At 40.9% G+C, this 553,985-nt stretch overlaps 74 protein-coding genes, 2 long non-coding RNA genes and 2 other non-coding genes across 136 annotated transcripts in view; 32 read left to right on the top strand and 46 right to left on the bottom strand.

Annotated features, from left to right (window-relative positions):
- Positions 1-2,044: 2,044 nt before the first annotated feature.
- LOC138911174 (uncharacterized) lies at positions 2,045-3,813 on the bottom strand. The gene is made up of 2 exons (XR_011416551.1): positions 2,617-3,813; positions 2,045-2,541 (listed from the first exon to the last, which is right to left on the bottom strand). It is a non-coding gene; the product is annotated as an uncharacterized lncRNA (long non-coding RNA).
- Positions 3,814-7,089: 3,276 nt separating this feature from the next.
- On the top strand, positions 7,090-9,521 carry LOC26531643 (mitogen-activated protein kinase kinase kinase 7). Of its 3 annotated transcripts, XM_070208799.1 has the most exons (6): positions 7,090-7,234; positions 7,494-7,802; positions 7,874-8,050; positions 8,325-8,466; positions 8,978-9,215; positions 9,280-9,521. In XM_070208799.1, exons 1-5 carry the CDS (start codon positions 7,184-7,186, stop codon positions 9,025-9,027), a joined length of 729 nt encoding a protein of 242 aa, XP_070064900.1. In that variant the 5' UTR covers positions 7,090-7,183; the 3' UTR covers positions 9,028-9,215; positions 9,280-9,521. The 3 variants fall into 3 exon arrangements, with proteins under 3 accessions (XP_070064900.1, XP_015028972.1, XP_015028971.1); XM_015173486.3 differs by lacking the exons at positions 8,978-9,215; positions 9,280-9,521 and adding an exon at positions 8,519-8,793 and having other exon boundaries at positions 7,093-7,234; XM_015173485.3 differs by lacking the exons at positions 8,978-9,215; positions 9,280-9,521 and adding an exon at positions 8,519-8,793 and having other exon boundaries at positions 7,096-7,190.
- Positions 9,522-11,303: 1,782 nt separating this feature from the next.
- Positions 11,304-18,180, bottom strand: LOC6627565 (uncharacterized). Of its 3 annotated transcripts, none has more exons than XM_015173018.3 (3): positions 18,162-18,180; positions 15,203-15,379; positions 11,304-11,812 (listed from the first exon to the last, which is right to left on the bottom strand). In XM_015173018.3, exons 2-3 carry the CDS (start codon positions 15,258-15,260, stop codon positions 11,433-11,435), a joined length of 438 nt encoding a protein of 145 aa, XP_015028504.1. In that variant the 5' UTR covers positions 15,261-15,379; positions 18,162-18,180; the 3' UTR covers positions 11,304-11,432. The 3 variants fall into 3 exon arrangements, with proteins under 3 accessions (XP_015028504.1, XP_002052649.1, XP_015028505.1); XM_002052613.4 differs by lacking the exon at positions 18,162-18,180 and adding an exon at positions 16,347-16,475; XM_015173019.3 differs by lacking the exon at positions 18,162-18,180 and adding an exon at positions 16,336-16,434.
- Positions 18,181-20,316: 2,136 nt separating this feature from the next.
- LOC6627564 (UPAR/Ly6 domain-containing protein CG9338) lies at positions 20,317-25,221 on the top strand. Its single transcript, XM_002052612.4, has 4 exons — positions 20,317-20,692; positions 23,883-24,056; positions 24,128-24,499; positions 24,559-25,221. The coding sequence occupies exons 1-3, from the start codon at positions 20,638-20,640 to the stop codon at positions 24,343-24,345; spliced, it is 447 nt and encodes a 148-aa protein (XP_002052648.1). The 5' UTR covers positions 20,317-20,637; the 3' UTR covers positions 24,346-24,499; positions 24,559-25,221.
- A 644-nt stretch (positions 25,222-25,865) lies between these two features.
- On the bottom strand, positions 25,866-27,073 carry strat (RAB interacting factor STRAT). The gene is made up of 2 exons (XM_002052611.4): positions 26,837-27,073; positions 25,866-26,763 (listed from the first exon to the last, which is right to left on the bottom strand). The coding sequence occupies exons 1-2, from the start codon at positions 26,957-26,959 to the stop codon at positions 26,518-26,520; spliced, it is 369 nt and encodes a 122-aa protein (XP_002052647.1). The 5' UTR covers positions 26,960-27,073; the 3' UTR covers positions 25,866-26,517.
- Positions 27,074-27,622: 549 nt separating this feature from the next.
- mtsh (mitoshell) lies at positions 27,623-32,387 on the top strand. 2 transcript variants are annotated; one of them, XM_002052610.4, is made up of 6 exons: positions 27,623-27,853; positions 28,073-28,514; positions 28,572-28,818; positions 29,199-30,525; positions 30,598-30,744; positions 31,423-32,387. In XM_002052610.4, the coding sequence occupies exons 2-6, from the start codon at positions 28,148-28,150 to the stop codon at positions 31,558-31,560; spliced, it is 2,226 nt and encodes a 741-aa protein (XP_002052646.1). In that variant the 5' UTR covers positions 27,623-27,853; positions 28,073-28,147; the 3' UTR covers positions 31,561-32,387. The 2 variants fall into 2 exon arrangements, with proteins under 2 accessions (XP_002052646.1, XP_015028612.1); XM_015173126.3 differs by having other exon boundaries at positions 29,202-30,525.
- A 481-nt stretch (positions 32,388-32,868) lies between these two features.
- LOC138911194 (uncharacterized) lies at positions 32,869-33,291 on the bottom strand. Its single transcript, XM_070208912.1, has 2 exons — positions 33,204-33,291; positions 32,869-33,128 (listed from the first exon to the last, which is right to left on the bottom strand). The coding sequence occupies exons 1-2, from the start codon at positions 33,289-33,291 to the stop codon at positions 32,869-32,871; spliced, it is 348 nt and encodes a 115-aa protein (XP_070065013.1).
- An 863-nt stretch (positions 33,292-34,154) lies between these two features.
- On the bottom strand, positions 34,155-39,304 carry LOC6627561 (ATP-binding cassette sub-family C member 10). Its single transcript, XM_002052609.4, has 5 exons — positions 38,703-39,304; positions 36,698-38,644; positions 35,920-36,635; positions 34,836-35,805; positions 34,155-34,775 (listed from the first exon to the last, which is right to left on the bottom strand). The coding sequence occupies exons 1-5, from the start codon at positions 39,058-39,060 to the stop codon at positions 34,297-34,299; spliced, it is 4,470 nt and encodes a 1,489-aa protein (XP_002052645.1). The 5' UTR covers positions 39,061-39,304; the 3' UTR covers positions 34,155-34,296.
- A 508-nt stretch (positions 39,305-39,812) lies between these two features.
- On the top strand, positions 39,813-40,989 carry LOC6627560 (coiled-coil domain-containing protein 97). The gene has a single exon (XM_002052608.4). The coding sequence runs from the start codon at positions 39,852-39,854 to the stop codon at positions 40,914-40,916; it is 1,065 nt and encodes a 354-aa protein (XP_002052644.1). The 5' UTR covers positions 39,813-39,851; the 3' UTR covers positions 40,917-40,989.
- Positions 40,904-42,570, bottom strand: Mettl14 (methyltransferase like 14). The gene is made up of 3 exons (XM_002052607.4): positions 42,366-42,570; positions 41,750-42,293; positions 40,904-41,692 (listed from the first exon to the last, which is right to left on the bottom strand). The coding sequence occupies exons 1-3, from the start codon at positions 42,429-42,431 to the stop codon at positions 41,082-41,084; spliced, it is 1,221 nt and encodes a 406-aa protein (XP_002052643.1). The 5' UTR covers positions 42,432-42,570; the 3' UTR covers positions 40,904-41,081.
- A 101-nt stretch (positions 42,571-42,671) lies between these two features.
- Positions 42,672-44,178, top strand: Ostgamma (oligosaccharide transferase gamma subunit). Its single transcript, XM_002052606.4, has 4 exons — positions 42,672-42,872; positions 42,994-43,720; positions 43,789-43,951; positions 44,006-44,178. The coding sequence occupies exons 1-4, from the start codon at positions 42,786-42,788 to the stop codon at positions 44,019-44,021; spliced, it is 993 nt and encodes a 330-aa protein (XP_002052642.1). The 5' UTR covers positions 42,672-42,785; the 3' UTR covers positions 44,022-44,178.
- On the bottom strand, positions 43,798-45,260 carry LOC6627557 (polyprenal reductase). The gene has a single exon (XM_002052605.4). The coding sequence runs from the start codon at positions 45,162-45,164 to the stop codon at positions 44,193-44,195; it is 972 nt and encodes a 323-aa protein (XP_002052641.1). The 5' UTR covers positions 45,165-45,260; the 3' UTR covers positions 43,798-44,192.
- A 312-nt stretch (positions 45,261-45,572) lies between these two features.
- On the bottom strand, positions 45,573-47,677 carry Scgalpha (sarcoglycan alpha). 2 transcript variants are annotated; one of them, XM_002052604.4, is made up of 5 exons: positions 46,874-47,677; positions 46,397-46,819; positions 46,195-46,293; positions 45,971-46,114; positions 45,573-45,913 (listed from the first exon to the last, which is right to left on the bottom strand). In XM_002052604.4, the coding sequence occupies exons 1-5, from the start codon at positions 47,431-47,433 to the stop codon at positions 45,802-45,804; spliced, it is 1,338 nt and encodes a 445-aa protein (XP_002052640.3). In that variant the 5' UTR covers positions 47,434-47,677; the 3' UTR covers positions 45,573-45,801. The 2 variants fall into 2 exon arrangements, with proteins under 2 accessions (XP_002052640.3, XP_032294026.1); XM_032438135.2 differs by lacking the exon at positions 46,195-46,293 and having other exon boundaries at positions 46,874-47,673.
- Positions 47,678-47,785: 108 nt separating this feature from the next.
- wol (Dolichyl-phosphate beta-glucosyltransferase wollknaeuel) lies at positions 47,786-49,397 on the top strand. The gene is made up of 4 exons (XM_002052603.4): positions 47,786-47,994; positions 48,064-48,238; positions 48,314-48,710; positions 48,933-49,397. Exons 1-4 carry the CDS (start codon positions 47,929-47,931, stop codon positions 49,273-49,275), a joined length of 981 nt encoding a protein of 326 aa, XP_002052639.1. The 5' UTR covers positions 47,786-47,928; the 3' UTR covers positions 49,276-49,397.
- A 292-nt stretch (positions 49,398-49,689) lies between these two features.
- Positions 49,690-103,637, top strand: Btk (tyrosine-protein kinase Btk29A). Of its 3 annotated transcripts, XM_002052602.4 has the most exons (13): positions 49,690-50,176; positions 52,445-52,721; positions 71,621-71,716; positions 71,788-71,968; positions 73,029-73,175; positions 98,835-99,103; positions 99,174-99,290; positions 99,954-100,034; positions 100,090-100,220; positions 100,278-100,406; positions 100,745-101,517; positions 101,952-102,085; positions 102,429-103,637. In XM_002052602.4, exons 2-13 carry the CDS (start codon positions 52,473-52,475, stop codon positions 102,525-102,527), a joined length of 2,406 nt encoding a protein of 801 aa, XP_002052638.2. In that variant the 5' UTR covers positions 49,690-50,176; positions 52,445-52,472; the 3' UTR covers positions 102,528-103,637. The 3 variants fall into 3 exon arrangements, with proteins under 3 accessions (XP_002052638.2, XP_015028613.1, XP_015028614.1); XM_015173127.3 differs by lacking the exons at positions 49,690-50,176; positions 52,445-52,721; positions 71,621-71,716; positions 71,788-71,968; positions 73,029-73,175 and adding exons at positions 79,026-79,509; positions 87,304-87,543; XM_015173128.3 differs by lacking the exons at positions 49,690-50,176; positions 52,445-52,721; positions 71,621-71,716; positions 71,788-71,968; positions 73,029-73,175 and adding an exon at positions 94,959-95,550.
- Positions 62,012-62,084, bottom strand: TRNAK-UUU (transfer RNA lysine (anticodon UUU)). Its single transcript has one exon. It is a non-coding gene; the product is annotated as a tRNA-Lys (tRNA).
- Positions 64,034-64,106, top strand: TRNAK-UUU (transfer RNA lysine (anticodon UUU)). Its single transcript has one exon. It is a non-coding gene; the product is annotated as a tRNA-Lys (tRNA).
- Positions 103,638-109,372: 5,735 nt separating the features above from the next.
- LOC6627372 (TRIO and F-actin-binding protein) lies at positions 109,373-125,453 on the top strand. 11 transcript variants are annotated; one of them, XM_015173134.3, is made up of 14 exons: positions 109,373-109,850; positions 116,306-116,501; positions 116,571-116,876; positions 117,798-117,899; positions 118,200-118,304; positions 118,452-118,550; positions 118,906-119,004; positions 119,075-119,173; positions 119,253-121,529; positions 121,635-121,733; positions 121,837-121,929; positions 122,386-122,451; positions 123,880-124,345; positions 124,546-124,685. In XM_015173134.3, the coding sequence occupies exons 2-14, from the start codon at positions 116,390-116,392 to the stop codon at positions 124,550-124,552; spliced, it is 3,930 nt and encodes a 1,309-aa protein (XP_015028620.1). In that variant the 5' UTR covers positions 109,373-109,850; positions 116,306-116,389; the 3' UTR covers positions 124,553-124,685. The 11 variants fall into 11 exon arrangements, with proteins under 11 accessions (XP_015028620.1, XP_015028625.1, XP_015028622.1 ...); XM_015173139.3 differs by lacking the exon at positions 109,373-109,850 and adding an exon at positions 116,084-116,243; XM_015173136.3 differs by lacking the exons at positions 109,373-109,850; positions 122,386-122,451 and adding an exon at positions 116,084-116,243.
- Positions 122,569-123,188, top strand: LOC26531783 (uncharacterized). Its single transcript, XM_015173499.3, has 2 exons — positions 122,569-122,687; positions 122,744-123,188. The coding sequence occupies exons 1-2, from the start codon at positions 122,615-122,617 to the stop codon at positions 123,091-123,093; spliced, it is 423 nt and encodes a 140-aa protein (XP_015028985.1). The 5' UTR covers positions 122,569-122,614; the 3' UTR covers positions 123,094-123,188.
- A 444-nt stretch (positions 125,454-125,897) lies between the features above and the next one.
- Positions 125,898-126,773, bottom strand: LOC6628384 (uncharacterized). Its single transcript, XM_002052600.4, has 3 exons — positions 126,590-126,773; positions 126,120-126,521; positions 125,898-126,052 (listed from the first exon to the last, which is right to left on the bottom strand). Exons 1-3 carry the CDS (start codon positions 126,650-126,652, stop codon positions 126,008-126,010), a joined length of 510 nt encoding a protein of 169 aa, XP_002052636.1. The 5' UTR covers positions 126,653-126,773; the 3' UTR covers positions 125,898-126,007.
- Positions 126,774-127,117: 344 nt separating this feature from the next.
- Pvr (PDGF- and VEGF-receptor related) lies at positions 127,118-150,296 on the top strand. Of its 8 annotated transcripts, none has more exons than XM_015173144.3 (19): positions 127,118-127,498; positions 139,109-139,324; positions 141,474-141,982; positions 142,938-143,112; positions 143,551-143,928; positions 144,313-144,464; positions 144,587-144,767; positions 144,830-145,299; positions 145,657-145,683; positions 146,024-146,333; positions 146,393-146,842; positions 146,910-147,389; positions 147,456-147,615; positions 147,947-148,167; positions 148,234-148,503; positions 148,571-148,820; positions 148,899-148,971; positions 149,203-149,353; positions 149,609-150,296. In XM_015173144.3, the coding sequence occupies exons 2-19, from the start codon at positions 139,258-139,260 to the stop codon at positions 150,034-150,036; spliced, it is 4,752 nt and encodes a 1,583-aa protein (XP_015028630.1). In that variant the 5' UTR covers positions 127,118-127,498; positions 139,109-139,257; the 3' UTR covers positions 150,037-150,296. The 8 variants fall into 8 exon arrangements, with proteins under 8 accessions (XP_015028630.1, XP_015028628.1, XP_015028627.1 ...); XM_015173142.3 differs by having other exon boundaries at positions 127,119-127,498; positions 149,453-150,296; XM_015173141.3 differs by having other exon boundaries at positions 127,119-127,498; positions 142,938-143,094; positions 149,453-150,296.
- LOC116651550 (uncharacterized) lies at positions 148,965-150,811 on the bottom strand. The gene is made up of 3 exons (XR_004304556.2): positions 150,751-150,811; positions 150,302-150,695; positions 148,965-149,111 (listed from the first exon to the last, which is right to left on the bottom strand). It is a non-coding gene; the product is annotated as an uncharacterized lncRNA (long non-coding RNA).
- A 264-nt stretch (positions 150,812-151,075) lies between these two features.
- msl-2 (male-specific lethal 2) lies at positions 151,076-155,012 on the top strand. Its single transcript, XM_015173148.3, has 4 exons — positions 151,076-151,151; positions 151,279-153,516; positions 153,587-153,938; positions 154,196-155,012. The coding sequence occupies exons 2-4, from the start codon at positions 151,590-151,592 to the stop codon at positions 154,353-154,355; spliced, it is 2,439 nt and encodes an 812-aa protein (XP_015028634.1). The 5' UTR covers positions 151,076-151,151; positions 151,279-151,589; the 3' UTR covers positions 154,356-155,012.
- Positions 155,013-155,486: 474 nt separating this feature from the next.
- Positions 155,487-157,106, top strand: LOC6628381 (uncharacterized). The gene is made up of 3 exons (XM_070208798.1): positions 155,487-155,629; positions 155,699-155,959; positions 156,021-157,106. Exons 1-3 carry the CDS (start codon positions 155,551-155,553, stop codon positions 157,022-157,024), a joined length of 1,344 nt encoding a protein of 447 aa, XP_070064899.1. The 5' UTR covers positions 155,487-155,550; the 3' UTR covers positions 157,025-157,106.
- Sec5 (secretory 5) lies at positions 156,460-160,340 on the bottom strand. The gene is made up of 4 exons (XM_002052596.4): positions 160,157-160,340; positions 159,472-160,086; positions 157,583-159,407; positions 156,460-157,519 (listed from the first exon to the last, which is right to left on the bottom strand). Exons 1-4 carry the CDS (start codon positions 160,263-160,265, stop codon positions 157,381-157,383), a joined length of 2,688 nt encoding a protein of 895 aa, XP_002052632.1. The 5' UTR covers positions 160,266-160,340; the 3' UTR covers positions 156,460-157,380.
- Positions 160,341-160,437: 97 nt separating this feature from the next.
- Cog3 (conserved oligomeric Golgi complex subunit 3) lies at positions 160,438-163,899 on the top strand. 2 transcript variants are annotated; one of them, XM_070208796.1, is made up of 8 exons: positions 160,438-160,641; positions 160,710-161,207; positions 161,262-161,752; positions 161,808-161,947; positions 162,026-162,186; positions 162,249-162,363; positions 162,418-163,175; positions 163,238-163,899. In XM_070208796.1, the coding sequence occupies exons 1-8, from the start codon at positions 160,480-160,482 to the stop codon at positions 163,658-163,660; spliced, it is 2,748 nt and encodes a 915-aa protein (XP_070064897.1). In that variant the 5' UTR covers positions 160,438-160,479; the 3' UTR covers positions 163,661-163,899. The 2 variants fall into 2 exon arrangements, with proteins under 2 accessions (XP_070064897.1, XP_002052631.1); XM_002052595.4 differs by having other exon boundaries at positions 160,440-160,644.
- Positions 163,884-165,170, bottom strand: LOC6628378 (AN1-type zinc finger protein 2A). Its single transcript, XM_002052594.4, has 3 exons — positions 164,957-165,170; positions 164,317-164,870; positions 163,884-164,163 (listed from the first exon to the last, which is right to left on the bottom strand). Exons 1-3 carry the CDS (start codon positions 165,009-165,011, stop codon positions 163,990-163,992), a joined length of 783 nt encoding a protein of 260 aa, XP_002052630.1. The 5' UTR covers positions 165,012-165,170; the 3' UTR covers positions 163,884-163,989.
- Positions 165,171-165,572: 402 nt separating this feature from the next.
- Snx1 (sorting nexin 1) lies at positions 165,573-168,116 on the bottom strand. The gene is made up of 5 exons (XM_002052593.4): positions 167,820-168,116; positions 167,430-167,551; positions 166,471-167,356; positions 166,251-166,403; positions 165,573-166,178 (listed from the first exon to the last, which is right to left on the bottom strand). Exons 1-5 carry the CDS (start codon positions 167,991-167,993, stop codon positions 166,128-166,130), a joined length of 1,386 nt encoding a protein of 461 aa, XP_002052629.2. The 5' UTR covers positions 167,994-168,116; the 3' UTR covers positions 165,573-166,127.
- Positions 168,117-168,222: 106 nt separating this feature from the next.
- Phae1 (Phaedra 1) lies at positions 168,223-169,226 on the bottom strand. Its single transcript, XM_002052592.4, has one exon. The coding sequence runs from the start codon at positions 169,098-169,100 to the stop codon at positions 168,267-168,269; it is 834 nt and encodes a 277-aa protein (XP_002052628.1). The 5' UTR covers positions 169,101-169,226; the 3' UTR covers positions 168,223-168,266.
- A 337-nt stretch (positions 169,227-169,563) lies between these two features.
- Rab6 (RAS oncogene family member Rab6) lies at positions 169,564-171,869 on the top strand. The gene has a single exon (XM_002052591.4). It carries the CDS (start codon positions 169,913-169,915, stop codon positions 170,537-170,539), a length of 627 nt encoding a protein of 208 aa, XP_002052627.1. The 5' UTR covers positions 169,564-169,912; the 3' UTR covers positions 170,540-171,869.
- Positions 171,870-172,212: 343 nt separating this feature from the next.
- Positions 172,213-175,812, bottom strand: ThrRS (threonine--tRNA ligase). Of its 3 annotated transcripts, none has more exons than XM_070208797.1 (4): positions 175,526-175,812; positions 174,759-174,818; positions 174,009-174,442; positions 172,213-173,952 (listed from the first exon to the last, which is right to left on the bottom strand). In XM_070208797.1, the coding sequence occupies exons 1-4, from the start codon at positions 175,581-175,583 to the stop codon at positions 172,366-172,368; spliced, it is 2,139 nt and encodes a 712-aa protein (XP_070064898.1). In that variant the 5' UTR covers positions 175,584-175,812; the 3' UTR covers positions 172,213-172,365. The 3 variants fall into 3 exon arrangements, with proteins under 3 accessions (XP_070064898.1, XP_002052626.1, XP_015028502.1); XM_002052590.4 differs by lacking the exon at positions 175,526-175,812 and adding an exon at positions 175,318-175,477 and having other exon boundaries at positions 174,759-174,822; XM_015173016.3 differs by lacking the exon at positions 175,526-175,812 and adding an exon at positions 174,931-175,053 and having other exon boundaries at positions 174,759-174,822.
- A 139-nt stretch (positions 175,813-175,951) lies between these two features.
- Patsas (palmitoyltransferase Patsas) lies at positions 175,952-178,683 on the top strand. The gene is made up of 2 exons (XM_002052589.4): positions 175,952-177,720; positions 177,783-178,683. The coding sequence occupies exons 1-2, from the start codon at positions 176,254-176,256 to the stop codon at positions 177,972-177,974; spliced, it is 1,659 nt and encodes a 552-aa protein (XP_002052625.3). The 5' UTR covers positions 175,952-176,253; the 3' UTR covers positions 177,975-178,683.
- On the bottom strand, positions 178,400-181,494 carry Ced-12 (engulfment and cell motility Ced-12). The gene is made up of 4 exons (XM_002052588.4): positions 181,281-181,494; positions 179,863-180,882; positions 179,253-179,804; positions 178,400-179,195 (listed from the first exon to the last, which is right to left on the bottom strand). The coding sequence occupies exons 1-4, from the start codon at positions 181,390-181,392 to the stop codon at positions 178,696-178,698; spliced, it is 2,184 nt and encodes a 727-aa protein (XP_002052624.1). The 5' UTR covers positions 181,393-181,494; the 3' UTR covers positions 178,400-178,695.
- Positions 181,495-181,605: 111 nt separating this feature from the next.
- Positions 181,606-182,828, bottom strand: Mt2 (methyltransferase 2). The gene is made up of 2 exons (XM_015173495.3): positions 182,697-182,828; positions 181,606-182,641 (listed from the first exon to the last, which is right to left on the bottom strand). Exons 1-2 carry the CDS (start codon positions 182,755-182,757, stop codon positions 181,662-181,664), a joined length of 1,041 nt encoding a protein of 346 aa, XP_015028981.1. The 5' UTR covers positions 182,758-182,828; the 3' UTR covers positions 181,606-181,661.
- A 4-nt stretch (positions 182,829-182,832) lies between these two features.
- LOC6629203 (probable ribosome production factor 1) lies at positions 182,833-184,209 on the top strand. Its single transcript, XM_002052586.4, has one exon. It carries the CDS (start codon positions 182,917-182,919, stop codon positions 184,102-184,104), a length of 1,188 nt encoding a protein of 395 aa, XP_002052622.1. The 5' UTR covers positions 182,833-182,916; the 3' UTR covers positions 184,105-184,209.
- On the bottom strand, positions 184,183-185,893 carry Pex19 (peroxin 19). Its single transcript, XM_002052585.4, has 6 exons — positions 185,733-185,893; positions 185,542-185,659; positions 185,269-185,485; positions 185,130-185,213; positions 184,905-185,068; positions 184,183-184,589 (listed from the first exon to the last, which is right to left on the bottom strand). Exons 1-6 carry the CDS (start codon positions 185,785-185,787, stop codon positions 184,352-184,354), a joined length of 876 nt encoding a protein of 291 aa, XP_002052621.1. The 5' UTR covers positions 185,788-185,893; the 3' UTR covers positions 184,183-184,351.
- Positions 185,894-186,198: 305 nt separating this feature from the next.
- On the top strand, positions 186,199-187,355 carry LOC6629201 (replication termination factor 2). The gene is made up of 2 exons (XM_002052584.4): positions 186,199-186,390; positions 186,449-187,355. Exons 1-2 carry the CDS (start codon positions 186,322-186,324, stop codon positions 187,280-187,282), a joined length of 903 nt encoding a protein of 300 aa, XP_002052620.1. The 5' UTR covers positions 186,199-186,321; the 3' UTR covers positions 187,283-187,355.
- A 42-nt stretch (positions 187,356-187,397) lies between these two features.
- LOC6629200 (uncharacterized) lies at positions 187,398-188,534 on the top strand. Its single transcript, XM_002052583.4, has 3 exons — positions 187,398-187,533; positions 187,595-187,786; positions 187,847-188,534. The coding sequence occupies exons 1-3, from the start codon at positions 187,450-187,452 to the stop codon at positions 188,390-188,392; spliced, it is 822 nt and encodes a 273-aa protein (XP_002052619.1). The 5' UTR covers positions 187,398-187,449; the 3' UTR covers positions 188,393-188,534.
- Positions 188,535-188,735: 201 nt separating this feature from the next.
- On the bottom strand, positions 188,736-189,706 carry EMC3 (ER membrane protein complex subunit 3). The gene is made up of 2 exons (XM_002052582.4): positions 189,558-189,706; positions 188,736-189,484 (listed from the first exon to the last, which is right to left on the bottom strand). Exons 1-2 carry the CDS (start codon positions 189,704-189,706, stop codon positions 188,893-188,895), a joined length of 741 nt encoding a protein of 246 aa, XP_002052618.1. The 3' UTR covers positions 188,736-188,892.
- A 302-nt stretch (positions 189,707-190,008) lies between these two features.
- Positions 190,009-190,570, bottom strand: LOC6629241 (ARL14 effector protein). The gene has a single exon (XM_002052581.4). The coding sequence runs from the start codon at positions 190,470-190,472 to the stop codon at positions 190,128-190,130; it is 345 nt and encodes a 114-aa protein (XP_002052617.1). The 5' UTR covers positions 190,473-190,570; the 3' UTR covers positions 190,009-190,127.
- Positions 190,571-190,652: 82 nt separating this feature from the next.
- On the top strand, positions 190,653-191,369 carry Dpy-30L1 (Dpy-30-like 1). Its single transcript, XM_002052580.4, has one exon. The coding sequence runs from the start codon at positions 190,759-190,761 to the stop codon at positions 191,236-191,238; it is 480 nt and encodes a 159-aa protein (XP_002052616.1). The 5' UTR covers positions 190,653-190,758; the 3' UTR covers positions 191,239-191,369.
- Positions 191,302-194,264, bottom strand: Nup107 (nuclear pore complex protein Nup107). The gene is made up of 3 exons (XM_002052579.4): positions 193,576-194,264; positions 191,819-193,517; positions 191,302-191,749 (listed from the first exon to the last, which is right to left on the bottom strand). Exons 1-3 carry the CDS (start codon positions 194,149-194,151, stop codon positions 191,385-191,387), a joined length of 2,640 nt encoding a protein of 879 aa, XP_002052615.1. The 5' UTR covers positions 194,152-194,264; the 3' UTR covers positions 191,302-191,384.
- Positions 194,265-194,669: 405 nt separating this feature from the next.
- Positions 194,670-198,991, top strand: LOC6629238 (uncharacterized). Of its 2 annotated transcripts, none has more exons than XM_015173149.3 (2): positions 194,670-194,727; positions 196,131-198,991. In XM_015173149.3, exon 2 carries the CDS (start codon positions 196,160-196,162, stop codon positions 198,365-198,367), a length of 2,208 nt encoding a protein of 735 aa, XP_015028635.1. In that variant the 5' UTR covers positions 194,670-194,727; positions 196,131-196,159; the 3' UTR covers positions 198,368-198,991. The 2 variants fall into 2 exon arrangements, with proteins under 2 accessions (XP_015028635.1, XP_002052614.1); XM_002052578.4 differs by lacking the exon at positions 194,670-194,727 and adding an exon at positions 194,734-195,066.
- A 302-nt stretch (positions 198,992-199,293) lies between these two features.
- LOC6629237 (nonsense-mediated mRNA decay factor SMG8) lies at positions 199,294-202,481 on the bottom strand. Its single transcript, XM_032438131.2, has 4 exons — positions 202,360-202,481; positions 201,238-202,303; positions 201,138-201,184; positions 199,294-201,082 (listed from the first exon to the last, which is right to left on the bottom strand). The coding sequence occupies exons 1-4, from the start codon at positions 202,413-202,415 to the stop codon at positions 199,363-199,365; spliced, it is 2,889 nt and encodes a 962-aa protein (XP_032294022.1). The 5' UTR covers positions 202,416-202,481; the 3' UTR covers positions 199,294-199,362.
- Positions 202,482-203,983: 1,502 nt separating this feature from the next.
- On the bottom strand, positions 203,984-221,531 carry LOC6629236 (protein phosphatase 1 regulatory subunit 14B). The gene is made up of 4 exons (XM_015173015.3): positions 221,137-221,531; positions 204,975-205,299; positions 204,833-204,907; positions 203,984-204,765 (listed from the first exon to the last, which is right to left on the bottom strand). The coding sequence occupies exons 2-4, from the start codon at positions 205,188-205,190 to the stop codon at positions 204,682-204,684; spliced, it is 375 nt and encodes a 124-aa protein (XP_015028501.1). The 5' UTR covers positions 205,191-205,299; positions 221,137-221,531; the 3' UTR covers positions 203,984-204,681.
- Positions 221,532-230,025: 8,494 nt separating this feature from the next.
- Positions 230,026-234,063, top strand: LOC6629235 (uncharacterized). 2 transcript variants are annotated; one of them, XM_015173150.3, is made up of 5 exons: positions 230,026-230,946; positions 231,024-231,142; positions 231,215-231,560; positions 232,925-233,433; positions 233,491-234,063. In XM_015173150.3, the coding sequence occupies exons 1-5, from the start codon at positions 230,361-230,363 to the stop codon at positions 233,863-233,865; spliced, it is 1,935 nt and encodes a 644-aa protein (XP_015028636.1). In that variant the 5' UTR covers positions 230,026-230,360; the 3' UTR covers positions 233,866-234,063. The 2 variants fall into 2 exon arrangements, with proteins under 2 accessions (XP_015028636.1, XP_002052611.1); XM_002052575.4 differs by having other exon boundaries at positions 231,215-231,566; positions 233,491-234,062.
- A 1,417-nt stretch (positions 234,064-235,480) lies between these two features.
- Positions 235,481-237,972, bottom strand: Ubc2 (ubiquitin conjugating enzyme 2). 2 transcript variants are annotated; one of them, XM_032438117.2, is made up of 4 exons: positions 237,664-237,972; positions 236,070-236,742; positions 235,920-236,004; positions 235,481-235,861 (listed from the first exon to the last, which is right to left on the bottom strand). In XM_032438117.2, the coding sequence occupies exons 2-4, from the start codon at positions 236,692-236,694 to the stop codon at positions 235,849-235,851; spliced, it is 723 nt and encodes a 240-aa protein (XP_032294008.1). In that variant the 5' UTR covers positions 236,695-236,742; positions 237,664-237,972; the 3' UTR covers positions 235,481-235,848. The 2 variants fall into 2 exon arrangements, with proteins under 2 accessions (XP_032294008.1, XP_002052610.1); XM_002052574.4 differs by having other exon boundaries at positions 236,070-236,745.
- A 98-nt stretch (positions 237,973-238,070) lies between these two features.
- On the bottom strand, positions 238,071-239,831 carry LOC6629233 (ribosome biogenesis protein WDR12 homolog). The gene is made up of 4 exons (XM_002052573.4): positions 239,549-239,831; positions 238,828-239,491; positions 238,518-238,764; positions 238,071-238,454 (listed from the first exon to the last, which is right to left on the bottom strand). Exons 1-4 carry the CDS (start codon positions 239,605-239,607, stop codon positions 238,165-238,167), a joined length of 1,260 nt encoding a protein of 419 aa, XP_002052609.1. The 5' UTR covers positions 239,608-239,831; the 3' UTR covers positions 238,071-238,164.
- A 1,135-nt stretch (positions 239,832-240,966) lies between these two features.
- Positions 240,967-241,263, top strand: LOC6629114 (uncharacterized). Its single transcript, XM_002052572.4, has one exon. It carries the CDS (start codon positions 240,967-240,969, stop codon positions 241,261-241,263), a length of 297 nt encoding a protein of 98 aa, XP_002052608.1.
- Positions 241,142-283,804, bottom strand: LOC6629113 (streptococcal hemagglutinin). Of its 3 annotated transcripts, XM_070208892.1 has the most exons (8): positions 282,953-283,126; positions 277,808-277,904; positions 264,571-264,833; positions 246,037-246,165; positions 245,855-245,968; positions 245,665-245,748; positions 245,208-245,309; positions 241,142-245,144 (listed from the first exon to the last, which is right to left on the bottom strand). In XM_070208892.1, the coding sequence occupies exons 3-8, from the start codon at positions 264,824-264,826 to the stop codon at positions 243,475-243,477; spliced, it is 2,355 nt and encodes a 784-aa protein (XP_070064993.1). In that variant the 5' UTR covers positions 264,827-264,833; positions 277,808-277,904; positions 282,953-283,126; the 3' UTR covers positions 241,142-243,474. The 3 variants fall into 3 exon arrangements, with proteins under 3 accessions (XP_070064993.1, XP_015028499.1, XP_002052607.1); XM_015173013.3 differs by lacking the exons at positions 277,808-277,904; positions 282,953-283,126 and adding an exon at positions 283,779-283,804; XM_002052571.4 differs by lacking the exon at positions 277,808-277,904 and having other exon boundaries at positions 282,953-283,300.
- LOC6629112 (protein CIMAP1D) lies at positions 267,486-268,290 on the top strand. The gene is made up of 2 exons (XM_002052570.4): positions 267,486-267,771; positions 267,845-268,290. The coding sequence occupies exons 1-2, from the start codon at positions 267,756-267,758 to the stop codon at positions 268,090-268,092; spliced, it is 264 nt and encodes an 87-aa protein (XP_002052606.1). The 5' UTR covers positions 267,486-267,755; the 3' UTR covers positions 268,093-268,290.
- A 4,188-nt stretch (positions 283,805-287,992) lies between the features above and the next one.
- Nos (Nitric oxide synthase) lies at positions 287,993-342,203 on the bottom strand. 2 transcript variants are annotated; one of them, XM_032438003.2, is made up of 19 exons: positions 341,434-342,203; positions 333,544-334,454; positions 319,367-319,481; positions 312,801-312,937; positions 312,575-312,737; positions 308,838-308,929; positions 307,724-307,865; positions 306,472-306,611; positions 306,117-306,291; positions 304,166-304,347; positions 302,506-302,715; positions 300,042-300,186; positions 298,951-299,055; positions 298,775-298,842; positions 292,665-293,004; positions 291,268-292,410; positions 290,236-290,360; positions 289,442-289,508; positions 287,993-288,639 (listed from the first exon to the last, which is right to left on the bottom strand). In XM_032438003.2, exons 2-19 carry the CDS (start codon positions 334,194-334,196, stop codon positions 288,532-288,534), a joined length of 4,110 nt encoding a protein of 1,369 aa, XP_032293894.1. In that variant the 5' UTR covers positions 334,197-334,454; positions 341,434-342,203; the 3' UTR covers positions 287,993-288,531. The 2 variants fall into 2 exon arrangements, with proteins under 2 accessions (XP_032293894.1, XP_032293893.1); XM_032438002.2 differs by having other exon boundaries at positions 292,665-293,007.
- A 153-nt stretch (positions 342,204-342,356) lies between these two features.
- Positions 342,357-348,922, bottom strand: LOC6629110 (leukocyte receptor cluster member 8 homolog). 2 transcript variants are annotated; one of them, XM_002052568.4, is made up of 6 exons: positions 348,694-348,921; positions 346,982-348,551; positions 345,920-346,667; positions 345,647-345,848; positions 344,362-344,569; positions 342,357-344,295 (listed from the first exon to the last, which is right to left on the bottom strand). In XM_002052568.4, exons 2-6 carry the CDS (start codon positions 348,457-348,459, stop codon positions 344,142-344,144), a joined length of 2,790 nt encoding a protein of 929 aa, XP_002052604.1. In that variant the 5' UTR covers positions 348,460-348,551; positions 348,694-348,921; the 3' UTR covers positions 342,357-344,141. The 2 variants fall into 2 exon arrangements, with proteins under 2 accessions (XP_002052604.1, XP_032293897.1); XM_032438006.2 differs by lacking the exon at positions 344,362-344,569 and having other exon boundaries at positions 342,357-342,604; positions 348,694-348,922.
- A 385-nt stretch (positions 348,923-349,307) lies between these two features.
- aurB (aurora B) lies at positions 349,308-350,741 on the top strand. The gene is made up of 3 exons (XM_002052567.4): positions 349,308-349,444; positions 349,505-350,222; positions 350,520-350,741. The coding sequence occupies exons 1-3, from the start codon at positions 349,311-349,313 to the stop codon at positions 350,661-350,663; spliced, it is 996 nt and encodes a 331-aa protein (XP_002052603.1). The 5' UTR covers positions 349,308-349,310; the 3' UTR covers positions 350,664-350,741.
- LOC6629108 (voltage-dependent anion-selective channel) lies at positions 350,420-352,112 on the bottom strand. Its single transcript, XM_002052566.4, has 3 exons — positions 351,578-352,112; positions 351,094-351,324; positions 350,420-351,035 (listed from the first exon to the last, which is right to left on the bottom strand). Exons 1-3 carry the CDS (start codon positions 352,024-352,026, stop codon positions 350,738-350,740), a joined length of 978 nt encoding a protein of 325 aa, XP_002052602.1. The 5' UTR covers positions 352,027-352,112; the 3' UTR covers positions 350,420-350,737.
- Positions 352,113-352,784: 672 nt separating this feature from the next.
- LOC6628772 (voltage-dependent anion-selective channel) lies at positions 352,785-354,682 on the bottom strand. The gene is made up of 3 exons (XM_002052565.4): positions 354,125-354,682; positions 353,268-353,498; positions 352,785-353,204 (listed from the first exon to the last, which is right to left on the bottom strand). Exons 1-3 carry the CDS (start codon positions 354,589-354,591, stop codon positions 352,907-352,909), a joined length of 996 nt encoding a protein of 331 aa, XP_002052601.1. The 5' UTR covers positions 354,592-354,682; the 3' UTR covers positions 352,785-352,906.
- A 713-nt stretch (positions 354,683-355,395) lies between these two features.
- Positions 355,396-356,604, bottom strand: LOC6628771 (voltage-dependent anion-selective channel). Its single transcript, XM_002052564.4, has 3 exons — positions 356,112-356,604; positions 355,811-356,041; positions 355,396-355,751 (listed from the first exon to the last, which is right to left on the bottom strand). Exons 1-3 carry the CDS (start codon positions 356,510-356,512, stop codon positions 355,454-355,456), a joined length of 930 nt encoding a protein of 309 aa, XP_002052600.1. The 5' UTR covers positions 356,513-356,604; the 3' UTR covers positions 355,396-355,453.
- Positions 356,605-357,362: 758 nt separating this feature from the next.
- Positions 357,363-358,623, bottom strand: LOC6628770 (voltage-dependent anion-selective channel). Its single transcript, XM_002052563.4, has 3 exons — positions 358,090-358,623; positions 357,788-358,018; positions 357,363-357,728 (listed from the first exon to the last, which is right to left on the bottom strand). Exons 1-3 carry the CDS (start codon positions 358,521-358,523, stop codon positions 357,431-357,433), a joined length of 963 nt encoding a protein of 320 aa, XP_002052599.1. The 5' UTR covers positions 358,524-358,623; the 3' UTR covers positions 357,363-357,430.
- Positions 358,624-360,456: 1,833 nt separating this feature from the next.
- Porin2 lies at positions 360,457-361,688 on the bottom strand. The gene is made up of 3 exons (XM_032438372.2): positions 361,246-361,688; positions 360,962-361,183; positions 360,457-360,909 (listed from the first exon to the last, which is right to left on the bottom strand). The coding sequence occupies exons 1-3, from the start codon at positions 361,566-361,568 to the stop codon at positions 360,576-360,578; spliced, it is 879 nt and encodes a 292-aa protein (XP_032294263.1). The 5' UTR covers positions 361,569-361,688; the 3' UTR covers positions 360,457-360,575.
- A 386-nt stretch (positions 361,689-362,074) lies between these two features.
- Positions 362,075-365,677, bottom strand: porin. Its single transcript, XM_015173012.3, has 3 exons — positions 365,571-365,677; positions 362,843-363,390; positions 362,075-362,763 (listed from the first exon to the last, which is right to left on the bottom strand). The coding sequence occupies exons 2-3, from the start codon at positions 363,388-363,390 to the stop codon at positions 362,463-362,465; spliced, it is 849 nt and encodes a 282-aa protein (XP_015028498.1). The 5' UTR covers positions 365,571-365,677; the 3' UTR covers positions 362,075-362,462.
- Positions 364,990-368,981, top strand: SmydA-3 (SET and MYND domain containing, arthropod-specific, member 3). Of its 4 annotated transcripts, XM_032438371.2 has the most exons (5): positions 364,990-365,141; positions 366,186-366,646; positions 367,585-367,914; positions 367,977-368,215; positions 368,321-368,981. In XM_032438371.2, the coding sequence occupies exons 2-5, from the start codon at positions 366,297-366,299 to the stop codon at positions 368,917-368,919; spliced, it is 1,518 nt and encodes a 505-aa protein (XP_032294262.1). In that variant the 5' UTR covers positions 364,990-365,141; positions 366,186-366,296; the 3' UTR covers positions 368,920-368,981. The 4 variants fall into 4 exon arrangements, with proteins under 4 accessions (XP_032294262.1, XP_015028637.1, XP_032294260.1 ...); XM_015173151.3 differs by lacking the exon at positions 364,990-365,141 and having other exon boundaries at positions 366,167-366,646; positions 367,977-368,203; XM_032438369.2 differs by lacking the exons at positions 364,990-365,141; positions 366,186-366,646 and adding an exon at positions 366,704-367,235.
- Dnz1 (DNZDHHC/NEW1 zinc finger protein 11) lies at positions 368,936-371,357 on the bottom strand. 2 transcript variants are annotated; one of them, XM_032438373.2, is made up of 4 exons: positions 370,792-371,272; positions 370,286-370,732; positions 369,937-370,210; positions 368,936-369,045 (listed from the first exon to the last, which is right to left on the bottom strand). In XM_032438373.2, exons 1-3 carry the CDS (start codon positions 370,905-370,907, stop codon positions 369,940-369,942), a joined length of 834 nt encoding a protein of 277 aa, XP_032294264.1. In that variant the 5' UTR covers positions 370,908-371,272; the 3' UTR covers positions 368,936-369,045; positions 369,937-369,939. The 2 variants fall into 2 exon arrangements, with proteins under 2 accessions (XP_032294264.1, XP_070065378.1); XM_070209277.1 differs by lacking the exon at positions 368,936-369,045 and having other exon boundaries at positions 370,016-370,227; positions 370,792-371,357.
- Positions 371,358-371,510: 153 nt separating this feature from the next.
- Positions 371,511-375,349, top strand: Stam (signal transducing adaptor molecule). The gene is made up of 4 exons (XM_002052557.4): positions 371,511-371,930; positions 372,717-372,994; positions 373,051-374,245; positions 374,307-375,349. The coding sequence occupies exons 1-4, from the start codon at positions 371,888-371,890 to the stop codon at positions 374,954-374,956; spliced, it is 2,166 nt and encodes a 721-aa protein (XP_002052593.1). The 5' UTR covers positions 371,511-371,887; the 3' UTR covers positions 374,957-375,349.
- A 1,095-nt stretch (positions 375,350-376,444) lies between these two features.
- jet (F-box and leucine rich repeat protein jetlag) lies at positions 376,445-379,626 on the top strand. 2 transcript variants are annotated; one of them, XM_002052555.4, is made up of 2 exons: positions 376,445-377,590; positions 377,935-378,304. In XM_002052555.4, the coding sequence occupies exons 1-2, from the start codon at positions 376,818-376,820 to the stop codon at positions 378,116-378,118; spliced, it is 957 nt and encodes a 318-aa protein (XP_002052591.2). In that variant the 5' UTR covers positions 376,445-376,817; the 3' UTR covers positions 378,119-378,304. The 2 variants fall into 2 exon arrangements, with proteins under 2 accessions (XP_002052591.2, XP_015028638.1); XM_015173152.3 differs by having other exon boundaries at positions 376,455-377,590; positions 378,163-379,626.
- On the bottom strand, positions 378,380-380,868 carry betaggt-I (geranylgeranyl transferase type-1 subunit beta). 2 transcript variants are annotated; one of them, XM_015173011.3, is made up of 4 exons: positions 380,742-380,868; positions 380,431-380,542; positions 380,204-380,354; positions 378,380-379,626 (listed from the first exon to the last, which is right to left on the bottom strand). In XM_015173011.3, the coding sequence occupies exons 2-4, from the start codon at positions 380,538-380,540 to the stop codon at positions 378,718-378,720; spliced, it is 1,170 nt and encodes a 389-aa protein (XP_015028497.1). In that variant the 5' UTR covers positions 380,541-380,542; positions 380,742-380,868; the 3' UTR covers positions 378,380-378,717. The 2 variants fall into 2 exon arrangements, with proteins under 2 accessions (XP_015028497.1, XP_002052590.1); XM_002052554.4 differs by lacking the exon at positions 380,742-380,868 and having other exon boundaries at positions 380,431-380,691.
- Positions 380,869-380,929: 61 nt separating this feature from the next.
- Positions 380,930-381,977, top strand: mRpL24 (mitochondrial ribosomal protein L24). The gene is made up of 3 exons (XM_002052553.4): positions 380,930-381,099; positions 381,210-381,363; positions 381,431-381,977. The coding sequence occupies exons 1-3, from the start codon at positions 381,016-381,018 to the stop codon at positions 381,934-381,936; spliced, it is 744 nt and encodes a 247-aa protein (XP_002052589.1). The 5' UTR covers positions 380,930-381,015; the 3' UTR covers positions 381,937-381,977.
- A 173-nt stretch (positions 381,978-382,150) lies between these two features.
- Positions 382,151-384,016, bottom strand: synr (sayonara). The gene is made up of 5 exons (XM_002052552.4): positions 383,807-384,016; positions 383,455-383,751; positions 382,938-383,338; positions 382,510-382,695; positions 382,151-382,452 (listed from the first exon to the last, which is right to left on the bottom strand). The coding sequence occupies exons 1-5, from the start codon at positions 383,888-383,890 to the stop codon at positions 382,266-382,268; spliced, it is 1,155 nt and encodes a 384-aa protein (XP_002052588.2). The 5' UTR covers positions 383,891-384,016; the 3' UTR covers positions 382,151-382,265.
- Positions 384,017-384,530: 514 nt separating this feature from the next.
- Positions 384,531-386,476, top strand: LOC6628822 (beta-1,3-galactosyltransferase 5). Its single transcript, XM_002052551.4, has one exon. It carries the CDS (start codon positions 385,110-385,112, stop codon positions 386,127-386,129), a length of 1,020 nt encoding a protein of 339 aa, XP_002052587.3. The 5' UTR covers positions 384,531-385,109; the 3' UTR covers positions 386,130-386,476.
- A 919-nt stretch (positions 386,477-387,395) lies between these two features.
- Positions 387,396-390,780, top strand: MICU1 (Mitochondrial calcium uptake 1). Of its 2 annotated transcripts, none has more exons than XM_002052549.4 (8): positions 387,396-387,781; positions 387,848-388,019; positions 388,565-388,727; positions 388,834-388,871; positions 388,932-389,046; positions 389,112-389,272; positions 389,716-390,175; positions 390,240-390,780. In XM_002052549.4, the coding sequence occupies exons 1-8, from the start codon at positions 387,492-387,494 to the stop codon at positions 390,392-390,394; spliced, it is 1,554 nt and encodes a 517-aa protein (XP_002052585.2). In that variant the 5' UTR covers positions 387,396-387,491; the 3' UTR covers positions 390,395-390,780. The 2 variants fall into 2 exon arrangements, with proteins under 2 accessions (XP_002052585.2, XP_015028639.1); XM_015173153.3 differs by lacking the exon at positions 388,565-388,727 and adding an exon at positions 388,195-388,354 and having other exon boundaries at positions 387,399-387,781.
- Positions 390,781-391,774: 994 nt separating this feature from the next.
- LOC6628819 (zinc finger protein 724) lies at positions 391,775-394,606 on the bottom strand. The gene is made up of 3 exons (XM_002052548.4): positions 394,029-394,606; positions 393,128-393,860; positions 391,775-392,989 (listed from the first exon to the last, which is right to left on the bottom strand). The coding sequence occupies exons 1-3, from the start codon at positions 394,041-394,043 to the stop codon at positions 391,995-391,997; spliced, it is 1,743 nt and encodes a 580-aa protein (XP_002052584.1). The 5' UTR covers positions 394,044-394,606; the 3' UTR covers positions 391,775-391,994.
- Positions 394,607-396,401: 1,795 nt separating this feature from the next.
- On the bottom strand, positions 396,402-400,017 carry LOC6628627 (serine-rich adhesin for platelets). 2 transcript variants are annotated; one of them, XM_015173009.3, is made up of 3 exons: positions 399,774-400,017; positions 398,177-399,160; positions 396,402-397,804 (listed from the first exon to the last, which is right to left on the bottom strand). In XM_015173009.3, the coding sequence occupies exons 2-3, from the start codon at positions 399,148-399,150 to the stop codon at positions 397,141-397,143; spliced, it is 1,638 nt and encodes a 545-aa protein (XP_015028495.1). In that variant the 5' UTR covers positions 399,151-399,160; positions 399,774-400,017; the 3' UTR covers positions 396,402-397,140. The 2 variants fall into 2 exon arrangements, with proteins under 2 accessions (XP_015028495.1, XP_002052583.1); XM_002052547.4 differs by lacking the exon at positions 399,774-400,017 and adding an exon at positions 399,226-399,484.
- Positions 400,018-400,198: 181 nt separating this feature from the next.
- On the bottom strand, positions 400,199-410,216 carry LOC6628626 (ubiquitin-conjugating enzyme E2Q-like protein CG4502). The gene is made up of 5 exons (XM_015173008.3): positions 409,894-410,216; positions 401,575-402,114; positions 401,394-401,517; positions 400,975-401,324; positions 400,199-400,890 (listed from the first exon to the last, which is right to left on the bottom strand). The coding sequence occupies exons 2-5, from the start codon at positions 401,991-401,993 to the stop codon at positions 400,806-400,808; spliced, it is 978 nt and encodes a 325-aa protein (XP_015028494.1). The 5' UTR covers positions 401,994-402,114; positions 409,894-410,216; the 3' UTR covers positions 400,199-400,805.
- A 2,137-nt stretch (positions 410,217-412,353) lies between these two features.
- On the bottom strand, positions 412,354-434,798 carry LOC6628625 (uncharacterized). The gene is given in 6 exon segments (XM_002052545.4): positions 412,354-414,286; positions 415,191-415,345; positions 415,411-415,575; positions 416,645-416,752; positions 416,826-416,956; positions 433,451-434,798. Coding segments are annotated over 6 exon segments (2,694 nt in total). The 5' UTR covers positions 433,654-434,798; the 3' UTR covers position 412,354.
- Positions 434,799-435,160: 362 nt separating this feature from the next.
- mEFG1 (mitochondrial translation elongation factor G 1) lies at positions 435,161-437,814 on the bottom strand. Its single transcript, XM_002052544.4, has 3 exons — positions 437,653-437,814; positions 435,542-437,568; positions 435,161-435,481 (listed from the first exon to the last, which is right to left on the bottom strand). Exons 1-3 carry the CDS (start codon positions 437,722-437,724, stop codon positions 435,337-435,339), a joined length of 2,244 nt encoding a protein of 747 aa, XP_002052580.1. The 5' UTR covers positions 437,725-437,814; the 3' UTR covers positions 435,161-435,336.
- A 307-nt stretch (positions 437,815-438,121) lies between these two features.
- Ndae1 (Na[+]-driven anion exchanger 1) lies at positions 438,122-462,806 on the bottom strand. Of its 14 annotated transcripts, none has more exons than XM_032438321.2 (13): positions 462,296-462,806; positions 450,709-450,812; positions 448,494-448,682; positions 446,757-447,227; positions 445,950-446,066; positions 445,315-445,476; positions 444,323-444,560; positions 442,941-443,886; positions 442,377-442,879; positions 442,005-442,317; positions 441,689-441,931; positions 440,047-440,303; positions 438,795-439,849 (listed from the first exon to the last, which is right to left on the bottom strand). In XM_032438321.2, exons 1-13 carry the CDS (start codon positions 462,469-462,471, stop codon positions 439,648-439,650), a joined length of 3,921 nt encoding a protein of 1,306 aa, XP_032294212.1. In that variant the 5' UTR covers positions 462,472-462,806; the 3' UTR covers positions 438,795-439,647. The 14 variants fall into 14 exon arrangements, with proteins under 14 accessions (XP_015028482.1, XP_070065449.1, XP_032294212.1 ...); XM_070209347.1 differs by lacking the exon at positions 462,296-462,806 and adding an exon at positions 453,589-453,879 and having other exon boundaries at positions 444,323-444,617; XM_070209346.1 differs by lacking the exon at positions 445,950-446,066 and having other exon boundaries at positions 444,323-444,617.
- Positions 462,807-470,736: 7,930 nt separating this feature from the next.
- On the bottom strand, positions 470,737-474,121 carry LOC6628621 (eukaryotic translation initiation factor 4 gamma). Its single transcript, XM_032438548.2, has 4 exons — positions 473,705-474,121; positions 472,560-473,647; positions 472,222-472,296; positions 470,737-472,148 (listed from the first exon to the last, which is right to left on the bottom strand). Exons 1-4 carry the CDS (start codon positions 473,773-473,775, stop codon positions 471,454-471,456), a joined length of 1,929 nt encoding a protein of 642 aa, XP_032294439.1. The 5' UTR covers positions 473,776-474,121; the 3' UTR covers positions 470,737-471,453.
- A 5,052-nt stretch (positions 474,122-479,173) lies between these two features.
- On the bottom strand, positions 479,174-517,310 carry Wnt4 (Wnt oncogene analog 4). 3 transcript variants are annotated; one of them, XM_002052540.4, is made up of 5 exons: positions 517,192-517,267; positions 514,329-515,026; positions 480,339-480,837; positions 480,043-480,270; positions 479,174-479,456 (listed from the first exon to the last, which is right to left on the bottom strand). In XM_002052540.4, the coding sequence occupies exons 1-5, from the start codon at positions 517,192-517,194 to the stop codon at positions 479,220-479,222; spliced, it is 1,665 nt and encodes a 554-aa protein (XP_002052576.3). In that variant the 5' UTR covers positions 517,195-517,267; the 3' UTR covers positions 479,174-479,219. The 3 variants fall into 3 exon arrangements, with proteins under 3 accessions (XP_002052576.3, XP_032294273.1, XP_032294274.1); XM_032438382.2 differs by having other exon boundaries at positions 514,329-515,029; positions 517,192-517,259; XM_032438383.2 differs by lacking the exon at positions 514,329-515,026 and having other exon boundaries at positions 517,192-517,310.
- A 35,214-nt stretch (positions 517,311-552,524) lies between these two features.
- wg (Wnt family member 1 wingless) overlaps positions 552,525-553,985 on the top strand; it is a 16,625-nt gene continuing 15,164 nt past the window's right edge. The window contains exon 1 of the mRNA XM_002052538.4: positions 552,525-553,309. Within this exon, the coding sequence (XP_002052574.1) occupies positions 553,209-553,309 (101 nt within the window). The 5' untranslated portion in view covers positions 552,525-553,208. The remainder of the gene's footprint in view (positions 553,310-553,985) is intronic.

The following is a 553,985-nucleotide window of genomic DNA, read 5'->3' on the forward strand; positions in this document are numbered from 1 at the left end:
GCTTGTTATAGTGTTGTTCTTGTTGTAAGATTGTTGTTTCATCAAAATTTGGTGTGTGGTTGCTTCTTATACAATGGGTCATAAGTGCTGTTTTCTGTATATTATTTTGATGTCTTAGTTTGAAGTCCGATTTATGTTGACTAATCCTTGTTTTTAGCTTCGATTTTGTTGTACCTATGTAGACACTATTGCACTTGTTGTTGTTATCCCCGCCACATGGTATTTGGTAAACGACGTTGCTTTTTTCGATCATCGGGATTTTCGACTTTATCTTGTTGAAGAATTTTTGTAATGTATTCGTCGGTTTGTGTGCTACTTTTATATCTTGTTTGTTATAACAGTCTGAGTTTGTGAGGCGTTCTGATAGTCGTGGTACATATATTAGTGATTTGTATATTTTAGCAGGTTCTGTTGGCTTTTTTCTTTCGATTTGTCGTCTTTTTAATAATGTTTTGATTATATTTGGGGGGAAGTCATTTTTGGTCAAAAGTTCTTTGATTTCATGTTCAATTTCTTTGTGGTATATTGTGTCCGATATTTTCATCATTCTATTCATACAGCCTAGTGCTGTATTGATTATCATACTCTTTGGGTGGTTTGAATTGAAGTTGAGTATTCGTCCGGAGGCTATGGGTTTCCTATACCACTTTATTTTGAGTGTGTTGTCCATTCTGCTTACAATAGAGTCTAAAAATGGTAATTTCCCGTCCTTTTCTAATTCCATTGTAAATTTTATCTGTTTGTGGAAGGAATTCAATTCTTTTAGAATATTTTCCACGTCTATTTTGTTCGTTATGGCAAAAAGGTCATCTACATATTTGGTCAAGAGTCTTGGTTTTATTTTTAATTTATCTGTAATCTTGTCCAACAGTTCCTCCATTAATATATCTGCGATTACTGGGGAAGCCGGTGATCCCATTGGCATTCCCTTAAGTTGTGTGTATATTTTGTCTTCGTATTTGAAATATCTGTTTTCCTGTATGCAAAATCTAACTATGTCCATAAATAGTTGTTTCGGTATATTCGTGTGCTCTTCTAATTTGGTCCATTTTTGTCTTATTGTGTCAAGTGCTAATTCTATTGGTATGCTGGGAAATAAGGATACTACGTCAAAAGATACTAATGTTTCCTCTTCTCTAATCTGGGAGTTGTTGACTCTGTCTTTAAAATCTACCGCGTTCTTGATGTTGTACCTAGAGTCCATTGTCAGATTTTTTAATATTTGTATTATATATTTGCACAGCCCGTAAGATGGAGATCCTATGGAAGAACATATTGGTCTCAGTGGAGTTCCTTCCTTGTGTATTTTTGGTAGTCCATATATCCTCGGAGGTACCGCTGTTGTTGTAGTCATCTTATTTCTTTCGTCCTTTGAAATAAGACCCATCTTGAATAATTGTGCTACGAAGGTGTTATTCTTTGTCTGTAGTCTTGATGTCGGATCCAGTCTCAATGTTCTATACGCGCATAAGTCGTCTAAAATATTTGTCATTTTATTTTTATATTCATCCTCATCCATTGCTACGGTTTTGTTGCCCTTATCCGACGATAGAATTTTAATATTTATATTTTCTTTCAGTAATTTTCGTGTCTGTTCCACTGTGTCCAGTATTGCTCGATCCCTACTGTTTTGGTTGTTCTTGGTTTTATGCTCTTTGACTAACAAAGAGAATTTTGTGCGCGCCGACTCTTGTGTTTCCTTTTCTTTTATTGTTTGCACTAGCTCCTCACCGTCTGCGATGTATTTCAAGAGAGGAAAATCTCTCTTGCTGATTGGGAGAGCGAACTTCGGCCCTTTTGCGAGTAACGCTACGACGTTTGGCGGGAATTCTATTTTTGTTTTGTTTACAAACCACTCTCTTTGCGTGTTGTTATCCGCTAAGGCTAGGTTCCGTTGATCTCGTAACTTATCGTGTTTCGTTTCTTGTCTTTTCTTGAGTGTTGTTGTTATTTTGTTTTCTATATTTCTCTCGCTCTCAAAAAACGCTTTTGCGTCATCTGTGGTCATCAGTTGTTCTATGTTTGTTTTTGCTTTTTCCATATGTTTTGTTTGTTCTTGTAATAGGTTGTGTTTGTGTTTTATAAGTAAGTTTAATATTTTGGTATGGTAAAAATGTGTGTGTCTAGTCAATGTTCTTGTTATGTCAGGGTGGGTTTTATTGTCAGTGGTCAGTATGGTCAAATGCTGTGTCAAGTTTTTGATGAAGTTAGGTATTGAATTTGATTTTCTACATTTTAACAAAAATTTTAAACTAGATTTAAGTTTAGTTAATTTTACCAGTGTTAGTTGGAATTTATTAATTGTTCTTTTCGAATCCTTGTATTTAGTTTTTATTTTTGCGTAGCTCATGTTGGTTGCTGTGCATACGGCGTGCCTTCCGTTGATATTTATTGATGGCTCTGGCGACCTTTCCATATTTCAATATTTATTTGTTGGCTGGCTCGAGGTCCGTGTTTGTTAAAACAAACAATGAAAAACAATTTTATTCAATTCTCTTCCGATATATTTCGGTTGCACATCGGCAAACCGTCTTCAGGGCACTAACACCAAGATACAAAAAACAATTAACAATTATAATACAATAAATTAAACATTATTTCGAACATTTTACATACATTATTTTACACGTCTGCGCTTTTTGACGTGGAGATTGTTACTGAGGTTGTTTGACTGTTTAAGAGGTGTCTGTACAAGTGAGCGCAATTTTCTGTGTCTGTCTTGTAGTTTAGTCGTTTGTAGGTTGGTGTGTTAATTATGTGTAGCATTTCCAATGTGTGTCGCTTGTTATAGTGTTGTTCTTGTTGTAAGATTGTTGTTTCATCAAAATTTGGTGTGTGGTTGCTTCTTATACAATGGGTCATAAGTGCTGTTTTCTGTATATTATTTTGATGTCTTAGTTTGAAGTCCGATTTATGTTGACTAATCCTTGTTTTTAGCTTCGATTTTGTTGTACCTATGTAGACACTATTGCACTTGTTGTTGTTATCCCCGCCACATGGTATTTGGTAAACGACGTTGCTTTTTTCGATCATCGGGATTTTCGACTTTATCTTGTTGAAGAATTTTTGTAATGTATTCGTCGGTTTGTGTGCTACTTTTATATCTTGTTTGTTATAACAGTCTGAGTTTGTGAGGCGTTCTGATAGTCGTGGTACATATATTAGTGATTTGTATATTTTAGCAGGTTCTGTTGGCTTTTTTCTTTCGATTTGTCGTCTTTTTAATAATGTTTTGATTATATTTGGGGGGAAGTCATTTTTGGTCAAAAGTTCTTTGATTTCATGTTCAATTTCTTTGTGGTATATTGTGTCCGATATTTTCATCATTCTATTCATACAGCCTAGTGCTGTATTGATTATCATACTCTTTGGGTGGTTTGAATTGAAGTTGAGTATTCGTCCGGAGGCTATGGGTTTCCTATACCACTTTATTTTGAGTGTGTTGTCCATTCTGCTTACAATAGAGTCTAAAAATGGTAATTTCCCGTCCTTTTCTAATTCCATTGTAAATTTTATCTGTTTGTGGAAGGAATTCAATTCTTTTAGAATATTTTCCACGTCTATTTTGTTCGTTATGGCAAAAAGGTCATCTACATATTTGGTCAAGAGTCTTGGTTTTATTTTTAATTTATCTGTAATCTTGTCCAACAGTTCCTCCATTAATATATCTGCGATTACTGGGGAAGCCGGTGATCCCATTGGCATTCCCTTAAGTTGTGTGTATATTTTGTCTTCGTATTTGAAATATCTGTTTTCCTGTATGCAAAATCTAACTATGTCCATAAATAGTTGTTTCGGTATATTCGTGTGCTCTTCTAATTTGGTCCATTTGGTCCCAGATTAGAGAAGAGGAAACATTAGTATCTTTTGACGTAGTATCCTTATTTCCCAGCATACCAATAGAATTAGCACTTGACACAATAAGACAAAAATGGACCAAATTAGAAGAGCACACGAATATACCGAAACAACTATTTATGGACATAGTTAGATTTTGCATACAGGAAAACAGATATTTCAAATACGAAGACAAAATATACACACAACTTAAGGGAATGCCAATGGGATCACCGGCTTCCCCAGTAATCGCAGATATATTAATGGAGGAACTGTTGGACAAGATTACAGATAAATTAAAAATAAAACCAAGACTCTTGACCAAATATGTAGATGACCTTTTTGCCATAACGAACAAAATAGACGTGGAAAATATTCTAAAAGAATTGAATTCCTTCCACAAACAGATAAAATTTACAATGGAATTAGAAAAGGACGGGAAATTACCATTTTTAGACTCTATTGTAAGCAGAATGGACAACACACTCAAAATAAAGTGGTATAGGAAACCCATAGCCTCCGGACGAATACTCAACTTCAATTCAAACCACCCAAAGAGTATGATAATCAATACAGCACTAGGCTGTATGAATAGAATGATGAAAATATCGGACACAATATACCACAAAGAAATTGAACATGAAATCAAAGAACTTTTGACCAAAAATGACTTCCCCCCAAATATAATCAAAACATTATTAAAAAGACGACAAATCGAAAGAAAAAAGCCAACAGAACCTGCTAAAATATACAAATCACTAATATATGTACCACGACTATCAGAACGCCTCACAAACTCAGACTGTTATAACAAACAAGATATAAAAGTAGCACACAAACCGACGAATACATTACAAAAATTCTTCAACAAGATAAAGTCGAAAATCCCGATGATCGAAAAAAGCAACGTCGTTTACCAAATACCATGTGGCGGGGATAACAACAACAAGTGCAATAGTGTCTACATAGGTACAACAAAATCGAAGCTAAAAACAAGGATTAGTCAACATAAATCGGACTTCAAACTAAGACATCAAAATAATATACAGAAAACAGCACTTATGACCCATTGTATAAGAAGCAACCACACACCAAATTTTGATGAAACAACAATCTTACAACAAGAACAACACTATAACAAGCGACACACATTGGAAATGCTACACATAATTAACACACCAACCTACAAACGACTAAACTACAAGACAGACACAGAAAATTGCGCTCACTTGTACAGACACCTCTTAAACAGTCAAACAACCTCAGTAACAATCTCCACGTCAAAAAGCGCAGACGTGTAAAATAATGTATGTAAAATGTTCGAAATAATGTTTAATTTATTGTATTATAATTGTTAATTGTTTTTTGTATCTTGGTGTTAGTGCCCTGAAGACGGTTTGCCGATGTGCAACCGAAATATATCGGAAGAGAATTGAATAAAATTGTTTTTCATTGTTTGTTTTAACAAACACGGACCTCGAGCCAGCCAACAAATAAATATTGAAATATGGAAAGGTCGCCAGAGCCATCAAGAAATAATTTATATTTTATTATTAAGAGAATTATACAAAATTATTCATGGCATATATTTTGCCCAAAAATATAAATAGGTATCACCAATTTATTTGAAGCTCTACTAAAAGTATGCTATAGAAATTATTGTTGTGATGCGTTTCAAAGCGAAAATCGAATTAACTTAAATTAGAACAATAAAATTCTATCTAAGCGATCCGTTCATTTATTTGTTATTGTCTCCTATTAGATGACTTATATTCCGCATTAAAAATTATATTCCAACTATAAAAATATTTATTATATTATTTTTATAATTTTCTGTACATACTCTTTTTCTCTTTTTTTGGACCAGGTCAAATGAATGCTTCAAACTCAAATTGGTTGTTAAGGAGGGAGAGAGAGAGAGAGAGAGAGAGAATTAGGGGTATGCCACAAGCGACATGCAAATGAAGACCAACATTAAATCAAAGCTGACCAATTTCTGGCGTCCATTGTGTGCCAAGGTCACATTTGAGCCGCGTCCAGTTGCCAATTGTCGATGGCGTCGACGTCATCGTTGGTTGGGTTGATGTCATCATTTTTGGAGGTTGGCCTTTCATTTATTGCATGCTCTTTGGGCAACATTCGCACCTGTGACGCGACATAATTAAAAATGTTAACGCACGTTGCCATTTCCCTTTCCCTTTCCGTTTCCGGTTGTGCAAAGGTCAAAGCTACCCATAAATTATGCTTACGATTTACACAACTTCACAATTTAGCATTATACGCCGAGCATTGCCTTAGTTAGAACAGTTTGGCCGACTGATTGACTGATTGACTGACTGATTGACAGACTGATTGACAGAATGACTGATGATCAATACACAACACAACTCAAAGGTTTCCTTTTCTGATACATTCGAACAGAGTTTAATAATTTTTGCTAGCTTTAGTAGTTTTCCAGTTGCACGTTAAAGTCCATAAGAAAGGCCAAAATTTGATATAAAACATTCTTGTTTTTATTTTTTTAGAATATCAGAAACAACTGGGGAAATAACAAGCTTTGCCGTTCCACAAATACTGCTCAAAAATCTTATCATATCAACGATTAGTAAATTTAGTTCTTGTATGGAAACTATGTGACAGACGATCCGACTGTGCGACTGTATGAATGCGTCGATCTCGTAAACTTTTCTATACCTCGTCCCATTTCCAGTTCCAATAGCGATACAAATCGAAGCTCATTTCTAAAGTCAAAGCCCTATATGCATTCTGGCATGCAGATTTTATGATTATTACCAACATAATATATTAAGTGAAGGGTACAGGGCATTTATGTAGTCGGGTAAGCTTTTGTTTAAGAATGTTCTCGCTTAATATTGGTTTCTGCTGTGTGAGAACATTTAATGAAGTTTTGCAAAAATTTGTAACTAGCAGCAAGAAGCATTTCTGGCCCCATAAAATGTATCATCTTTAATAGTCGAGTGTTTAGTCAGGTCTGTCTGTCTATTCAAGTCCCATACAGTTATATTGCCAACTACCGATAATAATCGATTTTCAGCTTCAGTTTTTTGTGCATGTCTCAGTGATCGAAGGAAATAGAGACATCAGTATTGGCAACGATATATCGATAAATTTTAGGGTTGCGTTTCCCAATCCCTTGCAATGACCATGATCGATAATTTGCAAAACATCGATTGATGTTGATCGTTTAACTTTCATCAGTCAGTCTACTTTCGTGCTGGCCTCTTACGCGACGTTGCTGTTCTACGCTCTTGTTATCTTTGGCTAAATTGCTCAGTTATCAACCATTTTTCGAAAGCGATTAATATTAGTTTTTATTGTGAGAATTATGGCAGGTGTGAAGGAAATATATGCTAACGATATTACCATAACAACAAATGTGAGCCTACTACAGAGCTATTCAGCTTTTTCTATAGCTCTTAATTATGCAATTTCCATTATTATTAGTCATTAATTATTTGTTAGTTCAATTTTTATATTTTTTATCATATTAATCAATGTTTTCTTTATCGCCATTTATAACAAATAACAAGAGAGATTAGCCGGTCATCAACTTCGTTTTTGCTCGGATAATCAGGAAGCAAGAGATAACATTTACAATGAAATAAATAAAATATTCTCAACTCTATCTCATATAGAAATTGGGTGCTGGAGGCTTTGGTTTGGTATTTGAAGCAAAATGGAGAAACAGGAAAGTGGCCGCCAAGAAATTAATTATAACGTCAGAGGAGAACGCGGAACTTAATAAGGAGTTGGACAATTTATCGCGCCTTAGACATGCGAATATTGTCGAGTTTTTTGGCAAAACAATGATTGACTCTGAATTTCACATTATCATGGAGTATGCGGACTGTGGATCCCTCGATTACTATCTACACGATGAGAAAAGCAGATTGAAAAATATGACATATCTGGCTCTTCACAATTTGATGTTTCAGTGCGCCCAGGTGCGTTCCCACTTGTTGGGGATATAGTAAAGTTGTTATAATAAATCTATCTTACACTTTAACAATTCTAGGCAGTTAAGTATCTGCATAATCAGAACCCAATAGTTCTCCACCGCGATTTGAAGCCAAACAATTTGCTACTTTTTGACGATTATCGTACATTGAAAATATGTGATTTTGGTACAGTACGAGAAATTGCTTCAAAAATGACGAGTAGTGTTGGAACTCCCGCTTACATAGCACCAGAGGTTTATATTTTTTTAATTTGAATATAGTTGTTGATATACCCTGTACCTATTAATATAATCTTAATCAGCATCAGCAGCCAAGCGTCTCTAGCCATCCGTCCGTCTGTCTATCCATAGCCTTTCATTTCAATATTGAAAATCTCAAATTTCCAGAAGGAGGGTGTAAATATGACAAATATCCAATGTATGTTGCTGAACTGGGTACAGGGTATTTTCTAGTCGGGCACTCTCGTCTAGAGCATGCTCTAACGCAACATTACTCTGGCAAGTGCAGGTTCTCGAAGGAAAAATATACACGGAGAAATGCGATGTCTACAGCTTTGGCATTATACTCTGGGAAGTAATGTCACGAAAGAAACCTTTTCATCACCTGGAAAATCGAAATGCGCTCGCCATTAATAATTTATCTACGCGAGGTGAGTTAGTTAACAAAATAACGAACAATTTATTTCAATTAAACCGATACAGGAGAGCGACCGAAATTGGATGCTATTAAGGATTATAAAAATAAAAAGACCATTCAATGCTTGGTTGAACAATGTTGGAACCAAAACCCAAACAGGCGGCCGACAATGCAAATGTTGTCTCTTTTTTTTAGCTTTGATTATTTTGCCATGAAACCCCTGCCGCGTACGTCTAAGGAAGATTATCAATATAGAACTAACAACTAAGAGGTTCTAGACGGGAGCTCCCGACTAGGGAATTATTGTACAATAAAATATTCGTGTTTATCAAAATGACAACTGCATTAAAATTATAGCTTAAATTGGTGGGCAATGCAAGTTGGGTTATTCACATGATTTAACGGGGAGGTGGCGATTGTTATAAAACGAAAGATACTTGATATTTATACTCGATACTTGATATACAAACTCGATTTGCGCAGGCACTAGGAGGACCTACAGCTAAAGTCTCTATCTCTTATAGGTTCTGAGATCCTTGCGCTTACACATACGGACGGCAGACGGACAGACTGACGGACAAGGCTAGATCGAATCGGCTGTGGTTGCTGATCAAGAATATATATACTCTATGGAGTCGGAATGACAGTTCTGTCTTGATTTGTCGTGGAGTATGCAGACTGTGGATCTCTGCATGACCCCTCCCACACTTACTGCTAAAACATAATGGAAAAAAAGCACCAATTGTATCTCGAAATTCAGAGGTAAGTTCCTAAGGAATCATTTTAATATATATATGGCTCACTTTTGGCGACAAATGCATTGCAGATGGAGACACCCATGGTGGGGCAACGAGTGTATTTAGTCACGTCCGTTTTCAATGGGTTCAATGTCCTTCAAAACTTCAGCAAGTAACGCCCAATTACCAAGAATATCCAAGAAATCAGCCACATGCAATAAAAGGCCAACAACATGGGGCGATGTCTCACATAGAATTGAAAATCAATTTTTCTTCATGTTGGCGCCAAAGAGTCCACGAAAATAAAATAAAGACCCACTGGCCGGGCAAATCTATTTGTGGGCGGGGATCTATTCATGGAGGGGTAGGTGGAAGTGTGGGCGACACACAAGCGAATGCTGCGGATGCTCTAGCCGGATGAAGGCGACAAGCTGGCGGCAACAAACGCACACGCAGCCACATACACAGCCACATCCACAGCCACATTAACATCCACAATCATATTCTCAGTCACATTCACAGTCACAGACAGGACAAAAGACTCTGGGAATAGCTAGTTGGACTGGCGACAAAAGCAACTCTGTGATATGTAACGCATGTAGGTCGCTTCAGAATATTGTATGTACAGTGAAACCTCGCCTAAGTCGAAGCATCATTTGTAGAACAATAATAAATTGTTTGTGAATTCATTAATAACGACTTAGCGATTTTTTGGAATCCACCCATCATTGAAATCCGCCCATATTCCACGCATGATATTAGAGAAATTCATGGAAACCCCTCCTTAGTCGAAACGACCATTTGTAAGACAATTATAAAAAGATTGTAATTTGTAAATGCATTACAAACGAGCTACATTCATTGAAATCCACCCATATTCCACGCGTGAATTAAAAAAAAAAAAATTCTCCTTGCATATTTGTAGCTGTACTTTTCAAAATCTATGAGACATGTATCTAATCCATTTTTTATATAGAGCTTTGAAAATAAGTTCTATAATGAGTTCCCTTGCAGAAGTTTGGCAGAAATATCTTGAACAAATAATAAACTCTACAAAACTAGGTATTTACATATGTTGTCCGGCCAATGAGGCTGTCCGCTCAACGAGCTTTCACTGTATCTAACTATGTATCTGTGTATCTGTGTAGTTGGCAATAAAAATGAAAGACTAACAAACGGCAGCAAATGTAACGAGATGTTAAAGCCCGTCAAGTGCGTGGAGAAACAACAATTTGTGTGCCTTTGGCCTAATGGCAATGGGTCAGCATCTCGTCCTTGCCCTGCCTGATACAAAAACAACAATTTCTTGTGCCCCTGGCTCCACAATAAAGCGTAAGAAAAAATATTAAAAAAAAGAAAAAAACGTTATGCTATTAGTTTGGGGCATAACTTTGCTGTCGACCAAGCCACAAAACAATTGTGCAGACATTTTGGCATCAGCTGGATTCCTTAAGGAAAGCTTAAACCCCAACATAAACCAAAATATCGATTTTAGGCTACACTATTTTAAAGTACACTCAGTTCCTTCGCTTGAAGCCAAACAGATTTCAAACAACCTTTGGTTGAGTTGTAATAAGGTTTTATAATAAATATATATACCATATTAAATCCTTAAAGATTTCAAGTCCTAAGTCGTGCTATATTACCAGCTTGATATCCTTTATTATCGACCTATTGCGTCTATAAGAGACAGATGACATAGCAAACCGATTCAATACGGATATATTAGGAGAAAAGTAAGGCTTGCAATTCCAGAAGTTGGTCAATAGAAGAAATGTTTTCCATTTTGCATATAGGCAGAGAGCTTTCTCAAGCTAACAAATGCCCAGTTCCTGTTGTAACTTAATTTTCCACCAATAATTCGCATCTTAGCTATATGATATGGTGGAGGCAATGCGAGTCTATGAGACAATAGTTTAACAAAATAATAATACCCTCTAAAAATCTATACAACAAAAAATTGACTTCCGCATTCGAAAGGCATTTCGAAGCAGGATCCTAAAATTGGGCCTTAGATCTAACTATTTTCTGGGCAACAAATAAGAAAAGGTCAACAATTTAGTAAATTAGTCGTATCTTAGTTTTTGCATAGTTATGAAATACAAATTACAAATACAAATAACATATTTTAATTCTGCAAAGCAGCGGCGCGAAAAGACAGTAACGTAAGACTTATAGATAGTGCAAGATATTTGATTAGATTGGAACTCAAATGTTTGCGCTGGATGGATGCACTTCATCATCAGCGTTGCAGGACGCAGCCCAGGGCAGCGAGCAGGCTGAGAGCCAGTACCAGGGCTGAACCAGGGCCGGTTAATGCACGTGCGCCGTTGCAGCCCTCCTCGCTGCAGGTGCAAACGATTTGCTTGTAGCCCTCGTTGTCCGCCGTAAAGCAGGTATTATGCGCCTTCTCCTGTATCCAGCCGCAGCTGCGCTCGATGCGATGCTCATCGTTCACCTCCAGTTTGATGACCGTCTTCCGGCAGAAGGCCTGCTCCTCCCCCTTGGGCTCACAATCGAGCAGATATTGCTCATCCCGCTGGGCACGCGGCGTATTCACCACCAAACTGGCGCAATCCTCGTTGTCGTGCGAGTTGCACTGATGACACCGCAAGCCCGAGACTGCATATATAAATGAGAAAGGGTATGCGTTAATACTTGAATTCAGCAATAGTTTATTCCAGTGGGAATCGTCTGACTGTGAGATACCCTGAGCTCGGACTGCACTTAAAATCATTTCAACTGCCTTCTTTGTACATATAGAGAGAGGGAGAGAGAGATAATCAAGAGTACTATACTCTAGTCGGGTGTGCCTGACTGGGAGATACGCTGTCCGTATAATCACTCGAGCTGCCTTCCTTATATATATGGATATGCACAAGCACTAAATAGGAATGGGAATGGGTATGAGAATTTGAAATATTCGAATCAATATTCTACTCTAGTCGGGAGTTTCTGGCTGAGAGATACCCCAACATCTTCAATAAGCGGTTTATTCTAAATTTTTGTTGTTGTTAAAAAAGCAGGCATAAATTATCTAGCTTCTGCAGGTACAGAGGTCGACGAGAGACAAGTAAAACAGGTCGACCATGGCTAGATCTATTTTGATAAGACAGACTGACTGCCCGGTCAAAGCCGGGTAATGCTAGTATTTTAAGTCACAAGTTATTTCTGGCTTGTAAATGTATCTCAAAGTATTTTATGTTCAGGCAAACCATTGATACAAGACAATAGCTGCGCGGTTGGGCTTATAGCTCCCATTTGGCACGGGGTTCATTTCAATATCGGTTTGCAGCCTTGATTAGAATAGAAAAGCAATTTGTCATCGGCATTTCAACGCGCAGATATAGTAGACCTTTCCGCATGGCATTCCGAATGCACCAACCTTTTCACATAGCCAGACATTTTGACAGCAAATTATTTTATTAGCCCCCGCCAGGTAGCTGAGCTACCTGTCTGACTAACTGACTGAGACTCGGCAGTTGGCTAAATAATTGCATGTCAACTGCGAGCACTTCTTGTTCGAGCTCCTATTCTGTTACCCGGTTCTGTTCTGACACGCAAAACAGCACAAAAACTTAAGGAACAAGCACTTGAGCATAGTTTCCAACCTTTGGATACCCTTTCGAAAAAGGAACAACTCTTTCAATTAATTTTCTTTTGGCATTAAATTTAAATTTAATACATTCATAAATTAGTAATGTATAATAAATATTTGTTTGGCTAGCTCGAAGTTCGGCAATTTTTATCCAAGACAAAAAAGGATACACAATTTTGATGGAATATTCACCTTCAAATAATATGGAAAGGTCGACAAATCCAGCATTCAAAATATATTTTAATAGTTTTTTCTGATCTATGATTTAAGAATTCAAACAAAAATCCAGCATTTAAAATATATTTGTTTCTATTATTTTCTGATTTTATGATTATGATATATGATTTTCTAATTCAAAACGTTTGCACTCATGACCTTTAACCCTTTTATACCTTTTCAAGCTCTTTGTGTCCATTAATATGCCCCCGAATGTCTGGTTAGTTGTAGAGACTTGATTGTCAGACGTTTAACTGGGCGTATGCGCGATTTTTTGTTGCTTCTTAGTTTGCTGACTTTTGGCCTATTCACAGGCCCCGTCAAGTTATTTTTTTCCCCTATTTTCTTGCCATTTGCAATTAATCCAAGCGCAACGCCAATAAAAACAAGTTGCCATAAGAATATTGTAGTGTTTGAAATATGAGATTCAAGATATCAAATCGGACATTTGCATTTTACATGCACCGCGGCTTGCGGTCAGCCTAAACTTGAACTTGTAGCACAGTGTTCGCCAGCCAACACTTGACAATTGTATGCTAATGAAGCGCGTAACTCAACCCTATGAATGCCTAGGGTTGTCGTATATACATATATATATATATATATATATATATACACAAACCAGTTATGTATTTGCGCATCTGATTATCACTGCAGCTTCAATAATTTAACATCTTTTACTGCCCTGATATGTCGCGTGGGGGGAAGTTAACTTTAAGTGGTTCTCAGCTTGTGCAAAGAATGCAGAAAGTGACTTCAATTGAGTCTCATTAGGTCTCTACCCAGCTCTGAATACGCTGATGCAAGCAGGTATATTGGTAATTCCACCTATCTTCCGCTCACACGTTTTACAACAGCTTGTTGGAAATTTAGTTCAAATTTCTTGAGAACCCAGACGGGTGGACAAATGTTGGGCCCTAGTGTTTAACCAGTTAATAAATTCTCCATAGGATTTTTCAAAATTAACATCAAGACGATTGTGTTTCGTACATACATTTTTCACCAATTTTCCACAACAGCGGGTGGAACTTTCCCCTATCATGTCTATGTGTATACCTGCTCTCATAAAATATCCTGCATTTTACAACACAGCCATAAAACGAAAGGTTTTTCAATTTCTGGTAAAGTTTACCTATATTCAGAAACTTTTTTAAAAACAAGAAAAATTTCCAACATTTTGTAAGCAAAATGTGCAAAATGCAGTTGCCCCTTTTTAAGCTATGCCTGAAGCCCCAATCAGTCAATCAATCTGTCTGTCAGTCAGATTGTGTCAACCTCCTTTCTAGGCAAGGGGTCTCAATTGCCCATGCTGTAGCTGCTTACAGGGTATCTTGCCGTCGTCATCAGCATAACAATCTACCGATAACACCTGCCTTTCCGCCTATTTACCCATCAATCGTGTCGCATTAGGCACGGTGTTAAAAGCCCAAACAGAAAATTCAATTGATATCAATTTGCATTTGGCATTCGTTTTGGAAGCGTTATTTAATTAATGTGCAAAGCCCAAAATCAATTGCTTTGTACTCTCGACTACTTCCCCTCTGGTCGAGGGTGTTGCCATTAACATTAGGTTCCACATCGGCGCGTCCAAATAAACTGCCCAATTGCCCAGCCGAAAACAAGATGCGGACAGATGTCGTGTTTTGGTCAATCAATTGGCTGATTCTGTGCTTTTCAATTTGATTAATTAATTAAAGAGTCGGCCGCCTAAAATGACACACTTCTATAGCTATACATTACAAATTGAGTAAGAGCAAGAATTTCACTAGCAAGTGTGGAAAATTGGTGGAAAATGATTGCATGAAATTTATCTGTTATCCAATCAGTTTGAAACGCGTGTTTTTTGTGCGAATTCTTTGGCAAAATACATTGATGATTTTTTTCACTGATTTCGGGAGATCCACCTGCCTGGGTGGGAATGGGAAATTTCCTTCAAATTACTTTAAACTAATTTTGTAAATTATTAACGAACTTATAGCAATTTCGGAAAATCTTATCCCTAGGCTGCCCAACTTACATACTTAGTATTAATAAAATTGTAGACTTTCCGTAAAACGTCTCTATTTAGGTGAAAATATCGTTTCAATACGAATCACATTTAAAGTAAAGGTAAAGAAAAAGGGGAATCGAAAATTCTCGGGTAATGTTTACTGGCATATGTTTTGTACATTATATATTAAAACCGTATATACCGTTACCTGATAAGAGATGCGCAATAAAAGCGATTAACGTGATGTAGGCGAGCGTCTGTGACATTTTATGTATGTGGGTGAAGTCCGGCGGTTTCTTCTCTGATCCACACGGGAATACGTTAAAGCTGACGCCTGTGGTTTGATCTTGACTCAGTTAAGTCAGTTAGTTTATGGTTTGATTACCTAATGTAAAACGACAAAGCACAAAAACAAACGGGCAGAGCAGGTGACAAAATTAGTAAGAGTGCCTTCAACGAATATGATCGACTAGAAGATACCCTTCACTTAAGTTCAGCAAATACAGGAAGAGCTCTACCATGAATAAAATCTAATAAATATTTAAAGAAACAAAAGCTTAACGCTAATTAATGTTAAAGATAATATTAATACTATTATATGTTATATATTAAAAAAAAGCTAACGAAACTTACATGTACAAAAAATTTAAATTATAACCAAACTTAACATTAACATAAAACTGTTAATTAATCGTAACTTGTACATAAAACTGTTAAACTTTACATAAAACTGCTAATTTTATCTTTATGTGTCCGTCTCAAAATAGATTTTACTGCCTTTCACATACAATCGCACAACTTTATCATACCCTCTAAGCCACTTTTAATGAGTGAAACGTATAATTTAATATGCATATATTTACTAGTAGTATTTGCTATCTGGTTTTTAGTTCAGCGTCTAACAGTTTATTGGCACAAATAATTTTGCATTTAAATTAGTATGGCTTTGTTTACTTAAGAGCACCTTAAAGATAAGTTTAAAAGAATATTTCAGATATTTTTTTAAGTATTCTCAGAAGCCTTGGTAGTATTTGAGTTAGATTAAGTTTTATAGGCTTTCAACTTTTTATAATAATTATCTTTTATCTGTATTTTTCACTTTTTGAATTTTATTTGAAAATTTCTTGTATGCCTTGCACGATTAATCGATTATGTTAATAAATATGATACGTTTCCTTGTAACAATTGTAATTTTGAATAATAATAAGTTTTTGAATGTGTTTTCTTTCAAATAAATCGTTGTTTTTTTTTGCACAACTTGAATTATATTTAGCTGTTTTCAAACATTTCTTAAATCCCGATATAGAATAATTATAAAAGCTGTTATATAGTAGCACAAACCGTAGACTCACAAAACTATGGGAATGTTATAGAGTACCGATCTTAAGACAAAGCCGAGACACACAACTTGACACGCGCAACGTCGAGATGAATCTGAAAACTTGTGTTGAGTTTTTCAAAACAATTTGATTTGGAAAACGCGAGCGTATACGCAGCGAAGAGAGAAAGAGAGAGAGAGAGAGAAGACAGCTGAGATTAAAGCGCGCGTGTGTGTGTGTGTGTGTGTGTGTGCGAGAGAGCGTGCGTAAGAGAGCGACATTGAGTGGTCGCCAACAACAACAGCATCAGCAGAGGGCTGAGGGGCGAGCTGCAGGGCAGGTTTTCGAAAGAAGCTATGGAAAAACTTCCGACACTTGATCGCTGCTGCGGGATCGCCTCGGCCAGGGGGCAAGGGGGGCAGGAGGGGTTGCCCGACCGCTTGCATTGATAACGCGTTCATTTCGATGCACGCTTGAATTTAGCTCCTACCGAAAATCAAAGCTCTTTTTCGAACTGAGAGCCGCTTTCAACCGGTAAATGAGCAGCTGTGACGTCACAATTAAAGCTAAGATAATATGGTTGGCCATATACGAAGAGTTCTTCCGACACGTGCGAAATCTGTAAAGCCTTTGGGAAATCAGCTGCAAGTCTGTAATATATAGACATATATTTGTACATATATATACTCATGATCAGTTTGTACAGTCTGGTCCCTCTCTCTCTCTCTCTTTCCAGCCGGAGTAGTCGTACAGTTGGGAAACAAGTGTACTGTACAGCAATTACATATGTTGCAGTTGGACTGATCCGATCACTATATCATAAAGCTGAGAGTCAGACAACATCGGATATCCGCAGATACATATTTCTACAAGGGAGTTACAGCTTTGCTATCATGAAGATAACATTATGTCTGGCTTTTCAAGGAACTTAAGAAAAGAACTATTTATTATGATGTTATTGACTGTATCTCCTGCTGTTATTATTGTTGTTCAGATTGTCGTCTGGCTGGGTTGTTGTCCGTGTGTTTTAAACGATTTAGGTTCCGGTGATACGAAGAACGCACAACTAAACAATACTCTTATCAGTGGCTGTTTAGTTAAAACTGGTATACGGCTACCAAAACTCAACCACTTTGGTTTCATCCAGCCGAAGATGGAGGCCAGACAGCCAAGTATCTGGGACTTACAGAGCCAAATACAATGTTTATACAACGAGTAAAACCGGGCAGCTTATCAAGCGGGTTTTATATTTTGTTTTTGATTTTCAGCATTTTGAACACACTCACACACACACACACACATATATACATATAGGTAGATACATGTATGTGTGTCATATATCTGACTAGAGTTCTGCAAATAACGAAATTCGACAAACGGCAGCTTGAGCTGGTTTTAAGCGGTTCTCAACTTGTAAAACTCAATGTGGAAACAAGCCTCAGGTGAGTTATTTTCAGCTAAATTACTAATTATCAAAAAAGTACATACAATTAACGAGCTAAGAATTTGTTTACAATTCCAAAGTTTTACATTTTTCATTGTATTTGATTAACTTTTGCCTTTCAGTTCGAACACATTTTATTATTATAATTAGGAGCCGAAATTAAGCAACAAAAAAACAATGTGAAGCAATTTGTAAATCCTTAAAGTACCTTAATTTGAATTAGCCTAAGCTTTAAAGATGATTTTTATTTAGAGATTTTTCAATTTTACTTTTGGTAATAGAAAAATAAAAATCCAAATTATTTGGAGATTTTTTACCTATAAAAATCGAATTATATTATCACATAAATAACAAAAACCATTTTCAATTGTTTATTTAATATGCGCCGTGTTTGAACCACTCACGAATTTATTGTTGTTTTGGATTTCCTTGAACAATATTTTCTCAAGATCTCCTATTGCAGTTCTATGGTAGAATGCTTGGCGTGTTCATAAAGAACTGAATCCGAATTGGCTCAATGAAATGCGCTAAACAACAATTCTGAATTTGTCAGCATTTAGTAACTCGAACTGCCTCGCGCTCAAACAGCTGATTATACAGATTCCCTTGGTGATTCCACACTCACACACACACACACACACACTCACTCACTCACTTGCAATTCCATACGCAAAGGCTTTTTATAGGGTGCAATGTGAGAGTGAGTGTGCGTGTGTGTGTGTGTGATCAGCTCCAGTTAACGTGTGCGCACAAGTGTATTAGTGCCCATGTATGTGTATGTTTTTATTGTTTGTTCAAACCGGTTTGGTTTGATTTGATTTAGTGTCTGCGCGAGCCCGTCTCACAGTCGCCGCCCGCCACCCGCCGCCACACACTGACCCCGTACCCTATAAATTCTGCGTGACGTAATGCTTTGACGATTAATTGCAAAACATTGCGGCGCTTAGCATTAATAACAAACAACAACAACAACAACAAGAACAACAGCAAGTCAACTTAAAGCTTGTGCTATGAGTTCATTGTGCTGCGCAAAATAATGGGAATTTATTAAGAACCAGTATTTTTAGCTTTTAGCTGAGAACACAACACAAACTTGCGCGGTCAAACGCGGCGTATGCTTGATGCGTAAAATTGAAAGTACAGTTAACGCTCTGCACACGGACAAGTTTCTTTGGCGAACATTTTCCAAAGAACATTTTACTTACAACCCCTGTATTTTGGATAAACATAAATAATATTAATGTTATTTAAAAATTGGATAGAAATATATGTTTGTATCTTCTGAAATTCTAGCTGACCTTTCAAGGGAGCTTTCACTGTATGTTTGTTTTGTCGGCATTTTGACTACGCGTACTTTAACCCTAGAGTTGCCAGATCTATTTATAGGCATCATCGCTAAATGAAAGTGGTAATGACATCAATTTAAGCGCAGCAGCTTGTTGCGACAGAGATAGACAAAGCTAAGCTGACGAGTGGAAGCGAGATGCCAGCCGAAAGGGCAAGGCACTGTGTGTGAATGTGTGTCTGTGTGTGTGCGTGTGTGTTTGGGCTTGAGATTGAGTTGGGGATTGAGATTGGAATCGGGATTGGAAGAGATCTGCAATTTTTGCTCTGATTGAGGCACAAAAGCGACGCATGATCGCAAAAAAAAAAAATAAGATAGCTCAACTCAATTGGACAGCGACTCGGACGACTTGGTGTGTGGATAAGTAAAGGAAACTTACGATTAAGCTTAATTAATATGTTGGGCAAATTTGTGCCAACAGTGAACTATACTGGAACTACAACTAACGTCTCACTCAGGGTTAGGACTAGCATAGAACTAGGCAGACTTAATTGCCCACTAAGTGCTTCATTTGCATATAACTCTAAGCCATCGAGCTGATTAAGCTACACACACATGCACAGTGTTCAATGGGAAATTAAATTCTTCCAAATTTATAATAGCCTTGGAGGTGAACAAACTAGTCTATTTCTATAAAAGTGTGGCAATACTTAACTTTCTTGGCTGCGCAGCTCAGTCAAGCTGTCTGGCAACGCCCGGCGCGAGGACTCAGCAGGCAGCACAGTCGCTCACTCACTCTCTCAAAAGCTCAGGCGAAAGCTTGCCGGGCATTAGCCGCTGAATGGGCTGCGACTGCGACTGTGCACAATGGGCCAAATTCACAATTTTGTGACAAAAAGAAATTACTCCAAACTAAGATTAATATGTTAAACTCCATCTAAAGCAGAGATTTTCTAAGAAAAAATTCCCGACAATCAGATGCTTTAGCTGTAAACCTAAATCAAACAACATAAAAATCCAATTAAGTTCAAAATATAAAGCATTATGGCAAGCAATAAAAATGCAGTAATTTGCTTAACAGCTGCTATCTTAACAGCTGTTATGCAACATTGCATATTATGTAAATCGAAATCCCAATATTTAAGGTACTTATCTTTTTGCTCGCCAACCGTTGCAAATGTCCCATAGTACCCCGGCTGCGGCTCTGGCTGTAGCTGTGCCTGTGGCTTTCTGTTCCGAGTGCTGCTCATCTGCTCAATCGTGCCACATTTCTCGTGCAAGCTGCGTCTTCAGTTCCAGTCGCTTGTTGTCGTTCTGACGGTCTCGTTCTGTGACCGTGCGCCGCTCCGTGCTTGCAAAGAGTGTTGGAAAATTATTAAAAAAGAAAAAATAAGAAGAGCCACATTAAAAAATCAGTACACAACAGATAACAGCCGAAACGGTGTTCTTTCAATTGTGCTGCATACTAAAAATTCCCCAAACAAAAAAAAAAAAAAAACATATAACATACAATAAAAATCAAGCTAGCGCGTGTTTTAGCTCGTTCGAATCGCCAATTCATATAATTGAATTTAAATAAAATATATTTGATAAAAATGCAGTACATCTATGTGATTAGCGCGCTAATTTTGGCAATTGCCGTGCAGCAAGGTAAAGCCCCTACAAGCCCCTCCCACACACACAAACACACTCACACACACCCACACACAATTCGAATTTAATGCCAAAAAAAGACAGAAATGAAAACGGAAATTTGTCCATACGATTTGACGATTACATAATGCGTGTACTACGGCACAGCTTGAGGCTCGAGGGAAGTATGGAAGTCGGGGGGTTGTCACAGAGTCACAGTGCAAGAGCGTAAGTGGGAGATAGAGAGAGAATGAGAGCGAGAGAGAGAGAGAGAGAAGAGTGTGAGCGACGCCTTGACGCCGCCTTGGAAGCCGGTCGCAATGGCGCCTTTTTGGCCAGAAATCCTTACAGACAGAGCCAGAATCCAGCTGGCAGAGTGACAATTGCAGTTTCCCCTAGACCCGACCCTTAGAGAGTGTACGCCCATTCCTAGTGTTCCCATTATGACTGGGCTCCTATCCAACTACAGTGAGAGCTCGCTTGAACGGACATACATAAACCTTTTTCAGCTGCTTAGACAGATGTTCGCTTACGATATCAACTTGATGTAATAGTATTATTAATATTATTATTAATTATTATTATTAATAGTATAAGTTAAGGCAACCGTTCGTTAGTAGAGTCCTTACTGTAGTTATTAACTTGCTTAAACAAAGCTCATTATTGCATTTTACGCTTAGCATATATCATAAAAGAGATATCTAACCAGGCGCATCGCAATATATCTTTTCCTTCCTGAACCTAACTGGGTGAAATGCGCACGAGTGTGTGCGTGAGTGTGTGCGTGAGTGTGTGCTTATTTACGCATGTATGTGTGTGCTCGAGTGAGTGAGTGCTTGCGTGCGTGAGTGCTTGTGTGTGTGCGTATGCGTATGCTAGTGTGTGTGTGTGTGTGTGTGTGTGTGTGTATGGGAACGCAGGACATGCGCACTCATGCTCTCTAAATGCCCTGGTCGTAACTCGGTTAGCAGGCCTGGATACAATTGCAGCCAGACCCCACAGCCCAACACCCCACCACCCCCCCCCCCCCCCCCCCCCACCAACCCCCACTAAACCCACCCAAACCATTCTCAAGTCAAACGACGCACTTATATAAAATATTAAATGCAAAATAACGATTATGTTATTTCCAATTGTAAGCTAGACGTAAGGAACTCAGATATATCTACTATAGATATAGCATATATATATATATATGCATGTACTATAGACGTATTTATAGCTCTGTCAATTTACAGCGAAAACAATCAATATCTCAATATTAATTGGCTTTAATAAACAATGATAAACTATATTATATCGCAAGCAGAGCGTTTTCAATAGACAACATGGAAATGGGACTGTCTTAATATAGAAAAGTGAAGCAATCAGGATATTCTTTATATCTATAATATTCAGAATCTATTAAATATATATTTTATTTTATGCTCTATCTTTACTTTCCGAACAACTATCACTTTCGCTCAAGCCTTTTTATACCCTGTAAAGTAGTTACCCAAAATATTGAATTTCAAGTTAAGGCTTTCTTAATGCAAGAAAAGTCTTTCTTAATAGAAAAATCTTCATCTCGAGAAGTTTTTTTAAGTAATTTTTAAATTATTGTTTTTTTTTTATGCATACAGGGTATCTAGCAGTCGTTCATTGTGAGTTACAGCTACATTGCTTTCAAATGAATTCGTAAGCAAATTATTTGTAAGAAATTCTATAAAATCTAACTCAGAGCAATGCACACAAAAGATACCACGTAATTGCATTCCCCTAAATTATATTGAGATGGCAAAGCATTTCCTGATATTTCCTCGTATATATAGTATACCCTACTAAACTATATTTTGCATGCCGTTAGACAAGATGAATATACTGAATATACTTAGAAGTAGGAGACGTAAAAGGCACTTCTCCGGCCGACTTAGGCAGCGGCTGGGGCTGGGGTTGGGTTGGGGTACGTTGTCATATATGCGGTGCATTGTTCGCCAGACCAAAAATGGCTTAAGGAAAAACCGGAGCAGGGGCGGCGAAAACAATGCTGTCCGGCACTTATGCAACCCATCCGGGGATTGCGGAGAGTATTGAGGGACAGAAACAAAACATGTACGAGTTATTGAAGTCCATTAACACAAGCTGATGAAGCTGGCGGAGACGGAGATTGGTTCTAATTAGCGACTGGCTCTCAAGAGCCTAACGAGCAGGCACTAATGGAGGAGGCGCATCTCTCGACTTGGGGTCATCGGGGGGGGAGGGCCATGCAATGTGCCATTTTTGGCACAGTGTGAGGCAAAAGCGCACCACAATTGCATAATAAAACGTATCTAGATATTGTATTTCATATTTGCGTATGGCATAAGATGAAATAATGCGAAACTCGACCTTAAATTCAATTTAGCTAAGTCAACGTCTCAATCTAAATTCCAGCTCAATGCAGCCTCTAATATTTGTTTACCCATTTTTTTTTTTGCTCTCCCTCTCTCTCTTTCTCTCTCTTTTTTGTTAAACAATTAAGGTTAGGCGTATGCGAGCTTGAATATATATTTGTGTATGGAAAACTTTTCTGATTAACTAAATGCGGCTGCTTTGCGCTCAATTAAGAGAAAGCTTGTGGCGACAGGATTATCTCTAGGTTCAAGGCTAGTTGCGCTCGCGATTTGAACCAGCGATTCGAACCAGCAACTCGCCTCTATGCAAATTCGTATGCCCCATGTTTCCAGCTCACTTTTGTCAGTTATTTCGATCAAATAATTTCATTTTAAACAAATATAATAATAATATGAAATTAGAACTGGCAACCTCTCGCAAGTTAGCTCGACGCTCAAGCACCTATTTCGCTACAAATCACAACCTCTTTTATATATATAAGAAAAAGCAAATGCTTCAGTTTTATTTTAAGTAAAGTAAGTAAGACGGACGGACGAAGGAACGGACCGACGGAAAGAGGGATAGAGGGACGAACAGAGAGACGCACGTATGCACGGAGGGACGAACGGATAGTGGGAGGGCGACAGGTAGAGACAGACGGGCGGACGAGCAGGCACTCGGACATGAGTAGATCGACACGGCTATTGATGCTGATCAAGAATATATATATATACTTTATAGGGTCGGAAATACTTCCCTCTGCCTGTCGCATACATTTGCACAAAAAATACCCTGTTCCATTTTATCCATTTTGAAACGCAGCTAATTAAATTGTGTTTGCTGATTGATTTTGCAGGCGCTGCCATCAAGTGTTTTGTGTGCAACAGCCATAAGGACGCCAACTGTGCGCTGGACATACCGCCAGATAATCTGCTGAAGGACTGCCAGGAGGATTACTCGACGCGCGGCAAGGGCATACCCACCTATTGTCGCAAGATCACACAGATCATTGAGTTCTCCGTGAACAGCCGTAAGTTTGCCACAAAATATTTAATATTGAAAATATTCATATATTTGTTTATATATATTTATTGATTGCAGTGCCGCCAGATAGCCGTGTGATACGCACCTGCGGCTTCCAGAATCAAACATCGACCAATTATTGCTATAGCCGTGCCGGCTTCGGTGGCCGCCAGGTGGTCTGCTCCTGTGATACGGACAACTGCAATGGCGCCGCAGCGCTGAGCGGCGTCTCGGGCCTCGGACTGCTGGCCACCGTGGGCCTGCTTGTGGGCGCCTGCAAGTGGTTGCAGCGTTAGGTGTCCATCGTTTCGGATTGGGCGACGCTTCATTTTCTGTTTCTCTTTGTTTTTCCAACATGTCGTCGTTTGTTTTTCCCTAGAAAATCCTAAGTTCTGTGCCATTTCCCAGCCGTCTCAGCAATTTTCATCCCCGCAGCTGCTACAATCTCGGGTAAGCATCCAGGCCGGAAAACCTCATCCAAATCCCAGCTAAACGAAATTCTCTTGCAGCTCGATTCCAGCCAATATTTTTTTCTCCTATATCTCAATGTCCTACGGCAAAAGCTTTATTATGAAAACTCTTTGATTGTATATAAAAACAAAAGGAAAATAATAAGGAAAATAACAATAAAAATTGGCCAATAAAAGCATATTTCAAATAACAAGAATTCTGAAACAAAAGTATTAAAAATAAATTTTTAAAAAACCTACCGCAGTTAATGAAAAATAAGTATTCAAAGCCCCACTAATAAAAGCGATTAATTAAATAAATATAAAATTGTTGTAACTAAGGCTATAAATACAAATATATAAAGAAAAGAAATTTTAAACAAATTAACGAAACCGTAGTACATACATATAAAATAAATGTTAACACTTTTGTCTGAGTTGGCTTTTTTTTATTTTCATAAGAACTTTTTCTAAAAATGAAAAACTAACAACAAAAACACAGACAACTAAAGAAAATGCGTAAATTAAACGAACTCTTAGTTCAATTGAAATCAAATGAAAATGAAAATTGCCGCGCCCCAAATTAAATCCTTTAGGCTAAGCTAAGCCCGCTTCAAGGACAACACGCCTCATGCACTCAAAAAAAAAAAAATAAATAACTAAAGAAAATTCTAAACAACTGCCAAACGAAACGGAAAAACAACCACAAATACATTGCAGTCGGGTGTAACCGACTAACAGATACTCGTTCACAGTTCAATGCCGCCAAATATAGCCATTTTTCCTCATTTGCCACGCCCCTAGCGGGCGTATGTAAAACCATTTTCGTACCTTAAACTTCTTAACTGTGGAATTTATAAACGATTTCGATCAAAGGCGTTATCAGTGGGCGTGTCAAACATTTTAGAAGACGATCCTTGATACATGCTAAAATGTAATAGCTGGCCCGCCTCCAGGCGTGGGCGTGGCTACCACTGCTGTCCGACGCAAATATGCACGAGTATATCTAACAAGTCCACCCCAATATACCCTTTTTTATTACTCTGTGAACGAGTATACAAAAATCTTTGGAGCATGAAAAACATCTGAGAAGAAGAGTCCTTGAATAGAACTCAGGCAGAGGCAGAGGCAGAGGAATCGGAGCGAAGGCAAATCAATGTGTCCCCCCACAGGCTGTAGAATTAAACACAAGAATCGTTATAGAAACCAGAGCCATAAAAAAAAATTACACAAATTTTAGTTTAAATTGTAAGCCACATTTTGCAAAGGACAACAAGTTTAAATAGTGTGACAAGTGTTTTAGTTAAGAAACTCCTCTTAAATGCAATAAAACTTTTAAAAAATGTTTAAACGAAAAACAATAAATATTAATACAAAAAATATACATGCATATATTTCATTTTGTTTTATCTACGCTTGGAGAAATAAGCTTAAATCATAAAAATTGTTTTGTTTTGTCTTGATGTGAACAACTTTTCGCTTTACACTTACAATTACGAGAGTCGGGTGCAGCCGACTAGCCAATACTCTGTTCGCAGACAGACAAGTCGATAGCAACGGTGGCTCCTAAACTGTGAAATATTGACTTGACATGGCAAGCAAGTTTTTTAACTAAGAAGAGGGTTAAGAGCTGTGGATAATATAGATTTTCACGATTTAGATAATCTTAAAACTTATGTTTAAGGATCTAATAGGATATAGCTACCAATTTTATGAACTGTGGCTGCAAAACTGTAAAGTTGATAGATTTCTACAATAGATGCGTCTCTCAGTAGGCGCACCCTGAATAATCGGAACAGTTTAGCTAAAGCGGATTTACTCAAGCATATATTTCCATTTCCGAGTCTTTACGGACGGACAGACAGACGTGAGGACGCCAAAGCCAATATGCTCGTTGTGCGCCATGCGAACAGAGTATAATAAAAGCAATTTAATATTGGGCTAACGCAATGGCTTGGCAGCACTGGCAGTGCATGTCTTTGCTAGAATAGGACCCCTCCGATTGTTACCAGTGCCCACTTAGGCGTCCGCATGCACCACACGCTTCAGGGCCAGATAACAGCGCTTGCTGGCGAGCTCATGGTAACCGACCGGACCACGTTCACAGTCGGCGCAGACGAGAAACTTGCGGCCGTCGACGGTGTGCGAGAAGCCGATGTTCTCGAATGACATCATGTCCTCGACCAGCCAGAAATGATGCAGTGCCTCCGTGTTGAGCGCATCGGCTTTGCTGTCTTTCTTTTGCACCATCAGCGGCACGTCTATCTGGAAGGGCATTCATTTTTTTTTTGTTGGTTTTATGCGGGCATTTTAGTCAAACATTTAGCGTTTGTCATACTTCCTGCTCAGCGTAGGTGCCCTCTTTGGCTTTTAGCATTAGACTGTTGCAAAACTGACACCGCACATTTGTTTTGTTTTTATCATTTAATATTTGTTCCGCAAAATTAGATTCGTCTGTCATTTTAATTAATTTTGTTTGGATTATTTTTGTTTTTTTTTCGGCTTTATCAAATTCGTCTTCTTCTTCTGCCAGTGGCCATAACAGCAGCGATGGAATTTTAACATTAACTACGCTGCTATTAACAGCGCCCTGTTATTCATAACTGAAAGCTATGACGAGCGATACTATTTTATTTCAGCACCAAAGACAATTTGTTGAAATACAAATTTGTTGTCGAACTAGCCAAACATCAGTTTGATAGAGAAAAAATATATATTAATGCATAGCAAGTCAGCTGCGCAAATCATATGCTATATCGATATACATTGCATTCACAATAGACTACTTAAAGAATTATCGAACTATCATTGTGTTACCGCCAATTTCAAATTGAAACTAATTTATTTATGTAAACTAGATTATTTGAAAACAGACTAAATCCATGCATACTAACGAAAATGTTGTTCATTTAGACGGTATTTTTGAAGGAAAATTGAAAAGCTCGTGCAATGCAATTATTCGTAAACACCGTATCATAAGCATGAATTTGAATGTGCAAAAAGACGTTAGAGCAAGTTCGTGCCTGTAGATTGCAGATGTGTGTTATCTGACATTCACATTGACAAGTCAGGCAGTGTATTCTAAAAATAACTAATCTTGCACTTTGGAAAACAAATCGTATTTTATTTTGGCATAGAATCTAGATATTTATTTTATAGAGTTCAGAGAGTTAGTGGAGAAGGCAATTACGAAAGAAATCAGTTAGCCTATCGATAAGCAGATGTACATTCATCGCTAGGCCGATATTTGCACACTTTCTACCTATCGGAAATATGTACGGCGCGCCGTCGCTTTCGGGTCGTTGCCGCTGTTGTTGTTGCCCGTTGCTTAAATTCTGTTCAGCTTGACTTGCAGGTGAGCAATTGCTTTAACAAAAATCTCCATATTCTGTGATTAGTCAATAGCTTTTTTTGCTGCACGAGGGCTCGATATTCAATTCAACAATTGACAGTTGCCATGCAGCCAGCCCCATTGCCAAAATTGACAATGTACAGTTTGATAGAAAATTAATTGCAAACTTCTGACAGAAAAGCTAACCTACAAATTTTCGAATTTTCATTTTTTTGCAATTAGTGCTAGTGTCCACATTCTGTTTTGTTTTTTTTTTTTTTTTTTTAAATTAAATTGAAAGTGTGTTGACACGGCACCATGAATAGCGGCTACAATGCACCCGTATTCCATATGCCCGCCATGGCCGTGGAATCGTTGTGCCAGCAATCGATGTATCAGCAGCACACCTATGTGGATCGCACCCGGATGGCCGTAACCGATGTATTTGTGCAGGAGCATGTGTCGCAGAGCTCCTGGTCGATGAGCACTCCGCCGGTGCCTGTGCGTGCACCCGTATTCATACAAACCGGACGCGCACCATTTATGGGCGGAAACTCAGCACCACAGACGCATCACCATCATCATCATCCGGCGGCACCGCCACCGCCGCAGCCGCATCCCTCGATGCACGGACGTTTCACATACATGTCCATGCCGGGCGTACAGTATTATGCAGCCAGCTCGGGTAAGTCCATGCTAATGCTGGTTTTTGGGCTAGTTCCGAGTTCCTCGAACGTTGCAGCTTCCATGAATGCCTACGGCCAAATGTACATGCAGCACTCCACGGCATCGGCCAATGTGGGCGGCATGTATGTGCCCCATTATCATGCGACGCATGCGCGTCCGCATCATCAGCAGCACACCAAGGACAACGCCTGCCAGACGCGCACGTGCGTCCGGCGCAGCTGTGATGCGACCACCCAGACGGATCTTATTGGCGATGCGCCGCCCATGTCCAAATATAAATATCTGGCCAATTTAAGTGACAGGTAAGTGCGGCATTAATTCTGTCAGGGCTGGTACTGTGGGTGTATTAGGAGAGGGGGGCTAGGAATAGGTTTGAATGTCTGTAAAGCATTCCCTGCCCTAGATTCGCCAGCGGCGACTTTCAAAGAGTTCTTCAGAGTAGGACAAAACTGAAGAATGACTAAGGCTCCAATCAGCCTGGGTCTTTGGGATAACTTTCTCACCCATGGATAGGCAGCTTATCCCAAGTTTCTGATCAACTCAGACGCTAACTAATCTTAATCCTAGATAATCTGCTTCCCTTAAAGGGACGCTAGCTCCTTGAGTCAGACTTTCTATATTCCGCCTACCTCCTTCAGCTGTGAAGCTAGCTAATGCCATATTCATCTCGATTCTTTTACAGCAGCAAGGAGTCGTCGAACAGTCGCAGCTCGTTTGAGAGCTACGGATACCCGAGCATTCAGCAGGGCGAGCGTCGCAATTCGGAGGTAATATTGCCCATACAGCGCTTGCAGGACATCACGCGGATCTCGCTGAAGGGCAGCGACATTGCCGAACGGCTGGCCAATGCGCATCGTCAGCGTCCGTGCTTCAAGAAGATGGACACACTGTGCGCCCGGCTCAAGCAGGATCTGCTGCGACCGGACGGTGTGCTGCCCAATATCAATTCGCAGGGCATTGCCTGGGCTGTGAAGGATTTCATATTTGTATTCACGCGCATTGTCAACTCGTGGGTGATACTCAAGGGTTATGTGTACAATACGCCCGATGGATTAAATAAGATCAAGGATGAGCTGCCCGGCGGCTTTATGGCCGCCTTCGATAGCTGGCAGATAAGCACATTGACGCTCGTCGAGATGATAATCAAGTCGTTTGTCAATCTTGACGGGATGCTGCAGAAGCAGAAGAACAGCTTTTGCAAGCTGGACATTAGCAGCAGCAGCAACAACAACAACAACAACAACCACTACATCATCAACAACAACAACACCATCAACAACAACAACAACAACAATAACAACAACAATTGGAGCAGCAACGGCAACAGCAGCGACTCAAACTCCAGCAATAAGACACTAAATGGCTCTGATATAGTTCTGCCCATGGCGCCGGCTACCGTGCATCTGGCTCTGGACAATGGGCGTGGTCCCGGCGCCTTTAGCACACCGTACAACAGCATGAAGAGCGACCAGGTTGGCGAACAGCATTTGGCCAATAGCTTCGGTGAGCCGCAGCTGCAGGCGGAGCCAACTGCCATGGATGGCAGATCGAAATCGGATTTGAATTATTTGTACACAATGATCCAGGACTCGGAGGAGGCGCAGCGCTGTGTAAATGCCAATGGCACCTATTTAAAGACAGGCACATATACGCCCCTCAAAAAGGATGCCAATGCATTGGATCATTCATCGCCGCCGCCGCTGCCGCCGCCGCCGACGTCATCAACAGGCCAAAACTTCTCCAATATCTGGAAATGCAGCGCGCAATCGACCAACGGCCGGGCGGCAGGTCAGCCACAGCCGCCGCTCGAGCAGCTCAGGTCGGTGCTGAAGTGTCCCACGCCCAAGCTGAAGACCACCCAGTGTCGCCACAACGATGGCAAGCCCTACACAACACCCCTGACCCTTGTGGGTCGCGAGATGTCGCGCCGACTCTACGATCTGAGCAACCGCATCATGCAGCTGCAGAACATCGATCGATTCTTCCAAAAGCAGTTCACACGCAACTATGTGAGTCTATGCGTTCCAAATTTTGCATATTATAGCAACAATAACAATATTCGAATTTTTTGTACTTTCCAGTATCCGTATTTCTTTGAGCGTTGCCAGCACGAGTTCATAGACGTGCGCGCCATTATACTGAAGTGTGAGAGCGCAACGTATCAGCATGTCTATCAGGCTATACACGATATGAGGCGCATTATATATTTGGCACGCAACGATCTGAAGGTATTATTGATACACCTAGACATAGACACACACACACACACACACACACACACAGAGAGAATGGTACACATACTTCTTCTGTAATCCTTTGCTGCGTTTTAGCTGCCGGACCGCGTATCCATGCCAAGGTATTAGTATGAGTTTTGCCATTATATGGACTAATGTACTAATCACTGGTCTCATCGGGCACTAATCTCATATATCAATAAGTCCTAACCAGCATCCACTAACTATAATACCCACACACATCTTGTAGATTATTCTCAACTAATTTAAAAGCCCTTGCAGCCGAAAAATATCTGGGATTCCCCCCATGAAGATTAAACTGAACTATTCATTATAATTATAATTCATTATCAATGTGAACTCAGCTTTTAGTAATACTTGATACAGCTGCGTTGATCTATCAGATCTCTTTACCATATATAGGAACATTCCATCTAAAACTCCATTTTTATATCGAAAATTCTTTTGTTCTTAAACAGAACTTTTTGTGATAAATTGAGCTTTTTTTTGTAGTTAAGATCTGTTTATGATATTGTTATTATATCAAGAATTCTTTTTCGGCTGCAAGGGTATTAATTCTCGATCAATGCAAAGATAACTAATCCTTTTCTATTCAAATGTAAATGTACTTTACTTATAAAAACCAATTGCGACTTAAAACCATTCCGGCAGGATCATACCAACATGGACTTGCGCCTTTATACGGCTCTCTATGAGCGCTCCATCAACGAGATGCTGAGCAAGAATCCGTATCATCCGGAACAGTTTGAGCATATCACTGGAGAGCCCGGCGAGAAGCTTTTCAACTAGACACCAAATTTAATAACGATTTATTTTTTTTTTATTTTTAACCAATTTTGAGCCAATTTCAAGGAAGGCAAATTAACACGCGGAAGCTTACATTATTCGCCCAAAAAACATTGTTAAGCCTAGACCAAATTGCAAATTGGTTTTAGTTTATTAATTAATTTGATTTTTTTTTTTTTTGTATTTGAGCAAGCTAAAAGTTAAGTTAGCTTGCTAGTTGGCAATACTAATTTTAGAATAATTAATCAAAGTTTTAACTTTACAACAGAAAACTTGAGTTCGGAAAGTTTAGAATGCATTAAATAAGTTGTGTGGATTATTATCGTTATCCGCTTGAATATTGTAAACTCTCCCCAATATTCATGTATATATATATATATATTTATTTATAAATATATATGTATATATACATTTATATATCATTATACATATATATTTCTTCAATTTCTTAAGCAAGCTTAAAGTTTCATGAAAAAGAAAATATTAAAAATGAAAAAAAAAATGCTAGTTAAGCCGAATCACAAAATTTGTATTAAAGAAACAAAAAAAAAGAAAATCCTTACACATCCGAAACTTAAGAGCTTGAAATTTTAGAAATTTGCTTAGATAGGTTTTTTAAGAATATTTGAAATTAGTTTTTCGCCAATTCGTTTTTATAAAATAATTCAGAAATTAAATTGTGAATCGTTTTTTGGAACACGTTTAACTTTAACCATATTGCAATTATGAGATCTAGTATATGACATGTCGCAGAAAATCATGTATTATATTTAGTATGAAAACATAATAAACTAAATATGCTATTAAAAAATAAAATATAAGAAAAGAAATGCACATTAAACAAACCCCTACTTGGAAAATTCTATTCAAATTGGACAACGTTTTTAACATTCTTCAATCTGAGAGAATCGTTGGCCATTCAGGCCAAACAGTTCTATACATAGAGATTACGTACTTACCTGTAAATTCCCACGCACGAGTATTTCATCATCTTTGAATAGGCCAGAGTCGATACTTTTATGTAAACACATCACTGGAAGAAGAAATAAGCAGAGATAATAATAATTACCTTTAAAATTAAGTTTCTTTGCTAAGCCTTACTTTATTTTTATGAGAATCGCGTAGAAGAGCAATATATGTTCATATGCATGCAACATGCATAAATACGATTGTATGTAATAGTTGTTGCTAATATTTTAAATATAACAAGAATTGGTTATGTTTATAATACTTACCATGGTTGAGTCCATCCCATCCTTTACTCAATCTGCCGCCTGTTTCATTGCTTAAGCTGCCAACTCCTACCTTCCTTCAGATGCCGTGTCCTCCAAGAGTAAGGATGCCGCCGCATCCTGCATAGTTGAAGTTTCCGACGTTTCCTCCGTTGCTCAAGTTGACGCCTCCTTCCATAATTAAGGTTCTTCTTCCTCTTTTACTTAAGCTGCCGTCTCGTCCAATAGTAAAGCCGCATCCTCCTGCAGTGCTGAAACTGCCGCCTCCTGCATAGTTGAAGCCGTCTCTTCCGTTGTTGAAGCTGCCGCCGCTTCCTCCGTTGCTGAAGTTGCCGCCTCCTTTTATAATAAAGTCGCCATCTCCTCATTTAGTTAAGCCGCCACCTCTTCGAATGCTGAAGCTGCCGTCTCCACCAATAGTAAAGCCGCCGTCTCCTGCATAGTTGAAGCCGTCTCTTCCGTTGTTGAAGCTGCCGCTGCCGCCGCCGCCGCATACATACATACCTACATACATACCTACATACATACCTACATACATACCTACATACATACACACATACATGCATACATACATACATACATACATACATACATACATACATACATACATACATACAAACCTACATACATACATACAAACCTACATACATACCGACATACATACCTACATACATACCTACATACATACCTACATACATACCTACATACATACCTACATACATACATACATACATACCTACATACATACCTACATACATACCTACATACATACCTACATACATACCTACATACATACCTACATACATACATACATACATACATACATACATACATACATACATACATACATACATACATACATACCTACATACATACCTGCCTACCGCCCCCTTAGTGCTCCTCCTCCTGGTCCTCCGGCTCCTCAGCTCCCAGCGTTGAAGCCGCCTGGCACTAATTTATAAATGAAACTTGCATGCCTTACTTAAATTTTTGAGAATCGAGGAGGAGGGCAGCTTTAAATTTACCGCGCAACAAGACATATTGGTCTGCTATTTGTATTTTATAAGACAATTTACATACATACATACATACATATATACGCACATACATACACACACACACGTACACACGCACACACACACGGACACGCCCACATACACATTCACACCCACATACATACATAGACATAAGTCAAAATTTCCCAAACTCATAACTTGGTCAAATCTCATATGCATTCATGCATACACACAAACATATATGGACACATACATGCAAACATACATACATAAACATAGACATCTACATCTTTCTGCTGAGCATTTCTTACAAATTCACATAACAAATTTATAAATTTTCCAACTGACCTGATCTGTTGCCTAAAATCATGTATATTTGGTATTAACATAAAAGCTAAATATACAATTATCAAGTAATAATTATAAAAAACAATAAATACACAGATCGAATCGTACATGGAAGCAACTCAATCGTTTCCAATTATTTACAGCTAATCGATTTTAGCAAAGTCCGCCAAGCTAATGTCCTGCGCCTGCAGCATGCTATGGAACAGGGAATTGGCATCGGCTGCCAGCTGCTGCGGTTTGCCCTGCTCACAAATACGGCCATCGTCCAGCACAAGGATGCGATCCATGGCCTGCAGGCCGCGCAAACGATGTGCTATGAATATCAATGTGCAACTCTTGAAGGCATTCCGCAGCGCCTGCTGCATGCACAGGTCGGACTCGTCGTCCAGCGAGGAGGTGCCCTCATCAATGCAAACGACCTTGGCATTCTTGAGCAGCGCACGGGCCAAGCAAAGCAGCTGACGTTGTCCGGCCGACAGATTGTTGCCGCAACGCTCGACACGCCCATCCAGGCCACCCAGCTGCTGGACGAGCAGTGTGGCGGCTGCCGAGTTCTTGATGGCATGCCAAATCTCCGAGTCGTAATACTTGTGACTAGGGTCCAGATTTTCACGCACCGTGCCTGCCAAAAGAAAAACAGTTGAGTGAAGATTGAAGTCAAGAAAGCCATTAGGTAACCTACCCTCAAAGAGGAAGGGCTCCTGCGTGATGACGCCGATGCGTTCGCGAAGCAAACTCAACGCCAGCGTCTTTAGATTCATCTGGTCGAGATAGATGTCGCCCTGACTAAGTGGGGCAACGCGCAGCAATGCGGCCAGCACGGAGCTTTTGCCGGCTCCCGTGCGGCCCACAATGCCGATGCGCTCAAAGGCTTCCGTTTCGAAGCTAATGCCCCGCAACGCCGGCGATAAATGCTCCCTGTAGCTTAGCTGCACATTCTTAAAGCTGAGCACACCCTGTGTGGGCCAGCCAAATGGTGGATCCGCGCAGCCCTCGGCATTCTGTTCCGGCTCCAGCTGCAAATACTCATCCACTCGCTCGACCGCAACCAGCTCCTGCTCGGTCTCGGCAACAGCATGCAGCAGATCACCCAGCTGGCCGGTTATGGACAGTGCATACGATATGCACAGACCGACCAGGCCAGGATTGGTGGTATGCGAGGCGGTTATGGCGGCCAACAGGCCAGCGCCGCCCACCAGCAGCGAGCCGAGCAGCTGGAGACGCAGCGCCAACCATTGCTGTGCCGCTGCCGCGGACAGCTGTGCCTTGGTGCTCTCCTCCAGCTTGCCCTGGAAATCGCGCTGGAAACGGCCACTAGCGCGCATGCTGCGTATCGTGGACAAACCTTCCAGGGTCTCCGTGAAGTGTGTGTACAAAGGAGACATGGCGTTGCTGGACAATCGCTTAATATCCCGCGACGCATGTCGATAGCGCTGCTGCAGATTCAAATAGATCGGCACCATGGGTATTATGATCAGCACCAGCCAGGGCATGGCATACAGGCTGACGCACAAAGCGCCCACCAAGCCCGCCAGCTGGGCCAGCAAAATGTTCAGTATAAATGGCAGCGAGTCGTCCACCGTGTTTGTGTCCGAGGAGAAGCGATTGAGTATGCGACCCACCGAGGTGACATCAAAGAAATTGAACTTGGCCTGCAAGGAATTACAATTGATTATATGTAGACTGATCTAGTCGAGTGTGCCCGACTAGCTAATACCCTGTTGTTGTCCTAGTTGGACTTAGATCGTCTATTATCTAATACTCACAAACATGACATGCTTGAGGAGCTGCTCGTGCATAAAAATGGCCGCCTTGATGCCAGCATAGGCAAAGAGAAAGGCACGCGCGAGCGTCACCAGGGAATTGGTCACAGCAATCGCCGCAAAGATGCCCAAATAGTAGCCAGTTGTATGCGCGGCGATGCTTTCATTGTCGGAGCTGCCAGCTCGCATAAGTTGATGCTGCAGCGACGTGTCATTCGTGTGGCCATCGAGCGTTGTGTCAGTGACCCAGTGCGCCAGCCAAGCATCGCTCAGATTTCGTGTCAGCTGCATGAGCAGCACGGACAGCAGCACGGTGAGGGCCAGCGGTGCGGTCACTGCGCGCCAATAGCAGGCAAACACATTGGTAGACAGATGCCCGAACTCACGCGACTCCTCCAGCAGCAGACTGTCCACGCTGCGTTTGTCCACGTCCGCCACATTGGGCAGCTCCACGGACAACCGACGCAGCGCAAGCGAATGCTCGTCCTCTTCCTGCTCCTCCTCCTCGGAGCTCATGTCAATGCTCTCGGTCATGTAGTCACTGGGCCGCAGCTGGCCATCCTGGACGTGCAGTATTTGATTGGCATGGAAGAAAAGCTGGGTGCTGCGCGTGACCACAATGCGCGTCTTCTGCTTGAGCAGGCCCAGCAGACAGTGGCGTATAATGTGCTTGGCCACATGGGCGTCCAGCGAGGACAGCACATCGTCCAGCAGATAAACTGGAAGAGTACAAGAAAGATGTTAATAGAATTAAATGAGATGGGACTTGCAACATGCCCACCCTTCTTGTTCTGGTAAACGGCACGCGCCAGCGCTACCCGTGCACGTTGCCCGCCGGACAGCGTGCGTCCGTTCTCGCCAACGCCCATGAGATCACCGCCAAGTATGCGTATATCCTCGTTAAGAGCGCACGCATGCAGCACGGTCCTGTACCATTGTTCGTCAAAGTTGCTGCCCCACACGATATTGTCACGTATCGTGGCCCGCTGCAGCCATGGCGATTGCGGCACATAGCCAAAGCCGGTGGTCAGCTCCTGGACGCACACCTCGCCATCGAGACACTGCAGACCGGCTATGATGGCCGTCAGCAGGCTGCTCTTGCCGCCGCCAACGGGACCCTCAATGCAGATCAATTGTCCGGCCTTGATGTCCAAATTGATGTCGTTCAGACGGAACTGGGAAATGGTTGTCTCGCTGTCGCTATCACTGTGCTCCGTATCGTGCACAAAGTGGGCCGACTTCATTTGCAGCACACTGGGCGTGGCAGCCGGACTTGCACTGCCGCGCATAATGGGATTATAGTAGCTGGAATAGTCCAAATTGGGCACATCCATCAGCTGCTGTACGCGTCGCAACGATACCCACGCCTCGATCAGACCATTGAGCACCCACGGAAAGGCGTTCAGCGGGCCGATCAGCATGTAGAGCAGAGCGACGCTTGTGTACGTCGTGGAGGCAATTAACGGATTGCCCAGCAGCACGGATACGCCAAATGTGAGCAGGCACATAAGCACCGGGGTCGTTGCCCAGAAATAAACACACATGGCATCCAGATATTTGCGCTTGGACAGAAATTTGAGTTCCGTGGTTCGCAGTGCGCGGATTTTGGTTATGAATATGGGCTCCCAGGCATTGGTCTTGATTTGCTTGGCGCCCTGCATGGTCTCTGTGGTGGCCGAGAGACGCGCATCCTTGGCTGTCATCAGGCCCGTCGAATAGATGCCGATGCGCTTGGCCAGCCAGCGATTGATGGGTATCAGCAGTGCGGCAAATATGACGCCCGCCAGAAAGGCGGCGCCCAGCTGCAGATAGAGCAGATACAATGTGGTAAACAGCTTGAAGGGAATGCTCCAGAAGAAGTGAAAGCTAATGCACGAGTTGACAATGCGATCCGCATCGGTGGACATGAGGTTAAGCATATCCGGACGCGATTCGCGCACACCGCGCGCCTCCAATGCCTTGCGATAGATGCTATTGACGACGCCCACGCGCATCTTCATGCTGACCATGGCCATGCGCCAATCGAAATGACAGCCGCACAGCGCCGACAGCAAGGTGCTGCCGAACAGGCCCAGGGCATAGTAATAGGCCCTGCCGTCCGTTTGTCCGTCCTGATAGCTGTCCTGCCGCAACAGTCCGCCGAGCAGCAGCGGACCCGCAAAGCTGGATATGTCCGCTACGAGGCGCAACAGTCCGATCAAATAGAACTCCAGGCCAAAGCACTTGTGCAGCGCACGGAATATGCTCTGCGATTGCGACAACGCCAGATGCAGTCGCTCGCTGAGGCGTGTGATGTTCAGCGCATCGGGCAGATCAAACAAGTCCTCGATGCGACGCAGTTTGCCGGCCACGCCCTTGCTTATCAGCGGCTGCACCCAGTGGAACACGAAACGCGACGGCCAACTGGCCTCGTCCTGGGCATGACCCAGCAGCGCCTCGTTCAGCTCAAAGTGAAAGTAGGTATAACGATTGGTCAGCAACGCCTCCTGCTCGCGATCTCTGGCGCCTGTGGTGCTGGAGCACAAGATGGCATTCCCCTTGGGCAGTAGCGTGGCGGCGTAGCACAGGTCGCACAGCAATGTGGCCAGGCTCCATGGCCACCACTCAAAGTGGCGACTGGTGCGCAGCCAAACGCCGTCCAGCACCACGACCATCAGCCAAACGACATTCATCAAGAGCGGACCACGATGGCTCAGCGTGCCAAAATGTCGCGCCGTCAGCAGATAGCCTGGAAGAGGGAAGTCAATGATACGGCAGACGCCTTGATTTTCCAATAATAAACCTACCGGAGTGCACAATCCACATGATGCACTCGGCGCTGACGACAAGCACATCGACCGCATACAAATCGATGCCAGCGCGATGGAATACAAATATTTTGGATACGGGCAACAGTGCCAAAATAATACTAAATACAATGCGCAATGCCAGCAATTGCAATTGGAGGCTATTGCGCACTATCTGCTGCGTCTGATTGCCAAAATTGTAGGCGGATATCGATGCAAAGATCGTGTAGACGGGCAGCTGGAGCAGGGTCTTCTGGAAGCAGGGCAACAGATCGTTGGTGTCGTTGGCGAATGGCTTCAGGCCTGTGGGACAGAAGTGTGTCCAGTTCCATGCGAAATTCCAATCAATGTTCGACATCGTATTTAGTTAGGACGAAACGAAACGAACGCGAATTTGGGACTTTTTCCTTTTTTTTTCACGCAGCTTTGTTTCTTAGTCATCATTTGCGATTGCCGCGCTGTGAAAGGGGGGCGCGCGGGTCGGGCCGCAAGCAGTGATAAATACTATTGCAAGAAGCCCTTTATTTTACCGATTGCGCGTTCGAGATTAGCTGCCGCCGCTCTTGTTTATAACTAAAGAACAGCTGGAGCTGCCAAAAAAAAAACCCCAACACACAATCACACACGAACAGCTGCAACGTACACACGTGAATGGCAATTACACTTATGAGCGCAGAGCAGTTATCGATAATTTTGTCGCTTATCGTTATCGGTAATATTTAAAAAAAAAGCGCTTTCAGTTGGTAATTCCAGTTTAACTTTGAATTCAAAAACATCACTTGTTATATAGTTGCTCCTGCACTTTGCTCGTTATGCTATTCGTTTATTTTTAAATGATTCAAGGCTATTTAAGTAGTTATTTGACATCGTATTGTGATGATATAGTAGTATAGTATAGTAGTCTGACTATAAGAAACAATACATGCAACTATATAAGGAAATGAACAACAATTGTAAGCAACTGAAGAAATTAATACTTTATAAAAAAATAAAATACGTATTTTTATTTTGCTTACAAATCCCCAAACAAGTTCAGTTATTCATTTCAATGAACCATTTAATTGAACTTGTTCCAAAAAAACTGCAATTCGCGCCGAATGACATGCAGCGAAGAAGAAGCATTTGTTTACAAATTTCTAATTCGTTAAAATGACACAAACTGAGGCCGCGAACAGCGAAAACAGCTCAGAAATAGTCGAACTACCCAATCAACTTGTGGATATATTCAGAGCTCTGGCTGAAAATGCTAACATTATCTTTAAGTCGCAACAAATCGATGATCCCGAGCTAAACTTGTCGGAGAAGCAACAAATTGCGCAGGATGCATTTCACAAAAATCGCGAAACTTTCTTAATACGCTTCGGCAGCTATTTAGACGAGCGCCAATTAAGCGACTTTCAGTCTCTGGGCGTACAGGAGCCCATCAAGCCCGATGAGAACCTGGAGGAGATTTGCCTGCTGCTGGACGACTTCAAGCGGAAGCTGCACACCCGTTCGGTCTGCGTCAAGAATAGACGCTACCATGCAATGGAGCAGCTGCTGCAGAAGGGCGAATACTTCAGCGAGCACGAAATGATGCAGCGGGCACCAGAGCTGTACCAGGAACTGGTCGGACAATACTTGACGGAGCAGGAGCGCAAGCAGCGGGACAGCTACGATGTGCGCAACACCAGTTTCTCGGGCATACTGATGCACACGCTGGAGCAGAAGCAGCGGGACGAGCTGTTGCAACAGGTAGATAGCGGCTCAGAGATGCAGTCGCTGCCGGCGCCAGCCGCAAATGTGGATTGCGAAGTGCCTGCTGCGTGCCGCAAGCAATGGGGCGGCTTCGAGGATGATGAGCCGGTGGCTTGCTCCACGAGTCGAACTACACAGCATGCCGCAGCGCCAGTCAGCCGAATAACCACAGCCGAGTATTACAATCCCGGCGAAAGAGAGCTGCTGCGCAACGAGTTTATGGGCTTGATGAAGGAGCGCTTTCTCAGCGGCCAGGACAAGGATTTCGACTACACAGCTGTGGACGACAATGCCCAGCTTGACGATCTAAAGCAAATCGAACGTGATGAGGAGGATGCCTACTTTGAGTCCAGTGACGATGATGATGATGTTGATGTTGATGCTAAGGCGGCGCCTGAACGAAGCAATTCCAGCGACGAGGATGAGCTGGACGTCTATATGCGGCATCTAAACCAACATCCCAGTCTGCAGCATTAGTTTTTTATTTAGCTTTAATCCTAGCATTATAACGTGTACAATGACATAAGTATAAATTGTACCTTAAACCTGAGACTAATCCTGCATTCGTGTCCAAGATCAATCGCATGTTTAGTGAACAACTTTCGCGCCTATTAACTAGAAATACATGCAGTGGAGTGACCATTATCTGGGCCGGCCACGGCCACGTGGAAATCCGCGTCCACGGCCGCGCAACACCTTGCTATTGGGTGGCGGACTCTTTGGCCGCAGCATTTCGATGCGACTGGTGCAGCCGGTGGCAGTGGCCTCCGCAAAATAGGTCTGATAGAGCTCGGCATTGAAATTGGAATTCGTCAGCTCGGGTCCGACGGTTAGCCAGCCCGGCCTGATGCTCGAATCGCGTCCAAACAAATGCAAACGCCGACGGCCCAGGCAAAAGTGCTCAATGATATGAAAGATTTCGATGGGCTTCTCGAAGCTACCGAACTCCTCCTCCTCGGATATGATCAGATCAATGTCCACATTGGCGTGTATGAAATCGCCATCGCTGGAACGTCGTACCGTGCCCTTGATGCCCATCAGGCAGTGCTCCTTTGTGCGCTGGAAAACGGATTTGGGTATGGCCTGCTTTGAGTGGCCTGGCTTGTTGATGTTTGTGCGTATCCAGCAGATGTCCTCGCAACGGCGAAAGCCCCACTTCTTCAGACAATTGCGGCCCTGATCCAAGCCCTCCGACGAGCCGCACCACAGGAATACAAACGAACGATGCTCAGCTATTTCGCCGACATCCAAATCTGCGCGCAAAGATATGTTTAATATGGCCTATAATTGGCTCTTGCTGATCAGCTTACTGAGTATGTCGTCCCAGTTCCAGAAGACGCGCGGCGCCCCGCCCACCGTGGCCACAGCGGGCGCTGCTCGAGCATATTCCTCCAGCGGCGGCTCAATGAGTATGACATCAAATTTGGTGCCCAGGGTTTTGACATCTAACGTTTTGAGATCGGCCTTCAGATACATGGGCGCCGATGCGGTGTCCTGGATAAGCTTGTCTTTCAGCTTGATCAGCTCCCGCAGCTTGGGATACTCCTCGAAGCGATCGGCCAGACCGACATCGCGTATAAAGTTTTGTGGCCTTTGGCCGGTGTCCACAAAATGCTGGCAGTAATCATTGTGCGGATTGGAAGACTGTGTGCCCTTCAGGAACGTCGACGAGTCCCTGTAAATAATCTCGTTCGGTGTCTTCTTGGACGATGAGGCGCCGCCGCTGCCGCCATCCTCCTCGTCCCGTTGGCCCGAGGCATTTAGCTGCCGGCTGCCACCGATGCCAGAATAATTGTTGCTATCCTCAGCATTGCCCAGCACCTTTTTCAGCTCGTCAACGCTGGACAAACCGAGCTGAAATTATTTAAATATTCACATTTAGAAAAAAAAAAAACAAGGCGACGGTGAAAATTGACGCCCACCCACCGTTTGGGCAAGCAACAGTCGGCGTTTACGCGAACGCTCTTGCGAGCTCTTTAATACATCGCTCATGCCAGTTGGCGTCTCTGCTGCACAGTTAAATAAATTAATACTTAATTTAAACTAAAATAAAGACAAATAAAAAATAGTCGACCAACGCGTCTCGCAAACGCGTATAGTTGACGATAGAGATGGGTGCGGCACAAAATTTGCACTAAGACACATTGTCACGCTGGGCACGTAACATCGCCAATCGGCATGTGTGACTAGCAAGAAGCAGAGTAACGACAGTCTGGCAACGCCATACACAGTTGCCATTCACAATCAGCTGCATGCAGCGCTGACACAAAATTCATTTTTTCTATGTTAAACGCTGTAATTTTGGCTTCTAATTAGTGAAAATTTGAACGTAATTCACATTACAAAATGAAGCTGCTGCGCAAGACGCTCTTGTGCGCGCTCATTGTGCTACTCGGCTGCCTAATATTTGTCGCAGCACAGGGTAAACAAAAGGTATGCACACATTCGCCCATGGATATATGGCCACGTCAGAGCAACGGGCGCTAGCCGGTTCCGTTAGCCGGCAACAACGGGACTTGCGGTAGATGTAAACATTAATGTTGATTTCTTGCAGACGGGTCTCTCGCTTTCGGAGAAGGTGCAGAATCTGGTGGAGATGAATATGAAGAAGCCGCTGTTGCGCTTCAACGGGCCCAAATTTCGTGAATATGTGAAAAACACGCCGCGCAACTACTCAATGATTGTGATGCTAACGGCGCTGGCGCCGTCCCGCCAATGCCAGATCTGTCGTCATGCCCACGACGAGTTCAGCATTGTGGCCAACTCGTATCGCTTCTCGCCCATCTACTCGAACAAGCTGTTCTTTGCCATGGTCGATTTTGATGAGGGCTCCGATGTGTTTCAGCTGCTGCGCCTGAATACGGCGCCCGTTTTCATGCATTTCCCGGCCAAGGGCAAGCCCAAAGGTGCCGATACCATGGACATACATCGTGTTGGCTTTGCCGCCGATTCCATAGCCAAGTTTGTGGCCGAACGCACGGATATCACAATACGCATATTCCGTCCGCCAAACTATTCGGGCACGGTGGCCATGATTACCCTGGTCGCGTTGGTGGGCAGCTTTTTGTATATTCGCCGCAACAATCTGGAGTTCCTGTACAACAAAAATCTGTGGGGTGCAATTGCAGTATTCTTTTGCTTCGCCATGATCTCGGGCCAGATGTGGAATCACATACGCGGACCGCCGCTGGTGCATAAAACACAAAACGGCGGCGTTGCCTACATCCACGGCTCGTCCCAGGGCCAGCTAGTCGTGGAGACGTACATTGTCATGTTTTTGAGTAAGTCCGGCATTTGCTTGAGCCCCATTTGCCAACTGCTAACGAGATTAACGTTGGGTCCTTTGCAGATGCCATGATTGTCCTGGGCATGATATTGCTCATCGAGTCGGGCACACCGAAGGCGCACAATCGCAACCGCATGATGGCCATGGCTGGTTTGGTATTGTTAACCGTATTCTTCTCCTTTTTGCTATCCGTATTCCGTTCCAAGGCGCAAGGTTATCCTTATAGGTAAGTCCAGTTAGCTATAAATCCGGCCTGCCTTTAATTATTTCTCGCTTGCAGTTTCTTGTTTAAGTAAAATCAATTGACGCCCAAAGATAGGTTCAAGTGGAACGTTCACGTTTTATATAGTTCGAATTGACAAAAACAACAACAACAACAACAACAGCAAGCACATTGTATGTGTGTGTAAAACGAGTTTAATAATAAATGCCACAAATAATTTAGTAAAACAATTTCCAATTGAAGCCTACAGCAGCCAGGGTATGATGGCATGTCGCTGCTTGGGATAGTCCTTAAAGTTCTCCCTGTACCATTGATGGGTGAGCAGCGCGTTGATCGTCTGATTGCTGGCCACCCACAGAAAGATCAGCTTCCACGTGCTGATGGGCGTAAACAGATCGGCGAGGCAATAGTACATGACCACCTCGAAGAACATGTGCGGCGAGGAGATCAAATTGAACCAGCCGCCGCTGGGCAGCAGATGCGCCTCCGTCTGCACGGCGCCCGTCTTGGCATCCCTGCGCAGCCGCACCAGCAGCATATTGCTGGCATACTGCTGCAGCCAGGCGAAGAGGAAGACGAGCGTATATGTTGCCTGCAGCAGGCTGATATTGGACAGGGTGAACGGCGCCGGTTTTGAGCCGCGCACAAAGCCTGCCGTATTGCCCAGCAGCGAGATAATGGCGCCAAAATAGTGCAGATGTCCCACGGCATAATGCGAGAGATTCATCCGGCTGCGCTTGGAGAAGATTTGCACGAAATTCGTCTCGTAGAAGCGACGGACACACTGCACGGTGAGCAGCACAGTTCCTATGAACGCTGTGTTCGAATCCACCAGCACCTGGCGCTGGGTGCGTCCGCCGCACATGAAGTCCAGAAAGCGTAGCACGTACTCCGGCGCCGCAGTCTGGGTGAGGATGGAACTGCTGATGAAATAGAGCGCCAGCAGAGACCAGCCAAAGGCGAATATATAGAAATGACTGAACCAGGCCTTGGGCACCTCCAGATGACTGATCAGTGCGTCCGTTTCGCCCTTATGACTGTGCTTCCCATAGCGAAAGGACTGACGAATGCAGTTGGGCAGATGCGATTCCACCAGGGTCATTAAACTGCCCAGCAAGACGATGGTCACAATGAAAACGATGAAAATCACTTGAATCAGATTTATCTTGTACTGATCAATGAGCTCCTCCAAGGAGCTAATCAGTGACAGCAGCATTTTGAAACACGTAAGTCTTAATTGACAATTTTAAACGAAATAGAAAGCGATTAGGCCACGACTTTCACCGCTTATCAGAAGCGAACGACCCCAAAAATGCACGCGCTTGCATGTGAATGGCAAATGTGTAGGGCTGCTCAGTTTGGGTTGGCGCGCGTTTAAAATACATAAGCTTTTGCTTGTGATAAACCGTTTTAAAAAGTAGATTATTTTACAAAATGTCTGCTTATAATATTAATAATTAGAATGATTGTTGAGCTACTGCAGGCAGCTTATGATGATCATGTTGAATAAGTCATTGACTCGCCCGTCAGCAGCTATGTGCGCGCACATATGTGAATGGCAGGGCTGTGCAGGGCTGCATTATTAAATTAGGCGCGTACTTTGAATAGGTAAGCTTTTGTGCACTAAGTTGTCTACCACACTAAATTGCTATTTATTTGCAACAAAGCTAAACATTAAACTAAATTTGCTACGCATAACGCTAGATAATTGATAGATATGCATAATTCGATGCGGTTACGATATGCCCGGCCCCTTGATACTGGCTGCCGGCTAATTGCAGTTGAATTTGATGAGTATTGCTTTTGATTTAAATGAAGCGCCTTTAACAGTAGAGCACTCGCGGCGATGTTTGTCAAATGTCCACGCCATTGCGTCCCAAAGTGCCGCCCTTATAGGGTGGCGGCTTGGGCCGTGCATAGATGCCGGAGGCGCCAGTGTCCAGCTGATACAAGCTATTGCTTGGACTGCAATTGAAAAGATTTATAGTAAAAGGAATAACGATGGAATGCTGCACCAGATACCTTTGGGAACGCATGCTTGTGTTGTCCAGCAGAAAATTGGGATCCTTGAGACTCTTCAGCGTGGTCACCGGCTGCATGGGCTTTGTATCAGAGCACTGAACCATTTGCACGGTGGATGACATGGGATAGTCTATATGCAGGGAGCTGTAAAGGTAAGAAACGTTGTCTTATAAGTCCAATAAGTATTTGCGTGCATAATATGAAACATTCAAATCATAATTAACCTGTCGTTATCATCCTCCGAATCGCTTGGCGTTCGCGCGCAAGACTCTTCGCATATGTGAAAAATATTGTCAAAGAATAACTCGGAATACGGATCGTAACTAATAAGGAAATAAACAATAAAATGTAATCAAATTAAAAGAAAATAAACAGGTAGGTTGACATGGTGATGTCTCCATAATATCCCAATCCCATGGGACTTACAACTTCTGGTGCTGAAAGCAGAGCACAGCCGAGAGCATGCCAACGAGCACGGCGAGAATCATGCCTGGTATGGCAAAGGCAAAGGCGAACTCATCGATATAGTTGCGCATGGGCACATCCTCGCGTGAAATGCCCAGCCAGCGTTCCTCCTCGATGCGCTGCTGCTGCTGATGGTGCTCCTTTAGCTGCTCCTTTGGCCGGACGCTGGCGTGATTGTTGTGATAGAGCACCTCGGTGGGCGACTCCATGCCCACCATTTTGAAGGCGCACCAGTCCAGCTTGAAGCCGACATTTTCGAATATCTTTTGGACGGAGGTGCGTTTGTAGGTGCACGATGGCAGCTTGTACAGCGGACGCACCTCCTCCTGCAGCTCCTTGAGACGTGGCGAGAACTGGGCAAAGCTGCCAACATGCACAATGACGCTGCCAAAGATTGGACATGATTATTTTGTGTATCAATTTAACTGTTGGACTCACCCCTCACGCTGCTGCGGACGCAGCGGCAAACGTCCGCCCATGTTGATCGCCGACTCCATGAAAACCACACTCAAATCCTCTTTGCTGCTCGGCCAGAGATCCTTGCGGAAAATGTTGCGTAAGTTCTCCACGCGACCCGGATCCATGAGATGCACCCAATTGAGATTATCGATTTTCATTTGCACCACATTGGGCGTAATGAACTTATGCGCCACAAACAACGAGATGACCATCTGGCGTGTCTCATAGTTCTGGCGATTCAGGGCCACCAGATCCAGGTGGAGGGATTTGCCAGCGGCGCTGCCCGGCGGCGTGCCATAGAGGAAGCCCGCATGGTATTCGTGGCTATACATGTAGCGCATCCAGCTGGGCAGATCCGGGTAATGCTGCAGCGAGGGTCGATAGCGAAACTGTTCGCTAATCACCTGGTGCGTCCAGTTGAAGAGCTGCGGCTCGATTTTATACGTAAACAGTTCGCCAACATTTGCCTCCAAGTGCAGTTTGTACGTGCTGCAGCCGGCTACGGCCAGTACGACCATCAACAGTGCTAGTAATTGCATTTTGAATTATTCTTGCACAATTTACAAACACATTTTATTAAACCAAAAAACAGACGCTGCTGAAAATTGTTCAAGTGTGTATCTGGCTGGCAGCGCGGTTGAGAGCGCAGGCGCAGTATATGCGCGCATTCGCTGGACACCGAAATACCTGTTGAGCTAGGTCGTTAGCGTTTACCCGAATAAATAATTAATCAATAAAGGCTATGTGTGCATATGGATATACGTAGTTAAAGCGTGCGATAATAAATTCAAATTCGAATTGAACGTAAGAAATGGCTGATATTCTGCAGCAGTCTGGCAGCGCTGTTGCCATAAATATATCGATATCTATCGGTATCGATAGACGCTTGTTGTGTGCGTCGTATTGTTATCAGCTGCCAACTAACGCAAAGTTGGCACAAAATACGTGGCTTTATTTTCGTATTTTCGCGCTAATTCAAATAGTTATGTCAAGCCAAAGATAGCCGTTAGTTAAATTAACATTCAGCTGTCAAAATGCTGGCCCTACTGCTACAGCTGTGCGGCTACCTATTGGGATTGACCGTTCTAGCCGCGTTCCTGGTGTGTAAATAAAAGCGATAGCCGCAGCGAACGACATTGATTGATGATTACTTTTTGCACATTTTCCAGACGATTATTGTTTTGCTGTACAAAACGCAACCGTATCCGAACATAAAGCGCTACAAGGATGAGAAGTTCTATTTGGATCCCGATACGATCAAAACAATTGCATTTCCCAGTTTGGACGACCCGCCCACCTTGGAGCTGAGCGTCATTGTGCCGGCTTACAATGAGCAGCAGCGCCGTACGTTCTCTATTTTTTTATATTTTGATTGATCTTTATGAGTAATCCATCACATGACTTATTTTCCATACACAGTGCCCGCCATGCTGGACGAGTGCATGGCCTTTCTGGCACAAAAGTCGCAACAGCAGCCCGACTTTAGCTACGAGGTAATTGTGGTCAGCGACGGCAGCAGCGATGCAACGGTTTCCGTTGCGCTGAAATACTCCAAGATCCATGGCGCTGATAAGTTTCGTGTGCTGGAGCTGGTGGAGAATCGCGGCAAGGGCGGCGCCGTACGGCTGGGCATGCTGAGCGCGCGCGGTCGCCAGCTGCTGTTCGCGGACGCGGACGGTGCCACCAAGTTTGCCGACTATGATAAGCTGGCCGAGGCGTTGTCCAGCCTGGCGCCCGAATGGCGGCACGATGGCATTGCCATTGGGTCACGTGCTCATCTGGAGGATGAGTCGATTGCTACGCGCAGTTTTCTACGGTAAGTCAGTGTTGCCAACTGTCGCCGAATCCAGTGTTAAACATAGCCAAAAAATAGCCAAAACACAAATTGGCGGTAATTGCCAAAAATAGCTAAATCAGCTACAATTTCAGCTAGTTTCGACTGACAGCCACCGAAAATAGCAAATTTTAGCCAGAAATAGCTGTGTATGGCATATTTTACTGAAATTATCAAATCCTAATTGAAATTATCTTTATTTAGCACCATACTGATGCACGGCTTTCACACGCTTGTCTGGATTTTTGCCGTGCGCTCTGTCCGGGACACCCAGTGCGGCTTTAAGCTCTTTACGCGTGCCACAGCCCGCAAACTATTCAATAGTCTGCATGTGCAGCGCTGGGCCTTTGACGTGGAGCTGCTTTATCTGGCCGAGCGTCTGCAGTTGCCCATGTCGGAGGTGGCTGTGCGATGGACGGAAATTGAGGGCTCGAAATTGTCGCCGTTTTGGTCATGGTTACAAATGGGCATTGATTTGTTCATGATCTGGCTGAGATATATGGTAGGTGCCTGGCGGGTTGCTGCTAGCCAGAAGAAGGAGAATTGATAGATGATACGCCGAACCTAGTGCTAAGGGCACGCATTTAATTGTGTAATTGCTTTTGTTCACTAAAAACTAAAACTAAATAACTTATTAAATTAAGTGCACAGTATTTTAAAAATCTTGAATTTTGTGTTTCAATTATTACAAAGACTCAACGTATTCAGTCTGAAAAGATTTTTAGACTACATGGTAGATAAACAATTGACATTTTTAAATTAAAAGTTTTGCTGACATACAATATATTTTAGCTATTTTTTGGGGTAACATTTTCAAACGCTGCGATCGATAACTGTGGCCAACACTGCAACTTATATGTGGTGGTCGGCCGATAGTACTCGTTTTGCACAGCATCGATATCAGTTGTCGGGTTGCATCGTGTAGCCAATTAATCGATAGGCGTTTTAAAGTTCCGTCGCGTCGGCGCGTTCGCAACACAGAACAACTGCGCGTTAATTATTAATAATAATAATACGTTATTAGCATTAAGCAGTTGCACAGTAATAAACGCGCCAACACAAGTTGCCATACACATCTAGTCAAAGTACGTGCGACGTTAGCTTGAACTCGCTTGAACGGCACTTGCTGTTCCGGGAATTGGCAAATGGTATCGCCGCCTGTTGCGTGTCTGTGTGTGAAATCCTCATATGTTTGTGTGCGTATGTGTGCGTGTGTGTGTGTGCACAGCTGAGCCTCCTCCGAATTGTTTATAATTTTTTCGCCTGCTACTCAGGGAGAGCAGTATGCAAATGCTGTCAAAGCCGGTCGCGTCGCATTCATTGTTATCGCCGTCGTCTTTGTTGAGCGTGCGCGCCGCTTAAGCGAAAGTGATTTGTTGTTATTATTCCGTTTGTTCAACGCGCTTCGATCGGTCATTGCTTCAATTGCCCAATCAACGGCACTTGTGGTAAGTTTGGCACAGTTATTTCCCGCTCTCTTCCTCTCGCTCTCTTACTCTCTTGCTGCTGCTCGAATTTCATTGCAGCTTGAAAGTATTTTTATTGCCTTTGTTCTTGTTTGGTTTTTATGTTTTATCAGCACAATGAAATGTGAGCCGAGCTGATGCAAAAAAAAAAATAAAAATACAACGGAAAACCAATACTAGAATTTACAGTTGCGCTTGCAGCTGATAAGAATACGCCATCGATCCAATAAGAACTTGCGCCAATCAGACTATGTTTTTACACTTGCCTTCGAGTTGTTTTCTTTTATTTTATTTTTTGTTTCTCATTTGATTTTTTCTGCTTTCAAGCTGCAAACTCGTTTTGGTTGCGTTTCGTTAAAATTCTTTCAAAGGTCGCGTAGCGCGTCAAACGCCAACGCAGTCGCAGCCGCCCTCGTTAAATGCTTAAAACAAAATAAAATAAAAAAAACAAAATAGCGGCAATCAACAGAAAAACCAAAACATTTGCAAAAAAAAAAAAAAAATAATTAATAAGCAAACACCATGAAAACTAAAATGCAGCCATTTGCGTGGCGAAATTCAAAGTTGTCGTCGGCGACTAAATCTTTCCTGCTAGCGTGTGTGTCTGTGTGTATGTGTGTGTGTGTGTGGGTATGTGCCAGGGCCATGGCCACGCCCGCTTTGCCAAAACGCGCTGGCTCTTGTCTGTTTTTGTCTGCTGTTGCTGCGACGGCTGCTGCTGCTGCTGCTGCTATCCCAAGTCCAGCCCCAGTCGCCAACTGACGTCTGCGTCTCCATTCCCTGTCCAGGCCTCAGGCCAAGATTTATGTATGCGCCGTCGCAGTCGCCGTTGCGATCCTTTTGCGGTGTTTATTTTATAATACCCTGCTATTTTGTTACAACAGCAGTTGTATATGCCTATTCCCATTTTCATATTGTTAATATGCGTGTGTCTGTCGAAAGTATGGCAACCCTTTCGATACTTTTAACATAGAGAAACCTTCACTAGCATCGTTTGTTGCAAGTACTTAGGACAATGAGTATATTATTTATGAATCTAATTGAAGGATAAAGTAAATAAATAAGTTCAGTAACAAGATAATTATAGGAGCTGAAAATATATTCCAAGTAACATTTCCTAGCTTCAATATCAGCAAACAATCTAATATAGAGTTATGCCTTAATCCAAAGTTAAGGTTAAACAAGCCCAAATTACATTTTATAGGGTATATCTCCAGTCTATATAAACAATCTCTATAACTTTTGCTGGTTACTTATGGGCAAATGTGCGCTGAGCCTCTCAACGCTCTGCTTGATTAAAGTGCCACGCATGAACCATGGAAGGGAGTGGGAGCGGCCAGGCGGGTGGAGAGGGACGCAGGCGTTGTAGTTATTGTTGCTGCCGTTGTTGTTGTTGTTGTTGTTGTGCATTTGTCGCTTTTGTTTGTTGATTTCCATGCGCAGCCGCATGCAGCTTTTGTTGTTGTTGAAGTGCGATAATTCCATAGCTCTACATATGTATGTATGCATGCATATATTCATATGCATACCCTGTACTTTTTGAAGATGGCTGAAAAGCGGCATGCCGAAGATGTGGCTGTGCATGTCAATTTCTGATCAGCTGAAGAGTTGATTAGTTTGTCTTACTGTCTATATGATAGACTTGTCTTTTTTGTTATCGCCTGATAGGGTATAGACCCGTCGATCATATGTGTATATGTGAATGGGTATTTATTCTTGCCTGCATATTGGAACTGGTGCCAACGAGCCATTTGTTTGTGCACACGCTTCGCTGGCAACTGTTGAACTGGTCAAGCGATGATCAGCTTACACTGGGCTAATCCTTTAATCAGTTCTCCGCACAGTTCTCTGGAGGCTGCAACTGGTTTGTTGGAGTCGGAGTCGGAGTCAAGGTCAGCTGACTGCGAGCAGAGTTTTGTGCGAATGTGCTTCTCTTTTTTTTTTATTGCCTGTCTTTCGCCTAGTCTGTTGGCTAATTAATTGGCCATTTAATCGCTCGATTTGCTCTGGCCCAGTCAAAGACCGAGTCCCCTCTCTGATTGATGCCTGATGCGTTTGCAACGCCCACAGCAATTAGCCGGCTACTCGATTTGGCCACGGTCAATGGCATGAGATTCGCACGCCCACAGGTTGTGTTCGCTTGACTCTGATTTATGTGACGAGGCGTTGTCTCTTGTAAGCCAACAATTTTTGGCCATAACATTAACATGACTTTATGGCTCGATAACAACTCTTATTTCATCTTTTCAGATACCCTTTCCTGTTGCGCCACAGCGCGATGCTGAGCAGCAAAATGCAGCGCAGCTCACATGGCAGCATCAAGTCGTCCTTGTCGCTGCGCTCCAGCAGCAAATCCTTTCAGGCCAAAATGGACAAAATGTCGGAGCATCTGTACGATATTGTCAAGAGCGGCTCCATGGTGAAGCGTGCCCAGAACAAGAAGCGTTTCACGCCCGTCAACTACAAACATCGCTGGTTCGAACTGACCAAGCGTACATTGTGCTACTACGATGTGGAGAATGTGGAGGTGAGTGAATATTCTTGACAGGCTTTGCTAAAAATAAAAATGTGCTAAGCGTTCTACTGGAAATTATAAGAATACCTATTCAATCTTCACTTTCCACTCTTGTTCCGCCTAGTAAAGTGAATTTGTCCAAACTAGTTTAAAGGGGTTGAAAAGGGTTTGAGAGTAAGGGAGAAACTTAAAATGCTGCATATACAATCTATATAAGACTTTTTGAAGAGAACAAATCGATGCAATATAATATACGAAAATTATATTTGTTCATCATTGCAGGCAATTATTATCCTGTTTTACAATCCAGTTCTTGCATACAATCAAGTTTTCAAGGTGTTTGCAGGGTATTTCGTAGTCGAACAGCTTTAAAACAAATTTGTGATTGCGATCAACATATTTTGGGAGCAGTTTCTAGTTGAGAAGTTGCGAGACAAAGTTGTATATGTAATCAAATTCGATGCAGAGTATTTAATAGTCGAGCAGCTAAATAGGTTGCGATTGTGATCAAAGGGTAGTATATAGTCGATCAGCTTCCTCAGTATAGTTAGCTTCTATATCAAGAAAGCTACTTGATAATATTTGCAGATCTTTAAAAAAATTTTAAAGTAATCCAGTAGGATATATTTTCGTCTCACTCTCTGTCTCTCTCTCTCACTTACTCTCTTTCTCTCATCTCTCCTTGTCTCTCGCTTCCCTCTCTCTCTCTTGCTTTCTTTAGCTTAAGAAAAGCTCTTCATTTGTCGGCAGAGCTGCTGTGTGACAAAGGCAGCTGTAGCTAGTCGTAGGGATGTTAGGCATACGGCGGGGGTAGAGGGTGGTGCAAGGGGTTGGGGTGCTATGACTGGCTATTATTCATGTTTAAGTGGGTGTCTCGGCTTGTTGTCATGGTTTCGTCATTTATTGCGTCGTTATTGCAGCACCTAACGGTATCTGTGTTACAGCTGGAGTAAGGGGTAGGTGTGTGCACGTCCGTGTGTGTGTGTATGGGTGTGTGGGTGTGTGCAGGGATGTTGCGTGCGTGCGTGCGTGCGTGCGTGCGTGTAGTGTGAATGGGAGCACAGCTGCCCAAGCGAACGCTTCGTTTCAAAACAAATGCGACGACAATCGGGCGGGTTTGCCGAGCGCGCCGCCCGCCTCGTTTATCCTTCCAGTCTCCAAGGACCTTTGTGGTTGGCAGCAGCAAACACACCCTGCAGCTAGGCACACAGCTCGGCAAGCTCAGCAGCTGTTTGGATTCCAGTGCCGGCAAATACGCTAGACGACAAACCCTTTGTAGAGTTATCCCGTTTGCCGAATTCCAATTGGAAAACACGCCAGCCTGCCAGCATATTTTATCCTGACGAAGTTCAGTGGCCGTGCGCTCTGGACTCGTACTCTGGACTCGGGACTCTGGAGTTTCTAGCGTTGCCTCGTCGCGTGCGGACGTGTCTCAATCTTTCGTACGAATTAAGCCGCCGAACGCCTTGCCCAGCAACGCATTTCCCCAATATTAGCAAAGCAACCAAACTTCCTTAAAGCAGGCATTTGTTTTGATAGATTTTATATATATATATATATATAAGTATATATATTAGTATAGTTAATCGGATAGTACGCGCTTTTTATCGCACGCGCGCCGGCTTGTGCCACCCTTGAAAATTTTGGCGTCGGCTTTTTTCCGGCAAGTTCAAAACCACCCTTAGCCGAAAATTGATATATTTGTAACTAGTGTGCCGCATTTCCAATAACTGTAATCAAATATATATGTTCTACATATTTGAATACTTGTGAATAACTAAAATAATATTCAAACGCGGCATCGCCTCACTTGGAGTAATTCGGTAAAAAAAAGGCGGAAATCAAATTGACTTCGAAAACGTGGACCCCACCCAAAGACCAAAAGTTTTTCAAGTGTAGCGAGGTGTTTTTTTCGATTCGTGTCCAGCTCTCGCTCTCTCTCTCTCTCTCGCTCTCTCTTTCTATGCCTCGCTCTTGCTCTCTCCAACTCGCTTGTTGTTGTTGTTGCTGTTGCCGCACCCCGTGAGCCCGAAAAACTTAAAAGGATTATCCCCACGTCGAGCCCTAGGTAAGCCGCCTACAATGCTTAAGTTTTAGTTAATTTAATTGGTTTAGTTGTTGTTTTAAGTCGGGCAACAAGGACTTTCAACAGATTAAGCCCCGCCTTGTCCTTGTAATATCCTGGCAAGCAGCTATGCTAATTTTGTTATAATATGTGGCATGTTGTGAAGTATCTTTAAACCTATAAAGTATCTACATAAATTCTGCATGTGAACTTAACTCCCCGTGGTGCTAGCTTAAGGAAACTTGGCAAAGCTGTTTCTTCTTGTTTCTCATATAACTGCCAGAACACCAGAATAGCTGACAGGTCTAATTTTTAGTTTTTGTGAGGAAAACAACTCCTTAATTAGCTCCAACTATTATTAAAATATAAAATAAGAACTCTTTTGTCAGACAGCTTATGCCTTATTATACTTCAATCACCAATCAATCAGTCAATCCTGCAGTCAGTCGTTCAGTCAGTCAGGTCAAATATATAGTGATAATCAAAAGCTTTATTATGCGTCGATCATCAATCAGTCAGTTAGTCAGTCAGTCAGTCAGTCAGTCAGTCACTCAGTCAGTCAGTCATTCAATCAGTCAGTTAGTCAGTCAGTCAGTCAGTCAGTTAGTCAGTCAGTCAGTCAGTCAGTCAGTGAGTCAGTCAGTTAGTCAGTCAGTCAGTCAGTCAGTTAGTCAGTCAGTCAGTCAGTCAGTCAGTCATTCAATCAGTCAGTTAGTCAGTCAGTCAGTCAGTCAGATAGTCAGTCAGTCAGTCAATCAGTCAGACAGTCAGTCAATCAGTCAATCAATCAATCAGTCAGTCAATCAGTCAGTAGGAACCAACAGTTTTAATCGGAAGCCTTATTATACTTCAATCACTAATCAATCAGTCAGTCGATCAGTCAGTCAGTGAGTCAATCAGTCAGTCAGCTCAAACAGTTGTATATAAAGAGCTAATCGGACGCTTTATTATACATCGATCATCATTAACTCAGTCAATCAGACAGTGAGTCAATCAGTCAGTCAGGATATGCAGTTTTATATATACTCCGAAAGCCTGGAAATGTATATATATTTATATTTCATCATCCCTGAGATAGCTGTTCTAGCTGCTGCTGTCATTCATTCATTCAGTCATTCAGGCATGCATACATTGTCCAGCTGTCAACCCTTCGCTCCTGCTCCTGCTGCTGCTGCTGCTGTTGCTTTTGTTGTTGTTGGCGTTTTTCCGCTTCAGCTGCTGCTGCTGCTGCTGGGTTTGAGGTTCGATGAACTTGTGTGGCAAATGCTCAATTAATTGATTGATACGCCTTTTGTCTGGGTAAAGGATGTGCTGTTCCTGCTGGTGCTCCTGCTGCTGCCATGTTGTGCTCTCTATTGGGGTCAGTCGCTCCCAGTGCTGATTAATACCTAGCCACAACTCAACTCAACCCAACTCAGCTCAACTGAGCTCATCTCGGCTCAGTTTAGTTGCAACAACTGCAGCGTCTACTTAGTCATTTGGCGGGGTGTCATTAACCTGTCATAAAAAAAAAAATCGCAACCTCGGCCAGTTGGCAATCCCACGACTTGGCCACATGGCTGGCTCATCTAGCTGGTATGCTAATTGTGGCTGCGCTTTTGTTTGTAAACACTTTGCGTCTTCCCAATGCTCGGAGCCGTGTCCAAACCGTAACGCTCCGTTCTGCCCTGCTCTCTAATACATTTCTTGCGCAGATTAAGGCTGTAAATAATAATTTTCCTAAAGGGCCGGACACCAAGTAACGCATGTTAAGCCAGCCAATCGAAAACAAAGTCAGCACGCAACGCACTTTGAATACACTCACAAAAACAGGATGAAACATTACGGAATGAAGAAAAGACGTTGATTGTGTCTATATCTAAAATTCAAGTCTCCCACTTCTAAATGCAATTTATTGTTATATAAATCTAATTTGTAATTAAAATCAATTATATACTTTTTCTTATATTTTCTTTTTTTCTATTTTTCTATTAATTTAATTTTTAATCAATAATTTTTTGCTTAAAGCAAGTAAAAGCCCTGTTAAAGTGGAATGTGTTTAAAGTGAGAAGAAAATTCTTATTTTAAGATTGGAAATAAGAAGTTTTATTTACTTTTAGAAAATTTTATGCTTATTTCAAGCATGTTAATGCTCCCTTTAAATATATTGTGCTTAATTCAAGCATGTAAATGCTTCAAGCATGTTAATGCTCCCTTTAAGTATATTGTGCTTAATTCAAGCATGTAAATGCTTGTTTTTTATATTTCTTGGTTTATTCGAGCACGTTTTCCTTGACCATTACGTAGTATGACTATTTTTAAGTCAAGCAGGAATTCTGTGGAATTTTTAAATATTTTTGTATTATCAAACACAGTTGTTATAAACCAACTTAAAGCTATATTAGTTAATATAAACTCCAATTTTTACAAATGCTTTTCGATAATATCCGAATCTGCCTTTTTAACAGTTCCTTTCGACAAAGGTCCTTAGATAGTTGTCATACCTTGTCAAGATTGTTAAAAAAAAAAGGTAGCACATATATTTTTTACTCATGCCAATGTGCTGCATGCAAAGCTAATGGAGGTGCCATCTATACTTAGGTTAAAGCACCCCAACCCAGCTCCTCCCCCTTGCATGGCCCCTCGTTCGCCCCTGCAGCTCCATTTACGTGGCGTAGAATGTCGTAAAAGGCCCACGACCAAACGGTTGGGCCGTGTGTGGGCTGCCATTCTGTTCGGTAGCCATTTGGTATTGGCAAAGATGTTTTTATGGCACTTTCGGGTTTTATGACTGAAGAAGATGAAGCTGAAAGCTCAACTTGAAGAATTAGTTGAAGAAGCAGAAGAAGAAGAAGAAAAAGTGAATTGAGTGTCGGAATTGGTGGGAACTCGCGCGTCCGCGCTGATCAATCTCCATAATTGTGCGGCATTTTCAATTAGCCATTCAAATTTATCACCTCACATTTCACTTTATTTCATGGGACCTGAAACTGAAAATGAATCTCTGCCTCTGTTGCACGGCTTATTACTCATCAAATGCATTCGAATTCTTCGCGCATTGACACCTCTTTGGTCCCAAATGGCCCAAAGCCGATTTCGTAGAATTACAGGCCAGCAGTTCCCCACCCTCTCCGGTCAGCCAATGCTGACAAATTAGCGGACCAGCTAAAGCTTTTTATACCCTGACCGAGGGTATTATAAATTGGTCACAAAGCATGACAGAAGACAAGCATAAAAACCATTTTGAACCCAGCTCCCAAAGAGTCTACCTCAATACAAATTTGTGGCGGCTTCTTCTCTGCGCTACGACTTCGTATATATATTGATATCGGCCAGATCGAAGGACTATATCATTTAGCTGCCATGGAAAGTATCGTTTCGTAAGTATTTGTAGATCTAGGAAAATCTTGCTGCAAGGGTATTTAATTGTCCGTTTTTCTTATTTCTTCTTTTCTTATTCCTTTCTTTTTTTCTTGTCTTTAACCGGGTGGTCCCAATCGCAGCTCCCCAATGTACATCTACCCAACTTAACTGCAGTCGCGTGTTTCTTGTGAAATTGGCGCCAAAGCGAAAATGTTTTTTGATAAGCTTTAGCAACGGCTCGAGACAATGACAGATGTCGCCTTTATAAAGAGGGCCCAAACGAGCGTATAGCATGTCTACCTGGCCCACATGTTGCGGCTCTGCGGCTTGCCATATTCCACAGGCAGCTTGACATCGTCTGCGGTTGGATGGGGCAAGGGAAGGGGAATGCATCTGCTTACGGTAGATTGGCACCTCATATTTAAACCATAATTACAGTTAACCTTCGACTGAGGGCAGGCCTTGTAAAGGTGGAGAAGCAGGTTAAAGGAACTTCCATTTATTTCAACTTATCGATAAATTGTCCCTTTGCCATGAAATCGATAAAAATAGATAGCGAAACTTTGTTTTTCTTCCATATCCCTCAATTTAAAAGAGTTTAAGACACCAAATTAGGAATGTGAACTTTCGTATATGATACATTGATCCACAATATATTCACTGTGTGAATGCCTCGCTCAGTTCCTCTCAGAAAGTTTCATAAAGATTTGAGCGTAAAGTCCGAAGTTATTCAAGAAAGTATTTTTCAGAGTTTAAAGATCTGGTAAGAGTACAGTCTGTGTAGAAGGAATCAAGAACGGTTGGGCACAGGGTATATCCTAGCCAGGCACACCCCACTTGAGCAAATGTACTTATATTTTTGCTACACTGGCAGCTGCTGCTTTGCTGACTAATTGTCAGTACTTTTGACCATTTACATATGCCCATTACATATCAATTGTGCAGCGCTCCCCAGTACCCCACGCTTCTGAAGCCGTACTGAACTGGTCTCGGAGTGGGGCCAAGCCCTTCAATAAACACTTGTAACAATTATGAATCATAATCAAAAAGGTAACACAACACTTGGGCGAAAAAAAGCGAATGTCATGCGAGAGGAAACCTGTTGGTCAATGGCGGCCTTTAGCCGGATTGTCTCTGGTAAGCCGCGTGTCTACATGATTTGCCTATTAACGGTATAGCTATTGTCTGGCCCAGTGTGATTCATCATCACGGGCACCATCCGATGCACTCGCTTTGCGGTGGGTCTTCCTGCCTGGCATGCTCAATGAGCCACCTTTTTATATCTAATGAGCTGCCAAAGCCGCGGCCGTAGCCTTAAGCTCCGGCGAGCAACTGTCTGCTTTTGTCTGTGCGACATAGCACCTTAACCGCGCCCCTCGGCCCACACCCTTGCCACCTCAGACGACGCTTTGTCTGTGCCGGATAAAGGGGTCGGAATAGGGGTTTGGGTTGCATAGATTTTCACACTGTAAGAAAATGTTGACTTTTATCTAAATGTTCACGGCTTTAGATTGAAATAATTTGTAAACATAAATTAATTATAAATATGGAAAATAGTTAAAAACTATTAATCTAACTGGTTTAAGTAGCACTGCCTTCTTGGGAATCGAACCCGGATCCGCGGGGATCCAAAAAAAAAAAAAAACAACAATAAAATAAGCTAGCGCCAAAAAAGGACGGAATGGCATGCGAGCGTCCCCAGGTTCGAGCCCGGAGCAACTATTCAAAGCTTGCTGATGTTTGAAACCCTTTTTCTTTAAATAAACAAACTTTAAATTTGATTTCAAAATGTAGTAAAACAGTACCATTTAGTTTGAAAGTATTTTTTGAACTTTTATGCCGAATGGTGTTGAATTTTATGCCCGAATTGGATACGAAAAATCACTAGATATATTTCACAGCACAGCAAAATGTTTTTACACTTTTAGCACCATTTTTTGTGCTGTGTACAAGTTCATTATTGTGCCTGTGAAATAATCTGTGCCCAGCTACCTGTCCGCCTCCTCAGTGCGTCCCCCTCTCGCTGCTGCTGTCGGAGCCTTTTGTTTGTCCTAGGCTGAGCAGCAGTAGCAGGACGTGGACGAGCTGGGACAGCTGAGTTATTGCATATTGCAGCAAAAAACTCAAGAGCTGCTTGCACAAAAACTCGTCCCAGACAAAAGAGTCCAATCAGAGCATAGGCTGCCGCCTACGCAGCGGCAAGTGTTCATTTGGGCACAGTTTAAGTCCGTTCATAAAGAAACGTTTAATTGGAATTATGTTTAAATATATAAAACGCCGCCTTTCTATTGAAATCGAGATTTTCGCCTTTATTTTGTTGTTTATTGAGTTTATCGCCTCGGCTATTTCCGCTGCTGTTTTGGCAGTTAATGTGAAGCTCACGCGCCTCAACAAAACCGAACCAAACCCAATAATTAGAAATCAAAGCCGGTTCCCAAGCACACACACAACACGCACACACACACACAAAGAGACAACGCGACGCGGTTCCTAAACTTGTCTACTTTCGTATTCCAAAATGTTATCACGGATGGTCAAAACCGCAGCGCTACAAGATTTGTATTTTTTTTCTTTTCATTTTTTTTCTGGCCCGTTTGCTTTGGCCTGATGATTGATCTTATCGCGACTCGCGGCGCGTGAGTCATCTTAAAAAAAAAATAAGACAGAAGACAGAAAATACAAAAAATGAAAATTAAATACAAAACGAGAACAACATCTTCTTCAGCAGCCGCCGTCACAAGTTGTTAGCTGCTTTTTTCTTCTTGTTATGTACTTTATGGCCCGGACAGGGATTTAAGTTCATAACTCAAACTCAGACTTTCCAGCGTACTGTGGGTCGCACTGGCCCACCGCAAAGGCCGTTCGTTGCACAATGGCACAAATTGTTGAATTTGTTGAAAGAAATACGAAGATGAATTGCTTGACCCGCTGTAATTCACAACTAGTTTAAGCTACGAACTAGTTGAAGCTTTGCAGCGCAGGAGTTGACCGGAAAAGTCCTGAATAGGATTATTACGAATGTGATAGATAGATAGAACATACAGAAGTTTGAATTCTAACTAACTCTTACTAATGGAGCTTAGATCTTTTAGGAGAATATTCTAAATATATAGCAAAACTCTTCCAGCCCAGACTAAAATGCACAGACAATTATCTTGAATATTAATAGAAAAAAAAAATCTGACTAATTATATTCAATATTTTCACTGTGCATTGACATCACTTTCGTTACAAAAATTTCCTGCTAAATGTGTAACTGTAAAAACGGACCAACAATTGTCCAGACAGGCGTGATGATAAATTGACTGCGTCTCGGCTTGACTAATTTCCGACTTGTATAAAAATTTCACCAAATCACAAATTCCGTTGAATCTGTCATGCATATATCGTATAAATTGCAACTCCTGCGGTGCATAGGCCACACCGGGACCGCAACATGTTGCCGCCGATAAGTGAATGATTCAATCGCTTTGGCATCCGCCCCATATCCGGTTAGCTTAACAGTTGCTCCAAGAGTCTTGCCACAGGTTGGGGCACATCAGTTTCTGTTTTTGGGGGCGTTGCGCATTCATCGCTCAGGAATTGCTCAGGCTGCGCTTCTGCTGCTGCTGCGGCGGCTGCTTGGGCCGTGACCATATTGTAGGACATGGACATGCACATAGGCTGCGCGGCACAGGCAAGTTCAGTCGCCGCCGCGGGCGTTGCTCGTGTGTGTGCTCTACTGGCTGGCGGGGGCCGCCCTCTTCCTGTGCTAATTGCGAGCATGTTGCGTGCATTTATTTTATGAATGAAATTCCAATGCCCGCAGGCATTTTCCCACACACAAAACCAAGACAAAAATATATAATAAATAAAAAAAATATTAAAATAAAAACTAAAACATAAAAAAATGGCTCGCCCGAGCAGGGACTTGAACCCTGGACCCTTGGATTAAAAGTCCAATGCTCTACCGACTGAGCTACCCGGGCACTTGCAGAACGAGGCGCTGTGACTGCTTAAGAGTAAACCAAAAGAGCGCACTTCGCTCTCAGCGCCACGAGGTTGTTCTGAGTATTCACGTGTGTGTGTGTGTGTGTGTAGCGTTTGTTGTTGTTGCTGTCCTGCTCTTGCGCACACATGAATGCCATGTGCAAGCGGCACATAAATAGAAAACAAAGCGAATTGGTTGTTTGTTGCTGTGTTCGTTTTCCACACATTCTAAGCTAAATGCTACTCGCATGCGATATTTCTGCTAAGCAAACTAAATATGCATTGTTTTTGTATTTTAGTATGATTGCGCTACTTCTTTCTGATTAGAATATGACAAAAATGTGTGAAATAAATGAAAATATAAATATATTTAGCTGTACAGGTAACTCGCAGGTGGTATTTGATACGGATACTGGATACTTTCGGAATGTCGGACATTCCCGGGCGTTTAAAGTAGAGCCCCTATATAATATATTCGCGGACAATTATTGTAGACCTTAGAAATTTATTTAACTATAAGTTTAATTTAATTATCTAATGAAAATTACGCAAATTATTTCTGAACAATTATCATTTTTGAAAGTCATAACTGCAGGTGATTATATATATTTGCGTAGTATTCCTAATTATTTTCTATATTTTAACTATTTTTAAACTTAAAAAAATACATTAACTCTAATGTGAATAAGTACATATATATATATATTTGTTAGATAATTCCCGCAGTATTATCTAAATATGCAAAATCATTTGTGGGGTTTTATCAAGATCTTATATAGTTGCCCAAAAATAAGAATTAGCTTCAAGACTTCCATTGAAAATGCGAATTTTAATTACTGGACAATGGATTACTTAAATTCCTGTAATTCCTCTACTTAATTTTATGGTCCCAGCTCTACCGAGTAATACCTATAGATATATATATATATAGATTATCCAGTGAACGACCTCCTCGGCGCAGCGCATGAAATGCATTTATCAAAACATAAAAATAAACACAAATTGCTTCAGAAATAGACAAAGGCATTGCGCGAGGTTTCCACAGCTGCTGCTGGTGCTGTCGCTTCTTCTTCTTCTTCTTCTTACAGTAGGGGTCTTCAATATGCAAGTATTTAAACAGCCAACCGAAGCGGTAAAAACTGAAATGCCCGTGCGTAGGGGTTTTTTCCACAGCTGTCAAGAGGAGACCCACTCTCCCTCTCTCTTTTTCTTTCTCTCTCTCTCTCTATCTACCTCACGCTTGTTACAATGTGCGGGCTAGAAATTGGTATTTGGGCATTTCTGTTGCAGCCTTTGCCTTTGACCTTATGACTGACAATTTCCTCTGCGCATTTATAATCTCCAGCCCCTGCCCAACCCCTCTTACCCGACCATTTACCTTTCAATTATGTCTACTTCTACAGCTCCTCCAACTCCAACTCCAACCTCGCCTCCTTCTCCTCACTTTTGGGCTCTTTGTCATTTTCCGGCCTTTACACAAGTTTTCCATATGTTTGTTTAATACGTTTTAAGCGCTTTTTAAGCGTTCAAGTCACGATTTTCATATTTATACGACAGCTTGTGTTGCAGGCGATTGGGCAGGGGACAGGTTGCAGGGGGGAGGGACTACATAGCACACCTTTATGTGCTGATTGATCAGCTGTGGCTGTGTGTGTGTGTGTGTGTTTGATGTTATCTGCGGCGCATCTTTGACTTCGATTTACAATTTTTCTCATTATTATTATTATTGTTATCCCCTTGCAAAGGGTATTCATAATTTATTACATAGTTTGTAACGTCTACTTTTAACATAGAATAAACTAATTTTTATGAATTTCATGGGCTTTATAGAACAATTATATGAGGTTTTTTGAAAAGTTTCCATTCAAAACTTTTTAACAAGTATTAAAAAAACAAAGCTTACATTTTCCGAGAAAGAACTATGTATGATAGCATCGGAAATTCATGTGCCCGGGTAGCTCAGTCGGTAGAGCATTGGACTTTTAATCCAAGGGTCCAGGGTTCAAGTCCCTGCTCGGGCGAGCCAAATTTTTTCCAGATTTCTTTTTATATTTTAATATTATTTTTCACAAACAGATGTTTTTTTTTCAAATAAATATTTATATGGAATATGCATTGGAATTTTTCCATTAGATAAATACTGATTTTAATATTTGAGGAGTTTCTTTTTCTGGCGTGTTCCATTTACCGAGCGACTACTGTACTAGTTTTTACTTAGATATATCTCATAGGAATTTGTCGAACTATATCAAATAGTTTTTCTAGGAACTTGTGGATTCCAAACTGATATGATACCAAACAATTGCTGTGAACATTTATAGGGTATCTAATCCACCGTAAAGCTCACATAATTTTTATAGCTTGACTATTTTTTTTCGTCTGTTGTCTTCAGTTTCTATAAATTTAATTATTGAGTTTGTGAACACGGTTTTATTTTGATTTTTGTTGTTGTATATATATATTTTTAAGAGGCGTTTCTTATCGTTAATTTGATCGCCAACGCGCGCGCTTTTGTTTTCCCAGAGTGGAAAATCATGATGATGATCATGATAATGATGATGTTGATAGATCACTTGATGATCGTTAGGCGGGGGCAAGCATATCCGAAAATTCCAGTGAAATCGCAGTTCATGCTTGGACGGCCTTTCCCAGGAGCAGCAAAATTATAGCGTAGGCTTTCAACAAAACACAAAACACACACATATCAAATATAATGCAAATTCGCTCAAAAGACTGGCAAAAGGAAGTCATCAAGCGGCCTTCATACTAGATACAGTAGATATACGCAGACACAGACACAGACACAGATAGAGACAGGAAGAAGCATAGACAAGGGACATGACTCAGCAGCTCGGCAGCGCAGCCAGCGACGCATTCATAAGATACTTTTCGAAACGTTTTCAACGCCAAATTAATTACATTGAGAACTGGCGAGTTCTCTCAAGGCAGCCAAGCATGTCCTTTGATGTGAGAAATACCATATCCAACACACAAATCAACCCAACCTAGCCCAACCCAGCCCGAACGAAACCCGAACTCAACACAACACAAATTATGCATATGAACAAATGTGTTTTTCCAGTTGCATTTTCATTGGAAAAATGCATTAAAAATTTTGTGGCCAGTCTTTTGTTGTTGGTATGTGCATTTTTACACATGTGAGAAACTTGAATACTTGCTCGACTGCGAGATACCCAGTGAGTTAACAGTCCAACAAAGGCTGAAAGGTGACTGAAAAACTTAAATAAAAATCCAAATAAGCATGCAGCAAAAATGTAAAATATATTAGATATCGATATTTAATTATTATCGATAACTGAATATAAGAGTAAACCCTGTTTTGTTAAACTTTGTGAAGTGTTTTCATATCAAATTTTCCGGTTTTACATCTTTACATAACAAAGCATTCATTTATATTTAATTTTGATAGATTTATCTTTATCTCTCTGATAACACTATTATCGAAAAGTTTCTATCGATATTTATCGATTCTGCTTCTTTATTCCTGCCAACCAAATAATAGATACTTTTTATTGCCTCTCAAACTTACGTTCGCTCTAAATGTAATTAATTTATATCGTTATCGATAACTGTGAAAATTGTACTCACTCGTCTTTTTGTCTAGGGCCTACCCCTGCCCATTGCCCACACCCTTACCTAATTTACTAATTTCAGTTCCATTTCAGTTGCCATCGAGCCGTGAAATTGAAATGCTATTAGATACATTTCGAGTATCTTGTGCTCCTCCAAATGTATCTGTAGCTTGTTTCTGAAGTACATGCTTCATTTTGGCCTGGCAGCTAGACGTATTTTTTGTATTTTTATTACAGTTATAATTTATATGAGACAATTTTTCAATCAGACTGCCCGCTGCATGTGGTCAGAGTCGGCGTGCCAGAAAGAGAGGGAAGGAAGGAGGGAGGGAGAGAGACACCCGGGGGCGCATTATCAATCATTGGAGACGTCGTTGCCTATTTCAAGTTCTCGCTGCCCATTGTCATTCGCGGGGATCAATCGGGCTGGCATTGTGGGTTCGGCGGGGCACGGGACGGCTTTTTTTGTGGCAGTCATCAAATTCGTTACGCAGCTCAAAGTCGATGGCATTTGAACATGCAACATGCTGCCTGGAAACACATGCAACACATGCAACAGTGCCGTTTGTGTTTCCATTAATCAACATTGAAAGGTTGCACTCGGAGCGTTCCACACTTGAACAAGGCATAAGAAGAGTGAAGAGTAGATGGGTGGGGAAGGGGGCAGAGGGAGGTAGTGTATCGAGCTAAAAGTTAAAGTTGTTTGATTTGTCTGCACAGTGCTGAATTGCCTCATTAGCTGCACATTAGTGAACATGTCCCAGGCGTGGGAGGTTCTTTGAGATATTATTTACTTTTCTCAAGCATTAAATGTGTCATTCAGAAAATATTAGTTAAACAAAAAAGTCGAAGCACATTTAAGTGTGTAGATGAAACTCTGAAATTGACAAATATAAAAATATGCCGGGCTCTACAGATACAGATACAGATACAGATACAGATACAGATACAGATACAGATACAGATACAGATACAGATACAGATACAGATACAGATACAGATACAGATACAGATACAGATACAGATACAGATACAGATACAGATACAGATACAGATACAGATACAGATACAGATACAGATACAGATACAGATACAGATACAGATACAGATACAGATACAGATACAGATACAGATACAGATACAGATACAGATACAGATACAGATACAGATACAGATACAATACAGATACAGATACAGATACAGATACAGATTACAGATACAGATACAGATACAGATACAGATACAGATACAGATACAGATACAGATACAGATACAGATACAGATACAGATACAGATACAGATACAGATACAGATACAGATACAGATACAGATACAGATACAGATACAGATACAGATACAGATACAGATACAGATACAGATACAGATACAGATACAGATACATTTGCTCTCTTTGGTTCCTCAGAATTTCCATGTTTATTATTCTACATTGATCATTTCTCTTAGATTTTCTTCATTTTCCGCCACATTTTCCAACTTTCTGAATCCTTTGACCTCAGCAATTCCCTCTTCAGTCCCTTTCCCTGCCACCTTCCACATATCCCTTGAGAACCTTTTGTTATATTTATGCACTCAGCCCGTCGTTTACCTCATTTAATTTCAATTTTCGCTTCATCTTTGCGCTATTTTCATGCGTCTCTTTCATCTCAATTCTCGTTTGTTGCCTGCTTTGCCTATTTACCTGTCGCACTTGTCGTCGCTTTGCTTTGACAGTTTCAATTCAATTATGCGCAGGTGTTTCCAGTCTCAGCTGCAGTTTGCCAGTTTCCCTTGCCCATCGTCTGTCCCCCGCTCCTCCTCACCTGGGCACCGTCAAAGGTTCCGCCTGCCCCTTTTGGACAACGTTTCGTGTTTCAAACTGTTTTGTTGTCCTTTCGCATATTGTGTTACTCTTTTTATTTTTTGCATTTCTTTTATTTTCTTCTCTTTTCTTCTGTGTTCACGGAAATTGCTGCACAACTTTACACCATTCAACAAGGAGAAGTTTGTGCTGAGCTCTGACTTCTTACGAATTATTCAGTAGTGACCTCTTTTAAACTTGCGACAAGATTTAAATGTATTAAAAATGTATCTTATGCTGTGCCAAAGTATCTGTAGACCACGATTTTGATATGTAGTCGTAGTAGATACATCGAGATGTAAAGTCTTTTATTTTGAGTATATGCATCTATTTCAAGTTCTTTGAGAACGTTTTCTTCTTAAACAATTGGAACACAGGAAGGAAGATGCAGAAGATTATGTAGCTGATTACAGGGTATCTTCAGGTCTCGCACGCTTGCCTAGAACACTGCTGATTCTTCTAATTATCTTTTTATATTTCCAGTTGAACATTTTGTCACCTTTCTCAGCATGGCAACGCCTGTTCAACAGCGGCAGCCTCTTCAACACTGGCCACAGCCTGCGGCTAGTTCTAATGGTTATTGTTCAACACTTATTTTAGTGGCTGAACATTTGGCACGCCCCTTTCTGGGCCGCCTTTTAAGGTTCCAAACTGGCTGCATTTAAAGGCACTTTTTGATTAATGTTGCATTAATTGACTTTCACTTTTTTGAAGCTGCCTTTCGATTTCGATTTCCAGAGAGTCTGCCCCCAAAATTAGTTGCAAAGGTCTTGAGTTTAGTAAACCGCCTTCCAACACCCTCGCCCCACCTCTCTCTGCCCACTCTCTCCCCTCTAGCGCTGTTTGATTGCTGTCTCCTCTTCACATGTAAATCACAAACAGCTGTTGATTTTATGGAACTGCGTGCCTGCGGTTGCAACCCACTCGTTTGCCGTTTATTAGTGCCACATGTCGCGTTTGCCAATTTGCTGCAACAACACGCACACACACACACACACACACACACTTGGTAGTTCATTGAACCCGCAAAGTTTTGCCATGATTCTCAACTAGTATGCCACACACACAACGGCAGACAACGCACACAACTTGGCCATAAATTTTCATTCATTCGCATCTTTCATTTCCATTTCAATTGCTAGTTGCCAGCTTTTTTGTTTTTTGTAATTTTCAAAGTTTTTACTTTATGCGCTATTCACTGGAAAGTGGCACAACATGGCAGCCCTGACGTGCAGGAAGCGTCAAAGGCTTTGACGATGTTGCCAGACTGACGGCTCGACCGGGTCGGGCGACCGGCTGTTCGCCTCGACAGCCGCCGGTTGTTTGCCGCTCCAGTTGTGACTCTTCTTTGGTTTCATTCTCTTCAGTCTCTCTCTCTCTCTTTCTCTCTGCCACGCCCAGTCATTGCGAATTCCATTCATTCACAAGGAACATAGATCTGAACTCTGTGGCAACCCTTTGAAGCTTGGCGAGCTTTAAATGTTATCTAGGATTAAGGCAACATACATACATATTACATTTACACTTGCAAGCTGACCTACAAAAGCTTGTAATTCCCAACTAGTTTTAACTCCAAGTAAATCAATTTCTATACGAATTAACTCATTCTTTGCAGATTCACTTTTCTTTCTACTATTTTTCTTTTTTTTTTCATATTATTTTAACTCATGCTCATTATATACTATTTTTCTATTGTCAGCACAACTTTTTGATTCTCAACTCATCATCATCTAATTATCTTGATCATGCCAGATGATGATTATTATAGAGAACATTCTCTTCCGTTCACTTAATCTGTTCTCAAATTAGCGGCAATTGAATGCACGCATGCCTCAAGTGCGTTTCAATTTCATTTTCCATTTCAATTTCCATTTCCAATTTCAGTTTCAATTGGCTGTCAAGTTGATTTTGTACGCTACTTGAGAAATTTTCATTTCAATTCTTTCGCTTCTCGCTGGAACCTCCGCCTGCCGCCACTTTGCTTTTGACTTAACCCAAATACTTTTTTGTTGTTGTATTTTTGTAGAATTTTGTTGTGTTTATTTGTTTTTGTTTTATCAACCCGAGTCTGGAAAAAGTGCTGGAAAAAAAAGCTGAAAAGGAAGTTCAATTTTTTGTTTCTTCTTCATTATTTTGCTGTGTTTCTGCCCTCCCACTGACCCCAAGTGCTGCCTCGCTGCCTCTGGCCTGTTTTTCTCTTAAGTGTTTCTTGGTTTATTTTCTTACTTTTTTCTTTCATTTTTTTTTTTTTTTTTGTTGAAATCGCTGCTTGTTTATTTGAGGTCTTTGTGTCAACTTTGTCGCTGCTGCTGCCTTTTGCTTAAGTTTTTTTTTATTACTTTATATTGTTGCTTCACTTTTGTTAATACCCTTGCGGCGGGTATTATAATTTTGCTATAAAGCATGTTCTTACTCGAGTTATTTTAATAAATATAAGCCCTTACCTATGTGAACTTTGCTCCCAGCAAAGCTATCACAGCGCAACTTCGTACATATATAGGAATCGAAGGGATCGACCCACTATATCATATGGCTATCATTGGGATAATCGGTCGAAAATAAAGTCTTTGCATGCAAAACTCTTGCTGTTCACGATTATTTAGACAACTTTGACATGAACAAGCTTTACTTTAGTCTCTACATAGCTGCAAAATCTTCTTAAGATCGGATTACTATATCTTATACAACTATTTCAATGCTTCTATATCATAGGAACAATCAGTCCGTGATAGAGTTTTGGTCAAGATTTGATTTGGTCTGGACATAGTCGTTTACTACTATTTCATATACTACTAATTCATATACTACTATATCATATACTACCAAATCATAGAAACAATCCCTCCGAAATAAAGTTTTGGTATAAGAGACACGTGCCGTATGCCCGCAAAGGGTATTTCAACTTTGACCACACGAAGTTTTCTTTGTTTTTTTGTAGGTTCTTTTTTTCTTCTTCTTATTTCTCTTAGTTGCGATAAGCCAGAAGCGGGTTAAGCGACACTGAGACGACGTGCTTATCTCTCGGTTTTCACTCGATGACGCCACGCTGCGTGTGTTCGCTTACGATTTATCACAACTAATCAGCCAAAAAAAAAAAAAAAAAAGAAAATGAAAATGAGAAAATGAGCAGAGTAGCAAGAAAAAGCAAAGCCATTTCTTGGGGCTTCCTCTCGCGCGCTTTTAGGCCCTGTCAAGTCAATTAGGCCAATTATGTTGGCTTAATTGCGCATGCAGCACAATTGAGGTAGTCAGTTACCCGTTACCCGCCCCGCCCGTTGCCATGCCTGCTCACGGCACACGTGCAAAAATTACCCTCAGCTGCAGTCGCAAGGACCAGCCAGGACGTCACTTAAGTGCCGCCAAGTGGAATGCCAGGCCAACAATAACAAGAGCAAGAGCAGCAAAAAAGAGCTGACGAATTTTTTAGTGGCACTTTATTAAACGTTGCCTCGAAAACCAGTTGCATGTTTTCTGGCAGGGCGTGCACTTCATAAGGGTCTTTGGCTGCCTAAATCGATAAAATCTTAACATCATTTCGGGGTTGTTACGCCCATTTAAATGGCTTTGTTGGGGCTTAAAGGGTTTGGTATTTCAGAAATGTCACACAATTGATTCGCGAATATTTCGCTTTAAGCTATTTTAGGCTTAACCGATTCCCTTTTTTCCCAATAGTAATACGTGCTTCTCTATAGCTTACGTGGTTTTCCTGCTTAGTTTAATTCTGAGCCAGATTTGCCATCGGCTTGTCCCATTTTTATAAACTTAGAACCGGTTTATTTAATATCGGTTTTTGATAGTAAAAAACTTTTAACCGGTTCGCCTCTAAGCTGTTCGTTTTGCAGACTTGTTCTTCCATAACCGGTTCACCCCATAACCGGCTCCTTCCACAATCACAACATAATCCCTTAACCGATTCGCCCCATATCCTATTTCCATCAAAGCACTATTAACATTGCAACATAACCGTTTCAAATGAGTACCTTAACCGATACGCCTCTTAAAAGTCTGCAGCCCATAAATTGCATTCTCTATAATATCCAAATATATACTTAATCGCATCTCTCGCTCTCTTTATTCCGTGCAGCGACGCCGCGAACGGGGCCGAATTAATCTGAAAGGCGTTCGCCTCGTGGAGGAGGCGACTGTTAACGGCGAGGGCGGCGATCCCTTTGCGCCGGATGTGAGTAGACCGTAAAATGATTTTGATTAAGATTAACATTAACATTAACGCATTGCCCGACCAATTACCAGGGTTACCCGTTTCAAGTGGGCTACTGCGAGACGACAGCCGCACAGCAGCCGCAACAGACGGCGGACCAACAGCAACTGGGCGAGGGGCAACTGGTGGGCAGAGCGGTGCCGCAGTACACGCTCTACGTGATAGCCAACAGCGAGAAGGAGCGCAGCGATTGGATACGCGCCATACGACAAGGTAAGCATCGACATCGACAGCACCAACGGACGCGCGAATTGAATGATGACCCAAAAAAAAAAACACAGTATAACAAAGCTCAAGTGTACGACTAGGAGATACCCTCTACCCAGCTCTTTCCCAGAATTTTAAATAAGCTCTGTGCTCATAGCCCGATCTATACGAAACTTCCGATGCTATTTAAATTTGTATATGTACCAAATATGTTGGCATGTACAAATATATATAGATATAAACATATAGATATTCTTTGTATAGATACAAAATTGTGTGCTCTAGCTCCTTTATACTCGGAGCTTTGCTCAAAAAGAGCCAGACTGCAGAATCGATATATGTATATCGATTATTTATCGTATTCTTAACGATATGCCCAAAATACAAGATCAAGCGATATATATCGATTTTAAGGCAAGTATTGAAAAACTGGCGTAGTCTGCATCTGTGAACGTCATAATATATATTAAAAACGACAACTGTAAACCGATATACACATATCGATTTGTGTCAAATTGGAGATTTATCGATAACACAACGGTGCGAGAACATCATGTCAAGTCGCCAGCTTATATATATATCATAATCAACTCCGCTAGTTCTCACTTTTAACTGTGAGATATGTCCAAAAACGATAACTGCTTATCGATATGCATGTGTTATCGATAATAAGATATTTGTACATAATGTAGTACCTAGCTTTCGCATTCCATGATTTCAGCCAGTTGTCCCTTCTTACCGCCCGTTACATGCTAGGGCATTGTGCTAATAGACCCCTTTGTAGATATTTTCGTAAAGGGTATAGGCTGCTAAGAAAAAAGCGCTGCAGATGCAGCAGCTGCCAATCGCTGCAGCACGATAAGCCATCATCAACGTGGCCTTCGGAGCCTTGGAGTCATCCAGGCCAGAGCCACAACAATGCTTAACCCAAATCTGCAGAGTCAGCTGTGTGGGTCGAATCTTTTTCTTTGCCGATATATACGATATATACATATATATATATATATATTTATATAAATATATTTTTTTATTGTTGTCGTACTCTTTCTGCTTCTTCATGTTTCAGTTTGCGAGGACAGCAACACGCCCAAGTCGTATCGGTATCATCCTGGTCTCTGGTCCGGCAAGAAGTGGAGCTGCTGCAAGAATCTAGCAAGGAGCACCTTCGGTTGCCGCGCCGCGGCTCACTGGCGCGAGGCCAACAATAATCCAAGTAAGAGCACAATCATTAATATTAGTGGAAACACAACGCCAACAGTCTGTGGCGCTCCAAGTGCCCGCCAATCTGCCACTCCTCTGCCACCATCTCCGCCTCCTCCTCCTCCACCGCGCCTTGCTCAAGCTCGTCGGGGTGGCGACGCCGTCGCATAGCCAACACTCCCGACCTATGCACGGCCAGATCCAGATGCTGCATTCTTTGTTCTCTCTCTACATTCGGTATAGACTCTATGCCTATTTATAGTCTGGCATATGGGGTAGGCATTGACAGACCCGGCAGAGGGCAACCATGTGGAATAGTCTAAAATAAAACTGGGGTTGTACATTTCTTATACCCTTCAAGCGGGCACTTTTAAATTTCTCACCAAATATGTAACGCTTGGCATTATAGAATAGCTTTGACAAATGATGGGCCTGATCAAAGCAGAATAAGATTAACTGCTAGTCATGCATGCAGTGTGTATTCCTCTTTTATAGGGTATTCAGTGAATGGAAATGCTTTATAGATAAACTGCTTAGGGTATCGAAAAGTTGGCTAAGCCGAACTAACTGTTCTTTCTGCTATTTGTTTTGTTTGTTGTTGTTTTGCTTTGCTTTGGCATTGCAACATGTGGCGATAAACTGTGGCAAGCATTCGTCATGCCTGCCAGGGGTGAGATGCGGAGGGAGGATGAGGAGGGGAACGGGTCGGCTCTGAGGGGGGGGAGGGCGCATGGTTTTACAATTTCATGCCCTGAGCTTTCACCTTTAAAGAGAGCGAGTCATTCATTAGGCACGGCCGCGCCTAATGGAGACATCAGCCGCTGACTCTTAGCTGCCTCCGACTGTTGCAGCCTGCCCCTCTCCCCCACTCCCCCTCTTCAAACCCCCTCAGCAACTGCTCAGCCTCCGTTTGTCTGTCTTGAGTTTTCACACATGTTTGCCATTCGCAGCGCTTTTCCATTCTTCTTCCTGTCGCCTTGCGCAATTTGACACATTGTCCGCACGCCTCGGCCCGCTGTGGCACATGCCGCATGCCACTTGGTGTGGCTACCACAGAGTTGATGCTGCCGCTTCCATAAGCTGTTAATGAGCGTTGAGTGTAGCTGAAAGCTGGCGCAGACTCGGCCTGGCTGCGGCTCTTTGTATTGCGTGTGGCCGGAACAAACAAACAGTCGTCTAATGCAATCCGACACCTGGCATCGAGAACGGCTCCTCCGCGCCCAACTTGGCTTAACGACCACTTGCCAATTCCCAGTAATATGGCCAAAAGCAAATAGATCCCAGCCTGCGGTAGCCTTAGTATTGGCCAAGATGCCACTACCTGTGGCAAGCAACAACACCTTTGCAAGATTTCCTAACTCGGTTGGGTAACAAAATGCACTTTACTTTATTTTTTATTTGAACTCTAGATTTTCTGAGTTGCTTCTAAAGCTGTTCATCGAGGGTGGCAAACTCAAAAGAAAAGTCGCTGGTTCGGTGCGGCGGTTCGAAACAACTTGATTTTTGACTTTGATCTTAGTTGATAGTTTATAGTCTTGAAACCTTCTAAAACTTTGTGAGCAACATTTAAATGAGTTTATTAAGACGTTAGGAAAGACTCGTTATTATTTACCCATTTAAATACCTCTATAGAGAAACCAACATAGGGAACGTTTTGATCCGTCAATAAGACTGAGATCCTTAACAAAGCAGGGACTTCCCCTTCTTTGTTGCCTCGTTTATCTTTGTAATCCGTAGGGCCTTCACTAACTACATCAATTGTCAATTATCAAGCCCTTCTGCACGCACATTTAACGCATTTGAATTGCTGAAATGTCACATTTGTCTCACATTTCTCTGCCCGGCTGCGCTTGTTCTTAACCAGTCCAAATATTGCGATTAGCGATAAGAACTTTTCCCATCAACTGCAGCAATTACATTAGACTCCCTGTCAACTGTGACAAGCTGATTTTGATCGCAACATATTTATGTCATCTGATTAGGGGCACACGACCGCACGAAACCTGCCCGCATTGTGGCATTGTCTCAAATTGAGGGGCTACCCCTAACGAGCTGAGCAACTGCATCAGCAGCTGTCGCGCACCATGGACAGGATTTAACTCAATTGAAGGCGTCACTTTAAGTTGCCGTTAAGTCTGCGATTTCGGCAAGTCATCGAATGCGATCTGCCCTTTTTCTTCTCTTCTTTTTTTTTTTTGAGGCGAAATCAGGTCGCACTCAGCCTCCATTTATCAGCAGCAGCAAGGAAAGTGGGTTCGGGGTTCGAACTGTCAGTTGCCGTTACAATAAATTAGCCTGCCAATGCCTGGCAGCTACGCCCGCGCAGCTCAGCTCCCAAATAATTGCCATATTCTTGCCAGAAATTAATTATGGCTTCATCCTTTGGTTTCTGCTTCTTTTAACGCTCCTTCTGGCTGACTTTCGCCGCGTGCCTTGCGTGTTGTAATTAAAAAAAAAAAAAAAATAAAAAACCGCCAGTTCAGAAATCAACAGCTAGTCGCTGTTTTACGATGCTGTTGCCCCTAACCCCCATCTCGTGACCCCCCCCCCCCTCTCTAACCCTCTCGTGCTCCTTGTGTCCCCCACACTTGTCAAGATTTATGCGCGCCTTGTTTTAAGTGCCTTTGAAAATAGTTTCATGTCTGTGATTATCATCGGGCTGTTGATTTTGTTTCTGGATCTGAGCGGGAATGGTCGTAAAACAAGCTCGTCTAATAACTCCGCACAGAACAAAGACGCACTCCAGTCCAAGTGTACCCTTCCAAAAAAAAAAAAAAAAAGAAATAACACAAAACTTAAATACAAGAATAGAAAGAAACAAGTTAGAAAGGGGGTTGTTAAGAACATACCCTGTATCAGTATACCATATCCGAGAAACGAGGTTCGAATCCCAGGCTCTTCAATATCTTCTCTATATCCAAAACTTCTTTGAATTTCAGGGTATTCATTTCTAACTCTCTACATATATATAATCTATTATCTTTTTGTCTAACTTTTAAATAGCATTAGGTTCAGACTCGTATTAGTTAATCCAATTAACTTTCTCTAATGATAATTGTCCAGAAGTAAATGCAAGAATTTATTTTTGGAATATGTTAATTTAAAAAATCTGCAAAATTCACTTAATTAGGAGAATTTTAGATGATTTAATCATTAAAATTATAGTTGGTTTATTCATTTATCGTATGTTCCGACAAAGTTCATCTTCAGAAACTGCAGTTTTTTTTTTCAAACAAGAAACATCTTCAAATCAACGAGATTTACGTGCTTTAGCTCTAAGCGGGGCGTTCCAAATATCGATTTCTTCTTTGAAAATTACGTCTAAATATTGTTTCTTCTACAAGAAGCTTAAAGACAGATATTGTTTGTACTAAGAATCAAGAATATACATATATTTTATATATATATATAATATTTGGTCTCCTTCCCTTTGCTTGCCTTTGTTTCTTTACCCTTTTCCACTCATTTTCCACAAGTACAGGGTATATGCATGTACCCAAAAACAAACACGCAGTGCTCTATTGGGTTTGGGTTTCGGTTTCGGCTGCGTCTTCGGCTTCGGGTTGTTTAGCCTGGCTGACAACTTGCTTGCAGTTTTTTCCTACCATTTTTTTTTTTCGGACACCCCCGCGGAGCTGGAGATGCCTGCTGAAGTTCCTTGAAGTCGGTAAACTGGTTTTTGGTGGTTTCAGTTTTTGGTTTTCGTTGGGCATATTCGAAAAGCCAGTTCGATATTTAAGAGCGACGCCGAAAGAGCGAAAAATTGTTAACACAAGAAACCAGTTTTTGCCAGTCCCCAATTGTTGCTGTTGCTGTTGTTGTTGTTGTTGTTGTTGCCCGGCGGCTGCGTCGCTGGAAAAAGTAAACAAAATATAAGAAAAAAATTGTGTCTAGTGTGTGTACGTGTGTGCGTGTGTGTGTGTGTGTGTCGCGGGGCATGTGCAATGAACTTGCCCAGGCGGAGGATCAGGCGCATTTGCAGCTGGATAGGTCGTCTAAAAGGTTGTGGGTGGCGACGGGGGGAACGGGGGCTGCTCTGATTAATATGCCACATGTGCTCTATCGCTCGCTCCAATTAGTGCTGCGCCTATTAAGCGATAGGCGTCTCTCTCGCCCATTTGAAAGTCACAAATGATTGTAATTAGTCGCTTTTGTTGTAGTATTTCTTTCTTTTTGTGTGTGTGCGTGTGTATGTGTGTGTGTGTGTTTGTTGCGTCTCCTTTAAAAGCGTCGGGTGATTGACCATGAAAAGAACAGCAGCAAAGCAGCGCAGCAGCAGCGCAGCGGCAGCGTGTCCAAAGCCCCAAACCAAAGCAAGACACAGTCCAAAACGCGCTTTTTATACGCTCTTCACAATGTGCAAAAGGGTATACGGGCTTTTGTGCAATATCCGCTTTGCAGCCTTAAAGCTGAAGTCACAATTGTAGATGGACCATGCCCACGATCACAAATTGCAAAAATCCTTCAAAGTGCACAGTTTGAAAGTCACTGTTTGCGTTCCGAGTCCCCTATCCAATAAGCAATACAGAGTATTGCGCAGTTGCTAGCATCCGCTTGGAAAGTTATTGTGTTTTTTTTGTTTTTGTGCCTTTTCATGCATCTTTGACTTTGGCTGCTGCTTCTGCTTGGGCTGCCATGCCTTGCCCTGCTCTGCGCTGCGCTGCCCACTCGCCAGCCTAAAGTTTTTCGGCTTCCTTCTTCGCCTGACATACGCTCTCCTCGCTGGCTATCTCGCTCTGCCTTTAGCTGCCTAGCATGATTAATGATGCGTTTCTGTTGTGATTCGTTCTAAACGTGGGAAATCAGATACAGCAGCAGCCGAAGCCGAAACCGCAGCCGCTTAAAAGCTCTCATGTGCTTTTGAAAGCATCGTCGCCGTTGTTGTTGCCCTTTTTCCTGCGTTTGCTACGCAATGCTTATTTTTATTTAGTCTTTTACCAATTAATCTTGCGGCTATTTGACAACTGTTTAAGTTTTGATAATCAACGTTGATGATGATAGTTTGTTGCTTGCTTGTTTTGTTTGTGCTGCGGGCCACACACACAAACACACCCCAATCTTTCTTATGTAAATTCACAGCTTGATTAGCACAAAAAGCCAACTAATTGCACAAGAATTAATAGAATTTTTTTTTGTGTTATTTTTTGTTCTTATGGCCTTTACACTGCCTTTCGCTGAGAGTTTTTGTATTTCTAATTGCGCCATATTATTGATATTAGCCATCATCGACTCCATCTCCATTTCCATTTTGGCTGCCAGCCAAAACATGTCCATGCCTGTCTGTGCCCCAGCTGCCGCTGCCACTGCAAGTAGCCAAAAAAAAAAAAAAAAAAAAACAACAAAAACTTGCTTGTGGCTCTTCCTGTGCAACTGGCAGCAAATTTAACAACTTTAGAACTTTATTTGTCAGCGATTATTAACCTGCTCTCTCTCTCTCTCTCCCACTCTTTCTTTACAGGTACGTAACTAAACTCTAACTGTAACTGCTTATGGGTATGGGTAAGTGTAAGTGTAAGTGTAAGTGTGCTCATTGATTTGCCTAGACTCCAAGCAACAACACCAAGCTGTTTGTATATACGTGTGCATGTGTGTGTCTGTGTGTGTGTGTGTTGAACAACAACTGCATTGCGTTCTTGTTGCTTTGCCTGATTTTGTTTATGTACTTTTTCCCTCCCATATGGCCGACATCAACTCCCAAAATGTGCGCTCTGCTCCACTCTCAAAGAGAGTCGCACTGTCGTCTTGCAGTTCGCTCTCTCTCTCTCTCTGTCTCTCTGTCTCTATGTCTGTCAGTCGCTCACCGCAGCGCACGCCCTCAACTTGTTTCGCTCTGCTCGCACTTACATTGTGCGACTTCGTTCAGTTGCTTACGAGCCGTCTTTGAGTGCGCAACAGGCTTAAGAAAGACGCTGCGCGCGTTTGCTAATTCACGTCTTTGCTTTGCCGTTAAACGCGTGTGCCATTCAAAATAAAATTAAAAATAATAAAATATATTAAATTAAAGGGCAAACGACTCGCCGACCGTTTGTTAATAATCTCGTTGCTATTTTTACATTTCTTGGCGTCGCAAATTGTGCTCTTTTAATGCCATTTAGGCGAAAAGTAACGAACAAACAACAAATAAAATAAAATAAATAAATAAGTACAACACCAAAGTCATGCAATGATAATTGTCAAATATAACAACCAGTCAAAGTTAATTGCATTTTGTTAATGGGCAAAACGTGGCGGCAACAAAATGTAAATCAAAGCCAACAACTACAACAACAACAACAACAACAACAAATGCAATCCTAGTGAAGTTTTCCAAGTGTAGCACACAACAAAATAAATATTAGCTGAAATATGTAAATACATATAATTTAAATAAAACAAAAATTCCAATTAAAAATCATTTGACGCGCAATTTTTTAAACGTAGTTAAACTAAATTGTGCGCATCTCTGCCCAATGCATTTCTAACAGTAAAAGTGGCTTATGTCACGCACACACACACAGACACACGCACACACACTTGCATTTAGCTGCATCCACACATCTCTTATGGGGCTTGGCGACAGTCTGGCAACGCCGCCTCGCCAAGCACAAAGCTGTTTAACTTGTTTCTTTTTTGGCGTGCGCAGTTTTTTTTTCGTTTATTTGTTATTTTTTGACTTTCCGCTTTGGGGCCGCTGCTGTCGTTGTTGTTGCTTATCTAACGCGCAGCTTCTACAAAACGAAAATCTTTGGCTCTCCAGTTTTTTTTTTTTTTTTTTTGTTAATTAACTTGTACAAAAAAAAAAAGAGTTAAGAAAAAATATAAAAAATACCATTCGAAACTTGCGTGAGAACAAAAACCCTTCAACAATAAAAAAAAAGGGAAAAGCGGGCGAGTTTATGATTTCTGCGTGCGACAGAGACAAAACATTCAAACATAAAGCTTGGCTAGCGTTTCTTACATTTATGTCTTGTCTTTGTTGTTTCTTTCGCGCCGCTTGCTTTTGTTGTTGTTCTGCAACGCAAATGTTAATGTTAATGTTAATGTACCTGTTAATGCTATGCAGAAATGTTAATGCACGGCAAGACGAAATGTTGGCCTAGGCACGTGTCGTTGAATTTAAGTGCTCAAAAGGTAAATTTTTTTGGAAAGAATGAACTACAGTGAAAACTCTACTAACGAGCTGCTTAAAAGAAATTTTGCTATATATGTTAATGTTAATTCTTTAACTAGCTGTTTGGCGAGCTTTCACTGTAATGTGTTCTATTCTTCTGTGCCGTCTCTCTTCCTCTCTCTCTCTGTCTCTTTCTACCAATTAGCGCGCAGGCGCCGCTGCAGAAGTACCTGGTCACTCCATAAGCAGGTAGCTGCAAGCACTTAACCATCCTAAGCCGATCCCCAGACGAATCGTAAACCGAAATTTGACCTTCTCGTTGTGTAATTCAATATTTGTATATGCCGTAAACAGGATCTTGAAATATCTTCTTTATATCCAAGTTGCTTGCAATTGGTTTTGAGTTGTTTTTTTTTTTTTGGTTTTCTGTTTTGTTTGGCTTTATCAGGAATTTATTTGTTTTGTGTTTTTGTTTTTTTTTTGTTTGTTTTTGGTTTTTGGATCTTGAGGCCAGTCACGTCGCAGACAAATGCTTAAGTCTGCTTATCACGTAGCGCTCGGCTTCCAGGTGTATTGAAGCCTATGCATAAAGCTGCGACTTGCCGAAGTTTTCAAGTTCTTGACTTTGTGTGTATACATATATTATATTATCTATCTGACACTTTTATCAACTTTGCATTTCATCGGATTTTGTTAAGATTAAGCTGTTTTTTTCTAATTTTATCATGTACTTCTTAAAATAATGCTAACCATAGTCTAGGCCAACTATTTTATGCTTTTCTTCACGACTTTCAACTGAATCATAAAACAAAAAAAAAAACATTTTTCTGTTGCATTTCTTGTTTTTTAAGGGAATTTAAAGTTCCGTTTCAAATTTCAATAGAAATCAATTAAACCACGAGTCGAGTTCAACACGAAAGCTTTTGTCTCAGCGATTCTTTTGTTGGCTTTCGTACGAAAGAGGCCCATAAAAATGCGGAGTTAGATTCCCCTACCCCAATTTCCCCCCCTGCAACAACATTAAAGGTTGGCTTCAAATTGTCGTTAAAAAACCAGAAAAAAACACACACACACTCGCTCGTAAAATGCATTTCAATTTGTTACTGTCTTCGCATAATGTAACCTGACCATAAATGACAGGGACTTACAAATATTTTGATAGCGCTACCGAAACGAAGAAACCATCGAACTCGAACTCGAACTCGCACCCAGCCCAAACGGTCACTAATTCCCGGTAAATGCGATTGGCATCAAGAGATCATAAAAGCAAAAAAAAACTCAAACCCAACAAATGAGCAAACATCTCTAACACGGCATTTGGTAATTGGGATAGTTACGAATAGTTAGGGTCTGTTTGCGTGTGGCATTTACAGGTAGTGCATGCCACCAAAAGGTGCACGCAGCAAAACTACCTAGCTCTTAAAATACTGAGTACTTCACAAATGAAGCATAGATGTAAGTTGATTTCAAACAAGAATTTGCGCACTTGAAATAAGCTTAAAATTAGCTCAATTAAAGCTCTATTTAAGTCTTGATTTAGGAATATTATTGATTGAAACAAAAAGTTTATAAACTACAAATTGTATTCTTAGAATAGTTCAAAATTTAAACATGAATCTATGTTGATTTCAAACAAGAGTTTGCCAGCTTGAATTAAGTGTAGAATGAACTTAATGAAAGCTCAAAATTTGCCAAATTGATTTCATTCTTAGACTTAACTTAACTTTCTTTTTCTCTTAACTTTCTGCCTTGACTAGAGTTAAACAAAGGTTTCCACTTGAATTAAGCATACAAATTCTTGTTTAATTTTCTGAGTGTAACTCAATAACAGAAAGCGACGAAAAGTTCGACGTTTGGGTGTGTGTTAATTATGCAGCTTTCGGGAAAAATGAATTTTCCACTTGCAGCGAAAAATCGACTGGCAGGCCAAAACAGGCCAAACAACTGCAACTTTTGCTGGGCATGGCAAATTTATAATGCGTTAGTAACTGTTGCCAATTTAGCCTTTTTTTCCACAGACAAGCCTAGCTTTTTGCTCTCAACTTTAGCTTGTTTATAGTGTTAATAATTTTGAATAAATTTGTAAATTAATTAAATGCAAATAGAAAACTTTGGCCAGCTCTGAGGCTACTATTTTGGCACTTATTTTAAAATAAATTGGAAGAAATAAAATACACTGAAATAATTAAAAAATATATAATTAACAAATTAAAAGCGTCAAAATAATTATATTGGGCCAGTTAAATTTTAGTCTTAATTGCTTTTTTCTATATTGAAAAACGATTTACAATTAAAATTAGCTATTGTTTTGCTTTAATTACAGCTGAAACTGGCTTTTTTTTTGTGTTGCTTTGCAACACTGTTTGCCCGTCTTGCCTTGCACTGCGACCCTCTGCCCTCTCTTTCTTTCTCTCACACACATACACACACTTGCTCTGGCTGTGCAGATCCTTCAGCTAACGGTTGTTTTTGCTGGTACGGCAATAAAAAGGTTGTTTGCTCGTTTGTTGTGGTTTCTGCACTCGCCCTGTGCACCCTCCCCCCCTCATCACCCGGTTAACTCTATCTCTCGCGCACTCTCTTATTATTGCACATCTCGAAGGTTGCTGCCGAAACAGAACAACAACAACAACAACAACCGCAAATCGGCCAAACAAGTTTCTTTAGTTCACCATTCCCCACTCTCTTTCTCACTCTCGCCCTGTTCCGCCCCTCCCCCTGCCCATCATGTGCGCTGCATCTCGGTTTGCATTTGTACCGTTAACAATTTACCAAAGTAAATTAACTCGCGACGTGCTGCGGGCAAAGTGCCGATCGAAGAGAAGGGCAAGTGAGTGATGGAGGGGGGGGGGGGGGGGGTTTGATTTGTAATAAAATTGCATATTTATTGGCCCGAGCGATCGGGTCAAGGTCAGCGACGTGCCCCCTTTTCATTTGGATGACAAGCGAAAGCAGCCTCTGTCCCTTACCTCCTACCCCTCTGCCCGCCCCCTCTTGGTGGACCCTCTGCCCTTGTTGTTAACTTTGAAAGTCGCAACGCTTGACCGCCTTAAAATTTATTATACGATTATTATTATTTTTTGTTTTGTGTTTTTTTTTATCTTCTGTTTTTGACGCGCTTTGCTTTGTGCACGCTTCGCATATTGCTTTTATTTATTTTGTTGTTTTTGTTGTTGTTTTCGTCCACTCGAATCAGGTCAAAACGGTTGCTTTCTTTCACTGGCACGCCTCCCCCTCTCCTGCTCATCCTCCACATCCAACCAAAAAAAAAAAATAATATTTACATGCATACGCAACGCTTTCTTCGCAAGTTCAAAACAAGTTCAAACTACAGGGTATTCATCTGTGCCATATATCTATCTATAAAGCAACAATAACCTTTATAGATACGATCTTAAGTCGAGGAAGCGCAGCGGTTTTTTAATTGCAAATTTCTCTTGACTATATCTTATATATTTTTTTTTAAGATTTTAGAGCTTTTTTTCTGGTCGTAAATTTTGAGCGTACAGTTATGGCCAGATGCTCGCCAACTTTTTTTTTATTTATAGCCCACTTGTAATTGTATAAGCTGTAAATTTAACTTGAACTTAAGGTAAATGCATTTAAACTTGTTTATTCGCAAAAGTTTGCCAGATTATTCGAGAGTTTTTAGTTAAAGCGTTTTTTAACTAGCTCAAAGGTCTTTGAATTATTATATAATATATATTATTATTATTATTATTATATATTTTATATGTAGGATGTAGTCTGAATAAACTATATCTTTTTCTGTTATACGAACCATCAGATATGTTCTATCCAATTTCAGCTTAAAGCTTAAACTTATAAAACTTGTATAATCATAGGAAGCTTTAAGCTCTTCCTTCAAATTCAAATTTTTTCTATATTGTTTGAAAAGTAAATCTCTCTATAAGTCTTGTATATGCCCAAACACAAGCCCGAATCTTTTCTCAAGCTTCGGAACTTTAAGCTCTTTCTTAAGATGCATTTTCTTCTATATTTTTTGTCAGTTCTTGTTAGCTGCTTTTATATCTTCTGCCCACCCAAAAACCTGATACTTCTTCTAGGCCTGCAACGCGTAACATTCATATTTCGGTTGAATAATCGAAAAATTCCATTAGGAATAATTGCCTAAATGTAAATCTCCAGATTTGTACTTGTTATGAAGTCATGCCACGCCCTATTTGCGCCTGTTGTAAAAACAGTTGTTGGGCAATTGCTGTTTTTATTTTATTTTTTCTATTCTCGGTCGTTCGTTTGTTTATAGCTGTTTTTATTCGTCTTCTTATCGGCAATCGTTTTTCGTAGAGTTCATTAGATTTTGTTTTTTGCTTGATTGAGTTTTGATTTATAGTGTGTACAAAGCGAACAACAAGTCAAAATTGATGTTAATTATGCAGCAACAGCAGCTAAGCTCAAGTCTAACTGTCAGCTCATTGAACTGCGCCTACGGCTCAGGCTCAGATACACATACAGTTGGAGATATAGATACAGATACAGCTGGAGATATAGATACAGATACAGATACAGATACAGATATGGATACAGATACAGATACAGATACAGATACAGATACAGATACAGATACAGATACAGATACAGATACAGATACAGATACAGATACAGATACAGATACAGATACAGATACAGATACAGATACAGCTAGAGATACAGATACTAATAGATTCAGATATGCGTACATGGATATTTAGACGCCAATGTGTTGGCTCAAGGTTTTTAACTCTCATCATCAACAACATCATAATGACAATGATTATCATTATGATTAACGTATTATGATCAACTCGGGCAACAAAACAACATTATTTCAATTTACAGATTGTCAAGGCGGGCTTTACCCACATTCTTGCCTTGTGCCAATGTTTATCTTAAGAATTTCAACTATCTGATCGGATGGATTTTCCACAATCCGATCAAATAAAACAGAAATAGACGCTTAAAGCGCAGGTGTTAAACTGTATAAATTAAATCTGAAGTAAATTTTGAGCTCAAATAAGTAATTTAAATATTTAACAAATATATAATTATTAATTTAGCGTAGTTTTATATCAGAGCATATTGTTTAATTAAACGAGGAAAATAGTAGAAAACAACTTTCATAGTTTCTTTATTAATAATAAAGAGAATACAATCGAGAGCTTTTACCTTGAAATTGTATAAACAAAGAACTATTTAAAAGCAAATTTTTATATCTCTTAGATTTTATTAAGTACTTCAGGAGTTGTCTAATTCATTAGAAACTCCATTAGTTACTTCATTAGTCAATTCAATAGCTACTTCAATAATTATCTACTTCATTCGATACTTCATTAGTTTCCTCAATAGTTACTTACTTCATTAGCTACTTTATTAGTTACTTCATTGCTTGCTTCATTACTTCATTGGCGCCCGAAAATCAATAAAGATTAAGATCTTGGCTTTAAACAATTACCGAAGCGAACTGCTGGAAAGATGATTTTATTGATAGATTGTTTGTGGAGTGTTTGGGGTTGGGGGGAGGGGGGTAGGCGGAACTTAACCTCAACCGACTTTCGGCTCCCAAGATTATTCATTGATCTTTAATCATTATCGCAATCATTAGCTGTGGCTGCAAACTGCAACTTCAGCAGCTGAAACTAACCTCATTTATTGTCATTACGTGTTTTTATTGTTGTTCTTTTCGTTGTTACTTTCCGGTTTCGTTTGTTGTTATTTAGTCTGTTTCTCTTGTTTTTGTGTTTTGTTTTATTTTTTATTATTGACGAATCTTCATGACGCAATTTCGCATCAAGTTTTCGTGGTTTTGTTCTTCACAGAATCTCGGCGAATACGCCAAGTTTTTGTTTATGAATTTTCTGATTAGCTATGCAAACAAAGCACGTTTCGCGTTTAATAACATAAATCAAGAGCTATCGTTAAAAATTGCAGCAGCTGATTTTGATGTTGATTGATTTATTGACAAATTGACAAATGCAAATTTTGTTGCTGTGATTGGCAGTAGATACCCTGGCTAACCATAGATTGGGTATTATAATTAAGTCACGAAATGTGTCACCAAGAGAATGGAAATATCTCATACTAAAAGTAGAGGAGTTGGTATATGTGCGGGATATGTGTCTATATCTGTCTCTAAACTATGTGAACTGAGCTTCCAATGAAGCTAATGCAATGAAACTTGGTTTTCGTGCTTCTCCCGGCTACAGGAAGCACATTAAACGGGGTCGTTCAGACTGCAGCTCTATTTCATATAGCTGTCATAGGAAAATTTGGATGAAAATGGAGTTTTTATGTTTATCGGGATATCTCGACTCAGCAATTTTAAGCTTCTCTCTTCGCCTAATTCATCAGCAGCAAATCGATTCGATCGTGAATGGAACTTTCGTATAAAAGAAATGTTTTTCTAAGGGTATTAAGTCTTCGGCTTGGCCCTTCTATGTACTTCTCTAATGTGTTCGGGCTCCCGCTGAGCCTTTGCTTAAATATAATCTATGTTCCCTTAGAAACAAACGTGTGCTAGATACAGAGTTTTGACTTAGTATAAAATAATAAGATTATATTGTAGCTTTATTCTACTGAAGGGTATTTTTAATCAAGGCATAAAAACTGAGCTTATCTATCATTTTTTTTGTTTTGATAGTTTTTGCTAGTTTTGATTGATTGTTGAAACATTGCGCATAGCTTGCGATTTATTATTTATATACATTTTTTGGCAATTAAAGCGTGCAATAGACAAAACTCAAGTTGGCCAAGAAAATATTGCCAAAAAAAACGCTTCCGCGAGCGTTGGACGAGCACTTGGAGAAAAAAAGCGTTAAAACGACGAAACGCGTAACAAATCGCATGTGTGTGTGTGTGTGTGTGTGTGTGCGTCGCTGTCAATCACAATTACAAACAAGTGAAGCAATTGGAAGCCTTGGCCCCTTCGCAGCTCGCGCCCTTCCAGCAACGCGTCAAATGATTTTAAATTGCCATAAATTCAATTCCCACAACAATTCCTTAATTTCAATTTCAATTTTTATGTTTCTGTGATTTTTGCGCATCGTCTTGTCAGATTTTGCATAGATATTTTGCGTAGCGCGACAAAAAACGCACAGAAAACGCGCGCGTTTGTTGTTCTTTGGCAACTACCAATTTGTTGTAGTTGCAGTAATGATACCCTGCGTGAGTCTGGCCGAAACAAGCGTCATTGGCAACATGAAGGAGCGCGTCAAGGAAATGAAAGTGTTTGGCTGTCGCCTCAACTTTTGGAATCACATCGGCCACAGCCTCACCAGCTCCAAGGCCAAAGAAGGTAAACAAAATGTTCATATTAAAAATTAAAGAATAATATGCTCGAAACGCAACACACGAAATTATATTAGATTAAGTGGAATAAGAGTGAAAGTGGAAATATGGAATATGATTTCGAAAATAAATATCATTTTAAGTGAGAGCAAATGTAGAGTTAAAGTTGGCCAAAGGTGTGCGCGCAGCGTTCAGCAACTGTGAACAGAATACGAATATCGTATAGCTTATGGTGTTATTTTATTTTTTGTCTATATTACACACATCTGGAGGCGTCGCTGTCGATAATCACAAGGTCTGGCAAGCTGTGTTTAGCGACAGGCGGCGTTGCCAGCTGCACTTTGTGGCATTACAAGGCAAAAAGTGTTCTCTGGCTTCTGCCCGATTGCGCAGCCCCGAGCAATTATGTTAAATATAAGGCTGAAGATGATGGCAGGCGGTTATTAGATGATCGACAAGATCATGATGATCATGCTGCTGCTGCTAATGATGATCATGCTGATGATGATGAAGTGGCATGACAGGCACACGATATGCAAGCTAAAGAAACGCAGATGCAGACAGCAGATGCGGCAATTGCATAATTGAAATGAATTAGCAGCCGGCCAAGCCCCAAAGAGAAGCTTAGCGAAACTGAAAGTGCCAAGCGTGCCAATAAGGAAATCAACAAATGGGCGTGGCAAGAATATGCATACCTATTTATAGAGATGCATCAATGTCAATTCAGCTGCCAACTTGGGCTGTGCCTTGCATGTTGACTGTACATTCAATAAAAATAATCTGATTTGTTCCCCAACTCGAACTTAAACTGAATATATCGAACAGTTGCATACAATCGAAGTGTCTCGTTTATCGTTAAAGTTATCGAATAGTTTCAGAATAGTTTCTCTATTTGGAATATCGCATATTAGCGTAAATTAAGTTCAATTAAATCGTTGTATTACACCCTTGAAGTCTCTCAATTGACCATAAAAATATCGATTCCTTAATATATATCGCTTCGATAACGATACAAATATCGAAGTTTTTTTTTGTTGAGTGCACATCCCTAATTCGTACATCTTCTTTGTTCATGCGAAATAATTACAGGCTAGATTGAAAGCTGCCCCCAAGGGGCAAGCGCTTGTACCTGTATCTGTAGCTGTATTTGTATCTGACTAACTTGTCTGTGATTCGTTGTAGCTGGCAGTAACAAAATGTAAAGTTGACAATAAAATTATTGCATTGTTGTTAACTGAAGTTGTTGTTGTTGTTGTTGTTGCTGTTGCTGTTGCTTTGGCTATGCGCCTATTTATGGCCTTTACTTAACAATGACCACAAAAATTCGCAATTTGCATTTGCAATTTGAGCCAAACGGTCAAACAGCCACTTGACTATGGGGCCAAATGCAGTGCTTGCCTCTCGTCGTTGTTGCTGTTGCTGTTGTTGTTGCCAGTGCCGGCTGCTTTAAAGTTGGTCAAGCAATTGACCAGCGGGGCCAATCAATTTTGCCTTTTCATGCCACTAAGGGAAATCAGGCTAAATGGGGGGCATATCAGTTTGCTATAAATGCCTTAAATCGATATTACACTGTTATCGATAGCTGAGAAATGATAATTATAAAATATGAACTGTTATCGATAGCTGAGAAATGATAAATATAAAATATGAGCTGTTATCGATAGCTAAGAAACGAGTTTAATGATATATATATATATACAGAAGTGGTTTAAAGTAAGCACATTAAATCGATAGTTATCGGTTTTATTTCTGATAAAAGTTTTGATAGCCTCTCGCAGAAAACTTTAAATTGCACACAGAGTGTTTCGATTCGATTATCTTCAAAAAATCTTAAAAAAATTATAAAAAACTCTCTGAATACTCTTTGAGTCATGCTACGATATTTATCGATCTATCCGTGACGATAGAAAAACTGCAACAACCGATGAACAACTATTCATGACTTTTCCGGCATAACGTATTAATGAGCTGGCAATAACTGGCTTCTCAGCCTAATTTAAATACTTCTCTCGGTTTCGCTCGTGCTCATCGATAACGATACATATCGAACAGGCTGTCACATGGCATGGCGAACATGACGTCACAGCCGAGCAGAATCGTGCCGCAATGCAAATTGATATCTTGTGACACATTTGCGCATTTTTAGCCGTGTGCTGTTGCCAATGCAAAGCCCGATAAAAACGTCAGCCGCAGTTGACAGTTGGTGCTTGACTTTAACTGGCACCTGGGGGAGTTACCCAGTTCTCAGTGCCCAGTTTCTAGTTGCCAGTGCTCAGCCTTTGCTAAAATAACTGTGGATCAGGCACGTATGCAACAGCTGAGCTGTAAAATTAAAGCAAAAAGAAAACAAAAACCAAACAGAAATTAACTTAAATGTAAAAACGACTTTCTTAACGTGAACTTAATTCACGTTGTTGTAATTCCAATCTGTGCGTCGCTGGACACGTTGCTGCTCTACGTGTCGCTCGGCCATGGTTAAACAGATCTCTTTTAGCTGGAATATCCGGTTGGCATTTTCAGCCAGCAACAAGTAAGAGTGCTCTAGTCAAGCGTGCACTACTAGCAGTTACCCTGTTATACGCATGAGTACTTCATGAGGATAATTAAGTGCTAAATAAACTCTGTGCTTACTTTCTCATTTTTATCGAAATTTCAGGGCTAACATTTCAATGTGAGCATATAGCAAAATATAAAGTTAGACCTCTTAAAAAATGTGTGTAAGGATGTGTTCGGATGCCAAAAAGTCAAATGTACTGTTTAAAACAAGACTTCAAATCGATATTTATCGATTTCTATCGATTTCGGGTATTAAAAGCAGAGTTATCGATACTTTTCGTGAAATTTGATCTGCTTTATATCTTTCGAGCTGCCAGCTAACCTTTTCTGCCTGTTACAAACCCATGCCAAGCCTAATATATCCCACTCAGAGATCATTTTTGAGGGGTATTTCAAAAATGTACGACAACAAATTTGCATAAAAAGCGCCATGAAACGAGTTCAACAAATTTGATTATTGACAGCCTGAAAAATGGGGAAAAATTGTATTGCACAAAATAACAAAACGCCAAAAGCGACAACAGCAGCAACAACAACAGCAACAACAACAAAAACAAGAAGAAGAAGAACGGCAACATTTAGTCAAGGTCAAAAGAGCAGCAACAAAAGTTGCTTATCGACTCGTCTGGGCCAAAAGTCGCGCTCTTACAACAATAAATTTATTAACAACTCGCCAAAGTTGCAGGCTTGTGGCTTGTTGTTGTTGTTGTTGTTGTTGTTGTTGTTGTTGTTGTTGTTGTTGTTGTTGTTGTTGTTTGTTGCTTGTTGTTGTCTCTTAAATGGTTTCATTATAAATGCATAAAACAAAATCCACGCCATCGTCATCGTCGACCATCCACATCGACATTCACTAGACAACATTTATAAACAATATCTTTTGAGCGCAGCAACTTTTTTTCCAAATTGAATTGGAGCCACCCGCCTTTTGTTTGTTGTTATTGTTGTTGTTGTTGTCATTTTTCATATGTAAATTAAGTTTTTGTTGTTGTTGTTATTTCTTTGAATTTGACTTGTTTTATGTTGCGTTAATTGAGCACATAGCCAGCGGGTGGGCCTGCAGATTGCAGCAACAGACAATTTAACACAAAAAAAAAAAAAAAAAAAAAAACATTTAATATCATTTCAAAGCGGGGAAATTCGATGAGAAAATTAGCGTGAAAATTGTTCAAAATGGGGCAGAAATTAAAAATTGCAGATCTATTTAAAAAGCGAAATAAATGTAAAACTGTAAGAAAATAAAATATGTATGCAAACTAAATAAAATAAATTAAAATATATAAATTAAAGTATAAGAATATTATTTAAAATATCAGTTAAAAGAAGAGTGAAAATTTTGAGAAATAGAGAGAAACTCAATTTCCACAAATGAGGCTAAAAATATCAAGAAAATGTTTGAGGAAGATGCAAGAATATGTTTAAATATCTGAATCTCTGTCGTTCCATTAAGAATTTGTTCAACCTGCTTCCTCTTCACCTCCTTAGCAGTATATGCCCATATATATATATATATATTTATTTATTAATTACATATATTTATTAATTAGTTACATGTCTTAAGACTCTGTCAAAGAATATGTGCTATTCAGATTGTCCGATTGTATTCTCAATTGAATTTTGCCTCAAATATTATTTTTTTGCCAACTTTTTTACAAGCTTGCGAAATTGAGGCGACATCTCCGATTCGTACAGCGCAAATAACAGTACACTTAACTATATCTTATACATTGACTTATTTTAATTATTTTAAATGCTCTCTTTTGTTTTTGTAGATGATGTCATATTTTTGTTTTCCCCCATTAAAATAATTAGTCTTATATTGCCTGCAGTTTTTCAGTGCATATCGAATATTTTTCAATAATATACGTGACTTACGCTAAACGACAATTAACAACAACTGCTTATGCATAGACGGACAGACCTATTGACAGGAATTTACACCCGACAACTGGGTTACCACTGGCCGCCCCCCGCGCCCTCTTTACCCAAGTCGGTTGCAGCGCTTCCTCGCACCCAGCTGAAATTGCACTTCCGCAAAAACGAATGAAGTTGTTTGTTTGTTTGTTTCACTCTGCGCATACTTGATATGCATTCCACGATTCTGGCTATGAGCAATCGGCCAATAAATTGCTCTTTGGCCAATTAATCAAACTCAGAATCAGCGGCAAGGCGAAACGCCCACAGCTCTAGCGCCCGAGCGTTAATGCAGCTTGTAATAGTGCTTGCACACATAGTTGCCTGCATTTTTATACCCTGTAAATATTCGAAGTAACGGGCATGTAACTGCTGGATATCGGTTGATATCGCAATTAGTTTAATTTAGAGACTGTAAGAACTGTGGGCACACACTCTAAAGCTAATATATTTATGTTGCCATTTATCGATTACTTGTCTTCATGTAGTCGATAAATATCGATTTGTTAACCCCTACCCAAAAGAAGTTTATTTGAAAAATATCGATGGCCGATAATTATCGATAAAAATCGAAGAAGCGTAAAAACGTGTGGCTGGTTACAGGGTATCTTGTAGTCAGGCACCTTTGATCAGGGTCCTACATTATTTTCGAGATTAACATCTGATTTTTCGAGATTTTTAAAGCTATCTGTCTCCGTTTCCCCTCCCCTCTCTCTCTCTCTCTCTTTCTATCGCTCTCTTAAAATCTCTCTCCCTTTTGCCATGCCTTCCCATCTCTTGATCTCGTATCTACAGGGTAACTGGCTAGTCTAGCACTCATGCCTATCACAGTTTCTACCCGTTTTTTGCACAATTTTATTTGTGCGCTTGAATCTAATTAAAGCTCAAAATGTTTATTACGCATGAATCAATGCTGTTGTTTGTTATTGTTGTTGTTATTTTGTATGCGCGTCGCGCATGCGCTCAAATGTTATTAACCTACATTTGCATAAAAATGCTACAACAACAATTAGTACAACAACAAAAGCAATAATAATGATTAAAAATTGTTTTTGTTTAGTTTCGCAGTTTCCTGTCTGAATGTTGTTTGTTTTGCTGTTTTCTACAATTTTATTGTAATTATTTCGCATTCGCAAGTTTTCTTTTTTCATGCAAATCGTAAATTGGTTGACAACATTTTTCACACGCTTTTTATGAGCTTCGGATGTAAACATTTAACCTTAATTTGTTATTGTAAATTGTTTTTATATACAACATTTTATTTTAATTTCTTATATATATATATATATAATTGCGTAATTTTGGCTTATTGCGAGCTTTATCCTATTTGCATTCTTATGCAGCTCGCGCGCCTCAGCGTGTGTTAAAAAGAGGCGCTAAATTGTTTTTTGTTCTCTGTCTCTTTCACTCTGTTTATGTAAAATTTTAGATGGCAGCTGCTGCTGCGTCTGCTTGTCCACATTTGCTTCTCTTTAGGTGTTAACAAAGCGCAGTCGCTGCACGCGCCAGCAGCAACAACAACAATGACCATAGAAAAACAACAGAGCAGCCAACTAATGGATCTTCCATGTTATTTGTCTCAAGAGCTTTGACTTTATGTTGAGCAGTGCCCGACGAATGCAATGCTCTCTTTTGCACTGCCTACTTTTAGGCAGCGCTTCAAATGCGCCATGACCAGAGTTTAATTACGACTTAAGGAGAGAGCGTATACTCTCTCTCTCTCTCGCTCTCTCTTTCTCTCTGTTAAAGTACAAGCACATCAATGTAAATTCGTTAAGGTAGTCTTGTGCTGGCTGTCTCGTGCCATGCACACACCCCCCCTTCTCGGCGCCAGCTTCCGCAAGCTTTCTCGCTCTTTCGTTTTGCGCTCTTTAACAACGTTTTTTTTTTTTGTGCATTTTCTGTTGCTTCATCGACATTACAGCAGTAAATGAAAAAAAAAAAAACTTTACAGAAAAACTCAACGCACTTTGTTTTTTGTGTTGTCTGCGGCTTTTTGCTTGAATTTGCGTATTATACAAATGCTTTTGTGTGTGTGTGTGCAACTTGTTACTTGATTATTTTTTTTTTTTTCGTTTGCTCAGCGCTGTTGTTGTTGATGTAATTGTTGCTTGGAACTTTGGCGCTGCTGCCTTTTGCTCTCTGTTAACATTTAAAATATACAGTTACAATTGCCTCACACACACACACACACACACACACACACATGCCCAGTGGGCAGAAGTCTTGATCTGTGCCTCTGTCTTGCCCAAGCAGCCATCGTTGTCTTCAATCGTTGCGCTTGGCGGCTTCTGCTGCTGTCGCTGCCGCTGCTGCTGCTGTTTGTTGTTGTTGTTGTTGCTTGTTACCAACTTCAGTTCTCCGCTTGCGCTCTCTGCTTTAAGCTTTGCTCTTTGCGTCGCTGCCACCTGCACTGATTGTTATGAATGTTGTTGCTGCTGCTGCTGCTCTGCCTGCTGCTACAATTAAGTTTTACTTTATGTTTATTGCCGCTGCTGACGTTAAAGTCGCTTTATTTTTGCTTTTGTTTCATTTTCTCAACGTTTGCCATTCATGCGTTCGTCGTGCGCTCTGCTCTACACTTGCCAACGTCGTCGCTCACCTTCGGCTGCTGCTGCTGCTGTTGTTGTTGTTGTTGTTGTTGTTGTTGTTGTTGTTGTTGCTGCTGCTGTCGCTAGCTAGCAAAATTTCATTTGCCGTTTTGTCAGTTGGCTTTTAAACATTTACAGAAACAGTTCGCGACGCGCTAAATAAATTTTAAAATATAACAGAATAATAAACCTATAATTAAATGCATAATTCAATTATATTTTCAATAATATTATTAACAAGCTGCTGATGCTTATTATTGTTGTTGTTGCTGTTACTAAAAAAAAAAAAAAAAACTTGCGTCTTGTCATAAATATTTGTTTTTTTTTTTCAAAATGGCTGCCGCTGCCATTGCGTGAAAGCCAAAGAGGAAGAAGCAGCAGCTGAAGAAGTAACAGTAAAGCAAAAAACTGAAAGTCAAAGCAACCAAATCGTACAAATATATATACAAAGCATACAGATATATATCAATATATAGGGTATATAGTGTATATATACAGTCTGGAGCAGTTGCCAGGAAGCGCTTGGGGGCCAGGCTAAACGTGTAACGGTAAAAGCCAGTCGCAGCAGAGATCGCACAGAGCGTCGTACGCCTAAAGGTCAGACCAAGTAGCATGGAAATGCCAGCAGAGGCAACAACAACAACAACAAGAGAATTGCAAAAAGGAAGCAGCCATGAAACCAGTTTGACAACCACTTTAAACTGTAGTCAAAGCGAATGCAACAACAACAACAGCAACAACAACAACAACAACGTCAACAAATAACTGAACAATCGAACAAGTGATTTATGTGAAAGTGAATTGACACAAATATTGAAAAGTGCCTGCAATTAATTTCGAAAAAAAAAAACTAAATAAAAGTGAGACCCACTCGAGTTATCTTTAAGAAACCAAAGATCTTGAGCGTGTCGCACGTTTTCAAGCTGAGATGATGCTTTTATCGGCTCTCAAGCTGGGTAAGAAGCAGAAGCAGATGACGCAAAACTAATCCAAAAATGTACAAAAAATGCGTTTCCTGATTAAGCAGTCTATTAAGTACAGTGAAAGCTCGCTAAGGCGAGCGGCTAGAATTGTAATCCCTGGCATTCTAACAGAGCTCTTCTCGTCATATGTCGAATAAATGCAGAAATGGGGAAAACTTGTTGGGCAAATATCTGTTAAGATTCTTAAGCAACTTTCTTTTTGAGTATATTGAAACCTTATCGATATATATTGGTATGTTAAAGAACTCGTGTATCAACGAAGATTTCGAGCTATCAGTTTACATTTAAGTTATTTTCGGGTGTTAGTTTTTGTACAAAATTGAGAAACTTTTATCTTTTGAATAACTAAGTACATTTCAAAAAAGTATTGGGACTTGCTATTTGAGTTGTTCTCACCATGTTCGTTAGTACGAGTCTTCACTGTGCACAATTCTTGTATTTGCCTTTTGGCATCAAAAGGCCGCACAACTTGTTTCAATAGTTCAATATATTTGTACAATATTAGCTTGAGTGGGCGTCACAAACTGAGTCACGCTTGAGCACGACTCGAAGCACAGTTTCACCTGATCGGGTGTACCAGTAACAGGTACAACAACAACAACGACAACAATAGCTACAATAGAACACGTGTTCGAAAGTCTGGCAACGACTCTTGTAGCTGCTGTCAGTTGCAAGGTCTGGCAGCTGCACTTAAAATTTGCATAACAATTTGCTAAGCAAAAAAAAAGTGCAAGAAAATGCAAAGAAAATTACACAATTGGCCATAAACACGATTGCGGCGGCAGATAATGACAATTTGTCAGGCTGCTTGTACACGTGCCACGCCCACATTGCGCCCCAAATCATAAGCATATAAAAAATGTATATGCTTCCGTCTGAGTGGGGCCTATTGATGTCTGTGTGTGTGTGTGTGTGTGGAAAATTGTGGATAGAAAGCTTGAAATAATTGAGCTAAAGCTTTTTCCCAGTCGCAACGAAGTTTTAATACGCTTGAGAAAATGCTCGAAGTACTGGAAAACCAAAACAAATATTATTTCATTATTATATTCCATGCTACATTTAATTTTAAATAAAATCGAATCGGAATCGCTTAATAACTTCCAAGCGCAGCCAACTTCACGTGCTAGTACAGTTTTGTACTTGATATCGATAACAATTCGATTATATATCGATAACGATTAGATTACATTCAGGGCATTCGCTCTCTTATTGTCGCTGCGCACAGTCTGCGTCGCGGCTTTGCCAGACAATGAAAATAATGCCGCTGGCGCTTTTCATTTGCATGGAAAATGGCATAAGAAAAGCCACACGACGGCGCCGGCAAGTGCGATGGGAAAAGAAAAACTTTCTATTTTGCTTTTTTCTCATATCTTTTCCAATTTTTATTTGTCCGCTTTTGTTGTCTCTGAGGCTGGAGTTGGAGCTGGAGCTGCCTGCAGGCTCCAGTGTCACGTTTTGCTTGTTGTTAAGACAACGTGAGAGAGCGGGAGAGAGCGGGAGAGAGAGGGAGAGACAGTGGGAGAGAGCGAGAGAGGGAGGGGCAAGCAAAGTGTGCAAGGCGGCGAGTTAACATCGTGAGTTTTCACATGAAAAATGTGGCCCGCATTTGCGATATTGAAAAATTGTTTGATCAATTGAAAAGTTTTGGCTTTTGCCACGTTTTTTTTTCTTTTTGTTTTTCCCAGTGTCTGGGTCCGCAGGGCATTTAAAAATATTAATGTATATTATTATAAATAAATAGCTGTGAACGCAAGCTTGGGAAATCGCTTCACTTTCGCTTCGATTAACCTTCACTTTTTTGTTTGTTTGTTTGTTTTTTTTTTTTTTTTGTTTTCGGTTCGATTCGATTCTCGAGCAAACGCCTGCGCAAGCGGCTTCAAGAGGCGCCTACTCGAGTACGCGCAGCATTGAAGTACTTACAAAAGCGAGTACTCGAATTTGAACGCTGCTTACTCATCGCAACACAACACGTGCATCTGTGTGTGTGTGCGTGTGTGTGTGCGTGTGTAATTGTTGCATAAGTCGCCCACAGCTCACAAAACAGCCAAAAAATAAAGAAACAGCTGAAATATTTTCCTTAATTGGGGTTAGATTTGGAGATCAGTTTTGTGAACTTTTTTGGCATGCCCTGTGTCCAATTCAATAGGGTATACTGAAGGCAGATATGAATATATATATAGCATTTCTATATCTGTATCTATCTATATATATTCCTATATTCTTGATCGGCTTAAACAGTCGAATTGACATCGCATCGATCTAAGCGAGATTTCTTGGAGCTAGAAATTTATCTTAATTCTGCCCACACATTTTGTTTAAATTTTTGTAATCGATAAATATCGGTTTTTATGCTCAACTTTTAGGCCTAACTTGGAGAATTTAAAAGCTAGAGATGCTCAAATTGACAGCGTTTCTGCTTTTTTTTCATACGCAGATCTTTTTGATCTTCTTTTCGATTGAATCTTCCATATGCCCAAAACCGATACATATATCGATATATATCGATTTGAGCCAAAATTTTGCACATTCAATCAAAGATGTTCAAACTTTGTTGCAAAACTGCGCACAGGGTATCTGCCAATCGGATACTCTTGCTGTTCAATTTTGGCACCTTTTTTTGTATGTAGTTCGTTTGATTTGCATATAGTCAAATATATTATTGACAGACACTGGAGCCTGATCCATAGATAAAGTCAACAGACGTGTCAGCCAGCTCCTAAGCCTGCCCCTTCGCCCTTTCCCCACCGCACAGCTGCCTGCCTGTTCATCAGCTGTGGGCGTTGGATCGCCTTGGCATCTCCAGCGGTCGTCCATTAACTCTTTTTTGTCAGTGTCGAATCGGCGTAATTAACCTTGGCGAGAATCGCGCACACGACTCAAGTTGAGTCTTTAAGCCGATTTTCGATACTTTGCCTGGGCTAATTACCGCAAACGAGCATTGAGCCAGCATTTTGTATGCCAGTGTGATTATTATTTTTGATAACTATTTCAGTTTTTTATTTTTTTTGTTTTCTTATTGATTTTGGTTTTGAATTTTGCCAATTTGCCGGCAATTTGTGCGCCTTGAAAACGAAAGACTTAGGCAACGAACTTGAACCCAAACCAAACCAAACATTTGCTTGCAATCAAAATCAAATGACATTTTGTGTGCTTGATATTAAACATTAATTATATGTGCAGGTTGTTTTTTCTATTGTTTTGCATACTTTGAGCTTTCTGTAACCGTTTTCCATTTCCGCTTGCTGTGCATTTTTCAGGCAACGGCAGTTCTCCAGCCCAGAATTCGACGCGCAGCATCAGTCCAAACAACTCGACGACCAACAGTCAATTCAGTTTGCAGCACAACAGCTCCGGCAGCCTAGGTGGCTCCGGCATTGTCGGCGTCGGAGTCGGAGTCGGTGGCGGACTCGGAGTCGGAGTCGGAGTCGGTGGTGTTGGCGGCATTGTTGGCGGTGCAGGCTTGGGTAGCCCGAACGGCGTAGGAGGCGGCGGTGGCAGTTGCACGCCCACATCGCTGCAGCCACAGGTAAGCCCTTTGCAATTGTTAACTGCAGCTCAACTGATTTGTTGTACTTTATGCTTGATCCTTTGTGCAGTCCTCGCTGACAACGTTCAAGCAGTCACCCACTTTACTTAACGGCAACGGCGCTTTGTTAGATGCCAACATGCCCGGCGGAATACCAACGCCCGGCACGCCCAACTCCAAAGCCAAGGTGAGTTTCAGCTCCATTATTTAATCATTATTTAAGCTTCTGCACGAATTTTATAGCGCAAAAGGGAAGAGTCTTCTCCCTTGAAGTATATTTATGTATAGTCTTCCTAGGCATTAACAGTCAAGTCTGTATGTGAACTGAGCTTTCTGTGGATCTATCTACTATAAGACTTAAGTTTCCTTTAGTTGCAGTCATTAACTGCATCAAAGTTGTTCGCTTCGGATCCTTATGTCATTAAGCTGCTAAGAAACAATCGGTTCTTGTTTGGACAACTTCCACTTTTTCCACTTTGGTATCTGCACTTAGAAATTATGAACTTTACTATGCCTTCAATATCTGAGCAAAATCTTATCAAAAGCAAACTACTTTCTCATATAGATCCCATTGGGTATGTCGATCTTATCTCGAGTTGACTTATAAACAACCGAACAACAACTTTTCAAGAGATCTTCACATAACTTGAAAATTGTAAACTTAACTTAATATCTGTCCAGAATCCTATCTATATCGAACTAATTTATCATATAGTATTTATCCATCTATATTTAAGTTTTTGTAAAAAAAAACATTTTTGTACTTCAAGATATTTCCGCAAGGGTATTTAACCTTTGGCCGCCCAAACTTTCTTCTCACTTAACAACAACTTTTGACTCATTTTCGCAGGACAATTCACACTTTGTCAAGCTTGTGGTGGCGCTTTATCCATTCAAAGCCATTGAAGGCGGCGACTTATCATTGGAGAAGGTAAGCTACAAATTAAAATCACCAAGTGAATAGTCAAAAATGAATCCGATTCCAGAATGCCGAATACGAGGTCATTGACGATTCACAGGAGCATTGGTGGAAGGTCAAGGATGCACTCGGCAATGTCGGCTATATACCCAGCAATTATGTGAAGCCCAAGGCGCTGTTGGGTCTGGAGCGTTACGAGTAAGGCTTAGCAATAATATTCAGCAACTCTCACTTAACTTTTCTTACTCCATGCAGATGGTATGTGGGCGACATGTCGCGACAACGCGCCGAGTCGCTGCTCAAGCAGGGCGACAAGGAGGGCTGCTTTGTGGTGCGCAAGTCATCGACCAAGGGTCTCTATACGCTATCTCTGCACACCAAAGTGTAAGTAGGAAATGGAAAATATTAAAGTTCTTAAGAGAGGACGATTGATGAAGAAACTCCAACGGTCCAGAAAGCCAAACTTTTCACAGTACTTAACTTATGAGATGTGCAGGCGCAGGCAAGAGAAAATTCAAGAAGTTTTTCACACTTTTCATTGAATCCACCTGCCTGGGTGGATTGGGCTCAAGGTAGAACAGATGGAAAATGGTTAGAAAAGTGAAAAGCAAAAAAGGGTCGGTTAACGGACTGACGACTGGTCACAGTTCAAGCTCAGGCATATAAATTAGCACGAGCATCAATTATAATACTAATCAATGTCATATTCTCTGCATTCACAGTCCCCAGTCGCATGTGAAGCACTATCACATCAAGCAGAACGCCCGCGGCGAGTATTATCTGAGCGAGAAGCACTGCTGCGAAACAATTCCGGATCTGATTAACTATCATCGGCACAATTCGGGCGGATTGGCGTGCCGGCTTAAGTCATCGCCCTGCGATCGTCCGGTGCCACCGACGGCGGGCTTATCGCACGACAAATGGGAAATCCATCCCATGGAGCTGATGTTGATGGAGGAGCTGGGCTCGGGCCAGTTCGGTGTGGTGCGTCGCGGCAAATGGCGCGGCTCAATCGATACGGCCGTCAAAATGATGAAGGAGGGCACCATGTCCGAGGATGATTTCATTGAGGAGGCCAAGGTCATGACCAAGCTGCAGCATCCGAATCTTGTACAGCTGTATGGCGTCTGCTCCAAGCATCGTCCCATCTATATTGTTACCGAGTACATGAAGCATGGCTCGCTGCTCAACTATTTGCGCCGGCACGAGAATACGCTCATCGGAAACATGGGCCTCCTGCTGGACATGTGCATACAAGTGAGCAAGGGCATGGCCTATCTGGAGCGACACAACTATATACATCGCGATCTGGCGGCACGCAATTGCCTTGTCGGCTCCGAGAATGTTGTCAAAGTGGCCGACTTTGGACTCGCGCGCTATGTGCTGGACGATCAGTATACCAGCTCTGGCGGCACCAAGTTTCCCATCAAATGGGCACCGCCCGAGGTGCTCAACTACACGCGCTTCTCTTCCAAAAGCGATGTGTGGGCTTACGGTGAGTAGATCTTAAAATAAAGAAAGGCTTATGCGAATTGATTGAAGACTTTCTTGAATAATAGAGCGGGGTTTTCAAACGGTCGTGGACGTGTTTCAACTTCCTTTCCACCTTCCTGGGTGGAAAATTTGGGTAAATCCACGTATCTAAGTGGAAAATAGGGCTTTAGGCATCGGTCGAATAATGAAAGAAAAGTTGATATGAAATTTAAATTTTTTAATTAAATACTTTGCACAAACAAACTGCTTGCCCACATTTTCCACCTATGTTGGTGGATTTGCCGAAAAGGATGAAAGACCACAATAATGCATTTTTACAAATTTTATTCAAAAAGATCGTTTGGATGGCACTTGCTTTAAATACATACACATAAGATCTGATTATTTCATAGCTTTTCTATACTTATATTATGTTTGTACTCTATATTTTTTCAGGCGTTCTCATGTGGGAGATCTTTACCTGTGGCAAAATGCCCTATGGCCGTCTAAAGAACACCGAAGTTGTGGAGCGTGTCCAGCGCGGCATTATACTAGAGAAACCAAAGTCGTGTGCCAAGGAGATATACGATGTAAGTTATAGAATCTATAAGATTTGTATGCTAAAGTAAGACAATCGGGTGTGTCTGACTAGCGTGTACCCTGGACTAGACTTAATGAAGCGGCTTGTCTTATTCTTGCCTTGGTCTCACACTCTGGCAAAGGCAGCATTAAATAGTTTTCTTGTTCTTAGCTTCGATTCATGCGTTAGATATGGCCTTAAAATTGGACTTTCTGTATAATCAACGAGATATAAAATAGCGAATCATGATCGAAAGGTCACAATAGATACCATTCGCTTTCTTAGACAATTAGTTTACCTTAAGCAACAACTTTAAATAATCAAAATAATTTGCATTTGCTCTTGTTTTGCAGGTCATGAAAAAGTGCTGGTCGCATGGGCCCGAGGAGCGTCCCTCGTTCCGTGTGCTCAAAGAGCAGCTGGCGCTTGTGGCCCAAACGCTGACCGACTAAGCGGATGCGGATGCGAATGGGATGGCAATGGATCGACTCTGGTCTGGGATCACGCACTGATTAGCAAACCAACATAAATATATACAACTAAATATTAACTATATTTGAGATATGCTATTCAGATATGAAGGCATTAACTTAAGTAACAAAGCAAAGCAAATTATGTTTGGATCGTGCATAGTTTTTCAAATATGTATGAACAGAAAAGTTGTAGTTGCAGCTAAAGATTATTCACAATTATATTTATAACACACTTTATATATATATATACATATATATATGAGCTACAAATGATATCATTATGTTTATATATAAATCGAATTAGATGTGTGTATATGTATGTGCAAGGTTATAGAGCGCGTTTAACTGGCATACAGAAGCGAAAGCAAAAGAAAAACATTAACTATATATATATATATATATGGATTATAGTTAACTGTAGCAAATAGTCAAATTTTTGATACATTTCATAACAAATATACGATATGCATACAAAATATATATGTATGCAGACACACAATATACGATACTACGCAAATACATACACATATATATATTTATATATATAACTGTGCTTTTTATTAAGTAAGTTTATATAGAAAAAAAGAAAAATAACAACAATACATTTTATAATGAAAACTGAATCTAAGAAAACTGATTAAACGTAAAATTAATATTTAAGCAAAAGTCTCGAAAAAAAAAGGAAATACACAAAAAAAAAAATCGGCAAATTTGTTAGTTTAGAATTTTACGTGCTTAGTTTAAGTTTTGTGATTTATTGTTTAAACATTATGCAGCGATTTGTATGCAGCGCAGTTTCATTTAATTTTTCTTAATTTTAACCAAACTCAACAATTTATAATTATAATTATTATTATTCTGCCCGTGCATGCAAATTTTAAATGGATTCTTAATTTCTTATGCACATGCTACCAATATATATATATATATAAACATGCATACATACACACATACATACGTATATATATATATATATATTTTATCTATTTTTATGAAAAGTTTTACTTAATTAATTTTTAAAGAACGCTCGCCTAAGCCACAAACAAACGAAAACAGAAAATACAAATAAAATGTATTATGAAAATAATATTTGAATTTTTGTGTTCAATTTTCATTTTAACCATTTTTTAATTATTTTAACTGCATTGTACTCAACCTCTAACCTTTAATGGGCCAGACTGTACGCACTTAAATTCGGTTTCAGCGCCAAAATGCATTTGCGAGCCAAACAACCCGATTCCGTAAGAGCAAACCAGAGAACCAATGAACCGAATGCAACAATGAAAACAAGACTTGAAAATAAATATATATATATTTAAATCGAAACACAGCAATTGAACACCAAAGAAATCAAACGCAAACACAACCACAAATCAAATTAAAAACAAAAAAAGTTAAATATATATAAAGAAAAGCAAATTGAGTACATTTTATAGAAATTTTGATACAGTTTTGATAGAAGCGCCGCCTAGTCTGCGACTTGCGTTTATATGTCTAGCCTGTAAGTTTCTTAACTATCAACTTTATATATATAGGAATATATATATATATATATATATATATATATATATACAGATATATAGCGTTAACATGCATGCTAGCTATATACACCTACACATACAGTTATATATATATATAAAGATATGTTTGACGTCCACAAGACTTCTTGTTAATTTGCTGGATTTTTATAAAAATCATATAGATCTTAACTATGTCCTCTGGTCTATACGAACACATACGCGACAAAATACAATATCCCCATAGAACAAGCCCATATTAATACGCCGCTTAGTCGATTTATTGCGCCTAGAACTATAAATATATATATATGTATAACGACTTACGTAAAACCACATTTATTGCTATGAAAACCGAAAGCCCAATACAACAACAACAACAAAAGATCATCAACGTGATATTGATACTTAATAAAAGATATAAATAAATGGTCCTAAAGAAGCGCATAAATATTTTATTGGAGGTGCCTGCAATTTTCCTGAATTATAAGCAAGGTTTTATTGTTTTACGTATTTACCATTTATACGAACATTATTTAAAATTATTTACTATTCACCTTTTTATACCCTTGCAGAGGGTATTATAATTTTGTCGTGAAATGTGTACGGCATAAAAGGATACATCTCCGACCCCATAAAATATATATATTCTTGATCACCATCAACAGCCGATCGTTATAGCCATGTCTGTCTGTCTGTTTCTATACGAACTGGTCCTTCAGTCTTAAAGCTATCTTTATGAAACTTTGCAGAAGTATCTCTTACTGTTGTAAGCAGCACAAAACCAGCTGGATCGGACCACTATATCGTATAGCTGCCATAGGAACGATCGGTCGAAAATTAAGTTGTTTAGGTTAAAAAGGTGAAAACCTAAATTTTGATCCAAATCGTCAAAATGGCAAGGGGTTACATCACGTTTTTTTTTTCAAAATCGGGGTCGGTTCGAAAATCGAATCTTTTTTGATGATTTTTTTTTTAATATCTCGGGTAAATATTGTCTGATTTTTATACCTGTTTTAATTCGTACGGATCCCCACTATCAAATGGCATTCAAACAGTTTACAAATCGGTCGGTTCAAAAAAGTTGATGACCAAAAACCGATTCGTTTGTAAAGCACACATTTTTGATGATTTTTATTTGAGTATCTCCGCCAAATAATGCCCGATTTCAACACGTTTTGCCTACGTTTTGAACGACGACTTTTTTTAATATATTAAATATTATTTATTTCAGGTAAATACCGTCAAAACTTGACAAACGGGAGGACAGAAGAAATATTCAAATGCTGCAAAACATATATTTTTTAAATAACTATGTAAATAATAATTAAGCAATGAACATACGATGTTACGAAACAAAATAAATATATTGAAAAATAAATCAATTCTGATGTTTTTTTTGTGAGGTATTTTTTGGGCAGTGTCGGCATAGCTTCGCCGTTGATCTGCGCGAGATTATGTCGTTAGAAAACAGCTCTCGTCTGATTTTCATTTTTAAAGCGGCGGAGTTATTTAGCTTCAAAACGGCATAATCTCGCCATGATCATATATCCGCGGAATTATGTCCGTTCTGAAACGACATATCTCCGCCGTTAAAAGAGAAACGAAATACCTCCGCCGTTGAAAGAGATTACGTCGATTTGAAACGAACATAATTCCGCGGAGATATGTCGTTTTGAAACGACATATCTCCGCCGTCAAAGATATTATATCGCTTTGAAACGACATATCTCCGCGGAAACGACATATCTCCGCCGTTAAAAGAGAATATGTCGCTTTGAAACGACATATCTCCAAGGAATTATGTCCGTTCTGAAACGACATATCTCCGCCGTTAAAAGAGAAACGAAATATCTCTGCCGTCATAAGAGAATATGTCGTTTTGAAACGACATATCTCCAAGGAATTATGTTCGTTCTGAAACGACATATCTCCGCCGTCAAAGGATATTATGTCGTTTTGAAACGACATATCTCCGCGGAAACGAAATATCTCTGCCGTCAAAAGAGAATATGTCGTTTTGAAACGACATATCTCCGCGGAAACGACATATCTCCGCCGTCAAAGATATTATGTCGCTTTGAAACGAACATAATTCCGCGGAGATATGTCGTTCTGAAACGACATATCTCCGCCGTCAAAGATATTATGTCGCTTTGAAACGACATATCTCCAAGGAATTATGTCCGTTCTGAAACGACATATCTCCGCCGTTAAAAGAGAAACGAAATACCTCCGCCGTTGAAAGAGATTACGTCGATTTGAAACGAACATAATTCCGCGGAGATATGTCGTTTTGAAACGACATATCTCCGCCGTCAAAGATATTATATCGCTTTGAAACGACATATCTCCGCGGAAACGAAAAATCTCCGCCGTCAAAAGAGAATATGTCGTTTTGAAACGACATATCTCTGCGGAAACGACATATCTCCGCCGTCAAAGATATTATGTCGCTTTGAAACGAACATAATTCCGCGGAGATATGTCGTTCTGAAACGACATATCTCCGCCGTCAAAGATATTATGTCGCTTTGAAACGACATATCTCCAAGGAATTATGTCCGTTCTGAAACGACATATCTCCGCCGTTAAAAGAGAAACGAAATACCTCCGCCGTTGAAAGAGATTACGTCGATTTGAAACGAACATAATTCCGCGGAGATATGTCGTTCTGAAACGACATATCTCCGCCGTCAAAGATATTATGTCGCTTTGAAACGACATATCTCCAAGGAATTATGTCCGTTCTGAAACGACATATCTCCGCCGTTAAAAGAGAAACGAAATACCTCCGCCGTTGAAAGAGATTACGTCGATTTGAAACGAACATAATTCCGCGGAGATATGTCGTTTTGAAACGACATATCTCCGCCGTCAAAGATATTATGTCGCTTTGAAACGACATATCTCCAAGGAATTATGTCCGTTCTGAAACGACATATCTCCGCCGTTAAAAGAGAAACGAAATAACTCCGCCGTTGAAAGAGATTACGTCGATTTGAAACGAACATAATTCCGCGGAGATATGTCGTTTTGAAACGACATATCTCCGCCGTCAAAGATATTATGTCGCTTTGAAACGACATATCTCCAAGGAATTATGTCCGTTCTGAAACGACATATCTCCGCCGTTAAAAGAGAAACGAAATACCTCCGCCGTTGAAAGAGATTACGTCGATTTGAAACGAACATAATTCCGCGGAGATATGTCGTTTTGAAACGACATATCTCCGCCGTCAAAGATATTATGTCGCTTTGAAACGACATATCTCCGCGGAAACGAAAAATCTCCGCCGTCAAAAGAGAATATGTCGTTTTGAAACGACATATCTCCGCGGAAACAACATATTTCCGCCGTCAAAAGATATTATGTCGTTTTGAAACGACATATCTCCAAGGAATTATGTTCGTTCTGAAACGACATATCTCCGCCGTCAAAGATATTATGTCGCTTTGAAACGAACATAATTCCGCGGAGTTATGTCGTTTTGAAACGACATATCTCCGCCGTCAAAGATATTATGTCGCTTTGAAACGACATATCTCCAAGGAATTATGTTCGTTCTGAAACGACATATCTCCGCCGTTTTATAAATGAAAATCGGACTTTTTTTCCAGAGATATGTTTTCTAACGACATAATTTGGCGATCAAGGGCGAGCTATGTCGACTCTTTCGAATTACTCACCTTACCTGCCCAAAAAATTCCTCACAAGAAAAAAAACAGAATTGATTTATTTTTTAATATATTTATTTTGTTTCGTAACATCGTATTTTTATTGCTTATTATTATTATTATTATTTATATTATTATTATTATTATTATTATATTATATTATTATTATTATTATTTATATAGTTTTGCAGCATTTGAACATTTAGTTTTTGTTTCATGTATCTACACTTAGCAGGTATTATCCGGCGTTGCCAAAGTAAGCTTTGTCTGGTCTTTTTCAGCTTATATCCTTCTGTCCTCCCTTTTGTCAAGTTGTGACTGTATTTACCTGAAATAAATAATATTTAATATATTAAAAAAGTCGTCGTTCAAAAAGTAGACAAAACGTGACTTAACATAACTATGTTAAACTCGAACTCGAATAGTTATGTTAAATCAGGAAACGGTAAAAGAATTTTAAAATCTTTTTTGAAGAATTAGTAATGTTTGTATACTTCTTATGTTATGCAACATGTTAAATTTTCTGTAGCATATTTAACAGAACTATGTTGTGTGAGATCAAAGCTAGCAAATGGAATAAGAACTGATAAGTTTTAGTTTGATGAAGAGTTTGACATATAAAAATATATTGTTTTATTTTGGCGTATTTAGTCAATACTCATTGCATTAAAAACTTCTATATCTTAGACTGTGAAAACTGATCTTATATGGCTTTGGGTTGGCAAAACGTTTTTCACGCTCCATTTGGCGCATGTGTGGGTGAAGGTCTGTCTGTCTGAGTGCGACCGCAGCACTGAGAATCATTATTTTGATTATATAACAACAAGAGGCAGCATTGTCAAATCGCCATAAACGGCCAGTTCGATGAGTAAAACCTAAACGAATTATAGATATTCAATGAGCCATTAAGTAATCCACAATTGCGCTGGAAATGTGGGCGAATACTGACTCAGAACACAGCGCGTTCAATCTCGATTGAAAGCCAGAGCAGCTGGAAATTCGCCGCGAAGGTCAAAACCATTGCAAAACCGTTAAGAAGTATACAAAGTTCATTAACAGTCGTTGGCTCCGCTTGACGCTGTTAACGCCAACGCAGAGCTGGCAAGGCGACTGTTAAGTGTTTATCATGTAGCTGCTGTTAAAGACAGCTGCAACAGCTGCTGTTTCTTGTTCTTATCTGTTAGCAACTAGAGCCAACAGACGAACATTTTTTCGTTAAATATGCAATATGCATACGAAAAGACAACACATCGCCAATTGGCTTAAATGTTGCTGTTATTGATGTGGCTGTTGTTGTTGTTGCTGCTGTTATCACTATTTTTGTTTTGATATCATTCGCAATTATTCAAAACAAACGGCAACAGTTGGGAATTGTTCCGTTACGCCTAACTGCTACTGCAGCTGCTGTAAGTAAATATGCAAACGTAAAGGCAACAGACTGCAACATTAACATTAAATGTTAGTGTTATTGCCTGCTAATATAGCTGCTGTTATTGCTGCTGCTACTGTTATTGCTGCGGTTGCCCCTATTCTTGTTGTGACTGTTAAATGTGTCTGCTATGTTATGCTATTACAGCTGCTGTTGACGAAACATTCGAAAAGGCAACAGACGGCAACTTTGGCGCTCAGTTTGTGTTCAGCAACGCTCGAGTACGTTACGAAGTCGAAATAAATAAAACCGAAAACCGAAACAGATATTTGAACTAAAGCGAAAATAACCACAAAAACAGTAGCAACAAATTCTTGAATCGTATATTATTTTGGCAATTTTCTAGCAATTTAACGAGCGCAACGGCTGTCACTTTAACTCAATTAACGATCAGCGAACAACGAAAACAAACACCCCCTCTACCCCGAGTCCCCCAACCCCCCACGCCCGCACAATCGTAACGCTCGCGTTGAGTTGTTGTGCTTTTTGCCAACGTCTACGCAGATGTTTTGAAAGTCCTGCCGCACAGGCTGTAAATCGAGCAAGGACTGTTTGCCTTTGAAACGGCTAGCCCGGTGCTAACTGAAAGTTTTTTATTGTGCAAATCAAAGTTGAAAAAGTCGAAAGCTAAAAAGGGCGACAACAGCGGCAACAGAGGCACAGACACAACCGTTTGTGGTAAGTAAACAAGGGGCAACCAAAATAAAAGGGCAACAGCTATTCAGCTAACCCAACTGTGACTGTGACTGTGACAGTGACTGTGACTGTGACTGCTGGCATTGCGTGTCGCTTGGCGCTTGTCCTGACCTAAAAGTTCATTGACTGACTGGCAGGAGTTGCACGGGTCGATTGTCTGTCTGTATTGGCATTTTGTGGCAGCTCCACGAATCGGAACACCAACGCCTCCGCCTCCGTCCCGCCCCCGCCCACGCCACAGGAACAGCTGTTCGCGCCGCACAAAACAACATTGTTTTGTCAATTGTTTTCCATTGATGTCGCACTCGCGCCGGTGCCACAAGTGGCAACGCGGAAACCTTTCCACAAGTGCCCAGTTTTTTTCAGGCCCATATGACATCAGCTCCATCAAGCGCAAACCGGTCGACTTTGCGTCTATTTCGAACTCTTTTTTTTCTGAGAGCCACTGATTGTGAGCTCAACAACAACAACAACAGCAACAGAAACAGCTACCAAAATTAAATTACCAAAGTAAAAGAGAAGTAGAAAAAGCTAGAGGCAAAAACAACACCTACAAAAAAAAAACACAAAAGTCGAATGGGTACGCCCAGCAGATACCCTGTAGTCAGCTGTGCAAAGTTCTGCCTTTGCTCAACTGTAAGAAATATTATTTAATATTTTTAAATAACTTTTCTGCCTTAAGTCGAATGTTTGCATATCCCAATTATCTGGAGTTTGGCTCTTCTATTTTTGTAATTTGGGCTGAGGTATACAAAAAATGAATCTACCTTTCAAATTTGCTGCTCTTAGCTCTTACAATCTGCGAGATATGCTCAATAAAGTTAAAAGGTCAATCAATTTTTATCGATTGTAAAGAGCATCGAGAAAGTTATCGATCAAATTAAATGGTTTTGCTATACATAAGTCTATATAGAAAAGTTCGTGTATTTTGTTTTCACAATTATCGATATATGCCTAAAACCAGATCGATAATTATCGATTATGTGTTTTATTCGGAACATGAATGGAATATAGATCAATGCTGTTTAAGATAATAAAAACTTGGCTTCAACTGCACAACTGCAATATACCCCATTTCGCTCAACTTAAATAGTTACAGGGTATACAAAACAGAGAGAGAGAGAGAGAGAGAAAAAAAACACAGATTATGTTTTTTGAGCTTTGTAAATGCATAAAATAAATATTTATAAGCTGATATAACAGGCAAAAGCCATGCAAATATTAGTCAGAGCTGCGACTGCGTGCCGTTCCCAGGCCCATTCAGCGCGTACTTTTACCATAAATTGCACAGAACGGAAATGGTCTATAACATTTACAATTTAGCATATAGCTAAGCGATTGGTTCTGTGGATCTTGGCAGGAATTCAAGTAGTCGAGTGACTCAGGAGCCGCTTTCCAGCTTTCACTTGGCAAACGTTTTGCTTAAACTCGAAGAAACGAAAAACACGTTTAGAAAATCTAATTAGATTTTGAGAACAAAACTAGTTCACACACACACACAAACACACAGACATTGCTGACGTCAGTTTGTTTTTGTGTTTTATCACTTTGTGCTTTTTGCCCGCTTTTGGCCCAAAACACTTTTGGCAGTCAACTTAATTTGGGTTGCTGTTGTAACTCACAGCCGAGGGTATTTCAATTCGGCCAAGCCCGGAGAATAGGGCATACATAATCCAATTCCGTCTAACCCGTCCTATGTGAACGGAGCTGCGCGCGCAGTCAAGATCGATCAGATCGAAGCACTATATCTAAGGCCAGGCACAGCAGGAATAGGCAGAAACTCAAGATCTCGTGAACTTCGCGCTTTCCAGATTTACTTTTATCGCTTTACTATATCATAAATCTTCACTAGACAGAATCTGGTTTTCAAGGAATTGTCATAGGAATAAGTGGACATATGCAAGTAGCCAAGTATTCAGAGCAGAAGGGTATTTGATGTTCGTCGTGCTGCAGCTAGACAAAATACCTGTTATTTATTGTTGATACATCTATTTGCCGGTGTTGTCTTTTGGGTTTGTCTCGCGGCTTCTTTTGCTGTTAATTAAACATGTTGATTGTTGCGATTGCCCCTCTTGTTGTTGTTTTTGTTGTACTAACTGGGCAGACAGAGAGAGAGAGGGAGGGAGAGATAATAATTTCGATAGAGCTACAAAACGCTTCAGATTTGGCAGTTACGTGTGTGGGCGCCGTCTGGAGACCCATTTAGAGCGTGTCTATAGAGCCCGGCCAGCTTTTTGGACAACTCAATGTGGGCTAAAGGAAATGGCCAAGACACAGTCGTCGGCCGTATTTCGTTCGTCTAGCCGTATTTGGGCGTAAAAGTTGCCCGCTAAGTGCTGGAAAATGAGCTCATTTTATTTTATTTCATTTTTGGCCATTCACTCACAAAAATTTGTGAGCGCAAAATGTGAATATGTATATATATATTTTTTTAAGTAACCAAATACAACAAAAGTTATTATTTATTATAACAATCAGCTGCCAGAGGCTAACTGAAAATCTGAGTAAAATTTGCAACAAATTAATTGCCTGTCAGCTTTTAGCTTCAATTAATTGCCAGAAGTTTCGCTTACTTAATTAGCCACAAAAAAAAAAAAAACAACATTTAGAGTTTCTTGTGTTGAGAACAGTTTTGTTTTTCCTCGGGGAATAGATATTTTTATTTATTGCACTTTCCGCTAGACAAATCCAAATCGTGTTTTTCTCCATAAACGGGATCGGTTCGAAAATCAAAACATTTTTGATGGTTTTTTTTTGTAACATCAGATTTCTACTACGAATTGGCATTCAAACAATTTAAAAATCGATGGGCTTAAAAAGAGTTGTTGGCCAAAAAACGATTCGTTTGCAAAGTCAACATTTTTTGATTATTTCTCGGTGTCGGTTTGAAAATCAAAAATTTTTTGGATGATTGTTTTCAAAACATCGCAAGAATCTTAAATCCATACAGTTTGAGAATCACTGCCTGTACAGTTGTAGAGCCACCAAACAAAGCTCTGCAGTAGCTCTCGCCAGCTATTGTAAGCGACTTAATATCTCACAGAATCTGTTTGCACTCCGTTCTATCAGGTCTCTCTTAACAATGGCCTGAACGCATATCAGGTTTCAGCTAGAATTCAGACTGAAGCTGCTTCAGTGTTAGACAAAGAGCGCACTGTTGTTCACAATGTACCTAAATTAGCTAAGCTGAATCTAGATTAAAAGATTGTCGCGCTAGCCTAAGCTAATCCAACCTTAACTGAAATACCTAATTTCAAGGCTTCTAGCAGCTACAGCAAAAATCTAGCTGGCTTAGATGCAAATTGAACTAACGTAATTTAACTAAATATTATTTATATTAAATATGCGTGTAAGTGTATTCAATCTTCGTCTTCGCCAAGGCAAATTCTTCTCTCTTTTCATGCATTAGTTGACATCATAAATTGTTGCTGACGTGTGCCTGGCTTGTATTTGTATTGTATTACCTACTTGTTGTTATTGAGTGTGTCTCTGTGTGTGTGTGTGTGTGTGTGTGAGTGTGCAAAAAAGTGCGAGTTCAAAGTTGGCATCATCTATCAAGATCTTCGTAACATTAGCATAGAGTCATGCAACGAAAATAGCCGCCTGACAGGTTTCTGCGTCGAGGGGAGCTCACGCAGGTTGTCCGGAAAGGGGAGGTGATGGGGGAGGAGGGCAGTAAATGTGGGCGTGCACTCGATCGAAATCAATTTGAATGAGCTCAATTGACAATCGAACCGGTTGTCGGTGACCTGAGCACCTTCTGGCACTGATAAACTATCAGCAGCAGCATCTGTAATTAAAGTGTAGCCCGACACCTGTTTCCAAGTGCGCCGACTGCAATTGCTACACTGTAAACAATTTTTGTTACAATCGAATGCGAACCAATTTTTAAACATTTCGAGCTCGAATGCATTAAATAAACGAGTAAAGTGTATGTATAAGTATATGTAAGTATATCCATAATTTTCGAAAGTCGCACTGGAATTCGAACCAGCGCCTTTACTTAGCATTGAGCTATTCAAACCTCTCCCTACACTTGAAAAATAATTAAGACGCTCCATTCAATTCAATTAATTTCTAATTTAATTTTTTTTTCAACTAATTGTTAAATGGAATTTAATTTGCAAAATGCAATTCTATTTAGAGGAACCTTTCTTGCCGTGTATGCATGCTTGTGGCTCTGGCATTGCATGTGCACCTGATTAATTCGATAAATGCGACTAAGTTGGCGCGCTTTAACACGATTTTAGGCCACAAATTAAGATTAATAAGTTGGCGGCAGGCAACATTTTGAGACATGACCACGCAAATCTGTCTGCCGGCAGCCAGACCTGAGCTGATTCATCTCGAACTCGAGCATGGGCCATGTGTGCTTTAGACAGCTTTGATTGATCTATGTATAGTAACCCCCCCCCCCCCCCCCCTTCCTCCTTTGGGGAAGTGCAATTGCGCGTGTGGGTGCCGGACTCGTCGATGATGTAAGATTCGGTTCTAGAAGCGCATTTGGCTACCAGAAAACAGAGAACAACAAACACAAAGGCAAGCCGAAAATGAACATGTTTCAATTGCGTGCGAGGTCGCGGGCCGCAAACACGCCCACTTTTTAGCCTCAATTTGAACAGCTTTGCTTTATGGCATCAAAATGCCCCGCCAACCGTCTGTCACTTAGAGTGCGAGTCGTTGCTGTGCCACGCCCACACAGAAATTGGCTCAACTGTATTTACATAACATGAGGCCGAGAGCTGTTGATTTCACGGTCAAAGAAGTTGCACGCTTTGGCTGCCACAGCCACAGCCAGACTGGTTCTTTGGCTGGGGGCTAGAGATGTGCGCGTGAGGGCACGACACGAACACGAATCGTAAAGTAAACACACGGGTTTTCAGCTGGGACTCACAACACGTCGATCTTAGAGAAGACAAGAACTAGATACTCTAGATTGTTGATCGATAACTTCCAGCATATCGATAATTATCGATTTCTAGTCAGATCGCATTGTACGACACGAACACGAATCGTAAAATACACACACGAATTTTTACCTAACACACATGCCACATCGATCTTAGAGAAGAGAGGACCTAGATACCTTAAATTGTTGATCGATAACATCCAGCAGATCGATAGGTATATATATTTTAAGTGTTTTTTGAAATCGTGATTGATTCGTGCTCAACTCGTGTATATTCAGCTGCATTGCCCAACACTGGCGCGAACGAATTGAAATTAATTTTCGCACGGCACGCGCGTAACTTGAATTTCGACAAGCCATTTTCTTGGCATGCAATTGTCGCTCCATAAGTCATTAAATGTAATCGTTTTGTTGGCCCAACATGCGCCAAATGGCCAACATTAGCACTTAGCATACTTTTTGGAGGCGCAACCTTGCTGCCAGACTGTCCAGGCCAGGCCAGGCCAGGCCAGGCTAGGGCAGGGGTGAGGTTAGGCTCTGAGCTGACGTTCAATCGCTTCAGCTAATCGCCAGGCTAAAAGCCAATTGGGGTCGTCATCGCCAAGTATCGATTACACTGCCACGATGTCGCTACCTGTTACCAGACCAGACCAGACCAGACCAGACCAAGCCAGACCAGGCCTTCGCGCCTGTGGGTAGGCAACACTTTTGGGCGCTGTCTGAAAATAAGAAGGTCACGTGCCCTAGGACTACCACAAACTTATACATTTTGTCCATTGTGTGTCTTTTTTATATTTTCTTGACGTGACCAAACAAATCGGCAGGCGAACCAACCCAATTCTCGGCGAGCGTTGTCCCAGAAAATTCGAAACAAACAAATCGCACACACGGCAAGTCACAAATTGGCTGCCCCTTTTTATGTATACCCTATACTTATTGAATATGGGTAAATGGTTTGGGTTGACCTGAAACGCCCCTTCTGGCCCATAATCAATCCTTTGGCTGAGCCAATTTTGGCTGTGTTTCTCTGCTACTTAGTGTGAAGCAGCCTTCAAATTTCCCATGCTTAAACTTATGCAAAGCAAGTGTTTCCTTTGGCATCTAGATTCATTTTTGCTTCAATCCTTGGCGAACCTTCTCTGACAGTTATTAGGGAATATATCAGTAACAGTAGTCACATAAATATGTTTTAGTACAGGGTATACGCACGTCGAGCACGCTCAGCTGAAGCACTTTAGTTCGACTTTATGGATTTTACGTCATGAATTTGATGTTAATTTAGGCATTTGGCTTATTGGGTTACCAGACATTTTAGCCCAAAGCACCCCCAACTTTCAATTGAATTCCAAACAAATACAAAAGTCAAATTTGTGTTTTTTATTTCTGTGTCGTAAATTCCGCAATCCGTGATCCATAATTAACGTCCGTAGAGCCATCCGACGAACTGCAGCAAAATGATTAAAAATGTGCGGCAACTGTTTGGAAGTTCGAGTTGCATATTAAACCGGAACTGTCGCTTTTTTTGCAGGTTGCCTTTCAGGGAAAATTCAGGTACAAGAAGAAGAAGATAACGGGACCCTGCGCACCGGTACGCATAATACGCACACTTAACATGGCCGGCAGCATCGAGCAGCGCCCCTGGACGCCCACAGTGCGCACGGGCCGCATTGCGGCGGAGACGACCAATCCGGGTCCGGCAATTGTCCAGCTGCCCACGTTAATCGGTGGGTTACGGGGAACGGGAAATGTAAGAGTTGAGCAGGGATGATTGATGGGTTTCTCTACCTTTGCAGGCAGCAAGGTGCCGGACTCGAAGAAGAAGGGCGCACCCTCGTATTCGTTTGGCCACAAACTGATCAACAGGGATGAGACGACGGGTCCTGGCCCGGCACAGTACAATGTGGCCGGGATGCGACCGAAGGGCAAGGATCATGCACGCGCCGCCACACTGCAAAGTCGTCCCAAGGAGTTGACCACCTTTGTGAATCCCGGACCCGGGGAATACGACGTGTTGCCAGCCTCCAAGGCTGTCATCGATGCCACGCCCAAATACACATTCGGCAGGAAGCCGGCCAGCGCCAAGTACCAGCTGATACCGGGTAAGTCGAGGCGGTCCTCGTTCGAGCCGTGCTCACAGTGTTTTGTGCTTGGTTGTTTTGGTGTTCCTGTTGGTTGTTTGAATGGTTGTTGGTCGTTGGTCGCGGTTTGCATGCGCATCATTAACGCTAATGGATTACGGAGAGGCATCATCATCAAGCATCCAGCATCAGCAAGACATCAGCCATGTCTGGCGCAGACGAGACGCATCCATCATGCATTGTGTATATATATAAGAAATCATTTTGAATAATTATGTTCCATGTGAAAGTATCATCCAAAGCAGCGCGTAAGTAAACGCTGCGTTTTAAATTGAGAGCACCTCTCTCTCTCTTTCTCTCTCGCTCGCCCTCTATGTATTGCCTCTCTCTCTCTCTCTTTATCTCTTTGTAGTTAGCTGTATCTGCTTGCTTTTAGTTAGTATAGTTATCGCTCTCTCTCTGTCTCATTTTGTACAGTACTGTTTCTCTCTCTCTCTCTCTTCTCTCTCTTTTGTAGCTTAGTTGTACACAGGGTTGCCACATGTGCTACAAATGTACCAAAATTGGTTCCTTATATTTAAATGGAATTGATTTCAAATATTTGAAAATATATTGGGTCTTATTTTAATTTAAATCCTCATGAAAAAAAAGGTACATTTCATCTATGCATCTGGTACAAAGTAATTTGACAGGGTGGCAACCGTGTTTTTGTTGAGAGCGCTCTCTTTTCTAGTTTGTGTTACGCTCTCGCGCTCTCTTTTGTATCATAGCTCTTAGACACGTAGCTCTCTTGTATGTTTCGTTGTATTTTTATTTCGTTTTATATGTTCTTTGTGTTATCTTTTGTATTTTTTTTCTCGATTACTTTGATCTTGATTTTAATGGAACGTTTTTCTTCTTTAATAAAACCGACCCACAACACTGACTGACTGACAATTTTAGGTCCCAACCATTATCAAGTGGTGCCGCTTGATGTCATTAAGCCGCGTGCGCCTCGTTATTCCTTTCGCATTAAGGTTAACGTTTATCTAGTTAACAATCCAGGTAACACAACTAACTGGCCAACAGCTTGCAGTTAATCCAGTTAATCCGTCGTACACACACATTTCTCTATTGCATGTGCTCGCTCTCACCTCCGATTCTCTGGTTTGGGGTTTTCCCTCTAGTCTGTTAGGCACTTAACAACACTTTTTCGTAACTCGTAACTCGTAACTTCTAACCTCATTTAGTTTTTTTGCAGTATAACCCAACACTAGTTGCATTTCCGCATTCTCGTATCGTGTAGTCTAAACAAAAATAAAAACGTTACCCGTACCAAATATTTTGTTTTATTAACACTAACAGCGCCAAATAGCTATTGTCCTGAAAAGTACACGCAATCAAGAAAGAATTCGCCACGTTTCACATTTGGTAGACGAACTAAAATCCAACACGATCAGCATACACCAGGTAATATGTTGTTTACCTCCTCCCCTCCCCAAGCAGCAGCAATCAGGCACTCGTAGTATTTTAGTTAGAAATCAGATTAGAATTTAAAAATAATAAAAAACGCACACTCCGAGGTCTGGTAGTAATCTGTTCGTATTTGTTCCACAGCTCCTGGCGCCTATTCTCCCGAGAAGGTCAACCCCAGCAAGACGCCGGAGTTTAGTTTCGGCATCAAACATCATGAGCTGCGGCCTGACTATACGCCAGGTTTGTTGTTACACTTAAACCGAACAAAACTTAAGCCAGCTTTCTTCAATGTACGATCGCGACGCTAGTCGGCTCAGCCTCATGCTAGTTTATCCTGCAGATAAACTGCCTAGTAAATAGCATTGTACGCCATTTTCCAGCACTGTAGCAAATATGTGTCCAAGAAGAACAAAACCACGAAAGTGGCACTCTTGAGTCAGCTTTCTTCAATGTACGCTCATCCTTTGGCAGTTTATCATGCAGATAAGCTGCCTGGTAAATAGCATTGTACGCTTAACGTGCCTAAGACTTCGAGTCGTACATTGAGTATGGAAATACAATATGTTATAAGTTAAAACTTGGCACTCTTTTGCAGCACCTGGCTCCTACAAGCCCGAGCAAGTAGTTCTAGAGCACACACCCGCCTATAGTTTTGGCCTAAAGACGCAGCACACACAGCACAATGACTCGCCAGGTGGGCTCCAGATTTAGCTAGCGCGATGCTTAGCCTAATCACGATGTGTTTTATTGTCACCCACTTTTAGCACCTGGCACATACAGTCCTGAAAAGTCTAAACTGCACACGACACCCGCTTTTAGCATTGCCGGCAAGTCCAATCACGATGTTGTTGATGCCACGCCAGGTGAGTCGCCTCCACCACATCCCTTGCGATCTTAGTCCACGCTCTAGGATTAATGCAATGTTCCCCATTTCTGTTGCAGCGCCCGGCGCATACGAGCCAGAGAAATGCATTTTGAACAAAACACCTGCCTTCAGCTTTGGGCATCGTGTGCAGACGACCAAATCGCAAGATACACCTGCACCCGGCACCTATCAGCCGGAGAAGATGCGCTTGGATAGTGGGCCCGCCTACACGCTATCCGGCCGACATGAACTGAAATCCGTAAGCCTAACGCCGGCGCCCGGCTCGTATGCCCCGGAGAAATATCGCAGTGATCACACGCCAGCGTTCAGCTTCGCTGGTAAGCATGAGCATCGCATTGATAGCTCCACCCCGGCACCAGGCGACTACAGTCCCGAAAAAGTACGGCACGATCACAATCCAGCTTACTCATTTGCCGGACGCCATGACGTACATAAGACGAGCGACACTCCCGCACCAGGCGCCTATGAGACCGAAAAGGTGCGACTAGACCACAATCCCGCCTTCTCCTTTGCCGGCCGCCATGATCTTCAGAAGCCAAGCGATACCCCAGCTCCCGGAGCATACTCTCCTGAAAAAGTCCGTCAGGATCACAATCCCGCATTCACTATGGCTGGCAAGCATGAGGTTAAAATGACAAATGGTACGCCGGCTCCTGGGGATTACTCTCCTGAGAAGTCCCGACTCGATCATGCTCCTGCTTATACCTTTGGTGGCAAGAATGATCCCAAGGTGGAAAACCATACCCCTGCTCCCGGTGACTATCACCCTGAGAAGGTCAGACAAGACCACAATCCCGCCTTTTCCTTTGCTGGTCGTCACGATCTTCAGAAGCCCAGCGACACTCCGGCTCCAGGCGCATATGCCCCTGAAAAGGTTCGACAAGATCACAATCCCGCATTCTCAATGGGTGGAAAACACAACCCTAAGATTTCGAACGATACTCCAGCGCCCGGAGATTATTGTCCCGAGAAGGTCCGTTTGGATCACACACCCGCTTACACTTTTGGTGGAAGAAATGATCCCAAAGTAGAGAATCATACGCCTGCCCCAGGAGATTACCATCCAGAGAAGGTCAGACAGGATCACAATCCCGCTTTCTCCTTTGCTGGTCGCCATGATCTTCAGAAGCCATCCGATACCCCAGCACCTGGAGCTTACTCCCCTGAAAAAGTGCGACAGGATCATAATCCCGCATTCTCTATGGCTGGAAAGCACGATCCAAAGATTTCAAATGGCACGCCAGCTCCTGGTGATTATTCTCCCGAGAAGACCCGATTGGATCACACACCCTCCTTTTCCTTTGCTGGTCGTCATGACCTCCAGAAGCCAAGCGATACCCCAGCTCCCGGAGCATACTCTCCTGAGAAAGTTCGCCACGATCACAATCCCGCATTCACTATGGCTGGCAAGCATGAGGTTAAAATGACAAATGGCACACCAGCTCCTGGGGATTACTCTCCTGAGAAGTCCCGACTCGATCATGCTCCTGCTTATACCTTTGGTGGCAAGAATGATCCCAAGGTGGAAAACCATACCCCTGCTCCCGGTGATTATCACCCTGAGAAGGTCAGACAAGACCATAATCCCGCCTTTTCATTTGCTGGTCGTCATGACCTTCAAAAGCCAAGCGATACCCCAGCTCCTGGAGCTTACTCCCCTGAAAAAGTCCGTCAGGATCACAATCCCGCATTCACTATGGCTGGCAAGCACGAGGTGAAGATCACAAATGGCACGCCGGCACCTGGGGATTACTCGCCTGAGAAGACCCGATTGGACCATATACCCGCCTACACCTTTGGGGGAAGGAATGATCCTAAGGTAGAGAATCATTCGCCCGCTCCTGGTGATTATCACCCTGAGAAGGTCAGACTAGATCACATTCCCGCCTTTTCCTTTGCCGGACGTCACGATCTTCATAAGCCAAGCGAAACTCCAGCTCCTGGAGCTTACTCCCCTGAAAAAGTCCGTCAGGATCACAATCCCGCATTCACTATGGCTGGCAAGCACGAGGTGAAGATCACAAATGGCACGCCGGCACCCGGAGACTACTCGCCGGAGAAGACACGACTGGATCATGCACCTGCTTACACATTTGGTGGCAAATACGACCCCAAGGTGGAGAACCATCATCCAGCGCCGTGCGACTATGCGCCCGAGAAATTCCGGCTTGACCATACACCCGCCTACACAATTACAGGTCGCTCGACCATCGAGCATGTCAGCCATACTCCGGCGCCCTGCGACTACAGGCCGGAGAACTGTCAGCTGGATGCCTCGCCAGGCTTCACCTTTGGCATGAAGCTGAAACGGGAGCATGTCAGTGATACACCAGGTAAGTTAAGAGCTCTATCTAGGGGTACTTCTAAGTGGTAGTCGCACATTTTTAAAACGATACATTGCTTTACGTTGCCTTACGTCACGTTACGTAACATTACAGCACCCACTGCATACGAACCGGAAAAGCACACCCAACACCCAACTCCAGCCTACACGTTCGGCACTCGAACTGAGATCAAGGTCTCCAGCGATGCACCCGGTAAAGAACTATCAATAGCATTACCCTAGCAGCTAGGCTTAAGTTCACTCGCATGTTGCTTACTCTTTGTTTTGTGTCTGCATCTTGTTGCGCCTGCCCACAGCTCCCGGACGCTATCATCCGGAGCAATGCAATCTGGATAGCTCGCCGGCATATAGTTTCGGCCTCAAGACCTTACCAATGCCGCCCATACCAGGTAGGTGCTGCTCCCTGCTTTTCGCTTAAGCTTTAAGCTGGTGCCGGTTATGTGCCACATTGGCGTAGCATGCATTCGAGGCATACGCTCAGACCCTTGCAGAAGGTATTCCACATGGTCCATCAATCTGAGGTACTTTACTGTACTATACTACTTCGATAACCGTCAATATACATACTTATATCTGCAAGGGTCGCATGTCTTCGGCAAGCCGAGGCTAGCTTTTGATCTACTCTCTAATTGTTTTATGTGTATTTTCTGTATTTCATATTTTCTTTGTATTTCATATATCTGTATTTATGTCCACGCACAACTCTTGCTCACATACTCCCCGGTGTACTGGCCTCCACAAACCACATACATACATATGTGCCCCATATGTATTCATGTATATATGCATATATACTGTATTCATCAAATATATATATATATACATAAAAAAACTGCACACATTAGAGCCAAGAGGCGCTTACATTGAAGATCGCATAGTGCAAAGACGTGAAAGACGTTTGGCTAGTCCCGGTAAGCGCGTCATCCAAAACTCGAGACGTTTCAAGTACTCGTACTCGCTTGTAGGATAATTGCAATTTAGACAGTCGAAATTGATTCGTAACCCTTACGTAAATCCCTACATGGGGGCATAGCCATACAGTTGGCAGCAGCTTAGACATAATATGAGAGTAGAATGAGGTGGCTGTTATACGGATTTGTTGTCTTTTGGATCGTATCTCTGATCGACATCATAGATACTTCACGCTGTAAGTTAGAATTCATTTGTGCTATTTGGGCCTCAATTTACCCGGACACATTTCAGACAGGCCAAATGGCGCTTGTTTGGTCAAGAACAAGTACAAACACGAGCGCAGCTGCTCGGGACCACGTCGCAAGTTCTATGTGTTCCATCGGATCATACTGAACTGCGTCTCGGTGTTTACCAAGTGCAAGCGCATCCACAAGCACAACGAGTGGCCCTCGCTCAAGAACTGCCAATACGAATGCGGCTGGCACATGAAACTCCATTTGGCCAAAAATGCCACCAATAGCACCAATTCGACAAGCGTATCCACAACCACAGCCATAACTCTCAATGCGGAGAGCACAACCATAGGCGACGCCGCTGGCGGCGAGGGTGCGGGCGGCGACACTGAAGCGCCAGCAGAATAAGCCAGTTGGACCTGACAATTATAAATTCATATATATCTATGTAAGCTTAGATATACATATACAATAAAAAAAAAGACCGTTTGTAGCACAGACAATATTAACACTAATGCATAATTTGGCTCAAAGTAAATATAGAAATATTTACAGCGACAAGATAACGCAGAAAACTTACATATTTCTTTGCAGCGAATTGCACAACACATTCAAATATACTGTTATGTATGTATGTATACACACATACAAACATAATTGCTTGAGAGTATATTCTATTTTTAGTTTTCTCGCTCTTTCGCCTGCGAGAGCGCAATGATACGAATTTCGTGTTCGTACTCAATACATACAAATATGCTGTTATGTATATATGTATGTATATACACACACACACAGTTTGCTTAAGCTCAAGTCTTAGGCTGGAGCAACAGGCTCTGATTGGTCAGCTCTTGTAGTCGAAGCTAATTGTTATTGGTTTGGCTGAGCAGAAAGTAAAACCAAGGCTAATAGTTTCCAGCTTATCGTAACTAATGTTTTACACATCGCTTAGCCAAGATTTTTGGCATATGCCCTCAATAAAAGCCCCTTGTTAAGCACTGAAAATTCGATTGAAATCGAACTGGTAATAGCAAAGTTATCAAGGAGTGCAAGCGAGTACTTGAAGCGTTTAATTAGCTTTTAGAGGGCAAGGGCAAATACATATGCGCATCAGCATATGCATATTTATGTGTGTATATAGAACTGAAGCAGCACAAATTAGAAATTCGAAACAACTAATTGCAATTTGCACCACAGTACGCAACGCTGTCGACGGCAACAGCTCCTCGACGACAACGACAACAACAACAACAATAACAACTGAGAAGCGTCTTGTGAATGGCGCTCCGCTGCCCGAGCTGGGCAGTCAGGAGCAGGCGACAACAAGCACGACCAGGCGCAGCACCAATCGCACCGAGCTTTCACCCACAACAACCACAACAAAAACAACAAAAGTAGTGAGCACCACTTTAGGCAACGATCAGTCCAAGTTGAGCCACAGCACAGAGCACCACTCGGCACAGGTACAGTCACAGGCCAGGTGCGACAATCTGCAGGTAATTGCCGCCGGTCGAGCGGAGGCAAGCACCACCAAGGCGGCGCAGACGAGTACGCGCCAGGTGGTGCAGCCGGATGGGGCGATTGTGAGCAGTGGCCAGGCGATCAGGTCGAGTACCGTCAAGTACGCTGTGGAGGCAAGCAGCGTGCAGGAGAAGATCATCAGGTAATCCTCCAGCTTTACTCAAGAATTTCGCCGCCTTTTGTGTGTGTGTGTGTGTGTTTTTTGCAGCCCCATCATGAACGAAGCTCTCTCTCATCTATTAACCCAGCCATTCAGACACCAGCAAAGAACAGCCAGTCCAGCCGATATAATCTACCTAATATACCCTGTAATTTATTGAGAATTTTATTTGCTTGCGACAGCTCCTAATGTCTACAAGATACCCACTGTCTTGGGCAGCAGCAAGGAGGGTCCCATACGTTCAGCGCCCGCTTTTACCATGACCGGACGCATGCATCCGTCGTTGATACCCAAACTGGTGCTGCCCGGTCCAGGGTATTACGATGGCGAATACACGGCCACCAAGTCCAAGCCGCCCGTCTACACCATGCGCGGCAAATACAAGATGATCACGGACGACAACAAGCCCGGTCCCGGCGCACACTGTCCCGAAAAGGTAGGCCCCCGATCTCTATAGAGATCTGCCATAGACTATAGCTAATCGACCTGCCTTAGTATTGGGAGAAACGTTCCACGCCGTCCATATCCTTTGGCATTATGCACTCGCCGTTCTGCGGCCGCCAGGGTCAATATATCTTGCCGGATCGTTATACGCGCTGCCTGCTGGCAAATCGGCCCGATAGGATTTATCCCTAGCTTTCCATTCGAATTTGAGCGTTTTAGCAAAAGCACAAACAACAAATCAAATGAAAATCAACTGAATATGACATTTTCCTCGGCTTTTCTTCCTTTCTTTTTCGCACCTCTTCCATTTGCAGGTCAACCTCTCCCACATGCCCTCCTACAGCTTCGGCATTAAGCACTCGCCCTATCTGGGTCGCTTGAAGGAGCAGGACAATGACTGCGACTATGGCTTCTCGGGCATCTGCTGAACTCCTGGACTCCCAACTCGCCCTGCTCAAGATGGTCTCACCCCCCCAAAAAAAAAACACGTAACATAACAAAACAGCTTCCACACTTTCAGTTGCAGCTCAGACTCAACTTTTTGTGCCTAGAGCCTAGACTAACGTTAAGATTTGATATTTTTTGAATTCTATATTTTAAGCTAAAGTGTTGTAAAATGTTTAAATATATACGGTATTACTAACTAGCTGTGTGTGTTTTTTTTTAAACATTCTGACTTTGGCATTGACTTACACGCATTTTTCACTTAAACAGGTGAATTGAACACGTCTCGAATCATTTTAGTGCAGATCTTTGGTAGCTGATTTGGATTCGATCGTTTGAAGAGCCACAAAGTGTGACAGTTACATGCCTTACACCCATATTCCACGCTTGGGGGTGAAACTTTTAATGAATTCTTTATTGTAAGCTAAAGTGTTGTAAAATGTTTAAATAAATGCGGTATTACTAGTTAGCTGAAGTCACCCAGCTTTGCGCGGGTCCAGTTTTTTTTTTTTTAAATTTTACGTCTTAAATCATATTTAGCGCAGATCCTTAAAAAATTAATTTGGATTCGATCAGCCACAGAGTGTGACATAACATGTTTTCCACGCTTGCGGGTGAAAAACCTTGTAGATGCTTTAACTCTTGATTCTCGTGTGCACTCCATTACCAATATGTTTATTAAAAGAAAATATACAGCTAATTTGCAAGACTCATAATATAATATCAGATCAATGAAGATCTCGGCTGAGGCAGCGCTTACTTCTTGACAATTTCGACCTCGGCATGGAAGCAGGACTTGCCCTGGATAGAAAAGGGGGGTGGATCGTAGGCAAGGAGTTATTGAATCGTAGATATGAAAGCGACTCACAGTATCGTGCTTGATTTCGCTGTCGATAATCAAATGACCGCGTGCCATGCCCAGCATGGCCTTGTACTTGGACAGATCGACGGTGTGATCGTTGGCGCAGATCTTCTCCTCGGCCACGGGGCAGCTCGACGGGGCACCGAATACCTTGAGCATGTCCTTCGCCTCGGCGGACACCTGATCGACGGCGGCACACAGATCGATTTTGCCCTCCTTCATGACGATGCCATCCTTTTGGACCTTGTACTTGGCCACGGCCGTGGCGAAGGCCTTGTTGCTGAAGCAGCCGGTCGGCACCAGCTCGCACTTCTTGTTCAGCTTGACGCCGAAGCCCTCGTCCACCTGGATGATTCCCTCCTCGCCGGCACAGTTCTCCATTTTGACAATCTTCGCCTTGTAGCCGTTCTGCGGATGTTCACGAATGTTGATTATGTGCCGCAAAGTAACAGATCTCCGTTTAATTCCCGACTTACACAGGCCAAAGCCACTTCAAAGGCGGCACAGCTGAGCAGCAGAAGTACAAAATTCGGCAACATTTTCGCTATGGATTTGATCGGTTTGGGTTCTATGCCAGCCCTACTTATATGGCCTCCAAGTTGGAATTTCTCCAATTATAGGCACATTAAACGGTGGCTGCCTCCGGCGATCGCTGATCGTTCAGCTCAATTGCAGGCGGACGGGCCATTAAGTCGGTCTATATATATGATTAGCTACCATATTTAATTGGTTACTCTTTTTGTTTGACATTAGTCGAGCGGTATTTGACATGCATGTAGATCTAACAGATAAGCCCTTCCCAAACCCAATCCCGATGCCAAAACAATTCATAAACATGCACTTTTATAGCGCAGCATCATGCAAGAGGAAGCTTTAAACAGCTGATGCGCTAATTAGTCTGATTTGTTGATAGCATCTAGTGCTCTAAGCTAATACTTTTTATTTCATTTCAGTCACCTTAAATATATAAATAAATAAATTCTATCATAAATATTGCTGAAATGTCCCCAATTGAAATTTTTGAAAAGTAAGGCGCCAAATGGCAGCACGCTGTAAAGCTGATTGCTACTGCACTTAGCGAGCATACCGCATCATTTAGTACATGTTGCAGCGATCTGGCAACGCTGCGCGCAAGCTTGCCGCTGTGTGTCGCGCGTTTAACATTAACATTTAGTTCAGTTTAACGACTCGCGCCGTGCAGACGTTACGAACGCTCGAGTGCGCGCCCAAAACGGCCAAACGCGGCTTTTGCGATTCCATTCAAAGCTCAAAAAATATTGCGATTCAAAAACAAACAGAAAAGAAATATAAAACAAAACGATTTGCTGATACAAACAGTAAATAAATCAATTTGTTGTGCGTCTTCTCAAAAATCAAAATCAAACGTAAGCGTTAAAAAAGTGCAAAATTATTAAAAATTATATTTTAAAAAAAGAAAAAGTTATGCCAAAATCGAGTGGGTTAAAAGTGCTCATTTATCAAAAGGTGCTAATGCGTGGCCTTAAATGAAAATACGATAAAATAAAAAAATTATTAAAAACTGTGTGGCTAGAACTTTGTGCAAAAATATCAAAAACGAAAGAAAAAACAGATAAAGCTAGACAGCGGAAGAGAGAGAGAGAGTGTGTGTGTGTGCGAGAGAGAGAGGGGCAGAGCTGGAGAGCTACAGGTGGTGACAAAGCATCAAAACACGAAAGCAAATTTTCTGTTATATCAATTCAAATGTTAACTCAATACAAATGAATTTTAAGTGTGTGTGTGTGTGTGTGTGTGTGTGTGTGTGTGTGACGCCTATTGACAGCGCTCAATGTCGCATTTTTTTGAACTAGCTGCATTTTTTTGGTGCGCCCAGGGATACATACATACACACACACACACACTTTTATTGTGAGCCGCTATCAGTGACCTCTGTGGCTGTGTGCGTGTCGTATTGTTATCAAATTAATTTTCATTGATAAGTGTCTTTAAAACGTAGCTGTATCGGTGTGTATGTGTGTGTGTGTGTGTGTGTGTACGTGCTCATATGTGGGGGCATTGAGGCATTCCAGCGAAACGAGAGAACAAACACGGCCCGGCCAGGTAACCAGGCCGTGATTCATCGCTGTCGTGACTGTAAATGTGAAGAGCTCTTGTTGTTGTTGTTGTTGTTGTTGTTATTGTGGTTAACTGTAGACTGCGTAAGCAGCTGACTATGACAGTCGCTGGCCTGGCTTAATCATCGCTAGCATCTCCCATTTGTATCTCACAGATACTCGCCGTTTTGTATCTAATTACCAAAAATGACGTCTGCGCCTTTGACTTGCAGTTGCAGCTGCCAAAATGAAAGAAAACCCGACAAATCAAATAAAACATTAATATATCAGCTACAAATGCCGACAAGTAAATACCCTATCAAATACCCTTGAAAATTGTACAGCTAGAATAAGTTTTCGAGGAAAAACCAACTTTCTGCCACTTGATGATAAAGGAGAAGCATAGCAACTCCTTTTCACATTGTATACAGAGTATAAGAACAGTTCACATTAAAAGCAAAGAACTCAAAGAAATAAATAATGTTCAAGCTGTTGAGTTAAATTATGAAATTGAATCGAAAAATGATTCATATTAAAAAAAAAACCAAGAAGCAAAAGGTAAAGTTCTAAGAAAAGACACAATAGAATTGGCTGTTAAATGTTTTAAATATTTATGCTATTTAATATAAACAATTCAATTGATCAATAACAAATAGACTTTGTGACAAATTTAAAGTATCCGCTGTTAGGGTATGAACAAAAGACTGTTCTTACGCTCACGTTTTTCATTGTTTTCGGTGTGTGTTTTTTTTTTTTGGCAGACAAGTTTTGGAAACAACTTTCTTAAACCGGTTGCAAACAAGAGCGAGGGCTCCAAAATATAAATTTCGAATGCGCTGTGTTATCAACTGGCCCGAGTTCATTTCCGAAAGACAAACAAATGTTTATTGATCCCCAAATGAGTCAGGCTGTGCAACCAGCAGATACAAAGATACAGATACTAGGCACAAGCTGGAATCAACAAGATAAAAAGGTACAACTGGACACAGGATGGAATCAAAGATAAAAGATATAGCTAGACACATGATCGCATCCAAGATAGAAAGATAAAAAGATACAAAGATACAGCTAGGCACAGGCTGGAATCAAAGATACAAAGATACAAAGCTAGGCGCATGATCGCAGCATAGATAAAAAGATACAAAGATATAGCCGGGCACAGGCTGGAATCAAAGATACAGAATACACACAAATTGTATCTGTTTGGCAATTGGGTCAACTGCTCAATTGCCTGCTGTGTCCGATTTGTTTATTAAAGGCAGACTTCGTGCGGCAACACTTGAGCGAACACTTGCCCCATTTGTCCATCATCCATTCAGCTGCCACAGAATGCTAATTGCTGCAGTTGCATCAATCACTTCTGCTCTCACACACAAGCTGTCTGGTGCGGCAGCAGGAAATGCAACTATTTGCAGCACTTGCCGCAGTGGCCGCACTTGCCACACACGCCCCGCGTACAACAAATGCTAACTGTTTTGATAAGCCGGAAAATCAATAAAGCCCAAGTACTTACACGGAAAATGGCCAACAGCTCGAATATTTTCACACCTTTTCACACCTTTTCTGGCTTTCAGCATGCCATAGCATATTATAGCTTTTCCTGGTATCCCTGAACCATATATATATCAAATTTATGCCAATTGCATTACTTTGAACTCGAATACCCTACACACAGGGCATATGCGACAATTGCAGCAGTTGGCAACGCAACAATTTGCGATTTGTGGCTGCGGTTGGGAAAACATTTGGTAAATGGACTAAGGCAGCATAAATAAATAAGTAAGGCTCCAAATGCGACTGCTCAGTTGGGCTAACATCTCTGTTGATGCGAATGCCCAACTGCGAGATACCCTAGAATCAGTTCAAAATAGGCTAACGAACTTATCTAAATCATCTTCGTCTTTTAGATTTCATTTCTAATTTGAAGAGACACAAGAATGGTTTTTTTATTTATTTCACAGCTTGTTGTTGGGCACTTTCCTTAGTTGTGCCCTTCTGTGTGTTTAGCATGGAATTACCTCAAGTTTATTTTGATGAGGTGTACAAGTTCTTCAACTTAAACTTATTAAGTCGCTGACTGAAATAGTTAGAATGAATGGACTTGAGGTTTATGCTCTTAAAGGCACCTGAACTGCATAGTCGAGCCTACCCTCCCATATGTTGTATACAGGGTATTTACAACAGGCCAGCGCTGCCATTGAGCTGTCTGTTTGCTCAGCCTGGTGGGTGGCCATGGCAAAAGAGGGGCAGAGACGGAGCGTGGGGAGGGGGGGGGGGTTGTTTGTGGTTGGGTGAAAGAGTGGAGCTTAAGCTTGGCTAACGTTTTTGGCCATAACTCTTGGCTTGGCTTTAAAGCGTTGCCTTTCACCTGGCGGAAAGAATTTGCCAGCTATTCATAATGTTTATTTAGAAGTTTTCAAGTTTTCAAGTTTTCATGTTTTCCGGCATTTGCAGCACGTAAATTGTGAAAACTTGCCTGCAAAACAGCAATAAAAACTTAATCTCATTTCGAGCACAGAGTCCCACAGAGCCCACCCCACAGCCCTTTTGCAGCTTGTTTTCATTAAGATTTTGATTGTTTTTTTTGTGAAAATGCATTTCCGTGACCCAAATGCGCCAGCACAAAAGAAAACTGCAGCCGGCGAATATAAAAATGTTTCTTAAATATTTATTTATTTATTTATGAAGCGAAAAGTCAACAATCGAATGCAAGTTTTTGGTGCCATTGCCAGGCAGTCGAACCAAAAATTGATATATAAAAATAAACCCGCAAACCACTTGGGGATTATTTTAGCAATAATATTCGCGGCATTTGTTGCTGTTGTTGTTGTTGTTGTTGTTGTTGTTAATTCTGTTTACATGCCAACAATATGGCTAATATAGAAATCGGGCAGCGCGCCAACAAATTGCCACGAAAGATGTTTCTATTCGAAAAGATATTAAACAAAAGTATCTCAAAAGAAATAAAACAAAAGTATCTCATCGAGACTAACATAAAAAGCACTTAATAGGACGCGACAATGAAATCGAAAGCGAAAAAGTAATTCAAAGATTTCGCTTGAAGTCTCAAGATGTGTTTTACCTACTGACCACATTATGTAAGACACATTTGTTAAAGCCCCAGTCGTGCTCTATGAAAATTTCCACCTTGCCTCTGACTCATGCCTCAGCTACATTTACCGTTTCAGCTATTTTGTTACACTGCGCAAAAATAAATGTGGCTGATGTGCTCAACTTTTGTTAAATGTTGGCCAAAAATTGTAGCTGTGTATTTTCACTTTTGATTCGTTTGAAATACGCCACTTTCTTTGCAATTATGTAAAAAGATATCAATTAAATCCCAACAAGTCACTTGAGCCGTGTGCTTACTCCCCCCACCCCTCCCCCCCTCTAGCACACCACAGCCCCCCTCGCGTCTGCCTTTTTGCATGCGAGTCTCTTTTGCAGCTTCCCTACGTTTAACTTGGGCAAAACTGTATACGACTGCTTAGATAAGCGAAAACCCGCACACACACACACACACATTCGCACGCACACTCGATCATTGCAAAACACATGTTAAACAATGTGATAAGCCCGCCGTCTGTTGCTGCCAGATACAGATACAGTATCTTAAGCGAGCCCGCACTTATTGCGAGCCCGAAAAAAAAAAGGCAAGAAAATATATATGTGAGACGGCCTTTATCTGGCAGCGTCTCGCGAGGAGCTGGGCAGCAGCTGCGGGGGAGTACGTAAGGAAGGGGTTCGGGGAAGGGGCGTGGCAACAGGCCGCTAGCTGTCGCTCTGTTATTCTTGCCAATTTATCAAAATGCAAAACTTTGTTTGTTTTGCAGTTGTTGTTTATGCAACTGTCTGCTAGATTAGCTGCTGCTGCTGCTGCTGCTGTTGTTGTTGTCCGAGATGTTGTTGTTCGTGTTGTTGTTGTTGCTGCAAAGAAACTGCATTCGACATAACAGCTCGCCCGCAATTGCGCTCGTGCCTCCCTGCGTGGGCGTAACCAGCGAGAGACAATTGCGCAATCCAACTCCAAGCAACCCCCCCGCTGTGTATGTGTATGTGTGTGTGTGTGGTGGGTGGGGGGAGTTGCACTTGTTGCCCCGCCCCCGAGCAGAAATATGTCAACAACAGCCCACGCCACGAGCTGCAACAAGCTTATATTTCGGCTCATATATCACAATTAAGCGAACAGCTCGGCAAATGTTGGACAAAGATTGGAACAAACCTTAAATTGTGCCAAAAACAACAACAATTGTCGTTAGTTAATTAATTAACAATAATTAGAAAATACTTTCGCTTCAACATGTAGTTGACATATTTCGCAAGCAATGTTAAGATAGAGAGAGAGAGAGAGAGAGAGAGAGAGAGAGAGAGTATGACCATAAGTTTAGTTGATATATTAAGTAGACGGGCTTAAGGCCTAGATAATAATAATAAGTAAAATATAACAGTTATTTTCAGTGCAGTTGCGCAATAGATATAGATAAATATATAAAGAAGATATATATAAAAGGAAGATACATATATAAATACCAGAAGATTCTTTCAAAAGTATCCATCAGATACATTTGCTATGACATGCTATTTGAGTTGCTAATAAATGTTCAGAATTCCATACAACTTTTTTCTCAGTGTACGCATATCTCTAATAAGATACGAAAATGTGGCCAACGTAATTCTAATTGCTCTTTAGCTGAATTCACGCCCACACAACGCGACTCTTAAGTACGACAAAAAAAAAAAAAAGGAAAAACTAATGAATTAGACAAAAGCTTGAGTGTGGCATGTGTTTCCAGCTAATTTCGTCATCATTTCGGGGAGCACGCGAATCGCGTCATGGCCGGAACATTTTTTGGGAACCATCTAATGATAATGCTTAGAGCAGGACTCGAGTCCATTTCAAGTGTAATTAAACGCCTCGCAAACTGAATGTGCCAGCTAATAACCAAATGGGTTAACGAACGAAGTGTATATAAAATTTTGACCAACAGGTTGAAGGGACTTAACACAATTATACAAATATATAAATATATATAATATTGCTTATCATATATTATATTAAAAATATAAACCCTTCGGGGTTAGTAATATAATATTATCTTAAAACTCTTTTTCTATAAATATGATTTACAAACAAAAAAAGTTACCTCTTTAAGCTCTTCTTCTTGAACTACAATTTGCGTATGATTAAAGTAAGATATTTGTTTTTTTTTTTCAGCAATAATTTGTCAGATATTACAAGAAAAGAGTAATATCTTTAAGCTCTTTTTTTATAATATAATTTCTCTCTTCTTCTTGAACAATAAAAAACAATTTTTCTGCAACTTCTATATACTACAATATGGCAATAGATGTGTTTTTCAGCAACATTTCCAGTCGCATTTCTCTAACCAAGTTCTGTGCGCCTAAGCCATGTGCATGTGCCCGCTGAACTGAGGACCCATAAGACTTAGGAATCGCCGAATTTGGTATATATATAATATGGATATAGATTTATAGATAATTACCCACACACGTATTGCTGCTTATCTATTTAGTGCAGCTTTCTCTCAGTCTGGGTATTTTTACTGGGTTTTCCTTTTCTCGCAAGTCCAAACACCACAAACTGTCCGCCCACTCGTTTTCTTTTGTTATTGTAGATCTTCGCTGATATGCAGCTAACTTGGCTAACAATTGACAATTGTTAACTATGATTTATGAGTCGGAGGCGGGACCCGCCTGCCGGCTGGCTGGCTGTCAATCGGCTTGGGCCAAAAATTTGCTGAAACCACAATAAATCGCTTGTTGGCCCAAATTTGCAAAATTTTCAATTTGCGTGCATAGTTTGCATAGTCTGAATTTTAATGAGCAGCCAGCCCCCGTGCAACCGCCCACACTCCAGTTCCAGAAATTGCAAATGCTTGAAAATATTTCCTCATATTTTTTTTTTTTTTTGGCTGCATGCATTTCTTTTTCTTTCTCTTTATTTCAGTTGGCTTAAAGCCAGCGAATTGTTGTCGCTGTTTGCATTTGTATATTTTTGTTGCTTAAGCAGTTTTTCCCATTAAGTTGTTGCGCCTGCAATGGCAAAACAATTGAGCTGGAAAACCACTTGACTTTACCGCAAAGGTCACAAGCTCTGCAGAAACATAAATCTAAATGCGGACACTTTGTTGGAGAACAATTTATGGAATTTTGTGCTCAGAATAAGTTGAAACTTGTTTCATATATCAGAAACTTTTTCTTTAAATACTTAAACTTAAATACGCAATTCCAGAAAATTTCTGATATTATTGAGTATTCAAATTCAAGGAAGTGTGTACTTAATTAAAGAATTTTAAATTTAAAAGCAGTTAAAAACTTATTGCCCATCCTAGAAAAACATCTTCTTAATAAAAAAGTTGCAGTTGAAGAAAATTGCAATAAATTTTTAACTTAAATCAAGAATTGTTTTACTTTATTGACAAAATGAGAAGTTGCCAAAATCTAGTTTAAATAATTCTCTTAAATCTCAAGCTGAAGAAGACCTAACTATTTTCAAGACTTGTTTTCTTAAATTCAACTTAAATGCATAGTCTACAATCTACTTAAACTAAGAATATTTAAAAAACGAAATTTACTTAAAATTTTTAAGGCAGAGCAATGTGAATTCTGTTCAAGTTGTACGCGAATTTTCTGGGGAAGTGCACAGCTCGAGGATAAAAACGAAATAAAAACGAAATGTGCGACACGTTTGGCCAACAATTTTGTATTTGCAATCGTTAAGAGCGAACATAAAAATTCAATTTAAGACTGAAACGAGAAGCGAACCGAAATTAGAGTCCAAAATGAAATGGCCAATGGCGCTGAGGATGAGGGTCAGTCGGCAGACATGCCGCATTATGTGGCAGCCAGGCACGTAGGGGAAAGCAATGTGGCAGCAGGTAGCTAGCTGCTGGCGGTTGCCACAGCTCCAATTGCTGCACAGAACGTGACAGCCACAAATCTGTTGCACATGCAATGTGCAACGCGACGCAAAGTTTTCCATTTATTGGCCATAAGAAGCCAACTTCACGCCGGGCCAGCCTCAAAGTGTCAAAACTTGCCCCATAAACAACAATGTACCCAAAAAAAAAAATCCAAAAAAAATAAGAAAAAATAGCTAAGTGCCAGGCGCTGAAAGATCTGAAACAAGCAACGATTCAAGTATACAAACATTTTGTACATCAATTCGAAGACTTGAAAAGAAAATATATTTATTTCAACAATCGCAAAGTGATTAATATGATTGAGTACACTGGGAGAAAACTCAAGTACAATTCAGCTCAAAATAAATGCTGATTAATAAGTTTAACACTAAGTGAAGAATGGGAAAATGTTTGGATATATGATGATATGAAATGATATGAAGAAAAATAAAAATAAAAAATATACGTAAATAAATAAATTTAATATAAGGTACGAGCAGAGTCTACCCACAAGCAGACATATCGAATTTCATACCCCTCAGAAACTATTCTATATTTATTCACTTGCCTTAAGATTTGCTCGGCTTTGTTCAATTGTGAAAAGTCATGTGAGAAATGAAGATCATAACATTTGCGCAGATCAATTGAAAACAAATAAACTTTAAGCGACAAATGTTAATTCTTTTCAATAGAGTGTTGGATATATGGATAGTTCAACTATTCTAGGGGGAACTGGGCGGGGAATTCGGGCCCCACCAAGTCATAAAACCGGTTGTCCGGACAATCAGTTGTCGCTTCACTGGACCGCATTTCAATTAATACGCAAATATTGTCTTTTATCTAAACAGATTTTCATGCAGCAGACTTTTACAGTGTGAGCTAACATAAGTGTGTGTGTGTGTGTGTGTGCATTGGGGGAGGGGCCTCTATGGCGTCTCCATTGAAGTGAGCCGAGGGTGACCGCTCGAGCGTTTAGCTGATGACGTCATAGCACAAACAGAACGGTCATAAACATGCATGTTAAATATTGCCATTTCCTTGTGCCTAAGCAAATTTGATTTGCGGTTACGTGTAAAACGAAATTCGCCCAAAAAATTGAAGTTGAATCATAGTTGATTCAAGCAAAAATTAAATCACATTTCAAATTACACTGGACAGCAGTTGATGAGCTCCTTGTGCCCTAGAGAGGGAACAAATGAAATCCGTTGCAATTGTCGCTAATTGCGCAGAAGGCAATTGCTGGCCAGAGCTGGCTGTGGGACCAGGACGGGCAACTGGTAATTAGGCGGCGCTGTAGGGGGGGAGGTGGGAGGGGGTTAGGCAGTCAGAGGAGGCTAAATATAGCCAACAGCAACAGTTGCAACAAAAAAGTGGCCAGTGGTATGCGTGAGCGCCCTTGAAAATTGCAAAAGTGGGCGTGTCGCCATGGTAACTCCACGACAGCGATGCAACAACAACGTCAACGTCAACGTGAACGACAACGACAACAACAACAAAAAGGCAGCCCCAGTCGAGCGACAACATGAGGAACAGCCCCAGAAGTCAAAGTCCAGGCAACAACAGCATGTTGCTGGCATTGCAGCCACATGGCAACATGTTGCCAGACACATTTCATAGGAATAGACGCCGTGCGCAATTGAAATGAAAATGATCCAAGCAAGTTTTCATACGCTATATACAAACACAGCACTGGGCATAGCCGGCAACTGATTCGTTTTGTCGCAGAAACATTTTTCGCTTTTTACTACTGCTTGCAGCTAGATTGTTGTGTAAGAGGTAAAATGTTTCTACGCTAAGTACTTGAATGTTAAGCGCAGCTGCTAATAACATTAGTCTGTTAACTAAACAGTACACATGCATGTTGTGCTGCTATTATAATGCTATATAATCATAATTGCCGAGAAACACTTCTGCTAAAACACATACATATGAATGTTAAGCAACTGTTATGATAAATGTGATAAAAGCGAATTGTGTATGCGATGATGTTGTTCAACAGAAAATATCACTAGCGCTGTAGCGCTGCTAACAACATTCATGTGTATGTTATGTTAAAGGGTCAGAGTCGCAAATGTTACTTAATAGTTATTTTTAGCTGTTTCAAACGAGATATAAAGTAATGCTTAACTCAAGCTACCCAATTCCCTTAAGGGCATAATCTATTATTAGTTTAGTCGCAGAGCATCTGCTGGCCACTTACAATCGCTCTGCTGTTCTGCTGCACTGCCATTAAGTGCCAGCCACATCATGGGCAGGCGATTAACATAAGCTGCCCTTTCAATTTGGCTGTCAATATTTGCACTTGACCAAAGTCTATGTAAGTGCCTGCAATGTCACTCAGGTGAGCTGGTTGAGTACATTAATTAGCTGATAGCAAACCGCTCTTTATCAGCAGGAGATGACTCATGTGTCCTTATGTCCTGCCGCTGCCGCTGACAAAGATGAATGCCTTTTTATTTGCCAGCCGAAAAGGCAATTAACCGACACCATATATATGCAGCTCCTTTCTAGTTGATTTCTACGTTCTTGTTTGGGTGCGCCCCCAAGTAATACAATATATGAAATTCCTGTTTATACGTTGTACACATGGGCCACTTGTTGTCAACAGAACAACAGCTGTGACAGGGGGCGGCGGGGGCAGATTGGATGGACGGATTACGAGCACATTTATGTCCGTGCCCTGCCATAAAAAAACGACAATTGCCTGTTCCAATTTGTGTGTTAGTCAACTTGTTTAATTGTGCATGTCTCGTTGTCATTTAGTGCACAGCTGGGCACGAAGACGGCCACCCACACAGAGTTATGACTGTAGTCAACGGTAGCGAGTGCGACCTGTTGCTGCCCTGTTTTATTGGTATTACACTTCTGACATTTGACATTTGACATTTGACCTCAGCACGCGACAGATTGCTTCATTTTCAGCTGCGGATATCATTTACAGCGGATGTGAGAGATTATGCACAACAACATACTTTGCGACATCTGGCAACACTGTGCGTATGCGTAACGCACAAATTTTTGTTTTTTTTTTTTGTTACCCTGCGTGTGCACACACTCTCACTCTCCCACATTGAAAACGTTTTAAATGGGGTAGATTGGTTAGTTGCGGGTCTATGTAACAGTCGGATCGATGTCAGTCGATCTCAGAGTTACTTGAAACATTTCCCATTATCGATACCTCGTCTCTTTGCCGTTAAAACGTTAAGAATCCCTTAAGAGCTTTTAAGAGCCAGTTAGAAGTGTACGCTTTTGTATAGTTTATTTCAAGTTTACCCTTTAGGCTTTAGTATTTGCACATACTTGCATGCAAGAGTTATGCAGCTCGATTTTCATAAAGATCGGACAATAAGCACCGAAGTTATTCAAGCAGTTGAATCTATTTGACGCATGTGTATAGATAATGCTACGAATACTTGTAACAGCCGCTTGAACCTGCGTTGAGGGTATCTTCTGGTCGAGCACAGCCGACTCTCACTTGTTTTTAAGCATAGTTTGTTTTTGTTTATGCGCATACATACGATAAACTGGAGCTGTGATAATGCTACATCGGACAGATTAACAGTTCAGCAGTCCATATACATGCAACAACAGCAACAACATAAGCAATATGAATTCCACAGTGATATCCTGAAACAGTCCAATGAATGCCCGACTCGTTCTCAGATTGGGAATTCAGTTGCTTTTCAATGATTGCGCGTAACGCTCGAGCGGAAAACTCAAAGAATATTGTAAATGGATTAAAAAACAGTGTTGTGAATTGTTGTGAAACGAACGGCTACACATACAGTTATTTTTATAAATAGTTTAAAAATAGATTTTATATAGCACTTGCCGCTCAGGCCAAGACTGGCTAAGACTCGAACTGAGATTCGAATCCGTATCGATTTAAAATAAATTATATATAAATAAATAAAATTATATAATAAATAAATACAAAAGTTACCAAAATAGGAAATAGGGAAAACTTTAAACAAATATCTATCCCAACTATTTCTTGCAGTGCATTCAACCCAACTTCGCGCACTAAGTGATACTGGAGCCATGGCGCTGCTTTGCCAAATTTTGTAAAACATATTAAAAACACCATAAAATCCATACACATATTCAAATATTACAAATCAACAAATATCATAAAACATAATTATCAAAATGCGGAAACTCTTGTATGTGCTGTTCGGCCTTATCGGGATCTCAATATTCGACCGCTTGGAAGCATGTAAGTATCGATTTTTTTATACATAAATAAATACACTTCCATGTAATTCCATAGAATAGAAATCATAAGACTAGGGCATATAATAGTTGTAGTTGTTTCTATTTTTAAATATGATAATTATTTGCAAAATTTAACGAACCGCAAGAAATTTCTGAGAATCGATAAGTGCAAAGAGCAAAAAATATCCGGAAAAGGCGACAAGCGACTCGTTGACAAAAACATAAGTATTTTTAGAATATTTGAATGCTTGGCATGCCCTGTTTAGCATTCGGTTGCAGGGTATGCTTGGCAAAAAAAAACGATTTAAATGATGACCATGAAATGCTTAACGCTGACAATTTGCACAATTAAAATGTGCGCATACATATATATATATATTATGAGACTTGATCTCATATATCATGTGTCTAAATGTCGTCTCGTTATATTCTATGAGTATTTATGCGATCCACTTGGACTTCAATGAACGCGGGCCTTGCTTCCTGTCAAATACACACACGCAGCGAGAGAGACTTTCTTATAATTTATGATCCACGCTCGATTGCCTCATCTTTTCCCGATCTTTCAATCTCTATAGAGAGCCTTAAGTGAATCGCTAGACACAATTGTGAACTTCGAACGATCGTTGATAAGCGAAATCGTTTTTCTCTTCACTTCTTTTTTTCGGCACTGGCGCCGACTATTAAAACGATCAGCATAACCCATTAAAGTGTCAGGCATTAAAATGTGTCCCCATATATATATATAATTTAGTGTATGCCAGCCATATTTATTGTGCGACATATCTATTGCATATTGCTTACTTAAAATGTACTAAAGACAAGATGGCACGATGGCGCAATACCCTGTACACAATGTTGTTGCAGCTTAGATAGTAAAAGATAGACCTAGCTTCTCGGTTGGTAGCTCTAAAACTTCTATCAGTGGCTTTCAAACTGTAACATTTGAAAATATCGATATATGTTAGATTTGAGCAGAAATAGCTCTAAAACTGTTGATGATAATCATATAGAATATACACATATATGTATATGCAAAATTTGGGAACCCAATATACTCTCATCTCTAATGTAAACAGTGAAAAATCCAACCAGATCCAAGAACTATATGCTATCAGCAGCGCTCGCTTTCTCTTATCAACAGTAAACAAACAATTTTTATAAAAAAAACAAAAAACAAAATATAAAAAGAAAAGAATATAAAATGCATACGTGCCTTTAGAGCTACAGCCGTGATCTGAGTATGAGCCTGAGTCTCCGATCGGGAGCTGATGCGGGCGCAGCCAAGCGTAACGGCTGCTGTGCCCATATCAATGGAGATGAAGCCAATGCGTGTGTGTGTGTGTGTGTGTGTGTGTGCCCAATGGGGCAATTTGAACCAAATAACAGTCGATAGCACTACGAAGCCACGTTCCACAACACTACGAACTTCTGAATGGGTTAGCGATATTTGCTGCTGACCTTGAAATAAATATATCGCAAATAATGCCAAGAGCGGGAGAGACGAAGAGAGCGAGAGAGTGAGCTAACCTATACTCTGTAAACAAGTCTACATGTGACTAAAATGCTCCGTAATTTTTGTAGAGAATTTATGCACACATAGATTTCTCGTTTGGCTCGAATGGAGAGTATCAAATTCGCCAATTATTATATAGGCAAGTACTAATACCAACACATATAGTCAGCTAGCCAAGCTTTCGATACTACCCCTCTCCCCCACGGCCATACTCTCTCACTCTTTCCCTCTCCACATCTACAAACCCCTTGTATACATACAAGTATAGAAGCTGTAGAGTCTATGGAAAGTATTCAAGTATCGCAAATAATTTAAAAGCATAATAAAAACATATACCAAATGATGGACTAGCAAATACCCTGTGCTCGCCCTGAAACAAGCTTGGCATTTGTTTTATTTAATTAGACCCCATACTCCATGAGAAATTGAATTCCAATGCCTGACTGGCAGATACCCCGTAAGATGGAAGAGAAGCCTAAAGCTCACATGAAATATTTGCAAATTGTTGGGAATTGAATTGAATGAGAAACCAAACATAATTTCCTTTAAGTTCTAGCCATCCTCTAATGAGAAAAAGATTATAATAAAATAATAATAAATAATTGGTATTTGATTTGATTGATTTTGTATCTAGTGCCACGTCCTCAAAATGACTTTGAGGATAACGATATACTCTACAATTGTGGCGGCGAAATGGGCGTGCCGCTTATAACGCCCTGCAAGGACTCTCTCAAGCTGGATGCGGGCACCTCGTACACGCTCCAGTGCGAGGCCAGTGAGCCCATCGATTGGTGGCATGGCCACTATGGACACAAGCTGAGCGAGACATTTGACAACATTGGGGATCCACAGCGTCCGTATGGCATTAGGCTGACGCTGGACGAGGTGAGCGTTGAAAATGTGGGTGCCTATTACTGCATCAAAAGCTCGCTGGGACTGGATCCGAACAACTGGACCGAGGAGACGCTGATCGAGCTGGTCAACAACAATGAAGCCAGCACCATCTATGTGTTTGTGAATGACAAAAGCAATTTGCTGGCGCCGCTGGAGCCCATCATCCAAGCACGACAATACTCCGAAGTGATAATACCCTGTAAACCGGCCATGCCCGAGACGGAGGTGCTGCTGACATTTAACAGTGATGTAAGTAGTTACCCAGATCTCATTTAGCTTATCAGATTCACACGCTTTTCACGATGACTTTCGATTTATATACTTCCCGCCGAGCAGCAAGATAAAATATACTCAAGTATGCTTCATCTAAGCCGACATAGTTTCTACAATAATGCAAGCTACGATCCCAAGGTGGGATTCAAATTGTTTGTCACTGACACAGTGCCCGTCTACTTGAAGTGCAAACCGAATAGCACGACTAAAACAAAGGATCCCAACATAGAAATAATCTATTACAGTAGGTTGAATTTTAACTGTAACTAGTAAATAGCTGTATTATCGCTGAACGATAGACATAATCTGTAGTATTGTAGCATTATGCATAGAATATATAGACTGGACAACCAGAGTAGAAGAATGGGACCATGCTGATTTTTCTGACGACAGCTCCAATGTCGTCTCTGTTTTTGTTCGGGTCCAAGAGGGTACGAAATACAAATGATTTGTTTGGTAGAACGGCTCGCTGTCTTTTATCTCGCTCCCACTACGGGAAACTTTTTTGGCTTACGCTCAGTGCTCCCTCTCTCGAACGAGGACGAGGTTGGACCTATCCACAAAAATGTGCATGGTCCCATTCTTTTAGTCTAGCTGTCCAATCTATACGATCTATGGTAACTGCTTGTAGTCAGCCCCCCCATACTATATTTGAGATCGTCTGTATATATTACATATCCACAAATAAATTTATATATATATATATATAAATATATATAGGTTAATATTTAAAACATAAATTCGTGAAGAAAAGTTTAGGAGCGATTTTTCAGATTTGTTGTTCACTTGATCGATCGATAGGAAGGAAAGTCTTGTCATTTAACGCTTTCTCTATCTGCTGCACACCCACCCACATAACATTTGATATCTGTGATAAATCTGACGATAATTATATATATATATATGTATATATATTGTGCATTGTCCGTAGACATTTTCCAGTGAGACAGCCGCTCGATATGATCCGAAACGCGGCTTTGTTATCGAAATACGCAGCGTTACCGATGGCGGTGAATATTACTGCGAGCCCAAAATACCCTCGCCGGATAATGAAGAGGAAAGCACGATCATAGTTGTGCGCTTTATTGGTAACGGTCACATTGATAGTGAGTTTTTGCACCCCAAAGTTTGTGATTTGTGATTTTTTCCGTCCATATGTGTCGTAAATATTGCTTTATTATTTTCAAAACCAAAAAAAAAAAAAAACAAAAAATACTCGTATTACTCTCAAATTTCTCAAAGCGGTTATTGGATTTGCACCTTCTATGGCTATGGATCTAAGTTGTTCGAAAATTGAATCAAAATTCTTAAATGCATTAATCACACGCCACAAGAACACAATCACATACACACACACACACACACACACAAGTACAGTAGTTCTTGGTGAATTTAAACCCGTAAATGCTTTTTAAATGTGAGGTTATGTGTGCTAAATAGATTCCGATATCTAGCGTTAGCTACTCTATTATTGCTAATTATTATCTACTGTTTCTATACCTGTATTATTACCTGTCTTATTAATATGGCTAACACATTCTCAGCATTCGGATTGGATGATAAGACTTTGGTGCCATCTATGATGTTAACTAACATAACGCACGATGAAATTAAGGTTATGGTTATCGCTGGTGAATCTATCAATGTTACTAACAGTGTAAATGATACCGTTGCACTAATAATATCTGGTGCTGGGCATGTTGCAAACGCTATCGATAACGTGATCGATAACGATATCGATAGCGATAACTATACCGATAACGTAACCACCGAGACCCTAGACCCAGAAACTGACTACTCATCCTCGTTATCATCATCCTCGTCCTCCTCGCCATCGTCGTCTTCTTCGCCGCGTCGTCCAAAGCGCAGCCCCACGAAGTTGGCCCCGATGCAACCCTTGCCCTCAAGGCAACCAAAAGGGCGTAAGTTGTTGCGCTTGTCCCTCACTTCCCGTTGTTTATTGTCTTGTTCTGAATGTCATGCATTTTCGTCTTTTTATTTTTATTTTTACTTTTGCTTGGGTTTCTGTGTTTGTTTTAAGGGATTTTTCCGCTTGTGTTTTGCCTTTTTTTTCGCATGTCAAAAATAATCTATTAATATCGCTTTATATATAAACAGTTAAGCCTTACTTCAGATTCTTCTTATGCGTCTAACCAAAACCTGTGTGTCCACGTCTTTAACTAACTCCCTCCTAAAACCCGACTAATCCCCAATGCATGTAGCTGTAGATACGCTTGTCAAACCCCAATTGGTTCTAGTCTAAGTATTTGTCTCTAATAATGTAATGCTCTCTGCGCGCACAACAGAAGCGACCGATCGCCTCAACAAGCCCATCATCAACTCGACATCGCGTGGCCATGTCTACGAGGGACAAACATTCCAGCTAGTCTGCGAACTGTCCGCACCGTACGGCGTTTCCTACGACATGCACTGGGTTGTTCCGGACAAGGTGGACAAGGTAGGTTTGTCGATATCTACACATCTATCGATATCTTAGAGCTTATAAATAAAATACACGCACGAAACGGAATCCTTTTTCTCAAAAGCAACCTAATCGAAAGCCCATTTCAATATTCTCAGTTTCGCTACAACTATACCGAGGCGCTGTTCGACGAGCGGGCCAAGAATACCACCCACCGGGTGGGTCGCAGCAAGCTGACCGTGACAGATGCCAGGTTGACCGACAAAGGAGCCTACAAGTGTGTCGTGAGTGACTCGTTTAGGAATATGGAGTACGCTTCCTACAGGATGCATGTTATGCGTAAGTATTTCTCATGTTTCTCACCCTTCTAGAAAGCAAAGAAAATAATTCCAACTTAACAGAGCCCAACTCGAGCTATCTGAAGGTGTCAGAGCCCTCGAATCACTATACGGTGCACGAGCATGTCAACCGTACTATCCAGATGACGGCCAACTTTGAGGGCTTTCCGCAGCCGACATTCAAATGGTACAAGCCCAACGGCATTGAGGTGTGGGACACCGAACAGAACTTTCAGATACTTGCCACCGAGACCAGCACAACGTTGAAAATCCTGAATGCCCAGCTGGAGGACAGCGGCAGCTATGTGCTCAAGGGCACCAATGGCATTGATGTCAAGCAGCTGAGCTTCAATGTGAGCGTCATTTCGGGACCTGTTCTCAGCATGGGTGATGTCTATGTGGTGGCCGGCCAGGAAGCCCATCTCAATTGCAGTGTCAAGTCGTTTCCTCAGGCTGTCGTCACATTTCTCTTCAAGCCCTGTAGCCTCAAGCCGCGCTGGCCATCGTGTGAGCTTGCTTCGCAAAACTTTAGCGTAAGTATTGAATAGTCTATGCAAGCCACGAAACCTTTTAATCCAACTAAACCGATCAAGCTATCCGCCCTAGCTAACAGAGAGTTTAACATCATGTTCCGCCTTGACTAATAGAGAATTTCACATAATGTTATCAAGCTATCTGCCCTAACTAACAGATAGTTTAACATAATGTTATCCTAACTTTGTTTTTATAATATCCTCCTGACATTCTATGCAGTTTCTAACAAACTCCACTCACTAGTCATTTTAAATACTAAAAAATATATCAAATTTATCAATCTTCAATTATTTCAATAAATTTTCTTTTGATTTTGCTCCTGATTTTCGCTTCGCGATAAACAATTGCCCTTCCAGTCGGAAACAGTTCAGGAAGAATATCAGGTACTAGGTTTGCTTAGGCTAATCATCCATATATGCTTTTAACCCAAACGAAATATTCCGAACCGATATTGGGAACATATAACAGCACTGCTGTTAAGCAACAGTGGCAGCTGTTAAGGAGCAGTTGCTCTTACAGACTCGTTAGACAACTCTTAAGCTTAACAGCTGTAAAGCTTGCTAATGAAAAAAGAGAACAGAAAAATGTTCGTTATGTATCGTGAACATTTCGTTTGAGTTAAAATGATTATATTGTATTCTCAGCTTCTTTTTGACTAGTTGCAAGATGCTTTTAAGTTTTAGAATACATAGAATAAACTGACCTGTAAATAATTTTGAACAGTATAAGACCAACACGCGTCCCGGATTGTTAAGCGTAGAGTCAATACACGAGGCCATTTTTACGCCCGATAAGCCTGGAATTATTATTTGTGTGGCGCAAAATCAGATCGACAATAAACTGGTTACATCACAGACCAGGGCACACGTACTTTTGGGCACAATTGCCGAGAACATTAGCATATCCGGCATGGATCCAAATCGCAAGATAGCCAAAGGTGATCAAGAGAGCTTCACTTGCGCCGCCTTGGCATATCATTTCGATGGAAATCTGGAATGGTATCTCGACGGCGAACTAATCAGCGAGGGTCCAGGTAGGTGCACTGACTGATTGATTGATTGACTGGTCTTGATTGATCGTTCTTGCCCCTAGATGTTGAGCTAGAAACGAACAGCACGGAATACTCCTACACAAAGACCCTCAAGTTCCATGCCATTGCTGACAAGGATCGCGGCACCTACGAATGCCGTGCCCGGTACATCAATGACCCGGATAAGTACGATAGTCGCGAGATTACCGTCTATGTCCACGATCCAAAGGCACCACAATGGTCCTACACGAATCTCAATGCCAAATCGAAAATCGAACGCAACTTGGGTGACTCGCTGATACTGGAGTGCAAATCGAAGGCTGTGCCGCAGGCGAAGGTGAGCTGGTACAAGGACGATGTGGAGCTGTTCGAGACGAATCGCACACACCTTGTGGAGGACGGCACCAAGCTGTTGATACCCCATCTCTATCCCAAACACGATGGCATCTATCGCTGTGTGGTCGCCAATCGCCTAGGCAGCATCGAGAACTCCGTGACCGTGGTGATTGCCAGTATGTTTAGAACTTTCGCAGAGATAGAGCCTCAGCTTGAATTTCAACTGTTTTCCATCTTTTACAGATATTCCGGGCGTGAGCAAGTTATGGATTTGGGTGGGCGCCATCTTTTTCGGCGTACTGATTGCACTCTGCGCCTTCCTGGCCGTACGCTATCGGGAGGAGCGCAAAAATCATTTGGCCTTAAAGTCCGCGGGACTGGCCAACTTTGAAGAGGGCGATGTGGCGCAAATAAATCCGGCGCTGTCATTGGACGAGCAAGCGGAACTGCTGCCCTACAATCGTGAATTCGAGTTTCCGCGCGACAAACTGAAGCTGGGCAAGCAGCTGGGCGCCGGCGCCTTTGGTGTGGTCCTCAAGGGCGAGGCCGAGGGCATACGCAGCGATGAGCCCGTCAGCACCGTGGCCGTTAAAATGGTTAAACGCACCGCCGACGCGGAAGTGGTGCGCGCCCTGGTCTCCGAGCTGAAAATAATGGTGCATCTGGGACAACATTTGAATGTTGTTAATCTATTGGGCGCTGTTACTAAGAATATAGCAAAGCGTAAGTTCCCCTCGACCTTCACTATAGTTACTCTGCGTTATTAACCTAATCCTTAAAATTTACCAGGCGAATTGATGGTCATTGTGGAATATTGTCGCTTTGGCAATATACAGAACTTTTTGTTGCGCAATCGCAAATGTTTTATCAATCAGATAAATCCCATAAATGATCGCATTGATCCCAGCATCATGACGCAACGTATTTCGGACAACTTTGATTTGCATCGGTAAGTTAATGGTAACCGCATGGTAACTTTAACAGTAGGTTTACAGCTAATGTTAACTAACATTGTTCTTGTTTCTTCTGCTATAACTAATACGAATTGTACTAACAACCACTCTACCTAAACTATGTCCAATCCTTAACTAATAACAACAACAAACAACTTACCCCAAAATACATCCAAACACACAAAACCTAACTGTGCCTGTGCCTATGCCCGTGCTTGTGGTTGTGGCTCCGGTTATGTTTATGGTCTACTCCTCCTCTATGCACTGCTCTGAACCTGCTAAATGTGTCTGTGTTGTGCCCAATATATATTAACCGTGTGCATCCAGTGATGTTGGTGGTGGCTTGAAATATGTTAACGTCGGTTTCCCGAACCATCCATATATCAATCACGTAAACAACAACTATACGCACACTCATCGCAGAAACTCCGACAATGATCCACGGTCGGGCACCCGTGCCGGCCGCACCGTAACCGGCGGCAGCACCTACGATCGTCAGCTGGACACCTGCGCGACGGAGGCAACCGTGATGACCACAGTGCCAGAGGGTAAGTGTCGGGCATCAGCTACCTATAACCCATTCGGTTCCTTGACGAGCGCCCCTTTCCGTGCAGATGAACATATCATGTCCAACAACTCGATACAACCCGCCTGGCGTTCCAACTACAAGACAGACTCCACCGAGGCGATGACTGTGACCACCATCGACCTGGTCAGTTGGGCCTTTCAAGTGGCGCGCGGCATGTATTACCTATCCTCGAAGAAGGTACTACACGGCGATCTCGCAGCCCGTAACATACTGCTCTGCGAGGACAATGTTGTGAAGATCTGCGATTTTGGTCTGGCACGTTCCATGTACCGTGGTGATAACTACAAGAAGTCCGGTAAGTGAAGTTGCATTTATATCTTGGCATACATACATTTAATAGGCATCTCTTGTGTTGCTTGCAGAGAGCGGCAAGCTGCCCATCAAATGGCTGGCGCTGGAATCCCTGAGCGATCATGTGTTCAGTACCTACAGCGATGTCTGGTCCTTTGGCATTGTGCTTTGGGAGTTCTTCTCGCTGTCCAAGGTGCCCTATCCGGGCATTGATCCCAATCAGGAGCTGTTCAACAAGCTAAACGACGGCTATCGCATGGAAAAGCCGCCATATGCCAATCAGGAACTCTACGAAATAATGCTCGAGTGCTGGAGGAAGAGGTAAATAATATTATATAATATCTTCTGATTAATTATCATTATTATTATTATTAATTATTACCTTTTTCTCATGATTAGTCCCGAGAGCAGACCTTTGTTCCATGTGCTGGAGCGACGCCTTGCCAACATGTTGGGCGAGGATGTGGCCAATGTAAGTAGATCTCCATATACCCAGACTGTAAGCCGAACAGGTTCGAAACTATGAAACTATGTCCCAGCCGATGTTCAAACTGGGTGTTTATCAGGTTCACGAACCATACTCAAAACCAGGAAGCGAGTTTCAATTGTGAACTGAAACAAGGGATATTTTTATTTGGGTTTGGAGCCCAGCTATATACACTTCTACAATTTATTAAAACGCACTCGTTTTTGGTTACCGCAGCACTATCTGGATTTGAACGATCCGTATATGCGCTCGAATACGGAGTACATGAAGAATCGGCCCACGGACTATTTATCGCTAATGGGCTCGCCGGATGAGTTTGCACCAGCGGCGCCGCGCTATGTCAATGGGCACATAGTGCCCGATATACGTAAGTACATATGGAATGCTTGCTTGGATGTGGTCACTAACCGCCTGCACACACACACACACACCCACACACACATCCTTCACACTAACCCGTTCACAGGAATCGAAGCTTCACCCGATGATTACCTACAAATGAATGCCGAGAACAACACCGCCATATTTTCACCCACGCGTCCCAAGGGCGACGCGAATCAAAGCACAGAATTTGCCGATTTGCCAGCCATAGAAACAAACGAAACCTCTTTCACGTTCCCAGATACGCGAACCGTTGTGGGCCAACATTCGCCAACGCTGGCCAACAATATGGACAGCAGCGCACACAAGCCGTTGCGCCGAAAGAACGGCATGCCCACCGTGGATGCAGCGGATCAGGCACCCGAGGAGATACCCATGCTACATCGCACCTCCACATCGGATGGTGAACGCAGTCCCGAGCAGGCACGCCGCTTCCCTCAGGCGCTGAAGCAGCAATATGTTACGCCCACGCCCTCGCCACGTCATCACATCGAGACGACGCTAAACGGGAGCGGCGAGAACTATGTGAATGTGAAGCCGCCGCGTAAGAATCTTGTCAACAAATCTGCGCCCGGTGGCAACAGCAGCAGCAGCAGCACAGACGCCTTCTCCAATCCCAGCTACCAGCCGCTGACCGTTGTTAACGAGAAGCAAGAGCGTAGATATTAAATCTATATTACTTAAGAATAGCACCAGGTGACATTACTAATTTAGTTGGTCATTTAGAGCCTAACTAATTAGGCATAGTCGCCCACACAATCATCTCCTTACAGTGACAGCATTTCGTATAAATCATTAAGTTATAATACTACTTAAAGCTCTATCTTTATATGATCTACCCTAGCGCTTAGTTAATTGTAAGTGAAAATGTATGTAAATATGTTTTACTCATTTAGAATGTGTATAATAATAAAAACAAATCCAATTAACTTACATGATCTTTTCTTTTTTAGGTATTTAGATCTCCACATACCAAGACTGCAACCCGAACAGGTTCGAAACCTTGGAACTATGTCCCAGCCAATACTCAAACTAGGTGTTCATCAGGTTCATGAACCTGGCGTTCCTCAGGTTTCGCGATTTCCAAACTTTGGCGATTATTAGTCTTAAATATCGAGCGCATGCTTTTGTATTTGTCCCTTAATGCTTTCCAGCTACGTTGTGTTCCAGTTTGCTTGAAGAATTGTTGGGCCACATCCTCTCAGGATTTCCTTTTGCGCGTTTTAGTTGTGGAATTTTTGAAGACATGATTATTATTCGCCTTTATTAGCTGCAGAGGATTCAGTTCCTCCCATTTTATTAAATTCTTTACACGTTTTCTCTTGTGCCTGTACATCGACATTATATTTAAAGAATTGCAGCTAACTAATAACTATAACTTACGGTAAATTAATTTGCACGCAATTGTTTACATATTGCATTGCAGGGCTGCATCAACTATTAAGGATGATACGCAGTTCAGACTTTCACGCCATATGAAAGGCTTAGTACGCGGGTCAAATCAATCTTAACCGATAACTTAGTTATTTTAAGTTAAATTATCAAATCAGAAAATTAACTGCGATATATTTGTTATGCGTTTAAACAAAAATATTTTGTGTAATATATGCCAGTGATTTGAATGCAGGCAAAATGTTTGCATTTGACTGCGTACTGTAATGAACAGTTCTAAACAGATTGGCAGCTTTGTAGCAATTCACGATGCTAGGCGACAAATTCTCATGAAACGGTCACACTGCATAAAAGAATATAAAACGCAAGCACGGCGTTTCTATTCACCTTTGGTAATTTTGTTCTTCAATTGTTAAAAACAAAGTGATAATTAAAAATGACTTGAATAACATTGAGACTACATATCCATCTTTTTTTTTTTGTTTTTTTTTTTTGTATTTTTTTTTGGCACGTGAAAAGTATTTCTAAGTATTTAGCCGCTAAGTGAAACAGTGCAACCACAACAACAACAACTGCTAGAGGAACGCCAGGCAATATTCGATGCTGACCGGTGGAAAAAGTATAGCAATAATTCTTAAATAACATGTGTTAAACAATTGCTGGTCAATTTCGGCAAGGCAGGCGGCAGCGCAGCGGTTTCGCCACCGGAGTTGCTAACAACGGAAACTGTAAACAATCGCGAATGCTTGGTGGTTTGTCCACATTGTACAGTCTCTCTCACACACACACACACACACACACACACACACACACACAGATACGTCCATACGATGGAGGCGCAAAAACTTTATATAAAAATAACGCGACTCTCACTGAAATCCGCCTCGAATTTGTCCAAGCGCCGCATCCAAGAGCTAAACTCCGGCATCGGTGAACTGCGCCAACTGCTGTCGTGTGCCGTCTGCTGCCAGCTGCTGAACGATCCGTACAAGCCGAAGGACAAACGCTGTGGGCATCATGTGTGCCGGCTGTGCCTGCGAGGCCGCAAGCGTTTGTTGCCCAGTTGCGCGCAGTGCAACGATTGCTGCGACTTCAAGACCTACGAGGAGAACAAATCGATGGCCATGCAACTGCTGTGCTATAAGACGCTGTGTGTGCATCTGTTGCAGTCGTCGCTATACGCCCAGCTCTACCAGCTGCAGCCGGACATTGAGACCAGCTACCACATCGAGCGGCGGCCACGCATCAGGTTGCCGAACAGGCCAACACAATGGTTCATACAGGAGGGCGCCAATTATGAGGATATGTGCGATACATTTTTATCACAGCCCGAGTTGCCGTTTCTGGGGCACATGCCCCCATCGCTGCCAGCCGAGACGCCACCGACGACTGCGGCCACAACGCCGGAGCTGCCGTACGAACAGCATATGCCCGATCAGCTGTCACTCACAGATATTGAGCTAGAAGCAGCGGTAACCGGCGAACAGGCCCAGTACGCGCATCCTTTGCCGATGATGACACCGGGTGCGCGCATTTTAACCCACAGTCACATTGCACCGCAGCCACAAATGCTGATACCAGCCGAACAGACATTGCTGCCAGCCGGTTACATTGAGTCCCGCTGGTCTGATCAAGTGGATTTATCCGGTGCCCTCTCGCTGCCCACATATTCCAACAGTCCGACTTACACTACATACGTAATGCCCAGCAACGAGCTGCATATGCCCTCCATTGGTCAGGTGGTGCAACTGCCGCAACAGATGGCAGCAACGACGACGACAACGACGGCGTTTGAACCAGTTGCCGTCGGTGGTGCGAACAGTAAACGTCGGCATGCCCAGCTATTGCTTGAAGATGTGCCGGAGGAGCAGTTGCAGCAGCAGATGGAGAGCAGCGAGCCCGTTGTCACAAGCCAGACGGACACACGCATGAATTTGCGCAACCATAAGGCCACCATAATCTCATCGGTTCAGGTCAAGCCACCCACTGCGAACTCATCTCCAATAATTACAGCAGCTCCGGTGGCTGCAGCGCACATAGCAAACGTTCCGGCAGCTGTAGTAAATGTCGCAGCTGCTGTTCCTCCTCCTCCAGCTGTAGCCGCTCCCGTGGTTGTAGCTGCAGCCCCGGTAGCTATTGCTCCCGTAGCCGCAGCTCCCACACCTGCCGCAGCTGTAGTTCCTGTAGCCAAATCAACAAGAGCTGCAACTCTTGTAGCCAAGGCTACCACAGCTGCAGCTCCCGTAACCGCGCCTCTTGTGGCTGCAGCTCCGGTAGCAGCTAAAGCTACCGTTTCCGCTTTTCCAGTCACATCCACACCAGTCAAGGCACGCGGGCCACCAGCATCAGGCAAATTCCAAAAGGCCAAACCGAAAGATACGCGCATGTCACACATCTGTCGCTGTGGCACCACATCGGCACCTGGCAGAGCGACCTGTCGCAACTCACGTTGCACTTGCTACGTGGCGGGTAAATCATGTGTCGATTGCAAATGCATTGGCTGCAAAAATCCGCACCAGGATGCGGCTGATACCAGCGACGAAGAGGACTCCAATTTAGAGGCGCCCATGGAAACGGTTGCAGAGGAGCCCGCGCCGGTCTCAGCAGCTGCAGAGGAGCCCACGCCATCTGCACCAGAAGCAGCAGCAGCAAGCACAGCTGGCATGCAATCTGGCTTCACTCTGGTGCCGCTGGACAATTTGCAGCAGACACAACATCCGCTGGTGCTAATGCAAAACGAAAATGGTCAATATCAGGGTTAGTCCAGCTGCGCTTAAACTTGCTTTACGTTTGTGGCATCGATTTTTTTTTTGCATTTACGCTGCAGGCTTCAACATCTTTAACGGCACCGAACCCGTCGATCCCGCTCAACTGGGCTTCCAGCGCGTGCCGCTGCGTAGCAATGATGGCAATACGTCCATACCTGAATTTGCGTACGTTATGCCGCCGCCAGCTGTGGTGGAGCCAACGCTGGAATCACAGTCGACGCCGTCGCCAACAGAGCAGCCGGCAAAGAAGTTCAAGGGCGTAGAATCGACCGAATTAGATGCCGATTGCGGTTCGTCCATCAAGTCTGCGGCTGAGCTTGTCAGCGCCGTCAATGCTGCCGCTGGCGACAGCCTCGGCGCTGACAAGGAGCATGCCATGTTTGAGTATTTCCTCAACGAAGATGACGACCTGTAAGCAATCCATGTGACCGGGCAATTGCGTCCAGTGTGTGTGTATATCGTCCTCGTTCCGTAGTTGCCATCTATGCTTGAAAGTGTGTTGTTGTTACAATTTGTGCGTAGGTAGCAGAGCTGTTTGTCATGTCCATGCCCTGTGCCTGCGTTCCATATATGGATATATATATGATACCTACACTCAGGTACAGGGCATTTGTCTAGTCGGTTGCAATCGACTTAAGCGCTCATCCATCATCCTTTTTGTTTTTCAGCTATAATTATTGCACAACCATCTACTCATTTTATGTTTTTATTGCCCAAGTGTTTTACCCTGGTACAACCAGGTTCGCCATAAAACCACAATCAACACATCCATATACTCTAATCCCAATGTCTCCGGGAAAGAGCTCTCAAAACTCATATAGACCCTAAGTGAGGACACTTGGGCGACTAACCGAAATTATTTATGACGCACCCCTACTTTCCCTCTTTTAATTTTGTGACCTCTTACTTTAAGTGATATGTTTGTATGTTAATGTACATGAAAAACTTGATAACCTTAACGCTTAAGTCAGGCGCCGCGTTGCAGGATCTGCACCAACTAAATCCACTTAGGTAAATCCAAAGCAATTTGTATTCTTGTCGTACAACGAATTGTAACAATAGGGCAAAAAGTTGATAACTAGTTAATAATTGTAACTATGCTTTGTGTTAAATGCGGTCGCTGTAAACCAAAAAAACAAAAACTAATTTTTTGCATAGATTTAAGGATACTTTTTTTTTCATAATTATAAGCCAATTTTTTTCATATGTTTAAGCCAATTTTTTTTTTCATATTTTTAAGTACATGTCATACTATTAGGTCACTTTTTTTTCATAGTTTTAAGCAACATTTTTTTTATAGGCTAAGAACCTTTTTTTGAGCATGAAACCTTATTTTTTTGAGCATGAACCTTTTTTTTGAGCACGTGAAAGTCAAACATTTTTTTTTTCTTAATTTAAGATTGTGTATACTCGGAATTATGAAAGCCAGTTGCAATAAAAATATTTGTTTGCAAATTTAAATAAAGAGATTTATCTAACGACGAATTCAGATTGTAAATTTAAAAATATTCTTGCAAGAGTATTGCAAACCAAGCTCGAAAGCTAAATTGTATTTTTCAAGGGGCTTGCAGCAAGCAGCTGAAGATCAGATCATAATTTGCATGTTCAGCTTCCTATTTTATAAATGTTTTGAGAGAAACAGATAAGTTTTCCAGGAGACACAACCCGCTCTATCTATTGAGCGGCTAAATGGAATTTTCTCAAAACATTTGTAAAGTGGTGACCGCTTCCGGCGAGTCGAACTCAACGCCAGCCACGCGCTCACTCAATTCCGAGTTTAATAAAAAAAAAATTAGCTCATCTCAGCTCAGCATTAGCCGTGCCCTTTGATAAGCGCTGCGACGGCTGCTGTTGCTGCCGCTGCTGTGAAGTGCTCATCATTATCTGTTGATTAACTCGGGCCAGTCGTCAGTTCGAATCCGAGTCGAGTGGAGGCAGCGAAACGCGCATCCGTAATCATTCTCTTCTTGTTGTTGTTGTTCCTCAACTGATAAGCAGAGATTTATAAGAAAATCGCACAAAGATGAAATCGCTGATAGTATTACTCGTGGCGCTCCTAATCCTAGCTTACAACGTGCCAGCACAGGCGCAGGATGAGAATGGTGAGTAGATAGACTGCATGTCAACTCCATGTAGGTCCAATGTATAGTTGAACCTTGTCCCATTCGCAGAAGCGGAAGGGGGCGATGAGGCGCAAGAGATAGAGGCAAGCAAAAATAAACTGGCCGCACAGATTGAGGCGCTGCTCGAGCACTACAAGCAAGAGGATCCAGTTGGATTACCTGGTGCGCCCGTGCCGGATCCCATAGAAGTGCCCGATATGGCCAAAAACATGGGCATAAGCAATCTCAACATGATGAAAGTGAAGGCCTACGGCCTGTCCAAATTTCGCATAGCCAGCATCAATGCAGACTTCAAGGAGATGATGGCAAGTGGATGATGACCAAAATGGATTATGACCACAAATTAAAAGCGTATCTTTGTTGCAGATAGAGGCAGGCATACAGCTGGACGAGATGCTGGTCAAGGGCAATTACATACTCAGTTCCTTCTTCTCCAAGACCAACGGACCGTTTACTGTGCTGCTGAAGAATGTCTATGTGCGTGGTTCGGCCACGCTAGGCGTGGAACGTGATGGTCATCTGACCACGGAACAGATTAAGATGGACATTACCTTTGGCGAGATGGCCATGGATTTTCAGAATCTCGGCTTCCTGGGCAGCGTATTCCAGAGCGTCATCAATTCGGCGCCCAATGTTGTGTTCGATGCCATGAAGCCGTTCATGCTGCAGGAGGCGGACAAGCAATTGCGTACGGAGATCAATGCGTTCATTGAGAAGAACATGGGCGATCGTCGGATGCCCAATTCGATAACGCCGCTGGACAGCGCTATTGCCGAGGGACGCAAGCTGGTGCGCCAAAAGGGTCTCGATCCGTATCATGTGGCCGACATGAATCGCACAATGGGCGTTTTTAGTGTACAGCTCTCGAACACCTGGATCAATGGCATCTCAAGTTTCTATCGCGTGGGCAACATCACAGCTGCCATGCAAAATAATACTGTCTCGCTGCGGTTGCAGGTGGGCACACAGCAGATCACCGGCGCCGGGCAATGGGAGCTGGGCTTTGGACTCGTGACGCGCGTCGGTCATGTGCAGTTCACAGTGCAGTATATACGTGCCACCGTTGAGATTAGCCAGCCTCTGGACACACGACAACGGCCTCAGATTAACGATTTGCAACTCGATATGGGCAATATTCAGGTCCGCTGCGATGGCGCCGGCACCTTGGACTATGTCATGGAGTTTGCGGTGAATGTGCTGCCCAATCTGTTGCGCTATCAGATAATGGATGCCATCGAGAATCCCATTAAGCAGCGTGTCCAGGAGAAATTCAATACCATCGATGTGGAGCAGGTCATCAAGCAGCAGATCGAGAAGAACGATCACGAGGGCGGCAACTTTGCCATCGATATGAATCTATTCAAAATGTTTTAGTTATTGTTTTAAAGTTTTATAGAGTTTTACTCTGCAATGTAACCATTACTTTTGCTAATTAAATACTTTCAATTACCATTAATTACAATTTCTTTAGCAAATCATAATTACTCTCAATTACAATGCTTACAATATTGATTAATATTTCACAAGCCTCCAAAATGTATGTTATGTAATATTTTATGAAGCGTAAAACATATTGAAAGCGTAAATGTTACATAGAAAGGTTTCCCACACATTTTTCATGCCCTTAGGCGGAATTGGTAATTGAAAGCGATGAACATAAATACAAAAGTAATTGTTGCGGTAATTGCAAATGATAAATATTTGTATATCTAGTTATAGAGGGAATGTGTCTATGGCTCTTTGACGGCAAAGCAGAGCAACTGCAGCCGCATATTGCGCTTCACACGTTCAAGAATCTCATCCGCTTTGCGCTTCTGCTCGCTGTTGAGTGGCGGAGTAATGGCTTCCAGAGCCTCCATAAAGTAGTTTCTGCGAGAGCAAGCAAAGTTTTAAAATTATATATAAAATGAGGGGAAACATTATACAACTCACTTGGCCGTCTCGTTGGCATAGTTCTCAAGAGCATCGCGTAAAAGTCGAATGTCCACATGCGCCTGAATGGCGCCCGTGTAGCTAAATCGCTGCACACAGCTCATCAGACGCGCCAGCTCTTCGGAAATGGTCTGCACAATCGATTCCAATATGGGACGCAGCAGTGAGGGTGAAATGCTGTATATCTCGGAGTAAACACCCACCAGATTATCGCAGCACTCGTGCGCATAGGGTCGCAGCTGACCCAGACCGATTTCCATCTCGTGATCCCACTGAAAGCGGCCCAGGTACATAGAAGGCTCAATGGTGCCCACCAGTGGATCACCTTTATGCTCCACATATTCCTCCAACAGATTGGTAAACAGCTGATTGGCATTGTAGCGCGCCGTCTCAATGGCCAGTGTGGGCAACGGATAGCCATAGCGGACGAAAACTCCGCCAATGTGCGGAAAGAAGCTCTTGTTGCAATACGCATAGTTGGCCAGGCAGCAGAGCATGCGCTGTTCCCAGTTAACAGCTGCGCCTCCAACACCGGACACCGACTCCGGTTGCTGGGCATTTGGAAATCCGAGCAGCTGGGACACATTATGCGTAGGCGTCTCATCGTCGTGGGTTGAATAGGCCAACTCGGCTATGACGGCGCTAAACGCGGACAGCAGCTCTTGCAGCCGCTGTGTTACCTCTCGCTGCCCATCTGAATGTGGCTCTAGCAGGTTGCCTTCACGCACCTCCGGCTGCATGCACACAGACTGCACCTCATCTAGGGTCTCCACCAGCAGTGTTTCCAGTGCAGCGGGCAGCTGCGTTGCGCCGGGATAATCCTCTACTGTCATTTCCCATGTCTCCTGCGCGCCCAGTTTCTTGCAGCGATCCGTGGCCCGCTTGAAGATGATAGAGAAACAAAAGAGGCGCACCTCATCAATTAACTTCTGTATTATGTCCAGTGCATCCGAGGGCAAATCCAGACCAATGAGTGTGGCGTATGCAATTCGAGTGTAACGCAAACATTGCGGTATCCATGGCAAAAAATGATGTGTAGCCGAGGAGGAGCCAATGGGCCAAGACAAGCCGCTCGACTGGCGCAGGGCCCGTTGATCGGCTGCAATGAGTATGGCCAGGCGCAAGTAGACACAAAACTTCTCGATGGCCGTTAGCACCATGCGCTTAAAGTCACCCGGCTTTGGGTCGTGCGGTCCGCGTAATTCGCCCGTGAAATAAAGCTGTCCCAGGCGCCACAGATCGGGTAACTGGGAGGCAGCAATATCGCAGAGTTCCTCGCAAAAGTTAACACGACTGGGCGCCTGGCTGGGATCGCGACTCTTGGACTTTTCCTGCGGGGCGGCATCTTTATTGGCGTGCTGCTCGAATGTCTGGCGGAAGGTGGCCTCCAAGTATTTAGCACGTGCTTCGATGGCATCCCAAGCGGGATCCGTATTGCGCAGCCGATCCCCAATGGTTGTGCCGCTCTGCTGTAGCTCCAGGCTGGTCAGCGCCTTGATCAACTTCTTCTGCTGTTCCACGCTCTGGGGCATCTTGACCACCTTCTCGTGCAGCTGTCGGCGTATAAGCAAGATGCGCTGATCCACCTCCTCCAGAACCTGACGAAATATAGCCAGCTCCGTTTTGCCAAACAGATTCTTGGCGCGCGAATAATCATTGACCACAATGTCATATTCGCCCGCCTTGGCACGACGATCCACAGTGTTGGGCAGGCAGAAGAGAAACTTGTGACGCGAAAGCGCAAAGAGCACCGAGCGCGTGGAGTCTGCTTTCTCCTTGCGCACGAGCACATCTGTGAAGATCTTCTGCGATTCACTAATGGAGTCTGCAAGGGTCAAGATTAGCTACATATATTGACAGGGCTTGATGAAGGGTATGTGGGCACTCACTCTCAATGGACTGCTCGAGAATGTTTAGCGGTTCGCTTCCATGCAGCTTGACATCTTCCTGCAGTTTATCCCGGATGTTCATTAGCGTGTCCAGCTGATCAATTACTGAGCCAGCATTTGATTTCAGAAACGAGAGTTGTCCCTCCTTTTGGCTCTCCACCTTACGCTTTAGATAGGCCAGACCAGCCTTTAGATCTTCAAACGAAGTGGCCAAATGATTCTCGAGCAAAAACCAGGCGGGTGAGAAATTCTCCTGCGACAAATCACCGCAAGCATCGGGAAACAAATCGCGCAAATCTTCCGGTATTTTCTGCTCATTTCCCTCAATGGAAAGACCCAAAGGATCCTCCTGAGTAAGGCCAGACTGCGTAAGCGTGCGGCGACCCCAGGCAAAGTTTTGCGATGGCGACTCCTCAATCCATACAGCCGACTCCTTGAGCGGTCCAATTGTTTCATGATAAGCACGAAACTGCACCGTGGATGTGCCCATGCCACCGCTTATAGTTGTAACTATAATATCACCCTTACCTTTGGCTGGGCCAGTTCTGGCTATGATTTTATTGGGTGACTTCCATTCCGCCGACAATAGACAGTCGGAGCCACATATTTTAAGACCTGAATATATATATACGTGAAAATATACTGTAAAGGTGCTGGGCCGATGACGACGAAACGCTTTCATTACCAATGAGATCCTGCACACGGGTACCCAGGAATTCGCCACGTATAATAACACGCGTTCCCGGCGGACCCTCCTTGGGCGACAGACCCGTTACCACCGGTTGCGGGGCCATTACGACCGATATAAATAAAAATAATAAAAGAGCAACGCCTACAAAACAGCAGCCGCAACAACAAACTCGGAGTTTCGATAAAAGACCCAGTGTGTGCACACCTAGCTAAAAAAATACTGTCATTATTGTTATCGGCAGTGTGTACACTCGCACAGCTGATCAAATAACCAAGCCGAACAGCTGTTTTTGGCTCGGCGTTGCCCGCAGTAGGAAAATGGATGACGTCGCCAGCGCGCAAAGTGAAAATGAAAATTTGCGTAAAATTCGTAACCGTCTAATGCAATGGGAATCCAAAAACGATCCACTGGCAGCGCTAAGCGCACAGCAAGAGGAACACTTGGATGTGCTCACAAATTTGTGGCACGACGACGAAACTGTGGCAAGTCAACATCGAATGGACACGCAGGCCAAAACAAATTATTGACATGAGCTTTTTGATTGTAGGCAACGTTGTCGTCCACACCTGCAAAAGCGTCCCAGCCAACGGAGTGCGGCACTGAGGTGGATATACAGCTGCCAGAGGGAGGCCTGCAGAACACAAACGATTTTCTGCTCTGGTTTGTGAACGTTAACACGGAGATCGAGCGACGTGGCGACGCCAATTACCACAAGTATCTGCAGCAGTTGGAGCAACGCAAGTCGGAATGTGCTCATATGCTTGATCAAATCTCTGTGGCCATGGAGCGGCTGGGTGCGCTTAGCGCTGAGTACGAGTTTGTCTCGCAGAAGACCAGCGCTCTCAACACGGCCAGCGAGCAGTTGATTGATGAGCAGCAGAAGCTCCAGGAGCTAAGCAACGAAATCCAACGACGACTTCATTTCTTCAGTCAGGTGGAGCTGCTTAATCAGCGCCTGCAAAGTCCCACGTTGTCTGTGGCCAGTGAAGCTTTTCGCGAGTGTCTGAACAAAATCGACGAATGTTTGAATTATCTAGCGGATCATGTGAGTGGTACGCCCGAATCCTTGCTAATAGCTTATAATTGTGAATGGTTTTAGCCCAACTTCAAGGACGCAGCTGCCTACAATGTCAAGTACAAGCAGTGCTTGTCCAAGGCAACGGGCCTAGTGCGCAACTATGTGCTTAATGTCATTAACCAGGCTACGGAGGCAACACTGCATCCGCGCAACAGCAGTGGTGATGCCGGTTCGCTGCAAGCACCCGATGCCGCATTTGCACTCTACTATGGCAAATACCAGACAGCGGCGGCTAAAGTGAAGCGCGTTGCACAGCTCATCGAATCGCGTCTTGAACACAGCAGCAGCAGCGAATATATCCAGCTAATGACAGATCTGCAGCAGCATTATCTGGCACAGCGCGCCAGTGTCATGTCACCTGCCGTCAATCAGTCCATACAGAATGTGAAGAATGCTCACAAGGGCGATCACTGTTCGCTAACGCGCAGTGCATGCGCCTTTCTTGTCCACGTTTGTCAGGACGAGCAGCGTCTGTATTATCAGTTCTTCGGCACAGGCGCAGCGCACCTGACGTAAGTTTCCCTCGATTCCGTGTGTTATGCATTGACATATATTTTCCACTTGCAGTGTTTATCTGGAGGGTTTGTGCACAATTTTGTATGATACCTTGCGGCCGTTTATTATACACATAAATCACTTGGAAACGCTTGCAGAGATCTGTTCCATATTGCGCATCGAAATGCTCGAAGAGCATGTCCAACAAAATCGTATGTGTCTAGCTTTATATTTGTATTACACTAGCTTTCCTCCACTAACTAACCTGGCATTCTGTATCTTCGACACAGCCAGTGGACTGGAGGCGTTTGCGACCATAGCTCATCAGCTGCTGCAGGATGTGCAGGAGCGGTTGGTATTCCGTGCGCATTTGTATCTGCAATCCGATATACAAAACTACAACCCTTCCATCGGCGATTTGGCATATCCGGAGAAGCTGGAAATGATGGAGGTTACATTTTGTGCGCCCTATTTTGACTATTTCTTCAAATAACCTTTTGACTACTATTACAGAGCATTGCGCTGTCATTGCAAGAGCCTACCCAGCTGCGACGCTCGGATTCCCGCGCGTCCATGATGTCCAGCGAAGCGGAGAGCGTGGACACCGCATACAGAGTCAAACAGATGAGTAGGTGTAATGCATCATCAGTCAAGTTGACAATTAATTCTATTCCTTTTCTAGATTCGCCCGCTGATCTACATGGCATGTGGTATCCCACAGTGCGACGCACTTTGGTCTGTCTATCTCGTCTGTACCGCTGCGTGGATCGGCCCATATTCCAAGGTCTCTCCCAGGAGGCACTCAAATTGTGCATACAGAGCGTTTCCCATGCAGCGACTAAGATAGCCGCCGCGAAGACGCCCATCGATGGTGAACTTTTTGAAGTCAAGCATTTGCTGATATTGCGCGAGCAAATCGCACCGTTTCGTGTTGATTTTACCATAAAGGAAACCTCGTTGGACTTCAGCAAGGTGAAGACGGCAGCCTTTGGGCTGCTGCAGAAGCGCAAGCAACTGTTCTCCATGGGCAGCAACAATGCATTGCTCGAATTTCTGCTCGAGGGTACGCCACAAATCAAGGAGCATTTGCTGGACTCGCGCAAAGAAGTTGACCGTCAGCTAAAGACGGTGTGCGAGCAGTATATTAAAGATGCAGTACACATGCTGATAGGTCCGCTCATCACATTCCTGGACAAGGCACAAGCACTGTTGGCCCACGACACCGCCAAAGCAGCGAACACAACAACATCAGACGCGTCCTCCACGGGCAAAGTTAGTTATGTGCTGCGGCAAAGCAGCTGGGCGAGTCCACAGCAGATCAGCAGCATTATCCAAGAGACACAGCGCCTGATCAAGGCCAAGCTGGCGGTGCTGCAGCGTGCGATGCAACTCTACCTGAGCAATCGTGATACCGAGTTTATAATCTTTCGGCCCATAAGGGTAAGTTCTAAGCTTGCAATTTGAGGAATCGTTGCACTTAATTTATACACATTCCATTGCAGAACAACATCATACAGGCCTTTGTTAAACTGGAGCAACTGCTAACAACAAATGGCTATTCGGCGGATGATATGATAATTACAAGCTGTCCCTCAGCAGAGCAGGTATCCATTTTGTTGTCCAGTGCCAGCATATTAGCCGCCGAGGGCGTGGCAAGCTTCGCAGCGGCAGCACGTAAGATAAGCACATCATCATCCGTAGAGGGTGCAACAGCTGGTAGAAAGCTAAGCAGCATATCCAACAAGGCAGAGCAAGCCCATGTGGTTGTAGAAGAGCCCGAAGGCGAGCAGACGCCGGCAGCTATAAGCACTCCAATGCCAGTGGCAGCAGACGCCAAGCAGAGCACAGTTTCCGGACAACCACAAAATGTGACTGTAGAGAAGCCAGATAACGAGCAGCAGCCCACACAGCTAAGCTCAGCATAGTATACAGAATATGTTATCCCTATGTATTCCCAATTCCTATGTATGTATTTATAAACCTAAGCAATTCAACATGTATATTACAGTTTGTTCTAACCAAGTAGAGCTAATAAATGAGCCAGTTTCTACAAATTGGGAAACTGGCTCATTTTGAATTATTTTTGCTAAGCAGCCTTAAGCGTGCTGAGAATGTGACGAAGTCAACATAAATTATCAACATTAAATATAAATTACAAACAAAATGACAATTAGTTTAATTAAAGATCTAATAAAAGGGCAGCACACAGTTGGCCGCTGGTCAAGTGTTGGATATGTTTCGTACGGTGTCTGAACTAGGAAAGTGAGCATTTATCCTTTCCATTTGCTTGCTGCGAATCGCGTCCACCCACAGTCGCTGCGCGTTGAGTATTGGCTGCGGACGTGGCGCCGCGCCGATTTGTATTAGCTGCATCATCCTGCTCCATGATGGACAAAGCTAGCGCATGCGCCAAAGCCTCGTCCTCAGTCTGAAAAATGAAAGAATACTTTAATAACTGACGTGGTTTTTATGTTCCGAGTAGGATGACATTTAAAATGATTCGGCTATTTTCTGGCATCTTACTAACAATGTAGAGGCTCCTTCTTAGAAACTAATATAATTTCATTCCAGTAAATCTTACCATATTTCCTTGTATAGTTTGAACTTGAATGGGCGTAGCAGCTGCTGCAGCTGCTAGTGGAACATTCCTTGCTGGGGGATTTGCTTGGGGTTTGCTTTGACGTCGCTTCTCGGCTGCCTGCGCTGCCATTGACCGTGTATCGGTGAATATTTTAAAAATTCCCTGAGATGTGCCCGCCGACGCCACCGGGGCAGACGATCCGGCTGCGCTCGCGGGCTTGCAGTCGTGGTCGCTGGTGTGTCGATGACGTAGACAGAAATTTAATTTGCACTGGGAGCAAAGGACGGGTATCAGCTCTTTGCGTTTACAGCCCTTCGCGTGGCAGCGATTTGTGTAGATTTTTTTGCTATCCGATTTGCATTGCTTGTCGATGTGCTGGCCAACCGTTAAATCTGGCTCAACGCCAGGAGCCGTCGGCACAGGCTCGCCGCACAACGGACATATGGGCACTTGAAAGTTCTTCTTATGGGCACCTGGACAATTGTGACGTTCGTAGTTGTAATGCGTGGCGCAGAATACCTTATCACATGAGTCACATTTAACAGGCAGAAAATCTACGAAACAGTTGTATTTGCATATAGTTTATTAAAGGTCACTTATTCCGTGTGGCAGATATTGTCGCGTCGAGGTCAAAACTCACCTAATCTGTTGCATGTGGCTTCGTTGCAGTGTTGGCCTAAATGTGGAAACTCCATTGTTGCGTACTAACGCCTTCGTTGTTTGTACTCAAGTAAATGCGTTAAATGGCTTGTGACTGTTTTTTATAGAACTAAAATTGACTAAAAATTCGAGAAAGCGCTAGACAAAATGACTAAACAAATTCGCACTATTATTTCACCATTCACACACATTAGTTATCATATGCCATTCACCACGATACGTTGACGCGGAATCTATCGATACAAAATTGAATCTTCCGATGCAACACTGAATATATCGATATAAAACTAAATCTATCGACATACAACCGAATCCATCGATATAAAACTGCAGCTATCGATATAAAACTAAATCTATCGACATTAAGACGGAATCTATCGATAAGAATCTCTGCCTATCAAATTAATCGTTAGAATTTTAAAAGCACTTCTAATGCTTTCTTTAACTATATTACACTTTTATCTTACATACATATTTACAAATTTATTTGTTAAAGTATTATATGTTGCTTTGTCATGTTACAAAAGGTGTTTCGAATATACATAAATATATATATATATAAACCAACAACAATCGTGGGAAAAAGGTTTTCCCAATTCAATCACTTAATTACATTTCAATTTCTTTCATGCATATTCATTTAATAACTGGCTTCACTGAAGTTTTTTTTTTAAATAATACCGTAGATAGATTGAGAATAATTTCGCACTTTGCGATATGTAGATTACACCAAAAGTCTAATAAACATTGATTTTTTGTATACATTTACAAAAATAAAAGCAAAATTTGCAATAATAATAATTACTGTGTACGAATAAAGTAATATATATAAATATATATATATATATGTGTGTATGTATGTATGTGTGTTTGAATGCATCGGTAATTAAAGTTGAACTTTATCTGCAAGCAAAATCGCAGCACTTGGTAACAATTATTGAGAGGAATTTAAAGCGATAGGAAATGCCCAACGGCAGCAGCAGCAACAGCGGCAACAAGTTTTTTCACTTCAAGATCAGCGCCTCCAGTTGACGACAAATTGGTCCCACAAAATTAACGCACGCACATTAGATAGGTATAGATACGAAGCGCAATGCCGCTATGCTGTGAGTTAAGCATGTTGGAAATGCATCTGGTGATTTGAATGAAAGTTAAACGATTTCTCTGGCAAATGGTGCAAACGCCTCCCAGTAGCTGATGATCTGTGTGGAGTGAAGATGGGGACTCATTTGATTAGAAATACAATTTTCGAACTGGTTATCGTATATTATTACCTGTTGTTGATGCGCCATTTGAACTTCAATGTATTTAATAATGTTAGCCTTGAAGTCTTTCACTCTGCTTAGCTCGAAACGTTCCATTTCTCTCTTGATTTCCGACGAAATGTCATCAAATTGTTGCTGACAGCGCTGCACCTTGCCCTGCCACTGTAAAATAAAGAAGAGAACATTATATTACCGCATATATTATATATCATATTATTGTAGTCCAAACCTCTTCAACCTCTTGTTGCGCCTGATCCAGCTTGTCGACACGATTGGCCAGCTCGAAGCGACCGCGATTCTCACGCCGTTTTGAAAGCTGCATCTGGGCGTATTGCCAATTCTGAAAGGCCTTTACACGTTCGTGAAAAATACACTTGATAGCGCCGAACAGCCCCAAATAGTCTTTGATAAACTCGGCGAGTATATAGAAATCAGAATTCGCCTGCTCGGAGCGCAGCAGCTCAATCTTTTCCTCCACATCGGCCAGATTCGAGAGCGCACGTGAAAGTCCAGTATGTTCCTCACAAGTGCTCAGCATAGCCGCCGATTTGGCCACCAGTCCAGTCAGCACAGACAACTCACGGCGTGAGGACACCAACGATTTAAGTGCCGATGAAAGTTTTTGCAGATTTGCATCCAAATTCTCCACTTCGGTTATCTTGTCATCGAACCACGGATCGTTCTCATCCATTTTGTACGTTATTTTGTTAACCGTCTCGCCTACTCTATTGAATAATCGAATGACGCCAGCGCCACTGAGAGCTGACGTATTAACGGCACGTGGAAGCTCCTGGTCGCTTTCCAAGAAATTTATAAAATCCAAATCCACGCGCAACACCGGATGCTGCGCAGTACGATGCACAAAACGCTCCAGTGCCGCACGCCGTACCTCAACCCATTCCTGATTGATTGGTGTGCCCGGCTCGGTTTGCTGTGGACTCATCTTTACCTTGGTGCTGCCAATAATATTTTTGGAAGGCGCCGGCGGTATAATACGACCCATGCGCAAATACTTGTTCACCAAGAGATCATGTATCCCCAAGAAATCGCTAAAGCGTCGCAAAGTGCTAAATTCGGTGCGCTTAAATTTTGGAATGTTGGTTTTCGTTGTCACTCTATATAATATCAGAAATGGCAATTAATAGGGTGAATAAGTTAGGGCACCAGCGATAAGGACAAGTGACTCACTTGTATGCCAAATACGAGCTCATGCCATCGCCAACCTTTTGGGGATCTGATATGACAATTTGAATGAAATAGTCCCCGTCGTCTGTCAGCACCTCCTCTAGATTGCTGGCAGAAATGCGACGCTGCAACATAATACGAGATTGATAAAGATAATAAATGAATGTGCACTGTGATAAGTCCGTCGCCTAATCGCATGGATTCAAACTGGCGCAGCGAGGGCGTGTGCGGTAGGGCGTCAGCTAGGCTTGTGACGTTGTCACAAAAGTCAAACAAAGCAAACGGTCGAGGAAGTTAGAGATAAACGGGCAAAACGGACGCCGCCCATTTGCGACGCAAAATTATGCTTAATTAAATCAAAATAGTATGATTGCTTGGTGAAGCGGAACTTACATGCACTTCGCTCGGGGTCATTGCCGAAACGAACAAATCATTTTCATGCTCCAATGTTACACTGCCCGGCGCTGGCACCTCCTCCTCATCGGATGCACCGGACGCTGAGCCATTATTAATGTCAACATCCGCAAATTCTCTGTTGTGTTCAGGTGTCGTTGTTTCGACTTCCATTGCGACACGAGTCAATATTACTATTAATTAAATGCGTTGCGGTACTCGTGCTCTAATTGTAATTATTGGAATTCTTTTCTTTTTTTTTTTTGTCGACCTACTCGATAGCTGCAAGACAATGGCTGTAGCAATAATATCGATATCTTAAGTGCAGTTTAAGCGTGACCAGCATTCGAAAAAGCTCACTCACTCGAATTGAAATATATACTAACAGCTTAAAATACTAAGCTAATATTTGAACGTATTTATTTATTGAATTATAAACATTATACGTTACTGGACCTTTTGATTGGCCGATATCCAGGATATAAACGAAGACACCTGGACGTAGACAGATGGTGAGTTGGCCTGTCCGCATGGCAACTTGCCCCAGGATACGATTCCAATCAGAACATTACCCTGAACCAAAGGACCACCAGAATCCGAAGTGCAGATACTAACTCCTCCAGTTAGAGGGCCAGTGCACAAGTTAGTGCTGTGTACATCTTTGCCCTTTGAGCCTAATGCAGATTCGCAGGACGCCAGGCTGATGATGGGAACATTTGCAGCTACTTGAAGAACGCTGGGATACGATGCCGTATTTGTAGTCGAGGTACTTCCCCATCCATATAGGTTTGCCTTGCCAGTGGGCACCACACCCGACTTGGGCAAGCTCACAGCCGCCACAGCAGCGGTCCAAGTGAAGGCAGTGGGAGTATAAACCAATCCAATGTCATAGGGAACAGTTCCGCCCGTGTAAAGGTCGTTGACAACAAAATAGGTAATACTACGCTTTTGGGTGGTGGATGCAGTTCCTGCAACTGCATTGCTGCCGGCGACTAGCGTGCTCCCAAGGACCTGCGCACTGTTGGTTAAGCAATGAGCGGCAGTTACCAGCCAGTTGGCGCTTATAATGCTGGCAGCGCAGTAGTGGGTATTTTGGTACTGCATGGACACCGCGTATGGAGCACTGTTAGTTGATGCTGCAACTCCGCCCACAACTCGTCCATTGGGCCCAGCTTGGTCCGTGGATGCTTTAACGACAGCCGCAGATACATGGCAGAAGCCAAAGAAGAGGCAACATGCAATCAGATATAAGCTTGAAGTCTTTTGACCGCTCAGCGACATGGTTTCCGAGAAACTGTTTACAAATGGCTTTATCGAGTGCCGTTTAAATTAAAAACGAGATACGAAATGTCACGCTTTTAGCAGTGATAAGAATTTTCAATTTGCGCCTTTGTACTTTATAGATAAGCGCCTATTTTAATTGGAAGGGTGGGTAGATTAATTATAAGAACTATCTAGGAAGAGACAAATTATTAGAATACGGTCTATGTAAACAATTTATAGTATGTACATACATATTTCATTTGAACTGGAACCAATTGACAGATAAGTCAAAAGTCAAGTGATTTCTAAACAATAATATTCATCAGACGATAGGCATTAATAACTTATCAAAAGCTTTGTACAATAAAAAAAAAACAAATTTTTGAAATTGTGTCAGTTGACTGATGCTTGGAGCAGTATTCATTTTGGTATTTCTAATCGGCAAAAAGTTGGTATTATTGGCTACGAAATCAATTATCGATATAGTATATCGATAGCCATCCCTACAACTGACTCAGATCGACTTGGTGGCTGACTTTTTCTACGAAAATTTTGTTAATACTACTACGTAAATCATTGGACTTAGCGTTACGCAAAACCAGACTAAAAAAGTGCGGGCGACTATATATACATACATATACACATAAACAAAGTGCAACGTGTGCAGCAGAAGCCGCATAAGTAACACGCCCCAATAGCAAAACAAAAGGTGGAGAGAGTGTACAAGAGAGAGGCGAGGAGAGGTCAGCAAACCCGCAATTAAGAAAAAGTCGACACGTACAAGAGTTGAAACAGCAGCAGCAGCGGCCGCACCAACAAAAATAGTAAACATGTCATCCGGCGATTTTGGCAATCCGTTGCGAAAATTCAAATTGGTGTTCCTCGGCGAGCAAAGTGTGGGGAAAACGTCGCTGATTACACGGTTCATGTATGACAGTTTTGACAACACCTACCAGGCGACAATTGGTATTGATTTTCTATCTAAAACGATGTACCTGGAGGATCGGACTGTGCGATTGCAATTATGGGATACGGCGGGTCAGGAGCGTTTCCGTTCGCTAATTCCCTCCTATATACGCGACTCGACAGTCGCTGTGGTTGTCTACGATATCACGAACACAAACTCATTCCATCAGACCTCCAAATGGATCGATGATGTGCGCACGGAGCGTGGCAGTGATGTCATCATCATGTTGGTGGGCAACAAAACGGATCTGTCTGACAAACGTCAAGTGTCCACCGAGGAGGGTGAGCGCAAGGCGAAAGAGCTAAATGTGATGTTCATCGAGACCAGCGCCAAGGCCGGTTACAATGTGAAACAATTGTTTAGGCGCGTCGCGGCGGCGCTGCCCGGCATGGACTCCACGGAGAACAAGCCATCTGAGGATATGCAAGAGGTTGTGCTTAAAGATTCGCCCAATGAGACTAAGGATCCCGAAGGTGGTTGTGCCTGCTAGAACTGGGCACTTACCCAATTACCCCTCAGCTCCCTCCCAACCACTACCACTACCACCACTAGCCTACTATCCGCACAACCTTCGCTGCAACCTCGAAAAGATTCACACATTGACACACACGCTGGCGCGACGGGGTTTATAACAGGTGTATGTGGGCAACAGGCTAAAGATGAACATGCAACAGAAAACAGAAACCAGGCTAAACATGAGATGCAGACATACACACAATTTTATGTTTAAGTTTATTTATAAAAAATAACTAAAAACAAGAGTATAAAACAAAATCATAGCAAAACATAAATAGACTAAAAACTAATTTAACGCAATCGGCTAACTATGTACGTTAAATGCATTGCATTGCAATATATAAGTATGCGCCAAATCCTAATCTCCAAGCTAAGAGTTAAGCTCTGTTCAGACGTACCCAACAACTGGGAAAAACTAAGTTATTTCCTGTTCCCATGTAGAGCGCAATGACAGTGGTCACTCGCAAAGCGAAATGCTTCGCTTTCAGAACAGAACAAAAAAATAAATATAACATCTGGAATAATGAGGAGAAACGGAGAAAATGTCAAAGTATATATATCTTAAATCTAAAAGTTCTCATTTTCGAGTGACCACTGTATTATCACCATATAATATCTGGCATGAGCTATAGAAATAAAACAAATCATGTACTATTGGAATAATTTGTCTCTGGCAAATCTATGCCAGACTATGCCAAGCTCTAAGCATTCCCTAGCCAATCTGGCACGTGTGAGCTCAGCTTAACGAACTCTCCCAAATCTTGTACTTACAACAAAAGAAAAGAGACCAAACCTTGAGCACACGCAAGAACATTCCACATTGTGTACTGGTTGCCCCATTTTCCCCCCCCCGACAACAGATACCACTGAGCCAGCATGTGTTCAAGCCCCCAGAGCATAACCCAGAAAATGAGATCATATTAGGCACTGGCAGACCGATGTGGTTCCATTTATATGACTAAGCCCCGTTTTGTTTGCGGCTTTTGTTTGTTATTTTATTTTTGGTTGTATTCTGTGGAAGGCACGGCAGCTGCAGTTGGTTGGCGCAGAACTTGGCATCTTATGAGTAAATATATATATATGAATTTATAAATATATATATGTATTTTTATGGCAGTGTAAACAATTAACAATTTAAACAACATTAACAATTTTTTGCTTCGACTAGCGAGAGAACTTTGTGCATTTTTTACGCAACAAGCAAAAGCTTACAAAATTGAAATACGAAACGCAATTTTTAATAAATCAAATTATTAAACTAAACATAATAAGTATTAGCAATAAATTAAAAACAGAAAAAAAAAAAACTAAAAAGCAAGCTCTCATTCATTTATTATCCATGGAAAATGACAATTTCCAAAAGCTTTATGAATATCCACGATAAGCATGACGTCCCACTTACAAATTGATGGATAACTCGCATCTATATATAAAACAGTTCTGACAAGCTTAGAAGCCAGAAAAGCTGAATTTTTGATAGACGTGATTTGGAAGATCCGCCAGAGGTTCTGAAAAATGTGTTGCATACAAATTTTATTGCTGCTTTCGTAAGTGCAGTCAACTAGATTTGAAGAATTCTACAAGATGTATTACAACTTTAGCTAAATATCAATTATCTAGCCCAGGTTCATATCATAAGGTTCACAATTTGTCGGTCCTTGTTGGGACTATAATTTATTTGAGGATTTCATGAATGTAAGCGTAAAATACAACTGAAAAATGCCGGTCGTTTGCTTTGCAAAGCTAGGTATACATATGTTGGATATATAAATAGAGTATATTTTGATGGAGGAGCGTGACCTAGAAGTTATCCTCATTTGTGATATACTCGTCGCGTATCTTTTGCAGCTTGGTAATGAGTTCCGCTACAGACACTTCACCATGCACTTTGTTGTCACGGGTACGCACATTCACTGTGTTCGAGGACCGCTCCTTATCGCCCACCACCAAAATAAAATTGAATTGCGCCAGCTGAGCATTGCGTATCTTCTTGTTCATCGTATCGCCAGCATCGCAGTCGGCCTCGCTCATGAAGCCAGCGGCATAGAGCTGATCGCGCACAGACTTTGCATACTCATCGTAGGCGGGGCCCACCGGCACAACCATGACCTGTCGCGGCGAAAGCCAGAATGGCCATTTGCCGGCATAGTTCTCCGTGAGAATGGCAATCATGCGCTCCACAGAGCCAAGAATGGCGCGATGTATGATAACTGGGCGCTTCTTTTCGCCATCATCGGCAATGTAGTTGAGATTGAAGCGTATGGGCAACTGGAAGTCCAGCTGGATGGTAGCACACTGGAATGGACGCTTCAGTGCATCCATAATGGTAATATCAATTTTGGGGCCATAGAAAGCGCCATCGCCGGGATTCTCTTTCCACGGCATGCCGAACTCATTGAGTGATTCAGCCAATGCCTTTTCAGCGGCATCCCATTGCTCCAGCTCGCCCAAATACTTGTCTGGCCGTGTCGACAGCACCAGCTGGAAGGAGAAGCCAAAGATGGTGTACACATGACGCAAGAAGTCCAAACAGCCCTTCATCTCGCTCTTGATCTGTTCCGGCGCACAGAAGATGTGTGCATCATCCTGCTGGAAACGGCGAACACGTGTCAGGCCAGTCAATGCGCCGGACAGTTCGTTGCGATGAAGCACACCAAAGTCAGCCATGCGCAGTGGCAGCTCGCGCCACGACCGATTGCGATTGTCGAAGATCAGGCAATGACCGGGACAATTCATTGGCTTCAGCGCAAACTTCTCCTTTTCCGCCTCAAATGAGAACATGTTGTCCGCATAGTGCTGCCAGTGGCCGGATGTCATCCACAGTTTGGCATTGTAGATATTTGGCGAGATGACCTCCTGGAATCCGCGCTTTCTGTACTCGCCCCGAATCAAATTCATCAGCGTGTTGTAGATGTGTGCGCCTCGAGGCTGAAAGAAGCACGAGCCCGGGGAGAGTTCATGGAAAAAGAAGAGCTCCTGCTCCCGACCAATCTTGCGATGATCACGTTTTGCTGCCTCCTCCTGCAGTTTCTCCCATTCCTTTAGCTGCTTGGGATCCGGGAATGATATGCCATAGACGCGTTGTAGTGTCTCCGCATCAGCTTTGCCTTCCCAATAGGTTGAGGAGTTTTTGGTGATCTTCAAGGCCTTAACCTTGCCGGTGTGACGCACATGCGGACCGCGACACAGGTCGATCAAGGAGCCGCACTTATAGACCGTGGTTCGATCTGTGGTTACCTTTTCATTGAGAATTCGCACCTTAAACTCATTGTACTTGAACATTTCCAGCAGATCGGATTTCTTCATCTCCAGTCGCTCGAAGTTTTGCTTCTCCTTGACAATCTGCTTGACCAGCGTCTCCATGGTGCCGTAATCATTCGTAGAGATCTAAGCACAAATATTGGTTAATGGCTAGATAAATGATTTGAAGATGAGCTGCTTACGCCTTCGCCTTCCAAATGCATGTCGTAGTAGAATCCACTCTCAATGGGCGGGCCGTAGCACAGATGTCCACCATAGATGCGCTCCATGGCCTCGCCCATAATGTGGGCAGAGCTGTGCCAGAAGACGGCTTGTGCATCCGGATCATCAAATTTGAGCAGCTGCAGACTGCAATCGCCCTCTAGAACGCGATCCAAATCCCAAACCTCGCCATTTACCTTCGATATAATGGTATTATCGGCCAGACCCTGGCTAATGCCGCGTGCTACATCGTAGGGCGTGGTCTCCCAAGAGGTAGCATCCACCTGTTTACCATCGGGCAGTGTTACTTTGATGGCCACACGCGGCTTGGCAGCCAGCTCGGCAAGATACTCGGCCTTGCATTTCTCCCAGAATACGTTGCGCTCCTCAATGTACTTTGGCCACGGATTAAGTTCTGCGTGAGAGGTTATGATACGATTGCGTTTTCAGATTCTGTAAAAGCTAACAGACAGCTTCTTTGGGCAAAAAATATGAAGCCTACCCTTGCAGAGGTCGTATTTCTATATAATATACGTGTCATAGGAAATTTTGTATAACCTATTTTATTCGAATCGGAAAAGGGTTTGTATTACAATATTATATATAGTATATGTCTGCAAGGGTATTTATGCCTCGGTACACCCGAGTAAATAGTTTATGTTTTTAATACTTTTGGCATATCTTATAAGCGGACATCACTCAAGTAAGCTTTCACTGTATTATTTAATTACCTTTACGACTGTCGCCGCCGCCTGCAGCTGGCTTCTCCTTTTTCTCCTTCTTCATTTTAGCTGCCTGCAATTGTGTATGAAAAAAAATCAATAAATCGCCAAGGCGTAATAAATATACATCATATAAATCAGAAAGTGTATCAAACTTCTTTTAGCTACGTGGGCAACGTACACAGTTAAGAAAGCAATTATTTGTAATGAATTTTCGGTGTCACTGTTTTTGTTTTGTCGTTTACACAGTTGTCACCAAAAAGCAAATGACAATAAGAATAACTGTTTTTGGTTCTTTGCTTTATCTACTTTCGAAAGAAACTGATGCAATGAAGCACACGAGTTTAGTCAGCATTTGGGGGCAGGAGGGGTGGCGTAACAATTGCAGTTGAATTTAGTGACGTCACAACAGCAGCCGCCGGCTGTGATTCATTTTGGCATTTGGTAGACACACATGACAATAAAACGATCACACACACACACAAGCACACGCAACATGCCCAGGTGAATATGATGTGGCATTTAACAGTTAAATAGATAGAAACACAATTGCGAGCGGAAAACCAACCAAAGTTGCGTAGCACCGACTGCTGCGTATGCCCTGCTGTTGAGGTTGTATAAACTGCTGTTGATTTTTGGCCAACGATGGCACTCGTATATTGTGCACAGTTTTACAGTTGCTGCCTCTAAATGCAACAACGAACGGCAACACTTTTAACATAACTTAATTACGTTTATGTTCTTATACACACGAATGCAATTGCAAGGATTTTAACATGCCTTTTGCTTATTCAAATCCAAATTATTTAATTCCGACACCACGTTGTCACCCATTCCGATTCCACGTTGTTGTTGCTATTGCAGCACGCTGTGTCTGTTAAGCCAAAAGGTATCCAAATGTTATTAACAGCGGCGGCAAATAGTTAATGGAAATGCTGTAGCTACTCGTTTTTATCCTAAGATAATATTTGAAGGCTTGTATTATAAACAAATTTTTTAATGTAACTACTTTTAACAAAAGCAACTATATAGACTGAGTATTAAAATTAACAGAAGCCGGCAACATATTGTTTTGAAAGAGGAAGGCGACTGACTGGGGAGCGCAGCATTGCCAACAGTAAAGTAGGTAACTATCGAAAAGCTGAAGGGTAATCGATAGTCCCAGCTGTTTTTTAATTGGCGCCAATTCGAACTCGAATGTCCTACATTCGTAGTTAATATTGATTTTTAACCTGCTGACATAATTAATGTCCTGGTGTTTATTTTCGATACAATTACGTAGAGTAAACGTATTTTTTAGACTGCGGTTGCCCAAAAAGCCAACAAAATTGCACATTTACTTGAAAACCCGTTGCACCACCAACCACCGCTTTCGGGTGGCACAGCGGAACGTCTTGGCGTAGAATTCGATTTCTACAACGTGGCCTCCAGCAAGGTACACCCCAGTCCGGGGGCAGCGCGCAGCGTTTGGGCGCTGCCCCTGACGGCCTCCTCGTCATGCAACATGGAGGAGGATGGTCACGCCCATGCGGACATTGACATTGACATCGATCATCGTCCGCACTCGCCGCCGGGCACCAACGGGCCAGCCAACAATGGAGAGGGCAGCGAGCACGACAGCAACATGCTGTTATTTGAGGGCTTGGACGGCGCCACCGTTAATCTGGATGATATTTTCGATATTATCAAGAGCGGCGAAGTTAGCGAAGTGGAGAATCTGGTTGAGAAGTTTGGCATGGAATGCCTTTCGGCCAGAGATAGACACGGCTATACGCCCGCTCACTGGATAGCGCTCAATGGCAATGTGCAGCTTATGCGTTATTTAATTGAACGCACTGCGCCCATTGATTTACCCTGCTTGGGCACACAGGGACCTCGACCCATACACTGGGCCTGTCGCAAGGGACATGCCTCTGTGGTGCAGGTGCTGCTGCAGGCGGGCGTGGCTGTCAACGCGGCAGATTTCAAAGGGCTAACGCCTCTGCACCTGGCCTGTATGTACGGACGCACTGCGACGGCGGCCTATCTCCTGGGCATGGGTGCGTTGAATAATCTAACGGACATCAATGGCGATACGGCGCTGCACTGGGCGGCATATAAGGGTCATGGCGATCTGATGCGTCTGCTTATGTATTCCGGCGTGGAGCTCCAAAAGACGGATAACTTTGGCTCGACACCGCTGCATCTGGCCTGTCTCTCCGGGAACATCAATTGCGTGCGGCTACTGTGCGAAAAGTCACAGCTGGAGCTGGAGCCGCGGGATAAGAACGGCAAGACGCCTATTATGTTGGCACAGGCGCATCAGCATCAGGATGTGGTACGTTTACTTTATGGCGAGGTGAAGAAGAAGTCACGTTGGATACCATCCGTATCGGAGAGCTGGGGCTGGCTCTTTGGCGGCGCCGGCGACTCCAAGGGACCGCTATTTCTCTTCCTCTTCTCGGTGCTGCTTTGGGGCTATCCCATGTACATGATACGCGCCATACCCATCACCTGGAACATATTGAGGCGCTCGCATTATTGTTTCATCTATTGGAACGTGGTCATGTGGGTCAGCTGGGCCATTGCGAATCGCCGTGATCCCGGCTATATACCGCTCAGCTCGGATGCCTACTATCGCGCCATCAAGCAGATACCCTACTTTGACAAGTTGAAGAAACGGAATGTGATGCTCACCCGGCTGTGCCACAGCTGCCGCTGCCTGCGTCCGCTGCGCGCCAAGCACTGCCGTGTGTGCAATCGCTGCGTCTCCTACTTCGATCACCATTGCCCCTTCATCTACAATTGCGTTGGCCTGCGCAATCGCATGTGGTTCTTCCTGTTCGTGCTGTCGGTGGCCGTCAATTGCTCATTTACCATTTACTTTGCCTGCTACTGTGTCATGATCGAGGGCTTCACGCTGCTCTATGTGCTCGGGCTGATCGAGGCGGTCGTATTCTGCGGTCTGGGCTGGATACTCACCTGCACTTCGGTAGGGACACGCGGCTGCCTGTGGCTGACAATCGCTAAACAGTTGTTTTATTTTCCTTGCAGATCCTGCATGCCTGCATGAATCTCACCACGAACGAGATGTTCAACTACAAGCGTTATCCATATTTGCGGGATAAGCGCGGACGCTATCAGAATCCATTCTCGCGCGGTCCGATTTTGAATCTGCTGGAGTTCTTTGTTTGCCTGCCGGACCGAAGCGATGACAACGATCTGCTCTTAGAGGATAACATTTGATTAAGAAGCTAGGAGCGCGCTCATGCTCGCCGGCGCAAGGTGCCCGTGCGTGGATAATAGCGACAGTCACCGCTTCAAGGAGGCGGCTGTGCTTTGATTTTGCTCCAGGCTTTGTGCTTTAACTCGGCTTAGGCTCCATGGCGAAGGGTTTTTATCAATCGGTAAGCGGAATAGAAGTTGTCCTTGCAAAAGAATTTGTTTTGGAATGGTTAATGATAGGCTTAAGCTTCAAGAAATTATTGTAATTAAAAAACTTTACCGTGCAGGAATTAGAACTTGATAAAGTTCCAGTAAATTATAGATCTCTCGATAAATTATGCTCTGCAAGGCTATTAAAGCTTCGGTGCGCTTATTTTTATCCTATTATAAGACAGCATAAATAATAATACGCTACTCTTGTTAATTTTACTTTTTGTACAAAATGGTTATGTATAAAACGTTGTATTTAATGAATCTCTAATAATATTATATACTTAATATAATTAACTTTTAAAAGTGTATGTAAATGTTTACTAAATGGCTAAGCGGCGCTTTTGACCGCTCCATTTGTTCATTTGTTTAGACATTGCACAGTTTAATACTAAATCAGATCGGAGAGAAATGTTCTTCTCTATGTAATGGGTACACTTTGGCATGTATTTTGGGGTATGCTTCAAGAATTTGGAACGAACGATTATTGCAATAAAATAAAAGAATAGATAAAAACGAATACTGAGTATCTTTAACTTTCGAAACAAAAGTCATAGTTTTCGGGATCTTCGGGTATGGGCGGCGGATCCTTGCTAATGTCCACGCCCTCGGTATCGAGTAAACGCAATTTGATCTCCATGGAGAGCAGCGTGTCAAAGTCTTCTTTCTTTTGCTTGCTGCACATCTCCTGGCCGAGCAGCGCATTGATGCCGTCTGTCCAATAGTTGAAGATGCTCTCATCTGGCGCCACAAAGTCCAGCGTGGAGTGATCCATGCACTCGAATGTTATGGAAAATGCAAAATTAACCGGCGATTTGCGTGTGCGCGCCTCCTTCATGTGCGGGCACTCTTTGCCCTCCAGCAGCTGTTTGATATCAATGATGGGCAACTTTTTGGGCAGCTCCTCCAGCGTGGGTATGTTCTTCTCATCACAGTCGCCATAGTGTATGACCTTGTGATTGGGCGACAGACGTGCATACCAGAACTTGTCCTTGGTGCGTGTGCCGCGCAAATACTTGGCAAAACGAGTGCCTGCCGAGAGAGAAACGAATCAGTCAGAGTCCAGGAGATTAGGAGCAGGCTGCTTACCCTCCACCAGAAATGAGAGACGCTGCTGCTTGATTAGCTCCACAATTTGTGGTGATATTTTCTCTTTAAGCTTCACAATGGCCGAGGCCGTCGAATCGCATTCCTCCTTTGAGGTGCGCTCCTGTTGGCGCAACGTCGTGATCTGCTGATATGTAAGCAATGCAATCTTGCTGCGAAAGTCCTCCAGGTTTTCCGGACGCAGTTTCAGAGTGCGCTGTATTTGCTCGCGCACCACACTGCACACCTTCTGAAAGTCTTCGGCAGTTGCGCGCATATCCTTCCAGGTGCGATTCAGCGTGATGACACAAATGCAAAAGAACTCCTCGAAGGGCTGATCGTGCGTGAAGAACATGGGCTGAAAGTCGCCCGATTGCTCGGCGGGTGGCTCGCCTATGCGCAAAATAAGGCACAACACCTTCACCAGCTCAATTGAGGTGCGGCCAAAAGGGCACTCGTGCTCATCCGCACGGCAGGAGTTCTCGTGCACAATCTTCGTGTACTGCTGAGTGTAGTTGCGCGCAAAGTAGACCATGCAGTCCAGCGCCAGAATGCCTGAAAGGATATAGGTAAAATTAGAGGCTAGTTAATATGAAGCTGAGCTTCTAGTTACCCGGTGGCGTCTCAATAAAGTCCTGTGCCGGATTGATGTCGCATTTAAAGCCCAGTTTCTTATAGTACTGCGAAAAGTTGACATTGCCAGCGCCGGAGCCACCGCCGCTGCCCCCGCGACGTATGTGCTCATCGTTGAGACTGAGCGTGCCAGCATAATCATCGAAGGCAATGCGACGCAGCTCCTTGATCTTCTCGTGCGCATCCTGATCCTGGGCATTCATTTTCATGCGCATGCGTTTCTCGAGCAAGCCCAGCGTCAGGGTCTGCAGCACGTACAGCTGGTGGGTCATCTCGGTGCTCAGCCCGTTGCCAATTAGGGCCAGGCGGTATTGCTTGGCGCTTATCGTATGGGCAATAGCGCGCTTGCGCGGCTCCTCGGCCTTCATGAAGAGTGCATTGAGCAGCGCAATGGCATTCTGTCGCATCACCGGCGAGTTGACCTCCTGCAGCAGACGCAGAATATCCTGCAGTTTAATTTCCTCTGCCACCAGAACATATTTGCTGCTGCTCTGCACAATATTCTCGAGATTCGAGAGCGCACTCTCGCCGCACTTGGCGGGATACTTTTGGAAATTGCGCACAATTTCAATGTTGCGTGCCACAAAGCTGCTCTCTGGTACCTCCCAGGACACGGTTCCGTGCTCCATTAACTCGACAAAGCTAGCCAGGCTATACTTAAGTATTTCTTCGTCCTTTTGATTGACATCCTCGATCATTTTGATGAGTATGTCCAGGCCCTTCTCCTTGATAAACTCCAGCGCAAAAGTGTGATCCATGCTAAGCGATGTCAGCTCCTTAAGACGTTGTGCCTTCTCCTGCGCGGTGCCATTTATCAGTGTTTCAAGCGCATCGCTGGCCGTCTTTGAGGGTGAATACTGTAGACGCAGCACCGAGCCGTTTTTAATCTCATTGCGATTCTTTTCGGTCACATATTTCATATTGTTTGTTTCGCAGAACTGCAAGGCATAGTTCTGATGATCACTAATGGACCAGATGTTGCAGATTTCCTGGATTTTACCTGCGAGTCGAAAGATTATTATTATTGGCACATATTTATATATTTATCTTCGTATTTAAAAAGTTCACGTTTCCCAGTATGGGGAACAGTCAGGGTGAAGAAAATTAAAAAATAAAAGAAAAGTTGGATCCGAGGCCATCCTCGACAATTCATGATAAATTTCCACCAACATTTCCTGTCGCTTTCGTGCATTTTAATGAGGGCAGCTTATGCTGACATCACAAAGTCGGAAGCAAAGGGCGTTGGCGCTGGATTTAGCTGCAGCCTAACAAACTCTTCCAAATTAACACAAAAACACATTTAAATTGTCTGCTGCCCTAACATTCAATATTTGCATGACTCGCGAATAACATAAATTATTGTTTTTAACGCTGGCCAACTATTATTTATACACATACTTGCAAGCGGATGTCTTTGATCAAGGTTTATTAACTGCGCCATATGATTCTCGCGCTCAACGGCTATTTTAACTATATGCGCATCTTTTACCGGCATCTTTTTCGGTATCATTTTGATCAGAGCAGCTTATAATAGCTGTTTTAACAAAACTTATTGTTGGTTTTGCAGCAGTCCGAGGTTTTGTGATTAATTGGTTATTATGGATATCTTTCTTATCGATAATTCGATAGCGCACAGAGGTAGACGCGATAGTTTTGAGCCAGGGCTGCATAGCACCTTGCATTATCGTTTCAATTTCTGCTACCTACGCGCAATTTGTTTCAATTCAAATTTATAAACAGCTACTTTATTCTTGAAATTAAATAATGCACAAGATGTACTTATAATGACGTCAGCAACTTGAGCAGTTCACCCACAACGCAGACATTAATACTATTGCCCAGTAGTCGATACCTTTGACGATTAGTTGTTTCGGCGGGAAATTCAAAATCTTCGGGAAAACTCATAAGCCGCGCCACTTCTCTGGGCGTAAAATAGCGTAATTTTACTTCTCTTAAAAGTTCAAGACGCCTGTGTTGCGCTGCTTCACAGTTTGTGCTGTTAGGATCCATGTCAATTTCTTTAACTGCCTCGAATATGCTATGGGACTCCGCTTCAGAAAGCGGAGTAAACGCCGAACCGGTGCCTTCTGTGTAGTGGGTATATCCTTTTGTAAAGCACATAGACCTGCTCTGTGATGGGTGAATGATGTCCATGACAAGAACCCGCTTGGTTAGCACGTCATCCGGCACGAGTGTTTCAGCAGGCACATTAGGCTCTACAATAGTGGATATTTTGCACGTAGACTGCTGAGTCGGATCAGCTTTTGCGCCTGGCATATGCTCCCAGATTTTTCCCGCTTCAAATCCGAAATCTTTGCTCTTGCGCGCAATGCAATAGTACCGATGCCGAGTATTGGGCACATTAAACTGTGTGGGAGTTAGAATAAACTCACGCCAGTGGTAGCCAGCTTTTTCTAGAGCTTCAATAAATTGTTTGCGCGCCTGAGACCCCTCAAATCCCTTGACATTCTCCATCAGCACATATTCAAGTGTTTCGCATTGTGGTATCAGAGAGCAGAGGTGGGACAGGGCACAGGAGCGCTTGTCATCGACGTCTCGCTGCAGACCTTGGCGCGTATGCGGTTGACATGGTGGCGACATAAGCAGCATATTGGCACCCAGTTTGGTCACCTCCTTCTCACTTAAGCTCTGGATATTCCTGGTCTTCACTTTTGTACTACCGTAATTATGTGCATAAACTGCATTGGCCACAGTATTTACATCCAAGGCGGCAACCACTTCGCCGGGCAGCTGCGCATCTGCAAGCTTATTGATAGCAGTCGCTTAAAGGTTTTAAATCAATTACTAACTTACATTTAAAAGCATAGTGCATGCCGCCAATGCCGCTAAATAATTCCAATACACGAAATTCCATTATTTCACGTTTGTTTATGCTTTAACAGCACGCTGTAAAAAACAGTCTGCCATTCACGCACCGCACCTGTGTGAATGGCAAATCTGTTAAGAAGCAGAACGTCAACACGTGCCGCTCGGCTATAGTTTCGTATATTTCTAATTTATTAACTAGAAGAATATGGGTAAAATAAGAAGAAAGCCACAGCCACCACCCGTGGAGCAGGATTCAGATAGCGACTCCAGCTTTGCAGACGAGGAACTGAATGAAGCCGAGAAGCCTGCTCAGGAACCAGTCACTGACAGCAGCGACGATAGCGACAAGGAAATGGACGAAAAGCCAGAAAAGAAGGGGCTGAAGAAGCCAGAAGCTGAAGCCGGCTCTGCCGAAGAATGTGATGATAATGATGATGAGGAAGACGATGACGATGATGACGAAGATGAAGATGATAAAAAGGCGCGCCTGCCAGTGCTGAATCCTCTGAGCTTAATGAAAAACAAAGAACAGCGCATGGCGCTCTATCGTAAAATGAAAAAGGAAAAGCACAAGAAAAAGATGAAGGAGCGACGCGCACGTCGCAAGGCGGGCGTGCCAGCCAATCCGGGACACACCATAGAAAGCCTGCGCGAGAAGGATCAAACCGAGGTGAGCAATCTCAATGATTCCGATAATGAGGAGCTACGCAAGGAGCTGGAGATCGATGATTTCAGTACGTATTTCGAACGTATATACGAGCCAAAGGTGCTCATCACTTTCGCCGATAACCCGGTGACGAAAACTCGCAAATTTGGCTTGGAGCTGTCGCGCATATTTCCCAATGCGCTTGTCAAGATACGCAACAAGGCATCGGTGAAGAAAATCTGCAAAAGCGCCGAGCGGGAACAGTTCACAGACGTGGTCATTGTTAATGAAGATCGCCGTAAGCCCAACGGCTTGCTGGTCATACACTTGCCCAACGGACCGACGGCGCATTTTAAGCTGTCCAATGTAAAGCTGACTTCGGACATAAAGCGCAACCACAAGGAGATAACCAAGCACCGGCCGGAGGTTATACTAACCAATTTTACAACTCGTCTGGGTCTAACAGTGGGTCGCATGCTGGGCGCTCTGTTCCATCATGACCCGGAATTCCGTGGCCGACGCGCCGTCACCTTTCACAATCAGCGCGATTATATATTCTTTCGGCACCATCGTTACGAGTTCTCCAAGGAGGGCAAACGCGTCAAGCTGCGCGAGTTGGGGCCACGCTTTACGCTCAAGTTGCGCTCCCTGCAGGAGGGCACCTTCGACAGCAAAACGGGCGACTACGCATGGATCATAAGCAACAAGCGGCATGCCATGGAGTCCAGGCGTCGCTTCTTCCTATAGTTTAAGACTTTTGCTTTCGATTTGAAATATGTTAATATTTTGTGTTACGTAGAGAACATAAATAAACGATAAGGGAAATATAAAACAAATTCTCCTCATGTATAACCACCAAAGACTAATCATCACATGATGTTTAAAATTACAATTAATTGATGTCCCTATGCCTAAATGTGCAACATTCAACAGATAGTGGCGCACTCGACCATTGGCACTCCACCAGGAACGACACAGCCCCAAAAGCCGCAAATTACATGGTTGGGCATTGAGGATTTGGAATACCACCAGCTGCTGTGGGATCCCCAAACGGCAGATCTCCGCCCGTCTCGGCCAGTATTTCTGCTGGCGGTTGTCCATAATCCTGCAGCTTACGCATATCATCCAGCACCACGCGGAACTTCTCACGTTTTACGGTGGCCGTATCATCGGGCTTTTCGCTCTGCAAATGACCCTCAATAATCTTGTAGAGCTCAAACTGTTTTTGGTACCTGCAAAAAACAGAAGTCGAGAGTAAATAAGCTGTAAATGTGATAAAAGATAAACACAATAAAAATAGATGGTAAATGTACAGTGAATGCTCTACTAACGGACAGTTCCTTTGAAGGGAAACCTTTTTAGTTCTATTCCTTTTTCTTACATATGCAAACAAATTTTAACTCTATTGGATGGACGCCAATCATCCAATCGTCATTCGCAGTTCCCTTTATAGAACTTTCACCGTATATGTAATTTTATGTAAACATTTGTGAGTCACTGTCGTTCAGCAACAGGGCGTGGTCGGCATTAACTTTATTGTAATATACCTCTCCTTATCTTCAGCTGAAAGCTTTGAGTCATTCTCCTCGAGATATTTTGGATACTTCTCGAGCAGCTCCTTGATGCTAGGCAGTAGAATCTCGGCGGAGAGCAGGCTCTGCATCATGCCCTCCATAAAAGGCAGGAAATTATTGCCATCACCATCGGCACCCTAGAATTCGTGAGACAATTTTTATTATTAATCCGTAGATAGATATTTGCACAGCGCTTACCTCCAAATTCATGGAACCAAACATGCTGGCTATGTCGTTCTCCGATGCAGGTGCTGCCAGATTTTCGGTGCCCTCTTGCAGGCCCTATACAAAGAAATACAAATTAATAAATGTCCATACATTTTGGGGAGCTACGCACTTTCAAGGCTTGGGAAATGCTATCTGAATACTTGGACACCTCGTCGTCGTTGGCAGTGTTCTCACCACTCAGTGTCAGGGCGGCCGCTTCGGCCATTTTCTTGAAACCGGCCATTATCTGATCCGGATCCTGCGGCATTGGTGGTATGTCGCCACTCGGCGTGTCTGGCCCACCGAACAGTGTGTTCATGCGATCCGCTAAGATTTTCGCTTGCTCACTGCAATTCCAAAGTTCAAGTGATTCGAATGACAAGCAACAATATTTTCTGCTTACATGAAAAATGCATCGGGATCGTCGCCGCCCTCGCCGGCTGCAACTGCTGTGCCATCGGTAGCCACGGGCTTTTCCGGCTTGGCCCCACTCTTGCTTTTGTCAAAGTCCTGCAGTGCATCTGCGAAGTGTAATGGATGTTTGTTATATAAGTTGTAAGGCCGTCTGCTTCTGCGTTTCTTTTTGACACCCACTGTCGAGCAGCTCGTTCAGGTCATCACCATCTCCGTTTTGCTTTTGATCGGACATTATGTTTAATTTATGTGAAGTAAATGATTTAATAACTGGAAAAAACTATGTAACACTTCTTGTGTTGACTTGACACAAGGTGGGCGCATGTGTGTGTGCGAGTGTGTAAAGTAACGTGTGGGGGCCCACATTATTAGCTTATTGCAACCGATGCCTGTCAATGTTATCGATGGTATGACAGACTCTTACCGAAAAGCATGAAGCTGTTTGCTGCTGGTAATTCATAATTCTTGCCATAATGACCCCAAACCAGAATTATCTAGAAGAATTTGTTATCATATTAATAAAAATATATATGGGGAGAAATGTAGAAAATAAATAATTTAAATTCATATCTATGGGTCAAATTAGCGGTGGTCATTTTACTGGCGTGAGTGCAGCAGAAATATCGATAATTAAGCAGAAAGCGTATGAATCGATTGCTAATCTCTAATTTGCCATACAGTCATAACATAAATAACTAAAGAAGAGGAAGAGCACATGTAAAAAACAATAATACTTTAAAAATCTTCAAAGTAATATAATCAATATAAAATGGGTTGCGATGGTGGCACCATACCCAGACGGGATGAGCTTGTGCGCGTCAAACAAAAGCCAGAGCAGGTTAGTCAATTAGATGAATCAAGGTGTTCGTTTTTCTCATGATCTAAAATTCCCGCAGAAAGACAAAGACGCAGAGCGAGAATTTCGATGGCTGCACTGTGCGCTGACCCAGCAGCGTTTGCAGGAACCAATTGCGATGTGTACAATGGGACGCCTGTATTCCAAGCAGAGCGTCATCGAGCGTTTGCTAGAGAAGCTGGAAATGCCCGAGACCTCGGCGCATGTGCGCAGCCTTAAGGACATCAAGACGCTGCAACTAACTCCAAATCCAGCATTCACGGATGAGGACAAGAGCGAGGGTCTGCTGGACACACGCCATGCGCCTTACATCTGCAAACTAATTGGCCTGGAAATGTCGGGAAAGTTCCGCTTTGTTGCGCTGTGGACCTGCGGCTGTGTCATGTCGGAGCGCGCCCTGAAACAGATCAAAGGCAGCATGGCCAGTGTGTGCCCACTTTGCCAGGTACCATACAGCGTGGAGGACGTCATTGTGCTTAATGGTAATGATGAGGATTTGGAGCTAATGAAAGTTAAGTGTGAAATGCGTGCTGCTAAGCGCAAGTCCGCTAAGAAGGACAAAAAGGATGCAAAGAAAACGGAAGCCTGTGTAAAATCAGAAACCACAGATGCAGCTGCTTCTACTTCCAGTAAGACAGACAAGCCCTCTACCAGCAATGGCAATGCCAACAAACTGAAAATTGTAGCCAATCCCAAGCGCCTGGGCGCGGTTAATGCAATGCAAGATCCAGAATTAAAGCGCCTTAAAACAGATTTTAGCGTAGCCAAAGACCCGAAGGCTAGCGATGTATACAAATCTCTGTTTACCAGTCACAAAACCGACAAGGAACAGGAGCGCGCTCACTGGATCACCTACAATCCGTTCTACAATTAGTCCCCCGTCTCCCCCAAATAGTTGTAAACTCTAAACTTTACAAAAAACAATTTAGTTTGCTTTACGTTTTCAATCATTGTATCCATTTGGTTGTACTGAGACAATTCAGTAGCTGCCGTTTCATTTTACAAATAGTAACTGATATAAATTACACAAAATATTTCAATATGTATCGCGCGTCATATCAAAAGGGATTCCTGACGATACTATACAGTGTGGGCAGCTCTCCACTGGACAAATGGTCCACATATGTAAGTCAATTAAAAACCTTTTCAATGGCGAGCAGCTATAAATTCCAATGCACTCTTACAGACTAAAAATGGTTATATTAAACGTATTTATGATGAAGACATTAAATCTTTGGTGCTGGAAATAATGGGGTCTAATGTGTCAACCACATTTATACATTGTCCAAGTGATTGCAAGGCCGAGCTGGGCATTAAGTTGCCATTTTTGGTGCTGCTCATTAAAAATATGCACAAATATTTTTGCTTTGAAGTTAAGGTGAGCTTTTTTCACATATATATATTGGGGCTTACACTAGGTTTGGTCGACTGTTTACAGATTCAGGACGATCAGCGTTTTATGCGACGCTTCCGCGTGTCCAATTTCCAGAGTAAGACATCGGTGAAGCCATTCTGTACGGCCATGCCCATGGGCATGTCCCCAGGCTGGAATCAAATACAATTCAATTTGGCCGATTTTACACGTCGCGCCTATGGCTCGAACTATTTGGAGACCGTTTCCCTGCAGGTGCATGCCAACGTGCGCATCAGACGCGTTTATTTCACTGACAAACTTTACACGGAAGCTGAACTACCCAATGATTATAAGCTGCTGGGCAAACCCAAGGATTTGAAGAAGGAGAAACAATTTAAAGCTCCGCCAACAGCGCGTCCACCGTCGCCACTAAACACGGGACGGGTCGAGTCCAAGACCAAAATCGAAGAAGCGGCTGTGCCCCAAGAGACGGAGACCGAGATGGATATGGGTGCACCGGAGGTAAAAATAGCGACAGCTCCTGATGTTTCTGAAACTGAAGCAGCTCCTGTCGTGTCTGAGGAGCCGCCTGCACAAACCGAGCCCACTGAGGACGCGTATTATTATTAAGATTATTTTAATGTTTATGTTAAATGTTCAACTTAGTTTTATTTGTGCACGCAATTGGACAGAGGCATGGCCGAGTAACAGCTAAATTAGTTAGTCGTAGATATATATAATAGTTCATTTAATGCAAGACTCGACTCAACAATATCCTTGTTTTTGTTTATTCACGTTCCAAAAGGTTGACTTTCCCTTCTGGTGGCTGCATAAAGCCTATTGATTACGAAATCTTTTGATTTACTTTACTTTATTTTGTGTTATTTTTTGATGTATACTTAAAATTTACTATTAAGGGTGTGGCACATTCCATAAAAGTTGTGGGCGTGGCAGAGTAACAACTAAAGTACAATACGTAGACATAATAGTTTATTTATTGCAAGACTCGACTCAAAACAAATTTGGTTTTTTTTTTGTTAAAATACGTCGTCTAAATTTTGCTAATAGATAACCTTACAAAACTCACGCCTATTGGCAATCTGTTTCCGTTTGCGTCTCTTTGGGCGCAGCTAGGACGCGCTTGCTTCGTTGGCGATGCTCATCATGTCCGCATCGATGTTCTTGAGAGCATTGTGATATTCTGTTATCTCCAGTGCCTCCCATTCGGCCTTGAATGCCGCCTTGGGGTCCTGGGGCATTGTCATGGCTGCGCCGGTCATTGCATCGGCCTGGGCTTGTGTCTGATCCGCATGGTTATTCTCACCCAGCACCAGGGTGTAAATGGAGCGCAGGCCAAAGACGTTCAGGAAATACCATGAAGCCGACGACACCCAGGCGGCATCCAGTGATGCCAGCTCCACGCCGCGCTGCAGCATGGGCTTGAAACGCAGTGTAAGGGGAAAGGGAACTTTGGTGGTCACAAATCCAGAGAACATCCAGTTGATCCAGCCACCAATAACGACCATGGGCAGCACATTAATAAAGTTGCCTTTGACCATGTCTGTCAGCATGGCTGAGGAATTTTGCGCAACCGGCGCTCGTTTTTGTGTCTTAAAGTAGCCCGTTTCCTCGTTGTTGAAGAAGTTCTTCCTCATGGAGAACGACTGGGCACTTAGATATTTACCATTCTCGCGCAGCAGCCGAGCGCGGATCATAGCTTGACTGTGACAACGACGAACACAAACACACATATTTATATATTGAATAAACAATATCAGTAGTGAACCTTGCTCACCTGTCCATGATTTGGGTCATCTCGGCCTTTTTCTGTGTGGATATCAGAATGGACACGTAATGTCGCACAATACCAACTAAAAATGTGATGAGCACGATGGGCAAAAACACCCAAACGCGTATATCCGGATCTATTAACAGCTCCGTCATATTTAATTAATAAATCAATTTAATATTTAACAATTTTTTCAGCACCCGTAGAAGACAACTCGGTGCTAGAGATGGATGTTTATCGATATTTTAATTAAGTAACAATGACCGACAGTTATCGATGCACGGAGTCTCCCCAATGTATATTTTTTACTCGGAGCGGCAACCCAAAATGTAATTGGAAAGCATCCTTTGAATCAAAAAATTAATTTTTTGTAGGTTGACAATGAAACTTTGACCTAATTTTCAAAGCAGCTCGTTACCAGTTCGATTAGTGGGCTATCGCGAATAGTCTTAAGCAATTGGTTATCTATGGTAGCTACATATGTATTTTCTAGTTAACATTACAAATTATGTATCAATAAAATTATACTAGAAATAAAGGACTTATAGTTATATGCGTTTAAACTCAATTAAACGATTACATTTTGCCAGGAAGATGCTTGTTGGTTATTGTTAAGTCTTTGCCATCATACACAATGTTTTCATAAAAGAACTTTCTATTGACGCGACATTGCGGACCACATCTGGTTGAGCCACAACTGCGGCACTCGTACCAACATCCATCACATTCTTCGTTCATGCAATCACAAACGTCTAATCCATTGGACCTAATGTTTCCGTACTCATCGTAGGCGCTGCTTTTTCCATAATAGCAGCCTTTCTTCTTTCCTCTGCGCTTTGTCTTCTCGGCTTCTGTACTACTATTATCGTCAATGGTTTCTTTTGGACGTTGTGGACGCTGACGCAAACTTCGAGCACTCATTGCAAATCCTTTTAATTAAACAGTAAAAGTTGCAAAGTAGATCTATTCTTGTGGAACTGGGTAAACAAATTCTATATTATAATTTTTATCGGTAATTGGAAATGTATCGCTAGTCCCCTATCGGTTTGTTATCGGCAGACCATATTGCTTGAATTCTGATTGACAGCGTGCAGTGTGACCATCTGAATATAGATTATTGGTTCCACATATAACCAAATCAAATATTCACCTCCTGTGACGCCAGTAAAATTGTTTGATTTATTAAAGTATAAAAGCAATTGTAGCAATGGAGGCCAAAGACGATTCGCCAGCGACATCAACGAATCCGCCTTCAACTACAGAAGCAGCCAAGGATACGGCCAGTGCCGTTGTCGCTGCCACTGCCAGCAACAACACACAAGCTCCAGCAAATTCGGCGGCAACTGCAACAACAGCAGCCCCGGCACCAGCAACAAGCAATAATTCCAGCTCCAGCGCAGGAGCAGCTGCAGTAACAGCAGCAGCAACAGCATCAACCACGTCAGCAAGCACCGCTCAGCAGCCGCCACCGGCCAAAAAGCCAAGTGCTCCGCCAACGCCGCGTGCCGATCCCAGCGCGCTGCCAACGCGCCAATATCTTGATCAGACCGTGGCCCCCGTTTTGCTGCACGGCTTGCAGGCATTGGCACGTGAACGGCCGACAGATCCCATACAATTTCTGGCCTCGTACTTACTAAAGCACAGCAATGGCTGCGAGGAGCCAGTCGCCAACGAGGCCAGTACTTAGGTGTAGTTTCTCGTTTCTGTTCCCTATATCCCTAGCCCTAGCTATGTAAGTGAAAGTCCCCAATAAATGTTTAAAATTACATAAAACTATAATAATAAATCGCTGTTGCGCACCGTTCACTTAAATAATAAGATAGCAATTTGCATTTAGGCAGTGATGGGATAACCCCAAGGATCCAGTTTACAATTGAGCAGCTGCAACGAGGTGTCGGCAATCTTGGCCAGCAGCTCGGCCAGCTTGTGCTTGGTGTACACCTTATACAGCTGACGACGCTCATCGGCAATCTCGTCCGCCAACCGAATACAGCCCGGATGATCGCGCGATTTTGCCATAACCTCATGCAGAAGCAGCACAATCTCTGGCAGGCAAATCGAACGCAACTTTTCCATTTGCAGCAGACGATTCTCCCAGTGCAACAATGCCGCATTCTCCGGCTCCTTGGCAATGAAGGGATCATTGAGCCAGCCCTTCTCTGGAAACAGCAGCACGTTAAACAGTGCATCCGTGGTCACTGGCAAGGGGAAGCGGAGGTAAACAGACGATTAGACAAAATGAAAGTAGGTTTTGATTTCGGTCTTACTTTTAGACTGTTCCTTGACCTTCTGCTCCCAGCGGGCAAGTTCACTGAGATAGGTCTGCTCCTTGTGCTGCGCATTCATGCGTTCAGTGAAATTGTCCTGCGCCTGGCCGGAATTCTGCGTGCCCTTTTGAGGTGGTTGAGGGCGCGCTTGCTGCAGACGGGTCCAGTCATTGAAGCTGTCCACGCCAGCCAAATAGACCTTGTAGCACAGATACTCCTTAAGGCTGCACTCTTCGCGTGGCCCCAGGTTATCGAGAGCACCATAAATATTGATCAGCTGACTAGTCACATCGCCGGGCACCATGGCAAACACCTGACGCACACACTCAATTTTATTGCTGGCCAAATAGTGACGCATCATGGCATTGGCCTGCCAGAGCAGCTCGCCGCGCTGCTCAACCAAATGAATCAGATACTCGAGTGACTGAATCTTGCGCTTGTCGGCTGCAGATATCGAACCGGTGGGGGGCTCGCCTTGTATGCCGGGTGGCGTGCTGCCCAGACGAATGCTCTCTACAGTATGCCGTGTTATTTGCTCCACATCGAGGCCTGCCTGCAGGGCCGCATCCAGTGCTTGTTGACGCAGTCGTTTCTCATCAATTTGTGTCAGAAACTTGGCATAGAGCTGCACCTGCAGCTTGTTGGGCAAGCCCGCCGCATAGTAGGCAATGGGCTGTGGGTCTCCACGCTGGATCAGTGACTCCACATAGGCAGCGATAATGCGTTCCGCCTGCTGCTGCTGCGGCTGCTGTTCGACTCGTCCAATCTGGCGCATGAATAGCACAATGTGTGCCATGAAGCGCAGCTGATGCGGCGGCAGTTGTGCCTCCTTGGGCACGGCGTCCAGCCAGCGGCACATATGTTGCAACAGCTCGCCGCACGTATCGAGTATGATGTGCTGCTGGATGACGCCTAGTTGGCACTGGGCATAGTCGCGCACAGACACGTCCTTGGCCACGCTCAGCTCATCAAAGATCTGCTCCAGTGTCATTTTGCCATTCCAATACTCATCCGGCATGGGCTGATAGCGTTTCATGCAGCATCCCCTAATCTCGCTCTCGACGCGTATGTCTATTTGCACCTTGATATACGCCCACAATAGATCGTGCCAGCTGCTGTGCAGCAGCGATTTCAGTGCTCCCAAGTGGCCACAGAACACGGCCGCTGTGGCGCGTGTGTACTCATCATATTTCTTGGAATCGGCTAGTAGCCAGGCACAACGCTTCCAAATGTCGCGACGGGGATTGCCTTCGATGGGCAGCTTCTCGTGCGATTGTCCGGCCACGTGCTGCTCAAAATTGGGATCCTCGTGCAGACGCCAGCCCTCCAGGATGGCCGCCCGCCAGGTTTGGCCAAAGTGCTTGCACAGCTTCAGCGCCTCATCGATGTGTCCGTTGCGTATGGCAGCGAAAATGGCGCGACCCAAACGCAGATTGTCCTCCATGTCAAGGGCGTGAAGCGGTTTACCCTCACGCACCGGCGCGTCCGGATCTAGTTGCTTGCATATCTCATGGCCGCGTCCAAAGGCGGCACCCTGCAGATTCTCTAGCTGAAAGAGCGTATTTTCCCAGGCCATCATGCGATCGTGACTCTGCAATGCATTCGCCTGATCCTTCTGCTCGTAGCACTTCTCCAGCCAGTCAACCACCAGCTGATATTCACGCAGCTGCGCATTTATGGAATACAGCTGCTGGATAACCTGTTAAAAGCACATTTCAATTAAATACAAGAACTCGAATGGCGGTTTTTATACGCACCTCTTTTTCACTGCCTCCCAGCATGGGTCCGTCCTGCATTTCATCATCAGCCTGCGTATCGGTCTGCAGCAGCAGTCGATCGTAGTAAAGTGCGTGGAGCAGGCGCCAGGTGTTGATTTCCTGCTTTAACCACTTGACGCTAGACTCGCGCTGCTTGGTGCCATGGTTGCCGCCCACGCCACGCTCGATATCCAGCTCCAGCTGCTCAACAACCTGTTGACAAGCTTGCGCCAGCAGCTGCACCACATCCAGCGTGTCGTTGGTATTGTTGTGCGCGTGAAGCACTTCGTAGAAGTGGGCAAAGAGTATGTCCGTTTTGCCGCGTCCCTGATCCGCTTCATCGATGTCGTCCGCTAAAAGTGTGCTGTCGCCGCTCAGGCTGGTCAAATCGTTGGCGTTGATCGTGCGACTTTGCAAAGACCTCAAGAGTCCCAGAGCTCCCGAGCTGCTGTTTCTAAACATGTCCTGCTCATCCGGCAGCAGCGTTATAGATAGATTGTTTGCCTGACTATTTGCTGTGCTATTTAAGGGCAGGCGCAGCAGGCTGCTGCGTCTGTGCTGGAACGAACTTTCCATTGGAAATTAAATTTTGTTTTTAATAATTTATGTAAAAATTCTAATAACTATCCGCACGCGACAAAAATGCCGGGACTCTGCTTTGCAATCTAGCTCAACACTGTATTCTGTGCGCCTTGCAACACTGGTTCTGTTTGGTATGCACCTCATATAATTTGCTTACACTGCTTGAAAGCAAATTAATGGATGAAATTATTTAAATAAATTATTTTATGGGGTTTCCAATGATATATTAAGACTTCGATTGGAATGTTTCTATAATTATCAACTCATATTATCGTACAAAGATTGTATGAAAAACCAACCGACAATATAATTTAACAAAATGTTCTTAAATTTATATTGGTTTTTTACCATACTATCAAAATTTTGAACAATTTATATTTTCCTAAGACATTTAATCTCAAAAGTCTAGTCGGAATAGCCACAAACACGTATTGTTATAAAAATGTTTGCCTTGTCATACGTTTATTGCGAACAGCATACGGGCCAGTGAAATAAAAATGAGTGTCATACATTGACATGCAACATTTAGTTGTCAACTAAATTGGAACGTGTCTGCGCCACAAAATAAAAGTAAGCCTCGTTTTTATTATTTTGTTGTTACAATAAAAGGACTTTTTTGTGTAATGTAATGCTTAAATTACACGCACTGGCAGTGCACCGCCGCTTGTTTGGCAAAAATACAGTGATAAATTGTATAAAATTATGGTGAGGCACAGGCCAAATTGTTAGACGCTAATTGTGTAAATAAATGTATTACAACTGTAAACCTGAATTTTACTGTAGTGCAGTTAAATAACCACATGTATAGTTTATATGACAAACAAAGAGTCTGTTAAATGGCATCTAGCTACAATTGTTAATACCCAAATTAAATCTATGAAAAACTAACTAAAAACAACACAACAGAAGGTAAGAACCGGAAATTGATTTTTACCCGCATACTTAAGCACATATTTATGTATGCATGTATACATACACATGCACATAAGTATATGCATACATAAATGTATATACATATGCATATACATATATCAGCATGTACTTGCATATGTATCTAAGATAAATACACTTTTCTAACAATTCAACTACTCGCTTAGTCAGTGCAGAGGCAGGGAAAAAAACGAACAAGTCGAGCATATAAATAGTATTTATGCAATTTGTGCACAAAATAGTTGAGTATCTTAACAAAAACATAAATATATAGAGTTCGTATGTTATATGTGTGCTAAAAGATTCGATATATATGATTATTTTCATTGACATTATAGAGTATAATAACCCTTAGCTAACTACCTAGCCCAGCCCGGGGCTTGAACCCGGCTGACTGGGTCGCTTAGACAAGTCAACAATTAAGGTAATATTTTAGTGGAAGCCAATAAACCACGATAGTATATGTTAGCTTTAGAGTTAGCGGAAAATACTGCGGAATTTCGCATTATTATAAAAACAGAGTATGGGTATTTCCAGCTGAAAGTCCAGCAGATCCATGATTAAGATTTAAATAAACTTTTTTCCCACTTATAATTTATAAAAAAAAAGTATACCAATTATCTTGTTTTTCTTATCGAAAAAGGCGTCGACATTTTAGATAATTTCCCGTTATTTTAAAATATAACCTCCAAATAATTAGGGATAAATCCCATTATATATAATAGGGTTTACTATAATCCCATATTTCCCACTAAAATGAATCCAGGGCAAAAATGGATTTATTTTTTGTTTTTCTTCGTAAATGCGCATTCTAATTTAATTAACATAAATAAGAAGGTCAGAGGCAGCACATGAATATGACGAATCTGAATTCTATTGAATTTACTTATTTTGAGCAGATATTCTCCCATTTATATATATATGTCGATTCGTTCAATGCAATCTTAGCGCATCAGAAGGGGATCAGATATCTTGGTAGCTTATTTTGTGCCCAAACATTCTTGCTCAATGCAATAATTGCTTTTCTTTGTTTCGTATTCAAGCCTTAACAACCGCAACGCTACACAATACGATGGCCGTGCAGTTGAAGAATGCGTATCATCATTTGCCGCTGACCATAACGCCGATACTCTGCCAGCCGCTGCTGACGCCGGCGCCGACGCCGCCGAAGCCGGAGCCGCCAGATTTGACGTTTCATTGCATGTGCTGTGCCGAGTATTTTGTGCATCCGCTCGCGCTCTACCAGCACATGAACAGCAAGCATCCAAATGAGGCAACGCCACAGCAACAGCAGCAACAGGAGCAGGCCGCGCAGCAGGCGGCTGAGGATGATAGCACCGACTACAGCTGGATATTCGAGCCGGTTTGCGAGCTGGAAGTGGCGGCCGATGCGGCACCGTTGCGCAGCGACGATGACAGCGACTCAAACAGCGATGACGAGGCGGAGGAGGGCAGCGACGCGGAAAGCGACAATGATAGCGACAGCAGCAGCAGCAGCAACAGCAGCAGCACCAGTTCCAGCAGCAGCAACAGCAGCAGTGGCGCCGGCGGCGGCGGCGTCAACAGCAACTCCAATACCCAGCAGAGCTTGGAGAACGGTGCCTACGTGGAGGTGACATCGACACATCCGATGCGTGGCCTTCTGCCCGGCAGTCAACCCAACGAATATCAGCTGCAGACCGCAGATCCACGTGAATCCACATCCATAATACTTTTGCAGCCGACGCTGAGCATAACGCCAGTGCCGGCGCTCGCCGTGGTACAGGCGCCGCTGCTGCAACCGACGCTCAGTCTGGAGCCGGCGACCATTAAGCGACGTCGTGGTCGGCGCAGCAAGGCGAACGTTAACAGCGAGGGCCAGGGAGCTGCGGCCGCGGCGGTGGCCCAGCTGGGCGCCAATGGACAAAAGTGCTTTCAGTGCACGCACTGCGAGGCCTCGTTTCCCAATGCCGGTGATCTTTCCAAGCATGTGCGCTCGCACATTTCGAATAAGCCGTTCCAGTGCTCCATTTGCCAGAAGACCTTTACGCACATCGGCAGCCTCAATACGCACATACGCATCCACAGCGGCGAGAAGCCGTACAAGTGCGAACTCTGCCCGAAGGCTTTCACCCAGTCGAGCAGCCTGATGGTGCACATGCGCTCGCATGCGGTGCGCAAGCCGCATCAGTGCCTGCAGTGCGACAAGGGCTTCATCAACTACAGCTCCCTGTTGCTGCACCAGAAGTCCCACTCGGCGCCCGTCGAGAGCTTTGTGTGTCCGGAGTGCGAGCGCGAGTTTAAGGCCGAGGCGCTGCTCGACGAGCATATGCGTATGCACACCCAGGAGCTGGTCTATCAGTGCGCCATTTGCCGGCAGGCATTCCGTGCCAGCTCAGAGCTGGTACAGCACATGAAATGCCATATGGGCGAGAAACCGTTCACCTGCTCCCTGTGCGATCGCTCGTTCACGCAATCGGGCAGCCTCAACATACACATGCGCATACACACGGGCGAGAAGCCCTTCCAGTGCAAGCTGTGCGACAAGTGCTTCACGCAGGCCTCCAGCCTGAGCGTGCACATGAAGATCCATGCCGGCGAGAAGCCCTTTCCCTGCCACATCTGCGGCAAGGCCTACAGCCAGCAGGCCTATCTCAACAAGCACATACAGGCGCATGCTATGGACGCGACACCAGCTCGCCAAGCGATGCCCGTGATGCCAGCGCCGAAGGAGACGCTGGTGTGCATTGTGTGCGGCGCTTTGCATGCGGATGCCACTGCTTTGGCGCTGCATGTGACGCGGGAGCATACGGCGCTGCTGGACAATATGAAGCAGGCCACGTTGCCGCCGGCGCCGCTTGCGGCGGGTAAATGCAGCGCCGTCGAACGCCAGGCACAGCAGCAGGCCTACATGCAGCGTGTGCAGTCGATGTTGCAGCAAATGAATCAGCAGCAACAGCAGCTGCCAGCCATGGACTCGGCCGGCGAGGACGAAGAAGAACTCGACGACGACGATGAGCTGGACGAAGATGATGAGCAGCTGGTCGAGGCAGCCGACCAAAACGAGGCGCAGCAAGTGGCTAACAACGATCACGATGACATCGATGATGATGATGATGAGGATGTCGATGATGATGATGATGATGATGACCAACAACTAATTACGGACGCGGATATGTATTATGATATGCCCGTTGATTTCGCAGACATGGAAGTGGGCTGCGAGGAGGAGGTGTGTGCTGATTTTATAGAGAACGACGATTACGCTGCCGAAGAAGAGGTCTACACCGAGGACATCTAAAAGCCGTTACATATATATTAAGAGTTATGCAGTTTCGCACAGGCATTTCACATCAGTTCCACACATTCGCACAGCATGGATCTAGATTTGTCTTGAAGTTTTCCGTATGGAATCGGTGGGAATGTCAAACGCGAAACACAAACTCAGTTTAAGATTTTAAGCATTGTTTTCTGGCCATAGTTCTTATTATTGCTTATGGTATTTAATCATTATTATTGTAAAACCCAAAACAACACACACAATTGTCAAGTGGCGCGCAGGGCTCTTATGTTTAAATGTTCTATAGACTTGTATGTTTAAGTTTAACCCTACTAAAAATAGTGCTTGCATTCTTGCAACAGCTTCAACTTCCACCGGCTGCTGAACCATATCGCATATCATCTCACAATATCTGTAAGCTAATCTCAGTTAGAGCTCTGCGTCGTTCTTGCCAATTCGAATGCACCACTTTAAATGGTATTAAACTTTAGTATTAAGCTACCTACTGTATGCTGCTCATTTACCGAATGCCCCACAACGAATTGTGGGTCATACTTTCCCGAAATGAATTCCCCTATATTACGAGAGCGCACTTTATTGTGCGGATCCTGAAGAGATTACATTAATCGTTAACAACAATCAAAACTGTGTTCATTATTTGGTTATAAGCGAGTAAGCAATAGAGGGATGGGAAACGCAAGAGCTGATAAATAATGTATAATACATATGAACACTAATCCAAAGTCGAGTCGATATTTGGCTGTCAAAGAAGCTACCTGCCTAAACCTCGGCTAAGGCTAAGATCGCACATCGGGCAATTATGTTAAGTTCTGTTGGAAAAGATATCTTGATCAAACTAAGCACATCTGTTTTCTATATTATCGTAACATACCAGCAAAACCGTATCAAATCCAACTACTAAATTATATGAGTCCGAGGAACATAACTTCCGATTTTGCTAAAAATCAATTTTATTGATTTTTATGCAAATTATGTTTTCTTTTTCATAAATTCCTTTATAGTCGTGTAAAGGTCAGCGGGGTTATCGCTTGCTGATTCGTTTCGTTGGTGTCCGTTTCGGCGATGCCAAACATGCCGGCCAGCAGGCAGCCGGAGGCCATGTTGTCGTCCGGCTCAAGTCTTTCTGGTGGTGTTATCAGCACATTGTCGCCCTGATAGACGTAGGGCAAGCGCAGTATCCAGTAGGCGCTCTGCGAAAGTCGCGGCAACGTGGGGCAGCCCAAGGTGAAGGTGTATTTGCCCACGCACATCTTGGGATCGAGAATTATGTTGACTGGCGCCTTGGGTGTGACCACATGAATGCGCATAAGCTGCGCCAGATATGTGGGCTGTGCGCGACACGGGCAGGGGAAATACAGGGGCATATTGTTGTTCACCACTTTGCTGCTGGTGTCGCGTTCAATGTCCGCACCGCCGCGCAGCACACGATCCGGACTGCACATCATGAAGCGATGGCCACGCGAGCACTCGTACTCGAAGCCAACGAAGATCTTGAGCGCTAGGCGATCGCCGTGCTTGCGATAGCGTTGACTCTTCTTGCCCATCGACTGCTGTTGCTGCTGCGGATGCTTGTGCGGTTGAACGAGGCGGACGTGCACGTCCCAGGGCAGCAGAAAGTTGGCGCCGGACAGAAACCCGCTTTGGAAATGCTCTTGCAGTCCGGTATTGTGACTATAAATGGAACTGGGCCCGACACAGGCGAGCGACCAGCTCGGAAACAGCGGCAGTAACTCGCAGCCGCTGCTCATGTGCACCAAGCCGGGCAGATATTCCGTGGTAGAGACCTGCTCTGTCGACGCTACAATCGGCAGCGCCTCCGGACAGATCTCGCTGACTGCGGCATTGGCCGCATTCTGATCGGTGCGCTCCTTGAGCTGCAGCACTAGCTCGTTGGCTGTGTTGGCACTGGAGGTGCCGCTGCTGGTGCTGTTGCTGCGGCTGCTCAAGCCACTGCTGGCAATTTGCGAGCTGATCTCCGGTGATCGCACCTCCTCGCCCTCATTCAGCGAGGCGCCAAAACCCGCTATCGACATGTTTAAATCGGAGCCATAGGTAGCCGACAATGCCGGCTGCGAGCAGCCATTGCTTAGGGTTATCTGCGGCTTCTGTGGTGCCTGTTCCGTTGCGTTAATCGGCTGGGAGTAGAGCTCACCGGCGGCCTCCAGATCGCTGTCGCCTCCTGTCGCGATCTCCGTGCGGTTCTTAGCCGCCTGCAACAGCAGGGGAAAAGCAGCCTCAAAAGCGGCCGCTCGATAATCACTTATTGAAGGCGTAAATACGGGCAACTGAAACTTTTTAACCTTGACGCACAAATTACACATGGCAGCCATATGCTCGTAGTAATCGTAATTGGCCTGCCGCAGTGTGAACGGGTCCTCTCTCCTGCCCTGCGTGCGCCCACAATTACAGCTGGAGATGTGCACAATGCCGCTGCTATGCTTATCGTGCGGCGCATCCTTTGGCTGTGTACAGGGATTGCCACGCAGGCTGAGCTGTTCGCACTGCTGCCTGCCGTCGTGCCAGTGCCTCAAGCAAATTTCACTGAGCTTGGCCAACGCCAGTTCCGCATATGGACCGCGTCCTTCCTCCTCAAAGGCCAGTATAGCATCCGCCAGCAGCTGCCTGTGCGTGACGCTGCCGTAAATGGCGGGCGCGGAACTTTTATAGGCGGATATGCCCTTCTTTAAGCCCAGGTCGCACAGATGGCCCCAGAATCTGTTAAAATAAACGATTACTTGGGATAAATACACAAATGGATTGTTTCACTTACTTTTTCTCATAGTTGAGGCTTTCGTTAAAGTCCCGCAGATAGGCTTTCTATGGAGGATTTCAGTTAATAGACAAAGATAAGATTTGTGATAGCTATTTACATAATTTTGATTATTTGTTACGTAGCTGACTTCCTGGATATTCCCGATGAGCAGCCTGTGTATAGTATCCATGCAAATGTGCCAATCATTAACTCCCAGCAACTGGAACTGTGCCGACTGTGGCAGCTGCTTGAAGGAGCCCTCATCAAAGCAGCCTTGCAGTGCATCCTGCACATGACGCTGCAAGAAGTGCCAAACGGTGTGCTTCTTTCTGTAGAGCTGCTCGTCCGACTCACGCGCCTCGTAGCCCGCGCCATAGGGCTTGACAAAGCCCTCGAACGGTGCAAGCTCTAAAATTTCGGTGTCCTCCTCCTCCTCTTTGGAGTCCGACTTGTACATGGTCGCGTTAAGAGCCTCAATGGCAAGCAGCAGCTGATCCGGACGCAGCTTCTCGTGGGCATTGTAGAACACAAACTGCTTGTTGTTGGGCAGCGCGAACAGGGAATTGTTGGCATTGTTAGTTACAATGTTGTACTGGCGCAGCAGCTCGTATATCTTGTCCTCCGTTTGGAATTCATAGGCGGAAATGCGTTCCCGTGACTTCTCCTCATCCTGGGGATAGTTCTCGAAGAGAAACAGAACGCGTGGCGTGCAGAGTCGCGCCCTATCGCTGAGCAAGCTGCCGGCAGCTGTTTCACGCAGCATTTGTGGCAAAAAGTCCAGCACATGTTTCTCTCGCACATACTTCAGCAGCTGGCAAATTGTCACCAGTGTCGTGTCGAAGGTCTGTGCAGTTTCTACGTAAACTAAAATGTGACACACGTGCAGCGCCAGCAGCAGCATGCGCAGAAACCGACTCCGCATCTGCTCGTAGAAGCTGTCAAAGTCAACGGAAGTTTGCTTCAGCAGCTGCTGGCCCAGCACCGCCTCATCGTGGGTGGTCTCAAAGTGCAGCAGCAGCATGTTGGTGCCGGGCTTATAATAACATAGAATCTGTCCGTCCGCCGGCTCGTGCGTCTTGTCGGGCTGCATGCCAAAGGCGCTCATTTTGTTGGCCTGCGCACACTTCGAGCGCCCAATTATGCCGACAATCACCAGCGAGTTCTGTAGCTCCAATAGCAAAGGCCTGTCGTGGTACACGTGTTGGCGATTATCTAATTCTGTAGTTTTTCACCCACTTACGCTACATGCTCGGGTATGTCCGGATACTTCCATGTGTAATAATTTTTGTAGCTCATGTTTCGCGTGCGGCCAAAATAACGACAAGGCAAACATAAACAAGACGAGATGGCAAAAAGATATCGATATATACCACACTTCTCTGCTCGAAATGCATTACCGATAGCTATCGCATAAAGTGTATCGATTAAAATGTATTACAGCAAGCGCCAAGAGCTATCGTTTTTTAAATCTTTAAGGCTAAGCTCGTTAATTAAACAATTAGATTGTTTTGTTTGTCTAAAGCATTACCTATAGCTATCGCATAAAGTGTATCGATTAAAATGTATTACAGCAAGCGCCAAGAGCTATCGTTTTTTAAATCTTTAAGGCTAAGCTCGTTAATTAAACAATTAGATTGTTTTGTTTGTCTAAAGCATTACCTATAGCTATCGCATAAAGTGTATCGATTAAAATGTATTACAGCAAGCGCCAAGAGCTATCGTTTTTTAAATCTTTAAGGCTAAGCTCGTTAATTAATCAATTAGATTGTTTTGTTTGTCTAAAGCATTACCTATAGCTATCGCATAAAGTGTATCGATTAAAATGTATTACAGCAAGCGCCAAGAGCTATCGCTTTTTAAATCTTTAAGGCTAAGCTCGTTAATTAAACAATTCGATTGTTTTGTTTGTCTAAAGCAATTAAATTTTATTAAATACTTTAAGCATACCTTACAGCTTTCCGTATTTTCCGTATGCCATAGCGTGTGTGTATTTTTGTTTGCTTTCCATATTTTTGCATCAATTGTCAATGTTAAACGAGAGTAAAGTGCATGATTAAGTATAATGTATAAATGTTTAAATTTGGAGCTATATAATGCTGAATTAAGTATGCGTGTTTGGCTAAATGAGCACCTAAAATGATTTATGTGTTTTTAATATTATTATATTTATGCAAAGAGCATGTTTAGAGAGTTTACTTATGCTATGCGTGGGCATAATTAATAGAGCATACAATATAGTATCATAGAAGAGTGCATTATCCGCTAATTTCAAGAGCTATCAAAGTGCTTAAAATGGTGTTTTAAAATGTATGTTGCTTTTGCTTTTGCCATGTTGAGCACATTTAAAATACTTGTATGTTAGATTTCAATTGCTAGTAAGTACTAATAACTACTACAAAGAATGTCGTGGAGTGAAGATCTCGAATGCTTCATCAAGGTATTTACAAATAATTTGATTGGAAGTTTTTCAAAATTCATTTTATGCTTTATGTTGAGTTTAATGGGAGTATTGTGTTGAGTTTCTTTGACATTTTATTTACATTGTGAAAATTAAAGATTATGAAATTCTTTGTGCTTCAAATATTGTGTATGTATTGCAACTGTCGGCTCACTGGAACATCTAAAGAAGTTCCTTTAATACAATTAAAAACAAATAAAAATAAAAACTAATGCTATTTTTTTGCCCGGCTTTTATATTTTATCTTGCACAATTTCTTGTTTATTTTTTTACTTTTGCTTTCGGTTAATTTTAGTTTTTAGCGGCTTTTTTTTCGCATCATTCCTACTCCACGTTTTGGCAGTGAACCTGAGCTTACATCTTTGTTTACGTGTTCGATTTACTTTACACAAACATTTCCATTAAATATCGTCTTGTACACAATTTTATTCAAATCATTTTCGGGTAGCTACAATATTCAAGCACATGACAATAACATATATTACGATAGAAAATTGTTTAATGATTTGTTAAAAAAACAAATACAATTAAGCAGACGTAGGCAAAAAACAAAATCATTTGCAACAACCAGAGTGTTTACTGTAGTTTTTTTTTTTGAACTTTGTTTTACTAGTTTTTACTACACACGCTTTCCGAAAAAACTCATTTTGCATTACAAATAAACAATTTCGTATTAGTTTCAGGCCATTTACTATACACATATGTATAATGTACATACATATATTTATATATATATATATTTGTTAATTTATGAAATATCATCACAAAATTGATGAAGTCATGATTTAAATTTGTATTCTTATGGCTAACGATGCATTTTATCGGTGTGTTCTTTAAATTAAGACTAAACTTTGCAAATACAGATTTCAAACAAGCAAAAGTCCTAAATGAAAAAATTCTGAATAAAAAAAAAATGATATTTCGGTTTTATTCTTTGTTCTTGTGTGGATCTTAAAGCAGCTAAACTTAAAAGTAAATTGTATTTCGCTTGCATATTATATGTTAGTATATATATGTATTACATTATGTTTAATGATTTCTTTTCTTATTATTTTTTTTTATTTTTTTTTTATTATATTTTGTATTTATTGAAGAGCCGGCGATTTACAGCGTTTTTGCGCGATCCAATAAATCGCCAATGAACTTCGATATGTCCGATTGCGGGCGTTTGCAGACTGACAATAATCTCTGCATGAGACGAGAATTTATTTAATTTATTTATCTGCAAATATTGATTAATAAAAGGAATACTTACAATAAGATGAGATCTTCTTATGTCGTCTGTGTCCATGTCTAAGATTTCATCGATATCCACATCGATCGCCTCGCTCTGCAATACCCCAAAAGCAATTTATATAAGAAACTCGACTCGAGTCAGTTGGGAGCTGTCATCTTACCGGCGGATCAAAGAGCTTCTGCAGCTCATCGTATAGCCACATTTCGACGGCCAGACGCTTCCTGATCAGGCTCATCTGATGTGAGCCATATTTGGCGGTGAGGAACTTTTCCCGTCGCTCCTTGACCTCGGCGCCCTTCTCATTGAAGTTGACCCGCAGATTTGTTCGGTTCGGCGAGCGTTCGCAATCGTTCATCTGCTCCAGGCCGCACTGCATCTTCCAAGAGCTGTATGCACTGCTAGTCGTTGTCCGCGAATCAGTTGTTTTTTTATTATTTATTAATTAACACTTTTGCGTTGATTGAACTCGCAATTAATTGGCGTGGCTGCAATTGAAAGCGAACAGAAATTGATCTTTGAAATGCACTGCAAACAAATTTTGTATAAATGTTTTAACTGATGAATTAATTATAATATTATGCAATTGCAGCCGGGCGCTGCTTTCCTCATGCGTCATATACCAGAGGCACGTTCGATCTGCTTGGCCCATACCCATACGCATTCCAGTTATTAATGCCCGTTTTGGCCCAAAGGCATTTTCAAATTCCCGATGACTCACCCACAGCTTGCCACAGGCAGAGAAAGAGACAGAGAGAGGGAGAGAGGGAGCTACTCCTCTGCCTTGGCCCGGCTCTGTCTCTGTGCCCATAAAGTCAGACTCTGATTCATGCTCTTTTTTATTGTTTGGCTGTTGCTGGACTTGTTCTGGCTTTATCTATGGCCAAGATTTGACATGCCAACAAAGCGAAAAGGAATAATTGCCTGTCCACGTTTCACAGTTAATTTAATTAATGTGTAATGCATGTAATGAAAGCTCCACCGATTCGGCTGACATTTGACCTTTTTGTGAGCAGGAACATGCCTCCGCTGGACAACTGTCGACTGATAGTTGCAAAGTTTCAATTGTTGCCTTGATGAAGATAAATGAGAGCACTTGGAAAACTTATCCACATCGGAAAGTGTTTTCAATTGAAAATTACAAGCTGCTGCGAAACTTAAACAAATCAAATAAAGAATTAAGCTAACTAGAAACTTGGGTGAAATATACAGAAATCTAACACCAGAACCACATATTAAAATAAGAAAGTATTCTTTAAAAATGTTGACATACTATTTTTGACTTGGTTTAGTAGGTACATGGACTTTTTCCTAGTGGTTTTCATTGCTATTCAAGAGCTTCTGTTTATTAAATTGTTTATTCTATTCACAAGTTCTAAGACGAGTTCAATAAATTCTTACTTTAAACTAAATTTTCTGAGAACGTTGATGAGTTGGTTTAAAACAAAATTATAAATATCCACGATGGCATTATAGGCAGACAATTCGAGTTGTTGGCAGATCGCGGTTAGGGATTATAATCCTCCATTTCAAGGAGGAACCGCTTTGTTTAAAAAAAAAAAAAAAGATCAGCCAGTGTATTTTTTACAAGCCGAACTATAAATATAATTGTAAAGCTAAATTTTAAGAAAATATTCAACAATTCTGGTCCAGGTTTACGAACCGAACGAGCTAGAGACTATTTCCCTTGGTTTTGTGGACCTGATTTTATTATAATTTAAATAAAACAAATTCTTAATAGTTAATTAAGTTAAATAGTTGGTAGTTCTGCAATTGCAATAATCTATTAGATTCGCAATTCTATTCCCGTATTCCCAATTCCCGTATTTCCTGTTAAGGCCGAATTCCATGAAGAAATCAAATTTGTTTTTAGAAACAAATATTATTCTTCAGCTGTGCAAACAAACATTGATTGGGAAAATGTTTACAAAATTGAAACTAGATTTCGTAGGTATAAGGTATATGATTTGCACTTAATTCTTTATTTGCGTTTAAGTAGAAAAGTTTTTCCCGTTTGCTTGTTGTGTGTGAATCATTCAGTAAAAGAAATACTAATAAACAAAGTATAAGTACATGAACCATATCTTCAGAGGGAAGTACCAAGTATTTAGCCATAAGATTTATTCACGGCCTTTCCGAGAAAGAAGTGCCTATAGAATTTTATGGTAATACTTTGTAATATCTAAGGTGATGTGAATATAAATAAATAGGATAGATATGCCTTAGAGCTAGAGTCTGAAGAATGTGCATCAGTTGGTATATATGAAGATCATGATGGATGAGCCTGTTAATTTTGGAGAAGAAGTATTGCGACTAGGCTAAGGGTTCTCAGTACTCCCGACTTTTCCAATAATATTTGTTTATTCTTATGGTAAATGCCAATTTTAATTTCTAATTGGGCGGACATGGAAATTGGTCAGTTCTAGTTAATTGATTTGTAGTGCATTTGAAATGCAATTAGATTTCCAAATTGGCCACGGTATTGGTAGGGGTTAGGCTGATAGGGGGCGGGGCGGGGAGGGACTCTCTAATTTGAGGCTAGTCACATTTCCTTTCACAACGAATTAGCCAATAGGCAGGAGAACGAAAGCACGGGCTAAATTGAATCAAAACAGTTGTTGGCAAAGAAGGCAGGTGGAGCACACAGGTGAAACTATGCATGTGCCCCATCCCGGAAGTTTCCGCAACGTTGCACAGGTGAGGCAAGGTAAGGGGGTGGGGTGGGAAAACTGCGGCGTCTGTCGACAGTTACAATGTTGTTACAATTTTTTTTTGTTCATAGTTACCCAGCAATTGTAGTGTGCATGCAACGTGTTGCATGTTTTGCTGTTGCTGTTGCTGCTGCTTCTTCTTCTAGCGGCCATTGCAACATCATATTTATGCAAAGCTCTTGTTGCCGTTGTTGCTGCCACAACGTTAGATGTGGCAAGCAATAATAATAATAATAAAGCTAGTTGCCATGTACTTTAAAACTACGCCAAGCTAAAGTCAACGGTCAAATGTTTTTCTTTTATCTTTGAAAAATCCGCAGTTAAGTTTTTCCTATGCAAAACAATTTCTCACATTCCACAATTAGGGCTAAAGCTAAGCGACGCGTTTTAAGCAACGAGCGGCACGAACAGCGCATAAATCAGCGCAGCGCCTGAGAACTGAATAAACGCCTGCTAAATGCTATCATATCATGTCGAGCGGTCATCGTAATACACATAACATGCATTACACACTGGGCCAACGGAACCGCACAATTAGGCCTGATCTCAGGCAATTTCCGGTACACAAGAAATATTTAAGCACAAGCAAACAACCGAAAAAAAGAAAAAAGCCCAAAACAAGCAAAATTTACCCCCCTTCAAATGTCTCGTGTTACCTGCTGTGGCACCCGTTCTGCTCTCTCTCGCTCTCTCTCCCACCATCCCTCTTTCCTACCCCCTTCCTCACTCCACTCTCTCGCTCTCTTTGCTTTGCTTTGCTTTGACATGTTTCATAATTGCTTATGACTCTTAAGTAAATCTCGTATCAGATTTCGCCAGACAAGCACACACACACACACACACACGCACACACCTAGCAAACAGCCCAATTGAATGGTGTGAAAAAGATAGCAATAGCTGAGAAGTGTGCACATAACTCAGCAAAAACTCAACAGCATTGTTATTTATAGTTAATGGTCGGTGGAATATTATTTTTGTTTTATTTCTATTTTCTTTACATGCGGAAATCTTTGCCTTTCTGTTGCCACACACTCACACACATGCACACACAGCCTGCCAGTGTGTACGCTTGGCCTAAAATGCAGTGTGGCCAACAGTCAAAACTATTTCAATTCAATTTGCGGCAAAATTGAATATCTTTTTTTTTTTTTTTGTAGCTTTGTTTGGCATGTTGTGCGTGGGCTCAGTTGGGCGTATCTTGGGCTCAGAATTGGTGCCAGGCTCGTGTTGTCCCTGTTGCCATTGACATTTTTGCTGTTTTTTTTTGGGCCACGAAATTCGGTTGTATAGAGACATATGCAGTCGTTAGAAATGTCAGCGACAAAAATAAAGATTTTTCGCCTGAAATATGTTATAAATAAAAATAGCGAAATTGAGCACATTTTTCGTTTATTGCCGTGACAGCAAGAGAGAGATTAAATGGCATTAGCAGAGCTTAAAGCGGAATTGGCTAAACAGCACACGATTTTATTTATAGGGTTTTAATCGTAAATAGAAAAATTGGAAAATTGAAAATTAAAAAAGTGTAAAAATGTTTATATTGGCTAAATTTAAGAGCATACGTTTTTTTTGGAATTTTTCCCAACACTTGTTGAAAACATATTCCAGCGTTGACAAAATTGGGAGCTCTTCTGACTTATCATTTCTTTTCTATATTTATATTAAACATTTGCCGATATTCAAATAGATAAACAAATGTTGTTTTCCCATTGTTATCATGATCATAAAAATGTAATCAGCCGCAATCCTAAAATGATATCAGCTAAACACATTTAAGAAATCCCATAGAAACAAGAAACTACGAGAAATTTTTGAAATAATTTTCGTTTCCTTTAAATAAATATCTTTTACGAAAGGAGCCTTAAACTAAAGCTATGTTCAGGCATCAACAATTTTCAAATATTCCCATCAGCTTACGTAAAAAAAAAGTAGAATGTCATCAAAGATAAGAGCAACATAATAGCAAGAGTTCATATATACTACCCCAACAGGGATTAAAATTCAGCAATCATATAATTCATAATGTTTCAGTTACCCTAAGAAGAATATAATACCCTTAATATTCAATCAGTTGAGGCTAATCAAATTTTGTTATACTTTGTCAAACCGAAACACGAGCCAATTAACAAAACGCATATTTGATGAGCCATCATATTTACGAGAACAAAAACTCGAAAATAAAAAGCAGAGCAGCATTCAAAAATAAAGAAGAAGAGCAGATGCCAAAAAAGGAACGAATGGGTAACGACAGCTTCCATCTAATTGATTTTTAAGCATCGTCCAATCTGAACGCCAGCGGGCGCCCTGTCATCTTTTATGGCACACTCATAGCGCCCCCCCTGCCACCTTGTTGTCCATTTATGGCAAACATGCAAATCACATGCCACAAATTCGAGAAGTGGCGCAATTGCCGTTAAGACCTTTTACGACTTCGTTGTGGCCACTTTTGATATATATATATATACACATATATATATACATAGGTGCACAAATCGCGATTTATCGACAAGGCCTGGCGCAAAAAGTCTATGCTAATTTCAAGGAAATTACCACAAACGCTTAATTATAGATTAATAGCTGTGTCCATTTATGGTGTTATGGTACACAAACCAAAAAGAGTTCATTAAGGAAGAGCCTTTAATGATAAAATGACTGACTTTAAGATATCCTGTATGAATTCTGTTCTTCTGGATTTGGACTATTCGAGAATCTAACTTAAACTTTTGCTAAGAAGATTTGCCTAAAAAATCAAGATTTAGATATTGACTTTTAACGATTGCTTGGAAACGGAGCATGATATACATTACCATAAAAAAAATATACCCCTTTTACACATTTTTATTGGGTATATCATATCATATATTGAATTCAGCTTGCGGAATGTGATCGAGAGAATATCCATTTTAAGCTGTTGTTAAACAGGATTGTGCCAATTTTTAAAATGCTATTTTGTTGAGTTTTTTTTTTAACAATTTTAAATAAATAAATTATATTTATTAGAGAGCAGCTTATAAAAATCTCTGTGTGCATTCTTTTATATCCTAACTTTGAATTTCGAAACTCAGGATAATTTCTCATTACTTAGAAATTTTTAAGACTCCATCTTGAAAATCTTCCTAAAATTTAGGAAAATATGAAAAAAGTAATATGCTCTTTAAAAACAATATAACATAGCTTTCAGATAGATTACAAGCACCTGATTCCACGATAAAAATAGTAAACAAAAATTAGTTTGGCTCATTCTCTGCTTGTAATTTATTTCTGGATTGCGTTGTATCTCAGTTCTCCGAGTGTTTTTTGAGTGTCTGCCAAAAAAAAAAAATTGTTTTTGGGGCGTTGCGACTTAAGTTTTCGCATCATTTGAACATTTGTGCGGTTTTATGGGTTTAATGTGTGTATTTTATTTTTTATGCCCAACTTGCGCACGGTCCTAAATTGGGCTAATGACTGCAGACTGCGGTTTGTGTATTTGTGGCATTTATTTCAAATTGAAATGGAATCCAAAACATAGAACTATGGTCCGTAAGCTTTTACTAAGCCAGGGGAAAAAAACCGAACATAGATTAACATAAACGAAATCAAATATACAAAAGAAATGCAAATAGCAAAAGCGACTGAGAAATGGTCGAGGCAAAAGAAAGAGTCTATCGTGTAGAGGTGTAGAGGAATAAATATGATAAGGCATTGAAAATGAGTTCATTAAGTCAAAACGGGGCAAAGCCAAGCGTGGCATTAACCCATATTGAAAACCAGTTGCAGCTCACATGAACACGGATATCTGAGAGAGAGAGAGAGGGAGAGAGAGAGAGAGAGGGAGAGAGGGAGAGAGGGATATTGATTTTGAAATTCGAAATTCATTCATACGAGTTTCCATAAGAGGTTTTCAGCTGTTCAGCTTGAGAAAAGTGAAATGTGAAATGTAAAGAAAGAAGATACCCAGCCATACGAAGCATACACAAATATTCCAGTTTTGTGTATGCAAATGTTTATGATTGGAAAATAAAAACCAGAGATATCAGGAATATATTTTCCAAGCTCAAGCATTTTATATATGTATGCCTGACACTTGACTAGCCTAGACTGGGCTTGGAATCGGGTCTATTAATATTACTTATTATTTTTCATGCGTCAGCTTATCAGGTAGACATTACAATAAATTATATTTTATTTGTATTACAGCAGCTGACGCATTACATAAACGGGGCGATAACCCGCAGCTGCCACAATCTCAGGCCATAGAAAATTTCCATAAATACTCATAAATATCAATAAATAATAATCATATTAATGATAATAATCATCGAACAACGCAAAAAGTTTTGTTTCGGCAAATTAAACACTTTTCAATGGCAATTGAATTTTCTCTGATTTTTTCTTCACACCTCAATCATGATTGATTGATCTGTGTGCGCCCAGCCCCGCAGCAAGCGTTCCCTCCGCTTGATGTATGCTAATTTATAGGCGCGAATTCCAATATTTGCGCATTTGTGTTGAGTCTTTTATGCGCAAATTTATCTTGAATACATTTAAATTAATCGGCAGACTACAAACAGAAAAAAAACAACAACAAAAAACCGGCAAAAAAATTTAGAAAAACGTGCTGGCAGCCAAATGAATCTATTTATCAAAATCAGTCGCTAATAGACGACTGACAGATACAGATACAAAAGTTCAGATGCAATTTTATGGACATTAAAATGTTATATAATAAAGAAATGCAGTAGCTAAGAAATTGATAACATAGAGATACCCTTTATATATTTTACACTACAATTTTTATCCATCGAAATTGATGTTCAATGGGCAAATTGTTGCTTCAACATGTTAAAACAAGTAAAAGGTTCTAGTCGGAAGCTCCCGACTAGGGTATACCCTGATCCCTCTTCTTCCAACATCAAATGCATATATATATTCTATTTTAGAAGCTATATGTCAAGTTTGGCGACTCTAGCTCTTATTATTTACCAAAATTGCCCAAAAAACAGGATATCGATATCGATTTTTATCGATTGCTTGGAAACGGAGTAAGCTATCGATTATCGGAAACAAACTGGATCTGCGCGGGAACTAGGAGCATCTAAATCTATAATTTTAAGTCTCTAGCTCTTATAGGTTCTGAGATCCTTGCGTACATACATATGGACGGACGGACGGACGGACAGACAGACGGACATTGACTCGGCTATTGATGCTGATCAAGAATATATATACTTTATGGGGTCGGAGATGCTTCCTTCTGCCTGTTACATACATTTGGATTTCGCACAAATACAATATACCCTTATACCCATTTTTAATGGGTTCAGGGTATAAAAATAAATATTCTTGATATGTGTGTGGTAAAAGTGGAATAAGTTGAGTGAAGTTACTCAAATATATATAGAATATTATTGGTTTATCAATAATTAAAACGAGAGAATAAGGTTAAATCTCCTTGTAATTTCCCTTTCATTGCTAAAAATATTTGAGCAATAAATTAAATTCGAAATTGTGCACACGATTACCCGTAATAAATATAATCTCTATATATAAAAGTGTTTGACCTGACTGATTGATTGGTGATCAACGCGCAGCCCACACCGTACGAGCTAGGTAGTTGAAGTTTTCACTGAAGTTACCTTATGTGATGAAAGTGCACGTCAATTCGTCCTTGCTGGAGAGATTTGGGGTGTGACGGTTCGCGCTTAAATGGATTTTTAATGATCTACATGAAACATCATTTAAGACGTGTTTCACACTTAACGCAGACACCAAGCTTGCTTGGTAGAAATGTGATTCATACATACATACATACATACATACATACATACATACATACATACATACATACATACATACATACATACATACATACATACATACATACATACATACATACATACATACATACATACATACATACATACATACATACATACGTACATACATACGTACATACATACATACATACATACATACATACATACATACATACATACATACATACATACATACATACATACATACGTACATATATACGCACATACATACGTACATATATACGTACATACATACGTACATACATACGCACATACATACGCACATACATACGTACATACATACGTACATACATACGTACATACCTACATACATACCTACATACATACCTACATACATACCTACATACATACCTATATACCTACCTACATACATAACTACATACAAACCTACACGCATACCTACGTACATATGTATATACGTACATATGTACATACGTACAACAAAAAAAAAAACAAGAAAAAAAAACAACAAAAAAAGTACAAAAAAAAAATACCAAAAAAAAACACCACTTCTAGCTAAGCATGAAAAACTGCAGAGCCTACTTGAATTCTTGAGAATCGAGGAGGAGAGCACTTGCTAGAAATTCGTTTTATTTAAATTTGCAGCACAGCGATAAACAAGCTTCGTCTGCGTTTTGTATTAAGAAACAAGCATGCATGCATACATATATACATAAATGCATACATACACATACACACACACACACACACACACACACACATACACACAAACACACACACATATATATAATAGTTAAGTGTGTTCGTAAAAATTACCTGTATTATTCCTGCTTTTAGGCTAACATTTTTATGGATAAACAAATATTATTCTATAAATATATTAATAAATTAACATAAATTTTAAATATATTGTTAATAAACATATATTCTATATATCTACATATATATATAAATATAGCAAAACAGAAACGAGGCACATATAAAAAGATGTATAAAAGCCAATATATAAGATTAAGCCCCCATTGACATTGTGTTCATAAATTTTCTCAATTTTCCTTTCTCTATGTGGAATATTTTTAAGTCAACGCCAGCTCCAACCTACGCAAGCCCGCATTTCCTGCTAATTGTTGTTGTTTTTCATTCAGCCCACACGAAGAATAAAAAAAATAAAGCTACAAGAAGAAAACTTCAGCGCAATAAATTCAATTAAAAACAAATAAACCGAAAACTGAGCAAAACTGAACAGAAAACATTTCCACAATCAAGGCACAATCATTCAGTATATGAGTCCATATATGTCCATATAGGAAAGCAATAAGATCAGGTTCCCGTCGAAGTTCGATGGACGTTGCGACTCGGTTGAGCTGCGTTTTGGGTTTCGGGCTCGAGAACGTTGTGTAAGACGAATTTATATTATATGTATATATATATATACATATATATTTGTGTTATTCAAAAAGCCAATTTGCCTTATTGCTTATTCATTTCAAAAGCGTTCTTTGGCCCCCCGCAACATGGCTTTAATCAATTTTGCGCACATGAAACAAAGAAAAAATGAAAAAAAAAAAAAACTAAATGAGGTTACGCTGCGGGCTGTAAAAACCCAAAAAGAGAAAAAAAATGCGGCTTATGGCTAAATAATTACAAGTGAAAACACCTACGAGATACACGATCTGTGCGGTGTCAAGTAGCCGGGCCAATAGGCTGGCCGCCACTCACTCAGTCAGTCACTCAGTCAGTCAGTCAGTCAGTTAGTCAATCTGTCAAGTCAAGTGCGCCAAGTTCGTTGACCCTGGCCAGAACTAATGGAGTCATATTCAAATGGCCAAAATGAATTGTCATGCCATATTTAGTTGGCCAAAAAGTTTTTCCAGCCAATTGCTTGTTCTCAGAAAATAATAATAAAAATTAAAAAAAAAAAACTCTGCTCTAGCCTACTTGACATCGGGAAAAAGACAAATAAAAAAGAAAAAAACGACTGTGTTTTCCAGCCAATTTTTCGTATTTGTTGCTTAATTTATTGTTTGCGCAATGCTTTTGTGCGGCGCAAGATTGCGTCATGGAGTCCGTTGATGGAAAACAAACATTCGAATAGGTGTGCGAGAGTTCTCAAATACATTTCTGAGCATTCAGTGTGTGTGCTGGCCAGATTGTTTATAAATAGATGGATTTTGTCATTGGCCTAAAGATTTTTGGCCGACATTTTGCGAGACACTGTCAACTTAAGTTGTGGGAACTTTTTCGTTGGACAACATTAGAAATGTATGCAACCACTTAAAAAAAAATAAAAGAGGGAATCAAAACGAGGCAAGGTTTATTTTGATGTCAGAAATGTTTTGCCTCGATCAAAGCTGTTCTGGGAAACTATCTATGCTTATCTGAGAAACGCACACATTTCATTTCCTTATAACAAACCATCTAAGGCCCTGCTGATATAGTGCACTATTTACACGACTTATCAGGAACTGTGCAGCAGCAGCAGCAGCAGCATTTTATCAAAGTCAAAGCTGTAGAACTCGATGCCGACGTCAGACCCAATCGATAATGTAAACATAACTCCCCGAACTCAGACGCAATTCAAAGTCAAAGCCGTACAATGGCAATGGTGTGGCTGAGGGGCGAGAGGAGGCAGGTTTAAGGTTCTCTAACAAAGTCGAATGCGATAGAAGCACAATATGTTGTACGCGCTATATGTGAACCGAAAGGCAATAAAATGAAAGAACTTAAGAAAAGATAGGACCGAAGTTTAAATACCCTTGAAGGTTATGAACCATATATTTCATAGAATATAGATTCTATATAGATAAAAAATTTCAGTTTTTCATTAAAATTTGGTGCAAAACATGAACACATATCATACATATATCAGGTTTGAACATATAATCTCAAGAGCGAACAGTTCTGGCCACGTAAATATGTCTAAAATGATTATTTCAATATGTTACACAAAACGTGACAAATGTGTTATACCCGGTCTATGCAAGGGCGTAACACAGAATATGTATACAATATGAACGATATCTATAAATAGCGACGTTTGTGATAAATAATGCAATAGAAATTGTGCGGGTCTCGCTTTGCACTTGGCGTACGCGAGGAGAGAGAGGAGAGAGCGAAAGAGATCAGGGGCAGGGGCTGTGTGATGGGGTGGGCTATGGGGGAATGGCAGTTGTTCATCACAAGTTGTGACCAGCACAAATCACGAAAATCACGCAAAATGCACGCAAACAACGCCTCGCAGCGGGGGCGGGGGCGTGGGGCGTGAGGTCGCGGCTTTGGCTGTTTATTTATTTATTTATGAATGCGGCAAGCTATTTACGTATGTATGTGTGTGTGTGTATATGCAGTTATATGCTATACATAACGGCTGTTGTCGGTCGCCTGGCAATGATGGAGGCCGTAAAGACGTCAAGCACACATCTCCATATGCCCACAGCACACATACACACATGAGCAGCAATGTGTGTGTGTGTGTGTGTGTGTGTGTGGGCTCGACTGCACGATTAGCGCACAAGATGCATTTAGCTGCGAATATTGATACAATGCAACACTCTATCAATATGTACATAAAGATGTCTTGTAAATATTAAAAAGAAAAAGAGAAATAAACAAGGGAAAATTGCAATCTACGGCAAGTCGCAGACTTATTACCCTTTGGACATATATGACATTATTTGTTTGAATATATTACATTATATTACAAAAACTATATTATATTATATTGTATTGTGTCATAGATGCAGACATCCGATCCGCCTGAGGATCGAGAAAAAATATATATATTTCCTATGAGGAAGTCTTCTTTTATGCGTTACACATTCAGTGACAAAGTTGTTATACCCTCGACAAGTGTATGGACATACAGTTTTATGAAGCACACTCACATTACACATACGCCCCGTCTGCCAACGCCTGACACTAGGTTAAAGTTCAATGGAACGTGCGCTCAGTTCGGCTCTGCTCCATTATCTGACCGTCTGTGATTATGTGCGCCTGATAAAAATTCTGGTTTCTCCGATACTTTATGAATATATAGCATATATATTAGTTGCTGTAATTGACCGCAGCTTTAATTGGATTGATATTGAAACACCTGCCATTGATTCAGCTCTTTTTAAATCAGCGAAAATAATATATTTATTATTATTATTTATTATATACACAAAGAAATGGCAGCTGTTTCGTAAAGGGTGTATATTTATTTGTATAAAGCTGCTTTTCAATCGCAGGCCCAAAAAATGTATCGACCCGGCCAATTGGCAAAATTTTAATTGCCTTAATATCCGGCTGGCGTTGATCTGAACGTCAACATGCTGACTGACATCCGACAGCTGGTTAAATATTTATCAGGCAGTTGACGCTACTTTGACATTTTGCCAGCTAGGCCGCATAAAATATACATAATGCCAACAATTTTTGGATTTGGGTCGTGAAATTGAAATGTTTAACAACTCTTCAGCTTGAAAATCAAATATTAACAATTATTCTGCTTGCCGTACTGCATAAGGCCTAGTTAAATGTAGCTCCAAACAGCCATTTTGAGTTCTTAAATAAAATAATGAGAAATAGCTGTCAATATACGAAAACCGATGAAAAACATAGTTAGATTATGTTTCGCATTAAAAAATGTGGCAAGTGCCAGAGAGATTTGCTAGAGATGAAGGTTTTTGATTGATTGTATACTCTGGAAAATAGGTAAAAAGGGTATAATGTTGGTGTGCAAATGTATGTAACAGGCTGATCTTGAACTTGATCCATATCAATAGTCGAGTCGAGTCGAGTGCGGTCTCTGTCCATTCGACTTATAAATTATATTACAAAACTTAAAAAATTTGAAAGTCTGCTTAACAAAATATTACAAAATTAAAAAACTTTTTTTGTTTATAAGTATAAACAAAAGAATAGCTATTTTATTCTTCACAATTGTCAAAAGCAATTCATTTGCCTTAAACGTCTTTAATTCCGCTTTATTGTTTTTTTTTTTTTTGACAACAAACTCAAGTCTCTGGCAATGTTTATTTTCACATTGCACTCTCTGATAAATTAGTTAATTGCGTTAAAGCCCGCATTTCATTAGTTAATTATGTGCAAGCTGCAAATATAAATAATTGAGCCACAATAAAAGGTTATTTAAGACAGAAATAAATATTTATGAGAATTATGAAAACATGCAAATACAAGAAGAATATATATATATATATATGGCGATCTGAATAAAAAGTTCGTCACGAACGTAACCGAACCCAAATGTAGCTCATTTGTATGTGCTGCAAGGCTTTCAATTAGAAGCAGAAGCAGCAAACAGACTCAATTTCATATATTATAGTTTGATATCTTCGTTAATTTCTATACATATTATCTAGCTGGTGTCTCCTTCACTTAACGTGTCTGACATTTCCGCTGGCAGAGATATGGCCAAGGCGGCAATTGGGCTTTTGTCTATATGCGAGACACGTCGCCTCTTGCTGATTAATCTTTTTGACGAAATCTTTCATGGAGCATGCTCACATTTTCAGACATTGGGGTTTGGCACTTTTCTCAGATTTCTGGATTTATTTGTTTATGTTGTTTTGCGGCTTTTGCCTGCGGATGTTTTTGTGAACATGCTGCTCTCAAAATATTGTTTAATTTCGATTAAATTTATGGCCATTTGACGCAGAACAAGCGTCATAATTAATGCTGCTAGTTGGGGTCAAGACTTTAAACTCTGGCGAAGGTCGAGCTTGTTGTTCTAAAAGCAACAAAAGAGATTATCTTGCGATCTGAAAACTGCAAAAATAATACAAATAAATAAATACAAAGACGACAGCGTATCTTTCAATCAATGTTTAAACAATTATTTCAAATACAATAGAGGGGGAGCACTTGGGCAAAAACTCAGGCGCTTTGTTATTAACGCTGAGGTCAAATCGGGCGAAACGCACATCTGGCCATCCACGTGAGTGTGTGTTTGCCTTGAGAATGTCTTAATATGTGTGTAATGACTTTAAGATACATTTGTATCTTTTGCAGACACACAGCACCCTGTAAACGTATCGATTAATGACTTTCAGATACATTTGTATCTTTTGCAGACACACAGCACCCTGTAAACGTATCTGTTAATGATTTTAAGATATATTTGTATCTTTTACAGTCGCAGCACCCTGCAAATTCAACGACTAATGACTTAAAGATACATTTGTATCTTTTACAGCCGCAACACCCTGTAAACGTATCGATTGGGCGGACAAACAAAGCACACGGCGCAAAACAAAATACAATCTATGTAAACATGTCAGAATCCAACTCGTGTGTCCAATACTTAATGTATCTTGTGCATCGATCTTCTACTACTTCTTCTACTTCTTCGGTTTTTTTTTGTGTTTTTTGTTTTTCCGCTTGCTCTGCAACGAGTGATTAGACACACACAAGAGGCAGCGGCAAATGTTATGGCAGCAATAAAACCAGGTTACAAAATGCAGCCAGACACAACATAAAACTCGCAAACGGCACACTTAAAAATCAGCACAGAAGCGCGCAGAGAGAAATAACATCAATAAAACGCGAATGGAGGTAAAAAAAAGTGAGTCTGTCGATTGATAAAAAGTCTATTAAAAAGAATTATGTTATGCTTAGACTCCACTACAAAGAAAGTCCATGTCGCATATCCAGCAACTTTTCTAGCTTCGAGCCAATCCCAACTTCGATTCACGCACCAAAAGATACTTTTCGCTTGGGTTCAACAAAAATGTTGCAGCTTTCGATAAGGTTGCATCCGAAAACTTTTTAATTAATTTGCTTTTAAATTTTCAACAATAGACCAAGCAACTATGCAATTTCGGGCGAGATTTGTTTGTGACACATTTTAATGGCACAAAACAACTTATTTGCATTTTAAAAAGCTAAAAGTTGTAATTTAACAAGTTTTTTGATGCAAAGCATTTGATGGAAATCCAATTTATAAAATCATTTTGATTTTACTTAACCAGAAAGTTAGCTTAACAATAAATATTTTGCTATTTTTCATTTCGCTCTTTAATTAAAATTCCTTTGTTCACCTGGCTGAATGAATTTTACGTGCAATTTGCAATTGGCATATAAAATGTAATTAAAGCTGGCATTTGCCACTGTTGGCCATCGCAGCCAAGTTCTACTGTACCCAGTGACTAACTAACAACGCTTTTCAACTTCTGTGTTGGATTTGATGCTCATCTAATGTGGCTGCTCCCAAGCCCCAAGCCCCAAGCCCCGGACTGCGACTGCGGCTGCGACGGCGACGGAGACGGCGACTGCGACTGCGACTGAAGCGTGAAGCGCAGTTGCGTTTTCGTTACGTTTGGCTGAATGCGTAGCCAACGGCAGAGCAGGGCAGTCCAGAGACGACCACCCTCCCGGCCAATAAAAAAAAAAAAAGAAGTAGTAGTAGAAGCTTCACATATGAAGTTGTAAATATGTAGGAGCTGGCTGAAATAAACGAACCAGCCACTGCATAAAATTCCTCAGCTCGACACGCACACACACACACTAATAGAGAGAGGGAGCAGCTTCTGTGCCGCAATGTCTGGTGCTCAAACCGGGCAGGTGGCTAGCTGGGCGCGCGCACGCTTCTAGCCAGGCTGGTCGGGTCTGGCCTGGCCTGGTCTGGTCTGGTCTGGCCGGAACGCTTGACCGGCTGATGATGCGCGGCCTCGACTCGACTGACTGGCCAACAACTTGTGCACATATTGGCATATTTTCCGGTTCTAGGCAAGAAGAAAGTGCAGACAGACGCTGGCAGCCGCTATTCGCATAAATATTAAACGGCCATCAAATAATAATATAATAAATAATAATAATAATATGTCAAAATTACTTTGCTTGTTTTTTCTTGGCAGCTTTCCAGGGATTTCGCAATTTGTTGTTTATTTTATTTATTTATATTTTTTTGGCAATTTCACTTGTAGTGATTTTTAATTATTTATTTGTGCTTTAACTGTTTTTGGATTTTCCACTTTTCTGCGGCTAATGAAATTTTCATGTGCACGAGAGCACAATGAGGGCGCACCGTGTGTACACACACACACACAGACACAGACAGGCAGAACAACTCACACTCTGTTAAACACACAGACACACAGATAAACGCGACACGAGACAAAGTGTTTATTTAACTGTTTTTGTTTATTAGTTTGTTAGGCGGCAAAGTCAAGCGTATCAATGCGAAAGAAACGCGCAGCCGATGAGCACCATTAAAAGACTGAAACTGAACTGAAAGCAGAGCCGAATTCGTAGCCAATTGCAGCCTGAGAGATACACAAAAATGTTAACGGCAGCCCGGCATGTCTGTTAACATGCAAAGAGAGCATAGAGCCAACGCATCGCTCTGTTAACATAACATAGTCCCGTCTCTTAAGTGGGCTGTGCGCGTTGATTGACTGTTGATTTGTGGGCTTTCCATGGTGCGATTAATGACAAGAGCTCAGCGGATGGCCGCACAATATGTTAAGCTTGGCTGCGCCGACTTAGTTGGAGTTAATGTTGTTCTTGTTGTTGTTGCTGCTGTCGTTGTTGTTGTTGTATCTGTAACCACAGATTACAAAGCGCTAGAGGCGCAAAAATCTCACTGTGCGATCCAATTTTAGTTTTTAGTTATGCATCAAAAATGAACAACATACAATTTTAAATACATTTCGCATAACGAACCGGTATAAATCTATGGACAATCCGCTTAAGTAACATATATATAGAATATAACATATATCCTATTAACATATCCATAACATATAGTTTTTATAAAATTGAATTTAAAAAGCATCTGTGATTTAATTGACAGGCATTAATAATTTCGAAAATATCTTGATTTTATAATATATTTTGATATTTTACATTAAATGCATAATATGATATTAAATAAATAAATTAATTAATGAAAACTGATTTTACTTTCACTTTATTTGATGGACATTTTTTTTACATCTGACTTTCCAAATTTTAACTAAAATGCTCTTCAAAGATTATTCAATCAAATGTGCTCGAATAAAATAACTTGGGCCCCATACTTGTAGCTGTATTTGGGATCAAACTTGCAGAGAGTGATTACATTTCCTAGGTACATTTCTGGGGCACATTTCTTGGGTACATTTCTTTGCAACATAATTAGTAGTATCACAGACATCAGGCAATTAAAGCATCGTATCGAGCATTAGTCGTAGCTACGCCTACTCGCTGTGGCCCTTACAATGATAGCTCACTGTACGGGTATCCCATAGCGTTAAATGTCACGCTGTTGAGCATTGGCAATGGCCATGGCCATGCTTAGAATGCCAGAAACAAAAGGCGCCGCCAATGTGCAACAAAAAATAAAGCACAAATGCAAACCAAACGGGTCACGATTACAGTTGGAGCTGGAGTGTGTGTTTGGGCTGTTGGGCACAGCGGGGCGTTAGCAGCAGCAGCGCTGGCATGGGTCGTAACAGACGCTTAACAGTGCGAGAGCGGCAGCTGTTAAGCAACAGAAGCAGCCAGTTTGGGCACGCGACAATATCAATAACAAAATCAACTACTGACTGATAGATGGATGGTTTGATTTTCACAAATGTGACAGACGTCAGTCAAAACTGTCAGCGGCAGCATTTAAGAAAATCGATAGATAAATAGATACTTAAACATTGGCTTAAATCGTTGTTGTAGCCAGCTTTTGGCTTTAACTTTTAATGAGCCGCCGTTTTGCTCTGCCTGACATCTCATTCATTACGGCGCGTTTCTTTTTATACTTAGCATCTACTAATGTACACAGTATATATATATGTGTATAATTTTATACCTAAACTGTTGTAGCTCTTTGCTGTGCGCCTTTGCCATTAAGCATTAGCCACTTGGCATTTGCCATTGTTTCGAGGCACTGCGTTTAACTGGCAGCTAGCGTTCCCATTGTTGTTGCCATTCTCTTTTCGGCTCGCAACTAATCAAATATTAATGCGCTGGCATTTAAATAATGCAGTAGCTACTGTATTTTCACTTTTTTTTCCGGGCCCAAGCATATTGCATAAGCTAAGGAAAGTATTTTTGTGCGCTGCCCACGCGGCGTATGCGCAATTTTGATGTATTTAAATATTTAATGCCAAGTCAAGAGTCCAATTCGTTGACCCTTCCAGCCCTGCCCAGACACATCTTATGCTACCTCTGCTCCACAGCCTCACTTGGCTATTTGCTTGTGTGATTCTGAAGTTTAAAGAAGCATTGAACTTTTACAGCTGCCAAGTTCAAGAGTTCATCGCGGCCAGCAGCAGCATCTGTTGTTGTTTTTAGCCCAAAGTCAATGTTTTCTAATGTGCCTTGCAGTGCCTGCCGAGTGGGGTATATCTATTTTGAGCACACAGAATGGCACATATTGGAAAAATATGTCCATCAAAAATGGTAACAATAATAATAATATATACAATAATTAAAATATAGCTTAAAAGGACCAACAGATCTAGTCAATCGATGGCTTTGGTGTCAACTTGCCGATCCTCAGCCAAACAACTCAACGAAAATTAGTCAGCATTAAAGATGTAAATAAGAACTTAAAAGAAAATTTACCTCTTTATGCATCTGATTCAGGCTGTAGATCTCAGTTTCCTGGTGAAAATACACTGTTAAATGTTAACTCTGTTCGTTAACATAAATCTGTTAAATGTTAAATGTCTGTTAATCTTTGTTAATGCAAACACACTCATAGTTTAACATAGCTGGAGTATTTTTCCAGGGCATCTCTTAGTGCAGCAACTTGTTATCCTATCGCATACTTAGCATATTCTCATGCTTATGGCTCTTGTTGCGCTTTTATTGTGCGGCCAAGGCATTCGAACCCACAACTACGCTCTCCTTGGCTTGACTCAGCACGGCGCGTTCCCTTCCTTTGTGGCGTCTGCCATGTTGTTTTGGCCACTTGAAGGTTCCTTGACGCGACGTCTCCGATGCCACAGGACACAATGGGCAAAGTCGCTTTATGCGAGGCGTTCGCCTGTTGGCGCTGCCATTAATTCTATTTGGCCGTCTGCTCCTTTATGCTATCAATGGCCCGGCATGCCACGCCCTGCTCCCATTATCCCTTTCCAGCATAAAATTAGTAAAGCAGTCGCGACTTAGTCGGAATTTTTGTTGTATTCCTTGTCTCTTGTTTGCTTTTCCGAATATATTCTGGCATAATTAATGGTCAGTTCGTCAGCTCATCAGCTAAGCTAAGGGGCTGCGGGGAGGGGCTGTGGGGGGTGTGTCCGTCACGCATAATTATCTGCGATGCGATATTTGGCAAGTTTATCGGTCTGCGAATGCTTCAGGTAAATGTGTTCTTGGGGGAGTTGTCTACTAGTTAAAGTGCTTCGTTAAAATTAAATTAAATTATTTGTTATGCTCGAAACTTTGTATTAATTGTAAAAGGTGAAGAAATATTTCTGTGTTCAAATCTGTTGCAGATACATAGAAAATCTTATCTTGACCTTAAAACAGTTTTTGTTAATTTTATTATGTACGAATAAGTTGAATTGTATTTATTTATTAAAGTTGAATTAAAGTAGTTCTCTAATAACATTAAATTTAAAAATAAATCAAATGAATAATACAAAAAAAAAAAAAATAATATAACAATGTTTGATATATATCAAAATGCGTTTATTTTTCAAAACCGTTTTCCATTTTGTGAAAACAACGAGAAAGAAAGGCTATCTTCGGCACGCCGAAGATCTAATACCCTTGCAGACCTTGATGATTTTTTTGAGTATCTCGGCCAAATAATGCCCGATTAAATCACGCTTGGTCTACTTTTTGAACGACGACTTTTTTTTAATATATTAAATATTATTTATTTCAGGTAAATACAGTCACAACTTGACAAAAGGGAGGACAGAAGGAAAAAAGCTGGAAAAGACAAGCTTGGGCAACGCCGGATAATACCCGCTAAGTGTAGATACATGAAACAAAAACTAAATGTTCAAACGCTGCAAAACATAAACTTTTTTAAATAACTATATAAATAATAATTAAGCAATGAAAATAAGATATTATGAAACAAAATAAATATATTGAAAAATAAATCAATTCTGTTTTTTTGCTTGTGAGGAATTTTTTGGGCAGGTAAGGTGAGTAATTCGGGAGAGTCGACATAGCTTCGCTATGTAAAAAAACGTCTGATTTTCATTTTGAAAGAGATATGACGTTTCGAAACGACATAGCTCCGCCGAGATATTCTGTCGTTTTGAAGCGACATAGCTCCGCCGCGGAAGACAACTCACGGGTGATATGTCGTTTCAAAACGACATAACTCCGCGAAGAAAACGTGATGCAACTTGCAATTTTGTCGATATATATTATATAGTGGTCCGATCTTAATAGGATTTTGCATATATATGAGGAGCATAGTAAAACTAATAAATGCCAAGTTTGGTGAAGATATCTTGACAAACAAAATGTTTTTTCATACAAAAACTTAATTTTCGACCGATCGTTCCTATGGCAGCTATATGATATAGTGGTCCGATCTTAATAGGATTTTGCATACATATGAGGAGCATAGTAAAACTAATAAATGCCAAGTTTGGTGAAGATATCTTGATAAACAAAATGTTTTTTCATACAAAAACTTAATTTTCGACTGATCGTTCCTATGACAACTATATGATATAGTGGTCCGATCCAGCTGGTTTTGACATATGTGCTGCGTGCAACAGAAAGAGGAACTTCTGCAAAGTAACATTAAGATAGCTTTAAAACTGAGAGAGCTGTTGATGAGGATCAAGAATATATATACTTTATGGGGTCGGAGATGTCTCCTTGTATGCGTTACACATTTCACGACAAAATTATAATACCCTCTGCAAGGGTATAAAAAACGTAATGAATTTTATATAAATACGGCTAGGCTCTGCTAGCCTTTATCCATGTCTTAAATATTGGAATTCTGGATTGAAAACAGTTTGGTTCAGAATCAATTTCCAGTCTTTTACATTAGAATGTCACTGTTATTATATTATTGGAATTTATGTAACATATTAACATATCAATTTTTATGTTCTGTTTTAAGATGTTCAATAAGACGCTTTTAGATTTTTTACCAGTGCGAAACTTAATTTATTTTATTTGCTAAACCTTCAGTCGTATTACGTATGCTGTCACACATTTTGCTGTTATTTGCGGTTTCTTTAAGCTGTGCCATGCTAAAAAGACTCCACTTAAATCAAAAGTTTGTAACTTTATAATATAGGCAAGCCAAAACAAACATTGCTTGGGCCTTCATTGTTGTCGGCTTAATGTAAATTTCTATTGGCACTTTTAATTAAAGTTAAATCGCGCTATAATTTCTATGAGCGCAAAAAAAAATAAGACGCTAAGCTATATTTATGAGGCAAAGCCTAGCTAAAAGCCCAGCAGAGGCTTAGGTTATGTGCCTCGAGGGGGGTTTCAACTAAAATATATTTTAATAAATAAATGAACCTTTTTTCAGTTTTGACTCGGCTAGTTTTGCCAGATATTTGCACTCTTACTATTCGGCATTTGCTTTTCTTTTGTCCAACCCCCTTTTAATTAGTTCGTGCACGCCACTGCGCAGCTTGCCAGCAATTTGTCTTACAGCTTTTCTCATGTGGCTTTCGCCTGAGACAAGCTTCATTCAGAATTCTTTTTATTTTCAACGCTTTGAATAAGTGACTCGCCAGCCAGCGGCTTAGATGAATGAAGTTTTGGCCACTGTTTCGCAGCAGCAGCAACAAAAGTCCAGAATACAATATTTTCCAGTTAAGACCCAAACCAGTTTTGGGATGACAACAGCTCACCTGTTTCACGGCCACGGCGGAGATTTGTACGGGAGCTATGCGGCCCTCTGTCAGACATAGAGGGATGTCGCGTCTGTGCAGCATACAACCCCAGATGAAAGTCCCTGTGTGTGTGTGTGTGGATTTTCATTTGGTTAAATGCACGAATTTTACGAGTTTTCTTCGTGCAGTGCACGTGCACACGTCCTTTTCATGCTTTACGAGCATTGGGTATTCACAAATTTTCTACTTTCTCGCAAATGTTATTGAACTCCAGCGAAGGCGTCGTCCTCGGCATTGTGCCAAATGAAAAAGGAAAACAAATACCAATTTGGAATTTCTTCGCCCTAGGCCAGTCATAAACTATTCGCAGAATATGCCGAAGCAGACAGTCAAAAAAAAAAATGATATTTAAAAATTAATTTGTATCCTACAGATACTTCAAATAGTTTGCCTTTGCAGACAGGCATTGAACTTAATGCAATTTGCCAGCACGAAAATTGAAAGCGACAAAAATCAATATGAAACAGCAAACAAACAAAAAAATGCTTTAAAACACGCTCGAAAGTATGCAGCGACAGCTGCAGTTGAAGCAATTAAGTGCAACCTCAACAACTAAATACAAAAGGGCATTATTTTCTAGTTTTCTTTTTTTTGTGGTGCTATTAACTTAAATGACATGGCAACAACAAGCTGTGCCAACTGTAGACCCCAACTGTAGACCCCAAACTTTCACATCTTTCAAATGAAAAGCATTAAAATCGCTCGCCCGAACTGAACATGCAATTTAAAGCGCTCGTTGGCAGTTGTTGTTGTTGCTGCTGCTGCTGGCAGTTGGCACTGTGAGTGCACTCACACACACACACACACACACACACACATACACACACACAGAGTTAACAGCGTCTAACGCGCTGCCACTTGGCTAGCAGCAGGAGCAGCCCCCACAAGTATGCAAGGGTTTTTTTGTTGCTGCTGCTCCCAAACACACATTTGCCCACTTTATGGCTCCAAATGCAAGTTTTTTTGTTTGTTTGTTGTCCTGCGCTGCCAAAGGGGTTGCTGTCCTTGTTGTTGTTGTTGTTGTTGTTGTGCCTGGCTTGGCTTTTGTGCAATGTGCGCCCGGGTGTTTTAATAAACGCAGTCAGTCTGTGTGTGCAGCTCGTTTCTCAGTGCACAGTGTGTGTGTGTGTGTGTGTGTGTGAGTTGGAGTATGAGCGTGTTAGCGACCCTTTTCCATTTATCGCTTTATTTTTCATTAACATTTTTCAAGTTGTTTTCAACTTCAAGTTTTTAAAGTTGTCACCCCAAAGCAACGCATGCGCCGCCATTTGCAGCAGAGAGCGACCGCTGTTAACTAACAGTGTACTGTAAACGCAACTGTTACAGCTGTTGTCGCTGTTGCTGTGTGCAATTCCGTCGGCGTCTGGCTTCTGATGCTATTTATAGACATATTCGGCTTATGCTGCGGCTACAATGTACATACACATATGTATACGGCTAGCTGGTGTGGGTGTACATGCATACGCACACATATATGTGCGGGTTGTGTTAGTTATAAGACCAGGGATAAGAGAAAATTGGCAATATTTTGGAGTCTAAATGAATTTGACAGGTTTAACGCAGACTTTGTATCTAAATTAGTTACAAATCAATTACATATTTACTGAATATATCTCTACATATATAACTGTTTGTTCGTAAGAGCTAGGAAACGGAAATGTTCACAATAGTTTCCTTTTGTGATGAAGGTGCACGTTAGGACTGGGTTTCGGGAAATTCTACACGCAAGTTTGGAAAAATCGCGAAAAACGTTTGTATGAAACTTTTTTGCTTACAATACGATCGAATAAAAAATATTCTCAAAGATCTTTCTTTAAATTCAATTGCTTGACACATCTCAATGTAAAGATAATATTTAATATTTTTAAAGGCCAGGGCCGGGCATTACCCGCTAGTATCCTATAGAGACATATATCCACCTTTCCACCTTTCACCCGTTTTATATAATCGGACAATATTTGGCTGAGTTATACAAAACAAATCATCCAAAAAGTTTGACCTTACAAACGAATCGTTTTTTGGTCAACAGCTTTATACATCAATAACATGCTTTGTGTACATTAATTAAACAAAAATAATAATAAGCAATTAAAGATAAATATTTGCAAAGATTTTTTTTGTTACTTAAGGCACTTGGAAGTGCTGTCTAACACTTAAATATTGTCGCCTGGATTGAATACACCTGAAAAACTTGAAACTGGCAGAGCAAACATATGAAATGACAGTTCAAACATGCTTCCAACTTCTTACATTTTGCAGGCCACATCACAATATTTACCAACAATATTTGCTACCTGCCCGAAACCTGCCCCCACTCCAGCCCAATCCCCCAGACATTAGCACCCTCAACCACCCTCGACCACTGGGAAATTATTAAAGCCAGCAAAAAGAGCAAAAAAAAACAATGCTACAAGAGCTTTTATTGATTTTTATGCTAAATTGCCGTCTGCATGTTTGCAGTTAAAATCTTTTTCAAAGATGGTTCAGGAATAGAAGAGCCTGGCAAAGGACTCGACTGTATATCCTGTTGTTGCTGTTGTTCTTGTGGAAGGTTCGCAAGGTTAGGGTTGAAACGCAAACATAAGGTTAACATATGTTCACTGGAAGAGCGCGAGAGAGCGAGAGAGAGAGAGAGAGAGAGTGCTTAGAGCTTTCATGGAAAATGCAAGAAAATGAAATGCATGAAAAATAAAATCAATAAATAAAGTAAAATAAAATAAAATAAAATTAAATAAATAGCATATGCAGCCTAAATATATGTTAATTATGGCTACCTATAATTTGTTTATTAATTGAAAATTCTTTTTTGAACAACTAAAGCTCGACCCTTACAGCTGATTGTAAAAGCTTGGGAGCTTTGGCTTTTAAGGGTTGCTGTTTGCGAGTTTTCTTTTGCATTTTCCATTGGTTTACATTCGGGCCAACAAGCTGAGCTGGCTTGTTGTTGTTTTCGCTTTTCAAAATTAGCAAATAATTACAAATTGAAATTCAAAAGGCGTTCAAAAATTTTTTAATAATTGCCCAAGCTTTGTTTAACTTCAAGTGCCGTTTGGGCAGTTGAGCAAAAAAAAAAAAAAAGAAACTACGCAAGTTTTGTGCTTGTGCGAAAAAAATCAATAAGCGTGTAAAATTTGTAAACACGCCAAGCCCCCCGTAAAAACCCAACGCCGCCCCCACCCCCACCAAGCCAGTGAGCTGTGTCCAACAAGAGATCGAGCTAGAGGCTAACCACAACAACAGCTGCAACATGATGCTGCCCCTGCTCCTGCTGCTCCTCGTCGTTGTGGCAGCTGTTGCTCAGCCAGAGCTGGCGCCAGCGCCAACTGCCACGCCCAGCGCCAGGCATCGTCTGGCCAAGCGCATGGATCTGGAGGTGTGCATCGGTCACTTCGATGTGCACAAGAACACAATTATACGCACGGGTGAATCGCAGGCGATTGGCGGCAAATATCTGCAGGGCCTGGAGCTGGACACGCTGGAGGAGTGCGAACGTCTCTGCTGCGAAACGGATGCCTGCGATGTGTACATCTTTGAGCGCAAGGCCGGCGGCTATTGCTATCTGTTCGAGTGCGGTCCGCCCGAGAATTTCCACTGCAAGTTCACGCGGCATGCCAACTACACGAGCGCCGTGCTCACGCCTCAGGTGCGCAACGCCATGGATGTGGTGGCCAGCACGCCGCGACCCCAGCTGCCGCACATACCCAGCAACAATATATCGCAGCAGGAATGGGAGCTCAGCAATCTGAAGCTCAGGCCGGACAAGCCACCCATTGTGGCCATGCCCACAGCGGGCGTGGTCCAGTCACCAGCTGCGCCAACGCCAGCTCAAAGCGGTACGCACACACACACACACACACACACACACAGACGCTATGCTAATTTATTCATTTTCCATTTTCAATTATCGCAGCGCCCGTCGCGCACTGCGGACGCTTTCAGTTCAGCTGCCATTCGGGCGAGTGCATTGCCGTTTACAATGCCTGCGATGGCATTCCCCAGTGCGAAGATGGCAGCGACGAGGGACCGGAAGTAAGTTGAATCGAGCAACACACACACACACACACACACAGACTCAATTTCAATTGCTGACCAACTTTTCAGTGCAATGCCGTTGCAACAAAGGCCAGCGCCAACAACAACAATGTTGAGCAATATCAGCCTGTGCCGCCCATACAGCAGCAATTGCTGCCAGCGCAGCAACCACAGCAACAGCAACAACAGCAGCAGCAGCAACAGCAGCAGCAACAACAGCTGCAGCAGCAACATGTTATTGTGCTGGGACCACCACCGCCACCTCCTCCACCGCCGCCCATGGTCAACAATCGTGAGGATGCGACCGCTTGGGCTAATCGCAAAATGATTGCTGAGTCACAGCAACAACAACAGCAACAGCAACAGCAGCAGCAGCAGCAACAGCAACAGCCTCAAGCGCCAGGCGAGATTCTGAGTACGGGTAAATATGAGTCTTAATTGTGAAAGCCTTACTGCATTTCAAATGAAAGCAGATTACAAAAGTCTGAATATCAGATTACAACTAGAAAACATTAGAATAAAATCTATCAACTATCAACAACAATTTAAAGAGCGAGGCCAACACAGAGCTCTAGCAATTGGCTGGGTAAGCCCACACTCTGCTTAAATACCCTGTGATTTTGAAAATATGCAACTTAAACATATTTTGCCAAAAATTTGGCAGCAAATGTTGAGCTATAGATAGGGGACACACTTTGTCTAACGTTTCTTGTCTAATTTTTAATGATAGTAAAAAAGTTGTTTATAAAGAAACACAAAAAAAATTGAGTAAACAGCTCTAAGCATCAGACAGGTATAGGGTATTAAACTGTCATTGAAAATTGGACAAGAAACGTTTATAATATTAAATATATTATATTATATATATATTAAATATGCATTACTTTATAATTCATTGATAATCAATCAATTAGTCAGTCAATCAATTTGACATTAAGTCAACAAAAAAAAGATTTCGAATTTATCCAAGTACGGGATACATCCGAGTCTTGTTAATTATAAGAAACTGTATTTATGGCAAGTTATCTCCTTGAAAGCCTCTCGTTCGATCCCTTTTGAGCTTTACATATGGAAAGTTTATAGGGTATTTGGAAGTTGCTATAACATAACTAACTTAGCTACAAAAAAAAAAAATCTAATTGCGGGCAAACACGTAATTATTTTCACGTATTTCTCAATTCCCGCTTGACAACTTGGTCGTAGGCATCCCCTTGGGTGCAGCTGGGCCTCCTCTTGGCAAACACCACAAGGTGAGGCCCAAAAGAGTCTAGAAAATATTCTGTGCGGCAGCTGTACCAAAGCAAATAAATGAAATGTTGTCGCCGGAATTGCTATTTACAATAATATTTACAAAAAATATGAACAATTAATTTCCAAAGACGACCTTTTTTCTATCCTGTAAATCTTTCAATTTAAAGCATGTTAAGGGCTGGCTAACAAGCTTTAAGAAAACTACAGGAAAATTATGCAATAAATATTTATAACTAAATATAATTTGAAACTTGCTGCTCTTGTGTAGGTTTAGCACATAAATTGCACAGCCAAAGAGCACGCAACCGCATCCAGCTCCAGCTGCTGCTCCCGATGACCAGGCCAGAGTCTGGCCAATTGAGTAGTTGCTGGGAAAATGGCAATTACCCATCAGTTTTCATTGTTGTAATGGGAGCCACGCCGCTCCGAATTGATTTACGACTGTGTTGGTGTGTGTTGTTTTGGTGTCGTTGTCTACTTGTAATTAATTCAATTAGCTGTGCGTTTAACCATTCGCTTCCTCAACAGATGAGCAGCTCAACAGTCACATATTCAATCACAAAGGCGGCCTGCAACTGCAACAGCAGGGCCTGGGGCAGGGCCAGGGGCAGGGGCAGGCGCAGGTTCAGGGCCAGCCACCTCTGCCGCAGCCAGCGCCAGCAGCACAGCTCCAATTGCCGACAGCGTCTGGCTCTTTGTATGGCATGTCGCTGCCACGCACCGGCATTTACCAGACGCCACAACAACAACAACCTTCAGTTCTGAGCGTGCCACAACAGACGCCTCTTGTTAACTGGCCACAAGTCGCGGCGCCGCCAGCTCAAATTGCCGTGCAACAGCAGCAACAGTTACAGCCGCAGCAGCAGCAAAACAGCCACGCCTACATAACTGCAGCAGCAGCAGCACGCCCACCAGTTGCCCCACAGCAAGCCATGTTGCCTGTGTTGAATGCAGCGCCAACGCTGGACAAGAATCAGCCAACTGATGAGGAATACGATGAGTACGACGAGGACAAGTCCACAGAGCCGCCCAAGAAGGTGAGTTTTATATTACGCTCCACTGGAGTTCCTAACTCAGCAGATCCCATCCCACAGAAACAGCGCAAGCACAAGAAGACCAAGCCCAAGAGCAGCAGCAGCAAGGATCCCATTGAGCTGGCGCTGGAGCAAAACAAACAGCCGCAGCAAAAATTGCCGCCGCCTGCCATGCCCATGCCGGTTGGACCCGTGCACGAGCAATACAAAATGATACACGACAATCTGGCGCTGGAGTTTCGTGATCATGATGGTCACTCGGAGCGTCCCGGCGGCGCAGTGCTCTCCCTGACGCTGGGTCTGCTGGTGACCGCGGCGCTGGCCATACTCATTGGCTGTCGGATGCGCACGGTGAGTCGGCGGGCACGTCGCATGGGCGGCAAGACGCCCTATTCCCAGGAGGCGGACTTCCTCGTCAATGGCATGTATCTATAAGGCATAGTCTGTCCTTCGTAGTAAACACATCCATATATATATATAAATACCGTTTTGTGTGCCAGTCTCGCGTGGGTTGGGGGCTTTGGACATGTGCCACATGCATCCAAATTAGTGAATTGAAATTAATGTCAAACATATTTTATATAAACAATTATATACAAACATAACGAATAAAACATAATTTAAAATAAACAAAATATTGCCGAAAACTTAAATACAAAAAATCTGACTTAGAGGAAAGTGTTCTTTAAGCTGGCGAAGATGCATTGGTTCCTCTTCAAAATGGTCAAATTTTTTATATTTTTGAATTTTTTATATAATATTGATGGGATATTGATGTATGATTTATATGAGTTTTGTCAAAGTATCTCAAACAAAACAACAAATGATTCAAAAGAAAAACAGCTTTAAGATTGGCTCAAACAAAAACAGAATGATGAACATTATTCAGGAAGCCTAAATAAGCATTATTGCTTTCTTTTCTATATTTTTTTAGCCATGTTGCAAAATGTAAATTGATATCATTATTTTTAGCCATGACAAATAAAACTGACAAAAATTATTAAATTAATAGACTTAACAAATTTGTCATAATTTAAAAGGTTACGCAGTTCCTTGTTGAGTTTTATTTTCAGGCGCAAGTGCTCTCAATTCTCATTTTCGTTTCTTTTATTGCTCCAAAATTGATTATAGAGTTTTATTAATTTTTGAACAATAAAACAAAATTAATGAAAAATTAATTATTAACTGGTTATTGTGTTTTCATATGACAACTTATAATAATTAGGGTCCCTGATATAAACACATCTCCCATTTAAGACATGGCGCTTCACATCTTTAAATAGTTACCTTTATTTCGTTTTTAATCAATTTTCTGTTGCTCATAAACTTATTGTTTATATTTTCGCATTTTCTTATATTTTCTCTCGAGTCTTTAAAACTACAAAATAATAGGAAGTTTTTGTTTTGTTTTCTCTTTTTCTTTTTTCATTAGTTTGTTATAAATTTTGCAATTCGTTTAAAATACCACGCAAATTTCATGATTTTCATATTGATGCTCGCATTTTTTGTTCTTTCCTTTTATTAATAATACACAATTTTTACAGCACGAGAATGGCCAAAGAACAATTTTGACGCTTACAGATATCACATTAAAACATAAACTAAATCAAATTGTTTATAAAATAACAAAAAAGGTTTTTCTTTGCAATTTGGAAAAAATTGTGTCTTACATTGTTTGTTGAAATGTATTGTTATTTCGTTTTTACATTGAGTCTTTTTTATGTTTTGTCAAGAATTCTTAGTTGTTGTTGTTGTTGTTGCGGCCATTTATAATCGAAAATTTGCTCAAAATTACGAAATTTGCTGCCCTGACGATTTGTTATTTGTTTCGTTTGTGTTAATAAGTATATTTACTAAAATAGGCTTTGTTTGTTGTTAATTGTTTAGCTCCATTTTTACTTAACACTGTACAGATACTCGTAATGTAAACTAATTTTATTTATAATTATTTATTTATTTATGTGGTTGATTAGTAAATATGCCAATGTGAAGTTGAATGATGTGTTGATTATGGTTCAATATATTCAGTGTTTCCTTTTGTTTCAATTGATTTCTTTTTTTTTTTTTTTTGTATTTCTGTGTTGCTTCACAATCAAACGAAATTTTGAACACGCAACTTACAAGTGGTTAAAATTGTTTTTACACTTTTTCTGCTCGTATAAACAATTATACATATCTCTCAAACTTGTTTGTGTGTGTTTAGCGTATTGATAAAGTTACAATTACAGAAAGAATTTTTTTTGTTGCTTTTTTTTTTTTTGTTGAATGGGATACGTTTTAACTATTGTTGTTGTTTCCTGTTGTTGTGTTATGTTGTTAAGTTAATAGTTAGCGTACTTTAATATATTTATTTATAATTTGCGAATTTTCGTTTTTTGCTGCAGCGTGTGGTACGTGTATAATGCTAGGACTTGCGCATCATGTTGCGTACCTGCGAAAAGAGTCGAGAATTAGGTTGGTTCAAAATGTTTCTAACTGTTTCCACTCACCGCTTTGTCCAGAGACGCGCAATTCGATCGTGCTCCTCTCGATTCTGCAAATATTGCGTGGCAATGCTGCCAACCAAAGGATCAGCTGAAAGCACCAAAATCAATTCATATAGAGATTGGAGAAAATACATGTATGAATTGTATACGCACCAGGATTACAATCTGTGAGCAGGGAACAAATCGAGAGTAAAACTTTTGATATGGTCAGCGCCGGCGACCAATTGTCCTTTAATATGTCCAGACAAATGACGCCCTGGCTATTGATATTGCAGTGATAGATGCGAGTGCGAAATGTGACTTTGGGCGGTTTAAATGGATACTCGGGCGAAAAGTGTATGTCCAGGAAGAATACGCCGCCCTCGTAGACAGAACCAGGCGGTCCCAATATGGTCGACACCCATTCATACAGATTATCGCCCTTGGGACCAGCACTGCAATTGGGCGGCGGATCCAATGTGATTTCGGCCAATTCCTTTTGTATGCGCTTGGCCGAGGTCCCCAGCGCTTTGGATATTCTGGGCGTTGACTTCGTATCCTTGCGTGGCTCATCGCTGGTTGCAGTCGCCGTCGAATTATTGCTTCCCGAGGCAGCATTGGCGGCCGCACTGCCGCCATTCGTATTGGCGCCGCCACGACCGCGTGCTGGTGTGCCGGCGGTTGTGGTCTGGTTGCTGGAGGCAGTGCTGCTCGAGGAACTGGCGCTGGATGTGGCCGCAACGCTGGAGCTGGTGGCGCTGCTGCCGGCACCAGACGCCGCTGCTGGAGTTGAAGACATGACGTTGATTACAGTCTTTTAAATGGTTCGTCTTAGCTATTAGGAGGGCTGCTGCAAACGAAACAAGTCATGAAGTTAGACATGGTTTTATGTGCTAAAGATGCGAATTAGTTAAATCAACTAAACACTTTTGAAACTATAATTTTAAATATGGGAACTTTAACAGTATCAAAGTGATTTATACGAATTCGCTTATCGTTATCAAAAAAAGTCAAGCACAGTTTGGATATAATAGGATTATATTTGGCTTCCTTTGATTTTGGGTTGTCTGGCCTACGGCGTTGCCATATAGTAGAAACCGCGTTTTTTCGTAGCACATGAGAAAAGACGTAAATAATCAGTTTAATTTCTTGAAAGTTTAGAACTTTTCGAATTTGTTTGAAAAATCGAACTAGGTAGTTTTTCCAATTGAGTTAGATGGCCTCCGCACTGGCGTGTGCCTTGCGATAGGTCCTTGACCCGTTTCAGCTGTGTATGGAGACGAAAGGCAAACAAACTGTAAAATTGAGAGCCCCAAAAACCTCATGCCACAATCTATTCACTTAAAGCCCCATCGGATTAAATTTAATCACCGGAGCGCGCTGCCCGTGCAGAGAGAGGCGCAGAGGCAAGCGGCCATTTTGGCAAGCGTTGCTGCTGCTGCTGCTGGCTGCAGCACGGCAGAGAGGTAACGACGTCGGCGACGGCGACGGCAGCGTTTGGAGTTTGCCATTGGCCATGAGAAAGCCCATGCTCTTAGCGCATAGCGGTTGTGTTTAATTATAGCGTTAACTCAAAGAGCTGGGCACAAATTTGCTGGTTGCACGCGGATGCAGTTAAAAAAATCAATCAGCTTAGCGCAGACATTTGCAAAAGGCTTTGCCTATGCCGTTGTGCCGCTGTCAAATGGCTGATTGCACAATTTGAGGCAATAACACATTGTTTGAACTTAGACAAAGAACTGCACGGGGTTAATTGTACGATACGCACCTTTCGCAAATAAAATTTGATTACTTTTACGTCGCGAAAACACTGCAAAATTGTTCTGCTCCCTGCTGTCGCGCTCGCTCTCTCGCCTCTCTTTCGCTCGCTGTCTCACACTTGACCGCGTTGTTTTTGCTGTTCTCTGCTTGGCGAGCGTTGCCCAACGCGCGTCGCACTTTACACTTTAATTGTCCGGCTTGTTTTTGTTGCCTAAATTACTAAATTGTTACTTCATAAAGTTTGCTTAAATTGTTGTTAGGCTGGTCGTCGTTGGACAGTCAGGCAGACAAGCGGTCGACCGCTTTTGATGTTTCTTTTGTTGTCAAATTAATATCGATGCAGCCTTGTTATCGATAGTTGCTATAAGTGTGTGCAATATATCGCCGGTAGCTATTGCAAAATGTTAATCGATATTTGTGTTGCAAAAACAAAAAAATATTGGACATTTTATTTAAACTAAGCGGCGTCTAGCAGTTACTATATATTAATTGTATACGTCAACATTTTTCACTTTGTTTCCATATTTTCTATTGTTGCTTTGCCCGACTTAAACACACGCACAGTATTATCGGCACCACCAGAAACAATGTATTTCGGATTCGACCAGTCGATGTCCAGAACCTTTTCGCCATGCCCCAGCAAATCGTAAAGCGGCGCCTTGGGGCTTCTGCAATCCCACAGTTTGTTCTGGGTATCATATGAACCGGACACAAACAGGAACTCCTCCGTATTCGACCACATTACGGTCTGCACCCAAGCATTGTGTCCCAAATAAGTGTTGCGAACCACAGATCCCTCTGAAATTGAAGGGTATTCATTAGTCGAGCTTTACAAGTTCCGGGCTTTAAAGTTTTACATACGATTTGTACGCGCATCGTATAGACGCAGATTCTTGTCCGCCGATGCGGTAACAATCAAGCGATTCAATTTGGAGTAGCTGGCATCGAATATAGATTTGTTGGTCGATATCTCTGTCTTGATGCCTTCTAGTTGCAGATCCCAAACTTTGAGCGTGTGGTCCCAGCTGCCAGTCACCAGCGTTGTGGCGTCCATCCACTGTACAGCTGAAATGCTCTCCCGATGGCCCTGCAACGTCATCTTCGGCGTCTATGCGGAAAACGGGATGGCATCAAGAAGTTATCATGAATAGGTAATTGTAGGCAGACTTACTCTAACGCCGCTCTCCTTAACTCGCTTTGCAGTGCCCTCGCTGGTGTCATCCAAACCAGCTGACCATATTTTAAGCATTGTATCCCAGGAGCCGGTTGCAAATCGCTGCGCATCCGGACTCACACAGACGCTATCGACTCCGCGTTCGTGGCCCTTGCACACGGACACACATTCCACGGCATTTGAAGCAATGTTCCACTGCCACAGCATGGCTGTCTGATCCTGTGAGGTGGACACAAAGCGTCCGTTCTCGTCGTCCATTGATATCCAGTCCACAGCCTTGATAGGCGCCGTATGACCGGGTATCGTTAGCTTGTGCTTGCCCTTGTTGGTCCAAATGTTGATGGTATTGTCGTAGCAGCCAGTCAGGATCCATTTGCCGCATGCTTTTACCGCCGACACCCAATCGTCGTGCAGCAGGCAATCCTGCGGCTCTGGCGCCGGAAAACGTTCGACATACTCAATATCAATCGCATCTTCAAAACTGATGGCCTTCTCGCGCAGATGATCGCACAGCCGACCGCGCAGATACTCATCGAATACAAGAAAATCAAAGTCAACACCTTCGGCGCCTTTGCTCTGCAGCAGCGCATTTAGGAATATATTCAGCTCCGTGGTGGACACGCTGCCATCGATGGCATATGGGACATCAGGCACAGCATAGCTAAGAGAATTGTTGACATTATTATAAAATAAACTAATGGGAATTTGATGTACTCACTGTTCTTGTTTGGTTTTAAGGTGCACCTGCACCTGCCCCTCGCCGTTCTCTGCTTCCATATTCCCGCACACGTGCGTTTCGATGCGGTGTTTTTGTTTCGATTTTGCTGCTTGTGTGCAGTAGCAGAACTGTTGAATTAACTCTTGCTCAGTGCACTTGCTTGGTTCTGCAGCACGGAAAGGTTTATAAAGTATTTATTGTATGCTTTAAGTGAGCAATACTATATAAATAATATTTAGTTAATAAATCGCCAATTGAGGTGGCTGCAGATAGATTAGAGATGCACCCAAATTCAAAAACATCGATTGACATCGATAGCTTGTGAATTTTATGTTAAGCTACTGCAACAAAAATACCTGCTTACATATTTTATTAATATTAATTATAATTATTATGCTATAATAAATGGTTAAACTATTAAAATTTACAGCAACACTTCGTGTTTTATTGTCATCGATAGATTGTGGCGGCGGCCAATATATTGTGTCGAGCTGCCAACTTGGCATAATCATCGCTGTGATTTTCTATCGAGCGCACAAGATATCGCTTATCGTTTATTTAAATCTTACCGCGAAATTTGAACAAACAAATCAGCTTCAGCAGCCAAAGCTGACTAAATTGACGAGCTGAATGTTAAATGCAGATGTAAGCGGCACATATGTTATTTAATCATGTACTGCTTATGCAAGGCAAACATGCAAAAATAAAAAATCCCAAAACTTAATCGTTTAATAATTAATATTGTTACGCTGCGCTGCCAGACACGGCGATGATGTGCTGCATTTGTTGACGGCTTACGCAAAAACATTAAAAGCCATAGCTGGTTAGCAATTTACAATTTGGTGGCTCTTCAAGCGGCGTACAATTGTTAAACTTTATTAATACCGCTGTGCCGCGGCCATTAATGAACCAGATAGCAATGCCTACACTTGAACGGCAACTGGTCGGAACGTCACTTGGCTGCGGCACTGGAAGGTTAAGCGCCTCTTGACATTTCTGTTGTGGCTTAACCTTCGCCACAAAAGTGGACAAATGCCCAATAATAATGTTTATGATTTGCCTGCTCTTAAAATAATCAAAACTTTTATGGGTCGTTTGGCAAAAAAAAAAAAACAACCTAGCAATGGTAAAACTGAACTGTTTTTTTTTTTTTTTTTGGTTTTCTTTTCCGTTGGTTAAAAACCAGAAATAAACACAAGCGAAATGTTTGCTGGCGCCCAGCGGCTTTCCAGACGCGCCGCTTCCAGTCTTGGCTCAGCTTATAAAAAGCGCACGGCGCCTGCGCAGCCGAATCATTACAACAAAGCTCGCGCGCCAGGTAAGACAGCAAAAGCGTGTACAAAAAAAAAAAAAAAACACTTAAATGATAACGGGCATTTCTTGCAGTCAGCGATCGATAAATCTAATTAGAAAATAAAATGAAATTCATTGCGCTATCCGTGCTGCTGCTGCTGCTGGTTGGCAGCGCCTGCTGCTTGCCACAGACCCGGGAGGGCGCCGCCTACACAAACGAGGCCATACGGCAGGCGCAGCAGACGCTGCTCATACCGAAGGATGCGCAGATCCAGAACGTGCAGGAGGGCATCGAGCTGGGCGCCTACGAGCAGATACCCGGCAATCAGCGCATCAATCTGTTCGATATACTCGGAGACACGGTGCCCTCGGAGGTGATAAACAATCTGCAATCGCAGGTCGATCAAATTGGACGCAATTAGGTTTAGATCAAGTGATTTGTTAAGTTTTACAAAGCACACAATAAGCAAAGAAACTAAAATAAAAAAAAAAAAAACAACAACAAATTATTTAAGTATCAAAAAATGAGATATTTGCATTTCTTGAGCTACCTACCTACCTCCCTCGCCGTCCAACAAATTAACCAAAAGCGAAAGTCGAACTCCTACAAACCAGTTGCTCCTCCTCCAATCGAAAGTGTGAGACCAAGACCAAGACGAAGACCATGTTGAAGACGCAAACGCAGACGAAGACTTTCTCCGGCTGGGATCCCGCGGCGCATACGAAATTAACCAAAATTGTTTGCTTGCAGCTCCTCAACCTTGTTACATAAGTTGTTGTTGCTTTTATTATTTTTATTTTTGTTGGTTTTTGTTTTTAACGTATTGCGGATTACAGTTCAATATATTGAATGTTGCCGATGCTGTTGTTGTTGTTGTTTTGTTGTTGTCATTATTATTATTATTGTTGCCTGCGGCGTAAGCCGAGTCGCTGTTTGCGGCCGCCTTTGTTGTTGCTGTTGCTGTTTCTGTTGCTGTTGTTGTTGTGGCAACAGTTGCCTGTTGCCGCTGTGATGCAACATTCGTTGTTGACGCTGTCGTGATATTTGTTGTGTACGTTTTGTTCATTTAATTTCTTGGTAATTGCCGCCGCATGCACTTGCATATTTAATGAAAAGTCATGTTGTTGTAGGTGTGTCCGATTGCGCAATTGTTGCTAGGACAGGTGTGCGTATGCGTCTCTTCTTCGGTTGAAGTTTTCTCGCTGGCAACAGCTGTGCCACAGCGCTCTTCTATGCGCTTCTCACGCTTCTCTTTACTTGCACTTAACCAACACGTTAAATAGTTTACAATTTTAATAACTATTTATAGACGTTTTATTATTATTCGTACACATGAATATGAACTTGAAACTAAATTTACGCTAGTTAAATTAAATGTTTATTTTATTTATATATATATTTTTAAATTTGTGCAAATATTTTTTGCCTCACACAACTAATCTTTTGCGCGTCTAAATAAATTATTATTTTTTTTCGTATTATTTCATTATTATTAGTATTATTTTTTTTCTTTTCCAGCCTAAGAACTAAAAAATGACTGCACTTTTGACACTTTTCATTATAAGTATTTATATGAATTTTGGGCATATCTTTTTTATTGTTTATTATTTAGTTTATAAATATTAATTAAAGTAATTACTTTAAATTAGAACTTTCAATATTCAGTCTAAACTTAAAAGCTTTTCAAATCGAAGAGGACTAAATAATTTGCATTAAAAAAACAAAACATCACTAGAGCATTTGCCATTCGTTCTTTTTTATACTTTTGTTTTATGCAATAAATTAAATATTAAATAAATTCATAGTAAATAAAACAAGTTAAATAATATGTTTCATAATTTTGTGCAATGACAATTTTTGTGGGCACTTTTTTATGTGTTTGTGGGCGTGGCATTGTGAAATGTTTTAGGGATTTTGATGTGTTCTTAACTTACGAAAAACTTTTTAAATTTATTTATTTATATGAATAAATAAATTCTATAACTAAGCAAATTTCTATTCTTTTTGCACACAATGTGCACATAGTGAAAATTTAATAAAAATATATTTATTGCATTTGGGGAGCCCAGCTTTATGTTTTCCTGTTGTATATGTAATTGTTGCTAATTGTAAGGCGAACTTAAATTCTAGATAAATTCAAGTTTGAATAACGCGCGAGTTGAATTTTGCCTTATATGTGTTGTCGGTGAAAGTAATTAGTTTTTTTTTCTTTTTATAATGCTGCTTTCTTTTCTTGCTACTTAAACTTAAGACTTTTCGATTTTTAGAAACAATATCGATAGCCGCCTATCGATAATCGATATGTAATCGAGCTGTAATCATTACATTCGTTAATTAATAATCGCTTCAGTGTGAATTGAAAAAAAAAAAACGAAACACTCATGAATTTCAATTACTTGAGTAATGCGTTTCTTAAGTTTTAATTACTTGGTAATTATAGTTGAATTACCATGGCGTTTACTTAGTTGTTGTCACAATTATTAAGGCAATTGCAACTTGTCAAATTCACTTCTCAATTTTAATTACTGAATTAATCGTTTAGGTAATTGTTTATGGTAATTGAAAATTACAGCTCTGCTATGTGTTCTAGTATATATATACACCAAATATAAATTTGTTGTGCTACCTGCTTTTAGTATATTCGCTGCAGAAAGAGACGCTCCAGACGCTGATCCGCTTCCACGAAACTCTTCTCGGCACGAGAGGACGCCTTGCCAGCGGCATTTGTGTTGGCCCCAGGGTCCGCCTGCTGCTCCTGGCTCTCGTCCAGCTTGAGACTCTCGGCATCTGCCTTGGGATCCTGTGCCGTGCCCTGTGCCTGTCCAGCGCCCGAGCCCAGCTCATCAATGTCCAGCGCCTGGACGCGTGTATTGGCGCGCGGCGTTGTTGGCTCCCGTAGCTCGCCGCTGCCGCTGCCGTTGTCCAGCTCGCCGCTGGTCTCGTTCTCGCTCTGCCTGGCACTGATCTTGGCCAGCTCGTTGACGTTTTGTATGCGTGTCTCCGCGGAGCTGTCCTCGGCGCTGTACATCAGCGGCACTTGCGCCGACATTGTGACCTTTTCCACACTGGACGCCTGCACCAGCATGTTCTCCGTTGTGGAGCCAAATGACTGAAACAGTTCCAGGTCACCGCTGCCGCTGCCGCTGCCAGCGCCGCTGCCTCCGCCGCTGGCATCCAGACTGTTCTCAGTGACCAGCTTGGTGCGTTTGTTGTCACGCTCAAAGGGGCTGATAATGCTGCGCTGCTCATCCTTGTTCTCCGCCTCGACAATCTCGTCCAGCTCGGACAGCGGAAAGTTAACATCGCGCAAACTGAAATCATCTTCGGGCAGCGAGGGATACGCGGGATTGGACTCGACCTGCGGCACCTCATCCTCATCCATGTGATGCACGGGCTGCACAGTGCTCGAAGCGGGCGATTCGCTGCTGCTGCCGCTGCTGCTGCTGCTGGTAGAAATCAAACCCTCTGTGCTCGATTCCAGCTCCATGGTGGCATTGCCATAATATGTGGAGCTCTCCTCGCTTATGTGCAAGGGTCCCTCCGTGCTCAGTTGGTGCTCCGTGCTGCTGCTGCTGCTGCTGCTGCTGTTGGGTCCTTCTGTGGTGGAGATTATGTGGTAAATATTGTCGCTGCCCGCTGTGTCTGGCTCCAGCTCCGACTCGGCTGCTGGCTTGCTGCTCAACAGCCCAGCCACGCCCTCTGTGGTATATTCGCGCTTGATGTTCACCTTGCTGGGATCGTTCTCGGCCAGCGGCTGCAGTCCGTCCGCATTGTAGGTGACCAGCGGCTTCAGCTGCTGCCCAACAACAATGTGATTGCCATGCGAGAGCGGTCGCTCAATGTAGCCCACCGAGGCAATGAGCTTTAAGCTCTCGCTCCCATTGACTGGAAGTGCTTTCTGGTTGTTGTCTTTGCTTAGCCCAAAGCTTCGCGTTGGTGTTGCCGCCGTGCTGGTTGCTGCTGTTGCTGGAGATGTTGTTGCTGTGGCTTCAGTTGTTGCTGTCGCTGTTGCTGCTGCTGTTGTGCTGTCAGCAACTGTTGCTGCTGCTGTCGTGCTATCAGCAACTGTTGTTGTCGTGCTTGTTGCTGCCGGCGGCGCCTCCGTATTGGCCGCCTTGCGTGTGGGTATCGTCTGTTTGGGCTTGTGATTGTCATCGGTGATGCGTATCTCTGTCGGCTTGGTAATCTCCTTGATGGTTATGTTCCAATTGAAGCCAGCGGGCGGTGCAGCCGGCGCAGGCTTCGCGGTTGGCGCCGTTGCGCTGCTCGTATCGCTGCTCAGCGGCGGATTGTTGTCCAGAACTGTGGGCCAGAGACAGGCGGGGTAAGTGCATTGTCGAGAATTTGGCTTTGTATTCTACTCACTGGGACAATTGTCATATTCCGGACAGCAGCGACCGGTCACGTATTTGGGCATGCAATCGTCGCGCCGGAAACATGTCACCGAGCTGCACACAATTTCTCCACCTGTAATAATTGAAATGTTGCCTTAATTAACAATTGCACTAGCTCGGATTCGTCCACAGCCAATTGTGTGGCTCGTCACTGACAAACTGGACATGTTTAAGGGGTTAGTTATAGGGAATTGTTACATTTTATTAGTATATGGGTATTTGTTGTTTCTAATGCGCAGCTCAATTTCTTTCATTCTGTTTGAAAACTTATTTAATAAAATCCGTTTTTAACATAAGTTCAAACCTGAAACTATATTATGTGGGCATAGAAGCTCTTCGTTTGTTGCACATTTGGAAACTAAGTGAAATTTGTTTTCTCTTTTTTGTTGCATGCAACGCATTTTTGGCGACAATCTGCGGCAGCTTACCTTTGCAGTAGCACACGGTGCACGGTGTATCCGGATCAACCAATTTATCACCGTTCGCATAAGTTTTGCCATCCTTTTCGCAATCTGTAAAGTAAAGAGGCAAGCTAAGCACCAGAAATGATGATTGACGCCGTTTGTGGCCGTGGTGCCATTTGCATAAATATGCAACGTGTGGCATGGGGCAACTTACCGCATTTGTAATCGGGACAACAGTGTCCTGTGCGCTGGATGGCGCGGCAGCTTGTCTGCTTCTCGCAGTGCACCGTCGTCTCCGGCACCCAGAGCCCGTCCAGCAGACATTGGCCTAAAAATGAATTGAAATGCGGCATTGTTTGGTTTGTTAGTTACAGGTCGCGGGGCCAGACACCTTACCCTGCGGCTGCTGTTGCTCCGCCAGCGTCTCGGTGCTGCTGCTGGCACTGGAACTGATGCTGCTCGGCGTGACCGACGCGACCGGGACAATTGTAGAGGATGCGCTGCTGCTGCTGCTGTTGGTGGGCACTGCAAGTGGAAGCAACAAGAGGCATATAATGTATAATGAGAGTCAACAATGGAGCCAACGATCCTTGGGCCCTTGCTACAATGTTTGAATGAATGACATTTTGATAACAGCTTTTTTTTTTCTCAGCTGCTGTTGTTGTTGTTAGTTTTCCTGGTTGTTGTTGGGCCAGGTAAACTGCCAACAAAATACGGCAAAAGTTAAATGAGTTTAGTTTTAGTTTTGGCTCTTTTTGTTAGCCCACCATACGCAGCTGGGCGTGGCCAGGCCAACAGGATGTTGTAGGTCTTGTCATTTTGCACTCGATTGTCCTGTCGCTCTCCCACCCCCCCCTCCCCCAGCCCACTCGTCTAATTCTGACTGGGCGCCTGTCAGCTGAGGACAAGCTCTTAAATTTCATTGGAATTCTCAAACCTCAAAATTGTTGTCGCTTGTTTGCGTCAACTACTGTGCTGTCATTTCGTAGCCATGAAAAATGATTAAATATGCGCCTGCATTAATCATACGCACTGTGCGCCAACGCATTTTTATTATTTCTCTGGCAACTCCTTTTTATTTGTTGTCATCCCAAAAATGTTTTGCCAGCTCGGGCTCATTAGGCGACTGCATATGCCTTGGCTTTCTTTGTTCGGCTTGGGCTTTCGTGGAAAATAAAATAAGAAAAAAAACCGACATATATCTGGATATCTGCTTACTAGCCAGAAGTGCAAACAGCACCCAGTTGGTTTTGTTCAAGCAGCTAATTTCATGTTCTTTATAAATGATTGCGAAAAATTCAACTGAAGCTAATAGAAAATATACAAATTGAACACAAATTGGAAAATATTAAAGTGGCAGAAATTCATATTATGTTTTACTTTTTTTTTTAAATTTTTAGTTATTTGCAGCTCAAAATCAATTGTCTAGATTTTTGAGTATTATTTAAGCTGTTGGTATTTTTATCATTTGGATTTTTAGTTCATTGAGAAATATGCAAAAACTTGAGTAGAAAATATTGAATACTTTTTAAAGTCAACAATCTACTCAGAATATTTGTTATAATTATATATACCCTGTAATTAATTTATGCAATTTGACTTTGCTTTTCAAATAAGAGCTAAAAGTCTTATGCAATATTATGAATTAATGATACTTTGCTTTGAAGCTGAATTACAAATTAAATTTTTTAAGTGGAATTTTCTTCTTTGAGATGAATGATACTCTTGTTCATCCTCAGTTGGTTTATTTTTTAAAATAAGACTGTCAAAGAATTATATGAAACATTTAATTCAACAAGAGAAAGAATGTTAGAATCAAAAATCAAATTTAAATTTGGAACAGAGCAAAATAAAAATCAATAAAAATTTATATATTCTATTAAACGAAGTTTTCATTTAAGTTAAGTAAAGACGAATTAAATAAAGAGTAATATATTTAAATTTCCAAGCAATTCATCGAATAAGATGTTTGTAAAGGTTAGACTGATCAGACTAATATATTTTTCTTTATAATATTTCTTCTTTACTCTCATTGAATTCCTTCTAAATTTCTAGAAAATTCACTGACAGTTGGGCCCGCCAGGTGGCGCTGCAATCGTGTTGCAATAGAAAATACGTTTCAAGAAAATTGTTTTCTTTGAAATTCATTGCTATAAAAGAAAAGTCGCATAAAATCTGCATAATACGAACTAAATCTGTATCCGTTCTCGCCTGACTTAAACTCTAGTCAAAGCTCATCAACTGCTGACTCAACTGCTGGCTAAGTATTTATGCGCTCCATATCATTTCCTGGCTACATAATTTCCTGGTTAACTAAATATCATTCCATGCTTGAGCGGTCTGTGCACAGTGCCTGCACAACTGTGCGTTCTCGCGACAGGTGATTCAGGTGATTTTTTGTCTGCTCTCAAAATGTTGAAATAATACTCATTTATTGTTTGTCTGGCACTTGGCATACGTTTTGTTATGTAATACGCGAAATTTGAAACGTTGCAATTAGCTGAACAGCTTCCCGTTTTTTATTTTGTAGAATCCGCGACTTGCCCCATTGTGTTTCTATCATTCTTCATTTTATTTATGATGATGCCCGTCGCACTTAAGTGCGCTCTACTGTGTGACAAGGTGTCTATGTGTGTGTGTGACTGTGTCTGTCTGTCAGTCAGTTTTTGGCTGGCCAACACGTTTTAAATGAGCGAAATTATTATGCGCATTATGTAGAACAGAAGCAGCGGCAGCCACACGCGGTAATTTGAATCGTACGGCTGAGATTACGTATACGCCACCGACAGATCTTATTTCAGATTTGAGCTTTAGCTTCTTTACGATTCCGTGTAAGTTGTACGTAAGATTTGTCGCCTTTGTCTTAGCAAATTTATTGTTGCCTCTGGAAATTGCATTGGAAATTAGCATTTGATTGTTTTCTTTTTTTGTTTTTCTTTCTCGTTTCCCGTATTTAAATCGTACGATTCATGGTCATATGACTGCATTGCCTTTGCTTTTGTTTAAGTCAATTTTAATTTGCGGCCAGTAATAAATGATGGGCACAATTTGGACGCAATTGTTGCGAACAAACAGGAATAAATAGAAAATTGCGCACAGAGAGTGAGAGAGAGGGAGAGACGTAGGCGCGCGAAACCGCACTATTAATAATACTTAGTGGGCCCATTGATAAATATGGCGGCAGTTAAAAGCAGGGCCATAAATGTGCAAGTACAACAAATCAGCAAACAATTTTCGAGCCTGTCCACAATGGTTGAGTCAAACGGCATGCCCTGCGGTCCTGGGCCAAGTTCTCACAGCGTGGGAATTGTCTGTCCAGCTACCTTCTCTCTCTCTCTCTCTTTGCAGCCACTTCATAAACTACTCAACTTTAGCTTAAGTCGAGGCAGAAGGACATTGTCGTCTTGGCTGGCAGGCCATTATTAGATTTTCAGCAAGTGGCATGCCCCATGCTCCTTGCCCCACAGAATGTTCTGTTATGAGCCTGTCTAGTGGCTGCTTTCCACTTAAGCATTTTGCGGTTAGTTAGATCGAGAAACTGTTTTGTTTATGAAGTGCAGGCCTGGCTTGACTCTGTGAAGCAGGAAAGGCGAACGGAATTATAGTATATTCTTTGGCTCATAAATTGCAATTGTGATTGCCGACTGCAACTGTAATACTTGGAATTTATGTGCTGTGAAACAGACGAAATATATAGATATATATATATGTATATATATAGAGCTATATGTATCTGAAGTCGTGTATCGTATCAAGCTATTGTTGCCGCAAAAATCAGCCACGCGTAAGACGGCAGCTGAAATGCGATTTGAAATTGATGCTTAAATGCCAGTAAAAAAACACAATAACACCAACGACAACAACAACAAAGGGAGACTAAAACAATAACAACAACATAGACAAACAGACAACAAACGAGCGTTTTGAGCGTTTGTCAACTTTGTGTTTTATTTGTTTGTCACACTGCAAAATGATAAATGAGCCGCAGCTCGAGCGGGTCGTTTCGGGTCTCTAAAAAGCTGCCAGAATAAATGCCAATTCATCGGGCGGAAAGAGAGAGAGTGAGAGGAGGGAGGGGGGGGGGGGGGGGAAATAGAGTTAACAAATTATACGCCTAAATGGCAGGTGATATTCGTGCGCTTCAAGATATGTTTATGGGGACGAGCTGACCGAGCCTTGTTTGACTAATATATATACCTGACATATACCCTACAATTTGCATTGCATAAAGCGCAATTTGGTTAGACAATTGCGTCAATAATCAAATTTAACGAGCACTCCGCTCACTTTAAATATAAATATTTGCGCTAGTTATTTTGTTTTCTATATTTATGGCAACTTTAGAGGAACTAGTTCACGAGCTGCTATAAAGAACTAGCTGGCGGTAGCACAGAGATTTGGCAAATTACCTTTCAAATGGCAAAACTACGTGTTTTGACATAAACTTGTAACAAATAAAAAAATTAAAAAACAAAACGTTGACGTCTTTGACTTTGTTTGACTTTGCGTAATTGGAGTGTAAATTATGCGGAAATTATTACTTTGTTTTGTTTTTTTTTTTTTTTTTGCATGTGGCAAACTAAATTAGATTCGCAATTGGTTTTTAACTTCTGCTATTTTTCAAAAATTGCGATTCTTTTTTGAGTTTGATTTAAAGCCAAAATTGGCAACAGAGCAAAATGAATTCGCCAAACAGCCCCAAGCAGCTGCTTAAGTGTTGTAAAGTTTCCCAGAAATATAATGGAAATGAAACATGTGAAAAACAAAGTGATGAGTGTCTAAAATTAAATAAAATAAATATTTATATTTAAATTAAATAAATATTTACATTATATTGTTTTGTAATCGTGCATAGATACACATATGTTGGCATTGTTATTATAAACCTCAGAGTGTGACTAAAAATAGGAATAGACAGTCCTTAGATATAAATAAAAGATCAAATATGTATATAGTTGACAAATATTTAATTGCCGATGTTTATTAAAAGCTTGTCAAGTTTAGCCTCGATTAAGATATAAAGTAATTTCTTTATATTTGCGACAAAACAGCATTATTTGTACTCGTTTGTCAACACTTGTTTGCACGTTTTTTATGGCACTTCGCATAAATCTTTCACAAGTTAACGGCATGAGCAAGATCTTTTTATGATAATGTAAACATGGTTGTTTCTGAAAGTGCCGCTATATTCAAATGAACCAGTGGTTCCATCAGAGCGCACGTTCCCATTTAAAAGTAAGAGTCTTTAAGTTGCGAGTGCCCAACTAGTAGATACTATGTAAAGTGCGAGCTCAAGTAACTTCGGTGCTTATGATCCGATCTTTATGTTATTTTCGTGGAATTATAATGACATCTGAAGTAATAAAGTGCTTAGCTATCTTTCTGGATCTGTGTGTATCGATATACATTCTTCTCTTTTTGCTTAGACAGGGAAGATATTGATATATATCTCTTATAGTTTTTGATATCAACATGCGGATAGATGAATAAAATCCGAATTTATATATTTTAAAAGCTACGGAAAGCCACCTTCTACCTGTTACATACGTTTGCATTAGGCTATAAAAACTCCTATTTTCATTTTCAATGGGGTTAGGGTATGGAAATAAATAAATAAGCGCCAACCTGCTGCGACACGCAAAGGTATTTGTTAAACATTGCTTTACATTTCTCAACTGTTAGCGAACTTATCAAATCATCAAACGGAGCCATGTGTGAAATGTTGGGGCTGTAGCGATATTAAATACAGTATCATTGCATTTGTATCTGTATCTGTATCTGTATCTGTATCTGTATCTGTATCTATATCTATATCTATATCTGTATCTGTATCTGTATCTGTATCTGTATCTGTATCTGTATCTGTATCTGTATCTGTATCTGTATCTGTATCTGTATCTGTATCTGTATCTGTATCTGTATCTGTATCTGTATCTGTATCTGTATCTGTATCTGTATCTGTATCTTTATCTGTATCTGTATCTGTATCTGTATCTGTATCTGTATCTGTATCTGTATCTGTATCTGTATCTGTATCTGTATCTGTATCTGTATCTGTATCTGCATCTGCATCTGCATCTGCATCTGCATCTGCATCTGCATCTGCATCTGCATCTGCATCTGCATCTGCATCTGCATCTGCATCTGCATCTGCATCTGCATCTGCATCTGCATCTGCATCTGCATCTGTATCTGTATCTGTATCTGTATCTGTATCTGTATCTGTATCTGTATCTGTATCTGTATCTGTATCTGTATCTGTATCTGTATCTGTATCTGTATCTGTATCTGTATCTGTATCTGTATCTGTATCTGTATCTGTATCTGTATCTGTATCTGTATCTGTATCTGTATCTGTATCTGTATCTGTATCTGTATCTGTATCTTATCTGTATCTGTATCTGTATCTGTATCTGTATCTGTATCTGTATCTGTATCTGTATCTGTATCTGTATCTGTATCTGTATCTGTATCTGTATCTGTATCTGTATCTGTATCTGTATCTGTATCTGTATCTGTATCTGTATCTGTATCTGTATCTGTATCTGTATCTGTATCTGTATCTGTATCTGTATCTGTATCTGTTGGCTTGCTATTGTATCTAACGCTTGCGTGTTCGTCTAACCGTTCGACCGTCCGTCCGTCTGTCTGTCTGTCTATTTACCTGCTCGACATGCTATTTAAATTAATAATGCCGCAGTTTACAATGGCAGACGACTGTCATTAGGCATATTAGCGAGCATTAACAGATGGTTTGGACACACACAGAGATACACTTGGATAGATTATGCGATGGGCCACGTGCCGCATTAATCTGTCACAGGCAGCTGGCTAATTGCAGCTATTTGAATGGTAATCATATCAGGCGAGCAGCATCTGCAGTGCAACTACTTGAGATTTCACAACGATCCATGAAAAAAGTATTACAACAATTGCAACAGCAGCAAAATTATTAAACAAACACTCAAGCTGTCGTCGCGCATTGCTCATACGCCATGCCAGCCAGCCAGCTACATATCATAATACTAATATTTCTTCATCGACATATTGACAAATTGCATAAGCAATGCACAGACTGCTGGCTGACACTGTAACAGCAGCAGCAGCAGCCACACAATTAGCCCAAAATGCAGCCGAAAACCAAGCCCAGACCACAGGCTTAAAGTGTGCTCCCTCTCTCTCTCTCTCTCGTCTGTCTGTCCTTGTCTAGCCTTAGATCGGAGTTTAAGTGTAACACAACATTAAGCAGATGCCTGGCTGAACGTGACCACAATATAATTACCCGCAGCGAGCCACATGCGCCACTTGTTGACTCTCTGGGCCCAGTTTTGTTGGCTCTTTAAAAGCTAATTTACATGCCCGGGTCCGCTTGCCGGGGCCGGCCCCAATGCTGGCCCCAAGTTACACAAAAAGCGTTGAAAGTAAAAGTTTTAACACTTTTCATTTTAGAAGTTGCCCCGCGGCACGTGTTTCTCTGTGCTATGCTATCAAACATCTCTCTCTCTCTCTCTCTTTCTCTATCTCGCCCTCTCTCTCTCTCTCTCTGTTTGTTTGGAGCTCTCCGGCGGTACGTATATGGGTCTGTTTGCTTTTCGTATTAAGCCCAGAGACGTTAAACAAATTATGAAGCCTCGGCTGTCAAATGAAAGTGAGTTTTTCTTCAGCTTGTTGCCAGAGTTGTTGTCTTGGATTTGGTTTTGTGATTGTTTTTGGAATTATAACATTTCTCATGTTACATTCGTTTCGCAGCCACTTTATTTTGATAAGATTTATGTTTGTATTTTTCGCTAATTGGCTATTATGACAACAATTAGTTTAATTTATGCAATTTTGCAAAATATGTAACTTTGAGCTCGCTCGCAAAACTAGTTCAATATTTTATATTTCGCTTAGCTTAAATTTAGCTAGTGAAAAGTTTTTATGGAACTTTGTTCTCGTGAGCTTGTTCATATATTATTTTGTATGATATTATTTTCGTTGGAATTGTTACAAGTTTTTTGTGAATTTATTTGTGGGATGGAAATTGTTAATTTATGACAGATTTCCTTTTATATATTTATTTGAGTATTGTAAACAGCTACATTTATATTTATTTAGTGTTGATTTATAATATGCATTATTTAGCTCTAAATAAATCGTAATAATTCGCTCTCTAATTAAATAATGCCTTTCTGAGCTTAATAACACAAATCTATTCGACTCAATAGTTAGAGTCTCGAATATATTGGCTTACGAAAGTCAAGTGCAAAGAGCTTGGCAAATTATTGAATCATTTACAGGCAAGAGCAACTTTTATAATACTTAAAGGATGCCATAAATATGAATATACACATATATGTATGTATATCTATGTGCACATGGTTTTTGTACACTAAGAGCATTATGCGTGCAAATTGAGAAACATGTTAAAGGATACGAAACGCACACGTAGCCATACGCAAGAGCTTAGCCAATATGCAGCAGGGGTTGCCGGAGTCCATTGTGGAATCAAGACTCCGCAGCATCTGTGTTGTTGTCTAAACTGCCCATCATAATACGTGCTCCATATGCGCCAATAAGCATAATAATGCCTAGACCAAAACCAACAAAATCCATACACAAAGCTACAAGCCACAGACAGGACGGGCTTAGACTCGTGTGCGGCATTTGGGCCAGGTTAAAAGCGGCTGCCGCTTGCCAAATAACAAATCTGAAAACTTACAAGCGACACTTACAAAACTTGCCCCCAACATAAAGTTGCCCAGAAAGCGAGAAAGGAAAATTGTGTGTGAAAACGGTAAATGTGTCCCCAAGGAATTTGTCAAAAAAAAAAAAAACAAAAAAAAAAATGAAGAAAACGAAACAAATACAACTGCTGCAAACGGCTAAAACCGACTGCTCAATGCTCGTTCAGAGGTCAGTTAGCTAAGGAAAGGTCTTAGAGGAGCTCTCATAAATAAATTAAAATTTCATATATCATTTAATGGCTGGATATACCCAATTTCAAGCAAGCCAATATACTCGTATTCATTTGGGTAACGAGCACAAGAAACAACCAAAATTATGAACTTCGATGACGTGCTGAATTCTTGCTGGCCTGATCGAGGCACGCATTTTGTTATTGGCCACTGCTTTTTGCTTTTTGGCCGAAATGACAGCTTAAAGCGGCTTTAACTGTTCATCAGCACGCCCCACTGAACTGTATGACTGGCTGCCGGGCTGCCTGCCACCCAACCCTAGCCCATGTTACCCACCTTCCCTCGAACACACACTCACCCGTCGACTAGCTGACTAGGCAGACTCATGGATATGGCTTTGATGGGGTTGGCAGTTAGTGTAATTGTTGGTCTTTTCCTGGTTCTGTTGTTGTGGCACTGTTTGCTGTGCTATGCATTGGCAATTGGGCAAACTGTTGCTGTTTTCACAGCCACAAAACACACACACACGCTCGCCTAAACACACGCACGTAGCTCGGAAAAGCTGAAAAGTTGAACACATTCTGTGCACAAAATTTGCTTAATAAGGTAGTTTCGATTTGCAGCCACAACTTTAAGGCACAATACCGGTGAAAGCGTAAAGGCAGGCCAATTAACCAGGCCAGGTATTCGAGTATTCTTAACTTTAGTTACAATAAAATATATATGTTACAAATATATACAAATATATTTTTGAATAACAAGCGAATCAATTATCTCTTTTTTAGTTGCAACTTGACTGACATTTGTTGCAGCATTTATGTATTTTAAATTAGTTAATAACATAATCCATGCAAAGATTAATAACACGATAATAAATTAATAACAAATTTTAAGCACATATCAATTTGTTGACTCTGACATATTAATACACTGATGTTGCTGCGTATTTATTTGTTAATTTTTTTTTATATTTGCAAAACATGCAAAAAAATTTGAAATCATTTGCCTTGAACAAAATTGAGCTCGCGAACTCCAATGCAATTGTCTTTTCGCTTAATAAAAGCTAATTCCATTGAAGTTTTTCATATTGAAAATGTGTATAATTATTTATATTTTTCTCTGCGACTTAATTTTGTGTTATATTTATGTTTTTAACGATCAAAAATATATTCAAGCTATTTATTATTATTTTAAATCGGATTTAATTGTGATTTATTTAAGGCATATTTCTTAAGTGAATCAGAAAAGATCATCAAAAATTCACTCACATCTCTGCCTATTTTATGTAGTTTTGTTTTGGTTCATGTTCATCATTATATTTGCAGAATCTGACAAATACAATATATAAATTTTCTGGCCAAACTTTATGGCCAGACGTGACTAGCCGTCTGGCCTGGCTGCTGGAAGTGCGCAGTCTATTGGGTAAAAGGAACTTTAAATTAAAAAAAAAAAAAATATTTTGACAGCTGACAGCGCAACAGCAGAGCAGTCCGTAGCCAATATTCAGCTTTAATCCCAATTGCATTGAGAAAAAAATCTAGTCAGAAATATATATAGAAATGGCCACAAGCGTGCCTGAACGATGCTGGCGGCTTAGCCAACATTTGAGACCTGATTTAACTTTTGCCATTACGCGCGCAAGTTGGACGGCAAAACGAAAGCATAAAATCAGCGGACAGGTTAATAATATGCCAAATTGAATGCGCCGCCTCGAGGGCAACTGATAACTGATAACAGCTACGCGCAGCTGATAAAGATAATAATGTGTGAGTTTTCACCTTTTTCCGTTTTGCCCCGACTCACACAACATGCCCCACTGACCAATGGCGACAATTTGTTGTTGTTGTTTTTTTTTATGGCTGCCAAGTGGCGTTAAATTAAAGGATGTCCAGGAGTTGGGCGCCGTCAGTTGGCCGGCCAAAACGGTTGGTCGACCCGCATTCGCCTTTATTTTACGCCGTTTTGATTTTGCCACTCACTGTCTCTGCTCTCTGTTTGCTGTCGCCGTAAGACTCCATTAAACAATTCAATTAAGGGCAGCGAGTGGTCAGAGGGCAAATATGCGACATCTTTAAAATGGGAGCTGGGAACAGGCAGCGGGAAGCAGGGCGCTGGGCGTTTGGGTAACTGGCTATGTTCGGCGTCTCGGGCTGAAATTAAAACATTTTATGCAAATTTTTTGCCTGTTCTTTGCACTGTTTTAATTTTATTTGCTTGCTGCCGACTTCTGCTGCTTAAAGTATTTACTTTCATTTAATGTGTAAAATAAAAGTGGAAAAAACAACAACACGACTGCAATTAAAAGGCAGGCGCAAAAATTGCCTAAAAGCTGGAAAAAAAAAAATAAAATGCCTAAAATAAGGTCAAAGCGGAAATTAAAATATTTCCGGTTTGTTGAAGATTTTTCTTTTATTTTTATTTTTTACGTGCGAGAGCCGAGCGCGTGACACTTGATTTTAAGGCTAATTGAAGCGTCACAGTTGGAATATTGTTCTAAGTGCGAGCTTTAAGACCTTGCTGCTTATGTCGTTCATTATGCGACAAGTATAAAAGGAGAGTGGAAGCGTAAGCAAATAAGGGGAAGCACTCAAAGCTGAATTTGTAATATGCGAGCTTTTAAGTTTTTAATTAACATAATTGTAATTACAATTTACAATTAAAGCTTTAAGTTAACTTTTAAGTGAGTTTTTAAGGTTTCATTAATTTTGTTCAAATTTAATTAAATTAAATTAATATTTTTTAAATTTAAGATTTCGATCATTTAATTGTTTATTAGTTAATGCTTGACATGAAACATTTTTGGCGGTAGAAAGTTGTTTTAGAATCTAAAATTTAGTTCAATAAATTATAATATATATATATTTCTATTTAGCCATTATAATTGAAGCTTTCACTTATTCACATTTTGTCAAGCTTTAAGTTCATTTTGAGACAAAATGTTCAGCAAGAAATTATATTCAGATACTTCCTTAAAAGCTTTCCAAACTTTAATTGTCTTAAGCTGACAAAATGTTTATTATATAATTGTTGCAATTGCCGTATTTAAAAATTCAAAATAAAATAGATATTAATAACTAAAAAGCTTAATGTATATAATGAAAGAATTTCGATGACAGCCAAATTTTGTAATTTTAAAGGCATGCAGAATTTTAAACATTAAAAGTCAGCTTTAATACTTTCAATAATAATAAAAATGCTCGAAAAACTTTACATATATTTACGTAAAATCCCTAACAACTCGTAAAGTTTAAAATCACTTTAAAATAAGCAAGCAGCGACTATTATTGACTTAAATTTTAGTTGGCTCTCTCTCAACTGCCGTTCAGCTCTCGTCGCCGTTTTATGAGTTCTAATCTTGTCGTTAGATTTATCATTGCCGGTTTATTATCGCCGGGCCATCTATTTTGTGGCCATGCAGTAGAGGACATTGCATATAAATGAACAATAAATAGTTTGGGGGCGTGGCGAGTGGCATAAAAATTGCAATTGGTAGCCAACGTAGCGTATACGCAACATGCGGAAAACTGTGGCATCCTCAGTTGCGGCAAGGCAGACGAAGTTCTTAACGGTTTTGTGGCAACTTGATAGCAAAGTTATGACAAGGATTTATGAAGTATGCATTCAAAATGAGCAGCAGCTAGTCGTCGGCTGCTAAACTGGGGCCATTGACAAAATGCAGCAAACATTTTAAAGATTTAAAAATGCCCCATCCACAGAATGTTACACATAAGCACAGCTGGCTGGCTGGCTGCATGCCTCTAGCCCCTGAAGACATTTGTCTTTCCCACGATACTGAAACAAAAATATTTTCATATATTCTAGATATTCGCCAAGTTGTTGTGTTGCCAGTCTGTATGTCTCTCGCTGTCTGACTGTTTGTCTTTTGTATGTTTGTTTGTTTGTATATTTTACCCAGTTTTGTTTGCCGCCCACCCACGCGGCCCGCGGCGGCAACAGGCGTCACCCGGCTACGTGCCCCACCTTTGGCGACAGCCCACAAATTCGCATATAAATCAGCGACACATTCGCCGCTGCTCCATTTTACTTCGCTCTTCCATTTTTTTTTTCTCTTTTCTGTCGTCTTACCATATTGGCAACGCCATATGTAAACATATCGTTATTTGCCCATTTACCCCATTCGCTGCGACAAAGGGAAGCCTGGTTGGTCCAGGGGGCGTCTGGGATCGCTCCTAATGGGAGTACATGATGTGGTTGCGGTTGGCGCTCCAAGTGTTTGCAGCAGACACACACTGGTGCGAAGGGAATAATTGAGAAAGCGTTACAATCAAGTAAATAAGAATGTGCCAGCCGGGTGTGCTCTGCCGCTAGATACTCTGCATCAACAAGAAAATATTTACTCTTTGGGAAATTTAAGTACTCTCGACATGCTCTTTAGAGCCGTTCTATAATAATCTTCTAGTAAATCAAAAAGCAGAGTAGTTAATATAGCCCTCCTTAGTTGGTAAACAACTTTTACAGGGTATTGATTGCATGGTCGAGCTATCATTAGACATTGCCAACACGTTTGTAAATCATATTCGAACACATTTGGAAGATAGCTTTGTACTTTCGATTGAGAGTCTAATTTAAGCACAAAAAAGGGAGAAAAAAAAAAAACAGAAAATAAAAAAATACAAATCAAATTCTTATTAATATAGACTTAAAACTCAGACAAAATTTGTTAAATCTCAAGCACGTGCACTTTATTTTAAGTATTTAGATTTTCTGTCGGAAGGCAAATAAAAAATCAAATTATTTTCTGTATTAAATATCAATCGAGCAGAAATCCAAATAGATTTAAAAATAATTTTGATATTTATTGTTTATTTTTAGACGACGTTCACCTACAATTGTTTTGCTCTCATTTCACTTCTATCTAAGCCTTATCGAGGTTTCCTAATTTTGCCTGACATTTCGATAAAACAACAATCGTTCGAGAAAAATTGTGCTGGGAATTTTCGAATTTATAATGATTAATTAGATATAAGTAATACCTTTCGTTAAGAAAGATTCGCAATGGAATTCAAAAATATTATTGAAAATAAATAAAGCCTAAAATTATTTTCATGTGCTTCCTCATTTGAGCAAAAATATTTTCTGTTTATTTATATTCATCTCCTCCTACTCTTCATCTGGAGTGCAATGAATCCTAAGCTGTAGACAGCTTTAAATTGTTGTGTCCTAAGCTCAGCTCCATCCACTCTTCATCTGGAGTGCAATGAATCCTATGCTTTAGGCATCTTGTGACCCCGAGAAGGTCACTTGGTGCCACTTTGTAATCCAGGTGAAGCTGATGCTGTCCTTTGCAGCTCAACTTTGACAAAATGATGCGCGCCCGAAACTTTGCCAGGTTCCTTAGTTGGAATATCCAAAACTCTGCGACACACCACATGAATATAAATCCAGACGCCGGTTTGCAGTCAGACTGTGGCTCATTATGAATAACCGCGCGCTGTGACAGACAGACGGACAGACAGGCAGACACACACACACGATAATATTTTCTATGCATGACGAGCTCGATTTTCTTTTCATTCGCATTTTCATTTCGTTTTCATTTTGGTAATAGTGCCACTCGTTTACTTGACAATTTTCCTGTGAACTAGCTACAATTTTTCTTCGTCAGGCTGCGCTGGCAAAGGTGGGGGAGCTAAGGATGCAGCGGCAGCCAGGACCTCAGCGAACTTGGCTCTGGCTGCGGCTGCCAGCTAGCAGCGAGTGAAAAGATTTTCACAGAGACACAAACAACACACAGACAGGAACAACAAGGCACTTGCTGGGGCAGGAAGTTAAGCAGGAAACAGGAAAAGTAAGTTCCACCATTTTTGTGTGTTACGTGACGTCTTTCTCTCGAGACGTCACAAGATTTATTGTATGCAAGTTATGTGGCTGTATGTATTGTTGCCACAACTGTACACTCAGTGTGCATGTGTGTGCGTGTGTGTGTGTGTGTGCAAAAATATGCAAATCGGTTTTGCACTGCTGACGACTTCTTCACAGCAGCTGAAATGTGCTTAAAATTCGCAAAATTGTAGTTCATTTTTAGCTGCTGTCGATATTGTCGTATGCTCTAGCAAACGGGTATTATGATTTCAGCATTAAATATGTAACGCATTAAAAAAATACATCAAAATAAAAGATAATTCATTTGAATAGGAAATGCATAATGCAATTCTGTTATAGAATTAGAAACTATCGAAATGTTCAATTGAGGGCATAGATAAATCCTATAATCTTAATAATTCAGTCCGCCTATTGGACTGGATCACAGGGTTATATATGTTAAGAGTCGAATCTTGGAAAATTGTGTGATTTTGTTAAAATATATGGTACATATATTTTGTTTCTGCATATATTTTCAGCACTTTAGAAGATCGAATAACTTACGAGTTCTTTCTTTAAGGCATTTCAATGTAATTCAGCAGCCATGAATTTCTATATATTTTATATAATTAAAACTAAAATCTTAATCTTTTGAATCTATTTAAATTCATTTAATTATTATGTCTACAAGGGTATTTAATCGTTTCGGCATTATCAAAAGGTTTTTGATATTCTTTTACTTTGCCGTCGCAGCTCGACAATTGTCCTGTGCGCAGTTCTTGTTGCTGTGTGTGTGTGTGTGTGTGTGTGTGTGTGTGTGTAGGGGATTACGTGGATTTGTTATTGCACTTTGCATATTTTCACCTGGCTACGTGTATTTGATTTGACTTTATATCCCATTGCACCCGTTAGCCAACCCCAACCCATTTTCTCACCTGTGATCAATTTAAATGCACTTTTCACGACTTGATTTTAGCTTTTTGTTTTGCATTCTGCTTTTCTATTCCTTTTTACGCAATTTTGAGTGCCTTTTGCTTTTGTTTATGCTCGTGTCAGGTACATAAAATTGCCGTCAAAATGCAAACACAAAAATTACCCAACGCGTTCATCCTTTACACTATCTATTCTAAAGGACATTTACAGCGGCTGCTCGATTGGGCGCTACGGCAGTATCGTGATATTTAACTGGATGTTAATTTGTATTAATTTATGCACATTTATTTAAATATCATTTTCTTAATATTTTTCAAGTTATATTTTATATACTAGTCAAAAGAAACATAGGAGTAAGTCTTTTTTAAATATTTATGAAAATTTACTAAAAGTTCTAAAATATTCTCAAAGTGCAATTGTGAGTTTTGCATTAACCTTACAAGGCAAAAAATGGTTTCAAATTTATTTTAGATAGAAATAAGACTGAATCAGAGATTCTTTAAAAGGAATCTTAACGTAATTCAGTTTCTGTATTTATGTACAAAATGTTCTGTTTTAGAGTATTTAGGGATTGGCTTGACAAAAACTCTATCATTTGTATTATTTTCAATTTTCTTTTGCCCTTTTACGTGGCACTGCAAATGGCAGCTCTTTTGGCTAAAACCATTCAGGTAGCTGCCAGGATTTCTAAAAATCTTGCATCTCGGCCTTAAAAAAATCAGCCTTTCTGTTTGCGAACCGCTTGATAGAAAATTAAAAAGGTTGCGCTATAAAAAATTAAAATTAATTTCGTGACGCTTGACCAGAACGGGAGCGAAAAAAAAAATACACCCACGAGAGCGAAAGGTAACGACTGCTAGATGCTCTGTTCGCAGTTTCCAGCGGGAGAATGATTCTTATTAGGCAGAAGAAGGCCGACAGATTTTCTAAAGTCCACAGTTATCTGTCCATATACATCATATATCATTATCAGATATCATAACTTTGTTTGAGTTCAAGGAAAACAAACGATAGTCTCGATACTCTCGATAAAATGTGTATTGAACAGCACGAAGCCAATATACCCCATTGGCTCTTAAAAACAGATCATAGAAAACAAACGTTTGCCCGACTGAAAATCAATTGGATCACAGTTTGGAGCAGAGTAAAAGGCTCAAGCATAAAAGTGCTTTAAGCCCGAGCATGATTTGCTGTCATTTTACGAGATTTGACGCGTGTTTTAAATACTTATTATAAATAATATTTTACAAGGCCGCAGGATTTTGTGGCGGCAGAACTTTTGACCAAAACCCCGAACTTAAACAGACAAATTGCAAAAGTGGACGAGCAAAGTGCAGCGCCACAGCGCCAGCTGCCTGACTGCAAACACATCCAAAAACCGCAACAGCCACTTCCGCGAGTGCCTGCCACATAACGCCAAGCCCCCATCCCGCGGGGGGCTGGCCAACAAAAAAAAAAGACACTGCAGCAAAAATGTTAAAAACAGGCGTTAAGCACACAACAAGCACATGTGTGTGTGTGTGTGTGTGTGTGTGTTCGGGACAAGCGCCTAAATGCAGCTTAGCATTTTAAGCGCTTTTCAAATGCGCGCTGGGGGAATATTTTCGGTGGCTGGTTAAATTTTGTGGGGGTTGCCGGCGTTGCCGTTGCCGGGCGTTTATTTTGGCTATGAAAACGTTTGCCACACGTTGCCCTGGATATACGCATGGGTAACAGGGGACAGCACGGAGGAGGTTGTGGCAACTTGGGAGCTTGGCAAAGTTAATGTAACGCTAGTGTTAATTTTGCTGCTAAACTGCAGGCAGGCGACAGGTTCATTTTCATTTTCAGTTTTCGCTTTTATTTATTTGCCGCAGGGCATAGTTGTTGCCGCCTTTTTTGGCTGCCACATTTTGTTGCCTGCTTTGTGGCCGAGATAACAGATCGCCTTCGGCTTAACTGAATGCTCTAATGAACTATAAAGAGAACGTTCGAAGCAATCGACAGGCGCGCGTTGAGAGAGACAGAACAAACAACTATTTAAATGGCAGACCCAACTAAAGTGGGAAGCATGACAGGGTACTGACGCGTATATGCTGAGATGGGAAAAACAATAGGGCATGTGTGAGAGCAAATGAAAGAAACGCCACTTACTCTGCGCTAAAGCAAGTCGAGCTCATTAACAATTTTAATGCACTGAACCCATGGAAAATCGTTAAAAAGAATTTCAGAGTTTTGTGCAAATTTATGAAACTTGCATTCTTATATATGCTTGATGACATCAATAGCCGACTTTATTTAGCCACGCACATTTATCTGTCTTTCCGTCACCTTTCCCGACTTCATCTGTCTTACTTGTTTTGTGTGATTATATAGATGTGTATAGTATGTGGCTATAAAAGATGTTGGAAGCAGTTTCTCGTAGAATATCGCTGTTAAGATACCTACTCAACTATTTTGCAGAGATATTGCCTTGAACTCTGCCTGCTTTCAGGCCATCTCCCTTACTTGCTTACTTGCCCCCTCCTACTTTCTTGTAGGAAGTATATCCTTCGACCAAGAACACATTATGTTCGCCGACTAGCGCGCGATTCGAACTGCCAACATTTGTGTTCACAGCTGGCTCAATGATTGTCTCAATTAGACACAGCTCATCTAGCAAAGACTGACTGCTGCGAAGATTGTTTCTTCATAAACCAGGTCAAATGAATAACTACAACTATTGCTATCAACATTTCTGAAATGTGTCCAAAATTGAACATATCAAATGCAGCTGGCATATGAAAAGTGCCCAGATAATTTAAGTGTGTGACAATGGTGCACTGAAAGGGCAAACATTTATATGCCAATTTGTAGAGAAGTGTGTGGCGCACTACTCGAGCAGTTGACCCTCTTGGCAAAAGAAAAAGAAACACGGGAAAAGAATGTTAGAGCCCTGGCTTAGCTCTTCAGTCACAGTCAGAGCTTAGCATATTTCTTGTTGGATGTTGCTAAATTGTAAAATAAATCAAAATCAAAACCAACGACCCTCAAGCCAGCTGCCAAGCAAAGTGCCAATTGCATTGCCAGGCAATAGCAAATGGGGCAAGTGGCAAGTGGAGGGTAACAAAAGGGGGGGGCAGCAGTGGGGCAACTGTTATTGATGTGCTTTTAATTGAGGTTTGTGTGCGAGTGTGCGAGTGTGTGCTGGCATCTCAGGCAACACATGTCCCGTTCGCATGTCTCGCATCTCATCGCATGTCAAATCATTTAACTCATAACGGACATTTTATTAGGATTTCAGGAGAACAACACTTACCGGCATTTGTGCTATGTGCCAGGCAAATCAAAATGGCCAAATTGATGGACCAACAAAAAATGCCAGCTAGTCCTCCGGCTGCATATTGTGTCCGTGCTCGTCGTCGTCGTCCACGTCGTTGTTGATTATTTTTGCAATTTTTGCCAGGCATTTGCCGATTTGTTTCCATTTCGATAACGTTATTGGAAATATCCAAATCCAGGCTGTGCCTCAGCCGCGTTGACGCCACATATTCCTCTGTGGCCGTTGTGTGCATCTTGTTGCTGCAATTTCATAGAATTGTTGAGTCTTAAATATTTCGTTAAATTTAAATAAAGCAGCCCCGGCTCAATCGTGTGGCTCGAAGGAAGTGTCCACCCGCTGGGCCAGACGAGCTCCGAGTGACCGCTAGGCATAATTTTTCTGTAAGTGCAGCAAGTTTTTTGCATCGTTCTTAATATATGCAGTCAGTGCAAAAGTTTTAGCACTAAAACAGAAAAAAAAAAACGCCAGCAAAAAGAATTCAACTTTGTGCCGCAAGTTTAAGTGACAAATGGAAAAGGGTCAACAGAAAACTGCTAATCGAAAATTGAAAGCGACTTGGAAAATTAAAGATGAAGAGCTCACCCCGAGAAAAAATAAGTTTTTCAATTAATTTATCATTTAGCTGTTTGAATATGTAACAAAATCATTTTTCATAATTTATCTGCCTGTCAATAGAAACAATAAATTGTTAATTGCTTTTTTATTGCGTAGTTTTTTTGATTTGATTATTTGTTTGCATTTAAATAAATTGATTTTTAACTTTTTTTCTACTAGATAATTAATTATTATTTTATTTACAAATGTTTAAAAATCCTTATATTTTTTATGCGTGTGTTGAGAGAGTACTCTCAGTTTGTGCTCTTCAACTTTTCAATTCAATTTTTCTACTATTATGTTTTTTTTTTTTTTTTAATTTTATTAAACAGCTACCAGAAACAATTTAGCAAAAAATGCATTTTAATTTCCTTTAATCAAAACAACAAATATAATTTATAAGTTTTGCTTAGTTTCCTGAATTTTTAGAATTTATTTGCGAAGCGATCGCAAGGCGTAAATTGAATTATAAATTATTTTTTGCCAACAAATATGCATACCCTTTGTTTGTCAGTTTTACAAATGGGGTATCATAAAAATATGATCATATAATGCACTTTTTAATTTAATCTTTGATTCGTGGCAAATAGAGAAAGTGAAAAATGCCGGATTCAAACCTTCTTTTTCACAATTATAACTAACATTTAAAATCTGCTTAGAGGGTGTCGTCTAGTCGAGCTGTATACTCCTATCTAAAAAAAAAAAAAAAATCAGATAAAATTAGCAGACAAATTGACGAACAACTTTTGAGCAACAACTTGAAACACAGAAAGAAATAAAATTAAATGATGAAATCATATTGCCGCATGGAGGTTCGCATAAATTTGGAATTGTAATTTGCTTGTCAGAAATGAATGGCACCTATTTCAATTCAGTTGCTTCTGTTCAGGGATTCCCCGAGTGCCACAAACGACAGACTCTCGGCAAAAAGTTGACATTATTTAGATTAATGAACAGCAAACAATTTGTCTGGCGGCCTCGCGCAGCAGATTCACTTGTCAGAATGCGTTTTCAGTTTCAGTGAAAATTGTATATGAATGAATGCCTGACTGACAGAGTGAATGAGCGAATGAGTGCATGAATGAGTGAATGTGTGATTGAATGTGTGCCTGTGCAGCAGATTGTGCTGCCATCAATTAGATGAGGCGGGAATCAACTCATGTCATCGACGGGAGAACAATGCAAAAGTTGTACAAATTAAATATTAATTAGTGTGGCGTGTGCATTAAATTTAATTAATGCTTTTTACACCTTAGGTGTTAATTATTTATTTTTATTCCCAAGTGTCGTCGACAACAGAAGCTGCTTATTTGAGTGAATAATTACGTACAGTGCACAAACAATGCAAAATACTAATACATCATCCGGGATGTGTCAACTGAGGCGTCTAGCCAAAAATACTTAAAACTATAAATGTTGAATCGTGTTTGTGGCAACAAATTAAATAAAATTATCCTATTATAAATATAAGTAATATAAGCACGACTTTGACTTAAGTGGGCATATTTAATGCCCTTGTAGGATATTTAATATCCTTGTCTTGGAAAATATCAGCATCTAAGAACATATTATTACCTTATGGGCTCGCACAACTTCTAAGCAGGCTGAGTTTGATGAAAATGTATTGGAAATCAAAATATTTATATAAATAAATAGAACTAACTATTAAAAGCAAATTGAAGATGCTTGGGAAAGTGTTTGCCAAAAGTAAAGAACTTTCGATAATTAAAAACAAGTAGAGTAGTAATAAGGACCGTACTCCAATTTATGTGCTACTTACAATCGAACTTTGAACTAAGTTAGTTAGTCAACATAGATTAGATTAGGTGTAAAAACTAGATTTACAGGCCGAAATTTGGTTTGTGGCTTAAATTCAACCCTCGACAGTTTATTTGAATATTGTGTAGCCCTTAGTTAAGCACACAATTTATTAGATCAAAATATACGCTGTAAATTTTGAGATTTACATCAGAAAATTTGAATCAACGATCAGTTGCCGGCTTGCTCGCAAATCGATAAATATCGATTGAATATCCTTGTTATCGGAATCATAATATTATAGAAACTTATAGAAACTTGTTGTGCTGACACCGCAAATGTCTATTAAATAAAAAAAAAAAAATAATTGAAATGAAACATTTTCATTTTCCAGAGTATGTCATGAGAAACGAAGTCTCCGAGACAAAAACCATACGAAAATTAGTGTTAATGTTAAAAATTTTATGTTTAAGAAAACATTTGCTTTTAAATTTTGGTAAAGAGAAAACAAAAAGAAAAAAGAAAAAAAAAAACTGACACATAAACTAGGAAAACTAGATTAAAAAAGAGAGAAAATTTTTCAAGCGTGTAGAAGAGCAATTTTTTGGAAACAGTTGACCCTTGCTTTTATGATCGTACAGATATTCGAATTAGTTTATAGAATTTCTCATTGTGCCGGCGGTACACATTTCGACAACAACTCGACGAGAGCTCAAAATTCATACAAAAACCTATTTTCTTCCCTCAAACTGTATTCTTAAAAAAAAAAAAAACATAATTTAATCAAAAAATAAAAAAATAAAAAAAAAATGCCAAGACCAACAGGTAAATGAGGATGAAAAATAAGTTTTAAATGTGAGTAAAACATTTTTTTTTGTTTTTTTTTTTTTTTTGCTAGGACCTGGACCGGCTGCCTACACCTTGCCAAGCACATTCGGCTATGAGAAATGCGACGCACGCATGCGCCGTGGTCCACAGTATTCGTTTGGACGGAAACCTTCGATGCCGGCCTTCAAAAAATCTGGTCCTGGACCCGCTGAATACCAAATCGGGCAGATAACGCGATACGGCAACGCCAAGGGACTCGAGTTCTCCATGCTGCCACGGGGACAGCTAAACAGACCCAATTCGGTGCGTTACGAATGATACGGCGGCGGCGGAGTAACCGTTCCGGGGAATTAAATGGGGTTGACGTGACGAGTCGGAATGTGCAGGGATTAGATTTGTTGTGAATCATCAGTGCATATAGTGTAATAGTTACAGTCTATCGATATATGGTGCCAGGACTGGTTCTAACCATTCTGGGGCAAATAAAATCATGATAAACAAAAAAAAAGTGTTCACTGTCAACTATTGTCGCCTAAGGTTAAGGCTGTGGCGGGTCGGAGGGCAAGTGTTCTGATCATTCAAGTGCCACTTGGCAGATTTAAGAGCTTAAAAAGTGCACTCGAGTTGTTTGGCTTTGTGTCTGGGCCATAATGAAGCCGCCCGTGGCAAGCTCTTAAGTAACTTTGGGCTCCGACTTGACTGACTGATCTGAGCGGGGAGTCAACGTTTGCTGCGTTCTAAGCAAAAGCCTGTTATTTTCTGGCTTCTTGTAATAATCACACAGTAAACAGGCAGCTGGCAGCAGAGGGAACTGAGGGGGAGGCAGCTGCCTTTGGTCGTGAGAACGCAGCTGAAAGCAAAGAAAGGGCCACAGCTAACTGCCTCTTGGCTCACATTGTTGCCGCTGGCCGCAAGTTGTAATTGCAACGTCAACGTAAATGCATAGCACGAGAGCAGCCCAGGAATTTCACGGATGTGCGATGTGCGATGCGTGCATTTTGCAGATGGCCTCCTTGGACACTTGGACACACTTGGTTTTGGACTGGGTTTGAAAACTAGAGGCGCGACCGGGGCGCAGTGCAAAAACAGACTGAAAACTGACCATTGCCCAGTGCTGGACATCACGTACGCATCGCACACATACGCACATACACAAACACATGCACGAGCACGCGCACGCACACAAGCACACTGTGACAGGCGCACACTTAGAGAAAATATTCTTGTGTATTATATTTTACTATTTAGAAAAGTTTTTTGCAAACAAAAAACAAAATGATCTTTTGCAAGTTTAAGATCAGGATTTAATTACTTAAAAAAAAGGAATTTAAATACATCTAAGTATTTAAATTAGTTATTTATTTAATTTTTTATTATTTTTTCTTTATTTATTTTATTTTTTACTTTAAAGTCAAATGTTTTTGTAAAAAAATTGTGAATAAACACCAAACATTCTTCACAAAAGTAAATTTTATATTTTTTTTCAATTGAGTTGATCGAAATTTTAATTGACTCTAAAATGTTAGCGATAAAATGTGCTTAATGCAAGCATGAATATTACATTATTTTTGTCTCAGTGCACGCATTTGATTGCATTTTCGCTGGACTTGGCTGGCAGCGTCTTGCTCTTCCTCTGCCTCTGACTCTGCCTCGCTGCCTGGCTGCCTGGCTGCCTGGCTGGTTGGCTGCAGGGGCCGGAAGGGCGAGGCCAGCAGAACCTGAAGATTTATCTGAGCGCGTTTATTTTAATGTTACGTTCTGGCATCTTTTGCCTTGGCCTCTTCTCTTTGAGTTTTTGGTTGGCTTAAGCAGCCGCTTTCAATGCATTCAATGCCCACTGTCTTTGTCTTTATGGACGATGCTGCTGCTGCTGCTGCTGCTGTGGCAACATCATCATCATCCTGGGCGCTGTGGCATGCTTTGGTGCGTGGTACGTTGACCGCTTGGAATGTTGATTCATCTGCTGCTGGCAGCAACTTCTTTTATGACTCCACTTGCTCTTTATGTCAATCAGCAGCTGGAGAAGACGCAGCAGCAGCAGCAGCAGCAGCAGAAATGTTGCTCATCGTTTATGGGCCATCATCACAGGAGCAATTCTTGGACAGGCTCCGGCTGGGGCAGCTGCTCAGCTCTGCGACTGTAGCCGCATTTGGATGCGCTTGTTACTATTTTTAGTGCATATCGCTTTCCTATTCTATTCTTAACTTGTTAGATGCGCAATTTGCAGGCCCTTACGCCATAATGGGGCAAATTACTTTTAAGTGCTGCTGCTGTTGCTGCCCTTCTCTAGAGTTGACTTGGCATTTATAATGCGTTCTTCGTTATTTTTAGCACGATCTTGCAGCCAGACTTGGCATTACATGATCTTTTTTTAAGCTTGATTATATGTTTAGATGGCTGCCAGGCGCAGCAGTTAATTGTAAATGGGCATATTTAACTGGCATAGAATTTAATTGCATATTTAAATAGCCCGGCCAAAGCCAACATTCGGCTAACTAGCTAACTAGCTAACTAACTAACCCTACCCGGCCCAACCACCCGCTGCGTATACTTAATATGCGGCACACATCAACTTCATTAAATGGACTTTGGCCCATCAATGAAATAGCCTCAGATATTATTTATGTTTTGCCGGTTAATTTGACAGCCGCTGGCAATTGATTTGCCCCCGCCAACGAAACGAAAGGGTCATTACGGCGATTACCGAAGACGGAGTTAAGACAAAGACACGCTAGGCTGCTAACCTCACACGTAATTAATTTTTTTAATTTGTTTTTCCTATTCAATTGAACTGTGAGAAGCAGCTGCTTCATTTGCTATTGATAGACTGTGACACTTGCCGCTGTCATGTAAATCGAATTCCTTAGCGTTAGCCTCCCCTTGGCGCGGAACCAGCGGCTGACCCTCACGTGGCACGTGACTCGCCTGGCTGATTGCCCCAATACGATGCACATCTTTGCGACACTCGCCAAAATTTCGTTTAGACTCAAATTTAAAAATGATACGAAAACTAAGCGCAATTGTTATTTAAGAGTACAACTATTTGCTTGGCCATACCCAATGTCTGTTTTAAATGACCCACTTGTTTTTTTTATTTTTTATTATTATTAAAAGTTTTTTATGCGCCCATTTTTTAAGTACTCTGCCTGGCTTGGCTAGATGAAAATATTGTAAAATTACGCTAAGCCAACAAATCTCATTTAAGCTGCCGTCCAACATTCACCTTTAGTTTAAGCGCCATAAACATGCAAGAAAACTCTCGGGTCTCAGCTTAAAGACGAAATTTAACGTATGTCCGCAACAAACCCAAAAATAATTTCATCTTCCTGCTGCTGCTGTTGCTGCTGCTGTTGCTCAAAGAAAAAGTAGAGCAATGCCCGAAAAAAAAAACTCGTCACGTATACGACAACAACAACAACAACAGCCATAATAAAAGTGCATTCACATTTTGAAAGTAAAGCGAGCGAACTTTTAATGTTTTGTCAATGATGGGTCTTTGGTAAATGGAGTCCAAGCAGCGCCGTCCTTAAAGATACATTTGTATCTGTGCGTTACACTTGGTATCTTTTTTAGCTGTGAGCCGTATCTGTGTATCTGTGGCATGCTAAGCTCAATATTTATGTGCTACGCATTGCTTCAGACTTCAGACGTGCTGGCAACAGAATTTTCACGCCACTCAATTACTACATTATGCGTTTTTCGGGAGCTCTCTGATCTGATCACCTATCCCCGCACCTATTCCCGCACCTGTTCCGCACCTGGTCTGCGGCTGCGTTGCGGTTGCCGTGTCTCGTCTCCGCTCCCCTGCTGTCGCGTCTCGACTCTCGGCTGTCGTCTGTCATCAGGTGAAAGGCAAATAAAATGTCAATTTGTATTGCCAGTTGTGTCCCTTTTTTGTGTTGTGCCCTGTTTGGATACCTTATTATTCATACGCATATTACACATTCAGATTTAATACAGCCTTAGCGGCATCCTCACCTCACCTCACCCTGACAGAAGTCGTCCTTTTTGTGTCAATAATCATTTACATGTTTATCTAATTTGTGGGGATTTTGCGGCCCGAAATTCCAACAGCTTAAAGAAAGTTAAAGTTGTGGCGAACACTGCAAGACACAGAATTATATTGCCGACAAGTACGTATGTGTGCGACACAGATACACACACACACACACACACACACACACACACACACACACAGCCAAGGCGAACTCATAAAATGATATGAATTTCGCTCGCAGAAACGAGTTGATGACCAGGCCACAAAAATTTCAGTAAAGTTGTAAATCGAACACCAAACAGAGCCATCAAAAATACAAAAATATAAAATAAAATTCCCAAAACGCGACCAATGCCAATCGGGCAACATTGTTGTTGTTGTTGTTGTTGTTGTTGTTGCTGTCATTGCAATGTTATAGCCACAATTGTTGTTATTTCCGCATGCAAAAATTTCATTTTGTTGCCCAGTGACAAAAGCGACAAACCAAATTTCCCACACAAATGCACATAAAGGGTGTTCCTCGAATTATTCGCTGTGTGCGTACAATTTTGATGCTGCCAACAGCTGCTTCACGCATGTCCAAATATGCCGTAGAACATTTACATTTACAAATATTTATTAATTAATTAAATTCTGAAATAGCTAAGAACACATCAAAGCTAATATACATATTGCAGGGGAGAAGTTGTAATGTCCTTCACGTATTTATCAAAAGTGGAGGCTAATTTTAATGGAGAATTAGTTGTTTCACATGACAAAATTATTTAAATAAAATATATATTTAATTATGTATGTTTTTTGATATGCAGAAAGAAACAAACCCAAATACAATTCATGACAGCAAAATTTAAGGCGAATGCTTTGTTATTTCTTAGTAGAAAAATCAAAATTGTTAAAAAGGCAACAATTTTGTTTTAATATATATTTCAACTCCGAATTATCTCTTTGCTACTTGTGGAGATTTGAATAATAGTAATATAATTAATAATTTTATTTAAAAAAATAAATTATCTAGCAGTGCGCGGACAATAAGTTGTCTAAGTATCTGGCCAAAAGCTAAAAAAACCAAATCTATTTCTGAGTCAGGTTAATATATATTCTATTAATAAATGCTATACTTATCCCACACTAAGCTTTACAATATAGCTGTAGCATAAACAAATATCAAGAAATATCTCCCACGAGTCAAGCTATAAATCTCTTACTTCACGGTTGGCCGATCTAAACGAATAAAGCTATATATATTCATTTATAGCCAAGTGCTTCCTAATTCCTGCATTCGCTGTCAACGTATTGAACTATTGAGATAATATTTACTTTTAGAACCAATATCATTTTTGGGCAATAAACAAAAAAGATATTCCGCATGGGGAATACAATGACAATTTGCTTGAGCTTGAACATATTTCAAACCTGATTCCGGCTTTTCATTTGAGAATGAAATACTGCATTCATTCATATGTTGATTAAACCTTAATATATTAATTATAAGTAATCAGCAGACTAAATGTATTGTCAGCATTATAATGAATATTAAAGTATATTAATAAGACGAGATGACAAAAGCTTTAATCGACTTAAATAAAATGCTTGATATTTAAAAGTTAATTCCAGTTGCCTTTTTTAGTTATAGGTAGATATCAATACACTTAGAGAAAAGCTAATTAATTTTACACTCGGAGAAAAAGTCATTAATTTACACTTTATTTAGCCACGAAAAGAAAGAATATTTCCCTTATAATATTAATTAGCCCAATATTAAAAAAAAAATAATATATTTACTAAAATTTACTTTTTTCTTCCAATTTGTATATTTAAATCTGAACTTTTATTAAGCTTGAGTAAAAGTTTAGTTGCATTTAAGATGTTTCCCTGTGGGTAAAATTCAATTTATGGACTCAGACACACATTTTCAAAAAAATGTTTTAAATTTTCGAACAAAGTCATAAAAACTTGAATTATATTTAAGTCTCTCTCAGTGTACGCAACAGATTTGCAGCTTGATTTTTGGCATGCATAGCTATAAATATATCTCAAAACTAAGCCGACATTTCGGCAAACATTCAGCAATCCGACTGCAATCTTATCTGCGTATCTGGATATGTTTGCGTATCTGTGCGTATCTGTCTCTATGACTGGCACGTTCTACACTTGACATTTGTTGAAATTGTTTGCTGTGCATTTTGACGCTCAACTTCCCGCAGACAGATGATGGTGTCGCCTCTTTGGGCAGCTGGCAAACGCCTTCAAAATTTGCGCTTATTTGACACAAAAGTTGATGCGAGCCTTTTGCTGCACCCCTCCGGGTCCGGGTCCCGGATCCGAACCCTGTTGTTGTTGCCACAAAATGCAAATTGTGCGGAGTTGGGGTGCGAAAAGGTCTTTGTTGACACTATAACAACTTCATTTTTTGTTTTGTTTCCTTTTTTTGTTTGGTTGTTGTCTTGTTATGAATTTAGTTCGCAGCAGATATTTACAACACTTTTGTGCCACTTGACTACATGGGCGCAGCTATGGCAACAATTTCTAGGCAAAATCAAACAAGCCCAAGTATTTTCATGTAGTACATACAACTGCACTTTCTGATTGTCCTGTGCATTCGATTGAGGTCAAATTCAGCTTGGGAATTACAAATTGCTGTCAAAATGCCCCAGTGCTTACAATGCCTATAAAACAAGTTGCAATGACACTAGCTGAAAGTCGAGATTAATCCAAAAATAGCTATAAATGGCTTAGAGCGGGTTAAAATATTACTGAAATTTAAGACTAGACAAGGTAAGCAGAGTGTGAAAGCCAAGTTTGTAAGTTGAGCTTTGCTACTCAATCAAGCAGCTTATAAGCTGAGCTTTGGTCATTAATCAATTAATCAATCAAAGCATTAGAGCTCAGCTTGTAACCAAAGCAAGTTTAACTCATTAAATTAATTGCTAAACTTAATTACATTTCGTTAACTCTTTTGTAATAATTAAAAATTAATTGCATATATATTCTCGAAGCGAGCTTTTAACCTCAACAATGTGCTTTGGGGCATTCATGCGCTTTAAAAGCTGTGTATACAAATGTATATAAAATATAAATACCATGAATGACATTTTGAATTTTTCAAAGTACATACATTCATTAAAACAACAAGCTTTTATGCACTTGAACGAACTTATATGAGAGAAAATATGATTAATTTATCAAACGCTTCTTAACAAACGCTTTCTTTGTATGTTGATAACCCGTTACACAGAATGAATTTATATACCCAAGTATTTGAATGTTTTTCAATGTTGATTTTTAGGTTCATTCCACCAACTGTTTCCCTTGCAATCTGCCACAGTCAACTGTTCATTGGCCTTTTATCAAGATATTTCGCACAGTCACTTCTGGCGGCTACTTCAAGTTCAACCTGAAGATCGATTAACAGGAATGCACGCCTTAGCGCCAATTTGGCGTTTAGCTTAATGGGCAATAATAAATTGTCAAAATGTGTGTGGAAATGTAAAACAAAATAATAAGATTGCCCACAAGTTGGAGCCAAAAACCAACCGAACATATATGAACATAAAATAAAACGTATTATTAACGTTGATATTTTTAGATATTGTTGCTGCCGCATGATTAATGCTGGCAATAAATGCGAAAAACCCGAGACGGCAAGCAAAATGAAATGAAATACGCACAGATGAGTCAAAGGCACAAGAAACAAAAATGAAAATCGAGGCTGGCTAACAGCTCAATTCGCGCATTTCGATCGAATATATATAATATATAATACAATATAATTGAGGCCACAACGTGCAAAATCCCATATGAATTTTAGTGTTTCGCATTTCGAATTTCTAAAAACAAAATAAAACAAATTAATTAAAATTACACGTACGTGTCGAAGGCTGCTGCGGCTGCCCAATTGGGCTTGAATGAATTTTCATGGCTTTGTTTTCGTTATCATAATTGTTATTGCCTGTTTGTTGTGCGTGTGTGTGTGTGTGTGTGTGTGTGTGTGTGTGTGTGCGCGCTGACTAACTAAATGCGACGCCGACAAGTCGCGTAATTAGTTAGTTGCGCAATTTGCCCACATTTGGTGAAACAGTCGGTCACAGTCTGCGGCAGGTGATCTAAGCCGACCTGGTCTGACAGAATTGACAAATTTCAAAAATCATTGGCCGAAAATAACACCGCATTTGTTTTGGTCGTTTTCAAACATTCATTCACTCATTCACATATTTTTTTAACGCTGATGTTTTCGCATAATTTTAATTTTAATTTTAATAATACACAAACTGGTTCTGCCCAAAGATAAACAACCCGCGCGAGGCACTTGTGAACTGCTCGCTGCACCTGAACGTTAATATTAAACAAAAATAAAAGGCAATCAAAGTAAACAAATGCGAGGCTCGTGTAAATGTCGCTTTTCTGCTGAAATTCACAATGTTTGATCGCGCATCTGTGGCTAAAGTCGGTTTTCTCTGCATTGTCGTCAATGGGAACGCAAGATGCGTCAGCACAAATACTCGATATGTGGCCGGAAATGCGCCAAAGTTCCCCAACCAACAACAACAACAGCAACACCTGAGCAGAGCAAAGATAAGAGGAAAAAAGGTGCGTCAGTGATTGGTTTGCCTGGTAAATAGGCATACAACTTATTTACTTAGGTATTTATCATCGAAAGACTCCCATTTAAGGTGTAAAAATTTTGTACACTTTCCCGAAAACCGATTTATCCTACAGACCTATATAGTAAAGTAATTAGATGCTAATAGGAAATGGTTTGTTTGTAAGGATACGCATTCTGACAAGAAACTTATTTTCAGTCTAACCTTTCAATGGCAGCCATATAAATGATATAGTGTCGATATATGCCGAAGTATACAACCTGATGATAGTTATAAGGCTGAGAAACTAGAGGGCTTAGAAACAGGTAGCTGGACAGGTGGGCATAACTATAACGACTGGGATCACAAATATATGGGCTTTATCAGGTCGAAGATTTCTCCTTCTATGCGTTGCACATTTCACGACAAATGATAATCGTTACACAATCTACAATTGCCACATTATTTCTTTTCTAAATCTTTAATATATCGAGAAATATTTACGTGCACCTATGAAGGATATTACATCAAAGGCATTAAAAAATATGAATATTGTTACCAACAAAATAAGAAGCAAGGCTATAAAGTGACACGATTCAAATTTGGAATTCCAATTAACAATGAAGAGAACCTTTAAGCAAAACATTTTAGAGAGAAGCATAACTTTGGGCCTGACCAGAAGATTAATTTAAGCATATTTGGTGTACGCCAAATTTGGCATCTAATTTAGCCCGCATCTTTTCTATGAAAATATCAACAACTTTTCATAGTTTCAGTACAGCGGGCAATTCTGAATAAAAAATTAAATTGTTTTAGAAAAAATTGTGAAATTTTATGTAAGCCAAGCATAAAGGTAAACTCGCGAACAACTAATCCGTTTGCCAGTGCTCGAAAATAATTTGTGGAAAACGAAATCTAGAAATGAAACACAAATGAAATGAATTTTTATGCACTGGGCACAGGAGCTCAGATTTGTTATTATTTCGTTTTATTTATTCATAGATATTATTTATTTTGTTTTCATTAAAACTTTCGCATTTATGTGAATGACTGCGACGTTTGTCATTCAGTCAGTCAACAAGTTTTTATATATTTGTATTTATATTTATATTGCGCCACAGAACACATATGAAAAGCTGTGCCCAGCGGGAAAATGGAAAATGCATAAAGAAAACACAAATCAAGCCATGAAGTGTAAATGGAAGCATGCCATAAAAATGTTCGTCTTAAACTGAAACTAAATAAGGTAAACTTTATAATATGTATATACATCTTACACATTCGAAGAGTAATATACTTATTTAATATTTTAATTAATATTTGCAATAATTCATCAAACTAAACGAAGCTTCTAACTCAATTACAGGGTATCTTAGCGCCTGATATATTCGTTGTCAGCATTTTGTGCACATTCAGCTGCAGTTCAAATTTTTAACAATTTTTTCTTTCAACTTACCTCAAGCTGCGAATACTCAAAGAAATTGTTTGTATTTGTTTTGGGCTATTTTCCAAAACTGATTTTGACGTTTTTCCAAAAGAAATGAAACGATTTCCTGGTGAATCGACACACGGTGAATTAAACAATTTATTATTTATTTATAAACAATTTATTATTTATAATAATTTATTATTATAATCGAATTTAATGCATTTAACAATTTAATTATTTAATGTTTCCACGTTTGAGGCTGTGCAAAAAATTGTATTTATTTTCATGCTCACCTGGCTTGCACCTGTGCATATACATGTATATATATATATATATATATATGTGTGTACTTAATTATGCATTTAATTATAAACATATTTTTGCACGCGCAATTTAACAAATTTTCGTTGAAATTTGTACAAAATTTTGTTGTGTATGTGTTTTTTCTTGCAACTGGTAGCTGAGATAACAATTCGAGCTGAGGCAACGTTTTCAATTTAATTAAAGCCGCGCAGACTGAGGAGCACGAGTGTGCCCGACTAGCAGATGCTCTGCCAAGCTTCAAGGTCTGCACATACCTTTCAATATGTGTATACAACCCACTTGTGTAGAAAGTTCCCGATGACACACGGGTATTTTGTTGATAAGTATATTCAATGCCAGCTTTTGAGCTTAGCTGACGGCCTTAATGACATGTCAGCGGCTGAGTCTTTTGGCCAAACGTCAGTTAATAAGATAATCAGAAAAAAGTCAACTTAAGACAGCTTTCTTGGAATGCCAACTCTTATACACTTATTTATAGGTTTTATAACAAATGCCGCCAGCTCAGTTTAAATATTGAATATAATTTAAAGAAAAAGTATTCAAGTTATTTGTATTCAAGTTAGAATTCTCATAGCTTAAGCTTAGTTGTTATCCAGCATTAATACCTTACTATGATAACCCAATGGAAATTCAATTAGACTTATCTGCCAAAAATATTTTTACTATTACAATTATATATTTATTATGGTTCGAACAATCCATATAAATATCAGCAAGATAGCTGACAAGACAGATCTGCGAGAGAGTCATGCGACATTTAATCGAAGAAACTTTTGGTAATATCAAGCTTTTCAAGCTATTCGAGAGTAAAATAGGTAAATCATAATAATCCATATTAAACTGTAATATATCGTACAACATAACGTATTAATGCATGACTTTGCCAATTTACAGGGTATTAGCAGCAACAACTGACAGAGCTTATTCCGTTGTCGATACGGCAACAGGGTATCTCGCATATTGCAAATATTTGGTTAGCCATTGGGCATGCATGCCGTGTATCTGACAGATACTTTTCACAACAAAGCACAGCTACGCGCAAAAGTTGTCGCCAATTCGCAATTCGAATTCAAATTCGAAACGTTTGCGTTTCATTCATAAAATTCAAAATACATTTTTTTTTTGCGTTTTGCGCCTCGCTAATGTCAGCTCTGCACCAGTTTAAATGGGTCCACGTGCCGCGCTTCTGGGCGAGAGGGGGCGGGGCGAGGCGTGGCTTAGCTGGGTTGCTTATTGGCTTGGCTTGATTTGGCTTGGTTTGGCTGCGACTGTGTGCGGTAATGAGCGCTGTTAAAATGCGTTAAATGATTTTTCTATTTTGTTTTTTTTTTTTTACTTTTTCTCTTTATTTTCGCATTTTTTTTTCTTTTGCACCTTTTTGCTGCTTTTGTGCTCGTTCGCACCTTGGATACGCTGGCAGCTACTCTTCTTCTTCTTTTTTCATATTTGCCTATGAATGAAGTTTATTTATTGCGGGGCAACGGCTATTTCTTTGCCGCTGCCTCTGCCGCGTCGCTGTCGTCTGCTGCGCGGCCAAAGTCGAAACGCATTTTGGCTACGCAGGAAGTTTTATGGCTCGGCAGACGGCATAGAAACTTGCAAGCCGCATTGGCTCTGGCCGATTGGGCAAACAAATCGCGGCCAGTCAGGTGGAAAAGTGGTCAAACACTGATTTTAACCAGGTGAGAACTCGAGAAATAAAACAAAAATAAAGTAGAATAAGGCAAAAATGTATTCTTTGAAAAGAACTTTTTTGTTTCATTTGAGCAAATTTATTAAATCGCTTTTCAGATTATGTAGAAATTTGTTTTGGTTTTGGCTTTTGATTTTATTCTCAATCGAAAAGAAAACTTTGTTTTATCAGTTTTGCTTCAAACTTGGATTTAATTATGCTTCATTTAAATTCTTTCGTATTGTTCAATTGAAATGGAATTTTTAAGCGTTTGTATGACTTTTTTTTGTTGCATGTGATTTAATAAACATTTGTACAAACTTAACGTAACTTATGTTTTTTCTTTTCTTTGTCTTTTAATTTTTTTAATAAGTATTTTTAAATCAAATATTTACATTTTTTCACCAAATCTTAACATTTTTCTCTTCTCAACTCTGCATTAGGTCAACTCGAGTAAGACCACGCCCGTAAGCTCGCCCTAGCAACTTCTCCATTCTTTCCCCCTAGTTATATCTGCCCCATATAAAATACCATATCGCACGCTCTCCCACTTTGCGCTATCGCGACGAGCGTCTCTTTCTGTGCTGCTCATTGGGAACACGTGAAAGATATTTAAATATGTTAAAGTATCGCATTAAATAAAAAGAAACCCGCAACTGGTCAAGCATTTCGCCTTATCTCACGTAACAGAAATAATTATAAAGCGCCATATACATTGTTGTCCAACGTTCTACAAAAGACTTTTCGTACTGCGAATTATCTAAACGGCCATCCTTTAACCTTGAACTTAAACATTAGCGCACAAGAGTTAATAATTCACATTGAAAACAACAACAATAAAGATAAAAAAAAATAAACCAGCTGACCGAATTGCGAGTCAATAAAAAGGTGCGATATTTCATAATATTTCATATTTCGCAAACTCAGAATCTATTAAAAAATTGAGCAATAAGAGAAGCTTTAAAGCGTATCCGATTTTAACACATTTCTCTGGTCAAACAAAGCAAAGAAAATGGGCAAAGAAGGAGTGCTCGAAGCGAGAGTGCCCGACTAGCAAATACCCTTTAACAGGAAAACATAACTCTTAAATAGCTACACAAAAAGAGGGATATATAAAATCTTAAACAATCTCTATATATGCAGTAAATTCCTTAGATATATTCCAAACAAAGTTGAGCTAAAAACTCAAAAGCTATCGATTCGGAAATAATCGATAAATATATTTACGCCAGTTTATATATTGTTTAGTCCCGATATCGAGAGGATCTCTGATATAGCTAGGCTAACTCCTAAGCTGCAGAACATCTTCAGCTGCCTGTCAATGCGACCCTTTCAACGTACTTTAATTGCTTACAGGGTATACAAATATTTCAATAGCATTCGGTATTGCACACAAATACAAATTGAAATTAACACGCCTGTTATCAGACACAAGCGGGCCAAAAAAAAAAAAAAACTGTCCACAAGCCATGGCTAAAAGGCGGAGACAGCGACGGTGACACGCGCGGCGTTGGCGGCTTCGTGTGTCAATTTGGCATGAAATTGTTGTTGTTGTTGTTGTTTTGTTGTTGTTGTTGCAGTTGTAGCTGGCAACAATGCCATTAAGCTCAAAGTTTTATTATCTATACAAGCGGCCTACATGGCACAACAACAAAAAACCAATAGACTTTTGTGACAAGTAGCAATGAACCTTGTAAGGTCTCGGCTGCTGTACACACACACACACACACACACACACACACACACATGTGTTGGGTGCACAAAAATAAATCTCATCAATTTTTAATATATCTCAAACACTCGCGCTGACAGTTGCCATTAGATGGCAGCCCCTCGATTTATTTGAAATTTACTTAATAATTTCATAGAATCTTCATTTTCAAGTGAGACTTATAATGCATATATCCATCAAATATATATATATATGTATATATCTATCTGTAGTATATGTGTAATTGATGGGTTCATCGAATTTTCATTTATCAATTATTGTATTATTACTTTCATGTTAAAAACTCAAGAGCTGTGATATTTTTCAATTTCACATTAAATGCTGCATTTAAATTTAGTGCAAGTGATTTTGCACTTGTTCTACGCAGTATTTTATATTATTTCAATGGAGTTACTTTTCAATCAATTTGAAAATGTTGCAAATAACAAAAAATTGTAAATATCTTCAATTCAAATTGAATTACATTAAAGGTATTCCCACAGTCCATTTGCTTGCACTAATGGTACTCCCAGAATTTCTTGCTTTTAAAATCCAACTCCTTTGATCCTACTGAATTTAACAAAAGTTGCTAATTCCTACAAAATCCATCGGAATCCCTCGATTCAACAAATAACAAAAGAATGAAGTTAGTCGAATTTAAAATTATGAGAAGTATCGGTAAATTTTGCAATGTTTTGAAAGCTGCCTATTCTGGAAATTATAACGAAATTAATAAGAAATTTCCAGATGCATCGATTTATATTTTCTTTTTTGGGGGGGGGGAGACCTTTCTGGTTAAATATACCAAAGATAAAAATGTTTCAAAATAATTTTAATCTTAATTTCAGAAAAATAAAATTAAGAATTATTTAAGACATTGATTGCCTTTATAATTCCAAATATTCTATTTCTATTATCTTCTATTTTGTTCACAAAAAACTTGCTAAAATTGCAAAAAAAAAAAACTCCGAAGCGGCGTTCTAAATATATTTGAAACACATGAACTTATCTTAAAAAAATAGCTCACATATTCAAAATTGTTCTAAAGCCAATTTTTGTTCAGTTTTATTTGTATTATTTATTATTTGCACAAATTGTCCCAATTAAATCATATATTTAAATATGTGCATAGTTTTATAGCAGACCTGCCCCGGTACAGCACCCCCTCCCCCCCCCACACCCCTTTAAATTATTGTTCAATAATTTCACTCTTGGCAACCGAAATCAACAAAAGACAACTCTGCATTAGTTTTGTTGCTGCTGTTTGCTGTTGTTGTTGTTGTTGTTGCTGTTGCAATGCATAATAACTGTCGTGCTGTTTGTTGCTACTAACACACACAGACACAACATACACACACACACACATACACAGACACTCATCTATGGGGGAGTGGGGCCAACAAAATATTTCGCGCTTTTTCGTATGTGGCGCGCAATGGGCTAAAATATTTTCTGATTAACGTACTTAGTTGTTGTTGTTGTTGTTGTTGCTGTTGTTGCTGCTGTTGTTGTTGTTGCTGCTGTTGTTGTTGCTGGTCGCTGGTTTGCTCATTGGCTTCAACACGTTTCTTTGCGTTTTCCTTTGTGTTTTGTGTGTGTGTGTGTTTTTTTTTTATATTTATTAGTGCTTTTCCAATTTCTTATTCACTTCATGTCTGCACAACGCGCTCCAACACTTTAGCACACGCAAACAAACACACACATTTATTAACTTAGCGAGTACGCACTGTGGCTAAGCTTTTGATTTTGATTTTGATTTTTCAACCGCGCCGCCAACGTTGTGCGCTCGAAATCTCGTTACTAACTAAAATAAACGACGCGAGCCGCGCAGCCAAACTGAAAACAGCAACAACAACAACAAACTTAAATAAAATCAACCGTACACAACGTTGTCGCAGCGACGTCGACTTCTGGCGCTCGTGTGTGTGTGTGTGTGTGTGTGTGTTGTTGTTGTTGCTGTCGGTAACTAAAACAGACACCACTCAGTTACACAGACTAAATAAGCGCGCTCTCTCATCCACACACGCATACATGCACAAACACTCAAAGAGCGCGACTTTGGATCGAGCGCAAGTTCAAGTCGCAATGTTAGCTTGAGCCGGCTGCGACGCCATCAACTGCAGAGAGTGTGTGAGAGAGATTGAAAGAGAGCATTCGCATTTTACTGCAATGCTTGTGGCTTGAATGCAATTTGGAAAAACGTAATTTATATCAGATGTTCATTGTTGGTAAAAAGAATATAATAATTAAAATATTAAATAAAACATTAAAGTATAAAAAGAAAAACTTACCGCAAATACATTCAAGCCAAGAAAATTATTTCCATTTTGTTAAACTAATAAATGGTTTGATTTGTTTAAAGGGTATGTAAGCTTCGATATTATGGTGACAGCGATCGTGATTGTCGACAAGTTCGAAGCGAACTCTTCAAGCTAAGCTCTCGCAAACTTAAGCCGGCTATAAAGCGACTGCTGCTGCTCGACTTGTTGTTGTTGTTGCTAAAATTGGCAATGTTGCTGGCTGCGCTTGCAACATGTTGCTTCCGCTATGTGCCCGCAACAAATATATTTCAATTTAAATTTCTTTCAGTCTGCTGCTTCTCGCGGCCTTTTGCATATTTTGCTGTTGCTTTCAAGAATTAAAAATTCCATTTAATATATATACCGTTTTTTTTTTTTTAAAGCCCGTTGTCAAAGCGTCTGGCTTTACGGGAGATTTAATGTGCGGGCCCGAAGGCATTTGGTTTTTGTTGTTGCTGCTGTCTCGCCTGCAACTTTGTTGTTTGTCGCCCAGCGGCAGTTGTTGCTGCGGTCGCGGCTGCTGCTGCTGCTGCGCTGCTACTGCTGCTGCTGCTGTTGATGACGTCTAATTTGGAACCGAACTCGTTTGCTTACTCACACACAAAATTATGTCAGGAATGTTGGCAGGCGGCGGCTGTTGTCTGACGCAGCTGTTGTTGTTGTTGTTGTTGTTGTTGGAGACTGCGTTGAAAGTCGACGTTTAGTTTCGTGAGAGCCAAAGCCGGTTAGATTTTTGGTTGCTCAGACGCGTGCCAAAGCCGTATTCATTGTTATGCCCCTACCCTTCTAGAGGGTATTAGAGTTTTCTCACGAGCTGTGTCACGCATACAATGACAACCACATAAAGTATATACTTGCCTGATCAGTTGCAGCATGTCGTATTCTTATGACAGAAAAGTTTGCATAAGCTTGTCTTGCAGTCCTATCTATATCGTCCACTATATCTATGGCTGCCTCAGGAACGAAAGTTCATTGTATTCTCCAAGAAAATTTGACCAATTCTAAATAATACAGGACCATATAAATGAATACGGCTCTATATAAAGTAATTGACAAGAAAAATAAATTAGATTGATTTATATTAAGGCATTTTGAAGACATCTCGACCAAACTCAACAATTACAAGCGATACAACAAATGTCTGCAAGGGTATTAGATCTTCGATGTGCCGCATACATTGTTGATGCAAGTTTCATGCTGCAGCTTTAGAACGTAAAGCTGCATTTGCGTTGGGGCGCAACCTTTTGACTAATTCGAGCTAAGTTTGATTTATCATCAATTTTTATGCCCAACAACAACAACAGATCACGCGATTGGGGTTTTTTGAACCCCATTTCCCTTAAAGCATTTCTGGTGCTAGCTGCACTTTTAGAAATTACCTTCTGCGTGCTCAGCGTGTTGGCTATCTGAGTAAAGCGTGTCATTAGCACCGGGTTCCCAGTATCGATTCGTGGACTAAGCAAAATGTTAAATTCAAGCCAACAGAACAGCATTTTTTCGTTGCAGGTATACGAAAATCAAAGCTCAGCTAACAAACTCAATCTTTTAGCCACGCGACTCGATTCATTTCAACGGAATCGACAAATTTTTATGCAAATGCAACCATATGATTTCTTAGCAAAAGGTCAGTGCATGTAGAAATTTGTCAGTTATTGCCAAAGACACTTTATACCCATGTATCCATGCCTTAAGCACAATTTAAAAAAAAAAATGCTGAACATGGGAAATGCGAGCAGGGCAAAAAGGCGACAGCAAGTTTTTAGAAACGTAAAGAATATCACGCAATCAATTTAAAAAAAAAAATTATATGCCTAGAAGATAAACTACTAAAAAAATCTGAAGTTTTTTACGAAATAAAATACTTAAAAATATAATACTTATCATAATTTTAAAAAATTGTGACAGTATAAATATAATACAAAATAAAGATTGAAATACTCTAAAACAAAGTTTTTAAGTTATCGACCATCGATATCGATTATCAAACTATTAATTATAATTTAAATAATAAAAATATAAAAAATAATAATAAAAATATATATATATAAGTATAAATAAATTATGAAGAAATGTAAATTGTGTCAAGTTGTTTTGCCAATAAGCAATAGAAACAGGCAACAGCCAGACTTTGGTGAACTTGACAAAGTTATGTTCAAACAATTTTTTTTTTGAACATATTTTAAAGTATATATGTTTTGGCTTGTTTATCAGAGGCATGCGAGTGACATGCGCCGAGCTGAGTGCCTGTACGACCGTGAAATATGAGAAGACATTGGGAGATATGCAATTCAGTAATCCAAATGTCAATCACAAGTCAAACCGCGACTGTTCAATAAATTTCCAATTTCCGTTTGAAAAGAAATAATAATAAAAAACAGCAAAAATAATAATAACAAAAGTGGGGGGGGGGGGGAAACAAGAACCAACTGGAAGCCAAGCGAACGCGCACAATTCAATTTCAGCATTGAAATCAGATACACGACGAGGCTGGGATTAGCGGCCAGCCCGCAACCCAACCAAGCTAGTAGCCATAGAGATACGCTAGACGATAGATGACTAGACTCCGTTTAGAACGGCTAACAAAGCTGTTGGCGCTTTGAAATCGAAGCGCAGTGGCAACCGCAGACCCAACACACAGATTGACTAACCGTCGCAGGGAAAATGGAATGTTGGCGCAGCCGCAAATAGAGGATTGCTATTTTCTTTTTTTTTCCATGGGTTCTTTGTTGTTTTTTTTTTTTTTTTTATATAAAAAAAAGTGAATGCAATGTCAACAAAATGCGGAAGACAATTGAGTAAAATGAATATGATGAATAAAATGCCAAGTATAAGAAAATAAAATTCAAAAAGTTCTATGAAAAATTTTATATTAAACAAAATTATTTCACTTTCGTTAAGACAGTATAACTTTTTTAAGTCAGACGATATTTATCCGAGTTATTAAAAAACAATCATTTAAAAGGTTTGGATTTTTGCACTAACGCTGATTTTGAGAAAAACCCCTTGCTTTCTGGTCGATTTGGGTCAAAATTTATGATGTTATTATTTTGATGCCAATCAATAGTACTGATCCCTACGAGTCCAAAATGGTATACAATTCCAAAATCTGATATTATTTGGCCGAGATATTCAAAAAAATCATCAAGAAAGGTTGACTTTACTAATGAATCGCTTATGGGCCCATAACTCACACTCACTCACAACAACCAATCGACATTAAATTTCTTTGAATGCCAATTGATAGTAGGGATCCGTGCGATTTCAAAAAGGTATAATATTTAAAATTTTGACGTTATTTAACCGAGTTATTCAAAAAAAAATCATCAAAAAAGTTTTAATTTTCGAACCCAGGCCGATTTTGATAAAAAACGTGATGTAACCCCTTGCTTTTTAGTCGATTTAGTCAAAATTTACCTTATTATTATTTTGATGCCAATCGATAGTACTAATCCCTACGAGTCCAAAATGTTAAAAAAACTTCAAAATCCAACATCATTTGGCCGAGATATCAAAAAAAAAAAATAATTAAAAATGTTTGATTTTCGAACCGACCCCGAGAAATGTCTACAAGGCTATTAAAATAGGCTTAATAAAATATTTAGAGAACAGCCAGACCCAAAATATATATTTTGTGAGATATTTTGGGCCTGGCTGCTCTTTAAATATTTAATTAATATATATATATGGGAATACAATAAACTATAAAACTTACAGGGTATTTAGATATACATACCTAAAGCTTGGTTTCCAGCATTCTAGCGACTTTGTTCGATTGAAATATTTGATTATATATTTGTTTGAAATTGCATTTTATGCACAATTTAGCATCTTTAAGCGAAATCCGTTCAATCAATTGGCCAATTCCATTCAAATTAAGCCGCTTAGCCAATGTCAACGGCAACATTTTATCGCAGCGGCTTGTTTCGGCTTTGGCTCTTGTAAAATTGAATTGCAATTGAGAGTGCATTTAATGGAAACAGCTTGGAATCTGCATAGCACTAAATGTGCCTCGGGCAAATTAATACTTATTACAATTTATAGCATTTGATTTGATTTATTGAAATATATATATATATATATGTGTGTGTGTATATGTATATGTATATGTGTGTATACATATGTATAAACATTTAGATATTTAAAGTTTTGATTTGTTTGTACATTAAGTCAAGAGATTTAATAAACTTTTCTATTTGTATTATTATTATAGATTTTTTTTGTAGTGAACGAAGCGTAAACTTTTAATTTGATTTTCAAACTAGGCGAAATAACAATTGCACATATATATATTATTTTTTTTGCATATATTTTGATAATTTTCGTTAGCTTTTGTTTTGATTAGATTCAATTTCTTGTCATTTCAAGTTGTTTGCCAATAAATTTCTATATGAATTTACAGTATGAAGCTTGGGACAGAAATTGGGCAAACGGTGGGTAATTTAAGATTAACAATGGAAAAAAAAATAGTTTTTGTTAATACTTTTACACAAATAACACACTTTGCTGCCTGTTTTTAATTTATGCAGTTTTAGTTTAAAGCTGTTCGCTGATTATTTATCAAATTTGAATCTAGGCAAAATTGGGATTTGCTTTAGCTAATTATTTATGAATATTTAATAATGCTTTGTGCATTTCGATCACTTTAGACTGTTTAATCTGAAACTTGATGCCGCTTAAACAGGTAAGTCTCAAAGCAAAACAAATTCCGTGCCGTTCGAGAGTTGAGTTATTTCTGTTATCCTTACTATGGCTGCGATGCCATACGAATCCTTGCGGTCGCACGTGACTTTGTGTGTATCTCGGCTGTGCGCAGCGTGATGCCAAAGATGTCCTCATGATAGCGATTCTCGTCCTGTGTGTGCACATTTGTGTGTGTGTGTGTGTGCGAAGCAAAACAAATATATATAACTATTTATAAGTGCTGTACTGGAGTAGATAATAAAAAACTCTCGCAATAAAAGTGTAAACGTCATCATATTTGTGGCTGTCAAGAGGGACAAACAAACCAAACAGCAAAACAAATGCAAGACTAAAAAGAGATTTTAAACAAACTGAACAGCTGGCAGATACCCTTTCATAAAATTTAAAATATATATGGTACATTTTATAACATTTTTTATGTGAAATTTTGAGACAGAAAGCCTGGTAGGTAAAAGTTATTAACTTTTTTGAGCAGTCAGCGCACATTTTGCCCTGTCAAATATTTCTTTTATTTATAATAAATTTAAAATAAAATAAGCCAATATTAAATAAAGAGCAATTAAGCAACAAAATTTTACTCTGATAGTAGAAATAAAATTGAGAAAGGACACACAGGACAAGGTTTGTAAGGAAAGCCGTATATACCCTTTGCTCAGCTACAGGGTAGCCGTAGCAAAGCAGCTGTAACTGGCAACAAACGTTTGCAGTTTTTTTTTTTTTTTTTGTACAACACTAAAAAATGCATTTATGCAGCTAAAGGAGTTGCAAACAGCTGGCAAAGTTTTGCCTGCGGGCTTCCTGCTTCTCCCCTAACGACTAAGGTCACATAAAATGCGCATACGCCGCGTGTGACGGCGGAAGGCGGAGCGCCTCGCACGCGGCTCGTCAGAGTCGCACTTGCCCTATGTTATTTATGCGCGCAGTTTAAGTTGGTTTAGTTAGAGGATACTTACGCGCAATGTGAGCAAAAATGTCTCAACTTCCGCCTCGGTCTTCTGCTCCTTGCCGGCAATACATTTCCTGTCGAGTAAAACGTAGTTAAGTATATGTAAGAAATGTGCTGGGTGCATAAAATGCAACGCTTTTGAGTGCTTAAGTTTGTCTGTTGTCATGTGAGTATATTTAATAAATAAACGCTAATTAAGACCATTTATATAAAAAGTGTGTGTGCCGAGCAGCTCAGGTGTAGCCAACGGCTTTGTTGTGAAAGCATATTAACTGTGCCACATTAAAAACACATTTCTTTAACAACATTTACAATTGTTCTTTCCTATAAGAAACAGAGTGAAAGAAGCAAGGACTCTATGATGTGAATAAAAAGAAAAGTATCTATAGTTTTTTGTTTAACTTTTTACTTCCAAACAAAATAAAGACGTATTTCAATTAACATAAACCGCTTAAGATTAGAGACGAACTCAAATAGCTCATCAGGCAAATGATAGCTCCTACCCCTGCACCCTGAGCCCAGCACCAACAATTGCTACAGTTGTACAAGCATATTTCACAATAATGCACGTAATCAAGAGCTCGTATAGAGAGCATAGAAAATAAGAGTCAAACAGCAGAGGGAAAGAAAAGAAAAAAAAACCAAAACGACCGCAAAGCATTTGAAAATAAATTCCCTGCAGAGCAAACGCCCATGGCGCTGGCGCTGGGCACGCCCCCATTGCGGCTCCGGCCAGGTGCACAAAGGCAATCAAGCTAAACAGAAAACTATGAACTAAACTCAGTTCAATCGCAAACTCACCTGATGGTCTGGTAAACATGCTCGGCCATTGTGACATCGCCGCACACATACACATGGCCCCGCTCCAGCACAATCAAATTGTACAACGCATCAAATTCCTGTTCAATCAGATCCTGTACATATGTCTGTAAGCAAAGAAATAAGTACAGAGAAACTTGAATCAAATGACAGGCTGGCAGGGTACCTCAGCCCCCCCTGCAGACCGCAAAGGTGCAACAAAATGTTTGGTTTGGGCCAGAAAAAATGTTAAATGTGAAAATATCCCATCGCAACGCATCAAAGTGCTAGATAGTTAAGTTATATAAAACAAAGTCCATAAGAGAGAATATATATGATGTTAAATATGCTCAACTGCCTAAAATACGTTGAAGCGAAAAATGGGTCAGTTGTCCTCAATGTGCGTTTAAATTAAATACAATTTGGAATTTATCTTCAAATATTCTCTTATTTTTCACCTAATTCTTTGCCCTTTGAATTTTATATTTTGATTCAATCGTTTTTCTGAGCTCAAATTAACTAAATGTAACAATGAAGAATTATTTTTTTTAATTCCCAGATTTTCCAGTATTTTAATCCCTCTTCAGGCCAATAGTCAATCAATCAGTCAGTCAATCAAAGTTTATCCTCCTTTTTTGTATTTAATATTTTGATTGAGCAGCTTTTTTGAGCCCAAATGAATTCAATATAACAATAAAGAATTATTATTTTTTTTAATTCCCAGATTTTTGCCTCTAAAGGCAAACAGTCAATCAATCAGTTAGTCAATCAAAGTTCATCCTCCTTCTTTGCCCTTTGAATTTTAATTCAATCGTTTTTCTTAGCTCAAATGAACTAAATGTAACATTGAAGAATTATGTTTTTCCAGTATTTTAATCCCTCAAGCAGTCAATCAATCAGTCAGTCAATCATAGCTTACGGTTAATTTTTACATTAATGTAAAGTATCTTTTCTCTGAGATCGAATGCCGCATTTATTACAAATCCCCAATCAGGTTCAACTACTTCTCCTTAATGGTACCTTCATCGAACTTACCTTGGGTATATCTGGTTCCCTGGACAGTGCCAGAAATACACGATCCATGATTTGCTCCTGCAGCAGTTGGGCCTTCTCCTCGGCATAGAGATCCACATCGCGATTGCGACAGCCAAAGAAGAGCCAGAGCTTTGGCAACGTTGTCGCCGTATCCACTTCGCGCAGCACCTGAAACTCCTGCCAAAAGGAGCGAAATGGAGCAATGCCAGTGCCAGGTCCGATGAGCACCACAGGACGACTGCGATCCGCGGGCAAATGGAAGCCCAAGGCGCTGCGCACGAACATGAACAGCTCGTCGCCAGCTCGCAGTCCGGCCAAATAGTTGGAGCAGACGCCGAAGCGCTCTTCGCCCTGACCATCCTCGCTGCGATACCTGACAATGGCCACGGTCAGGTGAATCTCGTCGCTGACGCGACGTGGCGACGAGGAGATCGAGTAGAAACGTGGCTGCAATGGGGTCAAATTGGCCAGCACCAAGGAGGCGGGCGGCCGGCACGAGGGAAACTCCTCCAGCACATCCAACAGATGCGGCAAACGCCAATGACGCCAATCCTCATAGGCCGACGAATCATTTACGAGCAGCTGCAGCCGCTCCCTGTCCGCATTGTCATCGCAGAAGCCGGAGAGCAGGGTGAGCAGCTGCCTCGATGGCGGTGTCGTTAGATCAAAGAAACGCGCCAGTAAATTTCGCAGCGTATCGGCGGGTATTTTGTCATGCTGCTCCCAGCACTTGAAGATGCCATTCGAGGTCTGCTTCTCTTTGAGCAGCTGCAGCTGCAACACCTCGTCGGGATTCTCAACGCCCACCAGACGCTCCAGCAGTCCGTCCACCAGCTGTGTGCGGTTCGCTGGAAAAATGCCCACATGATCGCCGGGCTCATATTCCAGGCCAGGTGCACATATCTCCAGCAGCATGGTGGTCTTGGCGCCCTCGCTCAGCTTGGTGAGATTATGCGGCTGCGCCTTGATCTTCAAGCAGTGCACCTTCTTGTTGTGATACTTGGACAGCGCACTGTCCAGCGAGACCCTGCTGACAGATGGCACCAGACGCACATTGTTCACGGTTAGGGATTCGTTTTGCAGCGCCAGCGATGCATCTGACAGACTTTGATCCGGATCCAAACAGAAGGTCTCACAGGCTAGCTGAAGGAAGATATTCGAAACTCAAATCAAAAATGTTTTAACTATGTTGCACAATATTATATTAGTTGAAACTCTTCTTCTTAGCGAAACAGTGTTGCATAACAAATTTTTATGTGAACTGTTAATTCAAAAAAGGTCTAAAATTCTTATGTAATACCAACTTTAATTGTATTGAACTCAAATGTTTCAAAGCACTTTCAAATAAATAAATTATTAAAGAAATCGTTCATCATTTATTTAATGCACCCACTCACCTTGAACACCTCGGGTGCCCACTTGCGGAACGACTGCTCTTGTCCGCACATCTCATCGCCGTAGGCAACCTTTAGCAGACGCTCGCCGCCCAGCTCGCCCAGAATGTTGTCCACATACTGGCCAAAGGCGCAGAAGTTCGGATAGGCCGAGGAGCCGAGCGCAAAGACGGCGAATCGCACATTGGAGAGCGGGCCAAAGGTTTCATCTGTGAACGTGTCCGAAGTGGAGCCGCGCAGCGAATCCCAGCGGTCGATCTTCTTGACTTGTTGCAGCGGCAGTTTCATGAATTCCTGCCTCGAATTGGCCTTCATGAAGGACTTGGACGAGCTGACGCCCCTGCTGCTGAAAGAGACGGCAGGCTAGTTAGAAATTGAAATGTAGCATTCTCTTTTTGTTTTCACAATAAATTTGAAAAAGGCGGCCAAACAAAGGGCGTGGGCGTGGACGTGAGCAGTGCGCCTCTTGTTATCCAATGACAAAGGCAAAGGACACGGCAAAAAGATGGCAACAATAAAAGCAACACACACAAACACACACACACACTCGCATAACTGACAGCACAACATTTATTACGCTTGTCATTTGATGTAGCCAAAGTAGTAGGAGGAAAAAACAACCCAAATAAAATGAGCACAAGAAGGCGCCCTCGCCTTGGACTGCGACGGGTAGGGATAATGTGTGTGTAGCTCGGCTTGGGCTTGAATTTCAGACTGAGCTGGCAAAGCAATTGCTAAAAAGCGTAATCATCCGCTCGTCAGCAGCTCGTCAGGAGCAGCAGCAGCAGCAGACGCAACAGAACACAGCATGTGGCGCCTGCCTGCAGCTAACTAAAGATGCCCCCATCTTCGTCCACACGTTGAGTGATGATTCCACAATGAACAGTGGCAGTTTTTTTTTTTTTTTTATTTTAAAGAAGATAGCACAGAGAAATGGACAAATATGCGCCAGGAGCAACCCACTGCCAGCTGCAGCTGTCTTTGGCGTTGTCCTCGCAGCCGCCTCGGTCCTGCCAGGTCCTGGCCTTCGGCAAATGCGTTTAAAACTATTTGAGCTGCTGCTCAGCTTGGCTTTGGGTCAAAAGTTTATGGCTATGGCGCATCGTAAAAACCTGTTGGCCGCCACATAATCAGCTGCCAAGTGCTGCGTAGCCAGCCAATCCCAATCCCGCCCAGCTGAACAAGAGCTTACAAGCTGTAAGAGCTTGTTAACAGAATGTTGCACTCTTATTCATGGCCCTAAGCCAGATCAAAGATAAAGAACTGCATTTGAATTGGCCAGAGAGAGAGCGAGTCTGCAATGTCTCAATAAATTTCAATACCAAAGAACAATTTGAAGTCTTTTCTCATATATGATGTAACCAAAATGTCAAATCTTTAAAACAGAAACCTGGCACTAAAATCAAATTGAATTTATAGTCAAAATTTCAGTTTAATTAAAATTAATACGAACAGAAATATTCTTGAGATGACAAAAATGAAAATGAAAATTTCTTTAAAAAATTACTTTAAAAAATAACATCTTTTTGATTAAAGAAAATTTGAGCTAATTAAGAAATATATTATCATTCAAATGCGATTTATTCAAAGGATCCTTAAGCTTACCCAAATTCTAATCGCATTATGGCTTAAGTTAACCTTTACTCGGAATCGCTCTTGAGTATAAATTTTACTGAAAAGTATAGCTCTTCAGTTTAATCCTAGGACTAACAGTTCTCCACAAGATTTTCCACAAGTCTGTTAAAATACTTTCTTAGCAAATACTTGACTTGAGGCGGATTTACAAACTTGTTATTGCAGTTTTTGCACTTGTTCTGGCTATTTTAAGCTGCCAGCTCCATTGTGCCGCAGCAAAGCATCACGCTTAGCCCACGTGCAATTCATCAAGGTAGCAAAGCGTTGAGTTGCAAAGCTGCGTGCTGCTGCCTATCAACTTAATCGCAAGAGCAACAGCAACAGACACTCAGACAGACAGACAAACAACGTAGGGTTATCCTTGTTATAACTCGAATATCTCCGAAGCACAGTATGAAGCTGCTGCTGTGCATTGGCCAACCCAAAAGTGCAGCTTGGCGTGAAAAGAGTGTCGTAATTTACAGTCATGCAACAGCTAAGGCAACAACAACGGCAGCGCCAGGTGGCAGGTGGGAAAATCTCAACTGTAGCAACGAAACACACGACGGGAGTAAAAAAAATGTAAGTGCATAAAGTGCAGAGGAGTTGAGAGTGAGCAAAGAAAGTGAGAGACAGAGAGAAAGAGAGAAAGAGAGAGAGAGTGTGGCATAATTAAAACACTGCCAAGCTCTACTCTAAATTGGCTGTTCCTTTTGCCGGAGATGCCATCATAAATTCGCCTGGCGCCCAAAAGCAGGCAACACTTTTTGTTGCGTTCCTTTGGCGCTCCACTTGAGTCAAGTGGGGTCCACGGCCAACTTGTACTCGTAATTATTTTGTGCACTCGAATCGCTGTTGAAAAGTGTTCAAGCGTTTACTATTTGGATTAATTATACCCTGTAAAAGTCAAGCAATTAGCTAGACTATTGAAAGTTAGCACCAGAAGCGCAGTTAATCGAGTGGAATTTGTGAATTTTAGAAAAATAGGCAGGTGCGGTGCGATAAGTGTAAGAAAATTAATTGTAAAAAAACAGTTGCAATTTTTTTTTTTTTTTGACCATTTGCGACATTTTTGTTTTCCTTAATAATAATGAATAGCCTTGAAAGTTGTTTCACTTATTTTCTTTTTTTTTTTAACAATTTTTCGAGTGTTTTGCTGTGGCGCATTATGGAAAGTGAAGTAATTGTCAGTTGATGGGTAGCAATATCATAAAAACTATGAGGCAACATCTGAGCGTTTCTTTTGCAGCAATAATGATCATAACAATAACAATAATGATGTTGATGCTGCTGCTGCTGCTGATGATGATGATGATTATGTCTAACTGGCTAAGTGGCACTTGTGCGCTCAAGCAGCGGCAGTTGCTGCTTGCAGGATGCGGATGCAACACCCACGCACACACCCACGCACACACAAACACCCACCCATAGTCACACATAGACAACCGTGCAGCATGCATAAGGCAAATAGATAAGCAACCTGTACTGGTTGGCAGTTGAAAGGACACTTACAGGCGTTGATGGCATAATAGACAGCAATTAAGTGAGTCACTTAAGCTGACAAACACAGGAGCCTGGCGACTGGTGACTGGCGACTGGTGACATGGATTACGGCAAGGCCACAGGGCAACTGATGATTGTGCACTTTTGAGCCATGGCCGATGATTGCGTGTAATGTGTATTTAACGATTTGCACGCGCACACAATCAAATTAACGTCTTGCCAGTTATGAATTAAATGCAATTAATTCGGCAAGTGCGCTGGCCGCAGGGCAAGTGCATTAAATTAAAGTTGCCCCTTGTATGCAGTTTGCAAATTGCAAATTTTGTGTGCAGCTGCGGCACTTGAACTATTTGTAAACTATTAGGCAACTAGTTTGTAAAAGTTTTTTAATGCCATACAAAATGTTGCCACATGGCGTAACATGCAACACGAGCGCAACAAAACTTGCTGCAAAACTTTTCGCATTCTTGACTCGAAGCATAAAATCAATTGAGCCAAACAATTAACAGCCAAGCAATTTCCGCAGCGACAAACGCCCAAAGCGCTCAATGAGCCGGAAAGGCGCCCCAAAAAAAAAAAAAAAAAAAACGACCGGAAACTCAGGAAACTCGAAAATCATTCACAGGCGTTGAAATCTGTTTAGCTGTTGCTCATACGCAACGTTGCCGCCCATGGGCTAAGACACGGCCCGACTAAGTGGATAGCTCGTCTGGCGCAGCTTAAACGAATTGCCAAAATATGGAAATCTAACTAATTGCGAGGCTAATGAGTAGCCACTTCTCGGATATTAAATCAAAAATTGTTCGCCAGCTAATTAACGCCGACCGCCTTTGATTTGCTTGCAAAGCCAAATCTAAGGCATAAGATTGCAACATATAAAAGCCATAATAAATCATATTAATTGGTTCGGGCGGACTTCGCTTAACACAATCAAACGGCCTAAGAGACTTTTGGTTAACATAGCAAAAACAAATTGTTCAACAGGCACAGCAACAAAAAATCGAATTATGCGCACATTAATTTTATTATTTCTTTGGTAATAAAATATTAAATACACATCGGGGTGAAATTTAAAGAAGCGTAGCATTGCATTCTAAGCAGCCGCAGGACATTTTTTTAACTGCTGCTACTTATCAGGTTTTATTGAATTGCCAAATATAAACACACACACGCGTTTTCCTGCCAATATGTTTTACAAGTCTGCGCATTTTTCATATGAATTTTCAATTTCGTCTTCAAGAACAGCAGCACCTCCTGCTGCGTATAAATTTAGACATATGCGAGTGTATGTGTGTGTGTGTGTGTGTGCCAGTGTGTGTGCGTGTTTGTACAGCAAGTTGTCAAAGCTGTCAAGCGGAAATCCCCTTTACATCACATAAAAAAACCCAAGCGATAAAGCTTTTAAGGCGGGCCAACTAATAAATACCCTATTAATAATATTGAGTACTAGGCTATGCTGAAAGCCTAAGCAAGTTGCTGGCTCAGGAAATAGCATTAAGCTTAATTTTTTTTTAATTTAAGTAATTATTGTTAAACATCTCAAGATCAAGCAGGCGAAATGAAGAACTCAAGTGTTGACTATTTGTTGCTGTCATTCAATATGCTCGACAGGCATTTTTCAAGAGTATAACTCATGTCATATAATACCTACTCACATACACTTCTCAAAAATATCGAAATAACAAAATTATTGTTATTGTTTGGGGCCTCGCGCGATGGGCGGGGTAAACTGCGCGGATTTGCCGGCGCACGTTGCGCGCGTGTCTGCGTGTATGTGTGTGCGTGTGTGTGTGCTTTAAAGCATGTGGCGGCATGGTTACCAAAATAAAATATGCATTACGTTAACAGGCAGCAATGCCAATTAATAAAAACAAAATGAAATATGTGTCAGCTAAATTGCGGCCCAAATACCTATTCAATAAATGAGTTTAACGAGTCCTGCGGAAAAATGTAATTACTTTTATTTGAATTTTCAATTGCCTTTGTCAAATTTCAAAACTATTTAAAGCAGGCAAATGATTAACGAACAAAAATGTATATGACAACGAAAAACATAAATTAAAATTTAAACAAAACGCGCAAGCAGGACTAGCTGCGGCACATCGAAGATTTAATACCCTTTTAGACATGCGACTTTTGCAGATATGTGAGAATAGCGAAGCTTGTTAAGTAAATAAGAGCCTGCCTTTCCTATGACAGCTAAATCTAGTGAAACTATTAAATGACGAGCTTGGATGGCTTGAAAAACTAAAGAGTATAGAGTATAGTCGATTCGGTCGATTCCGACATAGGTAACGCCTGCGGCTTTTGATTTTGATCTAGAATAAATAATGTCGACGGAGATGTCTTTCTCTAAGCGTTACACATTTTACGGCAAAATGTATATACCCTCTATAAGAGTATACGCTATAATAGTATACTCTTTTTTATTTCATGCACACATGGCAACTGGTTGAAGCTTTGTGAAATGTTGGAATATATTGTTCAACATTTATTAAAGCTTAGATAAAACTAAGGGCCTTAACGTTGGGCCCCAAGCCTTAATAATAATAAGACACTACATTTCATAAAATATTTGTAAATAAGAAAAATTGTAAAAAAAATTTAATTCTATGTTTCGCACAAATATTTGAGTTGCAATTACAGTTCAAAATAAAACAAATAAAAAATTGACAAAGACGCACTTTTTAAATTGCAAATTGTTGAGCAGCTAATAAAAGGTAAATGGCTAACAAATTATGCGATTCTTGCTTAAAAAGCAATTTAGTTGCGTCCTTTGCAAACGCTCATTTATTAAACCTTGCACAGCGAGCCCCTTTTTCTCCCCCCCTTAGAAGAACACATTCTGTTGCCAATATGGAGCCAAATTGATTTATATGAAATTTATGCAGAGCCGCTGTTAGCAAGCAAAAAACAATATAAATAAAAAAGAATGTGGCCAACAAGGTACGAGGTCAAATTGAAAGGCCTGCTGTATTTATTGACTCAACACTCACCTGGAATCCTGCAGGCTGTGCTCGCCCGACTCCTGCACACGCATGGCATACAATTCCTGTGAGAACAGCTGTAAGCACAAAGTTCGCATTTGATGTCATTAGTAGGAAACTTCAACGTCGAATACATTAATTAAGTGGGCCTGATGATCAATGGACAACAGTTTCGGTTAGCTTACCTCGCCATTTTCCGGCGGATCTCCGTTGCCAAAGGTGGAGGCAACAACAATTAGCAACGCCTCATGCTCAATGGAGGATATATCGTAATCGGACATGCAATATATCTAAATGAATAAACAAATTTAGTATACTAATCGCAATCAGACCGGGCAACATGCTTAAACCAACACTTTTCTGTTCATTAGTAACTTGACCTGGTTAAAACACGCAAACAGCCCAAATGTGTTCGTTCGATGGCTGTGTGTGTGTGTGTGTGTGTGTGTGTGTAGTTTGTCACAGGTGCCTGCAGCCTATCTAGTTTTCGAGGCGATAGACAGCTGCTTTTTGTGCACAGCATCCGCTTCCGCACACACACACACACACTGACACACACACACACATAGACAACACGACAGGAGCCTCGGCTGGACACTAAGCTGCCAAATTTCCAGGCACATTTTGGGCTTATGCTAATTTGTATAATGTGGCATTTACGATAGGTCGCAGGTTGCAGTTTATTTTCGGATAGTCCGCAGCGACTTTTTTAATGTCAAATTAAGGCTGCTTTTGTTTAAAATTATGTATGCTTAATATTTGCATGTAGTCATGCTTTCAATAATTTGCTTCAACTTTATACAATTTAAATTTAATATATGTTCTAGTTTTTATTCAAGATATCCTTGATAAAAATTGAGCGCCTGCCAGATGTGCCATGTCGCTTGCCTACATTAAAAATTCTTGTTAATATCGGACTACTATGCCATATAGTTCTATAATTGAAAATGAGTTCGTGTATGGAAAACTTTTCTATTCTGAAGATATCTGAAACAAACAGCACATTTACGAGCTTTACTTTTCTCGTATATCGTCTATCGCTGATTATTTGCAAGGACATGAAGCTTGAGCTTCGTTCTGGCCTGTTTGGCTTGCTGGGAATATGAAGTTTATATTAGCTGTGTTGCTTATTTTCCGGCAATATCAGCTTGGTTAAATTTGTATTTTGTGTAAATCAATAGAGATTGCTTTTCAGTTGAAGCATAGAGTTTCATTTACGGAATATTGTACTGGTCTTGCCTGTGCTTCAGAACAGAAGTTGCCCTCAAAAACTCACCTGTGCATTGAACGCATGTCCCAGTAGTTCGCACAATTGCTTGGCATATTGCTCCGATTTGCCCGTCTCGGTGGCATATAGAACCGTTGCTTTGATGCGTTTCGACAGAGCGCGTCCAAATAATTTCGATGTAAATTTCACAGCACTGCAAAGAAGAAGAAGACGAAGGGACACAAGTAAAAGTGTGACTTATATATAAGAGTATCTATATGAAGTATATATGTAGCTAACTAGCTATGCATATTCATGCAGCTAGTTAGGAGTCTTGCCAGGCATTTTATGCATAGTCAGCAGCACATACATTATTATACATCATAAAGCTTTATAACGGTACAGAGACACACACACACACGCACGCACACCAAAGGACTACTTGATTGACGTGCCATATAATTGGAAAATAGTCTATAAGTATGGCATAAATTGCTTAAAAGACGTTCGGGCCACACACACACTCACACACACACACACACACACACACACACTTGTAGCCCTGTCAATAATCAAATGGCTGCAACACTTTTATTGCACAGCAACGGCAACAGCAGCAGCGGCAGGCTTTAGTCCTGTTCCGCATCTGTTCTAATCGTGGCAGCTTCTGCGAATTGCCATTGTTTTTGGCTTAAAGCGCAAACAAACATGAAATTTTAATGCAACATCTGAGAATGTGTAGCAAACAGGATGAAGGCACGCTGCTTTCAGCTAGAAGAGTTTACAGCGTCTTATCCCTCGCCCCTCACTTGCACGCCCCCAAGGGTGGTCATGTGTGGGGCATGGTTGTTGTTCAGTTCAGCTGTTCGTGACGTATGCTGAACTACTCGTGCTTATGTACACTGTGTGCGAGATGCTTATAGGCAGTTTAACTGTAATTCAATATGGCGGTCGGGCTCACATTTCGCTGCATACTTTTGTGCGCAGCATAATTTGATTTTCATAAAGTTGTCGATGTCAGCACAGATTTAATTCCATTTCATCAGCAGCCGAGGCAGGCAGCGCGTGCTGAAACAATTAAACTTAATTATGGCCCTACATACACACACACACACACACACACACACACACACATACACATGCATATATTACATACATAAACGCACATATCAGCGTGTGTATGTATTGCGATTCATTTAAGCATTGATAAAAAGTTTTCACAAGCTCGTTTTAAATGTAAGAGTGTGTGTGAGTGTGTTCGCAAACGATTTAAACATGTTAATTGACAACTTTTTAATGAATTTCATTTTGCCATTTTGGCAGCTGGAAGCCGTGTATGCGCTGTGTATAGACCAGCCCAATTGCGACGAAAGCAATTGCAATAAATTTAAATAAATTAACTTATGAAAATGCGCAAATGAACAAGTGCGCCAACAAGTTCATTAATCTGTAACCATTTTAAGTGCACTCATTAAATAATTATTATGTTTATTTTTTTTTGTTTTTTTTTTTTACAATTCATTAAGCAACAATCTGTCGGTTTTCGTTTCGTTTGTTTTTTGTTTACTTGTTAATTAATGAAATTATTTCTTGTTATTGTTAAATTGGCTTAAGTAGTAAATAAATGTTTAACATTTGTTTTTGTTAATTCCAAATTAAAGAACTGTTAACCCGCTAATTAGCGCGCATGAATTTCGACACATGAGAACTATCCCAATTAGCGTTATTTTTAAAAGTTCATTAATACGATAAAAAGCGATTGATCAAGCTAACCAAAAGCTTGCTAGCGCACGCTGGAATATTTGTTAAGCATTCAAATTCAAATTCAAATTTAGAAGACAACGTGAAACTTTACTTAGCCTTGAGCCAGTGAATTGAGTGGAGCTTAGGAGTTGAGGTCGAGTAAAGTCATAGAGAAAATAGGAAAATACTACGGACTATACAAAAAAATACTATTGTTATTATTATTCTAATTAAATAACTGCAGAGCTTAAATAATAGGCTTTGCATGATCTACGTTGGCTTCACAGAGATGAATATTGTGCAATGCTTATGCATGGGATTATTTCTATTGTTCCAACAACTGACTTTCATTGGCTTATTTTCTTAGTATTAACCCAACCATTTCATAAACTCTAATGAGCTATGCAACTGGAGCTCACTAGAAGCTAAAACATACAATGCCGCGTGACATACATGATGCAATGCATCAAATTTTCCAGGCGAGTTGACGATGGGTAAACTGAATGTGGCGGGAGTATGAAGACTGGCAACCGGTAGCAATAAACCAGAATCCATGTAATCTACTTAAGAGCTAATCCCTGCTGATGCTGTGTCGTGTGACACGCCACACACACACACACACACACAGACATACATTCGCACACACACATACACAATTACATGGCACGATGAGAATGCACACAAAGACGAAAGATGTCATCAGGCAAAGGTCGCTATGCTTAACGGTTAAGGTAATGGCAACAGTTACGTCAACGTGCCATTGAGTAGCCGTAATCGTGCCCGTACTTACCGAGCGATTTGTTTAAAATTGAATTTACGTCTCGGCTTTTTGCCTTTGCTTTCGCCGCGTCCCTTTTTCCAGATGTGCGTGCGCCAGGCGGGATCCTGATACTCAAACGAGGGCTTCAAATAATACAGCGCCATCTCCTGATGAAAAACGGGCGTTATGGAACCAGATAGTGGCGGCACAATCCATATCCAATCCGCTGGGCAGCCATTCCTGAGAGTAGTAGAGAGAATAGCAATAGAGAAAGGATGAGAATCATGTAATTGTTATGGACGCTGCTTTGTTTTTGCTTATTGGCTGTAATTGACATAACGCCACAGAGCACCAGCTCCAGCTAATGGCTGCCCCCCTCCTGGCAGCCGCTCTGCTTAATTGAAGCCAACAAGCGAGCGGGAGATAGCCAACGTTTATCTCATGGCAACGTTTTGTGCGGCATTAGAAAATGCAAATTGGCAGTAATTGAAATATGGCCACGTATTTTTAGACAGCAAATGGCTTAAGCCAAAGCGTATTTTCAGCATCGGCTTAACTGTGTTTTTTGTCCAGGATTTTAGCTAAATATATTTAACTTTTAAATGAACAGCATTTGATAGTGTAAACAAACATCAACTTTGCTTAAATTGGCACAAAATAATCGTTACTTAATCGCAGCATCCCGAAGACTTGCCATTCCCTTTATAGAAATGTAGACTGTTAATTTAAATAGCTAATAAAATGGCTAAAGAACAAGGCGAGCCTTGCCTAACGGATATATCGAATCGAATTAGAATGAGCATGTCTATTTACTTTATGAGGCCAGAGGCGTCTCCATATAAGAGCTGCACTTTGGCAGCCTGCAACAGAAAACTGAACCGATGCAAAGTTTCTATATACCTCGGCTGTTGATCCTGTTCTAGTTCAGGTCCAAAATGGACCGGCAAGCGGAAAGCTTTTTGATAAAAGTAAATGCTAGGTGTTATATGCCTTAACATTCTTGGTCATAAATTTATCAAAATATGATTAATGACATGAATATATTTGTACACATTCAGTGCAACAATCAGATAATCAAATAAAATATACGGCCTATTTTTACTCAATTAAAAAATGTGTTAAGTGCCAGCAAGCATTATGCATGTTAATGCAAACTTTTAACATGAAATCAACTGTAACAAAATATCCATAATTAAAGTGGCTCAACACATATCCTTCGAAAAGTGTTGGCTTATTTATGGCACGCCAGGCCAATAAATGCGATAAAAACCAACAACTGTGGAAACAGTTGTGCAAATAAAATATGAAAAATGATAAAATACCATTTGCCGTGTTCAACTTATTCGCCAACTTCTCTTGCATGCTTGGATAGCCCGCAGCATGCAAACTTTCTGACATATTGTGCGGCATTTATGTGTCTCGTGTGCACTTTACATAAAACGCTGGCGACAGCAAATTGAAAACAATAAATTTAATTCGCACCTGAAAAGAGTTTCCCCAGACGCCCTACACACACAGACTCCAACAGGAAGTCAAATAAAACACGTTAAGCCATAAACATGCGGCACGGATATGGCACAGGGAACGCTCGCCCACGGCATAAACATTGTGATATTGCGCATACGCCCCGTGTCGTGATGTAAATGCCCAGTGCACATATGATGCGATCAGTTAGCGTAGTTATGCTCACCTTAGCTTGGACTCGTTCTCGAAGTGCTTCATAAAACTCTCGCTGGCCGTGTGATGATCCACAATGGTCACATTCCGACTTTGATATGAATGCAGCACAGCAATATTCATTTCCACAACGGCCTTGTCCTTCCACAGCGATGTCGGCGTTCGCGTATCCAAATTCATTTTCAGCGCCACAGTCTGTAAAGCATATGAAAAACGTACTCACAATTATTCAGAATTTAATTTAAGCCCAATTGAAAGCAAACAAACTTCTGTATATTATTACTTTCTACTCTTCCTCTCACTCGCTCTCAAGCTGCAGCGATGTTGTTGTTAATTTTCGATTACAGCTTATGGGTTTTTGTGGCCAAAAATTGATAATTACCACGCCTCACGTCACGCCCAACGGCAACAAGTTGCTGCCAACGTTTGTTTAATAGGCCCGTTGCGGTCACTGGACATCGGCCTGACAACATTTATCGATTTTGCTGCCGGCCATAAAACATGCATTTGTTACCTACAGTGGCTAACATTTTAAGAACATTTCCGGCAAATGAAAAAGTTTTTAAATTGCAAATGTTACTGCCACAGAGAATGTTATAAAATGTACTTGACAAACGATTTCGAAAACTATCTTTGTTAACCTCAGCTTAAATAATAAAAATTGTTGTTATAGGGAAAAAATAACTACCTTAGCATAGGACAAAAATCCTTGCAAAATGAAATATAAAAAAAATAGGATACGATTATACGACTATTCAAAATACGCAAATACAATTATTTAAAAAATAAATAAATGTAACAAAATTTAACAGTGGAATATATTTCCAATGTGCATTTACAATCCTTTTACTCTTCGCCCTAAACTGTCCTCAAATTGAATCATGCTAATGGCAAGTTCGTGTTCCAAACTAATTATGCTCCTAAATTGAAAGTGCAAATTCATCAAAATTCGATGCAGTTCAAATGACTAAAACATCGGCGAGGAGTGTTACCTGCCAGCAATTAGTTTAGGTTTTAATGGTGTTTATACGAATGCATAAGCGAGTACCCGTATGCAAATTAAGGACTCATGAATCTGGTTTACTTTGATTGCGCCTGAGCGTCATTTAAATGGTCTTCCGGGGCCCACAAAGGCTTTTCTTGGTGCTCGACTGCCATGACAACCGGCTTAACACATAAAACACACATTCACTGAAATATTTACGAGAAAAACGCTTTATGCCGGCAAAGTAAACGCCATAAAAAACCAGAAGTAAAGGCTATTTTTGGCACACCGAAGTTTAAATACCCTTGGCAGACGGTTTTGCAATCAATTGCAAATCTTAGCTTAGATAAATATTAAAAAACTTCCATATAGTTATTTAGATCAAGTAATTATTTATAGTTATCCGATGTAAAGATTTTGCTAATTCGAAAGAGATATATTAGAGCCTAGCATTTATATATATGAATATTTTGGGAAGATTAAAAGAGTTTTAAAGCCAAGATACGAGACAGATGAAATATATATACTTTCTCCAACAGTTACAAAGCCACAGATTTAGATTTAGATATCTTTAGTTTTTCCTTTTATATCAAATTCGACAACTTTATTAAATGGTCGAATTTAAGCTAAGACAAACGCACTGACCACTGGGAAGTCTATGTGCTTCATGTAGACAACCGCCTCGTTTTTGCCGTTTACGTACAATTACACAGCCGCATATATTATATACCTTTTTGTTTAAACATTATTAATGGTTACGGGGTATTGAACAGGAAAGTATCCGTATGGAAACGCGCCCATTATGTTGCATGTAATGAAATAAATGCCGGAACGCGGCACGCGACAAAGGCAGCAAGGACTTGCGGCAAGGACAGTACGCGCTCTATCAATAAAGCAATTACAATATATATGCGAGCATGTGGTCTGGCCACGCCCCTTATTGAAAAACTTTAACGCTTTAATGTTGGCAACGACTTACCTCGAGCATATTGCGACGATTCGTGTCGCATAAATTCCGGCAGCCAATCTCCGTGGACATGTACCAACCGCTAAATGTGGTGGCCGTAAACTGTATGCCGCCCACATCGAACAGCATGCTGGATACGGCGGGCAGGGCATACCAGCGCAGGCCCAGATCCGTGAACCATTCGAATCTGTTGGTTGGTTGCGAAGGGGGGGAGGGAAAGCAAGACAGATGAGTTAAAATTTGTATATGCCGTGGGGATGCAAATCCGTTAAATACACTGTGTCATAAATGGCCAGAAGGCTGCTTTGTGAAATAGACATGCACCCACACACCACACACACACACACACACACACACACACACTCACTTGGGATGACTCAGCGGAACTTCTAGTATCAGCTCCAGCGGGTAATCAAAGTAGTCCGGATCGTGACCATTGGCAGAGACCACCAGCGGCAATATGTCCCATTCCGTGCCCTTGCCCTTCCAGCCCAGTTTAGAGCAGACCTATAAATGAAATGTACAAGAAAGAAACAAAAAAAAACCAGCATCAAAATCGAATATCAACACGAGACGAACATAAAAAGTGACATGTGTACAAATATATGGCATACTTTCGGGCGCTTTTGCATGCAAATACATCAGAGCAGGACTGGGCACATCCTATACTGGCAACATATGTGTATTTATTGACAGCTTTGTTGTTTGTTCGGTTTGTTTTTTGCGTATTTAAAATACAATTTATAACATGAAGTTTATACAAGTTTTGTCCTGCAGCCGACGTCGGCCCCATATTTATTCCTGTAATTTGTTGTGTTATTGTGGATTCAGGGATTTTTCGACTTGTTGGTTTAACAACTACATATGAGGCCAGCAAGCAATTGCTGCAACATATATATATATATATATAGATATATATAAATTGATAGCTAGATTATAAGCAATAAATAAACGCCAGTTCTTCAATAACGAAAACGGCTGTGGAAATCGCTTCGATTTCTATGGGACGCACCGCAGCTGTTCAACCCCTCAGAAGTGGATCAATTTGTCTGTTATTTTTAAACATTTATCCACAACTCTTTGCCTCACATATATATATATATAATTAATTTTTGGCTAATGTAGGTGAAGTTGATGGGAATTCAATCGAGCTTCAAGTAAACTTTGAAGCATTTAAATGTAGCCCAAGGCAAAAATAATATTATGCTAAAATTAGTCGAACTCTTAACCAAGTTAATTTGCATTAAAGTACCTTGGTAATTTAATATATATTATGCGTCTGTAGAAATTTCTTTCAAGTTTCTATAGATAGGCCGAGAAAAGCCATAAAATATCTATCATCTTTTTCAATGGCAGTTTTCTGTTTTAATCTAAGTTATGTACCTCAAGCTTTTATTGAGCACGTATGAAAACTGTTTCGTTAAATTCTGTGATATCTATAGCTTAATTGTTTAAGCGATTAACCAAAATAGTTTCCTTTTATAATTTCCAAGTGGTTTTTGTACTTTATGCCTTTTATTTCTTCAGAATCTTCCATCAACCGATTTAATGGAGTGCAGAATGGTTTTTGAATTGGATTCTACTTCATATAATTTAAGCCCCTACTACCTAATAATTACCTCTGTAAACTCCATATTCATGGGATCTCCAATTATCTTGCCGTCGGGCATTTTATAGGCCGCATATGATATGAGCTGATTGTTCCATATGCGATAATCGTGTCGGGCATCGGTGCGCTGTGGAAATATTGTGATGGCGGATCTGGAAGCGTGTAAAATATAAAAACAAAATTTATATTGAATAACCGAAGTTAAACAATAAATGCGAACTCAAACTTTCAACTTTCAACCATGAGCTAAACGAAGACTACAAGTCAAACAATTTATGTGCTCAATTTTAGACGGGTTTGGGTTAAGGCAACTTTCGGCTCACAGAGCTTAAACAACTTTGGCAACATAAGCGGCTTCCAATGTTAACAAAGTTAAAAGTGCAATTGATAGTCAGGTCGGCAACTTAGTTTGGTCTACCGAAAATTGGCAAATATTTGCCAAGCTCCTCTTCACAGCGCTCAACTCATTGTCAATTAGCATTGGGCAAAATATTTGCCAGTCGTTTCGGCCAAACAGCGTCAACTCATGGCCACAAAAGCTAATATTACGATTTTAAGTGGATTAGTTTGTGTCAATGAAAATTGGAAATATGCATATTCTGCCAATTTCCAATTGGCATAAACAGCATATTCAAAGACATGCAAAATTATGTGCTGCCTAAAATTGTTGTTGCTTCCAATATAATCACAAATTGGAATTGCCTGGGCTAATTAGTATAAGCTGGCCATAAAATGCCGTGTATGTTAATTATTGGAAACATCCATAGACAAAAACTGAGAAGTGTAATTAAAGCAATTCACTTTAAATGACTGAAAATAACGTAATAATTTAATTGATATTTTATTTGTTTTTATCGCTAATTATTTCTTTTATTTAGAAATGAATTCGGCAAATATTCGTGCTAGAAGAACAAAAAAATTAAAAACTAAAAACCCAATCAGAATGAACATATTTTCTTTATCATCCCCGACACAATGGTCTGTCACAATGTCAAATATTTTCCATTGAATAAATTATTTGCATATCTTAATTTAATAAATTTCTTCGACTAAATTGTCTTTTAAATATTGGTTGAAATGTTTTTGAGCTTTGGTTGAGTATTCCATAGGATTTGCTCACTTACCTGAGATTTCCTTTATTTGTTGCATATTTGATGTGATTGCAAATTGCCTCGAACATTCCGCTCGTTGTGGTCACATAACGACAGTCGAAAACCTACAGGAAAAATGTTAGAATGTTAACCAAATAAATCTAAAGTATCTTTAACAAATTTAAGCTTTAGCTAAGTCACATCGCAGCTCATAATTTTACAATCCTCAGCAGGACCAACTGCAATCAGAGCTGCAGCTTCAACTGTGCAACGCCCAGTTCAAAAGTTAAAATTAACTAAAATATTCATAGCGCTTATGCAACAAGAAGACAAGACAATAACAGAAATCAGAAAAAAGCAGTCTTGGGTATACACGACTTACAGATGCCCTGTATGAACCAGATTTTCAAATTGTAAATAAGAGGTATGGCAGCACTTAGAGTTCATTTAAAATTTAATGTGATTGTAAATAAAGTATATAAAATTTTATATGAAGTGGCAACTTAAATCAATCAATTTAAAAGAAAGCAGACCGTTTGTTTTATAAAATTAATACCAATATATTGGGGCACTCTTTGATTTTAAATACTTGCAAGGAAGATTAACCGCTTGGTAAAAGTAATCAACATTAAATCAAACATCGTTATTTCTTGCGAGATGGCAACGCTCTGATTTTAACATGGTAATTCCTTAGTATTGTCAATTTTAAAATAAAAAATATTGTTTTGCGAACATCCAATAAACAATGTATATCTCTTCTTCTTAAACACTTGCAATGTAGATTAACCGCTTGCTAAATAAGTTTGTAAGATAATCAAATCTGAATTTGAGTTTTTCAAGCATTGTATTTACAGCTTTTGTTATTACGATTCGTCTTTTCCATTCTGGCCGTTTATATGACCTTTTGAGCTTAGCCCATGAGTACAGGGTATAACAAGCAGGAATCACTGTGGAAAACTAACAGCCATAGCAATTGTACAACATGAATTTTAAGTGCGGCCAAACTTCGCAGCGGGGCTGAAAACAATAAACTCTAAATGAAATCAGTTGAGTTCAGTTGAGTTCGGTTCAGTTCTGTTTTGCTATGGTTTTTCCCAGTTCTGTTTCGTTTTTGCTAACAGCACATGGGGCGTATGATAAATGTGACGTAATACTCTTTGTTTCGATTGCTTAGACTGTTTTGCACGTTGAAAATTGTGAACACAGAAACCCTTTTTCAATGAATTCGCTTGAATGCACTTTCTAGATATTCCCATTTTACCAGTTCACCTCTCAGTCTCTCTACCTCTCTCGCTCCCACCCTCTCTCCTTCTCTTTATTAACGTTGACCGAACAGTTGTTTGGGCATTTTCACACCTGCTGCCGCTTCTATTTGTGGCTTATCAGCGACAGGTGTAGGTACTTACCCTGGCTTTATGGGCTTTCTGTGTTGCCCACTCGAATTTCTACACACTTTCCCGAAGCACATTTTCATTTTCAGTTTTATTTTTTTTGGTTTATTTTTAATGTCATCCTCTCTTTTTGGTAATTTTCATTTGATTTTCTGCTGTGTTGGGTTTTTATTTGAATGCCTGCCCGGTTTTTTGTAATTAAGTAAGAACCCTTTTTCAAGTGGGATCCCATAAACCAACCATTTATGCATGATGCGTGCATTTAATTTACAGCAAAGTTTTTGTTTTTCAAGTGTTATTGGATAACTTTTTCGAAAAGTCATGGCGTTAAATGAATTTATCATAGCATACAAAACAGCAAACCCAAAAATGTTTATGCAGCATCATTTTTAAAGCCCGACTTAGCTTTGGTTATGCCAGATCTCTGGACATAACTAGACAACAAGCCAGATGAATGATGTCAGGGAAACTTGACGCAGAGATACCCTGTACTAAAAATTAACCTATTTTTATATTAAAAAACATCAATTACAATTGGAAATAGAAATATCGATTAAAAGTTAAGAGGAAGGGACATATTAAAAAAAGAGCTTGAGACACACTTCATAATTGCAATAAATTACTTTTGGCACAGACGATACTATTGCTTACATTCATATATTCAAACTGGTATTTAAATGCTCGCATTAGAGATTCTTTTAATTATTATTATTAAATATACTCGATACCCTTTTCATGCATTTACATAAAATCAGCTAGCACAAAACTTATGTAGTCGCATTTTTAAAGCCACACAAACGAACTATGCTGAGTCTGCCATTATTTTTGACATATGTGGGGGCAACTAGGAAGCACCAAGGAATGATCGACTTTAACATAGCCTGTAATACATTATTAAGGATACAACATATAAGACCTTTACAAAGAGATGTGTTCTGTTTTCAAAAAGACAAATAAAGCTTAAGCCTTCAATTTGATGAAACTCAAGCACACATTTAAAATACACTTGACTACAGGGTATTAGGGTGTTTATGCAGCATCACGTTTAAAGCCAAACTATGCTTAGTATGCTTTTCTGTTGGCATAAGTAAAAAGGCATAAAAAAGTCGTGCCACATTAAATATGAATGTATACACGTGACTACAGTGAATACATTTTGAGCGCTAAGTGAATTCTCAAGGTGCCTTTACAGATGTCGAATTGAAAATTTGGGCATGCTTTAAAGCTCAGACACACAAACACACACAAGTACGCACACGCAAATCATTGAAGCGTGTATGCAAATCTGTTCACACACAGCTAGACACACACTGGCAGCTTGTAATGCCAACTACAGATCATTATAATGTGTGTAGATGTGTGCACACACACACATACACATATATGCAGAAATGTCTGCGTGTACATGTGTGTGTATATGCATAAATCTCAGTGAGGCAGGCAGTGATATTTTTGTAAATTAAAATTTACAAAGATTTGCATTTCAAATTTGTGCTCGCCCCCCTCTCTCCCTCTCTACCTCTCTCTCTCTCTGTCTTTTAGTTTGCCCCTCTCTCTCTCTCTCTCTCTCTCTCTCTCTCTGTCTCTTTTGTCTGTCTGGTGTCACTTGGTGCCTTTTTTAACGCCTTTGGGCGCGCGTTTTCCATTTGTCATTTTGTTGAAACACGCATAAATCTTGAATAATGTTTCGCACACACACACACACACAACATTCTAGCACACACACACACACAGCAACACATACATGCATCGCAGTAGTTTGCTACTCCCCGCTCCCAACAAGACGCTGCCACTGTGATTTGTGCGCTGACTAATTTGCTTGACTATTTTGCGTATCTTTCAAAATTTTTGTAAATTACAAACATTTGCCTAATGTGTGTTGATGAATTGTTGGCAAATATAACAATCACTGGCTAATGCCTGACGAGAACTAATGTGTTGCCACGATAAGACTCAAGGCAAAACGAGTTGTAGAAATATGTTATTTGTAATGCAACTATTCCAAGTGACTAAAGTTTGTATATATTTAATAATTAATTAATGAATTTCTTTAAGGAACTGCAGCTTAATTTAAGAAAATATTTACTTGTAAAAGATATTCATAATTTAATAAGGCGAATGTCTGCTTCTGCAGTAAGCAAAACTAGTTGAACGTTCCATGGCTCTGAAGGTTCTAATTTTCAGGATTTTATTATTAAAACTCACACCTGTTTAAATTCAATAAAATTTGGTCGCTTAGATGCCCTAAAACAATCGAAATTCTCAGTTTCAAATAAGAAGCACATCAAATTGCATAAATCTTTTATAAACTTAAAGTTTCGGAATAAGTTGTTCATAAATTGTGTTTCGTAATTGTCATAAATCAAATGCGAGACTCACCTGGAGCTTTGACCATTGGATGCGACCAATGCAGCGGGAAGAATTGCGCCAGGCTAATTTGGCGCCATAAATTAGCTCGGTTTCAGTTAACTGATAATGTCCCGTTGTTTCAATGCTCTGTCGCACCTGTTTCCAGCGCGTGTCGTGGGCGGCGGACGAGGAGCTGACATTTGGAAGTTGGCAATTTGAAGCAATTGTATCTTTGGCCGTGAGTCTGTTTGCTTACCGCTTAATGGAGGTGAAGTATTGATCCAGAAAATCCTTGGCGTGCTCCAGCACCAAATCCGATTTGCGCGCCTCGACCGGCGCATTGCCGATGTTCATGATGCTGCTCGTGCAGGTTGCCCTCGAGCAGGACAATATCTGGCAAGAAAATGATAAATAAATAAGTCATAAACATGACACAAATATGACATGTGAGTGTGGGGGGCGCGGTGAATGGGGCTGGGCTGTGTCTTAACGTTTGGACAATTTAATTAAAAATTTAATTGCTTATCTGGGTAATTAAATTTTTGATTGCTCATTTCGTGCGCCCTAATTGCAGCGACAAATGAAGATGAATGACAGAGCTGCCACAGCTATAAAAGAGAAAGACACCCACTACTTGTTGCCCCACCCAAACCCAACCGCTACCCACCCCCGCTCGGTAATGCAATACAAATGAAATTAAACAGAAACGGCTCCGGGAATCACATGAAGCAACAACTGACAACTTCTCGCCTTGAGCTTTATCTCCCAAAGTTCCCAAGATTGCGTTTAAAAAGCATTTCACTGTCAATTGCGAATGTGACTTTTACTTTGCTTTACATTCACGATTTCTTAACTGTATTATATTTCTTTTTTTTTTTATTACTCATGACGCATGTCGCTGTAATTATACCCTGTGATGGACTCTCATCAATAATCAATTTAAGCAAGCAAAAATATACTTTTGCTTAAAAACAAATACTTTAATACATAGATCAAAAGAAAATACTTTAATACATAGATCAAACTACTTTAGCATAAGAAATGTTGCTCGCGGCTAATAAAGCACTTTGCAATTTTATTTTTGCTACAGAGTATTGCCAAGTTGAGCACTCTTCCCCACACGGCTTGCCTTTCAGTCTATACTTGCAACGCTCAATTTATCCTACTACCCCGCACTGAAAACTGCGAACGCACTGCCTGTTGGCTGTTTTTCTTTTACCTTGGCTTACGGTCTGTTTTTGTCGACGGTTTAATTTACTCAACGCCAACGCCAACGCGAACGCCTTGAAGCGCCAGGCAATGGCAAAGCAACCTGCGGTCATAATTAGTTTGTTTTCACAGGCAGTTGAGCTTTTGAATTGGCTGGAGAAAAGCGAATTGGCCCCCGCCATAAAAGAGCTCAAGTGCTTTTACCTTCTGCTTGTTACAGTTGTGGCTCTGGCACTGCGACAATTACATAACACATACGCCGTGTATGACAAGACAATTTTTTTACGTTTGCTTCATAGGCAGTTGCTTAAGTATTAAAAGCTCTTAAATTATTGTAATTAAGTTGACATTAAAGTACTTAATAACCCTTTTTTTGGAGATCAAAGTCTTAAGTAGCTGCTATCATATATCATAGTCTTCACAAGAGACTCATCTGTTCAAATGTTAGCTGTCTGGTTAGCAAATTTTGGTACTCGAATGAGAAGGTGGCATTGAACCTGGGCTATAAGAGCATAAAGGTTAAAAAGTGCAGACGTTCTCTATCAAACATCTTATCAAACAGAGGTCCTCAGCTTGAGAGTTATTCTTATTCCTTTTTTCTTAATGTTATCTTCATACTACTTCTGTAGCTTTAAGTTTATTAATTTGCAAATGAACCAAAAGAGAATCAATATCCAACTCATAAGCTTATATAGCCTTTGCTTTTGTAGAAAAAATATGCTTTTTAAAGTTGTATGAGAAATGTTAAGTTAAAATTCCAAAACTAAAATTAAATATTTGTTTTAATCAACTTTTTTCAAAACTATCAAAAATATGAAAATTTCATTTCATGTTACTAAAATTGGAATTTAATTTACCAAAATTTTCACAGAATATATTCTAGCATTATGTCCTTTGTGCAAGTTTTTTGCACAAGCTGAAGTTAATAAATTCTGGTTGTTAATTTATGAGCCCCTCAAGCAACTTAACCACAATAAACTGCACACACACTACTTTTCTCATATAAAATACTAAGAAAAAAAATTATTCAGTTTCCCACACGGTTGGGGCATAAACTTTGCCAATTTTCACTCAACTGCACAGGACAAATTTATGCACAATGCAAACAGCAACTGGAAGCAGCACACACGCCCACTCACACGTGCACACTTGGTGTACATTACGCAATTTATTTGCAACAACTTGAAAATTATTATACTAATAAGTAAAGCTTGCCACTGCATGCCACGCCCACGCACACACACACACACACACACACACACGCACATAAACCTCATTATGGTACTGCAGTGTGTTTACCGTGCTAGAAAATGAAAATTTTCCCTGTCAAAGTGGAAAAATCTCATAAGGCAGCCGAAAATTGTGGCCAGACCGCATTACATTTAAGGAGAATTTGGCTGCCAGCGTCAAATGTAAATAATTGCGAGGCTTCAGCTACTACCGCATGCCACGCCCATTAACTGGTTAGAGCCCCGCCGAGCACCAACACACAGAAAGTTCTTCAAAATTGTTTTATGTAAATAAAAACACAAAGCAGCAGCAACAACGCAACGCAACACAACGCGAGTGCGCCGGAAACGGAAATTGTTGCAGCTGCAAAGCGTCAAATAAATACATATACAAACACAAACACACACACACACACCCAACACACACACACACTCAAAGTTTACCCAGCATCTTGGTATTTGCAGCTGGGCAGTGCAAAGCTGTGGGTCTTTCTCTGGCGTACGCCAAATTTGCACTTTTTTGTAAGTTTTCCTATTCAATTTTCAACTTTTTTTTTGTTTCAAAATTTATGCGCCGCTTAAGAAGAAGAGTGTAAAAAGTGCAGCCAGCTGTTGTTTTTTGCTAAGACGAATCGCAAATGCGCTTGCGTTTGGTAGAAATATGCAAAACAAATTATGTTGTTTTTATATGCTAAGCTCATTCTCACATTTACTGTGCTATTCACATCGATAATACATTTAATCGATAACAGCTCGTTACACATTAAACATATTTATCGATAAAGTTTCTCGTTTTTATCGATCGATAATACACTTAATCGATAGCAGCTTGTTACACATTTAACATATTTATCTTTAAAGTTTCTCTTCTTTATCGATCAATAATACACTTAATCGATAGCAGTTCGTGACACATTTATCGATATATTTAATCAATATCTTGTTATCGATATCGATATAAGCTTCTTTCAAATATATCGATAATTTATAATTAATGGAAATAATTAATAGAAACGGAATATCAATCAATAAATCTTTAATATATATTTAATCTTATTTTCTTATGCAGTGTAAGAAGTTTTTCTGAATTAATTTTTAGCTAATACATGCATTTTAACACCTTCACTTAAAAGTTTTCAACGCCCCAAAACTTTGTTAGTAGTTCACTTGCCCTGCTGCATTTGAAGTGGCAATAGAAGTGAATAACACTTGAAATAAACATTATTTGCAGTTCTTAACTTCAATTACTACCTTGCCATGAACTTTAATACGCTCAGCTCTGCCACCCAGCTCCATCTGCGTCTGGTCTAGCTTCTTTTTTTTTGGCAGAACAAATTGCAATTCATAATTTCAGCGAACTATTGCATTTAAAAGCAGCGCATGAATGAAATTAAAATACATTTTTGGCAAACACAAAACTATTTATAAAAGTTGAACAAATAATGCAATTCAAAAGCCACATTATTATTTATTTACTTGCCTGGTACAAATATGACAGGAAACACTCTCCAACTGGGCCTTAACAAACTGTTTCTTTGTTCCTGATAAAGTTCATGTTAACGCCTTAAAAGTTGGATGGCATTTTAATCTTTCTTTTAAAAGGATTGCAACATAAGGTCCATTCTGGGTAAATGCTTATCGATACATGGCGATAACATGCATATCGATTGTAAAATTTATAACCAACAGTCAATCTTGATATTAAGACTCTTTATCAAAGTGGTCTACTTGGGGGGCAAATTGCAAGTTGAAGAGGGTTTTGGCTAACAACAATATTAACAATTGATTGCGAGCTCGTAAAACTTCTATTGAATATAATTATCGATTGTTTAAATGGAGAACAATCCTGATGTTAAACTATTTAATAGTCATATGAGGAAACTATATATATAGATACCTTGATCATCTATACATTCTTTTGACTTTTGACTGGGTCCAACTTAGTCTTTGAGGCATAGCATATTTAATTTTACTATCGATTACTTAAAGGGTGGATAAACCTGCTGTTAAAAATCTATCCAGGATCTAATAGTTAGCTGATACCCATGTTATACTTTTGACTGGGTATAACTAAGAGTTTCAAGCATCACATATGTTTTAATAGCGAAAGCCCCCGCTCAGAATCATAAAAGTTATGAAACCCGCAATTAAGGGTTCGTATTTACATAGACGAGCTACATTGTGGGCTTTTTAATTGACGGCTTGTTAAGGCATTTAAGCCGCGCATTCAGAGCTGAGGACATAAAGCTTAATTTCCTTTAAGTGGCGCCATAACAACTGACAGCTTACAGCAATGAAAAGAGCTGAATGGGGTTTCTCCTAGCGCTTATTATAATTAGCAGGTGTGGGCGAAATTTGCATGCCAATTGGCAAGTTGAGTGTTTTCCCAAGGTAGCCAAAGTCGAGGACGCTACTTGAACAAAATGGCGGCAAGAGCAAATATTTTGCATTGCATAATTTTATGCGCTCGACGCATTAAAATTCAACTGATGGCGCCTGCTGGGGCGGGAACGATGGCATTGCAATGAAATTTGATTGCAAAAAAAGGATTCGTAGCGCCATTTCCGACGCCAACTGTCGGCGTCGACGCTGACTTAATTAGCCAGCCAAATGCCGCTTGGGGTTGCCTCAGCTAATTGAGGTTAGTTGCCAACTTTAATGCCAACACGTCGACGTCTTTTCCGCTCATGCAACGCGCCCCGAAACTGCTCTTTTGGCGGCCTAATGAGTTTTAAATCGCATCCACAGTCGCCGTCGCCGGCGTTGTTGCAGTTGCTGAATCAGTTTTGGCGGCCCAGCTGCTTGCCACATCATCTACAGCAATTAATTTAGGCAGTGGCTAAATCATTTCTGAATTAAATCGCATAAAATAACTGCTAAAACTTAAATAGAATATTTGACATAAAATATTGGTTGTATTAACATGCCCTCAGCTTTAGATATTATGCACTCAATAAATTTACAAATGCTTTAATATGCTCTTAGAGACTGCTTACAAATCACACATATATATGTTATTGTTCATATAAGAAGTATTAAAGTTTAGATTTTATTTACCCACCAAATTTAATAGTTCCTTAATGCGCGTTTTAATGTGCTTTTAGAGCTAGCTTTAAGCAGTGCTATCTAACTAAAAAGCTTTCAGCTTCACAAACCGAATGTGCTTTTAGAGACCACTTACAAATCACACAATTCTTTAATGTGCATTTTAATGTGCTTTTAGAACTAGCTTTATAAAAGTAAAGCTTTAAGCTTCTTTTATACAGACTTAAAGCATTTCATGCGCTTTGGAAACTGTTCTACGAAATTTTATTTATTCCAGAACTAACCATAGCCAATCAAATATAGCCCGCAACTTGCATGTGAAAACATTTAGACCTTGCAATATTTTCAGGGCAGCGGGCGAATGCATGTAGAAAATTAATATTATATAGAATAATAAGTGGGGAATAACAAAAATTGTAATTGCAGTGAAAACACATTGAAATAAAAACAAATCAGAAATAATTAAACTTTCTTAATAACTATTAATGGTGTGTCGCATTTTATTTCTCTCGGGATTGTTCTGAGAATTGTGAGACGCGTACTCCAATAAGTTTTAATTCCACATTATTAAACAAATCTCTTCTATGGTATTTTGGGCTGCTGTCAAAGTCTGAGACAGCAGTTTTAAGTTAACCACAAGTGAAAACTTTATTTTGACTCTGCTGACCGCAACAGAGTTTACAAAAAATAACAACGACGACAGTTTCAACGGAATTTCGTCGCACGAGCACTTTTCAGCCTGCACACAGACACAGACTAACTAACATAACACACAGCTGGATATAATTTTACAAACACACACACACATGCATAAAAAGAATTTCCAGCTACTTCATTACGCTGAGCACACTTGGCTCTAAGCGTCAATGGGGCCAACAAATGCGGGGTCCTTTAATCCTGGCAACAGGCACGCACTCGAACAACTTTTACATAACAAACTGCAGTAAACGTTAAAATTGCAGGCAAACAAACAGCCAGCACACGCACACCCACACCCACACCCACACACACACACATACACCCATACACTCAAACAATTACATGGCCAACTAGCAGCATCATGAGTATTAAATAACTCCTACAAGTATGCAATGGTTTTTTTCTCTGCGCTCGGCATGTCAGAACAAACTTTTTTACGCTCTGAAGGAAAAGAGAAAACATGCTGCGAATTGTTTTACTGCCTTTTTATTGCACATTCATTCGTGGGGCGCAGAGCGCCCCCGCAGTTTCTTAGCCGGCCAAAAGGCCCCTACGCAGCCGGATAGCATTTGGACCACGTGCAAACAGCTAATTATGATCTGTCCTAAGTGGCTGGTACTGAAATGGAAACGTGACTTACCTCGCGTCCTTTGCTGTGCAGCGTGTCGTACACCTCCGGCCTGCCCTCGATGTTCTTCAGCCGCATCGGCTTGCGCATCAGCAAACTGCGGCCCTCGTCGTCCAGGTGCATGAAACTGCAATAAATTGAAAAATCAATCAATCTACAAATGCATATTGAAAAAATGTAAACATGAACATTTAAAGTAGCAAAAAAATAAGAGCAAATTTATGTTTAAACAGGGCAAAAAAAAAACAATTAATTGGAAAAAAAATAATTCTGAATAAAATCTATGTTCAAATTATAAATCGAATAATGCTTAAAAATAAAATCCATCAAAAGTAATCAACAGAACAAATGAGATATTTCACGTACGCAGTTTCAGCAGATTTATAATATTTATAATTTTACTAGTTTTGACATTGATTTAAATCACAATTTAAATTAACGCTGGACAAAAAACACAAGAAAATAAACAGCACAAATAGCCTAAATGTTATAGATATGATGAAGCGTTTAAAATTTGAATACATCAAAATATTTTGTAATAAGTTGGGCAAAGTACAGCATAAGCAAAAATGTCTTTATTTTTATATAATTATTTAAGTGGATTTTCTGAAACCATTGTTGACCATGTGAAAATACTACTCCCAAACATCCTGCATAGAAATAGGTCAACATTTCCAACTACCATAACTCGGTTAAATCTGATCAAATTTTTATAAGGTTTGGCTTTTTGTTCATGGTTTGGCCTCCAGATTAAATCTGCATCGAAATCTGGCAACATTATTTTTGGTCAAAATTCATGTCAAAATGATACCCTCAAATATCCTATATAGACATAGGTCAATATTTCCCACCCCCATAACTTGGTCAAAACTCAACCGATTTTCAAAAGTCTTGGCTTTTTGTTCATGGTTTGGCCTCTAGATCAATTCTGCATCCAAATCTGACAACATTATTTTTGGTCAAAATTCATGTCAAAATGAATCCCCTTAAATATCCTATATAGACATAGGTCAATATTTCCCACCCCCATAACTTGGTCAAAACTCAACCGATTTTCAAAAGTCTTGGCTTTTTGTTTATGGTTTGGCCTCAAGATCAATTCTGCATCCAAATCTGGAAACATTATTTTTGGTCAAAATTCATGTCAAAATGATACTCTCAAATATCTCAAATATATATAGACATAGGTCAATATTTCCCACCCCCATAACTTGGTCAAAACTCAACCGATTTTCAAAAGTCTTGGCTTTTTGTTCATGGTTTGGCCTCTAGATCAATTCTGCATCCAAATCTGGAAACATTATTTTTGGTCAAATTTCATGTCAAAATGATACCCTCAAATATCCCATATAGACATAGGTCTAAAGTTCCCACCCCGTTAACTCGGTCAAAACTCAACCGATTTTCAAAAGTCTTGGCTTTTTCTTCATGGTTTGGCCTCCAGATCAAATCTGCATCCAAATCTGGCAACATTATTTTTGGTCAAATTTCATGTCAAAATGGTACCCTCAAATATCCTATAAAGACATGGGTCAATATTTCCCACCCCCATAACTTGGTCAAAACTCAACCGATTTTCAAAAGTCTTGGCTTTTTGTTTATGGTTTGGCCTCTAGATCAATTCTGCATCCAAATCTGACAACATTATTTTTGGTCAAAATTCATGTGAAAATGATACCCTCAAATATCCTTTATAGACATAGGTCAATATTTCCCACCCCCATAACTTGGTCAAAACTCAACCGATTTTCAAAAGTCTTGGCTTTTTGTTTATGGTTTGGCCTCTAGATCAATTCTGCATCCAAATCTGACAACATTATTTTTGGTCAAAATTCATGTGAAAATGATACCCTCAAATATCCTTTATAGACATAGGTCAATATTTCCCACCCCCATAACTTGGTCAAAACTCAACCGATTTTCAAAAGTCTTGGCTTTTTGTTTATGGTTTGGCCTCTAGATCAATTCTGCATCCAAATCTGACAACATTATTTTTGGTCAAAATTCATATGAAAATGATACCCTCAAATATCCTTTATAGACATAGGTCAATATTTCCCACCCCCATAACTTGGTCAAAACTCAACCGATTTTCAAAAGTCTTGGCTTTTTGTTCATGGTTTGGCCTCTAGATCAATTCTGCATCCAAATCTGGAAACATTATTTTTGGTCAAATTTCATGTCAAAATGATACCCTCAAATATCCCATATAGACATAGGTCTAAAGTTCCCACCCCGTTAACTCGGTCAAAACTCAACCGATTTTCAAAAGTCTTGGCTTTTTCTTCATGGTTTGGCCTCCAGATCAAATCTGCATCCAAATCTGGCAACATTATTTTTGGTCAAATTTCATGTCAAAATGGTACCCTCAAATATCCTATAAAGACATGGGTCAATATTTCCCACCCCCATAACTTGGTCAAAACTCAACCGATTTTCAAAAGTCTTGGCTTTTTGTTTATGGTTTGGCCTCTAGATCAATTCTGCATCCAAATCTGACAACATTATTTTTGGTCAAAATTCATGTGAAAATGATACCCTCAAATATCCTTTATAGACATAGGTCAATATTTCCCACCCCCATAACTTGGTCAAAACTCAACCGATTTTCAAAAGTCTTGGCTTTTTGTTTATGGTTTGGCCTCTAGATCAATTCTGCATCCAAATCTGACAACATTATTTTTGGTCAAAATTCATGTGAAAATGATACCCTCAAATATCCTTTATAGACATAGGTCAATATTTCCCACCCCCATAACTTGGTCAAAACTCAACCGATTTTCAAAAGTCTTGGCTTTTTGTTTATGGTTTGGCCTCTAGATCAATTCTGCATCCAAATCTGACAACATTATTTTTGGTCAAAATTCATATGAAAATGATACCCTCAAATATCCTTTATAGACATAGGTCAATATTTCCCACCCCCATAACTTGGTCAAAACTCAACCGATTTTCAAAAGTCTTGGCTTTTTCTTCATGGTTTGGCCTCTAGATCAATTCTGCATCCAAATCTGACAACATTATTTTTGGTCAAAATTCATGTGAAAATGATACCCTCAAATATCCTTTATAGACATAGGTCAATATTTCCCACCCCCATAACTCGGTCAAAACTCAACCGATTTTCAAAAGTCTTGGCTTTTTGTTTATGGTTTGGCCTCCAGATCAAATCTGCATCCAAATCTGGCAACATTATTTTTGGTCAAATTTCATGTCAAAATGGTACCCTCAAATATCCTATAAAGACGTGAGTCAATATTTCCCACCCCCATAACTTGGTCAAAACTCAACCGATTTTCAAAAGTCTTGGCTTTTTGTTTATGGTTTGGCCTCTAGATCAATTCTGCATCCAAATCTGACAACATTATTTTTGGTCAAAATTCATGTGAAAATGATACCCTCAAATATCCTTTATAGACATAGGTCAATATTTCCCACCCTTTTTGGCTTTTTGTTTATGGTTTGGCCTCTAGATCAATTCTGCATCCAAATCTGACAACATTATTTTTGGTCAAAATTCATGTGAAAATGATACCCTCAAATATCCTTTATAGACATAGGTCAATATTTCCCACCCCCATAACTTGGTCAAAACTCAACCGATTTTCAAAAGTCTTGGCTTTTTGTTTATGGTTTGGCCTCTAGATCAATTCTGCATCAAAATCTGACAACATTATTTTTGGTCAAAATTCATGTGAAAATGATACCCTCAAATATCCTTTATAGACATAGGTCAATATTTCCCACCCCCATAACTTGGTCAAAACTCAACCGATTTTCAAAAGTCTTGGCTTTTTGTTTATGGTTTGGCCTCTAGATCAATTCTGCATCCAAATCTGACAACATTATTTTTGGTCAAAATTCATGTGAAAATGATACCCTCAAATATCCTTTATAGACATAGGTCAATATTTCCCACCCCCATAACTTGGTCAAAACTCAACCGATTTTCAAAAGTCTTGGCTTTTTGTTTATGGTTTGGCCTCCAGATCAAATCTGCATCCAAATCTGGCAACATTATTTTTGGTCAAATTTCATGTCAAAATGGTACCCTCAAATATCCTATAAAGACATGGGTCAATATTTCCCACCCCCATAACTTGGTCAAAACTCAACCGATTTTCAAAAGTCTTGGCTTTTTGTTCATGGTTTGGCCTCCAGATCAAATCTGCATCCAAATCTGGCAACATTATTTTTGGTCAAATTTCATGTCAAAATGGTACCCTCAAATATCCTATAAAGACATGGGTCAATATTTCCCACCCCCATAACTTGGTCAAAACTCAACCGATTTTCAAAAGTCTTGGCTTTTTGTTTATGGTTTGGCCTCTAGATCAATTCTGCATCCAAATATGGCAACATTATTTTTGGTCAAAATTCATGTCAAAATGATACCCTCAAATATCCCATATAGACATAGGTCTAAAGTTCCCACCCCGTTAACTCGGTCAAAACTCAACCGATTTTCAAAAGTCTTGGCTTTTTCTTCATGGTTTGGCCTCCAGATCAAATCTGCATCCAAATCTGGCAACATTATTTTTGGTCAAAATTCATGTGAAAATGATACCCTCAAATATCCTTTATAGACATAGGTCAATATTTCCCACCCCCATAACTTGGTCAAAACTCAACCGATTTTCAAAAGTCTTGGCTTTTTGTTTATGGTTTGGCCTCTAGATCAATTCTGCATCCAAATCTGACAACATTATTTTTGGTCAAATTTCATGTCAAAATGGTACCCTCAAATATCCTATAAAGACGTGAGTCAATATTTCCCACCCCCATAACTTGGTCAAAACTCAACCGATTTTCAAAAGTCTTGGCTTTTTGTTTATGGTTTGGCCTCTAGATCAATTCTGCATCCAAATCTGACAACATTATTTTTGGTCAAAATTCATGTGAAAATGATACCCTCAAATATCCTTTATAGACATAGGTCAATATTTCCCACCCTTTTTGGCTTTTTGTTTATGGTTTGGCCTCTAGATCAATTCTGCATCCAAATCTGACAACATTATTTTTGGTCAAAATTCATGTGAAAATGATACCCTCAAATATCCTTTATAGACATAGGTCAATATTTCCCACCCCCATAACTTGGTCAAAACTCAACCGATTTTCAAAAGTCTTGGCTTTTTGTTTATGGTTTGGCCTCTAGATCAATTCTGCATCAAAATCTGACAACATTATTTTTGGTCAAAATTCATGTGAAAATGATACCCTCAAATATCCTTTATAGACATAGGTCAATATTTCCCACCCCCATAACTTGGTCAAAACTCAACCGATTTTCAAAAGTCTTGGCTTTTTGTTTATGGTTTGGCCTCTAGATCAATTCTGCATCCAAATCTGACAACATTATTTTTGGTCAAAATTCATGTGAAAATGATACCCTCAAATATCCTTTATAGACATAGGTCAATATTTCCCACCCCCATAACTTGGTCAAAACTCAACCGATTTTCAAAAGTCTTGGCTTTTTGTTTATGGTTTGGCCTCCAGATCAAATCTGCATCCAAATCTGGCAACATTATTTTTGGTCAAATTTCATGTCAAAATGGTACCCTCAAATATCCTATAAAGACATGGGTCAATATTTCCCACCCCCATAACTTGGTCAAAACTCAACCGATTTTCAAAAGTCTTGGCTTTTTGTTCATGGTTTGGCCTCCAGATCAAATCTGCATCCAAATCTGGCAACATTATTTTTGGTCAAATTTCATGTCAAAATGGTACCCTCAAATATCCTATAAAGACATGGGTCAATATTTCCCACCCCCATAACTTGGTCAAAACTCAACCGATTTTCAAAAGTCTTGGCTTTTTGTTTATGGTTTGGCCTCTAGATCAATTCTGCATCCAAATATGGCAACATTATTTTTGGTCAAAATTCATGTCAAAATGATACCCTCAAATATCCCATATAGACATAGGTCTAAAGTTCCCACCCCGTTAACTCGGTCAAAACTCAACCGATTTTCAAAAGTCTTGGCTTTTTCTTCATGGTTTGGCCTCCAGATCAAATCTGCATCCAAATCTGGCAACATTATTTTTGGTCAAAATTCATGTGAAAATGATACCCTCAAATATCCTTTATAGACATAGGTCAATATTTCCCACCCCCATAACTTGGTCAAAACTCAACCGATTTTCAAAAGTCTTGGCTTTTTGTTTATGGTTTGGCCTCTAGATCAATTCTGCATCCAAATCTGACAACATTATTTTTGGTCAAAATTCATGTGAAAATGATACCCTCAAATATCCTTTATAGACATAGGTCAATATTTCCCACCCCCATAACTTGGTCAAAACTCAACCGATTTTCAAAAGTCTTGGCTTGTTGTTTATGGTTTGGCCTCCAGATCAAATCTGCATCCAAATCTGGCAACATTATTTTTGGTCAAATTTCATGTCAAAATGGTACCCTCAAATATCCTATAAAGACATGGGTCAATATTTCCCACCCCCATAACTTGGTCAAAACTCAACCGATTTTCAAAAGTCTTGGCTTTTTGTTCATGGTTTGGCCTCCAGATCAAATCTGCATCCAAATCTGGCAACATTATTTTTGGTCAAATTTCATGTCAAAATGGTACCCTCAAATATCCTATAAAGACATGGGTCAATATTTCCCACCCCCATAACTTGGTCAAAACTCAACCGATTTTCAAAAGTCTTGGCTTTTTGTTTATGGTTTGGCCTCTAGATCAATTCTGCATCCAAATCTGGCAACATTAATTTTGGTCAAAATTCATGTCAAAATGATACCCTCAAATATCCCATATAGACATAGGTCTAAAGTTCCCACCCCGTTAACTCGGTCAAAACTCAACCGATTTTCAAAAGTCTTGGCTTTTTCTTCATGGTTTGGCCTCCAGATCAAATCTGCATCCAAATCTGGCAACATTATTTTTGGTCAAAATTCATGTGAAAATGATACCCTCAAATATCCTTTATAGACATAGGTCAATATTTCCCACCCCCATAACTTGGTCAAAACTCAACCGATTTTCAAAAGTCTTGGCTTTTTGTTTATGGTTTGGCCTCTAGATCAATTCTGCATCCAAATCTGACATTATTTTTGGTCAAAATTCATGTGAAAATGATACCCTCAAATATCCTTTATAGACATAGGTCAATATTTCCCACCCCCATAACTTGGTCAAAACTCAACCGATTTTCAAAAGTCTTGGCTTTTTGTTTATGGTTTGGCCTCTAGATCAATTCTGCATCCAAATCTGACAACATTATTTTTGGTCAAAATTCATGTGAAAATGATACCCTCAAATATCCTTTATAGACATAGGTCAATATTTCCCACCCCCATAACTTGGTCATAACTCAACCGATTTTCAAAAGTCTTGGCTTTTTGTTTATGGTTTGGCCTCCAGATCAAATCTGCATCCAAATCTGGCAACATTATTTTTGGTCAAATTTCATGTCAAAATGGTACCCTCAAATATCCTATAAAGACATGGGTCAATATTTCCCACCCCCATAACTTGGTCAAAACTCAACCGATTTTCAAAAGTCTTGGCTTTTTGTTCATGGTTTGGCCTCCAGATCAAATCTGCATCCAAATCTGGCAACATTATTTTTGGTCAAATTTCATGTCAAAATGGTACCCTCAAATATCCTATAAAGACATGGGTCAATATTTCCCACCTCCATAACTTGGTCAAAACTCAACCGATTTTCAAAAGTCTTGGCTTTTTGTTTATGGTTTGGCCTCTAGATCAATTCTGCATCCAAATCTGGCAACATTATTTTTGGTCAAAATTCATGTCAAAATGATACCCTCAAATATCCCATATAGACATAGGTCTAAAGTTCCCACCCCGTTAACTCGGTCAAAACTCAACCGATTTTCAAAAGTCTTGGCTTTTTCTTCATGGTTTGGCCTCCAGATCAAATCTGCATCCAAATCTGGCAACATTATTTTTGGTCAAAATTCATGTGAAAATGATACCCTCAAATATCCTTTATAGACATAGGTCAATATTTCCCACCCCCATAACTTGGTCAAAACTCAACCGATTTTCAAAAGTCTTGGCTTTTTGTTTATGGTTTGGCCTCTAGATCAATTCTGCATCCAAATCTGACAACATTATTTTTGGTCAAAATTCATGTGAAAATGATACCCTCAAATATCCTTTATAGACATAGGTCAATATTTCCCACCCCCATAACTTGGTCAAAACTCAACCGATTTTCAAAAGTCTTGGCTTTTTGTTTATGGTTTGGCCTCTAGATCAATTCTGCATCCAAATCTGACAACATTATTTTTGGTCAAAATTCATGTGAAAATGATACCCTCAAATATCCTTTATAGACATAGGTCAATATTTCCCACCCCCATAACTTGGTCAAAACTCAACCGATTTTCAAAAGTCTTGGCTTTTTGTTTATGGTTTGGCCTCTAGATCAATTCTGCATCCAAATCTGACAACATTATTTTTGGTCAAAATTCATGTGAAAATGATACCCTCAAATATCCTGTATAGACATAGGTCAATATTTCCCACCCCCATAACTTGGTCAAAACTCAACCGATTTTCAAAAGTCTTGGCTTTTTGTTTATGGTTTGGCCTCTAGATCAATTCTGCATCCAAATCTGACAACATTATTTTTGGTCAAAATTCATGTGAAAATGATACCCTCAAATATCCTTTATAGACATAGGTCAATATTTCCCACCCCCATAACTTGGTCATAACTCAACCGATTTTCAAAAGTCTTGGCTTTTTGTTTATGGTTTGGCCTCCAGATCAAATCTGCATCCAAATCTGGCAACATTATTTTTGGTCAAATTTCATGTCAAAATGGTACCCTCAAATATCCTATAAAGACATGGGTCAATATTTCCCACCCCCATAACTTGGTCAAAACTCAACCGATTTTCAAAAGTCTTGGCTTTTTGTTCATGGTTTGGCCTCCAGATCAAATCTGCATCCAAATCTGGCAACATTATTTTTGGTCAAATTTCATGTCAAAATGGTACCCTCAAATATCCTATAAAGACATGGGTCAATAAATCCCACCCCCATAACTTGGTCAAAACTCAACCGATTTTCAAAAGTCTTGGCTTTTTGTTTATGGTTTGGCCTCTAGATCAATTCTGCATCCAAATCTGGCAACATTATTTTTGGTCAAAATTCATGTCAAAATGATACCCTCAAATATCCCATATAGACATAGGTCTAAAGTTCCCACCCCGTTAACTCGGTCAAAACTCAACCGATTTTCAAAAGTCTTGGCTTTTTCTTCATGGTTTGGCCTCCAGATCAAATCTGCATCCAAATCTGGCAACATTATTTTTGGTCAAATTTCATGTCAAAATGGTACCCTCAAATATCCTATAAAGACATGGGTCAATATTTCCCACCCCCATAACTTGGTCAAAACTCAACCGATTTTCAAAAGTCTTGGCTTTTTCTTCATGGTTTGGCCTCTAGATCAATTCTGCATCCAAATCTGACAACATTATTTTTGGTCAAAATTCATGTGAAAATGATACCCTCAAATATCCTTTATAGACATAGGTCAATATTTCCCACCCCCATAACTTGGTCAAAACTCAACCGATTTTCAAAAGTCTTGACTTTTTGTTTATGGTTTGGCCTCTAGATCAATTCTGCATCCAAATCTGACAACATTATTTTTGGTCAAAATTCATGTGAAAATGATACCCTCAAATATCCTTTATAGACATAGGTCAATATTTCCCACCCCCATAACTTGGTCAAAACTCAACCGATTTTCAAAAGTCTTGGCTTTATGTTTATGGCTTGGCCTCTAGATCAATTCTGCATCCAAATCTGGCAACATTATTTTTGGTCAAAATTCATGTCAAAATGGTACCCTCAAATATCCTTTATAGACATAGGTCTAAAGTTCCCACCCCCATAACTCGGTCAAAACTCAACCGATTTTCAAAAGTCTTGGCTTTTTGTTTATGGTTTGGCCTCTAGATCAATTCTGCATCCAAATCTGACAACATTATTTTTGGTCAAAATTCATGTGAAAATGATACCCTCAAATATCCTTTATAGACATAGGTCAATATTTCCCACCCCCATAACTTGGTCAAAACTCAACCGATTTTCAAAAGTCTTGGCTTTTTGTTTATGGTTTGGCCTCTAGATCAATTCTGCATCCAAATCTGGCAACATTATTTTTGGTCAAAATTCATGTCAAAATGGTACCCTCAAATATCCTTTATAGACATAGGTCTAAAGTTCCCACCCCCATAACTCGGTCAAAACTCAACCGATTTTCAAAAGTCTTGGCTTTTTGTTCATGGTTTGGCCTCCAGATCAAATCTGCATCCAAATCTGGCAACATTATTTTTGGTCAAATTTCATGTCAAAATGATACCCTCAAATATCCTTTATAGACATAGGTCAATATTTCCCACCCCCATAACTTGGTCAAAACTCAACCGATTTTCAAAAGTCTTGGCTTTTTGTTTATGGTTTGGCCTCTAGATCAATTCTGCATCCAAATCTGGCAACATTATTTTTGGTCAAAATTCATGTCAAAATGGTACCCTTAAATATCCTTTATAGACATAGGTCTAAAGTTCCCACCCCCATAACTCGGTCAAAACTCAACCGATTTTCAAAAGTCTTGGCTTTTTCTTCATGGTTTGGCCTCCAGATCAATTCTGCATCCAAATCTGGCAACATTATTTTTTGTCAAAATTCATGTGAAAATGATACCCTCAAATATCCCATATAGACATAGGTCAATATTTCCCACCCCCATAACTTGGTCAAAACTCAACCGATTTTCAAAAGTCTTGGCTTTTTGTTTATGGTTTGGCCTCTAGATCAATTCTGCATCCAAATCTGGCAACATTATTTTTGGTCAAATTTCATGTCAAAATGATACCCTCAAATATCCCATATAGACATAGGTCTAAAGTTCCCACCCCGTTAACTCGGTCAAAACTCAACCGATTTTCAAAAGTCTTGGCTTTTTCTTCATGGTTTGGCCTCCAGATCAATTCTGCATCCAAATCTGGCAACATTATTTTTTGTCAAAATTCATGTGAAAATGATACCCTCAAATATCCTTTATAGACATAGGTCAATATTTCCCACCCCCATAACTTGGTCATAACTCAACCGATTTTCAAAAGTCTTGGCTTTTTGTTTATGGTTTGGCCTCTAGATCAATTCTGCATCCAAATCTGGCGACATTATTTTTGGTCAAAATTCATGTCAAAATGGTACCCTCAAATATCCTTTATAGACATAGGTCTAAAGTTCCCACCCCCATAACTCGGTCAAAACTCAACCGATTTTCAAAAGTCTTGGCTTCTTGTTCATGGTTTGGCCTCCAGATCAAATCTGCATCCAAACCTGACAACATTATTTTTGGTCAAAATTCATGTCCAAATGATACCCTCAAATATCCTTTATAGACATAGATCAATATTTCCCACCCCCATAACTTGGTCATAACTCAACCGATTTTCAAAAGTCTTGGCTTTTTCTTCATGGTTTGGGCTCTAGATCAATTCTGCATCCAAATCTGACAACATTATTTTTGGTCAAAATTCATGTGAAAATGATACCCTCAAATATCCTTTATAGACATAGGTCAATATTTCCCACCCCCATAACTTGGTCAAAACTCAACCGATTTTCAAAAGTCTTGGCTTTTTGTTTATGGTTTGGCCTCTAGATCAATTCTGCATCCAAATCTGGCAACATTATTTTTGGTCAAAATTCATGTCAAAATGGTACCCTCAAATATTTTATAGACATAGGTCTAAAGTTCCCACCCCCATAACTCGGTCAAAACTCAACCGATTTTCAAAAGTCTTGTCTTTTTGTTTATGGTTTGGCCTCTAGATCAATTCTGCATCCAAATCTGACAACATTATTTTTGGTCAAAATTCATGTGAAAATGATACCCTCAAATATCCTTTATAGACATAGGTCAATATTTCCCACCCCCATAACTTGGTCAAAACTCAACCGATTTTCAAAAGTCTTGGCTTTTTGTTTATGGTTTGGCCTCTAGATCAATTCTGCATCCAAATCTGGCAACATTATTTTTGGTCAAAATTCATGTCAAAATGGTACCCTCAAATATCCTTTATAGACATAGGTCTAAAGTTCCCACCCCCATAACTCGGTCAAAACTCAACCGATTTTCAAAAGTCTTGGCTTTTTGTTTATGGTTTGGCCTCTAGATCAATTCTGCATCCAAATCTGACAACATTATTTTTGGTCAAAATTCATGTGAAAATGATACCCTCAAATATCCTTTATAGACATAGGTCAATATTTCCCACCCCCATAACTTGGTCATAACTCAACCGATTTTCAAAAGTCTTGGCTTTTTGTTTATGGTTTGGCCTCTAGATCAATTCTGCATCCAAATCTGGCAACATTATTTTTGGTCAAAATTCATGTCAAAATGGTACCCTCAAATATCCTTTATAGACATAGGTCTAAAGTTCCCACCCCCATAACTCGGTCAAAACTCAACCGATTTTCAAAAGTCTTGGCTTTTTGTTCATGGTTTGGCCTCCAGATCAAATCTGCATCCAAACCTGACAACATTATTTTTGGTCAAAATTCATGTCCAAATGATACCCTCAAATATCCTTTATAGACATAGATCAATATTTCCCACCCCCATAACTTGGTCAAAACTCAACCGATTTTCAAAAGTCTTGGCTTTTTGTTTATGGTTTGGCCTCTAGATCAATTCTGCATCCAAATCTGGCAACATTATTTTTGGTCAAAATTCATGTCAAAATGGTACCCTCAAATATCCTTTATAGACATAGGTCTAAAGTTCCCACCCCCATAACTCGGTCAAAACTCAACCGATTTTCAAAAGTCTTGGCTTTTTGTTCATGGTTTGGCCTCCAGATCAAATCTGCATCCAAATCTGGCAACATTATTTTTGGTCAAATTTCATGTCAAAATGATACCCTCAAATATCCCAAATAGACATAGGTCTAAAGTTCCCACCCCGTTAACTCGGTCAAAACTCAACCGATTTTCAAAAGTCTTGGCTTTTTCTTCATGGTTTGGCCTCCAGATCAAATCTGCATCCAAATCTGGCAACATTATTTTTTGTCAAAATTCATGTCCAAGTGATACCCTCAAATATCCCATATAGACATAGGTCAATATTTCCCACCCCCATAACTTGGTCAAAACTCAACCGATTTTCAAAAATCTTGGCTTTTTGTTCATGGTTTGGCCTCCAGATCAAATCTGCATCCAAATCTGGCAGCATTATTTTTGGTCAAATTTCATGTCAAAATGGTACCCTCAAATATCCTATAAAGACATGGGTCAATATTTCCCACCCCCATAACTTGGTCAAAACTCAACCGATTTTCAAAAGTCTTGGCTTTTTGTTCATGGTTTGGCCTCTAGATCAATTCTGCATCCAAATCTGGCAGCATTATTTTTGGTCAAATTTCATGTCAAAATGATACCCTCAAATGTCCCATATAGACATAGGTCTAAAGTTCCCACCCCGTTAACTCGGTCAAAACTCAACCGATTTTCAAAAGTCTTGGCTTTTTCTTCATGGTTTGGCCTCCAGATCAAATCTGCATCCAAATCTGGCAACATTATTTTTGGTCAAATTTCATGTCAAAATGGTACCATCAAATATCCTTTATAGACATAGGTCAATATTTCCCACCCCCATAACTTGGTCAAAACTCAACCGATTTTCAAAAGTCTTGGCTTTTTGTTTATGGTTTGGCCTCTAGATCAATTCTGCATCCAAATCTGACAACATTATTTTTGGTCAAAATTCATGTCAAAATGGTACCCTCAAATATCCTTTATAGACATAGGTCTAAAGTTCCCACCCCCATAACTCGGTCAAATTTCATCAGATTTTCATAAAGTTTGTGTTTTTGTTAATGTTTTGTCCTCAAGATTAAATCAATCAATCAATAATCAAAATTATTTGCACATAAATAATTTACCAGAATATGAAATTTCAATAAAAATTAAAAAATAATACTAATAAATAAATTCGATAGAATATCTAGAACCTGTGTTTGTCTTTTGTTCCACCCAGCTACTTTCTTGGAATTCTGAGCTATTCTCAGCCGTATTCCTTCTTCTTTTTTTAAATATTTTTATTTATAGTATTTCTTGTTATTTGCAATACGTGGAAATGATGTATGTAAGCCTCACCTGCCGGCACGCGAACGATAATCCTGTGACATTTTTCTGGGCTGTTGGTTTTTCGGTGTGGGCGAAAGTTCCCGTGAACTTTTGCTGGATGCGGTGCCGCTGCCCGATGCGCCCGCCGCATTGACGCCACCAACCCTGTCATCCAGCTCCACAACGATGCTCGTGTTGGTGCCACGTCGCTCCCGGACCGCCTGTGGCGATGTCGTCGATATGCTCGTGCGTTTATGGTGCTTCAATGGCGTGCCGCCGCCAGCGCCTGCACCAGCTGCGCTGGCAGCAGCGGCTCCTCCGCCTGCGGTCGCGCCAGACGCGCCTCTACTATGGTCCACTTCAGGACAGGCAGCCACCGCGACACCCTCAAGATTTGTGCTCAAGGGTAGCCCATTGCCATTAAGCGTTGGCGTTGACGTTGGCGTTGCCTGTGCTTTGATTTTGATTTTATTTTGTTCGGCGGGCGTTGCTTTCGGTGTGGGCAGCGGCGACTGTTGTTGCTGCTGCTGCTGTTGCTGCTGTTGCTGCTGCTGCTGCTGCTGCTGCTGTTGTTGTTGTTGCTGCTGCTGCTGCTGTTGTTGTTGTTGCTGCTGCGCATTTGTCGTACGTTTGATGGTTACAAAGCGCAGGTTCTCAAATATCGATGTGAAATGCTGCGACATGATGTTTTGGGCTTCTGCTTTGCTCGCCAAAAGACTTTTCCACTTTTTTTTTTCGATTCTTTTGCCTCGTTTATTTAAAATGCAGCCAGCACAGGTGAACTTGAAACCCTCTCGAGCTCAGCACAACTTTTGATTAAATTCTCTTTAAGAAACAAAATACAAAAAAAAAACTCTGACTTTTGGCTTTCTGGTCGCAGGCCACAGCCAATTGGTTTCCAGTTGTTGCTTGTTGTTGCTCGAATTGCTGCCGATTGAAAACTTTAAGAAAACATTTGTTAGACAATCGCAGAATCAAGCGAAAGGGCAAGCTGTTTATACAAGATGTGATGCATTCAAACAAGAGAATTGTATTTAAGGCAAAGTTTAAAATGAATTCTAAACATATTCATAATACAAATTTAGAATTAAACAAAAATTGGGGATTGATATAAATTATTTTAATTAAATAAGTAAAAATTTAAGCAAGAAATAATTTATGATTCCAACTTGTTTAAGAGAATATTAAATAAATTGATAAGAAGTCTAAATGAGCCTAGCATCGAAAATTTTAATTTAATTTTGCCTAACATCATATTATAAGTTCAACCATTCAAGACTGTTTTAGCGATGATATACTGTACCGTTAAATCATTTGGCATCAAATTAAATATGCAAATGTATTTTGCTTGCTTAATTAATCGAATTTAAGCAGGCGCTAAACTAATCATAATTGCCTTAGGCTCTAGCTGCTGGAATGATTAATGAACTTTTGTCATATCTTTTATCTCTCTCAAACTCCGAATCAAGAGCAATTCGCATTGTATTGGCTTGAATTGCTTTCACGGACTTAAGAACGCGCTCAATTGTACGTAACTTGTACAACTTTATTGCCCGAGCTTCCTGCCAATCCCAATCGCAATCCATTCCACGTGCAGTTGTTTCATTTTTAAGTCCTTGCCGCAGCCGTCCTGGCAATGCGTAGCTCATTAACTTTCAAATCAAGCAACCTACATTTACTTTTCCAGAACAACAATTCCCGCAACTATAACTCAGGTCCGGAGCACATCGTTTGCCGTCTGGCGTTTGCCTTTGGAGACTTTCCGGCTTGCGAGACTTTCGAGAGATTCGTTTGCCTTGGGCTAGATAAGTGCGACGTTGGGCTCTGCCGGCACTTAGTAGCAATTAAAAGTATCTTTATGGCAATTTACCAGCTGCTGCGCAGCGTAAGCCACAAACTAGATTTCCACAATCCAGCTGCGGCTTAATTATGTGCGGATGCACATTGTAAAATTTTCTTAATCAAAACTCACGCCGACTTCAACTCAAAGTTAATTCGATTAGAACACCTTTAAAATGTAAGAAAATGTAAGAAAATGGTTTTGTTTTAAGCCATATACTATACGCAGGGCCATTTGCAGGCAACAGCTGTGAAAGCCTTTTGTTTTCGCTAAACTGTATTTGAAAGACACGAACCTTAACCTTTACATTAGCATCATATTCCGAGAGCTTTTCACGCCCAGTTAACACCAGCTGTCGCAGTTTTTGAGACAACACGCAAAATTTCATCAAGAGCCTCCCATTTTGTTAACTAATTCGCGCCTGGTTCCGTTCTGCTGGCCGCAGCTGTTCTCGCAAATACATCATCAACAATTGGCCAGGTAAGGACGGGGCGAGCAGGCCGCAAAAAGTATACAAACTTGGCAGCTGAGACCTTTGGCTCAATATAATCATTATGGCATAAGAGAGTTCACAGTACTGCTGGATTTGCACTATTGACCTATCGCTTTTAAGACCGCCGCCCAGAAAACTAAGCTAAGCTCACGACGTCACATTTCTGGCTCATAACCCTTGCCATTTAAGCTGGGCGTTGATCACCCATCCGCCAGTCAATCAGAACATAACATCCGTCGAGTTCCAAGCATCGAGAATAGGTCACATAACCAAATCTTATAAGCAACTGGCAGCAGCTCATTGGAACATTGTGAGCGTGATATAATTACACAAGAGAATAAAAACGCTTTATCAACTTTCGCCATGATTGATGCAACTATTTTCCAACTGGACATCCTCTGACCACATCTTGTTGTGGGTCCATAGTCAGCAATCGGTCGCATCAAATCCGTTTGAGCAGTTCTTTTTGGGTTAATTAATTATTGTTCAACATCATTAGGTATATAAATCTAGCATTTTAGAAACAGCAAATCACAAGCAGTTTATAATTTGATTTATTAACTCGTAAGAGTGCTCGAGGCGGAAGCGCTCGACTAGAAGATGCCCTGCCTCAATCTGTCTATGTTTTCTATACGAGAATCTTTATGCCTTTATACTTTGCTGTACTCAAATTACAAAATTTACTCGAGAGGAGAAATAGACAATAAACCAGTTTTTATTTCAAATTTGAAATCCCCAGCTTCTGTGGTTTCGAAGAACGACGCCTTCCCACACACGGACAGGCAGACATGCGAAAAATGTATATGTATTTTTAACCTAAACAGGTTACCAGAAGTCTGATTTTGCCTGTTGCATGCATTTCCATAATGCACATTTATAATAAGTGCTGGATTGTACAAGCAAATGCCAACACGGAGCACGCACATTTGCCATATACATTTTTGTAGTCTACTTATGTGCGCACGTTTCCCATATGGAATTCTGTAGTCTGCTTTTGTGCGCTAATCTGTGACCCGCTGACTGAGCCAATAATGTTTGGCCAAATAACACATGAAAAATCACACACAATGATGGAACGGCAAATTGTTGACCGCGTACTGAATTGGTTGAATGAATCGGCATCCATTATACAAATTCCAGCTGGCCTTTGATTTGCAGCTGGCGCTGTCATGAGTACGAATGTGTTTTGTTTTGATGTGTTTGTTTTTTTTTTTTTGTTTGCGACTCGTTGCGAGTTCCGAAAAAAAATATTTTGATGCAGGCACAAAACAAAGCGTCGGCAGGGGCACTGAGATTTGGCATTTAAATTCAAATCACAAGCATAAACATTCGCTTTGATTTGCAAAAACACAACACACACACACACACACACACACATATGCGCATCTGTCCCTTTCTGTTTCGTTGCTTCTCTCTCTTCCGCATCATTTCGTCTGTTATTGTTGGCCTCTCGAATTGCTTAAGCAAATAAAAATAATGAACCGCATTTTGGTCTATTTTGTTGAATTTGTGTTTGTTGTTCTTGTTCTTGTTGTGTATGTGTTTCTGTGTGTGAGTGTGTGGCTAATCAATCAATCAATCAATTAATTGACCGATTTGATATGCTCGTATGTAAGTTTATTTTTATTGCTGATAGCCAACAGTTGTTGCTATTTTCTTAGCCTTTGGCCATTTTGGCACTTAGTCAAAGTGATTGAATATGGCCAACTTAGCTGTTGAGTATCAGCTGCGACTAGGCATATCCTTTTGGAAGGACTGTAGAAATACTTGTGTCCGTCTTACAGGTTTCATTAATGTGAGGAACATAGAGGTAGTTTAACTCCAAGTTTCGCACAAATAATGCGCACCTCTTGAATTCATAAGCTCAAATGGAAACTTGTCTTGCATTTTACTGGAGCTAACCATTCATTCCCTTCATCCATACGAGACATTTGGTCCGGAATGAAGCGAACTATTGAAAGATATAACCACTTACGCTTCAACACGTATTCCAAACCACTTAACACACAACTGCATTGGCAGATTTTCTCAATCATCGTTTCAAATCCAATCAATTGCTTTAAAATAAACTTGAATACAATCAAAGGCGAAGCGCAACAAAAGGACAAATGCTGCAAAGCCTGAATGCTTTTCATATTATCTCAAATGACAACACAGAAGCAACGAAAAATAAAGAATAAAAAAAAGCAGCCACCAACTACATAACAAGAAATCGCAGCAATGGAAAGAGTCGCACAATTGGAAGACAAAAGCAGAGGCAATGCCGAAACAGAAGCTGGCAAAAAAAACAACAAAAAAATACAGAAAAAAGTATCACAGACACATACAACCGGAATGCAAAAAAAAAGGGGGCAGAAAGTACAAATCTGTTAAGAAAATCCATTTAAATGTTTGGGCCAGAGCCAAACAGCGGTAGCGGTTGAATAAAAAACTGTAGCATACTTTTGCGGGCGGGCCCGCAATAAAGTGTTGCCTCCTCTCTCACACACACACACACACGCGCACAAATTTATAATGCACGCCTGCCATAAGTTTAACTCAGGCCAGAGATCGTTTTCAGTTCATTTTTCCTTATGCAAATACACAAATTGAAAAAAAAAAAAAACAGCTTACAAAAATGTGAAGTGCGGCCATCAAAAAAATAAATAATAAAATTGTAAAGCGCTCAACTGTTGGACTTTGAGTGGGAAGATATACACACACATTACAGACACAGATAGCTAGACAAGCGCTGGACAGCGTGCCTTTGCCTGCGGCTTGCCCTTTTTGTTCGCGCCCAGGTACACCAAGCTGGGCGACTAACTGACTAACTGGGTAATCCGCTGCACAGCTGGCTCAGCTCTCTATGGGATTAACATATGAAAGACTGGCGCGCGCAAAAGGTTCATCCTTTGAAGGAGCGCCGGCTGCTGCTGCTGTTGCTGCGGCTGCTGTGTGTGTTATTCACAAACAACATCAAGTATGCATACTTGCCGCTGTAAAAAAGTTATACAAAATAAACATTCACACTTTGGCTACACATGCCCACATGGAAAATTCATATTTGCTTCGCCTTCTTGGATCATGTCAGTAGCAGCTGCGCCTGTTTTGCTTGCCCTTGTCAATATTTATATATTGTTATTATTTGAAATTGATATGTAAAAGCTGACTGGAAACATTCATTATACCCGTCACTTAACATGCTGCAAATGGCTGGGCAAAGTCAACTTATTCGAGCCGAAATGAATTACCAGCAAAATCGCACAATATTGTGTAGGTTAGGCTTTCATAAAGGGCAGCAACCCATAAATAAATAGACACTAATTAGATTATTTTTAGATAATTTAGCAATGAGCATTCGGCAGCCAATCCAAAAATTAGGGAATATTAAATATAATATAAAAATAGAATAGTATATTAAAAAATAATAAATATAATAATAATAAATATATATATTTCGGCTGCAGATCGGCAACCATCTTCAAGGCAATTATTTGATTTTTATTTTATTAAAATAAAATGAAATCTTTATGAGTGTCATATCATATCATATCATATCTTTCTTCCACTTGACTAAACTGTTGACAGCTTCATATAAAATTCAAACCTTTGTATATATTAAAAATAAATAAGAAAAACCTCCAACCTGCAGTTCAATAAAAAAATATATTTTTTATTTACCCCAATCTATCGCAAAGGCAATTCAGAGATTTCCGTGGCACCCAATTAATAAGTTTTCTTTATGAAATATTGGAAGACCTTTACAAATATATGCATCAACAACTCCAAGGAATATATTCGACCTTCAGTTATACCGAATTTGGCTCTATTTTAGCCGACTAGGAGATACCCTAAGCCGATGGCTAAAAAAAGCCATGGACAGGCAGACGGACATGGCTAAATCGCCTCGGCCTTTGATGCTGATCAGGAATGTATATAGGAGATGCTTCCTTTAATTTGAACCCATTTTTAACAATAATAATAAAGGCAAACACTTTGGGTCGCAAATGTGAGCCAGCTTCATGCTGCCAAATGACTTTGAAATTGAAATTAAATTAAACCAAATGTCGACCACATTTTTGTTTTTCTTATGTAAATTACAAAGTATATTTCATTAAATAATTCAAACTATTTTTGTCTTTACGGACAACAACAATGCATAAGTTGAGCTTTAAAAAAATTTCATTTTTTTTAAGAAAATACAGAGGAAAATCACTTTAAGAAGCTGTCTTTGGCAAGAACTATTTTTCATTTTAACTTAAATATACAAATGACATTCTCACATTGAAAGAAAGCATTTTTCATTTAAATAGAATAATAATCAAAAGACATGAGAACGTCAAAGAGAGGCGCGCACACACACACGCATACAGAGACAGAAAGCGTGCCGCAAGGATGCGGAAGTGGAGGGCAGCTGCTGCTCTAAAAGTGGAGCAAACTTTGCTGAGTTGTCTCAAAAATGTAATGTGTTCTAATTGTTTTTCAATTTATTCACCGACACTGGGCGGGGCAGGGGCAAATCGAGTTATGAACAGCGCTCGGCTCGCTTCAAAGTTAATTATTGTTTTCATTAATGCTTCAACTCTTTGCTAAATGTTTTTGCTGATGCCAATTTTCTCAATTCAATCAAAGGCCCATTGCGGCTAACAGTTAAGTGCTTGGCCCTGTCTTCGGCGCTACGACATCATAATAAATGATTTATTTTAAACATAATTAATTTGATACGAAGAACAAAAAGTTCATTTGCATTAATTTGACAGCCACAGACCATTTAAAGCCCAATTTGCAGTCTGGCCAAAATCATTTCATTTCGTGATTTATTTAATTGGCATTGGCAACATTAATCAATTGCCTTTGAGGCTTAGGTGCACAGTTTGCGTGATTATTGCGGCTCAACAATTGGGCAATATTTATGCAATTATAATTAAATGTTGCACAATTTTAGGCTCCCTTAGAGAAACTAACATTTAGTTGCAAGATCTTGTTAATTATTTCAACCATTTCAGTCAAGAAAGTGAACATTGAGTAAACAAAGCTGGCCAACCAGACGTATACTTAATTAATATGCATCTTAGCAAGGCTTAGCTTAAAATAACATAAGCAGAAAATTCACTTAATGCTCAAACTATTGCAAGCAAAATAGTCTCAAATCAGAAGTCCATACGAATTTTGGAAACTTTAAAATAAAAATGATATTTAGATTTTAACGGAATGATTTATTTTATGTACTTAATTTAATCTGCCTTTAAAGTAACAAATAAAAGCACAACATGTGCAATAAGTGAAGTCTTTTATTTCTTACTAATATTCTTATTTCTTCACTACAAAAATATGTAGTTATTATGGAAATTTAGATGTTTAAGAATGCTCTTAATTTTCCGGCAAAGTCGGCTTGTTTTAATTAATTCAATTTTATCTTACTCTCACTTATCCTACTGCTATATCTTTCTTCAAAACGGCAATTCTTGAGTTTAATCAGCTAATTGCATAAAAAAAAACGTCAAAAATAATATTTAATTGTGTTTTATGGTAAATTAAATTTAAAAATTGTAATATTTCAATGGTTTATGAAATTAATGCATATTTTCCGCATTCGTTTTTCAATTACCTTTTAAGCAAAAAGTATTTAACAAATCACCTTTTACGTTTCCTATGGCACAATTGTAGACCAAGACTATGCTTCAATTATAATTTTTATTTACAAGTGCATTTTTATTTGTAAAGGTTATTTTTTTAAATTTTTGTTGTTGGTTATTTCATATTTGTTTTGTTTTTCAATTTGTATCTGCACTGCACTTACAAAGTTTTTGTTAGAATCTATTTTCTTTGGCTTATCATGTTGGTCCAAATTGAATTTAAGCTGGAATTTGTATCTTTAGACTTTTAGCTCGATCCAACGAACTCAAGCGCCGCGCGTTAACTGAAGCTAAGGCAGCAACGCAGCATCCTTAAATAGTAGTCGCTCCCCCAGGACTGGCACACGGTCGTCTTCAAAGTCAACAACCACACAGCATCCGTTCACCATTGTTGAAAGCTTTGCTTTTCACCAACCCGACAACACACACGCACGAATCGGGAAAATCAACAATGGTTTGCGACTTGGCTAAAGCTCTAGACTGGAATGTGCAACAGGTGTTACCAGTCCCGCTGGCGATGCCAATGCAACAGGTGTCTGGCAGAGAGCAGGGCTGGGGAGGCCCGCTTCAAAATGAAAATCAAACCAGTTTAATTTTTTTTTAATAGATTTTAAAAGCGCGTTTTTATTTCACTTTTTGCATGCAACGGACGCATTTTTTGTGATTAGCAGCTGAAAAATGCGTTGAAATTCTCAATTGATTTCGATTTGATTTTTTCAACATTCATCAAAATTAAAAAAAAAACTACAACAATTAACCTTAGCATAAATGAACAACAAAAAAGTTGTGCTTAAAACTAACCTAATCTATGTGAATAAATATATATAATATATATATATATACCCTAGATGGCCCCCCACTGAACACAAATTAACTAATATAGCCAATTGTTATTGCTATTCATAAATTTGCGATATCCATTTGGAATCTTCAATAATCTCACTTAACATACATATTATATTTAACTTTTTTTTTTTTGCTTTTGTTTGACAGTTTAAAATTGGAAGAGCTTACAAGTCCCGAGCAGTTGCGATTATTGCTGACGTCGATGTGACGATAGATTGTGGAGTCCGCCGTATGATAGCCGGCTAGTTGGGATGTTGTTTTTTCGGCGCTTGTCTCCATGCTGTTGCGATAATTGTTCTTGTTGTTGTTGTTGTTGTTGATGATGTTGGTTGGATGATGGTGTTCGTGATGTTGTATATATACAGGTATACAATAGAGAGACAAGACATTAGTGGAAACCTTTTTTCAATAATTTAAACAAATAAACGTTAAAGCTAAGGCTTAAAAATAATTCTTTTAAATATGATAAAAGGTGGTATATAAAAAAAAACAATCAAAAACAAATATCGGCATTGTGGCCAGCCGTAATTGTTTAGACTCTGTTTTGAGCCTAGATTTTTGTTTGATGTGTTAATTGTTATTTGTTGCAGGTGTTGTTTGTTTTTTTTTGTTTTCTTTGTTAATATTATGGTTAATAGGCTTTCACTTTTGCTTTGTTCTGTTCAGTTTTTAGATGGGTAAGGGATTCACATTTTTTATCACTTGCACTTGAAATTGTCATTGTTTCTTTTAATTTAAGAAACCCATTTAAAAGTTTCGTTCAACTTGGAGATTGATTATTTTGATGGATTTCACTTTAACTTTTTGTTTTTGCTTTGGTAGTAACCACTCCTAAAACCTGAAAAGATGTTCCGTCGTTACGCTGGCCTTCAGTTACGAGAGCCAAACGTATGCCGCATTGCTAAATTGTTATTTCAAACGGATGAAGACGAATCGGCACAGCGGGCGTCGTTTAAAGATTTGTTTGAAGCTCAACAACGCCCTCAACTGGACGGTTGATCGCAGCCTTCCTGATTAATACATAATATATCTTTCTAGATATCAGTGTGCAGCGTTCATTGCATTGATCCATTTGTTGATCCTTTCTATGTATTCAGGACATATCCCGAGAATCCGTTCTACTGATTCCAGGAGCAACGATCCGGTTGCCGTGTACTACTTTGAGTGCCGAGTCCGTATTGACTTTGAGCATTTCCAGCATCAGTCGTGTAGCATTCACCTACATCACTATAAAACCAATGCGAAGTTCCAGGCTGCTATCCAAATGAAGATCATTAGATAATCCATGCGAGGGGTACTCGACGATGTTCAGCGAAAGCAGACTGTTGAGGCTGGACGTGGAATTTTGATGAAACGTTTAAGTGCAGATGAGACAGTAATTGCAAATCCATGAGAATGTGAACCGACGATATATTGGGCGCGGTGGTGTAAGAGTTTGCAGACACATTTGTGTTGGATTAAGGAGGGAAAACCGAACTGAGACACACTTTCATTCTAAAATGATGCATACATATAAAAAAAAAAATCCTAACATTAACGCAAGGTCACGCGCACTAATAGATCGCCTATGTACAAGGGTACAAAAGGGGCCAGGCTAAAAGAGATATAGAGAGGGAGGTAGGGAGAGAGAGAGACAGGGAGGCAGCCGCGTCGATTCCGTGAAAAATGCTCGTACTGCTAATGAACAGCTGAGTAGTTTTTCAAACGGATATCGAGTATGGATCTTTTGTTGTGTATTGTCTTTGATGGTGCGCTCGCTGCCAGCCCAAGCTGTCACGCTCCACACCTGTTTGTAGATTAGTTTAAAAACGCCCAACACACTTTTTGAGTGGCTTCAAATGGCAATGGCAGCTGCATTTTTGCAATCAATTTGAACGCCATCTGCGGCATAGGGCAAACTGAATGTGTCTAGCCATTCTTTGCACTTTTCAGTGCTATCAAAGGCCAAAACATTTGACACATATTCGACGCTAATGTTGGGACGATAACTGCAAGCAAAACGGAAACATAATTTAAGCACAAATAGCTCAAACATTTAGTTAACAGTCACTTACGATTTAATAATTATGCGCAGTGCCGCCTTGCGCTCGCGCTCCAAAAACCATTCAATCATATGGCCCGACATGAGCGGCGCCCTTTTATACAGATCGAATAGTTTGCAATAGTTGCCCAGCGACCAAGCGGAACGAAACTCTAGAGCGTGCGCAATGGCAGGATTCTCGCGCTGATCAGCTGTTATCGAACGCAAAACAGTTGTGATGTCTATAAAATTGCAATTGAGCGTAGAGTATACAGAGAAAGCATTAGTTGTGAGTAAAAAACAAATTTAAATAAGCTTCACATATATAAGATGCTTTTTGATTTGCAAGCCATACAGATCAGTCATAACAGCAAAAAGAACAACTTGAGTCTTACTCATACTTGAGAACTGATTCAAGTTTTTGACGAAATATAAATGCCTTATGAAAATAGCTTTATGATTATCACTATAAAGCTTATGGATATTATTTCGCTGCACAGATTTTCTTTTATAGCAACACAAACTAATTAATCCTTTATGCAAGTCAAACAATGAATCATATAAAAATTAAATTAACTCATATCAAAATTCTCACAAATACATTTTTGAAATATTCCAACTAAATGAATATCTCTTACAAAGAAATTTTCTTTCTCTATTTTTAAGCCCCTATTCAATATATAAAATATATTAAATGGCAAAACTTTTACAGCTGGATGCCTTCTAGAATATTGCTAGATATTCTCGACGGAGGCATTAGCCATTCTAAAAGCTATAAACTACGCTTAAGGAAAACCGAGAAAATGTATTACCTGCATCGACAACATTTCCAACTCCAACCCAAAAATTGTCAAGATTCGGGACACACTTTTTAAAAAATAATACCCTCTGCAAGGGTATAAAAAACGAGCAAAACTTCACATTGTTTGGGTACCTTGGGTACCTTCCTCAATTGAAATGTACAATCTTAGCTCGCCTCCGGATCGGAATGATCCGCAAACCTAATTATCCGCTGTGGTCGTAAGCTATCGACCACGCATATTCTTAATACCTGCCGAAGGCTGGTAGGAGAACCCACTTCGCTAACACATTACCAGCGACCGACCTATTATTAGTCTCGCCCTCTAACATAGAGAAGATTTACAACTTTATAAAAGAATTCAACCTAACCAGTCAAATTGAAAATAAATTATTTTAAAAGATAGCTAAAGGCCTGACACTAGCGCTGTTTTGTGATTATTAATTATGGTATTATTTATAATATGAATGTATCATAAATAATCTTAATAATAATAATAATGAAATATATAAAAACTTACCCAAGGTATTTTTAGTAAATATGTAATAGATAATGCGATAGGCTGTAAATTCGAGCGAATTGCTGCTGTTGCCCAATTCTAAGTAAAGCATCTTAAGCTGTGTCTGGCACTGATTGAACTCTTCATGATCGCCCTTTTCCATGGCGATGCGCGCATGCGTCTCATATACCTCAACTGTGAACTTATCGCGTATACCTTGGACCTAGAAAAAGGAAAGAAAAACCAGTTAAGACCAATTTTTAACTGATAAAGGGGTTTAGATGTGGGACTTACAGTCAAATCCTGGCGTATGGACTTCAACTGATCACACGCATAATGATAATCCTGATTGGCACGCCATTTGCCCTTCACATTGGCCAGCGAATGAGTTAGCACCTCAACGGGACGCACTTCGGACGGTGATGGCGCTTTGGTAAGGCGCAAGAATGACTTTTCTAAATCCCTACATGAGCCTACAATATGCAAATTGAGTAAATCTAAGCCCGCCGCACCCGCGCCCGCATCATCCTCGTAGAACATGGCCGATGACGCTGAACGGGAAGCCGCCGCCGCGGCCTGCAATCTCTTCTTGTGCTTGGCCGTGGTGAGACCAAACGGTGAGCTTGCAATTGCGACGACAGATTTCTTAGACGAGCCGCTGCTCGACTGTGAGAAACGTGCCGCACGCTGTTGCAAGCGCGCTGTGTCATCATCAACGGCACCGCCCACCGACGACGAATGCGTGGCATAAAAATGCGGCGTCTTCTTTTTGCCACCGACGGCGGCAGCGGCAGCGGCTGCACGCTTATTCCTCTTCATCAGCATTTTCTGCTGTTTCCTCGACATATTCGAATTGATTGGTATAAAATCGCTACCCAGCGTATCATTCAAGCCAGTCTTGCGGAGCACCTTACGAGCTGGTGGACTGCTGGCGCTGCTGCTGCGCGACCGCGAATGGGAACGAGAACGCGAACGTGGCGAACGAGAATAACGTTTCCGATTGTTATATTTTGAAGCCGAGGACGTGGACGACGTGGGCGAACTGCAAAATGCAAATGTGAAAGAAGACGAGTTAAAAATTGTTTTTTTTTATAAAATTAGCTATTATTTAAATAAAAGGCTAGCTGCAGCTACAACAAAATACATTCCAGCTAAATACATTCCAACAAATTAAACCATTTCGAAGGTAAATAGATCTCTATAGGTAAATCTTACAAGCTGAAACTTTATGCTTCGTATATGTAAAAGTTTTAACGATTTAATTGCTCAATAAGTAAGAACTACACCTGATCCTGATGTGTTCTAAATACCTATCTACCATTGATAATATAAGGTCGTATATATATTTAAACTTACCGTGAACGACTCCTAGAGTAGCGGGAAGACTGCTGCTGCTGCTGCTGTCCGTAACCGCCATTGGCAAACTTGTTAAAAGCATTGCCCTTATGTTTAAATTGATTTACATTTGGTGTCTTTTGACTAGGCTTTGGGGTTGTCTGTTGCAGTTGCTGTGGTTGCTGCTGTTGCTGCTGCTGCTCCTCCTCCTGCTGTTGTTGCTGCTGTTTTTTGTTAAAGTAGTTGCTACGTTGTGGCTGTGGAGGCGTTACATTACTGAGCACCACGTCTATAGCATCGCGTTCGCTGTGCACGGTCGGCATGGGCTCATTATCCCAATCGCGCGTCCAGAGTTCGTTGCGATTGGCGGCAGCAATAATTTTACCCTTTAGACAGATATCGATTTGATCCTTATCCAAGTCGGTTGTACACTTGGAATAGCAACGTGCCACATACTGATTTAGAGAATCTGGCCACGAATCATTCGAGCCCATTTGGAAGCAGCTATTGGGACGCTTAAATGCAGCACTTGCTGCTGCCGCTGCTGGTTGCGGCTGGGGCTGCGACTGCTTTGGCTGCTGCGGCTCCAAAACAGCTAGCGGCGGCTGCGGCGGAGGCGGCTGCTGCTGCTGTTGTTGTTGTTGCTGTGGGGCAACAACGGCAGCTGCTAGTGCTGGTGTTTGTATTAAGGGTAAGGGGGGTGGTGGCTTGCTTAAATCCGGTGTGGACGGCACTGCTGGCGTAGAAAATGGATTTAGAGAAATGCCAGAAAATCCAGCAGGCGATGATTCATAGGCAGCAGTCATTTGCTGCTGTTGTTGTTTGTTTATGTTGTTGTTGTTGTTATTATTATTATTGTTTTTGTTATTACGCTTGCGCTTCTTTTTGTTAGAATTGTTGTTGTTGTTGTTGTTGATCATGTTATTATAGAGATTTAGCTGCTGCATAGCATGCTGTTGTTGTTGCTGCTGCTGGTGTTGTTGTTGTTGTTGCTGCTGCAGCGGATTTGGCGCATTTGCCAAACGTTTCTGATTCAAATTTAAATTAAAACGTATGCCACCAAAATTTTTCTGCTGCTGCTGCTGCTGCTGCTGCAGTTGTTGTTGTTGATTTTTATTACCCGACTGTGCAGGTGGTGGTGGCGGCGGCGGCGGAGCCGTAGGTAGCGGCGGTGCCACCAGCGCATTGCTAAAACCAGGCGGCGCATTTGACGAGCTGATGGTCGATGTTACCTGCTGTTGTTGTTGTTGCTGCTGCTGCTGTTGGTAGCGCATATAATATTGATAATATTGTTGATATTGCTGTTGATAGGCGGCTGCGTTGGTGCCATGATGATGCCACCAAGCGTAGTTACTCCATTGCTGCGCAGTAGCAGAGTTTGCGGCCTGCTGTTGTTGCTGTTGTTGTTGTTGTTGGTGGTGATGCTGTTGTTGTTGTTGCTGCTGCATCTCTTGCAGCTGGGGTATTAATGGCGGCGGTGCGCTCATCGCATCAGACATTTTTGTTGTACCGTTTCGTATGGTATTTACGTGTTATGTGTGAGCACCTTTACCTTTTGGAACTTACCTTTACATCAAATTGCGTGCCGCACCTTTTTGCGTTGCAAAAAAAGAAAAGCAAGATAATGTGAAAATGCCATATATGGGACAATGTGCAACATTCGTGCGTGTGTATGAGACTGTGCTGGCATGTGTGCGCGTATACGTTTACGCCATTTTGTTTTTTTTGCTTACCCAAGAATCTTTCCGTGGCCTATATAATTGCAGTTTCACAATTACCGCAAGAGGTAGTTGAACTAGTTGATACACTTGCACAAGCTAACGCGCAAACTGTTTTGCTTGCTACACGTAGGAGAAAATATTGCTTTTTGCTGTTGCACACACAAAACTTAGATTTTCTTAATCACGTTTACACAATGTGTGCTCATTTTTTTGTGACAGAGACAGAGGTGTTCGACATAAAACTTCGATTACATCTGAATGTCGATATCACAGCTACAGAGTTGACATACAAAACTATCGAATTGATAATATCTTTTAAAACATCGATAAGAAAATTCTTCGATATGGCGCAATTATATTTAATAAATGGCAAACCTCTTTACATTAAGCCATTTTGTATTAACGCATTATTCTAAATTGTCTACAAAATATATTTAAAATATATATATATAATTCAGAATTTCCTTTAGCAAAGTATCGAGTACAACTTTAAATGCAACGAGTAGTATCGAAACAAATAAGTTGACATTCGAAAAAACGCGCAAATAGCTGTGACGCTACATTAAAATTCGCAAAAAAATATAACAATCGCACTGCTTTTAGAATATTAGTGAAACCAGAATACTACAATGGCGTTTGTTCGCACAAAGCACGCAACACGGGACCATTTACCGCACTTGATGAGCAATGTGCCAGAGGAACATCAAGACCCAATCAAACAAATGTGCCTCAAAATGATGTCGCATGATGCCTATGGGAAACCGTAAGTTCTTTTGTAGCAAAAATGAAGGTGTTTATATGTATATTCGATGTCTCATCGCAGCTATCAGTGGAGCACTAGAGATTTCGAGTTGGGCGCGCCCTTGGGACGCGGCAAGTTCGGACGCGTCTACTTGGCACGCGAGCGTCACTCCCATTACATGGTTGCCATGAAGGTGATGTTTAAGGAGGAGCTGCGCAAGGGTAACGTGCAGCGGCAGGTGCTGCGTGAAATCGAAATACAATCGCGTCTCAAGCATCCAAATATACTGCGACTGCTAACTTGGTTCTACGATGATTCCCGCATTTATTTGGCACTGGAAATAGCGTCCGAGGGCGAACTATTCAAGCACTTGCGTAATGCGCCCAAACATCGGTTCGACGAGCCACGGTCAGCGAAATACACCTACCAGGTGGCCAATGCGCTTAACTATTGCCATCTCAACAATGTCATACATCGCGATCTTAAGCCAGAAAATATCCTGCTGACGGGCACAGATGATCTGAAGTTGGCAGACTTTGGCTGGTCTGCGCATACGCCCAACAACAAGCGCAAAACCCTGTGCGGCACCTTGGACTATCTGCCGCCCGAAATGGTCGACGGTCGCTCCTATGATGACAGCGTTGATCAGTGGTGCTTGGGCATTTTATGCTATGAATTTCTGGTAGGCAATCCGCCCTTTGAGTCCAACAGCTCTGATAATACGTATGAGAAAATCAAGCGCTTGGATATTCATTATCCATCGCATATGTCATCCGGCGCAAAGGAAGTAATTTCAGGAGTAAGTTGATTATTCAAAATATCTTTAAAACAGTCCAATTTTACCATGTCCTTTGTGTAAGATCCGTTTATATGTTATATGTTTGTCTGCTTCCGAAACAGATAGACTTTTCGATCAGTTTGTTCGATCGTAAATTGACAAATGCTTTATTAATATCAGACTAAAGGTCCCGCCGATTTATGTCTGCTTAGCTTCGATATTCCGAAAAAATTTCTTTTATTCAAAAATATGAAAAATATATAGATCTGTTCTTTTTGCCAAAGACTTTAATATACAATTCTGTTACTCCCATAAAAGCTTTTGCGTCGACAGAGTCAGGGTCGCATCAGCCTGGTGGAGGTTATGACTCATCCGTGGGTGAAGGATGGCATGGCCAAACGTGCTGCTCAGCTTCAACAAAGGAACAACGAACGGGGCAAGGAAAATTTGGCTAAGAATTAGCCAGCCCCTCAACACTTCATTTAGATTACATATGGATTTTGTCTCTTGTAATAAATTAATAAAAATGTTTTAAATTAAGCCCTTAGACTACATGATATACCAACTCTATGCTCTCCTTTAATAGGATCTTTAAGCTCTAAGCCCACGTGGTACGTAATTCCAATGTTTTCTGTTAGGTTTAACTGGTAGACTAGACCCAGAAAACCATTGTCGCGCACCGTGGCCTTAAGCAGCGAGTTATCATTGATTTGGTACTGGCCGCCAACAGCATATTGTTTTGGCTCCTCAGTGTAAAGGTCCGCCTTGAAGGCGATAGCCCAGCGCTTACTTAAGCGCTGAAATATGGAGGCACGCCAATCCTTGAAGTCCTCGCTGCATACGCACAACATTAAGGTTACTATCGGAAAATACTTCGCAAAACGAATCTTACAACTTAAGGCCCAGCTCGGTGCTTCCATTATAATAGCCCCCACATATTGCATGCTTCTGAAACGCCCTCTCGGCAATGTTATAATCCATTCGAAATGCCAACAGCCAATTCTTGGCGAAATGTAAAAGTGCATAGCCCATAAATCTTGGAACATTCAAAACGGGTATAATCAAATCAAACTTGATGGGCGATCGCTCGTAGCCGGAATACACTTGAAGCTTGACACCAGAACTAGATAAGAAAAAAAGAAACATGTTAGGGCCTCGCAATCGGGTGCAACTGACTCTGTTCACTTAAAAATCAGTAAGATCTCTAATTATCCTTACACTTATTTATATATGAATATATATATTTATTGTTATTCAAGAACTTTTTATATACGAAAAACTGCACTTAATCCCTCCTATAAACTCAGCCTCAAGGACATGGCTAGATCAACAGAGACAGTCTTCTGGTCTGGAATTTTGTATTGTTTTCTACTTACCCGTCGCGTGGATTGTATATGGCCCACAACATAGCATTTGCCGTACCGCCAACTAATTTGGATCGTCCACCAACTGCACCCATTATGTTATCGGTCTGCCAAACCTGAAACAGGTCCCAGATACCCCATTTCTGGCGCATGCCCACGCCGCCCCAGACATTGTTAAAATTAGGTTTACCAGATCCATAACTAAATAAGGTAACTTTATCCTTAACATTTGTAGTGCAATCGATATGCCAAGTGCCAATTTTATAGCCGGATATCAGGCATTGCTTGGCCAATAAGCCGATGTGAAAAAACGTCGGCATATCGCCCTCCGCCGGAGGGCCAGGTATTATCTCCTCATCAGTTGAATTATTGGTGTAGCCACCTTCATCACCTTCCTCGTTTGTTGCTTCAGGACCATTTCTCTTTTTTTTAAAGCTAAGCCTTTTCGTTAATGATGGCATTACGTTAAAATAGAAACCGTTAATTTACTTAAAAAATATCTAAAGAGCCAAAAAAAAGAATTTAAAATTTTTGTTTTTATTTATCAAAACTAATTTTTTTTTTTTTTGAAATATTGTTCATGGTTTGCTAGAAAGCAAAACGAAAACAATAGGCTCCAGTCGGGAGTTCCCGACTAAAGGATACCCTGAACCAAACTTCACGTTCAGATATGGCTTCTTGTGCGGCAAAATCGCGAAATAAAATGAAAAACAAATTCTAATTGGAGCCATTTTATTCAACAATTTAAAGAAGTCTTTTAGAACATTCGAAAGTTCTATTGCACAATAACATCTACTAGACGAAAATTTCTTCAACATCAGTAGTTATTCAAGAAAACGTTGGCCAGGCATGTGCCAGCTAGGACACGGCCTGGGAGCTTCTGTCTATTGATGGTGGAACCAGTTTATATGGCTCATCAGGTTGATCAGGTTATCTTGAGCAAGATCCAGAGACCTAGCCATGAACAAAGACCCATGCCTCGTGAGAATCGGAAGAGATTTGACCAAGCTAGTTTTTCACGATTTTTCCACACATGCGAGTGGAATTGCCCGAAACCGCGCATTAGCGTGCACCTTCAATGAAAATTTCAGCTCCCCAGCTCTTACAGCTTGGGTCTCAACCAATCGCAATCAGGCGGTCAGTCTATCAGTCAGGGCAGATTAAAGTGAAACAGCGTTGTTTTGCTTGCCAAAACGATTTTAATGAACAATTTAATTTTCTTTAAAATAGTTTCAGCATCGGCACAGTCGAGGCCTCATTAATCTGGTGGAGGCTCTGACCAAACGTTCTGCTACATACTCAACTGCAACAACCTTCTGCTACATAGTACACAAAAGGGTTTCAACCCTTTATACTCCATGATATACCAACTTTATGGTCGCCATTGATAGGCGAGCCGACTTCTAAACCAACGTGATACATAATACCTATATTCTCGCTGACATTAACCTGGTAGACCATTCCCACAAAGCCATCGTCGCGCACCTTGGCCTTTAACAGTGCATTGTCTTGGATTTTGTACTGGCCTCCAATGGCAAATTGCTTTTCATTTTCACCGTAAATATTCGCCTTTAAGGCAACGGCCCAGCGTTCGCCAATGCGCTGGAATATCGAGCCTCGAAGCTCCTTGAAGTTCTCTCTGCGTGTGCACAGCATTTAAAGTGATCAATTGATTAAATTTAATTTTCAAAAGAATTCTTACAATTTTAGGCTCAATTCGGAGCTACCGTTATTAAAGCCCACGCATAACGCGTGCATGTCAAAGCCCATATTGTCAAAGTCGTAGACCGCTCGATAGCCCAATAAATAGTTCTGCAGCGGTTGTAGAACCACATAGCCCATTAGTTTCGGTGACTTCAAAATTGGTACGATCACATCCATTTTGATGGGTGATCGCTCTAAACCCGTATGTAGATCAAGCGTTACTTCAGGTCTAGCGGAGATTAAAACAAATGAGAATGTTACAAAGGCATAAGGAGTAAGAGTAACAATCCTTTGGAAATATCTACTTTGGCCGAAAAAAAAAATAAATTGTAATCGTAACTGAGGAGTATATCCGAGATGTTCTAAAGTAGAGGCTTGCATATTAATTCTTATTGTTCTTAAAGTGAGAAACCTTTTTACTTCCAAATGTGAAATATCTAGTTCCAGTAGGAGCTCATTTAAGCGGACAGACATGGCCTGATCTGGAATAAAAATATTTCACAAACACTAACATTCCAATGCGACGCAAAATTTCTAGTCTGGCTTTTCATCTGGCTTTTCCCACTACACACGACATACATATGCCAGCCGACTAGCCTTTCGCTCTCCAAAAGCCAGACGAACGTGGCTTGCCGATGCTGACATGGCATAATCTGGACTATAAATAACTCCTGCATGCCTCCTCCTAAAACAATATAAGCACTAACATTTCAATGCGAGGCAAAATGTCTCTCTGGCTTTTCATCTGGCTTTTCCTGCTTCACACGACATATGCCAGCCGACTGGCTGGGCTCGCTCTCCAAAAGCCAGACCAGCGCGGCTGGCACGTACTTATATGGTCTGCCTCCAACTTACTCGTCGTGGGGACCGTATGTTCCGCGCAGCATGGCATTGGCTAAACAGCCGACGACTGTGGAACGCACTCCAAACGCACCGACGTAGGCATTGGTATGGTAAGCCTGACACATATGGAAGATGCCTAACTTCTCGCGAAGACCAACTCCGCCGGAGACACCGTAATAGTTGGGCTTGCCGTTGCCAAAACTATATATGCCAAGTTTGTCGGTTAGTTGAGTGGTACAGTCAAAATGCCAGGCACCAATTTTATAGCCGGTTATCAAACATTCCTTGGCCCATCCACCGATGTGAAAATATGTTGCCATTTCCCCCTCTAACGGGGGTGGAGGTATTACCTCATCCGAAACTTTACTGTCGTCTTCAGTTTTTGAGGACGTCTTATTTTTAGACTCATCTGTTTCTTCTTCGACCACTGGTTCCTCCTTCTTCTTTTTCTTGAAACATTTTTTTTTCCATATGGACATTTTGTATAAACTTATTAACTGTTAATTTATATAAAATATCTTAAAAACCAAAAGAATACTAAAATTTCTGTCTACGTTCTGAATTTATCACTACAAGTCCTTTGAAATACTGAGCATTGCTTGCCTAAAAGCAAAGCGACATCACTTTTTTTTTGTCGAAAAATGTCAAACTAAAATAAAGATCAAGCTGACAGGTGCTTGTCATAGAAATGTCAAAATTCTGAGTGGGTTAGGTTTCAGAACTTGATGAAAAACTGAATACTAATTCAAATTAAAGCAAGTGAAGGTATACCAAACCAGAGACAGGCGCCAGGCCAAGGCCCAAACTCATAAGCCCAAGACATTTGGGCAATTATTGGTAATCCCTATCCAAAATTAATAATAGATATAATTCGACTTCGTTAAAAGACTTCGTGTTATATGTAATGCTGTATAAATACGAAGGAAATTGAAATTGATTGGGAAACTCGCGTAAACTTCTAAAATATACAAAGTTTCTCTTCTCTCTAATGATTCATATTTCCATCTACCAATTGTCAGCATGAAAAATGTCATGTTCAAAATAAATTAAAATTTCTGCTGAATTTGAACCAATTACTGCTCTCTTACCAGTCCGATGCTCCGTCAGGGGTCAGAAGAGTTTGATTTCACATTTGCAAAACACAATTATGGGAATACTTTATTTTTTACATTTTAACAGAAATCTTTTCTATTGTGCAATTGAGAAGGAAGATGTTGGGTATAAATGATGCCCAGATAATGTCCAGACTAGTTGCTGGGCAAGATAATTCTGGCCAGAACCCGTTCTTCATTTACAGCACAAATTTATTTGAATTTTATAATTGAGTTGCTAGTTGAAACACTAACACCTAAGACGCCAGGAAAGACCAATTCTGTGTCCGCCCTTGATAGGATCTGAAACGTTCAAGCCCGCATGGTAGAGGATCGCAATATTTTCGCTAAGATGTACTTGGTAGGCCAGGCCCAGGAAGCCGTCGGAGCGCACCTTCATCTTGAGCAGTGCATTTTCATGGACCGCATACTGGCCTCCAATGGCAACTTGCATATCGTCGTCCTTATAAATATCCGCCTTCAGGGCAATGGCCCAGCGCTCACCTAAGCGCTGAAATATGGAGCCGCGCCAATCCTTAAAGTCCTCGCTGCATGCGCACAACAATTAAAGCGACTATTGGAAGAGATTTTTAAAAACAAATCTTACAGCTTGAGGCTCAATTCGGTGTTGTTATTATTAAAGCCCGCGCACAATGCGTGCTTCTCAAATGCCGAGTCGTTAATGTTATAGACCATCCGGAAGGCAAACAGATAGTTTTCGGCCAGCTGGAGCAGCACATAGCCCATGAATCTTGGCACATTCAACAGCGGTATGATCATATCAAACTTGATGGGCGTATGCTCGTAGCCGGAATAGAGTTCAAGCTTTCCACCGTCACTAGATGGGAATAGGACAGTTATGAAAGTGCGTCTCCTATTCTATACTCCATGCCATACATATTACTTACCCGCCCTGTATATCGTATATGCCACGTAGCATGGCATTCGCCACGCCCTCAACCAATGGAGCGCGTAGCCCAAGCGTACCCATAATGCCGTCAGATTGCCAACCCTGTGACATATTGAAAATACCCACCTTTTCGCGAATGCCCACACCGCCGGAAACATCGTTAAATTCGGGTCTGCCCGCCCCATAGCTATAAAGGCCAATGTTGTCTCCAATATTCGTGGAGCAATCGATGTGCCAAGCGCCAAATTCGTAGCCAGCTACCAGGCATTGTTTGGCCAATCCGCCGATGTGGAAAAATGTGGGCATTTCGTTCTCCGACGGTTGCGGTGGAATTGTCTCCTCCGGATTTGGAGGTTTTTCTTCGGCCGAATCTTCATTTTTCTTTTCAGAATCTCCCATTTTGGCAAATGAACCGTTAATTTATGTACAAAATATCTGGAGGATCAAAAAATTGCAATTAAGAAAGTATATTTAGATTTGACATTACAATCGAACTGAAATTTGGTACAAAGTTTACTTGAAAGCAAAGCCCAAGCCAAGACCATCAAAATTAAGACATTCTTGTTGGTCTACACCGAAAATAACATTAATCAAGGTGCGAGAATTTTCATAGACCCGATTGTAGTATAAAAATGTTCGTTCAGCATTTGTTCAGCAATCAGAAATCTTTTTTTATTTGATTAGAACAAATATGGAGGACCAATAACCAACGTGGCTGAACTAAGCCCCATTATCACAGACAAAAATAGAAAATTATAAAACAATTTAGAAGTCACAAGAGATTTGTGTAGTCCAATCCAGAGCATGAACAGATAAACAGTATATTCATTTTGCTATTCGCTTTATAAAATAGGTAGAAAATTTGTAAAATAGGTAGAAATATTTTAGAGGTTCCGGACAGAGAATTATCAAAATAGAGCAGAGCTTCCAGTGCAGTAGAAAGCTGAAAAGAATTCATTTAACAATTAACCCAACAAGACATAATACAGAATTTAACATTATTTAATTAATATTAGTGTACCAGAATAAATTACCCAGCATTGCTCGGCTCAAAATCGAATCCGTGGCAACCATATCTTCCTTGGACTTGGCCGATCTTTATGTGTACAGAACGATCTTTCGAAATGTTCAAAAGTTAAATATGATATAAAAGACTTTTAGTCCAGACTAGACTAGGGTAAGGGGTTCGGATCAATATATAATTGAGTGTAAATTTTAATTTCTTTAAAGTAACAAATACAATTGAGTCTTGATTACAAAGCATTTTTATTCAGAGTACAAAATTTCGAGCATATAAATCGATAAAAAGTTATCTAATTAACACTTCAGACTCCAGGCAACACCAAATTTATGGTGGCCATCGAGTGGTGAAGTGGCATTTATGCCAACGTGGTACATAATGTCAATATTTTCGCTAAGTATCGCCTGGTAGACCAAACCCAAGAAGCCATTTTCGCGCACCCGCATCTTGAGCAGTCCATCATCATGGATCTTGTACTGACCGCCAACCGAAAAATGTCTTCCCTGCTCTCGATAAAGATGCGCCTTTAGGGCAAATGCCCAGCGCTCGCCCACGCGCTGAAATAAGGATCCACGCAGTTCCTTGAAGTTCTCCCTATATGGAGACAGCTTGACAACTTGGACAACTAATCAATTTGGGAAAACAAATCTTACAGTTTGAGGCCATATTCGGTGTTCTCATTCTGATAGCCCACACATAGCACATGCTTCTCGAACTCCATGTCGTTAATGTTGTAGACACTACGATAGGCGAACATGTACTTATCGGCCAGGTGGAGCAGCACATAGCCCATGAATTTGGGCACGTTCCAAACTGGTATGATCACATCTAACTTGACCGGCGAACGCTCGTAGCCGGTATAAAGTTCAACGTTGACACCATCACTAGATGGGAATAAAACAAGTATGCTTGCCAGATCGATATGGATCTTGGTCGCGATCTGGAAACTACTCACTTGTTCTGCGGAATATATGTGGCTCGCAGCATGGCATTCGCCAAGCCACCAGCTGCTTCGGTTCGTAAACCAAGTGTGCTCAATAGGCCATGAGTCTGCCATGTCTGATACAGATTGAATATGCCAAGTTTCTCTCGAATGCCGACGCCACCGGCAACACTCCTGACGTCCGGCCTGGCGGACCCAAAGCTATATAGGCCAAGCTTGTCGCTTATATTAGTGGTGCAATCGATATGCCAGGCACCAAAATCATAGCCGGTTGTTAGGCACTGTTTGGCCCATTTGCCGACATGAAAGAATGTTGGCATTTCGCCCTCGAGCGGCTGCTTTGGTATTACCTCGCCATCACCTGAGGAGCTACGAGGTTCATCGTCTTCAGCATTGCTGCCTTCCCTCTTCTTTTTCTTGAGGGTGAATCTTTTATATACAGACATTGTGATTAAAACTAAGCCGTTAATTTAAATAAAACGTCCAAAGATTGAATTAAAATTTTGCTTGTTAAATTTTTTTTTTTTAGTTTTTCTTCATTTAGGTAAAAAATCTATTTGAAAGTTGATTCATGGTTTGCTGGCAGTAAAGCGAACCCAGACTGTCTGAAACAAAAACGTATAGAAGACCACACCGAAGATAAAAAAAAAACTCAGAAAAGATGTTCGCGGCAGCTGATCGTAATAAAAATGTTGTAATTTTTACAAATGTTAGATCTAGATTTTCGAAATGTTAATGTTGATTTTAATTTAGGAAAATGATTATACCTTAACTAGCTTCATGCCGCTGTTCGATCATCTTACATGCATGCTAAACTCAAAATTGTTTTGAAAACTTTCTTGCAATTCTTCATCTCACATCTCACCTGCCATTTGCTGGCTTACAAAAACTTTGCTCAATTAATTTTTCAACAATTTATGGTAATTCAGAAGGTTTGCCGAATGCGATATCCTCATGAATGTGCATATTGCAACAACTATCTCCAATCTTCTGAACCTTCGTGCATGTTTATATATATATATATATATATGTATATGTATGGATGTGTGTGTATATGTGTATGTATGTATGTTCGTGTACGTACTTGTGTATGTATGTATGTATATTATGTATATGTATGCATAAATGTAGGCATCCGAGCATGTATGAATACATGTTCGCATGCATGTTTGCATATGTACAAAACAAACATGTATATATTTATGTACTTATAAATGTTTATGTATGTATGAATGTATATTACTATGCTTGTGTGTTACTAAGTGTTTAGATGTGTATTTATATATTTGTATGCATGTGTGGACTTATGTATATTTATATCTATAAATGCTTATGTATGTGTATATGCATGCATGCATGTGTGTGCATGTGTGTGCATGTGAGTTTATACATGTTTGTATCCTCGTGTATATATATATATCTTTGTTTGTACGTATTTATGTTTGTGTGCGTGTATGTGTATGTGTATATTTTAATACATGTATGTACATATATGCGTGCATATGCATATAAGAACTTATATATGTTGCATGTATTCTGGCCAACTTTACCCCAAGCTGAGCACCACACATTCCTTTCTACGCGATTCTCATGCATTCAAGTAAGTCTCATAGGGTTCGCTTCAAGTAGAGAAGGAGGCGGCTTCAACTATGCTGGAGACGACGATAGTTCCAGTAATTAAGGAGGAGGTGGCTTAAGTAATGGAGAAGGAGCCAGCCTTTATATTGGAGGAAACAGGAATGTGAGCAAAGGAGAAGGTGGCTTTAAATTAGAGGAGACGGCGGGGTCCTCAATTACCGGCGGCTAAGGCGAAGCCTTCGAAAGAAAGTGGTACGTATCAAAAACATAACTGTCTTTTTATATTTAAAAAAAGTGGTAGAGCTAATACAATCGTATGTATGCCTGTTATATGTATTTTATAATAATTGATCTACTACGCGATTCTCAGTGCGTTTAAATTTGAGTGAGTAAGAAAACTGTCCGATCGGTTTTGCTTAGATTCATTTGACGAATGTTTTACACTTTTCGCAAAATCAATTCCTCATTGGTGAAAATGGCGGTCAGGGTATTGCTGGGCGAAGTCTGGCGTTCAAATTCATTTTCAAAGATCTTTATGAAAAAATAATTTAATGCGGATTTCATCCGCCTCCGATTGGCTTCATTCATTAACGGGTTCTTTATTAAACGGGTGATTTAAATTGTTTAGGAGTGCAAAATAGCGGGCCAAAACATCAGAAATTACCAGGGAAACCGGAATTTTGCAATGTTTTCGGTATTGATATAACTTAGAAAATCGATTGTTAAAAGAATAATTTTTATAGAATAATTGTTCAATCAACCTGAAAATAATGCAATCCGACTGATTCCAGAAGTCGTTCGTTTTGCAGAATTTTAAAGTATCTTTGTCTTGATTTAATTGCCGCAGATACTAAAACAGGACATAAATTTAAAACTGTAAATTGGTAACAGAAATAAAATAGTGGCGATAGGGACAACTGTTAACACTCCAAGGAAAGGCCAACGCCAAACTTGTGATTTCCTTCGGTGATATTTTTACAATCGAGAACTGTTGATATTGACATGGTGATGCCTTCGCGTAGCTTCTGCTGGTATCCCAGGCCCAGTTCAGCGTTGTTGTTTATTTTGGCACGGATCAGGGCGTCACCTGCCAAATGATAGATCATTCCCACACCTATGTTCAATTCACTTTCTGTCGGTTCCTGGCCCTCCTCGGCTGCTGCTTCTGCAGCTGCTTTGCCAATCTCAACAGCGGCATCTATTTGCTCGTTAGCCTTGTGGAATAGTGAGAGTAGCCAGCCCTCAGCATTTATTCTTCAAAGTGTACAGATTAGACGCATAATCGAATAGTTTCATATACACTTACAGTTCTGCGTGCAGCGTTGTCGATTCATTGGTCCAGCCAAGCGCAACCTTCCAGGATACATTGCCGCCGTTTATATCGCAGTCAACGGCAGCTCCGCCCAAAAACTCTTTATGGCCTAGCACTAACGACAGACCCACTAATGGATCAGACTTAATATCTATTTTGCCCAAAATGTTATAGCTCTCCTGGGCATAACGAGCCATAAATTTGCCTTCCTTGTCGCTGTGTAACAAATACATTTACTAGAATCAGTAAGAGTGAGGGTATATGGCAAAGATACTTACCCCGATGAGGGCTGAAAGCGTCCCTCCAATGCCAGCAATAGTCCCTCGACTAACTTATCCTTTTGCGCAATCTCGCCATAGAGCAGATTGTCCGTGTTCCAGCGTTCCGTAAGCGTTAAGCCATAATCCTCTATATTATATTTGCTCTGCAGGGAGCCCATCACTTTGCTGGCATCTTGACTGGCGAAGCCAGTCGTAAAAAACTCGATGCCGGAGCTGGTCATGGTCTTGCAGTCCAACTGCCATAGACCTGGATGGTAGCCTCGCCTGAATAAGTCGCGGGCTAATTTGCCTAAATCAGTATAAACAGGTGGCGGCGCCATTTTCGGCCAAATAAATAATTTGTAGAGCTGGAGCGAATTATATCGTTTCGGAATTTTATAAATTAACAGCTGTGTTGTATCACCAGAATTTTTTTGAATATGAAAACAATTCAGCTCAGTTTGTAACTTGTCGTAGCCAATAATCTATTGAAATGTGAGGCAACGTATGCTATGCTGACAGCAGCACTCTTTATCCACTTAAATAAATCTCGATTCAATTTGAAAACTCTATGGAAGCCTAGCTTAATTCCATAATCAGATCTAACTTGAAATCCGTTAAAGCTGTTGAAACCAATTAACCGCTGCCTCCTCCTAAATCGTTTGGATCGCGTAGATCGATAGCCAGGCGAGAAAATCCGAGACGTTGCTTCGATGGGCTAGCACGACCGCAGTTCGAAATAAATTTTCTCCTGTTTTGAATTTAAATGCACACCGCAACAGTGTTAATGTATTTATTTGAATAAAAAAAAAAGTTTGCCTTCTATCTGTTGGTCATCTTTACTCACTTTACTTATGTGCAAAAATAATGCAGAGCTTGTTTAACACTTTGTTTTTTTTTTTTTTTCGTTTTGTTTTAATAGGTAAATTATGTATTTCACTGTTTGCCAACAATAAATATGTATTTAGCTATGTACTAAACAAGACTACGTCCAACGATCGGTAGCAAGCTCCGATCCCGGGCCGATTTGTTGGCAAATGCTTGCTAAACATGAAGATTCTTGTGTTATGTGTATTAATTTTTTTTGTGTTTTATTGTTGTTACACTTTTAATTTGTTTCTCTTTTGTTTGTTGTTGTTCTTGCTGTTATTTTGTTGTTAATGTTTGTTGTTGGGTGTTTTTAGTACTGTATGCATATTGCTGGCAGCGCATTCAGCTATTTATCTTGAACTAACTTAGGCTTCCAATTCGAGGCCAACGCCAATCTTGTGGCCACCGGCATTGAAGTTCTTGCCATCGACAAGCGTGGAGAGCGTCAAGGTGATGCCATCACGCAACTTCTGTTGATAGCCCAAGCCAACCTGGCTGGCATTGTTAACCTTGGCGCGCACGCTGGCATCATCGTCCAATTGATATTTGGCGCCAATGGCAAACTTGGTGTTGCTGGTGCCGCTGGCCCACGACAGCTGAACGCCCACATCCAGTTTGTCGGAAGTGCGTTGGAAGATTGAGCCGCTGAACTCCTGGCCATCATTCCTGTAACACAAAGTAAATGTTGATAGCAATATATAAACAATCTAAACGAATTAAATAAAATTGCTGATTGTTTACTTACACGGCTGTGTGGAGGACAAAGTCCTTGGTGGAGTAGCCGAGGGCAAAGTTGTTGGTGGTCAACTTGGACTGTTGTGTATCGAATGCGGTCTGATAACCGGCCAACCAGCCCTGGTAGCCCAGCACGGCAGAGGCATTGATCAAGGGACCCTTCAGGTCAATATTGACATCCGAATCGGCCTTGACATTCTCATGACCGTACGCAACCTTGAACTTGCCGTTCTTGTTGCCCGACTGTGGCGCAAAGTTGCCTTCCAGCGACAGCTTGAGGCCCTCGAGCAACTGATCCTGTACAGCCACCTCAGTGAAGAGAGTGTTGTCTGTGTTCCATTTCTCCGTCAGGGTTAGGCCATAATCCTTGACCTTGTACTTCGTCTCCAAGGAGCCGAATACCTTGCCCGATTCCTGGTTCGAATGGCCGGCTGTGTTGAATTCAATGCCCGACGACGTCTTAGTCTTCAGATCCAGCTTCCACAGGCCAAAGTTGTAGCCTTTGCTGAAGATGTCGCGAGCCTGTTTGCCCAAATCGCTGTATGATGGAGGTGCCATCTGTTAATGGTTAAATAACATTAATAAATAAAATGTACAAATGTCTGCACGCATATATTAATGATCAATTTCATATGTAGAGTCTGCAATTGCGTGAAACTGGAGATTAGATTAGCAGCTCTTATCTTATCACGCACAATTGGGCAACAAACATTTCATAAAAGCAAATATTTGCATGGTAATAAACACCATTAAACAACTATTTGAGTAGCGCGAATTTGAAGAAAATTTAGAAAACAAATTTGCGACTTTCTCTCTTCAGTTGCATTTTTAAAAATAAACGCAAAAGTGAAAGAACTTTACAGATATTTTTTGCTGTACTTTGGCTAAATGTCAATTTCTTTTGCAAAACCAAACAAAAATCAAAAGAAATTGGTTTTCAAGGTGAAAAGTGTATTCACTTGTTAAGTGTGCCCAAATTTGGCAAAGAAACTGCACAACTATCTCTGCTCTCTATCGACGAATGTATGAGTGTCGTGTCTGTGTGAATGGGGGTCAACGCACGTCTTCGGTGATTGGATGAGTAAAATCGAGAGCGTGCGAGGCAACTGCTAGTGATCGTGCAATTGATGACGCACCGTGCGCCACAGTCGATTGAAAAAGATTGCAAGCAATTTCAACAGCCACAAAATTGTGTATGTATAGAAAGTGTATGTAACTGCGGTCTCAGCCTACCTCCTTGCGTCTTAGTTTCTCCCTCAAAACATTATAAGTCCAATACTTCTTGCCGTGATCAGTCATTTTTCAAAAAAAAAATAATTTAAGCAAATAATTCTTATAAAATTCAATTAAACTTAGTCTGTTATCACTTGGCCTACTGTGCAGCATATTTTTGTATCTCTGTTTACACTTTGTTGTTGCTGCCGTTCCGTTAATTACTGTCAGCAAAACGTTCATTGACCACTTGACGTGCACACACACATGCATACATATGCATATATACATATGTACGTAGAGCTAGACAGTACATCGCTGCTTTGGTCTCATCGTTACTTGACGTCACATATGCAAGCATTCGCAAACTACTCACAGGCGTGGCGAAAATAGTGATACATGTGCCAAAACAGCGGCAAAATATGAAAGGCAGGCAAAAGCGAAATCTTTATATTATTGGCGAGTTTGGACAGCGGCCAAACGGCACGGAAATGACCAACAACATAAGCAATACAGACGACGGCGTGTGAAATCATGCGCTTTCCCGGCTAAAAGAACACAAAGAATTTTAGCAAAAACTATGAACGCGGACAAAATACATACATGTTTCGTGATGTAATGGGTCACAAGGATGGAAAGCAGAGAATTTAAAGGTATAGAAGGTTTGCCTTGGTTTGATTTCACTTTGGGTACTCGTATTTCATCAGCACGACCTTGACACAGTAGATAACATAAACAATTTATTCGCCTATGCGGATTGCTTCTGCGTGCCCAGGCTCAGTTTTCATCTAAGATTGGAAGCGTGTGCTGTTACGCAACACTCTCCAGCAAAAACAAGTTTTTATCCGAGCATTAACCCACTGCACCAGCTAAAAGGTGTTACAAAATAGGCGATTTATCGATTTTCCATGATGTCACACTCACCCCTAACTCAAATTAAATAAAATGCATAGTTGCTCCCATTGCTGCTCACATGACCAGCGGCCAAAAAGCAAACAAAACAATAATAAAGCAAACAGCAAAAGTTTAACAAGCCAAAATTGATAAAACTGCTCAGACAGATGCATGTGATAAAGCAGCAAGAAAGAAACCAAAAGGTAGGTTCCGATTTAATCAAAACAAATTTCAGCACAGCGCAGGCAACATGTTACGTAACAGGAAAGTACTCTATTGCCGGCAGCTGCCATCGTGGAAATCGAATGTAAAACTTTATGGCCGCTTGGTGTTTCCATGTGTTTGTCTGCCGGTTGCTTTATTTATTTGAATGGACACAAAATCATTATCAATTAATTGATATTAAGAGAAGTTCGCACAATAGCATAAACACAATGGAAACCCTTTGGGTGTATGTGTGTGTGTGTGTGTATATATGTGTGAGGGCTTCGTGTCTGCTTGCAAAATTTTCATTTCGAGGTTATGAAATCACTTGTAACGAAAAACCGTTTACACATACGGATTTTCATGCATATTTGATCTGTATGAAACCGGGACAGATATTTTTGATGTCTTGGATAAGTTTTACTTACTTTGATGAGTTTAGTTAGATTTTAAAGTAATGCGAAACGCAGGAACAAGACGACCACGACCACACAACGTACACCACAAAATTGATTTGCAACTGAATGTCAGTGTGACCAGCATAAAAAATGGCTAAAATACGATTTCTCTTTGGGCGCGAATATACTGAACCAAGAAGAAAAAACTGGAGCACGATAGACATTACTTGTTGGGTGCTTACCATGAGCCCTTAAAATCAAAATAATAATAATAACAATAGCTACTAATAAAACCTAAGCCACTTTAATATTAAATTATTAAGCTCATATTATTCAATTTAATTATTGTACCGAATTAACGTATACATTAATATGTTTCTGATTTGCATACTATCCGTTTGCGAAAATGCAACATTGTGGGGAAAGCATCGATACTTTTTCATCTATATGGTTTTAGCGCCAAACTGACTGTCCACGATCTTTTAACCGTTAATTGCTAAATAAATTTGAAGACGTTAAATACAGAAATTTATATTAAATCTAACATACAGTTATGATTTGCTTAAAGTAATTACATTATTTAAAGTAAAAATGCATATGCATCGAATCAGTGAGCAGAATGCTTGTGTTGTGTATTATTTATAGCTACACCAGAAGCTCGCTGAAAACGTGAGAGCTCACGTTCTCTGTATTTAGATACGAATCTCAATTGCATTTAATTAAAATCTCGCATTTGGGAGCGGCAGCGGCGACGTCATGTTGAAAGCGCGCTTGGAACACGACCCAGTCTACGGCCGTTGCCTGGCCACATCAGAGGCAGTGGAGAGTGGCGACGTTGTTGTGGAGGAGCTGCCCTTTGCCTATGGCCCCAAGCGAGAGAGTGGAATTGTGTGCCTGGGCTGCTATCGTTTCCTGCAGTTCGGCGAGGACGGCGACTCGCTGGACCGCTGCGAGCTGTGCGACTGGCCAATATGCGGCAGCTGCATGGATGATGCTGATGATCATCGGGGCGAGTGCGAGATCTTTGCCGCGGCACGTGTCACATTTGCCGGCAACGTCGGCGAGGATGGCGTCTGTCCACAATTGGATTGCATAACACCATTGAGGTTAGTTTGTGGGTGCCCACGGGGCAAGTGGTGCGCGGTTCACACAACTCAAAATCGCACAGAAATGTTGACAGTCGCAAATGGCCCAGTTGAACGACGGCCAACGTCTTGGCCAGCTGGCCGACTAATGTACGCAAGTCAGCGGCCGTTCATCTTTGAGGTTTTGCCAAAATGTATACGAATGATGACGAGCTGTGTGCGCATCGTCCTGCTTCATGTCAGTGAGCAATATGACAGCGACGCCGGCGCTCGAAGTCAATCGCACGGCAGTCGAATGTAGCCGCATTTATGGGCGCTTTCTGGTCGCCAACGAGCCAGTGCAGCGCGGCGAGCTGTTGGTGCAGGAGCAACCCCTTGCCATTGGGCCCAAGTGCAATGGATATGTGCTATGCCTCGCCTGCTATCGTCCAGATGTCCAGGAGCGCTGCTCCCTTTGTGGCTGGCCCCTGTGCAGCCTATGTGATGGAAATGCGTCCAACCAACATCTGGAGCTGGAGTGCGCCGTGCTGCAGTTGGCCAAAGCGCGTTTCTATGAGATGCCCGCCGGCAGCCTGCATTGGCCCCAGCTGGACTGCATCATGCCACTGAGGTGCTAGACGCCAGACGCATAAAAATAGAAACACATTACTCAAGAACTGTGCCAATTTTTGGCATGCATACATCAAATATTTATGTGTATGCGAGCGAATGTTAAAGTGACGCTAACATTTTTGCATATGTTAGTGCGTGACGCTAACATGAAGACACAACGTTAATGAATAACAGCTGTTATAAATTGAAAACAACCCACATTAATAATTTATTTATTTGTTCTTTAAAATGCATTTTATACAATTATGTTTATATGAAATCTCTTGAAATCATATAAGATTCATCTTTTCCAATACAACTGCATATCATGCCTTTATCTAAACCTCATCGCCATTTCTCCGCCATAGAGTGTTGCTGGCAAAGGAAGCACAGCCGGAGCGTTGGCTCAACGAGGTGGCGCCCATGGAGCACCATGAGCAGGCCCGCCGCGAGAATGCAGATGTCTGGCATGCGGATCGGGTAAACATAGCCCAATATTTGCGCGGTCCCTGCAAGCTGGCTGAACGTTTCAGCGAGGAGCTCATCATGCAAGTGGTGGGCGTGCTGGAAGTCAATGCTTTCGAGGCACGCACCAGCCAAGGCTATCCGTTGCGCTGCCTGTATCCATACACGGGAATTCTGGCCCACAATTGTGTGCCCAACACGGCGCGAACCATTCATCCCAGCGAGGGCTACAAGTGAGTTGAAATTTACCCAGGGCAACGATTACCAAGATTAATCGCTTTTTATTTTTGTCCAGGATTCGCTTGCGCGCTATGGTTGCTCTGGAAGCAGGCCAACAGCTGCAGCACAGCTATACCTACACCTTGGACGGCACCGCCCAAAGGCAGGCGCATCTGCGTGAGGGCAAATACTTCACATGCAGCTGTGAGCGCTGCCTGGATGCCAGCGAACTGCAGACACACTTCTCCAGCATGAAGTGTGGCCAGTGCACGGAGGGCTGGCTGCTGCCCAAGCACCCGACGGGTAATTGGCCATGTACTGCTTACTCTTATGTTCCATATCAACCAGCCACAATTTAATACAGTTCTTAAATAATTTCGATGTTTTATCCTTATGCATTTTTCGATTGGTTTTTTGCAGCTATGAACAGCAGCTGGAACTGCCGCGCCTGCGACCACAGCACAAGCAGCGAGGAGGTACGGCAAATTGTGGCCGCGCTACAGGCCGAGGTAAATGCTGTACAGGCTCTCGATATGGGTCCAAAGCGCCTGGAGGAATCGGAACGTTTGCTGCGCAAATACAAATCGCTGCTGCATCCATCGCATTACATAGCCACCAGCTTGCGGCAGCTGCTCATCGAGATGTACGGCCGTGTGCAGGGCTATGAGATGGTCCAGCTGACAGATCAGCTGCTGGAGCGTAAGGCGTCGCTGTGCCGCGAGGTGTTACGTGTGCTGAACATTTTTGAGCCGGGCCTGAGTCGCGCACGTGCTATGAATCTCTATGAGCTGCATGTGCCGCTGGTGCTGCTGGCTAAGAGCGGCTTCATAGCCAGCAAACTGAGTGGTGGCGAGCTGCGTGCCCGTCTGGTGGATGCCATTGATCTGCTCAAGGAGTGCGTAGAGATACTGCAGCATGAGGATCAACGGTCACAGGAGGGCATCCTGTGCGGTGTGGCCAAGCAGGCGCTCCAACAGCTCACAATAAGCGTTGAGGGCCTGGGCAGCGAACTGGACTAAGTGGAAACGAAATCAATTTGTACTTATTCATATGTATATCATTAAATTTATTTCAAACTATACACATAGTTGAGGATACGCATATGTATTGGCTTTGTGGCTGCTTGAGACCATCGAGAGAGTTGCCTGTTCAATAGAAACAATTCGCTTAATTCTCAAATTGGATTCCGTGTTTTTTACATAATTGCATATTAAGGCGTTCTTTAGATTAGTTTCAGTTGGTTATGCTGAAATGACACTTGCCAGTATTAAGCCAATCCCAAATTCAGTGGAAAATATAAACGTATAAATGTTGTTGGACGACTGCTTCTTGTGTTACTAATATTATGTAAATAAGCACTTTTTGTACAGGCTAATGTCATTCCAGCATAAATCGAACTGTTATTAAAATATGTTGAACTTGACCGATATAAAATTAAGCGCATAAACAAAAATTACAATAGTTAAAACAACATATTTAGCTTTGTTTACAATCAAACTAATTACGCCTTATATATAATACGAGCTATTACCGCATACACAATTGCCTGGCATTAATGTTTATGTTTTTGGTATATGAATTTGTTTGCTCTTAAATGCTTGAATGTTAGTTTGTTATCTGTTTGTTTGTTTGTTTTTTTTTTTACACACATTTATATATTTATATGTAGCTAATTATCTGATCTACGTATGTTTATGAAAAAACTAGTTTCTTTTAAAAAAATATTGAGTTTCTGTTGAGTATGTTTTGGCTCGCCTGGTGCAATAATTAATTATTAACTAAAGTGTTAATTAATTATTGGAATCTTTGCATATAATACACACAAGCAAAACTGTAGCTTGGAGTCAAGGTGAGAGTTATGGGGATAGCTGGGTGGGAGCTTCAGAACTTTTCAGATAAAAAAGAAATCACACGAAGATATAAATATAAAACAAAAAGAGAAATTGATTTTGTGGGACTGTCACAAATACGAACACGCGCTCGCGTACATAAAATACATTTATAATACATACAAAATAATAGAATTTATCACACGCCTTCTAAACATCGTGACTGAGCAGCGGGGTGTCGTGATAGCGTGCGGCGTGATTTAGACTAGCGCAAGGCAGCAGCCAAAGCGCCGGATGGCCGCGGCCAAACACATCTGCCAACAGTTGATATTTACGTCGATTCGGCCGATAGGCACCCTTCTGTTGTATCGCCTCAACGGCCGTCTCATCGTACAAAATGGCATGTAGCTGATCTACCATAATTGCCGTCACAAACAGTCCAAACAGCGCCGATTCCAGCAGCAGGATGACGGAGTGAATCCTAAGTAAAGGAAGAGTCTATCAATCAACAATTCATCCATCCATTATCATTGTCAAAGCGAGACTAAGAACTTACATGCGTAGCTGCGAATCAATGACATTCTGACTGCATTCCGTGCAGGGCGATACCCAAGAGCCGAGTATCAGCCCGATGGAATAAAGGGAAAGAATACCCACATAGACGAGAAATTGCAGAAAATACTTTTGATTGCGTTCGCCCACACAATTGTTTATCCACGGACAATGATGGTCCATGCGGCGTATGCAGCGCTTGCAAATGCGACAATGATGGGCACGTGGTGGCCTATAGGTTTCGCAACGGGTGCACACAGTCCATTCGCTGCCATGGCCATTGCCGGATATCTGTTTTGTACCGTTGTTCGTGGTATGTAGATCGGAGAAGTCCAAGCGATTTGCGGGCAGCGGCACAATGCCCGGATCTGAGAAAACAGCCTTCAAATGCGACATGCCAAGCAGGAAGACGATCGTGTTAAAGAGCACAACATGGAAGGGCGCCCAGATGCTATAACCAAGATATTAAACGTAGGTGAATTGTCATCACAAAACAAGAATCGTACTCACCTCAGGGGCATGGTTGTCAGTATAATCCAGCGCATGACCACATAATCTGCATAGATAACAGCGCCATAGGTGAAAATCAGGCAGACAATGCCACAGGGATCGCGAATGAAAACCATGTCCAATATCGGCTTTTTATTTTATGTGTGTGTGTGTGTGCCCGTAATTGAATTACAAATCGAAGCTATCTCAGCCCTTGCCCCTTTCCATCTAACGTATCCAGTAACACTAAAGTTGCTACACTGCAGCTCAGCTGCTGGCAGCAACTCTTAACACTTTACACTTGATAATTTTCACTTGTGATGGCTATGTAACGGTCAGTATAATTTAGTATCTCATTTTAATGTTTCCAAAAGTTTCATTCATTTATTTGTTGCTATTTTTCGATTACAAATTTTTCACCCTAAGCCTCATAGTGGGCATACACGATACAGCTGGTTGACAGACATAGTTGATCGGCCCCACACACGTCACAGATTGTTAGTTGTTTCGCCAAGCATAGCTTGTAAGCAAATCAAATAGAAAAAAAAACCAAAAAAGTGTTTGTAGGCTTAACATAAAAATCGCGTCGCTATATATTCTTGCCATTGTTGTCCAAATATACAAAAAAATCGCGACAAACGTGTGAGGTCTGCATGATAGGCCACTTGTACATACGATAGACTGCGAAAGCAATACGATATCAGTAATCGGATGTCAGAGATTGACACTTCACATCGATAGCTGCCAAACATCGATATATTCATTAGTCATTTTTTACACAAAAGCAAAGGAAAAACGGTGCAAGTGATTATTCAGCAATTTTATTGCAGTATTTCGATTTAATTAATGCAAATTACAAAAATTTCGAGTCACATCAAATCGTCAGCCTCGTGTTGGCAGCTGCCTAATTAGGGAAAATACAAGACAATACGGGATACTGTATGTGTGTTGTTGTGACGCACGAAAATCGATTGCGTAGCAGACGAAAACACCACACAAAAGTGCAAGTGCAGTTACAATAACAACGAAAAGCATAAAATTTGGAACACAATTAAACAGAATTACAACAATTACCCAAATAATTAATAGGCAGCTAAGTGCGCTTTTGGTCAAAGAGATGGGCATATTTGGGCAATCGTCGCCGTTTGACGCCGATGTGGGTAAGTCTCTGTCCATTTCCCCGGCCCTCAACTTATACCCCCCCCTGCCATGGCCCAACAATGACAAGTCCAATTGGTCGTAGTATTGCCCGCTTGTAATTAGCAGCTGCTGCTATTTTGCTTTATCTTATCTGTTTGCCTTCGTACCACCCCCTGTCATCTCGTTAAGCGCTCAGCAGACACAAAGAAAACTGAATTCCAAACCGAGTCACATGCGTTGCTCTGCTGGGAGGCTGCGCAGCTGCTGCGTCTGTTCATTGAACTTCCTTGGAGTTTTGTCTGCAGTCGCTGACCTTGAAGTCAGCGACACCACCCCCACCGTCGGACACCCCTTGTAATTCAGAAATGTTGTGCATCCTAATTCCCTTCACGGGGGGGTCTGTTAATAGAGTTATTCCAGATACATATATGTACGTCTCTGAAATCTCACAAGTGCAAACTCTTAAAATTATTTTAATTAAACCAATCCAAGCTTAAAGTTCAACCCGTTTTGCGAAATGAATAGCTGCCTGATAAACTAGTAAAGCGTATACATTATTCGTTGTTGGGTTTTCTTTTTTGCTGCTCATTTTAATGCGATTTGCTGCATATTCTATTGATTTTGCTTTGCTTCTTTGCCACGCTTATCAGACTGAGTCAGCATGCTGATTCTTTCCCTGCCAATGATAAGCAAATAGAACCGTATTCCAACAGAAGTCGTTGCTCTATTTGTTGTTGTTTTTAGTAGTTGAAAGCGTGGACAGAGCATTGTCATACAACTTATGAATGTTTGCGATCGATCCACAGAAAAGGCCACGAGCGAGACGAACACGAATGATAACTGGTCATTTATAATGGATGTATGCGACAAGGTGACAACCAATCCTCGTCTAGCCAAAGACTGCCTCAAGGCGGTGATGCGGCGCATGGGCCATGCCGATCCCCATGTCGTAATGCAGGCTATTACACTGCTGGATGCGTGCGCGAACAACTGTGGCAAGCCGTTCCACCTGGAGGTGGCGTCGCGTGACTTTGAGACCGAGTTTAGGCGCCTGCTGACCAAGGCACAGCCGAAAGTCTCATTGGTAAATGGCAAGCAAGCAAGCTGGAGATTCAAAATTAAATCGATTTTGTTTTGCAGAAAATGCGTCAAGTGCTGAAGAACTGGGCCGAGAATGATTTCAAGAATGATCCTGAACTGAATTTGATACCTTCGCTGTACGCCAAACTGCGCAGCGAGGGCTACGACTTTAGCAATCTGAACGATAAAAGCAGCGCCAAGTCAGCCGCAGCGAAAGCGGCAGCCGCTACCTTGGCCAAGGATCCAAATGTGGTCAGCAGCCAGCAGGAGGAGGATGATATAGCCAAAGCCATAGAGCTGTCGCTCAAAGAGAACAAAAGCAGCCCCAAGCAGCAGCAACAAAGTGCTGCGGCAGGTGCTTCAACAACCAGCAGTGCCTATCCCTCGTTATATCCCTCGTTTGGTGGCAGCTCTGCACCCACACCAAGCAATGGAAATGGAAATCCCAGCGGCAGCAGCGGCGCCGCCGCTTCATCTCGCACTGTGCGCGCTCTGTACGACTTTGAGGCAGCCGAGGAGAATGAGCTGACCTTCTTTTCTGGAGAAATCATACACGTGCTGGATGACAGCGATGCCAATTGGTGGAAGGGCTACAATGAGCGCGGCGAGGGTCTCTTTCCCTCCAACTTTGTCACTGCCGATTTGTCTGTAGATCCCGAACGCTTGGACATCAATCAGCAGCACAAAAACAATGCCCAGAAACAGGCAGCCGTCGATGAGGAGGAGGCGTTGCTGCAACAAAAGACTGAAGCGGCTGCCGCACAGCCCGTGGAAATTGATGAGGCCAAAATTGATCGTTTGCTGCATCTATTGCATGAGGCCAATCCCGAGGATCCCTCGCAGGATAGCGACGAAATGTTGCGCTTGGAGCAGCAGGTTCATCAAATGGGACCGCTCATTGATGCCGAACTGGAGCGTGTCGATCGCAAGCATGCACAGCTAACACAGCTCTCCAGTGATCTAGTGGATGCCATTAATCTATATCATACGCTCATGCGTGATGATCGTGCAGCTGCTGCACAGTTTGGCGGCGTCGCTGCATATATGCCTGGGAGCTTTCCGGGTGCTGCGCTCTACGGCGCACCTGGTTATCCTAGTGCTGCTGGCTTCCCGCCAGGCCAAACCTATCCGGGCATGCACTCAATGCCGTATACACCGCCACAGCCTAATAATGCAGCTCCACCCACGACAACTACAGCTTATCCGGGACAAGTGCCCATGCCATACCAAAACGGGCATGCGCCGCAGTTAAATTGTAAAAAAATTCCGTTAATTATCATTGAATCATTTGCTAATGCATTAACGATCTCTTGCAGCTTTGCCGCCTCACATGTCCCAGTCGCCTGCAGTTGGTGTGGCTCCGCAGTCACATCCAAGCCACCCCCAACCCATCTACAATGCCCAGCCCACACCAGTCACCACTCAGCAGCAGCAGCATCAACCAACGCCTTCTAATTATCACATGCCAATGCCTGTTGAGCAGCAGCAGCAGCAGCAGCAGCAGATGCCGCCCTCGACGCTTCCGCCGCAATTTACCGCCGCACCACCAGCTGCCACACAAATTCAGCAGCATCAACCACAGCCACATGCCTACATGTCGCCACAGCATCAACAGCAACATCCACAGCAGCAACAGACGGCGCCGCCGCAGACCTATTTGCCGGCGGGCGCTACAGCGCAGCCGCCACAGTTCTTTGGACCAAACGGAGCTCCACCAGTTACACAGAGCTACATGGCGCCACAGCAACAGCAACAAGCACCACATCCCCAGCAGCCACCAACACAACAGCAGCAGCAACAACACAATCACAACGATCATTTTAGTCAGCTACATCAGCAAATGGCCGCCATGTCGATGGCGCATCTTGGTGGCATGCCACCAGCCACAGCAGCAGCGGCGCCAGCATATCATATGCAAAACGATGCCGTCAAGAATAACATTCCTATCTATCAGCAGCAGCGGTAAAACCGTTAACTAATAATCCCGCTGTAGTTTCCTTTACTTTGTTTTTGATTAATTTGCCAATTCTATTCTAATATAAACCCCATTGCAAACTTGTTTCAACTGGAATATTTATTTTTACTTTGATACATCAGAATTTATCTATTAACTTCCAGCTTTTATGCTAAAGTTGAATATTTGTTTATCATGTTTATTTTTGTTATTCGATAAGCTTTGTTTGTAATCTCTAAGAAAATGTCGGGCAAATGTTTGCATTAGCGCCAAAAACTAAGTTTTTAAATAAGTGAAAGGAAATCTATTTATATACCATATACCCTATAAATATTATATTAAAATATATTATGTATAACTCTATATTGAGCGTTGAGCGAAGAACACAGTTTGACGGAAGATCAATCAGAATTCACTATCACTTTTATGTATTATGTTTATTTTACTATTATAATTATGCGATGATAAAAATAACAAGCGGAAACGAATCACATTTATTATGCTGCAAACATTAAAAAGTTGATCAGCCGCAAATGCTGATTAAACAATATAATATATAAAAAGTAATCATAATATAATTATAAACAATTTGTTGTTTTAAATGCCTACGGCTCAGCGCGTGCGTAGTTTTATATAGCGCCTAATGTAATACTCCTCATCGATCTTGTCCAGCATTAGCAGACGCAACTGGAGCATCTCCCTGCGATGCTGAGACTCCACTGCGCTTAGATTGGGCGCATTAAGCCAGGCTTGCACCTCCGTATATAAGTCAATATATTTGCGTCGAGTTTGTATGGCATATGCAGGTACTTCGTTCATGTTGTTTATTGACTGCGAGTCGTTTACGAACTGTTCGAACACCTGTTCATTTTGTTTAAAAATCCACTTAACTAACTTTGCTACAAATTTGGCGTCTTGAAGTTTTATCGCAGAAAAAGTTTATTGTAATAGTTGACCACCTGTCAAACGTAACTTTCCAATGTAATTGAGTATAGTATTTATTAAAAATTAACATCACAGAAAGCTCTCGTTAAGCGCTGATCCGTAGATTTCCATGAAATACAAAAACAAAAGTTGGTCTTCAACTTTGACATTTTGATAGTTATGTTAAATGATTGCAATACGCTTTCTACACTTGGTGACGTGTCAAGACCTTTCTTTATTTGTTTGATTTTTCCTTCACCATAAACAAAATAACGAAGCTGCCATCGTAAAAAGTGCGCTCGCATTTTATGTCTTCGTCAATGTAACCACTGCGTATACGTTATGCATGGGCTTGCGGTATTGTGCTCTTGCTCTTTAGTTCTCGTTGTAAAGCCGTGCAAATGCATTCAAGAAAATATTCATGCTGCTCAGTTATTTAATTGGACTGTGCTCCACAGTTTTTAAATTGACATTGTTAAAACTTTAAACGCAATAAACAAATATGTGTCACATTACAAGTGTAGTTAAAAATAAATAATAATAATAATAATTATAAAAGTTTTGCTCAAATAAGAAAAATAACTAAATCAAAAGTTAACATTAACGCAAACATTGTTTGCGTTTGATATAATATATAATGATCTGTTTCTTTGTTTGGCATTTGCAAAATTAACGTATTCCATATCTCTTTTAACGATGTATCGTTTTGTATCATTGTATCGATAGTTTTACTAGTCGTTCCTTTGTGTTGCGTGTGACGTCACAGTACAATATTCAAGGTTTCTGCCGCTGTTGCTGCGTAATCTTCCAAGTGCCATTGCTCTTGTGTGGCACCTGAGGAATCAGCTGTTTGCATGTAAACAACATTCATTGACTTCTTGGTGGTTGTTGCGCAGAATTGTTAATCAGACCAGATTGGCAAGATTGCTATCACGTAATCGAACACAAAATGTGCACGCTTCACATCGAGGAGGAGACACATTTGGCTGCCATGGCCAGCAGCATCAGCCGAACGCGAACGCCTAGCCCAATGCAGCTGCTAAGGGCAAACGATGGAGAGCTTACATTATTTGACATTAGTTGGGACGATGTGCTCATACCAAAAATGTGCACCTACCTGTCAGTCAAGGACCTCTTCAATTTGCGAAGCTGTTCGCGCACAGCATTGCGCCTGGCGGAGGCAGCTTTGGAAAAACATCAGGAGCTGCATTTGTCGGGCAACAATACACACAATATTGAGCTGGGTTTTAAGGTCCTGGCGCGTTGCTGTCGTCGCTTGGAACAACTGCATTTGGCCAGGTGCAAATGGCTAACAGATGAGCTGCTTCTGCCGCTGCTGGAGAACAACAAACAGCGACTATCCGCCGTCAATCTGAACGAATGCGTCAACATAACGGCACTGTCGCTGCAACCCATCATTGTGCAGTGCAAGGAGCTGCGCATTTTAAAGCTCTCCAAATGCCAGTGGCTAACCACAGGTGCTGTCGATGCTCTGACGCTGCACCAAAGCAAACTGGTGGAATTTGATATCTCATATTGCGGCGCCATTGGCGAACGCTGTCTGATTATCTTCTTTCGCAAGCTCAACAAACTGACCGTCCTGTCGCTGGCCAACACGCCCAGCGTTACGGATCAGGTGCTCATACAGATTGGCAACTTCTGTCGCGAGCTGGAGCACATTAATCTGATTGGCTGTGCCGCCATCTCCGATTATGGTGTCCAGTAAGTACGGTTATTCGATTAGATATGTATTAGTGCATGCGTGTGTGTGTGTGTGTTTGTCAGTGTTGCCAATTCAGCAGTTTTCTAGCTATGTGTGACGATTTTCAGCTGGACATAATTGGCATTTTGCACTGCATTAGCTATTTTAATTAGCTATTCAAATTTATTCAAATATTGAAGAACAGTATTTGCTTTATGGCATAATATTTTGAAATCTCTCGGCTGTTGTGAACGGCATTTGGCAACTATTTTCTATAAGCAGTTGGCAACACTGGTTTTTGTGTGTGGCGTCCCTTGGCCGCGACTCGACTGCACACAATACTCTGCCTTTGCATCTCTTTCAGCGCACTCAGCGTGCACTGCAAACGTTTGCAATCGCTCCGAATCCAACGCTGCCATCGTATCACGGAGCGCTCGTTGGCGCCTTTGCGTCAGCGGGTGCACATTGATCGACCACGTCCACGCCAGGATGCCCATAATGCCTACAACTTAAACGATTTCTATCCCAGTGACTTTCTTGTTTACTAGTTCCACATCACTTTCTCTCTCTCTCTCTCTCCTGTTAACTACAGTGCCCTGACCAAGAGCTGCCCACTGCTGCAGTCCCTGATGGTGCAACGTTGTCCATTGGTCACTGAGCGCGTGCTGGCGCCCCTGCGCGGACGCATGCACATCGATCGGCCGAGCATGGGCTACAATCTGCCCGCACTGCAGCATCGCTTGTACCTGCAGGTATGAAACAACTGAATAACCCATGGGTCTATTGAGGCTATCGTCAGACGAGCGACATCTTTGTAAATATGGACGTAGTTTATTACAATTGTTTAGCTTAAGCTTACAGTTGTTAATATTAATTTAAGCTATACAAGTACAATATAGAAACTAATATATTCTGGCTAAAAGGAAAGAAAGAAAGTTAAAGATGTTGATGCCATAAAAACAAGCTGTTCGTTGTTAAAGGTACAAGAAGTTCGCGTTACCCAGTCAATCTACTTATACACGTTAGGATCCAGCTAATGTTTTCAACTTTTTACTTAAATACCAGATTTCAACAAATAATGTTTAAAAAGCGTTTGCAAAAAATTGCCAGCAATAAGCGTACAAATACAAATTGTGTGCAGTTCCCATCATTGTGCTGATATCAGAGGCGAACTCGAGGTAGTCTTTGTGGCCGCTTCCGCGCTGCTGCCCACGGACAGCTTCAACTGGGTAAGGTCATGGGTAAGGCCGCTGCTGTTGGCTCGCCAGCGTTCGTGCAGTTGATTGAGATGCACATAGGCGGCCATGGAGATGTTTAGGCTGGGCATGACAGCGCTCAAGCCCGGTTCACCGATGAAGGCGAGACCGCATAGGCCCAGGTACGTGTGGAAAGGATCTGGCGTGGACTTTGGCCATTTGGCAAAGCCGCCAATTAGTTCATCCTGTGTGCTCAGTATGTATTCACGATTCTGAGCATAGTCGGTCAGCTCAAAGCCGTTTAAAATGCGCAACGCAGCGCCAATCCAAAAGGAATAACACGTATCCACCGGCTTGTTGGGTCGCCCCTGAAAGCCGTCCATTTGCCGAAAGACAAGCCAACGCTTAATGCGCTCCACCGTCGTCTCGTCCAGGCGATGCAGCTGTCCGCTTAGCTCCAGTGCGGCCAGCGCACAGAATGTGGTGCCGCCGTGCGACTCGCCCTCCAGCTCCTGACTGAAGCCGTAATCGTAGCGTAGACTGCGCATTATAAACTGAAACATGGCCTCCTTGTTCACGCCATCCCAGCAGTCGAGCATGTGGCAAATGGTTGCTGCACAGTACACAAAACGCATATCATTCTCGCTGCCATCGATGGAGGCACTAAAGCTGCCATCCGCATGCTGCACCGCCGCCACGCCCTCCACGATGCTCTGTCGATTCAATCGCGACAGATCATCGCCCAGTGTCACCAGCACTGCAATGCTGGTATATGTCATGGCAAGATGACCCCATTGATACTGCCGCATGCATTCCAGCAGCTCAGCGTCCTCCGTTTGCGGTAACATGGCGCGGCAGCCCTGTAAAAGATAGCCCACAATTAATTGTTATTGCCAATATGTATGTGTGCTCGTAGCGCATACAAAAGTGGTTATACATGTTGCGCTGATAAAAGCACTTGACGTAATAGAAATGTGATAAGGGTTACGTTTCAGTCTGCCCCACTCCCAGCCCATTAGATGCTGTTGGGCCAAAGCATGGCATGTAATGACCATGACCAGTTCCCGGTTTTCATTTTGGCGTGCATGAATCGGTAAATGAATATTCATTTTATATCCTGCACCCATGCAAACTGATTGAGCAGGATTTAGTAAAAAATACTCGTAGAATTCTTAGAATTCTAACTGACGTGCCAGAGCTACAACAACTTAGACACTTGAGCAGCTTACTTGGCAATTGTTGTTATTTAGATCTGTGTAATTTATAACATCAGCATTTGAGATGGGATACGGAGCGCTTGTCGCAGTAGCTGCTGCAGCGCCACGTAAAAAGATAAAGCCAGAGACAGAGACGTTTGTGTTTGTTTGGCATTGCCTGGCTAGTTTGTTTATCTATCGTATCTGACTGACTGACTGACTGACAAGTATTTATGCTCACCATAAAGCCGCCGCGTCGCTTTTCATTTTCGCGTGGCACCACCAGGCCGCCGTAGGTCCAGTCGATGATGTCCTTGCGCAGCTGTGGGGATATCAAGTGCAGCGAGTTGAGCACATCGAGGCCACAGACGGCAAAAAACACAATGGTGCTCCTGTTTTAAAAAATGTACAACAGACAGTATAAGTAATAGTCATATTTAAGTTAACAAACCTTGAACATATCCTTACCTGGTGTTATCATGCGAGGACATGCGCGCAGGCAACAAGTGCAGAAAGCGCAGCAGATTCTTTGCATGCTTGGAGTGCAGCACGGGCTGTAGCTCGGAGGGATCTGTCATATCTACAACATGGTAGGACATTTTATATATTTATTTTGAATTCCCTTTTGCTATTGTTTATCTTTATCGGTGTTTGTACGAGTGTGTTGGTTATGACTAAGCGTCGTCGTCTCTTCATTAAGAGTTGGTGTCCGCGCAACGGTGCGCTTGATAATGACTGTGCACTGGCACGTGTATGCATTTAAATAGCCTAGCATTTACCTTATTTTTATTATAAGCCGGTTTTTTGCATCGCTCTCAGGTAAATATCACAAGAAAAATTCCAGTACCGATGCTTCTTTGCGTGCTTTATGGATGCGGTATATCGATAACTTTTCTGAATAATTAAATGATGCAACGATAGTTTCTTATAAACCACACCCATCTCCAATGTCGCCGAGTCGCTGTGAATGTCAATAGCCAAACATATGTTTTGAGCCGCATTGCATTAGTTATTTTTCTCTGCAAATAAATTGCTATTTTAAATAAAAGAAACATGCGTATAACACAATATTTAGCTAGTAAATTAAAAAACTTTTCAAATCTGCCCAAGGAATATATTGAGCGCAGCAAAAAGCAGGTAAGTAAAATGTTTTATGTTGAATCAACATCTCGCAGCTCACGTAACAGTTGACGCTTCGGCGTGGAGTACCTGTCTCAATTTCCGTATTAATGTGTAAATCTTCTCAGGTATATTGGCAAACGCCACGCGAAAAGAATTATCTACCACGTACCGTTGAGCGCAAGCGTTTTCGCTATACCACAAACCGGTCATGGACAGGCCAGTTCCGGCAACAGAATATGCCGGGCACGATGAGACGAAAAGTGTTTCTGGAGCCAGTTGGTAAGTGGACTGGTGTCTTGTGATATATTCATAATATTCATAAACTCGTGTCGGTGTGTGTGTGCAGAGGATTGGAGCTTCTTCCGCGGCGATCGCATTGAAGTGCTTGTCGGCAAGGATAAGGGTAAGCAGGGCATTGTCACTCAGGTAATACCCGAACGGAATTGGGTTATTGTGGAGGGCATCAATTGGCATTATAGGCGCGTGGGAGCTGAAAAGGAATTCCCGGGCATCATCATAAAGTCAGAGTCGCCTCTTAATGTTACCAAAGACATACGCCTAGTGGACCCATCCGATCTGCAGGGCACCGAATTTGAGTGGCGCTTCACGGAGGAGGGTGAAAAGGTGCGCGTATCGTTGCGTTCGGGCCGCATCATACCCATTCCGGAGACAAATAACCAAACGCATGACTACAAAACGCCCAAAGCCTACATTGAGCGCGAAAAGGATACACCGGCTGCCGTTGTGAGCGAGATTACTTTTCAGCCAAAGTTGTCCACGTTCGAAATGGATATCATGGAGGAAATGGGCATAAAGGAGGAACGCACGCCGGCCAAGAGCTACTGGTATTAGACATACCTGGTTGGTTCAATAAAGTGTACAATAATGTGAAATGTGTGCATTTAATTTTCTGTTAATTTAACATTCGAAAATTCTGTTATTGGCAGCGCAATTAACTCTGTTGCCTTGGAATCGTCTACCTTTGGCGCGATAATTCAAAAAATGTTATCGATCTAATCGGCGCGTAATTCTGAAAATAGAACTTCCGTTAACATATCGAAATGCATCAAGTTTAATAACTTTTTATTTTAAAACAATTTGTAGTGTAAGCAATATTAAAAAAAAAAAAGTATTTTGTAAATGTTTAAAGCTAGAAAAATAGATGGGCTTATAAAATTTGTTCATTTGCGTGCCGCACTAAAAATCTCCTCGCGATGCTCGCGCAGTGTTCGGGCCAAGCGTCGCACCGTCTCCTCCGCCTTGTCAAAGTCGCCGCGCAGTGTTTTATTAAATGTATCATAGAGCCAGGTACATGTCTTGGAAATATTCGATTCATAGCTGCTAAAGACGCGACTCGTGTGCTCATAACTGCCAAGGAAATGGTATAAATGGAACAACTGATAAACATTGGCTCAAGAAACTTACCGCGCTGCATTCGCTATATCTGTAATTAAATACGTATTGCAATGATTAACCGCCAACACCTGGCGATGACTCATATACTTCAGCTCCACATGCGGCAGTGCCAATTGCGCTGCCTCCAGTGACGTCAGCGATGCATGCAACAGACTGCGACAGTCCAGAGCTGCTTGCAGCTTCTGCTTGGGATCGCTGAAAAGCAAACAGCTATCAGCTATGAAAGGTAACTTGCTTAATTAAATTGGGGAGTATTTCTATAAAATTAACCAATTCAAAATGGCTGCCCGCCTATCGTTTCTTTTAACGGTAATCGCACTTTTTCGTTGAAGTTATCGGAACAAATGGTAGTGAAACATGAACTTAATTTTAATTAAAATAGAGTTGAAAACAAAAATCATAATGAGAAATAGAAAATCAAATACGCGCCTACTCACATATGCCGGTTCAGATGCCGCCACTGCTTTAGGGCCTGCGTGGAGGAGTCAGCGGCGGCACGTAGAAGCAGCCCACAGATGCGCCACTGCTCCAGGGCGCTGCCCAGCTTGTCCCGGGTATCGCGCGCCACCTCCAGCTGCTCGTCGATGCTCTCCTCGAGGCGCGTCATATAGGTGCCGCCGCTTATGTAGGCAATAATGCCATCCTGATTCACATAGAGGTCATTCAGCTCCGCATAGCTGGCGGCCAGTGTCTTGAGGCGTTGCTTGGTATGCTCCAGAAGCTCGCCATAATAACGTATGCTAAGTAAGTAGAGCGCCGATTCGCTCAAGTTGGCAAAAAAGTCCTCGTGCATGGAAGCCTTGCGTGGATCAGCAATCACGCCTAGATTATGCGCCAGCTAAGGGTCGTTCGGGTAATTATAGAACGAGGTCATAGCCATTATAATATTCCAATAGTAAGCACAAATTAGGGCCTTAAGCATGTGCCAAGCGGCTAATTGTCGGCAACACTCACCTGAGCCAAGTCCTTGGTGGGCGTATTGGCCACAATTTCGTTGCCCCCACGCTCCCCACCCACCAGCGTCAATGGGTAGCTGCTTAATTGTGTTGCCTCCGGTTTGCCCTGTGCATTCGTTACCGTTTCCGTTGTTGGGCGCGCCGTGTGCTCCATGCCCTCCAGACCCAGCATGGCATCGCGCCTGGCCTGCACATGCTCTATCCAGGCCTCGACGGTGGCCATACGCGGACCCGGGCAACTGCCCTCCAATTTGCTGATCTGCTCGTCCAGGCGCACATATTGCTGTGCTATATGCTGGGCACAGAAGTTTGTACAAAAACGGCTCGAGGTCTATTGATTGGGAAATTACCGTTAGATTGGGGCCGCCATTTTCCTGTAGACGCTGTGCGGCAGCACTTGGCGGTGTCTCCATGGACGAACCGCAGCCCATCATTCAGCCCCACAACAATGATGACATTTTCATCAGAACATGCAATTTCATATATATATATATATATATACTCGACGTCGAAATTTGAGGGAACGGAATATGCAATGTGTTATATACTATTTACGTCCGTAACGCTCGCCTGCCACATGCCGAATGCGCGCCATTGTCCGCCTGCTCCACTTCCGAAGGGAAACAACATTTTTGCGGACCATATGTGGGTGCCAACCCACCTGGGCACCCATCAACTGACCGCCATTAATGCTGGCCCCAGTGGAAAGAAGTGGAGAAGGCGGAGGCGGAGGCGGAGTCAACAGCTTGTATTTGCTTTTTTGTTGGCCGTGCATGTCTGTCCGGCGTGTTGTTATTGTAAATTGGCGCATATAGTCAACTTTGACAAGCTAACAAACAACAACAGAGAATAATAACAATAACAATAACACATTTGTGACAGCTGCTTTAAGCTGGCCAACAAAATTGATTGGGCAACCATTTAAACGGTTTTATGCTTCAAAAGCCTGGTCATAGCATAATCTAACAGCAGGATAAACATCTTGATAAAAATAATGTTAAATGATATCGCTCAATTTGATTTTCGTATAAATACGTATTCATTATTTTAATATTCATATTTAATGGATAACTGCACAAGAACACTTTGTGCGGCTGTCCAAATGTGATTACAATTTTTGCAAGTTTCCACACGTTTTCTAAATTTCACCAACGAAATCCCCTGCGTGTTTTAAAGAGCATTTGTTTATTCTGTGATGGGTTCAAGAAATTCGGTACCTGAAAACATTTACAGCGATTCATATTTAATTAAACAGTTGTCCGATTTTTATAGCTGTGACCTTCTGGGCCATTAATTTGGCGCTGGGCGCTGAAAATAGTTAATTCTGTTCAGCATATTGATGGGGCTCATTAAAACCACCTGTCGTTCAGGTAGGGCGGGTAATTGCTTGATTGCGCTGCGCCATGGCCATTTGGCAAATCCCTTCGAGACATATCACATGCGTTTGTTTTAAAAATATATTGGGATCCTGACATAGCTGCACTTATCAGCTCTTATCAAATATAAAAATGATTATATGTTATCTGCGAACCTGTACAGATAAGCTGGAGATTGCATTACATTTTCTGGTAGTCATCATTTGACATATGTATATAACGTTCAGATCACCGGACAATAAAAAAGAAGCCCGTCAATTTTCTCCACATCAGCGACATGAAGCGGAAAATTAAACAAATATTGGCAACCGGTTTAAACATTTCATTATTTCTATGGATAATAATTTGCCTGTCAATATATCTGTTCGTGCCGGATAGTAGGCGCATTGTGCCACAGCAGCTAACTACAGTGGAGCTTGGCGCTGCGTACAGTGAAAACCCGCAGCAGTTGATCGATTTACAAGATTTTGAATTTGTCATAGAGCAAATGTCGTGCAAGCCTCACATCCGGGCGCTCATCATGATCCACTCGGCGCCGCACAACATTGAGAAACGCTCCGTGATACGTCGGACATGGGGCAGCCCGTCCGTTATATCAACCGGGTCGCCGTTGCGCCTCTTCTTTCTGGTCGGCGCCGTCGCGGATGATGGGATGCAGGCCATGCTGCTGGCGGAGCACACACGGCATGGCGACTTGTTGCAGGGCAACTTTCTGGACGGTTACTTTAACCTGACCTATAAGCATGTGATGGCTCTCAAATGGTTCCATACTCGCTGCAAGCCGGCGCAGCTGCTGATCAAAGTGGATGATGACATTTATCTTAATACGCCGCAGCTGCTGCAGCACTTAAGACTTCCGTTCTCAACAGACTCCGTTTTCGAGCAGACTCCATCTGAGAATCTGCTGATGTGTGCCATTAGGTACAGAGATCGTGTGATACGTTCCTATTCGTCCAAGTGGCGCGTTAGCTTTTGGGAATACTCCGGACGTTACTATCCGCCCTTCTGTCCGGGCTTTGCAGTCTTCTACTCCTCGGATGTGGTGAGGCGGCTCTATGTGGCCGCACAACGTTCCAGTTTTTTTCGACTGGATGATGTTTTCGTTACCGGCCTGCTTTCCAAGCGCAGCAATATTACCATAACTGACCTGACGCCGTATGTGCTGTGCCCGGAAGAACTGAACCTGCTGCTAAGCCGAGGCACTGAACCGAAACAGTTGAGGTTTTTAGTGTCCTGGCACAAAATGTCTGCGCAACAAATTAATGGTCTTTGGCAATTATATGGAACTACATATTGATAGACATAGTGGGTAAACGCTTAGCTCCGGTTGGGGACACAGCACCGTTCCATTAATATTGCTGCGAGCTATAAGAATCCAATTTCCCCATTGGGAAATGCTATATTGCCGAGGTGTACAAATTATCGATGAATGATAGCGTGTGGCAAACATTATTCAACTGGCCAATTAAATTTTCTTATACTGAGTCCACAAATGAAACATATCTCAGGCTCATGAATGAATAGTTAAAGTTTGTTGAATTGCCCTTTAAAAAATTTAACTTATTTTACAACCTAATTTGAAATATATTTAAGCGTTTCAATATTGAATAATATTCTGTAGTATAAAGTATGATAACATTACGAATACCCATTAAAGTAATATTTGTAAAATATAACGTATACATTTAAAAATAAGTTGCCGCTCAAATTTTCTAAAATCTGTGCTGCCATATTGCGGTTTAACGAACTGTGCTGCCATATTGCTGTCTTACAAACTGTGCTGCCATATCGCTTCGATATGGCTGCATAGCGAAAAGCGCCCAAATATTTGTAAACATGTTTTTTCCTTATTACTATAGGCTTTAAAAAAATTGTACCAGCTGAAAGTTGATCTGGGAGCACGCCATATAATGGGGAACTTTTTGTACATTTACTTCAGTTAATGTACAAACTAATGATTATAGAATTTTATTGATTATTTCTACTGGGTTAGAGCTACTCCTTGAACTCACGTCAGTTCACTGATCTGGCCTGATTTCCTCAGAACGCAATATTTGCACTGGGTGCTGCCTCCTCTCCATTCTCGGATTCACTGTCGCTTATCTCAATCCTAGCTATAACTCGATGGTGCCTTTCCTTTAGTTTCTTAGCAATTAATTGTTTAATCGTCAATGGTCTTTTCGCTGGCTTCAAGCTATACACTGCGCTAATAACCATTAGCGGCGGCTCTTCCGCCCTCGCCTCCCCAGTGTCCACAAGCTTTACACTCTGTTGCTGCTCACATGGCAGCTCTTGTTGATGCTGGAATTGCAGCTCAATCTGTTGCTGCTCTCCTATTAAAATATACAAACATAAATATCAAGGCAAAACTTGACTAGATTTTAGATCAAATTACCCATTGCTTAGAATAATTTAAATAACTATGGGAAGACAATGTTTGCTTAACAAACATTTTACCCAGACCGCTGCTTCCGAAACAATAGAAGCATTGTGCCATCAGCTATGTTTAACTTCAGTGTTGTTAAGCGTTGGCATTTTATTGCTCAAATTGAACTGGTTTGATTCATTCACAATTAACTAGTTCTCGAACGAATGCGAATATGCGCATAAAATAAGAGTGCAAAAACGCAATAAACTAGAATAAGAACATTGTCTGAAAATGTCTGTGCTGCGTTTTCTGGTAACGCGGCAGGCGCTGGCGGCTCTAGCAAAGCGTTCAGCACTGCCTACTCTACAGAATTGCCGCACAATTTCATCCTTAGTCAACAACCACAAATACCAACCGATTTTGGCAATAAAAGCAGATGTTGCTGCGTCCCAGTTCCAAGTGCAACAAACGCGCGGGCACAAGCGTTTTGGCCATGGCGAGGAGAAAACCCCTCAGGTGACCAAATATTTTCACCTTTTGGTGCTCAGTTTGTTTGTCATCTCGGTGCTGGACTGGGGCAAGTGAGTATTAGCTTGGTCATCTAACCAACAAAAATCGATCGATATGTAAAATGCATCTATTTTTAGAGTGAAACGCTTGCTCATACCCAAAGTGGACGCGGATGCTGGCCAGCGTCCGTCCGATGCGGCCGGAGTAAATGGCGACAGCAGCTCCGATGAGTCGGAGGACGATGAGGCGCGTCTGAACCCGCACGATGGCAAAAAGATTAAGGAAAAAGTTGGCTTTCGCGAGCGCAAGGTATGCGAAACATAAATCGATGCCACTGAGAAACCTTTTGTGTCTTTACAATGCTGTACATATAAATATTTAACTATTCACTTAAGTTTTCTTATGACTTTCGTTTCTCTTTATGTTGCCCGTCACATTTTCTGTTGCCATTACACACATCACAACATCAATATACACCTCTTAGATAATCGAGTATGAGAATCGTATCAGGCAATTCTCAACGCCAGACAAAATCTTTCGCTACTTTGCCACGGTGCGTCTACAGGATGCCACACAGACAGTTGTATGCATGACACCCGAGGACTTTTTGCGCTCTATCTATCCGGGCATTAAACAACCAGATGGTAATTGAGTTATATAGGCATATCTAGACTAAATACTAACACGAACTGCTCATAAATGCGTCCCAGTTTTATGTTGGCGTCAGCGCTTAGTTTTTCAATTTCTGTTCAATTACCAACCTTCTTCTTCTGCACTGCCTGCGTTTTGTTCGCACTTAGCTAAAACCAAACAAACAAGAGTAATTGTAATCTTCCTAAACGCTTATTGCTTAGATCATTGAGTATGAGAATCGCATCAGGCAATTCTCGACGCCAGACAAAGTATTTCGCTACTTTGCCACCATCCAAGTGCCGGTCGCCGATGATCGCCATGAGGTCTACATGACACCAACCGATTTTTTGACTAGCATGACGCCAGGCATGAAACAACCAGATGGTATGTGGCTTAAAACCTCCGACCCCAATTCCACATCGCTCTCCAAACTAACTAATCCCGAATTATATCTAAACACAGTCTGCCTAATGCAATTTGCCTTTTACAGGTTTGGGTCTGGATCAGTATCGTCGCTATGATCCCAAGGTAACTACATTTAAATTGCTTTGAATGGCATCCCTTGCTCTTATAACTGTTTACTTACAGTCTGTGGGGGAGCAGTTGAACTTGCAACTGGAAAAGAACAGCATATTCTATAAGCTGGGCTCCTATGGACTCATTACCTTTTCCGACTATATCTTTCTGCTCACCGTACTCTCCAGTAAGTCAATTTTCATTAATGTTACTGCGTCAATTTGTATACTAAGATGTTTTTGTCTCTTACAGTTTCGCGTCGCCACTTCGAGATTGCATTTCGCATGTTCGATTTAAATGGCGACGGGGATGTGGACTGCGAGGAGTTTGAAATGGTGGCGACTCTGGTGCGCCAGCAGACCAGCATGGGTACACGGCATCGGGATCATGCGAATACAGGGAACACATTCAAGGTAATTATCGTTTGAATGGACTGTGCGCTCCGGCAACAGATCTGCGCAGCGAGCGAGCGAGCGGGCGAGCGAGTATTGAGAATGCCATACTAAACGATCTTTTGTACTGTATATTCTCTATGTCTTTTGGCTTTAATCCTTTTGAATGACGCGTGTACGTTAAATGCGTGTCTAACTGTGTACATATATACTTCTCTTCCTTTATTTGACTACTACTTACAGTCCTTGAAGGTACTTTATGTGAAAACAACAAACGCTTTTAAACTTTCATTTTGCTACCACACCCCTCTCACCCACACATTTACTCAACTAATAATTGCACATACTTTGCATCCACTTGAAACTACCTGCAAATGTACACACATTTTTCTATTTGTTACAAACACAATATACCTTATTATTGTATAGATTTTCACTAAAATACTTTTCTCTGCATTCGCCAGGGTGTAAATTCGGCCCTGATAACATACTTCTTTGGGCCCAACATGGACGAGAAGCTGACAATCGAAAAGTTCTTGGACTTTCAGGAGCAGCTGCAACGCGAAATACTCTCTCTAGAGTTTGAACGCAAGGAGCCCAATGACGATGGCAATATAACCGAGGCAGACTTTGCCGAGCTGCTGCTCGCATATGCCGGCTATCCGCCCAAGAAGAAGCAAAAGAAACTGAAGCGCGTTAAGCGTCGTTTTCGTGACCATGGCACGGGCATATCCAAAGAGGATTATCTCGACTTCTTTCACTTTTTGAACAACATCAATGATGTGGACACGGCTCTGACTTTCTATCACATTGCTGGCGCCTCGATTGATCAGCAAACGCTGCAGCATGTGGCCAAAACTGTGGCCATGGTTAATCTCTCCGATCATGTGGTCGACGTGGTCTTTACCATATTCGATGAGAACAGTATGTTTGGCTATTTTATTCAATTCATTGAAAACTGAATGCGACACTTATTTGTTTCTCGCAGACGATAATCAGCTGAGCAACAAGGAATTCATATCGGTCATGAAAAATCGCGTGCAACGCGGCCTGGAAAAGCCTAAGGATACGGGTTTTCTCAAAATGATGCGTTCGGTGTTCAAATGTGCCAAAGAGACAAAGCCCGTACTTTTGGATATCTAATTATCTGCCTTCTTCTTCGTCATAATGGATTCTCTTTTGTTCAGTGCTCAAAGCGCGCTTGTTAGTCATTTTTCTTACGCTTGCTCCTATTTATGTTTAGTTAAACTTTACGTTAAACGCTTTAGCGCAATTCAAAAACGAACTGTTGGGCTGGTCAACTGCATAGTTTATTTGAGAATTCGATCCAAACAGCGTAAAGCCTCGGCTGTTTTCTAAAGACCTTTCTAAATTTTATGGATAAATGTTATTGAAAATTCCTTAAAACTGATCGACGAACTGCAAGTAATTGCTTGATATGTTATCCGTAGATTTCGCATTGGCTAACCCAAATGTAGATTTAACAATACAATTTTCTTGTAAATTATATACAAATTTGTTTAAACATACATTGTGCTCTTAATTCGTTTATAAAATTCAAGTATTTTATACGAAGGCCTATAAATATCATACATATGTGTGTATGTGCGCGTGTGTGTGTGTATGTATGTGTGGGCGTGTGTCCATGCATGTATGTATGCATTTATGTATATATGTATGCACGCATGTTTGTGTTTTAATACCAAACGCAGCTGAAGCCTATTTGTCGCTGTCCTGCAAATTTAAATAAAACGAATTTCTGCGAAGTGCTCTCCTCCTCGATTCTCAAGAATTTAAGTAGGCCCCGCAGCTTTTCATGCAAAGCTGGTAGTGTAGTGTTTTTTTTTTGTTTTTTTTTTTGTGTGTGTGTGTAAGTGTGTATGCAAGTGTGTATATTTATATGTATGTACGTAAGTGTGTACATATATATATTGCTTTTTTTTTGTTTTTTTTTTGTCTCTGTGTAAATGTGTATGTAAGTAAGTGTGCACATTTATATGTATGTACGCAAGTGTTGGCATATGTATGTACTTATATATGTATGTGTGTGTGCATGTACACATATGTGTATGTATCTATGTGCATATATATGTATGTACAAATGTATGTATATATGCCTGTATGCATATGTACAAACAAATATGCATACATACATATACATGCAAACATGCATGCATATATATGCAAACATACATACATATACATGCAAACATGCATGCATATATATGCAAACATGCATACGTATATATGCAAACATGCATACGTATATATGCAAACGTGCATCCATGTGTATGCTGACTTAAAGATTCCTGCCTTCGGAGGGAAATTGTCGATCACCTGTTTGATGAATAATATGCTGAGCTTGGTAAGTAAAACCCAAATATTTTAAGTCACTATAGAAATAATCCTATCGAAGTTACATGTTGCCCTGGTGCTCTTTTTCCCCCTGCTGCTCTTTTCCTCTTTGTTGTTCTTTTCTGGAGGAACCCAAAAATATGTTTGGCTAGTTTTTACAAACCGAAACTCTTTGCAGTACAAAAATATATTTCATGGGATCTTAATGCTACGCATAGACATCTCGTATAACAAGTAGATATAATTTATATTCTTAATTAGGTTATGCCAGCATAAGGAGGCTCCTTTTCAGTACAATCATCTTCATCTCTTAGGGAAAATGTAGGGCCCAAGTTTGGAATGCAACAAGTTTAACAAATGGAATGTGTATATCTATAACTGATGAATGTTAGGCTACATCTACATCCTGATCCTCGTCGTCCAGGTCGTCGACAGTCAGGCCATACAGCTCCAGGTCGTGCTTCTTCAGATGCTCCGTGTAGGCATCCAATTGGGTGAAACGTAGCTGGCACTCGCAGCACTCCAGCCAATCATCCACAGAGCTATCGCCATCGCCGTCTTCGCTCTCAGATGAACGTTGTCTGCGGCGACCATTTGTGTCCGTCTCCAGCTGCGTGTCCTGGCCATGGGTCGCCTTGTGTTCCGTGTAGTGCAAATAATCCTGATACTTGGCGGGACACCTGAGGCACTTGTACCAGCGTTCGCGCACATGGGTCACCATATGCTTCTTGAGGGTCGAGCACTCACGAAACGGCTTGCGACACTTGCTGCAGCTGAAGGGCTTCTCGCCGGTGTGGATCATGTAGTGCCGCTTGAGATTGTGGCGCGTGCCGAACGGACGTTGGCACAACGGGCAGGGATAGGAGCGCCGATTGCGCGTATTTCTGGGGAGCCGCCTTGGCGCCACATCGTTGCTAAGCGAGGAGGAGGAGTTGGCGCTGCTGCAGCTGCGCGGCAATGGGGGACGTGACGGCGGGACGGGTGTAGGTGTGGCTATAGGTGCACTAACTGATAGGGCTGGGGCTGGCGTGGGCGTGGGCACCAGCGTAACCAGCAGCGTGGGCGGCCGTGAAGCCATTACGGTTGCCACGGGTAAAGATGTAACAAATTCCTGGTCCTGGTCGGATTCCTGATCCAACTCTTGATCCGCCTCTTCATCCGCCACCTTTTCAGTCTCCACATCATCACAGTCCTGCGGTCCTAGGAGCAGATTCTTGCCCTCGCATTCCACACATCGCGTTGAGTCCTGCTCCATGGGCGGATGCAAGCGACAAATCATGCATATATAGCGCGGATCGTTCATGTGTCGTCGGCGATGCTTCTTCAGGTCACTGAACTCGCGAAAGCGACGTTCGCACAAATCGCAGGGAAAGGGTCGCTCACCTGGTTGACAGAGAGTTACAAAATAACAGATTAGGTGGCTGCCAATGCGTTTTATATCTTTCTAGTGATAAATTACTCAGATCGGTTGTTCGATAAGTGCCTTCAGTTAAGGACACGCCTGTTGCACCTGTGTCTCACCTGTGTGGATCATCATGTGGCGACGCAGATTGTAATTGGACTGCACCTTCTTGCCGCATGCCTGGCACTGATAGAAGTGCCGGCCGCGTCGCTTTATATAGGGTCTCGGTGGCCGCTTGCGGGGCGCTGCCTTAGCTGGCGGTTTCTGCTGCTGGGGCTGCTCCTCCTCGTCCGACGGCAGCTCAATGATCTGCGTTGGCTCCACCAGCTCGCAGCTGACAGTAGCCAAAGGCAAATTCTCTTCGCTATCTCTGTTCGGTGCGGGGTCCGGCACTTCCGTCTCGGATTCGCTGTCGCTTAGCTCAATCCTGGCCACAATTCGATGTTGTCGCTGCTTCAGTTTCTTGGCCATTTGTTGTTTTTCGGTCAAAAGGCGTTTGCCTGGATTTAAGCTATGCGCTGCGCTAATTAACATGGGCGGCGGCTGCTCCACGCCAACCTCATCATCGTCCAAAAGCTCGATAATCTGTTGTTGCTGCTGCTGGCGTCGCAGTTCCTGCTGCTGCTGCTTTCCAATCTGGAGCAACAGGCTCTTTATCTTGGCATCGTCAATGGACACAAAGTTCTCTTCCGGCTCGTGGTATTCATAATTATTGGCATCTGGCGTCAGCAGCTGACAATTGACGTCGCAGCAGGCAGCATCGCAGCAGCCTGAAGCAGTACAGCAAGTGGGCGCTGCGCTGGCGCAGTCGCTGCAGCAGTCAGCGCAGCCAGCGGACGCAAGCTCCATGCCCTAATGTGGAGTAACAAAGGAAGCGAAAAGAGAGAGCATGCTAAGAGAGAGCTTGTAAATGAGAAAGAGAGAGGTAAAGAGAGCTTTTGCGCCTGTGCATATGCTATGCTTATTAAGCTAATTGCCATTCACATCCTTACGCAAGCATCAACAACAATAATAACTTACCTTACCGCAATACATTAACAATCGGTGAACAATTTGCAAAAAAAAAAAAAAAAAAAGAAGAAATTAAAAAGAGGAAAAAATAATTTGTGACTTGCGCTGATTTTTTGCCGTGGCCGTTTCGCGTTGTTAGCCGAGGCCGAGTGAAGAAGAAACTGGATTCGCAGCTCGCTTGCCCGGGCTCAGCAACCTCGACAAACGCCAAAAGTCGAGTTTCTGTCGGCCCGCTGCCTCAGTCGCTGCTCAGTCCGAATCAGCGAAGCGAGGCAACAACAACAAGCAGAAGCAGCTCGGCAGCGCCAGCAGCAGCAGCAGCAGCAACAAAACAGCGGGCGCAACAGGCAAGACGGCATCGACGTCGACGCCAACGTCAACGCGGACTGCAGGCTTTTTATTTTTAATGTACGCGCATATTGAAAACAACAAAAGCTATCGTTTGCGACCCGGCAAACTGCTCCTCTTTGTGGCTGCCCCTGTCCCTGTCCCTGCCCACACCCTGTACCGTTGCGTGCGCTGGCTGTTAACTTGATTTTTCTTCAGGCGCGCACAGCACCAAACCCAAAACGAAAAACAAAGAAAATGCGCAGGGCAAACCAAAAGCAAGGCCCCAAACATACACAACACAACAACAACAACAACAACGATCGCGCATGGTGAGAGAAAAAGAAACCAGCGAGCGTCGCGCAAAACTCAACTCACGATTTTCAAGATTACTTCGAGCAGCAAACGGCGAGCAGTGAAGCAGACGCCGACAATAGGGGGGAGGGAAGGAGGCAAGCTCCATTAAAGCACGACCGAAACGAAGCGAAACGCGGGGCCCCAACAACAATGCGAACAAGAAGAAGAAGAACAACAACAACAGTAACAGCAGAAGTGGCTGCCGAGCAGCGTGAGCTCCGTGCGCAACCATTTCTTGTCGCTCTTTTTCCTTTTTTGCGCAACAACAACCACAGACATTAATTATTTGCCATGTTGTGTTTGCTTTTTGTTGTATATTCGTTTTATTGTTAGGTCGCTGGCGTCAGCGTCAACGTTGGCAGCAAAAAGCTACGCACATACACATACATACATATGTATGTATGTACATGATGGCTGCGTCAGCCTTTTGACAGTGTTGTGCAACGGCACAAAAGGGGGCCCTTTAACAATGTTTGTGTGTATGTATTTGGCATGGTTGGCATGTCAATCACACATTTGTATGTATTTAGCGTAGGTGGTTGATTCTGAGCTGATCGCACGTCGCACCAAACACGACAACATCGGTTGCTATTCTTTCTTTTTCTTCTCCTCTCGCCCTACGGCCGAGCGAGATGCGATCGTGACTCCAAGTACGAATCGACTTTAACCGCTGCTATAAAACTTGTTTTAAATCAGCGCACGCCCACTCGGCCCCAGCCTGGGCGCCTCGGCACAAATAGACTCCATGAGCATGTGCCTGCATGCCTGCCTGCCTGCCGCTGGCTGAGTGGGGAGCAATGCTCGGCCAGTTGTTCGAACTTTTACTGAGCCAGACGGACGTACATACATACATACATATGCATGTCTACAGCTCGGTGCTGTAATTATATCACAGTTTTATATTACTAAAAATAAACATTAACCTGTAATGGGATGGTTTAGTATTACGGCGAATAATTAACCTATAACAGATATACATACATTTATGTATATACATACATATATGTACTATGTACATATGTATGTAGCGCAACTATCAAGTGTTGCACAGCGCGCCGAAAGTTTAAATACCCTTGTATATGTATGTATGTATGTATGTATGAGAACAGTGAAGCTCGTAATGCTGATAGATTGATACGAGATCCTCTTTTTTGACCGATCGCTTCTATATAGCATTATGATTAAGTGGTCTAATACTGATAAGATTAGAAATGCCGAATTTGGTCTAGCTAATTTGGTAAAGATCAACAAAATTATTTTCCATTCAAGATCCTACTTTTCGACCGATTGTTCCTATGGAAACTTTTATGATATAGTGCTCCGATACTGGCTGCAATAGAAAGACTGTCTTATGCTTAGCTTAAATAGATAAAGAAATGAACGGAAGGATGGAATGGGATCGGAATGCTCTCCTATGCGTTACACATTTCATTCTAAAATTGCAATAGCCCTAAGAAGAGTATAAAAATAGGTTCCATTACACTTTGCCACCACAATAGGCGTATTCTGCATAACAATTAATCTGATTCTAAAGAATTATAGCCGTTGCGAGCTCTACAAACATCATATATTGTTACCCTTACGAGAAGATTATTTTAAGAAACCTTAATCGGAAATAACCAAGGGCTGGGGATCATGGAAAATCCGCTTGACAATTGATATAAGTAAATGACAGAACTAACACTTGTGTTTAATCTATTGAAAAAAACTTGTTTATTATGTTTTTGTGTTCATTTTGAAATAACATCTTGAAGCTAAATATTTAAATTCGCATACGATGCTCGACTGGATCGTAAGACAAACAATTTATAATGTCGGATACGCGCAGATATCCGTATTAAATCGATCAAATTTCAAACGTGTCATATACATACGTACATATACATATAAGAAACATATTTGGCAAAATTGGATTGGTACTAAAATCTAAGCGGGCTAACAACTAGGTGTACCGTAAATAGGGCTAAATATAGCAATTTATATATATATATATATAAAAAAAAGTGGTTTCTATTTCATAAGTATCATATGTCATCTACAGAAACGGCATTGGTAATGAGACATATACATAAGATATCGGGTTATCGGTTAAATCAACTCGGATCGCGCATTAAACATATTAAAAACACATGTTGCTAATTATAAAGAAAGAATTACAGGGTATAGAAGAGAGTCTAAGTTATACAGATGATATGCAATGTATGTATAAAAGATCTGGCGTTAAACAACTTAATTATGTACAGTAATTAATGCTAAGGCAAACTAAGTAAAGCTCGGGACATTGGGTGGGTGTTGGTTTGGGTTAGTATAACGCTTGATTAATAATGCCATGATTAGAGCTACGTATATAACTATGGCGCAGCAGCATATACAAATAATAGAAGGCATACGCGGCTGCAGGTTATATTCTATTGTACAATGCGATGCGGGCGATCGCTTAAAGCTTTTGCTGCACATCCTGCTTGTTGGCCTTGCTGGGGTCCAGAGATGTGCTCAGTTTCTCGTGGTTAACAATGAACTTCTTGGCCCCGGAAAAGCCCTGCTTATTGATGTAGAAACTCTTCTGGGCCAGCGGCGAGCCGCCATCATCAACGGCCAGGCGATTTAGAAATGTGGCCGCCGCCCTGGCGCCGCTGTCGCAGGAGGAGGATTCAATGCTGATTGTGGAACAGCCGCCAATCGATGATGTCTCGCTCTTGGCATCATCCATTAGCGTAGCATCATCAACCATATCGTTGACCAGCAGCTGGGGTCCGCCGAGCACACTGCTGGACGAGGCCGTCGACAATATTGAAGAGGTGCGACTGCGACAAGTGTTTGGCTCGCTTTCCGGTATGGAGATGCCCTCATCGATGCTCTGACTTTGACTGCCGCTCGTCAGGCACATGCTCTCCAGGCCATTGCCAGGTAGAATGCTGCTGGGTGAAGCAGACACCGGCGAGGGGCAGCCACTGCTGCTGCTGTTATTATTACCGCCGGCATTGTTGTTGGTGCATAGCTTCGATATGAAGAGCTTGGGCGTAATACGTCCGTCGTAGGTGCCCGAGTCGGGACTGGGACACACGGATGAAGGCGATTGGCATACAGGTGATGAGCCACGGCTGCAATAGGCAATAGTTTCATAATGGTCATTTATGCGGCATAAGCAGGGCTTTGCGAGAGCTGATAAGCTATCAATTATTTTACTATTTGGGTATTTCATCCACCATGTCACGCTCTTTGGTTTGGAGCCATTTAAACTTATATAACCCGACATTATCCAATTGAGATCTAAACTAGCAAAATATTTATACAATGACTTCACAAGTTTTTCAATGATTGGACCATGCAACCCTGAAACCCCATTAGAGATCGAATCTAGTTTAGACCATTTCTTGTGAATCCCTCAGTCACGTTGTTCCTAGCTGTCATACATGAGTTTCTACATCCAGTGAGTCTTTCCTGACATGGCACCAATTGATTTCTGCACTCACCTATCTGTAAAGATCTTCTTGGGCGGCGGTGGCGAGTAGACGCTCCAGTTGCTGACGCCTGGATTGTTGTCGTCCAGCTCGAATTTGCGTTTGACGGGGCCCAGAGACGAGGGTCGCATTGCGATGGGCGACATGGAGCGCCGTGTGGCGAATGTGCGACGTGTCGGCGAGGGTGAGTAGGGCAGGCGCATGCCGGCGCGATTGCTTGTGGGGCTGGGACTGGAGCAGCTGGTGCTGTTGCTGCTGCCGTTGGGCAGCACCACTTGCAGCGGATTGGAGAATTCGTCTGATTTGCAGGACCAGTTCTCAGCCACCAGTGTTAGATCCTCCCAGCTCTGTGAGATTTGAATTTCACGATGCACCTCACGCTCGTGATTCACCTCTCGGCTGTTGAGATCGGCGCACTCCTCCTGCCGCAGCTGTGAGACGCGCGGCGTAACACACAGGGCTGCACCCAAGCCTGCTCCGGCGCCGTTCAGCGCTGGACTATAGCTGGCCGAGTAGCGACGTGCACGTGGCGTAAACGGATTAAAAACTGGCGCCGGCGAGACTTCTCGGGAGCTGGGCTGCGAGCGTATGTGTATATTTTTGCCAAAACAATCGATGCCTGCCAGCGTGTTGAGGCTGAAATTGGAGCCGATGCTGCTGACAATGGACTCGGGCCGCTGCTGCGGCTGCTGTTCCTTCTTCTTTGGTGTCTGCTCTTTGGCTGCCGCGGCAGCTGCTGCGGCGGCGCGCGTCGTCATCGGCGTCGGCTTGCCCGGCAGCGTGCGTATTATGGGCACGCTGAGGCAGCGTTTTAGCGTCTTGGAGTTGGTGCTGGTGCTGGTGCTGCCGCTGGGCGGCGGATCTAGCGTATCCATAGGCACAAAGGTTGCAGCCGTCTCTGCCTCGTTTGGCGTCTTGTTGGGCTGCTCATCGTTGCTGTTGCTGTTGCTGCCGCTGCTGCTGTTGCTGCTAGCGTTCGTGTCCATTGAAACGAGTCTAAAAATAACAAAAACTATGTATTTACTATTTTTTGCTATGTGCTGCGGGCTGCTGACGCTTACGGTGTGGGTATTTTTATGTTTCGTGGGTTTCAGTTGCTACAAAATTGCCTGTCAACACACACACACACACACATACATACACATAGTTACTATACAACACACAAAATCAACAACAACAACAACAACAGCAGCTACACACACACATTTTGTTCTTGCTCGCTCGCTCGCACTCAGCGAGCTGTGTGCTGGTTCAATTTTGGGTCGATCGGTTCACTTGGGCAGCTCAAATTTAATGGGACGCAATTTGCTAGCAGCTCCAAGTTAGGATTTGCCTTAAAAATTCTCATACGGCTGTCCATGCAGCTCAACGACGACGCTGTCGACGTCGGCGTCGTCGTCGTCGTCGGCGTCACCGTCGCAGCTTGTCAATCTTTTTTCGCATCAACTGCGTGCGTTGCGAGTGGCTAGTTTTTTGCTGGGCTTTTACACCGCTTATTCACAAGCAACGCATGCAAATGTTGCACAAATTAGTTGGGCAAAAGTTTGTGGCAGCTTTTGTTCGACATTTGCTAGCTTAATAACTTATCTAAATGCTTTAATTTACTTACAAAGTTATGTCCTGTGATTACAATTTTCTGCAGCCAGTTTCAGTTTTTTCCTAGTGTTGGGTAACGACACTTACGCGGTAACCAGGCACGTTCAGACATTAAAGCATAGTCAACGCTAGCATTGCATAAAATTATGCTGCTCGAGTATACGCGACAATTATTTACAGCATTCAAACTACAAATATCTTCCAAAATTAACTCTCCAAATGGTCAGGCAACAAATTTTTCTGATAAATGCTTGTTAGCAGAATGCGTGGCGTCATTGTGATCGGCTCTGACTGACGAGTCGCATGCATATGCTTGACCCAGCTATGCCGTCCGTTTTGACGCTGTGCAACACTAGGCGCGCGCGCATTTTGAAATGGGCCGCTACGGCACGCTGCGTATTTAATGTGTATGTGTATTTAATTGAAAAGGCAATGCAAAAACACATAGAGACATTTAATATATTTATATTTACTATATGCGAAACTTAAGAAAATGTTCATACTTATATATGTATGTAGGCTAGATCTGTAATTTGGTTTTTAACTTAATAAAAATCACAACTAATTATAATAACACATTCCGAGATGCTCTCATTTAGTTTGCATTAACTAATATATGCTGTAAATAATATATATATATATATATAAATGTATTAGTAATGTGGAACTTAAATAGTTTCTTCCAACTTAATGAAGTTATAATACTTTCCTTTTATTATTATTAATATTATTATTTTGTTTTTGTGTAATTTCCATGGGTGTTCTACAGCTAAATTACATTTTAAGCTAATTTCTTTGTTAGTTTCCTCTTCTACCTCCTGGATGGTATTCATTTACGACAATTGAAATCGTTTACATGTTATTTAACTAAATAAAAGAAATGAAATCAATTTTCAGTGTAAGCATCCTACAACTATTTTGTAGTATCGTAATGAGCGGTGTTTATGTTAAATGGAAATCGAGTTGCATTCATTTAGTTGACTAAGTTGGCAAACGCATGAGCTGCTATGGCGAGCGGCGGGCTTGTCCATCTGGGACTGCATCCTTAGCCATCGGCGAGAGCGGGCGTGACCCAGCCATACTTCTCGTGTGTCTTAACCAGTGACCGGAATGACTCCTCTGCCTGGCGGCTGCACGAATCAAAAAGAGAACAGAAAGCAGAAACGAATTAGATCAAATGCTATGAAACCTGTTGTTCTATACCAAGGACGCACCGACTAAACTCCTTTGTACTTTTCGGTTTGCGCGCAATGCGGCCCTGGCCCTTAACAACGCTGGCTGCAAACTGCATGATTACCGCCTCCACGGTATAGGCGCTGGCCCAGCCCCTCGGTGTGAGCAGCTCCATGCAAATGGCGCCGCCCTCCATCACGTAACCCTTCTCGATGCGCGGCTCCACAACGCGCATAAATGGCGGCGCAAAGGGAAAGTTGTCGGGAAAACTCAAATGCAACAAAATCGCCGGCACACTCATCTCAACCATGTCGCGGGCCAGCGGTGAGTCCGGATCGATGACATGCAAACGCACATGCCACTCAAACAGGCTGTCATTGACTAGCTCCACCTGGAATCGAAAGTCAAACATTTCAATATGGAATAGCCAAAGGGCAAGGGCAAAGAGCATTGGCATTACCGTGAAAACGGCATCGTCCTTGGTCTGCAGGCGTTCCATTTCCCGATACTCCTTCATGAGGCGACGCGAGCGTATGCTGGCATCGGGTGGCATCATCAGCGAGCGTCCAGTTGTTGGGGCCACTCTGTTTAAACAAAGGATTAGCACATGTATCTATCAACTGGCAATTATCATGATTTACTTGTGATCCTGGCGGCGACGCTTGCCCGGAGACTCGCAGACGGGCTGCTCGGCGGCTACGCGCACGATGGCATTCTTTGGACTGGCCTGGCCAGCTGTGCCGCCGCCGCCGCCTCCAGCTCCAGCTGCAGCTGCAGCTGCAGCTGCCACATCGTTTGCTGCCCCAGTTGCTGTTGCGTTGTCTGTGGCTGTGGATGCGCCCGCGATTTCATTGTTGTTGTTGTTGTTAAGATTATTCTTGCTGCTGGTGCTGTGCTCGGCGCCATCGGCCTTATCGCTGCTCTTATCGTTGCTGCTGCTGTTGTTGTTGTTGTTGTGATTATTATGGTTGTTGTTGTTGTTGTTGTTATTGTTGTTGCTGGACTTGTGGAAGATCTTGCGAATCGCGGTGACTACTCTCTCTTTGGAACGTGATGACATCTTTGCAGTGTTCTTTGTTCAATGTGTGTGTGTGTGAGTGTGTGTGTGGGAGTGTGTGTGTGGGAGCGTACTTTTTTCAGTCTTCTTATACAATTTGTCTATTGTGCAACATCAAATCGTGCTGCAAGTAGAGTAAAAGTATAGAAAATATAAATGAGTGAAATGCAGAGATAGGCAGGTGGAATATAGGTGGATTGCAAGTGAGAAAATTTGTGCCTGAAAAAAATGAATATATTCAGAGTCTTGGCACATCAAGAAATGACCCTGACCTAGGGCGCATTGCATATTATACTGTTTTTTTTTTTTGCAAGGTCACGATAATGAAAAAATAATATTTTAAACGGGCTGCTTGACTGAGAGCATACTCTGTTAGCCCCACTAAGTTGAACGTTGGGCTAGGCTCTTATTTATTTTCATTATTTTCAACTGTTAACAAATGAGTCTGTGTCATATCTAGACTGAAAGTGAAACGTTGAAACGATTTTTATTTATGTATATCCAAAGATTATATCGTTGCGCCAGCTCTGGTCGAGAGCACGGAGACACTTCACTGGCAGCTATAAATACCAACACATCCCCGGACAACATCCTTGACAACATTTTCGAGCTTATAAAAACAAAAGCGATAAAAAATATATATGTATGTATGCAGTATGTGTATATATATATGTGTGTGTGTGTGTGTTAAATATTCGCAGCCAAGTACGAACGAAGCAAAAGCGACAACAATAGCTCATAAAGAAAAACGGGAAAGGAAAATAGCGAAGATGACGACGATATCAACAAGAGAGCTTTCGCTGGGTGTGCACGACTAGAAGATACTCAGCACTGAGCATCACAAGGGCACACACACACACACATACACAAGCATGCAGCGGAAGTGCTTCGTCTCTTAGAAATGCATTTTTTAATAAATTTTCCCAATTTTTCCATTACATGTTTTTTTTTGTTTTTGCCTGAACAGGGGAGAGCTTTCCGAAAAGTAATATATTATTGATCAATTTCGGTTTCTATTATTTAAAGTCTTCCAGTTATGCCTAAAAACTTGGTTTTGATGCGATATTTTGGAAATGGGAGCAGACATCGAAAGGATACATATCATATCATATGAAGTTCTTACAATTCTAGAGATTGACACATAGACGGAAATAGTTGGGCTGAGCTCGTCGTCCTTTTGCTCGTAGCATACCTTGGCACAAAAGCATTATGCCCCTTCATACCCAACTTGAATGGGTGCTGGGTATTAAAAAACTTATTGCGACGCAGCCAACAGTTGCCAGGCAGACTGACGGTGGGGTTGGCTGCGGGTTGCGGCGGTTGCACGTAGCATTTCAAGGGGGGATTTTAACTTTTATGGGAAAAGTGGATGCTGTGCTCGGATTTGCTGTAGGTGGTAGGTGCTGCCAGTTAGGTGTTGACCATGAGCCCAAATTGTTCCACTCGCGCATAATTAGCCGTTGCCAAGGAGACGGTCAGCAGGTGGAGCTCAGGGCTCAGCTTGGAGCCCAGCCAGCCGCAATGTCCAAGGGGGGGCGGCATTTGGTATTATGCTTTGTATTTATGATTATTATGGTTATTATAAAATGGACCGCCGTGAGGTTAAACAGGCTTTGGGGCCAGGCCGCAAAGTAGCCTGAAAGCTGTGCAGGCAAGGGCATAAGTTACAAACGTTCTCAACGCCTAATTAAATAAAAGTGTGAGACAATTTGTAAATCATAATTTAATATAACGAGATTTCATTTGAAGTCCCTTCGGTTGGGGCATTTACTTTTCTGTTTCTTTTATTTTTTCTTACGAGCATGCTTGAGCTTTCCCTACCTTCAATTCGTTTAAAAGTACAGTTGCCACTCGATAAGTTTAAGTAAATCAGAGTTGCTTTTACTCGTCACGTTAAAATTCGCAACAAGTTTGGGCGAAGAATTATGACGATAAAATCGACAGGTTTAAATTGTAAATCTAAAACTAACAGAAGTTAGAACATGTATCCTAACCCTATGTTGTAAGCTTTCCAATTTGTTTCTCTAATTTTGTTTCGTGTCGACAACTTGTTGCAAATTGAATCAACAGCTGAAGTGATGCGATTCCAGAGGTCGAATAGCAAATTATGATTGATTGATGTTTGACAGGCAAAAGCCGCAGCTTTGGTCAACAGATGCCATTAGCCAGTCAGACAGACGTCACATATAAGCTGAGAGTCGATTATTATTAATAGCACACAAAACTCATTACCAGCCAATGGATGAGAGAAGTTCAGTTAGGGTTTGGATTTATATCGATTCATTGCCGATAAAATATTTCCTGCTAAACGACTATTTATAGATTGATGCAAGTTATATGGTATATACTTTTGCTTTCAACCATAAACTGGTGGGCAACAGAGAAACTGGTAAAAGGCATCCAGGCGCCAGGCCAAACAAGGAAACAAGTTTCACAGAAATGAAGCCCGACAAGGGAGCTGAGGAGGCCAAGAGAAATGCTAGCCAGACATTCTGGTATTGTCTCTTGGCACCCAGCTGTGTTTTCATTTCAAACAGAAACAATGCGCGCTCTGACTTTAAGTATATTTGGATCTTTTTACAGTTCATCCAACTGGATGCAATTTAATTATATTGACGCTACTTGACAACTCTGAAATACTGGACGGCAAATTGACTGGCAGACTCGAAATTTGAGCTTGGCGCGGAATGTTGGGCGTGTATCTAATCTTATCTAGCTGAGCGAAAATCGATAAGGCTCTCCCTGCCCAAGCCCTGACCTATCCCGTCGAGAAATATAATTAAAAGCCCTGGCATATTAATGATAAGTTTAGAACAGACACACACACACACACACACACACACACACACATGTGCAGCTGTATAAATCAGTAATAACAAAGTGCTGCCGTTAAAAGCAACGCTATAGTTAAATTAGCTTTTAATTGAACTGTTCAATTTGCAATGGCATTGAGAACGCATACAGGGTGCCTCTGCCCTTAAATAAATTACACCCGGCAGCCAGAGTTGTCAAGCCCTATCATTTTTGTTTTGATTGTTTTTATGCCGTTTTAATAATGCGCCATTAAGCGATTATAAATCGATTAATATATACATAAATATATCGATAGCACTTCTAACAGATCAATTTGAGGCGTCTAACAACACTATCAATTGTGAGCGTGGGAATATCAACAACGAACAACATTCTATTCATTTTGTTTTTTTGATTTCTATATATATATATGTGTGTGTGTTTTGCTTGTAGCTTTTATTGTTGTTGCACTGGCATGCAAATTTGTTCTTGTTGTTGCTGTTGTTGTTGCATGCAAATCAGAAGCGTAAGCACACGGAACAACGTCACAATGAAAGCTGCAACACGAAGTGCAAAAAATAAGAAAAAAGAAAATCAAATGCTTAACCCACAAAAACGATGTCAGCTGCAACTGCTTTGTACGACAACTTGTAAGTATTTTGCAGAATATTGATTTTTATTTGCAGTTTTTGGCGAGTTTTAATTGCAATTCAAAATGATATGCAAAGTTTCGTACACGTCATTAAACAGCACTGTTGCCGGTCCGCACAAAAGCAAAGCTAAAGAAAACTTATTAAAAGCGCAGCAGAGCAATTGTATGGTGCAATTTGCTAGCTGCCCGGGCATCGAAGCGTGCCAGAGGAAGAGAGAGAGAGAGCGGGAGAGAGAGGGAGAGTGAGTGAGAGCGCGAGCTGGGCATTTGTTTGCTTGCTTAACAGTTTCTTTGTTTGGCTTTGACAGTGAATTTTTTTTTGCGTTGCACTTTGCGCCTGTCATGGCAATCAGTTGTTGTTGTTGTTGTTGCTGCTGCTGCTGCTGCCACGAGCCGTTGTCATGAGCCTCCCCCTCTCTCAATCAATCACTCTCTCTCCCTCTCCCTCTCTTGAGCATATGCATGTGAGTGTGCTTTTTGCCATTGTTCTACTTGCTTCAGCTTTATTCTTTTATTTATAAATACTCGCTGGTTAATACAAGCTAATTGAATTAAGCACGGTTTAAAAAGTGCATGCGCATTCGTCGTATTAATCAAAATTCTTAGCTTCCTGGTTAAGCGCTTTGTTGTAGCGGGTGTCGCAAGTTCGTTGACTTTCGTTCAGTTTTTTTTTTTGAGACTTTAGCAATTTTGATGAAAAGCATGTGTTGAGTTACGTGTTAAAGAGCTTTCGTTGAAAACAGTTAAGTCTATATTTTCTGTCCAATGGGATCATTTTTTATTTTTTCCTGCGATTGACGAAGAGTTTTCATTGATTTTCGATCAGCTTTTTGTGAGTTTGAGCTTTTGGCGAAAGAGATCAAATGCGATTTTGTCAAAATCAAGTGTTAAGTTACGTGTTAAAGAGCTTTCGTTGAAAACAGTTATGTCTATATATTCTGCTCAATGGGATCACTTGTTAATTTCCCTCTGTGGGATGACACGAAGCCCGTAAAAGTAAGTGGCAAAAAGCTCTCGCTCTGCTTTGCCATTGACCTTGATGTGTGTCTGTTTATTTAACACACTCTTGTGTGCGGCGCCAGAGCTAAAGGCCGCCACCTACGCTGGCATTTCGTTTATGTTTATATTATTTGAACACGGTTTCAGCACGTAGAGGCGGCCGCAGCGCCCGAAAGTAGGCAACACAATATGCCGTTTTAGGTTTTTTGCTTGCGTCCTTTTTGTTTCATATTTTTTGGTGCGAGAAAAGGATGCAAGCTTTGGATGTATCTCTCGATGGCAACAAACGGAAGCCATTTATGAAATTGCTTTCAACAAGAGCGCCAGCAACAACAACAACAACAACAACATGCAGAAAGCTTGGACTCGAGCGACGACATGCTGACGCATGTGTCACATGATGACGGCAATGAACGGCATGGCCCTCCCCAGATTGGCGGCTCTCCTCTCGGTTAGTTAGCGGTTCGATTATGGCCCGTGTCAGATGTGAAGTGTGTGTGTGTGTGTGTGTGTGTGTGTGTTCGGACGGACTGGGTCGGGTGTTGTCTAAAGCGACATTAGGGCCGAGATGAGCTGCAAACGGTTGAAGGTGAGAATTGCCGAGAGGAAACAGAGCTTTAAGCCTAACTAAAATAGCATTTTCTTTGAAGCGAAGAATTGTATTTTTCTGGAATGTTTTTCAATTCCGAGTTTCAGCTATCTATATCAAGGGGGGCGGGGAATAAAGTGTAGCTTAACAATGCATTTTCTGTTAACATGCAAAATAACAGCTTTTTAAATCTGTTAAGTTTTGTGACACTTTTCAACACTAGATTTAAACTTAACCTATTCCTTAGGTTGCATGGTTGTCATAATAGAAGCTATTTCTATACTCTCCTGCAACTAACAGTATGGCATTTCGCAAGAAATTCAACCCTTGTCATTATCTTAACGGTAAACAATGCGCTTTTCCTAGTCGTTAACGGGAACCAAATGCTGACGTCAATGGGAAAGGTAGGTGCAAAAGACAACAACTACAGGCACTTGAAGACACATGCCGTGACATATGGCTCATGTTGATGGAAATTGTTTATCACCTGGACTCATTCGTATGCTCATGTAATATTCATAAATTCTCTGGCCAACGCACTGAACCTCATCTAATCGGCGCAGCCTTTTCTATTTATAGTCCTGACACAACGGTAAATGCTGCCTGTTGCCAGGTGTGCGGGAAGGCGGGAGGGTGGGGAGGAGTAGGAGGAGGGGTTAGGGCGTGGGTGTGTCTGCGAAGCTGGCAATCATGTGCATGCATAATCAATTTACGATTGTGTAAATCGAGAAATTCATTTAAGCTGGCCATGAAAGTAAAATCGACTACTATGCGATATTGTAAAATGTTTAGGCCAAATCCCAAAGCTCAGCTCCATCTGATCAACTGCGATTTAAATGCACAACGCGTAAAGTCAATCCTCATTTTACCGCTGGGATTATTCATGATGTGCTTTCCTGCTTCCCAATCAAACAGAAAGTAGTTGTGTGTGGCCCCACAAGATACCCAGCAAATACACACACACACACACACACACACGGGCTCAGCTAAACACTTAGTTAAATTGACTTTTGAATAACTGTTGTCCATTTGTTGGCCATTTTTCGATCCTTGTCAGATGGGCTGGACCTCATCAAAATTACATTCAGGCATGTGCATTAGACAGAATTTCAATAAACTTTTTGGAGGGGGCGCTGTTAAAAAAATACCAAAAAAATACCCCTTTTCTTAGAACAATAATCTAACAATTTAAGACTTAAATCAAGTGCAAGAGTTGCCTTATTTATTCCTAAACGCAAATAATATTTTCTACTAACTCAACGGATCCTATTGGTAGTTAGAGATTGTTAGTAATATATTTTTGAAAACTTCAGATCGAGTTTAAGTAGATAGATATAGAGGAAGAGAGCATACCCTTTCTACCCATTTTACTGGGTACTGAATATAAACAGTTAGTCGGCGCAGCTGAGGCTGAAAGCAATGCCAGAAAAGATAGCGTGCAACTATAGCTATCTCATTCGCACTCGTTAACACTTCCGCATTCCTTTTCGCGTTCGGTTCCATTCATGAAAAACACACAATTTGGGGCGAACTTTGGCTTCTTGACGTTGCGTGTGGGCGTCGCGATGTCAGCAGTAAATAAAATAGGCGCGTTTTCTGTGTGTTTATTGTGTAATTTTTCTGTCCCTAAATCATTCAGCAGCAACAAAAGGCTAAGCCTGAGAAGTTATATTTAATTCTTGTGGTGCTTTAAGAGCAGATATTGAATAATATGTAACAATTAATTCAATCGTATATTATGAAATGCATCTATAGTATTGTGCTTTATTGGTTTAATTTCGGCAGAACAAAGCCAAGATTAGCTGCTCATATGGTTTTAAATGAGGGCACAAATAAGCTTCTTGATAATAAAGCGAGAACATTTACTAACATGCATATGTTTTGTTTATTTATATTTGTGCGCTGATAAGAAATCCGCAGCTGGGCTACTAACACCAAGCCGGACCTTGCACAAGATGCTCTAAATGTAAACACACCGCGAGTAATTGTGACAGACATATCGTAAAGGGTGCAATCACACACACACACACATATACATATAACCTTTAACCGTTTAAGATTACTAACAGTGTTAATTGATAGAAGCTTTACAGATTCGCTAACAGCAGTCTGGCAGCTCCATTTGAAAAAACAAATTGTTTGTTTACAATTGAACGGCTTGTTGTTATTGTGTATGGAGTGTTGCCATCTGGTTTGCAGTTGTGCTTGGTGAATATATATGTATTTACATTTGGTTCAAGCTGAACTTTCTGTGGGATATTTAACAGCACTGTTCGGCTTACAGTTTTGAGCCTTGGCCATGGACTTTAGCCTTCAGACACACAAAAACCACTCAAAATTTCAGTATCAAGTTCAATGAAAAGCTGACATTGAATTGACGGATATATATATATATAAGTATATATGTACTATGGGCGCCCTGCTTACGCCCTTGGACAGCATGCAGCAGCAGCTTTTAAAGCGTTGCAAAAAGCAATGTCAAAAGCTAAAGTGCAATGCAATAGGAAAACACACACTCACACAAGCATGCATACGCACACGTTCAAGAGCAGGCTGCTTGTGGATGACAACAATTGCGCAGGTAGAGAGGCAAGTGTTGTCTCTATTGAATTTATTGAATAAGAATAAAATAGACTAGGCTAAAGATGTTTTCATGTCTGGCTGGGGGTCAAAAGCTCATAATTGGCAATTGATGCTGACAATTGTTACAGTTGCGGGCCGAAAGAGCAGAGCGGCCAACAAAGGGATAGATAACGGCACTCTCCCACACACACACACACACACACACTTGCAAGCTTCACAAATATGTACATATATACATACATACACACTCGCACAGTTATTTTTAGGGCTCGCTGTGTAACACTTACCAGTCGCAATTTCAATACGTCTTCGCCGCTCGCTCTATCAGCGCGTTCTTATCAAGAAAAATAAAACCTTTGGTTTGTTGAAACTATTGTTGTTAGTTTTGTTGTTACTGACTGTTATATCTTCCCTTTGTTTGCAATATTTTAGGTGAATTGCTGTTTGCTTTTCACTTTATAACTACCGTCGCGTTTATTTTATTTTATTTGAATAATTAGTAGTTAAGCGAACGTAATCGCTAGCAGAACGTTGCTGCAACTCGCACGAAAAAAAAACCACTAACAAATTTTTTTGTTTTGAGTTCGAGCGACACACGACATATTAATGTTAACGCTAGCAGGCGCAGTGTGTTGTCTTATGTTAAATTATATAAAATATCGATATATCGATATAAACGGAGCACTGTTGAACAGCTGTTAAGGTATTTGTTCAGTGTTGGTAAATCTATTCAATTTGTGCTGTTAATACAAACAAGCAGTGCAACTGTCAACAGCAAAATACCAGAAATACTAAGCGCCCGCTCTTATTTTGAATTTGAATTTTACCCGCCACTTTGTTTTTGATTACTCGCAATATTTTTTATTGAATCTTTAACCGGAATAATTATTTACCAATTTGAATAAGAAAGTATAGTTGTTATAATTATATTTGTAATAATTCATTTAATTCAAGTTGTATGCAAATATTGCTTTAGTATTATATACTTGGTAATACGATATTCCGAGTATAATATATGTGTATATATATGTAGAACCCTATCAAGTTCCACATTGAAATGCGCACAATTTAGACATAGATCGTATAGTTTGAACATTTATGATTATGACTATTGGTTATATAAGTAATTCGTTACATTTGGAGTTATTTGATAGAAAAACGTTAAGGTGGCCAACAAAGTGTGTGTTACCTGTAACAGGCGGCAACTCATGGTCTAGATACACATACTTAAACTTTAGCTTTAGAATCGATATATTCATATATATATATACGCAAACAAGACATCGGCTACGCACTAATCAACAAATTCTTAGGCAAATCGTTAAACACATTTTTACTCGTGGAGTTGTTTTGGTTTTCTTTTTTCTATTTTTTTAGTAATTCTTAGTTGTTTTTTTTTAATATTTTCGAAATATTTTCAAGCACTTGACGTATAGTTTAGCTTAAAAATAAATTAGATATTTGATTAATAAATTGTGTGTAGCATTTGTCAACGGAATCTCAATATTGCAAGGAAGATATTTGGCTGCGTTAGCTTTCTGTTTAAATCAACTAAGTTATTTCTCTCTTGGTATATATACGCTATATAGTAATTGGCTTAAACGTATTCGACATTTAATAGCTAGGGTATATATAGGTGTAACTGCGTGCGTGTGTGTGTGTGTGTGTGTGTTTGGTGCCATTTATTTTAAAGAAAACGTGTGCCAAATTTGCAAATAAAAACTAAATAAATAAAGAGAAAAAATCATAAATTCGTTTGTCGCTTTTGGTTTTATTTTAATTTACACATACTTAACGACTTAGCTAATAAATTCTGCTAGAAAAATCATTAAATTTATAAATGTATTCTTCTTCTTTTGTTTATTAACTTTTTTAATATCGAGATTTGCCTTTATGTTTTTACATTAATTATGCATGCTTCAACTTACTTGGCTACGAGAAATTGACTAAGAAAATTGTACGAACTGAACTGACCCGCCCCGCCACGCCCCAAACCTAAAAGCCCGTTAGCCAGCAGCATAAAGATAAATTTATATTATTTTTTTTGTTGAATAGATATGTCTGTCTCCTAAGCTAACTAACACTAGGCCAATTGTTTTGGGGCGGCTCGGGGCTCGCTCCGGACGAGGCATTAAATTCACATAGTTCAAAACTAAAATAATAATTACACACACACATATACAAAAAGATATTGGCTAAAGGCTGATCAGTTCACAAGAAATATACTTTTATATAATGTACATTGGATCTGAACTCTCTTCTGCATTGGGGAACCCCCGAATAACAACATATAATGTGAACAGCTAAACAATTGGATAAATGGAGAATATTTTCTCGCGAAAATAGAAGAAAAACAAAACTCTGTTGTCAGACACAGCCAAGCAGAGGTAGGTGCCAGCTTTAGAGTATGATCTCCTGGGAGCGTCGCTGCAGCGGATCCGCCACCGGCGAATATTTGCTGCCGCGCAACGTGCGCACAGCTGGCAGAGTTGATGTATTGGTAATGCCGTTGCGTGTGGTTACGGCGGTTGGCTGCTTGACGCTGATGATGCTGGGCGTTAGGGTGGCCGAGGAGCTGTCGTTGCTGCCCGGCGGCGCCGGAACGCCTGGACGTGGCAGCTGGGGCGTGAGCGGCATGCGACGCTTGACTGGCGTTGTCTCCTGCAGCACGGCTGCTGTCTTGCGTATGGTCTGCTGCAGCAGGGCGTTGACATCGATGGCTGGCCAGGCGACCAGCGAGACGCTTCGTCATAAATGCGAGTCCATTGACGAGGAGCTGCGCTTGAGCCGTATATGCTTGCTCCACGATTTGTTGGCATTGTTCTCGTTGTGGCCGCAGCTGCTGCTGGCCTGCTCCTCGGCTACTTTGCTGCCGCCCACGGCGGAGGAGAGTGAAAAATATTCGGCAGATTGGCTTAGCGATGAGGCATCCGCATCGGTTATGGCATTCAGATCATGCTCGGCCATTGTCTGCTCCTGCTGTGTGCTCAGCGGCGTCAAGGTGCTGCTGTGCGTCGGCGTGCTCACAATTGTGTGATCCGCGGCCGTGCAGAACGATTCGCGCTGACCCGTTGTCTCATCATCCTCAGCGTCGTCGTCGTCGTCATCGAATTCCTCCTCATCGCCAGCAAAGTGGACGGCATCGTCGTCATCGTCGACGCCACAGCAGCAGCTGTTCGTGTGGCAGGAGCAGAAACTCTTCAGGCTGCTGCCGGGTCGACTGTGGCCTGCCTGCTGCTCGGCTGCCATGCAGCGATGGCAGTCGGCGGCGACGGTCAGCTCGTGTGCCACATCCTCGTCCAGGCTGCTGCAGGAGCTGGTGCGCGCCTGGTCGCAGCTGCAGCTGGAGCAACGCGAACAGCTGCTGCAATAATCCTGCATGGCGTCGGGCACGAAACGCTTGCGCTTAATCCGGACGCACTCGTTACGCGGCGGTGCAGCACCAGCAAAGGCGCGCGCCGTGCTGCTCGAGCTGCTGCTGGGCTGCACGGCGCACGTTGAGGGCGTCAGTTGCTCCTCATCCTCCGGCTGCACACCCAGGCGCACATCATCATCATCATCATCATCCTCCTCCTCCTCATCCGCTACATCTTCGTCGCGCGACAGCTCATCGGTTTCAATTGTCGTATTGGAGTTGAGGGAGGCGCGTCGTCGCTGACGATGCTTCTCGCAGAGCGGCAATAGATTCATGGGCGCGCCGCCGCCCTCGCTGGCCACCTTGTATGGAAAATTGGAGGTGGCCGTGCTGCTGTTGTTCTCCGTTACGGTGGCCGCATCAATTTCAATGGCAATTGCCGCTGAATGCAGCTGCGGCCGTTGCGGATCCTCGCTAGAGTCCAGGGAAGACTTGTTGTGCTTGGCTGGAAGCGGACTTCGCTTGGAATGCAACTTGTGACGCGGCGCCTCAACCAGACGCTGCTGATGCTGATGCTGGCGATGTTGCCGCTGGCTACGCCTGGTGCTATCATATTGATGATGATGATGATGATGGCAATGGTGATGGCAATGATGATGATGCGTGGTCGTCACATGGCAATGACAGCCGCCGGCGGCGGCACAGCAGCAGCGCTCCACAGAAGTCTGCGTCGCATTGTGCCGCTTGCGTCGACGCTGACAGCAGCTGCCGCCGCTCGCGCGTCCCTGGCTGTGCCTGTGCTCCGCGGCCGGCCCATTGCTGAGCCGGGCATTCGGTGTGTGCACAATGACCACCTCCAAGGCATCCAGGGCAACGGCCACAGCGTTATGGGATGCGCTGTGCTCGTGCCGGCTCTGGCTCTTGCCGCTGCCTCCAGGCCGTGGCAGCAGCTTCTTGTTGCTGTTGCTGTTGTTATTATTGCTGGGATGCTGGGCGGGATATTGAAAGGCGCGATTGTCGTGGCACTGGCCAAAGTCCAGAGTCTTGAAGTGCTCGTCGTCGGCGCGTGCGGTCAGCAGATGATCCTCGCCGCTGCTGCTCAGCGTAATTGGCAGCGACAATTGTCGTTCCTCGGAGAGCGAAAGGTGCAAATCGTGTGGCTGTTGTTGTTGTTGCTGCTGCTGTTGTTGCTGTTGTTGTTGCTGTTGTTGTTGTTGTTGTTGTTCTTCGGGGGCAAACTGCTAATCGCCGCGCCTCAGGTCGCGCGGCTTCGTATTGTTCCGATAGATCCACACCTGCAGCAATATGGCAATGTCCAGGCTGACCTGCATAAAAGTTGAGCATTAGCTAAGGGCAGGTGTTGCATGTTAAACACAATTAATTTCAATAAATGACAACAACGACATCTCCGGCAAGCCGAAGTCTTAATACCTTTTCTTACTTATGATTATGTAGGGAAGTTTACCTTGTAATTGCATTGTTTGTACGCAAGGTTATCTTCGGCATGCCGAAGATTTAATACCCTGGCGAAGTTACAATACCCTCTACAAGCGTATAATATTATTTTCTTTAACATCTGGTATATATACGACAAAACTTATGGCAGGAAGCCGGTTCGAAGCTTTGCTAATTAACATATCTGCACTGGCTTAAGTCGGGAGACAATTTATAATTTTTCTATATACCTGCGATGCCCAGAATTGTTGCTATTTAAATGAACAATAGTTGAATAACTATTCTGTTCAGATAATTATGAAGCAGAAATTATTCGATTACATTTTTTTCTCCTATATTATGCTGTCCTATATACTATATAGAGAAGAGATTTGATTTTTATTTATTATTTTATCATCAATTTTCAATTTTATTTCCGCGTTTTCTTCTATTTGCGATTGGGTTTTAGTTTACTGAACATCTTTTTCTTTTATTTCGTTTTGGCCCAAGTGCAAAATAATGGAATTCTTTTGAACTTGCGGCCAATAAAAACATCTGGAAATTTGGAACAAGTGCCTGAATATGTAGCTCAGGTATTTCAAAAGCCATCGGAAATGCAGTGCGAATATTTTAAATTGAATTATTGCAATGCTAAAAATATGAATTTAACAATTTTATATTTTTTTTTTTAAATTGCATTGATCTAAGCAAGCTTCAATTTAAATATGTCAGCAACCCTTTGTGCCTTTTGTTTATATTTTTAGGATTTATTTTATTTAGGAATTTCGTACGCACCTGCAGCGTGCCACAAATCCAGAACTGCGATGGCGCATTTCTAGCAATAAAGTAACCAGTCTTGAACATATCACCGAGCGTCCACATGATCACCATGTGTATGCTCATACCATATGTTGATTTATTCTTAAAGTTGCGCAGAAACTGCGGTGCACCTGTGAATGGAGCATGCAGCAAATAATTAGTGGGAATTGTTGTGTGCCTGGTACAAGTATGTTACCCAACATGGCCTCCGTGAAGACGGCCACAAAGCCCATGGCCTCCATGAACCAGTGAACGGATAGCATTAGATATGTGATCGCGGCGCCAACGGCCCAGACGACGAGCATCATGTCCAGATACGATTGAAAATCTGTCCAGTTCCAAAAGTATTTGAAGTCCAGATCTGAAATTGATGTTATACTAAACTGTTATACTAGTGCTTAATTCATTTGGAAGGTTTTCGTTAGGCAATGTCAAGTTATTTTTCAAACTGTTATCTTGCAAACGGGTTTATGAAACTGTTATACAAAAAAAAGTGTACAGCGGGATAGGCGACTAAATATTTATTTTCGCAATCTTCACTTCATTTGCAAACAAGAATTTATGTAGTATAAAATGTTAACAGTCAAGCAATTTCTTATACTGTTATACAGTATAACATCTTTATTAAGTTTTTATAGAAAACCGCATTTGTATGCAGCTATAGAAACTGAAATACTGTGCTAAACGGTTGTTGCCAATTATAATGTTATACTATTATACTCTTATACAGTATAAAATATTTTTCTTAATTGGACTTACAAACTGTTTGTCCTTCTGCTATGCATAACTTTATACTTCAATTGTTATACAATATGCATAACTGTTATACACGAACAATGTTCAGTATAACAATGTTCAGATTATGATATTTAACAGCGCGTGAATGTTGAAAAACCTGTTATACTTAATTACAATGTTTTTGTTATATTTATTTTGGAATTGACGCCTTGAAACTGGCAAAATGATTTAAAATCAATTCTATTTATTGTTGCCGTCTTTTAGGCGATGTGCATATACGTATACGACGAAAAAATACATTTCCCACAAAGATAGCGAAGAAGCCCCAGGCGTGCCTCTATAATTAGCTCAATGCCTGCGTCGGGGTTGTGGCCCTTGTTCATTGATCAATTTATGGGCCACGTTTCCGCCTCCTAACCCGGTTTTATTATGTTGGCCTGCGCGAGGGCAGATTGATAAGGTACCGAGGCTAAAATACTGCAAATGGCGCGTATAGATAACGAAGCGCCGTAAATGTAAAGAAATAGAAATTGAAAACTGGAACTGGGAGTGTTGTGCTGGGCCATAAACTGATATATGCTGATATGGGTGGCTCTTTGGTTCCGCCTTTAAGACAATCTGACGGAACGGAAATTGCTGTCAGCTGTCAATGCGGGAAAACTTTTCAATGGCAGCTGCGCCTTGTGACTCACCATTCAAATAATGCCTGGAACGTGCACGCTTCAGGACGCCCGCATCCGTGGATACGGAGGCGCCGGTGTCCGTGTCCGTCAGCACTTTTGGCAAGTGCAGCTCATCGCCTTAAAAGGAAAAGTGTGTTGTCATTATTTAATCGAGCTAAGGTACAAGAAGAAGAAGAAGACGCTGCCTTACCACGGAGCGCATGGTCACGTGCATTGGCATTCATGCGTTTCACCTTCACGCAAAGGTGTATCATTAGGAACATGGTGACATTCATGACGACACTCTGCACCAGCAATGGAAGCTCATAGCGGCTGGAGAACCTGTACAAAGGATAAAAAGCGTATTAGTTGTAGTTGTATATACCTGACAGCAAATGGCATTATAATTGCCTTTGATTATGCACTTAGTCACAATTGAAGTAAATTAACTTTGATTGGCGATTCAGAAAGAAAGCTTTAGAATAGAAATAGAGATTTAGTGTTGTTTGGTGCTGCTAAATGATTTCTAAACAGTGTTGTCAAGTCACCTACATTAATTGCAACACTTATAAAAAGGTTTACAGACATTTATATCATTAAACTTTGCGTAGCCAGTGTTGTAAAACGACGTTAAACATGATAACACTAATTTAGTTAATTTATACATTTCATTTTGGTAGCCAGTGTTGTCAAACTGTTAAAACTCTTATAGTACTTAGGCAACAGCATTTTATTGTGGCCTTTTACAGCACTGTGCTGGCAATTGCTCATTTCCGTTTCATAATGAACATCTTGTAGATGAGAAAACATTTGAAAAGCCGCAGCTCAACGAAAAGTTCAAGGATTTCTGAAAGATGAGTTTCAGATGAATAAGCTTTGTGCTTAGTAGAAGCTGCAAGAGAACATAACAGCACACGAATTCGGATAACAGAAATGAGTTTACACTTATTTTTGTTGAATTCGTTTTGCAGTCTCTTAAAAGTTTATAATTAAAATTAATTTGCAGAGCCAACAAGTCTTCAGTCATACCGGATGGGATAAGAAATGTGTCCTTGCGTCCGCGTTGAATATATTTGCATAATTTTATTATGCCCCTTTAAGCCATTTTTAATGGGCACAGCAACTTTTTATCCCCTTGTTATTATTCCACGCAGAATGCCAAAGGTTAAAATGCTTCAAGGGGCTTGCACAATTTTGTTCTATTCCAAGAATTTCTTTGCCGTTTGCACGTATTCCATGAGAAGATTAAATTAATTTTTATTTGCATTGCCCATTCAACTGAGGAAAATTTATGTACATTTTTTTTTTTAAAACATGCTTGTAAGGAAAATTACTTTAGATATTATATAAAATCATCGCGTACTCATTCATAATTTGTTTCTTTCAAAATTTCCCATTTGAAAAACTCAATTTTTATCCAAATGATTAATGTTATTTCATATTGGCGTTAAAGAACACGCCTTGTCCCAAACTGACAGTCATTCCGGAAATTATGATTTATGCACTAACTAAATACTGGCCCACAAAATCGATTGTATGCCCCGACGGAATGCGTATATATATATATTTTTAACTCGGGTGTCAAGCGAAACTGTCATAAATCTGACAGACGGCAAGTGGCAGAGGGCGAAATAAGCCAACACAATGAGACTGGAACGTGTTGAGCATTTGGCCAAGCACCAGAAACTAGGCTGACAGAAAAAAAAAAGTCAAGAGAATGCGGCAAGTCGAAGACTAAATACACTTTGTTAGGCACGAATTTTATGCCAATTATTCTTATGGCCAATTATCAAATGATAAAGTAGTCCGATTAGAGTCGCATTTGTAGATATAGAAGATATCTGATTCACCAGAAAGATAAATCTATGCAAAGATTTACAGATCAGATATTGTTCAAGAATACATACACTCTATAGAGTCCGCTTCTATGCATTTAACAAAATTAGAATACCCCATTCTTATATACCCTATAATTATAAAAAATAGGCATTTGTTGGGGATTTGTTTGTGTGTTGTCGATGGGAGCTGCTATTAAAGGCCTTAAAGGCATGTTTTGCGGGCTTATTTGCGATAAGTCTCTGCACGCCGTTTAACTTGTCCATAAAATTTAGATATATAAATATATATATATATTTATATATGTACGTATTTCCGCGTCATCGAAAAAAGTCAGATATGGGCAGGCAAATGAAGCGCGCACAAAAGTAGACAACGTTTTCCATTGCGCCGATAACAAGTTTGGCATCTAGTTTGTGTTTCATTTTGGTTGTCATACTCTGTTGGCAAAGTGTAAAGGGGTATATTGGTTTTGTGCAGTGCTAGCTACTACTAGAAATCTGAAACTTGGAATATATATAATCGTATATTGCTCCAGCAGTTGGAACACCTTTCAAGCTGGCCATTTAATTACATTAATTACAAGGCGAACAGAGCATTGTGCAGTCGCTTACGCTCGACTTGTTTGTTTTTCTGCTTCCTTGTTGGCAGAACGAAATTGAATTACAAGTTCTGCCATTTAATGTCGTTTCATTTGGGCGCCAGGCCGACAAACACACAGATTGGCAACACTGGCGGCCGCCTATTAAATGACACGCCCCAAAAGGGGCGACAGCGAAAATGCTCGCAAATTGTTGTAGCTTATATACATATACATATATATGAATGCATAAACATATTAGATTGTTGTAGCTTACGAGGCGAAAATAGTTTGACAACAATTATTTTTCTGAGATTTGCTGTTTGTACTATAAAACTGTCTATGATTGTGTATAACAGCATAGAATAATATAAAAGCTTTGTTGTAAGGACTAAAGATGGTTTGTACTAGTATAACAGTTATTAATTAATAGAAAAGCTTAACGTATCAATATGTTTTGTCGCTGCTTTGGTTGCGACTTAAATATATTTTTGTTGTAACTATATGTTAATATTATTTAAAATGTTGTTATTTGTATAACAGTTTATAAAATAACTGAGGTAACTGAGGTGCTGTGTATTTTGTTCATTACATATTTGCATAACAGTTTCAAACTTTGCTATGGCGAATCTGTGTAAACAACTACTTTTGAATAACGCAATGGATCTGTATAGCAAGAGACATTCAGCGTTTTCTGTAGGTACTTCATATCTTAACTGCTGTTAACAGCTGTATACAATAACTGAGTTATATAGCCATGAGTGTAATTTACTTACGTAAGATTATTTTAAGTAATATATAACAGTTCTTTGTTAAATAGTAGGTAATAAAATATAGACATTTTAAGTCTGTATCTAAGTATAACAGTTGCCTTCTACTCTAGTAGATTCTTCTACCTTATATAAAATACGCTTAGCTCTTAAATTGATCAGTAATAAAAACACGCACACACACACACAAGAGAAGGCAGTCCTTTTAACGTGTTAAATATGTATGCAAAAGTCGTAAAAAATCGATGCAAATGAAAAAGTTGCGGTCGGCGAGGGCGAGGAGTCGTGACTTTCCCAGGCTCCTCTTGTCTGGTTGAATGGGAAATGTTTGCGCTTAAATATAATGTAAATAATTTCAATTATGCAAGCCGCTTTGCTCGACTTCCGACTCCTGCCGCATGCCACACACTTGCCACATGCCACTTGCCACATGCAGGCGCATTTTCAATGGCAATTTGTGTAAATAGCCGCAACGATTTGACTGAAAGTCCTGCGGCGGGGGCTTGGGGCAAAGGATCGGGAATTTAGCGCGCACAACATTCATCCAAAAATCTCGAAAGTTGAGTGTTTCGACTAGCAAATGCCCTGTAGGCGGTTCTGAAGAAGCTTAAAGTACGTTAAATTCCAATCGTTTTAAAATGCTCGGCAAAAGAAATAGCACGATACAATAGACGTGCCGAAATGCACAACTAGAAGATACCCTATTACCTACACAAAAGTGGGTTTGATTATTAAGTTTCTCTTTCGATATTTGAAAAAATGTGAAAGCTTTGACTACATTCATTTGCAAGGGGTATACGCGAACCTAAATAACATACAAAACTTCAAGTTTGCAGCCAGCTCTCACAATATCATACAGCTTAGTTGTGGCATTTTTACAGGCTATTTGCACAAATGTCACTTAATGCTGATGAAGTTTTTATTGATAAATTTTCTTGACATTTCTTGTCTGCTCTTTCACTTGTTAGACCAAATGAAGTCACATTCTGTTGGGTAATTTGTATGTTTGTCTATTTGTTAGGTTTGTGTACAAAGCTCTCTCTCTCAGTCCAGCACATCCTGGCTGTGCACATATGCCAGTGCAGGATGTCCGCTTGCAGACATACAGTGGCGGTCAAAATAAGTTGTACACTCACATCTGCGGTGTTACAGTCAGAGTACAAGCCATAAAATGTTGTACTACAAAAACGAGGTATTTCTCATGCTCTAGGGTTTAATTAAATGTGAGTTAAAGTGAACTTTGCACAAAAAGGGAAGGAATATGAAGTTCAGCTCGTAGATTATCTTAATTAATTATAATGTATTCGATTCAATATAACGGAACCAGAAGACACTAGAGGAGGAAGGCCACATTCTAACGAGCATCAGTGTCCATCTGTAGGCATCATAAATATATGTGTGTGTGTGTTCATAATTAAAACTATGCCGGCCTTAATGCAGCGTCAAGTGTGTGCGGCGTTTTGTTTGGTTGTAAACATACACACACGCACACACGCACGCACACAGCAATTTAATTTGCCTGGAAGTAGGCTACACTCAGACCAATTGAGTACATGTCATCATTGCCGCGTGCAGAGTACCCCTAACGAACAGAATGCACAGAAGCTTAAAGGCGGGCCCTTAAGCCTGAATAAGGTCTATATGGCATATGCATGTGAGTAGAAAATGTGTTGCATTGAATGCGTCCATTAAGCGGCCATATATTATGTATACGGCCAAGATTTGTGTAAATAAGACGCTGATGTTGATGAGCCAAAAAGCATCGTAATTATCCTTGAGCTGGGCCGCGCTGAATGAAATCGAAAGGCGCGACTCGGCAGGGTTGTGATGAGAACATTGAATAAAAAACTGGGTCGTTCGTTGTGTTTTGTTTTACTTTTCACTTTCATGCAAGCCTTTTAAATGACCTTACAAGGATTTGGGCGACAATGGCAGCAATCGAACGTGTGTAATAAAAGTGTTATACAAGCTGTTATAACAGTATATGGTTTAACTTGGGGAATACCTCTAATGTGATTCAGAAATGCTGCAATCAGCTTGTAGTTGGCTTCGACTACGATGAATGCATTCAACGTAGTTAAAATATACATACATAATTTGTGGCAACAGTAAGTTAACTGTTATACAGTTGAAATATTAAGCAACAAATTTAGCTAGCTATTAATGTAGTTTGAAAGCAAACAGTTACGGCTTTACAAATTAAAGACTGTGTTTACACAAACTGTTATACTTTTAGGCAGCTTAGTAATTTTATATTGGATTATGGGATTATTCTCTTATACGAAACCATATAGAGTCGCAGTTATAATTTTTACGCCCACAAGACATTTCAGATAAGGATAAGCCCGACAGTTATACAATCTGTTATACCATTTGCGAGTAAGTATCTTAGGAATCTGAAAGCTTTTATTAACCCATAAGACAAAAATATTAAGCTACGCTAAGGTTTTTCGATAAACATCCAAATGAGAGACAAAATGAAACTCATAAGAGCACAAAAACGTATTACGTTAATTTTCTTTATTGGCTCCATGAAAGAGAATATGTGGCCATTTGACAAGAGGTTCTCACATGGCGCTTAGCCGCCCATCAACACGAGGCGAAAAATCTCAGCTGAGCCAAACGGGTGGTAAGGCCATTCCAATTTACGGCTCAGCGGCAGCAACAGCAGGAAGAGTCGGCAAACAAAGGCCCAATAACAAGACCACAAAAGAAAAATTCGCAATATAAAAAGAAACCAGAAAAAAAAAGAATAATGTCGCATTCGAATGCTGCCGGAGAGAAAGCGCACAGCGTAACTGAGTTTTGCATATGGGCGCACACACAGAAATTGTTGGCAAGCCGATGTCAGATATGGATAAAGCAGTACAAAATACATATTTATAGAGCAACGCCCCCACATGAATTATTATGTGCACTCGATAAGGGAGGAATTCAAGAAACAGCCCGAAAATACAATAAATTTCAGATTTCTGGATTTACAATGTCCTTGAATACACATAAAGGCAACTTTTGACTATGAAAAACATTGAGTAAATGCAGCTTAAAGCTTTTAGTTTTATATACAAATGCTTCGAACATAGCACTGCTGGTATACACACTGTTATACTGTTATATTAAACCAATTTTTTATGATAGAGAAAAATAAGTTGCAAACAGTACAAAACTGTTGTTTTGTTGCTCCTCATTTTTGCTTTTATACCAGACACCATACAAACTGTTATAATTTTAAAGTGTTATACTGTTATATAATTATATATACTGGTATTCAAGTCTATAAGCACACGTAACAACTGTTAAACATGGATACAAAAGAAAACACTATCAAACAAACTGTTATACATGTTATAACAAATCTTTAGAGCACGCGAATATATATAGCTTGTACATAATACCAACTGTTTAATATTACAAAAACCAATATATTTCGAACAATTAGTTTTCTGTCTGCCCACTTAGAAAAAACATAAGTTGTACTTTCCGACATCTGCTCATTTTCTTTTTGCCTATAAAAATCTTAAAGCCAAGTAAACACTTGCGTCAATCGGAACACAGAAAGAAGAGCGTGGGTATGTAAGAAACTATGGGTTCTAATTTTTTTCTATGGCATATCAGCAGTTGCTTGTTCGCTTGTGCTTTCATCAGACCGAAACTGTAAACACTGGAACACATTTCAATAGAAAGACGGCGATTGCGGGGGGTCTATGGGTATTGCTGATGTGGCCGTAACTGTGCTTATTGTTGTTCTTGTTGTTGTTGTTATACCCTGTACCAAGTTGAAAATGTGTATTGTCATTTTGTACAAATTTGTATAAATTTCCAACTCTGTATATATGTACATATGTTTATTCTTGATCAGGAGTCCATTTGTCTAAACGTATCCATCTCTGAAATAATGTCTATACTGTTATACGCTACGCGGAATGACTTGATAGACAGCAAAGCATAGGGCTACGAGGAGAAGATGAATGCCTGCTTGTGCTTATATATAATCACATATTTACACAAGACAAAATTATCTTCTTCTCGTGTGTTTTTCTGTATTTCCATATAGAAGAAAGTTCGACAGTTCATGACGGCAACTCGACGCTCTGGCCACAAGGTATCCTCTGTGCGTGCACGCTCAAGAGTATTCTGAACTATTGTTGCTTGTTGTTGCCCTTGTTTAGACGTTTCGATTAGTTTTATGGGTCGTGTGGTCGGTAGTTGGCGTTTTTGCCAACGCAAGCAAATTAAATGCCGCACACTCAAATCAGTTGAAAGCTTAACGTCGTCACAGACTGCGACGCAACTGGGGCCAAAAACGGAATGCACAGGAAGACCTTTAAGCCCTCACAGCACCCCTTTCCCTGCCGGCAGGTGCACGGAACAGCAAGAGCCAGGCATTAAAATTCAATTAGAAAAACGTCTCCAGCAACGCAAAAGAACCAAATTGCTGAGCTTTAGTCCTTGATACAATACGCATTCCCACACCTGTGACCAGCAGGCAGTCCAGGGATTGCAGCCAGGCACGAAACATGACGTGTTTTATTTTTGGAGACGCCCGTCTTCAGTTTTTTAATTACGCAAAAGTCTTCCAGCACAATTAGGAGCTGGCGGCGCTGCCGAAGATAAGCCCCAGTGCGATAGCCCCCGAGCTGACCTTTGGCCTGGCCTGGCCTGGCCTGGGCTGGGCTGGGCTGGGCCCATTGACCGCACCCAGGCTATCAAGACAAGAGACAAGAGTCGCCGCCTTAAAAGCTGCTCAACTGAGTAATGCCATTAAATTGGCTGTACATTGAAAATGGAGCCGCGTTGAAGATAACGCAAAGCGGATCAGCTTGGCACTGATATCATTTAGAAATTATTTGAAATGCATGTTGTTTTGCTAGTGTATGGATGGGATTCAGATTTCTATAGAGACGTGGACGTATTAATATAGTCTAGAATATATTAATCAGTCATTCAATTTGGAAGATTTGTTGCTTTATAACGAAAATGTTTGCATTTGTCTTTTTGCGATGATTAATAATCGATTATAAAGATAATCGATCATAAAGATAATATATCGCTTTTACTTTTATAAAATTTAAGGCCAATTGAGAAATATTTTGATTTGCCAAATTATCGATAATCGATATATTATATACATCATATCGATAATATATCGATTATATTTCAGGCAAGTGAACAATGCTTTAATATATTTCCCAAAATATCGATAGTATATCTATTATTGAGTTATTTATTATTTAATTTTTTTATTTTTAAATTTATTTAGTATTTCTGACTTTTGACAATGATAATAAAGGCTTATTTAAATTATTTCTTACTATACTCACTGAAAATTGACCTATTTAAAATATTTAAATAAATTAAAAAATAAAAAATTAAACGTTCTATTTGTCATACGGCTAATGAACTCTATTGTGCGATGGTTTCAAGTTATTTTCAGGCATATGAAATTCCTCTAAAAAGTTGTAATTCTAGCTTACAGTAATATAGCATGTAACCGCAAGCAAAATCAAAGCATTTCTTTGTTAAAGGCTTTAGAAAAGTGAGTCAAGTGTGGACATAAGCAAAATAGTATATAGGTATTTATACACATATATAAAAAGCGAGACTCATGCTAAAAAGTAGAAGCCATCATCATCATCATCATCATCATCATCATCATCATCATCATTCTCATCATCATTCTCAAAAGCAACCGGTTCGAAATGTGTTAAACGCTAATTTGCATGCAAAAGGCCACATCCTAAACAACCGAAGAAATAAACATTAACATTTATGGCTAAATAAGAATTAAGTAACACGTCCGCCACCTGCCCAGGTCCGGCAAACATGGAGCTGCCCAAAAACACACATATATAAATATATATATATATATATATATATATATATATATATATATATATATATATATATATATATATATATATATATATTAATTGCCATACTCCCACGACACACGCCCCTGCACCTAAAGCCAACCGATCCCCGCCTCTCACAGGGCCCTGACCTTGGGCTAGGTATTTTTAGAGACTTTTGTTTACCTTTGATGTTGGGAAGCTACTTTAAAGATATTAAAAATAAATAACATGTCTAAGTGGGTCAAATATTAAACAAATTATGTCAGCTTTTTTGTTTTTTATGTCACGAAACGAAATACCTGCTTGTTGACTTTCTGTTTATAGGGCAGATAAGATAGGTCGTGTCTTATTGAGTCAATTCAATTTTTTTCCCCTTAGATAAGCAAAGCGTGCCGCATAATTCCAATTGCCCAAATGGCCTCGAATATGCACATGTTTTTGTTTTGTTAATGCCAGACAGACATAATAGAAATGATAACAAATACCCTATCTTGATCTTAAACCAAATCTAATCGGGCAATATCTCAAGATGCCCGCCCATAATAACTCTATATTCGAATATTTGATCAGTTCTTTCTTCACATAATAATATCGAAAAAGTAGCATAGCAGCGCACATGTAGTAATACTTTTACAACACTGACTGGCAACATTTCACAGCACTACTGAAAAATCTAACACGAACTTAGTTGTTTTCAACTGTGTGGCCAAGAAGCATGCAGTACATAAATTCTTGCTACCACTTTGAAGTCCATGTTTGTGGTCACACTTGGTGGCGCCACGAGTTGTGCAATAAAGGTTGTTAAAATTAGAAAGGGGGGTCGTTGTGAACACACCGATGCATGTGGCCATATCAATAGAGCTTAACTTTTGTATCGTATATACTTTTAATAGCGCAATAAGTTTGTTTTATATGCCCTGAACGTTTTGAATATGGCTAAAAAGAAAGCAGCTCCGAACCCATAAAGTATATACAACAACTGGTCTGACAGCGAGGTAGAGACTAGAGCTAGACACCAAATTGAGTTTGTTTCCGATTTTCGATAAGTTGCGAAATCGATGAGAATCGATATCGAAAGAAGTTTTTGTTATGTTAATTAACTCTCAGGCAAAAGGAGAGCGCATTTATTGTTGCAAGAAGTATGTTCAGGGTACTTCGCTTGCATGTTTTTCATTACGATTGCAGGAAACGTTGTTTTATTAAAAAAGAAATGCCTCTGCTTTGCAATTGTCAAATCACACGTGAATATACTTAATTAAATTCATTATCAAATTGTCTGTGAATAATATGGCATCTGATATCCATTTATGCCATACAACACTTACATTAATTGACAGCTATTAATTGCAAATTGGGCATTGGAAAATAACCTATTGAAATTGATATCCATGTGCATATCATTTAATACGTGGAATATGTGAGATACTTAAAAACTACTTCGTCAGCTTTTGTTAATTTTTACGTAAATAAATTAATTGTCACAAGAGGCTTTAGCTATCTCCCTCAAACAGACTATGGGGGCGATAAGAAGAGCCCCTCAGCTCGAGCAGGAATTTAATGTGTGCTGTTTGTTGCTCTAAACAAATATCATAAAATGAATGGGGGCATATCAGCGACTACGATTATATGTGAGACCGTTCGAGAGTAAAAACTTATCTGTTAAGGAAGCACTGAACGGCATTTCGTACAAGTGGTCTCTGCCAGAGAATCAGCATTACATATACATATATTGATTAGTCGGAATGCGGACAACACGTAATACAACGATAACCTCAGATTAAAAGGTTCAGATTAATCAGACTCTTGCAATTGTTCGAGTAGTTTCATACGAAACATATTATATGGAAAAATGTAATATAGTTTTTCAGATTAACAGCTAAACAAAGTTTATGTTTTCAAAGTCAATGTATCTATCCATGTATTATCTCTTCTCTATTAACGATGATATAGTATCTAGTAGGTTCGCATATGAAAATATATTCTGTTTTCCAAGATACTTTTACATATTCTCATATGTCTGCAAAAGGAAACGTCTAAAGGGGTATTATCCTTGCTTTCTCTAATTTAGATAAACATGAAGCTTACGTTTAATTTATTGAATAAAGTTAACTTTAGTCTAATATAAACAATATCTAGATCGTTTATTCCTTTTGCTATTTTATATCTTTTAAATCTTTTATTCCACAACTGCTCTTTTCAAAGTCCTTTTATATATGTTTTAATTTATGACAATTGTGTATTATTATTATTCGGAATTGAGTTAGATTTTCTTCAATTCTCACCAGGGCTTGGCCATTTGCGCTCTCTTTAATTTTCTGTTTCTGTGATTAATAGAAGTATATATTTTTGTTAAACTCAATTTCTTTTACTTGTACTACTATTAGAAATTCAATTTCACTCGGAATGCTGCCACATTTTGATAAAACTTGATTGTGGCATTTGCCACACGCTCCGCGATAGCGTTCATTGCAGCCCCGCAAGACCTTTGCCCAAATTGCTGTAATATCAAATTGTTGGCAAATTGTGTGCCCTCTTTTGGCCTTTCACAACGAAAGCGGCTTTTAACTTTGCGCATTTGCCAACTGCCAACTGCCAACTGCACTCAAAATTTAAGTGTACTGTAAAATTGTATTCACACAACGCACAGTTTCACATAAATATACACAATGTAAAATACACATAAGCATGTGCGTATATATAACAAATTATAAAAGAACTTGTCGAGAGCAGATACCCTGTACACGGGTCTAAGGCAGCATTATATATTCGTGGTGTATACTGCTTGATTCATTCATTAACATGTTAAATATGTCTTTATATAAATAAATCAATTTTCAAATAAAGTTAGAAATTTATATATATTGGCGAGAGATCTTATGTATCATGAGTTGGTCATAGAAATTCCTAGTCTTGCCTTTTAACAACATAATCATGCCCCGTTTCTTACACCTCAAATGTGTACAGGGTATTACAATTACAAATTGTCGGCGGGCAATGTAATGTAAATGTTCGCTGGCTCATTACTTGATCATTATTTTATATTCAGGCAATTTGTGCAAATATTTACGCAAATGCGCTGGTTCTTCTATTTGGGATCAGTTCGTACACACTTCACATACACTATATAGATAAATATGTATGGCTAATAGGCGCTATTATTCAAATTAATTGTATGTACTTCAATCGTCTGAATTGTGGGCAACTTGTTTAGTCACGCCTTTGACTCATATGCGAGTCGTGTACGAAGTGTGAATATGTTTTTTAGGCCTTTGGCTTGGCTTTGCGTTTGTCTGGGCTCCCCTTTTCTGGAAATCTGACGCCCCTATATTGGGTTTAAGCAAATATGCATGTGTCAGCTATCGAAGCATGCTCAGCGCAGAACAAAACCTGATCTAATAGATTGGGTAAATTCATATTATTAGGGCCTTAGTTGGGCGAAAACCAAAGCCAACTGATTAACTTGAAGCACAAATATTTCTGGTCTCTTAAAGCATCTTAGCATCAATTGTTTATTTGTTAAAAATACTTTGGCGTAAGCTTTTGATGCTTATAAATATTCATCGAATTTTTTTCCATTTACTACAATTTTTTCCCTTCACTACCTCAACTCGAAAAGCTTTAAAGCAGCGAAGCAAGCGTTAAAAAAATAGTTTACAATGGAAAATCTATAAAAAGTTAAGGTTTTTATAATGTTGAATTGTTATTAAAGCTTTAGGTCATATTACATTTTAATGCAAGATTCAATTACAAATACAAAACTTATGCAATCTAATAAAAAGTAAAGGGTATTGTTAAGCTTTAACTTTCAGTTTCATTGGGACTTTGTTTTGTTTTTGTCGCCGAACATGATTAATAAGAGTTGAATCGATGAGCTCATTCAACCCCTCGACCATCCGGCGTACATTACTTGAATATGTTGTGTGTGGGTGTGAAAATAATAAAATATAAAAAATAAACTATATTATAATCAGAAAATGTTTAATATGCGAACAACAACAAGGGAAAGTGACGCTCAGACAGCGTGTAAAATAAGTAAAATAGTCTCTAGCACGGAAGAGAACACAAAAAACATATTCTAACACTCGTCAATAATTTAATAATTGCATTACAAAGTCGCTTAGATAATTAAAAACAATTTTGTACACGTTTTTGATCATTTGCATTCTGAGCAAGAAAACAACAAATACGAATTTGTAGCTGCCGGTTGCACAAATTGTTGAAATGCAAAGGCAACAAACACATTTTTTAAGTGCTTTTTTTTTATTTCCCCACAAATTGCCCGGCCATGCCGGCTGGGCTTAGCCAATGCACTTGGGGGAATTGGCTGGCGTCTGGCGTTGGGGCTGGGGTTGGGGGTGTGCTTTGTCAATGCGACAACGATTAGACAGAATAATGATAATTAACTTGTCAGTAGTATGTTGTTCATTTGGCACAAGGCAAATTTGTGCTCGAAAACACAATGGAATGAAATAATATAATAAACGAATTTTTAAAATGTAAATATATAAGGTATACAATGGGCATGATGTATTTAAAAATAGTTATAACTTGAAATATTACAGTTGTTTATTTGTTTAAATTATCAACTGGAGAATGAATTCTAACATGGCATTAAAAGAACGTGCCCTTTTGAAGTTTTTATTGCTTTCACTTTCAGTTTAGAATTGTTGCCAAAAATGTTGCTTTCCTTATTGATAAAATTTTTTAGTTAAATTTTTGGAATAAAGACATTCTGTTTAAATAGTTTAACCATACAAATACAACATAGTCTCAATTTATCTACCTCTCTCAAAGGAAAATCTTAACCAGCAACTGTGAATGAGAAAAACGTTAAAGAGAATTGTTGTTTCCTGACTCTCATGTTGTTTTAAAATATATAAAGGTCTAGCTGTCATTAGAGCATGCAGTTTGTAGCAAATTTTGTTAATTATAGTGCAATCACAATCCAAACTCTGGCGCCTCCATGGCCAACGCAATGGCGTGTTCCGAGTCGCCACCCGCAGTGCCAAGAGTCACGCTATAAATACGGAAACCAAGAAGGAGGCAAATATATATATCTGCCTCCAGCTTAACTATGGCATGGCAATGAAAGCGTGCATATATATATGTAAATAATATATATATATTTATATATATCGCAAACAGCTGACAAACAGTTTCTGGCCCGGTTTCTGGCTAAGCAATTTAATTATTGATTGTTGTTGCGTTCTGCCTCGCAACGTGGCAGACAAATTGACGACTGACACCAGTTGCGTCAGTCGCTCTAGCTAGCTTCTTCTTTATTGCATACCCTAACGTTGGGTATTATGATTATGCCATGAGATGTGTAACCCATGAAAGGAGGCCCTATTAAGTCTTATATACGATTGATCAGTATCAGCAGGCGAGTTTGTTTAAAGACTATTTTTAGAAATCTTTGCCTGGTTTAGTTTTTCTGCTTAAATAGATCGAATCGGTCTACTATATCATAAAGCTATCATGGGAGTCGAATCACGATAATTAGACTAAGTCCGGCATTTACCATTTCTAGCAGAGATCACTTCAAAGATGAGCTAAGTCTTTTATTTTATACAAACAAATATTTTGATGTGCCTCATCTGAGATCAGCTTTCTAAGCTGATTTTCTGCAAGGGTATTTAATCTTCGTTATGTTGTTTTAATTGCCTTTTTCTAGCCAATAATTTATTTATAAGTTATTTATGGGGAGTTCGCCTCTTGGACGTGTCATTAAAATTGCATACTTAACATAAAGCGATAGCCACATAGCAGCAGGTGGAAGTGGTTGACCCTGGCTGCAGCCAGTTGATGGCCTCCAGTTCGATCAGCTGTGGCCAATGGCAGCAACACGTTTTTTTTTTTTGTTTGACTAACAATTTCACTAAAGTGCTCTGAGATCAAAGAGAATTATTTAGTTTTGGCTATTGATTCGAGCTCTTTTCAGCTGTGACAGAAAATGAAAATATTTGCACAAAAAAAATCAAAGAATTAGATAAACAAATAGTGCGCACTTTTAGCAAAGCTCCTTGAATTTAAAAATAGATTTTTTCAATTTACTTTGGGGATTTAAGAAACAAACAAATAAAATGGCTTGAACAAATTAAACCTTAAAATTGGAAAAAAGAAGGATTTTAAATTAACTTGAAGTATCGAGAAATTTTATATATAATATTAAAAATATTTTCATAGATAGAATATAGGGCTGAAACCGAACTGGGCTTAATTTTGATCACATATTTAACTTTTGCATAGAATAACAGAATTAGCAAATTATTCGTCACAATATTATTAGTTTATTAAGCATTTATTTTTCAATATATTTTCGACTTTCGCACTTTGTTTTCACTCTGATTGGACACAAAGGCAGCTACAACTGGTTCGGCTGAAAGGAACCCTGACATTGATGGCCATTTGCGCAGTTATTCAAATTGAATTAAGTTTTGTGCTTTGAATTTGATTCATTTGCGTAAACGATGAATCGACTGCAAAAGCCAATTAAATGTGTCATCGTTATAGTTGCAACTGTGTGTGTGTGTGTGTGTGTGGGAAATAAATGCAATAGACCTACAATATTCCGAGGTGTGTATCAATTCCTTGAACTAATATTATATTATATAAGCAGACATTTTGCCATTTCCCTCGATTGTTTGGCAGTTCCCAAAGAACCCGACTATCTTCTCACTTAATCTTCAAAAATTTACTAGCGGAAAATTCCGCAGCTAAATAAAAACTACAAAACCTTAGAAAAATAATGTTCATTGCCCAATTAATTCTTGACCTAATCGAATAATAGAGAACGCAAACACATTTTCGAATTCGCGTTAATTAATCATAAACCCCGCAAAGAACTCGCATTTAATGCTGATGCTCGAGAAATCGAATCAGACGGCAATAAAGATATCGTGGCTTTAGCCCTTGGACAATATTATAAATGCAGGCGCTATCCAAGATATGAGCCTGGCCAGAAAGCGACCAAAAACCATGACATGGCTAGACATATGCCATGAGATCATGCGAGGCACTATAAACATTGCCCGAATTGCCCGATAAGTCGTTGATAAGAGCAAAAGTTTATAAGTACCAACCCGGTCCAGATAACAATGTGAACAGAAATTATTTGCACGCAGCGCGCAGGGTGCGTCACTTGGTTTATTGCATTGGGGGCGGGCAGGGTTCTTGTAAAGTCTATTGTTTGGCTTGGTATGCATAAGGGTTTGGATAACATTTTCTTAGAAGAGATAAATGCTTCTAGGTACGTGGGCTCTACTATCAGCACTCAGAGAAAAAAGCAGGGCGGAAATCTCCGATAGTTTTCACGAGGATATGTGGAAATCCACGGCAGAAATCAAACAACGTAGTTTATTTAATATAAATGCACTTTTCCGACTTAAGTCGGAGATATTTGGGGACTTTGTTTGGCGTTAATACATGTTTAGAAAAGGGTTTTGAAATAAAACCCATAGGAGTGGAATACTGTGGAAAGCCATAAACAATTGTTTTTCATACAAACGGATGCGATTTCACTGCTTTCGGCAATCCGCTTCTTGAGGGGGAAATATTAATTTTCACGCAATCCACGTTGAGTAAAAAACTAATTAGAACCCCTTTTGTTGATTTACTCGAAAAATGGTCAGAAATAGAAAATTATTTTTTTACCATACTGATTTTGTCAAATCCATCCGCATGGGTGAAACAATTAATAGGTGAAACTCAAATTCAACACTAAACAACACGAAAATAGTTCTAAATTACTCGCGCATTTCAACAGGGCCAAATTGAATACCCTTTTAGTTACACTTACCAGAAAAGTATTCTTAGCGAATTGGCCACCAGCAGGGCCAGGCATACGTAGAGAGAGAAACCCTCGGCGTCCTGGGTTTTCTTGATTTCAACATACTGCGGCACGTAGGGTATAACGCCGCCTATGACCATAGCGGAGGCGGCCGCCCAGCCGACCACGTGACCCACTGTCAGACCTAGTTCATCGCTGATGATCCAATCCATGTTGTGTGTTTATTTTTCTTTTTGTTTTTTATCGAATTATGTTATCGAGCCTAATAAAATGTAGTTAATTTGACGGATATGTTTGCTTAATTTGTTTTTGTTGCTGTTCTCGCTCTCTCCTTATGCAAAAATGTTGACTAGAGTTGAGACGCCAGCGCGCTGGAAGTTGTTGTTTCTGTTACTGTTACTTTTTCTGTACTTTTTGTTGTTATCTTTTGCATTCTTATGCGGCGGCAGCGACGTCAGCGTAGGCGTTCTTTAATTTGCCAAGCAGAGCAGACCTCAGCGAGCGGCTGATAGAGCGAGAGAGAGAGAGGCTGTTCGTCAGCTGATGAGATGCTGCGTCGTCGTCGTCGTTGGCGTTGGCGTTGGCACTCAGGTAAGGGAGTGTGTGTGTGTGTGTGTAAATGCGTTTGAAAATGCTCAAAGCGGAAGTCAGCGGTTGTGGCTAGTTGTTGTTGTTGATTACCGTTGTTATTGTTGTTGTTGTTGTTGTTGTTGTTGTAGCTACTATTGTTGTTTTTATAATTCGCCTTTGAATTTCTCTTTTTGTGTTGTTTTCTTGCTACACTGGCACACACGTACACACACACGCACACATAGAAAGACACAGCTGCTTTTGCAAAATTTCGTTTCTTCTTTCTCCTTTTGGTTTTTTTTTTTTTGTTATTGTCGCGCCGTTTTGTATTGAATTTTCCACACTTTTTTGCCACGCCGCGCGCGCTTCGCTTTTACGATCTGTCCGCAATTTTCCTGTGCACACTTTTCAAGCAATATCCTATACTATAGCTACAGATGAAGAGAAAGAAGAAGCACTTCGTTTCCATTTCACACGATTTGTTAGTCGATTAATTCGTTTGACTGACTACTCTCTAAGTTTTGCTGCCAGTAATTTCGTTTCGTCTCTTTGATTACATTTTCATTTCGCGTCCGGAAAAAAGCAAATCTGTTGCCTTAATTAGCTGTTGTTTCGTTGCTTTCCCTCCTCAATGCTGTCGATTTGCTATACATCGATTCTTGCGCATCTTTTTTCGCGTGCGTACCGCACTCAACGTTCGTAGGTTTGTTTAATCTTTATTATTTATTTATTTCAATTTCACGCGCGACGTACGTCCCAATCGCTCGACGCCAGAACAACAACAATGGTAATAACATAAAATTGTAAGCCCAAATGTTATGCTCAAAATGGCGCTGTTAAAGTAGCAGACCGTTGCAATAGTGTGCCCAGCGGTAGTTGTGCTTACATAAAAATACCAAAATGTGCAGTAATATTTTCCGACGTTAGTTTTTTTAATAGCAGTAAAGAAATTGTTGTTGTTTTCCGATAATTATTATACGTATCCACAACTTATAGCTAAATAATTCCAGTTTTTTTGTTTATTGAGCAACACCTTGTTTTCGATTTTTCAGTACTTTTCATATTAATTATGGTCAACGAAAACCCCAAGTATTCCAAACTAACGGTATTTTTCCGTTGGTTCGGACAAATTTAAGAATTTATTTTCAATTCATGAACATTTATTGGAAGTTTTATTTTAGAAAAATCTGTACAAATTGTCATTGATTTTATATTATGCAACGATTATCACAGTAAAAACTAAAGATTTTTGTATGAAATAAAATTAAACTATGCAAAAAACATTCGACTTTAACACTAGAATTTAAGCTAAGCGAACGAAATGATTAATTTTTCTTTTTCTTCTTTTCGGGTTGTCCTAAGCCCTGGGATTCCTGATACTGCCGCACAACCTGTTCCTGTACCTCGGGCAGGCAAGGTGAATAGCGTGAATACTCCATGGTGAATTCACCCTTGCCCTGCGTGCTGGAGCTGCAGAACAAATGAAGAATTCATTAGTGAGGACCATAGTAGATTATCTCAGTTACTTACCGCAGCTCGCTGGCGTAGCCAAACATGTCATTGAGGGGTACCTCAGCGTATACGGTGAACCAGCCCTCAGTGCCTTCTGTGCCTGTGATGATGCCGTGACGCTTGCTCAGATGACCCATGACAGCGCCTTGGAACTCTTCGGGCGCAGTGACCTCCACCAGCATAATGGGTTCCAGTATTTGCCAGGAGCCGTTCTGGAAGACCTCTTTGATCGCGCCATGGGCAGCCAACATGAATGCCAGCTCACTCGAGTCCACAATGTGATGGCCACCATCCTGCAGACGGAAACGCACGCCGGACAACTTGTGGCCGGACAACATGCCGCGCTCGCTCATCTCACGAAAGCCCTTCTCAACGCCGGGTACAAATTGCTTGGGCACATTGGTACCCACCGTTTCGTCCACGAATTCGAGGAGCGTATTTTGATTGGGCGGCAGTGGCTCCATGAGTCCAATAATACGCGCATATTGACCCGAACCTCCCGATTGCTTCTTGTGCAGGTAGTCAAATTCGCAAGGTCCGACAAGTGTCTCACGGAATGCCACTTTGGGCTTGCCCAGCGTCACAGGGCAGCCATATTCCCGCTCCATGCGCTGCGCATAGATCTCCAGATGCAGTTCACCCATGCCGGAGACTAGCGTTTCTTTAACATCATTGTCAAAGTAGAAATGGAACGTGGGGTCCTCCTTGGTGAAGCGGGCAATGGCCTTGGAGAAATTATCTCGATCCTTGGTGTTGTTTGGCTTTATGGCCATGGACACAACCGGTTCAGGCACAAATATTGACTCCATAGCCATATGATTCTTGGGATTGGTGGTAAAAGTGTCGCCCGATGCGCAGTCGACGCCAAACAGCGCAAAAATGTCGCCGGCATACACCTCGTTGACGTCCTCCATTTGATTGGAGTGCAGCCGGACGAGCCGGGCAATGCGCACCTTCTTGTTGGTGCGCGCATTGAATATGTTGTCGCCCTTGCGGAGCACACCCTGATAGCATCGCAAGTAGGTCAGCTGGCCGAAACGACCCGCCTCCAGCTTGAATGCCAAGCCCATGAAAGGATCCTTACCATCGCGCGCCGGATTGAGCACTACTTGCTGTTTCTCCTTGCCCTCTTGCTCGATATAAGCGAGATTTTCGACTTCTCCTGGGTTGGGCAGATAGTCAATAATCGCGTCTAGAAGCGGCTGCACGCCCTTGTTCTTCAGAGCCGTTCCCACCAGGACGGGCGTAAAAGTGCGCTTAATACAGGTGCGTCGCAGCGCCGCTTTGATGTCCGCCTCCGTGAAAGGTTTCTCCTCAAGAAACAGCTCGCCAAGAGTCTCGTCCGCATTGGACAAATGCTCGATGAGCTCCTGCCGACGCTCCTGACTCTCAACGCGCATATCCTGCGGTATCTCGTCTAGACGCAGATCCATGCCGTGCTCGCCCTCAAAGTAGATGGCACGCTCCTGCACCAGATCCACAATACCTTTGCAGTTGCTCTCTACGCCAATGGGCAGCTGTATGAAGGCCGCATTGTGATTCAACTTGGAGCGCATCTGTGACAGCACCCGATAAGGATTCGAGCCCAAGCGATCCAGTTTGTTGATGAACGCCAGACAAGGAACATTGTAACGCTTCATTTGCCGATTGACCGTTAGCGTCTGACTCTGAACACCGCCCACGGCGCATAGCACCAGGACCGCGCCGTCCAGGACGCGCAAAGCACGCTCCACCTCGACCGTGAAGTCCACGTGACCGGGCGTATCGATGATGTTGATGTTGGTGTCCTTCCACAGAGTGTAGGTGGCCGCCGATTGTATGGTTATGCCACGCTGTCGCTCAAGCTCCATGCTGTCCATCGTTGCGCCCACATTGTCCTTGCCGCGCACCTCGTGCATCTCAGCAATGCGTCCTGTGTAGAACAGAATGCGTTCTGTCAGAGTCGTCTTGCCGCTGTCTATGTGCGCCGAGATGCCAATGTTTCGGATGCGTTCGATGGGCTTGTGCTCCGCGTACTTCGCATGGGAGCTGTAGCCGCATTGCAGCTAAAAATGCGACACAAATTCAAATTACATAATGAGCCGATTGGATAAATTGGAAAACTGGTTATATATCAGTTCAATACTCACCTGACGCACAGTTTTCAATGCGCTGAGGCGCAGCGGCAGGTTGCTGTTCAGCACACGTGTTATAAGCGTCATTTTGGCTGCTTTTTAATTAATAATAATGTGAATTTTACTAAAAACACGCGCTCGGTGCCGCAACGACAAACAGCTGGTCGCGTAAAGAGTGCTGCAAAAGAGAGCTGGGAACAGTGTTGGTAAGTGATCACACTTTTATTTCTTAGAAATCGATTATGACACTGGCGCGCGCATTTGAAATACCCATTGAACGTTCTTTATTTGAGTGTTGCAAAGTGAGAATCATAATAGTGTTAGTACCTATTTAAACCGATTACTAAATAATCGGTTTTCACAGTTAGGCGCGCAATTGAATTGAATGAAAACCCCCCTTTTTGATGTTTATAATAATTTCAAAACTGCAATTGAGAGCTGTGTGGATCCAATTGAAATGCCCATTAAGACACATTTAAAACATTTATTTATAATAAATTCAGGAGCAGGTAGACTGAAGGGTTTCTGTTGTTGTACTGATATGTTAACATTGCAATAATTAAATTAAATGTTTGTGTTATGTGTGTTTGTATGTTGCAGTTTTGTGCCATGAAAATGCACACGAAATTCAATTGAGGGACGGTTACGCTAACGGTACACATATAATACCATAAATCTAGACATATAACTTTTTTATAAGTACAATAAATATTCAGATGGCGCTTGCAGCCAAATTAAATCATCGATTCAAACGGATGTTTCCGTTGATGTAAGATATCCACGCCACAATTGCTTCGTCGTATCAAGTTTTGGGTTCTGAAAAAATGAAATTCGGGTATTAATATTGGCCGAGATAATCGACTTAAGCTCTAGGTCTGCCAGTATACATACATTACAAGACAAGATTCTTTACGAGCATTCTATGAGGTAGTTAGACATCAAGACGATGCAAATGAGTTGATGTTTGATTGACTGATTGACTGATTGATAGATGCTTGATACATTTGATGGGAGAGCAAGCAGATACCAAGTTTTGATTGGTGCTATATGTATGTATATATGTACAATGTGCCACACTGAGAACTAAGCACAAAATACACTGAAACAAAACAGACTATAACTAGATTTTGGGGCGCACAAAATGAAACATACAGAGATATAATTTTTACTTTTATTCAATATTTATACGTATATTTAGATGTGTGTGTGTGTGTGTGTTTGAGTTTCAATCATAACTTAGTATACTGCATAAATTATAATACATTTGTTTACATTTGCTTTTAGTTTATTTTAAGTATATTATTATGTATGTTCTGGCTAAATGTTTCTAAGACGGCTTTTCACTAATTCCTTCCCCCATACCCCGCACCCTACAATAAGATCACAGCTTAACCAACCCATATTAATCAAAATCGCCAGATTAAAAGCAAACACATAAGAGGATCATATTTAGTAGATCGTAATAGCTTGTTGATCTGCGGAGAGTTCATGTTGAATTGACACTGGTTCGTGTATTGTAAAATTCTTTTAAAAAAGTGTATATATATATAGTTTCTTTGGAATGCATATACTACGTAATAGCTTTTGAGCCATACAATATTTTCAATTAATACTTCTAAAACTGGTACCTGAGCCCAAAATCTACGACAAACGAATGCTGTGAAATTTCTGCTTATTTTTCTCATTTTGTTTTCTTTTAGTTTACCGTCAACTATTTAGTTGGATGGTAAATGCTACGGGCACACTTAAAAATGTTTACCAAACTTTGTCATAAAAACCACTACGATTAATGTTGTGTATATATATAAGTAGTTATGATACTGGTATGTATATATTCGACATTCACACTTTGACACTCTTGTAGTCCCATACAGATACGATCTAAAGAACGTTGTGCATTTGATCTACGCATTTTGTGTTCTCTCTAACACCATTTAGCTTAGGTAGTTTGGTATTTTGGTATTTCGGTATTTTGGTATTTTGGTATTACGGTGGTGCTCCATGCACCACTTAGACGGGCGTTACGTTGGCCGGGACTTGGGCGGCGACAATGGGGCCACATTCTAGCTTGGCAGCCGCATCCTTGCAGTTGCTCGGCTGCTGTTGATTCGCTGGGAGCATTTGGGCTGGCGTCTTGTTTGGGGTTTCGTTATATTCATCAGCCTCGTGCATGGGCGATAGGCGTGGCGAAAGGGCGGCGTTTGTCGAGGAACTGAGGAGCATGGTCGAATGCAAATGAATGATATTTATATATAACATATGTGTCTCTTAAATATTGTGTAAATAGACTTAAAGTATTTTAGCTTGGCTTAAGAACCTATGCGAATCTTTGGGAGCGTGTGTCGAATGATTCTCGCCTAGCCGCATATAGTAAATACTCGTCCTGGACTCAACTACTGTTACACTTACTGATTGCCATTGATTTGACGCACTTTAACGGTCACGGGTATGATCAGCTGCTCGGAGGTGCCGTCCTTGTTGATCTGTTTCCAGACAGTCGCACGATTTACTTCCACTGGGGGCACCGGTCCCGCAGCAGTGCTGCCCATTTTGTTGCCAGATAACGGTATGTGTATGGTTGTGGCACCCGCTGTCGCGTTCGCATTCTTGGCATTGTAGGCAGCACTTCCTGTGCCGGGTGGCTGTTGATGCTGATGATGATTGTCCTTCAATATAAGACATGCATTGGCAGAGTATGTTTTTTGTTTTCGATACGAAACAGCTCATAGAGTATGTGGGAGAGAGAGACAGAGTGATAGAGTGTAGGTGGAGGTGAGGTAAAAGAGAGAGAGAGAGGAGTTTGTGTAGGTGAGAGTAAAAAATTCGCGTGCTACCGATCTAAGAGCCAATTCGATGTAGTGTTGTGTAGTGCTATAAATTTAGATGTAATTCCTTTCTTTCCATTTTCTTGTTTGCCAAATTTTTGTTTTATTTTTGTTTTTGATATTGGCCTTTAAATTTATAACAATTTCTCCAAAAATGTATTTTTCTTTGCCAATTTTGGTAGTTTTGTAATTTTTGTTATTGTTAGTTACTTGTACTATGATTTTGTTGTTGACTATAAAATTATTTAACATTTACTTTTAATACATTTACACCGTGTAAACGCGTTTGCGCAGACTACTTAAGCTAGCATCATTAACATATACAAATATTTATATATATATAGTAAAGATATAAATACAATATAGTTATAGTAGTATAATATAGTTTTATAATTGAATAATATATATGCACTAGGAAATAATAGAATTTCAGTTAGCATATAAAAATAGGGCCATGAGCTTAGGTACAGTTAGGCTTGGACTTCATAGCAATATCATAATAATTGAGCATTAAGATCGAAATGGAGAAACAGAACAGCATATTAAATAAAAGTACATAAAAGTTGTATAAGCAAAATAGATATTTTAAAAATATGTTTAACAAAATGCAAAAATTGCATGCTACAATATAACAAATTAAGGAAAAACATTTACAAATACTGTTAAAAAAAAACACAATAAAACGTTTCCACTTGTATATATACGTAAGAGCTATATAAAAACCCATGTATGTTATATATACATAGTAGGATAATGCATTTTTATAGGACAAAATGCAAAAATCTCTAAGAATAATTTCCATTAGAAGATACCAACAAATTAGAGACAAATCAAATTGATCTGTGGTGGATTGTGCAGCACTGCAAACGCAAACGAAATGGGCAGCACTTATTCAATATAGTGTTTCGTTACGTGCTGCTCGAGTGTGACCAGATTATCAGCGTGTTGTCGTTTTCAATAGTGTTTGGTGTGTGTAGTGTGTTGTTTGCTGTGTGGTGTTTCCTATTTTTTTTTTTTTTTGAGTGTTTGTGCCAAACTCGGTGCGGTGTTTACTTTTTGAGCAAACTACTTTGTGCCTCGAACTCCTTCTCATTTGCATTTGAGGTATTGCACTTGATTAGAGCGACGGCATTGTTGCCGCCGTCCAAGCCACCATCGAGGCTGCCCTTTGGTTCGCGCTTGCCGCGACCACCAAAACAGGGTAAATATTTCTGACAAAAGCCCACCTCAGCGTCCAGTTGATGCAGATCATCGGCGGCCGCACGTTTCGTCATCTCTGGCATAATATCATCAAGTATTTTCAACTCACGTCGCGTGAACACAAAGTCCAAGGACTTGCGTATGCCAATCATAACCACCAACATCAGTGGGAAGAGTATCGAGGTCTGGGAGAAGCTCTTAATCAGCCACAAGATAATCAGACAGGCCAACTGTATAATGGTAAACAGATGCACACGCTTGATGGGTACCTAAAACAGATATAGGGAGCAATGGAGAGTTGCTTAAGAGTCCTGCAGCTGATGATTTGTTGATTCCGCTTACCTGACGCAGGAACATGTAGTCCGGCTGATATTTGGCCGGCATGAACATGATTAGAATACGATCGAAGAACTGCAGACCCTTGAGCGAGGCCACGCCCATGTACAAGAAGACGCCAAAGAGCACCGGCATTGGTATGTGTCCGAGCAGCGGTGTCAACAGCACCGAACCGCCGATGGTCAGGAAGATCATGATGTGAGTCACGCGCTGCTCGCGCACTCCCAAGAACTGCGGCTTCTCGCCAGGGGCACTGCACTCCGATTCCAGTTTCAGCGAGTTGACATGATTGATGCTTAGCACAGTGGCCGCCACGAACCTGTCAGTCGACAAATACGCCGTGAGATTCGATTGATAGAGGCAGCTAAAATGACTTACCAGGGCAAACCCATTACGCTGCAGATTGCAATCAGTCCGGAGAGCACAAACAGATCCAAGTGATAGCCGCAGCCCTTCTTCAACTTGTTCTCCTTGCGATTGACAATCACGGCCGTAATTTGTTGATCCATAAAGATGAGTATGGTGCCCAGCAGTGCTGGGAATACCGCAATGATCGCCGACCACCAAGGATTCTTCTCGCTAAACGGCGGTATGAGCCAGCCGCGTGTGCTCAACGTGGGCTTCAGCTCGTGAGGCACCTCCAGTTTCTGTGTGGGAACGCCGAGTGAGTAGTCAAAGAAGGTCATGGCAAAGATGGCAATCAGAACGGAGAAATCGCTTATGTATTGTCGCACAATCGATGGGAAGAACAGCGCGTTCTTGAATTCCTTGAGAACGGTGGAGAAGATAAATGTACCGGAGCACAGAACCACGGACATAAGGAAGACGTTCTCGGTGGGTGGCCTGCCGCAATCGGTGCCACTCAGTGTGCCATTGTAGGACTGCAAAAGGAATAGACGGAAGTTATTATAGTAATATCGATGGGATTTCCAAGACTCTCACCTCACAGGAGTCCCATTTGTATTTGGCAAAGTCAAGGACGCTGGCATTACTGTGCAGCGGCGGAGTACAGATGCAATCATAGATGCCCTGATTGACCGGGAAGGTCTTGCCAATGACAAACACATTCTCGATGGCCTTGTAGACAAAGATAACCGCGATAAGGGTGGCAAAGTTCTCCTCGGTGAAGCGTGTTATATAGCAGACGAGCGCGCTGGCATCGATTGCGGTCAGGACGATACAGATGACGGCGACCCACATGCCGATCCAGAAGCGGAATGTCATATAGTCCCAACCCTGAGCCATCGAGAACTCATAGACAATCGACTCGAAGACTAGCACTGGACCGGTGGAACCTAAAATTGTTAATGGCTGACCAGAAAAGAAGCCATAACCCATGCCGCAAACAAATCCGGAGACCAGCGACTCCATTGCCGCCATATTCTTGCCCGTGGCCTCCGACAGCAGGCCACCAAACGTAATGATGGGGGACAAGCAGGCGAAATACAGGAAAATCCACGAAGCTACGCACTGCATGGACAGCGCATCACGGTAATCGCTCCAGTACCAGGGCGCCTTGCGTTTAATATCATTGATCAGACCGCCAAATAGGCGACCCGTACGCGAGAGACCCGACTCTTCGCGCAAACGTTGCTCCTCCTCCTCCTCGTCGATCTCCTCCTTGGGCAGCTCGGGCGGTCGCTTACGCACCTCCTGCGATGGTATAGCCGCCGGCGGCTCAATCCGTATGGTTGGATCCCATTCTCCGGGTGGTAATACTGTAACCGCATCCAGAAACTCATCCACGCCAGCGAGCAAGTGATCGCGCTTGCGTGCTCTATACGCAACTTCATGGAAGATCTCGTCCGACATCAGCGTGGCCATGGCACGTCCAATCTCATGGAAATTGCTCTGGCTGCCCGGCGGACCCAGTAGTATAAAAATGAATCTGTGGAATTTTCGTGCGTTAGGAAACACCTTAGTTTCGGTCTGTAATATATATGGGTCAGGGATTGGCAGAAGAAACTCGATTTCTTCCAAAATTCAATAATTCAAATATTCCTATACGAATCTCTAACGAAATTTGTCTTACAAGAAGATATCCTAAGGCTTCTTTAATATTAGGCTTGGAACCCAGTGGACTTTCATTAGTGATATTTTATTTATAAGTTTTACTTTCATTTCATTCCTAAGACCTGGAGTTGGGAACTCGATTTCTTCCCAGACAAATTCAAACTATCTCTAAAGAAATTTGTCTCACAAGAAAAGGCATCTCTTATATAAGGTTACGGGCTTGGACCTGGACGACCATCATGTATTCCAATTTACCACTTGTTCCTTTGAATTATCGTAGGATTCTTAGTTGTAGTCTCTATGTTACTCACCTGGTTGGCACTGGCACCTCGGTGAGATCGCCCATGACTGCCGCCTGGCTGAGACGTATGAAACAGGAGAGTGTGCGCTCTAGGAAGTCCACCTCGCCCACTAGAATGTTGCTTGCCTCCGCTCCTGGTGGTATTTTGCGCATAAAATGCGTATTGCCCTTGTGTTGTTGCTCGGCCAGCTCTGTGCCGCTGGTCTGTCTGGCCATCGAATGGCTGCTGGGACTCTTAATCATGTCCTCTGTTATCATGGGCAGATTTTGTGGAGGCCGCAAGTTTTTGGAATTTGATTTTTTCTCTACATTAGTCAAATTCGGTATCGCAGTGTATTGGATAGTTCGGTGTGGGTTCGGTATTTGGTATTTTTGGTATTGGTTTGCAGGCGGTGCAGGTTGTTGGTGTAGTTGTGTGATGTTTATTGGATATAGGCATTACAACAACGTCAACGTCAACGTCAACGTCAACGACAACAGCAACAGCAACATAAAATCATAAATATTTTATAGAAAGAAAAAAAATACAAAAAAGAAGTGCATAAAGCTTAGTTAAAAATTCTCATTTCAGGACAAAGAACAGAAATGATAGATCATGCTTGCAAAATACATCCTGCTGAAGACTTTGAGTGATAGGCGTGCATATATGTGTGTGTATTAGAATGTTGAAGGATTAACGTATGTGTATTTATACATCAAAGTTCTTCATATACTTAGGGCAATCGGAAATATGTAGGTTCCAATGTTTCGTCAACCAACGCGCATGCAAATTTTCTCTCTTTTAATTTTCGGCTTTTATAAAATTTTTTTTTTAAGACTACCAAACAAAGAAACTAGATTTGGGCTCGAATTTCGGCTACATTTTTTGAAGAAAAAACAAAGAAGAAGACACGCAAACGAACAGTAACGGTAACGGTAACGGTAACGGTAACTGTGACGATAACGATAACGATAACTTTTGTTTCTTGATAGTTCGGGAAGTGTTGAAGTTTGGTTCATTACCAAGCGTTCTGTTGCTGGGCTTGCCGGGCACCGTTAGAAAACGACCCATTCCCATTCCCAGTGCATTGGTACTGCCATTGGTATTGCCAGGGGGTCCAGGCTCGCTGGCGGTCAGCGATAGGGGCGTGGTAGCCATTAAAGCGTTGCCAGACTGCTCTTCCACTGTAAATTTGTGTTGTTTTTTTTTTGTAGATTAAAGTAGATAAAAAAAGGTGAAAACAAAACGAAACGAAAAAGGAAACTAAAAGGATATCTAAGAATCTCGCGTTAAGTCGATTGCATCACGTTTAAATAAGTCTTTTTATCTGGAACCCCGTTTAGTTTGTGTTTGAGTAGACAGCACAAAAAGGAGCTTACTATAGTTTTTCGGATAGATCAGAGAGGGGTTATAGCAGATAAGAGATAAAAGTAGAGTAGAGTAGAGTATCAAATAGTTTGTAAGAGTTGAGAAAAGATCAGAGTGAGTTTCAACAGAATCGTGAAAAAGCTAGAAGTAATACTTGTCAGAGAGAGAGAGAGAGACAGTTTAACTAGTTACATATCTTTGTTAAACAGAGCGTGCTATGGTAGGTACACTTTACGCAAAGAAGTAAAACCATATAAAAAGCTTTGAATTGATCTAGTTAGGCGATTACTTGGCAATTGGATCGTCGTTGGCTGCTGTAATTGTTGTCCTTGTTGGCTAGACGGGACATGCGAGGGCGAGGCGCCCGCATGGAACCAGGTGGTAACGCCAATAGCGCCCATGTCGGCTAATGTTTAACGTACGTATGAGTAATGGGAGCAAGAGCGAGAGCGAGAGCGATCGATGGTTAGAAGTTGTGTTAGCAAACACTTACATAGGACGTTGCACAACACTGCTGTGTGACTTACTTAACTAGTGTTGCGAGTGATCGATTGATGGATACGAGATGAGTTAACTGATGAAATGTACGTATGAGAGATATCGTATTCAGAGTGCATAAGCTGGCATAGATACGATCATACTGAGAAGTAGAGTTTGTATTCAGGGGCAGAGTTACGAGTCTGCAATTTATATGGTAAATGGGTGCGTGCTCTCTATACAGCTGGTGTGGAACTGGACATTTGAGTGGTGCATTTGGAAGCAACTGAAAAGTTGTTGGAGTTAGAGTGTGTCTATACCTGTGGGAACAGCGAGATAACAACCACGCTGATCCTTACTGGACACAAAGATAGACGTCACGGGTGTACGGCATCCATCCGAACCGAAACCAGGCGATGTGGCATGCAATGATTGCCCAGTTGCGTCTAAGCAACCCGATTTCAGTTACATTTTTTTTTTTTTGGTTTTATTAATTGGGCAATATTGAAGTTAATGTAGGTTTAGTAGGACAAACTCAACTCATGATGATGATGCGCAACAAACGAACGAGATGAGCTTAGAGAAACCTGATAAATGGAGTACGCGAAGGGATACTCACTTTTTGATGACGACTGATTGCGCATGTCCGCCAGGGAACGTATGATGGGCAATCGCGACTTCTTTGCATACTCGTGCTGATGGCGATGTCGGCGCAGTAGCGCATCCTTTACCTTGTCCTTGACGCTAGCGGGCAGCGTGCCGCCGCTGACCATTTGATCGCAGACGAGATCGGCAACCAGCTCCAGATTATTGGCCTCCATGTCCAGCATGACGCTGCCATTGAGGAGCAGACCACGCAGCTCAAACAGCGAGTGCAGCGAGAGCGTGGCCACATGCGGTTTGGACCAGCGATTGCCGCCCTCCTCCACATCCTCCTCGAACTTAATCCAGCGTGCCGTCTCCTTCCACTCAATCTCATCGCCCTCCTTCACCAGCATGCCCATCTCAGAGAACAGAGGATGCGACACATGCGAACCATCATCCACATCCTCGCCCAATATAAACTGTACACGTTGTGCGGGCGGCGTCACTGAGAAAGGTCGAACAGGAAAACCCGATTAGTTTGGCTAACATTTATGGCACTCAAGGAGGTCTGAGCTTAACCCGCTTAATTGGGCGCACAGCCGCTCGGGAATTGCTTTCGACCAGATGGCCACTTGGCTGTGGGTTAGTTGCGTGTTTATGAATGTGAATGTGAGGCAGGCGAAGGCTACGCCTGTCGTGATGGTCGATGTTGTTGATTATAAATGAGATTGAGCTTCGTGTTTACCAAATTAAACTACGATAGATATGTAATGAATACCAGACAGAGCAGCCTGTCGGAACTGATAAACGCTTCTACATCTTCCACAGACTAGCATGAGCCTATCCATCTTACTTAAAACTAAGTACATATTTACCTGGCATATATTTATACTCAGTGTTAATATTTGTGATCCTAGTCACTCAAAGAGAAGACATTTTTTGCTGCTCAGCTAACAATCATCTCAAAACTTTATCTCCATTCTTTTATCTTTTTCTTATTTCTGTTCAATTTTATAACTTATTTTATCATTTTATTTTACTAACAAGCGGTCAAATTAAAAAGCAAGCTGTTATCTTTTTCTTCACATACCTTTTCAACACTAGACAAATAGATAAAGTGCTGCCAACCTGAGTTGTAAGTGAGAACTATCGAAGCTTATCGATAACAATGCCTCAATGTGTGGGCAGGTCAGGCAAAAGCTTAGTTTTTATGTGACCATTAAATTTGACTTCTCTTCGAATGGTTGTCAAATTAAACTGCTCGTTAAATTAAACTGTCTGTTAGCCAAGATAATTTGGGTTTCAAAATGAGCAGTTGGCTTTAAATTGCTTTTGGGCTAAGCATTAAAATTGTCTGCTCGAAGCTCAGACCTACCATCGATTTCACATAGGAGGCACACAAGGGCTTCCAGGAGCGTTAACGAGTTTATGGATAGACAGTTGAAAATACTGCCATTCATAAACATGTCTGCGTGTCAGATCAGCTATAAATTTAAAATCAGTTCTCCACATAATTCACACCTAACTCATGCTCTTGATTTCAATCAACCATATCCATTCAGTGTGCCTGCACAAGCAGCTGTGATTTCTCAGATGACTACAATTTGCGCATCCCACTGCCAGGATCCGTACTCCCTATAATTTAGCTATAATTTAGAATGTGTCACGTTGATTGGCCGCACATGTCAGCATGTGGGCGACACCTCCCGCTCGCAATTAGATTTCTCAATACACTCGGGCATATGTCAGGGACTGCTGCTGCTGCACCCACCTGGACGCTCCACTTCCTGTTGCTTATCGCTGATGCTGTCTCTGCCAGCGCCAGCGGCGCCGCCAGCAGCAGCTGCTGCGCCTGCTGCTGCACCTGTGCCGCCGCTGTGGTGATGCTTGCGGCGCCGCTGCGAATGCCGTCGTCCTCCCGGCACGTGCACGCCCACATAAACGGTGTGTGCGCGGTGTCCTGCATGCGTGGATACAAATTGAATGCGTCGCTTAATTGATTACAACAACAAAATAAACATGCATCGTTTCAAATCTATTGGCAAAGTCAAACAATTTCTATACCCCTTCGCAGAATGTGAGGAGTATATGCGGTTTGTGCAAGGCTCGTCTTGTGGTCCAGGCTGGATCTTGGAACATGCACTAGAGTATATCCTAGTCAAATGAGCCCTTTAAAAGATATCGAAGATATATCTCTATATCTCCAGTTTGTGTCTGCGACAAATCTGTCCATTGGGAATGTTTAAACCTGCATTTTGTGACTGGCCTGTGAACGAGTATATAAAGCAGTCGGTTGCACCCGATTGCAAAGTTCTTAATTGTCTTTTTTAATGCTCGCGTGGCATACAATCAAAGTCTGTTTTAATGATTGATAAGAACCGAGTACACGTTGAAAATTTATGCCGTTTGGCTGCGGTCGTTCGTCCAGACGCTTCAATCAAGTCAAGTTGGGCATTGCGCATACGCCGCATTGACTCATCCCCTGTCTCTAGAGGGGAAGCGTTTTTTTTTACTGCGCCTAATTGCTGTTTAATACGCGCACTTTCAGCGTCTAAATTTATGTACATTACTTATTTCCAGATCTCAATAATACGTGCTAGTAATTTTCCAAGTCCTATGACAATTTTCGTTACGACTTCGTCAAACGCAGAGTCTGTCGCTCGACCAATTGTGAGATCATCTGCTTAGCTGTATCTCACTTTTGATCATAATTTAAATTAATTATAAGCAACCATTTTTGAAGCCCAAAGATATAGATGTACACACATATGTGTATCGAGTTCTTGTGGGCGTTTTTGCATGCTGCCGTTAATGCATTTAATTTGTTTGCGGATACAGTAGACATTGCTTACAGGAAACGCTGGGCAAACTGATTAGATTGGCTGATATGCCTTATGGGAGGGTATCAAAAGTGGTTTCAACTGGAATATTGTGGAAAGTGTGGGAAGACATGATGAAAAATGGGAATGGAAATGTGTCGACGATGAGTTGTGGATTTGTGTAGGATAATCAACTTAATATAAATAAATATTAATAAATATAGATATAAATACTGGACTGTGAAAGGATATGGTTGGATTGGTTAACAGAGATGTGTGTGAGCTTTATAACTAATTGCAAAAAATAAAATATTAATTTAAAAAAAAATAGGGAACAAAATTGAAAATTATAAAAAATTACAAAAGAGACTTTAGAGAAAATCAATTAAAAGGCAAAAAGCTTAAAAATTGTAAATAATAAATTCCCATAATATGGCAACAATTTTTTAAAATTCGTTTAACGCTATTTCAGCTTAAGTTCATTGAAGCGCGTAAATTATTCAAAATTACTTGAGCTCATTTGTTTCAAACACGTTTCAAATGGAATAGTTTACGCTCCGAAGCATTCAGTTATCTCTAATTGTCCCATTAGTATTTTAACACTTGGGCAAATAAAAAATTTGCATTCGAAAAACAATTATTAAATTGTTTACATAAATTAGAATAATCTGTTCGCAGAGTACACAGTCAGATTTTCAACTGGAGCAAATAACTCAAGCAGTTATTAACGTGCAATAAATTAGAGTTTGATTTAAGAGAAAATATTAGGCATTGTGCTTGGGAATTTGGACATTCATCATATTGCAATTTGACTGCATTGCATTGCACTTTGCGATGTTAGTTTTGCAATTAACACAACACAAATCTGTTGCCTGTCATGTCGTAACGACAATTGTTCCAAGTCCAATCCACCCACAATCGGCGTGCTCCTGCCGCTTGGAGATTGTCGAGCTTTGTAAATTTATTTGCCTAAAACGTGTGACTCGATTTCGTAATACGAGTTTGTTCTCAGCCTGGGGCTTGGGCAAAATGCGCGGGCGTGTCTCGAAACGCTAAGCGTGCAAACCTTGCATAAAGAATCAGCCAACAGCGCGTCAGGTTGGCTGAATTCCAATGCATTGCGTATACGCGGCGTTGTGCACTTGAGTATTTGATTTGTTTACTCACCCTCGAAATCGTTTTCTGTAAATTGTTGGGTAAAGTCCTCGCCGCCGGTGCGCGGATCCTTGGGCGCCTCATCGTCACCACTCGAGGAGTTCATGTTCCAGGGCCTGAAAGAGTCACAACAACAACTTGAGAAATAATAGTTGAAAAAATTGCATCTTATCGAACTGTTCGCACTCTAACTTAATCGATCAGAAGCAAATACAAGACGAAAACAAACTCGTTAAACAACAACTCGAACTGCATTTGCAATCACTTAATCAAAATTCAGCGCCACAAACCTGGCCGCCGACTTGAAAAAATACCTCGAAAAGAATTTATAAAATCTACAAAAAAATTAAAACAAACTTTAGTCGAGTCATTCAATTGAGTCGAAAGCACTTTGTGTTTGCACATTAGATCACTTTGACAGTGACTGTCACCGGCACAGTTACCGTCAATTGTAAATGACAAGATGAGTCGATTTGAAAAGTGCCTTCTGTGAGTTTTGCTTGTGCAGTGTTTACTGTCATTACGAACTATTGTTTATAATTTTTGCTCAATTTCACACGCGACACAATTTATAAGCTATGCATCAAAAATTGTTGCGCCTATTAAGCTCAGGTTGTACCATAGATTTGTTGTTCATATTTTTTAAAAATTTTATGCATTCCATAAGTACACTGGAACATGTGCATTAGTGCATTCTATACTAAACAGGGTATATCATGATTTTCTCTTTGGGTAATATAATCTAGATCTTAAGTCGTTATCTGTTTATCTGCCTCTTTAATAGTAGCTTTAAAATAGGTCCATTTCCTATTCTAGGCATTCCGAATATACTTTAATGTCAAAAAAAAAAAAATACACTTCAACTCAAGTTAAACTCTAAGAACTTTTATCTTAATTTAAGCCAGTTGAAGACAACACTTAAAGAAAAGCAAGCACTGTTTGAAAAGTTTTTGTTTTTGCAGACTTGTTAATTAAATTCACTAGAATTAAGCTGAAATTTTGTTTTTATATAATTTGTGTACAAATTTAGCTCGAATATGAAGTTGACACAAGAGCGTTAATTGAAAATTTATTTTTAGATCAACATTTTTTAGCACTTCCTTCATATGACAATTTTAAGTTTTTGTTCAAGTTTTCTTCAGGCTTTTCTTAGTTCCAGCTGTTGACAACTCAATCGGATATATAAAGGGTATTTAAAAATCGCTATGAATTATTTTGTACTTAATTTATTCGTAGTCTCGTGCTTCACTTTAAAAAGTGTTAAGTAAATATTGCATTTATCTAATATGCTATTGACGTGCCTTACTGAATTTCAAATTTGGTTTACAATAATGCCAATCAAATGTATTCAAGTAGTTGAGAAAACAAAGTCAGCACCTCTAAAACTATAAATAACGCAATCTCGAGTTATTCAACAGAGCAGAAATTAAATTTGCACTAGTGCAAAGTTCAAGAGGGTATTAAGAATTGAATACTTATATTATTTTTTCGCATTCAACAATATTTCAAAATTTCATCAATATGTATTGGGAAATACTCTGAGAATTAATTGGGAATAAAATGATTAGAATATATCCACAAAGGCAAGGGGCCAAAATATAAAATATAATATATACAATAAAAAAAAGTATACATATAAGCTTAGTACGCGATTATTCAAACTCTTGAATGTAATTCAATGTGGACATATTTTGATATAGAAAAGTTGACATTTTAATATACATGAGTTTATATTAGACCCTTTTTTAGGCGCGTGTGCTATGCATATAGACTTTTTCATCACGAACTTATGTATAGTCTGTAAATGTTTATAATTATAAAGTCTAACATCTAGAGTCAACGACAGCGCTATCAACAATCAAAAGAGCTTATCTATAAATATATATGTATATATATCAATATAAGTATATACATGTGTCTATATATATACTTTACATATAAGCTTGTCCAACTGATAGACAGACCCTCCAAGCTGTCTGCCAGTATAAACTGGGTCGATCTCAGGCGTACAAACTGTTAACATTAAACCACTTTACAGTTTCCCAAGGCAAATCCATATCAATACCAAGTGAGTCACGTAGCGCCGGATTGAAAAAAAAAAAATCAGAAAAAAACTGACAGACATGCATATATTAAAGCCTTTGATAAGTATGCTCAGACAAGTGTTTGAATAAACTTTATGGAAAGACCGTTAAACAAAGAGATAATTACTATATGATTTGGGATTTAATTAACTGCATATATAGAACAATAAGAAAATATTTTTCCATTGTCCTAGGTTCTTTTTAATGATCTTTGTTTATCGTTTTATGAATTGTGTATATCACAGTAGGCTATATATATTCTTTATTTGTTTTTCTCTTGCATTCCGACAGGGTTTCGAAATATTCCGCCCGCAAGCGTGGAAAAAAGTGAAAAACTTGACTTTCTTGTCATAAATATGGTTTTCGAATATTCCGCGCGCAAGCGTGGAAAAATCGCGGAAGACGTTTGTGTAAAACTTTCTTTTTTTTATATATAATGTTAAATATTGACTCAAAACAAAACTTTTATTGTTTCGAAATATATATATATATATAGCCAGCGCTGTCATATGACGACAAGGGTATTTAGTCTCCGGAGTGCCGACAGTTTTTGTTTTTTTCTTTTTTCTGATAAGCAAGTCAATTAGCCAATGGAATACTTTGAGTGACTTATTAAATACTGATTTTCTTTAATCTCAAGAACTTTTGACTTCAAGGCGTTACAGAATAGAATATAATTGGAAATTATCAATCTTATTTTTTGCTAAATAGCACTGGGAATATAATGTATCCTAGATATTCGAACCCGGATGTCCGTTCAGTAATTTTTCATAAAGTGATTTGGGAACTTGTTTCACTTTTTACTTACGTTTCTTCTTCATTATTGTGAGCCATAATTTTTGGCTCGAATCTGGCTTAAAACACTTGCAACGATCTGGCGAATCGTTGTTCGAATTGCGCGTTCAATTTGTTTATCACTTGCCGATTATCGGTTCAGCCAGATGCGAACTATGCGTATGAACTAGGCGAAGATAGGCACAAAAGCGTGAGTTAGCGCTGGGGTTCAAAGTTTTGTGTCTGTTTTATTCCGATCTGTTCTGTTGGGCTGTTTATCACGCGGTTCTAGCGACTCGCTTCGAGCCCGGGCGATTGCAGACTAACTGCTAACTGGCCGATCTTCAAAGCGAAGCAGCGTCGGCGCTTAACCCGCTGCTAGGCCTGACGCTGCTGCCGCTGCCGCTGCCGCCGCCAATGCTGCTGCTGCTGCGATTAGCGCCGGCAGCGACTCTAGCAGCGCACAGTGGTTCGTTGCATAGACAGACAACAACGAATTAATCTGTCGACATTTACAATATAATTTTTCGTTTAATATGCTAAAATTTAATTTGTTTTTTTTTTTCATTACCTACCATTTCTCATTATAGATTCACCATTTAAAAATACGAATTGAATAGCTACTTATTTTTCTAACATTAAAAGGGAATTTTTGTAATATTTTTAAAAACCATTTCTGTTGCACTTGTAATAAACGCAACTTAATTAATATATTTTTGAATAATTTTATTTGTAAATGTAATAAACTCAAATCCAATTTACAAGTCAAGTGGTAACACTACTAATTTCTCACTACATCATTTTCAACCAATGCTCATGGCAACCGTGTCACAGTGCAATGGAAAGTGACAACGTGAGCGCGTTGGCGAGAGGAACAGCAAACTTATAACATGCTTGTACACAAATCCCAGAGGCTTCTTACAAAATATGTTTTTAAACGTTGTTTTACATTGTTGACCTTATCGATGATATTCGCCGTTTGTGTTCTTATCGCCGGAGTCCGTTCTACCGCCGGCTCAAGGCTCGCTTATCAGTTGCTTTTCTTTACAAGTTGTTTACCTAAATTGCAATTAGTTATATTCTGTATTGTTGTTGTTTTACGTTTTTATGACAATATTTGCTAAGGTGTTCAACATTTTGTTGTTGTTGCTGTGATTGCATTCAATATGAATGAACAGAGACAGAACTGGTAACAGCTGCCCCATACCAAAATTCGTAGGGGAGACTTGGGGCATATTAACTATTTGCTTTGGGCTTGAGGATTCATTCGAAAACAATTTTCAATGACTAAATTATTTTATGTATTCGTTTTTAATTATGGCGCCTAGTAAATATATTTAGTTTATGGTTTCCACATGTTGTGTGAAAAGTTAAATGTCTATAAAGAGAACACTTCAAATTGAATAGTTTATAATAATATTAATAATAATTTGTTTATCGTTTGAAGTCAAAGGCCTTTTGGAATTTTTTAGCATTTCCATTCATTGCTTGTTTATTGATGCATATGTATTATTATTTTTTATGCCACTTTACATAACCAAGTCAATGGATAATTAAAGCTGCTTTGTTTTGCTTGGTTTTGAGCGATTTGTTTACAACAATAAATAATTTTGTCAAGGTGGCCTTTTAATATAATTTAAGGGCAAATATTCCAAGCTGGTTTAATTTAGAAAAGGTTTCCAGAATACGGTTTAAGCTTATTTCAATCTATGAAATGGGCACAAATTAAACACAATTTAAATTATTTGACATTTTTTGAGTTTTTAATTTGATACATACATATATTTAGGTTAGACGTTTCTCATTACAAGAGATTTGTATTTTAGTTGGGTCAAAACAAAATGTTTCCTTATAACTTATTGAAAAACGAGTAATTTGTTAAATTGAAAAATGTTTAAGTTTGACTGAAATTATTTTTGTGTGGCTTCATAAAATGATGATATATATTATTTTATAAATATTAGCATTATTGTTATTAATTATTATTATTGATACATTTACCAATATTATTATTGTAATAATTATAATTGTTATTATTATCATTATTTTGATTCGTATTATTATTATTCTGGATAAGATATTTAATTTTTTTTCAATTTTCTTTTAAATTTTAAACATTTTGATATCAAACTTTCTAATAGTCTTGGCGTCTTGTAGGTTTATTTAAAAATGCATAAGAAATTTAAATATGTGTTTAAATTTGATAGTCTTATCTGATTTTACAGCTCTGCGTGGAATGTGGGCTACCTTTTTTAAATAATTCCACGCCGAACTGATATCTATGAAACATTTTGCTTATCACTTGGACAGGGGACACACAAAAATCAAGAAAAACATATAACTACTGTATATAATTGAGAACGCATTGTGCTCTGCGGTTTTGAATGTGTTTCTCTTTTTGTCGCGGGGCAACACCTTCCGCCTATGCATAATATCAGCTACTAACTGAATGGCCCCGAGTCGTCTCTCTGTATATGCATATATGTATGTAACATACATCGATATGTATATGTGTGTATTGTTACACTAATGAGTATTACCGCTAAGAATCGGAAAACAGCTGTTTGCCGTGGCTAAATCGGAAGAAAACTGAACACAAATAACGAATACTGAATACTGAAGGAAAAACAAATATGTGCGGTGTGTTGTGTTGATTTTATAATGCCTGAGACTAGTACGAGTATATATATTTAAATTAAATTTGCAACGAGCTGCCGGTGCTGGATGCGTAATGACGCCAACAGCGACGCCGGCTGCGACGCCAACAGCGACGCCGACTGCAAGGCAGCATTTGACCGGCTTTAACTGGAAAGCGGCAACCGCATCAAGTTTTGCCAACTTACCAAATAGCTTAGCTTATATCTTGATACAGACTCAAAACTAACTGAGAAATTGACTAGCTGACTGATTGACTAACTGACTGATTGACAGACTGCCAGAAAGTCGGTCTAATTGAATTTTGTTTATTTTTTTTTTTTTAATTACGTAGTATGAGATGCGGGGAACTTCGTAACTCTCTTAGCTGGGATATTCAACAGACATTTTGGATTGTTTGTTTGTTTGCTTTGTTAGGACGAAACGTTGATTTCCGCTGAACGCCAGATTTGTCATTGATCTGGTATATCAGGTCATAAGCAATATATTTTTTTATTATTTAATAAATTCAATCTAATTATCGCCAATTAACACCTGACATAAAATATTGATAAACTAATGTTTATTCCGTCATAGTCAACGAGAATTATAAAACGTGTGGCATTTTGCAGCTATGTATAAACGAATACTTCAAAGATAACTTAGCCCATCTGTAATATTATTGCCAATATTGCTAAGCTAAGCCGCATTGACGTCAGAGCATGTTGATCTTATCGTTAAGCACTTGAAGTGCCATTGTGGAGAAATGTGTCATAAACAAGATCATTTCTATTTGACAAAACCGCCCAAACTGCTGCTATTTTCAGTTCGAAATTTTCTTAGCCTTGGCTTATCGACAACCTCTTCAGATCGTGTACTTGGTAACTAAATTGTTTAATAAACGTGCACACAGATACCAATCGACACCCTGACGGGCGCGTCATTGGGCTGGCCACTTGAAGAGTCACTCGATAAGGCTGCAGTCTCAGCCAATTGGCTTGCTTATCATAATAAGCCCATATATTCCTTTTACTTCTTCTAACAACTCTTTTATTATATGATTTTCTGATTTTTGACGCATTTCATAAATTCGGCAACGATTTTTCAAGAGCTCTAATGAGTTTTTAAATGCTAACAATGTAGATATGGTGCGATTATGAACGTACAAATTTTTGGCTTTTTGTATACGTTAGTTTATGGCACTTGCTTTGCAATTTGTTTATACTCAAGTGTCAACAAATGTTGGCACATTTTATGATAGTCAACAATTCTGATAAAAATGTAATTGCTCAATTAATGCCACAATTAGTGAAACGCTCAAATATCAACAAAAATGTGATACGCTGAAAATAAAAGCGAAAGAGATGACAATATAATAGAGTAAATGTAGATAGATAATATTACACTAATATTGCTATTTGTTCAGCGGAAAAGCTTTGATATATATATATATATCAGACAGACTAGTTTGGAAAGAAGAAAATATATATATAGCGATTACCTTTTATAGAAGTTCTGACTGGCTTGGCTGACCTTGACTTTGACACAACACATCCGAAACACGAAAATGCATATAAACTTATAAATTACAGCAGCTGCCTTGAATAACAATAACATAGCTGAGCTGATTAGCATTACATTCTTAATTTGACTAATGCCTTGGATAGTCTATACTCTACATAAATCACATTATCGCTTATTAAATATATGCTGTCAACTCTTGCTTTAGCCCATATAGAGGTTAACCCTAGTCATTGGCTCGAATTTAATTGATGTTTTATATTCAACAACAATATAAACACACAGTTTAAGCTCAATTTATTGACCCAACCCCCTACTTATGGCTTAGCTGTTTAGTTGGGCTAAAACCCGTTGCCAACTATGTATACAAAATGTATTTCAATTACAGCATGGTTGTAAAATTTTGCAATTAAAATTGTATTTTTTTTCACAAAATCTTTAAGCCCTAGGATTCATAGATATTAAGCTCTTAATCCAATTACCAACTTCTGGAAAAATCTTCACGATTAAATTACATTTTCTTCCTAATTGACAGAGTCAGAAAAAAACAATTACGTATTAGCACAAAGCAAATTTTCGTTGGGCATCAAAAGTATTTTTAAAGGGAATTTTTTAATGAAATTATTAAATTTGTAATTTAATAATTATATGTATTTGAAGAAACGCTCATAAATTGTTTTGAAATTCTTAAGTTCCGGATATTATATTTATGTAAGTTTGCTTAGATAAAAATATGCTGAAATTATAATCTCAACCTGAAATTCAAGTCAAAATTCAAAGTTCTTCAAATTAACAGAGTTTTATATTTCTTTTCTATATTTTGTAAGAATTGCATGGAAAGCGACATCTGATGTCTTAGCTTAATTAATGTATTCAACTTATGAATAAGTCCAACTCGCGAGATGTTGTCAAGGCCCTCTGACGTTATAAATCGCATACAGCTCAGGGTCGTCAGCTGGCAATTTGGCTTTTTTATTGCTAATGCTACCAGTTATACAAATGGGCGACCCCACCCTTAACACCATTAAAGCCACCATATAATGTCATGCCAAAATATTGTGTGTATATCCTTTAGTTTGGCTGATGTCATTGTTGGCGTCTGCTGCCATTTTTATTGTCTTTGTGGGACGCCATTTAACGCGTTGAATTTCAAGCGTCAGCTGCAAGGACAACCAAAGCCCTGCATATGACAAGTATTCACCACAAAAAACAAAAAACACAAAAAAACAATAAAACAATAAGAGCGCCAAATGAATTGGAATAGTTTCTTGTCTCATGGTTAAATTTCTCATGATTATCGCAGGCAAACAACAAATTTCGCAGATTAGCTGAGAAAACGATTTGCACCTAACGAGTTATTACTTAGTTTTTTTTTTCTCAGTCTATTTGCAATTAACAGAGCGACAATTAAGTTGTGCTGATTGAAAAAATGAATATGTTTATGTTTAATAAATATTTGCCACTTTTGATGCCGTTGAAGTGCAGTAAAAAGAGCTTAAGGCAATATGCATTTTACAATTTACATTACGGATATGACATACATAAGCGCTGGGAGGCAAGTTGGCGTGGCCCAGCCCAGCTAAATGGGATCAATGTCCCCGCACAGGAGAACGCGGCAAGCAAAACAGAAATGACAACTGGGCTAGGCAGGTGGCAGCTGCACAGGGCAGATATATATATAGAGAGAGAGAGAGAGAGACAAGAGAAATTGAAAGAGAGAGAGAGAGAGGGTGAGAGAGCGCAGTTGCAAGAACTGTCTGTTTGCTTATCGAATGCTTCCTGCCACGAACTGTGCGCACCTTGTGATAAGAACAACAATAGCGTGCGCCCAGGCAGCCAGACAATAGACCATCTGCACTTGCCATGTTATTGACCCAGTGCAGACGCCAACACACGCACACTCACACACACACAGACACACACGCACACACTTGAGAATCTGTGCAAACAAAACGGAAAGTAAGCTACAGTCGTACGCCAGAAATGCGACAGTTTTTCTATTGTCTACCAACATTTTCTTGGACATTTTCCCGAGCCGAAATCCGACACAAAACACTTGACGTTGTCAAATACAACTAAAGCCTTTCAATTTTGATATACTTGCATTTGTTTGCGGTTTCAATTAAACGCTATCGAATTGAATTTATGGTCTAATCGCATTTTAATGACAACATTTTCGTGCCTGTCCATAAATTGTTGGGCTCTATTTAAAGTAGACGTACTTATTATAGCGTCCACAATGTTTACGGGATTTATATATACTTCTATATGTATGCAGCTCGGCTCGGTTCTAGTTGAGCTGTGCGTGTCGCGGAAGTTTCCATTGTCACTTAATTGGGGGCATAACACAACACATCTATATCTATCTGTAAGTAATGCCCCCACAATTTGCGTACTATGGAAAAGCTATTGTGTTTGCATTTCTTGGATTTGCCCCCAGTGCGTGCTTTTTTTTATTTTTTTTTATTTTTTCTGTTTTGTTTTTGTAAATATATATTGTGGGCTAGACTGGGGGGTCGCCCTTTCGGAAGAGTGTGTCTTTGTTAATTATAGCTTAGTTAAAAAAAATAAAATAAAATACAACTGGAAAAGCCAAAAATAGCAGGACCGCCTAGCTACTGTTGGAACATGATGTTTCTATTGAATTTAAATTTATTTATTAATCTTTTATTTTTGGCTTTAACTGGACATATATACTGCATAAATTGCTTGCATCTGTTTAAAATTAAGTAATCCCACAACATACTTTGTTCTATCTTTCGATCTATCAAGTTTGTTGACTCTAGCTCCGACTCGAATATACCTAATCTTTTAACCTCTGCATCTGGAGAGATGCTCTTTCGATGTTTTACAACACTGTTTGCAGCTATTGCAATACTTGCAACTCACTTAAACGAACGGTCTTTTTGTAATCCCAGAAAAGTCATAAGTCACAAGTAAAACAAAAGGAACGAATTTGCCTATTAATATTTTATCGTTAAGCTAATTGAAATGCAGTGCGGGTCTCTATAAAAGCTCAAACAAAAATTAAAAATGCCTTACAAACTGTTTTTTTTTATTTTCACAAAAACGGTTAAAAGTAATGTTGCCTAATGGGCTATCCCCTAGTTGGTATATTGCATGGTAAACAAAATATGATGCTTTAAAAGTGTGAAGATGGTCTAAGGTCTCGATAATATATTGCAACTCTCTTGAATGAGTTCACTGTTCGAATAGAAAAGCGGGGACCTTTGTGGCTGAGCAGGTTTGGTCCAATACCCATGCTTGATGTCAGTGATCTACAGACAATTCAGGATATATGCATAAGGCGGATATCGCATACAGCGTAATGGAACAGATTGTTGGAAAAGAAGTAGTTGTTATCAAAGGTAAGAAATTATACTCTAATATAATTTATAATTACAGTGAAATCTAAACAATTACAATTGAATTTATTCTAGATCAATCTGGTCTTTGGAAACAATGTTTTACTCAGTTTTTTGCCCGTCGTCAACAATGAGATGGCCCTTTTACTTCAGGAATTGGTTGTGTTTGTAGGCAAGGAAGCACAGGGCGTATACTCAATATTGAAAAACTTTACATTGAAAATTGCAACAAGTAAGTAGGAAGTTTGAACTTTTCGAAATCGAAATAAACTAATTGTATACATTTAATTGTCTACAGAAACTACAATGGGCAGTGATATTAAGCAGGGCGAATGTTATTCGAGTAATTCCATAATGACAAGCGATAAAACAACAACACACAATTCCAACTCCATTTTATAATAGCCTTTTTGCAGCTGAAGCTGGGCTGACCATATCACAATGGCTCTATAACAGGTAAATGAGCTATTTCTATGGCTTTGTGAATATTGTAAAAGAAGAAAACATTATTAAATATTTTTGATTATTTTAATGAACATATTTCCTTTTTAGCTAGTTGCCGGAAAGCTGAATACAGATGGATATCTGACAAGAACAACAATATAGCAGCTGGTTCTGCTGCTGCTGATTTCCCGCTGGTGGTAACTTTGAAGTTTTCTATGAAGCTCTATCGAAACTGAAGTACTTGGACATGGTGGAAAATTGTAGGGGTCAAAATTTGCAGGACAACGCCTATATACATTTCTCAAAGGGCAAGCGCAACTGCATAGGTATGCAATATAATCTAAACAAATTGATAAATATTAAGATTACACATTATCTGATGATAGTAATATCTGTTTTCTCTATTTTAGGTTGGAAATATGGTTTAATGTCCCTTAAAAACGCGCTTATCAAACTATTGAGAAATTATGGATTCAGCACCAGTTGTCGAGCCCAGGATTTGATTCTCGAACATAATATGACACTCAAGTTTCAGGATGCTCCCTTTTTGGAACTCGATCGAAGGCCTTGAACTTTGAGTAAAGCTAAGTAAAATTTTTAATATTTATTCGATTAAGATGTTAACTTGCTTTCACGATAATCGAAATTTAAATCGATCTTTAATAGCTATAAAGATGACAGCAAGCAAATACACTTGCGTTAGAGAGTTCTTATATCTTACGCTGGCCATAATCGCGTTAGATATTTAGCTAAACTGATTGTATATTGGTTGGTTACCTGCTGCTGTCGGTTGTTATCACATTTGGCAACCTGCCATTTCCATGAATATGTTTGAGTTGAGCTTTTTGTGTTTGGGCCTGTTGCGGCATGCTGGCATCCACTTTGTCTCTAATAGCACACCTGACCAAAAAATTTTCCAAATTTCCCAATGTCGTTGTTTGTTTTGATGCCATCCACACAGAGACAAAGAGACGACGTCGGGTTATTGACTCGCCCGACAGCGACAGCGACGTCGACTGCGACTATGCCGCAGACACAAAGGACACACAACAGCAGCAACTGGACGGAGGCAAAGGAGTTGCCCCGTTTGTCAATGCCTCTTCCACAGAGCTCGCGTGCGAGGCGCAACCTACTGATGGTCAGCTTTGCTCGCAAATCAATCACTTTGGCAGCACTTGCCTTGATAGGCAGTTAATGGTTAATTGTTATTGGCTGGGCATCACTTTGAGCACTTTCCGTTTAACGGTAACTGCAGCCGTATCCGCATCGCATTGAGTCGCGCGCCAGACTAATCCGGCCGGGTTTGCCGTAACGAAGTTTTCAACTCGCCGCAGTCGCTGCCAGAGTTTGGCTCGCCGCCGGCTCAGCTGTTTGTAGTCGCTGCATTCTTCTCTCTCTCTCCCTCTCTTTCTCTCTCTCGTTCTCGCTCTCTTTCTGCAACTGTTGCACAGAGCGCGGCTGCATTGGCTGCACTCTCTTCAGCTCTTGGCCGGCTCTCTTCGGACTGTTGCATTAACGCGTTTGCTTATCGGCTTCGCACATAATTATGCCGTTATAAGCACGCTGCAAATTTGTCCCAGTGGGCGCTGTGGGTGGGTGGGTGTCTCCGCTAGCGGAAGCCGGCCAAAGGATGCCAATGCGGTGTGTGTTATGTGTGAATGTGTGTGTGTGTGAGCGCGCGTGTGTGAACGGGAGATTTCGTGTTGATTTTGCTGTTATTGCAATGCAATTTAATTAAATTGAACTTGCTCAGCAATTTGCCGACAATTTCTAACGCAAAAAAATAACGCATACTCAAAGTGCAGCCACTTAATTTAATTTTGTTTTTGTACTGATTTCAAGGCGTATGAAAGCACGTTTTTTAATACCTTACAGGGGGTATTACAATTTTGTCATAGGCAACATATTATCATCAAATGACAAGTATATATACTCTAGTTAAGCAACAACAGCCGACTTGATATAGCCATGTCCGTCTGTTTGTCTGTCTGTTTCTATTCAAACTAGTATCTCAGTTTTAAGGCTAAGTATCTTCTTAAAGCTTTGCACAGCTCCGTCTTTCTTCGAAAACTAGTTGTAGACAAATGTCTTCAAGGGTATTAAGTGTTCCGCTTGCCAATGATGTCCTTATTTTCTCGTTCATTATTTATTTTTTGTGCGCACTTGAAGAGCAGTTACTAGCAGAGCAGTTACTAGCATCGAGAAATTCTGAAAAGTTTAAATCAATCAACTGTGATGTTTATTAATATTTAATGTTATATATATAGAGAAATTAATTTGGAGGAGGAAGTTAACGCTTGCGCTGAAGCGGTTGTTTTAAAGGAATATTACCACATATTTATTAGAATGATTAAGGCATTAAGAATTTATGAACTGAGCACAATTGGTGGTTCAGGTAAATCAATACTAAAAAATTAGTTTGTTTTTTTTTTTTATGTATACATATTTGTTCAACGCAAGTTAGTTTTCTGTATAAAAATAATGCACATTTTTCAAATCAATTTCTGCTTAAAGCAATTTTGACTTTTATTCAAGCTGAAAATTGATTATGAAGTTTAAACTTGTTACAGAGAAATGTGTGCTTAACATTTAACTCGAAAGCAAACAAAATAATCTGATATGCCAATGCAAACAAAATCATATTATATTTTAAATGTATTCACTGATCCATAAAGGCAGCCTTGCCCATTCTTAAATCGAATTTATGAATTTTGAATCAGGTTTGGTATTTGGAAATGCCATTTGCTCAGCTATCGCGAGGACCATTCATATTTGCTTTACATATGCGTATTTTTTTCTCATCAGATATTTTCCCAATCTACAGATCATTCAGCCCTATGCATTGCATTCAATTTTGTTATTTAACTTGACGTTTTTCGTTTGGTTTTCATTCGATTTTCCTCTTAACAGACACATGGCGGATATGAAAATGGTAGCCAAGCATTTTGTAACCAACCATGTGAGCTGGCCCCGTAAAGCGTGCGAATGGCAAAGCGATTGAGCGGAAGGGCGGCCGGGTGAAGGGGTACCATCGGGGGCGTAAGTCGTGAATGTAGGCTGATTTGTGCCAGTGTCAAGTGTAAATGAAATTTTCAATTTCGCAGCGTGTGCAAAAATCAGCAAATGAAAGGAAAACGTTGTTGCTATTGATTTTCCCTTAACTATTCCGCAGTATATATTGGCTAAATAAAGCTGGAGGGCATCGGAGGCTAGTTAGTTATTCCCGTAAGGTCGCGTTTTATGTGTTGCGTAACTGTCGAGAGTTGACAACAAAAGCTACAGCAACCAGTCAAGTTACAATCATCTACATAACTCGAACAAACGCTGTGTGAATTTAACCAATTGTGGCACAGACGCATTTTGCAGCAAGCACTCATGCGGCACGCGCCGGCTCTAAGTATAGAAAAGGATTTGTGTCAAAAGGTAAAGGGTTATAAAAATAAAATTAAACTTTTATTAGCCCCTATGTATCTCTTGGGTCAGCTTGAAACAAAGGCGTTTGCTTGCAAAGCAACGAGGCACATTTCTAATTTTAGATCAAATTTATGCCTTAAAGTGTTGTCAGACTGATGTGCGTGTTTTTCAACACTGTTAAGTAGTGCACTGTAGTAAGCGCACATAATTGACAGAATAGCTTTTCAGCTAACATAAATAAACATAATATAGTTGAGCAAATCAGTTTTTTATGTTCCTGTCACAGTTGAGAGTCACACTGGCTACTCTTGAAAGCTCTTCATATAAAATGCAAACTATGTATATCTGAAAGAGCTGCCAGATATTTTAACAGTGCATACATAAGTAGCCTTGACAGCAGCTGCCATAGCGAATATCTGAATGCGTTGCCGAATAATTTGATAATGTCTAAAATTTGCAGCCTTGTCAGGAACTGTCATCATTAACAGAGCTACTTCGCATATGTTACACTAGATTCTTAAAGTTGTTGTCAAGTTTTACAGTTTTGTTTAAGATCCGGTCAAATGTTAGCCTGGCGTGGCCCTCTAATGTAAATTTAAACACTTCAATGACAAAATATTTGACTTTCTGTCAAATTTAACGTATTCTCAACTTACATGTACTTTAACAGGCACATGGAAAGACAAGCCCCACGGCGTAAAATAAAGTCGAAAAGTTAATAAGGCAAAACTTATGCACAGAGGTGTTATCAGGTTAGTCGACAATAAGTAACTGTAGTCATATACAAGCTGTCACTTGACATGCCTGGCGAGGAGGGTAATTACATACACGATTACACACACACACGCACACATACCAAGTAGACCTGCCACATGCGCTAATTATGGAAGGACTTTCTAGCTTGGTGACCTGCATATTTTGCAGATCCGAGTGCCAAAGGTAAAGCTGTACCTGCTGTCAGGCATTCAAATTCTTTGCATAAGTAACACCAAATACCAATTACGCCAATGAATACGTAATGGGACACAGCAGGAGTCGACATGGGAGCATAGGCAGCGGGTGCTCAGCTTTCGGGCCGCGTAAAAATAACCATCGATTGGAGTCAACATTTGTCGTATGCCTCTTCCTAATGTTCTTGTCCCCGAGGCTTTGCTGCATGTGCGGCAGCTTTGGGTCGGTTCATGTGGCATGTGTGCCATATAAATTGTGGCACACGCATGTCCACTTATCGCCAACCCACATATATATATATCGAGAAAAGTTAAGAGCTACTGAACTTTGTCCAGCAAGTTATATTTGCTTTATGGCGCCGATTAAAGCTTAACTTGTTTAACTTGCGTGGGAAGACGTGAAAAGAGGGGGCGATCCTATTTGTTCACCGTGGTTTCATGTTCGATTTCCCAGTAAAACAATTGCGTATTCTGCTTTCCGATAAGCTGCAGCAAAACTGAGTAAACTAAAATATATATTTAACATGTGTTTTTGACATTCTGGGTGCGACAATCTTAATTCCTCTTTTTCTGTATAAATAGTTAAAACAGAAATAATGTTAGTTGATAGGAACGTAGTAAAAAGCCAGCTAAGATAAAAAGTGCCGGAAAAATACCTATGGAAAAATTTCTCATAGCCAAAATAGCCAAAATAATTAAAACAATATTAGTTTGTTTTTAGCCATTTTTATTACTTGAACCTATTAAAAATGGGTATAAGGGTATCTTTTATTTGTGCAAAATCTAAATGTATGTAACAGGTAGAAGGAAGCATCTCCGACCCCATAAAGTATATATATTCTTGATCAGCACCAATAGCCGAGTCGATCTAGCCATGTCCGTCTGTCTGTCTGTCCGTATGTATGAGCGCAGGATCTCAAAACCTATAAGAGCTAGAGACTTGAAATTTTAGATGTAGGTGCTCCTAGTGCCTGCGCAGATCGAGTTTGTTTCCAATAATCGATAACTTACTCCGTTTCCAAGCAATCGGTAAAAATCAATATCTATATCCTGTTTTTTGGGCAATATATATATATGCATTTGATGTTCCAAGAAGAGGGTTCAGGGTATCTCCTAGTCGGGAGCTCCCGACTAGAACCTCTTACTTGTTTTATTTTATAATGTCTTCTGTATCTATGATCAAACTTATTTTTAGGACTTTGGCAAGTCAAAGCTAATGCTACATTATTTGATTTGTATTATTATTGACAATATTTCGACAAACATTGTCGCCTTACCAAGGAGTAAACGTAATCTATAAAGACAACTTGCATTATTTCTGAGCATTTTTCTTTGCAAATATATATCGAACAAGTTTCTTTGTTAAGTGTTAATCGTTTAGCTTCCAGAACAGTTTGAGGACAATTAATCCCTAGGGACATTGTATTATTGTAGCTTGTAGCTTCAAATTGGTGAAAACCCACACAAACTTTCATTTGATTACACATAACCTTTGCAATTTGAAATTTCGTGTCTAGCATCTGCAAACTTTTCTCAAAGATACTTTATTGATTCCTTTTATAATTCGATTCGTTTATATACTTTGCCCGAATCCAATCATGGTTGGCAAATTATCAAGCTCGCCTGAGGCTCTCAAAACTTGGCAAGGAACTTGACTGGCAAAAATAGCACTCGCATATCTTAAAATTAGACTTCACTATCTTCGATTGGCAGAGGCGCCGAGAACTGAAGCGCACACAAAAACATTTGAGGGTAGAAAAACAAAAGCTGACCCCCTGACCCGCTTCACCAGGCGACACGACCCATGCATGAACTACTTACTTAAGATAAGTTCAAAGACTAATATACCCTGTAGAAAGCCTCTTTATATGAAACGGTTTGTGCTGACTGACTGATTAGTTACCTTATTATTTGTTATATTTTTTAATAAGACGATAACAAGAGAAAAAGATAAATATAATTAAATCGTTTGTAATTGCTGTATTAAACAGTAAAGGTAGTTTAGAAATTGATATGCCAGCTAGAAATAAGAGACTTTAGGTCTATAAGACCTCTTACGCCTAATATACCCCTCTTGCCTGGTACATACGTATAGGGCATACAAACTCGGCCCTAACAACAAAAATCTGCTAGACATTGTGGCAGCAGCAGCTGATTCCTCTAAAAGCCACACAGCAAAATATCGGGTGGCTTCTTCAGAGCAAGGCACGAATTTTCCTGCGAGTGAAAAGCTCTGCTTACTTCTCCGACCGTTTCACGTTACATAGGTACAAATACGGCTTAAACATTTGGTATAAATAACTCTATATGTTTGTTTTTGTGTTGCTCCTATTTTTTTTAAAACAAAAGTTAATCAGAATGTAAGTTAGTAAAGTTCTGTGCTAGGCGCCGCCATTAACCGAGAGTACGGTAAGAAATAACACAATCGGAAGCAATAAGATTAAATACTTGAAAGCAGTTGGGTTGACTAACAGTTACCCTGTACACATTTATTTTATTGAAGTGTATATGAATCGAAAACATACGTATTTGCAACATTTTTTTTATTGTATTGTATGTATTGTAGGATGTTGCATTGTATTGTAAATGTTGTAATCCATAAATTATTTCATAAATATTTTTTTCAATATTACCATTATTATTTCTTTCATAAATAATATGAATATAGCCAAAGACCTAGACGCTAGCGGTCTTTTATTTTAATTATTTATAGTATTATTTATAATATGAATGTATTATAGTTAACCCATAAATTTGTGTTGCCAGATTCTGTATCTTCCATATCTGCAAGTATCAGTTTCTTGAAACTGTAGAGTGCGTTCACACAGAGCGATAGGCATATAGGATGATATGCTGTAGTATGTACCTTATTATACCCCATTTTAATTGCTTTTAATATAGGGTAGATACAAAAATACTGTCAACTTGCAGTAAAAAGTTTGCTCAACACTTGGCTCTTTGGCTGAAAGTAACTTACCGTATTTGCCAGGAAGCCCTGGCTAGGGTTTTGAGGGCGAAAAAGTTGGCAACAGTAGCTGCTGCTGCTGCTGCTGCCTATTGACCCAGTTAGTGACTGCTTGTAGGCCCTTTAAATGCTGCTCATAGAGTATTTAGCTTCAGATTTGAAACGGTGGTTTAACTTGATTGGAACCGAGTTGAATGTTTTGCTCGTTCTCTGGCAGTGTTTGCTTTTTCAATTACGTTTAATAACTCATTGACCAATTGCAGCTATGGTATTTGATTATTGTTGTTGTTGTTGGCACAGGTGTTGGACCATTGGAGGAGATGTTGGGATTTTATTTTCGAATTTTTTTTTTTTTTTTATCGATTTTGGCTTTGGTTTTGCTGCTGTTTCCGCACCTTCTGCTTTGCTTTAAGAGTTCGATTAAATACAGGCTTGGCAATAGACATTTATGTTTGGCTATATATTAGGCTAATAGTTACTCTGTTTTTGCTACTAGATTCGTTTTAAATGCACTTTATTAAGGGCAGGGGATTTTTAAGACTAGGTACACACACACACTCACTCCAACTCTGACACACAAGTTAATTCACGATAAACAGATTTTTATTTAATTGGCTGCGTTGCATTTGGGTTTTTTTTGTATCGTTTGCTTTAATTGATTAAGTTATATGGTTTTTTTTTTTGTTGTTGCTGCAGAACGGTTTTCTTGCAATTCTCTTGACCAACAGTTTTCGTGCAGGTTTCCGTCCGAGCTGAAAAACACGTCCGCACTGTGCCACGAGCCAGGAGAACCTAAAAATCAGTACACATATTGGCCCATAGACCTAGTCTCGGCTTGCTAGAATGCTCTCTCATAAAGACGCGCGCTCTCTTGATCTCTCTCTTTTTCCATTGCTCTCTCTGTGTTTTGTTCTTGCGCCGCCGCATCACCCACGCGGCATCCTGTGACATTTACAATGTCACAGAGAGCGAGACAAGAGAGCGGGCGAGAGCGTGCACAACAATTTATGTCTGTGAGAACTGTAATTCGAGTGTGACCGCGAGTGTGTGTTGTGGGTGGTAGGGTGTATGGGGAAAGCGGCAAGGGGGCTGGCTTGCCGACTATAATTTGTTTTCATTTTGTTCTTGCTTTGGGGCAACTCCTTTGGAGCTCGCTCTTCTGATTTTTTTAGTGATGTGATAAATATGAATGTTTTGTTGCTCAATTTCGCACGGTCTGGGTTGTGTTATGCCATAAAGTACAGGGTATGCGACAGAGTCAAGGTCAGTTGACGATAAGCATTATGAGCATGTACAATCCAATGACATGAAAGTCAAATAAAATGAAAAAAAAAGTTTACAGTAATTGAAATCAACATTTTCTTGACAATTCTTACACATGACGAAAGCTGATAAAAACTTGATAATAATTGGTCATCAAGAGTTCCTTTGTGTGAATCAACTTATTGTTGTGCCCTTATAGAGGGTACTATAATTTTCTGATGAAGTGTGTAAAGCATGGGAGACGTCTTAAATAGTGTGGGCCTTAAGAAGTGCCGGACAGAAACTGCCAAGCAAATAACATGAGCCTTATCAGGAACATAGGCAAATAGATTCAAAATTTAACAATTAATTTATTCTCAAAAAAAAGTTAGATTAATTTATCCAAGTCTTAAGAATATACATATTTTACATATGTTGCTAAATAGTCATGTATTCGTGAGCTTTTGAAAGCTCATAAGTTAAATTAATTTTCTGCTGTTAGATATTTAACATTTAGTTGAAAGGCAGTTGTAGACACCAATAATAATTTAAATGTCCAGCACAATAGAGCTTTTCCGACACTTACAAGTAATCCTTACAATCAATATTGATAAACTCATTAAAGTTCATAAACATTATTGGTATTCTGCTGTAAGATATTTAACATTTAGTTGCAAGGAGGATGTAAGCACAACATTAATTTGTGCTCATGAATAAGTGAGATTTAAAGGCTTACAATCGAAATTGGTTTTCTGCTGTTCGACATTTAACAGTGGTTAGAAGGAGGATGTAGAACGCTAAAGTAATTCAACTGCCTGGCAAAGTAACTTACAAATACATATTTTGCTTAATGCTTATGTTTTGGTAAGTTTTCAAAAAAGGTTTCTGATTGCATGTGAAGTGTGAGTGCGAAAGTACTTGAGCTTGGTTTTCTCGTCGTAATAGGTGGTTGCCATGTGCTCATCAATCATAGCCTTGGCCATATTATTAGGCCTCGGAACTTTGTCGACTCGTCTGAACAATCCGCACAGCTGTCTGCGGCGCTTCGGATATCTCAATCATCAGGTGACCGACCGCCCAACGGTGCCATTCGCTCATTACGGGCGCGTGTCTGCGGCTCATTGACTGACAAGTGGACAGGCGCCCCCCATTGAGCTTGTCGGAGTCAGTTGCTGGCCTAGACAGGCGGGCCTAGGGGCAGCTGCTGTTAGATTTGGACTCATCACAGCTTTGAAGTTGCCTAATCACAGGTTTTTACTTGTGGGAGCAGAGTTTTTGGTAGCTATCAAATTATTTGTGGTGCAGTTGTTTATTATGCTACTGGGTGCTGGGTTATGCTTTTTGCTTAGTTTATTATTATGTGGCTAGGTAAAGAAACGTGGCGCTGAACGCTGCGGATAGTCCAGTAGATGCTCGTCTCTGTCCCTGTCACTCTCCCGCTCTCGCTCCCGTTCCCGCTCCCGCTCCCGCTCGCGCTGCCTTTGTCTTTCGCGGTTAAGCTCCGCCTGGCAAGGATCCGCAGTGGGTGACGATCCATGCAGTGGATGATCGCGTGGCCAGGCCAGACGATCGGGTGTATCATCATCATAGTACTGATCACTGTCGTGGCCATACGAGTCCGGATCCTCGCCAGAGCTGAGTCCATACAGCGGATTGTCGCGTCCGCGTTGCGGACCTTGTGCTGAAGGCTGCGAGCGCAACGGCGCGTAGCCTGCCCCATTGCGTCGGTTCAGCCAGATACGCTGCGGCGTTGTCGCTGGTTTCCGGGACAAGAAGCGACCTGGCTGCGGCGGATGGGGGTGTGCACCAGCTTCATCGCTGCACTTGAGACCACGCACAATGTTGTTCATGTAGATCGAATGCGGCAGCGGCTGCCGAAGCTTTGGCCTCGGTCTGGGCATAATCTGCTTGTTGCTCACATAAAAATCTCGCCGCTGCGGTGGCAACATGCCGATCCGTTGTCGTGGCTTGGCGAACTGGCCCTCATACAAAATGGGCTCCACATAGTTCTTGACAGGCTTGCGAAAGCGGCTTCCCGACGGCATAAGTCGCATGTTGGCTGTCAATCAAATAAAGGCAAATTGATTTGTTTGTGTTTATCAAATCGTTTAGTTAAAGTAATTCTCACTTACCTGCCTCCTCAGGCGCTGAAAATTGTGGGCATAGATTCGTATCCTGATCTTCGGCATCCTCACAGTCTTCACTGGCTATATTGTTGGTGGGAAAATATTTAAATTTTTTTATAAATTAGTTAAAGCTGCAAATTTTAACTTTTATTATTATAACTATTTCAAATGATTTTTCAAAATACCCCAAAAACCCAACCCGAATTCAGCTCTGATGCATATTTTTCTAGAAACAAATCAACAAAAAATTGTTGTGCATGTAAAGTAAACTCGAAAGTTCTTGCGACTTTCTCTAAAATCTACAAGGCAAGAATATTTTTTTTGACCTTAATGGCGCCACCCACCTTCAGTTTCTTTGTCTTGTTCTTCTTCATTTGCTCTGCTGTCAGCGTTTTCCATTGTGGTTTCCTCATCGTCAGATGCTTCGATGCACTCGGTTGTTGCTTCACTTTCTGTCGATGTTGTGGCCATCGCTTCCGGCCGCAATGTGGTGGACTTGGGACGTGATCTCAGCTCGGCGGCCTCCGTGGTCAAAAATACCGGAAACGTATCACTGGGCTGCATGCTGCCATCCAATTTGATCGTGGGCTTATCCGGCACACCTGCCAACTTGCCGCGCTGTTGCTTGCGGCGCCTGCCACGCAGGGACTTCAGCTGGTTGCGTCTGGTGTAGACGACGGTGGAGCTGCTCGGCGCAGTGATTGTAGTTGACATTTCGTCAAGCTCCATTATGGTGGGCAGCAATTCGGTTGTTGTGGTGCTCGGCGTTGTTGTTGTTGTTGTGCTCCTGACTGTGGTTGACGTACTCGTGGTGCGCTCTGTGGTGCTGGTTTCAGCTGGCCTGCTGGTTGTTGTTGGCTTTGTACTTGTTGTTGTTGTTGTCTCCAGCTCCGTGGTGCTTGTAGCTGGGCTTGTGCTGGAGCTGATGCTGGTGCTGTTACTGTTCCTGTCTGCTGTTGCGGGTCTGGGCGTCGATTTGCGCATCTTGGATCTGCACTTTTTGCCCCTGGGCTTCTTAGTAGAGGGGCTGGTGGGCGTGCCGCTGGTTGTCGTTGGCTGTGCCATGCCCAGGGTGAAGTTAGTGCAGGGATCGTGCCGCAGCAGAGGCGTGCGCAGCAATACGACTCGCACAAAGCAAGGATGCTGCATGGGCAGCATGGGTCGGGCGCAGGGCTCCAGGCCCGACGGCAGCTGTGCGGCACCGTGGCAGGGTCGTCCATAGTCGCCGCACTCCTCGCTCTCGTCGAAGTCATCGTCGAACAGGCTCAGCTGAGCGCTACTGTCCTCCGGCAGGCTGTCCTCGCAGGGCACCGAGGCGGCGAACAGCATGGGACCCGAGCGCTGGCTGCGTCCACTCAAATCGGCGCTGTCCACGCCTAAAATGTTCTGCATCATCTCGAGCATTTGCAGCTCGCGTTTGGGCAGCGCCGAGCTAAGGTCGGAGTTTTCGATTTGGTCTTGGTTTGAAGTTTGGCTAGTGTCAACTTACCCGATGGTCACCCACAGCAGCAGCAACAGCAGCAGCATCGATAAACTTGTTGGCGGTTTGGCAGTTTCCATGGAAATGTTGCCGCAGCTCGGTCAGCGTTTGGCTTTTGTTTTGTGTGGCGGCGGCGATGGCGGCGTCTCAAATGCTCGGCGGCACACGTATCTGTCAGATACCGAATTCAGCTCGAATGCAGCTCGAACGCTGTGCTCTCACTTTCGGGCAATTGAGCTGCACCTCCCCCTCTGTCCCAACCCCAGCCCCAGCTAGCTTCAATTGGGCGGCTTTTGGGCTGCCCAAAAATCATAGTTTCTGGTCAGCTTTCTCATTAGAACGTCTCCGATCGACCCGTCCGTCTGTTTCAATCTTTGCTTTCGTTCGCTACGTGACCGCACAGTTTGCCAATTTTTCTTCTTTCTTAATTTTTTTATATGTTTTGCATTTTTCTTTTTTTTTCGGTTTGTTTACTTTTCCATGTGCTTTTCGCTGTTGTTTTATTTTTCAGTCGATTTATGTCTCGTTTTATTTTTTATTTAAATACCCTATAACCATCAAAGATGGGTATAAGGTGTGACACAGGCACAAGCAACTTTCTTGAACTACATAAAGAAAAAAGTTTCTTGCTCAGAACTCAGTTGATTAAACCTCGGTTGTCTGTCTGTCTGTTTGTCTGTCTATCTGTCAATCTGTATGTCTATCTGTCTGTCTCTCTGACTTTTTGTCTGTCTATTTGCCCGTTCTTCCGTTTATCTGTCTAATCTCAAGTGTTACATATATCAAACTGTCCGGGAAATCGATTAAATTCCATTATAGATTGCTGTCAATTTGCTGTGCAGATTAGGAAATCATTTTTCGGATACCTCACCCACATTCCAAACTATTTTTGGATTTAGTCTGGGGCTTTGCCATATTTTTGCAGTGCATGTTTCATAAAAAGTGATCTGTAATCATTGGAGCTATTCAAAAATGAATTTCCCATAGTTTGGGGCTTTTTGTGCAGGCAGCTCGGCACGTTGTACAGGGTATATCCTAGTCGCGCAATGTTGCCAAGACTAATTCTTAACTTGTTCTTGTTAGCATTAATGTTACATGTCAGTCGCCTTGTCTCAGCTTTGTGTTAATCACTTTTTAGCCATTCGTTCGCATGTGCAGGGCGGGCGGTTGGTGCAGTGGGTGGTACAGTAGGACTGGTGAGGTGAAGGGGCGAGGGGTACTCACTGTTGTGTCTGAGTTTCGCTTTTTTAATCTATGTGCACACAAGTGTTTTTTCGTGGTGGGTGCTCTGTTGACTGACTAAGTAAATAATACCGTCAGACTGTTTGCGGTTTCGCATAGAACAACAACAACAACAACAGCAGCAACAACAACAGCAGCAACAACAACAATTGCTGACTACACGTTTTTTGTTGTTGCCAATTTCTCGCATTCTCGTGCAACATCCGCTCAATTTCAAAGCGTTCGAGATGGTTTTAGATCATTGCTAATTCTAATTGTTCTTAATGGAGCTCGGAATTGGAATAGCTAATGATTGGTTTTAATTTTCGTTGCGGTTCGTGCTGTTTTGGTGCGAAATGAAGATTAGAGCTGAGACGGGCGATTTACTTTCGGCTATTGTCATTTGAGCAGCAAGCAAATAAAATAAATGCTTCACTTTAATTTTAATTTAGGGTGCGTATCTCAGGTTGCGCAGCTTTCATTTTGTTTATTCTGCTGAAGAAAATAAAAAAAGAAAATAATAAATGCTAGAAAATCTTATCAACGATGAGGAGTACATAGTTTAATAGCCTGGACTCCTAGACAATCTCTTTAGTGAACGAACTCTTATAAATCTGCGAGGTCCTACCCCAAATCTTTCCGTTCCAGACAACTAGTAGAGTTTAATGTTTGGTTCATATGTAAAATGATATTTGGAAATAGAATTATGAAATTAATAATTTATATTGGTTGTTTAAAACACTTCTATGTATAAGACTTTGGAAATCATAATTCGTTTCACAAGCCAAACATTTTAATCAACAATCAACCCGATAGAAAGTCGACTTGTCATGCTGATAAGAATAATATACTTTATGGAATCAATCTGTGCATTAAAAGCCTTTTGTAAAGATTTTAATTTTTGCAAGGCCATAAAGATAGAACCAAAGAGTTAAGTCGATGAATTACTTTTATATAATAAAAAAGAATTATGATAGACCGGATGATATGAAAGCATGACATCTCTGCATGCTCGACGAAATGCCTATATCTTGAGGAATTAAAAAATCCGAATAAGACCACGAATATTTATTGGGCTAATCTAAAATTGTATGTGCTTAAAACTTCTGTGAGGATTAAGTTAACTGGGATAAATTATCGATATGCCAAATTTCGTCATAACAGCTTAACATGCAAATTATTTCGTTGAAAAGTAAAGAATCTAAGCTAAATAAGGGCTTTAAGATTTTTTCTTCCAAGATTTTCTGTACATTCCTTACATTATTGTTGTTGTTGCTAAATGTTGCCCCCCCTCGGCCCATTGGGGACTTCATGTAGCTGCTGCTGTTGCCACATGCCAAGCTGTCAAGTTGTCACTGGAAAAAACGTGTTAGACAAATGCGCTTCTCACGTGAATTGAAGATGTTCACACAATATTTTAAGTGCAAACATAACATACAAACATTTAGCTACATAATAGAAGGTTCAAAGATTTTATAGATTCTATATGAGCCCAACTTCAAATGTTCTACATGTTTTTCAACCCTTTCAAGAGTTTCATATTTCTTAGCATTTTACACCGCGGGCTTGAAATTTATTCATACTTCCAACAAAATTGTGGCAACAATTTGATTTTCTTTTATGCATTTGATTTTCTCAATCCCATCAAGTTAACATGACAAATGTGATTATGATCTAACAAAGGGTATTCTAGTTTTGTGAGAAAGTGCGTCAAGCGCTGCGAAAGCAAAAATATAAAAATTCCTAACTAGTATTAACAGCCAAGTTTGTATAAATTATTATTATATAATTGTATAAAACTGGCTATGGAAAAAGTATATTTTTTAGCTACTCTTTCCTGTTTTTAATTAAATATTAAATAAACCCAACAATAGGCCGACAACAAATAGGGTGTTCCAGAGCGAACGAAAGAAGAACCGTGTCACGTTGATGGATTTGTTGTTGTCGCACATGGTTCCAGAATTTGTTGTACTCGCACTTTAAGAAATGTTTTCATCCAGGCAACAGTTAAGCACGCAACACGCTCAACACTGTTGACAAAGCGTATCCATATCGGTGTCAAGGCGGCAAGGGGCGGTGCTGCGACAAAGTCCTGACTAAGAACTTAACCAACCAATGCATGGCACAAAGACGCCTCTCGACAAGGATAACAAACGAAGCACTCAAATTTACATAAAAGCATGCGATACATTTTTATAGCCATATCCATTGTGGACTCCTGGCTATACTATGTTTCCGATATCGTACATGTGGCATATAAATATAGATCGACAGGGAAGCGTTCACTTGAAGGTGACTTGGGTAAAAAACCTTTCAATTGTTGGTGTAGAAAGAAAATAATAAATATATATTTAACAAGAATAATATTGTCTATGCACGAATGTATAAATGAATGAATGATTGAATGAATTTATGAATGTGTGTTAATGTTTGTTTGTAAGTATGTGTAAATATGTGAGCATGTTTGTGTCTATGTGCATGTATGTATGTGCATATATTGTCTTATCAAATACCAATAGCATACCAGACAGACAGATTTGTCCTGTTGCGCAGCAAATTTAAATAAGGAAATGTATTTATTAGAGCTGCCCTCCTCCTCCTATGTAGGTATTAGGTATGTAGATATGTAGGTATGTATGTATGTATGTATGTATGTATGTATGTATGTATGTATTTATGCATGTATGTACGCATGTATGTATGCATGCATATATGTATGTATAAATGTGTTTGTATGAATGTGTGGTTCGTATGTGTGAATATGTCTGATTTTCAAATATACTAAGTACACATAGCCCGATATTTCCCACCCCCATAATTCGGTCGAATCTCATCCGATTAACACGAAGCTCGGCTCTTTGTCCATCGTGTAGCCTCTACATCAATTTGGAATTTGAGAAGGGAAGAGAGAGAGAGAGTGAAAATTAGAGAGAGATAGCGAGAGAGGCAGAGGGAGACAGAATATGAGTCGTTATAAGAGCGAAGTCTAAATGAGACACATCTTGTTAAATTAATAAACAATTCTGCGTATAGTACACCTGGAGCTCATCTACATAAAAATTGTCTGTTGACAAATGTTGATTAAGATAAAATCTTAAGGGCATCTAAAGAAATATTTAAATTTATTAATTATAAAGAGGGTATTTAGAGGATTTAAAGCTGGGAACCCAACACATATAACCTTATATTTTATATGCTTATATGAGCAACCATTTCCTTGATATAAAAACTCGAGTTTGATCGGAAGTCAAGCTTTGAGTTTGTTTAGAATATTGTTCGGGGACGACGTCTCCAAAAGCCCCACTGCCTAGTCTTGGGATCGACTCTAGCTGTTGCTAGGAAAGTGTGTGTCTGTGTGTGTGTTTGCTAAATAATGTCGCGTGTGAGTCGTGACTCGGCAATTCGAGATGTGACATGGGATTGTGTGAAATTAAGTTGACAAAATACAAATATTTGTCAGTCCATTGGTGCACTCGCCGGCTTGCCAGTTTGGCCCGGTTAATTCCTGGTGATTCCCGCCGAGACACGGTCTCGGGGCCGTGTAATCCGTGGTTGGATGGGAGGCTGGCGAAATGCGGAAAGTGTAATTAAAGCTAATCAAAGCTTCAAGTGCCCCTAAACCCAAATCACAGACTTTTGCGGCTTATGTGAAACTTTTTATTTCATTTCATTTTCATGTATTTGTTTTTTTTTTGTTTTGTTTTTTTTTTTGCATGTTTTTGGTTTGTTTTTATGTTTAAATACTTATTAAAATTATTTTTGTTGCGGTGTGTTCTTGTTAGCTTCTGCTTGTTGTTGTTGTTGTTGTTGTTGTTCATATGCGTGATGGTGTGTGAGAGTTTTTTTATTTGATTTTTTGTTTGCTAAATGCTGTTTTTGCCATTTTTTTTGAGATTTTTTTGTTCTGAATGCGACGGCAGCTAACTGTTACTATATACGTTAATATCTATAATATAGATGTAGGTCTATGCTTGTATGTGTGAGCATGTATGTGTGTGTGTGTGTGTGTGTGCGTGTGTCTGTGTGAGTGTGTGATCTTTTCCGAGTGTTGTTTATATTGGTTTTTCATATCATTTTCGCGTTGCTTATCATTTTGTTCAAAGTATTTTCTTTAAGTTAGGAATGGAAAAAATACAAGCCATAATCGAAAAAAACTTTACAAATTACATTTAAAAAGTAGAAAGAGAGCATTCTATGTGTATGCCATATGTGTGTGATGGAGAGAGATAGATAGTACGAGAGAGGGAGGGACAGAGATTTAGAGATATAGTGCTGGGAAGGAAGTTGGCGGGGCCCAGCCTACTTATTTACAATAATATTTATTCTCATAGCGCTGACAAAAGTCACAGATCAGATCACAACAACGTCCATTGCTGAATCGGCAGCGACAGTTCTCCATCTTCTTGAGGACGCTCGTGACATAGCCACGCCCACAGCACAAATTCGCACAGTTGTCGGGATGCAGACACTGGCGATTCTTGGTGACCGAGCAGTAGTTGGGCGAGGTCTCCAAATAATAGAGCGTTGTGTATTGTTGTTGCTACAAGGGAGAGAGAGAGATTCTTAGATGAGAAAAGTGAAAAATAATATTAAATAATATTATTTCTAAATTAGAGTTATTATACTGGACTGATTCTTTGTCGTGGTAATTCGTTCTATGTCCATTCAAAACACATTTTAAGACATTTAATTTTGTATACTACAAATAAATGAAAGATATTTGATCATATAAATACTGATCATATTTTAAATATTTATAATTTTCTAGACTTTTACAACACTATATTCCATTATTACCGTTTTTTGTTCTCTTATAACACTAATTTTCAATATACGAATATACCAATATGGGTAAGGAATGACAATGTGTAGCTCTTTCCTCAAAAAATTAGTTGATGATTTAGTCTTAGATTTTATCGGGGATATTTATAGTTCTAATAGCTATCCACAGAATTGATCTAAAACCGCTTAGAACCTACATGTTTGAATTAGTTATGTGAGGCTTAAGTGTTGCGTAACGATATGATTTGTTCGACCTAGTTGCACAACAATGCGCCAGTGTTGCTTAACGATTCGTTAAGTTTGAATATCTTGCTTAGAGTCGAGCACTGGGGCATGGTACTTACTTTCTTACGTCGCTGTTTTGGTTTTTTCAAGCGACTCGCCGTGGTCTGGCGCGTGTTGCGCTGGTTGGTGGGCTTGCGTATGGCCTGGTTATACTTCTGGCGCAACAGCGTGGCCGTAGAATTGAAATCAGCCATCTTCTTCCAGCAGGTCTTCGTCGAGCAGGAGCCGGAGACGCCGTGGCACTTGCACTTGTCCTTCATCAGCGTGGAGACGGCCTCGATGCCAACCTGTTTTAGAGAGAGAAATAGGCAAGTTAACCACTTGGTATATGCTTGGTATGTTTATCGACACCTACTTCAGAGTCATGTCGCAATATTTCGGTAACCTCGTCCCCATCGCTGGTGTGCAATTCGAGAAAGTTGCGCGTCAGCCGCTTGCCATGCTTTAGATTATCGTTGCAGCCGCCCCATTGAAAGTCCTGATCCGGACGATTCTGTTTGCGCGGCCCGCAGGTGCACTTGGTCATCTGGCCCTCGGCGCACGCTCGGGCTATCGAATGGGTCATAGCGGCTGCCGTTAGGGCGTGCACAAATGCCGTCTCCTTGTAGAGCTTCTTGAATATGTTACGCTTGCCGCGCGTCTCGACGGAACAGTTCCAGCGATCGTAACGGAACTGATCCTCGCAGTGGGTGGTGGCCAAGCGTCGTGCCTCGCTCAGCGCACCAGGCAGACCGGTCTCCTTGCGGCACTGATGATTCTGCCGCCGTGTGGCAGGCATATAACGGCAGGGTCCGCCCACCTGACCCTGCGATGTGAAAACGGCCATGACTGTGTGTTCCGAAATGAAATGTTCGCTGTAAAATGGGCAATAAAAGAAATCAATTAAATCATTGCCATTAACTTTATAAACTTAGTTTTAAGATTTTAAGCATACACATACAGTTATATATATATATATAAAGATATGTTTGACGTCCACAAGACTTCTTGTTAATTTGCTGGATTTTTATAAAAATCATTTAGATCTTAACGTCCTCTGGTCAATACGACAAAATACAAATACATACGCGACAAAATACAATATCCCCATAAAACAAACCCATATTAATACGCCGCTTAGTTGATTTATTGCGCCTAGAACTATAAATATATATATGTATAACGACTTACGTAAAACCACATTTATTGCTAACCGAAAGCCCAATACAACAACAACAACAACAAAAGATCATCAACGTGATATTGATACTTAATAAAAGATATAAATAAATGGTCCTAAAGAAGCGCATAAATATTTTATTGGAGGTGCCTGAAATTTTCCTGAATTATAAGCAAAGTTTTATTGTTTTACGTATTTACCATTTATACTAACTTTATTTAAAATTATTTACTATTCACCTTTTTATAGCCTTGCAGAGGGTATTATAATTTTGTCGTGAAATGTGTACGGCATAGGCATATGAGACATCTCCGACCCCATAAAATATATATATTCTTGATCAGCATCAACAGCCGAGTCGTTATAGCCATGTCCGTCTGTCTGTTTCTATACGAACTGATCCTTCAGTCTTAAAGCTATCTTTATGAAACTTTGCAGAAGTATCTCTTACTGTTGCAAGCAGCACATATGTCAAAACCAACTGGATCGGACCACTGTATCGTATAGCTGCCATAGGAACGATCGGTCGAAAATTAAGTTGTTAAGGTTTAAAAGGTGAAAATCTAAATTTTGACCCAAATCGTCAAAATGGCAAAGGGTAACATCACGTTTTTTTTTCAAAATCGGGGTCGGTTCGGAAATCGAATCTTTTTTGATGATTTTTTTTTAATATCTCGGGTAAATATTGTCTGATTTCATCGCGTTTTGTCTACTTTTTGAACGACGACTTTTTTAATATATTAAATTTTATTTATTTCAGGTAAATACAGTCAAAACGTGACAAAAGGGAGGACAGAAGAAATATTCAAATGCTCCAAAACATATATTTTTTAAATAACTATGTACATAATAATTAAGCAATGAACATACGATGTTACGAAACAAAATAAATATATTGAAAAATAAATCAATTCTGATGTTTTTTTTTGTGAGGAATTTTTTGGGCAGTGTCGGCATAGCTTCGCCGTTGATCTGCGCTAGATAGAAAACAGCTCTCGTCTGATTTTCATTTTTAAGGCGGCGGAGTTATTTCGCTTCAAAACGGCATAATCTCGCCATGATCATATATCCGCGGAATTATGTCCGTTCTGAAACGACATATCTCCGCCATTAAAAGAGATAATGTCGCTTTAAAGCGAAATATCTCCGCGGAAACGACATATCTCTGCCGTCAAAAGATATTATGTCGCTTTGAAACGAAATATCTCCGCGGAATTATGTTCGTTCTGAAACGCCGTTGAAAGAGAAACGAAATAACTCCGCCGTTGAAAGAGATTACGTCGTTTTAAAACGAACATAATTCCGCGGAGATATGTCGTTTTGAAACGACATATCTCCGCGGAAACGAAATATCTTTGCCGTCAAAAGAGAATATGTCGTTTCGAAACGACATATCTCCGCGGAATTATGTTCGTTCTGAAACGACATATCTCCGCCGTTAAAAGAGAATATGTCGTTTTAAAACGACATATCTCCGCCGTGAAAAGAGAATATGTCGCTTTGCAACGACATATCTCCGCCGCGAAAAGAGAATATGTCGCTTTGAAACGACATATCTCCGCGGAATTATGTTCGTTCTGAAACGACATATCTCCGCCGTTAAAAGAGAATAAAAAGAATAAAGAGAATATCTCCGCCGCTAAAAGAGAATATGTCGTTTTGAAACGACATATCTCCGCGGAATAATGTTCGCACTGAAACGAAATATCTCCGCCGTCAAAAGAGAATATGTCGATTCGAAACGACATATCTCCGCGGAATAATGTTCGTTCTGAAACGACATATCTCCGCCGTTAAAAGAGAATATGTCGTTTTAAAACGACATATCTCCGCCGCTAAAAGAGAATATGTATTTTTGAAACGACATATCTCCGCGGAAACGACATATCTCCTCCGCTAAAAGAGAATATGTCGTTTTGAAACGACATATCTCCGCGGAATAATGTTCGTACTGAAACGACATATCTCCGCCGTTAAAAGAGAATATGTCGTTTTAACGACGTATCTCCTCCGCTAAAAGTGAATATGTCGCTTTGAAACGACATATCTCCGCGGAAACGACATATCTCCGCCGTGAAAAGAGAATATGTCCTTTTGAAACGACATATCTTCGCCGCTAAAAGAGAATATGTCGTTTTGAAACGACATATCTCCGCCGTTAAAAGAGAAACGAAATAACTCCGCCGTTGAAAGAGATTACGTCGTTTTGAAACGAACATAATTCCGCGGAGATATGTCGTTTCAAAACGACATTTCTCCGCGGAAACGAAATATCTCCGCCGTCAAAAGAGAATATGTCGTTTCGAAACGACATATCTCCGCGGAATTATGTTCGTTCTGAAACGACATATCTCCGCCGTTAAAAGAGAATATGTCGTTTTAAAACGACATATCTCCGTCGCTAAAAGAGAATATGTCGTTTTGAAACGACATATCTCCGCGGAATACTGTTCGTTCTAAAACGACATATCTCCGCCGCTAAAAGAGAATATGTCTTTTTGAAACGACATATCTCCGCGGAAACGACATATCTCCTCCGCTAAAAGAGAATATGTTGTTTTGAAACGACATATCTCCGCGGAATAATGTTCGTACTGAAACGACATATCTCCGCCGTTAAAAGAGAATATGTCGTTTTAACGACATATCTCCTCCGCTAAAAGAGAATATGTCGGTTTGAAACGACATATCTCCGCGGAAACGACATATCTCCGCCGTGAAAAGAGAATATGTCGCTTTGAAACGACATATCTCCGCGGAATTATGTTCGTTCTGAAACGACATATCTCCGCCGTTAAAAGAGAATATGTCGTTTCAAAAAAACATATCTCCGCCGTGAAAAGAGAATATGTCGCTTTGCAACGACATATCTCCGCGGAAACGACATATCTCCGCCGTGAAAAGAGAATATGTCGCTTTGAAACGACATATCTCCGCGGAATTATGTTCGTTCTGAAACGACATATCTCCGCCGTTAAAAGAGAATAAAGAGAATATCTCCGCCGCTGAATGAGAATATGTCTTTTTGAAATGACATATCTCCACCGTTAAAAGAGAATATGTCGTTTTAAAACGACATATCTCCGCCGCTAAAAGAGAATATGTCGTTTTGAAACGACATATCTCCGCGGAATAATGTTCGTTCTGAAACGACATATCTCCGCCGTTAAAAGAGAATATGTCGTTTTAAAACGACATATCTCCGCCGTTAAAAGAGAATATGTCGTTTTAAAACGACATATCTCCGCCGTGAAAAGAGATTATGTCGCTTTGCAACGACATATCTCCTCCGCGAAAAGAGAATATGTCGCTTTGAAACGACATATCTCCGCGGAAATATGTTCGTTCTGAAACGACATATCTCCGCCGTTAAAAGAGAATAAAAAGAATAAAGAGAATATCTCCGCCGCTAAAAGAGAATATGTCGTTTTGAAACGACATATCTCCGCGGAATAATGTTCGCACTGAAACGACATATCTCCGCCGTTAAAAGAGAATATGTCGTTTTAAAACGACATATCTCCGCCGTGAAAAGAGAATATGTCGCTTTGAAACGACATATCTCCGCGGGAACGACATATCTCCGCCGTGAAAAGAGAATATGTCGCTTTGAAACGACATATCTCCAAGGAATTATGTTCGTTCTGAAACGATATATCTCCGCCGTTAAAAGAGAATGTGTCGTTTTGAAACGACATATCTCCGCCGTTAAAAGAGAAACGAAATAACTCCGCCGTTGAAAGAGATTACGTCGTTTTGAAACGAACATAATTCCGCGGAGATATGTCGTTTTGAAACGACATATCTCCGCGGAAACGAAATATCTCCGCCGTCAAAAGAGAATATGTCGATTCGAAACGACATATCTCCGCGGAATAATGTTCGTTCTGAAACGACATATCTCCGCCGTTAAAAGAGAATATGTCGTTTTAAAACGACATATCTCCGCCGCTAAAAGAGAATATGTATTTTTGAAACGACATATCTCCGCGGAAACGACATATCTCCTCCGCTAAAAGAGAATATGTTAAAAGAGAATATGTCGTTTTAAAACAACATATCTCCGCCGTGAAAAGAGAATATGTCGTTTTGAAACGACATGTCTCCGCGGAATAATGTTCGTTCTGAAACGACATATCTCCGCCGTTAAAAGAGAATATGTCGTTTTAAAACGACATATCTCCGCCGCTAAAAGAGAATATGTATTTTTGAATCGACATATCTCCGCGGAAACGACATATCTCCTCCGCTAAAAGAGAATATGTCGTTTTGAAACCACATATCTCCGCGGAATAATGTTCGTACGAAAACGACATATCTCCGCCGTTAAAAGAGAATATGTCGTTTTAACGACATATCTCCTCCGCTAAAAGAGAATATGTCGCTTTGAAGCGACATATCTCCGCGGAAGCGACATATCTCCGCCGTGAAAAGAGAATATGTCGCTTTGAAATGGCATATCTCCAAGGAATTATGTTCGTTCTGAAACGACATATCTCCGCCGTTAAGTCGTTTTGAAACGACATATCTTCGCCGCTAAAAGAGAATATGTCGTTTTGAAACGACATATCTCCGCCGTTAAAAGAGAAACGAAATAACTCCGCCGTTGAAAGAGATTACGTCGTTTTGAAACGAACATAATTCCGCGGAGATATGTCGTTTCAAAACGACATATTCTCTTTTAGCGGAGGAGATATTCTCTTTATTCTTTTTATTCTCTTTTAACGGCGGAGATATGTCGTTTCCGCGGAGATATGTCGTTTCAAAGCGACATATTCACTTTTAGCGGAGGAGATACGTCGTTAAAACGACATATTCTCTTTTAACGGCGGAGATATGTCGTTTCAGTACGAACATTATTCCGCGGAGATATGTCGTTTCAAAACGACATATTCTCTTTTAGCGGAGGAGATATGTCGTTTCCGCGGAGATATGTCGTTTCAAAAATACATATTCTCTTTTAGCGGCGGAGATATGTCGTTTCAAAACGACATATCTCCGCGGAATTATGTTCGTTCTGAAGCGACATATCTCCGCCGTTAAAAGAGAATATGTCGTTTTAAAACGACATATCTCCGTCGCTAAAAGAGAATATGTCGTTTTGAAACGACATATCTCCGCGGAATAATGTTCGTTCTGAAAAGACATATCTCCGCCGCTAAAAGAGAATATGTATTTTTGAAACGACATATCTCCGCGGAAACGACATATCTAATCCGCTAAAAGAAAATATGTTGTTTTGAAACGAGATATCTCCGCGGAATAATGTTCGTACTGAAACGACATATCTCCGCCGTCTAAAAGAGAATATGTCGTTTTAACGACATATCTCCGCCGCTAAAAGAGAATATGTCGCTTTGCAACGACATATATCCGCGGAAACGACATATCTCCGCCGTGAAAAGAGAATATGTCGCTTTGAAACGACATATCTCCAAGGAATTATGTTCGTTCTGAAACGACATATCTCCGCCGTTAAAAGAGAATATGTCGTTTTGAAACGACATATCTTCGCCGCTAAAAAAGAATATGTCGTTTTGAAACGACATATCTTCGCCGTTAAAAGAGAAACGAAATAACTCTGCCGTTGAAAGAGATTACGTCGTTATGAAACGAACATAATTCCGCGGAGATATGTCGTTTCGAAACGACATATCTCCGCGGAATAATGTTCGTTCTGAAACGACATATCTCCGCCGTTAAAAGAGAATATGTCGTTTTAAAACGACATATCTCCGCCGCTAAAACAGAATTTGTCTTTTTGAAACAACATATCTCAGAGGAAACGACATATCTCCTCCGCTAAAAGAGAATATGTTGTTTTGAAACGACATATCTCCGCGGAATAATGTTCGTACTGAAACGACATATCTCCGCCGTTAAAAGAGAATATATCGTTTTAAAACAACATATCTCCGCCGTAAAAAGAGAATATGTCGCTTTGATACGACATATCTCCGCGGAAACGACATATCTCCGCCGTGAAAAGAGAATATGTCGCTTTGAAACGACATATCTCCAAGGAATTATGTTCGTTCTGAAACGACATATCTCCGCCGTTAAAAGAGAATATGTCGTTTTGAAACGACATATCTTCGCCGCTAAAAAAGAATATGTCGTTTTGAAACGACATATCTTCGCCGTTAAAAGAGAAACGAAATAACTCTGCCGTTGAAAGAGATTACGTCGTTACGTCGTTTCGAAACGACATATCTCCGCGGAATTATGTTCGTTATGAAACGACATATCTCCGCCGTTAAAAGAGAATATATCGTTTTAAAACAACATATCTTCGCCGCTAAAAGAGAATATGTCGCTTTGAAACGACATATCTCCAAGGAATTATGCTCGTTCTGAAACGACATATTCTCCGCCGTTAAAAGAGAATATATCGTTTTAAAACAACATATCTCCGCCGTGAAAAAAGAATATGTCGCTTTGATACGACATATATCCGCGGAAACGACATATCTCCGCCGTGAAAAGAGAATATGTCGTTTTAGAACGACATATCTCCGAGGAATAATGTTCGTTCTGAAACGACATATCTCCGCCGTTAAAAGAGAATATGTCGTTTTAAAACGACATATCTCCGCCGTGAAAAGAGAATATGTCGCTTTGCAACGACATATCTGCACCGTGAAAAGAGAATATGTCGCTTTGAAACGACATATCTCCGCGGAATTATGTTCGTTCTGAAACGACATATCTCCGCCGTTAAAAGAGAATTTGTCTTTTTGAAACGACATATCTCCGCGGAAACGACATATCTCCTCCGCTAAAAGAGAATATGTTGTTTTGAAACGACATATCTCCGAGGAATAATGTTCGTTCTGAAACGACATATCTCCGCCGTTAAAAGAGAATATGTCGTTTTAAAACGACATATCTCCGCCGTGAAAAGAGAATATGTCTCTTTGCAACGACATATCTCCGCCGTGAAAAGAGAATATGTCGCTTTGATACGACATATCTCCGCGGAAACGACATATCTCCGCCGTGAAAAGAGAATATGTCGCTTTGAAACGACATATCTCCAAGGAATTATGTTCTTTCTGAAACGACATATCTCCGCCGTTAAAAGAGAATATGTCGTTTTAAAACGACATATCTTCGCCGCTAAAAAAAAAAAAAATGTCGTTTTGAAACGACATATCTTCGCCGTTAAAAGAGAAACGAAATAACTCCGCCGTTGAAAGAGATTACGTCGTTTTGAAACGAACATAATTCCGCGGAGATATGTCGTTTTGAAACGACATATCTCCGCGGAAACGAAATATCGTCGCCGTCAAAAGAGAATATGTCGTTTCGAAACGACATATCTCCGCGGAATTATGTTCGTTCTGAAACGACATATCTCCGCCGTTAAAAGAGAATATATCGTTTTAAAACAACATATCTCATAATTATGAATCATGTTCGTTTCAAAACGATGTAATCTCTTTCAACGGCGGAGTTATTTCGTTTCTCTTTTAACGGCGGAGATATGTCGTTTCAAAACGACATATCTCCGCGGAATTATGTTCGTTTCAAAACGATGTAATCTCTTTCAACGGCGGAGTTATTTCGTTTCTCTTTTAACGGCGGAGATATGTCGTTTCAAAACGACATATCTCCGCCGCTAAAAGAGAATATGTCGTTTTGAAACGACATATCTCCGCGGAATAATGTTCGTTCTGAAACGACATATCTCCGGCGTTAAAAGAGAATATGTCGTTTTAAAACGACATATCTCCGCCGTGAAAAGAGAATATGTCGCTTTGAAACGACATATCTCCGCGGAAACGACATGTCTCCGCCGTGAAAAGAGAATATGTCGCTTTGAAACGACATATCTCCAAGGAATTATGTTCGTTCTGAAACAACATATCTCCGCCGTTAAAAGAGATTATGTCGTTTTGAAACGACATATCTTCGCCGCTAAAAAAGAATATGTCGTTTTGAAACGACATATCTTCGCCGTTAAAAGAGAAACGAAATAACTCTGCCGTTGAAAGAGATTACGTCGTTATGAAACGAACATAATTCCGCGGAGATATGTCGTTTTGAAACGACATATCTCCGCGGAAACGAAATATCTCCGCCGTCAAAAGAGAATATGTCGTTTCGAAACGACATATCTCCGAGGAATTATGTTCGTTCTGAAACGACATATCTCCGCCGTTAAAAGAGAATATGTCGTTTTAAAACGACATATCTCCGCCGCTAAAAGAGAATATGTCGTTTTGAAACGACATATCTCCGCGGAATAATGTTCGTTCTGAAACGACATATCTCCGCCGTTAAAAGAGAATATGTCGTTTTGAAACGACATATCTCCGCGGAATTATGTTCGTTCTGAAACAACATATCTCCGCCGTTAAAAGAGAATATGTCTTTTTGAAACGTCATATCTTCGCGGAAACGACATATCTCCTCCGCTAAAAGAGAATATGTTGTTTTGAAACGACATATCTCCGCGGAATAATGTTCGTACTGAAACGACATATCTCCGCCGTTAAAAGAGAATATGTCGTTTTAAAACGACATAGCTCCGCCGTGAAAAGAGAATATGTCGCTTTGAAACGACATATCTCCGCGGAAACGACATATCTCCGCCGTGAAAAGAGAATATGTCGCTTTGAAACGACATATCTCCAAGGAATTATGTTCGTTCTGAAACAACATATCTCCGCCGTTAAAAGAGAATATGTCGTTTTGAAACGACATATCTTCGCCGCTAAAAGAGAATATGTCGTTTTGAAACGACATATCTCCGCCGTGAAAAGAGAATATGTCGTTTTGAGGGTATTATAATTATGTCGTGAAATGTGTACGGCATAGAAGGAGACATCTCCGACCCCATAAAATATATATATTCTTGATCAGCATCAACAGCCGAGTCGTTATAGCCATGTCCGTCTGTCTGTTTCTATACGAACTGGTCCTTCAGTCTTAAAGCTATCTTTATGAAACTTTGCAGAAGTATCTCTTACTGTTGCAAGCAGCACATATGTCAAAACCAGCTGGATCGGACCACTATATCGTATAGCTGCCATAGGAACGATCGGTCGAAAATTAAGTTGTTAAGGTTTAAAAGGTGAAAATCTAAATTTTGACCCAAATCGTCAAAATGGCAAAGGGTAACATCACGTTTTTTTTCAAAATCGGGGTCGGTTCGGAAATCGAATCTTTTTTGATGATTTTTTTTTAATATCTCGGGTAAATATTGTCTGATTTTTAAATGTTATACCTGTTTTAATTCGTACGGATCCCTACTATCAAATGGCATTCAAACAGTTTACAAATCGGCCGGTTCAAAAAAGTTGATGACCAAAAACCGATTCGTTTGTAAAGCACACCTTTTTGATGATTTTTTTTTTAGTATCTCGGCCAAATAATGCCCGATTTCATCGCGTTTTGTCTACTTTTTGAACGACGACTTTTTTAATATATTAAATTTTATTTATTTCAGGTAAATACAGTCAAAACGTGACAAAAGGGAGGACAGAAGAAATATTCAAATGCTCCAAAACATATATTTTTTAAATAACTATGTACATAATAATTAAGCAATGAACATACGATGTTACGAAACAAAATAAATATATTGAAAAATAAATCAATTCTGATGTTTTTTTTTGTGAGGAATTTTGTGGGCAGTGTCGGCATAGCTTCGCCGTTGATCTGCGCGAGATAATGTCGTTAGAAAATAGGTCTCGTCTGATTTTCATTTTTAAAGCGGCGGAGTTATTTCGCTTCAAAACGGCATAATCTCGCCATGATCATATATCCGCGGAATTATGTCCGTTCTGAAACGACATATCTCCGCCGTTAAAAGAGATAATGTCGCTTTAAAGTGAAATATCTCCGCGGAATTATGTTCGTTCTTAAAACGACATATCTCCGCCGCTAAAAGAGAATATGTGGTTTTGAAACGACATATCTCCACGGAATAATGTTCGTTCTGAAACGACATATCTCCGCCGTTAAAAGAGAATATGTCGTTTTAAAACGACATATCTCCGCCGTGAAAAGAGAATATGTCGCTTTGCAACGACATATCTCCGCGGAAACGACATATCTCCGCCGTGAAAAGAGAATATGTCGCTTTGAAACGACATATCTCCGCGGAATTATGTTCGTTCTGAAACGACATATCTCCGCCGTTAAAAGAGAATAAAGAGAATAAAGAGAATTTCTCCGACATATCTCCGCGGAAACGACATATCTCCTCCGCTAAAAGAGAATATGTCGTTTTGAAACGACATATCTCCGCGGAATAATGTTCGTACTGAAACGACATATCTCCGCCGTGAAAAGAGAATATGTCGTTTTAAAACGACATATCTCCGCCGTGAAAAGAGAATATGTCGCTTTGAAACGACATATCTCCAAGGAATTATGTTCGTTCTGAAACGACATATCTCCGCCGTTAAGAGAATATGTCGTTTTAAAACGACATATTTCCGCCGCTAAAAGAGAATATGTCGTTTTGAAACGACATATCTCCGCGGAAACGACATATCTCCTCCGCTAAAAGAGAATATGTCGTTTTGAAACGACATATCTCCAAGGAATTATGTTCGTTCTGAAACGACATATCTCCGCCGTTAAAAGAGAATATGTCGTTTTAAAACGACACATCTCCGCCTCTAAAAGAGAATATGTCGTTTTGAAACGACATATCTCCGCGGAATAATGTTCGTTCTGAAACGACATATCTCCGCCGTTAAAAGAGAATATGTCGTTTTAAAACGACATATCTCCGCCGTGAAAAGAGAATATGTCGCTTTGCAACGACATATCTCCGCGGAAACGACATATCTCCGCCGTGAAAAGAGAATATGTCGCTTTGAAACGACATATCTCCGCGGAATTATGTTCGTTCTGAAACGACATATCTCCGCCGTTAAAAAAGAATAGGTCGTTTTGAAACGACATATCTTCGCCGCTAAAAGAGAGTATGTCGTTTTGAAACGTTCTGAAACGACATATCTCCGCCGTTAAAAGAGAATATGTCGTTTTAAAACGACATATCTCCGCCGCTAAAAGAGAATATGTCGTTTTGAAACGACATATCTCCTCCGCTAAAAGAGAATATGTTGTTTTGAAACGACATATATCCGCGGAATAATGTTCGTACTGAAACGACATATCTCCGCCGTTAAAAGAGAATATGTCGTTTTAAAACAACATATCTCCGCCGTGAAAAGAGAATATGTCGCCTTGATACGACATATCTCCGCGGAAACGACATATCTCCGCCGTGAAAAGAGAATATGTCGCTTTGCAACGACATATCTCCACGGAAACGACATATCTCCGCCGTGAAAAGAGAATATGTCGCTTTGAAACGACATATCTCCGCGGAATTATGTACGTTCTGAAACGACATTTCTCCGCCGTTAAAAGAGAATATGTCGTTTTAAAACGACATATCTCCGCCGTGAAAAGAGAATATGTCGCTTTGAAACGAAATATCTCCGCGGAAACGACATATGTCCGCCGTGAAAAGAGAATATGTCGCTTTGAAACGACATATCTCCAAGGAATTATGTTCGTTCTGAAACGACATATCTCCGCCGTTAAAAGAGAATTCGTCGTTTTGAAACGACATATCTTCGCCGCTAAAAGAGAATATGTCGTTATAAAACGACATACCTCCGCCGTGAAAAGAGAATATGTCGCTTTGAAACGACATATCTCCAAGGAATTATGTTCGTTTTGAAACAACATATCTCCGCCGTTAAAAGAGAAACGAAATGTCTCCGCCGTCAAAAGAGAATATGTCGTTCGAAACGACATATCTCCGCGGAATTATGTTCGTTCTGAAACGACATATCTCCGCCGTTAAAAGAGAATATGTCGTTTTAAAACGACATATCTTCGCCGTTAAAAGAGAAACGAAATAACTCCGCCGTTGAAAGAGACATGTCGTTTCAAAACGACATATCTCCGCGGAAACGACATATCTCCGCCGTGAAAAGAGAATATGTCGCTTTGAAACGACATATCTCCAAGGAATTATGTTCGTTCTGAAACGACATATCTCCGCCGTCAAAAGAGAATATGTCGCTTTGAAACGACATATCTCCGTGGAATTATGTTCGTTCTGAAACGACATATCTCCGCCGTCAAAAGATATTATGTCGCTTTGAAACGACATATCTCCGTGGAAACGACATATCTCCGCCGTCAAAAGAGAAAATTCAATTCGAATAGCGTTTCGTTAAGCAGTATGAAGGTTTGCGTCAACGCTAGAGCACACTTCTGCGCACACAGCAAAGTTTCGTTAAGTGCAATTGCCGGTTTCGTTAACCTGGTCTGAGTCTGGGCTAAGCGTGTACACCAGTTAGCTGCGAATTTGCCATGTGTTCGCGCAGCGAGCTTTTTGTGGCGCTAGCAAAGTTAACGTTATTATTTGAAATTTGTAGCTGCTAGTGGAATATCAGCAATAAAGTTGTGTAAATAGCGACAGAACTTTCGATTTCAACAGAAATCAATAAAAAACAACCAATTAAATATGTATGTAATGGAATTATTCAATGCAGCATTGAAGAGAATTCTCCCAGCTGATAAGCCAAAACACGCCCATTCTTGTAATTGTCGTTGGTTTTGATGTAACAGCAACTTTTGCTTATCAACAGTTTCTGAGAATTGCCCAAAAAAATTTCTTCTTCAGAGCTTATAAAAACTTTTATTTATTTGGGTCTTCATCTATATGCGTGTAATATACGCCGCCGTTTCTATAATGCCGCCGCACTTCCTGTTCAGCTTTGACTCTCTCTCACTCTCTGCCTGACTCCCTCCTCTCTCTCTCTCTCTCTCTCTCTCTCTCTCTCTCTCTCTCTCGCTCTCTGATTTTGTGATTTGCAGGAAATCTTAAATTCTCATAAAACTTAAGTGCACCGTAAATTGGCGTATGAGTAACGATCTCAGCATTTCTTGCCTATTTCCGTCTGCGTCGCCGCCTCGGGGCACACACACACTCGCACACGCACACATTTACCTCTAGCCTCGACCCATAACTATTTGTATGCCGCATGCCACCCCCCGCCCTCCCCTCGCTTTGTTGTTCATTTTGATTTAAACTTTTGCCTGTTCATAATTTTGTTGTTGCGTGTGGGAAAAATCGCGCGCGTTTCTAATGCGAAATTAATTTGGCCAGATTTTCGCAATTAATTAATTAATCAAGTGCTTCCAATTGTTTACAACTTGTTCGACTTCGCTCCACGCGGCATTCCGTTTGTTTTGCAGCTTGTGCTTCAGCGAATTTTTATCTATTTATCTCCCGCTGTTTTATTTCGATATTTGACGTAGTTTTCGATTTGATTAAATTATTATGCCCGCCAGCCAATTGGCTCAAGCGATACTTGGGCTTGTTCTGTCTACCTAAGATACCATCAAAGATTTCGGTCTGGTAGAGAATTTCCAGCTACTCGGCTAAATAATTCAACTACGGGCTATCTTTCAATATTAACGTAGAAATAAATAAAATACTTCATACTGTACTTCATACAAGGCGTAAAAATGGCCAAGAATATTCGAAATTTCGCCCAGCCGAAATTGTTCAATGAAAACTATATATATTAACGTACTATATAAAAATAGAGTACCTATTTTGGAACACTTGGAAACATACGTATAACAAATCAAAATGCGATTTTCATTGTGTTCTTATTCAAGTATTTAGCAAATAGCTGTTCGAGCTACTGAAACGTTGATCATAAAATGTTTGATGTACGATCTAAGAGCAATGTTCGGTATAGGTAGCACATGAATAAGTTCGGAGGATTGCCAAAAACATTTAGATATAATATAATTGAAAATATGCAGAAATGAATGTGATCTTGAACTACAGATGTGACGTCGAATATAGCGCTAAATTTCCGTTGAATGGAATGCTATATAATATGGTAATATGGTAATATGGGGAACACATTAATAGTCTACAAATAATTTGATAATTTTTATTCAATAAACAAGAATGGAAATAGGAAATAGGAATTCTTAACAAAAGTAATTGGGTAAGACATTAACGGTCTACAAATATGATGATGATAATGAAAAATTCGAAACAAAAGAAGCATATATCTACCGATTCCGGTTCCGTTGGAAGTTTTCGATGATTTCGGCCTAATAATTAATTTTGTAATATTATATTATAATATTATTACAAAATCTTTTCAAGCTTCACCATTCACACAAATGTCCACAAGTGTATTAAAATCTCGGCATGCCGAAGATATCCTTGCTTTCTTATTTTTGCTGTTATTGTTATTTTACTCTATTTAATTAAAATAAAAAAAAAGATTTGACGAAAAAATCCAAAATCACTAAGTGCTAAGAGAAGGCAAATTAGAAAAGTAATCAAGATTCAAATATATTTCATATATATTTACTCCTTAGCTAGATGAGTATAATGTATAGATATATGATAACTTCTATCAATATTTATCAATTGCAGCAACAACAATTTCTGTATCAATTGCAGCAACAACAATTGCTGTAACAACAACAACAACAACGACAACAGCAACAAAGGACAGTCTTCAATTACAGCTTAAAGCTCATGTAAGTCGTGATGTAAGCTTACCCATTGTTGTTCTTGTTATTGTTGTTGTTGTTGTTGCTGTTCTTGTTGTTGTTGTTGTTGTGTGCTGCAAGTGCAATGCAAAGCGCATTAGTCAAAGCCCACACATGAGAAGCTACCCGCACGACCCACTCCCTCCTCCTCATTCCTTCTCACGTGTTACCCACTTCAAGCTGGTTAATGTGTGTCGCCTTATGGCATGGAACATGTGGAATTACCAGCTCAGCTTCGCTGTGTGTGTGGTGTGTGTGTGTGTGTGTGTGTGTGTGGGTGGGGGCGTGTCATTTAATCCTTTTGACAAAACGTTTACATGCGAAATGAAATACAATTAGCTATGCAGGTGGGCGTGGCAGAGTGTGACAGCGCAAGAGCTGGAGCCGAGTCTCTGCGACTTGGTGTGCACTTTAATTTCACAAATTTAGCTGCCAGCAATTTGTATCTTTGAGATACAAAGTAGTTGAAAGCTATTAAAACGGCCACAGAGCAAAACAAACTGTAAAGAGTTGTTGTTGTTGTTGTTGTTGCTAGGCAGGCCAAACAACAAATTGATAGGCAGACAGACGTACGGATGTATGCCAGCAAACATGGCAAGGGCGAGACAGAGACAGAGCGACAGTGAGAGACACAGAGAGAGTAAGAGAAGAAGAAAGAGGGAGAAAGGGGCGAGCGGCTATAAAACAAAAGTGTTGATGGATATTTTCCTCGTGCGCTGACTGACTGACGACAACGGCATTGAAGTTGTGCCTAGTTGTTTTCGATGGCATACCCTGTACTCGACCAATAATTGCAAGGGGTGTAGTTAAAGTTGTAAGGATTTTGTAAGTAGAGAAACATACGCGAAAATGGCAAGCAATAGACAATTTGGAATATATAAACATTTTGGTGGCCATGTGCTATATGCGTGCGAATGTGTGTGTATCTGTGAGCTTGTATGTATGTGTGTGTATATGTGTATGTATGTGCGTATATTTGTATGTATGTATGCATGTAAATTGTCTTGTAAAATACCAACAGCGGAGTAATTTGTCTTGTTGCGCAGCAAATTTAAATAAGAAAACGTATTAATTGGAGCTGCCCTCCTTAAGTAGGGCTTGCAGGCTTCACCTATGAATTAGGCGCAGGCGGCCTCAACGCTGGAAGCTGAGGAGCCGGAGGAGCAGCGTGGTGGAGCAGGAGGCGGATGTAGGTATGTAGGTATATATGTATGCATGTATGTATATATGTATGTGAATAAGCACATGAATTCTGGCCTTAAGAAAAAAAAAACAAGAAATTAGATATTTTTTTTATATTCATATTTATATATAATTGAAAAACTATTAAGTTATCGGTGCATTGACTATCGGCGCTATCTTAGTAGTTTACCAGCACTGACAAAAGGTATTTTATTTAAATGGAGGGTATACAAAAAGTCGGTCCCTTGAACATTTATTTACTCCATTTAGTCGCCGTTGCTGTGGCTGCTGCTGCTGCTTTGAGTGCTTCGCATTTGTACAGATTCATCAAATTTTCAGAAACGTAAAATATTTAACACACACATGCACATACACAAAAATCCCTTTGTGCTGTGGCAGAAGCATTTTATGGACTTACAGTTTAAGTCGCCGCAGCAGCAGCCAAAGAGCATAGCAAATGTGCAACAGCAGCAACAGAAGCAACAGAAGCAACAGCAGCAACTGCTGCAGCAACATCAGAAAGCGATTTGAAAGTAGTTCGAAATTGAAATCAAGGCAGGCACATAAAAATCTTTTTTAAAGTAGCATAAGCATATGAACTGGCTGTGAACCGAGATGCGCTGCCTCTTTCTTTTTTTTTTTAATGGACTTTTTACCATATGCATTTTATTGCCAAAACATAAATGCAGCTGATAGCCCCTTAGTCGAATACAGCGCCGCGCTGCACTTTATTTATAAAACGCTGCACGAGCTGCCGATCTGTGGCTGGATGCGGTTCGGCTTGGGCAACGTCTCCGGCGTGGCGATTGTTTGTTTTCTTTGGCCATTGCCTGTCACATAATTTGAACGCAAAATTTCAATTAAAATGCATTTGCAGCCAATTGGCAAGTGCAATCAACGCACTGGCCATATATTGCAAATTGCAATTTGCAAATGCGAATATTGAAAATTGAAACTTAATCGCATTGTTTTGTAAATGGGCAAACGGCAAATGAGGCAACTGCGGCAAATGCCTCCAAGGCGCATCCACTTTGAATTGGGCAGACAGACACCAAGACATGCCACATACGAGCACAACATATACAAAGTCGGGTCGGGCTGACAGAGTCTGAATGGACAGAGTTCTATGCGACATATGCCCTACAGTTTTGCTTGGCTTGCTTTAATTGATGCCAGTCTATTGGCAATGCAGAGCCCATTAATTGGAATGGAGGCTAATGAGCCAGCAAACTTCTGTCATGGCTTTTCCAATTCAAAGTTTTATAGCCATTAATGCTTAAGGACAGCCGATTGAGGTTTTATAGAGTGGAAATAATCGTACAATAAAATGTTTTCAATACACTATAACATTCTTAATTGTCAATGAATACGCAGCGGGTCATACATTTTGGAATATTATTTTTTAATTTTTATTGCGATTCGTTTATCTTCCCTTATATTTTATATATATTAAGAGAATATACAAAATTCTATCCACACAAATTTTATCATCATTCAGTTTTAAGATATCAAAAGAGAAGAAAAAACGTGTCTGCAATAATAATTTATTCGATTAAAAATCCCTTCCATATATCTACATAAAGATTTTATAATAAAAATTTTGCTTTATATTGTGTTAAAAAGGCAAAATTAATAATTAAAGCTAACAACATTGTAGCTAATAATTCTCAACCCCTTTAAGCGCAACCTGTCGCCAAGAGCACTGAAATTCAGTTTTCTTTGTTTTATATTTTGGTAAGACAACTTTTGCATCTTGCCAAAGGCTTAAGTGTAATTTAAAAGCCTGTCGTTTTAGTATTGATATTTATACTCCTCCGGAATTGTGATTCAATGTACTTAAGTATATTTTGAATTTGAGTCATTTGGTGCCCCCGTTACGCTAATTGCCAGCTCGAATTCTGTGGCTCATTGTGAAAGCATTTGCCAATATATCAACGGCTTGGCCATCTGTTTTGCCAATCCCCCAAGCAGCTTAAGAGCAGCTTTCGGCTTTCGGCGTCCCCAACTGACGTTCGCTCCCTTGGCTACCTTTTGTCTGGGCACAGTCTCAGGGTGCTCTGGTCCCTGTGCCCCCCTTTTGAGTGCACAGTTTTCAGTGTTTTATGGGCCAGTTTTGCGACACAGCAAAACACTTCCAAAATGCGCTGTAAATATGCGCTTAAGCTGTTAAATTGCAAGCCGCCAGCAGCAGCAGCAGCAGCAGCAACAATAACAGCAACAGTCGCTGACAGGCCAAAAAATTGCAAGCGCGAAACCGCAAGACAAACGTCTGCCTTTGTTACGCTCCCCGCCCCTTCGCCGCCCCAGCCCCCGCCAAGACCCACCTCCGCTGGCAGCGACAACCCCACGTTTATGAGGGCGGTTGTTGCTGCTAAATGCTGATGTATGAGCTGCTGCTGTTGTTGTTTGTTGTTGTTGCTGATGTTGTTGTCGTTGCCCGATTTCGACAGCGTTAAAACATAAAATATGCTGCCGCTCATAGTCGTTTTACCCCCCGCAACCCCAACAAGCCGCAGCCCATGAATAATGTTGCAGCGGTTGGGGGCAGCATCAGTAGCCGGTGGTTGTTTGCCACTTCTGTTGCGCTGCTGCTGCTGCAGCGGCGCTTCATCATAAAAAGCGCATCCTTGCCAGCGTCCAGAGTAGCTACGCTCAAGATTATGGTCATCAATTTTGGCATCAAGCAACGACGACAAACAGTTGTAACCGTAAACATTGTCAGCTGCTGCCCGTCCAACTCTCCTTCCCCAACAGCAACAGCAGCAACAACAAATGTGCCCCTCGAGAGTTAGCAAAAGCACGCGCGGAGGGTGGAGGCGGCTGCGTTAAGGCATTTTTATGGGCTGGCTCATAAAATTTGTGCATGGGATTTGGTTGAACAGTAAGTAGACAATAAAATGACGTCGCTGCTTCTGCCAAATTTTTAATAAAAGCTCCGGCAAATGATTAAAACCCGGCAACGCCAGCAACATCTACTGCGCAGCAGCAACAGCAACAGCAAACACCAACGACAGCAGCAACATCGGCAACGGCAATCAATTTATGCCCACCCAGGCAGACGGGCAGGCATTTGGTTAGGGGAACGAGGGTCGCTTCAGTACTTGCGCACTTTTCTAATGCTCAATACTTTGTTTTTGTTTTTGTTCTTGTGTGGATATATTTTGATTTTGTAAGCATATTTACGGCTGTTGTTGTTGCTGCTGCTGTGGTTGCAATCTCGTCGTTTATTTACTCGAAACGCTTCTTGCGGCAAACAAATCCAAAATGCAAGCAACGTTAAAGTTTATCATTAAGCTGGCACAACCAAAAATGCCATGTTGCTGTTGTTGCTGCTGCTGCTGCTGATGTTGTTGCTCATGTTGCTGCTGCGTGTGCGCCATAAAAACGCAATAAAAATCTTTACGACATATTTCGCCCTGCACCCTCACACGGTATTTGTACACTTCACACCTTGCCAACGCATCTTGGGCGCTTCCTTCCTGCCCTCAGCTTGCTGATGATGTTGCTGCTGTTGCTGCTGCTGTTGCTGCTGTGCTGCAATTGCTGCTAACAGCGGCGCATCTGGCGAGTAAATTTAATGCGACCACTGCTGCCTGGCAGGCAGCCTGCCTGCGTGTGCATTTAACGCCATTACCGTAGCTCATTTGCCACGCCTCCGCGTCGAACAAGCTGCAACTGCTGCAGCTGCTATAGTTACCGTTGCTGCTGCTGTTGCTGTTGCTGGTCACCCGCTGCTTGTGTCATCAGCAACGTTTTGTTTGTGCTGCATAAATTCGCTTGGTTGTTATGCTTTTTATTGGATTTTCATGCATTTGACAGCTTCATTTTCATTGTGCGCTGCCCGTGAGATGCATAAAAATTGAATTGTAATTGCCAGCAGCAGCAGCAGCAACTGCTGCCAACAGCAGCAACTATTGTGCGCTGTCATTGTCACTTGTTTTGTGTGAGGCTTTATCGTGTATTAAGTTACAATTTTCATGATTAGTTTTCAATTAATTTATAGGCATGTTGCTGGCGTGCAGCAGCAACATGAGGTCTAGATGTTATGTCATTAAGCTTGCAACTTTGTTTTTCATATGTCAAACGCTTAAATATGGGAAAATACTTCAAGTGCTGTCGTGGTTCGACCCTATACCCAGCAGCAACATTAATCTTAAGAGCGGCAACATTGGCTTTAATTTAGCTCTTGTTACAGTTACTTTGATTGCGTTTTTAAAGTCTCATAGTTTTCGCTAAAAGCCAACATTTAACTTAATCTAAGCCGCCCAATTTTGTTAGCTCTCCCTTCTGGGCAACAAAAAATTCATTTGCATACAACAGCAACTGCTTGATTGCCGCTGCTTTCGGCAACAATTTCACTTGATTTGACACTCAAGATATCATAGCGGGGCTTTCTTTATGCCATTTAGTTGTTTGCAATTCGACAGCCGTAAACTTCTTCAAAATGCCAGCAATTAGTTTCATTATGTATTGCAGCTCACTCTTCACGTGGCAATGGGTTTGCCCTTTGGTTGCAGCAACGTTTCCGCTTTGTTTTGGCTGCTTGTTGTTGCTCCCTGTTGGTGTTGGTGTTGCTGTTGCATTGAATACATTGCCAAACTATTTTTCAGCTAATATTAGCCATTGTTGTTGCGCTTGTTGTTGCTGCCGTTGCTGTTGCCGCGTAGTCGTATTTGTTTCTGCTTCAGCAGCATTCCGGCAATTTGTCTGCATTTCTTTTCCAGCTACCGCATTTCGTCTGCCATTATATTCTTTCCAATAATTCTGTGGCTCGCCAGTGCATTTTACAACTATTTGTTGCCCTGCCACGCCCCATGCCCGACTGCTAATGTTGCGCGCTGTTGCTGCCATCGGCAGAGGCCGCGGCCTCTTCAACGTAAAATTTATCAGGTAATTTCTGAATGAGGAAGTTTCTTTCAGATCTCCAATAAGCAGCGTCTGTTGCTGCTGCTGCTGCTGCTGTTGCTGCTGTTGATACTTCTGCCCCATGCCTTCTAATTTTGTTGTGATTTAATATTGTTGAGGCATTTCAGTTATTTATGAGAGACCTTCTCTGACGGTTTCCACTTGACATTTCTTGCGCTTCGTGTTTGCCGCGCATATTTATAGAAATGTCATAACATTTTCTTAGCCTGGCTGTGGCTGCGCTTTTACAAGCATTGGCAATTAAATTTAACTGCTGGAATTTGGAATTTTCTTCGCCCGCCCCCGACAACGCCACCCGCCACGCAGAAACTCATCAAAATTGACAGCGCACACATTTAAATTAATTTTCTCGACGCATTTTCTTTTTAACATGAGCCGCGGCAATTAATGATTAATTTTCCCTGGACTGTCTAAGGCTGGTCTTACGGTCACTCGGCTCAGTCCAGAACCTACGAGAGAGGCGCTGAGAGTCGCATTAAAATTAAACATCAGCATCAGCAACAGCATCAGCATTAACGTTAACGCAAAACGCAATCAACATTAAAACTTTTGCTGCTGGGTTTATGTGTGCCCATTGACAGGGCTGGGCGGGGCACGTCTACGGCGGGGGGAGGTGTGTTTTTGTGTGTGTGTGTGTGTGGGGGGGAGGTATGTAAGTATTTTAAGCGCACTTTTATTTGCGTTCATAAAAAGTACGACTACGTTGTATGGGCCAGCGATAAGAAGGCCAAAATGCGTTTCGCATAAAATGCGTTTTTATGACCATGACGAAAATGCGAAACGCACCCAAAAATAAAGGCGAACCCAAAAGCTAAGCGGCATATCGCACAGCCCAGGCACGCTAGAGTCATAGAGGGGAAGGGCATGGAGCAAGGGGAATAGGTAAGAGAGGGAGTCATCATCGCACACTCCATTCCCAATACATCAGCATCAGCCGATTGGGAGCATGGGAAGCAATGATGTATTAATGGAGGGTCACGTAGCACGCATAAGATTTCTAAAAGCAACCCTCGCAAATGCCGGCCTTGTCAGCTGGCATCGAGTAGTCGTTGATAGTATGAATACTCGCTATGAATACGAGTATGCGTACGAGTACGAGTTCGAGTACTTGTGGCAGCTGTTGCAAGTTGAGCGAACGGACGAGCGAAAAAATGGCTCGACAGCTCTTCAGTTGCTCATTGAGTGCTAATTAGGCAAATGCCTGCTGTCCCGCCCCCCACAAATTGGGGCCAACTTGGCGCCACATAGATACACACACACACACACACGCACAACAGCTGATGTGTGAGTGTGGTAGAGAGTTTGAGTGCTTTATTTTCTAAACAAATCAAATGCTGCCAAGCGCACATTCAATCAGACAAGTTGATGTTGCTGCTGTGGCTGTTGATGATGTTGCTGCTGCCGAGGTGATAAAACAAGTTCATGTTGCATAGCTAGCTGCTGCCACTTACAAACACATACACACACACACACACACACACACACACAATACTCACTTGTTTTGTTGGGTTTACAAATCAGATTATTAGCTAATTAGTTAAAGACTCTCAACTGCAGCTACTCGCAGAAGTTCCGATTTGAAAATAACCCTATATCATAGCATTAAATTTAAGAGCTTTGTAAACAGTGGATAACTTCAATGCCAGGTGAATAAAAAGTTTTGTTAACTTCTAGTTTAAATTTAACGCATATTAATTATGGTTCTAGCGCTTCATAAAAACACTCATCGAGGGGCATCAACTTTAGATACTGTAGATGTTGCAAGTATATTTATAAATACTTGTGCAATATTATTTATCAGTGCGTTGTCTGTTTGGATTTACATATAAAGCATCTGTGTGGGTTGAATTCGGAGTCGGTCGAACGTGAACGTAATTAAAATTCCTCTAAAACATAAAAGTAAATCTATTTATAGCAGAGTTCACATTCCCCTGCATTGGAAAAGCCGATTTGAAATTTCATAAAAGCTGGCTTATGATTTCAAGTAAAACAACTTTAAATAAATTATTTGAGCGAACGAACGAAGAAAGCTTAAACAAATTTTTACGATCTCGTAATCTAGGCCATTCTAGAAAAATCGAGGGCCATTAAATGGAATATATCACATATTTTAGGTAAACGGAAAAGTAGTTAGTACTATAATAATTCTCTTCATTTTTATTTTTCCCAATCTGCTTTTAATCCTACAAACTATTTTGTGCTTAAAATAAGTCTTTTAGAAAAAGTTGCTCAACAGTTGTTTCCAACTTATTAATATATATATGATCATATCGGAAGTATTGTAGTCTAAGAGATGTAGCTATAAAATTTCGTCCGTGTATTGGACAATCGATTGTGATTGCATTTATCAGACAACAGACAGACAACATTCTTCAGACAACAGTGTCTTCTCTTATGATTTAATGGAGATTCCCATTTACATATTATTTTTCATGCAAAATCTCTAACCTAATTGGCATATAAAATTGCCCTATCAATCATATCGATATGGCGACAATAAGTTTACACGATCGGGTTGCTGGGAATTTCCTAGTTGGTTGGCGTATTAAATTTATCTTAAAATATTTATTTAAAATTAAATATTTGTACAAATTTAAATTATTTTTTAGCAGGTGTCTCCAGCAATGATCGCTTCATGGCTTTTTAATCAGATAGCTTGATTGGTTACATTTTCGGATAACTAATGAATTTTCATTTTCTTATTTACAAACTGTGCTAGTTCTCTGTTTAACTAATCTTCACTTGTAGAATGTCACGCCAATTAGCGAGATCTGTTGGATGCTTCCGCAATACGCTTGTCCAAATATCATAAGTTCATAACTCAGCATTGAGTGCTCGGCGCAGCTGTGAGAATGGGCTGGCATCTACCAGTCTGTTGGCAACTTCCGTTTGTTGTATGCCGCATTTCGACACTCCAACCAATATAAGCCAAACAAATGGCCAAACAACCGAAAAATGCAATCCAATTTGGCTACAGGCAGTCAGATCAGAGAGAGAGAGAGAGAGAGAGAGAGAGAGAGAGACGGAGAGAGACTGAGGAGTGTGGCCACATAGTTGACTCTGGTAGGTGGCTCGGCATATTTGCTGCGCCTGTCAACGCCAAGATGCGCTTAAGCATTATTAATTGTTTATGAAATGAACTGCGCCGGCCACTAAACAAATGATAATGAGCAGCGAAATATGCAAACGCTGCCTAAGCATAGCTGCAGCCATGGCAAGAGTGGATGTCGGTTGCCGCATGTGGCATGTGGCATGAGGCGGCAGCAGTGGGGCCAGCTGTATGCAGGCACATTTATGTTGTGCGCATCAACTGGCCAGCCCAGTCGAACAGTCAGCAGGCAATTTTGCATAATTTCCGAAACACATGTTGCCTTCAATCATGCGCGAAGCAGCCACTGCCACAGCTACAGCCACAGGCCCAGGTCAGAGATACATATAGGGGGCAGAGACAGAGACGGAGACGGAGGCGGAGCAGAAGCCAGAGCCAAACGGATAGTGAAGCCCTCGGGCCACATAGACAAATTGACTAACTGACTAACTGACTGAGGCCTCCAACTCGAACTGTGTTGGGGCCTGGTGCAGGCACAGGGACAGGGACAGGCGCAGGGACAGCGACTGGCAGCAGAAAATCAAGTGAAAATGTAGCGGAAAACATTTTAATACTAATTACAAAGAATTTGTGCCGCCGACGTTTGGCACTTTTCCTTTTTATTTTTCAACTCTCTGCATGGCAATATACACTTGCTTTGCGCAACATCAGCTACTGCAAAGTCGGTGACATTCAAAATATTTATATGCCAGCAGTTCAAGTTAATAAAAAAAAAATACTGGTAGCAATCGATGGACCTACTCGCAGGCAAGACAAACATCTACCGAAAAAAAGATCACGAGGTCAAGACCCGCAGCGATCATCATTCATTACGCAATAAATTATTGCTAATGAGCTTGTTTTGCAATATTCTACGTCTTTTTTAAGACTTGCTTTTGTTTACAGTCGAACTCTAGGCGTTGAATGGAAAATATGCAATATAAAGAAAGAACCAACTATTTTAAGGAAAGAGTATTCAAATTCGATGTGTTTATACCTTAGTTTTTTCTCCTTTACTTTGCTCTGATTTACTCTCACTTTCTGGGCACCACGCTGCTGCACGCTCTTGTGGACTCCCCCCGATTTTTTTCGATTTCCGAAAATAAATGTTTTGGCACGTTGCTGGCGGAGCAGGACGAGGAGAGCAGCGATTGCGACTCCCCGACTGCATTTTAATTGGAAAAGAGGTCTCGTCCAGGCCGCAGTGTCAGCTGCTTGGCTTTGGGAGTTGCACGGCGGCGTTTTCGCTTTAATCAAATCGCTTTATGACAGCTCAGATATGCCGACAAATGACACACAAGACACATAAACGTCATTAAGTAAACACAAGTCCCGGCACGATCCCCCAGTTCCCCATTAGGCAATGGGAACCGGAATGGGAATGTGAATGAGAACGGGTAGCCAAAGCAATGGGAATCGTTGGAGTCGGAGACACAGTCAATGCAATGCGGGTGGCAGGTGAGCTGCTTGCCTGACATTAAACGCGTGTTAATTTCAGTTAATTTGGGGCGTGATTCGCCGGGAACAACCAACAGCAGCACGGCAAAGGCAAAGGCAACGCCAACTCTTCCATGCTCGTGTCCATCCATCAACACGCGCGCGCTTTCAGACAGCAGACTCTACTGCATTTGTCAATCAGCGTCTACGGGACGGAGACTGAGAGAGGGGAAAGAGTGAGGGGGGGAGTGGGGTAGGGGGAAAGTGAGTGGCATTTTCATGCTTGTGTTGCAGCCGCAAGGTCCATTTCCCTCACTTGTCTCGCGCTTTTTGGTCTGTTTCTGGTTCTGGTTCTTGATCATGTGGCGCCTATCATAGCAAAAGTTTTGCTCTTGAATTTCGCCTAAGCTAATCAAGCATAGGGAGTGCGAGCCAGGGAATAAGAGGGAAGATTGTCTTGTGAAGTGCATATTCATGCTGCGCGAGAGTGTTCAAGTGGGTGTGGGATTGTGAATTTTTAGATGGATATGTTACTAAGTATATATAAATATTTGTTGATGCATTACATCATAAATGGATGGTAGAAAAAAAAATATATATATATATAATATCAAATTGTACGCTAAAGAAAGATGGGAGAAAGGGGTGTGAAGGAGAGAAGAGAAGAGAGAAGTCAAATTAGCCCGAAAAGAGGTGCCCTTTAAGTTCACTTATTTATTTTAGTAATAGCCATGCTATAAAGAAGAGGAGACCAAAAGAAAAACAAATAGACAAACAGCACACATAAGAATACACATGTGATTTTCCCACTATATATGCTTATAATTCTTAAGTGGTTAAAGTGCAAGCAGATGATCGCTGGAAGGGGTCTGCTTGGCTGGGTAACTGTTCAATTTGTACAATAATGGTAGCATGTACTCTGTATATTCAGCTGATTCACCGACTTTTTGTGTCATCCCATTCAAACTAATAAGATATTAACTGGTTGTTGACTAAGCAGAATCCTTTCCAGCTCACACAGAACTATCTCAGAGTTGTAATCAATGGCTGTTATCCATTTCATCTTTCTCCGACAAGACACCAAATTGAATTAAAATACCAAACATGTTGGACTTTATTTTTATGTATTTCGATATTGTGGTGGCATCTGGTTTTCTCATCTTAACTCTGTTCTCGCCCCTGTGTTTTCTTCATTTCCATAATTGTTGTTTTGTTGTCTGATTGTCAGTTGGTTTGCTTTGTGTCGCCGCCGCCGCCGCCGCCAGTTGTTGTCGTCATTTCCATTGTCGCCGGGGTCTGCCTTTTCAGGGTCAAATTGCCAATTTATATCGATCTGCAGACAAGTCTTGGCCACGCCCCAAATGCTACACACCCTGCAGAGAAATGCACATTAACACCTACACACAAGTGGGCATGAGGAGTGCCACATGCGAGAGGGGGTACTAACACTTTAAGCAACAATTAGGCTTAAAGATCTGCCGAATGCGGCGGCGCGTCTTGACTCTTGTCGCCAATTTGCGCAAATTATGTGCGGGCCTCTTAAAGTACCGCTAAGTGAGTGCCGAGCCGTGACAACGAAACGACAAAACAACCAGACAACAACCAGGCAACAAACATAAGAACGTGGCTGCCCAAACTCCAATTATGTCAACAGCAACCGCAACAGGCGCAACATCAAAGCTCAGCCAGGTGCTGGAGCCTGCTCCAAGTGCCAAGTGCCGACAAAGCAACAGTTGCCAGCTGCCAGTTGCCAGTTGCCAGTTACCTGGCCAAGCAGCAAGAGCAGAGGTTTGCGCTTTTCTTTCCATTTTTTTTTCTATTTTTTTTTCTTTTATAGGTTAAACCGTTTAACAGGATGTGACTGCAATTTAACTGTTAACTGCGTGTGGCAAATGCGGCGGCTCGCTGAAACACCCCACCAAGACGCCCGGCCGCGCGCTTTGATCTCTTTGATGTGTGCGTGGAGAGCGCCTGAAGGTCCGCCAGAACCTCAAGGTCCCCAATGCTGCATGCCACATGTGTGCGTACGTGTGCGTACGCGTGTATGTGTGTGGCAGTATTTGTCTTTGATGCAACTTCCTCAAAGCGCTGCCAAACAGACACACAACTTTGGCCAGCTAAAAACATTGCACAAGATCAAAGGCAACTCCAAAGCCAAAGCCATCATCATCAACAGCAGCAGCAGCAGCAGCAGAAATGAAAGCGGCAGCGGCAACAGTTGCATCCACAAATACATCAACTCCGACTCCTACGCCGCCTCCTTGGCTGATTGGAGTTTCTTTTAATTTTGACACCTTGAAAGATCTTTCAACATGTTTTTATACACTTTCATACGGTAACATGATTTAGCCACAAAATGTGCCATGCACTTAAGAAACATATTCGTATTCATAATGCGTATATATATTCTTGAAAATGAACCTCCTATATTTTTTGCAGGCAGCACAAAGGCCCAAGCCGGCCGAATCGGAAGAGTATATCATTTATAATATAATATTATATATCCAATAAATACTATATAATATATTATAAAAATCACAGTATCTATATTGCACAGATATAACTATGAAGAACCACTTCAGTAAAATCGATCAAATGATTTTTCTGTTTCAGTTCAGGTTAATTGATTAATCAATTTATCATAAATTAAATCAATTTATAATATCAAAATTATCATTATTATTTATTGATTTATTGATAAAGTTAAAGATAAGCAATATTTTAAAATAGCAAATTAATCGTTTAAAACAGAGAAATGTTTTTAAAATTATGGTTGCCTTCTGTCCGCAAGGGTAATAGATCGTCGGCTTGCCGAAGACAACTCTGTTTTTTTTGTTTAATTTTCATTTTCATTTTGTGCATGCAACGCGCGTGTCTCAATCTCAATCTCAATCTGCCTCTGCTGCAACGCAATTCTTTTGATTTGCTTAAGTCATTTTTGGGTTTTTAGGCACATTAATTGCATGAAAATGCATTTTATGTCATGGGAACAATCAAAATTTTCCATTTCTTTTGTTACCGACTGCAGACTGCAACCCTCGCTGTGCCTGTGACTCAGTATCAGTCGCAGTCGCAGTCGCAGTGGCAGTCTCTGGGCTTCAGTTTGAGTTTCGGTTTTATTAGATTCATCATATAGCCAATTTATGAGACGATTTTCCCATCGGGCTTCCAGCTGCTATTTTCTATTCACTGGTTTTATTTTTATTTATTTTTTTTTATGGCACAGCTTTGGCCAAGTCTCAACAAAGGACGCTGCTGAAATGAATTTAAACACAGAAAACCCCAGAGTTTATCATTAAGACAAAAACCACGAGCGAACGGAAACGTCTACGAGCAGCAGCTGAGAGGAAGGGGCAGGGAGAGGGAGACGGTGAGGGGGATGGGGGCAGTTAGAAATAAAGGCAACGGCATCATAAAACGCAGCCATCAAAACGACAAAATTAAAAAGTTCAAATGGCAAATGGCAAACGGCAGGCAAATTGTTGGCGGGAAAACGGCTAGAAAAGCAAATCATGTATGCACAAAGCGCCAGCACCGAAACTTGAATGAACTTCATGCGAGTGGGTGGTAAGTGAAAAACCAAATTAGTTTTTATAAAATTTTAAGATATAAGAGTTGTGTCTGATATGCAAGATATTTTAATAATTAAGGAGAAGTTTAATGATAAACCGCATAGCTCTGTAATTTTCTTAAGTTCACAATTAAATTATAAATTGTATTTGTTTTTATAGAAACAAGTATGTATTGCTTTTGATTCTCTATAGATATGTATACGTATGAGTTCTACGGTGTTTTTTTATCCCATTGGCCTTGAGATAATAGGGTTAAGGGTTTATAAATACCTATTGAACCAATTTATTTGATGTCAGTTAAAGAAAAGGAAACAAATAATTCTATAAGCAAGAAATTAAATTTGAGCTTCTTCACACTTAAAAGGCCGCAATACTTGAACTCGGCTTACAAAATCTCTTGATTTAAATACAATATAATTAGAAATTTTTAAAACCCGTTTGTCGGATTTATAAGCCCAGTTTTCCACAGTTTCTAAACCTGGCCTTGTCGTGAGCGTGACCAACCACTTGACCATGTCGTCTGGCCCTCCACTTATTAGGACCAAAACTTCGGAAAAAAAAAATTAAATTAAATAAAAGACCACAATAGTAGAGGGAAAAGGAAAAACTTTATGCCTGCAATTTCATTCTGCAATGGCATTATTCCCCCGAAAGCGGGGCGAGGCCTGCCCAGAAATGGAGTAGCTGTTCCTCCCCAGAGTCGCCTTCATTGTCGTCGCTTGCTTATTAAGACAAATAAATTTTTTTTTTTTTGTGGTTCGGTGGTGCCACATGGCGATGACAGTAGCCGCCAAAGATTTCCCGCATTTCTTTTGCAGGGATATTTTTAATTTGGTGGCAACCAAAAAAAAAAAGGGAAGAGAGATGTAAATATATATATATGAAAAACAATACCAAAACTTTGCACATAATCGTTATCGTCAATTTCGAGGGCCCAAGTCGGGCAAGTCGGAATCATCTGGCATGTACCAGGGCAAACGCAGACTCGTAATTTGCGGCCTGTGTGCAACACAAAAGCCGTTCGTTGGCTTTTCTTTGGCGTGGAAATTAACATTTTTATGTTTCCGCACCAGGATGCCAGACACTATAGAGATACCGAGGAGCACTATACAAGTGCCCAGATACAAGAAGCAGGGCTCAACTTTTCTGAAACTCAAAGAACTCACATAGTTAACATTAAGTTGTTCTTTTGTACTCGCACTGCCAGCCCGGGCAACCGTATAGAGTAAGTAAGTTTTAATTACTGTTTGACAAATATTTAACATGCGAATGGGGAGGGGAGTAGACACAGGGGAAGGGACAGGGACAGGGACAGGCTTACGCACAATTAAGCAGATTTTAGCCGCTTGTAAGGCAAATGAAATCACAGCAGGCCAAAAGGATTGACTCAAAGCGATTTCCTCTGGGCGGGGTTGGCTCTCTTCTCCTCTGGGGTGGCGTCGGCTTTGTTAAGCCCTCTGTAACAACATCATTTTGCGCCGTATAATGTCATAAATGTCTGTTAACAAAACAACAGACGTCATAGAGCGACGGGTGCGGGGGGGAAACGAGACGGGAGCGGGAACGAGACTGTCAAACATTATTACATTATTTGCCTTTTGCTTTGCCTTTCAAATGGCTGAAATTGAAACCAACCCTGCCCAACTTTGACCCCCTCCAGTCTCTGCCTAGTCAAATTTTCGGTTGCTTTTTTTTTTTTTTTTTGGTTTTTGGTTTTATTTGACTTGGCTGCTGAGTCGCTGGTAGCTGCTGCTGCTACTTCTTGTTCTTCTTGAATTACCAACCGGCGCAACCCTGCGCCGAAGATTAATTGCGCGCGTCGGGGGAAAAAGCGTTCTGGTTACGGAACAAATACGTGGCTTTGGCCATCGAGTGCCCAGAATGGCAATTATTAAATTTTCATTACATCCCCTAATCAGCTTTGCTGCATATTGATTCGTGTCAACAGGCCCTGTTCTCGGCTGCCACACACTGCGTGCCACATTTCTCCCAACTCGACTCTTTGTATATTCGGCCAGCTACTGAGATCGGATGAGGTTGCAAGAGCAAGCGAATTGTTTAAGCAGGTGTTGAAGTACCATATATCCAACTGGGCGGGACTAAAGGTAGGGAGGGGGAGGGTCGATTGAGCACCAAGTGGCCGAAGTGCATATGAAAATATGGAGAAGTTAATGCCCGATTGCAGTTTAGGGAAATTTGCCTTTTTACATATTTTTCATATTAAATCAAATATTTTTAAGCAAAAAGGGGCTTGAAAATAAATTAAAATGGATGCATATATTTTTGATATTTGAATTTCATTAATATTTTAATCCTGCAGTCGATACCTATCTAAGCCAAGTCAATGATATCTTTAAAGACTTCGATGGCAAATTCAAAATCAATAAAATTGCTTATTGCAACGCACCTGACGCTGAGTGCAGCAGAGTCGGAGCTGTAGAGAGTGGCTCATCAGCCAAATGGCAAATGGGCAAATGGCTCCGGTAAATAAGCCGATTAATTGTAATCAAGCGGCTTGAACCGTGTACCGTGGCCAAAGGCTGGCTAATGGGCAATAGCTAGGGCTTGTTGCTGTCTATCGATTTGTCTGGCCCGTCGGTTGGGTCAACGCTTGAGCAGCTGAAACACTTTCTACCCCATTGCGACGAGCATAAAGAAATAAAATTAGCCAGCCGTCAGGCTGCAGCGGCAAGTGTAGCGCCCATTTGGCTATTGTGTAATAAAAAAAAAAAACCATAACAAAAAAAAAATTGCGACCACTTTCACAGGAAGGGCCAGGACGCATCCGCAGCTGTAGCTGGAGCAGCAGTTGGAGATGGAGCTGGAGTTGGAGTTGCAATTGTTGTTGGGTGGTTTTGTAATGACAAATAATAACCCAGCCACGGCCGCCCTTCTGTGTCGCCCCCTCTGTGGTGGCCACTGCCCGTTGTCGGTGGGCAAATGAATGTGAAGTGTAAGTAAAATTTACGCTGCAGCCCGTTGCTGCTAATAATCATAAAAAACGACGGCTCGCACATTTTGACAACCGCCTGCCGGCTGCCGGCTGTCGTTCGCAACGCGCAATCCTTGCAATAAAGATGAAAATGTTTTTGGCTGACAGGCGCAAAAAAGCCAAGCAAGTATAAATAATTTTACTTTATTGTTTAAACGCGCCTCGGGGCGTGTCGTAGAGTGGCCGCCTACCAACCGCCGACTTCGACTTCTGGCTCGGGGGATTTATGTTGCATTTGTCAGCAGACTGCGTGCCACCAAGCTGTCGGTGTGGTCCTCGCACTGTTGCACATTTTCATTCTATAGCTATTTATTTGAGTTGGCCTCAGCTAAACTTGGAGATCTAGTGTAAACAAATAAGTGCGACCATTTTGGGGCAATTAAACTGAAAAATTGTTTGGCAAACATCAAAGACAGAATTCGGTGGAAGCAAAAAAAAAAAATTGAAACCTTAATTGGGGGAAGTTTTGATGAAGTCATATTGGAAGCCAAAGTTTTTATTTATCTTTCGTGGAAATCTTGTGTTTAGCAAAATATACAATTGCTTCTATGACAGCGAGTCCATAAAAAATAAATAGCATAGAAACAATTTACAAGAAATATTAAGAGAAAATTATTTTGAAATAAGAAAACAAATTTTAAAAGCTGCTGAAGATAAAATTCTTTTGCAAACATATTTCAAATGCGCGATAAATTTCTATAATTAGCCAAACTGCGTTGTTTTTAGCACTCAATTCAGTCCAATTTCTGACGATTATTCTGAGGGGCATGAGAGGAAGGGAAAGGCAGCAAAAGAGCCTAAGTATTCCCATATTGAGGATTTTTTTCTAATCAAATAAGGCTGAAAGTTATATTTAACCCAAAGCTCCGCATGCTGTAATGTTGTAAGACCTTGTGCACACAAATTTAATAGGACCATAATTACAAGAGCTCCCATATAAAAACATGGCACACGCATATAACTTTAAAGTCCTTAACTTAATGCTTGAAACACATACTAAATTTAGTATTTTATGGCTGGCAAAAGGTCGATCTGACGATCTGCGGTTCAGTCAAGGGTTAGGCAAGAGCTCAAGCTCATCTTTTGAATGCCAGCGAACATATGTTATGTATATACAATTCGTTGCAATTGCAGAAGAGGGCAGAGAGTAAAAGTTGATTTGTGGATGGCTCAATCTGTAGATTGTGTGCCCAGAGGCAGTCGAGGAGGCGATTGCACACACGCACACACACACACAACATGTCAATGGCAATTGGCCCCGGGCCAGAGTATGCCATAAAAACGCATGGGATGCCCTCGGCTGGTCGGGGGTACGTTAATAGGACAAAAGAATTTGACGAGCTGCATCAATTGATGATAAGATTTTGCTTGGGCGCGTTTCCAATTAAGAGTATGCTGCAATAACTGTTAAATGTACTTACTATGGACTCTGCATATCCATGCCGCCTCCCCCGCCAACAGCAATGCCTCCTGCCGCAACGTTTCCTGTGGCGCCTGGGTTCAGCATGGTTCCTCCATAGCCGCCCGACATGCCCTTGCCGCTCAATATCACGCCCAGATTGGCCAGAGCCGGGATCATATGTCCATGTGCGTGTCCTGGTCCAGGGCCATGTCCGGCAGCGCCATGCACGCCCATGCCATGAGTCGAGCCATGGTTCATGACATGCCCATGTCCAATGCCACCGGCTGCCGGCGCGCTTGCCGTGCTGCTGCCCAGGCCGCCGGTGGCCAGGCCGCCGCCCAGCTGATTGATCGCCGCACCGCCAGCGCCAACGGGCAGCTGCATCGTGCCGCCAATGGCTGGGCCAGCCAATTGGCCAGTGGCAGCGAGCATCGCATTGAACATCGAGCTGTTCAGGCTGGGATTGCCCAGGTGCTGCTGGTTGTTGATGTTGCTGCTGTGCAACTGTTGTTGTTGTTGCTGTTGTTGCTGTTGTTGTTGCAGCTGCTGTTGTTGTTGTTGTTGCTGTTGCTGTTGTTGTTGTTGCTGTTGCACATTGGCATTGCTCTCGATGCTCGGCACCAACAGTTGCTGATCCTGGCAGCGTCCCAGCCGGCTAAGTAACTGCAGCAGCAGCATCAGGCTTAGAAATGTTGAATGCATCTTGCACTTGTTCTTCTTCTTGTTATCAGTTAACGGTTAACAGTTATCAGTTAAAAGTTGTGTGTTATCAGTTTTAAGATTGGCTAAATGCTTCGCTTGTCGTTTGGTTCCGGTCTAGAGTCTACTTTTTGGCGTGTTGTTGAATGCGTTTATGTTTGCGTAAGTACTTTGTAGTTAATAAATTACTAAGCGCTAAGTTCTAATCAAATATTGTGTTTATATATTTAAATATGTTCGCGTAATAATGATTTGTATGCAAAAAATGTTTTGAATTATTCTCTGGGACTGCGTGATGTATCAAAAAATTATTAAATATTTTTAATTGCTATTTGGATTATGTATATATATATATATTTATTTAAAGGTTCCTATATTGAGATTATGCAACTTTGATAGTCGTGATATATGTTTGTGTGTATTTATATATATATACGTTAATTAGCTTGTTTCCAACTACTTTGTTTTCGTGTAATTTTTGTTGTTTTTAATTTTCCTGAACTTTTTTGTTTTTTGGACTACTTAATACTTTTCGTTTGATTTGCGCGCTTTATTTTTCTTGGCCGCTACATTTTGTTTTTTACAAACATTTTTTGTTTGTTCCAGTTCACTTTTTGCATGATTCAATCAACTTATTTTTGGTGTGCCAAAGATTTTCACGTGAACACTTCAAACGGTTTTTGGTTTTTCGTGTTTCCTTTGTTTTCACATTATCAAAAATGTTGATTTATTTGTTTTACAGCAGCAGCCGCCGCCTCCTGGCCGATCCAGTTGGCTTCCTGGAAACGTTTAGAGCTGCTCGATAGCCGTGCTGCCGAGGGCGCAACATCAAAAGGCCAGCGATTCCAGACAGATCCCCCGATCGGGCGCAACGAAACCCGTTTGAACAGACGACGCGCCGCGTCTGCCTCGATGCCTCACGCCGATCCATCCATCTAAACAGGCTTAAAGATAGCTCGTTGTTGTTATTTTGGTATTTTATTTTTTAGCAGATTAAAAGGCGCCGACTCCGTCTTTTTTTTAGTATAATGCGCGATTGGGGGCCGGCCGGCCGGCCACGTCTCAAATGCGCCTTTGGCCCGAGATCGAAAGCGCGCGCGCTCCGGAATTGATCACACGGAAGTTCGCGTAGGTTCCCGGTGTCAGCGGATATGGATTAATTCGCGCGAGCTTCTGCCTCGAACTGGGACTCGACTAACTTGCGTATGGATTCTCTTCAATCGAATGTTTGCTTGGGTTCTGCGTGCGGCACACACGTGCGTTCCACAGCTCGTTCGGAACTCGACTGAAGACGACGGCGACGGCGACTGCGACTGCCGCTGGCGACTGGCTTCGTGCGCTCTCGTCTCGTGTATCTTTTGGATTCACAAGCGTCGTCGTTGCCCGCCTCTGATAGGCACAAAAAGTGCGCTCGTTGATGTTGCCGTTGTTGTTGCTGTTGCTCTTGTTGTTGTTGTTGTTGTTATTGGTGTTGTTGCGCATGCTAAAGAAATCCACTGCTGCGCAGCTAGAGCCAGTGGTAGCTGTCTGAGTTTGGAGCGCAAAAGATACAAATGTATCTGCAGGCTGTGCTTGTTCATTAATAATCACGACAACTTGTCAATGCTGCCGCGTTTTGACATGCATCTCCAACTAACTAACTAACTAACTAATCGTTGTTTATCAGCGCACTCTATGTTAAAGTGCCGCTGTTAAACGTCTGCGCCTAACATAACATGCGAAATGTTAGTGGAAAGGTGTGCTCTTAACTGATTGCAATTTGTTGATATGGTATTTCGGTCTGGGTGGTCTGCAATTCCAATGAAATCGGGTGCAGCAATAGAGTTCCAAGAGAAATCCAAAGCCAATCGGAATTGCCAACTATTTGTTGAGCAAACAATTTTTAAATCCACTTTAATTTACACAATGAATATATTAAAGCGAGCCTTAGGCTTAAGCGAGGTTTCGTATGTGGCTTATCAGGCTTTAGCTTTTGATAATCAGCGAATTTTTAGACGAGCTGGATTTTGATCATAGCATATGTTAAGTCAACTTAGGATCAAGATCTTAGTATCTATAAGCACAGCTAAAGCTTTAATGTGTTTTCAAAAATCTGCCTTCTAGGCAGACTTATTGGCAGATGTCCATATCATTAGTTCTTTAATATGTTATGGGATAAATCAAATTGTAAAGATTACACTTACCATTCAATAAGTAATGTTACAAAAATGATTTGTAGCCTCAACGTACTTTCAAAGCAATTTTATGAAATGGCGAGCTAAAGCTACTGACAGTAAAATCAGAAAAACTATTTGATTTTGGCTTTTTATTAATATCTCAGAGAAAAACAGAGATGTGCAGAAACTGTAAATTATTAAATATTTATTTCCAACAAAGATCTTATTTTTGATCCTTTTATTATTGTGGGTACAAACTTTAAATTAATTATAAAGTATTGTATGTATGTTTCTAATTGCGCAGCTAATTGACAGAAAGTATTTGTAATTCGTGCCTGCTGCTGTGATTGTATCTGTGCTACTGCACATCCCTTGTGTGTGGCATGGCATTGCATCTGTTTATCTATAGATAAACGCATAGTTGTGTGTGTATGTGTGTGTTTGTGTGTTTGTTTGCTTGGTTCATCCATCCATCCATCAGTCACTCAATCTGTTGGTTACACACATTTCTCCTTAGGCAAACCCATATCCCAGCACTCGCTCAGCAACTACTTTTCCACTTGTTGTTGTCTAAAAAACTTGAGCTGTTTGCTGTTTACCTTCTTTCTCCTGTCCGTCTGCTGCGTCAACACATTCCCAAAAGGGCAAGGCACTCCACAGCACCACAGCACCGCAGCACCACAGCACCAGAGCACCACAGCAACACGCGACTCCGATACCAGCTAGCCCTGGTATCTTCATGACGTTTTATGGGCCTGCAAATGAGGCAAAAATTGCAGTTACAACTTTTGACCCAAAACCGTAGGCGACATGGAATGCCGCTGTCCCGCCCTCGTCCCGCTCTCGGCCATTCAATATTTGCCCAAGGTAATTACAAAAACAACAAAAATAGAACTTACTTGTATATATACATATATATATATATATGTGTGGGGAGTTGGTGCGTTTGTCGTCGTTGTCGATCATTCGGCTTGTTTATTTGTCCAAACATTTGTCAATTTCATTGAGCTCTGACCAGGCACATTTCCTCATGGGGGCGATCATCATCATCATGCGGCAGAGTGCGGCGTCGGCGAGCGCTTTGATCGGCTTCAGTTTCGGTTCAATTAAGATTCATTTTAACGTTGATATCACATGCTACTCATATACATACAATACTTGCCATGATTGTGCGTTTATCTAATTTACTTTTACTTACAGCACCAACTACACGAACATGTCGACTGCTGGGCGCCCGCTTGCCAGCTGATAAAAAGTATCTGAAGATGGGCCACGGGCCATGGGAATGCTATGGACTAGCTACTAATGCCACACGGCTCTGGCCCTGCTTTTATTGGCTTGACAATGAGCCCGTGTCTCTAGCTCTGTCTCTGTCTCGCTACCACTCTCTCGCTCTCGCCGGCGTGTAAAGGTAAATTGTGAATGTTCTTTGAGTAGTTTTTTGTTTGGGCGCATTTTCAATCAGCATGAGACGCCGTCGCCGAGCTGTGCCCAGCGGGCACACAATGAATGCGTCTCCCTTAATGATTCTCAATGAGCTGAAAGTCTGGACTGCTAATAGACAAACGACGCATTCGGATGATCATAAGTGCAAAAAGTTCTATGGTAAATGGCAGTAAGTACCTAGAACTTAAGTTCTTTAAAGGTATCAAGACATGTGCTGCTTAGCTGTAATATATTTATTTATAATAATTATAGATATTTTAAAAGTAAATATGTAATGTTCGCAATCTAATATTCCGTGATGTGCGAAAGTGCGATTTAAAATTAATATTTAAGCTGTCAAAAAGTATGCAACAAGAAATTGAAATTTTAGAAAAATCGTTTTCAATATTTCTTATATTTCGATAAATATTTGTAATGCGTGGAAATTCTAGTTCTGCTTTATTTTATTTATTAATTTATTAATTATACAATTACGTTTACTCTTCTTCGGGGCATATATTGATTGCATTTAACTTACAAACTAAAAAACCTATTCACATTTTATTTTCAAAATAATATGAAGCATAAAAGCTCTTCTCTCTTCTTTTACTAAGTTACCCTTCAAAAACGAGCCCTTGCTTCAATAATTATTGGCTGACCCCCAAGTAAATGCCACTGCAATAATGCCTACGCATTGACCTACCTCCATCCCTTGAGAAGGTCAGCGACATTGACCAGTCAAATTGATCAATGTTAAATGTAGCGTAAAATTGCATTGCCAAAACATTGTCATTCAAATCACGCCTTTCGTCGTTCCACTCCCCTGTCAGGGATACGCATCTAATGCGTCGATGGCATGCCAGAGTCCATTAGACGCTCAGCTTTTCAGCTAATTGTCGCCAACTGTTCAAAAGGTCTTTGAAGTGACCCCCCAACCCCCCTAGAAAACTGCCGTCCCACAACCCCTGGTAATGTGTCCACTCGCATAGGGAATTTGAAAATGTTGCAGCACATTTCCTGTGTTTGCTGTCGGCTTTGAAAGTCTTCGGAAAAAGCGGAATGCAAACATCCAAAGTTTTCTCATTGTTTATGAAAAGGCAATTTTCGGTTTAAAAAAAAAAAGAAGTTGAAGAAGAAACAAAATTTTGAAGATTCGAAATGCTGAAAAAGCAACACAAATCAAACACTGGCCAAGTCTAAACATTTTTACAGACACCTGCCACTAATGACGTCTTGTTTTGCTGTCTGCTGTCGGTTCTTATTATGACTTGTAAAGAAACTATTAAATGGGGTATACACAAATTATTAGTGGGTAAGTAACTGTTTAGATATTCGAAGGAAGTTTTGAAAAGATCTAAACTGAAATGTCGAGGTTTCCAATGTTTGTCCAAAATTTGTTAGGAATAGTTTTTAGGTATAACATTTATACCTATCTAAGCTATACCATACGAAAGCTTAAGAGCTTGAATTTTTATGAAGAAAGCAGATAGAAAAAAAATTTCCATCAACCCACAAGTTTAAATTGAAAGTTATTAAGGATTGAACAGAATTTATCAAGGTAACGAATGGTTATTAGTAAGGTATAAAATTTATACATATCTCAACTATAATAAAAAAAGCCTTAGTTTCTAATTATTTTCAAGAAACACTTTAAAATATATCAAATCGCGATTTTCGTGCTCTACGGATGGTTGTTTTTTTCATATAACTTTTAGATCCATTTAAGCTTCAAGTAAACATTTTATGAATATGGAAATATATTAGGTATAAAGGTAAAAATGGCACTTATTAATCAATTAAGTTATTATTTAAATGAATTTCTTATTTGTTTAATTCGATTATTTTTTTTTAAATATTTCATTTATGTTTGCTGTTTGTACAGCTCTTTAAAAGTAAAATACAATATAGAATACAGAGGGTATCTCATAGTCAATCAGTCAACGACACATTTGTTGGTTTACCTGTTATTGTTGCAGTTGTTGTTGTTGCGTCTGTCCGTTGTCCGTTGATGTTGTTGGCCTGAATCGCTCAATCATGTGAAGTGGTCAACGTCTATTCTTGGCTCTTAATTGGCGACTAGGCGCCTCCTGATGCACCCATTATGATGCCCCAAGCTGCTGCTGTTGCTGCTGCCATCTTTTAATTTGCTGGTTTTTTAATTTTGTGGCATTCTGCGTTGGAGGCGCAGTCACATCAAAGGCGAAGGAGCCACCGAAATGGCTGCGACCGACTTCAAAGGGGGCAGCTGGCGATGGGGCTCAGGTGCACAGTGAGTGCTGCCTAGTGAATGGCGAGTGCTGAATACTGTATAGTAAATACTGAATACTGCATAGTGACTAGTTGTTGTTGTTGTTGTTGTTTTCTATGCCACACATGTGGCAGCGGGTGCTGCTCTCGTGTTGTTGCGGGTCATCGCGTTGCATGCGACATTAACTTCAGTTCCTGCTGTTGCTTTTGCTTCTGCTTCGGTTCAGTTTTTGCTCTCCAAATTAATTTCATAGCCAATTGCTGTGTGCGCCATAAAATGCACAGCTTCCTCTTCTGCTACGGTTTCCTCTTCGTTTTCAGATGCTTTCGGTTTTTATGGCACTTGGTCCCCAATTGGAAAACGCATCAAAAAACATTTTTAAGGCATTCGCTGCAATTAGTGCGTCATTTATATTTGCAATCCAAAACTATGTGGGAACATGCTGAGGCCCATCTCCATCCACATCTTCATGCCCGGCTCGCAGCTCTATTATAATGGACCCGCATACGCCAAGCGCTGCGGCTGTCAAATTTATGACAAGTTATGAGCGGCCGCAGCATAAACAAAGCCCTGAATCGCACTCATCATTCGGGCAGATGAAAATGATCTTCTTCTCCAACTGCGGCTTAATTGCGACGCAATCCTCTGCCAGGGGCAGGTCATGTTGGTGAAGGGGAGAGGGGGGGGGGGGGGGGGCGCGTAACATTGCCACTTGAGGCAAACTGTGTGTGCGCCTGTTAAGCAGGCGATAAGCTGCGAAGCTCTTTAAGCTGCTTACCGAACAACCTGTAAGTTATGCCCAGGATTTTCACCTATTCAAACGCTTTTCATTCGAGATGGAATAAACGCGAGAGCTAGGCACGAGGCAAGCAAACAAATTGCTTAAGATTTGAATGCAAAAGTTAGAAAGTAAATACTATTCAATTATCCTTATTCGATTATGTTTACTGCTCGAAAAACAAAATTAGGTGTGAAGCAGTTTGAAAATTTTCTGATTTATACAGAAGTATACTTTTTGAAAAACTTAGTTGCATAAGGCAATTGCCTACAAGGGTATAAAATCTTCGGCGTGCCGAAGATATTCTCACTGTCTTACAAAAAACATTACCAAATGAAAGTAAAAACATGTGCGAGAATTCGCATTATAGTTATTATAATTACCAATTATGTTCTATATCCAAGAAAAATGCTTTACAGTCCCTTAGAATTAATTTCAACCAACAGTTTCTGGAAAAATTCGCATACTTTTCATTCGCATTGCCAAATTTCTAAATAAGCAATAGCCATCATTAAATGTTAAAATCTTTAATCTGAGTTGAAATATGCTTCGATTCACATGCAATAAAGGCGAAAGCGACTTCTGGAACAGTTCGGTGCCAACGCCAAAAAGTATGCTGCAAAAACACAGAGGGGAGTCATTTTCGTGGCGTGGCATACTCAATATCAGGCTGGACAAAAGCAGACACGAGCACATCTCAAATTTGCGTGTGCAAAATGCTTGGAGACCATTTCTGGCGCTGCGTCCCGCCTGTGCTGCCAGCTCACACCGCACATCAAAGTCGAAGGAGTGCTATTCAATAAGCGCAAACAATTCTTAAAGCCTGCCCGCCCACATTTTGGAGTCCGCATCGTTGACCCCAGCCGCAGTTACCGCTGCCGGAAGCCGTTGCCGTGGCCCGTTCCTTAAGGTCAGCTTGTTTATGCGCCAAATATCCATAAATAGTTTTACGCTCTTACGGATACGCTGCGAGTCGTAAGTGCGTCGGCAAGGATAAGTGTAGGTATAAGGATAAGCCAGGCGCAGGTCCACTTAAGGTAACAACAGCCAGTGGCAGCGGCGGCAGGAAGGCAGCTAGACACATTTGGGCAAAACTTTTAGCTTCTTTCGAACGCAGGACTCTCCGGATTTCGACTGGGAACAAAGGGAACCAACAAAGGCGCCTGCCAGCTCGAATACAGCTCGGCAATTTAATCAGCTTGCGGCAGGGATGGAGAGAGAGAGAGTGAATGAGATTTTGGGCGCGGGGCCGACTGCTGCCAATGATGTTGTCAAATGGGGCTGCCCCTCTGTTGCCCCCATTCCCATGAACATCCCCGCCCCCAGCTCCGCTCGCAGTCATCAGTTTGTGTTTAATGTGGCGCAAGCGAAAAATTTGCTCAGCTACTTTTGCCTCATTGCCCGACGCCAACAGAATTTGTAATGCCTCCGCCGTAATATTGTTTAAATGTTGTTGAATTTTGATTCAATTAAAGCGGATTTCGAGTACCAGGGCTACGCTTAATTAGCACTGCTAAGGAAAGGGGTTTACTGAAACAAAAAACCCGAGCTACAGGATGGGGGCGAAGGCGCGTGCAGCACTCTATTCACAAGGGTTAAGGGCGCAATGGGAGCAGTCGGTCCTCAAAAGACAATCGACCTGCATTAAATATATTATGCAAAAACCCCACATTCACATTCTATAATATGATAATTCATAAATGTATTATTTATTTTGAAAAAAGAACATTAGAAAATCTTTAATTGTTATTAATAGAGTTGGTCAAATGCGTGATACGGACCTGGTTCCGGAATGTGACTCACTTTAATTTTCTGAGAATCGAAAAGAAAGGCGATATATGCTTGATTTTTGTTTACAGACAGTGCTGCGTTGATCACGAAGCAACTAGTCAATTAATCAGGTAAAATAGTTTCACTTATATATATAATAAATCAAACCGCAAAAGAATCATATGACGTCCTTGCGAAAAGCTGTTTAAATTAATCGAATTAAATTAAGCACAAAAGTTGGGGTGTAGGAAAATAGCTCGCTCGATGGACTAACACATTTATACAAACCTCCTGACATTTAATGCAATTTAAGTAAGCAATAAATTATTCTCATTTAAATAATTAATTAGTTATCTCAAATCCATTAATTGTTGCCTACTATTCAGCAGCATAATTTAATTAGAATTCCAGGCAATTTATACAGCGCCTTAAGATGCAGCACACTTTTTAGCTGCGCAAACAATTTAAGCTAGTTGCCTAATCCCTTAAGCAGATGGCGCCAGCAAACACTGCAAATATCAAGGCAATGTTAACGGTATGGGTTTGTGTCTTAGCTGAGATAAATGTTATTGCGTTTAAAATAACAGAATAATATGGTATTTAACCGAGCTAGTTGAGCTGTTAACATGTTATTTGTGCGGTTGAAAGGCCCACAATAGATGGCGCCTTTTAAATATGGTTTATTTTTAAATGTTTAAATGAATGAAGCAAATGAATTTATGCTTAAATGACAAGCTATTGTTTAAAATGAATTGAAAAAATTGCAACAAATTTAATCTAATAAACGAATCCACAAAAAAAGTTCCAGAAAATTATTAAAATAAATTTATCACTTTGCTGCAGTGCAACTTCAAAGAGGCGGAAACAATATTATAAAAATGCAAAAAAATTTAAAATAAAATGTAAATTTTATTTTGATTTGTTTCCAAGCATAACTTGCAAGCTGCAACTTAAACTGAATCTGGAACTTGGAAAAATTTAAAGGCGCCCATTTCTAATTTAAGCTGACTTAGAAGACATCGCCATTTGCTCAGCTTGCAACTGCAACGCGGTGCAATTTCGTAGTCAGTTTCAACTGCCGCCCAACAGCGACCATTTCAAGCGCACTTCGTGCCACCGCGCTCATGATGATGATGATAATGAAGCTGATAATGATGATGACGATGGCAGCTGAAGTTGAAGGATGCGTGCGCCATAATAAGCTGCAGTCTATGTGTGTGCGCGTGTGTGTGTGTGTGTGTGTCCTTGTGGATGCTACACGCGAACTGCCTGCAGGCTCTGCCAATGCAGCAAACCCGAGCAAGAGAGCGAGAGAGAGAGAGGAAGAGAGAAGGAGAATGAGGTAGGCGTGGCAGGGGTTCGGCCGACTGTGCCCCGGTACACTTGACGCAATCTTAATAACCATGAAGCAGCGTGGCTAATTAGCACAAAAAGCTTGGCAATAACCATGCTCAATGAGGCAGGGCACCAACTGGGAGACTGGGAGACACAACAACAATGCCCCGGTGAGGGCGTGCAACACGCGTTGTATGCTCAACGAGCTCTGCCGCTGCCGTTGCCGCCCTGGGTTGGAGAGTGTGCAGGGGGGACGAGGAGCTTGACGAGAGCGAGCCCCGCAATGCCGGGCAATCTGCTGCACTTGAGGCACAGCCCCGCCTGTGCCCGTGCCCCAGCTGCAGCGCCTGCACTGCGTGTTGAATTTTGGTTCTGCTTTCGGTTTACATATCAAAACAATTAGCTGTATTTTTTTTTTCGTTTTTTTGTTTTACTTTTTGCAGGCACTGTGCTGGGCTGCCGCTTGGAGTGCATTTTGTGCGTTGCCCTCAAGGCCGCGCTGTGCCGCTGATGAATTGGCCAGGTCGGGCCCTCCGCCTGCCCGCCTGTTCGCCCATTGTTAGCACAACCAGCCACCTCCCCCCCTCCCTTTTCCCAAATGGCAGCCCACTCAAATTGTTGCTCAATTGTTTACGTGATGTTTTGCCTAAATTAGAAACAGGCGTGCACGTCCAGTTTCAGTCCTATTGCGTATACGCCCCGTCGCCCGGCTGCTCTTTTTTTTCCACCAACTAACCAACTAGAAACAAGTGTAACTTTTGCCAGTTGCAGGCAGGAACCCTTCGCAACAGTTCGTCTCGCTGAGTCCTCGCCTCAAGCGTTTGCTGCACTTCCCTTGGCCCCGTTAATTGGCTCGCATATTGCCAATTAGGTTGTTCGTGAAAAACGGAAAATTAATTTGGATTTGCTTCAGTTTCAGATTCAGATTCAGTTTCAGATTCAGATTCAGATTCCGATGCCCATTCAAATTCAGTTTGGCTAGCTGCAATGTTGGGGGTCGAGGCCGGCGGGGTCGAGATGCGGTAATTGAAAACTGGGCCCATTCCGGAGGCAGAGCCATAAATTTTCTGAGAGCAACGCAGCAACTCAGCGCTAATGGTAATGGCTGATTGGAAACTCGTTTCCAGCATTAACATAATCGCTTTAAAATTGAAACTCAAACTAAAATGCAGTTAACAACAACAACAACAACAACAACATTAGCACATGAGGCACACACATCGCACACATTTGTTAACCAAAAGCGGACCATTGTTTAGGTGTCTTCTTCTGCTTCTTCTTCTTCATCTGCTTGTTATTTGACAAAAATTCAAAAATTAAAAGCGAGCATCTAGCGCTCCATATATGCACGAGACATACTTCACAAGTTGGGAAGTATTTTAATGAAGTTATGAAAATTTTCAATAAATAAAAAATTAATAAATTTCCTCTCAAGTTTAAAAATGAACTATATTTTCCTAACATATCTTTTTGCATTAATTAAGCTGGTCAAAGTTAAAGTGAGAAAAAAACACAATAAATAAATTTTCTTTTAAGGTTAGGCATCCAGCATTTTTATAATGAAGCACTTCATATGCATTAATTTGGAAAAAGTCAAAGAAACCAAATTTAAATTTTCAAAAATTGAATAAAATAAATAAATGCTGGATTTGGCCACCTTTTCTGGCAGCTCGAGTTGCAGCTAAACAAATATTTTAAATAAATAAATAAATAATTTTCCTCTCAAGTTCTTGACCGTCAGCGAATACTTTTCCTTAAAAAAGCAGTCTAAGTCCTGTTCTGGGAAATCTTTAATTTATTTAAAACTAAATAAACAATAATCTCCTTTCAAGCTTTTCCATAATATGCAAATTAAGACATATTGATATATATGTATATATACATGTACAATTAAAAGACTTGTGAATCTCTTCTAATATTTGAAATACTTTTGAATCGACCCTCGTTCGTATTTGGGGTATGCATTCTCTCGGGTGGCAGCGATATTAACATATCAACATTTGTTAAATGACGTTTGACTTTTGTGTGACAACGCGATATTAATTCAAAGTGGTCCCCTTGCTGGCTGCCCAGTGGCTGCCTCCGTTTTTATTATCATTTTTCTTTTTTTTGTTTTTGGCCAAATAATATATTTAAATAACTCAATTAAGCATAAAACGCAACTGGTGGGCAAACTGCGAGCCATGGAATTCCCAATGAAATGCCATGATATATGGCTAAATAACAATAACTGTCAAGCAACATTTTTTAATTAGCAGCCCAAGCGCCCAGCTCGCTATCATATGAAATGGAAAATAAATTAAATATGCAATTTAACCAAATAAATAAATAAACAAACCGAAGATGTCTGCGCTGGGAGAGGCCACTCAGACGACGACGAAGACGAAGACGACGCCTCAAGGTGTGCCCAACAAAGGTTGTTCTTCTTCGCGTTGTTGTTGTTGTTGTTGTTGTTGATGTTGGTATTTGTAGATATTTGGAATGGAAACGCCAAAGAAATGGAAAGCTTATCAATATATAGAGAACATTTGATACAACATTGATAATAATTAGGGTCATTTCTGCTTGTTGAAAAACTGCATGATATAGAAAAGCAAGGGAATAAAGAAATATTTTCTATATGAATTCGAAATAAATATTTTCTATATAATTTTTGTAATATTACTACTTCTAAGGTATACAAATTTTGACAAATCAAGACTTGAACCACAAACTGAGCTTAAGACAAGCCGGGTTCACGGATTGAAGCTAAAGATACAAAGCGTGTTTTTACTTGAATCATTCCCCAGGCAACAGAATATTCTCTCTATATATTTAAAATTTAATAAGATTTGTGTTTGAAAGGCATTGAATGTTCTGTTGAGAAATAAAAAAGTCAGTACAGGTACAATTGAATGACAGACAATTAGAGAAATATTAAATAATTAATCACATCTTAATCACTTCTGATTATATCGCCATAACTTCAAGCCGGAATAATCGTAGATAAAAAGGCCTCGTTCAACATCTATTTAAGACTCAGCAAACGCTCTTTTAGCTCCATAAGTTATTCACACGGCAGGGCATTAGCTAGTTGTATATGGCCGAAGCCAGTTTTCCTAAGCCCATTTGCGAGATATGCTAACGATTATGGTCTTGAGGTAATCGTCAGCTTCATAACATTTCGAGCAGAGTTTAAAAAATTGCTTATTAATATGAAATAAATGCTTTGGGCCACCAACGATTAACGATAAGCGCGACTAAAAGTTTTTGCCATTTACATCTAATGAATATGCAAAGACATAAAAAGTATCTCTTCATCTAACTCGTCTATCTGTATCTGTGCCCGCATTGGCATATTTGTATATATTGCCTGCATTTGTGTGGGCTCGTTAATATAAACGCTTGTGCATATATTTTGTGCGCCTGGAAGCCGGCCAGAGTGGGCACAAAATGAGCGTAGCTGTTGAAATAAAAACATTTGGCATTTTATTTGATTTCGGCTTATTAAGTTGTATGCATTTCATTACCGTCTCCCATCTGCCATCTGCGATCTTCCATCTCCCATTTCCCATCTCGCAGCTTCGAGCGAGAGTCGCCTCCACTTGGGGGCAGCTTGATACGACCCTCAATTAAAGTATTTTCTGTAATTTAATGATTCAATTTGTGTAGTTTTTATAGCTTAATTAAGGGAATTTGCTTATGGATTTCGAATTGGAAATCAAAATTTGGTGCAACAGTGCGGATGAGTAATTATTTGCGCTGAGGAATCGTTTTTGTTTTTTTTTTTGGAAAATTTAAAATATACAACAGATATGAGAATATTTGATATTGAAATAATTCTCTTTGCCTCAAATAATTTAGGTCTCTTAAAATAATAACGCGTATAATATAATGCTTTTTTTTTGTTTAGAAGGAATTGTTGATCTATATGTATATATAAGATCTGTTGGGTACGTAGTCATAAAGATAAAATATAGATTTACGTCATCTCACTAGGCTGGACTCGGACTTAAGTCAAATGGGCAGCATTGCCATTTCGACTTAATTAAATTTATGGAGATTTCGACTCGAATACATTTCTATTTTGACTCAATTCCCACACACAGCGCCTGAGCTGAAACGAGAGATCGCTGAAGAAGAGGAGGAGATTGAAATAAAATAAATACTGAAAACGTTGGTTTAATCAAGTTATTAACTCGTGAAATATCAACACATAGACCCCAAAAGATTAAATTATAAATATTAAATGACATAGAAACGAAGCAAAGACACAAAAAAAAAATTTAAAAAAAATCAGAAGAAAAAGAAAAAGCGAAAAACAAATGGACAGCAAATAAATATATGCGATATGAAGATATTAAGACATGAATAATTAATATCACTGATGAAAACTTAATGAAGAAATAGAAACACAAACAGTCGGGCAGGGGGGTGGGCGGACAGCGGGTCAGACAGAGACAGATAGAGCCATAAATAAAGAGCCGAAATATATTTGTCATAGTTTCAACTGCGAAGCCAAATGCTAAAAACCAGATGATAACTACAAGCTGAATAGAGCTATGGACCACACACATACACACACGCACACGCACACACACACACACACACACACACACACACACACACACACACACACACACACACACAGACAGTGGCAAGTTTTTTGTAAACTAGCTATTGGCAATTAATTTATTATTGGCAACTTGGAAATTGATCGAGCCGAAGCTGCTTGGAAAACTGCTGGCAAACAGATGGAATAAAAAGAGCAGCAGCAATTTGTAGATCATAAAATTGGTTGACTGCCGCCGGAGATGCTGCCCGGAGCCCGTAACTTATACAAATTTGACATTTTTACAGCCGGGCCACGTATAGATCGGGCCTTAAGGGTAGCGGCCCATTGATCAGCCGCTAACAATTTCGATCCATTAAGAATGAAGTGAAGAGCGAGCGGGCAGAAAAACTGTTGCCTCTAATCAGCCGGCCAAATAACAACTTAATTAAAGGCAGCTCTAAAAGCCAGCCTCAGTCCTGCCTCTCTCTCGCTCTGCTGCCCGCTGTCCGCTGTCGACTGTCTCTGTCTGCGTCTTTGTGTGGGGTGGACCAAAAAAAGCATTTCCAATTTACACTTTGCTGCTAATTTGCGTTGACGCTTTTAGAACCGCCCCGGGGCGCTCCACAGCTCTGGCTCATCATCGCTCAGGCTCAGCCCAATTCCCAATCCCCAATCCCCACTTCTCACTCCTCGCTCTTCTTTGGCATCCTTCCGCGTTGCATTCCACGATGTTGTCCTCGGCATGTCCAAGTGTCTGCCTGTCTATCTGGCTGTCTGTCTGTCTGTCTGGCTGTCCAACTGTCTGTGTGTGCTTTATTATTATGATGCATGCGGCGGCGACGTCGTCAGCCTCGACGTCTCATAGCCATTGACATGTACCTTGTGCTCGTGCCCCATCCGCGCAGCTGCTGTTGCTGCAGCTTGTTGTTGTTGTTGCTGCTGCTGCTGTTGTCGCTCTGTTGTTGTCATTCAGCGTCATCGTCAGCGTTGAAATTGTTCATTTCGAAAATGCCTCAATAACAATAACAATTGTCGTAAAACTGCACAGGATACTCAGCGTGTGTGTGTGTAAGCGAGTGTGTGTTTGTGTGTGTATCTGAGATTGTGTGTGATTATCTATAAAAGGATTTTGAGCAGATTAATTGCGCGTGATTGAAGCGCGCTGTTCGTGTTGTTGCACAGTGGCACCAAGCTATCTTATTGATGTCCAACCAAAAGCTCCCTGCTATGACACACATGTGACAGAGTTGCATTCTCTAGAGCCCAAATAGTCCCCTCTATTTCAGCACGTATAGCAGCTAGAGCTATCAAATTTGGTAAGTAGGCTCTTGATTATAATAGTAGTATTTTAATGGAAGTTACCCAAGCTAACTTTCCGCATTATTAAAAGTAGGAACTAGTAATATATATTAAGGATAATTTAGTAGATAGATGATGTTCTGTTCTATTCGGACTCCTAACTGAGGCCTTCGGCTAAGACAACACCTGCCTGCGATTCGTAACCGGATCCTGCCATAATTAAAATAAACGGAAATATCCATAGGCTCAATTAGCTAACTTGGCCAACAAATACAGTTCAGCGATATGAATGCACTTTACATGCCACTTCCTTGTTGCATCATCGCTGCATTCTCCGCTAATTTTACAGCACTTTCTCATTTGGCCAATTTGGCAACCACTGTGCTCTTTGCCCCCTCCCTGCTGAAAACATCAATATTGCATACATACAGATATACTTGTATATATGTATGAGCATATATGTATGCATGTGTGAGCTCGCATCGTATTGCCATATAAGTTTTTTGTCAGCACGAGTGAGAGGTTGGGGGCGGAGGGCGGAGGGCGGAGGGAGCTGCTGTGTCTGACTCTGTGAGCACGGCAGTAATATGAGCAGTAATAAAATTTGAATTTATGACGAGATTCCATTAAAGCTTCTCTTCACCACACTCATCACACACACTGCAAGGGAGTTGGTTGGCACACAGGGGGAGGAGGGGTGTGTGATGGTGTATTGAAGGGGGGCATGGGGGATGGGCAGGCATACAATATTTGCCTTTAGTGCCTGCACAATGCGAGATAAACAACTCATGAGCCAGGAGTAGGGTGGGGTGGGCTACAACAAATTCAGCAAGCAAAAACAAAAATCAACAACAAAGCAGAAGGAAAAGCAAAAAAAAAAAGGAAAACAAATTGAAACGCAAAAACAAAAACAATCAAATGCAAAGATGAAGACGAAGAAGAAGAAGCTGCTGCTCGTAATAATGTGATTTGATGCGGCAGCCAAACGATGACTACCGTTACTCCTCCCCCTTAAATTCCCCTTGAACACACACACACACGCACACGCACACAACACAACATTTGCACGGCAGCAGCTGGACAGGAACAACTTTGTCTGGCTGCGAGCTGGACAAGACGTGGCCATACACATACAATAACTGTCCCCCCTCCTATGGAGGTTGTCCGGGTAAGGGGTAGAGGGGGATTGCTACGTTTATATGACTTCGATTTCATTACGCGTAAACGAATTGAAATGAATTTTTATTGCGCAACAACAAAACGAGCAGACGAGTTGTTGTTGTTGTTGTTGTTTTTGCTGTTGCTGTAGCTCTTATCTTTTGTTTAATGTAAAAGCTTTGTTCAATTGAGCTGCGAAATTAGTCGTCGATTAATAATTTTGCACATTTCGATTAAGTAGTTGTCAATTTCAATTTAAGCTTGCGATGCAATTAGCATGCGCTAATTAAATAATCGCAGTCATAAATACCAACAGCTCGGTGATAGCAGGGGCGAGTTTTTTGTTGAGCTCCCACGCTGCGATAAGGAGCCAAGGGCCGGCTCCCACGCTATAGATACAGATACAGATACAGATACAGATACATTTACAGATACTGATACAGATACAGATACAGATAGGGAGTAATTGTCATTAAACATTTGAGCAGTTGAAAAGATACTCGAGGGTTTGCCGCAATGCTTTCCAGGAATTCACTGGAAGAGAGAAAAAGTCAACAGAAATTCTCCTTTCGCGGCGTTCCCAACAGTAAAAAGAAAAGAAGAAGAACAGAAAAATATAGAGAAAATACATAAATATGCTGGCAAACAATAACAACAAATTGTTGAACAACAAAATATAAATCTTAATTGAATTGTGATACCAAACCGAACAAACTGACAGACAGCCGAGAGGGGGCTACCCCCCTCCGCCTTCGTACTCAGGTGGAGCACATGGGTTTTTTGGCCCGGTTCTAGAGCTCCAGACTTCGGGTTGCTTTGTTTTGAAAGTGGGTGTGTTCCACAATGGCGCATTCCTTACATTCGACTTGAAGTTATCTTTAGCAGATACACACAATACGTATCCGTATCTATGGGTGAAGTATCTGTGCGCTATCTGTGCCTTTTATAGATGCTTGCATTTTCAAGTTTTACGACCGAGTACACATGTCTTTATTAATAACCATTATTGCCTGCGCACACAGCCCGATTGTTTTCGTTGTTGTCAAAGCCGTGAAAGCTGCAAGTGGCACGAAGCATGAACCTGGCCATAAATGACTAATTGCTCGGGGCTAGCGACTCGCGACTCGGGACAGTGGGAAAAGATAATATTTGGATTTAGCAATCATTTGCATGTTGTCACACTGTAAAATTAAACCAAAGAATTGCCTGGGAACTGGCAACAGGCAACTTGAATGTGTGTGCTCAGCAGGTGAATTCAATTCAAATATTGATATTTTTCGTACTTAAAATCAATTCATATTTATATATTGAAATTTCTAATAAATGTGGAATTCAATTAAAATGTTAACATTTTTCATATTAATATTTTACTTATATATATATTGATATATTGAATGGATACTAAATGTTGGTTTGATGGATATTTTAAGGAGTAGTGAATTATTGTGTATTAAAACACAGATATAAATTTAAGCATTCATATTTAAACAGCTTACTTTGAAGCTCGTACAACATTTTCTTTTCACACAGTTTTCATTTGTGAAGTGTTTTTGCAATTCAAGACGTTAATGCGAACAAGTAGAAAGAAAAATGTCAAGTCTCTGGCGTTGTGCATAACTGCAATGAGAACCTGCAAACAAATCGCGGATCGCCTTCGGCTTATGCTTATGAAATAGGCCAATTTCGAGAGCCTCAAGCCTTAAGAACGGATGCTCTAGTGCCAAACAAAACTAAATAGGGCACAGCGATTTAGGGCACAATGGGCCAGCTGAGGCAGAGGCAGAACCAGGGGCTGAGGGGTTAGTCATAGGCCCTGCCGCTAACAGGCGATAACAATGAGCGCAACGTACACAGATTTGGATTTAAATTAAGCTAAATCCGCTCAAGCGCACAGATCGTGTGTGTGTTAATAGACAACAAAAAGGTATACAAGATACAGATACATTTGCAGATACAGATACAGATACAGATACAGTTGATGCTGCAAAATGGGAAGCGCTTACTTAAGTGCCAGAGTACAAGTACCTACAACAGTTGCCGGACAGCTCAACAAGTGCCGGGCCAAAAACTGAGTCCGACCGATGGCCATAAAGTAGGCTAAAACCCACTTGGATGCTGCCCATCGCCCGTTGCCCCGGCTGCTCGGCTGCCGCTTAATTTGCATAAAACTTAAGATACTTCTCGCTGCGAGTCGCGTGAATGAGCGACTGGCAGCTGCGGCTCGCGCGCACGCCAGGCGCAACTTCCTGGAAAAGGACCGCCAAAGTTGTTGCCGCTGCTGATGTTGCTGCCTCTTCTTCTTCTTCTTGCTGTTGTACCTGCCGCGTGTGAAAAAAAAAAAATGAACGCAGGTCGGTACCAGTTTCTGAGCCGACTTTAGAGTCTTGCCAAGTGCAATCGATACTTTTGCTTAGCACAACAGATACAAAGGAGACAAACGCGAACTCGTTCCATATAGGTATATATGTCATTGGCCAAACGGAGGCTGGCTCTCCAGCTCATTAAATCTAATATCTTGCTTATCTTTATGTATCTCAATCTATAGTTGAGCAACATTGTCAACTCTGCCGCTGGCCATTTTTATGAATGAGCAGCCCGAAAAATTAAATAAGAAATAAGCCAGATCGAAGCGGCGGCGATCAGCGCTTAGAGATAAACAACAGCATGATTTCATAGTGAGAGCGAATGAGCGCGAGAGAGTAAGAAAGAGTAAGAAAGAAAGATGGAAAGGGAGAGGTAGTACAGCGTGTGTGTTCGCCTATCAATCTCAAATCTGAAGAGATCCCTTTCAGCCAAGTTAATCATTGGAAAATCACTTCCTGCTCAGCTCCTCTCGCTCGCCTCTCACATGTGCGCGGAGATTAGTGCAAATTTCATTTGCTTGGCCAGCAACAAAAGCATCTTTCAAGTGCTGCCAAGCATAAGATACAAACTATGTATCTTGCAGATACAAATGTATTTCCTGCGTGCACAACCGCGCGCAAAGTGCTTAGGCAAATTTGCATAGGCATGACGGAGCTGGGGGTAGTTTTGTGTATGCGTAACCCCCACCCAAATAAAATACCACGTTTCGGTTGGCCACTTGACAGCTGTCAAAATGGCAGGCAAATATTTTGTCATGGACAGGGGAAGGGAGGCTGGGTTACCAAAAAGGGATGCCTAATTAAGCCATTTAAGCAAATGCATGCAGCTTGTTGTTTTAACAAATTCCCAACCAAAATGCATATATATACAAATATACAAATCCCTATGCGTCTATTTAGATTTTGTGGCATGTTTGCCGTGTGTCAATTTGAGAAACTCACGAGCGCGCGCGCCATCTCACATCTTAACCCTATACTGGGCTAGGGCTAGGGCTAGGGTTTGGGCTTGGGCCTGGGCTTGGGTTTTGGGCCAGGTATGAGGCCAAATGCAGGCAAAAGGTTAAGAATGCATTTGGGCCTTTGTTTGCGCAGCGCTGCACACGCGTTCATAAAATGCATCAGCGAATTGGAAGATTGAGAAATGTGTTCGACAAACAAATCGAACCCGAGCTCGAGGCGGCAAAACGCTAGAATATCTTTAGCCTCTGTTTGCTCACATTCATGGGAATATGGCAGCAAGTGCCGACGCCAGTCCCAAGTCCCATATCAGTCTCAGTCGCAGTCTCAGTCTCAGTTCCATGGCCCATTGAGCATCCCATTCGATCCTCAGCCAGCCCAATCCACTTGCCACCAACACAGCGCGCTGCGCACTTTACGATATTTGATTTCCTCATTTACGGATTTAATTTTCTTTCAAATTTACCGATCGACCAGCTCTCTCTCTCTGCCTCAACCCCGTTCCTCATCCAGCACATTGCACTCGCATCCGACTTGGTCTAGTCCCCCGGCTGCCTACTCTTGCTTCTTGCTGTTTGCATAGTTTTGGATGTTTTATCGCTTGATTGGTTCGGTTCGCTTCGCTTTGGTTTGCTGCTGCTGCTGCTGCTTTTGCAGTTGCTGCCGATGTTGACCCAGGGCGTGTTGCCGGCCATGAATTGAATTGTGAGCGTTTGGAGCACTTAGCTAGCCGTCAATTATGGTCCCCGATGTGCGCTGGGATCTCACTGCGCTTAAACTTTCCAAATTGCCTCAGAATGTAGCTAACTAAGAAATATCACGAATCACTTGCTACATGAATAATAAAAAGGTAAGCCTGCCAGGACACTAGCTTAAAACAAATGCAAACAAAGTAGGGTCATAAATGGTCAGTTATCAGTCAGTCAGTCTGACAAGTACTACAAATACCATGTATATCAAAAGTTAACATAAGAAAGTTAATTATTTATAAATTATTTATTAATAACTGCATATAATTTCTATATGCATTACATATACGAACTCACTATAATTCCATTTAATTTCTTATTGCCTAATGTCTTCTTTCTTATTGCGCAACCTTTTTTGGGGCTCACTTGGAGATTTTTAAGGTCCACTCCAAGCACGCGATCTTTCAGGCAAATGATCTTTGGCAAAGTTGTTGACCCCATGCGAGTCTCGACTCCAAATACATATCCATTCCAACCTTTCCCAACAAATCTCGCCAATTCTGTTTAATTAACGATCCTTCCCGCCTTCCCCCCCCGCTCAGCGCTCGCCTGATGCTCGCGCTCAGCACGCAGCGTGAGATCGTTTTGGTGGCCCATCCCCCAACGCAGGCTCCCTCATATACATAACCTCAATTTGTCGCCACATGTCACACCAGAAACGACGACTCCGTTTCGCTTTAGGCGCCACCAGCTGCTCTACACCCCAGCCGTACCCCTGCCCCTGCCCCAGCCACTGCCACAGCCCATTTTGGCCTTTCGATGTAAACGTCCCGCTGATGACATCTTTGGCACTGGCTGCCGCCTGGCGTTTTATTTAATTGAGTTCACAGCCCAAAAACAATAACAATAAAAAATTAATTCAATAGCAACAACACCCTGCGATCAGCTGCAACAACAACAGCAACAACAACCTTTTAACCTTTTTTGTTTCTTGGTGTCGCAGCACCCAGGTTCGGTTTTTGGGTATGGGCCTCGCTTTTAATAGCCACGGATCGAGGTGCTTGAAGACCGCAGAGGGCACTCCTTGATCGACTCTGCTGCTGCTGTTGTTGTTGCTGTTGGCGCTAGGCCGACGCCAACAGCAGCTGCCGTTTCATTTGGGTTGTCAATTCAATTAAAGCCTAGGAACGCACACGTTATTCAAGAAACCGAAACCGTAACCGAAGCCGACGTTGAAGATCGCCTCAATTAGAACCTCTTAGGAGCGTGCGGCCAAAACAAATTTAGAAAAAATGTTTAACCAAAGAAATGTTACAAAAATTAGCCCAACATTTCAAGTTGTTGGCATTCTTGCGGCCGACCATTTGATTTTGTCGATCTGCCGATCGTGGTTTCTTGCGGTTGCCTCTTGGACACAGTCTAATGAAGCCAATCAACATCAACGCCCGCTGACTTGTTGATCTTTTGTCCATTCAGCGGTGCAATTAATGCATTTGTAGATTTATTAATACGGGGCTGCACTTCGTCGCTGATCGTCGATCGTTGATCGTTGGTCGCTGATCGCACGATGAAGATATTTCCTTTCTCACACTTTCCACCAAAAACAAAAAGAAAAAGACCAAATGAAGCACAAAGATGAAAAAAGCGGCATGAAAAAGCATTCAGCATACAAAACATGACACGATGACAAGCAAAAAGAAGCGCCAGGGCAGGCCAAGATCAGTGATCAAGAGAGAGAGAGAGAGAGAGAGAGAGAGAGAGAGAGAGAGGGAGCATTATAACTCAGTCAATACAATTCGGTTCTGTTCTGCTTTCTGCTCTGCTCTGCTCTGTTCGACTGAGTTCGGTTTGGTTGAAACAGGTAAGTCAGAGCCGGGTCAGGGAAACGATCGTGTGATCAGTTGTGAGATCGTGTGGAGTTAATGCGAGTATTAAAACCTTTTAATAAAAATCTTTAATGAATCAATGAAGTCTGAATGAAGCGCAGACGCGTCTCCATGCTGATCCGTGCCAAAGACCAAGATCGCTCCACAATGTAGCTGGTAGATGGTAGATGGTAGGCGCTGATTAGGCGCATTAATCGATTTAAGCCACAATCATTTTTCCCCCCTCGGCGCAGCGCCCAAATCCCGAATGGAATGTGGGAGCCTCAGCCCGTAACTTACTTAGTTGTTGGCGTCAGCGCTTATCAACGGGCATTCTTATATTTTTCTTCTCTTGTTTTTTTGAATAAAAATTAAATGAATTAAATTAAAGGCCATACAACGGGCCAAGTGAGGTGAGCACAGGCTGCCAAGCTGCTGGCAACTAAAGAGCTGCAATAAAATTGTTTTTAATCTTATCTGGGCAAGTGGACAGCCCAGAGCCTTTTAGTCCTCTCTCGCACCCCTCTCTCTATCCGTTTCCCCTAAACCATATCTGTGCCCAAAAGCATAAAACCCACTAAATATGCTCGACTTATGCCGCATCATTCGCTGTTGCAGCAGCTGTCAACTGTTCCGCATTGCATACTCATATACAGAGTACCAAATAACGCATATCAGTTAAAGTCGCAGTCATTTAGTTTTAATACCCTGTAGCCATTAAAAATGAGTTTCAATGTGGGCATAATAAAGTTGTACAAAAGACAAAGGTATAAAGCGCATATATTCATGACCAGACCGTTCAGAATATTTGATAAGCCTTTTTTTCGTTTTGCCTGTTTTGACTGTGAGACTCTGAACTATCATATTTGGTATGTCGTTTTTAGGGTATCTACTGTAAATTAGGATTCAGTTCAGCTCAGACTAAAAGATATTCAGGCATATAAATATTTAAATAACACAACATTTTTCAAAATTATATCTCTATAACATTATTAATATGATCTCCTAATTCTCCGAATGTTTTATAAGAATTTAATCAAGTAATACAGGGCATCTGGTAGTCAAGCACTCTCGCCTGGAGCACACATACTAGTCAATACTCATTTGACTGGGCTTGGGTCATGTGGCATATGCGGCGCCGGAACTTGGGAGGCGAACGGAACGGAAGCAGCGGCACTTGAGCGAGCAGCTGGCAATTTTGCGATTAACCATCATTGGGACCGATGGATGGATAGAGGTCCATTTATCTAGTCTCTGGGCGACGACAGCTCAAAGAATGCCATACACAACGGGCAGTCGCATTCGGCTCTGGCACTGGCTCTGGTTCTGGTTCTGGCACTGGTGCTGGTTCTGGTGCTGGGTGGTCGGGCTGTCGGGCTGTCGGTCTGTTTGTTGCACTGCTGTGCGGTTGGTCCTACCGGTCGGACGCATATGTTGATGATGAGAGTGTTCGCTCTCAATCTTCAGCTACTGCCACACGCGGCATGCGGTCGTCAAAGAAGTGCTGGTCAAACTGCAGTAGCAGAGCCAGCAGCAGAGGCAGAGGCAGAGGCAGCGGCAGCGGCAGCAAATGAAGTGATAAAGCTGCGCACGCCGGGGGATCCCAACGATCTTCATCGCCGTTGTCGTTGTCGTCGTCGTCGTCTTGTGCGACATTCCCACCGTGGACCTTCGATAATGTTAATATGCAGCCTCATGTTGCGGCATTTGAATAAGAATTGTGTCATCTCCATGCAACAGCAGCAGCAGCAGCCGTTGCCTTATCAGCGTCTGGCAGACAATTGTGGTTCGAGCCGTGGAACGCTTTTGGTGGGCCTAATTCAGCTGCAATTTTCAACGCTGTCTTCATCTTCCTCTTCTTGTGCATCTTTTGGCCCAGCTAATATGTGTAAACCGCGTTAGTTACGCTTCAACAATAATGAAGACATTATTAACTTGTATTTTGGTTCAACTGTGAGCCGAGCCCTATCATTGCGCTGTCTCTGCGGCCCTTGTTGTTGTTTCCTGCCGCAGCTGACAGGCATTTTACTTTCCTTTAGCTACTTTCACACACACACACACACACACACACTCACACACATACACTCATACACACAGGCACACACACACGTAGCTGCTTCTGTGACCATTCTTTAGCTGTCAGCTGAGCCCCTGCCTTGCGGCCCTGTCTTCATCTGCAACAACGTGTGCGTTGAACAGTTAGTTCCTTTGTCGGTGATTTGTGTCGGCACATCCTTTTTGTGCCTCCTACTTCAATGAGGGTGGCCCCGGCAATTGCAATTCCCTGCCAACTGCCAACTGCGAACTGCCAACTGCAACAATAAACTGTTTTTTAAACGCTTTGCGCCACAAGTGGCCTACGCTCAAATGGAAATCTTCCCATGCTTTTTATATATTTATTTTTATATTTATTTTAATATATAATATACTACTTTTGTATAATATGCCCTTCAAATGAATTTTATTATAGCTGTATGAAAACAACTTGCTTTACTTATTCTTTAGCTTGAGGTTAATGTTGGTCATTCTTTTATATAAATTATAATCATAAATATTATTTTAAGATAGAATACTCAAAAGCAGACTTTGCTATTGTCAAGGATTGCAAATGCCTTGTCACCTTCTCAAAGCTATAATACCCCAGAAACTCCTAACATTGGGTAGCAGATCACTTGTTGAAACAAAAAAATCGCCAGCTTCTTTCGTGTTTCAATTTCGCATTCATATTTGCGCTCTTATCATCAGCCATAACCTCACCCAATCCCAAATCGAATGAGCTTCATTATTGATGCGTGTTTTCATTTTTATTTATATTTGTATTTTTATATTTTGCATATCGCAGCGCCCATTAGCCCAGCAGATGCCACTGCTGGAGTTGTCGGACCAGATGGCCCTCGCCTCGTACTCTACATTTCAATGTCAATTTTCATTTTCGTTTGCGATGCCTTGGCAAATGTCTGGATAAAGCCAATAAATCGCATTCGGGAAATGTGAGGGTAAAGTGGCCACGTTGTCTGGCAATTGATTACGGCAGCTAATGGCGCGTGTGTCTGCCGCAATGTCTGCTATTCCTAGCCCCTCCCCTTTGGCCACTCCATGCTGATTGTGGCCAACATTAAATGTGGGGTCGGTTGTTGCCGTGGCCCAGAAACCAGATACGGGCTAATGCCATTATGGCCAGAAAAGTGCTGAGCTACTTTGAATTGCGAAATCGAATGTTTGTGCTGAAATGGAATGAAGTGAGCAAAAGTGAACACTCGATTAAATTGGAAAAGGAAAGTCAAGCAAGGGATAAGATAATGTTTCGAATTGGAGATACATATTGGGAATCACGAGCTCATCCAATCGAGATATAGATATACATTTAGATATAGCTATAGATTTTTTTTATATAAATAAGCTTATGGACACAGAGTTGAAAAACTGAGCTTCTCGTATTTCAGAACAAGTCTTGTGATGATTGAAATTTGATTGAATTTACGCATTTCGAAATTGTAGTTGGTCCCAGGAGTGCCTTCCGATCATCGCCCAAATCCATTAGATGAATCAAAAGCGATTTCTCAGCAAAATTATAGCAACAACAAGAGCAACAAGAAGCACAATAACAGAATGTCGCTATAGAATGTGGAACCCTCGTTAAAAATGAATGAAAGCTTATTAAAAATATTTCTTTATTATAGCACAAAAAACCACGAAGCGAAAAACCAAACTTGGAAGCAGAAAAAAGCTACAAAAAAAAAAAAAAAAAAACAACAACAAAAAACAGGCGTACAAATGTTAAACATTTGCCACGATGCCATGACGAGAGCTGACTGCAAAGCGGGGCTGCTGAAACGCTGACTGACAAACCGTCAGTCAGTCAGTTCGTCAGTCAGTCAGTTCGTCAGTCAGTCAATGCGATCCGCTGCTGATGATAATGACAATGACAATGACAAACACGCATGAGTAAGGCCTGAATTTTTGGGCGGATCTGTGCGCAGGATCTGCAATGCAAAACTCCCGAAAATGCCAGAGAAATCCTTAACGAAAGAAATAAATCTCGGAAAGAGTTCTAGTTTTTGCTCGCCTGCTGCCTGTCTCCGGAGAATTGCACGCTTCCCAAACTCGGACTGAGATCCATCCGATTCGCTGGCGACAAAAACTATGCCCAGTTGCGTCTGTCAACGAAATGCGTACACAAAAATGCTTGCAGCAACATTTTTTTTTGTGTCTTTCCAATTGATTTTTTGCTGTCTGCATCCGATTTTTTTTTACCCTCTTTTGTTTTTGTATTATTTTTATTTTTTTTGATGACTTCGCCAACTGTCACAAGAAGAACGATTTTTTGGGGCTTTGGCGAGGTTTTTGCGCCCAGCGCATATTTAAAATTATGGCCGCAACCATAGCTGAGAAGACACGGTGCGGACTTGGAGTTGGAGTTGGAGCTGGTCTTGAACTTGGACTGCGTCTCAGCCATGGCCATTTAAAACGTCTTCGAAATTAATATTGGAAGCAAAAACTGTGAAATGCTGTGAAAAGAACGCAAAGCGAATCCCAACTGAACGTCGGCTGCAGAAAAAGCAATTTTTGCTCAAATCTCACACACACACACACACACACACACACACACGCACAGATAATGATCATGATGCTGATGATCATTGGGTGGAGGAGACAAGCGAATGACGAATAGCCCATTGGCCGTCGGAACGAATGTGAATTTACGGAATCCGCGACGTACCACAATTCTGCAAGACGACAATTAAGCACGTACCCAAAGCCAAGGGCTAAATACGTATACGAATAAGCCACAACACACAAACAGAGAGAAAACTCCCACGGGCCCACCCAGTGCTACAATTTTCACTCTTTCCGACACTTTCCCAGACACACCCATTGCCTGCCGAGCCTCTAGAGTCAGCGGCAACAACAACAACAACAACACGAAAACAAAGAGCCAAACACAAAAACACCACAAAGACAAAAGATCAAAAAAAAAAAAAAAGAAACTATAAAATTCTGTAGCCAAATGAAACATTTTTATGTGCTTGTCCATCCGTCACAAATTATATAATTATCACCTGTATATTGGATAGGCCGCTTATCGTTGAATCTCTGAATCTGCCGCCGGCGTCGCAGTCGGCGTCGCTGCTGGTCGAAATTTTCAATTTGTGACGCTTTATGTCTTAATTTTGTTAGTTCAGTATCTCGGAATGGGTTGGACTAGAGCAGCCCATCTGCTCACCTGTAGACAGTTGCTGCGTCGTCCTCTTCGCTCTTTGGGTTCAGTTCGTCTTATCATTTTCCACGAAATGCCACCCAACATACTCTTAATACCGACAACGGATCGTCGAAGCCAATGGGGGCAGAGAGCGCGCAGAGAAAGTGACGACGCGCTACTTTCATTCAAGAGAAAAGACCAAGAAGAACAACAACAACTGCGGCAACATGAGCCAAAATATATCGCAAGGATGTGTTGTAGGTGCGGCTTATCCAGATGGGCTAAAACTTTTGCTTTTAGTTGGGACTTATGAAATTTAAAAGATTTGAGTTAGAAATTATTAAAATTTTGGAAAAATGCTTAAATATTTCGAAGACTAAGAATATTATTTAAAGCATATGTTTTCCTATAATAATTCAAAGAAAAACGTTTTTATTCAACTTACTTTTGTCCAACTCATATTCTTAACTTAGGCCATGGCAGTTAAATGAAATGCTTAGTTGTTCGATCCGAACAAATAACAACATAAGTAAATGCTGCCTACAATAAAAAGATAAATCAATGAGTTTCCTATGTCTCGATTCGGCTGTTGTTGCTGATCGTGAATATCTATACTTATTAAGAGATCAACTACACAAACTTCTGATATCTTCCCTATATCCTAGGATTCAAATGTGAATATACACAGAGCTTCATCAGTGCCTGTGGTTTCCGCTCAATTGAAACCAAACTGAAATGGCAAATATTTTAAAATTATTGTCATTGAAAGTCTACTCAAATCGTAGTTAAATAAAACAAAAAGAGTTTTTGTACTATATTAAAATCCTTTTTTTTTTAAATATGTTTATGTTATGTATTTTATTTTATATTTATATATTGGGATTAGAAATTGTGACAAGTTTTATAAGACTTGTCTCTGTGTAGGATATAGTATGTATTTATACATACTTTTTTAGTTGACAGCCGCTCGTACTATATTAATTTTGAATTTTAGTCACTAGGTCTTCGATTAGTGGCTTTTGTGGACTTTTTAACAGGTGCCACGCCCCTGTGCTCAATGGCTTTGATGGTCATACCACGCCATCCGCTGACGACAGAGATCTGGGTCCAAGTTGAAGCTTGGCACTGGCTTCTGCTTGTCTGTCACATCTCTCGCACCTGAAGCTGGGCGTGTCGCTCATCATCGTTATTTTTGTTTTTTTGTTGTTTTTTATTGGCGCCATTTTGAAGGCAATTAATTTAAATTTTCTGCGCGTTAATTGCACAATGACAAAGCTGTCGCCAGTCGGTAGCCAACGGCAGCCACTGCCTCATCTTTGCCTCAACTTTGTTGTTTGCGACCCAAACAACAGTTAAAGACAAGTTGTTGCTGCTGCTGACGCCTTGGCATGCCAAAGGCACACAAAAGGCTACTAGACACGGCCAAGTGCCGAGTTAGTGGTAGCAGCAGCAGCCGAAAAATAAAACTAAAATCATAATATTAAATAAGCAGAAGTCGATGCAAAGTCGAAGCTCTAATACCCTTACTTAATACAAAACTTAATAAAGAAGTTTATAACTGTGCATTTATTTCTATGCTTGAAGTGAAGTTTTAATTTGATTTACGTTTTTAATTCCATACAAACTAAATCTTATTACATATATAGATATATGTATATATAGGTAAAAATTGCTTTAATATACCTGGACTTATTGCTAGAGATAAAAACTTAATTGTAATTAACAAAAATTGTTAAGATAATTTCAAGATAGTTCATTCATGGCTCAAAAAAGATCAGCGATATGTCAAGCTTAAGCGACTCTTTGCTATGGTAAGGGTATAAAAACAGCAACAAGAAGAGGAAGAAGAACAACAACAACAACTGGCTGGTGTTGGCCAAAAGCCACTCGGAGTGGTTGTTGGCATCGACTATTTGCCTATTTGTTTATGGCCTTAAGCTGCGCGGCCTGTCAATAAGTGTGGGAAAAGCTAACAAAGCTAGTCGCGCCTCACGATCGTCACGAGATACGAATCGATCACACACTCCAATGGGAAAGACCGAGAGTGAGTGTGAGATAGGGAGAGGGAGGGAGAGATCGTAGCGGACCACCCAAAGGACTTTGGCTTCCTGGAAACAGGACTATTGCGCTCTATATAGCCATGGCTAATTAATGTGTGGCCGCATTTTGGCACAATTGTTGCGCTACCGATCGCCGAGCCTTTCCAGGAAGAACACAAATGCACACGCACACACAAATAATTAAGTTGTTTTCTGGGTTCATTATTTTTCACGGCTTTTGTCGGCACAAGTCAAACAACAACAACAACAACAACAATGTCATGGAGAAGGACGAGCGGGAGCAGCTGGCCACTCGAAATTGATTTTGGTATCCTTCCAGGCGCAACGAATTTGGCGTTCACTGAGATTCCCTTCTCTTCTCTTCTCTCCTCTTTTTTTTTTTTTTTTTTTTTTGATCGAGCGTTCTCGTACGTGGCTCGCATTGTGCTTTGTGGCGGCGCCGGGTCAAAGGTCGGGCAGCTGATGGACAACTCGGCGTCAACGAGTCGCGTCGTCTGCTTCGGCGCCAAAATGTAAGTCAAAATGAATATAACCAAAACAATGGGCCAACGATTGGCACTCCATAAAGTGCACAATTTAATGTGGGGAGCACAGCCGACAAAAATTAATATGTGCAGGAAATGCAGCGCCACACACACAGAGAGAGAGAGAGAGAGAGAGCCAAAGGTGGCGCCCGAGGTGTTTGCCCGTGCCGCCGCCTTTTGTAGTTTGTAGTCTGACGCAATAATTAAGTCATTTAAATTATTAGATGACAACAACAACAACAACAACAACAACAACAAATGCAACAATTATAGACTACAAACAAATATACACACACACACGCACAGAGGAGCCGCAGCTCAGCTCATTGATGACTTTCGACTATTTTTGGTTGTTGTGTCTCGCCAAATCCTCGAGAGAGTTTTCAGTTTGAGTTGTTATTGTTGCTGCTGCTTGTTGTTTTTGGTGCCGCACAGGTTTTTCACACGTTCGCGTTTTTCCCAACGCTCACGACACCGGCGACAACTTGGCGGTCGGTCACAGATTTTGGGCATCAGTTAATAAGTTTCCACATTTTATGCAAGTGTCGTTGAAAATGTTTTCATTACGCGCGCGTTTATATATATATATTTTTTTTCTTTTCCCCTTCAAGCATCTGGAAATTTTACACGCTTAAGTGGCCCAGCGGAAAAACTGCCATGGGACTACACGTGCCCTCAGCCCCTGGCCACGGATCCGGTTCCGGCGTGCATTGACTTTTGCCAGACACTGTTATCCCAAACAATATTCGTCTCTAAGTAGGGCTCTTCACTAAGCCCCTGTTTGCTTACAGCTTACACGGCGCGTTTTTAGTCCTCATACCATCGTCTTCCTCCCGGCTGCATTGCAATGCAGCTCTCAAGTGCTGGCGTGTGGCGGACAACTTGAATCTCGAGCTGAAACTGAAACTGCAACTAAATTTGAGCTCTACACAAAGTGCCACACGCAATTGTTAATTGCAGGCACAGCTAGTTGAGTTTGGCATCAGGTTACGCAGGAGCTCATTTTATGTTAGTTAAGGATAACTTGAAGAAAACTTAAAGATTGTCAAGAGTAGTCGGAAAAGTAGCAAAGTTGTGTTATAATTTCGGTTATGGTAAAGTGTATTAAAATAAGCTTCAAAAAAAGTTTATAAAACTGAAGTGTTCTATTTGCGCAAGTTATTTCAAATAAATGCCTATACAATTCCTAGTGGGAAATTAATGTATGTTTCTAGATATTTATACAAATTTTAAGGGAGCAAGTTGTTGTGTATTTATAGATATTCATGAGGCGAATATTAACCAATTGCCAACTAGCTAAAGCCTTAGGTTTGCACATTTCTCTTGCCTCATTTCAGCATCGTAGCATCTGTTCTCTTATCTAGTTTTATTTACCTTATTTCCGCCTAGTTATCAGAAATTGTCACCACCAACAAAATGGCTTTCTCTTGCACCAACCACCACCACACGCTCCGCTGCCCAGAGCAGCGCCATGTTCCCGCTTCGTCGACAACCAGGTCCAGAGGCATGGCTGGCTGGTCGAGAGCTCGCACTTCCGGAAGCAGGCAAGCGGACCGCCAGCGTAGCCACAGCTGATGATAATGCATTATGCATTCCGGAGGTTTTTAATTGTTATTAGAAAAGAAAAGCACTTTAACTATGCAGCGGCAGCGGCAGCAGCAGCCGCAGATAAAGAGAACTTTAACACCTCGGCATTTACCTTTGCCTATACTTTTACCCTAGCCCAAAATGTAGCCAAGCATGCGAAGATAATTTCAACATTTTAAAGGCACTTAACGGCTCCAAAAACCAAAATAACAAAAAAAAAATAAAAACTGAGACAAAAACTAGCCAAAAAACAAAAAAAAAAAATGCGCGTTCATAATTTTTGAACACACATATTTCTCTGTGGCACGGGAAATATAAATTGTCGGCCAACGGCGGCAGGGAGCGAGTTTAGAGGTAAGAAAAAAATTCTACACTGTCATCAAAGCGTAACTAAACGCCCATTTTTCTCAGCTGCGAGTCGAAGCTGAAAACATGGAGCGGAGTCGAGCGAGTCGAGTGAGAGTTTTGGCCGCGTCCATTTTCGGTAGTTATTAGTGGCATATTTTGGCCTAAAGTGCGTGAACCATGTCGAAAAAGTGGCCGAGCAACAAAATTTATTGTTTAGAGCAACGAAGTTAACAACAAAATGGACCTCCCCATGAGTGCGAGTCCAAGCCCGACTTCGAGTCCAAGACACGCAACATTCAGCGAGGCAGGCAACACAAAATATTAACGCCTCGAGCAACTACAACGACAACAACAACAACAACAGCGACAACAACAAGAGCAGTTGATCAGTGGTAACTGTTGTTTTGGTAGAAGCAGCAGAAGAAGCCAAACCTCTTACCTTATTGGCCAAGTCGACCACCATCATCGACAAACGTCTGGGCCTGGTCAGCGTTGAGGCAGCAGGAAAGGAGGGCCGGGCAGCCGGGCTGCTGCTGATGATGATGGCGTTGATTATGGCTTATTTTCAAATCTCTTTTCATACCTCCTTTCCACTTCTTGGAAGTGGCCAAAGCAAATTATGTGGAGTCATCAATGGCAGCAGCCACCACAAGATCTGCAATCGGAATGGGAGCAGAGCCACAGCTCAAACAGCTAACAGCAGGCAACTTGGCCAACAGCCAGTGGGTGTGTGTGTATGTGTGTGCTAGTATATGTGTGTATGTGTGTGTACCCGCGGCAATTTCATACATTTTCCAGTTTTCAGAGATCCAAAGATGGTCGGGGTCAGCGCGCTAATGTCGGGCATTTTGCAAATAGTAAAGTGCCAGCTATAAAAATTTATTATATTCTGCTTGATTACATGTAAACTTTGTCTTGGAAGTAGACAAACAAATATTTACAAGAATTTTTGTTTAGCAACAATAAAAGTCTTGAATGTTTCAGTTTGAGAAAAAAAAAAACTTAATATGATAGTATAATAATAATAGAAATATTAATAAAAATATATTTAGTTAGCTGGGTCTTCTTTGAGAAAAAAAAATATTGGAACAAAATGTTTTATTCCTCTATCCAGCAAACTAAATATTTAATATTAATAAATAACATATGAGATATATGTTTATGAGAAGTTTAAAATATTAAACAGGAAAGTTTAGCGTTACGCCAGAGCTAAACTAAGGCCTGCGACTATGCACAATTTCAAGGCTTAAATTGGGCTTACATATTCATAAATTAAATTGAATTAATGCAATTAAATATGCTTCGCTGTTATATATTTTCAGGAAATCCACGCAGCGCTAAGAATCGAGTAAGAGATAAATAAGGTCTGATATAAAAACAGCATAGGAAACGAGTGAAACAAAAAGAGATTCTGCGAGTATCTGAAATGCAGATCATTGGACAATGAATTACCCATCATCAGCATCAGCATCAGCATCAGCATCGCCCAACTGCCAACTGATCGTGCTGATCTATAGAATAAACGCAGAAGAATTAACAATAAATGCCAGCATAATCGGCTCATGTCATGCCCATTACGGACTGCCTCCACCCACAAGCTGCAATCAGCTGCTGCTATCGATCGCGCGCTCCAACCGATCCTCAGATGTAAGCGTAAAATCGAGTGCAATAAACTAGCCGGGCAGCTCAGCAAGTGCCCAACTGCTTTGAATCAACGCAAAATTGGCCGGCAACAAAGCTGTGACACGCTCGCTAAACGGCCCGAACCGGGTCTGGAATCCAGAGAGAACGGCTCTTGGACGCGAGCTGCGCATGATCGCTGCGATGATCGGCGGATGCACAGCAGTTGGGCAGCAGCGGGACCTGGTTCGGGTTCAAGTCGAAGCGTAGCGGAACTAGCTGCATTTTTGCACGGCGCATTAGCAGGCAGCAGCAACAAGAAGAAGAGTCAAGCATAACAAACATTATGGCCCAAACTGGGACTGAGGCAACAGGGTACCGAAGTGTTGCAAATTTTTATTTGGAAGCAATTTTCACACCCTGTGCGACATCAGGCAGCGGTCCAAGCGAACTGCAGGACATGCGCTGCTGCTGCCGCTGCCGCTGACAGGACACAGCGTGGCGAATGCAACTGTTGACAACTTCATGGAGCGTTTTTGTGGACAGTCGCTGCAAGTGATGGCAAATGATGCCAAATGATTGCAGACCATATAAATTTCGATTGCAGCCAGGTAAACGTGCAACATGGCCCGTACACGCCTACCCCCCAGGAGAGAGAGAGGCAAGGCGAGGCGAGAGTCAGCATTTTAGTTGCGCTTACCCGGCGATTATTTGCAATTATGAGCTGAGATTTTACAGTTAACAGCGACGCCTTCGGCCAGCTCCGGCTCTGGCTCAGCCGCAACTCCCACTGGAATATGTTAATTTCCAACACGTTGACAGTTGACTTTGTGACTTGTTGCATAATCACCTGCAATCTGGAACGTCGTAACCCAGAGTTGACCTTGCCCAAATACAGCCCAAGGACAACGCTGCCTTTGTTTAGCTGACCTTCAGGGCCGAGAGTTGTGCCTCGGGGGGTTTGTGGGCGCTGTGCGGTTGCCTGTGTGTTGTGTTTTGCTTATTGTGGCGTTGCTTTGGTTGATTTGGTTGCTGCTGCTGCTGCTGCTGCTGCTGCTGCCCCTGCTGTTGACCTTAGAGATTTGATGGATTAGTTTCTCGTTGCCAGTCAATGCTGAAGGTCGCGCCATTCGCCACGTCTCGTTGCGGCTAACCATATCGCATGGTAATACCAATTTATATAGCCTTCATTATGGCCAAATTAAAACAGCTCATCGGCCATTACGCAGCGACCAAATTGCGCGCCTTTATGAGCACCAGCACACAGACAGCTCGAAGAGGTTAGCATATAGCATATAGCGTATAGCTTATAGCGGACTACCTACAGCGGTTTTTATGATTTGTTTACACGACTGCCCCTGCAGTTGTTGGCTGTTGCAGCTCGGTTCGGTCGGTGTGTGCGTTCAGTTTTTAAGGCTAAGACTCGGTTCTCATCGCTTGGATTTTCCGCAGCAATAAAATTAATAAGAACGCGCTAATTTTGCAGCTCCGGCCCCCGCCCAGCCATGTCTACGTCCACGTCCACGGCTGTTGCCTAAGCAAATAGATCGCACTCACTCGTCTAACTCTTTCCCTGTGCCCTGTCCCCTGTCCCCTGTCCCATTGCCAGTTCCAGACTGTGCCAATATTTGCACAGGCTGTGGCCTCAGCTGGAACGCCATTTTGTGTGCCTTCCAGGCGCGCTTTAATGACATTTACGATCGCCCGAGCAGCAGCAGCAGCAGCAGCAACAGCGACATCAGCAGCAGCCGCCTTAAGCCCGCAAATAATGGCCCATTAATAGCTTGACATAATCTTTAAAAATTCATTTAATTCATTGAGGATGCAACAACAGCAACAACATTACGCGCGCCAGAATGCAACGGCAATATGGGGAAATGAATAAACTGAACGGGCATCTTTCCATTCACTCCGCACATCTGCTGTAGGTGCAAGCGGGCGCGCGCATGCCCAAAATGCAGTCGACTGTCCAATTAGTTGGCGCAGCCAAAGTAGAAATACAGAAAGAGCAAGAAAAAGTTGAACAGCGCATGTGTGTGTGTGTGTGTGTGTATGAGAGAGAGTGTGAGTGCGTGTGTGAGCAAAGAGCATGAGTATTTAGTTGGCTGTGCATATAGTGCAGCGCGCACTCCGAAAATATATTTACTCCGAATAGCAAAGCGAATGGAAAATTTGCTTCTCGAAAAATGCACAAATGAAATAGGAATAACAAATAATACATAAATTGGATATATTTAAAAATGATTAATGATAGCGGATGTATAAAAAAACAATTATGGGAAACTTTAAATATTTATGAGGATATAAAATTTTATTGCATTTAAAAAAATCACATATTATGGGTATAATTCCGTAATATTGGAAAATGAAAACAATCAAAACTAACATTACGTATACGTAGTTTAAAGTGTTTTATTGCTGTTAAGTTTAACTGTTTATACACGTAACGAATGTTACGCAATGACAAAATTAAATTTACCCGAAATGTTATTCGAATAGGACATGCATTGAATGTGCCAGCCTAGGCTTTCTGCTGCCTTGTTTGACTACAGTCTATTTTAAAATAACCATAATAATAATATTTATTTTTATAATGGTAATAAACATAAAATAATATTGCAAAGCACACATGTTCCGTAACGAAACATAAACTATGTATTGCCCAGAGCTGTTGATATGCTAATTTACCGTTATTGATGTTTGTATCAAATTGTGGAAAATAAGTGTAATTAAATGCAGTTAGCGCACCCATAAATTGCAAACTCAACTAAAATAAATTCCATCAATCTGGCAAAACGATCGCTCCGCTGTGATACCGAAAAATGCACTCGCAATAATTTCCAATATTTCCGCCATTTCTTATTGGGCGCAGGCCGTCTATATACCACACACACACAATACCCATACAACTGCCCACACATCTATATAGAGCCACGCACACACAGTTGCACGGCAGCTGCTCCAAGCGTTCGTCTCTCGTTTCTTATTTTCACGCTAGCTGCCCTCTTCACACACACGTAGCATCAGAGCCGAGCGAGACAAGCACCGAGTCGCTCCTCCTCCACGATCGTTAATCGTTTGACGGGCAGCAGAGCAACAGCAATAGCAACAGCAACACCAGCTGGAAATATGTGCATGAAAAACCCAGTGAAACCCGCTGATATTGCCAGCAAACTATTTCTATGAGAAATATTGTGCAATTTTAATAATAAAATGTATTGTTTAATTATTGAAAGCGTATTTAAACGATTTGTAGATTAAATGTATACCATAAGAGGCAATATTATACATTACCTAAAAATTAAATATGTAATTATTTGATTTTAATTAGCTACAGTACAAAATTTATTTCAAAATTAGAAGTCTTTGAGTGTAAAATAGCTATTTTACCTAGTGAAAATACTTTAGTTAATATTTCCTGTTGGGTTGCAGCCCATTTTACATACGAACCCGAAGCGAGAGCTCGGCAATTCGTGTGACGACGACGACGACGACGTCGGCGACGGCGACGGCGACTGCGACTGTCATGTCGAGGCTCGAGCCTATAGTTTCGAGTCTCTGGTTGGCTGTCTTCGATCTGTTTGTTGGCTGTGACTCTCGTCCGTCAGTCGCTCATTCGCCTCTCGTATTCGCTGTCGTCAACACACGCGCACGCAACGGCAACGGCAGCTGAACAGGTTTCAAAAAAAAAAATCTATTTGTCGAGTCGAGAGACTCGATCGGTCCAGGTACAAGAACGCGCCGTGTGTTTCAGTTAAGCGCTGGCACTGAACCGGGTAACAATCTTTCACTCCTCCGCTCCGGCAACGATTCTACGTACAAAATACTTACGTCGCGTCCACTCTCCCAACGAATGGAAAGTGTTTAGAGTTCGAGTTCAGCTTCATTCATAAAACTGTTTCAAGTTTTTAACATGTGAAACAAACACACACAAAACACAAGTGCCGAGCCGTGTGATCAAGCTATAATATAGCAAATCGATAAGCTAAATTAATACGATGCTCAACAAATCCAAATCAATATCAGTGCGTATGCTAATGATGATTATGCCTCATTTATAGTGTGCTAATTGAACGTGAAATTGCCATAAAAAATATTTACTCCAGGCCAAATGCCGAATGCCAAACTAAATAAACCCAGCAATTGACAGGCGAATCTAAGAATATAATCAAAAATCAAAATAGCAAATAAAATAAAACTGACTAACTGGTCAGCTCTAGTACGCCCAACCGCATCAACAATAATATTTGTGTGAAAAAAATAATAAAAACAAAAAACTTTATCATGGATTTAAGTTATATATTTATCGTCTGCCTGCTGGCGCTATGCAGCGCCGACGCCGAAAGCAAACAGAAGTCGGGCAGAGGCCGAGGCTCCATGTGGTGGTAAGTAGCATCATGAAAATCCAAGGGAGACACACATTTGACATTGAAAACGGGCAGCTGATGTGATGCGCCCACGCAGCATTTGCATAAGTCAACAAATTCCGCGGGGGGGACAAACAGTTCAGGCAATTAGCGAGCGCCCGAGAAGAACAAGCGCAAACAGGCGACGGCCCAGCGCCGAGCGTTGCGAGAGCCAAAGCCAAAAGTCACAGCCAAACAAAAGCAACAGCCAACTTTTGTGGCACAGGCACGCGCCAGCCGTTGCAACTGTTAAGAGAGCCACGAAAATTAACGCAAGAGCTGAACAAAAATTTTCCCAGGCAAAAGTTAAAAGATGCCAAAAAGGTCTCGGCTATAATGTGACCAATGCTGCGGCTGTGCTTGTGCAGCACGCACAATGCGGAAGCCACAAAATGCAGCAGCAGCAGCAGCAGCAGCAACTTTTTGTCTGATGAAAGCAATTAAAAATTCTAAGCGCGCATTCAACTTTTACCCCCATGGGGAAACGCGGGGGTATGTGCGTGTGTGATGATGACCCAGTTAATGTTGGCCAAGACATGATCAAAGTGTGCTAAGAATACGTTGTGTCTGCTGTGACAAATGCAGCTGCAGCTGCTGCGCTGCCCAAATCAAGTTCGTTGCCTAAGTCTTTTGATTTGCGCATAAAATTTCGCCC

Source organism: Drosophila virilis, chromosome 4 (assembly GCF_030788295.1).
Source record: "Drosophila virilis strain 15010-1051.87 chromosome 4, Dvir_AGI_RSII-ME, whole genome shotgun sequence".
In the NCBI taxonomy this organism is placed as follows: domain Eukaryota; kingdom Metazoa; phylum Arthropoda; class Insecta; order Diptera; family Drosophilidae; genus Drosophila; species Drosophila virilis.

Bases quoted from the DNA above. Each gene is read 5' to 3' on its own strand.
- LOC6628627 (XM_015173009.3), bottom strand. From the start codon at position 399,150: ATGGACACGAACGCTAGCAGCAACAGCAGCAGCGGCAGCAACAGCAAC. The intron at 397,805-398,176 runs GTGAGTGCAGAA...TGCCTATTGCAG, and splicing joins AAGAAGATCTTTACAGATAG to CCGTGGCTCATCACCTGTAT.
- Nos (XM_032438002.2), bottom strand. From the start codon at position 334,196: ATGTCGCAGCATTTCACATCGATATTTGAGAACCTGCGCTTTGTAACC. The intron at 319,482-333,543 runs GTGAGGCTTACA...AATTTATTGCAG, and splicing joins TATCGTTCGCGTGCCGGCAG to TTTCATGCACCTGGACGACG. The intron at 298,843-298,950 runs GTAAGCTAACCG...TTGTGCTTACAG, and splicing joins ATCCGCCGGAAAATGGCGAG to CTGTTCTCACAGGAATTGTA.
- LOC6628771 (XM_002052564.4), bottom strand. From the start codon at position 356,512: ATGGGAGATTCTGAAAAGAAAAATGAAGATTCGGCCGAAGAAAAACCT. The intron at 356,042-356,111 runs GTAAGTAATATG...ATTCCCATCTAG, and splicing joins ATATACGATATACAGGGCGG to TGACGGTGGAAAGCTTGAAC. The intron at 355,752-355,810 runs GTAAGATTTGTT...GTGCGCATGCAG, and splicing joins ACCGAATTGAGCCTCAAGCT to CGAGGACTTTAAGGATTGGC.
- LOC6629241 (XM_002052581.4), bottom strand. From the start codon at position 190,472: ATGAGTGCTCGAAGTTTGCGTCAGCGTCCACAACGTCCAAAAGAAACC.
- Sec5 (XM_002052596.4), bottom strand. From the start codon at position 160,265: ATGGCCCCGCAACCGGTGGTAACGGGTCTGTCGCCCAAGGAGGGTCCG. The intron at 160,087-160,156 runs GTAATGAAAGCG...ATATATATTCAG, and splicing joins CCGTGTGCAGGATCTCATTG to GTCTTAAAATATGTGGCTCC. The intron at 157,520-157,582 runs GTGAGTTGTATA...TTGCTCTCGCAG, and splicing joins TATGCCAACGAGACGGCCAA to AAACTACTTTATGGAGGCTC.
- Pex19 (XM_002052585.4), bottom strand. From the start codon at position 185,787: ATGTCCGATCAAAAGCAAAACGGAGATGGTGATGACCTGAACGAGCTG. The intron at 185,069-185,129 runs GTAAGCGCTGTG...CACGAATTCTAG, and splicing joins TTGGTTCCATGAATTTGGAG to GGTGCCGATGGTGATGGCAA. The intron at 184,590-184,904 runs GTATATTACAAT...TGTTTTTTGCAG, and splicing joins TCAGCTGAAGATAAGGAGAG to GTACCAAAAACAGTTTGAGC.
- LOC26531643 (XM_015173486.3), top strand. From the start codon at position 7,184: ATGGCAGGTGTGAAGGAAATATATGCTAACGATATTACCATAACAACA. The intron at 7,803-7,873 runs GTGCGTTCCCAC...TAACAATTCTAG, and splicing joins TGATGTTTCAGTGCGCCCAG to GCAGTTAAGTATCTGCATAA. The intron at 8,467-8,518 runs GTGAGTTAGTTA...AAACCGATACAG, and splicing joins TAATAATTTATCTACGCGAG to GAGAGCGACCGAAATTGGAT.
- Ndae1 (XM_032438321.2), bottom strand. From the start codon at position 462,471: ATGGCATCAAAACAAACAACGACATTGGGAAATTTGGAAAATTTTTTG. The intron at 447,228-448,493 runs GTGGGTGCAGCA...GACCTTTCTCAG, and splicing joins ACAGGAAGTGGAGCGTCCAG to TGACGCCGCCCGCACAACGT. The intron at 442,880-442,940 runs GTGAGAGTCTTG...TTCCTTTTGCAG, and splicing joins ACAAATGGGACTCCTGTGAG to TCCTACAATGGCACACTGAG.
- msl-2 (XM_015173148.3), top strand. From the start codon at position 151,590: ATGGAGGCGCAAAAACTTTATATAAAAATAACGCGACTCTCACTGAAA. The intron at 153,517-153,586 runs GTTAGTCCAGCT...TTTACGCTGCAG, and splicing joins CGAAAATGGTCAATATCAGG to GCTTCAACATCTTTAACGGC. The intron at 153,939-154,195 runs GTAAGCAATCCA...TTTGTTTTTCAG, and splicing joins CTCAACGAAGATGACGACCT to CTATAATTATTGCACAACCA.
- LOC6629201 (XM_002052584.4), top strand. From the start codon at position 186,322: ATGGGTTGCGATGGTGGCACCATACCCAGACGGGATGAGCTTGTGCGC. The intron at 186,391-186,448 runs GTTAGTCAATTA...AAATTCCCGCAG, and splicing joins TCAAACAAAAGCCAGAGCAG to AAAGACAAAGACGCAGAGCG.
- ThrRS (XM_002052590.4), bottom strand. From the start codon at position 175,470: ATGTTAAAAGTGTTGCCGTTCGTTGTTGCATTTAGAGGCAGCAACTGT. The intron at 174,823-175,317 runs GTTGGTTTTCCG...ACACAATTGCAG, and splicing joins GTCGGTGCTACGCAACTTTG to GCAGCTAAAATGAAGAAGGA. The intron at 173,953-174,008 runs GTAAGCAGCTCA...ATTTGTGCTTAG, and splicing joins TGCATTTGGAAGGCGAAGGC to ATCTCTACGAATGATTACGG.
- EMC3 (XM_002052582.4), bottom strand. From the start codon at position 189,706: ATGACGGAGCTGTTAATAGATCCGGATATACGCGTTTGGGTGTTTTTG. The intron at 189,485-189,557 runs GTGAGCAAGGTT...TCGTTGTCACAG, and splicing joins ATGACCCAAATCATGGACAG to TCAAGCTATGATCCGCGCTC.
- mtsh (XM_002052610.4), top strand. From the start codon at position 28,148: ATGAATAGCGGCTACAATGCACCCGTATTCCATATGCCCGCCATGGCC. The intron at 28,515-28,571 runs GTAAGTCCATGC...CGAACGTTGCAG, and splicing joins GTATTATGCAGCCAGCTCGG to CTTCCATGAATGCCTACGGC. The intron at 30,526-30,597 runs GTGAGTCTATGC...TGTACTTTCCAG, and splicing joins AGCAGTTCACACGCAACTAT to TATCCGTATTTCTTTGAGCG.
- LOC6627372 (XM_015173139.3), top strand. The intron at 119,174-119,252 runs GTGAGTCGCCTC...TTTCTGTTGCAG, and splicing joins TGTTGTTGATGCCACGCCAG to CGCCCGGCGCATACGAGCCA. The intron at 121,530-121,634 runs GTAAGTTAAGAG...GTAACATTACAG, and splicing joins GCATGTCAGTGATACACCAG to CACCCACTGCATACGAACCG.
- Pvr (XM_015173142.3), top strand. From the start codon at position 139,258: ATGCGGAAACTCTTGTATGTGCTGTTCGGCCTTATCGGGATCTCAATA. The intron at 141,983-142,937 runs GTAAGTAGTTAC...CATTGTCCGTAG, and splicing joins TGCTGACATTTAACAGTGAT to ACATTTTCCAGTGAGACAGC. The intron at 146,843-146,909 runs GTATGTTTAGAA...CATCTTTTACAG, and splicing joins CGTGACCGTGGTGATTGCCA to ATATTCCGGGCGTGAGCAAG.
- Snx1 (XM_002052593.4), bottom strand. From the start codon at position 167,993: ATGGAAGTCGAAACAACGACACCTGAACACAACAGAGAATTTGCGGAT. The intron at 167,552-167,819 runs GTAAGTTCCGCT...ATTATGTTGCAG, and splicing joins TGACCCCGAGCGAAGTGCAT to CGTCGCATTTCTGCCAGCAA. The intron at 166,179-166,250 runs GTAATAATATAC...CACTCCACACAG, and splicing joins AAATGGCGCATCAACAACAG to ATCATCAGCTACTGGGAGGC.
- Ced-12 (XM_002052588.4), bottom strand. From the start codon at position 181,392: ATGATACCGAAAAAGATGCCGGTAAAAGATGCGCATATAGTTAAAATA. The intron at 180,883-181,280 runs GTATGTGTATAA...TTCGACTCGCAG, and splicing joins TCAAAGACATCCGCTTGCAA to GTAAAATCCAGGAAATCTGC. The intron at 179,805-179,862 runs GTAACTAGAAGC...ATATCCTTTCAG, and splicing joins CTTTATTGAGACGCCACCGG to GCATTCTGGCGCTGGACTGC.
- Stam (XM_002052557.4), top strand. From the start codon at position 371,888: ATGGGCATATTTGGGCAATCGTCGCCGTTTGACGCCGATGTGG. The intron at 372,995-373,050 runs GTAAATGGCAAG...TTTGTTTTGCAG, and splicing joins CACAGCCGAAAGTCTCATTG to AAAATGCGTCAAGTGCTGAA. The intron at 374,246-374,306 runs GTAAAAAAATTC...GATCTCTTGCAG, and splicing joins GCATGCGCCGCAGTTAAATT to CTTTGCCGCCTCACATGTCC.
- LOC6629238 (XM_015173149.3), top strand. From the start codon at position 196,160: ATGGCCGTGCAGTTGAAGAATGCGTATCATCATTTGCCGCTGACCATA.
- Phae1 (XM_002052592.4), bottom strand. From the start codon at position 169,100: ATGTCGCTGAGCGGTCAAAAGACTTCAAGCTTATATCTGATTGCATGT.
- Dnz1 (XM_032438373.2), bottom strand. From the start codon at position 370,907: ATGGTTTTCATTCGCGATCCCTGTGGCATTGTCTGCCTGATTTTCACC. The intron at 370,733-370,791 runs GTGAGTACGATT...TCTTGGTTATAG, and splicing joins CTGACAACCATGCCCCTGAG to CATCTGGGCGCCCTTCCATG. The intron at 370,211-370,285 runs GTAAGTTCTTAG...TCCTTTACTTAG, and splicing joins ATTGATTCGCAGCTACGCAT to GATTCACTCCGTCATCCTGC.
- LOC6628381 (XM_070208798.1), top strand. From the start codon at position 155,551: ATGAAATCGCTGATAGTATTACTCGTGGCGCTCCTAATCCTAGCTTAC. The intron at 155,630-155,698 runs GTGAGTAGATAG...TCCCATTCGCAG, and splicing joins ACAGGCGCAGGATGAGAATG to AAGCGGAAGGGGGCGATGAG. The intron at 155,960-156,020 runs GTGGATGATGAC...TGTTGCAGATAG, and splicing joins CTTCAAGGAGATGATGGCAA to AGGCAGGCATACAGCTGGAC.
- mEFG1 (XM_002052544.4), bottom strand. From the start codon at position 437,724: ATGACGCTTATAACACGTGTGCTGAACAGCAACCTGCCGCTGCGCCTC. The intron at 437,569-437,652 runs GTGAGTATTGAA...TCGCATTTTTAG, and splicing joins CATTGAAAACTGTGCGTCAG to CTGCAATGCGGCTACAGCTC. The intron at 435,482-435,541 runs GTAAGTAACTGA...TTTGTTCTGCAG, and splicing joins GGCTACGCCAGCGAGCTGCG to CTCCAGCACGCAGGGCAAGG.
- Patsas (XM_002052589.4), top strand. From the start codon at position 176,254: ATGGAGGAGGATGGTCACGCCCATGCGGACATTGACATTGACATCGAT. The intron at 177,721-177,782 runs GTAGGGACACGC...TTTTCCTTGCAG, and splicing joins GGATACTCACCTGCACTTCG to ATCCTGCATGCCTGCATGAA.
- Wnt4 (XM_032438382.2), bottom strand. The intron at 480,838-514,328 runs GTAAGTACATTT...CCCATTTTACAG, and splicing joins ATGGATATGCAGAGTCCATA to CGAACATTTCATTTCGGAAC. The intron at 480,271-480,338 runs GTAGGTGTCGAT...TCTCTAAAACAG, and splicing joins TATTGCGACATGACTCTGAA to GTTGGCATCGAGGCCGTCTC.
- Scgalpha (XM_002052604.4), bottom strand. From the start codon at position 47,433: ATGCAATTACTAGCACTGTTGATGGTCGTACTGGCCGTAGCCGGCTGC. The intron at 46,820-46,873 runs GTGAGTCCAACA...AATCTTTGGCAG, and splicing joins CGTCCGCAGCAGCGTGAGGG to CGTCATTGTGCATGTTGGCA. The intron at 46,294-46,396 runs GTAAGTCCCATG...TTTCCTTATTAG, and splicing joins TGCTTTCAGCACCAGAAGTT to TTACGATCCGTATTCCGAGT.
- Btk (XM_002052602.4), top strand. From the start codon at position 52,473: ATGCTGAGCAGCAAAATGCAGCGCAGCTCACATGGCAGCATCAAGTCG. The intron at 71,717-71,787 runs GTGAGTAGACCG...ACCAATTACCAG, and splicing joins GCGATCCCTTTGCGCCGGAT to GGTTACCCGTTTCAAGTGGG. The intron at 99,104-99,173 runs GTAAGCCCTTTG...TCCTTTGTGCAG, and splicing joins CCACATCGCTGCAGCCACAG to TCCTCGCTGACAACGTTCAA.
- LOC6628384 (XM_002052600.4), bottom strand. From the start codon at position 126,652: ATGTTGCCGAATTTTGTACTTCTGCTGCTCAGCTGTGCCGCCTTTGAA. The intron at 126,522-126,589 runs GTAAGTCGGGAA...GAACATCCGCAG, and splicing joins TTGAAGTGGCTTTGGCCTGT to AACGGCTACAAGGCGAAGAT. The intron at 126,053-126,119 runs GTGAGTCGCTTT...TTTTCTATCCAG, and splicing joins GCGAAATCAAGCACGATACT to GGCAAGTCCTGCTTCCATGC.
- Mettl14 (XM_002052607.4), bottom strand. From the start codon at position 42,431: ATGAGCGATGTATTAAAGAGCTCGCAAGAGCGTTCGCGTAAACGCCGA. The intron at 42,294-42,365 runs GTGGGTGGGCGT...AAATAATTTCAG, and splicing joins GACTGTTGCTTGCCCAAACG to CTCGGTTTGTCCAGCGTTGA. The intron at 41,693-41,749 runs GTAAGCTGATCA...CTTTGCGCGCAG, and splicing joins GAACTGGGACGACATACTCA to ATTTGGATGTCGGCGAAATA.
- LOC6629108 (XM_002052566.4), bottom strand. From the start codon at position 352,026: ATGCCATCATTAACGAAAAGGCTTAGCTTTAAAAAAAAGAGAAATGGT. The intron at 351,325-351,577 runs GTAAGTAGAAAA...TTTCTTATCTAG, and splicing joins ATATACAATCCACGCGACGG to TTCTGGTGTCAAGCTTCAAG. The intron at 351,036-351,093 runs GTAAGATTCGTT...GTGCGTATGCAG, and splicing joins ACCGAGCTGGGCCTTAAGTT to CGAGGACTTCAAGGATTGGC.
- LOC6628378 (XM_002052594.4), bottom strand. From the start codon at position 165,011: ATGGAGTTTCCACATTTAGGCCAACACTGCAACGAAGCCACATGCAAC. The intron at 164,871-164,956 runs GTGAGTTTTGAC...ACTGTTTCGTAG, and splicing joins AGCCACATGCAACAGATTAG to ATTTTCTGCCTGTTAAATGT. The intron at 164,164-164,316 runs GTAAGATTTACT...TTCATTTTTCAG, and splicing joins AAACTATACAAGGAAATATG to ACTGAGGACGAGGCTTTGGC.
- synr (XM_002052552.4), bottom strand. From the start codon at position 383,890: ATGATGGGCTGCGGTTCGTCCATGGAGACACCGCCAAGTGCTGCCGCA. The intron at 383,752-383,806 runs GTAATTTCCCAA...TTCTGTGCCCAG, and splicing joins ATGGCGGCCCCAATCTAACG to CATATAGCACAGCAATATGT. The intron at 382,453-382,509 runs GTAAGTTTCTTG...TTTCCTTGGCAG, and splicing joins GATATAGCGAATGCAGCGCG to TTATGAGCACACGAGTCGCG.
- LOC6629236 (XM_015173015.3), bottom strand. From the start codon at position 205,190: ATGCAGTGCGGCCTGGAGCAGATGAACGATTGCGAACGCTCGCCGAAC. The intron at 204,908-204,974 runs GTAAGATGACAG...GGGGTATTGCAG, and splicing joins AGAAGCTCTTTGATCCGCCG to AGCGAGGCGATCGATGTGGA. The intron at 204,766-204,832 runs GTAAGTATTCCT...CGTCTCATGCAG, and splicing joins TAAGAAGATCTCATCTTATT to AGATTATTGTCAGTCTGCAA.
- porin (XM_015173012.3), bottom strand. From the start codon at position 363,390: ATGGCACCTCCATCATACAGCGATTTGGGCAAACAGGCTCGCGACATC. The intron at 362,764-362,842 runs GTAAGTAAACAA...TTTGTGTTACAG, and splicing joins TTTGTCCTCCACACAGCCGT to GAATGATGGCCAGGAGTTCA.
- LOC6627565 (XM_015173018.3), bottom strand. From the start codon at position 15,260: ATGTCACAGACGCTCGCCTACATCACGTTAATCGCTTTTATTGCGCAT. The intron at 11,813-15,202 runs GTAACGGTATAT...TTATATATGCAG, and splicing joins TATTGCGCATCTCTTATCAG to TCTCGGGCTTGCGGTGTCAT.
- LOC6628772 (XM_002052565.4), bottom strand. From the start codon at position 354,591: ATGTCCATATGGAAAAAAAAATGTTTCAAGAAAAAGAAGAAGGAGGAA. The intron at 353,499-354,124 runs GTAAGTTGGAGG...AATCTCCGCTAG, and splicing joins ACATACGGTCCCCACGACGA to ACCTGAAGTAACGCTTGATC. The intron at 353,205-353,267 runs GTAAGAATTCTT...GTGCACACGCAG, and splicing joins TCCGAATTGAGCCTAAAATT to AGAGAACTTCAAGGAGCTTC.
- MICU1 (XM_002052549.4), top strand. From the start codon at position 387,492: ATGTCTGTGCTGCGTTTTCTGGTAACGCGGCAGGCGCTGGCGGCTCTA. The intron at 387,782-387,847 runs GTGAGTATTAGC...ATCTATTTTTAG, and splicing joins TCGGTGCTGGACTGGGGCAA to AGTGAAACGCTTGCTCATAC. The intron at 388,728-388,833 runs GTATGTGGCTTA...TGCCTTTTACAG, and splicing joins AGGCATGAAACAACCAGATG to GTTTGGGTCTGGATCAGTAT.
- LOC6629235 (XM_002052575.4), top strand. From the start codon at position 230,361: ATGATGCTGCCCCTGCTCCTGCTGCTCCTCGTCGTTGTGGCAGCTGTT. The intron at 230,947-231,023 runs GTACGCACACAC...CAATTATCGCAG, and splicing joins GCCAACGCCAGCTCAAAGCG to CGCCCGTCGCGCACTGCGGA. The intron at 233,434-233,490 runs GTGAGTTTTATA...CCCATCCCACAG, and splicing joins CCACAGAGCCGCCCAAGAAG to AAACAGCGCAAGCACAAGAA.
- Mt2 (XM_015173495.3), bottom strand. From the start codon at position 182,757: ATGGAATTTCGTGTATTGGAATTATTTAGCGGCATTGGCGGCATGCAC. The intron at 182,642-182,696 runs GTAAGTTAGTAA...ATAAGCTTGCAG, and splicing joins CATGCACTATGCTTTTAAAT to ATGCGCAGCTGCCCGGCGAA.
- LOC6628626 (XM_015173008.3), bottom strand. From the start codon at position 401,993: ATGTCATCACGTTCCAAAGAGAGAGTAGTCACCGCGATTCGCAAGATC. The intron at 401,325-401,393 runs GTAATGCCAATG...TTTCGATTCCAG, and splicing joins AGGACGATGCCGTTTTCACG to GTGGAGCTAGTCAATGACAG. The intron at 400,891-400,974 runs GTGCGTCCTTGG...TGATTCGTGCAG, and splicing joins AGTACAAAGGAGTTTAGTCG to CCGCCAGGCAGAGGAGTCAT.
- mRpL24 (XM_002052553.4), top strand. From the start codon at position 381,016: ATGCGTATAACACAATATTTAGCTAGTAAATTAAAAAACTTTTCAAAT. The intron at 381,100-381,209 runs GTAAGTAAAATG...AAATCTTCTCAG, and splicing joins TTGAGCGCAGCAAAAAGCAG to GTATATTGGCAAACGCCACG. The intron at 381,364-381,430 runs GTAAGTGGACTG...GTGTGTGTGCAG, and splicing joins AGTGTTTCTGGAGCCAGTTG to AGGATTGGAGCTTCTTCCGC.
- LOC6628770 (XM_002052563.4), bottom strand. From the start codon at position 358,523: ATGTCTGTATATAAAAGATTCACCCTCAAGAAAAAGAAGAGGGAAGGC. The intron at 358,019-358,089 runs GTGAGTAGTTTC...ATTCCCATCTAG, and splicing joins ACATATATTCCGCAGAACAA to TGATGGTGTCAACGTTGAAC. The intron at 357,729-357,787 runs GTAAGATTTGTT...GTCTCCATATAG, and splicing joins ACCGAATATGGCCTCAAACT to GGAGAACTTCAAGGAACTGC.
- Ubc2 (XM_032438117.2), bottom strand. From the start codon at position 236,694: ATGTCTTCAACTCCAGCAGCGGCGTCTGGTGCCGGCAGCAGCGCCACC. The intron at 236,005-236,069 runs GTGCGTATACAA...TGGTGCTTTCAG, and splicing joins GCTCACAGATTGTAATCCTG to CTGATCCTTTGGTTGGCAGC.
- LOC6627557 (XM_002052605.4), bottom strand. From the start codon at position 45,164: ATGCTGCTGTCACTGATTAGCTCCTTGGAGGAGCTCATTGATCAGTAC.
- LOC6628819 (XM_002052548.4), bottom strand. The intron at 392,990-393,127 runs GTGAGACACAGG...TCTGTCAACCAG, and splicing joins CCACATGATGATCCACACAG to GTGAGCGACCCTTTCCCTGC.
- Rab6 (XM_002052591.4), top strand. From the start codon at position 169,913: ATGTCATCCGGCGATTTTGGCAATCCGTTGCGAAAATTCAAATTGGTG.
- wol (XM_002052603.4), top strand. From the start codon at position 47,929: ATGCTGGCCCTACTGCTACAGCTGTGCGGCTACCTATTGGGATTGACC. The intron at 47,995-48,063 runs GTGTGTAAATAA...CACATTTTCCAG, and splicing joins CCGTTCTAGCCGCGTTCCTG to ACGATTATTGTTTTGCTGTA. The intron at 48,711-48,932 runs GTAAGTCAGTGT...ATCTTTATTTAG, and splicing joins GCTACGCGCAGTTTTCTACG to CACCATACTGATGCACGGCT.
- LOC26531783 (XM_015173499.3), top strand. From the start codon at position 122,615: ATGAGGTGGCTGTTATACGGATTTGTTGTCTTTTGGATCGTATCTCTG. The intron at 122,688-122,743 runs GTAAGTTAGAAT...GACACATTTCAG, and splicing joins CATCATAGATACTTCACGCT to ACAGGCCAAATGGCGCTTGT.
- LOC6629114 (XM_002052572.4), top strand. From the start codon at position 240,967: ATGAAATTCATTGCGCTATCCGTGCTGCTGCTGCTGCTGGTTGGCAGC.
- Nup107 (XM_002052579.4), bottom strand. From the start codon at position 194,151: ATGGAAAGTTCGTTCCAGCACAGACGCAGCAGCCTGCTGCGCCTGCCC. The intron at 193,518-193,575 runs GTGCGTATAAAA...TGCTTTTAACAG, and splicing joins TGGGAGGCAGTGAAAAAGAG to GTTATCCAGCAGCTGTATTC. The intron at 191,750-191,818 runs GTAAGACCGAAA...TCCCCTTGCCAG, and splicing joins GGTCAAGGAACAGTCTAAAA to TGACCACGGATGCACTGTTT.
- Porin2 (XM_032438372.2), bottom strand. From the start codon at position 361,568: ATGGCGCCGCCACCTGTTTATACTGATTTAGGCAAATTAGCCCGCGAC. The intron at 361,184-361,245 runs GTAAGTATCTTT...TTTGTTACACAG, and splicing joins CGCTTTCAGCCCTCATCGGG to CGACAAGGAAGGCAAATTTA. The intron at 360,910-360,961 runs GTAAGTGTATAT...TACACTTTGAAG, and splicing joins ACAACGCTGCACGCAGAACT to AATAAATGCTGAGGGCTGGC.
- LOC6629113 (XM_015173013.3), bottom strand. The intron at 245,969-246,036 runs GTAAGGTGTCTG...ATTCATTTTTAG, and splicing joins GGAGCAACAGCAGCCGCAGG to GCCAATGTCTGCTGGACGGG. The intron at 245,749-245,854 runs GTAAGTTGCCCC...TTTACTTTACAG, and splicing joins TTGTCCCGATTACAAATGCG to ATTGCGAAAAGGATGGCAAA.
- jet (XM_002052555.4), top strand. From the start codon at position 376,818: ATGTGCACGCTTCACATCGAGGAGGAGACACATTTGGCTGCCATGGCC. The intron at 377,591-377,934 runs GTAAGTACGGTT...CATCTCTTTCAG, and splicing joins ATCTCCGATTATGGTGTCCA to CGCACTCAGCGTGCACTGCA.
- LOC6628621 (XM_032438548.2), bottom strand. From the start codon at position 473,775: ATGGAAACTGCCAAACCGCCAACAAGTTTATCGATGCTGCTGCTGTTG. The intron at 472,297-472,559 runs GTGGGTGGCGCC...CCAACAATATAG, and splicing joins ACAAGACAAAGAAACTGAAG to CCAGTGAAGACTGTGAGGAT. The intron at 472,149-472,221 runs GTAAGTGAGAAT...TTTGATTGACAG, and splicing joins TTCAGCGCCTGAGGAGGCAG to CCAACATGCGACTTATGCCG.
- LOC138911194 (XM_070208912.1), bottom strand. From the start codon at position 33,291: ATGTATGTATGCGGCGGCGGCGGCAGCGGCAGCTTCAACAACGGAAGA. The intron at 33,129-33,203 runs GTGGAGACGGCA...TTATTATAAAAG, and splicing joins AGACGGCGGCTTTACTATTG to GAGGCGGCAACTTCAGCAAC.
- LOC6627560 (XM_002052608.4), top strand. From the start codon at position 39,852: ATGACACAAACTGAGGCCGCGAACAGCGAAAACAGCTCAGAAATAGTC.
- LOC6627561 (XM_002052609.4), bottom strand. From the start codon at position 39,060: ATGTCGAACATTGATTGGAATTTCGCATGGAACTGGACACACTTCTGT. The intron at 36,636-36,697 runs GTGGGCATGTTG...GTACTCTTCCAG, and splicing joins CGTTTACCAGAACAAGAAGG to TTTATCTGCTGGACGATGTG. The intron at 34,776-34,835 runs GTAGGTTACCTA...TTCTTTTGGCAG, and splicing joins GGAGCCCTTCCTCTTTGAGG to GCACGGTGCGTGAAAATCTG.
- strat (XM_002052611.4), bottom strand. From the start codon at position 26,959: ATGACAGACGAATCTAATTTTGCGGAACAAATATTAAATGATAAAAAC. The intron at 26,764-26,836 runs GTATGACAAACG...ATGCCCTTCCAG, and splicing joins GCACCTACGCTGAGCAGGAA to ATAGACGTGCCGCTGATGGT.
- LOC6629203 (XM_002052586.4), top strand. From the start codon at position 182,917: ATGGGTAAAATAAGAAGAAAGCCACAGCCACCACCCGTGGAGCAGGAT.
- betaggt-I (XM_002052554.4), bottom strand. From the start codon at position 380,561: ATGTCCTACCATGTTGTAGATATGACAGATCCCTCCGAGCTACAGCCC. The intron at 380,355-380,430 runs GTAAGGATATGT...TTTTTAAAACAG, and splicing joins TCCTCGCATGATAACACCAG to GAGCACCATTGTGTTTTTTG. The intron at 379,627-380,203 runs GTGAGCATAAAT...TATCTTTTACAG, and splicing joins AGCGACGCGGCGGCTTTATG to GGCTGCCGCGCCATGTTACC.
- Ostgamma (XM_002052606.4), top strand. From the start codon at position 42,786: ATGAAGCTGCTGCGCAAGACGCTCTTGTGCGCGCTCATTGTGCTACTC. The intron at 42,873-42,993 runs GTATGCACACAT...GATTTCTTGCAG, and splicing joins CAGCACAGGGTAAACAAAAG to ACGGGTCTCTCGCTTTCGGA. The intron at 43,721-43,788 runs GTAAGTCCGGCA...GGTCCTTTGCAG, and splicing joins GTACATTGTCATGTTTTTGA to ATGCCATGATTGTCCTGGGC.
- Dpy-30L1 (XM_002052580.4), top strand. From the start codon at position 190,759: ATGGAGGCCAAAGACGATTCGCCAGCGACATCAACGAATCCGCCTTCA.
- Cog3 (XM_002052595.4), top strand. From the start codon at position 160,480: ATGGATGACGTCGCCAGCGCGCAAAGTGAAAATGAAAATTTGCGTAAA. The intron at 161,208-161,261 runs GTGAGTGGTACG...GAATGGTTTTAG, and splicing joins TGAATTATCTAGCGGATCAT to CCCAACTTCAAGGACGCAGC. The intron at 161,753-161,807 runs GTAAGTTTCCCT...TTCCACTTGCAG, and splicing joins ACAGGCGCAGCGCACCTGAC to TGTTTATCTGGAGGGTTTGT.
- LOC6629237 (XM_032438131.2), bottom strand. From the start codon at position 202,415: ATGAGCTACAAAAATTATTACACATGGAAGTATCCGGACATACCCGAG. The intron at 201,185-201,237 runs GTAAATAGCTAT...AATCCTCCATAG, and splicing joins TAACAAATAATCAAAATTAT to AAAGCCTATCTGCGGGACTT. The intron at 201,083-201,137 runs GTAAGTGAAACA...TTATTTTAACAG, and splicing joins AGCCTCAACTATGAGAAAAA to ATTCTGGGGCCATCTGTGCG.
- LOC6629110 (XM_002052568.4), bottom strand. From the start codon at position 348,459: ATGTCTGATGCGATGAGCGCACCGCCGCCATTAATACCCCAGCTGCAA. The intron at 344,570-345,646 runs GTAAGTTTTTAT...GCAATTTTATAG, and splicing joins ATTTACTAAAAATACCTTGG to ACATCACAACTGTTTTGCGT. The intron at 344,296-344,361 runs GTAAGTGACTGT...TTTTGCTTGCAG, and splicing joins CTGCGCATAATTATTAAATC to TTATCGTCCCAACATTAGCG.
- aurB (XM_002052567.4), top strand. From the start codon at position 349,311: ATGGCGTTTGTTCGCACAAAGCACGCAACACGGGACCATTTACCGCAC. The intron at 349,445-349,504 runs GTAAGTTCTTTT...GTCTCATCGCAG, and splicing joins CATGATGCCTATGGGAAACC to CTATCAGTGGAGCACTAGAG. The intron at 350,223-350,519 runs GTAAGTTGATTA...CTCCCATAAAAG, and splicing joins CAAAGGAAGTAATTTCAGGA to CTTTTGCGTCGACAGAGTCA.
- LOC6629200 (XM_002052583.4), top strand. From the start codon at position 187,450: ATGTATCGCGCGTCATATCAAAAGGGATTCCTGACGATACTATACAGT. The intron at 187,534-187,594 runs GTAAGTCAATTA...GCACTCTTACAG, and splicing joins TGGACAAATGGTCCACATAT to ACTAAAAATGGTTATATTAA. The intron at 187,787-187,846 runs GTGAGCTTTTTT...GACTGTTTACAG, and splicing joins ATTTTTGCTTTGAAGTTAAG to ATTCAGGACGATCAGCGTTT.
- SmydA-3 (XM_032438369.2), top strand. From the start codon at position 366,862: ATGTCAGTGAGCAATATGACAGCGACGCCGGCGCTCGAAGTCAATCGC. The intron at 367,236-367,584 runs GTGCTAGACGCC...TCTCCGCCATAG, and splicing joins GACTGCATCATGCCACTGAG to AGTGTTGCTGGCAAAGGAAG. The intron at 368,216-368,320 runs GTACTGCTTACT...GGTTTTTTGCAG, and splicing joins CCCGACGGGTAATTGGCCAT to CTATGAACAGCAGCTGGAAC.
- LOC6629233 (XM_002052573.4), bottom strand. From the start codon at position 239,607: ATGGAAGCAGAGAACGGCGAGGGGCAGGTGCAGGTGCACCTTAAAACC. The intron at 238,765-238,827 runs GTAAGTCTGCCT...TTTTCCGCATAG, and splicing joins TTAAGGAGAGCGGCGTTAGA to ACGCCGAAGATGACGTTGCA. The intron at 238,455-238,517 runs GTATGTAAAACT...CTTCAATTTCAG, and splicing joins ATACGATGCGCGTACAAATC to AGGGATCTGTGGTTCGCAAC.
- LOC6627564 (XM_002052612.4), top strand. From the start codon at position 20,638: ATGCAGTACATCTATGTGATTAGCGCGCTAATTTTGGCAATTGCCGTG. The intron at 20,693-23,882 runs GTAAAGCCCCTA...TTGATTTTGCAG, and splicing joins GGCAATTGCCGTGCAGCAAG to GCGCTGCCATCAAGTGTTTT. The intron at 24,057-24,127 runs GTAAGTTTGCCA...TATTGATTGCAG, and splicing joins TGAGTTCTCCGTGAACAGCC to TGCCGCCAGATAGCCGTGTG.
- LOC6628822 (XM_002052551.4), top strand. From the start codon at position 385,110: ATGAAGCGGAAAATTAAACAAATATTGGCAACCGGTTTAAACATTTCA.